Genomic DNA, 576716 nt, shown 5'->3' with positions numbered 1-576716 from the left:
CAATCAAAACATGACAACCAAAGAGCCAGTTATTACAGAAACAAATGTGGAAATTCATCCAGAATTAACTGACTCGGATACAGATGTGTCAATACACACAGCAAGTTCTCTGTCTGATGTAGATGTCATAACACATCAGGCTACTTTTTTAGACGAGTTCAGGGTAATGAAGAGGAGTCGACAATCAGGGAAGACAATGGCAACGCCTACTCCACCACAGAGGGGACGGGGAAGAGGCAGAGGAAGAGGAAGAGGCAGAGGCAGGGGCGCAGCAAGCAAAGACGCCTCAAGCGGAAACATAGAAAGAAGAATGGAGCCCATGGGAATAAGGAAAAGAGGCTCAAAATCAACGCTATAATGGATGCCCAAATGGTAAACAAAACCATAGTTAATCTCTCTGCACGTACTTTGTCCCAGTTTGAAAAAACTACTCTGTGTCTTGGGCTAACCTTTTGTCCTACAGAACTTTTTAATTATGCTAATACTCGTATTGACATTTTTAAATTTATCAGAAAAGTAAAATTGAAGAAATGGCATATTTTGAATAACAGCGAAGGACAACACAATATGGCCCAAATATATGATATTTCCACACAACCAGGATTGACGGTAGGAGATGCTGACACGTTGGATGCGATAATTGATCTAGGAGCACCCTACTCTGCGGATGCAGAGGATGTATTAACAAACAAAGTAGCATGTACCCAATTCAAACCCCGTTCAGTATTCCATCCCAATTTACCCCACGATGCTATCGATACATTCCATGATGTTGTGATCAAAGAACTTATGAAACAAAAACACAAATGCTATAATCCCAAGGGTACACAAAATCTGTCCTACAAACAGTGTGAATTTATTTTGTCATTATCGAAGGACAAAAATTTGGTCGTACGACCATCAGACAAAGGTGGGAATATTGTCCTTTGGGGTAAAGAATTGTACATCAATGAAGCAAAAGAACAACTAAGTAACAATGAGTATTATTGTATTTGTGACACTGCAGCATACAACGCCAGTATAGTTACAACATGGCAAAGATTATCAGAATGGCAAGAATCTGGTATTATCTCGTGGCAAGAATACTGTTTCCTGAAACGCTATTTCCCAAAATTACCCATTCTGTATCTTCTCCCTAAACTCCATAAACACCCCACTATTCCACCAGGAAGACCAATTGTGTCTTCTATGGGCAGTGTTAACGAAAATGTATCCAAATATGTGGATCAGTTTTTAAAGGAGTATGTCATGAACCTACCATCTTTTGTTAAAGACACTAAAGATTTCCTGAACAAACTAGATGGTCTCATATGGGACGAGAACTACCACCTGATTACCCTGGACGTGAACTCATTGTACACTATAATAGATCACGTCCAGGGGGTCGAAGCCTGTATGCACTTCTTAGGTTCGAGAGCCATCACTTATCTTGAACATACACGCATGTTAGCAGACATGATGATGATATGTTTGAAAAATAACATCTTCATGTTTGATAGGGTACTTTACAGGCAGGTGCGAGGCACGGCTATGGGAACGTGCTTCGCACCTGGATTTGCAAACCTTTTCCTAGGAAAATGGGAAGAGGAAATTCGATCAAATCCATCCCTAAGGAAATATTTTGAGTCAGTAGTTGTGTGGCTCAGGTATATCGACGACCTATTCATTGTATGGAGTGGTGATAAAGAAGAAGCTGTTAAGTTCATTAATGAACTAAACACTAACCCATACAATATTAGACTTACATGCAACATCAGCAAAAGGGAGGTGGAGTTCCTAGACACCCATATTGAAGTCATTGATGGAAAACTTGTAACGAGTCTGTATAGGAAAGATACAGCTGGGAATAGTTTGCTCCATGCCCTGAGTGGCCACCCAGAACCTTTGAAATGGAGCATTCCATATGGGGAGCTACTGAGGGCAAGGAGAAATTGCAGTACAGACGACAAATTTTTAGAAGAAAAAAACAACATGCTTGAAAGATTTCGCCAGAGAGGATATCCCGAATGGGTCCTCAATAATGCAGTACAAAAAATCGAGAGTGTAAGTAGAACAAAAGCACTAGAACAAAGAGTAAACGACCCTGAAGATACAGATAGTAACATCAGACTTGTAACTACATATAACAACAGATCAAGAAAAGTGTGTAAAATGCTCACTGAGAATTGGAAGATTCTCCAGACTGATGCCATCATAGGGAAAGAAATAGGAAAAAGACCCCTGATCACATATAAGAGAGGCAAAAGTCTTAAGGATATATTGGTAAGAGGGGATATCACTGAACCAAAAAGCCATAATTTCCATGATCTTAAAGGGTTTTTCCCCTGTGGGCACTGCAGAGCCTGCAAATTCAGTCACTCTGCAAAAGAATTTGATATTCCAGGGAGAAACAAAAAGTGGAGAATCAACCAATTTCTAACATGTAGTAGTAACTGTATTGTATATGTACTTGAATGTCCCTGCAAACGTAGATATGTGGGGAGTACTATTTGCATGGTAAAGAAACGAGTGATGGAACATCTCCGTGCGATTACCAATGTAAATGTACAATACCCAATTGCAAGGCATTTTTTGGAATTTCATCAATCCAACAATTCCCTGTTACGGTACTTTGCCATCGAACAAATAGTCTTGAATCCACGAGGCGGTAACAGAGACCTCAGATTAAGACAACAGGAATCGAAATGGATACTCGAGTTGGAAACCAGATTCCCGGGAGGGCATAATCTGGACGAGGAACTAGCCTCACATCTTCATACAGAATAAACAACTAGAATATCAAATATTATGACTGCATTGTGAGAAATCTAATGAATGTGTTGTTTCTTTTTGGATACTTTGTCCTTTTCTCTTCGAGAATTTAATGGCTATATATCTCTTATTTGTTTTTTTTACAGGAGGAAAGGAAGGGGCCCACTTCGTGTCTGACTTCTCACGGGTTCCCTAACCTTTTCTTCCCCGGGCTCGGGACTACACTGTAACACAGATAAGAGAATTTTTACAAATATCTATCTATTTGGAAATAGAATTGGTTTTGTGTTTTTTTGGTTTTCTGTCTGTTTTGCACATTTGATGGTATTACGGATGAAGTTGGGACATTAACCTACAAACTGACTTTAGTCTCGAATGATGTTGCAAACAGTATTAACTAATGCCAAATCAATGTAATGTTGAAATATACAATCTCTCTCGGGCACTAGACCGATAAAAATGTATTAACAATAGACCCTTTATCTATACTGTTTCGCCACTAGAGCGCTTAGATACAAAATATGTGTCATTCAGGCACACTGGGGACTACTAAAACTCAGACATGCAAGTGTTAACTATATATTGTTGAATATAATGATTGTCAGATCATTAATGGCTATTTAGCCTTGAAATACGGCAAGAACTAAATTGAACTAACATGTACGGCAACTTATAAATGGTGAAACCTGAAATATGTAATCACATGCATATTGAATTTATGTCCCCATGAGTGATAAGTAATTGTGGTGTCTATTTAGTAATATGCTTAACACAAGCAATACAAATGAAGTCAGATTGTATTTTGTAATCTTAAAAACGTTGTTTTGGACTTTCCAATATGTCTGCCGCACTAGAACATCCGGTATGACTAACTGAAGGCATAGTCCCACTTCTATTATCATGTTTGGGTGAAATCACTTCAATGAACTTTATTTAAAATCCATGCAAAACGTTCGTAGATTCGTGTGATCAAGACACTTTGCGTGTCGAAACGCGTAGCGAAGAATAAACTACTGCCGTTTTGGAATACCCGTGACTCTGAGTGTGCTTTGTTTACGTGCAACATTGGAGTTATACAGATTTGCCGGTTTTCTGGTTTACCGGCATCGTGCACCAACTGACAACGGGCTCGGCTCCTAAACAAACCCGCCTGGAGGAAAGAATATATATATATATATTACCTACTGGCGGTCGCCAGTAGGTAGTTATAGTTAGGACCACGTTTCTATAGGAAATCCGCAACATTCTATTTTGAATAACTTTGGCGCCGGTTGACGAATCCTCTCGAATTTTTCAAAATAGGTGGGGCGCTACGCTCCGCTCCTACCCTGAAAGTCTCGGGGGGATTCGTCAAGCGGGGGCTGAGATAAAAGGGGGGTCCCAAAACGCGTTTTTCCCATGCATTTTTCCATAGGACCTTTAGACACAGCTACAGCCCGAACGGCTGAACAGAATTACTTGAAATTTGGCAGAGAGGTAGTCCTCAGGTCAAGGAAGTGCCTTTTGTAGGTTTGGTGTAAATCTGTTCAGTAGATTCTGAGAAAATAGCCTTTAAATCAATATATATATCTGAGCCAGCTTACGGTGCGCTTACGGTGCGCTTACCGTACGCGTACGGTGGCGTGCGCGAGCGCGATTCTGATTGGCCCTTAGATCTTAGTAAACATTCGAATCGGTCGAAACCAGGAAGCGGCGGCCGCCATTTTCTCTCTCGCACTCTGACAGGGGGTTGAAAAACCAAGTGCAAAAACATGTAAAGGGGCTGTTTACACAGCTCCCATGCACCTAGCCATGTCGAGGGAGTCCCCAACGATCCCCCAAGTGAAAAAAGGCAATTTTAATTTTTTCGAAAATTTCGCCGATTACGCTTACCGTACGCGTACGGTAAGAAATAATAAAAAAAAAAAAAAAAATATCCACATTCTCCCCACCCCGTGTGCAAAAGGTGCCCGAAGTGCACCTTTTGTGCATGGCTTAATAGTGCTAAACAAAACATATATTTTACCTGTCACAACGATGCTCATCATATGTCCTCCATGTGCGCACGGTGCGCGAAGCGCATCGTGCGTTCATGGCCCATCTAGCGTAACGTGGGCACGCGGTGCGCGAAGCGCACCGCGTGCTCAATGTGCGCGCACGGTGCGCGAAGCGCACCGTGCGCGCACGGAACAAACTGCGTTAAGTAGGCGCGCACGCCACAAATGGCGTAAAGTAACTTAGCATTTAAAAAACCGTACAAATTCACTGAAAAAACCATAGGTTTCACACACGTTATAGTTAGGAATTAGCATTTAAAAAACCTTGCAAATTCACTGAAAAAACCATAGGTTTCACACATGTTATAGTTAGCTGGACATTTTACTGATAAAAAACCAATGAAATTCCCCCGTTATAGTTACTGTAGGTAACTATAACTCACGCGACCGTAATCCTCTGCTGATGACATATGTGTCTTTATGAAAAAAAAATATTTGTAATATATGTATAGCTAAAATTTAATGGAAAAAGACATGGGCAAATAAGTGTCTAAATACAGTATTAGCATCAGCAGAGGATTACGGTCGCGTGAGTTATAGTTGCCTACAGTAACTATAACGGGGGAATTTCATTGGTTTTTTATCAGTAAAATGTCCAGCTAACTATAACATGTGTGAAACCTATGGTTTTTTCAGTGAATATATATATATATATATATATATATTCACTTAAAAAACCATAGGTTTCACACATGTTATAGTTAGCTGTACATTTCACTCGTAAAAAACCAATGAAATTCCACGTTATAGTTAGATCAGGTAACTATAACTTGCGCGCCCACAATAAACTGCTGATGACGTCACATAGTACATCACTCATGACATGGTCAGTGACATCACTCATGACATCAATGATGACATCTGAAATTACACATTGTGGATTGCGGTCGCGCAAGTTAAAGTTACCTGATCTAACTATAACGTGGAATTTCATTGGTTTTTTACGAGTGAAATGTACAGCTAACTATAACATGTGTGAAACCTATGGTTTTTTAAGTGGATATATATATATATATATATATATATATTCACTGAAAAAACCATAGGTTTCACACATGTTATAGTTAGCGGAAATTTTACTGATAAAAAACCAATGAAATTCCCCCGTTATAGTTAGTGCAGGCAACTATAACTCACGCGACCGCAATCCTCTGCTGATGCTAATACTGTATTTAGACACTTATTTGCCCATGTCTTCTTCCATACATTGTTAGCTATACATATATTACAAATATTTTTTTTTCATAAAAGACACATATGTCATCAGCAGAAGATTGCGGTCGCGTGAGTTATAGTTGCCTGCACTAACTATAACGGGGGAATTTCATTGGTTTTTTATCAGTAAAATTTCCGCTAACTATAACATGTGTGAAACCTATGGTTTTTTCAGTGAATTTGCAAGGTTTTTTAAATGCTAATTCCTAACTATAACGTGTGTGAAACCTATGGTTTTTTCAGTGAATTTGTACGGTTTTTTAAATGCTAAGTTACTTTACGCCATTCGTGGCGTGCGCGCCCACTTAACGCAGTTCGTTCCGTGCGCGCACGGTGCGCTTCGCGCACCGTGCGCGCACAGTGAGCACGCGGTGCGCTTCGCGCACCACGCGCCCACTTTACGCAGTTAGTGCCGTGCACGCACGGTGGGCACGCGGTGCGATGACAAAGCAAGAAAGCACGTCAACAAATCTGTTTCTGCTTTCCTCCGTGACTATGGTATGGGTGCCATTTACCACAACAACTTGCGTTATGACATGCAAGACATTTAGAGGAGATGGTGTGCACTTCAATGATGAAGGGAACAGAGTCTTCCTCTTGAACCTTAGACTCTGCATCGGTACTTACTTGTAGGTACCACTAAAAAATCATTTCATAAACCCAACGGCTCTTTTTAGAGCCCCCTAATATCTAAACACTTAAATCTGATTTTCATTTTTTTTTCTTTTTTCTACCGTACGCTTACCGTAAGCTTACCGTACGCGTACCCCGTGATTTTTTTTAAAATCAATAAATGTTTTTTTTGTACTTTTCTGTCCTTCTTTGACCCCCTTACAAATATTAGGGGGTCTGTAACTCTCCTCATTGCCCCCTTTCCTTGTTTTCACTCTTTTTTTTCAGAGTGAAATACACAAAATGGCGGCCGCCGCTTCCTGGTTTCGACCGATTCGAATGTTTACTAAGATCTAAGAGCCAATCAGAATCGCGCTCGCGCACGCCACCGTACGCTTACCGTAAGCGTACGGTAAGCGTACCGTAAGCGGGCTCAGATATATATATTGATTTAAAGGCTATTTTCTCAGAATCTACTGAACAGATTTACACCAAACCTACAAAAGGCACTTCCTTGACCTAGGGACTACCTCTCTGCCAAATTTTGAGTAATTCTGTTCAGCCGTTCGGGCTGTAGCTCGTTCTAAAGGTCCTATGGAAAAATGCATGGGAAAAACGCGTTTTGGGACCCCCCTTTTATCTCAGCCCCCGCTTGACGGATCCCCCCGAGACTTTCAGGGTAGGAGCGTAGCGTAGCGCCCCACCTATTTTGAGAAATTCGCGAGGATTCGTCGACCGGCGCCAAAGTTATTCAAAATAGAATGTTGAGGTTTTCCTATGGAAACGTGGTCCTAACTATAACTACCTACTGGCGACCGCCAGTAGGTAATATATATTCATTGAAAAAACAGAGGTTACAGGGATGTTATACTTAGGCTCAGGCAGTGCTTAATTTGTAAAATTTGAAGTGCAGGTGCTCAAATCTTTGTCGGAGGCCACACCTACTTGTTCTTTGGCTCCACCCACTTCCTCCAGTGGCTCCACCCACTTCCTCTATTAGCTCCACCCACATCGTCAACTGGCACTGCGAAAAGTCAGATGAATTTCAGCAAGGGAGCCTGCCTTCCTCATAGTAAGGTTTAGACAGGAAGTTCCCCTGCCCTGTGAACATTTTCAAAAAGATTAAATCAAAAGTGCATTTAAAGCACAATTTTGAAATAAATTAGATAAAATCACTAATGCATTGAAAAGGGACAATTCCAGTGCTCTATGTGCTAATTTGGGGAAAGGACAATACTCCTCCTCCTACTTTGCCCACCCAAATTCAGGCCTTTTCCAAATCATACCCCAGCTTGCCCTGCAGCGCTCACTCGAAAGAGACACAAAGTCCATACAGTTTGCCTCAATTTTAAGCTTTGGCTTCTGGTATAGCAAAAGTAGGGTAAGGTGGCAGTGTGCAGAGTTAGTTACACACTGTGATTCACAAAAATTAATTAATTAATTGACACTCAGGGCCGGACTGGGAACCCAAAGCAGCCCTGGCAAGTTTTGTTACACCAGCCCCCATACGGAACATAGCACACAAGCACAGCAAGCGTAATGACCTCCACAGGTGTTTGCATGGGGGAATTCTCCCCTCAAAAACATTTTGCAAAAAGAAAAACCAAAATGGTGCACAACACATTTTCCATTACATATTTAGCTGTATCAACTTTCAAAGCATAGTAAATCATAAATGATGACCTGACATAAGCACCCAGGCCAGAAAGCATGGAAATCTCACACTCACAAGTACTCAGACAAGGAAACATGGAAATGTCACACAAAGGCACCCAGGCCAGAAAGCATGGAAATGTCACACAAAGGCACCCAGGCCAGAAAGCATAGAAATGTTACTGTTAAATGGTAGCGGCAGTTTCAGTCGATAACCTTTCAAGTATTTCCCGGCGGTAATCGCCTCTCATACCACTCGATAATTTACCAATGAAAGAGGCAGGCGCCGGAGACTGGAAGGCAGGAAACAAAGTTTTATTCCGTGGGAGCAGAACACATCAGATCAGACAGCAAGGTATCGTCACGAGGTGCTCTAACTGCATCTCTGGGGCCTGGCCTCTTATACACAGGTTTATGACTTTATTGCAGGTTTATCATACATGGCACATTCTTGAGATTACTTTGATGTATAAAAGAACGTCTTCGGAATCCCCACTTCGAACTCGTTCCCACACATATCTACAGTGGAAGTCCCCACCCCAGTAGGAGATGGCTATCACGCAGCTGGACATTCCGCCAATTCCCGGGGGTGTGTGCAACCGGCCGGGTCTCAGGGGGTAGGGGCTTTGATCCACTGTAATCCCTTTGATGTGGGGTGTTTCCCTTACAGTAGGGGCAATAAACTGCATCCGCAGGGCTAGGTGATGGCCTGGGATCGGTTCGGACAATGGGGCGCAGAGGAAGGGGGTTATCAAAGAGAGGCATGACCATGTATGGGATGTCGGTCAGGCGTGGGAGGTGGTTCCATGGCAGGGTCGCGCAGAATGAGAGGGTTTATGGCCTGTGTATGAGAGAGCGGGGGTGGCCGGCGCGCGGGGGATGCTCGCAGCGCCAGGGGAACGCGCTGGCGATCGAAAATGAGCGGGGAGAGAGTGGGGTGCCTAAAATGGCAGCCGTGCGTTCGCTGTGCGTGGCGCTGGGGAGAGGCAAGATGGCGCAGATAATGTTTAGTGACAAGCTAAATTTCCACAGTCCTCCCTTTTAACATATTTCGCCAGCTTGCCTGGACGACATTTCACCTTCGTTAACCCTCCAGCCATAATATCGTTAATGTTTTCCATATATTCATTAAAGATACAGAGTTTTTAGGGCAGGCAGGAGTAATCTGACACATTTAGACATAGTTACATACATTTGGTAAAGTAGTCGAGGAGGTAGTACATACAAAATTACATCGGCTGCGCCGTATGTCAGCCCCAGTGATAGGAGGAGAGGAGCTCGTTTGAGCACAAATAGGATACTGTAGATCAAAAAAAAAAAATGTTTCTGGCAAAACAAGGAATATTTCGCACATTACTTAAGGCCCAGACTTCGTGCGGATCAAAAATAGTCAGTATAGTCGTGTGCATGGCTGGTGTTGTATGAATGTCATTATACAAAGTTAGATTTTCTTAACATCTCAGTGTACAGTCGGAAGTGATTGATGCAACATTATGAAACTCGATAGGAAGACAGTTAATATAAAAAGGTGGTTGGGAGAGGATTTTCAACTTAACATGGGTTCTTCTTTCCAGTGTCCTATTATAAAGAGCCATCACTGGTAAGCTCTTATTGTTGTTCTTCTTTCGTTGGCACTGTTGAGCACCGGCGGTGGAGCTAAGGTCCAGCTCAAATCCAATTTCTCACGTGGCAGGGTGTGACCATTCGTTGTTCTCCGATCACAGTCCTGTTCCTTAACATAGTTCATCATAGGTACTTTGAGACAGGGTACCCGCTTTGTTCTTCTGTAGTTAAGTCAAATTCATAATCCATAAAAAAGAGGGAGAGAGAGAGAGAAGGGTGTGACGTGCTTCGGGATGCCGAGGGAAGAGGGGGTGGAGTGGGATCGGATCAAAATGCGGACCAAGGAGAGCAGAATCTTTCAGCACTGGGCCCATCAATCGGGCCCGACGGGTTGGGACTTCAGGCACGCTGGTCAGTGAGCAGGGGGCCTTGATATAGCCCTTCGTTTTATCGCTTATTATCCTGATAATGGTGCCTCGTCTCACGCCCTTTTGCTTCGATGCTTCCCCTTGGTCGATGCCATAGATGTTCCATGGTCCGCAGCCAGGCTGTGCGTCACGTCCGACCCCTCTCTTCCGATGGTCGCCGATTATCTTTGAATGGGTACAAGAAACAAAAATCTTAGAGAGTTGGCAGGGAAGACATTTACATACTTCATCCTCTTTCCCAACCACCGAGTAGTTGCGGGAATGCTTTTATCGGTTGCTGTATGATTGATGTCTATCAACTCTGATGTTAGTGTGCGTGTTACTAATTTATTATGCATTGCTGTGGTGCAGGTTTCTGTGGGTGTCCCTGTCCATCATCTGGCCTTCTAGGTGTCGATTCCTGCGCCCTGTAATTGTTGCAGAAGCTTGACATCTGTCAACCTTCTGGTCTATTAAAAATTCGAACCGGCTTCTCCGGTAGAGACTCGTTCATTTCAACACAAGTTTTGTTAATACACATTTTCCTCCGAGGACTGCTAAGTTTATGAAAACTACTGTCATGGGTTCACGAGTATCCTATTTCGTCGAGGAACATAAGCTAAACATTATTCTTGCTGAGACAATAGGTACCCTTATCAGTTTAGGCGATGTATTTTTTAGACAATAAGGTCATCGGCTGTTTCGTTCGAAATACTCTGAGACGGCTAGTATAGGGCTGGGGTTATCTTTGGGAGAACGGGGTGCTTTAGACATTCTATTTCGGGGTAATTCTGGGTGGTGGAGATGGTGTCTCAAAAAACAAAAACCACTGACATATAGTCCCCGTGTTGAGGGCCAGATTGGGAGACATCAGTCGTCTTACCTGTCCTTTCTTTCTCAGCCGATTAAGCTCAACATTTGCAGAAAGGAGAGGTAGTAACGTGGTAAAGTATGGTCGTTTTGTTTCTGTCAATTTGTTCGAACACCACCGTTTTTCAGGCCAATTATACACTTATCGAAGAGGTATGTGTCGTTAATTTATTCAAAAAGAAAAGAGGGCAAGAAAGCCCTTTAGCGAGGGAGGGGGAGTGAGAGAGAGAGAGAGGAGAGAGAGAGAGAGAGAGAGAGAGAGAGAGAGAGAGAGAGAGAGAGAGAGAGAGAGAGAGAGAGAGAGAGAGAGAGAGAGAGAGAGAGAGAGAGAGAGAGAGAGAGAGAGAGAGAGAGAGAGAGAGAGAGAGAGAGAGAGAGAGGAGAGAGAGAGAGAGAGAGAGAGAGAGAGAGAGAGAGAGAGAGAGAGAGAGAGAGAGAGAGAGAGAGAGAGAGAGAGAGAGAGAGAGAGAGAGAGAGAGAGAGAGAGAGAGAGAGAGAGAGAGAGAGAGAGAGAGAGAGAGACGTGTGCATCAAGTAGGCTATTTGGCATATGTACGACACGAAACGAGAGAGGGAGAGAGACATGGGTACGATAATAGGCCACTTGGTGCACACACAACATGGAGTAGCATGGGTCTGTTCTATGTAAGAAAACACAAGCGGGGAAAAGACATAAATCCGGTGATCACGTACACACAAATGCCGGATAGGGTGTGATAGTACATACATCAAGCGCAGAAACTTAAGACGGAGACTCAGGGCTACGTTGAGTATGGGGACCTCTCCTTTCCTGTCCTCTTTTCCTATGCATGCTGCGTATTTTCAGTATTTTGTAGTTTATCTTGGGGGGGTGTCGGACCTTTTATTCTCCTCCCTTTGATCGATGGACGAGCACTTCAATCATACAGTGATGCTCTCTTCAAGTGACCCAAGCATGAAATGCATACACATTCATGCCGTATAATCGTAGCACACACGCACAATCATACCATACAGTTTTTCATGTTCCCAATGGTGGTCTGCACTTTACGCACTATCTCACAACGTTTGTCTATGTTTTCCCGGATATTGAACTCGGTGCGGTCCATGTCCACTCCATTCTTCAGTCGGAACTTCGTCGTGACCTATAGAGGGGAAAAAGAGGGGAGGGGATGTGCAGTATTCAAAGTACCTTAGCGCACGTAGACACGAAAAAGTTCTACTTACCACGTACCAGGCTAGCCGCAGGAGTGGGTAATACCACAGACCTATTATTCCTTTTGTCCGAGACAAAGACGTTCTATTTCATTCATCTTCTAAATTCGGGTTCCCTGGTCCTACATGCATTTCTCAATAGGTCGTGTATTATGGTGCAAGGTACCATACCTTGCGTTCGGCATATACCTTAGACTATAGTTGATCATCGATTTGACAACTCTTGAAAAAGGACAGGTGTGATGGGTACAAATTCCGTTAATCAAAAAGATTTAGGCAAATGGAGTCTGCATTATCTGTATTCTTTTGCTTGGGAGTGACAATCATTTATTCAAACGAAAAACCTTTAACAACCTAGATGATTTGTCATGACACTGATTCCGTAATTCCTTTTAAGAAGCCCTTTATTTAAAACAATGTCAGTATACAAATACGGGCCTACAACCGCTATAGGCCGGCCACGGCGTGAGAGGCATCGAGTATCATGAGCAACACTAGTTTAGCATAAAATCGGTTCCCTCCCCCCCCGACCATCATATGTGGAAACCTTGCATACATATCTCTTTTTAACTCAAATGCCACGTGACTGGAACGCCACAAGGAGTCGCAGGCCTCTCCTACATCGGCGCCATTTTGGGGCGAGGTCGGGCCAGTGTACTGTCTAAGTCTTTCCATGAATCAACTGTTGGACCAGAATTCCCTTCGGTAGTTCGAGAACCTTCGTTAGCGTCAGCTTGCGTCAGCATGGCGTCACCGCGATCTTGTAGCAATGCCGTGGTCCGTTCTGGGGGCGGGGCAGCAGGCGGGTCTTCCGCCGACGCCTAAAATCAGTCTTTCTTACTACATCAAGCGGAGGCAAGGTGGCTGCCGCCCGGGGCAAAGAACAATGGCGGCGGTTTGTCCTTACCGGAAGTCCGCGGGAGTCGAGTGCCAATGACTCCCGCAGACTCTGCAAAGCTGAGGGGGCGTTTTGTCAAAGGTGGGGCCCATGCCCAAGCAGACAAGCTTTCGAGTCCAGAATCGTCTCACGGTGGGCTAGGCCTGGATCCGGAGAACCGACCGCCGGAGTCAAAATGCAGCAGTAGCAGCAGCTCTTCGGTACAGCCACCGGAGAGGGCCCAGCAGCAGCAACGGCAGCAGTTCGGATGGTACCGCCACCGGAGAGGGCCCAGCAGCAGCAACGGCAGCAGTTCGGATGGTACCGCCACCGGGGTGGGTCCCCGATTTCTCGGCTGCGGGGGCCCACTCCTCGCGTCGGGCGCTAGTGGCAACCCTGGTGAACCCGTGCTTGGGCGGTTGTCCGGCGGTCGAGTGCAGGGGCGCCAACTCAGCCGAACGGCGAATGAAGTGGCAGGGCGCAACTCGGCTGGCCGATGAAAGAGACAGTTGGGGTGCCCTCATCTGCCGGAGAGCCTCCACCTGGGGAGGTGGGGGAGGCCCGTCCGCGTCGCTTCCCCCCGCCAGGGCACCCTCCGTTATTGAAGGAAGAAGAGAATGGGAAGATCCGCACAGCGTGGCAGACTCCGCCTTGGCGCTGCCAGAGCTTCGGCGCTTCGTGCAGCCTCCGGCCTATTCGCACAGTCGTCCGCTACTGATGTCAATGGATTTTTGCATGGCTTTTATAGCCCAAAACCGACTAAGAGGACCGCCCAAAACAGGCCAATGTTGCAACTCCGAGGAAGGGGAGGCGAGGACGGTGTCACGTGGACGTAAAGGTTTTGGGATGCAGGTCGCAGCAGACTGTTATGTAAATAGTTGTTTAAAACGTGTTTTAACCTGTTCATCTTGTCGGAATGTTGTTATACCTATAAGTTATTAAAAATGTTTAACCATACTACTTTGTTGGAGTGTTGTACATATTTGCAATCTAGTTAGTGTAATCGAAAAATGGCATTGTCCAATTGCACGTGATCCTAGTCAAGTTCGGTGGCGTTTGATGGTGGGTATCAACAGACTTCCGGTTGTGTCTACTGGGTGGGGTGGGTGGTAGGGCAGACATGTTTAGGCAGCGAGAGCGATGGAGCCGGGCTACCTCGTGGCCGTCTTGACCGCGAGCTTGGTTCCTTCCCCTAGTTCCATATATCCCACAAAGGGCTATTTCCTAGCGTTTCTTTAGTTTTGTAGGGTCAAAAAGGATCCTACCAGTGGCCACTGACTCTCGGGGTCCTTCCTTGTGTATTTATGCCATAGCTTGCTATAAGCTACGGCGACTAGTCCATATTTGGTGAACATGTCCTTATTAGGGGTGCCTTCCAGTGGAGCCGGATGGTCCACCTCTAATAAGCGGTCCGGGCAGAACCAACTACCAATCAGTGGGGAGAAGATAGGCATGACGGGTTTCAACGGGGACAAAAGTCAGCACTACCTATCTTTTCACTGCTTGCAAAGACTAGACAGAATATCTCTATTCTTCGTTATTTGCAAGCAGAGAATACCTCCAAAGAACCAATATCGAACAACTAGTGTTCGGACAATCAATCAATCAATCAATGGGGAGATAAAGATAGGCACGACGGGTTACAACGGGGACAAAAGTCTGCGTTACCTACCCTTCACTATTTGCAAAGACTAGACAGAATATTTCTATTCTACGTTATTTGCAAACAGAGAATATCTCAAAGAGCACTATTCTTCAAAACAATCAATATTCGGACAATCAATCAGTGGGGAGATAAAGATAGGCACGACGGGTTACAACGGGGACAAAAGTCTGCGTTACCTACCCTTCACTATCTGCAAAGGGAGAGAGAGAGTGTTTCTACTCCTCCCCATTTGTAGACAGCGAATATCTCAAAGAGAACAATCAATGAGCAATACTAGTATTTCAGACAATCAATCAATTATTTCACAATTTGTCGTGTTTCACGACCTTACCCGGACCGCGTGGACAGTTTCTCGTCTTCCGCCTCCAGCGCCCGATCGTCCTCTACTCTCCGTATTTGCCGCGGCACTCCTGATGGTTCCCAGTCAGGACCGTAGATCACTCGAGAGAGGTCTGTTCGGAACCAGTGAAGTTCGGATGATCGGCTGCCAGACGAGGGTCTATCGGGCAGGAGCTCGCCCGATCGTTGCAGTCGTTCACTCTGTCGTCAGGACCTCTCCCACTGGATCCACGTGTCGCTGATGGGCCCCACGTTTGGGACGCCAATTGTTAAATGGTAGCGGCAGTTTCAGTCGATAACCTTTCAAGTATTGCCCGGCGGTAATCGCCTCTCATACCACTCGATAATTTACCAATGAAAGAGGCAGGCGCCGGAGACTGGAAGGCAGGAAACAAAGTTTTATTCCGTCGGAGCAGAACACATCAGATCAGACAGCAAGGTATCGTCACGAGGTGCTCTAACTGCATCTCTGAGGCCTGGCCTCTTATACACAGGTTTATGACTTTATTGCAGGTTTATCATACATGGCACATTCTTGAGATTACTTTGATGTATAAAAGAACGTCTTCGGAATCCCCACTTCGAACTCGTTCCCACACATATCTACAGTGGAAGTCCCCACCCCATCTACAGTAGGAGATGGCTATCACGCAGCTGGACATTCCGCCAATTCCCGGGGGTGTGTGCAACCGGCCGGGTCTCAGGGGGTAGGGGCTTTGATCCACTGTAATCCCTTTGATGTGGGGTGTTTCCCTTACAGTAGGGGCAATAAACTGCATCCGCAGGGCTAGGTGATGGCCTGGGATCGGTTCGGACAATGGGGCGCAGAGGAAGGGGGTTATCAAAGAGAGGCATGACCATGTATGGGATGTCGGTCAGGCGTGGGAGGTGGTTCCATGGCAGGGTCGCGCAGAATGAGAGGGTTTATGGCCTGTGTATGAGAGAGCGGGGGTGGCCGGCGCACGGGGGATGCTCGCAGCGCCAGGGGAACGCGCTGGCGATCGAAAATGAGCGGGGAGAGAGTGGGGTGCCTAAAATGGCGGCCGTGCGTTCGCTGTGCATGGCGCTGGGGAGAGGCAAGATGGCGCAGATAATGTTTAGTTACAAGCTAAATTTCCACAGTTACACAAAGGCACCGAGCCAGGACTGAAAGCATGGAACCGTCACACAAAGGCACCCAGGCCAGAAAGCATAGAAACGTCACACAAAGGCACCCAGGCCAGAAACCATAGAAACGTCACACAAAGGCACCCTGGCCAGCCGGACAGAAAGCATGAAAATGTCAAAGAAAGGTACCCAAGCCAGTGGGGCTGGAACAATTTTCAGAGTGTTGGTGCTACCCTCAATGTTACATCACTGAATGAAGTCATAAGATTGAGAAAAATGCAAACATCACACACACTAAGGACAAACATAGCAAATGAGCCTTGCCCATTCCGGCGGAGGTGGTGAGAGTGTGGTATGTTGCAGTGGAGCATTTAGAAGCCCACTGCTTGTTGAGTGGTGTTGGTGAACTCAACTGTATGAACCAAATCTTTCCACAATCCTAAACTCACCAACCCCAATTGCCTCAACTTCCTGCTCTATCCAGTGCTGTGGTAGAATACCTGCATATCGGCTGATGCTTTGGACAGTTGAGTAGCTTTGATGGGAAGAGGAGGTTTCTGAGGTGGGAGTATCAGGCAAGTGACACTTCTCGGGCTCCCTCTGTGCGAGCCTTCAGGGAGAATCCCTCTTCATTACTACCTCCCTGACCCTGGACTCTGCAACGCACTCCCTTACAGGCTTGTTTATCCCAGTAAAAACAATAGTAAAATCACCTTCAAACTTAAAACATTGAATATAGTGGTAAATATAATTAGCACGAACTTCAAAGTATGTTCCACAGTAGCCCTTATGACCCCGACTGCTAATTAAATAAACAAAATCAGAAAGGCCATGACAGGGCCGGCTTCAGCGCTGATGCGAAAGTCTTTTTTGGCGTCGCACCAATAACCTCTCTCTCTCCGTAAATAACCTTTACTACCACCTTCCAACAGTGCCCCTCATCCCTCCATGCCCCCCCTATTGACATCCTCCTCAGATTCCCTCACTGCCACACGCCACAAGTGCCCCTCATCTCCCCATAGCCCCTCCCCCTCATGACCTCCTCCTCGGATTCCCTCACTGCCACCCTCCACCAGTGTCCCTCATCTGTCTGTAGCCCATCCCCCTCATGACCTCCTCCTCAGACTCCCTCACTGCCACCCTCCAGCAGTGCCCCTCATCGCTCCCTCCTCCACCCCATGACCTCTTCCTCGGATTCCCAATCTGGCGCCCTCCAATAGTGTCCCTCATCGCTCCATAGCCCCTCCCCCTATTGACCTCTTCCTCAGATTCCCTCACTGCCACCCTCCAACAGTGCCCCTCATCTTTATGTAGCCCCTCTCTCATATGCATTTCATTTGTTGTATAGCGCTACTCATATCAGTGTAGTGTGTGTCAGTACTTTACACCACTCACACATTATACAGGAGACAATGAATCATACAAGTATGTAAATCAGTCTACAGGGAATGTCACATAAGCCAATGAGGATTACAAGGTGTATGAATCACGTGTCATCCATACCTGTGGGACGGAAATTTTACGAGGGTTTGGGCTGGTGAAACACAACCTTAGGATTTAAAGAGTATTCAATGGGGGTCAGCTTTACTGATAAAAATGTATATCTGCCCAAACATACTCATTTTGGCAACATTAGAATAATGAAAGACTGAGGAAGTTCTAACTTGTCTATATCACAAAAAAAGAAAGCGAAGTTCTAACTATACCATTCCTGTTTGTATTCAGCTCTTTGGTGACAGTTCATTGGTCACTGTCCTATGTTAGGATTGTACCTTCTGAACTGCAAGTAACACAAGGATCTCTGTGACAAAGGCAGTAACCCACTGAACTTCCACATAAAATACAGTTTATCTGCATTTAAAAACTACTAACAGACAAATGATTGCTCTCCAGCAGGATCATTTATCACCAGCGTTATCTGGGCATTTGGTATTGTCTTATTGTTGTCCTGCATCTGCCATGATAATGCTAACAACTGTTTAAATGAAGCGCACACGAAGTATGTGTCCTGCTGGGCCTGCGCAGCTTTTAAAAAGAAAAACTAGTAGTAACACATTCTCTGACTAATGGAGTACGAGTAGGTAAAACTTTGTGTCACAGCCTGATGTGATACGCAGCTGCATGGGTTAGGAAAGGTGAATAGGAATAAACAAACTTTTTATCTCCTGCGCTGCTGCCTGCTGCATAGAAAAAGAAATATCCACGCAGCAGAACGCTGTGGCCTTTGCCATGTGGAGATGAAGGGGTAAACAAACAAAGCCACGTTAACATATAAAATGGTCTTTTAAAGACCTGTGAAGTGTGAAGTACTCCGGTGCGGAGTTTTAATGGCAAGCAGTTTGATGTCTGCACTACAGTGATAAATGTGTGAATGTTGTTTATGAATTCAGTTGCACTAAATAAGGTATTTTTGGCCCACATTTGTTTCCACTGGCACTGCCAGTGCCATGGCATACACACACTGCACACCGTTTTCCCTTGAAGACAAGAGAATGGAAATCTCCCCCAAAAGAGAAAGAGAGGTAACTGTGCTAGCGTCCTCAACATTCCTACGTTTCATTGTTGCCAATGTGCCCCTTAAGGGGTGTGTTTTTTGTGACGGAGACCTTAATACACACAGGTGCAGCGCAGCAACCAAGATCCGGGATGAGTCCAACCAGAAAAAAGGGTCTGCAGTTTTAATAATTATGGTCAAAAGTCATTCACAGGCAAGGTCTTGCTTTGATCATAATGGGCTAGAGACATTTTCATTGCCTAATGAAGTGACGAAAGAAAAGAATGCTCTTAAATATCTCTTTCAGTCTCTAGTCTCTCTGACATCGCGCTGTAATAGCCTTTTATCATTCTCTCCCAAAAACATCGCAATCTACCTGAAGCTAAAAAAATAAAATCAGCACACAGTCGCTATCTAGTACAGATTAGGGGCAGCGCGGATTAACCGCGGCCGGCGCGAGACCCCCAGACATGACCTGTGATGGGTTCCAACATATCCTAGATTCCTCTCCAGCGCCTAGACAGCAGCGTCTCCGCCCTTGTGCCGCTTCAGGAATGCGATATTCTTCGCTAATTCAGCCAGTGCTGCCGTCTATAGCACCTGGACCCGGTCATGAGGTGAGTTTAGGATTGTGAACGCACTCCATATTACCGTCTATAACATAAAAATGTAGCATTAATATGAATTCACGTATTATTACTTTCTGATTATCTACGTTTACCAGCAGTTATGTATAATGATGGATTCTTTATGTAGCAAATGCTTATAAATAAAAACCTAGACTGTTAAATCGAACACCACTTGCTCATTCATGAACGTGACGTTTAGTTTACATGTAAAAAAAAGCAATAATACTCAAATAACCCAAAGAAAGCTATAAAAAAATGTTTGTGTGTGGCTCCTCTGGAGCGCCTTCCAAGGGCCTCAAAAAGCTCGCCGTGCATCAAGTCTGCAGTTTTTGTCAGGTGAGCTGGGGGCTAGTTGTGTATGGCCACAATGTCTTGGGGATTTAAGGCATTCTTGAATTGATACCGTGCAGAACGTTGGACTCAGGGGCTTGTAATTCAGTTTTTTTCCCTCGTGAGCATGGGCCCACACGTTACAGCATGCAAAGGGCTGTTTGGGATATGAAATAAAGATGATATCCTCTTGAAGTAAAATTTAAGTTTTATTCAGGTTAAGACCCACGACCTTCCTCTCCGGTTCCCCAGTCAGTTTTTTCTATTCATACACTAACCAGGCACTCGTCACTTTATTTATTACATGACGTCTACAACAAAGCAGAGCAAAGCAGCGGAAGTACAAAATCTCGGCCCGCCCACTGCAACGATTTACGAGGAGCAGATTCAATCACTCAATTAATTATATAACGCGCCTTATAACAATGGAGAGGCCGGAAATCGGTACAGGTGATTTCCTCAGCTACCGCCGCCGGCAGCCATTGTTTCAGGGCACGTTATGTATATAATCGAAACCCATCATTGCCGAAAGATTATTCGGTATTATTTCGTGAACAATAATGGGTCCGAAGTTGGTTTCTTCTAGCTCTGAAACTGCTTTGTACATACTCCCGCACGGGTGATCATCTTTGGGGAAAGTGAAACATAATTTCCCGCACACGTCACGAGACAATAGGCAGCCACGAACGCAGGCCGCATCACGGACACACGGTATCACAGTAATGCCAGTGGCAAAAAAATGCCGTTCCTTCAATCTTTCTTACCGTGTTTACTCGTGGTGGGCCGTGGGCAGTCCGGCTCAGAGGAATAACTGATTATTTTAGGCGTGGTGGTGCACCGAACGGTTCCGAACCGCAGTGTGACTCCCGGACTGGTTAGCAGTGGGCACTGGCAGGCTGCAATTGTGCTGGGGCGTGGCGGCGGTGGCATGTGACAAGAAGCTGCCACGCGCTGCGCGTACAGCGGCCCCGCCCCCTACCCCCATCAGAACACTCAACAGAACCGAGTCCGACCCACAAATCCAGCCCGCCCCTGGCGCCCAATAAACAAACCAGTGTGACGCGCACGCACGCACAGTCAACTGTGTTAAGTGCACGCACGCTGCATGGCCCACTGAGCCCACCCCACTCACTGACTTCACTGTAAAATTTAAACAATTAAACCGGCGAAAGTGAAACCGTTACCAGGCTGCGGCATCTCTGCAGCCATGATCGATGGAGGATCACACACACTACTTCGGCACCAACACCAAGGCACCAATAATTTATTCTCTTTCGCACCGTGCGGTGCGTGCGCGGCACAGCAGCAGGCTAAAAATAAAATAATTGAAATCAGTAGTACTAGTAGTGTGACTTAGTCACTCTGTCGAATGTCGATGAACTCACACAGCCACACTGAACTGCTCCTGTGACCTGCAGGCTCTGCCAGGTAAGGCTGCATGATTGAACACGCACACGCTGTTGAGACTGAGTGTACAGTGAGTATTTAATCTAAATTCGAAAAAAACACCAATGACGCACGGCACGGGCCGGGCGAGATGCGTAGACCCGGCCCTGTCAATTAAGTGCCGGTGCTCAGCTCCGGCAAGCACCGGCACAAATTAAGCCCTGGGCTCAGGTTTCACTCATAGAAAAACAGTGAAATTTAGCAGTTAGAGTTAGCTGAGCTAACTATAACTCATGCCCCCCGCAATGCACTGCTTATGACCTCACATATTACATCACTCATGACCTGGTCAGTGGCATCACAGATGACATCTCAAATACCATCACTGATGACCTCTGATGACATCATCCGGTGACTGTGAGTGTTTCTAAAATGTTTGAGTGTTAAATATATATACTAAAGTGTATTGGTGAATCATTGGGAGTGCCTTGCTCTCACTGGTGCCCATTGTGAAGATCTCGCCCAATACTTTATTGACAAAGTTGAATAAATACACTCTGCATTGCTCAGTAAACACTCTCAAACTATTTTTCCGGAGACTGTGACCACCATTACTGCCACCCCGGAGTCTGCTGGACCAGGGTTACACGTTAAAAGTCTCTCATCCAATAGATTGGAAACTTGAACCCTCCTGGAACCTAGTTCCTTCGGCCACCTCTTGGCAAACATGAAATCGGGGTCCTCCCGTGATTTACTCCCCTTTCATGTGATTAAACAGCTGGACGAGCCCAACTTGCTCTATTAATGGATCTCCTTAATGCCTCCTTTTTGGAGGGCATTGTACCTTGGGAATGGAAACAGGCTGTGGTCCCCCCTCTTTTGAAGAAAGCCAATGCTGACCCTACAAAGCCATCCAACTTTTGTCCTATTTTGCTGCTCCTGGCCTTCTCTAAAATTCTGGAAAAGCAAATAAACAGTGAGATGACCACATATTTGGAATCCCATAATGTTGTCCACACCTCTCACTCAGGTTTCAGAGCTGGTTTCTCTACCGAATCAACTCTCCTTAGAGTTACAGAAATGATAAGACATAGGTTGGATGAAGGTGAAACCATGGCCCTTATCTTACTAGACCTCAGCGCCGCATTCAACAGTGTCTCACTCTGTGTTGTTGAGAGCCTTGCAGGCGGTGGGCTTAACTTGATCAGCCTTACAGTGGATTGGATCTTTTCTAGCTGACTGAACCTTTCAGGTCTTTTCGGCATCAGCTAATTCCAACTCATATCCTTCCCCTTATGGAGTTCCTCAAGGTTCGGTGTTGAGCCCTCTGCTATTTAATGCGTATGTCTGTCCTTTGGCGGATATTGTGGAATAGGCTGGTCTCTCCCTTTTTTCCTATGCTGATGACACTCAGATAATTTTTTACCTATCCTCTGTTAAGGGGTCGGACCCCTCTGCTCTTCAGTCAGGTCTGAGTAAAGTTGCGTCTTGTATTCAAAATAATCTACTCCAACTGAACGGTGAAAAGACTGAAGTTATGATTTTAAGGAAGAAACATGATCTGTGGGGTCCTCAGCATTGGCCCCCCAAAATGGGTGCACTACCCCTGCTGGTAAACCACGTTCTTATTTTGGGTTTCATCATTGACGAGCATCTTTCTATGAAACAGCAATTCACGAGGATATCTGCCATCTGCTTTATTATTTTAAAATGGCTGAAATTATTTTTATGGCCCAGAAAACGGTAGTCCATGCCTTTGTCTCATCTAGGCTGATCTACGGCAATGTTCTCTATCTGGGCTCTAATAAAGCTATCATTCAAAGACTTCAAGTGGTGCAGAATGCGGCAGCCAGACTACTGTGTCAGGTGCCTAAATTTTCATCAGTCACTAGCTTCCTCCGTAGCCTTCATTGGCTGATGGTGGAGAACTGTATACAATTTACAGCCCTTTGCTACATGTTTAAAATCAAAACTGGAGTTGGCCCCAAATGCTTACAGCAGTTAGTTCAGCGCTACCAATCCCCGCGTCTCCTGCGCTCAACGCACCAGATGAGGTTCTCTGTCCTGAAATTCAAACTCTCCCGCATGCGCGGCTGGTCCTTTTCTTATTTAGGACCTACCTTGTGGAACTCTTTTCCGGTGAGGGAACTGTTTATGGTCCGCTTGAAGACTTGGGGGGATATGTACTAGGAAGTGGCAGAGCGTGTCGTTAGCCTCCTTAGCTTAACGACATGCTCCGCCACTTCTGGAAAGCAAGGCTGCACCATATTTACAAGAATGTGGAAAAAAGAGGCGTGGCCTCTGAAGAGCTCTCAGCAATCCCGCAGTGTGGGACTTACTGGAGGTAAGAGGAGAGGTAGCTAGCCCCCAGGGAACCTCTGGACCCAAGGGGACTTCATTCCTCAACCAGCAGTGCTCCAGGAGGCGCGTTTGCAGAGAGGTGGAGAAAGTGGGCATGGCCTCAGAAGTCCTCTCAGCAATTCCACTGTTTGGGACTTACTGGAGATAAGAGGAGGGCATGTAGGCACCCGAGGAGCCTAATCATTCAAGGGGATTTCATTCCGCAACTAGTTTTGCGTCAGAAGACGCATTTGCAGAGTGGTGGTAAAAGGGGGCGTGGCCTCCGACCACCTTCCAACAATTCCGAGATGTGGGACTTACTGGAGGTAACAGGAGGAGTTTCTGGACCCCAAGGACCCTCAGGAGACAAGGGGACTTCATCCCTCAACAAGTAGTGCACCAGGAGGTGAGTTTGCAGAGTGGTGGAGAAGGCGAGTTGCTGCGCATTTTTGGAATGCGGCGGGTGGCCACATGGCCCCCCCCTCTCCAGGTCGATTTCATCCCAGTAGAACCCATTCCCTGGGTCCTGGCTTTTCTGTTCTTATTTTTTTTAATTGATAAAGGGAGGGGGCCGCATAGCCCCCCTCTCAGGCCAATTTTGGCCCCAGGGACCTCATCCCCCAGGGCCTGCCTCTGTTTTCATCACCCCTGGGCCTTGCCTCTAGTCTCGATGCCCTGTTCCCACCCAGACACTTTGTTGGGGACCACGGAGGGAGCCTGAAGGCCCCTGCGGTCCCTGCTAGCTCCCTGCTTCCTGCGGTAGATGGCATTGCTTTTGAAACAGAGGGAGCTGCTGAACATGCAGCTCCCTCTGTACACAAGCAATTCTGCTCCACTTTCAGCAAGCAAGAGCATTTTTAATAGCTTCCGCTTGCTGAAAGTGGAGTAGCGTTTGTGTTAGCGGTAATGCTTCCTCCAAGCCATAGCAAACTGTAATGTCCCGGGTGTGGGCAATCTGGGAGATTACAGGGCCGGCCCTGGGGGACGGTGGTCCCCAGGGCTATTATTGGCTCCAGGAGGGGGCCCATGGGACCCTCTCCTTTTCTGTCATTTTCCCCGGGATAGTGGTGGCCCCCAAGAGTGCAGAGGTGGGTGGCTCCCCTGAATTCATATTTGCAGAAGCCTCAGGGAGGAGGCAGTACCCAGGGCTGCAGGGGGTCCAGCTGCCCCTTTGCTTTTTTTCTGAATTAAAGCTGCGGGGGGGTCTGTGCTGCCCCCTGCATTCTTACAAGAAAAGCCCTGGAAAGATGGCGGTTGCATGGGCAGGGGGTGTCTGAGAGAACCCACTTACTAAAATTTAAGAAGCCCTGGGGAGGTCCCCGGGGCATTAGTAAGGCTCAGAAGGGGGGCCCATGTGCCCCCTCCTAAATTTGCATAATGCCCTGGGACCTTGGCCACCAGGGGGCCAATAATGAATGAAGCACGGGAGCCCGAGCTTCACATTTTTTAATTTTCAGCTGGATTCTCAGATCCTGCTGGAAAAAAAATGTAAATGATTTTTGGGCCCTGAGGAGTCCCCGTAGGACCCCCTCCCAAGAGGCCCAAGGGGTCAGGGTGTTTCTACATTGCCCCCTTTACTTTTATTTTTTACATTAAGTTCCTGGTTGAAGTGTTGGCAGCCAATCAAAGTTCAGAAGGATTTTGGGCTCCCAATTATCTATATATTTAAACTTAAATATCTCCGAAACTACTGAGCAGACTTTCACCAAATTTCTGGGCCAACATCTAGCTTTCTGTCAAATTTGGTGTAATTCCATTTAGTGGTTCGGGCTGTAATTGTGTTCAAAAATGAAAAATCCCCACAGACACTACATGGGGAAAACGTGTTTTGGGACCACCTTTTTGTCGGCTCCCGTTGACAGATCACCCCAAAACATTTAACACAGCAGCTGAACCAAAAAGGAGACTTTAAAAAAAAACATTTGTGAATATTTGTTAAGCAGCACCAAAGTTATTGGCAAAACAAAAAACACTTTTCCTATGGAAACTTTGGTCCTAACTATAACTGCCTACTGGCTATTGCCAGTAGGTAAGATAGGAATATATGTATGTGTGTATGCATATACATATACATATATCCATATATACAAAATTAAATACATTATTAGAGCTATTATTTAACATTATGCTATTTTAAACTTATTAACTTCTTTCAATCAATTATTTTAATTTTGATATTTATTAAAAAAACTATCTTCTTACCTTTTTTGGCCGGTATCCTCTTCTGCAACATTTTGATGCAATATTTTTGTCATTTTCATTACAGATATAGAAACTTAGGGCCAGATTCACAAATGTCAACTGAGACAAAAGTCTACCTTTACGACTTTTGATATCCACAAAGGGCATTTACGAGTAGCATAATAAGGGGCATATCAACAACAACCGGCGATAATTATCGCTAAGCGCACTTAGCGCTAGGATAATTATCGCCGGCTAGCGTTGATTTTTATCGCTGAGATAGCGTGCTATTAGCAACGCTTATCTCAATAGCGATAAAAATCCTCACGCTAAGTGGCTAATGTGAGATTATCGTTGGAAACCCAGCGATAATCACACGTTAGCTTGTTGATAGGGACAGACAAATTTAGCCATGATATCCTCCTTCCATAGGATATCATGGCTAAGTCAGAAAAATACCAGACGTAAAAAAGCAGCGTTAACCTCGGTTAGCGCTGCTTTTTTTTGTCTCTAACAGGGTTAGCGATATTCTTGATAATAGCGACATTTCTCCTATTATTTTACTCTGGAACGCCCCCTTTGCATCTCATTAGAGATGCAAGGGGAAGCGTAGAGTAAAAGGGTGCTAACATGCGATTTTGCGTGTTAGCACCCTGTTGTTGATAGGGCGCTAGTTTTATATCTGCTTTTTTGGCTTTTATTTATTTATTTATTTATTTATTTAAAACATTTGTAGAGCGCGGCTGTCACCTGGCAGGTATCCTGGCGCTGGTAGCTTACTCCTGGGATTTTAGTCGAGGGGTGACTAGGGGCGGACGGGGTTTGAGGGGTGGGGGAAGAGCCATGTTTTGATTCTCTTCCTGAAGGGTAGGAGGTGAGGGATTTGGCGGATATCGGCAGGCAGACTGTTCCAAAGCTTGGCCGCAGCTACTCTGAAGGATCTTCCCCCAATTCTGGCCTTCTTGCATCTGGGTACTTTCACAAGGCATGCGGTTGCGGACCTAAGTGTTCTGGTGGGGATGTACCACGAGAACAGACGTTAAAGAGGTCTAGGTCCTGTACCGTGTAATGCCTTGAAGACCAAGCAAAGGGCTTTGAAGGCAATGCGTTGCTTCAAGGGAAGCCAGTGCAGCTCGGCCAAGGCAGCGGTGGTCGAGGATCTCCTGGTCCATCCAAGAGCCAGTTTGGCTGCTGCCGACTGAATCCGTTGGAGTCTGTCTAGCAGTGTCGCAGGGGATTCAAGCAGGAGGGCATTACAATAGTCAAGGCGACTGAGAATCGTGCACCTGACTATCGATGCTCGGGCTGATGGTGGTAGTAGAGGCAGGATTTTGCGCAGTGAGCGCATAAGGGCTGAGCAGGTGGCGACTGTTCTTGAAACCTGCGTTTCCATGTTCAGTTGGTGATTTAGCATGACGCCCAAATTGCGAACGCTGGTAGCAGGTAGCGGGTTGTTTAAGTTTTCCGGGGGCCAAAACTCGGCAGGCAGAGGGCGGGGTATGCGGCTTACGGGACAGAACAGAACCTCGGTTTTCGAGGAGTTGAACTGGAGGGAGTTCCGATGTAACCAGCCTGCGGTGTCTCTTAGGCAGTTGTGGAAGGCTTCTAAAGAGATGGAATCTTCGCCCTCCCAAGAGAAAAGGAGCTGGGTATCGTCCGCATAGTTTACTGTAGTCATGTTGTGGGATTTGATTAAAGTGACCAGTGGTTTCAAGTAAACATTAAAAAGAATCGGACTAATAGAGGAGCCCTGGGGAACACCGTGAGGGACAGGGGAGAAGACAGATTGGAAGGGGGGGAGGGATACAGCCTGTTTTCTGTCACTGAGATAGGAATGAAACCAGAGCAGGGCCGTACCATCGACCCCTGCCTCTCTCAGCCTCTCAAGCAGGGTCGCGTGGTTGACAGTATCGAATGCGGCAGACAGGTCTAATAAGATCAAGGCCACAGCTTGGCCCCTGTCTGCACGCATTCGAAGCTCTTCCATGGCAGTAAGCACTGCAGTTTCTGTGCCATGGCCTGGGCGAAAACCAAATTGGAATTCGTCCAGAGCGTGATGCTGCTCAAGGTAGGTTGAGAGGCAGTTGCTGACCCAACGTTCAAGCACCTTTGCCGGGAATGGCAGAAGAGATATGGGGCGGAAATTGGAAAGGCATTCTGGATTCAGCGTAGGTTTCTTCAATAGCGGGGTGATGAGCGCTTGCTTCCAGGGGATGGGGACGAGACCACAGCCGAGAGATTGATTGCAAATCATCCGAAGGGTGTGGAATAACTCGTGCCCGCTTCTTTCCAGATTTTTGGGGGCAGAGGGTCAAGGGGAGATCCCGAGGTGATGCCCCGTGCCAGTTTCTCAAATTCTGCTTGAGAAATCAGGGGGAAGGCCAGGAGACTATTCATAGGAGGGCACGCTGATCTCAAAGGATCAGGGTTGGTGGAGCCAGCTCCGGGGGGGATTGAGTGGTTATGTGAAGGGGGCGTTGCCAGATTGTTAATGATGGTCTCAATTTTATCCGTAAAAAACAGAGCGAGATTGTCACAAAGGGTCTGAGATGGTGGGACAGAGTTCTTGACGCAGTCAGGATGTATAATATTATCCAGGATTTGAAATATACTTTTTGGGCTGTTAGCAGCATTGGCCAAAAAAGCAGAGCTAAAGCCCTTGTTGATATGCCCCTTAGACTTTTGTCTCAGTTAAAATTAAGTTTTGGTCTTAAGTTTAACTGAGACCAAAAGGCCTTACTTTACTACTGGTAAATGCCTTTGTGAAAACTGAAAGTCATAAAGTTAGACTCACATCTCAGTTTACCTTTGTGAATCGGGCCCCCAAGATTTTGGCAAATTATGGTTTTGTCTCAATCCACATGTCACTCGATATTTGTGCTCACAATATTTTGTAATACAAGCTGAACCTGCAGCAATCGGCACACCATATTTAGGGTTCCATGCCACTCTGGCAAGCAATGTTTGCTGAAGGCGGTCCTATTGGAGCAACAGGATCACTTTCAGCAAAACTCCGATACCAGCTCCTTGAGATCCTCACGGGTGATTAGCAGCACTATACAAGAACCCTGATTGAGGGATTGGCCAGAAAGTATATTTCTGAATCTGTAATGTCGGCTGAGTTGGCATTGTTTATACTTAATAAACAAAGAACATTATTTACGCAGGGACACTTACACTTTTTGTAAATTTACAGTTATTTTGATATTCACAAACTACAAGATTAATTTTCCTAATAGTAATTTTATGACGGCGGAGACTCTGCAGTCAAGGCGTAGAACTCTGCACATGAACATGTAGAACAGACCTATCCTTCTTATTTACAGCGTCTCCGCTGCAAAATAATAATTGTAATAAATGCCTCTGACACAATGGACGTTTTCTAAGAGATGCTTCGATAAAATTGTCATTATTTCCTGTAAAAACAGTGTTGAAAGGCAAAGAAATGCAGTCGACAATCAGGTGGAAGATAGACTGACCTTAAAGTGACCTTACACGGTTTCTGCAAGCTGACCCAGATGAGACTGTGCCCTGGGCTACTGATCAGGTCCCCCAGCTCTATATGAGGCAGGGAAACTGGGCGTCTGACTCATAACAAAGGCCCATGATCCCACAGCCCCTTCTTTAATTAGCACTTTGTATGTGGTTATGGTAGTTTGAAGATGAGTAATATTACAATTAGGCAAGACAGATAATTCCTTTAAGGTAGAAACCATTGATTGAGATTCTCACTCTCTAAAAAAGTATTATTTGCCAGTGATGTACAACCAGATATTTTGACGAGCAAGTCAGTTTGTGTTCCAGAAAGACGCCACCTAATTAATACACAGGTCTAAGACGTGCACAAGATCTGTTATTCACAACATGACTGAAGAGTTTGCACTTTCGTGTGGGTGACTTTTTTGTAACCCAAAATTGTATTCTGCAGATTTTAACGCATTTTTGGTTTCAGAACTTGAACTTATTTGTGGTAGTGCCAGCGTTGCAGAAAACAATTTTGGCCCTCATCAAGAGAGGGGTCAGGAATACAGAGGCAGCATTCCTGCTCCTAAAATTAGCACACTGGAGTACTGTATGGGCAGTAAGCCCACATGCGGTCTGCGCCCCTTTATTTGATAGCCTCTGGCCACGTCTGGCCAGAGGATGTGTAAGGTGTGCATCCGGTTGAGGACTCACGTGTGAGTGCCCTAGGTGGATCACTACATCTCTTCCCATAAATGGTCATTGTTGGATTTTGCATACATTAGGGCAGATTTACAATAACTGGCGCATCCCTGCATATCAGCAGGGATGCGCCAGTTATTGTGCCTCACGGCTCCGCCACCATGGATGCGTCGCATTTACAATGAGGCGCACCATGGGGCAAAAACGGAGAGATGCGTGACGCATTTGTGCCCTAAAGGCAGCGCATTGCTGGAGTTGCGTCGCAAGCGCGACGCAGCTCCAGCAAGGCTCTGGGGTGCCCTATCTGTACAATGCTGCGTCAATCCTTACGCCTGCTTCAAGCAGGCGCAGGGTTTTGACGCAGCATGGGCTCAAAAGTGACTGAGTGAAATCTTGTAGATTTCACTCAGCCACTTTTAGGAGGCGTTCCTGCGACGGAACGCCCCCCCACTGCAAAGGAACGCCTACTTCTGGCGCAGGGCTTTACAACGTGACGCATCTCCCAGATGCGTCACATTGTAAATACCCCGCAGCATGGCGCTGGTTTTGCGCCGCCGCTGCGTCACAAAAGTGATGCAACAGCGGCGTAAAAGAGGCGCAAGGAGATTGTAAATCTGCCCCAAAGCCTCTAAATCGCTGACTCAGTTGTGGATTCGGCCGGTGTTGTAATCGGTTTGGCGTCTTCTCTGCAACACGAGTTGTTGGGTGCCTTCGATCGTTCTGTTCTCTTCATCGGTGCTATTCTAGCTCTACCGACTAGGGATGGTCTCACTGGGGTCTTCAGCCTCAAGCAGGCTGTTTTCCACTGTGACATCTATTGCTTCTTCCTCAGCTGATGCCCTCTGACTGGGGGCATCTACCTTCTTGAACAACAGGATGTTTCTTGCAACTGTTTCACTGCCCTTGTTTTCTGTGACCACGGTGCCCTCAACGCTCAGAACTGTCCACACCCCATGTTCAAAAGGTGTTCTGAACTTCCACCCTGACCTGCGATCTTTGATGAAGACTTTGTCACCTGGCAGGATCAGTTATGGTTTTGCTCACCGTTTTTGACTCATGCGCATGTTGCTCTTTGTGCACCAAGTTCGAGCTCCCGAGGGCTCATAGAGCAGTGGGACCCACCCCGGGTGTGCTGGGATGGTGTCTCGCCGGGGTCCATTGAGCATCAGAGTCCAAGTCGCTTGTTGGGTGGTACAGTGCGGCGTTCCGTGGTACTCGCTTCGGAACTGCTGGAGGCTGAGTTCTGGGTTTGTTCTCTCAGCTATGGCAATCCTGAGTGCCTTATTTAAAGCTTTGCCATTTGCCTGCTGCCATTGAGGAGCAGGGCTGGACTGGCCGTACTAGGCATCAGGGGTTTCCCCGGATGGCTGGAAGCGTGGGGGCCAGTTTTGGAGCAGTGGGGGCCAGTTTTGGAACGGTGGGGGCCAGTTTTGTTACTGGGGGCTGGTTTTGCAGCGGTGCTGCAAATCGAACCCCAGGAACAAAAGTAGCTAGCGTTTTCTGCCTCCCGTAGCCAAGCAGTGCTTCCTAAGGTATTGGTCTGAGAAAACTGCCGGGGCTGCTTTGGGTTCCCAGTCTGGCCCTGTTGTGGAGTGACACTGTGGTGATGTATCCCCAGGTGATTGAGGTGATCTTTGACCTCTGACCCCTGGAAAGGCAGTCCGTTACCAGTCTTGATCTTGGTTGGCAGGTTAAACATTGTGAACATCTTTTCTAGAACCAGTGCAACGTGAGTGAAGACAGTCGAGTCAATCACCACGGCAATGGGATATTTGGAATAGCTGTCTATCATGACCATCGTAGTCCCTCTATCCAGAAAACCCCCAAAGTCAAGGCTTATTCTGGGCCACGGGCTGTACTAGGTTTCTCCGCGATGATGGGTGCTGGGGTTTCTTGATGGCTTGTGGAGAATGAGGTACTGAGCCCTGGAAGAGTGGGACAAGTGATTGGGGGTCCGTGTTTACTTTGAAATGTCTACCGCATAGATACAAGTGAAAGTGTCTGCACGCCCACCTAGTGGCTAAGGCTTCTCTTTCAATTTGGGTGTAACATGTCTCAGTTGGGGTTAGCGCTTTGCTGGCAAACACTAGTGGTGCCCACCTACCAGGCTCCGCTTCTTGGGTAAGGCCTGCTTCCAGTCCCACCGGACTCACATCAATGAGCAGTTCCGTTTGCTTCTTAGGATCAAACTTGGCCATGGTGGTGTTGTTCAGGAGAGCATCTTTCACCCTCTGGAAAGCATCGTCTTCCTTCTGGCCTCATGTCCAGTCAGCATACACCTTGGTCAGGGCTCTCAGCAGTTCGCCAAGGGTCACTAAGTTTCGAATGAAGAGGCCGCAGTATGTGGCCATGCCCCGGACACTGCGTACTTCAGAAATGGTGGTCGGTGTTGGGGCTTGTTTGATGGTTTGTGATTTTCGAGGGTCAACTTGCACCTCATCTTGGTTGAAGATGTAGCCAAAGAACTCCATCGAAGGTTGAAAACAATTAGCATTTCTCCCTGTGTAGCGTGACTCCATGCTCTCAGAGTCGCTTCAGGGTAACTTGTGGTGGTCTTTAGCTGTAGCTTAGTAAATGAGGATGTCATCACTCTCATTCATGACACCTTGGAGCCCTGGTAGAGTTTCCCCTATTGCATCCTAGAACACTTCTGCTGCAGAGGGTATGTCGAACTTTAGTCATTTGTATCCGCGTAGTCCCAGGTGAATGATAAAGGTCATAATATACCTACTTTCCTCTGATAGGATCAGCTGGTGATAGTCAGCATTTAATTCTAGTTTCAAGAACCAATTGGAGCTAATCAGGTCGGTCATGATGTCACTCAATGTGGCCATTATGTGGTGTTCCAGCTTGATGGTGCAATTCAGGAGACGCTTGTTGATGAAGGGGCATATTTTTCCTGTTTTTGCTTTCCATCTATCACCATAGGAGATACCCATGGCGATGGCCCTGACACTTTTTCAATCACCCTTGTCTTTCAAGCTTGTCGAGTTCCTGCTCAACCCTCGACCTCAGGTGAAATGGTAAACGGTGGTGGCAGAAGGCCACGGGCTTGACAGAGTGGTCAATGTGCAGTTTGACCAGTAGGGCTTTTAAGCATTCTAGGCCACTGAATAATCCAGGGAATTGGTTAAGTAGTTTGTCAATCTGAAGCGCCTTCACATTTTGGGCACACAACACAAATCCCAGAACTTCGGTGGTGTGGCTCCTTAGCAGCATGTCGGACTCTTTATTGATGACATCGAATGTCGTTGTGATCTCCTGGTCATTGGATTTCACCTGTACGGTCATGCGCCCTCTTAGGGGTAGTGGTGATTGGCTGCTATATGTGAAAATCTTGGTGTGTGACGAGGTAAGCGATGGTTTAGGTCAGAGGCCGTTGTATTTCTGGATCCCTATAACATTTACCAATGCCCCTGTGTCAATGAGGGCTATGACTTCAGAACCAGCGATGTGGAGGATGCACACGGGCTGCGGTCTTCACTGACACTTCAGCTCGCTCGTGAAGGAGATGAGGAAGGCTGTTCCTCATCATCGTCGGGGGTCAAGTCTTCTAGCTGACAACTATGTTGTTATGAGCTTCTGGTGGTGTCTGGCAATGCTGGGTAATTCAGGGACAGCTGTTGCTCCGCTTTGGATGGTGGTTTCCCTCTTCTGGAGCCTCTTCTGGCTTCTCCCCAGCATACGGACACAAAATGGTTACATTTTCTGCAATTGAAGGACGTGCAATCTTGTGCGGGGCAGTCGTCCAAGGAGTGATCCTCACGGTCGCAATAGCCACAGCGAGGGTTTGCGGATAGGGGCCCACGTATCTTGGACATGTCAGTTCTACCTTTTGTGCTTACAGCATCGCCTGACTCCATCTTTATGGAGGGGTCTTTTCTGGTGCCTGGGTGATGGCGATGTCCATCTCATTGGCTCTTGCGGTGGATGGATCATGAGGCCATGCCATGACCAGGATATCATCCAAACTGATGTCCGGTTGCCTCAGGATGAGGCTTCTCAGAGTCTTGTTGCAAAACCCCTGGTTTAGGTGGGCTCTTATTTCCTTTAGTTGGTCATCTGTGGTACATGTGTTGGCTGTTTCCCGCAGCCGTGCATAGAATGCAACTATTGACTCCCTTTCATGTTGGCAGGCCTGGCCGAGTTTGAACCGCTCAAAAATCGGGGTTTAATTGGGGGTCGAAGTGAGCGTTAAGCGCTCTTACAGCAGCGTCATAGTCTGTGGCACGGCCTGTGTTAGATTGATGTTCACCAGTTTGTAGATTTCTTCCCCTGCATGTTTTATGGCCCGTCTGTCTCTCATGTAGCAACAACATTATTTTTCCAGCCTTCCTATCTAGGTTTTCCAGTGAGGCGACACCGTTGCGGGGTCAGAGAGCTTGCTAAATGCCTGAAAGACTCCCACAAGCGCATGCTGCTGAGGAAACTGTCTCTGGGGTTGCACTACCGGGGGTGCGGCATATGCATCATACTCCATGGCAGTGGTCGCAATGCATGATCAAGTTTGTCTCACTGTTCGGAGTCACTGCGCCCTACAGCCCAAAGCCAGAGTTCCCCTACATCCCTCAATGCAGCGTCTGTCCGGGTCAAGGAGGAGAGTATCTCTGAATGCACCTGATGTGGGGTGAGTTCGTGGCTTGCAGGGCTAGCCGGTGCAGGGACCAATGTACAGATGAAGGGCAGACAGGTAGTCAGGCAAATGCTGGCTGGGAGAGGTGAGGGCTAAGCTGTAGTACACAGCATGCACAACCGGCACTACAGGACTCAGGCAGGATGAGGAGCAGCCGCCAGAATGGTGTGTGACTCACAGTTCAGCCATGGGGATCTTTGCACGATGTGTATCAGCAGGACTGGCCGCAATGTATTGTGCAGCATTGGCTGCCGTCCCAGCAGCTGGAGTTAAGACCTGTGTCAGGGCCAGAATGCCCAGCTGATGTCGGGGACCAGTCATCGGTCTGGGTGTCAGCTCACGGGCCGGCTGTGAAGTGAGCAGCACCAGCTGCATGTAGGCGGAGGCGAGGCAAGTGAGGGCTATGATTGCTAGCTGCTCTGGAGTGGGCAGGATGCGAAGGCAGTCGGCTGGTACCAAAGGGCATGGGAGGAAAGACACTCTTGTCGCCAGTGTTGCAGGTTGTCCTGGGGGATGATCAGGGCCCTGCTTATTTACTTCGCAGTACCCCAAACCACAAAGCACACATACACACTGAAGTACTGCATGGGCAGTAAGCCCACGTGCGGTCTACGCCTCTTTATTTTATAGCCTCTGGCCACGCTTGGCCAGAGGATGTGTAAGGTGTGCATCCGGGTGAGGGCTCATGCGGGAGAGCCCTGGATGGCTCACTACATACCCTGTTAGGTCCAACTGTACATTTCTTCCTGGCCTGCATCCTTTCGTCAACCATTCCTCAGGTGATGGTGCTGATGTTGATATTCAGTGCTGTAGAATGCATGCTTTACTACTAGCCAAGGAGCTAGCTACACATATCTGATTATGGTTCGTTATGGAAAGGTTGCATTCATGCAAGCAGTGCAGAAGAGCTGGAGAGCAGGATGGGACAGTTGCAGAGTCAGGAATGGTAGAGAGTGTGGCCCAGACCTCATATCAAAATGGGGTAAGTGCTGTGCAGTTCTATAGAACTTGAATGAAGCCACATTCCATTTGCCTATGGCGCCGGCATTCAGAGGGGTAGATTCCTCATTTTTCCTGTTCTGAACACATCATTGCAAACAGAGACACTTTTAAAGAGCACTGTATTAACAATTGCGATTTCCTTTTTGATAGCTGTTGGAACCTCCTAAAGCCTTAGGTGCCTATTTATAAGATCCCTGCATTACCTTTCCACCATGTAAAGTACTACATGCATGACACAGGGTTCTCATAAAGATTTATGAAGCCACACAAAGCCAGCAAATCGCTGCATCACCTTACTCTATGCCCCGGAGATATTCCATGGGCATTGCGGTAAGTATTCCCATGCAACACTCATGAAATTTGACGCTGCCCCAGATTTACAAAGTGATGTAAATCTGGGGAAGTGTCAAATTTGTACACCTACTGAGGTGAATGCGTAATGAGAGGAATAGTTTTATTTCTCCTTGTTTTTTCCACTTTTCATGTGTGCTGCATTCTGTAACACACATAGAAAGAGGAAAACACCTTGTAGGAATATTGTTGTGCAGGAAGGTGCCCCTTCCTGAACAAAAACAACCCAGCCTGCAAAGGAGGTACCTTTACACCATGGTGCAACATGGCACCAGCGCAGGCAGAAAGGATAGGAATGCACCGTATTGCTTAAAGTAATGGATCCAGCTTACCACTCTATGTAAACAGACAGCATTACTCCAAGAGCTGTAGCATAGCACTCTCTCTCTCATAACTATGCTTTGGGTTAGAAATATGTGTATGCTGCTGGTTTCTAATGGATAGGACTGAATACACCTTGACTCCTTGTAGGAGAAGATAGAATGTCATACTGAATGTGAATTTCTTTAGCACAACATAATACAGTTTTAAGGCACTTCTAGAAAATAAAAGAAGAAAAATTACCTAATTAGCAAATATTCACATTGTGTCATGGTATGGAGGATTGTAGGAAAAAGGGTTTTAGCCTACATGTAAAGTTTAGAAAATATTTTTTTTTAGACAGAGACATAAATAAATAAAACTTGGCTTTTAGGCTGACAACCATATCTTTTTTGTAGGTTGCAATTACTTTGCTTAAAACTCTCCTTAACAGGGCTGCTGCAAGTCTCTCTCCATCCAGATTCTGAAGTGATTTGGGAAGACAAGTGGCCAGATGTACAACCCTTTTTTGCGGCGGCAAACAGTAGAAACAGTAGAGGGGAATGACATGTACTAATGCTATTTAGCGAGTCTTTAGGGGTGTCCCTTCCTAATAGCGAGTCACCATTCCATGTACAATTGTTTTGCGACTGCATTTGCGGCCGTAAAACACTTGCAGTTTACCACCTACTTAAAGTAGGTGGTAAACCACTCGCAAACGGGAAGGGGTCCCAAGGGACCCCTTCCCGTTTGTGAGTATGAGAGAAAATATTTTAAAGAGCAGATTGGTGGGTCGTACATCTGGCCCAAGGTCTTTAAGCATGCTGAATGGCCTTAATTGACTAAGTGAAGTCGTAAAATCTGAATTGGACCCAGGGTTGTGTGTGTGGTGTCTACATTGGCACTAGGCTGCCGGCTCCGGCGGAGGGACAAAGTACAGGAATGCACAGTATTGCTTAAATATGGTGCATTTCTGCCCTTTCACGTCGGTTTAGGGCAGCGCAGCAAGGTGACCTAATGCACTGCCCTACCCCAAAATGCCGTAAATGAGGCCCTAGGTATTATTATTACACATTTACACACATTTTAAATGGTCTGTGATTTTGTTATCCTGTGTTGTACATTGCACATTTTAACCCAACCATTCAAGTAAGCATAGCCTCATTCTTGAGTTAGCACAGTGAAGGAAGGATTGTAAAAATGAGTGAAGTCAGCTTCTTGCTTGACAAAGCTGATAGTGATCACCGGCCTCAGGAGCTCATACTTTGCACAAATATGTCAAAACTCATGAAATGGAAGGGCCAGCCAGGTATGACCACCACAATCAATTATAGGAAAATAAAATTTGTGCAAGCATTGCAAGAGAACTTCCAGCAAGCAGCAACACTTTTATTCGAATCACATGAAGGGGCAAGGAAATAGAGAAATGAATAAACTATACGAATGCCTTGGCAAAATCCTTTGCCGCCCCAATTAAATCAAGGACACAGCAGAGCTAGAGAGGCAATTCCAACTTCACCAGGATGCAAAAGAGCAATAAAAGATCCATAACAAATAGTATTAATTATACGTTGCGGTAGGTACGGCGGTCTCCAACCAACACCTTAAAACTAGCTGCATTACAACAGCAGAAAACACAGCTGAAGCAAGCAATATGGGAGGCCAGGAGAGATAATGAGGATTCTCTATGGGCGAAACTGCATGCGGACACCAAGGGGAATGAGAGTGCAAGATTCTGGGAGACTATAAAAAGATTTACCCGCCCAACACACAAGGGTTTGTCGTCTAATATATCCGATAAGGATTTGGCTACCTACCTTGGAAATCACTTTCACTAAGAAAAAATATTATCGCACACAGGAACTAGTACAGAGACAACATAGTGGTCTACCAATATCAAGCATCAACCCAATGAGGAAAAAGCAACAGCACAGGAATGGAACGAAGGAGAACTGCCGGGAGTTATACCCTCAAACGATCACCTTAAAATAATTAAAAGCTACATTAAGAAGGGAAGACAAGAAGGGGCGCCGGGCCCCAATGGAATACCACCTGTGCTTTGCAAACAAGATGCAGATTATTGGGCAAAAACACTCAGCTCTCTGTTCATGGAAATAAGGCACACAGGCCTACTTCCTACGTCCTGGCGGGCTTCGATAATTTCGCCAATTTTTACGTCAGGAGATAAGAATCTGCTTAGGAACTATCGCTAAGTTGCCCTTTTGGACAATGAGGCAAAATTCTTTGCAGACACTCTGCTGGACAAACTGAAACTTTGGGCCGAAGACAGTTCGATTATTCCCCTAAACCAAACTGGCTTCTCCAAATCTGTTGGAACGGTCGCAAACATAACAACTATGGCTCTGCGAATCGATAAGGCCGAGACAACAAAAATGCCATTATACTTGTGCTCTATCAATTACCGGGCTGCTTTTGATCACGTAAATCGCAACAGACTGTGGTTAAAATTGGCCAGCTGGGGCATACCCCGGGCTTTGCTAAATCTGCATACTCAGACCTGGGTTCAAGTAAAGTTGGGGGACGGGTCAACTTTATCAAGAAAGATACCAACAACGAAAGGCCTCAAGCATGGCTGCGTGCTGGCCCTGACCCTATTTAATCTGTTTGTTGCAGATCTTATCCCGCAACTAAATGCCAGCAATTCACATTCTCCAAAGGTCGGGAACCTAGTATTAACATGTCTACTTTATGCTGACGATCTAGTTCTGATTAGTCAAACAAAAGTGGGGTTACAGTATCTTCTTAACACTATATTTGATTACTCCGAGGCAAATAATCTGAATAATAACTTGGAAAAACACCAAAACCATGACAATCAAAAAGAATTTTAAGAAAACACCTGTCTGGTTTTGGGGTAAGACCTGCATAGACTCAGCAACAGAGTATAAATACCTGGGGGTGATCATCGACAAAGGTGGCCATTTCGCAGCCCAAAGGGACACAATCAAAAGGAAGGGAACAGCCCTAGCAGTCTCGATGAGAAATCTTAACTCTAAATTGAACGGCCCCTCACTTGCCCCACTGGTTGAAGTAATACGTGCACAACTCCTACCTACAATAACTTATGGGAGCGAGGCACAGAGGGGAAGGGACTCCAAGCTCCTGGATGGTGTGGTCGCAAAAGTGTATAGAATAATCTTTGGTCTACCAACAAGAGTCTCTCCAGCACAGATTAGGCTCGAGTTTGGTGTTCAAAAACAGACCCTTGCAAGACAAGGTGCGACAGTCATCTTTTGGGACAAAGTAGGAAAATCAAAACCAGGAACCCTAAATTGGCATTTGTGGTCAGAACTACAACAGAAAAAACATGACCAGCGGCAAAATACTTACTAGCAAGTTTGACCACCCTGCGTCTCATCGAGTTTTGAGAAACACCTATAAGTCACTGCCTTCTCAAAAAAATAACAAAGAAAACAGTAAAGAGTCAATCCTAGATCGAATACAAGGCAGCCCTATCCAGAAGGTCGCACGGCTAGATGATCTTGAGTTCCTATTCCTCCCTCGCTGCCCAAAAATACCTAGTCCTGGGGTTTGCCAAATCCACTGAAATTCAATTCCTAAAGTACCGACTTGGCCTGCTACCATGCATTTGCGCACTGGCTGAAAAACCAATCCGATTCCATCTGTCGCCTGTGCAGTTCAGCGCATGAAGACATGCTGCACCTTCTCTGTATGTGCAAAGAACTAACACAGGAACGGAAACAGCTTTTAAAGCCACTTTTTAATCAGAGAGGTATCCGCACACGGAGGCAGGCTGTGCTGGGGTGCTTTGCACCCGAGGATACGCAGCTGAACTGCTGCCTGGTAAAACTTTGGAGACAAGTGGAGAAGAGAATGCCACAATATTGAGATGCAGATCTCTGGTCACCAACTTCAGATAGAACAACAATATAGCTAAAAGGAAAAAAGTCAGACGCTGCTAAATAATTGTTTATTTTACCAATGTATTGCAAAGACCAATCAGCTTGCACTGATTTTAACAGATTTTTAGTAAACTGTTTTACACAATTTTAAAAATTGTGATTTATAATTGAAACATTATGAGATACTCTGCAGCAATGGTTTTAAGTAACTGTGCTAAATAAAATACTTGATACTTGAAAGAGCATATTGTCCACATACAAGAAGGCCACGAACAGGCTTGCACTCGAAGGGACCTTTTTTATCTCATCTATTCTCCAGATGACTGTATTAAAATAAAACATAACATGTCAAGCACCTAAAAGTACAGCATGAGTTTAAGGAAAAAATAGCAAAAGTTGCAGCACATAATAAGCCAACAATTATAATTTCACCCAACCAAAGTTCTCACTCAAAAAGCCAGTTGGAGCATGTAATCAATCAATCAATCAGTCAATCAAGTCGTATTTGTATAGTACGGCTAATCACCCCAGAAGGTATTCAGGCGATGTGCCACAGATATCAGTCGAAGAACCAGGTCTTGAGTCCCTTCCTGAAGAGGGTCAGCGTGGGTGTGAAGCAGAAGTGTCCTCCGGAGCGGCAGAAGTGGATACTTTGTATTTGCGAGGTGTGCGCAGTGGAAATTCCTGGTCAGTCTGTGGACGTTCATGTAGGTTGGTCCTTGGTCCTGGAGGACTTTGTAGGTGTCGGTCAGAAGCTTGAAATAGCATCTCTTCTGGATGGGGAGCCAGTGGCGGTCCTTCAGGTGCTGGGCGATGTGTTTCCTCTTGGGTAGGTTGTGGATTAGTCTGGCTGTCATGGTGACATTTATGCAATTTTGATTAGTTCTTAAATATTTTTCTTTCAATACAAAGTTTTGGGAGCATAAACATGTGACAGAAACTGTTAATTCAACTGAACTATCTAATGACCAGGAGGCAATATCTTCACACGGACAGAATGTTAGAAGAAGTTGTTCCCCCCCTAAACTTATCCCCAGTTAAAAGAGGGATGCAGACTGTGCTCCAGCTCAACACCCTTAATGCTGAGTTTGGCTTGAGGGCAGTAAATGGCAGAACCCATTCAGACAGGCAGGGTGCCAATGTGTATAATAGAGTTGGTTGTCCATCCCGCATCGATTACATTCTTTTAGATTTGAGGCTCTGGAGAGATCTGGTAGACATGAGTGTGGGAACAACAACAGAGAGTGACCATAATCCTCTTTGCCTAAGTATGAATCCCCTGTGGGAAGCTTCTTATCATCCTAAGAACAAATCTCCCTTGTTCTATACCAGGGAGATTCTCCCCTCTAACAACTGTAGATCCTTAAAATGGTGAAAGGTGGTTTTGAATGAAAATAAGATCAGAGGCAGACAGCATGACTTGATAGTAGGCACATTGAAGCTCCAGCTCTTAGTTGCTAGCGAAAACGGAGTGGCTGATGTAGCCACGGATCATTCACAAACTTTCGACCGACTTAGTTCATACTTCTTAGCTCCTAGGTCAGACCGAAACCCAGCAATTCATCAGGAGGAGCTTACTCCTGGTACTCAAAGGACTGCAGACGCAAGCGATCTCTCTTAGTTTCAGCAATCAAGCTAAGAATTGCCTTTTGATTAAAGCTTCCAGGAAGCGCTATAAGGATACTTTGTGCTCAGCTAAAATGGCATAGGATGAAACCCGTTGGCAACAAATTAAGTAAGCAATGGAAGTGAAGGATGCTAAGTCATTCTAGTCCATAGTCACCTGGGGTAGTAATTCAGGAGCCCAGCCACCCCCCAACCATATCACCAGTCAGAAATGGTATGACCACTTTAGGAAGTTCTATACAATTTCTGGGGACTCGCCCGCAGCGGAGAAGGCTAATTCTTTTAGCCACCCTGCGGATGACAAACCTTGTACCTTGGGAGAAATAGAGGCCGCAATAGGAAGAATAGTGCCGTACAAAACTGCAGGTCCCGTGCTCTCCATGCCACTGTAGTCAAGCTATCCTGGCTGATGAGAGCTGAAAGCCCGAAACCGGTCCTACAATGCTTGTATCCAGTTCAGGGAGGACCTGGCCTGGCAGTTCGGGCTGGACATTTCTCATTGGGCACAGGGTCAAGACTGATTTGCATATGGCTGGGTCCAAACTGGAATGGCATGGTGAGCAAAAAAACAATGGATTTAGGACCAGATCTCTGTATTTGGGTGAATGTATGACATGGTTCTGCATTCTGTCTATCAATTGTTTTTGCATCTAGTTAGGTTTTAAGCCTTTTGTGACATCACTTACTACATGACACCTGCAAATTTTAGTTTACATGAAATGCCATATTCCTTTGGCTGAAAACAGGACCAGAAGACACAGGGAAATTAGTGGTTGGTTGTACGAGTACTGAGGATCACGGACAATTAAAATAACATTGAAAGAATGGACAAACAAAATGCAAAAAAACTAGATTCCCTGAAAATGACAAATAGAGATACAAATCTCTAAATGTCAAAAGCATAAAAACCTGTAAATCTGAATGTATGTTAATAGGGAATTGGAAACCATTGTATTAGATGTCTACCAGCTTTTGAGGATTTATGTGCTACCTGGCTTTGGATTATGACTTTAAAAAACAGAAGTAGTGGGATGAACAGCAGACTCGCTTGCAATACTACGCACCATCTATGTCCAGATGAGGCTAAACAATTACTACTATATCTGCTGTTGCTGGTAACTTCTTTTATATAAAAAAAGTTTAAAGGTGCATGCCACCTGATGCAAATCTCTTGCATGACTCTCCAGTAGGAAGAAGGAGAATGATGCTGCCTGAAGCGAGTGAGCTGTGAGCTCTCTCTTAAACATTCTAAAGATAAGGGCTCATTAAAATCCCTGGGAAGGTCAATCCAATTTTAGCAGCAAACATTCATGAGATAGAGAAGCAGATTTCCTCTTCTTTATTTGCTGTAAATGAAGGTACAATAAGAAACAAGACGTTTTGCCCAGAGTCCTTAGGAGAGCAAAGGGGATTGTGGTAAGCGGGTTATTCACTGTATCTTTAATATGTTAGAATGTATTAGCGTGGAACGTTGTACATGTTCTGTTCTACCCTGGCTCTGGCAGTTGCATTTGTGGTTCTCTGCCTTGCAGTTACCTTCGCCGTGGGCTCTTGTAATACTGCCTTCTTGCTTTCCTGGAATAAAGCATTATTGGAACAGGTGATGTCTCTGCGAGTTTCACTTTCCAACCCCACTACATTTTGGTACCAGGAGTGGGGTTGGCCTCGCATTCTGCATCCCGCGGTACAGGACGCATTCTCAAGAGCCCACCGGTTTTCCCATTCTCCAGAGGTGGGTCACTTTTGATTATATATTTGCCGCCGCTTTAGACATTCCTCGTTGGCCGCCCGCAGGCACCATGTTTTGAAATAATACAAGTTCTCGCTACTGCCCTTGCACCCACCTCCATTCTCTACCGAACCCTCTGCGAGGTTCCAGTTCCACCTCTTGCCTTCTTGCCTGTTATTCACCAGGAAAGACGGGTACCACAAAGGACATTGGATTTGGCTCTGGCACCCCCTATGGTGCCGCGCAGAGGTACCCTTGGTACCGGCCTGCTTCCAGATCGCCCTGTAACTCCGCCTGCAACGAAAAAAGGAAATATTAGAATCTTCTCACCCCCACCTGCCAACCACGCCGGGTAAGCGGTAGGGAGGGATGAGGCGTGCGAGGCGACAAGAGGACGCCAGCATGGTGGGGGAGGGCTATATAGCCTCCCCCCACGCCCAGAGGAGCCCTGGAAGTGACGCCACTCGCGTCACTTCCAGGCAGGAAAGAGGAGGGGGACACCGGCCAGAGTCCCTGCCCCCGGGTGGGGGGGGCGGGGAGGGGTGACCGGTGCCCAGGCGACACTAGGGCGACGACCGCTCTAGTGGCCCCCTGCGGGGGAGGCGGTCAGCGGCATAGTATCGCCATTGGAACCCCCTCAGTCCCCCCTCCAACAAAATACTTTACCCAATAATAACACACACTCAGACTGTTTGATTGGGTACAAAATGCAGCAGGTTTATTATATACACGTTATGTAATAGATGGGTTATCTTACGGGCGATCCAAGGGCAGGCAACCAACTGGGCCGCCTGCCCGCCTGATGAGCAGCACTGGGGCGAACCCCGCCTTGCTGCCGTCCAAGTGATTCTCTTCCAGGATCACGTGACCGTTGGTACCTTCCTGGGGCGGAGCGTAGCATAGCAAACCCCCCGGTTGTTCAGGCCCACAACCACCCGAAGGACTAGCGGGGCGCCGACACGGCTTCCGGGACCCTCCCCTGAGGCTCCTCGGATTTGGCTCTGGCACCCCTATGGTGCCGCGCAGAGGTACCCTTGGTACCGGCCTGCTTCCAGATCGCCCTGTAACTCCGCCACAGCTCTGGAGGCGGCCACCGTCGCCGCCAGAGCCCCCCACCAAAGCAGCTATAGTCTTACCTGCCCCTCTCCTGTCTGGAGCGTCCTGCAATCTAGATGAAAAAGAACCATCCCTCTGGTTATAGATGGCCCCATCTATATCCCAAAGCCCTTGACGCTAGCCTGGGTCAGGTAGTGTCTGATGAAACAAAAGACCAGTTAGGCCTGGGAAGTTGTGCCAAGAACTATCCACCCCTATGAGGGAAAGTTCCCCTGCTTGAGTTGCCTCAGCCCCGAGCCAAGTCTGGGCGGGGGCGATGCCGACTCCCAGGCTCACAAAGCCCCATCTATTTGCCGCTCTCACCTAGCTGCCGTCCAACTAGCGCCGCGTGTGTCTGAACACACCAGCGTGCCCATCTAAGGGACAGCACCCACTCGCTAGGTGACTACTCCCCGACCCGCCTGCCTACTCTGGCTATTAAGGCAAGGAGGATTATACTTAACTTTGAACGATCCCTGTGCATGCCCAATGAAGGCGCACAGGAATGTCCATGACTAGGCGTCCTGCGACAATGAGCCAGGCTGCCCCCAGCACTTGCCATGCAACTCTTCTCCCTGCAGGGAATTTCGCCCGCCCGCTCAGCTCCCTCTGGTGGAGCCCCCTAGGCATAACCGCATGGAGACTGTCTGATTCAATACAGGGCGCACTGTCTGTACTATGGTGCCTAACATTTGCTGCAGGCGATGCCACGCACCGCCTCGGTCATGGGAACCTTAGGGAGCCCCGCATTCCCCCCAGGCGTGACCTCTACATGGGCCTGGCTCTCCCCAGAAGAAGTGCTCCTACTGGGCTGTGTAATTGCGGCCCAGGATGGCCTTAAACCATCAGCTCAGTGTGCTACCACAAACCGTCTTGGTCATGAGAACCTCGAGAAGCACACCGTATTCACCTGTGCGTACCCCCTGGTACCCGACTGGTTGCCTCTGTGGTGGTGAAGCGCGAGTGCCCCCGGGGCCCGCTGTCACTGACCAGCCGGTGTCTGTTAACCGCCTTGCTGTTACTTATCTATCGCCGACTGCCCTTACTTGGATTGGCGGAATGCTAGGTACTTCATAAGGACTGAGTATTTAAAGCTCCAACCTAGTTTGAACCCCAAAACTTATGGAAAACCAAAGTAGTAAGCATGCACTTCATGGTATATCTACCCCTGCGTTGACTATCCCAGTGTTAGTGATATGGTGACAGGAGGTGCCCCTTCCAATCTTCAGCCCCTGGTAGGAGAACCCAGGGGGGGGGGGGGCAGGCGAGCCTGTGGGAGACAGACGGGGAACCTTATATGCAACTGCTTGCCCTTTTCCGGAATAAAGGTAAAGCCAAGACATTCGTACCCCATTGCCACTAGACTCACCCCTGTTAGATGTCACGACCACCACCCGCCTCCTGTCCTGGCTGAAGCGTGGGTAATTATGTCTTACGGGGGCGACCCAAACCTACCCATGGTTGCAGAGGGATGCCCCACCCAAGTGCATGTATTCGTCCATTTGGTGCCAGCCGATGTTAGAATAAGTTAGCCCGTACTTGGATGAGAGGACAAGGAGTAACATACTCGGCCCTTGTTCTGAAATAGAGAAGCTAACCTCCTCCTAGCCTGGCGAATGACAGCACCCCTGCATAAAAGCTCCTGGGCTAGTGGGAACAAAACCTTCACCTTTCCCCTTCTGACTCATTGAATACCTTTCCCCGGTGGTATCTGGCTGACTAACATAAGGTGCTTTCTTTACCTGCCCCCGCATGATCCTCGGTCATGTGACCTGGCTGGTGGAGAGCTATCTCTGAACCTAACAGAAATTGAAAAACCCTGGAGCTGCAGCCATGAAAGTTTATTAACCGATGACCAGTGGAACGGGGCAGCTCCGGGAGTTCGTACTCGCAAAGCTGGGTCCTGGGAGCACCGACGCCTTTAGGGTATCGGGGATGTTCAAATTGGTCCCTTAATATCCTTCTTTAATGCCTTAACCTATGATGCCGTGGTCTGCTTGGACCACCCTTTGAATTACCCCCTTCGTGGATGGCCCCCTAATTGTATGTAGCGACCCGCTGGTTATCCAACTCCTATTGCTCGCAAAGGACGCCGTCCTTTATCCGCTGGTGCTGACCAAGAACTGGTTTCCGTTCGATCCTCTCCCTGTGGGAGCAAACGAATGTCAATGGTCTCGATACCGACCCACAGCGCTTCACTTAACGACCCTGCCTTATCTGTGGACAGCTGTGTCACTGGATCTCAGTATGCCCGCAGGGCTGGACTACGACTATTTGTTTATTTAAATTCTTTATAGAGTTTTTATATGGTGCAAGCTGCGACCCGAGACGTCGGGTCACCGAACACTTTACATGAGCACCCATTCCGTAACCTGGGGACCCTACATATTGTAGGGCACAGGGATGTTAAGTAATTTGCCCAGGATTCCAGGCTGTTGGGCATCGTTGCAGAGACTACAACAATGTAGCGATGCCCTCGGGTGGGCTGGAGCGCAACAGCGCAACATGGCTGTCCCGCTGTGGGCTCCATGCCTACATGGAAGCATGTAAACAGATTCAACATAAACCTAGAACCTCCAGTGCTGCCAAGCATCGGGGCAGCCATGGAAAGTATAAATTGGGCAATGTGCAAGTAGCCGGCAGCCGAGGAAGACGGAACCAGGGTGTAAGGTCCCAGTTTCCTAGAGCCAAACCTTTATCCTATGCCCTATCAGGGATAGGCCCCGGAATACCTCCGGTACGCTTCAATTCTGGAATGACGCGCTGGGCAAGAACTGTGTTAAGTCTTCGCCTGCCTGAGTCAACCAACCAGCCAGTTGGCCCTGACTAACCTGGTGTTATAACCTACGCCCTTTTTTTTTTTTTAAATTTAACATTTGCCCAACTAGTGCCACAGGTCATGGCTGGAGGCCCATAAGACCCGGACGCGACTGGGAGATGGGGGCTACCTCACTGTGAGGGCCTTGCTTCCAGAGAGGTTGGACACATGGCCTGGCGCCTGGGGGGGTTCTGAGCTTAAACAGCTGGCCATTGGTCCATAAGGAATTGCCCCTGGGTTCTGCCATTATGCTGGCCCTAATTCCGACCTAGCCTAAATCTTAAACCAATTGGTCAGAGACCCCCGCGCATCCTGAAGGATGCAGCGCTTTACAGTAAAATGTAAATTGATACTTGTATAGCGCACTACTTACCCACAAGGTTCTCAAGGCGCTTGTACAAATACCGCTGTGGAACCCATCCTGGCTTTCCCTGTGAGGTGTCCACTCCTGGGCACCCCCAAGGTGGAGGCCAGGCATCCTTAGTGTTGTGGGGGCCGTTGTGGAGATTAAGCAAGTTATTGCCCAGAGTTGTAGAGTGGGACTCCATGCACCGAGGCAAGAATTATCAGGTCCGTGGAATTTTGAGCCCAAGACCCACCGAGGCAGGGAATTGAACCCTGGTCCCAGGCCAGACCTCTGCATCAGGGTCTGCTGCTCTAACCATTGAGCCACACTTCTCCCATTGAGCCACACTTCTCCAGTTGCCTGATATGTGCCGTATTGTTAGATGCATCCCAACATATGTTACCAAAGGAGCACTGCACCAACGCAATCCCTTCTATTGGCTTTGTCAATGCTTGTAGTTGCATATGATACTGGGCAGCACTTATTGGCTGTGGTGCATTGTATATAGAAAGTGCATCCATTTGGAAAGGTGAAAGTGGCGCATATGCTTTAGTAACCTTTGGGACTTCCCCCCTACTAAACACATACCCCAGGGCACCTGTCCTAATTTCCACCTGCCCCACGTGGGCATGGGGGAGGGGGACATGACATGCAAAGCGTGGTCGACCTCGCCCTCCAGTGCCCCCGCAGTGATGTGCAAGTGACCACACTGTGGCCATAGTGCTGGAGACGACCCACCGAATGCTGGGACCGCCAAGAGCGTCAAATAAGAGGAGACTCTCTTTCTGCGTTCAACCATGTCCTTCCTTTGCTCTAGCCAATAACTCAATTGGCGACCGTGGATTGTGCTTGGGGCGCCAATCGTGCGGTGTCCTTTTCCTGGACTAGGCACCGTAACTGCCCCGGCTAAAAGCACCTTGTGTGCCGGCGCTTTGTCTTTCAAAGACAGGAAGCCTCGAAACCGCAGGTGCACACAAGTTGTCCAGTTGTCTCCCCCACCGCGCGACTCCTAGTAGCCCCGGACACATGTTTATATAGCACGAGCTCGAACCGGAGGTAGTGGCGTGCTTAACGAGGCTCTTGCAAGCCCTATTCGCAGCTCTCCCTCCTATGTAGCGAAAAGAAATCCGCATCATCTACCACCGCCAGTACAGCCAGTTATGTTCACTTGACCCGCACTTACCAGCGCTACCCTTTCCCGGCGGTGGGACGACATGGTGCATATGAAAATGTCACACATCGCAATCTGGAACCTTGGCCGCTATGCACCGTGTTGGACGCAATAGGGCGGTCTAAAAGCGCCGGGGAGTTTAGCCTGAGGTCCCCGTGCGTCCAGCGACGCCCCATAAATGCAATGGAGGGAGAGTGCTCCTCGCTAGGCGAGAGGGTGGGGAGGACGTTGGATGAGATCTGGCCTAGCCCGCAGAAGACGGGTGAGACGTGTCGCGAGGCCCCATTGTACCAAAACTCATGGGAGAATCGTCCGTGACCCGTTGCGGAACTCAGTAAATGTTGTTGGGCACGGGAAATATTCGGTAATCTGTCCACAATCCCGGAGCCCTCCCGCACTCAAACCCTGTTACACCCGCATGGCAGCATTATTCCCCTGCGTGGCATTGTGTGACCAGGCCGTGCTGCGCCTCGAAACCGGTATCCCCCGCATGACCTCCCATGGCTCCAATATGCGTGACCAGTTGCGGGGTCCATTGAATTCTGTTGGCACGAGGGAGGTTAGGTAATCTGCCCACTGTCACGGAGCCTGCCGCGATTCGAACCCTAGCCGTTAGGCCCCCCTACTTCTCCACCAGCGCAACACGCGGGCCTATTCCCCACCCCGACGGGCCTGGGACACTTCCCGCTGAGCATTGCGGTGATATGCCCTGGGTGGGGGGGCATGCGCGGGTTCGTCCAATCGTGCTATGTTGAGGGAACCCTAAAGTGTGCCCCCCCCCAGCTGCGGAAGGCCTCGTTGCATTCGACCAGACAAAGGCCTGGCTAGCCCAGTGTGTAGGGCCCGAGCCTTAACCCCACCACGCCGGCGTGGGTGGAAAAAGGTGGGGGTGGGACCGTTAATGAATTAGGTGGTTTAGAAATGGGGGCAGGCCACTGCAGGTCGCCCCCTTTCCACATCCCCCCCCAACTCGGCCCCACGCTTCACTATGACAGCAAACCCAGCGTAATGGGCCTCCACTCGGCCTACATAAGGAATCCACGGAGCCTGCCGCTTCTGCGTGCTCCGACCGACGACGGCCAGTGCATTACTGGGGGGGGGGACGAATGCTTAAGAGGCACCGCAGCAGGTGCTCCATCTACAGCTCCCCTGGAGCTGAATCGCTGCATTGGGACGTGGGGAGGGCAACGCCCGTTCCTTGCTGACCATAGTGTATATTTCCATAGCGTGGACTCTAACCAAAGCTATTGGAGCGCTTGACGTGAGCACCGTGTATACAGGCACATTTGGGTAAACACGGAAGGATTAAGTTATATGCCCGGAATGAGGATGTGGACGCGACCTCGGCTAGGCCCTTGGCTAGCTGCTGAGCTGCATTACTGCGTCCTGGGTGTGGGGGGGGAGGTACCCGCAACCTTGCGCCTAGGGCATGGAAGGTGCCATACCACTTCCCCACCCGAAGGATCGCCCAGAGATGGAAGCTAACAGGGCCCCTCCCCCGGAACCTAGAACGGTGGCGCACACTTCGAAAACGCTGGGCTGCGAAGGGCGACCCCCCCAAACAAGTACGATCCGGAGCTGCGGGGGGGGGGGGTGGGGGGGGAGGGTGAAAGGCAGAAGAATGCACTTATTTCTTCTGCATGTCAGTATCTTCAAACAATAAGCCACATGCACCACTCTTTGTTTTCGTATCTGCTGGCGCATTGTAATCAGTTCCAACAGAACTGGATTTGTCGAGGTCGGTCAGCCCGCAGGAAGATTGTAGTGACAGCCACTACTGTTCGCGTATTGCCGCTTTCATCTGGTGCGAACTTGAAACGAAGGAATCGGAGCGCCTTACGTGCACTCCGATGTTTTAGGCTTTCGGCACCGGAAGCTTAAATAATTTGCCCGGCCTCCCCCGGGAACGTAGCGCGCACCGGATATACCCGCCCTCTAGCCTTATATGGCCCCATGCTTGCATTGCGGTAACCGCCACCCTTGTTCCGTTAATGCAGGTTTCCTATCGCGCGACTCGATAACAAGGTATCGGCACGCCTAACAACCTGGATGTGAGCGCCCACTTGATGCTCCGACCCTGGCTCCTGCGCCAAAATCGGCAGTCCAGCATACGGACCACATCCTGCCCTGGTGAGTCGGAAAGCATCGCATTATCGCATCAGCACGAGTCACAGCACAAGTACACAACAATATTGCGGGCACATTGGATTAAATGAACTATCTGCAATGCTTTTCACGTTACCTCATGCGCTACGAGATCGCCCCAGTTGGTCTGAAAACCCGGGGTGCCGTTCGGAGCGCAGGCGGCCGTCGCCAGCGGTAGGCTAGCGTTACAGAGACAGCGGTTTCGTAGCGCAGGGTCCCCGGTAGAGAGGCTCTCTTCGTCTGTGCCCCTGCTTGGCCTCGGATTACTAAAAAACCCCATAGCCCATCTCCCGGATCGCCTGCCCCCTCACACATAACTTTGTGTTAAAATTCGGGCAGGAATGCCACGGTGCTTGTGCCCCCCCGCCCATGGCAGTCGATGCCGACAGGCCCCGTACGACCTGGTACTGCCCAGGGACAGGGCTGGGGTGGGGGAGGGAGCGAGGGGCACTCACCGTTCTGAACTTAGCAGACGTCGACGGACTGCAGCGAGGTGGACCAGGAGGAGTGTAGGCGACAGGAGAACGCCAGCATGGTGGGGGAGGGCTATATAGCCTCCTCCCATGCCCAGAGGAGCCCTGGAAGTGACTCCCCTCACGTCACTTCAGGGCAGGAAAGAGGAGGGGGACACCGGCCAGAGTCCCTGCCCCACGGGAGGGGGGGCGGGGAGGGGTGACCGGTGCCCAGGCGACACTAGGGTGCCGACCGCTCTAGTGGCCCCCTGCGGGGGCCGCGGTCAGCGGCAAAGAGAATTTCCCATTCTCCAGAGGTGGGTCACTTTTGATTATATATTTGCCGCCGCTTTAGACATTCCTCGTTGGCCGCCCGCAGGCACCATGTTTTGAAATAATATAAGTTCTCGCTACTGCCCTTGCACCCACCTCCATTCTCTACCGAACCCTCTGCGAGGTTCCAGTTCCACCTCTTGCCTTCTTGCCTGTTATTCACCAGGAAAGACGGGTGCCGCAAAGGACATTGGGAGGTGTCTTCACGCCAGGCGCACGGCGGTCATCTTGGATAGGTCGGAAACAAGATTTTCTATCGGCTTCAACTTTTCCTTTGTTTGGATGCGACACCAAGATCGGTGATTCGCACACATTCTGCATTGGCTTCATTGCTCCTCCTTGCTCCATTTAAAGTGTGTGACACATTTATCGGTGATTCGCACACCATTCACTAAAATGTATTTTTAATTGTAAGTGGTTTACTTCTTTGTGTGAAATTTGCACGGTGATTCACACACCTCATCTCCTTATACAAGTTAATGAGACGCATTCTTCAAGAACATTTCAGAGCCTGATGTAATTCATTTTCAAGGTAACTGCATTCATTTACTCTTTTGCTTCATTTACTTGGCTACTTTTCAAACTATGTTACAACATGGCCAGCAGTTAAGGTGTCATTCAACCTGCACCTTTCTTGCAGAGACCACGCAAACCAGATTTAAAATGGTCAGTGTGGCTAAGGGATTTTGAAAATTACCTCACCACTATTGATGCTAATAATTACTCTGCTTCCAGGAAGTTAGCTCTACTTGTCAATCACCTGTGAGTGGCTGCGCGCAGAGTATTTGACAATCTTCCACGTTTTCCTGCTCCCATATCTGAGGATACTTTATGGAAAGTCTTTGTTGAAGCTAAAGAATGCATGGGGAAGCATTACTCTGATACCTCAAAGTGTTCTTTTAGAGAGGTTTAAGTTTGCTATGTGTAAGCAATCTAGTGAAGAATCTGTCGAAAATTATGTTGCGACGTTAAGAGTATTGGCCGAAAAATGCGTATTTGGTCCTAATGTTGATACTTATATTAGGGACCAATTTGTTTTCTATTGTTACTCTAAAAAGATCCAAGAGCGTCTCTTAACTTCTCGCAGTCCCACTTTAGCAGAAAGAATTGATATTGCCAAAAGTATCGAAAGATCAATCATTACTTCTAAAGTTTCATCCAACCATGCCACACAAGCCACTATTCATCCTGCACAAGCCACTGTTCATCCTGCACAAGCCACTGGGAATGTGCTATCTGATGAGAACGTTGTTTGTGCTATTAACTCCAAGCAAACTGCAGAGAAGAAGTTTCCTAGGAATCAATCTATTAGAAGTCAATTGATTTGTTTTCATTGTGGTTCTAGGAACCATATAGGGAGCAATCCTAACTGCCCAGAAAGAAATGGCAAGAAATGCGTTAAGTGCCACAAATTTGGTCATTTCCAACGTGTGTGCAGGGGAAGATCTAATACAGCGTCCAATAGCAACACAACCCTCAGTAGAGTTAAAGTTTCCATTATTTGTTTAGACACCCCTGAGATGCAAGAATGTACATCTCAATTTGCAAATGTCTTACTTAAAAACACATACTCTGAAGCCTATTAAAGGTCCATTAGTGGATGTCATTATTAATGGAAAAGGTCATGGCCGATTCAAAAGCTCCTGTTACCATTCTTGCGGATTGCACTTTCTACAAGTTATGGCCCAACAGCATCCCACTTATAGCACCTGATATCAGTCGCAAAGCTTTTGGGGAACAGGACAATGACCTGTTGGGCTACTCACCTATATCACCTGATATAAAGCTTTTGGGGAACAGGACATTGACCTGTTGGGCTACTCACTTATAGCTTCTGATATCAGTCGCAAAGCTTTTGGGGGAAAAGGACATTGACTTGTTGGGCTACTCACCTATAGCACCTGACATCAGTCCCAAAGCTTTTGGGGAACAGGACATTGACCTGTGGGGCTACTTTTGGGATAATGTGGAATGTCTGGGTAGATCTACGAGAACCAAGATTTACGTGGCAGTCAAAGGAAGAGACATCAAAGGATGAAAAGATCTTGCTCTCTTAGGGATCATTTTTTGTCTAGGACAAGATCCTCCCATTATTTTGGGAAATCCTCCTGCTGACATTCTATCTGTGGATCAACAGGAGTCTGCAGTTGACAAATTGGTGCAATCTTTTCCTGATTTTTTCAAGAATTCTGTGGGAACTGTAAAAGGTTTTAAGCATTCTATTAAGCTTAAGAAAGATGCTGTACCTGTCGTACATAAAGTCAGACCTGTGCCTCTTAGCATCAGAGATGATTTAAAATTGTTATTGTTGAATCCACTATCTGAGGATATCATTTCCCCTATTGATGCCTCATAATGGATTTCTCCAGTGGTTTTGACCAAGAAGATGACTGGGGAGCTCAGTTTATGTGTTGATTTGAGATCCCTGAATCAAAATATTCTTGTTGATTGTCACCCCCTACCTCATATCCACAAGATGTTAGCCAACATTGGTAAATCCAAGTTCTTTTCCACAATTGATTTACATTCTGCTTACCACCAAATTCAACTTTCCCAAAGTTCACAAGCGCTTGCTGCTTTCGTGACACCATTTGGTGCCTTCAAGTATTTAATATTACCTTTTGGTCTTGCTTCTGCTGCAAGCGTCTTCCAAAGTTGATGGACAATCTGTTTGGTGGCCTTCCCCAAGTGCAAGCATTTCAAATTGATATCTTGATCCGTACAGAGACCAAGGAGGAACACTTACAGATTTTAGAAAAAGTTTTAAACATCTTACAAGGGAAGGGTATGTCTTTGAAAGCTAACAAATGCAAGCCACTAGTAAGTGAGGTGGAGTATCTTGGACATCTAATTTCCAGTGCAGGTATCAAACCCAAATTTTGCAATGTGGAGGCAATTCACAATGCCCCTCCTCCCATTGACAAAGAAGCCTTGCGTTCATTCCTTGGACTCTGTGAATATTATGCCAGGTTGGTTCCTGGCTATGCTTATTTATTTCAATCTCTGAGGTGTCTTCTCAAAAAAGGAACAACATTTTTATGGTATTATACTATACATGATGTTTTTGAGAATGTCAAACATTTGGTATTTAACGCACCTGCATACATCCCTATGTTTCAAACGGCAATTCTTTTATGACTGTAGATGACAGTCAAAAAGGTCTTGGTGCAGTCTTTGGACTATGGGTTGATGGTAAGGAGAACACCATTGCTTTTGCTTCTCGTGCTTTTACCTCTGATGAATGTAATTATAGCACGATTGAACGGGAGGCCCTTCCCATTGTTTGGGCAGGTCAGAAATTCAAAACATATATTTGGAGCACTGGTTGTGAAGTTTTTACTGATCACAAACCTTTTTTTTTTGTTGTCCGGGAATGGATTAGGAAAATCCTCTGCAAAGCTTGTGAGATTATTATCCAAGTTGCAAAGAATATAATCTCATAATCAAGTATATTCAAGGGGGAGAGAACATCTGAGCGGATTGCCTTTCCCGTATTCCACTTCCTGATTGTAGTGAAGGGGAGGATGGTTTCCACAAAGATTGTGTTGTAGGTTTAGTGGACGCTGTTTCCATGTGTAGTGGAAGCATCACACAAGAAGAGTGGTCCACTGCCAGGGCACTGGATGAGTCTTTAAAAAAAGTAGAGTTGCTTATCAAGAGAAAATGGCCAGTTGATGAAAGCCTCAGTAATGATTTGAGAAGTTTCACTCGAGTTAGTGAAGAATTGTCTTTTGAGAATGGTGTTTGCGTGAGAAATGGTCTTTTTGTACCTCCTGTTTCTTTGAGAAAAAGGATTATCAACATGGCTCATGAGGGTCATTTAGGGGTGTCTGCTATGTGCAAGTTAAAGGACATTTACTGGTGGCCAGGCATAGACAAACATGTAGCTATTTTTGTTGACAGTTGTCCTAGTTGTGTTGTATCAGACAAACACTGGAAATTAGGCTAAAAACCTTTGTATCCAGTTCCTTTTCCAGACTCACCTTGGGAAATAATTGCTTTGGATTTTTCTGGGCCATTCAATTTGTTGCCCTCAGAGAAAAGGTACTGCTTGGTTGCTATTGATTATAACTCAAAGTGGTTATATTATTCTTTTGTGCAAGCTGCTAATTCATCTGCTGTTATTTCATTTCTTGAATGTCTAGTTAGGATTGAGGGTGCTTCGCTTCGTGTTGTCACTGATAATGGCTTGTCTTTTCTATTTCGTCAAGTTACTAGTTTCCTAGAAAGTTTTGAAGTCAAGCACTGCCAAGTCATCTTGTGCAGTCCATCCACCAATGGAGTTGACGAGAGAGCTAATCGTTTTCTTAAGGGAGGGGTTCAAAATGCCATTGCAGCTGATGTTGATGTGGCTGAGTCTTTCACAAAAAAGGTTTGAGCATTTCTGACTGCTCCTCATTCCACCACTAGCGTAACACCTTTTAAGGCAGAGAAGCCAGATCCAACCTGATGCCTAAGTGGTTTAGTGACTAAGCAGTGGGTTCTGCTCGATCTAAAAAAAGGAACTCTTTGGAATGTCAACAAATTGTTAAGGACAGCGTTGTTGCAAAGCAGCTACTGCAGAAGAAACTTTATGATGGTGTTTCCAAATTTAAATGTGCCGATGTTGGAGTGAATGATTGGGTAATGATCAAGAAGCCTCACAAAGTTTGCAAAGGTCAATCTAAATTTTCATTACCTGTCCGTGGTATCAGAGTCACCAAACCTTATGTTTTGTTAGAAGGAAGAGGTTGGTGGAACAAGGACAATGTTGTCAAACTTACTGACAGGCAGGTTGAGATCTTTAAAAAAGTTTATGCTAATAGATCTGATGAACGCAATTCTTTGGTTCAGGTTTTGATGTGATAGACTCCCCGAATGTCCTACGTGTTAACTCTGGGTGGAGCTGTGTTTTCTTCTCCTCCAAACTGTTCAAATCTTGACTTGAGGTCCAACTCATATTCCCCACACCCTTCCTCACTTGAGGGGGGAACTGCTCACAACCAGTGCACCTCTACGTTACCCATCAAATTGCAAGACTATGTTTATATTGATACTCCTGTTTTTTTTATGGGAGGGGGTGTGTGGTAAGTGGGTTATTCACTGTATTTTTAATATGTTAGAATGTAACTGCCGTGCAGTTGCCTTCGCTTGGGCTCTTGTAATACTGCCTTCTTGCTTTCCTGGAATGAAACATTATTGGAACAGGTGACGTCTCTGCAAGTTTCACTTTCCAACCCCACTACAGGGATGTAATATGGTAATGTATTTAAGAAACAGACAGACCAAGCCACATACGCATTTAAATGCTAGGCTGCAGATTAGAATATTCCATGTCCTTGACACTGCAGCTAGGTCTTGACTTAAGGTATATAGGGCCCGATTCACAGAACTAACTTAAGACAAAATCCTAAACTTACTACCATTTTGGTATTCACAGAAGGCACTTACTCATTTTGGTATTCACAGAAGGCACTTACTCATTTCGGTATTCACAGAAGTTAGGAGTCCTAACTTTAGGACTCCTAAATGCCTTCTGTGAATACCGAAAGTCTTACAGTTAGGATTTTTCTCAGTTTAGGAATAGTAAAGTTAGGACTCCTAACTTTAGGACTCCTAAATGCCATCTGTGAATACCGAAAGTCTTAAAGTTAGGATTTTTCTCAGTTTAACTCCTAAACTGAGAAAAATCCTAACTTTAAGACTTTCGGTATTCACAGAAGGCATTTAGGAGTCCTAAAGTTAGGAGTCCTAACTTTACTACTCCTAAACTGAGAAAAATCCTAACTGTAAGACTTTCGGTATTCACAGAAAGCATTTAGGAGTCCTAAAGTTAGGACTCCTAACTTCTGTGAATACCGAAATGAGTAAGTGCCTTCTGTGAATACCAAAATGGTAGTAAGTTTAGGATTTTGTCTTAAGTTAGTTCTGTGAATCGGGCCAATAGTGCCTCACATGCACAGTGGAGATCTTGTAATGGTTTTGCAAAAAAGCATCAGACAATCGATTACAAGATGACCTTGATGCAGGTTCAGTGCCAATCTAGGGAAATGACAAAGCTAATAGGACAGGACCCAGTTGTCACGGCTTGACTTATTAGCTTTGATAGTGATTGTTCATTCACTTACCAAGTCAACATTAATAAATGAAGAGCACTTTCCCAAACAATAGGGGTAACTGATGTTCAACAAATGAAATCATCTTTGAGAGGCCACAAAAGATAAGTTCCTTTTTATTGCAGTCTTGCTACAGACAGTTCCAGCTGTCTGTCACTGAACAGCATTGGAACCCTTGCTCAAGACTAGATGGCCTTTGAGTCAATCCTGTTTGTTGCTTTCCTTCCTTTCTCTATTTGATCTGCCTCCCGGAGATTTTTCATTTTACTTCTGGTATATGCCTTATTCATCCTGCTCTGAATGTAGCATTGCAAATTGAGCCACATTTAAACACCACCAGTTTGCTTTCTGTGTCAACTAGCAGTCACTAAAAAACTGCAGTAAAAGTGTGGAAGATACAACATCAATATTGTCAGCACCCTAGGCACTGCAAATTGGTTTTGCTTGTATTTAAAGGTAAGCAAACCCGATTGACATTGCCAATATTTATGACAATTGTGCTGCAACCAGCTGAAAGACATCCAGTCCTACAGCAAAGTCAAACCAGGCAATACATTCTTATATGTTGTGATGGCTCATATTACAAGATGAATGTCCTTACATGGGGTCAGATTACCTGAATTTGATTTACCATGATGGTCAGACTGAAGCAATCATAACCATGCCAATGAAAATGTTTGACACCACACACAACCTTCAAACGTAACCTATTCAGCATTGCTTGCGGTCTATGCTGTCAGCATTATAGCCCACTACCAAAGCCACTCATGTTATAAGCTCCACACACAGTCGAGGGCCTACAAGGAGGAAGAAGGGCTTTAACAAATAACTATTTTAGACCAAGAAAGAAGGGCTATAATACTATTAGTACATGCAACTCATTTGGGTTAGAATTTTCTGAACTAAAAAGGGTGAAACAGAAAGACACTGATTGGAATGTTGGGACCGAAGTCTATTCCAAGTATTATTGGCCCTGAACCACTCTGTTGTCTTCAACAAAACTGTCAACATTCAATTATCTAATATGATACGATAAATTTAACTTTAATTCTAGTTAGAGGCAGCGACCGAGAACATTATATGCACAGCACCGAGGTCTTCAAGTGAAATAAAAATAATGCAACAATGATTTGGCAGCAGAGTAATTCATGACTTTTCCCCCTCTGAATGAAGAACTAACATCATTTTATGAATTTTATTAGATGCCATTTCTTAAAGATGCCTTTCTTCAACAATTAACTCCTCCAAGCATCAGTGGTCAGGACTACTGTTGTGATTGAACAAAAATGTTCTATATGTTGTCCAGCTCGCTTTAGAAAGTAGATTTAAGAGTAGACCACAACATGTCACTGAACTAAAGCAAAATTATAAGAACTGAAAAGGTGTAAGTGAGACAAGCTGCGGAGCATTGAGGGACATTGATTATTGCCCATGGTTACCTTTAAACAGACAATCTAGTTTTGCTATGATTAGTCATTTGGTGTTGTCTTTCTCATTGTTTCCATCCCCTTTTTATACATAATGAGGAAGCGTGCAGTAAGAGGGTGTTTATATTTCCATTTAGACATTGTGAATCCGATGACACAACAACTCTGTTCTCTGCATGGTGAGATGGCAGACTACCTAATTAAGTATCACTTCCAGTTCCAGGAAGTGTGTGCTATGAATGGATTGCAGAAAAGGAACTATAAACAAAGGGGAGTGTAAGAAATGTGATTATTATTGGAGGTGGTTGACTACCACCCTCGAGGAATAATCACAACCCTTGTCAGGATGAACACTCGAAGTAACTAAATTACCCTGAGTTCAGACCTCTGGGAGCTATGGCACGGAGTGGTGCATAGGAGTGAAGACTGTTAGCACCAGGCAGTTGCCCACGAATGTACGTTCTTAGGACGCATTCTTTTTCCCCGCAGGGAATCACAACGCGGTCATTACAATGACCGCGTTGTGATTCCGCATACAGTTGGAACAACGACTTGCGGAGAGGGGGCGCTGGATGTTGGAATAGTATAATTTCCTATTCCAACTCCAGTCTGTGCGGACATTAGGGAAGGTGTTGGATTTTAAATCCAACACCTCCCCCCCCCCCCCGCAAGTCGTTATTCCGACTTTCGGAGTAATGGTATGCAGAATCACAACGACCACGTTGTGATTCCCTGCAGGGAAAAAGATTTGTGGTAAACGTTGTTTACCGTTGCCCACTCATATGTGCTTGATTGCCCACAAGAGGTCGGCTTTCTGAAAAGTGTTCGGTACAGGGTGAACGCCCGATGTAGTAGGGCCAACCCCACCTAAGGGACTTTATGTGTGTCGGGGGAACTGGCTCTCTGTAAAGCGATTCTGCACAGGGTAAAAACTGTTAACAGTATGTACTTTTCCACCCATGTGTGGTCGACTGCCCACTAGAAATAGGCTTTCAGCAAAGGATTCAGTGCAAGACAAAGGCTGTGCATAATAGAGGCTTGGTCACCGACTGAGCCTTGGGTGTTTGGATGGATTCGGCTCTCTATGAAAAGCTGCTCACAGGGCAAAGATCATCTGCAACACAATCTTTCCCACGTGCGTCTAAATGATTGCCCACATGAGTTCAGCTATCCACAACGTTTTACAGGCCAAAGGCTGTGCATAGGAGGACCTTGGTTCAACTAAGGCAACTTGTGTGTGGGAGTGGTATTTTCTGATGTACATTATTTGGTGCCATATAATACTTAGTTTCATACCGGAAATCCTGTACTAGTTTATAGGGTACTTTGAACATCAGACGGTTCAATTATGTCAGTAGTAATGTCATCAGTTATGTCATCAGGGCATGAAGGGGCCACAAGGTATAACTAGCTCAGTCAACTGTGAATTGCTCTGAATTAAATTTGTAACGAACTATAACGTCCGTTTAAACTTTATTTTTTTCAGTGAACTCTTAGTTTTTTTTTATTTCAGATATTATTACTATACCTAACTATAACATCACATCACTTTAATCTTTGTTATTTTTTTTAGTACATTTCTAGGTTTGTTTGTTGTAAAGTAACATTTTATTACCATACCATACCTATCTAAAACATCACATAACATATCTTTAACCTTTGTGTTCTTCAGTCAATATCTGTTTTTTTAGTAATGTAAAGTAAGATCATATTATCTTACCCAACGTCTATGAGCCTTGTGAGGTGTGGTGTTGGCCGCAGGCCCTGGCCTTGCATGCGACCCCATGCGAGTGTCCAATCCCCCACTGCCGCTCACAGCCTTCAGACTCTTAGCTGACATTCTTTCATTTTTAACATTTTTTATTTAAGTTTCTCAGGACTACCATTGGAGCACAGGTACCATGCTGGCTCCCAAGGGAGTCCCATCCTACCACATGGGCAGGACTGAGTTCCTTTGGGACCAATCCACAAGAGCTACTGCCTGCTTATGAGGTTTATCAAATTTTTCCAGTTTTTTTTAGGAATTGGGGACTGAGTCCCTGGGGCTGTGTAATTGCAGCTGCTTCATGTTGCAGCCAGCCAATCACAGCTCCTGGGTCACGGTCCCATGTATCCAGCCAATCAGAATGATTTATTTTGTGGGTGTTTTCCTGTGCTAGACATTGTCATTTTTTTCAACCTCAATTTCTCTAAAACAGCTGAACACAAGTACACCAAATCACAAGAAGCACACTTTGGTGCCGATTCCGATCCGTTAAAAATTTTTTGCGTACGACTCGTATCCGTATATTTTTACGTACGATTCGTACACGTGCCCTACAACCGGCGAAGTACGATTCGTACGTTAAAAATACATACGAATAGCGTAGGGAAAAGTGTACGAGAGGGAGCCGGACATTTTTACGTGCAAATCGTAAAACAGAAGTCCGAGCATGCAAGTATGATCCGTACTGCCCATCCGAATACACAATCGCATGTAAAAGGCTCCGTACGGAGTGAACGCAGTAGCACACATGTACACAGGTAAACTTGTGCCCGAATACGAGTCGTACAGCCCCCCCACCCGCATATGTCAGCACCGTACCCCCGTATGTCAGCACCGTACCACCCCCGTCCGCACCGTACCCCAGGACCGTACCCCAGCCCCGCACCTGTATGCGCCACACCCCAGGCCCGTCTCTCAGCCCCGTACCTGTACGCACCGTACCCAGGCCCGTACCCCAGCCCCCACCTGTACGCGCCGCACCCTGGGCGCGTACCCCAGCCCCGTACCTGTACGCACCGTACCCCAGGACCATAACCCAGCCCCGCACCTGTACATGCCGCACCCGAGGCCCGTCTCCCAGCCCCGTACCTGTACGCACCGTACCCCAGGCCCGTACCCCAGCCCCCCACCTGTACGCGCCGCACCCCAGGCGCGTACCCCAGCCCCATACCTGTACGCACCGTACCCCAGGACCGTACCCCAGCCCCGCACCTGTACGCACCGCACCCCAGGCCCGTATCCCAGCCCCGTACCTGTACGCACCGTACCCCAGGCCCGTACCCCAGCCCCCCACCTGTACGCGCCGCACCCCAGGCCCGTACCCACGCCCTCAGAGCGTGGGTATGGGTCGTACCATGCGTACCCCTACGTCACCCCAACAATGGTGGTAGGGCCCGTACCCACGCTCTGGGGGCGTGGGTACGGGCCATACCACCATTGTTGTGGTGACGTAGGGGTACGGCCCGTACCCACGCTCTGAGGGCGTGGGTACGGGCTGTACCACCATTGTTGTGGTGACGTAGGGGTACAGCCCGTACCCACGCTCTGAGGGCGTGGGTACGGGCCGTACCCCTACGTCACCACAACAACAATGGTGGTACGCCACGCGTACCCCTACATCACCCCAACAATGGTGGTACGGCCCGTACCCACGCCCTCAGAGCGTGGGTACGGGCCGTATCACCATTGTTGTGGTGACGTAGGGGTACGGCCCGTACCCACGCTCTGAGGGCATGGGTACGGGCCGTACTACCATTGTTGTGGTGACGGGACGCGTCCACGTCCACTTCCGTTGTGGCGGGACACAGGGATTGATGGACACGCCCCCGTAGTGACCAGACCCTGGAGGTACTGTATATACATGATATATGTGGTATAATTTGGGTAGGGGTTAAGCTTCATGCCCCTCCCCCCCCTTTGACCATGGGTGTTTTTCTGACCTTCTGCGGCGTCTGCGTCGGTTTCTGTGCACCAGGTCGTAGGCTAGGAGGGCCGGGATTACACATAGGATGGGGTCCATGGCTGTCCGTCGCGTACAGGTGCTCCTTCTTCGCGTCGTCCTCAATTTCCCGGGAGTTTTTGGCTGCCGTAAAAAATGAGCCGTGCGGAGTGACTTAGGCACGAATCGTACTTGCTGGTCCGTAAAACGCTACCTGACTCCGTCCGGACGTCACGTACGCGATGTCCTGGATTGGAATTGTGGGTATTTTTTAGCCGCACGTAGTTTTGTATGAATCGTACGGAAATGCTATTTCTGTACGAATCGTACTTGCTGGTTTGTAAGGAGGATTTCCCGGGTACGAGTCATACGGAGAATACGCTCCGTACGACCATTCGTACCCGAGTTTTACAGGATCAGCTTTCTGAAAACAATGGCGCATTTCTGCCAGTTTTCTGTATCTTTGTTTAACCACATCGATGCTCAGGACAGCGCCCGGCCGTCATGAGTCATGGTAGTCGTGTACTCATGACGGCCGGGAGCCGTCTGACGTTGGCGCTCCGCCCACGGGCGGATAATTCCCCGCCTGTGCAGGAGAATTAATTGGTGGGCGGAGTTGGGACGGCTCCCGGCCGTCATGAGCACACGCCCACCGTGATTTATGATGGCCGGGAGCCGTCCTAGGTACCTGAGTACCACGCCCAGCCCCGCCCCCCCTCGCATCGCGGCGGAATTTGCCACGCGTGGAAGGGGTTAATATTCGCTATGAGATTTTCTTGAGGAAAAAGTTTTTGGGGACCTTCCCTTTTTCTTGGCCCCTGCTTCATATATTACATTGAAACATTACAGGAAGTAGCCGAGGTGGATGAACTTTTTCTTTTGAAAGGTTTGTGATGTGTTGCCAAAGTTATTAGCAAAACAAAACAAGCATTGGCCTCTTGGATGTAAATGCAGCGCTGCCGTGTTTTTGAGGGTATTTTGAATTAAAATTGAAACAAGTCTGTAGTTAAAGTAGCAGCCATATTGTAGTAGGCAATATCATTAATACATTTAACTATTGAAGCGATCAATGTTGAGTTTACCTATCAAGTATTCAAATTACGAGCAGCACATTATACACATCTCCCAAGCAGCAGGCCCTCAAACCAACTAATGGATTTTACTTACTAAGGTGAGGGAGAAGCATAATCAGGAGATACTGCGACTTCAGGGAAACTTTGAAACACACACATGCGCTACCTTGCCCTTTTCTGATGTAAATAAATTCATGTATAAAACGAATCAAAATACTTTTAAAATAGAATGCACACCTTTACTAAAAAAGATATATATGTTAAAGTAATCTGTGGGAAATGCAGTTGTACGTGATGAAAGGCCATTTGGTGTGAGTAAAAATAAATCCACGGTGCTGAACAGTGGCGGTTCGCCGAGTGAGTGATGTGGGGTGGTGAGGCAGGGGAGGGGCTGGGTGGGGGGTTGCAAACTCCGTCATACTGCGGAACAGAGTTAAGTAAATAAATAAATGAAACAATTTACATTGCGCGCACTGCATTGCCGAGTTGGTGTTGCAGCGCATGCAATGTAAAATGTTATATTTATTTACTTAACTACCTCCTGCCCTATGCAGGAGTTTACTACCCCCCACCATGCTCCTCTCCCACTCCTTCCAACCGCCTTGCAGCACTCGCTCGGTGAGCCGCCACTGGTGCTGAATGAAGTTACCGCCATTGTCCCAGCTGCTTGAAGGGTGGAGGCGTAACAGCAGAGCAGGGTGGGTCCCAGAAAGGGAAACAAAGAGGGAGTTGTAAGGTAGAAGATGATTTGTGCACAGACAGAAGAGTGAACCCCACACTGGGTTTGACAAGCCCATGTTCCCCCCACACGCAGAGTGGCCTCTTGCAGGAAGCCAGGACGGGGCAGATAGCAATGTCCGTTCCGCAGAATGTTCCGGATCGCTATGATTATCAACGGATCTTGTGACTCTCCTTGGACGGAAGGAGAGATCACAAATTTCCTGTGGTGTTTAATCCTCGGAGGGGACTACCAAAACCTTGTGAGGGGTGTCTTCAACAAATCACTATTAACGAGCTTGAATAAAGCCAATAGGTCTTGCCTTTGAAAGGTGTTAGCAAGCATTTTGGAACTGCCAGTGCTTGTTGGTGATGCCAGATGTTTTCAGCAGAAAGGAAACAACGCTTGTTGCCAGTGCTGTTCACCAGTGCAAAAGCGCATGACTACTGTTGGTGTTGGTGCATACTAGTACTGGATGAAGTTGCCGCCATTGTCCCAGCTGCTTGAAAAGAGAAAGCGCACATAGCACGTTGAGTATAAGCAAAGCACGTCGTGCTTGCAGTAAGAGAAATTCAATAAAGAAAATAGTGCTTAAAGACTAAATAGCACGTACCGTGTAACAACCAAAGTAAAAGGGCCAGTCGTTATGGGAGGTTACAAATGAAGACAAGGCAGTACTAAGGAGGGACTAACAAGCCTATTTACAAGTCAGAAGCCAGCATTTACGAAGGACAATGACACAAGTCAGTGACAAATTTGTGCGGAGAGTGGGCGGGGCTTCTATTCCGTACACCAGTGCAAGTCTCGCCGAGCAGCGCATGCTCGCTTACTCTAGGCTCGACCTAAAAAACTGTTCATATTGTAAGTCTAATCTAAATATACTACACAAAACCCCAAACCCCCTTTTTTCCTTTTTCTTAAACCCCCTACCCTCTGTTTACCTCTAACCTCACCTAAACCTTAAAAAACCCTTACTTCCCTTTAACCTTACCTATCACTGAACCCTAAAAACCCTTTACATCCCTTTACCTCTACCTGTTTCTGAACCTGAAAACCCCCCACCTCCCATTACTTCTACCTATCCCTGAACCCTGAAAACCTCTTACCTCCCTTTATCTCTACCTCCACCCACCCCTGAACACTAAAAACCCCTTGCCTCCCTTTACATCAACCTGTACCTGAGCCCTAAAAACCCATTACATTCATTAACCTCTAACCACATTCGAACCCTAAAAACCCTTTACCTCCCTTTGCCTGCCCCGGAAGCCTAAAACATATTACCTCCCTTTACCTCTACCCCAGAACTCTTAAATCCCTTTCCTCCCTTTACCTATACCTGCCCCTGAACCATAAAAACCTCTTATTTCCCTTTGCTATTAATCACTCATGAAACACTTACGTCCCTTTACCTCTAACCTTCCCTAAATCCTCAACATCCATTTGCTCCATTTACCCCTCAAGTTCCTTTACCTCTTCCCACTCTTACACTTACCCATCCCTTTATGCTTGTCCATCCCTTAAACCCTTTAATTATGTCATTTAAATAAAAATATACTGACTTGCATGTGAAAATATTGTTATATTTGAACACAGCAACTATGATGAAATATCATAGTCAAATCCCATATGTGATTTGACCAGTTAACATCATAAGAACATTAACACTAAAGCAGCTACCTGCAAATTACCCCTACAATAACACCCCCACAACAAAGTAAAATTAAAGACCGCCACATACCACCTCAAGACTCACAGCTGACAAAGACATAGTTCACACACATCACACTTGTGATCTTACTATATTTTATCGACTCAGGTGCTTTATATTTTTTATCTAAAAGCATACTTTTCAAGGCACTTAAGTTGCCCCTAAGTATTGATTTTATTAAATTAAGCTGGGCGCTTATTGTATAAATTTAGAAAATGCTAAATATTAAGAAAACTATATCCTTATAGCAGCAGTGTAGTATTATCAATGCACAGGCTACCATGTGTTTTTCCCACTGAACTACTGTTTAATAAGTCAATCTAGGAAAATGGTATAGAGTGTGTTGAAAATTTTGTTACATTGTTTACCAAACATCTAGGTAATTGGTGATGGTAGATGTACAAAAGCGTACTTTGTGTACCTGGAAGGTATAGCAGTCATTAAATCCGTTTTATTATGTTCTTTACTACTGCCATTGATTTGCCCTTTGACGAGAGACCATAGGATTTGGTTCTGCTAGCAAGACAATTTGAGGAATCATCACTGTCCAGTCATTCTGAAAGCTGGGAGAGGGGAGTGGGCAGAATTAGAAAAATCATCACAAAGGACCAGGCAAGGTCCTATAAATATGCATTTCACATATTTACTCTAAGTAAAACCTACTGTGCATTTTCACATATTTATGCTAAGCAAACCCTGCTGTGAGGAAGGCTGCTGACCTTGGAGCTTTACCAGCCTTACTCTATCTGCTCATATTTGGGGGCAACATGTTTCCAGAGCTAGTCAGAGGAATTTAGGTAGGCTGGATACAAGACCTGGGCGAAATTAAAGTTACACCGGAGTAATTCAAGTAATTGGAAGAATTTCACGTTAAACTTGTTATGAAATTCCAGAAATTAAGGGGCATATTAACAACGGCCAGCGATAATTATCGCTGTCCGTGCTTAGCCATAATTATATTATCGCAGGCTATCTCTGGTATTTTTCGCCCTGGTAGTGCGTTATTAACAGCGCGTTACTCCAGGGCGATAAAAATTCCAGAGATAGCGAGGTTATCGCCCTTTTGCAGGGAACATCGCTGGTTTTCCAGCGATGTTCCCTGCAAAAGGGCGATAACCTTGCTGATACGACCAACAGGGACGTATCAGCATAATCCACCCCCTATGTTAGGGATGGCTAAGTCAGGATTTTAGCAGACGTTAGGTTTTGGCGAAAACTGACATTTTCGCCAAAATCTAATGTGTGCTAAAATCATGTGGCCGCCTTGTAAATATTGCGATGTAAACATCAGCGATATTTGCAAGGTAGCCCATCTTGGGTATGCCCAGTAACGCCCACTTTGCATCTCATTGGAGATGCAAAGTGAGGCGTTTGGAAAAAGGGTGCTAACATGCAATTATGCATGTTAGCACCCTCTTGTAAATAGGGCGCTGGTTTTATCTCTGCTTTTTTGGCTTTGTAAGCCAAAAAAGCAGAGAGAAAGCCCTTGTAAATATGCCCCTAAGTCTTTACACCATTTCACTAGTTATGTCACATTCTCTAAACGAATTTACTAAAAGATAGTGACGTAGCAAGGGGGGGCGGTCCACCCCTGGCGACATGAGTTTTGGGGGTGGTGACCTCTCCCCTGTAGCCCCCCGAGGAAATCGCCAGCCCCCCACTCCCTGCGGGGTGACAAATTAAGGGGTCGCCAGAGACAGCCATAGGTCTAGGTACGCCACTGCTAAAATAATTTGTGGTAAAACTTTTGACTGCGAATGCATGGGAACAAGATAACACAAGCAGCTGTTGTTTAAATGTATTTTTGCACAAGAAATTGATATGAGGATGTATTTTGCACTCAAATATAGCAGCGAATGACAAGTTAGATTTTGGTATATTTTCGCATAATTTCTCATAATTTTGCTTTAGTTTCACATAAAAAGGAAATCATGCAAATTTGCACACCCCTAGTAGATACTAGGCCTTGGTAAAACTCATATAATGTAATTAGTGGAATTTAAACGAAAGCCCCAAAAATTATGTAAAATTATACATTATTTTGTGAATTTCCAGACCGTCCTTTTGTAATATTTTTTAGCCCAAAATGCCTCCTTGTGTCCATTTTGTATGCAATAATGCATTCTGCTCTAAGAGCAAAACTGCTTGTGACATGAACTAGACTTTGTGTTATTCTTGTGTTCTTGCAATAGGGTTTTTACCAGAACGCAATCTCGATTATCCAACATGGCACGCTGGGGTAATCTCAGTCATTTCATTTAGTAAGCATAATGGAAAATACCTGAAATTATGCAAGCTTATGATGGTGCAAACAACTTTTTGCCTGAGATTAGTGGATTCGTATTTCAAAAGGGCAGACCCTTGATAGTGCTTAGCTGCTCCGGATCCAGAGGCAGTAGTCATGCCATCCCTGAAGACTACAGAGCATGGTACTCTAGGGTAGTTTGCAGGAAAGCAAACAGGAACTGATGAAACTATGGAGAGGCTGGTATAGGGGATTTATTTTGGGATTGGGAAAGAAGTTGTCACCAATTCCTAGTTTATGTGCATTATAAATGTATTTTCCCATCATCAGACTCTGAGAACACAATTATACCTAGATGCAGAAGAAGGATCTTATGTCTGGGTCCACCTGATACTTGTAAACAGGGGCTGGGAGTGCTCTGCTGGCAGGTCTTCTCCAGGTGGCAGATCTCCTGTTAGTCCCAGTGGTAAAAATGTGAAGTGCTTTCCCTGTGTGGAAGATCAAGCTGAGCAACTGGGAGTGGCTCACACTGGGTCCCGCTAGATATCTTGCTGGAGTGAGATCTGTTCCCTAGGAGTTTTCAGTACACATCTGGGATATGCAGGAGGGGAGAGAGAGGTAGCATCTACAAAAAATTGGGACCTGATAGTTTTTGGAACTACTAGAGAACCAGGACAGCTTTCAGCATTGCATCGCTTGGTGATTTCAAGCTCAGAAAAGTGACTAAGAAAATTCTAGGGACTGGGACAAGGCAGCAAAGCTACTTGAAGAATCCTCAGGAACATAAGACAGCATACTCCATTAGGTTTCAGTATTTTGAGAGGGAGGAGATCATAAGTAAGCATCTTCTTCAAGCCTGAGCTAAACGTCCTTCTGTGGAATATGGACCACATACCAGTGTTCCAGATTCCACCGAAGAACTGAAGGATGCCACACATCCCCCTTTGTCTAAAACATTTACAAAAATGAAAAAAATAACAAAACATAAATAAATATGTAACATGTGAACAATGAATACCAATAACATACAAACAAATAAATAAATAACTGAATACATGAAGCTATACACTCATGTAATAATCTTTACACCATTTGGGTGCCTGTCTCTGTCTCACATTATCATATCTCTGTCTCACATTATCCTGACACTTCCCATAGCTGGAACGTGGTTGAATGTTTTTTCTCCAGTTCATTTTTTCACACACTGCCTTGTGGTCACACAGGGGCCGAAACCTGGGATTAACATCACCCGAAGAAAGGCAACTTGGCACTTTCACAACGTTGGAAAAACTCCAAACATTTCCATCAGTCAACTCCACTACTTTTCTACCAACCCTGACAATCTTCATGGGAGCGGAAAACCTCGATTCACCTGTCCTCTCCATCCTACCATTTTTCACACGCACCCAATCGTTCACTCGCAAAGAAGATAAAGAAACCTAGTCTGAAACATTGGAATTATCAACACCAATTTTCCTGGAATTATCAACACCAGTTTTTCTGACTCCATCACCTTTGTAAACCAAATCCCTCATCCAGCTCTGGCTCAAAATGCATAAACTCTTCCTATCTCTCATTTTTTCAAAGGCAGATATATTTCCTTCACTTCTGGGAGTGTTTCTGTCATTCCAGAGTATTTTTAATGGCATCATGGCAATCCTTTTTCCTTTTTTTTTTTTGTTGTTGAATTTTTTCTTTAGACATCATACATCATACATGAATACCAACTCATACAAAACCGAGTACTATTGATGTCTAGATTTACACTTACATTACACCCCTCACCTCCGCCCCTCCCCCCACCCGCTGGATCCAAAAGACAAAATTCACTCCTAATCCTTCTCTTTATACTAGTCATACCAGGATTTCCTTTGTGTGCCATATCTAAGACAATTTGTATGAGATCACTAAGCACAACTAATTGTAAACCCCTCATCAAGATGTCATCCTGAAAAGACAATTCTTGTGCAACCTGGTGAAAAGGTAAAAGGCTTTGAGGCAAATCAGCTTTCTTGGGCCAAGATGATCGCACAAAAGACATCACTTTGCTAATATTTTCATCATTATCACAGGCCATTCTCCATTGATCTTCTTTTATGCACCCATTAGACATCTCACATATGGATACAACTTTTTCAAATTCACCATCGTCTGTGATGACACTATCATCTTTTACAGGTAATCTTGACAAACAGTCAGCCAGTATTTTTTTTTACTCCGGGAATATATTCTACCTTAAAATTAAAATCTTGTAATTTATATTGCCATCTGGCAATTCTAGGTGTCGCTTTCCCACAACCTTTAGTTGTAAATAATTCTACCAAAGGCCTATGATCAGTCCTAACTTTAAATACAGTGCCATACACGTACTTGCGGAAATATTCAATGCCACACCAACAAGCAAGTGTTTCTTTTGCAAGTGTGGAGTACTTATCTTCAGCACCTCTTAGGGGCCTTGAAGCAAATGCTATGGTGACAAGATATCCTTTTTGATTTTGCATAAGCACTGCTCCAATGCCAACGTTGCTAGCATCAGCAATGATAACAGATTCACAAGCAGTATCAAATGGAGACAGGGCAGGTGCTGAAGCTATGCATTTTTTAAGATGGGCCAATTCATCAGTACATTTGAGATGCCAAACAAACATTTGGTGCTTTTTCATAAGATTTCTCATATGAACCGGTCTGTCTGCGAAAGTAGGATTAAATTTGGCGTAGTACTCCGCCAGACCAAGAAAAGATCTTAACTGATTTCATAATTTGGGGTTCTGGAGCTTCTTCAATAGCTTTAACCAAATTTTGTTTGGGGGAGATGTCATTCTTACTGATGGAATGACCCAGATAATCAACTGAGTCTACCCCAAATTTGTATTTCTGTTTAGTTAAAGTTAATCAATTGTCTTGGAGAATAGACAAAACTTTGTGTAGTACCTCAGTGTGTTCTTGGGTATTTTTTCCAAAAACCAGGATATCGTCTTGAAAATACAAAACATTTCTAATGTCCTTGAACAATTTATGCATTACCCTCTGGAATACGGAGGAAGCTGAAATTAGCCCAAAAGGCATCCTTTTATATCTGAAGGCACCTTCAGATGTGATGAAAGCATTATACTGTTTGCTATCTTCATGTAAAGCTATCTGATGATACGCGTTTGATAAATCTAGAGTAGAAAATGTTGTGGCTTCTTTGAGTTTAACAAACATCTCGCCAATATTTGGTAGAGGATGTCTGTCTACCCATACATTAGCATTCAGATCTCTTAAATCCACACATAATCTAATCTTTCCATTAGTTTTGTGTATGACAACAACAGGCAAAAGCCACTCAGAACATTCAATTTCTTCTATGACATCTAATTCACACAATCTTTATAACTCTTTCTTTACAGCATCTCTTAACAGTAACAGAATATTCCTGACTTTATGAACTATGGGAATTACATTGTGTTGTAAAATGATCTTATGCACAAATGTTTTCAGTAATCCCAACTGAGAGGACAATACCTTGGGAAACATTTTTTCCCATTCTGTTGTGGGACAGTTGCCAACTTGAAGAATCAAATCAGAATAACCCAACACTTGATCAGAATGATTCGGGTCTAATGTGATCATTAAGTCTCGCTGCTGTGGCCAACCCAAAAGACAAGATCCCTCTTTAGCCACATAAACTTGGCAGATATGGATTTACCTTTAAAACTAAGTTCTGAAGTGAAAAATCCCAAAACTTCAATTGGTTTCTTGCCATATCCCACTAATTTGATGTCGGGAGGAAGCAGGCGTACATCAGGAAATTCCTTTAACCACTCATCACCAATCAGAGTGTGCCTTGCACCTGAACCAGCCATGACTTTTACTTCCTTATTACCTATTAGTATTGTACAGAATTGAGCATCTTTGCAATTATCATTCATTTCATACACAGCTAAAAGAAATTCAGATTCATCAATGTCACTATTAACTTCTTTAACGTATTCTGATCTAGGGTTCTTGACTTCCATGTTTTTATTTCTAAATTTGTTCCTGTTACTACACATCCTAGCATAATGTCCTTTAGACTTGCAAAATCTGCATACTTGACTTATTGCAGGACATCTTTTATCAGTGGCCAAATATCCCGGAATTCCACATTTGAAACACATATATTCTTTTTTATCTAAATTGTAGCTAGAAGTCGGTTTGCTAAGAGGTTTATTGTTGGTGCTTTCATCTGGAGTTTTCTTCTTAATTACATGCACGTCAGATGTGTTATTTTTCTTGTCAGACAGTTCTTTCATGCCTAATTTCATATCTTCAAAGTGATGAGCAATGTCAAGAGCTTTGGACAGGGATAAGTCATCAACCGAAAGTAACTTTTCTTGCAAATTAGCATCAGCTACATTATGTACCATCTGATCACGTACCAATCTTATCATGAAAAGTGGAATATTTGCATTTGTCAGCTAAAATTCTTAGATCGTTCACAAAAATGTTAATAGGTTCATTGGCTAATTGTTGTCTGCTAAGAAACTTGTGTCGCGCAACATCTTCATTTACTTTTTTTACATATTGTTTGTCAAGTTGTTTAATGGCATTATCATAAACATCACTGTCATCATCACTGATATTATCTGTAGGTATGGGGGTAAATTACATAATACTTGTCTTCCTTCAACCCCTAAGCAGTGTTTTAATATAGCCAATTTGCATTTGTCAGTATAATCATCCCCCCAATTGCTTCAATATAGGCTTCTAAGCCTTCTTTCCATTGTTTCCACTCCAAAAGAGGTTTGAAGTGTCATCGATATTAAATAAATACCAACGAACAGTTAGTATTGGATTAAATATTTATTCCTAAATATAAGACCCGCGTACAGCTGATAGAAGATCGGAACCAACAGGAACCCAGTCACAGGCAGAATGTCCGTGCCTCTAAGTGACGTAGGTTAAGTAACCACCCAACATTCCAAATGACGTGAGAAAGTAACAACCAATGGGAACACAGTAAAGCCCCCGATGCACGAGGAAGAAAAACCTGTTACGATATACAACATCTCCCTTTCTCACACAAACGAACTTAATACATAATAAAGTCTCTAAATCTGTTTGGAACACTAGTTAATCTACCAGAACTGGTACAAGACCCTTCTAAGAGATTTGAAGCAAACAATTCATTGTTCTCACTAAGGGTTACATTTGTTGCTACTTCCCTTGGCTCTTGCTTCTCTTGATCAGTTGATGCATCCATAGTTACACTGTTTTGTATTGTTTCTTTTTCAACCACCACTTGCATAGGTATACCAGAAGTTTCCTTTGGAATAGAGTTTTCACTGGTAGATTCTTTTATGACTGATGGAGAATTGTCTTTTTTATTTAGATTAAAGTCAAACCAACTATCACGCTGATCAGAAACTACACTCTCATTAAGTGGACATGACATGAGTTCTTTCTGTCCATCCTTGAGCTTGATGACATCACTTTTGTTTCTCCACCCAAATTTATGGAGTCGAACAGAACCACTTGAGACATCAATCACTTCATTAGGTTCATAATATTTGGACTCTCCCTTATGCCTGACAAAAGGTTTCTTGACAATGACCCAATCACCCTTGCAGATCTCTTTTACAACAGCTCTATGAATCTTGTCATGGTATTCTTTAGATTTAATCTGTTGCTTTACAATCTTGTCTCTCACTTGGAGGTTGGAGTCATCTAACTTTGTCACTTCCTGAATACGATCTTGAAGGATAGAAAACTTTGGTGTAATAGCGGCGTTGCCCTGCCGTCCTCTCATGAGGAAAAAAGGCGTATACCCTGTTACACTGTTAATCGTGTTGTTGTACATATAAACTCTTTCGCGAGTGAGTTCAACTACTGGAAAACCCGCCGATAGTGCCATCTGAATACCATCTTTAAGGAAACGATTAACTCTCTCCACTTGACCATTGGATTTAGGCGAGTAACATGGAGTCTTTTCTTGACATATACCATTTCTCTTCAAAAATGCGACCATTAACTCCGAGGTAAGCTGTTTTCCATTGTCCGAAACCAATACCTGCGGGAAACCTTCCAAAGAAAAACATGACTCCAAGAATTCTATTACACATTTGGAGTCTATAGTTGATACAAATTTGACATATATCCATTTACTATAATAATCACATAATACAATTACAAATCTAGAATTATGCTCCAGTAAACTGAAAGGACCTGCGAAATCAATAGCAAGTTTAATCCACGATGAACTAGGAATATCAACTAACTGCATTTCTTGCACTCTAGGCTTCCAATGCTTATCTGACCTCAAACAAATGGAACATTTTTCTACAAATTCATTTACATCAGAGTCCAATCCAGGCCACCAATAATATTGCTTCAATATTTTTTTTGTCATGGTTGAACCCAAATGGGAATTATGAGCTAACTCAATTAGATGTTTTCTTAGTTTTGCAGGTGGAATCAATAAATCACCCCGTAAAACAAACCCCTTCTCAATGCTCAACTCTTCAGCGACTTGCACATACGTTTTTAATGCATCATGTACCTTTCTGATAGGCGGCCATTTGCTCAATATATACTCTTTTACTTTGTTTAACACTGGATCTTCATCCATGAGACTTAACCATTCCGATTCTTTACACATCTGTTCCGATTGGTTAAAACCGTGCACATATGACACTACACACTCAGTTTCTTCCTCCATTTTGGACTCTACATTGTTCAATGGAAGACGTGAAAGGAAGTCTGCACTTACATTTTTCTTACCTGCTATATGTTTAATAGTAAAATTGTATTCTTGAAGTTTAGATAACAATCTTACTAACCTTGCAGAAACTTTACCATTTCCCCTGCCACAACCATCCATTAAGAAAGTCAAAAGTTTGTGATCTGTGATCAACTCAAAACGTTTACCCCATAAGTACATTTTGAGTTTATCAACGGCCCAAACACAAGCAAGGGCTTCCCTCTCTATAGTACTGTAGTTAAACTCTGCATCCAATAAACGTCTAGAAATGAATGCGATGGTATGCACATTACCTGCTACTTTTTGGGAATAAACAGCACCTATGCCGATTGAACTTGCATCTACTGTGATGATATTGATACCATCAGGATCATAGGGTTTCAACGTTGGGGCTTTAACAATAGCTTTTTTGATCTCTGTAAACGCAAAATCTTGAATCTCAGACCAAACATACTTTTCTCCTTTGCGAAGCAAAATTCGTAAAGGCTCAACTAATTCTGAGTAGTTTTCGACAAAACGTGAATAATACTCACTGAGCCCTAAAAAGGATTTAAGGGTATCTTTATCCGTAGGTTTTGGAGCATCAGATATAGCTCTAACTAAATTGAGTTTAGGTTTAATACCATTTCCACTTAATACATGGCCCAAATATTCAATTTCAGTTTGAAGAAATTTACATTTGTCTTTAGCAACTGTCATACCTCTCTCGTTTAACTTGTTAAGGACCGTATCTAAAATTTCGTTATGTTTTTCAATAGTACTAGCATGAATGAGTATGTCGTCCTGAAACTTCTGAACACCCAAAACTCCTTCCAATATACATTCCATTAATTTTTGAAACACCCTGGCTGATGAAGCCAAACCAAAAGGGAGTCTTACAAACCTATAAGCACCCAATGGAGTAATGAAAGTAGTTAGATCCTTAGATTCATCAGATAATTGTACTTGGTGATATGCTGATTTGAGATCTATCAACGAAAAATAATTAGAACCTTTCGTAGCCGCAAGAATCTCCTGGATTTTGGGTAAAGGGAAACAATCCACCAAAATATTTTTGTTTAACGATCTCAAATCAGCACATAAACGAACTTCGCCATTCTTTTTTTTAATCAAAACTATGGCAGAAACCCATTCTGCTGAATTTGTTTGTTCAATAACCCCTTCATCAATTAACTTGTTGAGAAGTTTTTGTAAATCAGCTTTTACAGATAAAGGAATTGGTCTTACCTTATGCTTTACTGGAATAGCATTTTTCTTCAACTTTATGGTATGTTCAAACCCTTTGACACAACCAATACGGTCTTCAAAAAGAGCCTCATATTTACTTAGAATTGATTCAACTTTGTCTAAAGACAACGAAGAATCAGAAAAAGAGACTGCATGAACAAAATTTTCATCCAATACAATAGGTTCATCGGCACCTGGTTTGAGAAAAATTCCCAGTCGCGCCAAATCTTTCCATCCTACTATGTCTCTACCACGCTCCGCAACATATACCTTAGTAGAAATGGTTCTTCCTTTGATATTCAAGTTATCTTGAAAATAACCCAACATATTTATGTCAAAATCCCCAAAAGCTTTGGGATTGACATCTGAGGCTAACAAATCAGTATTCGGCCAAAATTTTTCATACTTAATATCAGAAATTATGGTAATAGGCGAACCTGAATCCGCCATGATATTAATTTCCACATTACCTATGTGTGCAACACCAAGAGGACCTTTTATGGTATCTCCAGGATCATCAACTGTCAAAACAATATTTGAGCACATGTCTTCGTCAAAATCATCTACAGAACTAACTTTAACTTTTTGAAATCTCTGAGTTCTAAAATTGTTGCACACACCAGCGAAATGTCCTACCTTAAAACATTTGGTGCATTTCCTCCCCTGCGCAGGACACCCTTGAAAATCCGCATTATGATTCTTTGAACCACATCTAAAACAAATAAAAGCATTAGAATTTGGACTTTTGCTAGTTTTTCCCTTTCTGTCGTAGTTAGGTACATGTTTCTTATGCTCTTGAACATAATATACATCATTTTTTACATTCTTATCAGAAGAGAGTTCCTTTGTGCTTTCCAGAGAACGCTCTATCCCCTTAGCAATGTCAATAGTTTCCTGTAAAGAAGGATTTCTACAAGCTAACAACCTCTCCTGAATTTTTTTTTCATAACAATAAAAAACAAATTGGTCTCTAATATATTCATCCACCATGTCATTAAATTCACATTTGGTAGCCAAAACACGTAAACAAGCAATGTATTCTTCAATAGTCTCATTTTCTAATTGTTTACGCGTTGCAAAACGATGTCTGCCAACCATAATGTTGGGTTCTTCTCCAAATTGTTTTTCTAGACGTTTTATCGCTTCTTGGTATTCATTCATGGGAATAAACTGACCCGGAGGTACTTCAAATTCCGGCAGACTATCAAAAATTTCTTGGCCTGCTGCACCCAACAACCCAAATAAAATGGCTTTTTTTCTTTCTGGCTCATACTTCTTTCCATCTATTGCAACTAAATAATTCTCAAATGCCCTTAACCAGTTTTTCCATTTCATAACTGGTTTACCTGGGTCAGATAAGAAAGGTGCTGGTGCGCTGATATTTGAATTTTCTGACATATTAGTTTTAGAATAAGTTTCCTCTTTTTTAAATTCACTAGCAATTTTGGAAACAGTTTCTAGAAAGTTATTCAAAGAAATATGACAACAATTTAGCCTTCCAGTGGAAATAAACACGATAAATATCCTATTTGTGTAATGCTATCACGCAAGATTCTCTTCCTTTTAACATATATTATAAAAACACCAAAGAAAAATACTTGCAGTCAAAGTCACCTCACACATAGAATGCCAGCAAACGCACCTTCTTTTGAAAATATAATCCAAAATGGAGTCACGCAACGTAAATACGTACGTGTGGGCGTAGAACACTACGTCACAAGAACTGACAGTTACTTCAGAACGTAGAGAGAAAGCCGTTACAGCTGTGCGCAACCATGCGTGCCAACGTGTACTAATACGTCACCTTCGATGACAGTTACAGCTGAGCGTTGAAAAAAAAACGTTACAGCTGAGTAGAATTGCCGTTAACTGTAATAACGATCGACGAAACACCTCAGCAACTACAGTACGACAGAAAAACGTGTACATACACGGCGATTAGTAAACAATTAATTTTCCATGCCGTGAAAATAACGTAGCAACTTGCCTTTGAATTAAATTCAAAGCGGACGTCACCCGACAAAACCTCTAAGCGTCTGTTGGCTCCGCAAAGAACTACAGCATAAAATTAAGAAATACGCATCCAATTACTAAGTGGTTAACTAGAATAAAGCAGTAAACAGCAATAACTTGCCTTTCAGAATACTGTTGAAGTCCTCGAACAATGTGGACGAAAAAGGTACTTCAGCATCACGGGTCTTCACTTGACACTCGCATCCCGTCTCTCGTCGCCAAATTGATGTGTCATCGATATTAAATAAATACCAACGAACAGTTAGTATTGGATTAAATATTTATTCCTAAATATAAGACCCGCGTACAGCTGATAGAAGATCGGAACCAACAGGAACCCAGTCACAGGCAGAATGTCCGTGCCTCTAAGTGACGTAGGTTAAGTAACCACCCAACATTCCAAATGACGTGAGAAAGTAACAGCCAATGGGAACACAGTAAAGCCCCCGATGCACGAGGAAGAAAAACCTGTTACGATATACAACAAGGTTCACCTGGAGATGCTAAAAATGGGGGGCAGAGCACCAATGCCCTCCATAGAAATTGACACAGAAAATAAGTGTGTTGGCGAACTGTGGACTTTGAAAGGCAAAGTTGATAAACATATGGGGCTTTAATAAATAATGACCACACTATTGAAATAATGATGCAATGATAATGCTGTGTGTGTCAGCAAATTCTGAAATGTATAGTGACACACAATGAGAAATAAATATCAGCAAGAGCAGCTGTGTGTGTCAGCGAGAAGTTGAAATATGATGACCCACGTTGTTGAAATAATGATAAAGCTGAGTGTGTCCGCGAAAACCGCAAACTCAGTGACAACGATGTGAAATTAAACTCAGCCTGGTTAAAAGTTGACACACGTTGTTGAAATAATAAAGATAAAGCTGTGTGCGTCAGCGAAAACGGAAAATGCGGTGACCTCGATGCAAAATGAAACTCAGGCAGAGCAGAAGTTGTTAGGCAACGCCGTTTGTGACGTGTCGAGATCGGCACTTGGAGATGTGCAAATAATTTGACGTAAAGCCTTGAACGTCACAATGAGAGAGGTCACGCTGAGGAGAGAACGATGTATGCCAGCATGAGCGCGAGATTAGCGCATGCAGATGCCAGCTGAATTCCAAAGCGCAAGCGTGAAACGCACGAGCTCAGCGCATGCCAGTCAAATTTACTTCCAAAACGCGAGGCACCACAGTTGATGATGAAAATACATACAATTAAATAAAGTCTCACCGGAATCTTCAACGATGACGGGAACTTCACAGAGGCCTCAGTAATAACGAGGATGTGAAGCGAACACATCCTAGAAGAAAATTATGTTGAATGACAACGATCTGGGTGAAATGCAGGGCTTGAGGCTTGAAAATCTTAGGATTCAAATCCCACTCGTTGCCAGTGAAGAATCCTCAGGAACATAAGACAACATACTCCAGTAAGTTTCAGTATTTTATTTGAGAGAGAGGAGATCATAAATAAGCGTCTTCTTCAAGCCTAAGCTAAACTCCCTTCTGTGGAATCTGGACCACATACCAGTGTTCCAGATCCACCCAAGAACTGAAGGATGCCACACTACTCCTGTGGCAAAGCGACCTTGGTGGCTCCAGTTTCTACACTTGTCTCGCCTGGAGCTTGAAGTACATTTTTGGGCATTGCTGGGTTATGCTCAGAACATTCCATCCGCTTTGGTGACGTTTTCCACTGATGCTCTGGAGCTACAAAAGAGGCAGGCTGTATTATGGTGGGATCATGTACCAAGCTTGTTGAACAAACTTATTTGTTACAACGAAGTGCTGAATGTTTATGTTTCTTTCCATCCGCCTTCTGCCAGGCCTGGAGAATATGTGTACTTTCCATATGCACTGGGTCATCATATTTTGTCAGTTTGTCCTCAAAGATTGTAGCGATGCTGGGCCACGGGCTGGGCAAGGACTGGAGATATATTGAGCTAACCAAACTAGAGTAAATATTTTAACGTTCAGGCGTCAGCTACCATCAAGTTTTGCATTCGATAACCAAACGATGCTTTGCATGCTAATGATTTTGGGGTTCCCAGAAAAGTGTTGGTGCACCTCCCTGTCAAATATACAATTATTATAGAATCTTCACTCTTTGTAGTTGCTTTTATGCTGCTCAGGAAGGTGGGAGAGCAGTCACTCCCATGCTTGCTAAAGTAATCAGGGGGCATATATCAAGGACAGCGTTAAAAATTACCGCCGGTTTAGCGGCAGAAAACTGCCGCTAAAGCGGAGATAATGGACTTGATAATATGCCCTTGAGAATTCCAATAGAAGCCCATGTTCTGGTGTGAACCTGGGCATCTCTTGCAATTCTCCAGGCCATATTATCAAGCCCATTATCGCCGGTTTAGCGGCAGTTTTCTGCCGCCAAACCAGTGATAATTTTAACGTCGTCCATGATAATATGCCCCCTTATTACTTGATCAAGAGATACACGACACACCACCCTGAAGGATACCATAGTTTTACAATTTAAGGGGCATATTCTCAAGGCGATATCGCTGCGTTAGCGGCACATTTCTGCCGCTAAAGTGGTGATATTTTTATCGCCTTATTCTCAAGCTGTCGCTAACAGTCGTTAGCGACAGGTTTTAGGCAAAAGCGTCTGTTTTAAAGATCACCACTTCTCTGTTAGCGATAATTATATGCAGGAGAGGTGTTCACGTGCAAAACAGCACACAAACACCACTTCTCCGTATTCATAAGGGGATCCCTGAACTTCTGAAGACCAAATAAACTGGCTCTAACTGGAGTTGGAGCCAGTAACTTAAGACCAGAAAAAAGCTGGTCTTAAAAACGGGATAACACTTGTGGCCACATCTCAGCAGGTTTTGGTTCAGGACAGTGCTGCAAGCAATGTTGCAGTGCTTGACCGTGTGTCCTGCTATGTGGCTTGTTGAGGTGACCTGCTGTTTGCGTCTGGTGTAGGGGACCTTCCCCAGGAGGGAGTGGTGTCCTGGTCACAAGGGTTGTCCAGGTGGAACTTGAGTTCACCGAGTAGGATGTCGTTGGTGGATGGGAGACCCTGGGGGGCAATGAGGTCTACAATGGTATTGGATAATGGGGGGCCATGGCCCGAGGGGCCTGCACATGAGGGTGCAGCAGAGGATATGCTTGGGCTTGGTCAGGATCTGGGAGTTGAGGTGGTCCATGGTCACCCTTGGGTCATTAGAGTGCGTGGTCAGTCGGAGTGTGCTGCTGTAGGTGATGGCAATGCCTCCTCCTTGATAGTCGGGGTGCTCCTTGCGGGTGGTACTGCAGCCGTCAGTGATGGCCATGGCGATGTCCGGTCCGGAGCAGAGGTTAGTCCTCGCAGTTGAGGGGGCTTCCAGGGTTGATGGCGAGGAGGGTGCTGGCATCGTAGCTGTGGAGTGTCCAAGAAGAAGGCTCCTTGGTGCAGAGCGCGGTCCAGGGGCAGATGGACGCAAATGGCATAGCCTATGGGTTGCCTTTGGCATGGGAGACTACCAGTATAATTCAGGCAGTACACCGTTAACAACGCAACTCCGACAACGCAGGTGCCTTTACATCGCATTTGATTACAACGCATGGGGGTGGATCCAAATATTCTAATTTTCCTGCAGTGTTTATATAGAGGAGCTTCTGCCAGTGTCCATTATGGACAGGGTGAGGAACGCACTAGATCAATCCCCATCAGAAAAGGGGTCAGGCAGAGTTGTGTCCTGGCCCCTTTCCTTTTTAATTTGTATACAAATGGCCTTGGCAAAGTACTGCTTAATCAGGGTCAAGATTTCCCTCAAGCTGGTGGCCGACCAATCCCAGCCCTTCTTTACGCGGACGACGCGGTTCTAATGGCGCGCGCGCAAAATGGCTTGCAAAAGGCCTTGGATACATTTAATGATTTTATGAAGGACTTAGGGTTAAGCATTATTGTCTCTAAGACATTTATCATGATATGTGGTAAAGGGATCCAGAGGGTGAGGGAAATTTTTCTGGATGGAAACAAGTTAGCCACCACCAAGAATTTTAGTTATCTCTGCACTCTAGTAAATCAAAAAGACACCTGGTCTCAGATGTTAAACGCGAAAAGACTCGCATTTACTAGAACGACGACAGCCCTAGTCTCCTTTGCCAAGAAACTAGAGAGGAAACCGCCACTGGAGCTTTTGCAAATATACAAAGCAAAGTGTACCACAGCTACAATGTATGGGGCAGGTGTGTGGGGTTTTGTTAATACCTACCCACTACAGCTGGTGGAGAATTCTTTTTTGCGTTATATTCTGTCAGCCCCCCAATCCACGCCCTCCTACACATGCCATGAGGAGCTGGGTCTCCCTTTTATTTCAGACCTCATCAAATTTGAACCAGTGCTTTTATGGCATTGGATTTGGACTAAGGAGCAGACCAAGTTGAATAGAGAGATTTTAAATGATAGTATGAGCTTGGATTGAACTGTCAAGATCCCTTGGATTAAATATATATGTAATTTTATGAAAGACCTAGGGCATCCGGAATACTTTGTTGACCCCGTTACTATGCTAGAAAACACAAGATAGAAGAGACAAGGGAATTAACTTTCTCTGACTCCCTTACCGATATTTAGTCTCACACGACAGAGAAACAATAAATAACACAAATAACTGTACTAGACGCTCACCGTGGGAAAAACAGATGTCTTAATACTGCCCTCACACACTTGGTAGTGTCATGCTTCATCATTGGGCCGCATCATACATCCAGGTGCAGACCAACACCTTGGATGGAGCGCAGTTTTTTAAAAAAGATGAAGAGAAGTGGTGAGAGTAGAGTATAATAAAGAAGACAGACAAAATGAAACACAAAAGTGTAACTCAAATCCAAAAAGGAAAACAAATCGTCTCCTGGAAGAAGGGACCAAGAGAGGTGCAGATATAGATATAAAACTGTCTCGAGGTTAACCCACAAATTTTATTATTGTCAACCTCTGGCAGGATTAAAACCAACAATATGGGGTATTTAGGGAAGGTAACGACCCTTCAATCCCCACTGCAAAAACCAACATGTTTCTGCCAGCATTTTATGTGCCCAACCGGATCACTCTGGCATTCATCAGGGTGTTGGTCCCTATTCAATAGTCTGTACCGCTAATCGGGTATTCTTTACCTTTTTACTTCATAATTGGGGTGTTGCCCCAGCGTCACTCTATCTTGGGATTTCCAAGAGGATATACATTTCTACAACAAGAAAAAACAAAAGAGGGAAAACACATCGTGATCTCCAGTCTTCATAGTTCTTTTCATTATCCTTAATTCTTATTGAGTTTCCCATGCGTCTATTTAAGTGATTAATATTTGTCATTGCAGCCTCAAACCCATGCAAGTGGACATCACCCCCCACGTGGAACCCTCAACCAATGGTGTAAGTGCCAAGAGATTCTTGATCAAGGACCTACAAGTGTATTTACAGTGCTTATACGTTAAAAACGGCAAATCGCTCAACCATAAATCTCTCTAGTACCCCAAAGAGAAAACATCAGATGTTTCTTATCAATCTATGGTGTGATTGTACCAATCTCCCAACAGAATAAAGGTACTTACAAGAGTCTACGAGTACTATTCTGAACCTGGGACTGCGGGGGAAGGTGCACTTGTCGTCACACTCTAGATACAAAACGGGACACTAGCATCAATGCAGCCATACTATCGAGAAAGTTATCCCAGTCAGTTGTCTTCACCTCGCACAAACGCGCCATTATTTGGCTACAACTATTGTGAATTAAGCTTTCACCCAACTCATATCGTCCGCTCCTCTTTGTAAAACAAAGCTCAAGTTTCCCACGATTGTAGTGCTGGGGAAAAAAAGCTATTGGACTACCAAGCCTCCAAAGTATTTTTACCGCCACAGCTAACGGAAGACACTTACTACTCCAAAGAGACACTGTCTCCGGTCTCCCCTCGTACGTCCTCCGACGATACGGGTCTCACTAGTAAAGCCTAAATTTAAGGAATCAGCATCCGCGTCAAACCAAATCACTGTCAGCTCCGCTCGCGTCCTGCCCAGAATGCTCTCTGTTCCATAATCATCGAAATAGGCCCTCACTGGGACCTGTGTATTCAATCCAGCTAGCATGGCGGCCATTATTAAGTTCCTCTGAATGAACGGACAGTGCCTCAGTTAATTACAAAGGCGGTCTTATTGTGCTTGAGCTAGTATGTTTTATCAGCTCGAAAGTGAAAACTATTTGTGTGCAAGACGAATTGTTTCGCATACATAATACATAATATACCAGGGGGTTGTTCCAAAAGACAGGGAAATCTACTCCCTCTCACGTCTGCCACAGAATATGTACCCATCTTAGTATATCGCGTGTCTATCTCTTTCGAACTCATTGTTTCATGATTCCATATAATTGGAACCAGGGGATTCCATCATTTAATCCCACAGTATTGCTTTTCAATCGTTCCACCCATCTTTGTTCTCTCATTAAGAGGAAACTCGAGATATCGCTTATATTTGGTGGAATAAATGGTTTACTATGCTGTCAGTATCGAGAAAGACCCTAAAGTTAGAGGGTCTTCAATTATTGAGTTCAATACGACTGGCAGAAGAAGTGCTAAAACCTAGCGTTAGGCAGCATCAATTATTGCTTACATGTATGGGGATGGAGCCCCACTTGTTATATGTCCCAGGAATATTTGATAGGATGCTTTTAACAAGATTTAGATTGGGAGTCGTACATAGATTACTGTCAATACCAACTATGAACGACTGGTCACGAACTCTGATACCCTGCCCGTGTGACAACCACTCTGAACAGTCTACGATCCACCTAGTCCTAGTCTGTAAATTTTACGTAGAGTTGAGGAAAGTCTATTTACTTCCACTTTTAAAACATCTGGGCATAAGGCAATGTCGCCCAGCTTTTAGTTGGCTGCAGCTTCTGGTAGATGAACACACTGCGTGGAGCGTGGCCAAGTTTTTAAAAAAGGCGATCCAGCTGAGGAAAAGTATGGTATTTGAGGTGTAAATTGTGGGCACTAGCCCCCCTGATGGTGCTGGATCAATTTTTTAATGTGGAATTATACCGAAATCTGTTAAGTTAATAATGAAATTATTTGTTTTTATTGTATGTGCTTTTATGATTGGTATATTAACAATCGAATAAAGCTTTCCTTGACTTGATTAAAATGCATTGTGAGGTCAGCAATTGGGTAATTTAACGTTTTTCGGGTGGTTATGGGTTTCGGGGGTAAAATATGAAAATTGGGGTGTGTTGCGGGATAAAATATGAAAATTGGGGTGTGTTCTGGGGTAAAATATGAAAACTTGGGTGTGCATTTGGGTCAAAATATGGAATTTGTGGTGTGCATTTGGGTCAAATTTGATTTGTGGGTGTGTTATGGGGAATCAAAATGGAATTCCAGGGTTCACGGTTTGGTTTGGGGTGCAAAGGTAAGTTTTGGGTTGCACTCACTGATGTGGGAATAGTGATATTGGTGTCTCCCCTATGCAACACATACTCTACTGTTGCAATGTGCCTAATATTAGTATGCATGGGAATGGAAAGCGATGTTATGGCATGCGTCGCAACCATGTATGTGCCTTTGGCACATGGGTGGTACACCCGCTGTGCATGGGCGCACAGCTGCCGCCATTGGGAAGTGCTGGGGAGGGTGGACAGCTGTGAGGTGGCAAACGGCTGGAAAGAACACTGGATGGGGCATGGACGCGGGGATGGGTGTGTGAGCGGGTGTTGTAAAAATTGATTTAGGGAAGACTTACCTCGAAGCCGGGTCACGTCTCTTTGTTGCTCCTGCTCTCCTGCATCTGCTTCCAGGAACAGGCAGTAGGCAGCCAGGTTCGCTCCCCTGAGCCAATCACAATGCTGAGATGTGATTATTTGGCAACAGGACAAGGCATGCAGCCAGGGGCTGGAGGGGTGGGCATGTTCTCCATACAGGCTGTAATGCGGCCTGCATGACGAAGAGGGAAGTGTGCATGACTGTTTGGACTGCCTGAGTGGACCGACCAAACAGTCATTGCGCACTTGAGTGGGCATGCCAATCTGCCCATGCCTTGCCCCGTGCTTGGAGCAGTCCTAAACCAATGGAAACATAGCACGGTTACATCAGTAAGTTACCATTATGTGATGATTGGTCCTCCTCTGCACTGCTTGAAAGCAGTGGGGTGACGCTCTTCATAGCGGATGAGCCAACACTGGGGGTGCGTCATCTCCGTGTGCTAGGCCTGGGGGACTCGACCCCCAGGCATCCTGTGCTACGCATGCCACCTTCTCTTTACCTGGACATTGACACCATGGCGCAATCCGCTGCACTCTCTCCAAATCTGTGACTCAGCCAGCGGGAGCCTCAGCCAGGAGGGATTTCACAAGCCTGGGTACAGCAGTTGCTGCCAAGTTCTCTAGTGAGCCTCCCGATGCAGTTGATGCAGCAGGGCCCCCTTGGGCGTGAAGTTGCAGCGCTCATGCCACACAAGTTTGGCGCAGCTCAGGGGCCTCACCCTCCACAGTGTGCGGCCAGCCCAACATTATCCGGCCTGTGATGCAGAGAGGCAGAACCCACCGTTGGTAATCTCCTCCGTGCACCCCGGTGTAGTAGTGGATTGTATCATGCGATGCAGACCTCCCTACATTGGGGCGCAGGAGCGCCTCTATTATTGACAGCTTCCAGGTGCACAAGGCAGTCTTCTCACACAGGTCAGCAACATGTCTCCATGCGACCTTCCAGACTTCCCCACCAGGTATGGGCGATCGTCGCGCCTCAGTTTCTACCGCTACGGCTCATCGACTCCCCAGCTCCTCTGCATCTCACTCCAGGCTCCAGATGCAAGTCCAACAAGGCATCCAGGCTCCAGAAGCAGGTCCAGCGAGGCATCCAGGCTCCAGGCGCATGTCCAGTGAGGTATCCAGGCTCCAGGTGCAGGTCCAGCCAGGCATCCGGGCTCCAGGCGCAGGTCCAGTGAGGCATCCAGGCTCCAGGCGCAGGTCCAGCAAGGCATCAAGGCTCTCATCCTGGTCATCCTGGATGTTGGTTGGCTTGCAGGGGTTGTTGATGTGTGTTGCACTTGGCCCCGGCTGCTCCATTCTACATTTTTGGGGTTTTTATACCTTTTTTCTATTGGATGTTGACTGGTAGGCTATTTTTTACATAAAAACTCACATTGGGCTGGCTAACAAGAGTTTTTTTGCCGCTAATGGGTCTATCTGTAGTTTTCGCCCGCTAACGCCGGATTTCCTATCGCCTTCACGCTGATGTTAGCGGCAGTTTTCACCGCTGTTCCCTGAAACAATCACCTGTTAGCAGCATGGTGTGAATACGCTGCTAACACGGCTATAATTTCCCGCAGTACACGGCGATAAAATACTGCACGCTAAATGCGGTTAGCGTTAGTTTTTGCAGAATGTTGAGAATATCCCCCACTGTTCACTGTTTATTGTCCATACAAACTACACCATTCAACAACTTAAAACTTCATACAATTTTAAAAGAATCTTTCATCACTATGCAGAATGGATTGCACACACACTGTGCATACAAGACAAGCTCTGATGAAGTCATAGTGTAGCAATCATGTGACAAAACATATGTTGGCTGTGTAGACCGTATATATTCTTAAGTAATCCAGAAAAAAAGGGAAAATGCTTGTCTTGATTGATTGAGAATATTATTACATTTCAAACGGTGTGCTTGCAAAAATATTATACCCTGTATCTGATGCAAAAATATATTCAATATACTTTAATTGACCATATTGCCGTTCGTTGACACTTATGACATGCTTTGCTGATACTTTGTGTCTCTGTACTCCACTGATCTCCACATGATACTGAACACCTCTAGGGGTAACCTGTACTCAACATACCCGACTTCGAGGAACCCTTACCTGCTACATGTCATCTATGGGATTTTGACTGGTCCGAATTCAACACCTTACCTAATGAAGATGGTATTTTCAAAGCAATTTTTACACTGCCATGGATTTTATTGGGCTACCAGAATGAAATATGATGCATGCACATTAAATGTAGTTGACTATTATAAAGTTAACTATGTTTTATCATGGTTGATGTATTTTTCCTCTATGATGGTGCCCAGTAGTTACTAACAACACGTTACTGTTTTTGGGGAGTTTCCTTTGTCAAAAAGTATCTATTTTTTTAAATCAGGTTCAAACTGTGTTTTATTGACAATTACACCCTGGGAACTAGCCTTTCCGGTCTGCCACTTTACCAAAAGTTGAGACAACTTCCATGGTGAGCATTTGGTCCGTCCTTGATGGCAGGACTCGTTTTCTCCACCGGGCGTTTCCCTAGAGGGTTGCAGCCTTTGGTGGCTGTTTTTGAGGCCAGGAGGTGGCTTCTCACGCTGCTGCCACTTTCTCCAGCCTCCCCCCATAATCACAGAAGGTGGGAGAGGGGAGGAACCTTCTGGAGAGAGAGAAGTGTGAGATGAGAGAGCAGAGAGGAGTCCTTGCGTGAAGAGTGCCTAAGTCTAGGTTCTGTTAGAGTTCAGATATGTGCACACTCTTGCAGGGTGGTCGAGACTGCTCTGCACACCCTTTGATGAAATTAATTTAAGCTTGTGGTCTCTGAAGGTCATACTAACAAGTTTTAGTCAACTTGCTCACAAATCACTGTGTCAAAGCAACCCTCACATCAGTGGCGGCTGCTACGGCATTTCAGTGGTGCGGCAGCGTAGCACAGAGGGGCAGTGCGGGGGAGGGGCCAGCTGGGGGGGGAAATGAGTTTGAAAAATTCTAGCCTCTGCTTCTTGACTCCTGACACGCGACAGGGTCCCCTATGCCAATCCAGACGCTACTGTCATGCTGGTATTACCCAGTATGAGAGCAGGCCTGTGATTGGTGTGAACACCAAGGGGCCGATTAGGATGGCGGTTGGAAAACCATCCCTACTGCCGTGGTAGAGGAAATTAACTGTACGCAGGTACTGCTGCAAAACCGGCGGTCTGATTAGGATAAACAGCCAGAAAAATCCGACAGCGGTGGAATGATGCCACGAAAGACCGCCGGTAGCAGGTGGAGCAGGTGAAAATCCCTCTGCGGCGGTCAGATTTGCGGTGGAAAAACCCCAAACCGGCAGCACTACAACTCTCACTAGGCACCCTTGTCCCACAACTGAGCAAGATGGAGCACACCCCCCACCGAGAAGCATTTAGCAGCCATTGCATTGTTCACCCTCACCTAACTGGTAGGCAGCCATTTTCTCAGGGAGGGGTGTTTCAGAGTGGCAAGGCAGCACTACAACTCCCACCAGGCCCCCTTGTCCCACAGCTCAGCAAGATGGAGCACTCCCCCCCCACCCAGAAGTATGTGTCAGCCATTGCATTGTTCACCTTCACCTAACAGGTAGGTAGCCATTTTCACAGGAAGAGGTGTTTGGGGGTGGCAAAGCACCACTACAACTCCCACCAGGTACCCTTATCCCACAGCTCAGCAGGATGGAGCAAACCCACCACCCAGAACCATGTGGCAGCCATTCTATTAATCACATCAAACTCACAGGTAGGTAGCCATCTTAACAGGGAAGGGTGTTTGTGGTGAGGAAGCCTGAACTACAACTCCCACCAGGCCCCCTTGTCCCACAGCTGTGCAGAATAAAGCAAACCCACCAACCAGAAGCATGTGGCAGCCATTCCATTAACCACATCAAACTTACAGGTAGGTAGGCATGTCAACAGGGAGGGATGTTTGCTCACATCACACTTACAGGTAGGTAGCCATCTTCACAGGGAGGTGTGTTTGTGGGTAGAAGGCCAGCACTTCAACTCCACCAGGCCCCCTTGACCCACAGATCAGCAGGATGGAGCACTCCACCACACACCCAGAAAGATGTGTTAGAAATTCTCCCATTTCCGCCATTTCTCTCAAAAAGCATGGGGCCATATGACCACACCAGCCCTCACATCCCACCAAACTTGGCAGAGATCCAATAGCCACTTCCAGTGTGCAGACAGCTAAGCGTATGTAACTGTCACAGAAACCAAAGTGTGACTCACAAATTCACATGTTGAAGAAATTCAGGGCACAATCATGCACAGCACTGAATGCTATCTGTAAGTGCCATGGGGGCAGAATGCCAAGGCCCATATGAAAACAAAACAAGCATGGTCAGTAGTAAAAAGAAAGCAAAGCACATGATATGACAAAGGAAAGGTATGCATGAGATCACAATGGGTAGTTCATGCTCAGATGTAATGTCTTCCATGTAGATTAAACAATAAAGATGCTTCACAAAAAGTTGTTGTGCTGCTAGTCGTTAGCTGACGACATGTCCTTGTAATCACAAATCTGCACGTGGTGCATGGTATCTATTGACATGTCACACTATGGACAAGTAATGTATGTACCTCCACATCATGTTATGATGCTCAGTACTGTGCAGACATACAATGTGATATCAATGTAAACTGTGTGTATAACATGTAACAACAAAACATCTAACACCAAGCTTGAGGGGTGCACTCCAATGGCCATTTCCCCTCTATTCCACAGGTGACCAAGAACTGACAGCTGCAGATGGCCACACCAACCAGCAGAGCCAGTCTCCACCCCTGGAACATGGACTCTCTGATGCAGACTCCCTAGATTTCATGGATGAAGAGCCAGAAACCAGCCCATCAGGCTGAGAGTAGTTCATACAGCATATGTGTGAAACAGCAACACAGCTGGCTCCTACGTAGCTGCTGTACCTGCCACACCTTCTTCCGTAAGTCAAACAGGGCACACATTAACAACACAATGAGCACAGTCTGTGCATTAAGATCAAGTATGTACATGACAAAGCAAACCACACAGTGAAATAGGCACATTATGTAGTCAGACCTTCATCACTGTGTGTTGCTTAGCCAGATCACACATTACATGTGTACATATTGGAGAGTCCATCACACCACAGACCTGTGTACATGCACAACAATATCATAAGGGACATGTGAGAGAGTACATGCCAATGCATGTAATCCTGTGCACTGACATGGCATTTGTAGTCATCAGTGGGCTAAATGTTACACTGGCATGATTCATGTGTCTACTGTACAATCATGAGAACTGCCCATTGCCATTGCTACAGCATGATGTGTCCATAGGTGCCATAAACGTGCTCCGTCACCACAACCATGGCCATAGGTACTAATTTCATGCTGCCAAATCACGGTAGCGACCGCCTGGCCCCTGTGGTGTGTCACCACCAATGCCCATGCCCTTACTGCCAATGGGATCCGCAATCGCGGTAGTGATATACACATTGGAAACTGGCGTTTGGCGTGTTCCACCACCTCAATCACGGTTATAGGCACCAATGTAAAGCAGCCATATTGCGGTAGCGACCCCCTGGCTCCTGCGGTGTGTCACTGCAAATGCCCATGCCCTTACAGCCAATGGGAACCGCAATCGCGGTAGTGAAATGCACATTTGAAAATCGCAGTAGGCATGCTCCGCTACCGCGGGCCGGTCATTGGATGCAATGGAAAGATGCACGATCGTGGTAGCGACCGCCTGGCCCCTGCAGTGTGTCACCACCAATGCCCATGCCCTTACAGCCAATGGGAACCACAATCGCGGTAGACAAATGCAATTTTGAAAATCGCGGTAGGCGTGCTCTGCTAATGCGGGCCGGTCATTAGGAGCATTTGAAAAAAGCTGACATGGAACACCAATTGCAGCAGCTTAGAACCACTGAAACTATCCCAGGGGGCTATATATGTGTGGGAGAGAGCCACACATTTCCACTGCTTTCAGACACTGCTGCCTGACACTCTCCACCTCTAACTGCTGCTGTTCCTGTCTCCTGGACCCATTGATGGCGAGGACAGAGAACATCAGGGTCCGTCCCTTCACCACAGAGGAGCTGGAGGTTCTTGTGGACAAGGTGCTCTCACAGTATGGGAGGCTATATGGTGCTCCAGATGTCATGGTAAGTTTTTCAGAGTGAAAGTAGGAGAGTGCACGGAGTGCACATTTGAAGTTGATCTGCTGCAGTATGTGCCTGAGAGTGTGGGTTTGTGTGATACACTGCCTAGCATGCTGACTTCAGGAAAATGGGGTTTGTAGCCTATTTTACACATTCTGCGGGCTGCATTTCAGGATGGCAGGGACATGCAGTGTTTTTGCAGCCATACAGTGACACTGCAAGTTTGTAAAGTGGGAGTCAGGACAGATATTGCCTGTGCTAATGGATGTTGGAGTCCATGAGGTTTTCACAGGCTCATTTGTGACATTACAAAGACTTTTTGTCCAGAGGGTGCTGATGGAAGTGTGTTTGACTTCATATTGCCACCATGGATATGTAAGCATTATGCACACGAGTGAAATGCCTGAGGGTGACACTCTTGGTGGAAATTCACCTATGACACAGCAGATTGTGGTACTTCTGAAACATCCCCCTTCCATGTTTTTTCATTATGTGTACTGACTCGCATGTGTAGGCACTGTTTGCCCTCTCATATTGTGCATGCATGTGACAGTTCTGATGGCCCATGTTAAACCTCAGTGTGAGCCCCCCGGCCTGCACAGTTACTGCCAAATTTGACAGGGACCCATCACTGAATGGACAGAGTGAGACATACGAGTTGTCTGCTACCCTATCCATCAATGAGATTGCACAAGACAGACCTTGTGAGAAGGGTGTTAGATTGTAAGATCATGTCCCTGAATGTGACCTACATGACACAGTGAGCCATCCACAGGGCAAGGACATTGAGGGGTGTGCAGTGTTAGACACAGTGAGTCTGCCCCGACACATCATTTACAATGTAATGTATCTCTTGCTCACTCAAAAAAAGTATTGCAGATGTGGGCATTCTTCACATTGCTTTCTGTGCTGGCATTCTGTCTGCATGTGTATTAGATGGCCACGTACTGTGTCCATCCTCATACCTGCATGCATTTAGGTATGATTATCTCATGCCAATGTACTACGTGTCATGCTGTATTGTCTCTGCTAAACATATCTGTATAGCTGTGCTGAGTTTGTGCATGCTCCTGTACTGAGACACAGTGGTACATAACCCAGTGTCACTGAAATTTACTCCTCTTTTCTCCCATGCCTGCAGCTCAAAGTCCACCAGTGTAAGGCAGTATGGAGGGCCATTGTACTCAAGGTGCGGGCTCTGGGTGTCTCCAACCGACGTCACACACACTGTCACAAGAGGTGGGATGACATCTGTGGGCTGAGCAAAAACGTGGCATAGATGGTGCTGGGGCTGCTCCCTCGGACTGGCAGGTTGGCGCGCAGGAGCATGACACGACTAATGGCCCGCATCTTGGCAGTGACACAGACAGAGCAGGATCGACATTTGAGGGCCCATCAGCAGGAAGTTGGGGTGAGTATTCAGGGAAGGGTGACTTTGGGTGTGAGTGACTGCATGTATTCCAACCCTGAGCCAGTGCTGAGCTCTGTGATGTTGCTAGTGTGATGCAATAGCTTGTAAGTGGCATCTCTGTTGGGTGCAGCTTTCATGCATTTTCGCTACATGTACTTTCTCATGTCATTGATGTAATGGCCCTTGACATTGCATGCTGAGTTGTGGCCTTATGGCATCGGCTGCATTAGGGGAGTCAGGGACATCCACTGGCAGTGAACAGCAGTGTCCCTCATCTGAGTGGGCTTTTGTCAATGTGTGCAGTGCCTGACCTCGAAATTGTGAGAACTACACATCTGAAACCAATGTGCAACTGTAGTTGTGCACCAAAGCACGAAATGGTGGATGGCAGGAGCTCATGGCCATTACTAAATGACATTTTGGAGTCTGTATCTGTGTTGTACCCTTATGGTGACTTCATATGTGACTGTGACAACATGTTGGGATGCACATCTTTTTCACCCACAGGGACCTAGGTATGCTCACAGGGATTTGTATGTCAGGTTACACGGAGGCACGGACAAGCTATTTGGCTGTGTGGACATCACATGGGTCATTAATGCCAAGTGTGCATGTTACCATGCATCTTTTGAGTTTTGAATTAAGGTTGCACAATTTTGAGTCTGTGGACTTTTTGCGCCAGCTGTGTGTGGGTCAGAAAACTCTCCTGAATGCCTTCCAAGACCATGACAAGAAGTTTGCACAGGTTGTTGCCTTCATGGAGGGCATTCATTCAGACATGGGTGGGCTACACAGTCCTGTCCAGTCTTTGTCCTTCATAGTGACGGCAGCCATTCAGCTGTCACAGGCTCAGAGTCCAGCTCCAGTCCCTTCGGCCACCCCCCCTACCAGTGGCTACATCTGACAAGAGTGACCACACACCACAGTCCACAGGCTCCAGGTACACCATACGTAGCACACAACAGCAGCACCCCAAGCGGACCAGAGCGCAGACACCATACCCCAAACACACAAAAGTCACACAGGAGCGCAAAGGCAAAAACCCTTCAGGTGATACTCAGGGGCATCAAGTCAAGAAGCAGGCCTCAGGCTCACATGCCTCAAAATCAGCCCCATCCAAGGACACTCCCATTCTAAAAGCAGCTCCCAAAGACAGGCAAACAGTTGCCGTGCCTGCTGTGAAGCTGGTGCCTGCTAAGAGTCCGCAGAAAAAGCCCTCTAAGGCTGATTCACCCACAACCTCAACTCCCACCCAAACCTCTGGGAAGCTGGGACAGGAGGGCACTGTAGGGGGTTCACCTGGTCAACAGGGGATGGAGGGGAAAAGGCAAGGCCAGGCAAAGCGTACCGCCCGATCCAGCAGATCCCCAGAGGGAGGGCCACCACTTGCACCTGATGCACCGTTGGTGGAGAGTGTGCCTCTTGTGCCCGCATCACTTCCCACTCCTACCAAGACAAATATTCCCTATCAAATCCCCAAGAAGTGGAAAGGCAGCTCTCCACATTCTCTCTCACACACTGTGTCTCACGGCAGCATGTCTCCGCCTCCACGTGCCACCACACCACCAGGCCCAAGCAGCCCTCCAGCTCCCAAAGCCATTGATGCCTCTACCTCAGCTGGTCCTCTGTCTCCCAGGTCCAGTCCTCCAACTGGGCCCGATAATCAGCCACCTCCCAGTTTGACTGACAGCCAAGTCCCCCTCCCACACCTATCTTTCCCACAGCTGTGCCTGAACTACCCATTGTTATCCCCCTAGCTGTGTTGCTGACCATGGCAGTGTACGGTGTCACCCATTCCCTGTGCAGATTCTCATGCTCACACATGCCTACTTTGAACTATGGACTGGCCACTGGCCTTGCTGTTTGTCACTTTGTTTGCCCATTCCCTGTGCAGGTTCTCATACACATATGTGCCTACTTTGAACTATGGACTGGCCACTGGCCTTGCTGTTTGTCACTATGGATGTCCATTCCATGCGCAGGTTCTCATGCACACATGTGCCTACTTTGAACTATGGACTCGCCACTGGCCTTGCTCTTGTCTACTTTTGAAGCCTATCTGGGTAATATGTAATAAAGACAGTTACTTCTGTTGTCTGCTTTGTCAGTGTCCTTGTTCTGTATGCCACTTTAACATTGCCAATTGCTTGTTTTACTTTTTCAGAGTTTGCCAGAGGTGACAGGCACTTTAGTTCTTCTGGACTCTGAGGCTTGGGGGTGCAATGATGGTTGTTTGTGAGGATCTACTGTTATCCTAATCATTCTATGGTCAGGTTTGCGAAATTGTACACATATCATGTTGGGATGTAATACCAGAACTGAGGGAAATTCTATCTACAGGATTACTTGCTGGGTGGCCAGGGTCCATCATATCTGTGTGATCTTTCTTGATGAGTGAACAGCAGTGTTGATGTGTGGTCATCTTGTGATGGTCTGTCTTCCTAGTCACATGGGTACATTTGTATGTGTGCACTTGAGTGGTCATGAAGTGTGAATGGGTGACTTGGTCAGTAGTGTTGATGTGTGTGTCCCTGCAATGCCAACTGCACACATTTATAACCCAGAAGCTGAGTGCCTGTTTGTTTGAATTGTCAGCCATGTTCTTCAGATTGTGTGCACATGTAGGAGTTGTAGGTTGGGCACTTTGCAGTGTGTTGGTGTGTCCTTGCATTCCTGGGGGACACCTACTTGTTGCTGCCAGTTGTGAGTATGCAGAGTGTATGACTGCCAAGTCTGTGTTGTGTTTTGTTGATCAGCCATGTGTCTTGTTACTGTTTGTGCTCACTGTGCCGACCTGCTCAGCCACACTGACATTATTTGTGAGTTTCTCATACAGTGCTGTCACTTGACCCATTTTTGGCTCCAGTATGGTATGTGGGATGTGGAGTCATACCATCCCCTATCTGTGCTTCTGATGCCTACCCATTGTGAGTGACTCCTCTATGTGTTTGTATACAGTACACTCCTTACCTGTCCACTACTGACGTACACACCACTTCAATCTCATGTCACCTACCCCTTAGGGTTGCCAGTATGTGAACCTCCCCACCACTTCATTTGTTACACTATGCTTTGTGGTGCTGATCTTAGCAGAGGACCAATGGGCCACTCAGGACAGTTTCCCATTTAGTTATGTGTGATTTGCTTGTACCAGTTTGCAGTCATGGTTGCTCATGTGCAGTGCAAATGTTTGTGCTGCACAGTCCTCTGGTCATGTTGTTTGCACCTGAGTTTCCCTGAGTTGTGCATCTGTGGGTGTTGGGTAAGCTGTATGTGAGTTTTCTGAGGTACTGCTACCCTTCCAGAGTGTGATGTTGTCTGTATGTTGTGCTGATTTGTGTTGTGGGAGTACACGTTGTGGCACTGAGATGCTTGTGCTACTGATTTGGTCGGTGTGCACACACTGCTCGGCCTGCATCTGTGCTGTCAGTGTATGTTGCCTTGTACTTGCCTGGTGTGCATCCCCCTGATGTCCAGCTGAGTTTGTTACGTGATGGATTGGCATGTGCATCTGTTGTGTTTTTGTTGTGGATGTATGCAGTGTTTGGCCTGTGTTGGCTGTTTCTGCTGACAGACGCTCTGTGTGTGTGATGGTCTTTTTGCTTGACATTGTGTGGGAGTAGTAAGTACATTGTGATACATTCTGATGTGTTTTGTAAGTGTGGTGTGCATTACTTGTGTGTCTACCACATGCAGCAAGGTGTATTCTTGTTACTGGGCTTGTTTTGAGTGCACAATAGTGCTATGTCCTCCTATATTGGACCTGTCACTAGTGAGTATTGTGCATGTGCATGCTTGTGGTACACTATGACACCATGTTGACTTGATGGGTGGTGTTGTGTCTCTGTCTGTGTTAGATTATTGTCCCATTGATCCCAGTTGGTGTTGATTGATTTCAGATTTTGCAATTCTTGTTTGTGTTGGGGTATTGTGTCTATGCATTGGTCTTGAGTGACAATGTTGTGTACTCCTGTCCTGTCTGGGGTCCCATTTCCTTTCCAATGTTTGGGTGGCCATATGTGGGCTTGCTGTACTTCTGTGTATCTGGGGCTTGATTCACAGAACTAACTAACTTAAGACATAATACTAGACTTACTACCATTTTGGTATTCACAGAAGGCACTTACTCATTTTAGTATTCACAGAAGGCACTTACTCACCAATGAGTAAGTGCCTTCTGGGGCACTTACTCATTTTAGTATTCACAGAAGGCACTTACTCATTGATGAGTAAGTGCCTTTTGTGAATACCAAAATGGTAGTAAGTTTAGGATTTTGTCTTAAGTTAGTTTTGTGAATCAGGCCCGTTGTTTGTGAGGTTTGTGTTTGGCTATTGTTTTTGTGTCAGCATTGGTTCAGGCATCCCTCAGTGTGTGTGTGATGTTTGTGGATGCACCCCAGGGAGTGTGATTGGCTGTCAGTGAACTCACAGGACATCCTTTGCACCATTATGTGTGTTTCTCACAGGTGTTGAGTGTTGCAGGTGTGAGGTGGGTGGAGGAAGGGTATGTGTGAAGGTCCTACTTGTGTTTGGTAGTCATGGAGTGTGACATTGAGCCATGTGTGTTGTGCAGATGACATGCACTTATCATGTAAGTTGAGAAAGATGTGTGGCTGGTCACTGTTTGACTTCAGACACTTCCTATCATCCCTGTGCCTTTGCATGGCTTGCCTTGATGTATCCCAGAGTTGTTGCACAGAGGTCACTTTGGTTTAATTTCACTCACCGTGCCACCCATGTATGATTTGTTGTCCTCAGGGTGGTGTGGAATGTTCCTTCTCTTGTAGGTGATGTACAGATGCTATATGGCTTGCTCCATGGTTTTCCATCACTGTCCTAGTCACTTTTGGCCAGGCCATTTATTGTCCTCCATTGCAAAGCAGTGGTAGGACGCTCCTCCATCTTAGCTGAGGAGCTGCGGCTGCATTACATTGTGCAAGCTTCATGATTGTCGAAAGCAAGTCTTAAAATATGAACTATTCTAGTAAGTAATAGGATAAATGAAACACTAGTGTCTATTTAATGAAGATATGAAAGAAGAATCTTCCAAGAGCTAATGCAACATGCAAGTACTGCAGCAAACTGTGCAGCATAGATTATGCATACTTCATTGTGACAAACGTGGTGATGCCCTTCTCTGCCAGTTTGTGCCAGCACTTCTATGGGCAATGGCCTTCGAACACCTCCTGACTTCACAGAGCACACTCCAGCATGTTTCTGCAAGTGGATGCATTTTCTTTGCTAAAAGTGCCTGCTAGCATTTAAAAGAAGAAATGTCTACCTGCCTGTCAGTTTTTCAACACATCTAAAATTTCGAAAAGGAATTGAATCCCCGGTTAAGAATTGGGTGTTCACGAACATCAGTTGAGTGATGACTCAATTGCACCTGCTGGTGTAGTCTAAGGATCCAAGATGCACTCCTTTCTATTGGTGTTTATTTTTGTATTTGTATGGCAAAATCATAGTCTGGATGTTGGACCTCATTCTCTCTGCAGGGTCACCCCCAAGGGTTTTGTCTTTACCCTCCACTTTTTTGCTGAATTCAATTCTGTTGGCATTAGGACTCTGTGCATTGTTCCACAGATAACCAGTGCTAAAATGCTTGTTCTCACTCCTTTAAACATGGTTTGATTGGCACATTTAATTTATTTACAAACCCCTTGTAGAGTGGTATACAATACACCCAGGGCCTGTAAATTAAATGCTGCTAGTGGGTTTGCAGCACTTATTGTGCCACCCACATCAGTAGTGCGTGTAAACTTGTCCCAAGACTACCTTTTGGGGAAAGACAGTCCTCACAACTTGGTATTTATATATGTATTTAGTAGGAGTAACAGTGGACTATGTCAACCCCTGGCAAGTGCTGGTCAACTCCCAACCCTCCAGTATTCTAGAATCCTTACCGAACATTGGATGATCAATACCCTACATTATAACACACCTCCTTCCTTAAACAGCAATAAAGATATAACTATACACATCCAGAAATTAATGAATAAAATTACGAGATAACAGCAATCACCATAAGAATGAAACAAATAACATGAATTACACTTAAAATTATACAGTTCAAACCAAAATCATTAGTCAGCCTTCACACCGAAAACATAATCATCCAACTTCTTCAGTTTCTAACTCACATAATCACTGACTCTTCTTCCTCCTGCCGGTATTTGTACCAAATCATCAAGACATGAAGGGTATTTGTAGATGTGAAGGGTATTTGTAGAGCACAGCAAATTCCCGAAGGAGGGAAGGTGATAAAGGTCTTAGTGATAAAGGTCTACCCAGAAGTAGCGAGCACTGTCGGGCAAAAAAAGAACTATAATGTGAAGAGCCAGATCTTCAAAGCTTTCCTAAAGGGAGAGTGATCTCTAATTCCGGTCAAATGACTTGGGAGTAAGTTCCACAGTCTTCCTGCTGCCGCTGAGAAGGCTCCCCCTCCCCACTTCTTCTTCTGAAATATGAGCACTGTCACCAAATTAAGGTGAGCAGAGAGAAGATTCCTGCACAGGACATAGCTATGAAACATAGCTCTAAGTCATGTCGGACAGCTCTGATACAGAACATTATGCACTAAGCATATGGATTTGAACATACTTTGTTTCGTTATAGGGATCCAGTTAAGGTGTTGTCACCCATTCAATCAACCAATCAATCAAACATTTGTAAAGCGTGCTACTCACCCATGAGGGTCTCAAGGCGCTAGAGGGGTGGGGAGAAGCAGCTACTGATCGAACAGCCAGGTCTTGAGTAGTTTCCTGAAGGTCAGCAGGTCCTGGGTTTGTCGCAGGTGGGTGGGAAGGGTGTTCCACATCTTGGAGGCAAGTGGGAGAATGATCTGCTGCCGGTGGTCGTTCGGTGGATGCGTGGGAAGGTGGCGAGGGCGAGGTCCACGGAGCGAAGCTGGCAGTTCGGGGTGTAGAAAGTGAGTCGTTCGTTGAGGTATGCTGGTCTGGCGTTGTGGAGTGCTTTGTGGGCGTGGATGAGTAGCTTGAAGGTGATGCTCTTGTTGACCGGGAGCCAGTGGAGGTCTTTCAGGTTGACGGAGATGTGGCTGTGGTGAGGGATTCCAAGGATGAGGCGTGCGGAGGCGTTTTGTATGCGTTTAAGTCTTTTCTGGAGTTTGGCCGTGGTTCCTGCGTAGAGGGCGTTGCTATAGTCCAGCCTGCTGCTGATGAGGGCTTGGGTAACTGTCCTTCTGGTTTTGGTGGGGATCCATCTGTAGATCTTGTGGAGCATGCGGAGGGTGTTGAAGCAGGAGGAGGAGACCGTGTTGACTTGCTGGTTCATAGAGAGTGTTGAGTCCAGGATGAACCCCAGGTTGCGAGCGTAGTTGGTGGTTGTCGGGGCCGTTCCCAGAATGGCTGGCCACCAGGAGTCATCCCATGTGGAGGGGCCGAGGATGAGGACCTCCATCTTGTCAGAGTTGTTTCAGGTGGCTGGTCTTCATCCACTCTGCGACGGCCTTTATTCCCTCGTGGAGGTTGGATTTGGCGGTGGCCGGGTCCTTGGTGAGGGAGAGGATCAACTGGGTGTCGTCAGCGTATGAGATGATGTTGAGGTGGTGCGCTCGGATGATGTTGGCAAGAGGTGCCATGCAAATGTTAAACAGGGTCAGGCTGAGGGATGATCCTTGGGGTACACCGCAGGTGATCATGGTGGCTTCGGATCGGAATGGGGGGAGGCGGACTCTCTGGGTTCTGCCGGTGAGGAAGGAGGTGATCCAGTTCAGAGTTTTGTCATGGATCCCTGCGTCGTGGAGGCGTGTGCACAGGGTGTGAGTGGCAGACAGTGTCGAAGGCAGCCGAGAGGTCAAGGAGGATGAGTGCCGCGGTTTCGCCGTTGTCCAGCAGAGCCCTTCTGTCGTCAGTGGTGGCGATGAGGGTGGTTTTGGTGCTGTGATTGCTTCGGAAGCCGGATTGGGAGGAGTCCAGGATGTGGTTCTCCTCAAGGAAGTGGGTCAGTTGTCTGTTGGCGGTCTTCTCAATGACTTTCGCTGGCAACGGGAGCAGGGAGATGGGTCGGAAGTTCTTGAGGTCCTTTGGGTCCGCCTTGGGTTTTTGAGTAGGGCATTGATCTCGGCGTGTTTCCAGCTCTCCGGGAAGGTAGCGGTCTCAAAGGAGCTGTTGATGATCTTCGAGAGTTGGGGTGCGATGATGGAGCTTGCTTTGTTGAAGATATGGTGGGGGCAGGGGTCTGAGGGTGAGCCGGAGTGGATGGTGTTCATGATTTTGATGGTGTCTTTGTCGTTGATGTTGTTCCAGGAGAGCAGGAGGTCGGTGTGTTTGTTGGGCGTTGAGTCGGGGGTGTCGGTGTCTGTCGTCTGTGTCTGGGTGCAGAAGCTGCCATGATGTCTGCAATCTTGTGGTGGAAGAAGGTGGCCAGGGAGTCGCTGAGTTCTTGCGACAGCGGGATGTCAGTGGCACCAGAGCTGGGGGTGGCTAGTTTGTTGAAGAGCTCTTTGCTGTTGTGTGCGTTGTTGTCTACGCTCCTTGAAGGAGGTCCTTTTGGCGGATCGGATGAGTTGGTGGTGCTTGCGTCTGGCATTTTTTAGGGCTGCGTGGCTGTCTGGTGACAGGTCTTGGCGCCACTGCTTCTCGAGTCTTCGACAGGCTCGCTTGGAAGCCTGGAGGTCGGCGTTGAACCAGATGGCTCTCGTGTCGGTGCGCCTGTTTGAGGGTCTCCTGGTCGGGGCGAGGGTGTTGGCGCAATCGTCGATCCATTGTCTGAAGTTGTGGGCCTCTGTGTTGGTGTCTGAGTACTTGGATGGAGGGCCGCGAGTGAGGGTGGTGATAAGCTGGTCTTCGGTGACTTTGCTCCAGCTGCAGTGTGGGATTCGTTGCGGTTGGTTGCGCGCGGTGTGTTTTTCGAAGGAGGAGTGGATGCAGTGGTGGTCGGTCCAGTGGAGTTCGGTGGTGTGGCTGAAGGTGACATGGTTGCTGGCGGAGCAGATGGGGTGGAGGGTGTGTCCAGCGGAGTGGGTGAGTGTTGTGACGAGCTGTTTGAGTTCGAGGTTGGCGAGGTTGTCGATCAAGGTTGTGGAGTTGCTGTTGTTTGTGTTCTCGAGGTGGAAGTTCAGGTCTCTGAGGAGAATGTAGTCTGTGGAGGCGAGGGCGTGCGTGCTGATGAGGTCGGTGATGGAGTCGCTGAACTGCGGTTGGGGTCCCAGGGGTCTGTAGACAAGGGTTCCTCTGAGGGTGGTGTTGTGATTGATGTGGATCTGGAAGTGTAGGTGTTCGGCCATGCTGAGGGAGTCTTCGGTGTTGGTCGAGATTCTGATGGTGTTCCTGTGGACGATGGTGATTCCTCCTCCTGGTTTGTTGTTTCAGTCCCTGCGGGTGATCTTGTAGCCATCCAGGATGGCTATGGCTATGCCGGGCATCGAGGAGGCATTCATCCAGGTCTCCTGGATGAATGCCTCCTCGATGCCTGGGGAGGATGAATTTAGCATCTCCCAGAGTTCGATGGCGTGCTTGTGGACTGAGCGGGTGTTAAGCAGTATGCATCTGAGATGGTTGTGGTCTGCTTTGGTGGGGTGGGCAGGACGTGCAGGTGTGCACTGGCAGGTGTAGCTGCAATTTCGGCAGGTGAAGGGTCCGTGGGTGAACTTCAGGGTGGCCTGGAAGCAGGTGGAGGACCGGCCGACGTTGAGTGCGTGGAGGGTGTTGGCGTCGTAGCAGCGTCCGTTGTTGTGGGCGCTTGCGGGGGCCAGGGGGTCTGGCGCTGGGCCCGATCCAGGCGCGGACGCGTACAGATGGGCTTGGATTTAAGTAGGGGAGGGGCGTGTGGCTGGGAGGCGGGAGGGGGGTGGGTTACGGCAGGAAATTAAGGAAACGCGGTGGTGGTGTTCCGGGTGCAGGCAACCCTCAGCAAGGAGCCAAGAGGGAAAGGAGCAATCCAAATAAAATAAAAGAGAGGATGAAAAAATCAGGACCCATCAGGGGTAGGACTCGAACCCTGCCTGTGGGGACTGAGGGCAGAGCGCTGACAAGCTGAGCTGCGGGGGAAGAGCTGATCACTGGACAAGGGTCAGGGGTCTAGCTTGCACTCCTGGCAGTGGTCGGCATTTAAGTAGGGGAGGGGGGACGAGCTGAGCTGCGGGGGAAGAGCTGATCTCTGACCAAGGGTCAGGGGTCTAGCCATTATTCACTGACCAACATTTGGGAATGTCCAGAGTGAGCCTGGCCAGTGTATTCTGCACGAGCTGTAATTTAGCTTGTGTGCTTTTGTTGGTGTCTAAGTATTAGGTATTACAATAATCAAGAGGTGACAATCTAACAAGATCCCCAGGTTCTTAGCCTTCTCAGTAGGCACAGGTATAGTACCTAATGTCTCTGGCCACCAACTGTGATTCCAAATGAAGGACTGATTTCCAAAGAGCAAAACATCAGACTTTTCTCGATTGAGCTTCAGATAGTTCCTACTCATCCATCCAGCTACTGCTGTCATGCAATAGTTTAAATTGACTGCAGTTGCTACTGTGTGTTTTGAAATTGACACGATAAGCTGGGTGTTGTCCAAGCAGGCGACAACCTGGAGACAAAATGAGCAAAGAATCTTGCCATGGGAGGAGACATACAAGTTAAAGAGTGTGTGGTCAATGATGAGCTCTGCGGCACCCCACATGGCGAAAAGAAAAGGTCTGATAGATAATGATTGACTGCCACCCTGTGAGATCTATCATTGAGAAAAGAGGTCAGTAGTTTCAGTGCCTGAAACACCAGGTTCATGTAGGCGATCAGTCAGTAGTGATGGGGAGATGGTAGACCATTCTTTTCCTTCTCATACCATTCCTTGGTGTCTGGAATCTTCACCAAACCTTCAGCATTTTCCTTTCACTTCCAGAACTGACTCTCCAGCTCATAACAGCAAGTGAATATCCTATCATCCCACCACCTTCCATCACTCAACAAAATCATATTTCCTTTCATCTTCTTTACTCATTTTGGGTTAAACCATTTGGAATTGCCCTTTGTATGAGTCATCCCCACCACACATGACCTTACTAAATCTCCTTCCTTAAAACTCCTTGGCATTCTTTTCAACTTACTATTAAAATTATATACATACTATTTCTGCTATATATACACCCTTTCACACAGAGCCTGTTCATCCAGAACTCCACAATTCACCCTTTCCGTCCACGCAGGAACTGCCGATGTGCAAGATATTCTTCCTTTCATGAAGAAAAATGGTGTTTCACCTGTAGTGTATGCGGCACAGTTTGGCAATTCCACAACATGTTTTTCACTTCTTGTCTCCAATCCAGTTTTCCACATATTGCCAACTGAATACACTCACCCAACACTCGGTTGAAATGTTCAACTAATTCTTTTCTATGTGGGTGATAAACTGGAGTTCTGATATGTTCAATACCCTCCTTTTTAAGGAATGATCCAAACTCATCAGACACAAATTGTGGAACATTGTCTGAAAGGATTTCACAATAGATTTCTCTGATGAAGGATTCTTCAAACCTAATAGTTTCTCTTCTATCCTCACATTACTAGTACTATTAATCATCTGGGGCCTTATGTAGGTGGGCTGGCATTTACCGCTTCATAAATACCGAATCATACCGATTCGGTATTTATGAAGTGGTAAATGCTATGTAGGTAATTGGTCGGTAAATATTACCGATTCGGAAAAATTCGGTAATTACCGAATCGGTATTTACCGATTCGGTAATGAGGCATACCTTCCCATTGATTGGAAGGTATGCCTCATTACCGAATCGGTAAATACCGATTCGGTAATGGGGGAGCACATGCAAGGGTGGCAGGGTGTCACATTGACACCCTGTTGCACCCCTGATTCGGCCATGTGTGCACATGTGGCACACATACATGCCCTGAGGGCATGTGTGTCTGCCACATTGCACACATCTACGGGCAAAATATTGCATTTACACACATATTCGTCATTTACCACCAACTATTAGTTGGTAAATAACGAATCCCCACACACACCACACAGTCCCCCTACATCTCATTTCTGTATTCGGAATTTACCGAATCGGTAAAATTACCGAATCGGTAATTTTACCGAATCGGTAATTTTACAGATTCGGTAAATTCCGAATACAGAAATTCTCCCCCTACATCTCAAAAGCCAAAATACCGGTCGGTAACGGTATAATTACCGAAAATCGGCCGTTACCGACCGGTATTTGGCTACCTACATGAGGCCCCTGGTACCTTATTGTCTCTTCAAATAACTCAGTAAACTTTAAATCTGCACAAAGTTGCTAAAGTCCTTAGTGCAGCAACATGTTGTTCAATTGTCTCACCGGGTAGTTGGGCATGCAAAAAGATTTTGGTCCTCATTTATAAAAAGTGACGCATCGCTGTGTGAAAACAGCGATGCGTCACTTTTTATTGCGCCCTCCTTGCGACATGCTAGATGCGTCATATTTACAGTATGACGCATCATGTCGCAATGAGTAACAGATACGTAAGTATTTCTGATGTATCTGTCCGCGCAACAATGACGCATTGCTGGAGTGTGTCACAAAAGTTGCGCAACTTCAGTAATGGGTCATTTCACATGGGTAAGTCCCATTTCAAATGTGCCTGCATCAGTCTTACACCTGCTGTGAGGCAGGCGTAAGATATTGACCCATTTGCGTCTTAGAATTGGCGCAGTGAAATCTCATAGATTTCACTGCGTCACTTCTACCAGGCTAACTTGCGTCGGAACGCCCACCCTGCATACATTATACCTGGTGCAGGTATAATGTGGTGCAGGGGTTTACAAAGTGACGCATCTACCTAGATGCGTCACTTTGTAAATATGACGCAACACAGTGCATTATTTACGCCGCTGCAGCGACACAAAGTGACGTGCAAGCGGCGCAAAAGTGACTCGAGGGCTCATAAATAAGCCCCTTTGTCTTTCTGCAACAATGCTCAATTTGTGCTGAAATTTTCCTCTAAAGCTTTCAATGCAGCCACATACTCATCAACAAACTCATCAACATCACCCTCAGTTCCCACATCTGTGGTCTCACTGTTACATGCCAGCACAGGTAATGTCTGTAACACTCTTCTGCCTTTAACACCTAAACAATCTCTCAACATTACCAGCTTACGTTTGGCCACAAAAACTTCCCCACCCACAGCCTCCATATATGTTTCAAAAGATTCCTTTCGAGCTTTCCACACCATCTGGAAGGACCCGGAAGGATCTTGTAAAAACATGGGTGGAGCTACAATGTTTTGTACTGCAATTTTCCCTTTAAACTATTAAAATTCAGTTATTTAGGAATATCAACCACAGAATTGGAAGAAAAGAAAAAAAATAGCAAAAGTTAGCACCATTGTCTTGGTACTTGCCCAGGAAAATATATGTAGTCTGGCAAACAGTTTCAAATTCCTAATGTTGTAGTCCTTTCTCGAGTTCCTGGTATTCCTAGAAAAACAGCAGTGCTTAGAGGTTCTTATGCTGAGTACTGATGCTTTTTTATTCTTGGTTGGTGTGGTTATCAGTTGTTCCTCAATTTGATTGCCACCCCAAGGGAGGAGATGCCAACAAAAAGTTGCCGTCTGCACAAGGAGCAGAGAAGTTACTGGCATCCGCTAAGAACACCTGGTTCTAGCTGAGGTTCGCCTCTCTTAAATTTCCCTTTCCTCAATCACCTGCCGCGTGGCATTCCTGCCCTCCATCACCCACTTACAGAGAGCAAGAAAATCAAGGAGTATACTGACGCATGCACTCAGCCAAACTCACTTGGCAGACGCTGCTGCTGTAGTGCGAGCCGGTGCAGTGCAGATTAACCATTTTAGACCAACAGATCCTTAAATTTTCAAAAACATCAAATATCCCACACCAGCAGGTGTATGCTCACACACCGATTTTACAGCTTCTGTACCAGATCAAATTTCATTTTGCCACTCTGCCCATTGTCATCAAACACATCCCTTACCCCTGATACGTTCAACTCTCAGGGGCTACATCCACCAAATTCCATTCTAAAATGTGCTGTTCTTCTCAATATCCTATCCTCGTCGCCACTTTTGATGAAAGACAGTCTTCACAACATGGTATTTAAATGTGTATTGGGGGGCCGAATCAACACTTACCTGACGCCGCCGACACCGGTTACATCTTGCTGCACTCTTCCTGGGCTGCTCACGCTGTTGGTCTCTCCCGCCGCCATCGTTACCGCTGGCCGCTGTGGGGGGAGACTACAGCTCCCAGAGTTCCCGGTACCACTTCCTGGTGGCCACGAGCTGCGCGCCCGGAGGCGCATAAATTGCTGAGGCTCCCTCGGTGGAGCGGGGGCCGAATCAACACTTACCTGACGCCGCCGACACCGGTTACATCTTGCTGCACTCTTCCTGGGCTGCTCACGCTGTTGGTCTCTCCCGCCGCCATCGTTACCGCTGGCCGCTGTGGGGGGAGACTACAGCTCCCAGAGTTCCCGGTACCACTTCCTGGTGGCCACGAGCTGCGCGCCCGGAGGCGCATAAATTGCTGAGGCTCCCTCCGCGTCGCGGGACGCGCACGGGCGGCGCCGGGCTAAGCCCGGGCAAAGGGCGGGCCGTTGTGCGGCCGTTAGGAGGCCGGAAGAGGTCGGGTCGGGCCACCCCCCTAAATCAAGTTTTTTGAAATTGATCGTTACTACGTTGATGACGTAAGTTGGATTAAGTTTTTATCCAGTTTAACAATCGCTGTACCAGGGTTGCTGTCCCGTTATAGTACTGTAACAACTTGCGATTGAAACGAGATAGGTATTCTTTTAACTTTTTGTGTTCTCTACTGGTGCGTAGAGATACGATTTTGAACAGTACTGATTTCTTACTACCAATACTTGAGACTAACACACTTGTATTGAGACTCAGAATGGCCACAAAGAACTCCACCTTGGACAACTATTTGGTCAAAATGGTGAGCAAGATAAATAATGACCGAAGAAAATCACTGGGGAAGGACTCTACTCTGGACCTCACCACTTCTATAGATGCTGATATTGAAAGTGAACTTACTATGTTGGATCTACCCAGTATTGATACTTCTCGTACTGAAACCTTAACTACCACTTCTTTAGATCATGAAGTATCTACTCAAGCACCTTTAGAGTTACCTAGTGATCCTGTGTCACCTCTTTCCCCCTTTAAGAGACCTGTAAGGAAATGTAGGAAATCCCTAACTAAGTGGGGAAATGCCCACCCCAAGTTGAAGTTGGACCAAAGACATAGAAATATTGTGACTGCTATTGATAACACAGCTAGCAAGGGTGATGGGAACGATAACCTTTTGGGTCACATTGCCAATATTTTTGAGGCAAAATTAGACCTCATAACTAAACCTCTCATGGAAAAAATTGATTCTCTATCCATGGAGGTATCTAGCCTTTTTGAGGCAAAATTAGATCTGGTGACCAAACCCCTTTTGGCAAAAATTGATTTCTTATCCACGGAGGTATCTAGGTTGGGCGGTCTTTTAGAGAATAAGAGGGAAGATCAGACTGCAACAACTCCTGAGTCAGAAATATATTCAATTGATCAGGCACAACCGGCCACAATCAGTAGGAAAAGTCTATCCAAATCTTTACCCAGGGAGATATGTCATCCAGTTGGTTGTACCACTCAGTCAAATGTAGCTCCACCTAACAGTGAGAGGACCACTACTCCTGGATATAGACCAAATCATATTAATCTCCCGCCCGATTGTGAACCTTATGTTGTAGTCCTTTCAAATGTCCCACCCCTAGATCCGACAGTATCAAACCATCGGGAGGAATCCCACGATTCTCTTAAACGGAAATCAATTGCTTGGTTACATAAAAACTGTGGTTTTCCCCCACTCCTCTCTGATGACATTTTGTCTACTAGAAGGGTATCCTGGATTGGTAACGCAAGAAAAAGATGTAAGGGGGATTGCATAATTATTAATTTTAGACACCCCCAGCACGCTGCGACTGTCCTTCTAAGAGCAGCATCCCGGGATGTAGGGGAGTTTGATGTGGGTGTGCATTCTTTGGGGTATTTCTATAGGCATTTGACCAGAGTACCACAATTACCTAACAATCGCAGACCCTTGCTCAATAGCAGAGGCATAAACTTTATCATCCCAACTGAAAATAGATTCTCAGCATTGAGCATGTTAGATCAAAATGACTGACTTTTACAACTAAATGAATCAAGCACAGACACACGAATAGACAATCAGATATGGGGTTCAGGTGTGAATGGTAAACAATTGGGTTCAAAACTTACAATCTTGAAAACAAGGAGAGGGGACTCTTAAAGCCAGAAGGCTGGAGTACCCAGGAATACAAGTATAAAAATATATGTGCCTATTGGCTATTGGTCAACAATCACTATCCTCTCAATCTTCAAACACACTCATATTCACACTTCACTATCCCCCTAAATGCTGGGTCTGTAAGAAGCACTTGTCGTGAAACGAAATAGGTAAAATAAATCTGTATTTTAATAATCAATGTAAATTCATCCCTAGTATTTTATATGTGACATAATAAATCATACACATAAAGATCCTATACAGTTTAAAACAATAAAAGCACCACACACTTTGTCACAATTGTTTCAAAACATATTTCATGCCATAAAAAGGAGAACGGTAATCGACAAGCAATGTGTCATACATCTGTCAATTTGGATTTGTCAAAGGCAGTGTCAGACATAAGTTACTGATCCCTGTCTTTCCCTAACTGCACCAAATTTAACACTTTGAAAACAACAGGCGTCGACGCGTTTCGGTGGTGAAACCTTCACATAGAACCACCTTCCTCAGGACTCAAGCTATTTTCTCCTTGTGTGTATAAGTGTTCAATTATGATGTCAAATTCACCGGTACAATTGTACTGCGGCAAGAATGTCTCCTACAACGGAGTACTTCTAGATATCTTGGCGGAACGTTGGAGGCTTACAGAAATTGCTCAATGTTTATCATAGGACGCAAAGACGGGGTAGACTTCAGTTCAAGTTAATTTTATTCGCCGGAAATAGTCTCGGTCGCTCTCTTGTCTGGAACTGTGTTTATTCCATGTGGTTGTCAATCCTTTGTTTGCGTTTTCTTATAGTTCAAAAAGGGGCGAGCATATTATTTGTCATCTCCCTTGGTTGTCGAATATCAAGGTCGTGTGTGTATTCCTCCGTCTTTCGCCTTTTCTTCCGCTTTGTGTTTGAAGATTGAGAGGATAGTGATTGTTAACCAATAGCCAATAGGCACATATATTTTTATACTCAAAACTTACAATACCAACATGCCCCGGTGATACTGTGTTAGACAAGTTGGGAAATAAGATTTTATCTTCCCATCCTACAACGAGTGAGGCAGCGAGTTCGGGGGTCATAGACAAGTATTATATAATGTCCACGGAGGGAAAGGATGATATCGAAGTTGCTAATCAAGCTAATAAGGTAAATCCTTTAGTCATATCTGAGGTCAATACAGGGAATGACAACATATTAGTAGGCCCAGCTTCACCACACATAAAAGAGGTTGCAAGTATTAGAATGTTATCTTGGAATATAGCTGGGTTAGCCAAGAATTTAATGGATGTGATATGGTCCTCATACATAGAGGATTATGATATCATATTCTTACAGGAGACATGGATGGTGGAAATTCCCCACAGGTTGGGTTATAAAACATATTGTTCTAATGCAACTCCATCTAATAGAGGTAGAGCATCAGGGGGATTGGTTATTTGGGTTAAAGTGTCTCTTGAAATAGATGCTAGCCAGATATCCATTTCCCCTCCAGACCTACTTGGCATTAAAATTCTTACCAGAAGGAAAGAAATCATCTACTTAATAAATATATACAATAGACCATATCCATCTCATAAGGAATCTAAAACGATAGAACTTCTGGATTCCTTTTTAGATACACTGGGAGATAATGCAAAGGTTTTAGTTGGCGGGGATTTTAATTGTAAATACGAGCCTGTTTCGGGCATGGAAAAAATATTCGATGAACAAGACGCCGTTAATGATATTTTACCCTTAGAGTCAGTGGGCTCTGTTAATAACACCGTAGCCGTTTTACAAATTTTGCAATTGACTGTGGCGCACGACTTAAGGGCTTGCAACGGCCGTTTTTGTTCGGATAGACCAGCAGCTCCGACTTATTTCAAGGGAACTTACAGATCACACATAGACTTTATAATGGCATCCCGGAACGTATGGGAATTAATAGCAGATTTTAAGGTAGACCAAAGGACAGAGAGTGATCACTTCCCTCTCCAACTATGGTTAGATCCTCACCCATTTATTACTAGACTTGACGAAGAAATGTTACCAACATCATCTACTGGGGAGGTACAAATATCTAACAATAGACGTGCGGTAAGATGGCCATACATTTTGAGGTCGGAAAAAACATTGGAAAACATCTACAATGTCTTCTCTGAAATTATGGGAACACCCCAGTTACCTTTAGTGGGTACTCAGGGTGTTCTTGATTTACATTATAAGCTGTTGGATGCTTTAACTCCACTACTGAGTAAAACTTATAAACAAGACAGTAATAGGGAAGGGAATCCTCTCGAGATGGTGAATCCATGGTATAACAAAGATTGCCGACAAGCTAAATTAAGGCTGATTCAGGCAGTAAAATCTGGTAACCGTATAGATATAAAAAACGGAAGATTAACTTATAACAAAACCATGGACCAAGCAAAAAAATCCTGGGATGAAACTATTTGGGAGGATCTCTTAAATGCAACTAAGCAGCGTGACCAAAGCACGTTCTGGAACTTAATTGCTAAGGGGAATAAGAAGGTTAGTTCAACTAAGGATATTTTCCTAGATGAAAATACATGGTGTGATCATTTTACCAAGCTTTACGCCAATAAAAAGAAGAGTTTGTCCCTCAAGGACCATGAGATAGACTTAGGAACGAGTAATGCTCCTTTACACTTCAGTTTAGAAGAATCCATTCAGGCCTTGCAGGCCGTGAAAATGAGCAAAGCTCCTGGTCCCGACAAAATTCCCGGCGATTTACTAAAACATGATGTAGAAGTGTGGGGACCATACATAAACTTCCTGTGTAATTCGATTGCTGCTGGTACTCCAATCCCTGACTCCTGGAAAGGGGCTGAAATAATAACAATTTTTAAAAAAGGAGACCGTTATGATCCTAGTAATTACCGCCCAATTAGTTTAATTGACATTTTACAAAAGATTTTTGCCAGACATATTTTAAACAGGCTTTTAGATTGGACAGAAGAGACTAAAATATTGACTAAATATCAAGCTGGTTTTAGATCCAAAATTAGTACTATCGATCAAGTATTTAGGTTTATGTGCATCTGTTGGAAGTACATAAACCTAAGAAAGGGTAGTCTATATGTGGCGTTTGTGGATCTTAGGGCCGCTTTTGACCTTGTTCCGCGTAAATTGTTGTGGTCTACACTTAAGAACATGGCGGTCCCAGGGGAATTACTTAAAGAACTCATCAGGCTTCACACGGGGAATTTTGCTAAAATCAGATGGGGAAAGAATGGTGAAATCTCAAGGGCTATTCCCGTAGACCGTGGTGTGCGCCAAGGATGCGTGTTAGCCCCAACACTCTTTTCCCTATATGTTAATGATATACCAAGTTATCTGAGTAACTGCGTGCATGATTCCCCAAAGCTAGGTGGTGAAGCGGTTACGGCATTATTATTTGCCGACGATACTATCCTCATTTCCCAAACACCGAGAGGCTTACAAAACTTGGTTGATACATTCCAAAAATATTGTGAGGGGAAGGGGTTAGAAATAAACCCTAGCAAAACCAAGTATATGTCCATAAACCCCAAACAATCCCTTAGGAGTAATCTGTTCCTTGAAAATAAAAAACTGGAACAGGTTGGGAGTTTTACCTATTTGGGGATTTTACTGGACAGTAACTTGTCTTGGAAAGGACAGAGGGACAAAAGTTCCATATCCCTCAAACAAAATTCAATGCCTATTTTAAAAGTTCACGGAGCTAGCTACTCCAAGGCTATATCCCCGGCTCTTGAAGTATACAAAGCTAAGGCACAATCGGCTGCACTTTATGGTGCTGAGGTTTGGGGCTACTATTGTAATAATACTTTTGGAAAAATGGAAAATTACTTTGTGCGTAGTCTACTAAAGATTCCAACTAGAACCCCTTTGGTTCCTATATTTTTAGATATTAATCTTAAAAAAATAGATTACCAAGTAATTTTAAGACCGTTGTTGTATTGGGTCAGACTATGGGTAACCCCGGAACTGAGTGTCTATAAAAGTGGTTTTGTCGAACTATCTCAGATTGATGGCTATTTGAATACACCATGGGTAAAGTATGTTTCAAAGTGGTATGAAAGATTAGGGCTTGCACACCTATGGGATGCTCCACAGAACATGACATTGTCTTCTAGGAAGCTTGTAAAGGATACCTTTTGGTCGTACGTCAACGGTGAACTATTGTATAGCTCATCGTCTGGCAAATTGACCATGGAATTTTTGCTTTTCAAAGATACTCCTAGTTTAGAGCAATTTATGGACGAGATCTGCCCACCATTAGCAAAATCATTATACTTACAGTTTAGGTATGGTGTTTTACAGATTAATGCATATACATCCTGTTGGGGGAAGGTAAAAGGCCCTGACTTGTGTACCCTTTGCTCTCTAGGGGCCAAAGAAGACGCTGCCCATTGACTCTTTTTCTGCCCGAAATACAAAAAACCAAGTGTTTGTTGGATCAAACCTGTTTGTAATTATGTGGGGGTTAGATCTTATAAAGAGGCAGAGCGTATACTCAAGTCAAACACCTCACAGTTAGTGGTGTTTGGAATAAGTAGATTTTTATACAGCGTGTATTTTATTCGGAAAAGATCTAGTTACAAGCTGTAAATATATTTGGACTTATGCTCTGCTCTCCCCCTTCCCCACTTTCTGTGCTTCACTTATGTCTTATTGTCTCTCCAGCCCATGCAATCAATTGTTTCTGGTTTTTAATTAATTTATATATTGTTATTTATGTTTTTATATGCGGTATTGTGTACTTATGGGTTACCTACAAAACAAATTTTATCGCCAATTTAATGTAATTATCTCCCATTAATATGATGAATTGTATATATGTATGTTATACTTATCTCTTGCTGACTTTTATGGCTTATTGCCGAAATAAAGTTTAAATGAGAAATGTGTATTAATTAGGAGTAACAGCATGCAATGTCAACCCCTAGCAAGCACTGGTTAACTCCCAACCCTTCAGTATTTTAGAATCCCCATCAACCTTACAGAAAATTGGATGACCAATACTTTGGATTAGAACACTGCCACTGCAGGCTGGATGCAGTTTTAAACTGCCATGTCGACTTGGCATTAAAACCTTGTTGCCAGGATTTAAACTCCCCTTTAATCACATATGTCACCCCTAAGGTATGTCCTAGGTAGCCCATAGGACAGGGTGCTGTGTAATTTAAAGGTTAGACATATCTTTTTTAAGTTTTACATGTTCTGATAATGAAAAAACTCCCACATTGGTTTTTACTACTCTAATGCCTACCCTCCCTTAGATTAACATTGGGGATCTTTATTACATTTAATAAGCAGTAATTTCCAATAAGGAGCAGGTAGCTATTTATTTTTGTGTCTTTGGAATTGTTATGAAAACCCCTAATTAAGGGTTAAATTGGGTTTTTGTGGCAGATTACCGTCTTGCTTACTTGATGCCTTTGAATGTACATCTAATAAGATTTGAATATTTTTGACATGCTATTTGTTTATTACTGCAGGAATGATTTAATTGCATATATACAAAGTTTTTTAAAAAATGGTATAGTCTGTTTTTTTATTCAAATTTTGAAAAAGCCACTTTTAGAAAGCTAAAAAACACACAAATGGTGGAAGGAATGCAGAACAAATCAAACATTCATCTGAGTTAAATCCACCAATTATTTGTTCACCACGCCACCTCAGTTTGGACCCAGCCATATGCAAATCAGTCTTAACCCTGCTTCCCATGGGAAAAGTCCAGCTCAAACTGCCAGGTCAGCTCATCCCTGAACCAGAAAACAAGCATCCGGAGACCGGTTTCAGGGTATCACCCCATATCAACCAAGCTAGCTTTAATCCAGTGGTGAAGTGAGCACAGGACCCACATTTGGGCATACCCGTCCCACTTACTGCAACAGGGCAAAAAACACTCAAATGATGGATGGATTGCATAACAAATCAAACATTTACCCCCAGTCACAGATCTGGGTTAAATCCATTGTGTTTTTGCTCACTACGCCACCCCAGTTTGGACCAAGCCATATGCAAATCATTCTTGATCCTGATCCCCATGGGAACAGTCCAGCCCGAACTGTCAAGTCTTCCTTGGACTGGATAACAAGCATCCTGGTACTGATTTCAGGGTATCACCCCTCATCAGCCAAGCTAGCTTGAATCCAGTGGTACAGTGTGCACCAGACCCATGTCTGGGCATATTCTTCCCACCTAAGGTGAAACAAAGCAAAAAAAAAACACAAATGATGGACTGTATAGTCGGGATTTTTAGTACAATTTTGAAAATGCCACTTTTACAAAGTTTGCATTTTTCTGCCCTTCACCCTTTTGTGCCTGTAGCCTGTCTTGGGTCACATGACTGGGTGTAACTAAAAGACTTTGTGAATTTGTCCCAGAGAGTCACACAAAAGATGGATTGGTGTGCCTTAATGGGCCATCTGCTGGCAGGATGAGGGGGTGGAGCTGAGCAAAACCCCATTTGCAACTGAATAGGGAGTGCTGTGCCTTTACACAAAGGACCCAACACTTCCCCACTGACACTGCTGCTATCTTGGAGCCAGGGCAGGGAAGCCAGGAAATTCCATATACTTCAAAGCCACTGTCTAAAAGCTTCTTCCTCCTTCCAGTAGGAGGGCACCAGGGTATCGAAGGAGATCTCAGACATCAACATTTCAGTTTACTTCTGGACTTGTGGGCTCTGCCAGGAAGAAGGACTTGTGTGCTGCTGGAAGGACTGGTACTCTCCTAGATTGTTCGCCTAGTGGACTACTGGTGCCCCTCAGATCCTGGACCCTTGGTGTAGCCTCAGAGAGCTGTATTGAAGTTTTTGGGCTCCTCACAACCACAAATGGGCCTGTTTCCGAGATCTCGCCGCCCATGCTGCCATTCGATCCAAAGCTCTGGAAATCGCCTCTTAATGCTACAGCATCGACTGCTAACAGGGATTGCAATGAGCAGCTCTAGAAATGCCTGCCTGTGACACCTGGCCTGCTCTTTCTGCTACTCTGACAACCTCCCTGTGATGGTCTCCGTACTCCATGTGGCCCCCTCCACTTCTTTTTGCCGATTTAAAAAAGTAAACCTTTCAGCTGGATTATTCTGATGGCTACAGCAGACCTGCGCTTCGGCACGGTCAGCCTGAACTTGTGACATTGACCCGGTCCAATGCGACCAGATATCCATAGTTGCCGTTTGGTGCTGTTTGGCTTTATTTTCTCCAAAATCTTAAAAAATTCATAACTCCAGTTCTACTGATTGGATTTTTGTCAGTTTGGTGTCAAATAATTTATTACAATTGAATCTATTTTTCTAAACTGATGTAGGACTTTTCCTGTGTTGTTTCCACTTTATTACCATGAGTGTGCTATATACATTCTTTACACATTGCCTCTAAATTAAGCATGTGCTTCACCCCGAGCAAGCTACCGGGGTTAAACACATGTCAGTTCAGTAACTTTTACAGGTTCACCCTGGAAGGGACTGCAGCAGTTGCTGGACTCGGACTCACACCCCAATCAACCAACAACCCAGTTTCTCGCGCTGAAGAGCTGCTGGGCACTACAGAGGAAAGGTCCGGAACCATTCACCTTGCACCCAGGCACCCTGGCCTTGGAAATCGTTTCCTTTGCCCCTGCCTCGGAATTGTCTCGTTTTAAAATTAGAGAGGACTTAAAAAATGGTTTTTCAAACATGCTGATTCTTCATTTTCAATTCGTGCCCTTGTACCTTCATTTTAGGCGTCTAGAAAACTTAGGGAGATAGAGATTGCAGATAACAAAAATTGCAAATTATTGAAGTTCAAGAACAGTTTAACGACAAACATAATTCCAGCGATAGAAACATGCATGAAACAGGGGATTACATAAAGGACATCCATTGCGTATATTATATAAAACATTGTAATTATTTTCGGGCAAGCTAATGTCCTCCAACCCTCTGCGTGACCTTTGCCGACTGTGTTAAGTTATTCTTGAGTGTCTCCGTCAACATTGCAAAGCTCGAGCTGGGCAGACGCCTCAAAGTGAGCAAACATCCTGCCAGCCAGTGAGGACTGGGCTGGCATCTCACTGTGGCCAGCAGAAGCCCCCAGCTCTGAGGTTAGTGCCTGCAGCTGCCTTTGCCGACAGCAGCTCGGCTTTGAGGGGAACCCCCGTCCCTGCAGGGGGAAGTGCTGCCCCCTCTGTGGCCGCCGCTGTTACCTGTCTTTACAGACGTCTGACCTAGATAGAAACCAGTCACATCCGAGGGCTGAAGGACTGCGCCACCGTGGGCGCTGATGAAAAGGACTCGAGAATAAAGAAACATACACGTGGGGTAGATTGACATTAGGGTACGGTGAAGTTAATGTTCTGACCTTTAGAAAACCCAAAACTTGTTAAGGACTGCCAAAGTTTCCTAAATTCTCCAGAGATTAAGTTTAACTTTACTTGGCCTCTGTTCCTTCCAGACACAAGGTTCACCCAAGATGGAGGGAGCTTTATGCTGCTGGTTAGACAGTCTTAAGGCTACCTTTAGCCCTGATAGTTGTAAAAAAATACAGGGCCTTATTTATGAGAAGTGACGTGTCGCTGCTTGAAAAAAACGATGCGTCACTTCTCAGTGCGTCCTCCTTGCAACATGGTAGATGCATAAGAATTTACTGTATGACGCATCATGTCGCAAGTGATGACAGGTACGTCAGTATTACTGATGTATCTGTCGGCGCAAAAGTGACCGATTGTTGGGGTCTGTCTGAAAACAGACGCTACTCCAACAATGTGTCCTTTCACATGGGGCTTGCCCATGTGAAAGGGCCTGCGTCAGTCTTACGCCTGCTGTGAGGCAGGTGTAAAATATTGACACATTAGAATCTTAGAACTGGCGCAATGAAATCTGATAGATTTCCCTGACCCACTTCTATGAGGCTTGGATGCGGGGGAACGCCCACCTTGCTTACATTATACCTGATAAAGGCATAATGTAGCGCAGGGGTTTACAAAGTGACGCATCTGCCTAGATGCGTCACTTTGTAAATAGGATGCAACTTAGCACATTTTTTATGCCGCCGGTGCATCACAAAAAGTGACGCACCGGTGGCGCAAAAGTGTCACAAGTGCTCATAAATGAGCCCCACAGACACCAGCACTCAGCAGCCGCATCCATCCCAGTCCCAGCCGGAGGCTTTCAGTAGTACGGAATCGACTGCAAGCAGAGATACCTTTTATGGCATGAATAAGTGGGCAATTGCCCAGGGCTCCCACCTTTGAAGGGGCTTCTAACGAATGTGAACGTTCTCACTAGTTCACGTCTGTGTATTTCTGAATCTCTGCCTTCAACATAAAATTCAATAATGACAGGCAACATAAGGCACGAATTAGCAGAAAATGGGTAATAAAATACAAAGTTGTGCCAAACAGGGCACCTCAAAGAATTTCTTGCCCAGGACCCCCAGTAACCTTAAGATGACACTGTGTAAGTACTCAGTACTCCTGGAGCAGACCATATGTGGCTGTCGATCAACAGGGGATGGATGGTGGTCGTGAGGCAGTGGGAATGTTTTCCTAATATCGCGATAGTCCAATTTTGAGATCTGGCTTGACAGCGCAGCTATCTATGGACGTATTGTTAACAAATGCTTAACATATAGTGGGCTTTGCCTCCACCTAGAGGAATATTATTATGTTACCTCATGCTGTAGGTTATTTGGGATATTGTTCCGCCTTATATGAAGTACTTCTATCGACCTGCATTAGGGACTATTTTATATCTGAAAAAAAACCTCATTCACCACGATGCTCGTATGATTCATTTCTTTACCTCCTGTGTACATTCTATACAGAAAGCAATCCTTTTTTGGTATTTTCCCCCACCATTAGCAAAATCAATAGACAGAATTTAATATATAAATGCAATATACGTTTCAGAATGATCAACAGCTATTTATCACTCAACGCAGGTAAACGACATTGGTGAATGCCTCGGTTTGCATGCATTGATACATTAATACCAGTCCTAGTGATTTTGCCAATGCTTGTTCCTTTTAGTTTTTTCCCCGAAAGTGACCACTTCACAATTAGCCAAAGTGGCATACATTTTGGGAAAAAAATTGGCTTTGAGCTTCGCACGCCCATAGTTAACATATGCATTTATATTTGCATTGCACATGGGAGATCAAGTATGATGGTCACTCTACAGTCCGATTTCTGGATGCACCACACATCAGCAACCTGCCCCTTCATATTAAAGGAATGTGAGGAGGCGAAGTCACTGGTATGGTCAGTGTCCAGTCTGTTCAGGCAGGGAGGGCAGCTGAATGCTGCAGCATCTATGGCAGAATATGGAAGTCGGAATCTGGTGCAGAAGGTGAAAGAATATTTTCTCTCAAGGGACAGAAACCTGAACACAGGTTACAGGGTGCCTTCCAGTACAAAACCTATGCTGGACATTACATATTCAACCATGCACTACACTATGTTGTAAGGGTGTGTGGTGGCACAAGGCTGTCAAATGTGCACCAGAGCAGGGGAAGAGAGAAACAGTGCAATATCCTTGTGTGGGAAACAGCATTTACCATGCGATCTCAACCATGCTCGTCGTTACAACGCAAGCATCACACACTTGACTTAACCACCCATATGCCTTTACCACGCATATTCCTTTTACCACTCATGCCTTTACAACGATTTTCGTTGTAAAGGCAGTGAAGGCATATGCATGGTATAGGTAGTCATCGCTCTAGGCTAGGAGCGAATGGGCAGAGGAAGGGAGGTGTTGGAGACACTTGGAGAGACTTCCTGCCCGGACGGTATTGAGATGAATGGGAAGGATCGACGTAGCATGTGAGTAGGTTTTGTAGTATCCGGCTGGATGCATTCTAGTGTTCATTGCTGATGTAACCGACACTATTCACTCACCCACCACAGGCGTCACCAGTCAGGTGACCCTGTTAATAAAAGGGGCCGGGTGTACGTGCCCGAGGCCAATTATTGCACCATACTACGCTGTGTCAGTGTCCATCATTCCGCAGCATGTGGGCCTGAGGCCCAACACTACAATGGTGACGAGGCTGGAAGTTAACCCCGCATGCCGTCACCTCGGCACTTCCTCGTCACTCATGGGGGAAGAATCCATATCTCCACTGCACCAGCGAAGCCCCGGAGTGGGCCGAAGGAAACGCAGAGTGTCTTCCCTCGCACTGCCTTAGGACGGAGTTGGCAGTGACCCACGACAGGCAAGAGAGAAGTCGCACACTCCATGTGGCAAGCCGCCACAGCGACAGGCACTCCGACAGCATGGCGACACGTGACCAGATGCCACAGCGCACAGCAACAAAGAAGCCCGTTATGCAAAGTGACCAGTCTGGACAAGTGCACTGGAAGAAAGGAAGAAGCAGGCGCCACAATGGCGCTGCCTCGAGGCGCAAGCACGAGGCCCTCGAGCGAAGAGAAGAGGGACACCGCGAAATCCCCGAGGAGAGGATGGTGCCAATGGAAGTTCCCAAGAAGCACATGCAAGTCCTACGGATAGGACAGGCCCGCAACAGGCCCGCAAAATGAAGGAAAGGCCGTCACAAGAATGACGCGACCAGTGAGATGTCCATGTGGTGCCAACATGAGACAGGTGGCAAGGCGCCACGTCCAAGTGGAAAACCTGGTCGGAAGAAAGAGAAGAGCAGGTCACGGCGCCACTCCGCTAACGAAGAAAGAATAGTGGCACGACGCCACTGGTCAGACAACCACCACAGACGAGCACTATGGAACAGAGAAGAGTGACAGGACAAAGGACTCACACCAACACTGAGGAAGGTGTTCATCAGCACGAGCCAGTCACCGGGGTACAGAGACGTCACTGGAGAAAGCTCCGTTGGAGGACCTACCATAAGCCGGTAGCAGTGCGATCTACGTCCCGGCCCCACGCTTCGCAGTTTGACCATCCTCTCACCTGTCACCAGCTGCTTGGTATCGATAGCACCACACCTCGCAGTGCACCTGCCTGAAGACAACGGAGCGGTGCCACTGTGGTAAATAAATCAATTACCAGGTCTGAATTTCTATGAATTATCAATATAAAAGAAATAATGAACTGAGGAGTCCGTGGTGTAGGAGTTAAATGGGCCTTTATTCCATAACCCAGGTTAAGGGAGAGAGCTCCTTCACCAACAGGTTCAGGAGAGGTCTAATGCTTTATTCACAGAGTACAGTTTTTATACATATCACAGTACACTTTCAACTCATGGGGAGGGGCCCTCCTGGTTGCGTAGAAGTAAAAAACGTTACAAGTTAGCATTGCTCAAGACGTATATGCAAAAACACACAGATAAGCACATTTTTTTCAAGAGAAGCAGCTTGGGGGGGATGCCGTCAGAGGTAGAGGGGCTTGTGTGACTGAAAGATAAGGATGTGGTGAGCGAGTCATGAACAGACAACCTTGGAGGGAACTGAGTTATGTGACATTCTGCGCGGCCCCAGTGGGCCCTTGGCCAGCCGGCCTCGAAGAGATACGAGATAAGCTTGCTTTTCGAAGAAAAGAGGAAAATGGTTGGCCCATTTTTTTAGAATCGGCTTAATCACAAAAATGCGTGGGGGTTACTGTCTGAAAACTAGCTGCAGTTTTAAGAGATACGTGGACTGGCTGACCCTGGGCAAGCTGAAGTGAATTCTAAAATGGATGCTGTCCCTAAAATGGATGCTGTATAGAATTGTTTTAGAGCAGAATGAGAAAGGGAAGTTTGCGAGGGGACAGAGCCGGGAGTGCGGTCTTTTAATTTTGATTTCCTCATTCCCTCCTTGTCCCCAAGCTAAAATTATCCATTTCTTTCAGATTACATCCATAGCCATGAGGCCATCCACATGGGCCTGCAACATAATTTTCTCATTTTCTCTCGCTCTATTAATTGGCTTAGGCACCAGGCATGTGGCACAGAGACCGCATAAAGCGGGGCCACATTGGACACAGAGACAGCAGGACAATATCACCATCAACACGAGACCTAGTCCAGAAAGTACCTTCCAGCCCCATGCTGACAATATGCCCCACAACCATCCCATTAGTGTCCAAGAGCCCGGCTCTTGGTGTAGGTCTGAAGCCATTTTGTGCAATTTGGAAATTGCCGCATAAACTGACGGCGAGTTATCAGGTATATATACACAGCAGGAAGAACCTATCAATCTGTATGCTTCACCCCGGTCAGCCAGTATGACGTCAAGAACAAGACGATTTTGCAAAGTTACCATCCTTATGGCTGTCTGCTCCTCAGTCAAGTTTCCAAGGGCAGATATGGTCTGATTGATGACAGCCTCCAGAGTCCTGGTAAGCCTACGTATTAATTTACTATTTTGTACAGGGCCTATGAAAAAGAAGAATCCCCTATTAAAATCAGTATATTGTTCCCAAGTTGTTTCAGTCTGGTCAACCCCTGAGGTATCAATTGTTCTTTTCCTTCGCTTGTGCTGATATAGCTGGAGGTCCCTATGATATGAAGGAGGGGCTATGAAAACTGGGGGGAGGAGAAACGCGATGTAACACGTGCCATCCCATCCTTGTGGCAATTGAAAATAGGCCATGGAGCCACATACAAAATAAGTGTGTCAGGAGGCTAAGGCAGAGGACTTACCCCTATCCTCAAAATCCAGTATTGTGGAGCAATCACTGTGTCCTAATTTTAGGGACCCATTATGCCTGATGCACAGATGGCCTTTAGTTGGTGTTACCAATATAGAGGGAGGGCCATTATTCCTTTTGGGTCTTATGTTCAGGATCTGGAATGGGAATGTCTTAGTCTTATTATCTATTTGGTATTCTTCTTGTTCTAACTTGGACCCTCTTGATTGCGGGTCGCCGTTCTCATCAGGGTAACAGGCTTTGCTCATAACAACATTCAGATCTCCCCATGGCCATCCGTTTTTACAAGAATTCTTTTCATCAGGACAAACTGAGGAAACATTCAGGCTCACTCTCAGGGCAGCCAAGGCCTGGCATGACCCATTATAGGAGAAGGGAAAGGGAGAAAGAGGCATTCCTCCTTTACTCTGGTGCGCTGGAAGGCGACCACAGACCCAACACTTTGTGGTGTTGCTGACCTGATGTGTATGATGTAACATCTGTATAAAGGTATTATTCTGTAAGGCCAGCCTGTGACTCTGCTCATGGGAGGGTAAAGTGAGGTACGTGTGTTCTGCAGTTGTATTGACATGTCCTTGTTGGTGTGGTGATGGTGTCTTGGAAGGAAAAGCAACATGTAATATCCACCCCACACATGTCAATATAGCACACATCAAAAACAAAATTATCAAAGTCATTATACATCTGCTACGATACATTTTCCAGTACTTATTTTTCATTATTGCCTTTTTAGTCGGCCCCCAGGCAGTCTGTCCTACCGCAGTAGTCATTGTCTGACCGCTTCACCAGTTAGTCTGTACCAATCTGGACTTATTTGATCAAACTTGAGCTACTTTGGCAGACCGTAATTTAGAACTGTAAGTTTGTTGGGGGGGTCAGATCCAAGAGAGGGGGTAAATAGTTCGTGTTATCTTTGTTTTGAACAATGTTCTCAGGGTTACCAAAGTACTTTTTACAATGGCTGGCATGAAGCCATCCTTTCCTTCCTTCAACCTTTACTGCTGTCCGCGTGGTCAAGAGGACCAACTTCGGCTGTTTCCACCCGGGCTCCAAGGGCGATGCTCTGTCGAAATTTCTGATAAGGACCCAGTCTCCCGGCTTTATTGCATGCTCTTCGGGACTGGTGTGATCTGGAAAGGCAGCCGCCACCTGTGAACGACAAGAGCGTAGTGCAGACATCATGGCGGCAAGATAATCTGTCAACATTCTACTGTCAGTATCCGTGATAGTTTTGGGTCTAGGTGTACCCCACATGTTAGGAGGTCTGCCGTAGACTACCTGTTTGGCAGTTTGATCTGCAAGATCATTTTCTTTGGAAACATCATCTGTAACTTTGGTGTGGGCTTTGCATTTCAATATTGCTATTGCCGCTGGCAGGTGTATGACATCCAACAGGTCCTGTATTAAAGGTCCATGTTGTATGTTTGCTCCATGGGAGGTCAGAAAACCTCTTTCTTTCCATAGAGTCCCAAAATTGTGAACGACCCCAAAGGCATACTGCGAATCTGGGTAAATGTTTACTTTTAAATTTATTGCCCACCTACAAGCCTGTGTGAGGGCTACTAATTCTGCAGCTTGGGCTGAAAGGGTGTCTATTCTGTTTGTTTCTATGACTCTGCTATCAGTGGTTATGGCATAAGCTGCCATTAACTCTCCTGTACTAGTCCGCATGCATGACCCATCCACAAAGAGAGTAACATCTACATCTGATAGTGGGACATCAGTCAAGTCTTGTCTGGGCTTGGTGACAATCTCTATCATTCTAATACAGTCGTGTGCATCTTCATCATTTGTGGCATTAGGTAGCAAGGTAGCAGGATTTAATGTGTTACACCTCCTTATCTCTATGTGTGGCTGGAACAATGTCAGCTCATATACCGTTAATCGGGCTACTGTAAGATGCTGTGTTTGTGTTCTGTTGAGTAGGAGTTCCACTGCGTGTGGTACAAGTACTGTCAGGGGGTGTCCTAGGACAATGGCATCACTTTGTCTGATGGCTAAAGCTGTAGCAGCTACAGATTTCAGGCAGGCAGGTAGGGCCTGTGCTACTGGGTCTAATGTACTGGAAAAGTAGGCACAGGGCCTATTCCTTCCTGCTTGGTCCTGTGTGAGGACTGAGAGTGTCGTACCACCTCGTTCTGTTACAAATATTGTGAAGGATTTGGTGTAATCTAGAGTGGCCAGGACTGGGGCCTGGCACAGTGATTGTTTTAGTTGCTCAAAGTCCTCTGTATGCTCAGTTGTTCATGGCAAAGATGCCGATAAACCGGCCTCCAAAGTGGTCAGTTGTATCAAAGGTTTGGCCAAATGGGCATACTGAGGAATCCACTGCCTACAATATGATGTTAAGCCAATGAAGGCACGTACTTCTTTCTGTGTTGTTGGACATGGAATAGTGGCAATTAAATGTATTCGTTCCTGTGTAAGTTGTCTACCATCCTTGGACAGCAAGTGCCCAAGGTAGGCCACTTGCTGTGCACAGAACTGTAATTTAGAGGGAGAGACTTTGTGTCCCTTGTCTGCAAGAAACAGTAAAACCTGGATGGAGGCTTTCTCGCACTCTGTTTCTGACTGGCCTGTAACCAGGATGTCGTCAACATATTGGATGAGCGTGGTATTTTCAGGCATCTGGATGCTGTCCAACTGCCTCTTCAGGGCTTGACTATAGATACTGGGACTTTCTGTAAAGCCCTGTGGAGCTCTCGTAAATCTAAACCTCCGGCCATTTAACGAGAATCCAAAAAGGTATTGGCTATCCTCATGAATGGGAATACTGAAGAAAGCATTTTTAAGATCTATGACAGTGAAAAAAACAGCTTTGGGGTCTATTGCTGTCAAAAGTGATGTTATGTCAGGTACCACAGGGTATTGTGGCACAACACACTTGTTTAATTCTCGCAGGTCCACTACCAAACGATATACAGGTTCGGCAGTTGGGTCTGTTCGTTTAAGAACTGGAAGAACAGGCGAGTTGCAAGTATTGGAATCTGTCTCTATTACTACCTTGTGTTCAATCAAGTCATTTATTATTTGCAGTAATGCTCGCTCAGCCTGAGGTGGTATTTTATACTGTCTGATTCGTGGCAAAACCACACCTTCCTTTAGTGTAATTTTGTGAGGTGTGATGTCCATACAGCCTACGTCTGTGGGGCTAGTTGCCCACAACGTTGGCGGAATGACTTTAAGTCTGGCATCCAGTTCCTTTTCCAGGAAATGGCCCTTGATATCTCGCAGGTATAACCTGACACCTTCTGGGGAGCAACATATTACGGCACCCAGTTCTTTCAGTGTCTTAATGCCTAATAGATTTTCGGGGCAGGTCTTTGTTAACACTAGATCTGTAGTACGCGTTAGGGGATCTACTCCTATGGAAACATTTTGTGAGACCTTATTTATTACTGTTTTTCCCGAAAAACCCAAGGAAATACTATGTGAGCCGGAGAGAGGTATCCCTGGGACCTCATCATGGTTTATTGTTGTCCTACTGGCCCCTGTGTCAAGGAGGAATTTTCTGTCTTGTCCCAGAATGTGTGCTTGTACATAGGGGCCACGTTGGTCCACCGTGACAGGAAGCAGGGGCAAGTCTTTTTCTCTCTCTAGGCCCTTTCACGAGTATTCAGGATATTCGGGGTATATTTCATCATTGCGCTGGTACATTTGAGTTTGTGCGGGGGCGTTAGTAGGGGGTCTGGCCTGCGCCGCAGGGGCTGCGGTCTCAGTGTTCCGTGGGGCATAAGGACAGGCTTGTGTTCTTCCTGTTGCTATATTGTGTTTTAATACGGGACACTCCCTGACGAAGTGGCCAGGTTTTTTGCAATAATTACATGACCCTTTTTCAGTGGACTTGCTATTTTTCCCCGCATTTGATACAGTTGTTGTCTGGGCTACCAAGGCTTTCATTTTGGTGTCCTTCACGCGCCTTTTATCTTGTTCCTCTTCCTCCTTAATTCTATTGTGGTGATACTGTAGCATTTGTAGCATCTGTTGGGAATTATTTGCTTGCCAAGTACTCTCAACTTTCTGAAGTCTGTTCTTTATTGGGGGAAGGGCATTTTCTACCAATTTTGCTACGAAGAGACATTGGTTACCATCACTGCCTGAGGAGAGGCCACTATTAATGGCGAAACATTTCTGTAATCTTACAAAATAATCTCCTATTTCTTCATCTAACTTTTGTTTACGCGCTGATATTGCGTCCCAATCCTCTTTCTTCGTTGTTAACAATTTAGGTAATACTTGCATAAGGGCATCGGGGAATGCACGTATTAAGTCTCCCAACCCATCCCCTGGTTTGCGGGCCTGCTCCTCATTTCTCAGCGCCGTCCAATTTATAACTGCTCCCCAATCTAAGTTCCAATCTTTTTCCATCAACTTTTCGTATATCCCCTCAGGAAGGAGAACCTTCAGTAATATCTTTATATCCTTAAAAGTATCATTCCCTAGACTCAGAATGTCCCTTATTTCTTTATGGAATCCTGCAGGGTCTTTTTCGTATGGTGGGACTATCTTTTTCATTTCTAATATCTCTAACTTGGTAAGAGGGGTGTATACATGCACCCGCTCATACTCACCGTCATCACGCAGCCTTGGGTGTACCTCTCTCAGGGGAAATTGTCCCTTGTCATAGGTACCTATACCGGACATTTCAGTTTCGAACTGTACATAACGTTGCCTTAGATCCAGAACTTTAGTTATGAATTCTTCATCCCTTGTGGACTAAAACCCGTCTGCGCAGTCACGCAGTAAATGATATATTTTCTTAGGTGGGGGACATGTTTTTTCATATAGTGTTGCCAAATGTTGTAACATGAACATACCTGCTATTCTTTGATCAGACAGGGGGAGGGAGAGGAAGATCTGTCCTACCATATCAGGGTCATAAAGTTGGTGCTGGGCAATCCAATCAGTGGCTGATCGGGCTATTTCTTTTTCATGTGGGGTGAAAGGCGGGTCGTCCTCGAGCCCGTGCTCCAACGACTGGACAGTGCACTGTAACAGCTTAGTGGAAATGGTATCCGTTCTAGCATTTTTGTACTCATTTGAGACATGAGGGGGAAGGGGAGGGAATCCGGGACGGCGATGGCTACGGGCTAGTCCCATAACAGGAGTTTTCCCTCCATCTTCTTCCTCACCACTCGTCTCTTCCAAGATGTTTTCCTGTCTTTCCCAATCCTGATGGATGGTATGGATGCCCGCTATCAATTGTACTAGTAATTTTTCTATCTGTTCGTGTTTATTGAACTTGGACCGTTCAAGTAAGTCACTTAGGTCCAACAAATGGTTGGGCGCCTCGCGATTACTGCAGTCCAATATCCTTAAGAAACAGGTCACTGTAAACTGTAACACGGTCTGTTTGGTCGCGACCTTTCTACCTGTTATCATTGTTAACAAGGCCTGTTCACTTTTACCCGTTCAGACGAAATCGTGCACTGCGTCCAATTGGGATTTGCTGTTGGGAAGGTTCTGGAGCGTGTCCAGGGCCTGTCTCAATCTATGGGATATTATGGCCATTCTACCCTCCCTGGGGCATTCATCATAAGGGCATTCCAAAGGCGGGATATCACTTTTATCCTCTGCCCCGTATTTAACATCGTCTAGGGGAGGAGCGGTGGCCACTTGGCCACCCATCGGTGCTGGTGGTATTCGTTGCAGGGCTTGCGGTTGAACCACGTAAGGTGGGGGACTTTCTATTAAGTAAGAGGACACGAAATCCTCTGAAGGAGTTATTTTTACCTTCGCCATATGCTCTTGGATGGACATCTCCTCTCCAGTTGTTTCAGTAGGCAGAACGGGATAAATTCCCTCAATAAGTGCATTTTTTCTCTTTCTCTTTGTTCAGTAATAACTCTCTCTCCCTCTTCCTGTAATTTCTTTTCTTTAGCCTGTTCTGACATTTTCCTACCTTTTTCAGCCTTCGTCTGTTCCTTCTGGTCCCCCCTATGCGCTTCCTTGCGCCACAATTCAATTGCTTTTTCTTGTGAAGGCCTTACTTTCTTTGTCCACAACTGTTCCTCTACCCCACGTACCTGTAGGGGGCCATCTAAGTCTGGGTTCTAGATGTTTTGTATAATCTGACCACAGTTCCAAAAACATTACCCCTTCAATACCATGTTTAGTATACATGAAATGGCCAGGTGTGTCTCTAGGTGGGACCGGAACGGCCTGCTCTAATAGTTTTTTCTTGGTACTTAAACCCCGCAATTTGGAGAGTAAAGGCATTTTAAAGCCTTTTGCCTAAGCCTTATAAATATCAAATCACGAAAACAATATACTTGATATCTTTATACACTGGGGAACCAGTGCAACTTTACCGTGTTCTATCACAGAACCCATCTTTATACATTCCCAGTAGTACTCACCGAGATGCAGAACTTGAAGACCTGGTCATCGGACTGGAGCGCTGCGCAGTGGAATGAGGAATAACGGGACTCTGGAAACCTCGGACTTGACAAGATCACTGGTCGGGCTCTGGGTTGGAACGCTCCGCCACCTTCCTCACCGCCTCGTGTGGATGTTTTCAGTCTCAGTCTGTCTCCTCCTCGGCGCGAGGGAGTCAGCAGGAATACCCCGCCTCTTGTGCACGTGAGAGTCCGTCGAGGGTGTGGAAGGGACAAAGACCGGACCTAGATCTCCGGTGCGTGGGGAAGGGGGGGGGCGTCCCTGTTCGGGTGCCATTAAATGTGGTAAATAAATCAATTACCAGGTCTGAATTTCTATGAATTATCAATATAAAAGAAAGAATGAACTGAGGAGTCCGTGGTGTAAGAGTTAAATGGGCCTTTATTCCATAACCCGGGTTAAGGGAGAGAGCTCCTTCACCAACAGGTTCAGGAGAGGTCTAATGCTTTATTCACAGAGTACAGTTTTTATACATATCACAGTACACTTTCAACTCATGGGGAGGGGCCCTCCTGGTTGCGTAGAAGTAAAAAAACGTTACAAGTTAGCATTGCTCAAGACGTATATGCAAAAATACACAGATAAGCAAATTTTTTTCAAGAGAAGCAGCTTGGGGGGGTGCCGTCAGAGGGAGAGGGGCTTGTGTGACTGAAAGATAAGGATGTGGTGAGCGAGTCATGAACAGACAACCTTGGAGGGAACTGAGTTATGTGACATTCTGCGCGGCCCCAGTGGGCCCTTGGCCAGCCGGCCTCGAAGAGATACGAGATAAGCTTGCTTTTCGAAGAAAAGAGGAAGATGGTTGGCCCATTTTTTTAGAATCGGCTTAACCACAAAAATGCGTGGGGGTTACTGTCTGAAAACTAGCTGCAGTTTTAAGAGATACGTGGACTGGCTGACCCTGGGCAAGCTGAAGTGAATTCTAAAATGGATGCTGTCCCTACAATGGATGCTGTATAGAATTGTTTTAGAGCACAATGAGAAAGGGAAGTTTGCGAGGGGACAGAGCCGGGAGCGCGGTCTTTTAATTTTGATTTCCTCACCGCAAAGTCCCTCATTTCCTCCTCACTCCCTAAGGTCACTCGGACAGAAGATCGCTGCCTGTTTGCCCACTGAAGAAAACCACCGTTCTTTTATCACCATCCAGGTGCATCATCACCAAGGAGCATCGGACCACCAGAGTGAATCCACATACGCTCCAGACAACTGGAGTTCAATGAGGTGAACCACCCAGAAACCTTCTGTGCACCCTGTCAACCTACAGCCTGCCGAAGTTGAGCACACCCGTCCATTGAAAGATCCGCACTTGGGACTACACAAGACTTAGCCGTGGCCCTGTTGGGAGTTCTGCAGCAATCCCTAAGCGCGGCCTACGCAAAGCCCACGCGGTCATATGACAGTCCAGGGGACAAAGGCCTCAACGGAGTTCCCGTGTGAAGGGAGTCCAAGTAGGAGAGATGCGTCGGCCGCAGCTCCACATCAGGCGCGGGAAGCATGGAGGTCACGGTTGAAGACTGGTCACCCACAAGATCATCAGTGGAAGGCGCAGAACCCGAGTCCGGACAGCGATGACGACCAGACGGAGACACCACCACCGGAGGCTACATGAGCGACTTAGCTGTGAGTCCGTTGGCAGCTCCTCAGCGACACCTGCATGCGGCTCACACGAAGACCCGCATTGTCCACAAGGTCCCATGGCAGCCAACAGGAAAGCCCTCCAAGAGGCTCCCGTGAGAGAGGAGTCTGGGCGAGAGAGGCAAGTCGGACGTTGCTCAGCAGTCACGAGTATGGAAGGCCATCGAGCACGCCACCTCCAAAGGAAGGCCTCACTCAAAGAGATCGTCTCCAACAGCTGCAGGTTCTGTTGATCCACCGAGGCCTGAGTGCCTGAGAGACCTTCCAGAGTGGATTCCACCTCAGCTCCAGATGCACCAGTACTAAAAACTCTATACATACACTTCAACACAGCGAGACCAGGTCGGTCTAAATGAACATCACCAATGCAGATGAAGACATCCTGACCATGCGGTCCGAAGCTCCAGTGCTGCCTTGCTGACGGCCTGAATAGACTCATGTGGTGCGATGTGGTGTTTATTTGTTTTCTTTCAGGTTGGACTTTTTTTTTTTTTTATTAAAGTTTGGGAGGGATGTAGTATCCGGCTGGATACGTTCTAGTGTTCCATTGCTGATGTAACCCACACTATTCACCCACCCACCACAGGCATCACCAGTCAGGTGACCCTGTTAATAAAAGGGGTCAGGCGCACGTGTCAGAGGCCAATTATTGCACCATACTACGCTGTGTCAGTGTCTATCATTCCGCTGCATGTGGGCCTGAGGCCCAACACTACAGGTTTCTGGTCAGGGCTGGGGTCAAGGTCGTTTTTGGGAGCTGGGAGCCGGGATTCAAGGCTTAGGGTATGATCTTGGGTGTTTTTAGGATTGGGACGCCGGTTTTAGGGCTCAGGCCTGGGGTGGGATAGTTTTCAGGACTGGGGCTGGGTTTTAGGGCTCTGGGAGGAGGCCTGGGGTGTTTCTAGGGCTGGGAGGGCTGGTTTTAGGGCTCGAGCTGAGGTCGAGATAGGTTTCAGGGCTAGTGTCGGGGTAGTTTTCAAGGCTGGGGCCCTAGTTTTAGGGCTCAGGGTGGGTGGCTGGGGTGTAACCTCTACCATTCAGATGCCTTTACAAATCATGCCTTTACAATGAAATTTGTCGCAAAATGCAGTCATGGTAAAGACCACGTTAAGGCATGTCATGCAATTGCATGCGTGGTTCCGTCATACAAACCTTTGTGTATATTGCAGTGTTCTTCTCTCTCCCTTTGATACAACAGAGTGGTACATGTGTGGTTGGTGCTCTGCACCAGCTTTTTGTCAATTTGTCAGTCAGTGTGGTATGGTCATGGCCATAAGATGTAATAATTTAGGTGACACCCTCTCAAGAGAGCAAGAAGAGATAATACAGAAATATTTCACAGTGAAATCGGAGATCTGGGTGATGGGTGGTTGTGCTGGGCTTAGGTGGCATGCATGAGGCTCAGAGCGCCACCTAGTGGTGACCTGATTCTTCCTTCTCCTCGGTCCATGGAGTGAGATGATCACGTATCAAAGTGCGAGGGAGGATGTTTGTCGTTTAGTTTCGGTGGCTTACAATTTGAGTCGCGCAGATCTATGTTTACATGAAATACACTGCTCTCAAACCAGTACTTATTTCATGAGGGTGGAAAGCAAAATTAAATACTATACTGTTCTGCAGCACTGCTTTTAATGGGACGAGGTGCTTCCAGAAACACCGAAGGCAAGTTTGAAACCTAAAACGGAATGCCCAAAATAAAGGGCACATTTTTCTAATAAGAAATGTGTATAACTAGGCTTATTCTATGCCAATGTTTTCCTTGCACCTTCAGATGTGTGTCGGTCTTCATAAAATCAGATCACACTTGCCCAGACCTCAACTAATGGATTTACTCACTCATACCTCCATCGATGCATGTCTCACCAATCTGTCTAAGCCGTCCCTTGTCGATGGATTCATTCATTCATGCGTTCAATGACTTCCTTATTCTTTCATCCATGCATACACCCTTTGACCCACTGGTGCCAGGAGTTGCAAGCGCTTGGACGCAGTTTTATAAACGTTTGCTCACACTGTCATGTTCGGCTTGTCATTCAATGCCAATTTTTAATATACGGTGTTAGTGTCCACATAAAGAGTGAACTGGCTTGAGGTCTGGGGTTTCTGGTTTTTAGTCATAGGGGCATATTTACAAGGCGGCGATAGAAAACTATCGACGCTTTTGCGGCCGTTTTTGGCCGAAAAGCGGCGATAATTTTATCGCCTAATTAACAAGGTCACGGTAACGCGTGAAACCTTGCATTAGCGCACGTATTCTTAACGACCAGCTTTGCATCTCTAATGAGATGCAAAGTGGGCGTTCCTGACCTGACATGACAGGAGAAATGTCGCTAAGCGACATTTCTCCTATCATCAAGCCCCACGCTATGAAGCATAGCGGCAAGAAAAGTAGCGATAACCCCTGTAATCGCTACTTTCCTTACGCCTGCTTAAGGAATGACTTAGCCATGATATCCTATGGAAGGTGGATATCATGGCTAGGTTTGTGAGGCCCTATCAACAAGCTAACGCCACATTTCGTGAGATTATCGTTGGGTTTCCAGCGATAATCTCACGTTAGGCAGTTAGTGCTAGGATTTTTATCGCTTTTGAGATAAGCGTTGTGTTACAAATAAATGAATGCTATGTAGTCCAGAGATGTGGTTCAAGATCTCAACTTTATTCTTCAAGCAGGATCCACAACAAGTTCATGCTAGGCCTTAATCAGTGTCCAGCAATACCCCACCAGGAGCAGGCTCCCTGCTGCTCAGCCCATCTACACCAACTGATCTTTGCTTCCACTCAAACACACTCAACATTCCGATGACATCACACAGACTGAGCAGCAAGGCAAGGACAGCAACAGAGAGGATGCATCATTTACTTCCTAGATTATAACACGTTGCTAATAGCACGCTGTCTCAGCGATAAAAATCCACATTAGCCGGCGATAATTATCCTAGCGCTAAATGCGCTTAGCGATAATTATCGCCGGTTGTTGCTGATATGCCCCATTGTTTTTAGCACAGCTTGTGCAGTCTATACCCACAGGATTAGCTATTAACGAGTCGAGCTAATTTACAGCAATTACAACGCATTCTCCTCAAGTGTTCCAGATCTATGGGCTGTGTAAATAAGTGTTTTAAATTGTGGTTGTACATTTATGAAACTTCGCCTCTCCTGGTGTAGTCTTATACTCGCTGGTAATCTCAATAGGTTCTATATGTATATGTGTCATAATCGATCTACTGTAGATGATGGCACGACCGACATTTACAAAGTAATCTCTTTATTAAACCATAAACAAATTAACAATATTGTGGATATTTGTTCTATATGCAATATAAACTGGCACCAGATTAGCACCAGATTTAGCAGCCAATTTCCTGCGTAAGGTTTACAATGGAATACTTACGTCCGGCTGCCATCCAGCTATTTGGAAGGAAGTAATTGAGCTTCCGCTCCTTAAGAAACCTAATGCTGACCCCCTGGAACTAAAGAACTTTCACACTATCTCCCTTTTTCCTGCAAAAATTATGAAAAAATCCATTAATACTGAGTTGATGAAGTATCTGTATGCACGGGAATTCTTAGATTGCTCCCAGAATGGATTCCGTGCCAGTCAGAGCACGGAATCTGCTCTCATCATGGCCTCTGACCATATTCGGATGCAGGTAGATCATGGTGGCTCAGCGGTGTTGATTCTGGTCGACTTATCGGCAATATTCAACACTGTCTCTCCGGTGCAAATGATCCAACGCCTGCGGGAAGTGGGGGTCACGGGGAATGCTCTGCAGCTTCTCAAGTCCTTTCTCACCGACAGGAGGTACACAGTTAGTTGTGGAGGCCTTAAATCTAAAGCTTTCGTTCTCCCATGTGGGGTACCTCAGGGCTCCTCGCTCAGCCCTACCCTTTTTAATCTTTATGTTACCCCTCTGGATGAACTGGTGAGATCCTATGGATTTCAGCTGCTCTCCTACGCGGATGACACCCAAATCATTGTCTCTGTCACCAACAACCTGCAGCTAGTTGCAGAAACGTTTAACACCTGCATGTCAAACATTATTGGTTGGATGAAGGGCAATTCATTAAAGATTAACACAGATAAGACCGAGGTACTGATTTTTGGACCCCAGAAGTCCATCTGGTCTAAGGCGTGGTGGCCTACAGAATGCAGACCTCTTCCTGTCCCCCTAAAACTGCTAAAAATCTAGGGTTCATTTTCCATGAGGGTCTGTCTTTTGATGCCCAGGTCATCCGTACAGTTAGCACATGCTTTTATATCTTAAAAACCCTTCCACTTATCCCACCAGAACTGCACCGGCCCTCTATTATCGCCTTGATTACTTCTCAGCTGGATTATTGCAATGCCCTTTATCTCAATATCACCTCTGCATCTCTGAACAAACTCCAGATGGTTCAGAACGCAGCAGCTAGATTGATTTTAAAGAATCCTATACATCAATCTGCTAGAGAAGGAATGCATTGCAAGGGTGCCTCCCAACTTAAATCTTTGTTCCACCGATATACCCCAGGGAGGTCCTTGAGGTCATCCTCACAATCTAAATTTGTGGTGCCCAGACTCTACAAATGGCGATGGGGCGGTCGTGCCTTCTCGGTGGCCACTGCCAAGCTTTGGAAATCTCTTCCCCCTGCCGTCGTCAATGCTAGCTCCCTTCCTGTTTTCAGGAAACTACTGAAAACATGGTTATTTCCCTCTTAAGCTGCTGCTGCATCCCTCTACCCGACTGTGTCTGCTTAGCGCCTTCACACCTACAGGTTTAGTGCGCTCTACAAATTCTATCCTAACCTATCCTATCCTATATTTGATATGTGAGGTTAGCAGAGCTGAGATCTTAGTAATATTTCTAGCTAGGGGCACTTTCTAGCAGGTTTCATGTCATGAAAGCGATACTGCAATTAATCCAATTTTATCATAAGCAGGTGTTTGTTTGCAAGCAGGTACCAATATTGATTGACAACATGTGAATCAATAAATAAAAGGCTGTAGGCCTGTTTACACTTACGGGAATGGGATGCTCCATCAAAACTTGGAGGATAATCCGTCTGATGTGGTACTAGTGCCATTGGCTAAAATATTCCCGCTAGGATAACCACCATGTTTGTAATAGAGTATCTCATCTGCTAGACTATAAATCAGACCCTCTGCCTTTAAAAGATAACAGTGATTCTGTGAACTGTTTGTAAGTTTCGGTAATAATATTCTTGACTCACATTTAGTGGTTTGGTATTTTGCCGTAAACAGCAAGGGATTACGGGGGCGTGGTTTAACACCATGGCCGGTTAGACGTTTCTTGCCAAGCCCAAAGTGCCAAAATATCCTACTGTATCCTGCCCCTGTAAACAAGCCATAAGGAGTAGCGGAACACACCAGGATCCTGCCTACCTTCAATTTAAAGATTGCAGAGCTGTCTGTTGAGCTGGAGATACCGGGGAGCCGACTGTAGTGTTTGCCAGAGTTGGACTCGACCACTGTTACGGGGTCCCTGGCGATAGTTAATGAGCCCCCCCCCTTGAGCGTGCGCACAGTGGACGTGCCCGACGTCCACACGGAAGGCACGTAACAAAGATAATAAATAGCCCGGGGTGCTGGGCGTGGTAGGCTTTGCACTAGCCACTACTGTAACCCACGTGTGGTGTGGCATTATTTCTAGGCTCTGGGCCACGACTCTACACCGACGAGGTTTGCTGCACGCGGCGGCGCCATCTTTGACCGAGGAGGATCAGAGACCCCGGGGAGCTGGCGCATTTCGATTCAGTGTGTACTCCCGTGATTACCGCCGGGGAAGAAGACCAGCTGATGCACCGGTGATGGACTCCTGTGACCAAGGCCGGAGGAACAGGAGGGTGTGCCTCCTGCAGAGATGACGTGCTGCTGCGGCAAAGACGCCTAGAACCAGAGACCAGAGAGATGGAGGAATCATCGACCGGCTTCCAAAGAAGTAAGCGGTGATGACGGTGCTCTAGGGATTGAGGAGAAGACACTCAGGTGAGCCGAGTGAGTGCGGGAAGGAGAGCTGGTGCCCCCAGTGGAGCACCCGGGCCTTCCTCTCCTGGGCTGAATAAAGAACAGTGCTGCCTGGGCCCAGCTGGACATTTTAAAGATACAAGGAGTGGGGGGACCGGAGTGAAATACATACCGGCCATAAAGTGGAACTTTCACCTGTGACATATGAAATAGGAGGAGAAGCGATAGAGCCAAGGGAAGTAATTAAGAGCAGTCACTGCAGAATCACACCAAGTGTATGTGGCGGGCTCCCTAATCCTATGCGCACCACCGCAGTGAGCCTCTCCTGGGCTGAATAAAGAACAGTGCTGCCTGGGCCCAGCTGGACATTTTAAAGATACAAGGAGTGGGGGGACCGGAGTGAAATACATACCGGCCATAAAGTGGAACTTTCACCTGTGACATATGAAATAGGAGGAGAAGCGATAGAGCCAAGGGAAGTAATTAAGAGCAGTCACTGCAGAATCACACCAAGTGTATGTGGCGGGCTCCCTAATCCTATGCGCACCACCGCAGTGAGCCATAGCAGTGCACAGACACAGCGAAGAGCGGATCGCGCCCGTGGTGTGAGTGGTCCCAAGACAGTGACAGTACAAAGTATATGCGGATACAAAATTAAGAGACACCAAGGAGTAGATCTGGCCGGACTGTGACGCAGCCTAGCTTTGATAAGGACACGAGAACCCGCTTTCTCATGAACGCGAAAGGAGGGGGATAAAGGCCAGTGGCAATTAACAGAGGGGACAGTTGGAGAACTAATACGAGGCTATACCATGAGAATAAGCTTCTTCCAGGCACAAGGGGTGGGCGAGATCCCCCAAGCAACAGAGTCTGGGTGGAGAAATTGGAAAACACCATGGTCAAAGATAAAACGTCTAAGGTACAAGTGTACAAAATCTCGAATTATGCCCAACCCGTACAGCCAGGGCCAGAATGCAACAATGAAGACAACAATGATGGGAAGGCTTCCGCAGAGAGAGGCAGTGAAGACCCCCTACGTTAACAGATGTGATTCAAGCCATCCAAACAACTAGAGATGATATGGTCCACAGGATTGACACTGTGGCTATAGACGTAAATCTGTTGAGATGCGATTTAAGAAAGGTCTCGGACTGGGTGTCTACCGCAGAGAAGGATGTTGACACGTTGCAGAAGGAAGTGAAAAGCCTAAGTGCCACAGTAGTCGAACTTAAAAAACAAGTTATAAAGTTAGATGAGAGGGCGGAGTACTCCGAAGGGAGGTCAAGAAGGAGTAATCTACGATTCGTTGGCTTCCCCGAAAAAGTGGAAGGTCCCTCAGTGGAATTATTTTTGGACGCCTGGATAATTAAAGAAGTTGCCCCCAGCAGACTCTCAAAAATTTTCAACATTGAAAGGGCACACAGATCACTGGTACCGATGCCCAAGCTTGGAGCACCGTCTCGAGCCATTATTGCAAAATGTTTTAATTATAGGGATAGGGCTTTTCTCCTCCAACTGTCCTGCAAAAGGGGACAGTTCTCCTATGAGGGCCACCCTATTTCGATATATCCGGATTATACCCAAAGTGTGCAAGAACAGAGGAAATCCTTCATCACGGTCAAGCAACGACTACGAGCTATGAACCTAAAATACAGTCTTGTGTTCCCTGAAAAGCTGCAGGTTGAGAATGAGGGCCGTACATTATTCTTTTTTACAGCAGGAGATGCAAGTGACTGGTTGGATACCAGAGGGGAGGGAGGGCGGCGACTGGCCTAGTCCACTGGATCAACAGGACATCAAACTACGAATGCCTCGACAAGATAGAAGACAATCCAAATGACAACAACGACAGGATAAAACAGTGGACCGAGGAAGAATTACAGTCCTTGAGGACGGCACCCTGCAGGCTGAGACTGTCCCGGAATCACTGGTGATGTTGCAGGAGCTAGAGACTGAGAATAGAGAACAAGGAAGCAGACGGGAAGGATGGCGCTCTGAACCCTGATAGTTAAAGGAACAGATAAGTGACTAATAAACAAAAAACATGATAGCCAGGAGATATACATGTTTTAAAAGTTAGAGATGTTATGGGCATTGTATAAATGAGAACATTATGATGCTAATTTACAAAATAGGGGATGGAACGGGCAGCCGCGGCGTAGCAATGCCCCCAGTAGAGTTCGGGCCCACTTAGGAAGCTAGAGCGCAGTCTTGCACCTGGACTGTACCAGTTATCTAGTGTAGCATCTGACGAAGTATAATCACATAAGGGACTTATACAGTTTATGTTCTATTTCTAAGATAAATAAAGGTTGGGTGGAGGGTGGTGTGGGGCGGGAAGTGCTGAATTTTGTGTTGGTTGTAAGGCTAGCAATGGAACTCAAACGACTGCCCAGCAGGTGGGGGGATCAATGGCAGTTTTGTTGTACCAGTTGTACTAATTACAAGTTTACTTAAACACGGGGAAGGGGAGGGGACTCAGTCTGGGAAGATTGACCCAACATTACAGCACGTAGAAATGTCACAGGCAGACTATCTGAGACATGGAGAACTCTGCATTACTCTGCATTACTGTCATACTATGGATTCCCCCGCACTGAAATTACTCACCTGGAATGTAAGGGGAATTGCAATGCATGAAAAAAGATGAGTATTTGCGTATCTAAAACGATATAGAATATCTATAGCATGTTTGCAGGAAACTCATATTTGGGGGGACACGATACCATGTATTAAGCGTAGATGGAGAGGACACATGTATGCCACCTCATACTCAGAGTTCGCAAGAGGGGCCCTTATCTGGATAGCCCCCGGGGTTCCATTCCAATACCTTTGTCTTGTAACTGATCCAGACGGACGCTATGTGATACTGCATACCAGGTTGGACGGACAAGAGATATGTCTCATTAATGTGTATGCCCCAAACATTGACTGCCCTGACTTCTTCCCGGCCGTGCTGATGGCAGCAACTTCATATCTGGGAGAAGGGGTTATTTTAATGGGAGACGTTAACTGTGTCCTAGATGGATCCCTGGATGGGGAGCCCCCTAGACATAATACCAAACCGAAAATGACTGGAACACTTAGGGGCATATAAGCAAGAAACGGCGTTAAAATTATCGCCGCTTTAGCGGCAGAAAACTGCCGCTAAAGCGGCGATAATGGGCTTGATAATATGCCGCAGAGAATTCCCATAGAAGTCCATGTTCTGGTGATAATTTTAACACCCTGCTTGATAATATGCCCCTTAGAGATTTATTAACTGGAATGGTCATGCAAGATATATGGAGAGAGAGGAACCCAATGAAAAGATATTACTCCTGTCATACTCCAGCGACGAACACATTTAGTCGACTTGACCAATGCTTTGTATCGGGTGATTTGACCCCTGATGTACTGGACGTAACTTATCTGCCCCGGTATTTATTGGAGCATTCACCAGGGTTGCTCACGGTGGATGTTAAACGCCCTAGACCACCAATACCCACGTGGAGATTATGGGTGGAAGCACTATCAGATCCCCCATTTGTGGCGACCCTCACTGAAGAGATCACTAATTACTTTGAGAATAACTGAGAGACAACAAGCACGAGGGCAATAGAATGGGAGGCAATGAAAGTAGTGATAAGAGGGGTCTGTATAAAAAATACATATGGGGTCCGGCAACAGCTTGAGAGAGATATTCAATCCCATGAGAAGAAATTGAAGGAAGTGGAATCACAGTTACATACACATCCTCAGAGTAAAAAGGAATGGGACACCACCCGAAAGAACTTATTGGAGGCCATACTTTGTATGGAGAAATTTAATTACACAACGTATAGACAACGCCTCCATATGGAGGGAGATAGATTTGGGGCGCTTTTAGCCAAATTATTAAAAAATGTAACGCCAACATTGCCTGTAGTAGAAATGGGGACAGAAAACGGGACAGTGGTTTACACCCAGACTGCTATCCTGAACATCTTAATGGAGCATATGGCGGAGGTATACGCAAAGCAAATATCTCCCCCAATAGCAGTGATAGGTGAGTTTCTGACTGTATTAGGTCTGCCCCACCTAGACCAAGAGACAAGTGAGGGATTAGATGTCCCGATCACTAGAGAAGAGCTATTAGAAGCTATCAAGAGGCTAAAACCAGCCAAAAGCCCAGGCAGCTATGAGCTTCCGTCTGAGTTCTATAAAGCGTTTGCACTAATACTGGTTTATCGACTATTGGAAGTGTGTAATGAGGCGTTACAGTTACAAATCCTTCCTGCCTCAATGAGAGAGGCTGCAGTGATTATAATCCCCAAGCCAGGTAGGAACCCAAGAATGCCAGGTTCATATAGACCAATCTCTCTCTTAAATCTAGATATGAAAATTGTAAGTGGTGTATTGGCTAATAGACTCTTACCCTGTATGTCGACGTTGATACATCGAGACCAATCTGGGTTCATTCCCAACCGTAACACAACACATAATCTAAGACGACTAGCACATGTGTGGCATTCCACACCTATAAACACCGAGGATTGCGCTCTAGCGTTGCTTGACATAGAGCAGGCATTTGACTCACTGGATTGGTAATTTCTATGGGCAACACTGAGAGTAATGGGAATTTGGGAAAGATATCCTAAGTGGTTGCGGTTGCTTTATGATACCCCTCAGGCTCGAATACGTATGGGAGGGCTGATCTCACAAATCTTTACATTGCAGCGGGGTACCAGACAGGGATGCCCCTTATCGCCACTTCTGTTTGCGGCAGCAATGGAACCGCTAGCAGAATCTTTGAGAAAACAAATGGACAACTGGGCGATAAAACTGGGAAACACGAACCATGTGGTCTCAATGTACGCAGATGACACTATTCATCAGACAACCCACCCAAGCGATTCCTAAATTATTAGAAATATTGAGAAAATTTGGTGAACTGTCTGGACTGAAAACAAACTCTTACAGATCCATACTGCTGCCGATGGGCCGGCTGGCCAGGAAGTCAAGGGAATCACTGCCAATAACATGATTACCATGGGCAGTAAGTAACCCCAAATATCTGGGAATTAGATTGGCAAATACACCAGAGAGACATTTTGAACTTAACGTGGGGAGAGTGATTGAAGGAGTAAAAGTTTCAATGTGATTCTGGCAGGGACTACTGATGGAGCGGGTAAAATGTTTTCCTTTTATATACCCAATCCATTTATATATGTTTGAATTAAAACGATTAATAATTAATCATAATAATTAACAGTTGTTGTATGGAAAACTAATCAACCTTATTAACCGAGAGAATACACGTGGGATTGCTTTGCATGGCTAAAAATAATATGTAAACTAAGTTTGTATGCATATTAATAGGATAAACATTGCTTATGTGATGTTAACGTGAATTATGCCAAAATAATCGAGTATTAATGGCTATGAACGTTGCATATGGCTAGATAAATGCACACACATATGGGTATTAGCAAGGGAAATAACACTGTTTAACCATTTCTATGTATTAATTACGCTTTGTGTTTCTTTGCTTAAGTTGACCATTTGGGCCTGCTATAAAATGGCCGCCGACTGAATCAGACATTTACGAAGTAATATCCATGAAGGGAAAGGAGAAATGCGCCTGCGCAAACTTCAGCAGCTGCGACTAGCGGGTGAACTGTCATCGCTGTGCCCATCAAGGCTGCTCCGGGCGAAAGGCCAACCCTTCAACAGAAATTGTTGCAATCTAAACTATGGATTGCTAATATTCCCATATATTCGTTTTGAAACTTTTAATATGTGGGAACGATATCGAATGTTTTCTGATGTATTAGAATGTATTTCAGTTGTCCAATGAGAAGCTCTGAAAATGACGATTGTAACATTTAGAATGTAAATTTTAGTATAAAAAATAGTAGACTAGGGAGGGTCGTTTAGAACGCACTTCATCACTTCCAGTATCCTGATGTTATGCTGACGGAAGAGGACGGTGACTCTGCATGATAGAACAGAACTTTGACGATTTGACTGAGGACCAGATTCTGACTTAGAAAACGACAAATAGTCAGAATAGGCAAATATGACAAAAGATGAAGTTTATTAACTAGGATTTAACCTGCATTTGATTTAGATAAAGAAATATTAATTGAATTCATGTGTCGGGTTGTTCTTTCATTGAAATGTATTATTGCTTAATTTCAAGAGAATTAAGGAGTCATTAAGCTAATCCCAACTAAATGATTCATTGACCCATATTTTCCTTGATGGGAAGAGAAGTGATAAAAGTTCCCATCAAGGGAAGCAGTGTAGTTCGGAACCAAATGTTTATCCCCTTCTGGGTAAGGTACGGATAGATTGATTAGAATGAATGTTGGTGTTATGGGCCCCACCAGCGTATGATGTGTATGTGTGCATGTGACTGCGAAATCACTCTGTCCGTGGTAGTAAGGGGAAATTGAGGAACCCGAACTGCACCAGTTTTTCAAGTAGCTAGAGATGGTTTTTATTGTTTTAGTTTAATGATTTATTGGCATGTTTATAGCTTATCGATTATTGATTGGTATTGATATTTGTACTAACACTATATATTGAAGTCGTATTGAGTTTTATGTTGTCTGCACGACTTCTGGGATGAAGGAAGTCGGGAATTGGTAACAATTCCGTAGCAGAGCAGAGGTAAGCGCTGCTCTCGGGAAAGACGGGATTGTGGTTGCCCGTAGGTACACGGGGAAAATGTGTGACAACTGAAGTTGCACGGCGCATTGTCTGGGTTCGATTCAGTAGCATCGCTGTGTGTTACCATTAGTGATATTCTCTGTGTGAGAGAAGTGTGAATGATAGCGAAGGGTACCTGTGAAATTTTGGTCTTTAAGTACCAGGAAACCAATTGGCATACCGATAACGCTTATCACTGAAAAGGTAGCAGGTGTTCTCTGAGCTTGTTAGAAGTACAAAGTAGAGGTAAGCGCTGCTTTGTTAACGTATGTCAAAATTCTGTAGTAGGACAGACTGTTCGCTGTTCTCGGGAAAGACAGGATTCTGTGTGAATGTACTACATTTTCTTGTGTGCAAGTGCGTGAATGAAATAGCATTCGGGTTAATTGTAAAACTCTGGTTTTATTTCTCAGGAGCATTGCGTTTCCAACTATGTGTCTTAATTCTGGAGAAACAGTTAATTGATGCTTGATAGAAGGGTGAAGTAGAGGGATGTGCTATTTTACCAACGGAAGTAACGATTCTGTAGTAGGGCAGAGGTAAGCGCTGCTCTCGGGAAAAACAGGATTCTCGTGGGAAAGGTCTATTGCTATTCTGTGGTTAGCGAAGCAGACAATGGAGATGTTTATATGTTGTAACTAACGGTATTGTAAAATTGAAACAAAGTCTACCGAGTAGTATTGTAAAGGAGGGGTAGACTGGAGACAGGAGTTAGGAGCGGGAGGTGCCGCAGCGACTGCTGACGTCAGGAAGACCGCGCTGGGATTGGACAGCTAGTCAGAAACGTAAAACGCCTTGGTTTGGTACGTTAGTGTAAAGCCGCGCTAGGATTGGAGAAGAACAGGGTGACGTAGACGCTCCAGGATTGGTGCGTTAGTGAGAGTCGCGCTGCTATTGGACTAAAGATCGTACAGTTGAAGAAAAGACTAAGGGTTCACGGGAGTAAGGAAAATGTATTATCATTCAGCCGAGAAGAAGAAAAAATCCTTGTTTAGTAAAATAAAAGGATGGTTTGTGAAAGACAAAGAGATTGTGACCAGGGAAGGACAGTTACTACCTCCGACGAAAACACCCGCATCCTTCATGGTTGCAAAATATGGATACCATACTTGCATTTGGTTAGACAATTGGGCAAAGTACACAAAGGAAGACGGAGTTTTAGCGTTCCCAGAAAATGGGTCGTTTAATTTGGCAATTTTAAGGAACTTGCGGGAGAGAATGATGAGCTTAGATCCACGGCCTAGACCGATCGCAGTTTGAGGCTTTGACTGAGTGGGAAGACGAGATGCATGAGCGAGAAAAACAGAGAAATGGCAGTATATATAGATACATGTTTAGAAGGCCAAATGATCGTGAAACTCATTGTGATCGAATGAGAAGGTGGCGAGACGCAAGTATGACTGAAGGACTGTTTCCCGTAAGAGCTGCAGGAGAAAATGAAGGCAGGAAATGTATAGAGAAAAGACATAATGTAGAACCTAGAAGGTATGGAGCAAATGAATCAGAGGATGATGTCCTAGATGATATGTTTTACAAAAATCCACCGCCGTACAGACAGGAATCAGAAATATTGACCTCAGATACTCCAGTGAAGGAAACTTTACGAATCATCAAAACAGAGGTTATGACTCCAGAGGTGAAGAGAAGAAATTCCCTTAGGGAAAGAGAGATGGAAAATAAGGCTGAAAGTGAAAATTCCAGGGAATTAGCAAAAACCATGTTAGAACTAACAGAGAAAATAAGAGAATTGACTAAAAATCTAGAAGCAGTTACAGTCCCTGTAACCATAGGTCCAGTTATGCCCATTTTTGAGAAACAGAAAGAAAGTGAGCATGGTCTAACAGTTCCGTATGTGAGCAATAGACAAGCGGAACAACCCCTAATGAGAGCAAGGGAGAATCCTTGGAGACACACAATGAGTGAAGGTGAACTACATGTGTCAAATAACCCGTTTTATAGTCCTAATACTGTAGAAAGAAACAGAATAGTAGGAGGACCAATATTAGAACCACAAAGAATGACAGAACAAGGGAATGTAGAAAAATCAGTAGGTATAGCTACAGACGAATTGAGCGAATCGCTGAAGGGCTTGCAAGGTAAAGAGAAAGAATCTCAAACAATTGATGTGGCAAAATTACGCATGGTGTTAGAAGAATTAATAGTAGGGACAATCCCCACAGAAAAGCTGAAAAATTACCAGGATGAGGAGCTGTTGTTCTTATGCAAGAGTGTCACTTGGAGAGCAAAGAATTTACATGACAGGTTAGAAGAAATAGCAAGTGAAATGGGAATTGACATGGACAAGGTAAAAGCTTTACAAAAGCCTTACAGAGTGGATTTCACGGAAAAAGATATTGAAAACTTGAACACGACAGGACGAATAGGGCAGATTACGGACATAATCACATTGTTAAGAAAATGGGGAGATGTGGACAAATGGAAAAGTAGGTGGTATAGAAAGCGAGATGATACCTCAGACAGAACTTTCCCAGCATTTCCTGTGAGAGAAAAGGAGAAGGTAGTGACAGAGTTTCCCATGAGAGAGATTCCAGGAGGGGGATATGTGCATGTCCCATGGACAAGACAGGACATTTTGTCATTTACAAATGACTTCCCTCGATTGCTAGAAAAGCCCGTCGAGTGGTACAGACAGGTGGACAGATTTGTAAAGCTGTCAAAGGTACTCTGGATTGACCTAAATAGCCTATTTGAGATAATAGTGCCAGCAGACTTATGGGCAGAATGCAAAATAGTCATAGATTGGCCAGCTAAAGAATACCCGAGAGATCCCAAAACAGGTGCACCAGAACCCGAGGTAATGAACGAACAAGTTATGGTATTTATGAAAAATAAAGTGCCTCCCAAAGAAACAGATTGGGTAAAAATAGATCGAACACATCAGGAAGTGAAAGAATCTGTTCATGCTTACTATGAAAGACTAATACTAGCCTTCAAGCAGTTTAGTGGAGATGAGAATCTTGGTGAAAAGGATCTGAGTCATTTTGTGTACAGATTTGTGTATGGTTTGCGTCCCGAAATTAGTGAAATGATAAAGCAGCACACAGTTGACTGGCAAAGCAAGAAAATTGACGAAATCCTGAGACATGCCAAATACTTTAGTGATGAGATTGAGGCAAAGCAGCGAAAACTAAAGGAAAAGGCAATGTGGGCACAAGTGAAAGTTGCAGAAAGACAGGAAGTTCAGTTAGTCGAACAAGCCAATAACCCAGGAAACAAACTGAGATTTGGCCCAGGAAAGGGGAAAGGTAATATAGAGGAAGCTAAGAAGAAGTTTCCATGCCACAATTGCGGTAGGTTAGAGCATTGGAAATCCGAGTGTAAATATCCACCAAGTACTAATAATGAAAATCCATCATTGAATCCACAGGTGCAGTGTGAGGTGAGTGGCCAACTGCAGCAGCAGCAGAAGGCTGTTAATCCACAGAATCAGGTGCCAAAACCGCCATTACCGCAAAGCAGAAATACCCAGAAATATAGCAAAGAAGTGGGATTCTACAATGAAGAACAGGTAAACAAACCGCAACGCGCAAGCGCTGTTTCACAATATTGGCTGCGAAATGACGAGAGTGATTCAGAGGAGAATTATTGACGGTGCCGAAGAGAGGAAGAAGAGTGCGTGCTTGGCGCAACTCTAGAAATAGATCAGACAGGACCATTTGTAGATGGGAAAGTTAATGATGAAAACATTACTTTTCTAGTAGACACTGGAGCTATGAGATCAACTGTCAGGTCAGCAGATGTAAAGAATCTTCCTCTTTCGGATGAAACAATCCAAGTAGTTGGTGTGTCAAACACCCAGATTAGGACATACCCTACAGAACCGGTAAAGGTTAAAATAGGGAAATTCACAGACATGCACAGATTTGTGGTGTGCGACACCAGTCCTGTGAATTTGCTAGGAAGGGATCTTCTGTGCAAGATGAATTGCACTATATTCTGTACCCCAGATGGAATAGCATTTGAGACACCAGATGAGGATGTACTGTATAAAATGACAATAGCTAATCAAGAGAATGGAATTACAGGAACTTATGCAGTATTTAACCCTGATGAATTACCCAAAGAATTGAAACAGTCTGTGAAAGCAGGAGTCTGGGATTTTACTGGAGAAGATGTAGGCCTTATGAGAAATATAGATCCAGTAAAAATTACATTAAAAGAAGGAGTAGTTTATCCAAACATTCCACAATACAGACTGACACCTGAAATAATTGAAGGAGTGACACCTTTAATTGAGAAAATGATACAACAAGGAGTGTTGAGGGAAATAATGAGCAGTCCATGTAACTCACCTATAATGGGACTGAAGAAGCCTAATGGAAAGTTCAGAATTGTGCAGGATTTGAGAAAGATTAACAAAATTGTTGTGTCATGTTGTCCCATTGTTCCAAATCCATCAGTGATTTTGTATCAGATTCCCCATGATGAAGAATGGTACAAAGTAATTGATTTGTGTCATGCTTTCTTTTCCATTCCGTTGCATCATGACAGCCAGCCGATTTTTGCATTTCGGTTTGGAGAGCGTATTTTGGCCTGGTGGCGAATCCCACAGGGGTACACAGAGAGCCCCTCAATATTCAATCAGTTGCTGAAGAAATCTCTGGAAAGTCTAACAATGCCTGAGAATTCAGTTTTGGTCCAGTACATCGATGACCTACTAGTGGCGTCGAAAACACGTGAAGCTTGTGAAACAGACACGATAGCTTTGCTGAATCATTTGGCAGATGGAGGACTAAAAGTATCTCCGACAAAATTGTAATTCTGCAAAAAGGAAGTACAATACCTAGGACATAATATTGAAAAAGGGCTGAGAAAGGTAACCATATACAGAATCAGAATTATCAGAGGAATGAGAGCCCCAATGACACAAAGAGAAGTGAGAATGTTCCTAGGGATCGTTGGCTACTGTCGTCAGTGGATAAGTAACTTTTCCCTGATTGCCAAACCATTGGTAAAGTTGACAAAAAGTGAGGTTAAAGATCCCCTTGAGTTGAACAAATAAGAATTGGCAGCATTTAGACAATTAAAGGACAGCCTTTGTGAAGCCCCAGCTTTGGGTATGCCAGACTATGAGAAAGAGTTTGAGTTGTACTGCAGCGAGAGAAACGGATGTGCACTCTCAGTGTTAATACAGAAACATGGAAGATTGAGGAGACCAGTTGCATATTTCTCGTCAATGCTAGATCCAGCGGCTGTAGGTTTGCCAGGATGTCTGAAAGCAGTAGCTGCTACATGCCGAAGCCTAGAGCAAAGGGAAGGAATTGTGATGGGATATCCAGTAAGAGTGTTTGTACCACATGATGTGGCGATCCTTTTAACAAGGAGCCGAACACAGTTCATGTCACATAGTCGACTGACTAAGTATGAGAAGGTCATTCTAGGTGCAACCAATGTGAGTCTGGAAAGATGTGTGAATGTGAATCCAGCCTCACTATTGCCAGATGCAGAGAGAGTGGAGGTAAGAGATGATGTTGATCATGATTGCTTGGATGTGCTTGATTTTTGCACAAAACCCAGACCAAACATAAAAGATTTACCATTGCCAGAAAGTGATTATGTGATGTTTGTGGATGGATCTTGTTTGAGAACGGATGAAGGATTGCTGAGTGCTGCATATGCAATATGCACAGTTGCAGCAGTCGTAGAAGCATCACACTTGAAAGGAGTTAAATCCGCTCAAGTAGCAGAACTAGTAGCATTGACAAGGGCATGCAAAATTGGGAAGAATGCGAGCGTGACAGTGATAACTGACAGCCAGTATGGCTTTGGAGTTGTCCATGATTTTGGCCAACTTTGGCTGCAGAGAGGTTTCCTGACCTCAAGTGGAACTCCTATAAAGAATGCAGAAGTGGTTGGAAAATTGCTTGAAGCAATACAGTTGCCCAAAGAACTGGCAGTTGTGAAATGTGCTGCTCATAGTCAAGGTAGTGATTACATCACTACCGGGAACCGATATGCCAATGACATGGCTCAGTATTGTGCCCGAAACCAGTATTCAATCAATAGGGCTAAGGAAAAGGAAATGTTTTCTTGCTTCATAATGTTTACTAACGTTGTGGGAACATGGGAAGAAGTGAGGCAGTTGCAGGATGAAGCAGGAGATGAAGAAATGAAACAATGGGTAAAAGCAGGTTGTGCACCAATGGAGAAAGATCATGTGTGGGTCTATCGGGATGGAAGACCAGTAATGCCTGATAGCATGATGTCAACCATGGCACAGATGTATCATGGCCAAGGACATCTAGGGAGAGATGCCATGATAAGGGCCTTTAAGCAGACCTGGTGCAATGCAAATTTCAGGTTGATAGCAGAGAGTCTCTGTCAAAGATGCCTGATATGTCAGCAGTACAATCCTGGAAAGAAACCAGTGGTGAGCCTTGGCACAATAGGCCGAGAGGGAGGACCTTTCACCAGAATGCAAATAGATTATATTGAAATTCCCCCTTATAACAGGTTAAGGTATGTTCTGGTGATAGTTTGTCTGTTCTCCAGGTGGGTGGAGGCATTCCCAACAAGAAGAAATGATGGAATAACAGTGGCCAAGCTATTGTTAAGAGAATTCATCCCAAGGTTCGGGTTCCCAGTGACCATTGAATCAGACAGAGGAGGACACTTTTACAATGAAATCATGAGATTGATTTGTGAAGCATTGGGTGTACAACAAAAACTACATTGTGCCTATCGACCAGAGGCTTCTGGTGTAGTGGAACAAATGAATGGTACAATCAAAAACAGAATAGGGAAAATGTGTTTAGCCACAGGAATGAAATGGCCTGATGTCTTGCCTCCAGTCTTGATGACAATCAGATCTACTCCAGACAGAACTACAGGTTTGAGTCCCCACGAAATTATCATGGGACTGGCCATGAGACACGTGTTTGTTCCAGTCAACAAATTGATGACAATAACTGATGTCATGGTTTTGGATTACTGTAAAGGCCTGGCTGACGCAGTCCATTCTGTGTTTCACCAGGCTGGAGCGGATGCCACTACCCTTGAAAGAAAACCAACCCATGACCTGAGCCCAGGGGACTGGGTGAGAATAAAAGTCCATAGAAGAAGGAATTGCTTGGTTCCAAGGTGGGGAAGGCCAAGGCAAGTGTTCCTGACCACAACAACTGCTGTGAAGTGTGCTGGACTGAAAAATTGGATACATGCAAGTCACACTTTGAGAGTTCCAAATCCAGCAGACAGCATTGGAAAAGAATATTATGATGATTCGGAATCAAGTGCTGATTCAGACAACGAGAATTCAAAGACAAAAGAAAATCCTGAAAGGGGGGAGAAGGAGCCAAGACTAGCTCCAACTCCAAGAGAAGAAATCCTGAGGAAAAGATTGCAGATTTCACATACAAGTTCAGATTCTGGAGACGAGCAAAACGCCAGTGGCGAGCACAAAAAGTGAAGAGAAAAGAAAAGAACATTTCAGCAGAAGTGACACTTACACCAGATGAAAGAGTAAGAGAAGTTCCACCTGAGAAAATTCTTGAAGAGGAAGAAGGGACAGAAATAGAGAGAGAGGGACAGATTTCTGCGGAAAAACCCCGAGGAGGTGTAGGGACATCTAACACTGAGTTAGGTGAAGGGACAAGCATCAAGCAGAAAGATGGCGTGTCGGAGACCCGAGGAGGGACAGAAGTAGGGCAAACACAAGAGGTGGAAAAAGAGACTGTTGGAAAAGAAAAGCCAAACGAGACAGAATCTGAAGACAGTGAAAACGAAATACCAGAGGGTCGAGTTCTGAGAAAGAGAACTTGGATCGAGGAAAGAAACAGTAAAGAAAGCAAACCAAGAAGAAATGCTAAAGGAGACCTTTGGCCAAACAAAATAAAGAGACTGAGATATCGATTGACACGAGTTAAACCCTCAAAAGCTGAACAAGTGAACGAAGTGACAAGTCAGCACAAAGAAAAAGAGGGAGAGACAGAAGTGTCTGGAGAAAACAAACGATCAAGAAAACCAAACCAGAAGTACAAGTCACCTGAATGGACGTATGTGGCACTGCCTGAACAAGGAGAAGAGGTAGATAGTCAAGAAAATCCAGAGGAGACTTTACTGAAAGTGGTGGAGGAAGAAGAAACAGCGGAAATCCTGAGAGTTATCCTATCCGATATCGGAGAAGAAGCGGAAATTCTGGAATTTCTGTATGTGGATGATGAGAAGGAAGTGAAAAACGATGAGATGTCAAACTGAGTAATCTCAAGAAGGTCTTTGTAGAAAATATAAAGGATTGAATAAGAAAGTGAAGGACTGAAGATAACCTGATAAGTGCTTAGCTCTTTCAGGTGAAAGTACAAGGAGTGGAGTAGAAGAGGCTAAGTCAAAAGACACGGTCAATTTAACAAGATGGCTAACATAGATGATAACAAGAGTAGATGTACCTTTATGAGAAGATGGTGTAAAATGTGTTGTTGTTGTACAGGATTATTAATGCTTCTTTGGAGCGTACTCGCTATATTGATCTCTTTCAAGGTAACTTTAGATACACTAGAAGGGCATACAGAGAATATGACTAGCATAGTAAAGAGTTCACAAAAGGTAGTTCCAGTTAAAACAAGCACTGAACATATACACAAGGATAGGTCTATAACTGATTTTTCTAGCAATGTGTTTTCAAAATTATTGTATGAATATGTAAAAACAATGGACGTAAGGGATTGCTACGTATGTATGCAGTTGCCTGCCTCTGTTTCAGAAGGAGTGACTTATCATCACCTCCCAGCAACTTATGGAATAACGTGTAGTGTTTTAACAAGTATATTTTATCAAGTAGGGAAATTAGAATATAATCTGTCAAATGTAGATAACATTTTTGGACAATTGCCCATGAATAATGAACTGAACCCTGCTAAAACTGCTAATGTATTTGGTGAGATTTTTTAATAGAAACTAAAGAACTAACCTTAGAATATATTTTTAGAAACAATTTAACCTGCAGTTTGAAGAAAGAAGAGAAAACATTTTTAGATATGGTTGAAGAGAGAAGATTGAGAATACATAAAAAGGCAAAAGGACATGAATTAAGGGAAAATGCTTGGGACATTGGTGGGAAAGAGGAGCTGAAAAATGGAGCTAGTCCAACAATAGCTATAGATACACCTCAGAAAGGCAAATTATGTATTATGAGGGAAAGATCCCAATATGATTATTATTATATAGGGACTAGTGAGTGCCATGATACATATTTTATTGCATCCGGATGGAGATTTAGAGGCGGAGAGGATCCAGTTTTTCCTGGTTTGTTCTATATTTGTGGGAACAAGGCTTATTACAGGTTGCCTGACCATTGGTATGGCACATGTTATGTTGGCCTGGTCTTTCCAAAGATCTTTCACATGGCTAGAGTAGAAAATAATAGACAAAATAACCTATTAATGCGTAGTAGAAGAGAAACTTGGTTAGAAATTGTAGGTGACATTTTTGGAGCCTTGATACCAGCAGTGGGAATATCTTTGAACACAAATAATATTCGGAAATTGTCAACAATAGTGGATCGCTTGTCAACAAGCACCGCTGGAGGATTTCTTTTGGTAAACACCGAAATGGTTGCTATGCGTGTTATGATAATGCAAAATCGACTTGCCCTTGATATCTTATTGGCAAAAGAGGGTGGAGTCTGTGGAATGCTGAAAGTTCAACATTGTTGTACTTACATTCCTGATGAAAGCAAAGATCTAAAGGTTTATATAAAAAATATTACAGAACTGCATGATGAAATAGTACTACTGGAGGTTGAAAGTATCTGGACTAAAATTAGTAATAAGATGGCTGCTATTAAGACTTTCTTAGGTAAATTAGGTAGTACTATATTAGGGAAAATATTATTTCCATTAACGTGTGTAATTTTCATATTATTAATACTTAGACTAGGATGTGTGTGTTGTAGACATAAAAGAAATAAAAAGAAAATTAGACGAGAAATTATCAAAAAAAAAGAAAAGAAACAAGAAAGAGATTTTGAAGAGATAGAATTGGAAGAATGGAAGGAGAGTATGTATGACAAAACAAAAAGAGAAGATGAAGGGGAAACAGAATTATAATTGAGCAAGAAAACATTTTGAATTTCCTAAAAAAGGGAAAATAAATTGATTTTTGTGGGTTTTGTTTTATAGTGATAAAATCACCAAAGGGGGGATTGATGGAGCGGGTAAAATGTTTTCCTTTTATATACCCAATCCATTTATGTATGTTTGAATTAAAACGATTAATAATTAATCATAATAATTAACAGTTGTTGTATGGAAAACTAATCAACCTTATTAACCGAGAGAATACACGTGGGATTGCTTTGCATGGCTAAAAATAATATGTAAACTAAGTTTGTATGCATATTAATAGGATAAACGTTGCTTATGTGATGTTAACGTGAATTATGCTTAAATAATCGAGTATTAATGGCTTTGAACGTTGCATAAGGCTAGATAAATGCACACACATATGGGTATTAGCAAGGGAAATAACACTGTTTAACCATTTCTATGTATTAATTACGTTTTGTGTTTCTTTGCTTAAGTTGACCATTTGGGCCTGCTATAAAATGGCCGCCGACTGAATCAGACATTTACGAAGTAATATCCATGAAGGGAAAGGAGAAATGCGCCTGCGCAAACTTCAGCAGCTGCGACCTGCGGGTGAACTGTCATCGCTGTGACCATCAAGGCTGCTCCGGGCGAAAGGCCAACCCTTCAACAGAAATTGTTGCAATCTAAACTATGGATTGCTAATATTCCCATACATTCGTTTTGGAACTTTTAATATGTGGGAACAACATCGAGTGTTTCCTGATGTATTAGAATGTATTTCAGTTGTCCCATGAGAAGCTTTGAAAATGACGATTGTAACATTTAGAATGTAAATTTTAGTATAAATAATAGAAGACTAGAGAGGGTCGTTTAGAACGCACTTCATCATTTCCAGTATCCTGATGTTATGCTGACGGAAGAGGACGGTGACTCTGCATGATAGAACAGAACTTTGACGATTTTACTGAGGACTAAATTCTGACTTAGAAAACGACAAATAGCCAGAATAGGTAAATATGACAAAAGATGAAGATTATTAACTAGGATTTAACCTGCATTTGATTTAGATAAAGATATATTAATTGAATTCATGTGTCGGGTTGTTCTTTCATTGAAATGTATTATTGCTTAATTTCAAGAGAATTAAGGAGTCATTAAGCTAATCCCAACTAAATGATTTATTGACCCATATTTTCCTTGATGGGAAGAGAAGCGAGGGTTTTGTTAAGTAGTGATAAAAGTTCCCATCAAGGGAAGCAGTGTAGTTCGGAACCAAATGTTTATCCCCTTCTGGGTAAGGTACGGATAGATTGATTAGAATGAATGTCGGTGTTATGGGCCCCACCAGCGTATGATGTGAATGTGTGCGTGTGACTGCGAAATCACTCTGTCCGTGGTAGTAAGGGGAAATTGAGGAACCCGAACTGCACCAATATCACTTATGGGTAAAATTGCAATATCAAAAATGATTGTCCTGCCGCGCTGTCTCTATGTAATTCAACATTCATTTTACGAAATCCCCAATCACTTTTTTAAAACATTAGATAAACTTCTGACATCATTACTGTGGGGATCAAAACGAAAGAGAGTGAGCCTCAAGACTATGCAAAGAACAGGGCAAAATGGGGGGCTAGAAGTTCCTAGTATTAAATTGTACTACATGGCTGCGCAGCTTCAGCACGCAATCCACTGGCTGAATCATAATGATAATTGGGAAAAGAGGTTGCTGGCCGGAACGTATGATGGTGAGTTGGTGACTCGCTAGCGGGACACTTAATGAGAGGAGCGGGGATCTCGCAAACCTGCCCATACATAGTCCAACACGTCGCACGAGTGTGGGAACGAACGGTCAGAAAGGTGATAGGTCATGCCCCATATGCACCAGACATGCCGCTCTGGGTGATACAGCCATACGTGAAAATAGCGGACACAATGTCCGTTCATAAATGGAATGATGGCGGATGTCCGAAGAGTGCGGAAGAAATATATGAATTAGGACGAGGGCAATTTTTGCAATATTGAAAGATATCACATGTGACCAGCGAGCTGTGGGCGTCATTTCCGGAGAAGCCACCAATATCAAGAGTGCTTCAAGATATGCTGTGTATGGCACAGGGTGGGCGCCTAGTCTCCCATATGTATCGGGCACTTAGAGAGGACTTGGAAGCCCCGGCCCTACCGGTCCAAGCACGTTGGGAAAAAGCCCTAGGTGAGACCCTATTGGAGCTGGAGTGGATCAAGGTGCATGAGGGAGTTAAGCTAGTGAGTTCTAATACGCGGTTCAAACTGGTTCAATATAATTACATACATCAAACATACCTCTTCCCCAAAACACTAAGTAAAATATTTCCAACCCGGACAGCCAAATGCCCCAGATGTAAAGAGGGGGAGGCAGATTTTCTACATGTGGTATGGCAGTGCCCGATCATAGCCTCCTCTTGGACTGAAATCCTAGGTAAACTAGAAGTAGCCACTGGATGGAAAATTCCTAATGAAATGAAGATATTGATGTTGGGACTATTACCTAACCCCAAAAACAAGAGGTTAAGCATGAGATTAGTATTGCTAGCCCTTATATTGGCAAAAAAAACGAATTGCGATTTCCTGGAGGAGCCCCAATCCACCTCACATAAAAATGTGGCTAGGGGACTTATGTGAATGGGCGACAGCAGAAGCAATACGTATGAAAAGGGTCAGACACAACGGAAAGTTAGAAGATGACTTAACAGCATGGATAGCAATGATAGCAGACATTAAGGGTATACAAGCAAAAATAGCAACACCTACCAAATATACCCCAAAATAACAAATATATAGGTATGAGAGGAAATCGAAACACAGCACTGAGATGGGAAACAGGTGACAACATAAAATTCTAACTAAAACCTAGTAATACTATGGCGAGAGCTCTACGGAGCTGAGTGGGGTGAGAGGGTGGGGGAGGGGGGACGCATTAAGTTAAGGAAATGGGAAAGTCTGATGTTGAAAATAGTGGTTGTACATGCTAGCACCGAAATACAAGTTGGAAAGGTTGAACTGTACAATACTATGCTGAATAATATGTATAGAATGCTTATGTGTCCTAAAATATTTAAGGCCTAAACAAGGATCCTAACGCTTGTACCAAAAACCAATAACAACATTTTTTTTTAAAACAGGAAGGAATTACTTAACAAACGTGAAATTACCAAAATTATGCGATAATGCCATCTTGAGTAATTAAGAGTAATTTGGGGCAAAAGTCCTATCAAAAGAGCACAGGAATAACAAACTAAGGGGCATATTTACAAGCCCCTATCGCCACCACTACAGCACTTTCAGTGACGTTGTGAGGGCGATAGGGGCCTCGCCTTATTTACAAGGCAGCGTTAAGCCACTTAAAGTGGCTTAACGCTGCCTTGTAAATAAGGCCCCCTTTCACGCTATACTTAGCGTGAAAGGGGAGGGCAATGGGTGTTGCAGTGGGCGTTCCAACGCAAAACCCATTGATTTTGATGCTGCCCCCTATTTACAAGCGCAGCGCCAATATTAAGACCAGGGAAAACCTGGTCTTAAACAGGCGAAACGAGGAGAAATGCTTTATTTCTCCTCGTTTTTGCTGTTTCCATGCGTGCTGCCTTGTGCAGCACAAATATAAACAGCAAATCGCTTATGATTGTCTATGTGGAGGAAGGTCCCCCTTCCTGTACATACACAATATTTTTTTTTTAAATGCCATTTTGCTACTTCTATGTGTGTTACATTAAGCAGCCCACATAGAAGTTGGAACACGGCATTTAAGGATTGTTTATGTGCAGGAAGGGGGACCTTCCTGCACATAAACAATCTTCCGCTCAACACAGGCACCCTTGCCCTATGGTGCACGGGTGCCTGCGTTGGGTGCTAGGCAGCTTAGTTTAGCGCGAGCGCAGGGGGAAACGCAAGGCTGCACCATATTCTAGTTAATATGGTGCAGCCCTGCATTTCTAAAGTAACAAAGCATGTCATTAGCCTTCTTGGCTTAACGACACACTTTGCCACTTTACTGTAAATATGCCCCTAAGGGAGAGAGAGTGAGCAGCTGCTGGCTACTGCTGTTTAGCCCTGCAGCATTTAGTGCTATTTTCTTGTCTCAAAATGCATCTTCAGGCCCACTTTGGACGCAAGGGTGCATTTTCCTCTAAGAAATAGCGCGAAATGCTGGATTACCCTTCTCACATTACATATTGCACATAATTATGAGTAATTTTGCAGTAATTACGAGTAGTGACGCTGGAGAGAATTACGTCAGTTATGCCCACCACTTGTTGTGTGTCTTAAATCAACCGCACTACAATTTTATTTATATATTTTATTATTAAGTTTGTTTTGGGTTGCTTCTAGCAAATATAAAAAGCAACAAAAGAACAGGTAAAACATTGTTGATTGATAATACATAGAGGGGCGTAACAAACACTCCCGCAGACCCCGCGGTGCGGGGGGCCCCAGTCTTCAACACATGAAGGGGGGCCCCCTCAGCTCATCTGTAGAAAGCTGTATGTCTCTTGCTCTAAAGCAGCTGCAGTGTGCAGCCTGCTCTGAGCATCTCCCAGTGACCTAGGACTGAAGAGAAACAAAGTAACAAGTTACATTGTTTCTCTTCAGTCAGAGCCAGGCCCAGAAAAAAGATGGGGTTGGGGGCCCTCAGAGAGAGCATTCTCCACAGAGCACTGCTCCTCTGAGAAGGGACCATGCAGCACAGACACAGGTCAAAGCTTACTCCATGGCAAGTGGCTTTTTATGTGTTCTGTATTGTATGCAGCCAGGTGTTGTTGGCGATGAACCGCGGGAGACAGAAGGTCAGTTTGAAGGCAGGATGAGCTACCTGCGGCTTGCAAGGTAACTGCCTTGCTGGTAATTTCCCTCGGTGGTGGTGGTACGCAGGAAATGAAAGCCCGGCAGCCAGATCCATGCTGAGCAGGTGTCTCCCCGGACAAAAGATTGTGCGGAGCATTACCATCTCATCTGCTGGTCAGATGAACTGCCCTGGGAACATTTCAGCATCCCGCAGGATCCCAGGCCTTCAATTCAAAAAAGGCCTATGGGGAGGCCTGGTTAGCTTAAACTGACGGGAGGCTTTCAACTTCCAGGTTGTGCTTGCTTCGTCTTGGGCCCTCGGGGGCCTTCATCAGTCCCTCGCCCTGGTGGCCATAGCTGAAGCTCACAGAACCCATAACTAGAGGTCACCACTGTGACATATTTCACCCATGACAAATATGCCAGATTTGGCAAAGGCAGCAATGCCTCTGAATAATCATGTGTTCCCTCCTTTGACCCACCATGCACTCCTAACACCAGTGCATCAATCCTTTTATTCACACCAATACCACATTTAAGATAAACTTTCTCTGTTTGCTGAATTTCTAAGTACGTTAAGCGCTTGCCACTGACATCTCCGGTGTCTTGAAGGTGGTCTCCTGGTGAGGTTACCTTATCCTTGTGAGGATCATAATTTAAGTACCGTTACATTTGATAATAGTAACACCTGCGCTGTAGCATGAAGAAAGGACTCATGCGTGCAGAAACACTATGAAAACATCAGGCATTCTTTATTCATTTCTGTGGTGTGCAACAGGTGGCCTGCGGGAATTGAGGGGCAAAATGAGCTACTCCGCCCCTGGGGGGGTGGAATGTGAGGTGGGGACTGCACTTCGTAGGGGGCCACGGACTGGACTCCAGAGGGGAGGGATTGACATGACTCACCACTTTCAAATGTCACCATCCGCCACTGGACTAAACATCGAGTAAGCCAGAGTGGGACTTCAGCTGGTCCAACCAATCTCGGGAGCCATGACACCGATTCAGTGAACTGGTTTCTAGAACCACTCTGTATTACTATGCTGTACCTAATGCTGGACTAACTATTCGGGCAGTCAGGCAGTCTGTCACCGTCAGATGTGCCAAATTGAAAGGGTTAGTGTGTTCATGCTGCTGGGCACCGGTGTCACTGCACTGCCTGCACTAATGGAAACTACGCCCGGTACCTCTTCTGGTTATAATGGAAGCTTGACATGATGCAGCTCGTGTAGTTCCTGTTCATTATATCTTAGGGAGCCTAGGCATCGCTGCATCGGCTTAACTTGTTTGTGTGCGCGTGAAACCTAAACTGCTTCTAGCGATGCTGCCTCTGCTCCCTGGTTATGAAGGAAGCTTGCAGATAGCATCAGGGCAGAGATGTCACTCACGCGCCACTCGTACTAGATCTGATCTGCGTGCATAAGGGCTGCTTTCACTAACGTCGATACCTGTTGTGGATGTGCGTGTGTTTCGGGACGTGACTTGCACATTGTGTACCAGTTATGTGTGTGGAAGAGCTCACACTGCTGCCCTCCTGTCATGTCTCGTGAGGAAGCTTGTGCTGCATTTGACTAGCTTGTCGTTGCTCCTTCTTCATAAAGGGAATCTTGAGGTCTCTTGTGTTTGTGCTGCCCTTTTTCGCTGTGAGCGAGGGAAGCTTGCCCTGTTTCTGTCAGAGATGTGACTGTTCTGGCAGTCTGAGTGAAGGTTGAACAGAACTGCCTCTACTATATGTATTCTGTGGGTGGGACTGAGGTGTCGGTGAGGATTGAGCTTTCACCTCTGTCGCCTGTGCTGCGCCTGCTTTGTGTGAGTGTTAGCAGCCCAGATCCTGTCTGCAGTTGTATCATCAGGGTCCTGAAGCTTGCACTGCTCTGATGTGAGTGTGCTGTGACCGCGAGTGACCACGAGGGACTGCCTCTGCGGGATGTATTGCATGTCTGGCGAAGCTTGCACTACTGTTGTTTGTTCTGAAACTGCTGTGTCGGTGATGTATCTGTAGTAGGGTGTTATTTCGTCCCCTTTCTCTGCATTGACTTTTCCCTGCTATTCTGCCTGCCTGTCAGCGGAATTCTGACCAGGTCATAGAACGTTGGGTGCCTCATGTGAGTCAGTTGACTTCAGGCTGAGCAGCTAGGAAGCTGCTCCTGGTGGGGCCTTCATACCAACTTACTTACTGGCCTACCTACCACCTTGGCTACCTACTTTATCACCTCTGTAACTGAACCATCTAATAAACTACAACCTGGAACCACTACCCGGACTCTTGCAAAGTTTCTACTACAACAGTATCCTATCTTATATTGGTCTTTTTTGGGCTGCGCTGCTCGCACTGCTGGTGCTTGTGACGTGTACGCTCTGTGGTGAAATGGAGGCAGCTTCTCGCCACTGACAGTAGGTAGAGTGCTTCACAGACAGAGTAAAGCGAGCCAAGAGCGCCAGGGGTTCTAACTTGTATTCATATGTTGAAAATACGTTGAGCGGTGATTAATGCCTTTGACTGGGGTTGCTTTAGGTGTGAGGTGGAAGAAATGACGAGGGGGGGACAAAGGGGATATTCCATCGATGACAAACACTGTGTGGCTGTGCATGTGTTTCCACCTCACATTAATCATTCATCTCAGATGGTGATCAGGCTGTGCCACAGAGGAAGTGATGTGTGGAGGAGACACTGTGTCACACTTTAGGAAGGTGAGAGACACCAAGATCCCCCACATTACGGAGCGTTATCACCCAGTCTTCCAAGAACAAACAGACCCATTTTACTGGCTGGTAGAACCGCATGAAGTGGTGGCTGTAAACGCCCCGAAGAAGCATTTATTTTTGCCTATGGGCAGTAGCATTAGAAAATACCCCGCGGTGAGGTAATTCAGTTTTAACTCCATTCTGTATTCTGTCGCCATTTTGTTGCCCTCACTCAGGCAGCTTGGTAAACCGAGTGTTTTTGCCATTTGTACTGCCATGTGTCAAATAACCTTCCCTTCCTTGTTGTGAAGCCGATTCCAGGAACTAGCCAGACTGACTAAATCCCTGCCTATACTGACTAATCCTTGTCCCAACTATTTGTTGGCCTTCAGTATTCTTTCTCCGCATTATCCTATTTTGCAAGTTGTCCTTTGAAGCACACAAACATGTCCTGCCATTACTGATTGACCTATAGGTGCTGTCATTGATTGACTTATGGGGTTGGGCAAAAACACGACTCAAGGGGGACGTTCTGGTTACATGATGCCTTGTTTTGAATGTTTTCCTATTGGCTAATATTTGGCAGATCTTGTATGTCCATATTGGCATTTTGCTTGCTTGCACGAGCCAGGACTGCCCCTTTCTTTTATGCTGAGTATGTAACCCTCACATATATAAGGCCCCAGAGTTCTGCTCTCTTTGGACTGCCTCGTTCAGTTGCTGCGGCTTCTGGGTGACGTAGTCACACTCATTTTGAGTTTAATAAAAATGTTCTTTTATATTTCAGTTTCTGTGCCAACTTCTTTTTTTGTTAGTTTAACCCTGAGAAGGAGTTTTGAATTTCTTCAGCGGGGTGCTGCGGAAGAGGGGGGGGGGGCACTAGCAAGTCCCTGGCCTGATAGATCCGAATTGGGTCCGGGACGTTGGGGGACCCCTGCATGTACTTTGCAGGGGGGCCCTCTCAAGTTTCTGTATGCCACTGAATACATCAGGTCTGATTCACCAGAAAATAGAGCTGTGACAAGTAGTACCTAGAGAGAGGCTTTGGCTCTGCACACTTGTTGATCCTCTTCTCTACAAGCATTTGATTGAAAGATAGCTGTGTTAGTCCACCTAAGAAGTAGTTCCATTATTCAGACAAAATAATCTGTAAAAAGTATTGAATTGTGATGTCAAAAATATCGTGGGAGTTGGGGACGGGTTCAAGGCAACTATTCAGTGGGGTGATATCCACTGTTGCCATTGCCATGCATGAGCATCCACGTTCGTGGAGGTGGGTTTAACAGCTGATATCTGGGCTTTACAGTGGCTAGATCTTATGACCCCCCACTAGGCGCAACAGATGCCTAGTGCCTAGATGACTAACAAGGCTGAGCGCTTTCTCTGATACCTGAAGCAAAAGTGTTATGAGGGGGGAAACAAAGTAGGATAGCTGCTCACTAGCTAACTCCACCAGCGCCAAGCAAGGATGCACACAGCTAAAATCCGGACCAAGGCTACGAATCGGACGACTATTGAACACGACAAGCAACGGGAATTCCATGACTATTATTAGACCTCAGAACTGGATTGATGATTATTTACAGGCCTGTGATTGGGATCCCATCGATCCTCGACACACTGAACTTCTTGATGCCCCCATTACCCTGGAAGAGTTACACCGGGCAGTTCGGAACCTGCCACTTGGGAAGGCACCAGGCCCTGACGGGATCCTTGTTTCCTTCTACAGGCTGTTTCTTCTTAGTTTGCAGGACCGACTGCTGTGACTCTTTAATTCCTTCACCCATGTCACAGGTCTCACACCTACCAGGGCGGCAGCTGAAATTACACTTATACCCAAACCTGGAAAAGACCCCACACAGTGTTCCTCCAATCACTCCATTGCCCTATTGAACATTGACTTTGACACGAAGATTTTCCTAAAGATCATGGCCACTAGATTGGATGATTTAAGCCTTGCCTTATGGATTTCCAACCAGGTGGGGTTTATCCGCAACAGGCAGGGTGAAGACAACAGTCACTGGGTTGCCCACCTTCTCAAAAAGTCCACCTGGTATAACCTTTCGGCATGCCTCATCTCACTTGACATGGAGAAGGCATTTGACCTTCCTTTGAGTGGTCCTAGGCAAAATTGAGGTGGGCATAATTGCAAAGATCATGGCTTCCCATGTGGCTCCGAAAGCTTCCATCAGCGTTAATGTTCCTTATACAACCCTCTTCCGCATTTCCAAAGGCACCAGCCATGGGTGCCCGTTATTACCTCTCGTCTTCGCCCTAGTGGTCAAGCCCTTAGCCATTACCATTCACCAAACCACAGAAATAGTTGCCATCCCTTTTGGATGCTGAGCCTATGAGATAAGCCTTCTTGAGGTTGACCTCTTGCTTACTCTCACTCAACCAGTAGACTGTTGTTGAATACCTCTCTGCCTTTGAAGCAGTCTCAGAGTGTAAAGTCAACATGACTAAATCCTTTGCACTTAACATCACCTTACTCTGGCAGGCCCTCCCTGCACTACAGGAGTTGGCTCCATTTCATTGGACCCCTCCTACGATTAAATACTTGGGTATCAATCTCACCCCTAGGCTGGATAATTGGAACCAGGCCAACTGTCCGATTCTCCGGCGGTCCATCTTGGATGATTTTTGACAGCAGAAAGCCTTCTGTATATCCTAGTGGGCCGCCTAAATGTCATAAAAATGAACATTCTTTCCCGGGTACTCTACCTTTTCCAATCCCTGCTTACCCCTATCCCCCAGGACGACATCTTGTGGTTGCAACGGGAAATGAATGCCTTTATCCGGGGGGGGTTAACAACCGAGACTGCCTCATTCCTTGCTCATGTTGCCCAGGGACAGGGGAGGCTTGGCATGTCTTAACCTTCTCGAATATTACTGGGCAGTCCACTTATGCTACATCTCTGAATGGGTCGTTCGCAGGAATGACAAACGGTGGTTTCATATGGACCGAGCAGTGGCCTGTCATCCCGTTTGGTACTTGGCTTGGCTCCCTAGGCATGAAGTGCTTATATAGGCACCCGACCGGTGCTTTCGATATGGGACAATATAGCAATTCAGAGGGGCCCACTCCCTTCCCTTAATACTCCAATTGCTCGATATCCAGAGTTCACCACTGTGTAGGATCCACACGTTTCCTAGTTGAGAGGTGCGTATCTGCAGGATGCTCAGGGACTTTTTCGTGGGAGGCACCATTAAGCCCTTTGAACAATGCAAGAAAGATTTTAGCCTCCCTGAATAGACGCGTCTTCAGTACTGTCAACTGTGCCACTGGGCACTATACCTCCCATCCTTCAAGGGGCCCCACAAGCCTATACTACAGTGCTGAATTTGAGCCGGTGGTTTCTGATGTTTGGCATAGGCATTTAATGGTCAACACCGGCGCTAGACAGTCTGCCTCAAGGTGGCGCTGTCTGGTTAATTTATAGATGACTACAACAACAGTTAATTATTAATTTAATACACATTACAAAATGACTATTGTTTACTTGCCGCCGTGAGCCATTCATGTTAGACGTCCTTCACATTTAACATGGGCTTCAATTGGAATTCCATAGAGCATATTATCAAGCCCATTATCGCCGTTTTAGCGACAGTTTTCTGCCGCTAAAGCGGCGATAATTTTATCGCCTGGCTTGATAATATGCCCCTTAGTTCTCAATCTGTTTTGTTAGTTTGTGACCTGTTGACAGCTGTGGACGACACTGGGTAGGATGCCCCACGCATTTCTGTTATTTATTATCACTGTTAAGTGGCCTTCGGTCATGGTTACGCATTTCTGTCTTGCAATGACTTGCTTGATGTACAGCTGTGTTCTTTTTTTGAAGACGTCATTTTTTGTATTGTATTAATCTTTTAACAAAAAGACGTCAAGTAAAAAAATATATGTATCAAGGGACAGAATATGGGAGGTAAGAATACTGGTTCTTTAAGTATTTAATATTGATTTTTATAATAACGTTTTGCATAATATCATTTTAATATTGTTGTATAAAATGCTATTTGTTTAATTTGTTAAATATTAGGTATTTTGGCATAAATTCTTCATATTATAATATTACTTGTGTTTAGATTGTTTTAATATAGTTTACAAGTTTTTATAGGATTTTTATTTTAATTTTTATTATTTTAAATGTAAATTTTGGTTTAATTGTTACGATTATGTTTTATGTAATTTAATTTCAAGTGAACTGGTTCAGCAGTTTATTTCATAATTAAACCATGTTGATTGATTTTATATTTAATAATTGTTTTAACTGTAATTGTTTTAATAAAATTAAGATTTTTTTAAATTTTGTATCATTTATTCATTTGAAATATTTGTTTGTGGAACTTATGGTCTGATTATGACTTTGGCGGTGCGGGAGCAGGCCGTCACTCCGCCGCCCCGTTCCCATACTGCGAAAGCTCAACGCCAGCCGCCCACCAGATTACAAGTATTTTTGTAGCCTTGTGGGTGGTCCCTTGACATTCCCACCGCGGTGCCTTTCAAAAAGGCACCGCAATGGGAACGTCATAGGTCGTTCCTGCACGGCTTCAACTGGTAACTCCATGCCGTGCAGGAACACAATATGCACCCCCCCCGCATGTATCCCCAAACCCAGAGGCTCCATGGGGGCACTCTAGGGCCCACTTTGTTTCCTCACGATGGGTTCACCACCGTGAAGATTGAGGTGTGAAGGAAACTTGTAGTATGCTTGGCAGTTCCGCAGTGGCACCACCAAGCATATTGCGGTTTTAAGCCTGCCGCACTACCGCTGGGAATTGTGGATGCCCGGCAGTTGCAGCAGTCCCTTCACAGTCCGACTGCCACACTCGGAATTGGGTGGTCAGAGCATTGGTACGGCTGTCCACGACCGCCATAGCTCCACACCTCCACCGCATCTTTGGTGGTCCCATAGACTGCCAAACTGGTAATCAGGCTCTTAATTTGATTTGTTTTATAGTTAATTAATACATTTATTCTTTTGAATGTTTTAATGTTTTTTGTCTATGTTTAATTGTTTTATTAAAAAGTAGGAGTGGTAGCTGTAAATGTGACCCCTCCAAAGTACAACATTTTCCCTACTTTCACTTACTGTATAGTAATTCTAACCCCTTCAAAATTGAGTACGTAGAACACCTTCCCTTCTTTTGCTTAAATTGGAGTGGGAATAGTAAATCTGGCCACTCCAAAGTCCAACACTTTCCCTAATGCTTAGATTCAAGTGCAAATAGTAAATCTGACCACTCCAAAGTCCAACACTTTCCCTATATTTTGCTTGCATTGTAGTGGTAACAGTAACTCTGACCCCTTCAAAGTCCAAATGTTTCCATACTGTAGCTTGGGTTGTAATGAGAAAAGTAAATCTGACCCCTTCAACGTTTAACACATTCCCTACTGCATCTTGGGTTGGAGTTTGAATAGTAAATCTTATCCCTCAAAAGACGAACTTCCCTACTTTTGCTTATGTGTGGTTATAAATATTACATCTGAACCGTCCAAAGACCAATACTTTCTCTACTTTTGCTTTCTTTGGACTGGAAGTAGTAAATTTGACCCCTTCAAAGTTGAACACTTTTCCTACTTTTGTTTACGTTAGAGAGGAAATAGTACATTTGATTACTCCAAGGATCAACATTTTCCCTATTGTGGCTCAGGTTGGATTGGGAGTACTGAATTGGATCTCTCTATGTCTAACATTTTTTATCTGATTAATTTAGATGTGTTAATGTAAATTTTTTGTCTTAAAAGCTTTTTGTTAATTCATTTTGTATGTTATTTTATACTTTTACATTTTTTTAAATATCTAGTATTTGATTTTATACATACTTTTATTTTAATGTTTAAATATGTTTATGTTTTCAAATATTATTCTTATTTAATGAATGGTCAGCAATTTGAATTGCTCAGAGAGACCCGTGAGTGATGAGCTGACCTATTCACCAGCTTTCATGCTGTGATGTGATAAATGCCCAGAGAAGGCTCCTTTAAAGTACTTATGCACTTATTTGGACTCCCCCCTCCCCCCCGGCAAGGTTGAACTTGACTTATCTTCCAATACAACACAGTACTTTGGGACCATGGAAAACATATTTGACTAAGAGGTTTTTCTCTTGATTTGATTGGATTTTACAAGTTGATTTTGATGTCTGCCCCCAATGTTTGGTCTATGTTCGGATGATGACCTAATGAACTAATACGGTCAAAACACCGTCAGCACTTTCCTTTAGCAAATAAAGAGAAAGCGTACACTTCCTTTTGTTTCTGTCACTTGACAGATTTATTGTTTTGTTACTTTTTTCCTCTGACATGGTCTTTTGTCTAGATTCTAATTTCTAGTTTTATTGCGTACACGAGTGTAACTTTGTGAGCACCTGTTGTATATTGTACTTTTTTTATTATTCAAGTTTTATATGAATATTTTAAATAGCAAATGATTTTTTTCAAATAATTGTTATGGGTACCGCTTATCTCTCTGCTTTATTTGAATTAAGTGATTGTGTCACAGTATCATTGCTTTCCTTTTCTGAACCATTGTTGCTGTAACATCACTTTTAGAAAGTTGTCCTTTTCTTGTCCTAACCATTTGGTACCTGCAGCTTGTATCTTGGGTCACATAAATAGGTGTAGCTGGCAATTGTTTTTTGTGTATTTCTTCCGGACAGTGAGACAAGAGGGGAATGGGTGTTGGCAGGATGGGTCATCTCTGATTTGATGAGGGGGCGTATTAGTCACCTACCACACTTGCTCATCACAAAGTCTCTGCCTGAGCTCACTCACAAAAGATTTGACACTAGCCTTTTGTGTCCCCAGACAAGCTGGGGCCAGGGCAGAGAGGCAGGAAATTCCAAGCACCTTTGGTGGTGTAAACCTCCAGAACCTTCTCCTACTTGAAAGCTGGCACCAAGTATAAATATTGGACTCCCAACTCTTCAGTACACTTCTGGATATTTGGACACTACAGAAGAAGGACTGCTGTGCTGCTTGCTGCCAGACAGACTGATCCACTGCTGCCCTGCTACTATGCTGCCCTGGTGTCTGCTGTCCTGCTTGCTGAGAAGGAAGACTAGATCTGAACCCTTCATCCCAGGCTGAAGTGACTCCAACGTTCAGCTGACTGACCTCTTACATAAAGCTATAGGGAAATAGCAAACTCCAGAGACCTCCCTGCATATGCCCAACTGACCTGCTGCCTGGACCTGCAAATGGACCTGCCTGAGCCCTGCTGGTCTCTGCTGGCATGAGTTTCTTTTCCCCAAGAAGTGCCCCTCAGGTCCTGGAACTTTGGCATGACATCAGTGGAACTCTCTCTCCAAGAAAAAGAGAGATCCTGAAGTTTAGGGCACTTTGCGACCATGACAAGACCTGTTCACACCAAGATCTTGCCACCCACACCGCCACCAATGCAAAGCACATGTAAACCCAACTCTTCGCTCCACAACGACAGCTAGTGACACCCGTAATGTGAGATCTGCACTTCGCGTTACAGCATCTACAGCCCACCAATGACTTCCAACATGAACCTCCAACAATGGCCATTCATGACTCCTAATAGGATCTTTATGTTACAGTGTCGGCAGTCCATGATGCCCAGACTGTTCTTTGCCCTACATCTACGAGCATCTGCAACGCACTCCATGCTCATTACGGCTTGCTGCAACGCCAGCAGAACTTTTTTCGCTGGTCTTTAGAAAGCTAACCTGGACCCTGTATAATGCCCACACTCCATTGCGGTCAGCCTCAATTGTGATTTTCCCCCGGTCTCTCATGACCAGATAACTGTGAATGGCGCTTTGTACTTTTAGGCACTGTACTTACTTTAACTCTTTGAAATTGCATATATTCGGTTCTACTGATTTGATTTTGTTGTTTTGGAGTCAACTAATTTATCACATTTTACTCTATTTTTCTAAATTGGTGTGCTATTTTTCTTGTGTTGTGTTTTCACTTCATTACTGTTTAAAGTGCTGCAGAAATAATTTAACATTTGCCTTTAAGATAAGCCTGACTGCTTTTATGCCAAATTACCAGAGGTTTGGGGTTTGCTTGTGTTTTGCCTGACGAGTTTTAGTATGGTTTCCCCCCCCTCAACCAGTAACCCAGGACCTGTAAATTAAATGCTACTAATAGGTTGTCGCGCTCACTGTGCCACCCACTAAAATAGCACTGTGAAGCATGTGTCCTTGCCCACCACTGTAGCCGGGATGTACAGTTTTAAAATTAAATTTTGAGCTAGCAAAATAAACCATAGCCAGGCCAAAAGCTTCTTTCTTAAAACTTATAATTATAAGTATAATAATGCTTATCATCTCCCGAAAAAGTAGGGCCTAATTTCCCATAGGACAAGATGCATGGTAGTTCAAAAATTGGGCATATGTATTTAATGTATTCCATGTCCTGGCATTGAAAAACCTCCAAAGTCGTTTTCACTGTGGAAAGGCTGGCTCTCCCTTAGATTAACACTGGTTTACACTATTCCACTTTATATGTGCTGAATTCAGTTGGTGACTAGCTAGAAGAATACTTCAAGAATTGATTTTGATAGTAATTTAAAATGGAACATAATGGTTAAGTTGGGTGTTATTTTTAGAAAGTTGTTATTTTCCCGCCAGTCAAAAGGGCTTTCTGCCAGAGTCTAGCTCCAACTGCCTGCTGATGGCTCCCCTGTAGTGAGATGTGGATTCCAGCATCCAAAGGGATTGGGTGTGTGTAGGGTGTTTTCTTCTTGGAGCAGGATTGTCTGGGGGCTGTGCAGAGACCCTTCCCAAGCTTCAAATAATGCCTACGATGTCATTTGCAGATGGGTATCACACCTAGGTCTGCCTCCCTTTTGTCTTCCCAGTCAACTTGGCTCCACACTCCGGGTAAGGCAGAGCTGTCCCACATACGGTCTGAATTGACCACAAAGGAGGGTTTTCCCTTTATCCTAGCCAAACCTCTGGGTGAACACAGGGAGCTCTGACGAGATGCCATGTTGAATTTAGGGAACGAGGGGTCCTGTGGAATAGTTTTCAATAAAACACACAGAATGTGCTGCAAAAGTGGGTAGGGTCCCTCTTGGAAATATTTATCCTATTATTTACAGAGTGGTGATGAGTTACCCCACCCAAAGGCTGGCACCGTGCACAAACGTTGCATCCCCAGTGCCCTATTCAAAACACTCCAGGACCTGTGAAGAATCAGAAGAAGCACTGCCCTGCTGTTTGAAGAACATGAAAGAAGACTGGATCAACTTGCTTTAAACCATGGACCCAAACATTAACTCCAAGTTTTAGTTGGCTGATCTCGTATATGAACTACAGGGACACAACAGTCTTCCAGGGGACTTTTTCCTGCAACTTCCCAGCTGACCAGTACAAACTGGACCTGCCTTGGACCCTGCTGTTGGTTTCTATTGGACTCTGTCTCAACCCCCTCCTAAGTGGTTCCCCACATCCTGGACCCTTGGCTGGTGTTACAGTGTACTCCCCCTGCCCACAAACTGCAAGAAGTGGGACATGGAAACTTTTAGCCAGCTTTTATGCCTGGAGAACTGATGGAGACTAGGATTGCCATCCAAGCAGCACCCATTGTTACGGACTTGCCCATTTGGAGCTTGCTGGTTCGCCCTGCTGTAGGAAATCTGACTTCCAGAAAAGTTTCCAAGTCCGAACGTAGAGGGCTTCATTGGGACTGACTCTACAGCAAAGCGGTCGTAACTTTGACGTCCCCCTTAAACTTTGGGAATGCCTTGCTTCATTTGCATGTTTGATGACCAATAAACCTTTTCAAATAGAATGCAGATAAAATGCAGGTGGTGACTCTAGGAAATCATCCTTAGCTTTGCATCTCTAAATGGTTGTCACTGTTGACAGTCCCGTAACTACTGCTACTATGACCAGAATTGTAGGTTGTACTATAAACAATGATCTTACCTTCTTCCCACATGTCTACAAGATCACTGGTACACGTTACGCTCAATTTGAGAGCTTAAGGAAAATTCATCCTTGCCTCTGAATTGAAGGGAAAAGGTGGCTGATCCTGGCAGCTATCTCCTCCTGTTTAAATTATAGGAATGCAGTCATGCTTAGCTTACCAAAATATCTTATCTGTCGCCTTCAGTTTTTGGAAAATGAAACTTATTTTTGTGTTACTTTATTTACCTCTGCATGCATCTGTCAAATCCCAACTACACCTCAGTGACTAAACACATCGGGGCATATTTACAATAACTGGCGCATCCCAGCAGCATATCAGCAGGGATGCGCCAGTTATTGTGCGCCACAGCTCCGCCACCATGGATGTGCCACATTTACAATGTGGCGCACCATGGGGCAAAAACGGCACAGATGCGTGACGCATCTGTGTCGTAAAAGTGGCGCATTGCTGGAGTTGCGTTGCAAGCGCGACGCAGCTCCAGCAATGCTATGGGGGGCCCTATATTGTTAATGCTGCATCAATTCTTACGCCTGCTTCAGGCAGGCGCAGGGTTTTGACACAGCATGGGTCTAAAAGTGACTGAGTGATATCTTGTAGATTTCACTCAGCCACTTTTAGGAGGCGTTCCTGTGCTGGAAGACCCTCCCCTACGCCTACATGTGGCGCAGGGCTTTACAACGTGACGCATCTCCCAGATGCGTCACGTTGTAAGTACCCCGCACCATGGTGCAGGATTTACGCCACCGCTGCGTCACAAAAGTGGCACAACGGCGGCGTAAATGAGCCGCAAGGGGCTTGTAAATCTGCCCCATCATGCTTAAGGCACTTTGCATTCTACAGATGATGCTTGCTGGTGTTTTTCCTGAATGTCTCAACTCCCAGCTTCATCGCTATGAAGCCTTTTACCTGCTTTGTTGCTTTTCTCTTGTCTGCTTGGTTGTTCTACCACACCAGAGCAGGTAGACACTCCTTCTTAGTCCTCTCTATTGTTCCAATTACTCAAGACATAATATATATAGCTCTAGTATTAATTTTTAATGGGCGTAAAGAAGGCCTCCATATTTTCTATAAAATCCTTTGAGAACTTTCATAACTGTATTTACATTGAAACTAGTATCAGCCACAACGGTTATAGCTAAAATAAAGATCATAAACGTCCACATTAAAATGAGATAAAAAGAGACACATTTAATAAGAAAAGCTAAACAAATTACAAAAAATGAATAAAGATTTAAACTGTAAGAATAAATGAGCGAACATCCGACAGTAGTTAACTAAAATTCAGAAATCATAAAGAATCTTAACTCAAGGGTGCACACTGGAGTGCAACAATCAACCAACAATATCCACCGGAGGAGTTGAGCCCAGGAATATCTAAAGAGGCTGTCAGATCTGAGGGGAAGTTAGTTACTGGTAAGCTAGTGATTCCTTCTCTGGAGCGTGGTTGCTGTCTTTTGGATGAGTAGTTTCCAAATCTTTAAGCCAGTTGTACAAATTGTTTCTTCTTATTGGTGTTTCACAAACTGTTTCTGTAAAATCAGTGTAGAAAATAGTTATAGGGTGAACTCCACAACTAGGGAAGATCTCTGCTATCTCTGGTACAGGACCTTCTCAATGCTCCAAGAATTCTAGTAGACAGAAGCACCAGAAGGCACAGAGCTGTCCCCAGCAAATTTAGGTGCAAATATCCCTTTGAACCTGTTTAAGGAATGCACTCTTTCTTGTTTCCTTTCATTAAGTCCTCATTGACAGAGATTTAAGTTGTTGGGAGAAACAGTTCTTCAAATTTACCTCTAGCAGGAAGTAGGGAGTCTTAGCAGCCACAGCTGTGGCTTATTTTCTTGGTTCCAGGATTGTTGAATAATTTAGTATCAATATTATACATTTTCCTTACGAAACAGGACTGATGGTTCTGCATGAGAGCTGCATATGATGTTGAAGCTAAACATACCAACTAACAGTACTAATAACTTACACAGAGTTAACTGAACAGGGCTATTGATGTATGATAGGTAGCTCTGTATCTGTGAGTTGTTAATTTTACGAAATCCACCTTTCATGCATTATTACCCTGGATCTTCCTGCCTTTTGTCAAACCCTATATTTTTGCTGGCTTTAGAACTCTGTGCACTTACTTTAGCCATGTTAACCAGTAGTAAAGTGCCTGTGCCCCCCCTTTAAAAATGATTGAATTGGTATACTCGTAATTGGTATACTTAACTTGCCTTTAAGTTCCCCGTATATGGTACAGTATGTACCCAGGCCTTGGGAGTTAAATGCCAGTAGTGGACTGCAGCACTTATTGTGCATCAACTACAGTAACAGGGCAAACATGGCGTCAGGCCTACCACTGTAGCCTGACTGTAACAGTCTAAAAACTGCAATTTGACCTGTCAAAATAAATCTTTTTAACAGGTAAAACGCCTGTTAGACCTGGCACCGTTGGCGTGGGTCACCCTTCCATTTTTGTTTGTGCCTCAATGTATTTTTGTGCTGGTGTTAGCTGCTCAGGGCACTGTGCCACTGCCACCCAGTGCCACAGTGCAAGTGCTCCCTATAGTAAAATGTATTATGTGAATTGACTTCCATGTTTGGCTTATTTGGTTTACTATCAGTCCCTAGTAGAGTGCACCAGGGGTGCCAAGGGCTTGTATAGCCAAAGGCTGCTAGTGGGCTTGCAGCACTGGTTGTGCCACCCACAGAAGCAGTCTGGTAAAATGTGTCTAAGGTCTGCCATTGCAGAACCTGCATGCAGTCTGTTACTGTCATGCTGACTGGGCAAAGTGTCCCCACTTGCCAGTCCCTAAACCTTCCCTTACCTTCATGTTAGTCACCCCTATGGTAGGCCCTAGGGCAGGGTGCATTGTAAGGATAAGGTAGGACATGCCCTGAGGTGTGTGGCATGTCCTAATAGTGAATTACAGCCATTTTAGTTTTTCACTATTGTAAGGCTACCTGCTCTCCATAGGCCAGAATGGGCTGCTAGATTATAAAACTCTATAATCCTAGCAGGCTCAGGAAGCATGGTAGAAAGTCGTGTTTAGTATGCCTGAACTCAGAATAATAAAATACATCTTTTAGTAAAGTTTATTTAATATCCTGTGTGTTGTAAATATATTCAAGAACACAGAAATAGTGAAGAAGTTCTAGTTTATTCGTGTGGATCCTACGGCCTCTCACTGTGAGATGCCAACATTCTAAGAGGAGCTTAAGCTCCAACATTCTAAGGCTGGGCAAGCCCATAAGGCGAGGGAGAGGAGGGGGGAAAGGGGAAGAGGGAGACAGGACCAAATTACAACACATCTCCCTGCTAGGCAGAGAAAATACACATGAATTAAAATATTAAGATGAACAACATCTCCCTGCAAGGCAGAGAAAATACACATGAGTTAAAATTTTCAGATGAACGTGCCCCATAGCCAGGAGGGCAGATGGGGGAATTATATAACAGTTACACTTTTCCGCAGACCAAAACACCTGGAATAGCGTTCCCCCCAAGTATAAGGTTGGATAGAGAAGTACATAAAATGCAATCCCACAAATTAAGGTCCCATTTTGTAGTCAGATTGCCAACTTGGAGGTTTACGTACCCTTGCCACTTTGAGTTCCCCACTATTGGGCATTTCAGTACTACGCTCTTTCTCATAAGTGAGTTTGGAACCAGTAGTGCTTGGACAACTAGCTATGTTGTCCATACTCCACGTACCTCCGTCTTCCAGCACAACTGAATTGTTGTTAACCCGAGTTATCCTCAGTGGTTTGGAGAATGAGGAGATCTTGGATTTAGACAGGGACGGCCTCTTAACAACCACCCACTGGCCTTCACTCCACTTTTTTTGTGAGACTCCCCAACGACTGTCGTACCTGCGCTTGTACTCTCGTTGATGTTTGTGAGTTTTCTCCAACACAGCGTCTCTATCCACCCACACAGGAGTTCCTCCATTTAGCCAGTTTGGAGTGAGTTTGGAACCCGGGTTCCTGCCTTTGAGAGAAACAAACGGTGACACTCCGGAGACAGCATTGGGCGATGTATGATATGACCACAGCATTTTCCTAATGGCTTCCTCCACCGGAACCTGGGAGCTCAATGCAAGTTGGATGGTGTCCTTTAACATCCTGTTCGCCCTTTCCACGAGTCCATTGGCTTTGGGACAGTAGAGTGGGGCCTTGATGTGCGAAATGGACAGCGTGGACATGAACTGCTTCATTTCCTCTGCAGCGAATTGAACTCCGTTGTCCGTTATTATGACACCTGGTATACCTTCCTTGGAAAAGGTGTCTCTCAAAAAATTCAATAGCGACGCTGTGGTGATGGAAGATACCATTCTCGTCACAATCCAATGAGAGTGGTAGTCTATAAGAACAAACATGAACCTATGAAATTGGTTCAGTAGGTTTAGGGGACCAATTATGTCCAATCCCAACTTTTCCCATGGTACGGTGGGGACCTCCACCGGGATTAACGGTGCTTTGCGGACAACTTTGGTTTTGTCACAACAACTGCAGGCTGCGCAATTCTTTACTTGATCCTCCACTAGCGAATCCATCCCGGGGAACCAATAGTGTTGCCTGATTTTGCTTTTCGGCATGCTCCTCCCTGGGTGACCCTCATGGGAAATCTTTATTATTCTTTCATACATGTTCTTCGGAGGAATGATCTTACTTCCTCTGCAAATTTGGTTCCCAACAATAGATAATTCATCTTGCACCGGCCAAAAATGGCGCATAGACTCCGGCATCTCCTACTTGTTACCAGGCCAACCCTTTCTAATCAGATTCCTCAGTGTAGCGAAATCACTGTCATCACTTATGGATTTCTCCCACTCCTCCCGATTGATGGCTGGAATTTCAACTAATAGAATTGTCTCCTCCGGTGGGTTTTGCATCGGGTTCCCATTGGTCATTGGTAGTCTGGAGAGACAGTCCGCTACCCTATTCTCACATCCTGGGACGTATATCATGGTGTAGTTGAACCCTTGTAGACTCAGCACCCATTTAGATATACGTGGAGTGGTATTTTCCAAACGTTTAGTGGAGAATAACGGTAGTAAGGGTTTGTGGTCCGTCCTCAACACAAACGGGATGCCCCATAAGAAATACTTAAAGTGGTTTATGGCCCAGTAGCATGCCAAAGCTTCTTTTTCTATTGTTGAGTAGTTCAGCTCGGCATCTCTCAAAGTTCTAGAAGCAAAGGCGATCACTGTCTCTTGACCGTTAGTCCTCTGCGTGAGTGAAGCTCCCAACCCTTTCTCGCTGGCGTCTGTAGTGAGAGTAGTTCTAGCATTGGGATTGAAAGCACTCAGAACGGGTGCATCACCGATGGCTTCCTTGATGAGTTGGAAAGCTGATTGGTGATCTTGCTTCCAATCAAATTCAGACCCCTTCTTCAGCAACTCTCTGAGGGGACGCACTTGATCCGCAAAGTTTTTGACGAACTTTGACATGTATTCTGCCAGCCCCAGGAATGATTTGAGTTCATCCTTGTTGGTGGGTGCAGGGGCTAATTTAACGGAGTCCACCAGACTGGATTTGGGTTTGATTCCTTCGCTTGAGATGGTGTGACATAGATAGACTACAGATTCCACCCCAATTTTACATTTGTCCTTCTGAGTGGTGAAACCTGCCTTACTAAGTCTGGTCAACACTGCTTCCAGGGTTTTATTGTGTTCTTCAGCTGACGAACCGTGAATCAGGATATCGTCCTGGAAACAGAGAACTTTTCCCAGACCTTGCAGAATGTGTTGCATGACGCGTTGAAACACTGCGGCCGCAGATGCCAGGCCGAAAGGGAGTCTAGAAAACTGATAAGCTCCATGCGGGGTTATGAAAGAAGTGAGGGGCTTTGAATCCGGGTGGAGAGCGACTTGGTGGTACGCCGATGATAAGTCTAGCACTGTAAAGACTTTGGCTCCATGGATGGCAGACAGCATTTCATTGATGTTGGGGAGGGGATGTCGGTCGACCCAAATGTTGGAGTTCAAGTCCCTGAGGTCAACACACAGACGGATCCCTTTGTTACCACCTTTGGCTGCTACCACAATGGGCGCCAACCATTCAGAGCTCTCAATCCTCTCTCTGATCTTGCACTCTTCCAACCTGTCCAGCTCCTTCTTAAGCGGTTCCCTCGTCAACAGCGGGATAGACCTAGGTTTGTGGATGATAGGTCTGGCATTGGCTTTAAGCTTGATTTTATGGAGGAAGCCTTTTAGGAGTCCGAGTTTGTCTGTAAACACCTCTGGGAAACGATTGCAGATTTCCATTCCGACACAAGCCCTGTCAATCAGGTACACAGGTTCCGGCGCGTTGGGGTCTAGTTTGATTCCTAAGTCCTTTTGGTGTTTCCACCCTAGTAGGTTCGAACCATTCTTTGTGATGTAGACTTTTCCCATGGTTGATCTGTCTTTAAAGTTAATGTTCATGAGTCGCATTCCTACCAGTGGTATGGGATCTTGATTATAAACCCCTGGTTTGATGTCTGGAGGTGAGAGACTATACACACTTGTTCCCGAATTAGCCAGAAACGTGGCTTCATTTACAAGTGTATATGGGGAACAGGAGTCAGCGTAGACCTCATACTTAACATTGTCCAAAAATATTTCACACTTGGGGTAGGAAGTGCTGTTGCATTCTGAAAAATTGGAAACCTGGAAAACTATATCCTCGCTATGTAGTTGTGGATCGTGCTCACTGCCTATCATGTGGGTGACACTGTTTTTTGCATTGTGGCATACTTTTGAGAAATGGCCTCTTTTCTTACACTTGCTGCATACAACACCCTTTGCAGGACAGCTTACACAGTTGGCTAGATGATTGGGATTTCCGCACCTGTAACATTTCAGCTTGTTCCCCAATGCAGTATGTACTTCAGGACTGGAAGGGGAAGGTTTGTGTTTGTAGTCTTTACTGGAGATCTTGTGTACACTGCTCTCCGCAACTTGTTTTACCTCCACGGCTTCCTTCCTTTCGTTCATACAATATGCTGTATGCTCTATGCTCTTAGCAATATCAATAGCACGTTTTAGGTCAGGGGCTTCTGCAAGAAGTCTTTCCTGGATCTTCTTGTTACAGGTACACCTTACAAGCTGATCTCTAATTAGTGACTCAGTTAACGTACCAAACTCACATGTAGAGGCTAAACCCCTCAGTACAGCAATGTAATTTATCACCTTTTCATTTTTTCCCTGAATGTGCAAAAATAATTTGTGGCGTTCCAACACAATATTAATCTTGTCTCCGAATTGAGCTTCCAGTTTCAACAAGGTTAACTGATATACGTCATAATGGACATCCCCCTCGCCCCCCGCTCCCTCATTAGCATTTTCAACAATGGCATCAGGCAAGTCATCAAACATATCCCTCCCTTGCTTTCCCAGATTGTGCTGTAGGACATGTTGTTTACGCACAGCAGAAAACCTATCCCCCCCGATGGCAATAAGGTAGGATTCAAACAGGTTTAGCCATTTTTTCCAAGGGATAGCAGGATCCTCACCCTCATCCAGGAATGGAGGGGGTTGAGACATTTCAAATGCGGACATTATGAAGAACGGGAAAGAAGATATTACAGAGAAGAAAAGGAGAAAAAATGGAGAAAAAGACCAAAGAAAGGAGAATGAGGAAAGATGAGGTGAGAATTGGAAAGAAACAAGCAGCAAGTCAGGTACTGGAAGACGCTAGAAGAATAAGTAGGACTAATCACAAAACACCTGCAATACAACTCTCTGTGCAATGAAATAGAAGCAAGACAAAATTACACAAAATCCATAACTTGCGTGAGCTGAGCCTGTCAGTGATGAATTCGAAGCAGGCTGGAAGATATTAGAAAAAATTTGAGTGTTCAGCTAATATTTCCCCCAGCAGGGGGAGCAGTACCGGAGAAAGCAGAGAGCAGTGTCTTGTCACGGAGCGGCCTCCAAGGCGTTCAGTCAGAAGAGGGGCGGAAACGCTAGCAATGGGAGTGTTTCATGAGAGGAAACGAAGACGACGTCTCCTCCAGGCTGACAAGATAGGAACCCAGAAGGCGGAGACACCACCACTGACGAAAAGCAGCCCACACGTACCAGGCACGCAGATTCTTTCACGACGCAGCGCTGATCCCAGGAGAACAACAACGTACGCTCCGGCCCCTGTGTCATAACCGGGAGCAACCTCAATTGTCTCCGAGCTCCGCATCCATAGAACCGCCACGGGGGCACAGCCCATCAGAAGGGGCACTGGGCGAGCGCCACAGCAGTCAGCGACGGCGGGCAGCGAACTCCGGAGCGCCGATCACCTCAGCTGCCAAGGATCCACCAGCAAGTAGTCGTCAAGGAAAGAGTCCCCAGCAATGTCTCAACCCTCTTAACAACCACCCACTATGGATTGCTAATCCATTGTGCTAGGCACACGTGGGTTCGGATCCCATCCTCGTCGCCAAATAATGTTGTAAATATATTCAAGAACACAGAAATAGTGAAGAAGTTCTAGTTTATTCGTGTGGATCCTACGGCCTCTCACTGTGAGATGCCAACATTCTAAGAGGAGCTTCAGCTCCAACATTCTAAGGCTGGGCAAGCCCATAAGGCGAGGGAGAGGAGGGGGGAAAGGGGAAGAGGGAGACAGGACCAAATTACAACACTGTGTTTGCAAATGCTACTTTTAGAAAGTTAGCATTTGCTTGCTTAACCATTTCAGTCCGCCTCTGGAGGGGAGGGCTATCTTCTTTGTGTGTAGCTTGAGTGACAGGGCTGGGAAGTTCCAGGAGACAGGCTGGGGCTGCCAGGTGGTGAATAGAAAGATTACACCAGGATGGGTGGGAGGAGTGCACCTTGACTCTGAATAGGACAGTGCTCTGCCTCCACAATGCTGGCTCCACCCCCTGGGGAGCGTCTGATGTCCCTGCCCTGCCTTCTGAAAGAAGAAGCCAGAGTCCCAACAACAAAGTGCTCCTCACTGAAAAGAACTGGACTGGGATTATGCAAAGGCCCCCCTGGCCTGTAAAGACAAAAGAAACTGAGTATAAATGTAGGAGCCCTGCTCCTAAGAAATCAGATCCTGATTGAACCACGAAGGAACTCTGCCTGACTAGAAGGACCTGGAAGAAGCTGAAGGAGGAGTAACTTTCCCTAACCTGGGGGATTGGCCTGCAGTTGGTGCCTTGCTGAGAAAGGAGAGGAAAAGACTGAAAGAGACTTTGCACTTTGTTTTTCAACTATCTCCCAGGGCTTGGAAGAAGAGCTTGCCCCCTGAACTGAGTCCCAGGACCACTGGACTCATCTGCCTTCAACAGAAACAGAACAGATAGGAACAGATAGCCGAACTGGGGGACCTGCCTGAGCTGACCCATTGGCAGCAAGAAGGAGGCCCCACCAGGGAGGAATTCTGCAGGGAGCAGAAGGAGTGCCCCTCTCTAGTGGGTATGCGGCAGCAGGCTGCAGCCCAGGCCAATGGTGATCAGTCCGGTACTCACTTGATCTACTGGGAGAATGACCTTCTGTACTCAGAGCCTAATGTTGCTGAACCTGGGTCAGCCCGTGCACTGGTGGTACCCCAGAAGTTCAGAGCCTTCCTACTGGGGCTGGCTCACGACGTTCCGTTAGCAGGGCATTTGGGGCAGGACAAGACCTTTGAAAGGCTTGTCACCCACTTTTATTGGCCTCAAATGCGCAGGAGTTCTGACACTCACTGCAGGACATGCCAGACTTGCCAGGCAAGTGGTAAGAGTGGAAGGAAGCTGCGAGCTCCACTCCAACCTTTCCCTGTGGTCAGTACCCCATTCCAGCCAGTGGGGATTGACATTGTGGGGCCACTGGACCCCAAGACAGCCATGGGCAACAGGTTTATCCTGGTCTTGGTGGACCATGCCACCCGGTACCCTGAAGTCATCCCTCTGAGGACAGTGACGGCCCCCGTGGTGGGACGAGCACTGATGGGAATTTTCTCACGAGTAGGATTCCCTCTAGAGGTGGTGTCTGACAGGGGGACCAATTTCATATCGAAATATATGAAATCCCTTTGGCAAGAGTGTGGGGTAACCTACAAGTTCACCACCCCTTACCATCCCCAAGGAAACGGGTTGGTTGAGTGCTTCAACCGAACCCTAAAAGGCATGATTATGGGTCTTGAGGAACCCATGAGGCGTAAGTGGGACGTCCTCTTACCATGCCGTCTCTTTGCGTACCGTGAGGTGCCACAAAAGTCTCTGGGGTTCAGTCCCTTTGAGCTTTTGTATGGCCACCCAGTACGAGGACCTCTTAGTCTGGTCAAGGAAGGCTGGGAGCAATCTCCCAGGAAACCTCCCCAGAATGTATACAGTTACATGCTGGCTTTCCGGAACCAGACTAGGCGTTTCAGGCAACTTGCTGAGGCAAACCTGGAAGCCAGCCAGGAGGAGATGAAGCGGTGGTACGACCAGAATGCCACTCTGGTTGAGCTTCAACCTGGCCAAAAGGTATGGGTCCTGGCCCCTGTGGAGCCTTGTGCACTCCAGGACAAGTGGACAGGACCCTTTGAGATTGTGGAGCGCAAGAGTTCTGTCACCTACTTGGTGGACTTGCAGTCTCCAAGGAACCCCTTGAGGGTCCTCCATGTCAATCGATTGAAGCCCCACTTGGAGAGGTCCGAAGTGGGCATGCTCTTGGCCACAGATGATGGGACGGAGGAGGAGTCTGAGCCTCTTCCTGACCTCCTGGTAGCCTCAGAGCGAGACGGGTCAGTGGATGGAGTTAACCTCTCACCCACCCTGACCCTTGAGCAACAGGATGACTGCTGCCACCTGCTGGGGCAGTTTCCTGGCCTGTTCTCCCTGGTTCCTGGTATCACAGATTGGTGCGTCCATGATGTGGATACAGGAGACAGCTTGCCTGTGAAACACAAGGCTTACAGGGTAACTGACAGGGTCAGAGCTTGCATCAAAGAGGAGGTCTCAAAGATGCTTGCTCTTGGGGTGGTTGAGTAATCCAGCAGTCCTTGGGCCAGCCCAGTGGTCTTGGTCCCAAAGGCTGCCTCGCCGGGTGCCACACCCGAACTCCGGTTCTGTGTGGACTACAGAGGACTCAATTCGGTCACGAAGACTGACGCGCACCCCATCCCCAGAGCTGATGAGCTCATCGATCGGTTAGGGGCTGCCCGGTACCTCAGCACGTTCGATCTAACGTCTGGGTACTGGCAGATCGCCTTGACTGATGGGGCCAAAGAGAGGTCCGCATTCTCCACACCAGATGGGCATTTCCAGTTCCGGGTTATGCCAATTGGGATGAAGAATGCCCCTGCCACCTTCCAGAGGTTGGTCAACCAGGTGTTGGCTGGGCTGTCCGAGTTCAGCACAGCATACCTGGATGACATCGCAGTGTTCAGTGGCACATGGGAAGAACACCTGCGACATCTCTGGGAAGTGTTGATGGCACTGCGCAAGGCAGGCCTCACGATCAAGGCAAGCAAGTGTCAGATCGGGCAGGGTTCCGTGGTGTACTTGGGACACCAAGTAGGGAGCGGCCGGCCAGATGGTGCCCCTACAACCCAAGATAGAAACCATCCTGGCTTGGGAGCCCCCAAGGATCCAGACGGAGGTGAGGGCCTTTTTAGGACTCACCGGGTACTACAGGAGGTTTGTCAAGGGGTATGGTAGCATCGTTGCCCCCTTGACAGAGCTGACTTCGAAAAAGCAGCCCAGAAAAGTGATATGGACTGACACCTGTCAGAAGGCCTTTGACACCCTGAAAACTGCCATGTGCACGGCGCCCGTGCTCTTGGCTCCTGACTTCTTCAAAGAGTTCCTTGTGCAGACAGATGCATCAGAGCATGGTGTAGGGGCTGTTCTCTCACAGATCACTGAGGAGGTCTTTGACCAACCCGTAGCCTTTATTAGTAGAAGGTTACTTCCCCGGGAACAAAAGTGGAGTGCGATTGAGCGAGAAGCATTTGCGGTGGTCTGGGCATTGAAGAAGCTAAGACCCTACTTGTTTGGGTCTCACTTCCGGGTTCAAACAGACCACCGGCCCCTCAGATGGTTGATGCAGATGAGGGGTGAGAATCCTAAGTTGTTGAGGTGGTCCATTTCCCTACAGGGGATGGATTTCACGGTGGAACATCGCCCCGGTACAGACCACGCCAACGCTGATGGTCTTTCCAGATTTTTCCGCCTTAGTGATGAGAACTCCCTGGGGTAGGGTAGTTCTCCCAACATTTCAGCTGGAGGGGACACGTGTTAGACCTGGCACCGTTGGCGTGGGTCACCCTTCCATTTTTGTTTGTGCCTCAATGTATTTTTGTGCTGGTGTTAGCTGCTCAGGGCACTGTGCCACTGCCATCCAGTGCCACAGTGCAAGTGCTCCCTATGGTAAAATGTATTATGTGAATTGACTTCCATGTTTGGCTTATTTGGTTTACTTTCAGTCCCTAGTAGAGTGCACCAGGGGTGCCAAGGGCTTGTATATCCAAAGGCTGCTAGTGGGCTTGCAGCACTGGTTGTGCCACCCACAGAAGCAGTCTGGTAAAATGTGTCTAAGGTCTGCCATTGCAGAACCTGCATGCAGTCTGGTACTGTCATGCTGATTGGGCAAAGTGTCCCCACTTGCCAGTCCCTAAACCTTCCCTTACCTTCATGTTAGTCACCCCTATGGTAGGCCCTAGGGCAGGGTGCATTGTAAGGATAAGGTAGGACATGCCCTGAGGTGTGTGGCATGTCCTAATAGTGAATTACAGCCATTTTAGTTTTTCACTATTGTAAGGCTACCTGCTCTCCATAGGCCAGAATGGGCTGCTAGATTATAACACTCTATAATCCTAGCAGGCTCAGGAAGCATGGTAGAAAGGCGTGTTTAGTATGCCTGAACTCAGAATAATAAAATACAACTTTTAGTAAAGTTTATTTTAATATCCTGTGTTTGCAAATGCTACTTTTAGAAAGTTAGCATTTGCTTGCTTAACCATTTCAGTCCGCCTCTGGAGGGGAGGGCTATCTTCTTTGTGTGTAGCTTGAGTGACAGGGCTGGGAAGTTCCAGGAGACAGGCTGGGGCTGCCAGGTGGTGAATAGAAAGATTACACCAGGATGGGTGGGAGGAGTGCACCTTGACTCTGAATAGGACAGTGCTCTGCCTCCACAATGCTGGCTCCACCCCCTGGGGAGCGTCTGATGTCTCTGTCCTGCCTGCTGAAAGAAGAAGCCAGAGTCCCAACAACAAAGTGCTCCTCACTGAAATGAACTGGACTGGGATTATGCAAAGGCCCCCCTGGCCTGTAAAGACAAAAGAAACTGAGTATAAATGTAGGAGCCCTGCTCCTAAGAAATCAGATCCTGATTGAACCACGAAGGAACTCTGCCTGACTAGAAGGACCTGGAAGAAGCTGAAGAAGGAGTAACTTTCCCTGACCTGGGGGATTGGCCTGCAGTTGGTGCCTTGCTGAGAAAGGAGAGGAAAAGACTGAAAGAGACTTTGCACTGTGTTTTTCAACTATCTCCAAGGGCTTGGAAGAAGAGCTTGCCCCCTGAACTGAGTCCCAGGACCATTGGACTCATCTGCCTTCAACAACTGAGCTGCCTGGACAATTCTTGCTTGTTTCCCGCTGGATTTGCCCCCAGTACGCCTAGTACGACATCCGCCGCGAAGCCGTGTCTTTGCCACCCGGCACCGTGTGTCTACGCTGAACCAAAAAGCGTTAGTACGCACCGTATCCCTCCCGGCTGCATTGCACCTAACCTTCCCCGCCGATTCGAGATGTACATCCCTGGCTGCCGAACCCTGTACGCCGGACTCAAGCTTCGCTGTCCCGCAGGTACGGTCCGTACGCTGCTAACGTACTGCACCGTGCCGTACTCAGAGCCGAGAAGCCGCAGTACGCTGATCATCCCCGTACGCTGTACGGCGCCGAGAAGTGTCGCTGCTGATCCACACCGAAGGTACGGCCCGAACGCCGACGCCACGGACTCTGCAAGCTAATCCGGATCATCCGCCTGTACCCCTGAAGGTCCCGTACCAACGCCGCGTCCCGATGCCGCGACCGGACCAGACCGAGTACGCCACCGAACTACGACCCGGACCCATCAACTTGTCCTGCACTGTCCGTCGCGGACCCCACGAACTAAAGGTACTTTGTCCTGTTCGCACCGCAGTGTGCACGTCCCGGACCCCGGAGTCCGCACCGATTGTTTGACTCGTACTTTCTTTGTTTTTAACGCGGACGAGTCATACACCCAGGTACGAACCGTACAAAGCCTGAAAAGAAGCAGAATTGAGTAAAAGAAGCCTATTTTTGCATTTTAAGCCTTTTTGCAAGAACATTGAACTTTGAAATAATACTGTGGTCATTTTAAACGTTATTCTGGTCTTGTGCTAAGCCTTATATAAAGAAACCTATTTTTGATACAACCTTGACTGGTGTCCATTTGTGGCGTGTCATTGCATTACTGTATGTGTTCACAAATGCTTAACCTATAGCGCCCTGAGAATAGTCTTGACTGCTTGCGCCACACTACCTAAAGGGTGAGCAGGGGTTATTTGAAAGGGTGATCCCCCTATCCTGACTTAGACTTGAGAGTCCCTGCTTGTCACAAGTGTATACCTGTGCCAACTAGGGACGCCCATTTCTAACAACGCTCCTTTTAAATTTTGACAAATCACAGCACACAAGGCAGGGTGCATGGTATTTAAAGGTAGGACGTGTAGAAATGTAATGTTAACATGCCCTTACAGTAATTAGCACAAAAAAGCTATTTGTGGCCGGTCTTGCTGTCCTATGTAGAAAGCCAGAGTATGGATTAAAATACAAATGTGGTATCTTGGTAAAGGGACCAGTTAGATAAATAATTAAACAGCTCTGCTATTAAAAAAATCTAATTCAAGGGTACAATTGAGATTTTAAATAAATATTAGGGAAAAGTAACTTTTTTAAAGTAACTTATTTTCCTGCCTGAAGTTCCTGAAAGATAGTTTGCATTGGCTATCTAGCTTCTCCCACCTAGTAATTAGCCTTGAATAGATGTCAATAACTGTGAAATGCAAACAATAGTCTGAACTGATTAGGTAAATATGACTCCTCTGAATATGCAGGGTGGAGGTTGTTAGCATCCTTTTTAATCCTGCTTGAGTAACAGATTCTGCTTGACAGGTCTGCTAGGTTCACCTATAACACTTGGGGCATGCTTGAAAGATAGTAGGATGCCAAGACAATTCTTGTGGATCCACTGCCTGGTTGATGAAGGACTCTGGTTTTGTCCTACCAGATTCTGTCACTGGGTTTGTTGTGGGTACAGTGGCTGCCCCAATCTGGAGTTTAGTGCTAGATGTGAGAAGACACTAGGATTATCATGGTACACTCACCACACACCCTCCCCAGCCCTCAGAGTCTCATTTTAGTGGCCAAAGACTTTTATCATCTTGAAACTGTCCACAGTAGGTAAGGTTCACCAAGAGCCTTTTTACCTCATTGATTAGGGTGTGCCTAGGAGTCATTATCACCCTATTGTAAACATTTTACTTTACCATTCTAAAATAGCCTTCTGCCACATCAGAATGGTACAAAAAATAAAGCCACCATGCATCCAAGCATGCACACGCACAGGTCATGATGCACATCTGTGCATCAGTGGCCATCTTGAAATACGTTTTCTTAAATAGAAAATCCATTTTAGGATTATTGACCATGTGTGCACATGTGTTTTGATGCATGCATGCCAATGCCATTAGTAAAAAGCAACAACAAAGCTGAGAGTTATTGCTTTTGCCAGTGCTTGTTTGTTAATTACAGAGTATAAAGTTCATGCTATTATCCTAGAGGTTTTCTGAGTTAATGCATAAGCTGCACTCAGTTAAGCTCGGAATCAAAGAGAGGCAACCACTGCTCCTTATTTCTGTGCTTTCTGAGGCCTTATTATCGATGTGCCCCAGGGGCGCAACAGGCATTTGCGTCCGCTTTAAGCACCCTTCAGGCACTTTTGTTTTACAGAAGTGGCTGCAAATGCTTGTGTGGCCCCTTCTGTAATACAGATACTGCTGGCGCACATGTATTGCCAGCACTATCCTTAGAGGGCGTTCCCTCATTTGCATGTGGACATGGCCCCATGCAAATTAGGAAATCTCTTTGCCTCTGCGTCCGCACCGTTTACCAACGTGAGCACAGAGGCAAACATGCCTTTCCGAGGCGCACTGAAAGTGCTCAACAAAAAGATGGTGCATTTTTAGTGCGCCTCCTAAAAGCAGCCCTCTGGATGGATGAAGGGGGTCCCATGGACCCCCTGACATCCCCATGCAGGCGATGCAATCACTCACAGCACCCTGAAGGTAAGGGGATCTCTAATAACTCTTAAAAGTGCAGGCAGGTTGCCCCCTGCATAGAGAAACATAGAGCAGCTTTTAAACAGCTGATCCATGTTTCTCTTGAATGTGCCGCCCTGGGGCACCTCAGGTTCGTGGCTGCCCAGAGTGCAGTGCATTCAACATAATAGGGGGCACTTTCGCTGTTTGCACATGGCGCACCAGATTAAAGGTGTGCTGTGGCCCAAATAGAAAAAGTGTGCCCTGACTGCAATAGGGCCCCTGCCTGCTGTTCATGCACTCGGAGAAATTGCACGTTAAATGAGAAGTCACACAGGGCTGCACCGCTTCTGATGAATGTGGAAAAGATTGGGACACGCCAAACATGTACATTGTCTGACTGGTTCCAGTTTTGCACTCATCGCATTGGATATTTAACAGATGATGTCTTCATGAACCGGTCTTCTTCACTATAACATGTGTGTAGATTAAATGAATCAGGAGATATGCTTTGCCCGGCCACAGCGTGGGTGTTGCATTAGGAGATATTTGTGTAGGTGCCATTTGTAACATTTTCCACTACGCACAAGTATGATTCACAGACCTGTTACAAGTTTCCTAACTTTTTCGGTGTGTAGGGGCAACAAAAGGCAGTTTTCTCGGCACCACCCTCACTCACTCACGCTTCCACCTTACTCACTCATTCCCCCACTCCATTTCTTATTACATGTATCCAATTTGAAATGAAATACAGTTGTATTGTTGGTACTCATGAGCGTGAAAAACTGCTTTTCCAATAAAATCCTTTAAATGGAGGCGTTCTAGCACTTTCAGGATGACCTAAATCAGGAATGTTTCTCGAAGCTAAAGTGCTCTTTGGTTTTAAATAGTTCCCTTTCTCTGAAAATGAATTCAGTCATTTGTTTAGTTCATTGTTTGGGCTAGACAGTGTGCTACAGAGAAACATATAATTTGTAGAAATGCAGCCTTTACAGTTCTCACAAACCAAGATGTACATTTTTCATCAATAACGCTGTTCTGAGAGAAGTGAAAGTATAAAGGATTGTCTTCTAATAATCTCCGACCATGAAATACGCCATTCTTATACAATAACTTTTATTACATTACTTCCAAGACCAAGGTGAAAGCAAAGTCACAGTACAGTTTACAGAACAACAAAATGGCACATGGTACCCTTACTGGAATTCTAGCATAATCGTACACGATTGACTTTTGCAGGACATAGTATGTATTTTGAACAATTGCCTTTATCGACTGCTGAACATACGTGAGCTGTTTGATTTGTTCTTTTCTAGATGCCTTTGTCAACGTTCATCTGCAAATGTTACTGTACAATCTCAGAAATACTTTCAGAAATTTTGAAATGTTTGAATGCCCTGTTGAGGTGTAGATTTTGAAATGTTTGAATGCCCTGTTCAGGTGTAAATTTTGAAATGTTTATACATTTTTATTTATGACCAGGATGCCCTCCAAGGTGACAAGTAGTGCTCCACAAATCTACTGATTGATTGAACTCTAGGGTGTTTGTATTTTTATGCTGTTGGAAGATGTTTTGATGTTGTGAAATGAACAATGACAGTGAGTTAAATTATGAACAGAGCAATCTTCGGTACACCGTAGATCACATGCCCGGTGCTCACATTCGAACCTCGTATTAAGACCTTCCTGTACTCTATGCACACTGCATCTAGGGGCCTGATTGCATTGTCTACACTGGTTTCCTCAGAGATGTTGTGGAATGGTCGCCATCTTAGTTCGTCTCTTGATAGACTTAATGACATTGAGGCATGAATTGTTAGAACAGGGACCAATGTGGGGAGAGGATGTGGTCTGTCGGCAACGCTGCCGACTTTGGTGCAGGAAACCAGTGTTCGAGCCTCGAGGTTGCGTCCACATCCTGTGATTCTGGGCAAATCACTTAGGGGCATATGTATCAACCGGATTTTTAATCACAAACGCTGCAATTTGCAAAAAACAGCGTTTGCGATTAAAAATTCGAGGCAAATTCTCATCGCAAATTTAAGGAATCACTAATTTAGCGATTTCTTAATTTTGCGTTAGCATTTAAGAAATCGCAAATTGCGATTTCTTAAATGATATGTAACACGCACCACAGCATTGCGAATTATCCTTAAGAAATCGCAAATTACCACCAACTTCTAGTTGGTGGTAATTTGCGATTTCTGTTAAAAATGCACTTTTTGGAATTTTACAAAGTGCCACGTGGCGCACATACATGCCCTTAGGGCATGTATGTGCACCATATGCACACACATGCTCATTTCAGGGGTGCATCAGGGTGTCATCATGACACCCTTGCACCTTTGAAATTATTCTCAAATTGCGATTAGCAAATTGCGAATCGCAATTTGAGAATTACTTCCCATTCATTCCTATGGGTCTCCTGGCCCATAGAAATGAATGGGAAGGTATTCCTTAATTGCGATTTCGCAATTTGCTAATCGCAATTAAGGAATTTAAAGAAATCGCAAAAGTTTTGCGAATTTTTAAATACATCCCGTTTTGCAATTCTCAAATAGCGATTCTTTAAAAATCGCTATTTGAGAATCGCAAATGGAGATGTTGATACATATGCCCCTTAATCTCCCTGTGCCTGAATGTGTAATGTAAATTTGGTGCTCATGTAAAGCGCTCCAATACCTTCGGGTCGAGTTTGCGCTATGCAACAAAAAACTGAAATCTGGGGTGACTTCAATCTGAGATCCTTGTGCTGATGTTGTGGTGGTGGGCTGGAGTTTGGGCTGGTGCACCCTAAAAGTCTTTTAGAGCAGTAGTTGATCAGGAGATTCCTCTTGCTTTGGTAGATGCCTTGGGTAGCTCTTGCTCTTTTGACCCGTCCGGCTAATGTTCAGTACTGTTGTCCCACGGACCAGGGAAGGGGCCCACAGAGTTGATGCCTTGAATCTTTCTGAAGAGTCATCTAGACCTAACTTCCTTTCGCCTGCCAGGTCCTTGTGGCTCAGTGGACTACTGTAGGTACTGCTTGAACCTCCTTGTCACAGTTTTGAACACTAGTAGGCCCCCTCAGCCTTTTCATTTTTTTATTTTTAAGCTGTCAGTATCACTACAGGGTGAATGCACACTACACAAATACCCCTATTATGAACTGGTCATTCTCTACTCTTAACTAGTTGGGTTCACAACCACTGGAGTACAGGGATACAACTACCCACACAACCCCCACCTCTACAACGGAACCCATCGTATTCTCAAACATATCCAGCTCTTACCCACGTAAAAGGTGCAAGAAATTAGCTTTAATCTGTGTTCAGCTTATATTCAGTGTACCAAGAGCTGCAGAATTCATGAACAATTCATCAGTACCAAACATATATAAAATTAGAAATACTTGAATGAAATAAGCACTAAAGACTAACAATACCGTCAAAAACCTCTAGACCTGTTAGCTGTATACTGGTCTGTTGCTCACTCTTATAGCAGCATATTGTGAGTTAGTCACAGTGTTTCTGTAGGCTTGTTTTACAGGAGAACTCTGAAATCTGCACCCATGTTTCGTGGCATCCATCGAATATGCAAACTGGGTTAAATATGCACTAGCCCTTGCTTGTGGATGCTACTGAACTGAGGCAAACAAATCTTATTCACAGAAAGCAGCCACAAGATCTACACCTGGCTCCCATGTCATTCATAGATTGGTGCACAACAGTCCTGTTTTAGAAAATGGCTGCATTAGGGAATGTGCAATGGTGATGGGGAACAGATATATCCCCTACCAGCAATTCAGTGCCCTGCAATAGACTTAGTCATGAGCAGTCGAGTATATCACTCTACTTCCAAAACTAAAACAGGGTTGGAATGTACTGGTATATTGCTGTGATATATAACATACCTTTAATGCATGTACATGTCAATGCCGGTATCATGGATGGCATGGTTCTGCTGAAACCTGCCCTTAAAGAGGCCGTTCCTGGAAGACAATGGCTATAAATAAAGTGGGCTTCTAGGAGAATGCACCCTCTGCTCATCAACAGGACCAGAGCGTGAATCAGGACTCATATGGCCAGAAAATATGGACACCCATTTTGAAGAGAACTTTGCTCTTCTGCATTTGTCCTGCCTTACTTTGTGAACTCAGCCCACTGTCCAGAGCACATTCATGATTGATGAAGGTAGATCAGAAGCGATGAATGTCGCCTCTATTCTGAAGTTCCAAGAGCTGTTGAATTAATCTTCCAATACTACATAAGTTGTTATTTGAAAGAGATGAAAATTCAATATCAATAGAGGTCCCTTATTTCTATGTCGTTCCCTCAAATGCACGTTGTAATACATAAAACACATCTTCACTGCTGTTCTCTTATCTCCTGTTATGTTATAAACCAAAGAGGTTTCTCCCTAGTGTATCCTCTATGTGTCAATTAGCTTGTTTGAATCCACACTTGCTGTGGAGATGTCATTGCTTGTATTTGGTTTGGAAGCATTTGAGTAGCTGCTGCTGACAATTCCAAATGGTCCTTGCTTGGCAATGCTTGGCACAGAAGGAATCTGCTTTTGCAGAAAATTCCCTTTCAGCATTCCCACTTAATTCCAAAACATCCACTAAAACACTTTCCACCAGATGATGATGGTGTTATCTTGGCTTCTTTTACAGACGAATATTTGATTCCAAGGATGGGACAAAACTTGTGAAAGCTGTGCTATTCCTTCATTTCAACCCAGAATCTGCGAAAAGGTTCATTTTCCCTCCTTGCATTTTTTGTTTCTTCAGGGGTGAAACCTCAGCTCCAACACCCCCTTTGGAAGCTGGGCTCACAGGGCTATATCCGCATCTTTATCCATAAGCCGTCCGACTTCATCCCTATGGAAAGACAGCGCACAAGTATTAGAAATATGCATAGAATATCCTACTTGTATTACTGTTGAAGTGAGAGCCAAGGAGGTAGGTTAACCATGCATTATACTGATTTATATTATTGATTATCTTAATGCAGAAAATAAGAACCTGCTGAATATCCACCCTTAGAATATTGTGATAGAATAATATGGAGAACAAGGGGCAAATATAGAAAGTTAAGTGCATATCGGGAAGTATAGATTTACTATTTCTAACACCACAACTGCATACCTTGAAAATATATGTACAGCACAGGTCCATATATGTGGAGTTAGATGTAGCAAATCTAGACTTATTTACCTATCAATTTATTTCCCGATCTTTTGTTCTCAATATTGTGGCTCATCAACATTCTGAGATTGAAATTCAGGGTGCACAGCAACATTTATTGGAGGTTTGGAAATCAAAGAGGATTGGGATAATTTCCTCTGTGGATTATTCTTGACTGTCATCTTTCTTTGGCAGAGTGGACAATAAAATGGTTGTCCGAAAGCAAGACAAACCATGTACAAAGGAGGACATTCAAGGTGTGTTTCGACATAAAGCAGGGTACTGCTGTATCTTTAACATTAGTATTGAAGGTGCAAGAGTGTTGACACAATCATTTATTGAAAATCTCAACTCTACTCTTCCTCGTCACAGTTTGTTACTAGTGAAGGGATCCCTGAGCTTGGAGACATGCATTGACCTGTTCTACCCAGAAGACTCGAAGAAAAAGCAAAGCAAATGTGTAATGTCTGAAGGAACGCATAAGTATCAACCTGTCTCTCAAATTTAGCATGTAATCCAACAGCAATGTCAGTTCCACAGGCAGAAGATTACAACCAATTGAGAAATCTGGTGGAGGCAAGAATTGTGTCAGGGAATTATACTCAACCCAATAAAGAACATCAATGAGTAATTAAGACACTACCTCCACATCTCTCACCATCATCAGGACTTGAGTCTTTAAGCATTTAGCAATAGAAGAAGCACTAGCAAAAAGTACATCACACATACATTCATATGAGAAAACAACAAGCATTATTTGAATCAGAAATTGATAAAATCAAATATCCAAGAGAACTTTTAGAGGGAACTCTCAATCGCCACTGGCATTGATTTAAGATGTCAAGAGGGAATCCCATGTAGCTATTTGGTGAATATCTTTTAAGTGACCCCCCTACATTTCGGCACATGATGTTGACAAATCAGAGCATACCTGAGCTAGTTTGTAAACAGAATCAATTACAAATTTCAGCCTTTTGCTTAAAGTGGTGGAAGTAAGTTTAAGATTATTGCCACCTAACTCAAAGATAAATAATAGGATTCCTGATAAGAAGATGCTCTCTGTAAGTAAATAAATAGTGCTTGTTTTACTCCCAGGGAAGGAAGCTTTTCCTAGCAAAGATCAAGGTAAAAGAACAGAAACATACCTCTGAGGTCTCATTATAATTTGTGGTATCTGACACGGAATGGTAACTCTGGGAGGATACCACCTCGGGCCATTATGAGTAGACCAGTGTCTCCAGGCTCAGTAATGCTGGATCCAGAGACACAGGCATGGCTTCACGGAATGTGGATGTGAATGTGGATCAGCGCACAATGAAACACCCGCAGTAACAAGATAGGAGCATAGCCACTGAAACAATAGGGTGCAGGGGAGAGCCGATAACATGCAAAGGTGACACCGTACCAGGAGTTTATCATAGGCAGGTTTAAATCCTGACATCTCGTCCACAGTCGCCTCCAACCGACTGATACTCTCGGAACATTCAGTAAGTTGAAGCTGAAGCTAACAACACTATGGAATCCAGTGGTCCGAGGACCCCAGTGGCTTACTCAGAGGGTCCACGACTGACTTACCAAATTAAATATTAAAATTAATAAATATATGAGAATAAAGAAGCCAATTGAATATCTGAAAACATTTGTCAATATTTGATTGTCAATTAAACGAAAAATTTCCATATTTGGGCATTTATTTAGGGTGTACTTGTTTTTGTATTTTTGTTTAAAAATATTGAAGTTCAAATCATAGAAATTGCTTAGGTTCCCAGCTTCCAATAATGACTTAGTGGTGGGGGTCCCCAGATTCCAGTAATGATTCAGTGGTGTTCCACAGAATTCATAACCCATGCTCTAGAACATAGCTACATCCTCACAGACCAATGCAAGACATTGAAGGGGGGCGGGGGTTACTACCCACAAAGGAAAATAATATAAAGGAAGATACCACACTACACTCCATCCAGACTTGCTCTACTTTGCCTGGACCCCCACCTATCCCTGACCCCTACAGGCACACTTGCTGAGATTAGGAGGAAAATGTTAATATTTTTTCCCCCCAACACTTGAGAAAATCACATGAAAAATGACTCAGGTCTAAATTGTTATTTTCCTTTGTGGTGAAATAAAATTGTCATCACCTGATTTTGGTGGCGGGGCCCCTTCAGTATCTCTGCACCAAAACTGTTAATCTATTAATGAGGGCCAAAATGACGATTTTGAGGAGTGAATGCTCTAGGCAAATGGAACTGGTGACATCTGAATGCGTCCTTCAAAGCAGGAGACGAAAGGAGCATAAAAATGAAGAGACCAAGCTCCCCAAACCCAAACATATTTGCTGATGTGATTGCCAATAAGGTGAGAGAAATCCAAGACCAAATTAAGCAAAGGAGTCAAAGGGGCATCCTGCTACCCACTGGTGACTACTGGAAGGTCCCATGGAGGAAGGATTGATCTGTGCGTAGGCTGAGACAGGTAAAAAGCATGATGAAACTCTCCCGCATGGTGATTGATGTGGGAACCTCTAACCCAAACCCCCTGACCGCTCATTAAACCCATCATCTGAATGCAGCTAGAGTCAATTGAAATTCATTTCTTAAAAAATGTAGGATCTGTATTGATTCCTGAAATCTGACCTCACTTAAGGCACCAAAGCCCTCATTCTTTTTGCTTGGGGGACAGCAAATGTCCCCTGGGATGGATTATAAGAATAGTCAGTACTCTTCCTCCTTGAGTGGTAAAATGGGACACTGGGCAGAAAGGTTGCTGCTTTCTGAAGGGAAGTGGGTAGTGCATCATTAGAGGCTCAGAACATGCAGCCCTCTTCTTCTGGGTGGGGGTTCACTTTGGATCCCCTCAATTCTTATGATGAGAGAAAGCCATTGATGCTCTTTCCTGTCTGCAGATGCTGCACAGTATTGGATTTCGCCTTTCATTTTTACAGCCGATTGTCAAAGGTGCCATGACACATTTGAAACGGATAGCCCCCTGGGGCAATAAAGTGGTGTGACACAAGGCCAAGGGTGACACTACTCAAATCAGTCAAACTGATTACTACCACACATACCACCTTGCTGTTGATGCTCCCCATTTCTTTATAAATCGAGGATGTCCTAATCTTGTTGTAAGAGATGAAAGTGCACGTTTTGGGTGAACACTTACTAGGCATTGCCAGATCCGAAGACAACTACTGTCTAAGCTGACTTAATCTCTCATGATCCCTTCCAAGGATCAGACTGCGAAAAGGAATGTTATTGTAGCGTCTACAAGGAGATGGAAGATGTGTGGAAACCGCTGTTAACAGTGCCATAAAGGAACTACTTCTCATGTCTAACTTTGGACTAAATGGTAGGGATCACAGACAAAGAAGTGCAGGTTTAAAACAATTTTGTGGCCACGAAAGGGACAGCACATCCATCCCCTTACTTTGTTGTCTGGTTCTTTGACTAGAGAGACTTTTCATTGGAATCAAATATATTCAGCCACTGAAAATCTACCCTAATAGAGGAAGCCTACGGAAGATAAGAAGTATATCTTTCACAGTTTCTGGGGAACCGTGTTTGCCAACTATCTAGGTAAGACCTTAACTGAAGCCTAACATAAAACCAATTACACGTAATAAGTACTGCACTATATGACCTCCGATAAATACATCATTAATATGGTTGTTTTCAGATGGAACCAAGATAGCCCCTTAGAAGTCGTGGTCTTTACCTGCAGCATTGCATATAAGAAAAATAACAATATAAGGAGATCGATACATCTAACAGATTGAAAAGCATTAACTCTTGTGCAAACTAACCTATGATAGGGTAAGATGTTATTTGTCGCTCTTCTTTGATATCAACTCTAAAATCAATAGGATCGCAGACAGAATATTAAATCTCTTTTTTATCCCTAGCAACAGAGCCTAACCCAAAGAGCCCTTTTTCCTCCATGCTGCAAGTTGACAAACGGATCAGTCTTTTTTGAACCAGAGAGCTTGCTCCGCTGCACTATATATGTATGCAGTTTTACTTCGAATATCCTTCCTCCCTCTCTGACTCCACATAACCTAAATTTTTGGGAGTTATGGGTGTTTTCTTTACTGAGCACTAAATCTAAAGTCTGACTTTTCACGTGGTAAATCTTTCTGTGAGAGCACATTCGGACTATCTAAAATCTTGGGCACTATCCCTTTTTCTTGAGTTTTTGAAATATTCTTACGGAAATAATTAAATGATGCAATTTATCTTAGCCTTTTTTTGGGCTGCAGGAGCTCTAATTCAGTAAGAGCACCAATAAAAAGTAAAACATTATAAAAAAATGTTCTTCCCCAGAACTGCACTGATATATACAATGTTGATTAATTTTTCTAAAGAGAACCCCTCCTTACCGCCGAACAGACTATAAAGAACACCTCTTTTAAAAAATATATTGGTCCTGAAGAAGGAGACAGGAAACTCGTATATAGTCTCCGAAACGTGCGTAGACCGACCAGCGACCACATATCTGGGAGACCTATAGTAGAAACTTCATGTTAATGCTTTAACCAAAATCTTTTGTGTTTTTCTCGAATCTTATCAATTCCTGGAGTATAACTCAAACAGGATCTCACACCAGATGTGGTTTTTTAGTTTTATAATTAAAAAAAAAGGAAACCTTTTTGTGGTATGATTGATAGTATGCAAGGGTGGAGTGACAGGTGAGAATGATAGTGTGATGGTATTTTTTTGTGGGGTTTCTCTCTTAATGTTCTTTCATTTGTCTCTCTAAATTCAATTATTTGAATCAAAAAAGATTTTTGTCTCTATGTGCCTCTTCTTTTTTTATAAATTATTGTCATCCAATTCAATGGAAAAATACGTGTATGGAAATGTTTATTTTGTACATAAACTATGTGTCAAATGAAATTTTATAAATGATGTGTATTAAAAATAAAAACCAATAAATAAGATTCAAGAGTAAGTTATCTTTGAAATATCTTGTGGCTCTGGGGATTATCAAAGGCATGAATAACTATCTTTAACAATTAAAATAGGTCAGACAAGAGGTTGTTTTCTTTACATGTGCCCTTTCCCCTCCTCTTGAACCTAAAAGAAACTAGGGGAACCCTTTTTCCCACATACAACCGCTGTTAACAGTGCCATAAAGGAACTACTTCTCATGTCTAACTTTGGACTAAATGGTAGGGATCACAGACAAAGAAGTGCAGGTTTAAAACAATTTTGTGGCCACAAAAGGGACAGCACATCCATCCCCTTACTTTGTTGTCTGGTTCTTTGACTAGAGAGACTTTTCATTGGAAGCAAATATATTCAGCCACTGAAAATCTTGGTTTGAGTAAATCTACTGAATTATTTCTGGGTGGACAGCAACATCCTGTAAAGAAGTGAACATGCGGATGAGGCGGATTGCCAGGGCAGTGTGCATCCATGGGGGATGACCTGCTAAAATGGAGGGCAGATTGTTTTCTGCTAAGAGGTCTATCTGATGGAGTAATTAAGTTTGTTATGATTCATGTATGCACTGATCAGCATGTTGGCCCGATCTATCTGAATTGGGGCCACCCTAAATAATCTGGAAAATGGTTTTTAACTCCCTTCAGTTTTAAAAGTGAAAGAATCCTATTGTGCCCACCTCCCATGTAGTGACTGAGAACCCATGCCAGCTCTCAGTATTTGCTAGCATAATGGCCACCAATTGTGGAGGCCTTCCAAAAGTCATCCTTTGGAATACACAGCCTCAAAGTAGCTACCAGCGGAGGGTTGTTTCAACAGAGGAGGAAACTGGGGGCAGTTGTCCATAAACGGGTTATCTATGCTACAGAACATGATAAATAATAAGGGTGTGGATCTGGAATTTCGAGTGGTTAATATCATTTTACCATAATATTAAGGCTTAAATACTGAAGACAAAAATATCAGCAGGTAAAGATACAGAGGTATGGCTTACTGTACCTTAACTCCATATATACGTACCTTGACAAATATATATAGGGTCAACGTAGATTGATGTGCAGTTAAGAACAGTAAATCTGTACTTACCAATATGCACTTACCTCCTTGATATTTTTGTCTTCAATATTTGAGCCTGGATACTGTGGTAGAATAATAGTTACCCTGTGCTATTCCATACTAGAACCAAGTTTTGAATTAAAGTTAGGATTGGACAATGAAGACACACAAGACTATGGCCCATGAACACTGATCTACTGGTCTACTCTGGATTTTTTTTTACAGCAAAGTAGTTTCCCTCAAGAGGGGCCAGAACCTAAATAAGTGCAAAAAGCCGTTCCCAGAAAAAAGCAAATGTTGATATTGCACTGTGATGCAATGACAAATAATTTTATAAATTTATAAAGCACACAGCTACCCAACAGGGTCTCCCGGCGCTTCACAAGTGGAGGCAGGGAACTTTAGGCAACAGAAAAGAATAGGAAGACTAGGAATCAAGCCAGGTCGCTGAAAAACAGAGACTTTAGGCACTTAAGGAACGTTAACAGTGAAGGACAATTCCTAAGATCAATTGGGAGAGCATTAAAGAGCTATGGGCCCAGGTAAGATAAAAGAGCTACCTCTCATATGGACAAGCCGAAACCTGGGGACCGAAAACAGTGAAAAGCTGGAGGATCGCCGCTGTCGATCCGGCGCATAAGGTGTTACCACTCTTTGAATATAGGAGGGAGTAAGGCCACATTTGACCCGAACATGTAACAAAGGGCTTTGAACTCAATGCGCTTATTGACTTTAAGCCAATGGAGTTGGAGCAGAGGAGACGCAGAGGCATATTTAGGCAGATGGAAAAGAAGACAAGCAGCTGCATTTTGAAGGATCTGCAACTAGTGTACTGAGGCTTTGTCTGCACCCAGATACAGCACATTGCCATAGTCCAGCCTGGGGATCACCACAGCCTGCAGAACCGCTCTCTGAGCTACCGGTGGAATTAGCCAAAGGATTTTTTTGATCCATCTAAGAACAACAAGGAGGATGCCATAATCCTGGATACCTGAGGTTTAAGGGAAAGATTTTTATCAATAATGAAACCCAGGGGGGCGTGGCCTGCAGCCGACAGCAATGGACGCGCGCTAGCGAGGCTCTGAGGGCGACGTAGTTTCCCCTGGCAATCCGACCCTTTATCCGTCCACTTATCCTGCCCCCAAGACAGCGAAAGGCATCGGAAGGCTGGGAGCGCCGATCGGGCTGGCCCTGATCTGTGGGGAGTCCCGGGAGACGGCGGAGGCTGGCAGATAGGTGACGGCCTGGCTCGGTGCCTGCGGCCACGGACTAAAATTCAAGGTCCCAGCCGACGGCCCTAAGGCGTGCACGGGAGGCCGGTGGGGAGGCGTGACTACACCCACTGCTGTGCGAGAAGAGGTGCCGGTGAAACGACGCATCATCGAGGGGCACGGCCAGAGGGTCTGCACCGGCGGCTCAGCGGTGCCGGCGTGCAGGAAGAGGAGCGGTGCCTGGAGGCGGAGCCGGCGGGGGCAGAGGAGCCGGCTCCTTCAGAAGCTGCCCAGGATCTGGCATTCCGGTGAGCGGGTGCGGGCGGCAGACCCCCCCCGGGCCATCGGGGCGAGCGGTGACCTGAGCGGCTCGGTGACTCGGACGCCTGAGGTGTGGGTGCAGCCGGAGCGGAGTTGGACGGCGAGTGGGACCCTGCGGCCTAGACCGGCGCTGGCAGCCGGGGACTAGATTTAGGGCAGCTCCAACAGATGAGAGTGGGACCCGGCGAGCAACCAGTACGGCCAGAGAGGATCATACCGACAGACGCGCCAGAAGTGAGAACCGGGGTGCGGCGAGTCCCCCCCTCCTGGCGGCAGAGATTGGAGTGGGAGCAGGCGGGCTCCACAACACGGGCCGGGGCGCCGTTGACGTGGGGGTGCCCGGTGTCCCCTCAGGCCCAGAGAGTCCAGGGCCGCTCCCAAAGTGCAGGCCCTACGGCGCCGGTGGCTACGGTGAGATACCCGGGGCGCCGCCGGGCACGGTGGTGACGCTTCCCCACATGCTCACAGATCTCCGTGTGGGCACAGCCGCGGACCCGGACGCCTCGATCTCCCTCACCACTCCTGGACCGGGGAAAGAGCCAACGCGGGTCCACGCAGGCCAAACTCGACAAATATGCCTTTGCCAAAGACTCAAAAAGCCCACCAGGGCGCAAAGAACTCTCGACGGGGGCCCCGGACTCCGGGGGAGCGGCCAAGGTGACAATGGAAGATATTATGGCAGCTCTTGCTAGCGTACAATCCACGGTGGGTTCAATCTCTGCTGATGTTTCCTTCCTTCGAGCGGATTTCCAAAAAATGAACGCCAGAGTGACAGAGGTGGAACAAGTGGCGAAATCCCTCACGAAAGACACCGCTTCCCTGTTTCAGCGAGTTGGGCTGCTGGAGACTGACAACAAACTCATGGCGGCAAAGCTCGATGATGAGGAGGGTCATTCTCGGAGGAACAACGTTCGCATTACTGGGGTTCCGGAAGGTGAGGGGACCCATGCAATGGACCTGTACGTCGAGAACCTCATTCAGTCTGAGTTACAATCTCGGGGACTATCTGCCCTCTTTGCAGTCGAGAGAGCGCACCGTGTGCCGGGCCGTAAGCCCAAACCCGGGGCGCCGCCAAGACCCATCCTGGCACGCATCTTTAACTTTCGAGACCGGGATGTTATCCTCCAGGCGGCAAGAGTGGCACAACCGGTGCGAGTCCAGAATTCTCAGGTCTCCTTCTTTCCGGATTATACGGCGGCGGTTGCTCAGCGCCACAGAAGCTTTTTGGAGGTCAAGAAAGAACTTCGGAAGCGGGAACTGCCGTACGCAATGCTCTTCCCCGCGAAACTCCGGGTGGTGGCGCACAGTAAGACGCGCTTCTTTGAAACGCCAGAGGAGGCCCACGATTGGCTTGAGGGATGGCAGCGGGCAGGGGGTGATGAAGCCTCGCGACGATATCGCCGACAAATGACAGCAGCGCAGGGGGACAGCACGAGCACCGCGCCGGAGCGCCAGGGTCCGCCCTCCGCAAATGAAGACACTGGGGACCTGCACGGCTCTGAGTAGCGGATGAACGGCGGAGTGGTGCTGAGGGGGGACACACACGCACGACCGATGGGCTGAGAATAAGGGACGATAAACTACTAACCCTCGCCCGCCCTTGCCTGTGCCACGGACGCAGGGTCTGCCCAGCGGGATCAAAGGGGCCTCTCGCTGGCGCAGGCCGGATGGACGGCTGTCTTGCAGGTTTGGGGACTACAGTATGGACTCTCAGACTCTTATCCCCCGGCACGCAAGCACTGTTTATGGGATCAAAGCACTCTGCTCGGTTGGGGAGGCGGGTAGTTGGGGATCCGTCTAGCAGGGAAGCAGGGAGGGGGGTGGTGACTGGGGGGGGTTTTGTTTTACTGGTTTGCGGGGCTGTTGTATTGTTCCCTGCTTTGATGTTCCTTAATATGCACCTGAGGTTTGGAAAGAGGGTACACCCACTTGCAGCACGATTGCGTACCACCCATGTATTGGTGATCCAGAGTCCACCGCAGGGTTTGCTCCTGCCACATATTTCCCCTCACCCACGGCGCGTACTGCAACAAACTAATGGCGAATGTATCGGTGAGTGATCGTCAGGGCCCGGGCGCCCCGCTGGCAGTGATGTCCTGGAATGTAAATGGCTTGGGCAATAAGATTAAGAGGGGTCTGGTCCTGCAACATATTAAGAGACACACGCCATCGGTGGCTCTCCTACAGGAGACGCATTTGGCTGGCACAGCCGTGAAGGCGCTGGATAGATGGGGGTTCAAAATGGCAGCGCACTCCGAGTTCACCTCCGGCTCCAGAGGAGTGGGGATCCTCCTCCGCAAAAGCTGTCCCTTGGTGGTGACTGGGACCTGGGCAGATGACCAGGGGCGCTTCGCAGCGCTGTCGGGCCAATGGGAGGGTTGTACTTTTAATTTCGTCACGGTCTACCTCCCCCCTGCGCTTCACTCACTAGCCTTTCCAGCCCTCGGAAAGTTCATACTGGGCCTACCCCAAGGAGAACTAATAGTGGGGGGCGACTTTAACGCCATAGTGGATTCGGGCTGGAATAAGCACCCCCCAAGAGGGCCTAGCGCGACCCCTACACCCATGCGAGGTTTCCTGGACGCCATGGGACTGATTGATTGTTGGCGCATGCGACATCCCACTGACCGTCAATTCACACATCATGCTAGCGCGCACAACAGTCTCTCGCGTATTGACTACCTCCTCGCCTCTCCTACGTGTGTCACCCACATACAGGAGGTTAAGCACCTCCCCAGGGGCATCTCCGACCATTCCCCGATGCTGCTAACTTATTCCTCGGGCCTCTCGGGTAGGAGGCGCACCTTCCCGATCCATCCTGGCTACCTTAAGGTCCCTGGCGTGAGGAAAACGCTGCATAAAACTACGAAACAGTACTTTCCGGAGAACTTGCACTCCTTCGCTTCGCCGATTGTCCTCTGGGAGGCCTACAAAACAGTGCTGCGTGGGCAGGCCATTGCAGTAATCACAGCCCATAAGCGGGAAGCGTCACGGCAGGTGGCTACCCTGGAGGTGGCGGTGGAGGTGGCGGAAGAGGAACACGCCAAAGACCCCACTGAGGCGAACGCTCATACACTCAATCTAGCGAAACAAGCGTATAGAGACCATCAGTGGGAGGCGGCCCGGTTGCGCCTGGCGAAAACACAAAACACGATATACGAGCTAGGGGACAAGGCGGGTCGCCTACTCGCGTGGCTTGACAAAAAAGAGAAGGCCAACCGCTGGGTGGCGAGGCTGCGCCTACCATCAGGGGAGGAGGTGACAAACACGGACGACATAGTGTCGGCCTTCGCGGCCCACTATGAGCAGGTCTATACCTCCGCAGTGACAACCACTGTAGAAGATAATCTAAAATTCCTTGCAGACATCCGACTTCCGAAACTGGCCCCGGATGACGCGCTTACGCTGGAAGAGAGTCTCTCGGCAGAGGAGATTGCCCTCGCTATTCGCGACCTTCAGTCGGGAAAGGCACTGGGACCGAATGGGCTCCCAGTGGAGCTGTTCAAACGTGAGGCAAACACGATAGTGCCGCACTTGCTACAGATGTACGAGGCCAGTCTGGCGGAGGGGGTGCTTCCACACGATGTTAGGGTAGCGACGCTGGTCGCAATACTGAAACCTGGTAAGCCCCCCACCGAGTGTACCTCCTATAGGCCTATCTCGCTCCTGAATGTGGAAGCCAAGATATTGGCGAAGCTCTTAGCGACCCATATCCAGGCGCATCTGCACACACTTATTCATCCCGATCAGTCCGGTTTTATGCCGGCGCGCAACACTGCAATGAACATCAGAAGGTTGCACGGCATACTGGCAAGTGGGCCGCACATCCAGGAGGATGCAGTTATACTCTCGCTGGACGCGATTATGGCTTTCGACCGAGTGGAGTGGCCCTTCCTGTTTGCGGTACTAGTGCATTTTGGTTTTGGGCCCAAGTTCTGCGCATGGGTGCGGCTACTCTATACAGACCCTCTGGCACAGGTAACGGTGAATGGCCGACTGTCGAGAGACTTCGCGCTGGGACGAGGCACTAGGCAGGGGTGTCCTCTATCCCCCCTACTCTTCGCTCTGGTTCTGGAGCCCTTGGCGGCCTGGATCCGGCAAGATCCAGTTATCTCTGGGCTTCGCTGGACAGAGAGCTGGGATGATCGTATCTCCCTCTATGCAGATGATATCTTGGTCTATCTAACACAACCAAAACAGTCCATAGCTGCATTGCTAGACATCTGTGATTCCTATGGACGCTTTTTGGGCTATTCGATTAACTGGGCGAAGTCTGTGCTCTACGTCCTACAGGGGCCTCCGCCGCAACTCCCTGACGGAGTATTAATACCAAGGGTGGAGGATGGTTTCAAATATCCAGGTATCCACATTGCGTCGGACCCAGCGCTCTTCCTGGAACGCAACTTATTGCCACCCCTCGAAAGATTGAAAAGTGATGTCAAGTATTGGCACTCCCTGCCGCTGACGTTGCTGGGGAGAGCGGCGTTATTCAAAATGATGGCTCTCCCTCGCTTCCTCTACATGCTACAGAATGCGCCCGCTCTAGTCCCAGACTCCTACTTTCGATCTATTAACGCAGAGGTGGGTTATCTGCTGTGGGAGGGTAAACCTCATAGAATAGCGCTCTGCAAGCTCATGCGGAGCTGGTACGATGGGGGGATCGCGCTGCCCAACATCCGTTTATATTATTGGGCGTCCCAACTTATCATAGTTAATCACTGGATGCACGCAGCGCAAGATGAACCCGCTTTGAGAATGGACAGGGCGCAGCTGGGCCTCCACGGAGTCCTCCAGGCCCTCTATGATAAGTCAGGGTCGAACAGGCTGCAAGGCCCTACGGCGCACACAGTACAGATCTGGCACACGGCACAGCAAAGGCTGGGATGGGAGGGGGTGATTACAAGACACACACCGCTATGGATCTCCCCTAAGATAGGTGTAGGTCATCTGCGTGAAGAATTTGAGGGGTGGGATCGCATAGGCATCTCCAAGGTAGGGGATCTCTGGAGGAGGGGCGGGGTGATACCGTTTGAGACTTTGCAAACAGACTAACAGATGAGACAGACCGAGCAATTTAAATTCTTACAAATCAGGCATGCACTACAGAAAGCTATACCCAAAGGGACCACACCGCCAGAGTCCTCCCCGCTAGAGGACCGGCTACTCGCAGACCACCTCACCAAGAAAGCTATCTCACTGACCTACCGTAAACTGGTGAATCATCAAAAAGACCCCACGGAGCTCCTCAAACAAAACTGGGAGGCGGCAGTGGGTCCCATGGACGAACTAGAATGGTTTGAAGCGCTAGCGTCTCCCCGGGAGGTGGCCATCCCGTCCAAACTAAAGCTGGTGCAGCTAAAAATACTGCACCGGATATACTACACCAGAACTATACTTCACAAAATGGGGAGGGCACATAGCCCGCTATGCCTACGGGGGTGTGGACTGCGGAGCACCTTCTACCACACTCTATGGGATTGCCCGAACATAGCTGCATACTAGGGGGAGGTCATGGGGACGCTATCACAGGTTACCGGTCGCGCGGTCCCACTGGAACCCCAAATGTGTTTATTGAATGTGTGGGATGCTACTGACCTTAACCAGGCTGATCAAACCTGGGTGACTATCGGGCTAGCGCTGGCGAAGAGGTCCATTGCACAATACTGGGGGGTGCAGGCAACCCCCTCACACGGGAGATGGGCCAGCGACATGGACAGTGCCATGACAGCGGAGAGGGTGGTGTGTACGAACAGAGGCTGCCCCAGGCGCTGGCAACGAATTTGGGGAAAATGGAACACGTTTAGAGGCAATATCTGTGAACCCCCAGTGGCGGACTCAGAGTCCGAGCTAAGTGACTGAATACCGAAGCTACGCCATTCTCGCGGCCTGGGGAGGGATGTGATGTGGGATGGATATGTGGGCGGGGGGAAGGCGGGGGTGGCTATGGCCGGAGGGGGATGTATGAATATTGGTTTTTGTTGCATGTCAGGACAGGCCAATATGCTACCAGAGGTACTGCATTGAAATATTCTGTAATGATGAAAGGTGCATTTTTGTTTTTGTATGTGTTAATAAAATGTTTAAAAAAAAAAAAATAATGAAAACCAGATTTTTGACTTTGGGGATGGAGGCAGGCACAGAGCCCAGAGTGTCAGGCCAATGTTTGATTCCCCAAAGCTCAGGGTTATTACCCAGAACAAGCGCCTCAGTTTTAGTGCCGTTTAGCTTCAGGGCATTACTGGTCAGCCACGAGGTGACATTCCTCAGGCCAAGCTGAAGCAGGAAGGGTGCTGGGCGGTGGAGAGGGATAAGATAATCTGGGTATCATCGGCATAAGATAAGATAGTCAGTCCCAACTTCTCAGCAATGTTAGCCAAAGGGCAAAGATATATGTTAAAAAGCAAAGGGCTCAAAATAGAACCCTGAGGGACTCCAGAAGTTAGAGCTAGAGTATTAGATCCTACTTTTTTTTAAAAGACCTGAAAGGTACGGTATAGTAAAAAAGAGATCATCCACCTCAAAGTCAGACCCACAATGCCAGAGGCTTCGAGACGGTCTATCAGAATGGAAAGTGACACTGTGTCAAAAGCTACAATTAATACAGCAAAATGAGGGCAGAAGTGCCTCCGTAGTCAAGTTGTTGCCTAAGATGCTCAGTGACCCAGAGAAGAGCAGACTCTGTACTATGGCCAGGTCTAAAGCCATACTGTGAGGGGTGCAGCAAATTACGAGTTGTAACAAATGAAGAGAATTGAGTATTAATGTGCCGTTCTAAAATTTTAGAGAACACAAGCAAGAGGGAAATAGGGCGACAATTTGACCATCCTTTTTTAATCAAGGAAGGACAAGTGCATGTTTCCACCTCTGAGGTACCAAACCTATACTTAAGGAACTGTTGAGAAGATTAAGAGTCACAGAGAGGTCAGCCTTGTCCAAGAGACTAAGTTTAGGGGGGGGGGGGGGGAGGATCAAGAGGTGAACCAGACTTAATAGATCTCAGCAACAGCTTTAAGGATGGCAAATCCAAAGGAAGCCAGGAACTAATCTGTGAAGAATCTCCAGACGCAGGAGCCTGAGGGAAAAATTCAGGGGCCCCTACCATTGGGTTGACAGGAAACATTAAATTCCCTTGTTGGGAGGTATCCCCAGCAAGTTGGCCATGGATGGACTCGACTTTATTGTGAAAGAACAGCGCTAGCTCATTGCATAGAGGTTGGGAAAACGAAGGAGGGGGCAAAAAAGCACTAGCAGCTGAGAGTTTAGTCACAGCTTTAAACAAAGTTTTCTGACAGTTTTGGGAGTTAGAAATCTTCTCAATAAAGAAGTCTGCGCAAGCCAATCTGCAAAGAGCATGATATTTCTTTAATGCTCCCAAATGCTGCAACTTTACATTAGACAAATAATGTTTCCTCCATTGTCTTTCTAAGTCTTTGCAGCGTTTTTTCTCTTGTTTAAGAGAATCAGTAAACCAGGGGGCAGGGGGCAGGTAGATGGGTTCTGAGCTGTGGCTTTACTGAGAGAGGTAGTGCAGAATCGATGGCCACTGTAAGCCATTGGTGCAGGGAGTGCTGGTCTTGATCAGGGGGGTAAACAAGAGAAGGGATATTGTCAGGGAGCACTTTATCAAGTGCCGACTAATTAAGTTTGGACCAGTTCCTAGTTTTAGGCAATGAGTTCAGCCTAGTAGAAGAGGTAGAAAGAAGCTTGATGGTAAAAGGAACTGAAAAATGGTCAGTCCAGCGAAGCTGGACAGGTGATGCAACAGAAAAAGTATCAAGATTAGAAAACATAGGGTCCACAAGGTGACCAGCGATTTGAGTGTGTAGTGAATTTAACAGTGAAAGATTGAGAATATTAATGTCCTCTATAAATGTGGATGCTAATTTATCTTCTGGGTTCTCCAGGTGGAGGTTGAGATCACCAAGCACCGAGACGTTAGCAGCCCGAAGAATGTAGGGAGCCAGTAGGTCTGAAAAGGCTGAGCACCAGTTGAAGGAAGGCCGAGGAGGGCGATAAATAAGGGCACCCAAAAAGGTAAATTTATGGGTAAAAGGGATAGAAAAGGCCAAGGCTTCACAGTTTGGAATCTGAAGGTCCACAGTTTTACAATCATAGTTTTTTTTGTAAAATAATGGCAATACCACCCCCAACTTTGCGGGCTCTATTAATTTCTAACACGGTAAAATTATTAGGGAGCGCCGATATGACATCAGGTAGGGAGCCAAGTTTCAGTTAAAAAGACTACATCAGGATCTATGTCAGTGAGAAAGTTGAAAACATGGAGGTGATGTTTAGGTAGGGAACGACAGTTTAAACTGAAACAGCTAAATTCGCTGTTAGGCGGAGAAGCAGTTAAAGTATTAGGTCATCCCTTAATGGGATGGAGCGCAGGTCTATGGTTTTAGCAGTCTGTTGGCAGGATCATTTACAAAGTAATTCCAGTGAAAACATAAAACTTTCAAAAAATGGTTCACTCAACTAAGGTGTATAATCAGTCTAGAAAGTTTTTCCATTTGAGGAACGCGAATGAAGAGCAAGCCAGACATTGCTCTGAATGACAGACTGAATCTATGGGCATCTTTCGAAACACCAATTCAGCACCGTCCCAAAAGTCTGCTTCTTCTGGTACAACAAGAAATTGCTGTACCAAGGTTTGGACTAATCTGGAGGGATCAGGGTAAAAGTGGTCATGTAGACCAACAACATCAATGCACTTTAGATCAGAAAATGAGTCTCACCATGCTTGATTGAAATGAAAAAGGCAATCTTCCACTTGGAAAACTTAATTCTGGGTTTTTATGTCACAATATCGGCCCCTCAAGTATTGTCTTACCAATATGTCAAGCTATGAAATATCATCAAAGAAAGAATAGATTTATTATTAACTCTGCTTTGACTTTATTTGAGGGATCAATGTTATGTTCACATTATACATCTGAGTCTATATCTCAACTTCATATTTGTGGTACAACAGCATCCTGACATACTACTGCACTTTTAATGGTGCGGAGATGGTTCTGTTGATATTAAATGGTTTGATTGTTGTGTACCCTATATATCTGAAGGTAATGATTGCAAAGTTGAGCGTATTTAGAACAAAACTGTAAGCTTTACTGGTGAACTGAAGGGAGTGCTTTTTGCCTACAAAATCTTTATATGGGAGATTATCAAGCTGGGTGCTATCTTCTGACAAAGTAAGCTAAAGAAGAAAAGGATATCTTCTCTACAGGGTCCGCTTCCTACTGTTATGTTATGTTAAGTTTATTAGTGAAGTGCACTATCACACGTCATGGAATCTTGATGCTGAGCAGGTTGTTTGCCTAGCCTCACCTAACAAGGGGAGGTGGGCATTATTGTAAAAGCCTGGTCTTCGACTTCTTGAGAAACTCTTGAAGCGAGAAGGATGACTTGTGGAAGGTCGTTCCACACTTTAGGGGCGATGTACAGAATAGCATGACCCCTGGACTTCTTTCCGTGGATGTGTACAAATAGGAGTCCAGCAGAGCGGAGGTGTCTAGGTTGTTAATGGAAGAAAATACTCATAAAAACAACTCTATATTTTGGCAGTCACAAAAACCCCATTAAGCAAGACACAGTGAGAATCATATTAAATGTAGCATATAAAGGTCATTTGATGCACTATTTGCTTCAACAAATTTGTACACACAGATCCCTAATGGAGCACTCTAAAGAGAATCTAGAAGGCAAGTAGGACAGCTTGTGAGGTGAAATCTGAGTAATGCTGGTGCAGATCACAGGTTTATGCTCTCATATACACCACATCAATTAGCATTGCTTTTTCTGCTTCTGCCAAGGGGTGCTCTGGCTGACAGATGCAGTATGGCAGACAACACTGACTATGCCCTCCAAGACATAGACTAATGGTATGAGACCTTTCAAGGTGGTCCTGTCAGGCTCTGATCACATCCTTGGGATTACTCCATTACTTGGCTGATGGTGTGAGAGATGGAAAAAGAAGAAACCAGTCAATGTTTCTGGACAGGAACATCAGATTGCGGCACAATACACCCACCACCACTTTACAGTCATCTGCAATGTATGTCAATATGCCTAGTTATTTACAAAGCATAAATCAAGTTGTAAAGCAATACTGTGGTGCTCAAATGAATATTAAACAAATCAGGATTGTATATTTAACACAAATTACAATGTCTTGTATTGTGGAGGCTTCCAAGATGATAATCTTTATCTGCCAAATAAGATAGTTTTGGCTGTCTTTACAGTCATATACACGAAGCAGCAGGACTTGCAGATACAGGACAATTGAAGTGTGTCTAGTTACTTTAGTCCTTTGGTGTAGTGAGCTGTGGCATGAAGTGCACTGTTTGGTGATGCTAGCTTTGAGTCAGCAATACCAGAGGCAGTATTATGGATGTGCCCCGGGCGTGTAACGGCCGTTTGCACCCGCTTTGTTTACTCTCAGAGCACTTCGGTATTACAGAAAAGGCCGCAAACGCTTTTGTGGCCCTCTTCTGTAATGCAGATAGCACTCGCGCACATGTAGAGCCAGCCCTGTCTGAAAATGATGTTCCCTCATTTGCATGGGGGTGTGGCCCATGCAAATGACGGAATCTCTTTGCCTCTGCGTCCACACCCTATTATGGATGCGTGCTACACAAACAAATGATGGACAGAATGCTGAATAAATCATACATTCACCCCCAGTCAAGAGATCTGGGTTACAGTCACTCTTCTTTTGCTCACAATGCCACCCCAGTTTAAACCCAGCCATATGCAAATCAGTCTTGTCCTTTTCCCCAGGGGAACAGTCCAGTGTGAACTACCAAGCCAGGTCCTCCCTAAACCCGAAACAAGCATCCTAGGACCGGTTTCATTCTCCAATCCTTCCAGCAATACAACATAGGAGACAGTATCAAAAGCTGCACAAGCGTCACAGGGGAATCCTGAACCAGGTTCATTTAATATGTTCTGCGACCTCGAGGAGAGTGATCTGCGATTCATGTAGAACATGGTTTTTTTCCAGGAAGGACGAGTTATCTGTTGACATTCTTTTTTAGTAGTTTTGCCATCATGGGTAAGAGTGAAATAGGTCGAAAATTGCCAAGGATCTTGGGGTCGGCGGACAGCTTTTTAAGTAACAGGATTGGGAGAAGCATGGCCTGCTTCCAACCGGAGGAAACCCACGCCTGCGCCAGAGATTCATTAAGCAGTTGATTCACCCAATGGTTAATTACTGGGGTGACCTGTTTCAGAATGGAAAAGTGTCATGGATCATGTGGTGATCCAGATTTACAATTTGTTAGATCCGAAGCAGAGGTTTCAAGAGAAATGGGGGAGAAGCAGGTTAGAAGTGGCGTTTGGGGGGAATGAATGTTGGGACCGGACGAGATTAGGGAAGGGAGGGGAAATGCACCATAGATACATTGGATTTTACGATGGAAGAAAGTCGAGAGTTCTGAGACGAGTTCCATTGATGGGGTGAGAACGTGTTTTTTTGCCACTCGGGAAAGGAAGGCATTAACTACTTTAAATAGTTCTTTGGGGGAGTTGTTGGCTTCAGCTATAGATATAGCGATAAACGATTTATAGATAGCTTTGTGGTAGATCTCCATATTCTCTCTTGCAACTTGATTTAAGAAGCTTTAAAGAGTCGAAGATCCAAGGTGCAGATCGTCTAAGTCTTTTTATAGAGTGCATTTTTTTTAGGGGCAATGGTATCTAGGGCCTTTTCAACCCAAGTATTAAACAGCACCGCATCCTGCTCCAGTATATTGGTATGTTCAGCTGGGATAAATTGAAGGTCTCAGTCAAACGGAGATCATTGATTTTATGCCATGATCTCACCAAAATCTTGTGCATGGAGATAATCGTGGGATGGTACTGGAAAAATCAAAAGGGATAAGAGCATGATCTGACAAGGTGAGGCTCACCAACGGGAGCACATTGATCAAAAGTGGATTGGCCAAAATGATATCCAGAGTATGGCCGGCAATGTAGGAAGGTAGGGCCTTTAACCAGCTGTACTACGTTGAGAACTTCAAAAGTAGCCAGGAGTATTCTACAAGTCACAGAAACCTCTGCCAAAGAGCACTTAAAAGAAAGACTTGTCATTCTCCAACCATAGATATCAATCAGGTATCTAAAGGCTAATCAAGAAACTGTGTTCATTTCGACACATAGCTGCTGGTCTGAAATGTAGTAGGAGAAATGTTGGAGTGCAGTGTTATTAAGTCCTATGGGGGTGGAGGGGGACGTACATCAGAATATGGTAGTCAACAATGTTAACTGTCACCCACAGCCGTACTAGTTCACAATAGTTTGTAAACTGTATCATAGCTGTTTCAGTGCTGCCGTACTGCATGAAGCAAGATTGAAACTGTAACGGGTAATTGATGAATTATTCCTGCAGCCTTACAATGTTTTAACCAGTGGCAGCTGGCAAGTTTTAAAGTGGTGGGTCAGAAATAAGTGACCAGTGTTGCATTTAACAAATAGGCAGGGTGTTTTTATATAGCGCTTCATGTGAGTCATTTCTAAGTGCTGGAAATAATAAATATTACTAATTTGAAATTAAATTGCACCCAACGTATATTGAGCAAAGGCTGAAGCATGACCATCAAGGTCAAACCCGATGTTAGCTGTGAATGTTCAACTCGCTTTGCCATCAATTTTACATTTTTCTAGCAAATGTAATATGTATGCACTTGACTTTTCATTATGCACATATATATGTTCTCCACATGTCACGTTTGAATTTTTGTTGTATTGCAGGTGGGTCACCTGCAGCGCTATTGCTAGCAGATATTTCTTCTGCCGCCTGCCTGTTCTGCCACAACAGTGCAAACCCATGATGCAAACCCATGCATGTGATCCTCTGCAGGCAGCTTCTGGCAGGACGCACAGCTTCAAATAAGTTTATTTGTAAAATTTTGACACCATCTGACTGCTGTGTCTCAGAAGAAGCCGGTAGGTTTAATGAACTGGTGAGGGATGCCCTTTAGTCAGGATGACAGGCACAAATCTTCCAAAACACTCCATCGAATCATTTAGTGAGCAATACATTGAGCAGGTTTCCCATTTCTCATGCTCTGCTGCCAGGTGGCCACATGTCAAGTGACACAATAAACCAATCCTGGGTTTTTATCTACAAGACAGCTACATTGTGGGACTTGTAGTTTCACTTTTGGACATTATGAGTTTGGGGTGAGGAATTCCCAGCATGCAAAGTGTCAAACACGACATGGGGCTGCTTGGCAGTTGTACACAGGGCCCTACTGGCATTTCCCTGCTGTGCTGTATCCTTTGGAGTCCCGTTTTGAAAGCTCAGGGCCACTGCTGTTGGTGCCTCAGTCCCTTTCCTTAGCTCCCTCGGTGCTTAATTTGAGCCGGTGGTTGCTGGTGGGGGGACCGGCACTCACACATTGTTGGGGACCGGCACTTATTTTTCCTCATAAGACATTTACCGCGAGCAAAAGGAGTAAAAATAAACAAATAGGAAAGAAAGAGGAAGAGAAAGACGGAAAAACTGGAAAGCAGGAACCCGAAGGAGGGAGATAAAGGGGCAGGTAGTGTCCAGTAGCGGATTAAAGAGGCCTGGGGTGGATTCAAGACTACCATCCCTGGTATTTGGTGCGCATTGTTTTACAAATTCGGCACTGGCCTCCCCCAGCAGGCACGTGGTGGCGTCTAGAGAGGGAGAACGGGAGAGAGGAAGGTGGCGAGAAATGTCTGAGACTTAGAAGAGAGGAGAGTGAAAAAATGGATGGAAACAGAGCTGGTTTGAAAATTTGTGTCAGGGCTGCTTCATGGCTGAACATCTACGTCAGTAAGCAAGCACGGATCTGACAAAATAGCTTCATTGTAATGGATGCCATTTTGGGGGCAACACAGCAGCTAGTATCTCGAACTGGGAAATGTGAAGGGTGAAGAACACAAGGATGCTGACCAGATAAGCCTTCTTAAATGAAAGACCAAAGACAGTTCATGCCTATTGAAATGCGTTAATATCACTTGTACTTGTATGTCCCACCATCACCGAGTTTGCCAAAAGCCTTACCTAGGACAGCACCCTGAATGTAAAAGCCTCTCGTCAACAGGGTTGAGATTCATTAAGCATCATCTCTTGCACGAGGCTCGATTTCCTCTCTTCTTGCGGTACAGCTATCTGGTTAGTGATACACACCTGGTACAAGGGTGGCGGGGGAGAAGGAGGAGGGGAAAAAATATCAAATTCAAATTCACTTACCTGAGTGAGCAGCCATCTCTCCCACGTCGTCTCTCCCCTGCTCCTCAACCAGGAAGCAAACTGGTTCCCCTAAGCAATGCAGCGTTGCGATTGGTCTCTGCGCCGTGGTTCAGCGCTTAGACGGAAAATGGGAGCCTGGGTATGTTTTCCACCCAGGTTGTAGCGCAGCCTGGGTGGAGAACATACAAAGTGTGCAAGACGATTTGGCCGGGCCAAGATGGCGGGCCAAATAGTCATGCACACCTTAGAGTACAGCAACCACTTCTCCTCCCTTGTCACAGGTGCCCAGCCCTGGCCCGCTCCGCCCAAACCTAACGGATGCTAAAAATAAAATTATAATAACTTCTGTCTTTATCATTTTCTTTTTTCTTTTACACTGCTCCGAAAGAAGTGGGGCGACGCTCCTCCACCTTAGCAGAGGAGCCGCCACTGGATTTCTCCAGTATTTTCCTGGGCACTTACATTTTCATGATAGGTATATATTCCGATAGATCCTCATATTCCTTCACGCAAGAAATGTGTGGACTCCACTGAAGATGATCTTGAGAGATTCTTTCAAGAGGGCCTTTATGATGGTAAATGGGAGGATCATTTGTTTGTATGTGGTGGCCTTGGGGGCAGTGAGAATGTCAGAGAAGTTGGCCATGGCAAGTCTTTTGGAATGTGGTTGATTTGGGTGAATTTCAATATTGTATGGATTGGTTGTGGACAATTATATGATGCTGTTAATTTGTTTCTGGCTTTGTGAATGTTAAAATGAAGAATTTATCAACGGTGTTGCATTTTTTCCACTGAGTCGCTCCCAGGGAAGGAAGCTGGAGGGGTAGGCTTTGGTTCATGCAATTCTGAACAGTTTTGAATAACGTATTGGTTCTGTTGGCTGTGAAATTTATTTTTCTGTGTAATGTACTTAGGTCTAGCAGAAGAATGATCTCAGTGGGAAGTACAGGTTTACCCTATATCCTGTTGAAGATGCTCTGTTGCTTTTTGCTAGTTAGTGGGTGTACAAGAGTGTTTAACTTGCGTGTGTTAAAGCTTCATTTGGGTGTGATTGTTGATATTGATCTGAAATGTGGCATGAAATGCATCTGGGAATGTGTAGACTTTGTGTGAGTTTTTTGATGTGGTTGACCTCTTTTTATTCTGAGGAGCTGCGAGAATGATATCAATATATACGTACACCGAATGCCAAAGAGCAAAGGAAAACTTGCCTAAGTGCAGCAAGGTTCTGGTGTGCATTAGCTGAGATACTGACTCTCTTGGGCCACTGCTCTAAGACGTTTGTTAGGCATTGGGCGGTGGACATTAGATCCTTATTCTTCTGATGCTTGGGATTTCTCTGAATAGGGAGAAAACAAATTAGATCCACCTAGCCCAACAAGATAGTAATTAAAGGAAGAACACAGTGGCTCAAGAAGCCAATGAGACCACATCTTTTGTGAACTCCAGGATGCCAAACTGAAATGCACCACAAGACCAAAATGCACCCATCATCTGAGGTCACTGTAGGTGAATGATCTATCAAAAGCAATTTACAAAACTCTACTGAGGCCTGTGCCTGGAATCAAGACTAAGGCTCAGGTCACCCCTATGCACACAGTGAGATGGAGCCTGCTCCACGTGAGGCCAAACCAGAAAATATTTATCAAAATGACAGTACTTATGAATTCCTATGAGCCTCGTAAAAAGAGAGGAAGGAGGAGCCTGTACTGGGCTAGACCAATTCAGAACATGTTCAGCAAAACAGTAGAACTTAAGAGGTTATATGGAACTCACACAGAAAAAATAGAATGGCTTTCAGAAATAAAAGATTAATGCCTGAGTAAACTCAGAGTAGTTTGCTCTTCAAGGGAACAACTTGTAAAATAAACTACAGTCAGAAGTGCAAGGTAGCAATTGATTTTGAGGAAGGAAATTATACTGCTATAGATAGCATTCTGAGGAAAATCACCTATGTAATAGTAATGGGATATAGAAGAAGACATATTTACATAACAGACACATGATATTAATTGTGTACTTTTCTATTGATTGCAAAGGTATTGGCGTACTGACCAAGACAGTTTACATTTCACAAACTCTAGCTGTGCTTAACACGTTCTTTCTAATGATGTTTTAAACATAAAATGTTTTATATATAAAATACCAGACAATCTCTGGTCATGCATTATAACGAAGATGCATACTGCCTTTGGGACCCACCTGTTATATGGCTGACCATTATTACAATCGACTTGTCTACCATCTAGCAAAAGGAGATAAAGAACAAACGTTAGACAAACAGTATACATGGAAATCATCTGAAAACATATTTAGTTGACATTTTCTTTTTCTTACAGTGTGCAAAATACTCATACTTCCTTTGGGCAGTACATCTTCACTGGGCAGTACCTGTGGTGGATATTTATCATCTACCACTTGTATCCCTGAACTTCATGTACTATTTAACTGTAATTAGATGAGGGAGTTACTCCTATTGCACAATTAACTCCACAGATGGTGGACGTGAGCAGTCCAGGCTTATTCCAGTATTTACACAGTATGGGGTAGAATGGGTTCCTAGTTCTTGTCTGTGATTAGGAACCTTTCAGTTTTAATTTCTCACTAAACTTAGCCTCTAGTCGATGGAGCGAAGGTGCCATAATCAATACTGTAGATGCATCAAGTATCCTATCAAACAACTGCTCCTAGTTTCTCAGTTGCCTGAGATGTAGTGGGGGACAATTTAATGAATTTGAAAAAGGCCACTGATGATGTGCCAAATGTGCTACAAAGCAGAAACAATGCGTTAGCACTCTAATGCCCACTACACACAGTAGAACTGTGGTTTGCACTCACAGTAAAATGTTAGGATTGGGTTGCCAAAGAGACTAGTACAAAGTCATTGACACAGTTGCAAAGGAGATCAAGTATGGTTTTAACTGGTCTCCAAAGTGAGTTTAAGAAGGAAATTCACTGATGCTGTCAACTGAATATTTGCCACAAGGTGCTAAACACTGGGTCCTCCTTCTCATGAATTGCCTGCTGTTTCAGCTATTCTGAATTGGTGTTTTAATCCAATCAGAATGGATACTGGTGGTTGGATCATGCTAATTGGCTGCTTAGGAGCTTGAAAAATAACAGTGGTCAGCCCACACATCTCTGTTTTGCTATTTGTGGAGGCACAAGACTTCATTTTCTTATGCTCAGGCATCGAATCCAGGCTTTTTTGTAGTATGCCCCCTGACGTGATTTTAGCAAAGTTTTACAGCCAACCTATGCTACGCCGATAGATACATTTTATGAACTTCTTTCCAGAACGTGGCCGGGAAAAGAGTTTTCTAGGGTCTCTGATACAAAGAACGTAGTGAATGTATCAACATGAGAAATAAAACCCAGTGGACTGCACACACCCCACAACCCACAGAGCTATACTTCAATGAGATGCGTTTTAGGTAACAATCAGCCCTATACCACTTCACAGGTATAATTACTCAAACCGAATTCTCTTTTCTCATGAATAGGCACACGCACAAACTCTAGAAAACTAGTTTATACTTTCACAATTTATTAAAATCAAAAACCTCTCCTAGTGCACACAATATGAACCTTACCTAAAAATAAACCAGATAATAGCAAATGTATTTGTTCAAAGCCAGAATAATAGGAAGAATCGTAAAATGACAGCATTATATGACTTGGTCACATAAGTATACCTAACCCCACCTTTCTCTCAGCTAACTAAGCTAAACTTACCACCAAACGAGGCCTACTTCGAGTTTCATTGATGGTTCATCCTAGACACGTTTTCTGAACAATAAAACCAATATTCAACAAAGATACAGTAGTTCCTGTCCTTGTCTGTATTTGTAAATCAGCAGATAAGCTGAGACACGGCTGGATGTGCCTTCCTCGTAGCCTCAGTCTTGAATCCCTGGCGCAATAACCCTCTCTATCTCAGAACTCTCTGTTCTAGTTTATATATTCTGTCTGAACATTGTTGAACATTCCCAAAATAAACAATTAGCAGTAAAGCCTTTGGGCCCGATTCACAGAACTAACTTAAGACAAAATCCTAAACTTACTACCATTTTCGTATTCACAGAAGGCACTTACTCACTTCAGTATTCACAGAAGGCACTTACTCATTTTGGTATTCACAGAAGACACTTACTCACTTCAGTATTCACAGAAGTTAGGAGTCCTAAATTTAGGACTCCTAAATGCCTTCTGTGAATACCGAAAGTCTTAAAATTAGGATTTTTCTCAGTTTAGGAGTCCTAAAGTTAGGAGTCCTAACTATACTACTACAAAACTGAGAAAAATCCTAATTTTAAGGCTTTCGGTATTCACAGAAGTCATTTAGGAGTCCTAAACTTAGGGAGTCCTAACTTTACTACTACTAAATTGAGAAAAATCCTTATTTTAAGACTTTCGGTATTCACAGAAGGCATTTAGGAGTCCTAAAGTTAGGAGTCCTAACTATACTACTACTAAACTGAGAAAAATCCTAATTTTAAGGCTTTCGGTATTCACAGAAGGCATTTAGGAGTCCTAAAGTTAGGACTCCTAACTTCTGTGAATACCGAAATGAGTAAGTGCCTTCTGTGAATACCAAAATGAGTAAGTGCCTTCTGTGAATACCAAAATGGTAGTAAGTTTAGGATTTTGTCTTAAGTTAGTTCTGTGAATCAGGCCCTTTCACTTTATTACATTCTGAGAAACCTTACCAATAATTGAAAGCTCAAGATATGAATTTCTATGAAGTGTTGTTTATTTATTTAAAAAAATCACTGGTAAAGAAAATTCAAACCCTCCAGAAAAGACATGAACATAGTCAAGCGGAATGAATTATCAGTTTATAATGAATAATGACATTGATAAATTTGCATTTATATTGAAACCCTACACCATACTAAACAGCATATATAATTCAAAAAGAGGAATACTTAGAAGAGAAAATATATGACCATTGGACTTTGCCCTTTATGCTGGGTCGTCCCCAAACTTTTTGCCTTCACCCTCCTATCATCTGACTTCGCTTTAACTTGCATTAGGACTCAGCACAGTTTGCCACTGCTAACCAGTGCTAAAGTGCTTGTGCTCTCTCCGAAAGACATGGTAACATTGGCATACACCCGATTGGCACATTTAATTTACTTTTAAGTCCCTAGTATGGTGGTACTACATGTACCCAGTGCCTGTAAATTAAATTCTACTAATGGGCCTGCAGCACTCATTTTGCCACCCACCTAAATAACCCTTTACACATTTCTCAGGCATGCCATTGCAGCTTGTATGTGCAGTTTTCGACCTGGTAAAATAAAGTGCTTTTGCAAGGGCCTAATCCTTCCTTTTTAATATACATATGTCACCCTTAGGGTAGGCTCTACACGGCCCGGAGGGAAGAGTGCTGTGTATTAAAAAAAATCGGACATGTAATTTTAAGTTTTACATGTCCTGGTAGTGAAAAACTCTATTGCAAGGCCTGTGGAGATGTTGTTAATGTGGCTTGTCTAGGTGATCAAGGGATTCCAGGTGACATCTGTTGGAATGTATGGTGGAGCAGTAGCTGGGAGGAACGGTAGCTGGGAAGATAGAGATAACTGCTGATGATTGCTGGAGATTTCACTTAAATAAAGAAGTGACTAAACCTGCAGTGGGAAATTCTTCTAAATGGTGACGAGATTGAGATCCTGTGCAGGGGACAGGTAGAAGACACCTCCACCCCTGGAAGAGTCTGGGAGGAGATAAGCAGTTCAGTTGACAGGTGTACCAACGGCAGGCGCTGTGGTTGTTGGTGTTTGGTGCCTGGAAATTCGATGCTGGTAAGCAGTTAAGTTTATCGAGCGCTGCTTCTGATTTAGGCTGTGATAACTAATGAGGGGAGTCAGTGTGCAATAAACAGTGGGCCAGTAATGGAATGTCACCTGAATGGAGCGTGGGAATTTTAAAAGTTCCAAACATTTATTTATTCTGAGTATCAGGGGCACAAAGGCTTGTTGAGACGGTGGGCCTGATTCACAAAGGTAAACTTAGACCTAAGGTCTAATTTAGACCTGAAGTTCAAGTTTAGACCTAAAGTCTAACTTTACTACTAGTAAAGTTACACTCTTGGTCTAAATTTAGACCAAAAGTCTAACTTAGACCAAAATTCTAACTTTACTACTATTAAACGTATATTTGAAACATGAGTTTGGGCCTTGCTAGACTTCGTGCATGTGAGTTCGTTGCTAAGCGTGTTAATTGCCGAGTTAAAAGAAGCTCATCGACTGAACACTGCGTGTCATCAAGAATGTAATCTGAAATTATTATCGCGGGTGTTGAAGTCAGTGCATGCGTTATGTGCCAAATCAATCACGCACCTAGTTTAAATATACACAGCCAGCTCAAGGACTGAACTCTGCACATCACCAGTACTATAAATTCCAACTTGTCATTGCGGGTGCTTGAAGTTTCCAAACGTGCACATAATTATTTGGTCAGCTCTTGCTGAGTGCTTTTGTGTGTTCGCAATTTGTAATGCAGCTGAACGATTATAGCTGCGGGGTGAGCCTATGCACACAGTTACCTTGTGTCTCCGTGCAAATCTCTTCTGAAGGAGCTGTCCAGGAACAGAAGGAGGAAACAGAAGACAAAAAAAAGGAGATTAACATTAGGAAAGACATTCCTATTGACATTAGAGGAAAGTGATTAAGCATTGGTGGTGGAGAAACAAAGAAACAAATGAAGGAACACACAACAGGGAAGCGCATAGGAGGAAATAGGAGAAGATACAATGGTGTTATTGTTTTAAACTGTTATGCTGGATTGTTATTTTAAATTATTTTGGTAGTTTATTGTGTTAGAAATGTATTAAAAAAAAATTTCAGGTACCAAGGCAGATCAGATATTGGCATCCCCTTCGCCATTTTTAGTGTCACCTGGTAAACCAATTATGCCCTGGAAACAACATTAGTTTTAATGTAGGTACTAACAATTGAAGAAGATAATCTCCACTCTTTGCAACAGCAGCTTCCACCAAGCCTCAAACAGAAACCATCATTCTAAAGTCAGCTTCAATCCCAACTGTTGGAATGTACCATGGGACAGAGAAAGAAAAAGATAGGAGACACCAAGAAACATTTGAATAAAGGGAAAGGGGAGGAGAGGGAATTGAATATATATATATATATATATATATATATATATATATATATATATATATATATATATATATATATATATATATATATATATATATATATATATATATATATATATTATCTACTGGCGGTCGCCAGTAGATAGTTATAGTTACAACCTAGTTTCCATAGGAAATCTCAAAATTCTATTTTGAATAACTTTGGTGCCGGTTGACGAATCCTCGCGAAATTTTCAAAACTAATGGGGCGCTCCGTTCAGCTCCTACCCTGAAAGTCTCGGGTTGATTTGTCAAGCAGAGGCCGAGAAAAAAGGGGGTCCCAAAACACGTTTTCCCCATGCATTTTTCCATAGGACCTTTAGACACAGCTACAGCCCGAACGGCTGAACAGAATTACTTGAAATTTGGCAGAGAGGTAGCCATAAGGTCAAGGAAGTGCCTTTTGCAGGTCTGGTGTAAATCTGTTCAGTATTTCCTGAGCTGAGAAAATAGCATTTAAAAGCATATATATATGTGGGCGGAGCCTAACCACACATCTCATCCTGAGATCTGATTGGCTGTCAGCACTTCATCAAGAAGTGTTGGCAGCCATCTTGGGACCAATATACATGATAGCACCTCATTAAAAAGCATTGCAGTTAATAGAAGGTTTTAAGACTTTAGTTACATTATAAATCATTTGTTGATGGTACCATACTCATTTTAGGAATTGTGGTATGTTCTAAGGTGATTTCACCATGTGAAAAAGCCTTCTGCTGGGATATCATGATTGAGAGAAAAATATTTTCTCATGCTTTTACCACAGAGGTTTGGAAGGTGATCTATAAGCTAAACTGAGAGCTTATTTTCTGTAAATTCACATTATCTTTCTCAGTCATGTGAGAATGAAGTCTGACATTCTCAGTAAAACATGTACATCCAACAAGGGCAGAGACTGTCAGTTGATTCCTTTGTGTTCTACTGCAGCTTCCCAGAGTGTTCCAAAGAACTACTAGAGCGCTAACAGTCCTACTTATGATAAACGTATGGCACACCTGAAGCCATCTTGCTTGGATTAAAGTGGTAACTCTTAAAACATTTAATTTAAAAAGGAACAAAATGAGGGGGTTCATTTTTCCATAAAAAGTATGATTAGTACTGCAGAAAGAAAAATTAGGGCACATTTTGAGTGACTTCTCAAATCCTCTTCTATTTCATTAAAATATTCTGACATGCAGACTGAAACATGCACTTTCAATACCAGCAGCAGTTTTCCCTGGTGAGCAGTAGCTTTACTACAGTGATCTAATGAGCAAAAAGAGAGCTAGCATTCTGAATTTATGGCAAATGTGTGACACATCTGAATGCCTTCTTGATGGAATCAAAGTAAAAAACTGAAAGTATTTCCTACTGAGGAGACTGCAGTAAATGAGGAAATTAGGAAACTTCATAACAAATAAGTCTCCCAAGATGGCCACCAGAGACAAAAGAGCCCAAATGTAGCCCAAATATCACCCAGATGTAGCCCAAGTATAGCCCAATGACAGAATGTCCCAGAATGTTCTTAAAAACAACTAGAGCGCTTACTGTCTTCATTATGACAAAAGTATGGCACACCTGAAGCCATCTTGATTGAAATAAACTGGTAACACTTAAAACATTTAATTTAAAAAGGAACACAATGAGGGGGTTCATTTTGCCATAGAAATTATGATTAATGCTGAAGAAAGAAAATGAGGGCACATTTTGAGTGACTTTTCAAATCCTCTTCTATTTCATTAAAAAATTCTGACATGCAGACTGAAACATGCACTTTTAATACCAGGAGCAGACTTCCATGGTGAACAGTAGTTTTACTACAGTGATCTAATGAGCAACTAGAGTGCTAAGATTCAGAATTTATGGCAAATGTGTGACATATCTGAGTACCTTCATGATGGAATCAAAGTAAAAAACTGAAAGCATTTCCTACTGAGGAGACTGCAGTACATGAGGAAATTAGGAAACTTCATAACAAATAAATCTCCCAAGATGGCCACCGGAGACAAAAGAGCCCAAATGTAGCCCAAAATCACCCAGATGTAGCCCAAATATAGCCCAATGACAGAAGTGTGCAAAACACTTATTATTTTGTGTTTTTGCAGTGTTATATAGTGCAGACTTGTCAGGTATTGGAGTGCTTTACATGAGCATTGGTTACATCACACAAGAACAAATTCATTTTGGTTGTAGACATGGGGAGACTAAGTGATTTGACCAGAATCACAGAATGTCGAGCTGAAGCAGAAACTTCAACCTGGTTCCCCAGTTGCAAAGTCTGCAGTTCTGGAAGTAACACCACATCCTCTCCCCTAAGTGCAACATTTAATCAAGTGGTCAACTGGATAAAAAAACATAAAGATAACAAATAATTTAAAAGTGCTTTGTCGCTATTTGAAAACTCAGAAAATATGTCCTTATTTTAGTCTTTTAGAGCACTAACCATAATTTTGATGCCAATAAGACCCTCTCATATATGTAATTTCTAAAGGAAATGCTCTAGGTATTACAGTTTTGATTACATCAAGATGATGTCAGGCGTTCCACACTTTTGTAATAAATATAGAATGTTAGCAATCTAGTTGTTAATTAGGATACTGTTAAGAGGCAGAGGCCAGGGGCACGGACTCTGAAAATTGAAGGCAGGTAGGAGGGTGCAAAGGCAACAATTTAACCACACTGAGCAGGCAGGAAGGGCAGTGGAAGCACAACAGAATATGGAGGGCAGAGGAAAGGGGGGCAGGGGCAACAAACCAACAATACAGGACTTGCAAGAGAGGCTGTGGCAATGTAATAGACCATTGTGGGCAGAAGGAAGAGGCAATGGTAGTACAACCATACATGCCAACAGACCCGATTCAGCCAGGAAACGTCCAATGTTTTTAAGCTCAAATGGGCTTTATTTGATCTGTCTCCTGTCTACAATATCCTCTTTTTCAATGTAACTCAAAGGGGAAAATCAATACCCCAGTTTTTTTTCAAAATCTCCCTCTTACCAAGTTCAAAATGTTCGCAAGTATGGTACATTGGATCATGGAAGGAAATGGGATAGGGACATGGACTTGGATAACAGAGGACAGGAGGGACATGGAGAGGTGTACCAAACTGACCCTGCAGGGCAGGCATCAGGGTTTGCAGCAACACAATACACCACACAGGGCATGCAGGACGGGAGTGCAGCACAACAATCCATAGAAAGCAAGAGGGAGGGGACAGGACCATGCACATGGACAACAGAGAACAGAGGGCCAAGAGGCAATGGTAGCTAGCTGACCATAATGGACAGACAGGAGAGAAAGCTGCAGCATAACAGACCATAAAGGGCAGGAGGGACGGATCAGGGGCATTACAATGGAACAGACAAGCCAGGAGGGAGGGAGTAGGGGTCTGCACATGTAAACAGAGGGCTGGGGGCAAGGGGGCAGGGCAGGAGCAGCAAGATAGCCATGGAGGTCAGGCAGGATGGGCACTAGAAGCAAGACACACCATGAAGAGCAACAGTGAGACTGTGATGGCATACACACAGACCATGGAGGGAAGGTGGGAGGGGGTCAGGGGCAGCTAACTGACCACACAGGGAAGGTGGGAGGGGCCATGGCAGCACAGAAGACCATGCATGGCAAGTGGGAGGGTTAGTGGCAGCACAATGGCTATGATGGGCAAGAAGGAGGGTGCAGGGGCATGCACAAAGGACGATGGAGGATAGAAGGGAGGGTCAGGACCTGTGCACAGACAAGAAAGTTCAGGGGAAGGGGCCTCACAACAGACCACACGGGGCAGGCAGGAGGAGCAGTTGCACCACAACAGACCAGGGAGGGCAGAAGGGTGTGGCAGTACAATGGACCATGTAGGACAGGAGGAAGAGGATAGGGGCATGGCATGTGGACAGGCAGGGTGGAGGTGGCAGGGACAGGTTACAGTCATCTGACAATGCTAGGCAGGTGGGAGGGGAGTGGCAGCTCAACAGAACACTCAGAGTAGATAGGAGTGGCAGGTCCATGGGACATGGTGGGCAAAAAGGATGGAGCAGGGGCATGCACAAAGACATCGGAGGGCAGGGGGAAGGAGATTAGGGGCAGCAAGCTAAGCACAGAGTTTAAGCAGGAGGTCAATGATGGGGCATAGAATTGGGCAATGGAGGGCAGGAGGAGTGGACTGGTACATCATACTAAATTGAGGGCAGTGGCAGCACATCAGACCATGCATGGCAGGAGGGAGGATGCTAGTCCTTGGATTCACACAACAGAGGATAGGGAGGAGGGGGATGGGGCAGCAAGCTAACTGTTCAGAGAAGGCGGGTATTAGGAACTTTATTGTTTTTAAAACATTGTGTCTGTGCGAACTACTTAAAATATGAAAGTATGCAGCATAATCTCACTTTTATTCAGGAAGAAGAGGACGTTTGTGACTGTGACTCCGGGCTCACTTGGCAGAAACACCCCCTGACCCTCCACCCCCTATCGCAAAATGTAATGCCCGTGAAAAGGGTAGGTGAACACAGTGTTATATAGAACACAGTCCTGAGAGCACGATTGAAAATGAAAACTAGATATAGTGTATGGTATAAACTATGCACCAAAAAGTGTGATATAAGATGAACCGGGCGTGAAATATAATATGCAATACATTGTGCGCAATGATAGATTCATTGGAGAGCGCGAGATAGCACAGGCACTAGCGCGTGCTATGCGATATGCGCATTGGAGTGTAATATGCACAGGGCAGTGTTGTGTAACCTAACTAGTCTCTAAAGTTGTAATATAAAATATGTGCTGGGGAGTGTAACGTTGCATATGCACTGTGACAAAGATATGGATCCCAGATTGTAATATGTATGGCATAGCACTGTGCGTTATAACATAGGCATCGAGGAAGGCACGTTAGATGGGGCAATATAACCCGTGCGAAGACAAGTGTGGCATGACATATTCACGGGGTGGTGTTACAGTGCACATGGGCTAGAGAGTGTCATAGCATATGCACTAGCTAGTGGAATACAACACAGAGGTGTGTGGCACTCGGCAGGCAATGGTGGGTGTAACACAGCATTGGGCTCTGTCAGGAGCGCGCTGTGACTCTCAAGTGAGTATAGCTACCCATGTTTGTATAAATAAACGACAAGGGTGTCTACCGGGATTAGGCACGGTAGGGCATCAGACATGTCAGAGCTTCACTAGTGGTGTAAATACATTCCATGTGGATTCATTGCATGCATAGTCGCCTTTTAATGAATATCACGCAAATCGTCATGGTGATAGGTACGTACGGTTTGTCCAGCATGTCCTAGGTGTGTCTATAAATATATATTTTAAAAAAATAATAAAAAACAGTGGCCGGCCCTGGGGATTGGGGTCAAAAAAATATAATTAGGAGACAGGCCCTGGGGGATGGGGTCATCAGGGCCAATAAATTAGAATAAGAAGGGGAACCACACAGCCCCCCTTCTTAAAAAATTAAAATAAATAAAAGACTGGCATCGTGCCGGAGGCCATGCCCCCTCCGTGCAGCACTCTGCAAACGCGCCCCCAACAGGCATCTCCAGTATGCGCCAGGGAGCTGCGCTGCAGACAGGTGTTCTGAGGCCAAGCCCCTTTTTACACCTCTCTGCAACGCAGCTCTGTGGCGCTTACTGGAGGTACCTAGTGGTCTAGTTTGACCCTCGGGACCCTTAGGATTCAAGTGGACTTAATCTCTCAACTTAGAACAGCCACAGGGCGCGTTTACACAGTGGTGAAGGGGGGGGCGGGGCCTGAGGTGACGTGTGCAAACACGCACTATGGCACGTTTTAAATTGGGGATATCATTTCCCTTCAATACTGAGGGCCCCTGGGAGCTAACTAGCCCACCAAGTGCTTCCAGAAGCGCCACTGAGCTGCATTGCAGAGAGGTGGTCCAGGCCGTGCCACTTTTTAAACCTCTCTGCAACGCAGCTCTGTGGCACTTACTGGAGGTACCTAGTGGGCTAGTTGGACCCTAGGGACCCTCAGGATTCAAATGAACTTAATCTCCCAACTAAAAACGGACACAGGGCGTGTTTACACAGTGGTGAAGGGAGGGGACGGGGCCTGAGTTAACGTGTGCAAAAACGCCCTGCGGCCTGTTTTAAGAGGTAGTTTTAATCCCCATGCCCTATTATATACTAGGGGCTTACAGAGGAGGTCATGCTAATCACAGGGGGACCCCAACGCATAATGTTCCCTAGTGTATGTAGGTGTTTTCACTGTATTCTAAGTGTCTTTTAACATAGCACTGGCTCTAGGACTGGTTATTCAGACTCAGTTACCACCAGTATCGGTCTGAAAAAGTTGAGGGTAAAGGATGATTTTGCAACAAGGCTTCTTTCTGCTCTTCTTTTTGTTCTTTCTGCACATTATCCTTCTCCCTGCACTTATCTTCGTATTTGAGGACTTCTGTTGCTTCTTTCTGCACTTCTTTTGTTTCTTTCTGTGCATGTTTTCTTCTTTCTTCACATGTCCTATCTCTGTAGGCATAGTTAGAAATTAGCATTTAAAAAACCTTTGAAATTCACAGAAAAAAACATAGGTTTCAGGCACGTTATAGTTAGGAATTAGCATTTAAATAACCTCAGAAATTCACTGAAAAAACCATAGGTTTCAGGGGTGTTATAGTTAGCTGGACTTTTCACTTGTACAAAACCATTGAAATTCCCCCGTTATAGTTAGTTCAGCTAACTATAACTCGCGCGCCCGCAATGCACTGCTGATGACGTCACATATTACATCACTCATGACATGGTCAGTGACATCACTCATGACATCACTGATGACATCTCAAATCTCCCCTAATCTCCTTCCCCCTGCCCTCCGATGTCTTTGTGCATGCCCCTGCTCCATCCTTTTTGCCCACCATGTCCCATGTCCCATGGACCTGCCACTCCTATCTACTCTGAGTGTTCTGTTGAGCTGCCACTCCCCTCCCACCTGCCTAGCATTGTCAGATGACTGTAACCTGTCCCTGCCACCTCCACCCTGCCTGTCCACATGCCATGCCCCTATCCTCTTCCTCCTGTCCTACATGGTCCATTGTACTGCCACACCCTTCTGCCCTCCCTGGTCTGTTGTGCTGCAACTGCTCCTCCTGCCTGCCCCGTGTGGTCTGTTGTGAGGCCCCTTCCCCTGAACTTTCTTGTCTGTGCACAGGTCCTGACCCTCCCTTCTATCCTCCATCGTCCTTTGTGCATGCCCCTGCACCCTCCTTCTTGCCCATCATAGCCATTGTGCTGCCACTAACCCTCCCACTTGCCATGCATGGTCTTCTGTGCTGCCATGGCCCCTCCCACCTTCCCTGTGTGGTCAGTTAGCTGCCCCTGACCCCCTCCCACCTTCCCTCCATGGTCTGTGTGTATGCCATCACAGTCTCACTGTTGCTCTTCATGGTGTGTCTTGCTTCTAGTGCCCATCCTGCCTGACCTCCATGGCTATCTTGCTGCTCCTGCCCTGCCCCCTTGCCCCCAGCCCTCTGTTTACATGTGCAGACCCCTACTCCCTCCCTCCTGGCTTGTCTGTTCCATTGTAATGCCCCTGATCCGTCCCTCCTGCCCTTTATGGTCTGTTATGCTGCAGCTTTCTCTCCTGTCTGTCCATTATGGTCAGCTAGCTACCATTGCCTCTTGCCCCTCTGTTCTCTGTTGTCCATGTGCATGGTCCTGTCCCCTCCCTCTTGCTTTCTATGGATTGTTGTGCTGCACTCCCGTCCTGCATGCCCTGTGTGGTGTATTGTGCTGCTGCAAACCCTGATGCCTGCCCTGCAGGGTCAGTTTGGTGCACCTCTCCATGTCCCTCCTGTCCTCTGTTATCCAAGCCCATGTCCCTATCCCATTTCCTTCCATGATCCAATGTACCATACTTGCGAACATTTTGAACTTGGTAAGAGGGAGATTTTGAAAAAAAACTGGGGTATTGCTTTTCCCCTTTGAGTTACATTGAAAAAGAGGATATTGTAGACAGGAGACAGATCAAATAAAGCCCATTTGAGCTTAAAAACATTGGACGTTTCCTGGCTGAATCGGGTCTGTTGGCATGTATGGTTGTACTACCATTGCCTCTTCCTTCTGCCCACAATGGTCTATTACATTGCCACAGCCTCTCTTGCAAGTCCTGTATTGTTGGTTTGTTGCCCCTGCCCCCCTTTCCACTGCCCTCCATAGTCTGTTGTGCTTCCACGGCCCTTCCTGCCTGCTCAGTGTGGTTAAATTGTTGCCTTTGCACCCTCCTACCTGCCTTCAATTTTCAGAGTCCGTGCCCCTGGCCTCTGCCTCTTAACAGTATCCTAATGAACAACTAGATTGCTAACATTCTATATTTATTACAAAAGTGTGGAACGCCTGACATCATCTTGATGTAATCAAAACTGTAATACCTAGAGCATTTCCTTTAGAAATTACATATATGAGAGGGTCTTATTGGCATCAAAATTATGGTTAGTGCTCTAAAAGACTAAAATAAGGACATATTTTCTGAGTTTTCAAATAGCGACAAAGCACTTTTAAAAGATGATTAAGGAAAAACATTTGATGAAAGATCCTACATTAGAGGAGGCTACTCAGAAAGCAAAAGGGATGGAACACACAGTAATGTGGTTGAAGGAGATCAAAGGTACATCAAGTAGTAAGAGAGAAATGGTGGAGCTTGAGGAAGAAGAAATGAACAAAATAAGACACAAAAAACACCGGCAAAATTCTCAAAGGGGAAGAGTGAGAAGAAAAAACATGTCTCCTAGAGAATTGAAATGTTTTCGGTGTGGTGCGCCTGGATACATCACTTTGAGCTACAACTGCGCTGCTAGAAATGTTATATGTAGAAATTGTGGTAAGAGGAGACATTTGGCAAAGGTCTGTAGAACAAGAATACAAGAGAAGAAGAAAATCCAGAAGGGAGATGATACTAGTGAAAATGTGCAAGAAATTGTTCTGACAATTGATGGGGTGGAACATGAAAATACTAAAGATGAAGTTGTAACAATTGAATCGCGTGTAAAAATGGAAGTGGACAAGTTGGAAAACCCTCATTGTGATGTGTTTTTTGATGACAAGCTTGTTAAAGTGTAAGTGGATTCCAGGCGTATGTACACTCTCATTTCCAATAAAACATATGAGGGAAAATGGTATATGGGTAATAGTCTGAGTGAACCAGACATCAAAGCAGTAGGATATGCTGGTAAAAAGATAGAGATACTGGGCATGTGCTGGATGACAATAAAGTTTAAAAGTGAAGCAGTGAAAGGGAGAGTATACATAACCAACTATGGATCAGAAAGAGATTTTAGCACCATTATAAATCCCAATGCCAAAGGACCAGTAATGGTGATTGAAAGAACAGGTGTTGAAGAGATTGATGAGAGAAGAATGGATGTGGAAAGAAAGTATCCGAAGGTGTTTAGAGAGGATTTGGGTTTATTAAAAGGATTGAGAGAGCCATTCCGCCAAGATTTGGGGAAATTACTGGATCAAGTAATCATTGTGCCTATTGAGGCATCAGAATGGTTGGGGCCAGTGGTGACAGCACCTAAGGAGGGAGGAAAAATTAGCTTATGCATAGATTTATGTGATTTAAACAAAAACATTTGGGTGCACAGAGAACCCTTTCCCAATATATGGGCCGATTCACAGAACTAATCTGAGACAAAATCCTAAACTTACTACTTTTGGTATTCACAGAAGGCATTTGGTAGTTGTAAAGTTAGGATTTTGTCTTAAATTAGGATTTTGTCTTAAATTAGGATTTTGTCTTAAATCAAAACTTAAGACAAACTTAAGTTTAACTTAAGTTTAACTTAAGAGAAAATCCTAATTTAAGACAAAATCCTAATTTAAGACAAAATCCTAACTTTACTACTACTAAATGCCTTCTGTGAATACCAAAAGTAATAAGTTTAGGATTCTGTCTCAGATTAGTTCTGTGAATCGGCCCCATAGCAGAGATGTTAGCGACTATGGGGAGAGGGCGCATCTTTAGTGTATTGGATATGCCTACCGCCTACCATCAGGTTAACTTGCATGAACATTCAAGTCATTTGACCTAATTTGTGACACGATTGATAGCTTTCCATTGAAAAAGTATGCCATATGGTTTACCTTTGGCTTCTGCTGTATTTCAAAGAGTAATGAGAAATATTTTGGGGACATACCACAAGTGGGGTGTTTCCAGGATGATATCCTGGCTGTAGGGAAGAATGAGTCTGAGCATGACAAACTATTTCAAGAAGTGATGTTGCGTCTGGAGAAACATAGCTTGACGATTAAAAAAGAGAACTGTAAACTAAGGAAAGAGAAGGTAGTTCATTTGGGTCATGAAATAACAACCGATGGTATAAGGCTGAAGAAATTGTTTTGGCTGTAAGAATAGCGCCTAAAACAACCAATAAGGATGAGTTTAGATCTTTTCTTCGGCTGGCAGAATATTGTGCCAAATATGTAGGAAATTTATCCAAGATTGTGGAACCATTACGAAGAATAATGAAGAAAAATATAATATTTGTATGGGATGATGATTTTGAAAAGGTTTTTGGTGTGATCAAACAAAGTATAAGTCAGGCACCTACACTTGGGCATTTTGAAGTCTCTGGCAAAACATATTTGACTGCTGATGCTAGTGGAGTTGGAATTGATGCAGTGTTGATGCAGGTGGTAGAAGGGGAAGAGCGTATCATTGGGGTTGGGTCTTGAAGGTTGAAGGGGGCAGAATGTACTTATTCTATCATTGAAAGAGAATCATTGGCTTGTTGCTGGGGGATAAATCATTTCAGGTTCTACGTGTGGGACATACCTTTTAAAGTATGAACTGCCCATAAACCTCTAACATATGTGTTAAAGGGTGGAAAGGGTTTAGAAGGTGGCATAACTCCGCATATATCTAGATGGATGTTGTCAGTGATGGAATACACTTTTGTGGTAGAATACAAGAAGGGGCGTAGAAACATAATTGCAGATTATCTATCAAGGATGCCTGTGGTCGAAGGCACTGAGGAGGAGCGGCATGATATCGTGGACAAGGGAGAAGAGGAAATGGCTTTGAGCAAGGAGGAGTGGAGTTTTGCGAGGGAAAATGATTCTGTGTTGAGAATAGTGGAGGAGAAAATTGTGCAAGGTTGGAGTTACGGAGACAGTGTGGATAAAGAATTGAAGGAGTTTTCTAAGGTAAAGAATGACTTGAGTTTAAACGTATTATGGCTATCACGCATGAGGGGCATCCAGGACAAAATATGAACAAAAGAAGGGTAAGACAGTCATTTTGGTAGCTGGCATGGATAGTGATATTGATGATTTGGTAAAAAACTGCCAAGCATGTGTGCCAATAGTGGCAAGTCCAAGCTGGTGAGGCAACCTCCATTAGTGAGTGCCAAGTTACCTGGAAGGCCCTGGGAAAGAGTCACTATTGATTTTGTAGGGACTGTGGAGAGATTAGGTTCAAGAACTAAGTATGTTCTTATACTTGTAAATTACCACTCTAAATAGTTTGTGGTGGAAAACGATGAGGGAAATAAATACTGCAAGTGTGATTAGGTTTCTGGAGAGAGTTTTCTTTGAGGAGGTATTCCTAAAACGATAGTGTCTGACAATGGGGTACAATTTGTTTCCAAAAAGATGACAAGTTATCTTGCAAGGATTCCAATCACACACAAAAGGGTGGCTCTTTTCAGACCTCAGGCAATCGGTTTGGTCGAGAGGGTAAATTTCCTTGTCATGGAGAATGTTCAGTTGTCCCTTTGCTAATTGGTTGTCATGGAGGAAGGAATTGAGGAAACTGATATGGGCACATAGAATAACTCCTCATTCTACTACAGGTGTGTCATCATTTGCATCTTTAAAGGGAAGAGAACCGGGCAGGAATTAGTGCCCAGTGTGGTTGTGTGAGAAAGATAGGTTGTGGATTAATCACGAGGAACTGAAAAGGAGGGTAGCGAGTATGCAAAAGTAGTCCAAAGAGGGATACAACATTAGGAAAGGTGTTAAGAATTTGTGGGAGCAAAGTGGTGATTGGGTAGTGGTTTTGAAGAATGGTGTCGTTTTCAAGGGTGAAAGTAATTATTCTAGTCCGTACCAGGTTAAGGAGGTCAAACGTAATGTAGTATTGTTATAACCTGTGAAGTATATGCTGAAATCATATATAATTTCTGTGAAATATGGAAAAGAAATGTGCTAATTCAGTATGTTATTCTTCGCCTTAAAGTATCTTGTAAGTTTTGTCTTTGTAATTGAGTTCAGCTGTGGGGCTGATTTCTATATTGTGTATGTTATTGTTATTATTATTAAGAATTATTAAAGGCGGGAGATATGTGGAGATGTTATTAATGAGGGCTGCTTAGGTGACAAAGGGATTCAAGGTGAAGCAGTAGCTGTAAGGATAGAGATAACTGCTGGTGATTGCTGGAGATGTCACTTAAATAAAGGAAGTTACTAAGAAAAGCTGGAGTGGGACTTTCTTGTACGCTCTCCCATAGGATAACATTAGGCTAACATATTACATTTAATAAGTGAAAACTTTCAAATAGGAGAAGGTAGAAATTTCAAGTTTGGTGTCTAAAGAATTGTTATTTAAACTCCTCTTTAACCCCTTCAGCGCGGCGCGGATTCCCCCGCGGTGCTGAAGGGTTCGAGCGCGGGCGGGGCCATGACGGAACGGTTCCGTCATGAGCACAGCTCAACCGATGCTCATGACGGAACCGTTCCGTCATGAGCATGGAAGGGGTTAATGGTATTTGATTTTAGGTCACAATTTTGAAATGAAAATGCTACTTTTCTTGTTCAAACCATTTGGTGCCTGCAGCTTGTATCCTGGGTCATATGACTAGGTGTTGCTGGCAGTTGGGTTTTGTGTATTCCTCCCAGTCAGTGAGACAAAGGGGGTTTAGGTGTTTGGAGGATGGACCATCTCTGACTTTAATAGAGGGAAGGGCTGTCACCTTTCACCAGTGGCAGCCGACAACATTAAAATGTAGTGGGCGCGATGCCTAAAAAACTCACCATATATGTTGCACTTGCTGGCACATAGGCTCTGGTTGTGTTTTCTCTCTTCATCCTGGTTCTCCCCTCTGCAGTGACTCGGGTGGAAAGTAAAGGACTTCCTCTCTTGTGCAACAAAAAACCAACCAATCCTCATTTTGAGGCTTGGGGTCTGTGGCTGCAATCCCTAAGCTGTTTCACAGCCCTTGGACTGCTAGCTCTGAAGTGTGCATGTCATATTGGCTGGCTCCAGACAGCTGGCCAATCTGACATGCACATTGGCAGGGGTTGAAGTAATAGTGCATTTGCACTAATGAGCCTCGCCCCCTGCCCTTGCGCTGTAACAGCACGAGCCTGCAACACATTATAATAAAATGGTATTTATTACCATTTTTGCAACGCTCCTCTGACATGACGGAGAAGCCGTTGCTGCCTTTCACACTTGCACATCACAAAGACTCTGCCTACTTACATAAGGTTTCACACCAGTTTATTGTGCCCCCTGACAAGCTGGGGTTTGGGCAGGGAGGCAGCAAATTCCAAGCATATTTTGGGGCTGGAAACCTCTAGAAGGTTCTCCTACTTAAAAACTGCCACCAAGTATAACTATTGGATCCTCGGATCCAAATCTTTAGTGCACATCTGGATCTATGAAAGACTCAAAAGAAGGACTGCTGTTCTGCTTTGCTGCCAGAAGGACTGCTACTCTGCTGCCCCGCTGCCTGCATAAGGACTAGACCTACATCTCGAACCCAGGACCACCAGAGTGACTACAAGGGTTATTTGGCTGGCCTCCTGCTCAGAGCCTCAGGGACACAAATGGTTCCAACTCTCTTGAACCCTGTGCCTGGACTCTGCCTGCTTTGAGTCCAACCTCCCCCCCACCCCCCAGGGGTGCCCCTCCATTCCTGGACCATTGGAAGTTGGGCTAGAGGTACCGCTCAGCTGTAGTCTTCACCAAATCTGGAATGAAGTGACGTGAAGCCCTGCAAAGACTCGCCGCACAACTACAAACTTCATCGTAACCAATGCTGAGCGACATGAAGCACCGCAAAGCCTCGCCGCCCAGCTGCCAACCTCAATGGAATTGACCCCGAGCGACAGCAGCCCAGTAAAGCTTTGCCACTCTGCCACTATCTTCATTGAAACTAATGTGACTCAACATGAAGCCACGCCGCACAGCTTCAGTGGATATGATGCAGGGAGATGCAACCCGACGCAGTTTCTTGCATCGCCAACCTCTCAGCCCTCATAACTGATGCCGAACGATGCAAAGCCAAGCAAAGTAATGCCACACAGACCACGCACCCGGATTTAAGGTACTTTGTTCAGTGGCCTTAACTTGGTCCCTGAATCCAGTCAATCACGATCAGACTGAGTTGTGACTTTGTCCCGGTCTGGCATGACAAGATACCCACAGTAGGCACTTTGGGCTTTTAAGTACTACTTTCACCTAAAGGTATAAAGTTGCATATCTCCAGTTCTTCTAATTGGATTTTTGTTGTTTTGGTCTCAAATAATTTATTACATTTCACTCTATTTTTCAAAATCAGTGTGGGATTTTTTTTTCGTTGTGTTTTCACTCTATTAGTGTTTGAAGTGCTGCATACATACTTTACACATTGCCTCTAAGTTAACCCTGACTGCTTTTGGGCCAAGCTACCATGGTGAGTGCAGGTTAATTTGGGGTTTGCTTGTGTTTCACCCTGACAAGAATTGTGGTTGCTCCTTGAGTAGGTTTCCCCTTTCCCACAATCTGTACCCCAATTTCCTACAATAATTATACCAAGATAACAGTAAGGAGCTTCAGAGTCATTGTTGATGCAGCACTCTCTTCCATACCCCAAGATCTCCAAGGTAATACACTGATTCAGGAATTCAACATGCAACTCTGTCATCTTCAAAGAATCGTCCTTCTCATCTGACTTGGCCATTGGTTGGAGAAGTCAAGATCTATGGTGTTTGAAAGGCTAGTCTGTTGCAGTATAAGTAAGCACAATGTAAGAATGTAAAGGCTCCAAGGTCATGCAGCCAAATTCTACTTGGTTCTGATGAGGCATGATCACATAAAGCCAGTCTGAGTCTTGAATGCTCTATATTGCCTCCCCATAGAATACAGTGGTGTAAGGACCCTCTTCCAAAAATACTGTGCCTTAACTATTCTTTACAAAAATATCACCCCATTGGAGTTAATAACAGAAAATCTGCACTCATTGATAATGATGAAATACTGGACCAATATGTTGTAAAGAATATTTAGGTCACAATATTTCTGTCTGGTGATCTTTATATTATCAATAACTGAAAAACAACTTCCAAGTAGACAACAGAATTATGTTTAAAGGACTTTAAACTGTAATTTCAGCTCTTTATCAGGTCTGAGGGTCAATTGGTCCAAATCTTGTGTATTTCCGTTATTACATATACCAATTATTGATCACCGCCCCCAACCAGGTGCACGCCTACAATGGTGCTATGATACCTTTAAGTATCTAGGCATACAGATCTACCACAATAACCATGATCTCCGTGAGGTCAACCTGGATAAGGTCATTGGTGCCATACGCTGCTCACTCCCCTTTTGGCGATCGCTCCCGTTGGTCCCGCTGGGCAGGGTTGCGATTTCCAAAATTTTAATATTACCCTGTCTGTTGTATTATTTCTTAGCTCTGCCGCTTGTGCTCCCTAGAACCTTCTTTTGCGTTCTAGATAGATTGTTATTAGAATGAATTTGGAGCTCGGGCTGCCGTCGGGTGGCGCTGTCGACATTATGGCGTTCACTTATGGATGGGGGTCTGGAAGCTACCACTTTTGAACTATAGTATGCCGCAGCACAGCTCTAGTGGACTATGTCCTGGCTAAGTGCCCCGATGTGCCCAGAATCCTCACTTTTTCACACAATCCTCCAGGGCACTGCGCCTTACACTTGGCTATTCAACCCTACTATTCATCTGATGGAGCAGGTAGTGCAAAATTTTGTATACCTCCTCTATTCTGCATGAAAGTATTAATTGAATAACCTACTCATTATAATACTAATTGTGTGCTGTGATATATTAATATTAACCAACCTACCAACACGTTGGAACTTGCTATTTGCATGGCAAAATAACTTTAATAACTAAAATATGTACGCATTTTAACAGTAGTATATGTGATAATTAGATATTGCATGCTTTATGTTGCTTTTGTGCCGTTTGCACCTTCGTGGAGGACCGTAAAGGTGAATATACTGCTTTAAATGTCGCTATAGGCTAGTAAAATACTAATACAAAAAGGGATTAGTGAGGATATAACATTAGAAGCATCATTTCTTTGTATTAATTACTTTTTGTGTTTGTTTCGCTTAAGTTGACATTTCGGCCTGTCGAAAACATGGCGTTACAACAAACAATTGATGGACGGAATGCTGACAATGCAGACATTCTCCCCCAGTCAAGAGATCTGGGTTAAATCCATCGTTCTTTTGCCCACTACACCACCCCAGTTTAGACATGGCCATATGCAAATCAGTCTTGACCCTGTGCCTCATGGGAACAGTCCAGCCCGAACTGCCAAGCCATGTCTTCCCTGGACCGGAATCAAGCATCCTAGGACCGGTTTCTGGCTATCAGCCGTCATCAGCCAGGATAGCTTGACTCCAGTGGAGTTGTGAGCACGGGTCCCACGTCTGGGAATACCCATCCCACTTAGGGCGAAAAGCGTTACAACAAACAATTGATGGACGGAATGCTGACAATGCAGACATTCTCCCCCAGTCAAGAGATCTGGGTTAAATCCATCGTTCTTTTGCCCACTACACCACCCCAGTTTAGACATGGCCATATGCAAATCAGTCTTGACCCTGTGCCTCATTGGAACAGTCCAGCCCGAACTGCCAAGCCATGTCTTCCCTGGACCGGAATCAAGCATCCTAGGACCGGTTTCTGGCTATCAGCCGACATCAGCCAGGATAGCTTGACTCCAGTGGCGTAGTGAGCACGGGTCCCACATCTGGGAATACCCATCCCACTTAGGGCGAAAAGCGTTACAACAAACAATTGATGGACAGAATGCTGACAATGCAGACATTCTCCCCCAGTCAAGAGATCTGGGTTAAATCCATCGTTCTTTTGCCCACTACACCACCCCAGTTTAGACATGGCCATATGCAAATCAGTCTTGACCTTGTGCCTCATGGGAACAGTCCAGCCCGAACTGCCAAGCCATGTCTTCCCTGGACCGGAATCAAGCATCCTAGGACCGGTTTCTGGCTATCAGCCGTCATCAGCCAGGATAGCTTGACTCCAGTGGTGTAGTGAGCACGGGTCCCACGTCTGGGAATACCCATCCCACTTAGGGCGAAAAGCGTTACAACAAACAATTGATGGACGGAATGCTGACAATGCAGACATTCTCCCCCAGTCAAGAGATCTGGGTTAAATCCATTGTTCTTTTGCCCACTACACCACCCCAGTTTAGACATGGCCATATGCAAATCAGTCTTGACCCTGTGCCTCATGGGAAACGTCCAGCCCGAACTGCCAAGCCATGTCTTCCCTGGACCGGAATCAAGCATCCTAGGACCGGTTTCTGGCTATCAGCCGTCATCAGCCAGGATAGCTTGACTCCAGTGCCGTAGTGAGCACGGGTCCCACGTCTGGGAATACCCATCCCACTTAGGGCGAAAAGCGTTACAACAAACAATTGATGGACGGAATGCTGACAATGCAGACATTCTCCCCCAGTCAAGAGATCTGGGTTAAATACATCGTTCTTTTGCCCACTACACCACCCCAGTTTAGACATGGCCATATGCAAATCAGTCTTGACCCTGTGCCTCATGGGAACAGTCCAGCCCGAACTGCCAAGCCATGTCTTCCCTGGACCGGAATCAAGCATCCTAGGACCGGTTTCTGGCTATCAGCCATCATCAGCCAGGATAGCTTGACTCCAGTGGCGTAGTGAGCACGAATCCCATGTCTGGGAATACCCATCCCACTTAGGGCGAAAAGCGTCACAACAAACAATTGATGGACGGAATGCTGACAATGCAGACATTAGCCCCCAGTCAAGAGATCTGGGTTAAATCCATCGTTCTTTTGCCCACTACACCACCCCAGTTTAGACATGGCCATATGCAAATCAGTCTTGACCCTGTGCCTCATGGGAACAGTCCAGCCCGAACTGCCAAGCCATGTCTTCCCTGGACCGGAATCAAGCATCCTAGGACCGGTTTCTGGCTATCAGCCGTCATCAGCCAGGATAGCTTGACTCCAGTGGTGTAATGAGCACGGGTCCCACGTCTGAGAATACCCATCCCACTTAGGGCGAAAAGCGTTACAACAAACAATTGATGGACGGAATGCTGACAATGCAGACATTCTCCCCCAGTCAAGAGATCTGGGTTAAATTCATCGTTCTTTTGCCCACTACACCACCCCAGTTTAGACATGGCCATATGCAAATCAGTCTTGACCCTGTGCCTCATGGGAACAGTCCAGCCCGAACTGCCAAGCCATGTCTTCCCTGGATCGGAATCAAGCATCCAAGGACCGGTTTCTGGCTATCAGCCGTCATCAGCCAGGATAGCTTGACTCCAGTGGCGTAGTGAGCACGGGTCCCACGTCTGGGAATACCCATCCCACTTAGGGCGAAAAGCGTTACAACAAACAATTGATGGACGGAATGCTGACAATGCAGACATTATCCCCCAGTCAAGAGATCTGGGTTAAATCCATCGTTCTTTTGCCCACTACACCACCCCAGTTTAGACATGGCCATATGCAAATCAGTCTTGACCCTGTGCCTCATGGGAACAGTCCAGCCCGAACTGCCAAGCCATGTCTTCCCTGGACCGGAATCAAGCATCCTAGGACCGGTTTCTGGCTATCAGCCGTCATCAGCCAGGATAGCTTGACTCCAGTGGTGTAATGAGCACGGGTCCCACGTCTGGGAATACCCATCCCACTTAGGGCGAAAAGCGTTACAACAAACAATTGATGGACGGAATGCTGACAATGCAGACATTCTCCCCCAGTCAAGAGATCTGGGTTAAATTCATCGTTCTTTTGCCCACTACACCACCCCAGTTTAGACATGGCCATATGCAAATCAGTCTTGACCCTGTGCCTCATGGGAACAGTCCAGCCCGAACTGCCAAGCCATGTCTTCCCTGGATCGGAATCAAGCATCCAAGGACCGGTTTCTGGCTATCAGCCGTCATCAGCCAGGATAGCTTGACTCCAGTGGCGTAGTGAGCACGGGTCCCACGTCTGGGAACACCCATCCCACTTAGGGCGAAAAGCGTTACAACAAACAATTGATGGACGGAATGCTGACAATGCAGACATTCTCCCCCAGTCAAGAGATCTGGGTTAAATCCATCGTTCTTTTGCCCACTACACCACCCCAGTTTAGACATGGCCATATGCAAATCAGTCTTGACCCTGTGCCTCATGGGAACAGTCCAGCCCGAAATGCCAAGCCATGTCTTCCCTGGACCGGAATCAAGCATCCTAGGACCGGTTTCTGGCTATCAGCCGTCATCAGCCTGGATAGCTTGACTCTAGTGGCGTAGTGAGCACGGGTCCCACGTCTGGGAATACCCATCCCACTTAGGGCGAAAAGCGTTACAACAAACAATTGATGGACAGAATGCTGACAATGCAGACATTCTCCCCCAGTCAAGAGATCTGGGTTAAATCCATCGTTCTTTTGCCCACTACACCACCCCAGTTTAGACATGGCCATATGCAAATCAGTCTTGACCCTGTGCCTCATGGGAACAGTCCAGCCCGAACTGCCAAGCCATGTCTTCCCTGGACCGGAATCAAGCATCCTAGGACCGGTTTCTGGCTATCAGCCGTCATCAGCCAGGATAGCTTGACTCCAGTGGCGTAGTGAGCACGGGTCCCACGTCTGGGAATACCCATCCCACTTAGGGCGAAAAGCGTTACAACAAACAATTGATGGACGGAATGCTGACAATGCAGACATTCTCCCCCAGTCAAGAGATCTGGGTTAAATCCATCGTTCTTTTGCCCACTACACCACCCCAGTTTAGACATGCCCATATGCAAATCAGTCTTGACCCTGTGCCTCATGGGAACAGTTCAGCCCGAACTGCCAAGCCATGTCTTCCCTGGACCGGAATCAAGCATCCTAGGACCGGTTTCTGGCTATCAGCCGTCATCAGCCAGGATAGCTTGACTCCAGTGGCATAGTGAGCACTTAGGGCGAAAAGCGTTACAACAAACAATTGATGGACGGAATGCTGACAATGCAGACATTCTCCCCCAGTCAAGAGATCTGGGTTAAATTGTTGTATTCTTATTTGGTTACGTATGTAACATTCACTGTATTCCTGGCATGCGCTGTGTTTATCTTTAGTTGTTGTTCTATGTTCTAATGTGGAACTGTTATTGTAAGGTTCCAGCGTAAGACTCAGTGGTTGTTGGAGTCTGGAGCTGGAAGGAGGTCTGCCGTGCCATGCTGAATAAATCTATCTTATCTTAAATCCAAGCGTTGTGAATTTAATATTGGCGACGAGTTTAAGTCTCTCCTGTCAGGAAGGCACGGGTACGGAGAGCAGAAGAATCCACGAAGAAAATTGAAGAAGGAAAAGGAAAAAGCAAAAAAAAAAAAGAGAAGGATGTCGGGGTATTAGAGGAGCCAAGAAGAGGAAGAAAGAAGATTCGTTGTGGCAAGAGGAAAATTGTGAAGAGGCGAATTCACAGAAAATACTTGTCGACATTTTCAAAGGAAAACATAAGTGGTAACGTACTTTACCAAGAGAGAACGCTCGAGGAGTGTTCGGTGTATCCAGGCACTGAGGAGAGCGAGCGTGACGAGGACGTACAGGAGCGCGTCATAAGGACGTGTTCGGCGTTTCCTGACAACGACTACGACAAGCGGAAGAGGAACGAGAGAGTCTGCACGTCAGTGGGCGTTTCCTGGCAACGCGCTGACAAGCTGAAGGGGAACCTGTGAGAGCGCACGTCGGGCGTACACGTTGTGACGTCTAATGGTGTTTGGAGAGGTTGCCTAGTAACTTCACGGGCAAGGAAAGAAGAAGAGCGCCTGCGCAACGAGGAGTGTAACGCGAGCAAGGAAACATTTCGCTTTGGCAGGAAAGCCAATAAAGGGTCGGTAATCGTTTGGGGCTTTGAGCGGAAGGAAGTTCAGAGCATAAAGGAAAAGATGTCAAGGTGGGATTTCATTCTATTTTGCACCTTTTAAGCACGGATCAGGACTACAGTTGTTGTAGTTGAAAGTCCACAAGCATCTCATTCTACCTTTCTGGTGTAAGGAAGTACACGAGGTGTTTGATATGGAATGAACCTTATATTTGATAAATTTTGTTTTATTTGTGACTTGAACTATTAACCAGGTCTAAAGGTAGTTGGGTGTTGGGTCTCAATTGTTTTTGTGTTAATTATTTTGGGGTTTTGTCATTTGACACTCAGTTAGTGCAGTAAAAGAAATGCAGTTTGATCCTCCAGCCAAGTTTTTACAAAGTAAAGGAGACCCACCACTACCATGGTCAAGGTGGAAAGAATAGTTCTTAACCTACATGAAAGCTATTGACGGAGAACGTATGGGTGCAGAGAGGAAAAAAAGTATTCTTCTACATTGCTTAGGATCGGAAGGACAAGACGTTTTCAGAGCACTTCCACAAATGACTGCACAAGTGGGGGAAGAAAATTTGAATGTTTACAATGAGGCTTTACTGAGGCTAGAAAAACGTTTCAAACCAACGACAAGTATCGCTCTTAACAGATTCAAGTTCTATACTAGAGCACAAAAGGAGGAGGAATCCTTTGACGATTTTCTAACGTCGTTAAGATCTTTATGTGTACATTGTAAGTTTGGGGTTATGGCAGACGAAATGATTAGAGATCAGATTATTGTACATGTGAAAAACAAAAAAGTACAAGAAAATGTGTGGGTCATGGGAGACCCTAGTCTGTCTGAAGCAATAGCTAATGCGAAAGCAGTGGAACAATCAGAGAGCTGGATGCAAACCATTAAGCAGAGTACTAAGAAGGGAGAATGTGTGGAAGAAGTGTGTGCTTTGAAGAGTAGTTCTGGGAACAATACGCAGTTGAAGAAAGACAGTGTGGAAGTTGTCCAAAAGAGAAGCTTAAGCAATAAATATAATGGTGGAAGCCAATTCAGAAGTAATGTGAACATGGGAGGACATAATATGTGTTTCAGATGTGGCAGTAGGTCACATTTTGCGTCTTTTGGAGGTTGTCCCGCCATAAATAGACAATGTAGGAAGTGTGGGAGAATGGGCCATTTTAGTACTGTCTGCAGGGAGATAAGGAGATATAATGCTTCAACATCTTTTTCTGGGTCTGTCTCGACCATTAGTGGTACAGATATAGTGCAGGATGGAAAAGGGAAAGAAAAGTCTTCCGACGAATGTGAAAGAGGGTTTGTAGTTTCAATCATTAATAAGCATTCGGTAGGAGAGGAAGAGTTACGGTTGGAGGCTCCAAAATGTATAGTAGAGGTTTTGGGGGTTGAACTTCATCTTATGGCTGATTCTGGTTCGCCATGGACCATAATCTCAAGAGATTATTTCAGAGAAAGATTGCAAGATGTTTGTGTGGGAAGAATTCTACATGCTAATGATGTTGTTGCTGAAAGTTTTGATGGCACTAGGATTGATTTGGAAGGTTTTTTCAAGGTGTCGCTACAGTGCAAGGGCAGATTTGCAGATATTAAATTGTACATTGCGAAAAAAGGAGTTAATGTTTTAGGATGGCGCGATCAGTGGAAGTTGGGCATTATGTTAAATCCACGAGCAGAAGATCCTGTCATTTTAGGGGACAAGTGGGAAATTGGAAATATTGCTGTGGTTGATCAAAATGTCAGAGTAAGAAATTTGGTAAACAAATTTAAGAAAGTATTTTGTGAAAATTTAGGGAAACTTAAAGACTTTGAACACAAGATTATTCTTAAGTCAAATGCTCGCCCAGTGGTACAAAAACTAAGAGGAGTACCCATTAATGTGAGAGAAGAGCTTAGAGAGATGTTAAAACAACTTACAGATGAGGGTATTATTGAAGAGATTGAATCTTCAGAGTGGGTTTCACCCATTGTTTTAGTACGCAAGACTGATAAAAATTTGAGGGTATGTGTCGATCTCAGATCACTTAATTCTAACATAGTGATTGATTGCCATCCTCTCCCAAATATAAACGAGATGGTATCTATGTTGGAAGGAGCTAATGTATTCTCAACTTTGGATCTGCGTTCGGCATACCATCAGATTTGTCTTTCTGAAGAGTCAAAGAATCTAACAGCATTTATTACCCCACAAGAGCTTTTCCGTTACACCAGAATGCCTTTTGGATTAGCCTCAGCGGCATCGGTGTTCCAAAGGGTAATGTTTAGAATTTTTAGAGATGTTGACCGTTTTGTAAAGTGTTTTCAAGACGATATTTTGTTTTTTTCTAAGAATAATGAAGAACATGATTCACACCTTAAGGAAGTTTGCAGAAGGTTGGAAGTGAACGGCCTCACCTTAAAAGAGAGTAAATGTAAATTGTATAAGAAGTCTGTGGAGTATTTGGGGCATACGTTATCTGGGAATGGGGTAATTCCTAAGAAGTCAAATGTGGATGCCATTATCAATGCTCCGGCTCCTACAAACAAGGAACAATTATTGAGTTTTGCTGGCATGTGCGAGTATTATAGTAAGTTTGTAGTGAATTTTGCAAACAAAATGGAGCCGTTGAGAGAGTTACTCAGGAAGAATATTGATTTTAAATGGAGTGGTACCCAACAGGTGGCTTTTGAAAACATCAAGCAAGATATTGTGAAAGCACCAACTTTAAAGCCTTTTTGTGTTAAGGAAGAATGCATCATAACTGTAGATGCAAGTTTGTACGGTATTGGGGGTGTGTTATCGCAAAGGCATGGAAGGGAAGAGTGGAACGTGGCTTTTGCCTCTAGAACACTTAATGAGACTGAGAGAAAGTACGCCGTAATTGAAAGAGAGTTACTCGCGTGTGTGTGGGGTATTGAACATTTCAAATTGTACGTGTGGGGTAGCAAGTTTACGTTAAGGACGGACCATAAGCCTTTAGTAAACATCCTTTCTTCTGGTGGAGGGTGGAATTCAACTGCTAGGATTGCTAGGTTGTCCTCAAGGCTACAAGAGTACAATTTCAAGACAGAGTATGTACCAGGGAAAAAAAATGTTACGGCTGACTTTTTGTCAAGACTACCATGTGGTAGTAGTGGTGTAAATTTTGTGAAAGAGGTTGATTTTGTGCTTCAGATTAGTGATGTAATTCCAGTGCAATTTAATGATATCAGTGAGGAATTATGGAAAGAATGCATGTGTAAGGATGAGGATTTGTTGGAGGTCAGGAGGTTTGTGATGGAGGGTGGGCCTACTAAAAGGCAAATCAGATCAGAATTATTGTCTTTTTGCAAGGTTGCAGATGAACTTGAGGTGGAAGGAGATTTTATTTTCAAGAATTCTAAATGTATCCCTCCAAAAGGGATGCGGGAAGTTATTCTCAGAGTTGCACATAAAACACATCCTGGTATTTCATCTATGAAACGTTTAGTAAGGAATTTTTTTTGGTGGCCTGGAATTGACAGATTTATTGATGGAGTAGTAAGAGAGTGTGAGCTATGTGTCTCTAGTGAAAGAATGTTGAGCGTTAGAGTTCCACCTTTGAGAATGGTGGAATGGCCAAAAGTACCTTGGCAAAGGTTAGCTTTTGATATTTCAGGCCCGTTTAATATGCTTCCAGAGAAATGCAGGTTTGCTCTGGTGTTGGTGGATTACCACTCAAAATGGCCGGAGGTAAAGTTTGTAAATAGGATTACAACGGAAATTGTTGTTAATTTTTTAAAAGAGACGTTTGCACGTGAAGGTTGTCCTTCGTTTTTGGTCACAGACAATGGAGTGCAGTTTAAGTCGGCTGAAATGAAGGATTTTGTTGGTGAATGTGGTATAAAACAAGTTTTCACTTCTCTGTATGGACCGCATGAAAATGGACAAGTTGAAAGGTTTAATAGAGTGTTGAAGGAGTTTGTGGTTGATTCAGTTAAGTTTGGAGATGATTGGTTAAACAGGGTTAGAGAGAAGCTTTGGTTGTACAGAATTACTCCTCATACCACCACAGAAGTCAGTCCGTTTAAATTGTTGAAGGGAAGGGAGCCAGCATCAAAGATTTGTCCGTGGTGGTTTAGAGAAAAGTGCACGAAGGTAGACTCCAACGATGTTTGTGTGGATGACATTTCTTTGAAGGTTAAGAGTAAGCAAGGCAAGACTTGTGCGTGGTTTGATAAAAAATGGAAAACTCTATCTCCTTCTTTTGCAGAGGGTGATTGGGTTAGGATCAAAAAACCTGGTATTCTTTGTAAGGGCTCTAGTAGATTTGGGAAAGCTATACAAATTAAAATAGTCTTTAAAAACTCTGTAGCTACTCAAGATGGGAAGGTTTGGAATGTCAGAAGAGTGGCAAAGTGCCCTCCCAGTATAAACAAGTTTGTTTCTAATCCGGTGTCAGGAAATGGTATTCGTGACAGTGAGCACAATGTTGGGGTTTCCGGTGATTCTAACAGTGTGGGTGGAAAAGTTCCTGTTGGATTAAATGTCAGAACATCAAGTCGTGTAAAATATTTTCCAAAAAAATTGAATGATTTTGTTTAGTTGCTTATAAGGGGGTTGTGCTTTGTTTGTTTCTTTTTACTTGTATTTTTGTTTTTTTTAGTTTTGTTTATTAAGTTTTTTTTGTGTTTGTTTCTTTCAAAGGAGGGGGATGTGTTGTATTCTTATTTGGTTACGTATGTAACATTCACTGTATTCCTGGCATGCTCTGTGTTTATCTTTAGTTGTTGTTCTATGTTCTAATGTGGAACTGTTATTGTAAGGTTCCAGCGTAAGACTCAGTGGTTGTTGGAGTCTGGTGCTGGAAGGAGGTCTGCCGTGCCATGCTGAATAAATCTATCTTATCTTAAATCCAAGCGTTGTGAATTTAATATAAATCCATCGGTCTTTTGCCCACTACACCACCCCAGTTTAGACATGGCCATATGCAAATCAGTCTTGACCCTGTGCCTCATGGGAACCGTCCAGCCCGAACTGCCAAGCCATGTCTTCCCTGGACCGGAATCAAGCATCCTAGGACCGGTTTCTATCTATCAGCCGTCATCAGCCAGGATAGCTTGACTCCAGTGGCGTAGTGAGCACGGGTCCCATGTCTGGGAATACCCATCCCACTTAGGGCGAAAAGCGTTAAAACAAACAATTGATGGACGGAATGCTGACAATGCAGACATTCTCCCCCAGTCAAGAGATCTGGGTTAAATCCATCGTTCTTTTGCCCACTACACCACCCCAGTTTAGACATGGCCATATGCAAATCAGTCTTGACCCTGTGCCTCATGGGAACAGTCCAGCCCGAACTGCCAAGCCATGTCTTCCCTGGACCGGAATCAAGCATCCTAGGACCAGTTTCTGGCTATCAGCCGTCATCAGCCAGGATAGCTTGACTCCAGTGGCGTAGTGAGCAAGGGTCCCACGTCTGGGAATACCCATCCCACTTAGGGCGAAAAGCGTTACAACAAACAATTGATGGACGGAATGCTGACAATGCAGACATTCTCCCCCAGTCAAGAGATCTGGGTTAAATCCATCGGTCTTTTGCCCACTACACCACCCCAGTTTAGACATGGCCATAGGCAAATCAGTCTTGACCCTGTGCCTCATGGGAACAGTCCAGCCCGAACTGCCAAGCCATGTCTTCCCTGGACCGGAATCAAGCATCCTAGGACCGGTTTCTGGCCATCAGCCGTCATCAGCCAGGATAGCTTGACTCCAGTGGCGTAGTGAGCACGGGTCCCATGTCTGGGAATACCCATCCCACTTAGGGCGAAAAGCGTTACAACAAACAATTGATGGACGAAATGCTGACAATGCAGACATTCTCCCCCAGTCAAGAGATCTGGGTTAAATCCATCGTTCTTTTGCCCACTACACCACCCCAGTTTAGACATGGCCATATGCAAATCAGTCTTGACCCTGTGCCTCATGGGAACAGTCCAGCCCGAACTGCCAAGCCATGTCTTCCCTGGACCAGAATCAAGCATCCTAGGACCGGTTTCTGGCTATCAGCCGTCATCAGCCAGGATAGCTTGACTCCAGTGGCGTAGTGAGCACGGGTCCCACGTCTGGGAATACCCATCCCACTTAGGGCGTAAAGCGTTACAACAAACAATTGATGGACGGAATGCTGACAATGCAGACATTCTCCCCCAGTCAAGAGATCTGGGTTAAATCCATCGTTCTTTTGCCCACTACACCACCCCAGTTTAGACATGGCCATCTGCAAATCAGTCTTGACCCTGTGCCTCATGGGAACAGTCCAGCCCGAACTGCCAAGCCATATCTTCCCTGGACCGGAATCAAGCATCCTAGGACCGGTTTCTGGCTATCAGCCGTCATCAGCCAGGATAGCTTGACTCCAGTGGCGTAGTGAGCACGGGTCCCACATCTGGGAATACCCATCCCACTTAGGGCGAAAAGCGTTACAACAAACAATTGATGGACGGAATGCTGACAATGCAGACATTCTCCCCCAGTCAAGAGATCTGGGTTAAATCCATCGTTCTTTTGCCCACTAAACCACCCCAGTTTAGACATGGCCATATGCAAATCAGTCTTGACCCTGTGCCTCATGGGAACAGTCCAGCCCGAACTGCCAAGCCATGTCTTTCCTGGACCGGAATCAAGCATCCTAGGACCGGTTTCTGGCTATCAGCCGTCATCAGCCAGGATAGCTTGACTCCAGGGGCGTAGTGAGCACGGGTCCCACGTCTGGGAATACCCATCCCACTTAGGGCGAAAAGCGTTACAACAAACAATTGATGGACGGAATGCTGACAATGCAGACATTCTCCCCCAGTCAAGAGATCTGGGTTAAATCCATCGTTCTTTTGCCCACTACACCACCCCAGTTTAGACATGGCCATATGCAAATCAGTCTTGACCCTGTGCCTCATGGGAACAGTCCAGCCCGAACTGCCAAGCCATGTCTTCCCTGGACCGGAATCAAGCATCCTAGGACCGGTTTCTGGCTATCAGCCGTCATCAGCCAGGATAGCTTGACTCCAGTGGCGTAGTGAGCACGGGTCCCACGTCTGGGAATACCCATCCCACTGAGGGCGAAAAGCGTTACAACAAACAATTGATGGACGGAATGCTGACAATGCAGACATTCTCCCCCAGTCAAGAGATCTGGGTTAAATCCATCGTTCTTTTGCCCACTACACCACCCCAGTTTAGACATGGCCATATGCAAATCAGTCTTGACCCTGTGCCTCATGGGAACAGTCCAGCCCGAACTGCCAAGCCATGTCTTCCCTGGACCGGAATCAAGCATCCTAGGACCGGTTTCTGGCTATCAGCCGTCATCAGCCAGGATAGCTTGACTCCAGTGGCGTAGTGAGCACGGGTCCCACGTCTGGGAATACCCATCCCACTTAGGGCGAAAAGCGTTACAACAAACAATTGATGGACGGAATGCTGACAATGCAGACATTCTCCCCCAGTCAAGAGATCTGGGTTAAATCCATCGTTCTTTTGCCCACTAAACCACCCCAGTTTAGACATGGCCATATGCAAATCAGTCTTGACCCTGAGGTATTCAGGTCATTAAGGTATGATTAGCGCAGTATATCTAATGACGGTATGCTTAGCCACGGTGCATTGGAAGGATCGAAATCCCTGTTACGTTTAGCATGACAAAAGGGCCGAGAACCAAACTGCCTCCATCTTGGATTGCGGCTCTTGCTCTTAGGAGTCACGTGGTCCTCTTACACACCATCTGCTTTTCCTTTTCACGGTAATAATTAGGAGACAGACAGAGTTGCTGAGAAGCAAGGTCACATCTGCTAAAAGGGAGTATCAAGCGAATTCCTCCAGACCTGGGACGAGAAGGGAGTCACCCTTCCGACCTTCTCTGTAAAGATAGTAATCCTTTGTATGTGTAACCGAAACTAGAAATAGGCATGAGCTCATTAGGGGCGCCAGGACTAACTAGTACTTTTCCACATATAAGGTTTTGTATGCTGTGCTGATAAATGTATAAAAGTGTGTTACTGTCAAGGAGCCGGCAGTCTTCCTCGGCGCACCTGATGGGTGAGGATCGACGAGGCTCCTCTATATAGAGATCTATGATGATAATAAACGTTTGAACCTTCCACGTTGCCAACTGCTCCTTATTTAATGGATATTGCGGGTCAATGGTAAGTGTGGCCCTTGGAATAATTATTTGAACACAACAGTTGGCGACCACGAAGAGACCCCGTGACAGGGTCAACCCCCCCCCGTATTCGGGTGGTGGGATTGGGGGCGTCCTGACCGGTCGACGGGAGAAGGAGCCTGAGGATCTCTCCCACCCTGCGCGACTTTTCGGTACGTCCCCTGCTGCTAGTCACCCTTCACCGGGGTCCTACGGGCTTAACCCAGAAAATGGACTAAGTTGGTCAGGAGGAGTTGGCAGCGGAGAATGAACATTCGTATCTGGGTGCACCCGGTGAGTATAGATTGATTTGATTTGATTTGACGCACGCGTTGTAACGGTGCATTATGTTTTGTTGAAGCACGCGTCGAGGACGGTGTGCTGTTTGATTGATTTTAAGAGCATTCGTTGAGAACGATGCATTTGTCTTGACTTGAGCACTGGTTGCATTTGTTTGAAGCTCGCGCTGGACAGCGGTTCGTTGATTCGAAGACACGCACCGGAGAGTGGTGTCTGGTTTGATTAGGTTTGCATTACAGTGATCTGATTCAAAGTACGTACTGATGATATTGGATTGATTAGAAATAGCGCGCCGGAGGAATATAGACGGACTGCACGTGGAAGGACCTGTGACCTGGACTGGGTAGCCACAGGCCATACTCCCGACGAGGCAAGTCCTTGTTGGAGAGGGGTCGGTCTTAGTGGTGAGCCAGGAGGGTGACCGGAATCCCCGCGTGCGGTTTGAAACCTGGATCGTGAACCAGAGTCGACGGGCTTGGTTCTCGGATATTGATTGTATGTTGTGTCCGATTGTTGTTTTATGTGTACATGTCTAAAAACTAACCAAAATGTCCTGTTTCAGTAAATTGAATTGTTTTGGCTGCTGCTGCCGCACAAGTGACTCCAGGTTAGCTGAGAGCCAACCCGCCCCACCGGAAGGCAGTCCGAGCCATTTTATGTATGTCAAGCATGGAATCTCTCCTTTATTGTTTTGCACTCTGTGGCATAAGTATACTAAGGGTAATGAAGAATTACGGTGGCCCAAGACTGGTTCGTTTGATGAAAAGAAAATTGCGTTCCTACAGGAACAATTGTTTTCTAGGCGGAGCAGGCAAGCCATGTTCAATGCTCTAATTGCATGGCAGAAGGAGGCTAAGCAACGGCGAATAAGGGAAGAGAAAGTAGCTAGAACCAAGGCAGGACAGAATGTTACTCAGAAGGCTATGGCCTATGACCGAGAAAGAGTAGAGAAAGGATTGGATTGCATGAATCGCAAATTCAGACTAAAGGTTGATAAAAGTTATGTGACCCGCCCGAATGCGGAAGATGAAATAGAGGATCTGTTGGACACCAGGCCACCGCCCCCTTATGTGCCCCAGAGACTATACCCCGAGGTGACAAGCGCCTCGGCCCCGACCCCAGATACGTCCCTGGGGGCCTCGGCTTCGGCTCCCCCGGCCAATACTACCTCTCCCTCCCTGCCAAACCTCTCCCAGTTGTCGGCATCTGTGTCCGACGTTATAGCCCTGTTACCTAATTTATTTTCGACAGCTGCAGCCGGGACCCCTCAGCTGCCGACGGGGTCAATGTCTTCCCCTTCTGTTCTACCCTCCTCCTCCGCTAGCACAACACCAGTAGCAGCTGTGACTACTCCGGTACATCCGACCAGTCTGGCGGAGGGGAGGAGGTTGTTCACTCGTTCTGCTTTGGGAACAGAAGAAAGGGCAGCTATTGCCACACAAGCATCCCAGTGGATGCGACATTCTATTTATACCCTTGCTGATATCTGGAGTACCATGAGAGACTACGAACCGGTAATGCAACAGCATGCCCTGGAACATATGGCTAACCGTCTCATCTCTGTATGGGAACAGGTACACCAGGAAGGGAAAGCTCCGGCCATATTGTATGCTATCCTTGATCAGATTCACAAATCCCGACTGACACCTGAAGACGTGTATGGGAAGGTGCAGACTTTGGTTTCTTATAGAACTCGTCTGCAGTCCGCCCTTCCCGCCAGATCCTCCCAATTCCCTATGCGGGAGGTACACCCTATCTTCCACCCAGAAGTGGCCGCAGTGGTGGATGACCACGGTGTCATTACCCGTCCGGGAATAGATGCCCGGTTCCAGGAACAATGGGTCTATACCCCTTGGAAGCGGAGTGAGGTCTTATCCTTGAAAAGCCAGTTGCCTGATCCTAGAAAAAACCCCACTGCCTATTATAAAGAACTGACCGAAGCCGCCTCGTCAGCAGTAATGACGTTGGCGGATATTGAATTATTCTTCGCCCTACTAGTACCGGTGGATATTTGGCGCCAGGTACATGACCAGGACCATGTCACGGAGTTTGGTGGGACATGGGACCAATTGAGAAACTGGGATAGAGATCGCAAGCCGGGGAATAAGCCCCGACCTGAGATATTGGCTCTACCTGAAAAAATAATAACATATATGCATTCCTTGATCCCGCCCAGAAAGGTAGATTGGGACAAGCTGACGGCCTGTAAACAAAAGAAGGATGAGAGTGTATCTGATTTCTTCACAAGGTTTGAGGGAGTATTCATTGATTTCAGCGGGCAGGACCTGGCTACGGAGGGGGGTGTACGTTTATTTGTTAATAGATTTGTAACAAATTTGCTACCCGAGGTATCGGCTAGGCTACAGGCAGCCGAGAGTACCTGGACGACCACCACGCCTTCCACGATATTAAGCATGGCTCAGTATTATGAACATAGGGAAAATGAGAGCAAGGATAAGACAGAAAGAAAGTCAAAGGATCTGAAAACACGAGTATTGTTACAGCAGGTGGAGAGAGTTAGAGGAAGGGGGAGAGGGGTACAGAATTTCGTTCCGAGAGGGGCGGGGCCCGTGCACCCGACTGGGCGAACGGATCTCGGCATAAATCAATGTGCTTTCTGCAAGGAGGAGGGGCATTGGAGAGCTCAATGCCCGTTATTGCATGAACAGAACGCTGCTTCTAGGGGACGTGGAAGGGGTAGAGTAAGTGGACATCGAGGTGGATACACGAGACAAGAACAGGCGGTACGAGGTGAGAACAGTCAGAATTATTTCGATCAGAGTCAGGGTAAACAATATTACCATGACGGACGTGTGACGGAGGGAGACATTGGGTACACTCAAGCATAGGATAGCCAAGGGCAGAGTAAGGGGCATGTGTCAATCCCGATAGATCAGGCTGGACCTTATGTCCATGCACAATTGCTGGAGGCATCAGGTAAGTTTTTGGTTGACACAGGGGCTATGAACAGTTCTGTTTCACGTGCCTTGGTCCCGGGGGCTGCTCTGTCTGGCCAGACTAATGTGTCCGTGGGGTTCTCTGGAACTCCAGTGGTAAGCCCCATTTCAAAACCACTTTCCCTTACTGTGGGACCAGTAACGATTGAATCACCTTTCCTCCTCACCTCCCAGTGTGGGGAAAATCTCCTGGGTATGGATATACTAAAAAGATTACATGCACGCATCTTTTGCTCCCCCGATGGAGTTTACCTAACCATTAGGAATCCCTCTGTCCCCTCCATTCAATGTTTTGCAAAAACCGACTCCTTACCCCCTGAGCTTGCGACACTCCCGAGGAACCTTTGGGCCCTGGGGGACACTGATGTGGGGTACTTACCAATTCCACCGGTGTCCATCACTTTAAAACAGAATGCTCGATTGCCAAGGATTCCGCAATACAAAATAGCCCCCGAAGGTGAACGTGCCTTACTGGCCATTATTTCCGACCTGATTAAAACAGGGGTGGTGGAAGAAACGGCGTCCAATACCTGCAACAGTCCGATTCTCCCGATTCTTAAACGAGCCCCTGTACCCCAGTCCCCTGATTATGCTAATACCTATCGATTTGTGATTGACCTACGAGAAATCAATAAAATTGTGGTACCCCAGTATCCTGTGGTGCCGGACATTAATACCATCTTAACGATGATTCCTCCCACTGCCACATTTTTCTCGGTGATTGATTTAAAGAATGCGTTCTTTAGTATTCCCATTCATCGAGATAGTAGACATTTGTTCGGTTTCTCATTAGGAGGCCGCAGCTTTAGATTCTGTCGCGCCCCCCAGGGGTACACCGAAAGTCCGAGCATATATAGCCAAGCCCTGAAAAAGGTATTGGACTCTTTGCACTTGCCGCCAGGTAATGTCTTATTGCAGTATGTTGACGACCTCCTTGTGGCTTCTGATACAGAACAGGGTTGTCGCGACGCCACGGTAACCCTGCTGCGACATCTGGCCACCCACGGTAACAAGGTGTCACTTTCTAAATTTCAATATTGTCGACCGGAGGTGACCTATCTCGGTCATCTCCTGTCGAAGGAGGGAAGACGGTTGACTTCTGAGCGTATCGCAACCATAACTAACATGCCTGTCCCCCGCACGCAACGTGATGTACGCGCTTTGCTTGGCATAACCTCCTACTGTCGCCAATGGATTGCTAACTATTCTCTCTTGACTAAACCTTTCCTGTATCTAACTACGAAGGATGTGCATGAACCTTTACCGTGGACTGACGAATGCCAGAATGCTTTTTCCGCTCTGAAAACTGCTCTTTGCTCTGCTCCTGTGCTTGGCACCCCTGACTACCGGAAGCCTTTTGTGCTCTACGTGCATGAGGTGGACGGTTGTTCTCTTTCAGTGTTGACACAAGACTTTGGTGGTAAGCAAAGGCCTTGTGCATATTTCTCGGCGGTTTTGGACAATGTCGCCAGAGCACTTCCCAGTTGTCTGAGGGCTGTAGCGGCAGTTGCCATAGCAATCAGACAATCGGAAGGGCTAGTCCTGAATACGGACCTGACAGTGATGGTGCCTCATGCTGTGGACGTATTATTAAACAGGACGCAGACGCAGCACTTAACTAGTGCACGTCTTACAGGGTACGAATTGACCCTGTTTGCACCTCACATAACGATCAAACGATGTGTTAATTTGAATCCTGCCACGTTGTTACCCCTCCCTTCGGAAGGCGGTGGACAAGACACACATGATTGTATCTTTCGAACTGAAGAAGAAACCAAGGGTCGGATAGACCTGACTGACACCCCACTATCTGATGCCCAAGGGGAGTTGTATGTAGATGGGTCATGCTTCAGATTACCGGATGGTAAGACAGCTGCGGCTTATGCGATCACTACTCTACAAACGGTAGTTGAGGCGGCGAAGATACCATACCGGTCGGCCCAGGCAGCCGAATTGGTTGCATTATTCAGGGCTTGCGAACTAGGAAAAGGTATCAGGCTGAACGTCTACACCGACAGTCAGTACGCGTTCGGTGTAGCGCACAGCTTTGGGAGGTTGTGGGCGGAAAGAGGATTCCTGACATCCCATGGTGAGAGAATAAAGAATGGACCACTAGTTGAACGGTTATTAGCCGCATTAACATTGCCCAAGACCCTGGCTATAGTCAAATGCAGTGCACACAAAGTTATCACTGATGACGTGGGGAGGGGAAATTTCTTTGCAGACCAGATCGCGAAGGAAACGGCCCGGTCTGACACCACTTCCATGCTTGTAGTAACAAGAATGATAGAAGCAGAGGTTTTTAATAACACCATAGATAGTGTGAAAGAGCTGCAGAAAGAGGTGACCCCGGAAGAACTGACATACTGGCAGGAGCAAGTGGGGAGGCTTGATGAGAATGGGTGTTGGACCGATCTGTCAGAGAGGTGTAGATGGTTACTGCCGAACGCTTTTGTAAATGCGGTGGTAACTATGGCACACGGACCTTCGCATGTAGGAGTTCAGGCCATCTGTGCCATATTGGATTCTGTTTGGTATAATGTCAATATCCCCAAGACAGCTAGGAACTTGGTCCAGCATTGTATAATTTGTCTCCAACATAATCCTGGGGTTAGTATCCCCATTATAGCAGGTAGTTTTGCACCGCCCACCTTGCCTTTCGAAGTACTCCAAATGGATTACATACAGCTAGAGCGAGTTAACAATCTGAAATACGTGTTGGTGGTGATTTGTACCTTTAGCAAATGGGTAGAGGCGTACCCCACGAAGGAGAACACTGCCTTGGCAACTGTGAAAGCTCTGGTAAAAGAGTTCTTTCCTCGGTATGGATTGCCACGGGTAATTTGGAGTGACAATGGGACCCACTTTAATGCTAACTTAGTTAAGTATGTATGCAAGGGCCTGTCCATCCGGCAGAAGTTTCATGCCGCTCGACATCCCCAGTCAGCGGGTCTAGTTGAAAAATATAATGGAATTTTAAAACTGCGATTGGCTAAGCTTCAGGACACGACGGGATTAAAATGGCCCGATCTCCTCCCCCTGGCCCTGTTGTCTGTAAGAACTACTCCCCCTTCACGGAGCGGTATCTCCCCTTACGAAGTCATTTTCGGCAGACCTGCCAACGTATGGGGAGTACCCCGGCCCAAATCTTTCAGGGACATTGAATATCCTATGTTGACTGATTACTTGTATGCTCTGACTAAAGATCTTCGTTCTATTCATCAACAGATATCTGCCACACTGCAGCCCCTGCCGGAGGGTCCTGGACACGGCGTAGAACCAGGACAGTGGGTCCTGGTCCGAAACTACCAACGGAAATCGAGTTTGGATCCGCGCTGGTCCCGGCCATACCAGGTGCTCCTGGCCACGCGAACAGCGGTGAAAGTCGAAGGGAAGCAGCACTGGATCCATATCTCCCATCTTAAGCGAGTTCCTCTCCCATTGCCAAGGGAGCAACTGGACCAGGAGGAAGGTCAGCCGACTCAAGGTGAGCCCAGCACAGAAGAGTCACTTTCCCCGGACACCCGCAGAGAGGTTGACGGGCGAGGGGAGAGTGCTGAGGGCGTTGAAACCCCTTTCTGTCGCCACCCAATCGTCCAAAGTGAAGCATCTGGTTGGGAGCCCAGCTCCTCATCTGACCCCACTGTGCCCACCTTGTTCACGAATCCTGAAACCCCTGGTCGGGATCGATATCACCTGCGGCCCCGAAAATAGACGAATCCCAGGTCTAGCCCCGGCAAGTGCAGCTGGAGGCCGCCGCAGAGACCTGAGGATTGTCGGAACACTGGACTGAACTCGTTGAGAGCATGGAACTTTAAGTAAAGCTCTGTTCAGAACGAAGATAGAGACATTGATTAGACGAACAGGGGCCCAGGTGGAGGTCTCTTTTCAACACGAGTTGCGTCAAGTGTGACTCCAACGCGAGAAGTTTTTACCCTTTTTTGCTTTTTCTGAACAATAGGAGTCTGCCTGTGAGGCTCTAAACGGACACAGGAAAGAAGCACCCTCCGGCAGGACGGACTGCTTGTAGACCCCTTTTTGCTCGAGATTATATTGGACTTTTAGTGAGGAAAATGTACCCTTTTGCTCGTTTTGTCCCTGAAGACGGGCGTCCCATGGTACCCCGTGCTGTTCCCCCGCATTTGCCAATGTTCTCTTCATGGAGCTTGCGTGTTAAAATTGTTTTCATTTTTATACTGATGGTATCATTTGTACTATGCTTAGGTTTGTTCATATATTTAGAGTTTCGTCATCCTGTGCACACCCTGATAATGTCTACTCCTGCCCCTAAGGAACATCATTTCCAGACTTTTGCTCCTCATAAAGAAAGACACCGACAGACATATGTACATAATGCTTTTATCGAAATGCTGCACCAGACTCATAGCTCCACAAACGTTACTGATTGTTGGGTCTGTGGGCTTCTCCCGTCAGTGATGCATAAGCAAGATTTGTTTATATCAGTGCCTCTGTCTTACTTAGGTAGTTGTGAAGCTTGGTTTAAAATGTTATCCATGTTGTACGAACACTACACTATAGATGAACGTCGATTCTCAGAGAAGGATTACGCCTTGATTTTAGCATATATAGAGACACACCAAGGTTTTACCCCTAATGCTGAGGGAACGGATGGTACCCTTGACCCCACCGCCTGCATGAATGTATATACCGATCATGAAAATGATACCTGGCTGAGGGATGAAGTACTGGATTTCATGACGTTCAACTTTACTAAATATTTCAAATACTTCCAAGAGCGAAATGTCTCAAATGAAAAAATCATTCCGGTCCCGGTATTGAATACATCCTCCTCTTTCTGTGTGCAGGGGATGGGGCATTTGTTCGTAGGATATAGCAGATGTAATTACACTTATAGGTTGCAGACATACAGTAGCCCCCCTACACTCACCCCTCCCAATGTTTATTTTGTCTGCGGTGAAAACGCCTACACCTGGATACCCAGAGGGTGGATGGGTAGGTGTTACTTGTCTTTCCTTTACCCACCGGTGTACATAGCTCCTTCTGATTATCATAAGTCTCATTCCTAAAATCGGCGGTGCCTAACAGCTGAAGTTGCCCGTAATGATGCCACTGATCAAACTGACACTCCAGCACAACATTTTGTTGATATTATAAAAGGGGCGTTGCCCATATGGGGACCCATCCTCAATAGTAAGGAAGTTAGGAGGTTATCCAGAGTGGTGGAAGGGGTGGTTAATACTACTGCAGGGATATTAACTAATATCACAGTAGAGCTCCAGGCGACCCGGCTCGTGACCCTTCAAAATCGTCTTGTTTTAGACGTTATCCTGGCAGATCGTGGTGGAGCCTGTAGGGTCATCGGCAGTTCCTGTTGTGTATATATACCTGACTCCGCCCTTTCCGTCCATCTAGCTATCCAGAAACTGCATCGACTAGCCTCTGAAATTCACACTGACACTGGTACTTGGTCCTTGTCCGGGTGGTTCTGGGATTTGGTGACCGCCTGGGGATGGAAGTTATTTATGATTCTCTTGGGGGTGGTAGGATTCCTTTTCACCTGTTGCATTTGTCTACAATGCGGGCCGGCCTGTTGTGCATATTGTGCTACTCAGGTTCGCCGATCCATCCCTAAGCCCCCGTCCAACCAAACCAGGATCGATGCTCAGCGGACTCAGAAGGAGACGCATGATTTAATGCAGATTGATGAGGGTATTTTTGAAGACTGACTTCGTTATTAGTTATACTGCACTAAAAGGGCCGCTCTGAGGTATTCAGGTCATTATGGTATGATTAGCGCAGTATATCTAATGACGGTATGCTTAGCCACGGTGCATTGGAAGGATCGAAATCCCTGTTACGTTTAGCATGACAAAAGGGCCGAGAACCAAACTGCCTCCATCTTGGATTGCGGCTCTTGCTCTTAGGAGTCACGTGGTCCTCTTACACACCATCTGCTTTTCCTTTTCACGGTAATAATTAGGAGACAGACAGAGTTGCTGAGAAGCAAGGTCACATCTGCTAAAAGGGAGTATCAAGCGAATTCCTCCAGACCTGGGACGAGAAGGGAGTCACCCTTCCGACCTTCTTTGTAAAGATAGTAACCCTTTGTATGTGTAACCGAAACTAGAAATAGGCATGAGCTCATTAGGGGCGCCAGGACTAACTAGTACTTTTCCACATATAAGGTTTTGTATGCTGTGCTGATAAATGTATAAAAGTGTGTTACTGTCAAGGAGCCGGCAGTCTTCCTCGGCGCACCTGATGGGTGAGGATCGACGAGGCTCCTCTATATAGAGATCTATGATGATAATAAACGTTTGAACCTTCCACGTTGCCAACTGCTCCTTATTTAATGGATATTGCGGGTCAATGGTAAGTGTGGCCCTTGGAATAATTATTTGAACACAACAACCCTGTGCCTCATGGGAACAGTCCAGCCCGAACTGCCAAGCCATGTCTTTCCTGGACCAGAATCAAGCATCCTAGGACCGGTTTCTGGCTATCAGCCGTCATCAGCCAGGATAGCTTGACTCCAGTGGCGTAGTGAGCACGGGTCCCACGTCTGGGAATACCCATCCCACTTAGGGCGAAAAGCGTTACAACAAACAATTGATGGACGGAATGCTGACAATGCAGACATTCTCCCCCAGTCAAGAGATCTGGGTTAAATCCATCGTTCTTTTGCCCACTACACCACCCCAGTTTAGACATGGCCATATGCAAATCAGTCTTGACCCTGTGCCTCATGGGAACAGTCCAGCCCGAACTGCCAAGCCATGTCTTCCCTGGACCGGAATCAAGCATCCTAGGACCGGTTTCTGGCTATCAGCCGTCATCAGCCAGGATAGCTTGACTCCAGTGGCGTAGTGAGCACGGGTCCCACGTCTGGGAATACCCATCCCACTTAGGGCGAAAAGCGTTACAACAAACAATTGATGGACGGAATGCTGACAATGCAGACATTCTCCCCCAGTCAAGAGATCTGGGTTAAATCCATCGTTCTTTTGCCCACTACACCACCCCAGTTTAGACATGCCCATATGCAAATCAGTCTTGACCCTGTGCCTCATGGGAACAGTCCAGCCCGAACTGCCAAGCCATGTCTTCCCTGGACCGGAATCAAGCATCCTAGGACCGGTTTCTGGCTATCAGCCGTCATCAGCCAGGATAGCTTGACTCCAGTGGCGTAGTGAGCACGGGTCCCACGTCTGGGAATACCCATCGCACTTAGGCCGAAAAGCGTTACAACAAACAATTGATGGACGGAATGCTGACAATGCAGACATTCTCCCCCAGTCAAGAGATCTGGGTTAAATCCATCGTTCTTTTGCCCACGACAACACCCCAGTTTAGACATGGCCATATGCAAATCAGTCTTGACCCTGTGCCTCATGGGAACAGTCCAGCCCGAACTGCCAAGCCATATCTTCCGTGGACCGGATCAAGCATCCTAGGACCGGTTTCTGGCTATCAGCCGTCATCAGCCAGGATAGCTTGACTCCAGTGGTGTAGTGAGCACGGGTCCCACGTCTGGGAATACCCATCCCACTTAGGGCGAAAAGCGTTACAACAAACAATTGATGGACGGAATGCTGACAATGCAGACATTCTCCCCCAGTCAAGAGATCTGGGTTAAATCCATCGTTCTTTTGCCCACTAAACCACCCCAGTTTAGACATGGCCATATGCAAATCAGTCTTGACCCTGTGCCTCATGGGAACAGTCCAGCCCGAACTGCCAAGCCATGTCTTCCCTGGACCAGAATCAAGCATCCTAGGACCAGTTTCTGGCTATCAGCCGTCATCAGCCAGGATAGCTTGACTCCAGTGGCGTAGTGAGCACGGGTCCCACGTCTGGGAATACCCATCCCACTTAGGGCGAAAAGCGTTACAACAAACAATTGATGGACGGAATGCTGACAATGCAGACATTCTCCCCCAGTCAAGAGATCTGGGTTAAATCCATCGTTCTTTTGCCCACTACACCACCCCAGTTTAGACATGGCCATATGCAAATCAGTCTTGACCCTGTGCCTCATGGGAACAGTCCAGCCCGAACTGCCAAGCCATGTCTTCCCTGGACCGGAATCAAGCATCCTAGGACCGGTTTCTGGCTATCTGCCGTCATCAGCCAGGATAGCTTGACTCCAGGGGCGTAGTGAGCACGGGTCCCACGTCTGGGAATACCCATGCCACTTAGGGCGAAAAGCGTTACAACAAACAATTGATGGACGGAATGCTGACAATGCAGACATTCTCCCCCAGTCAAGAGATCTGGGTTAAATCCATCGTTCTTTTGCCCACTACACCACCCCAGTTTAGACATGCCCATATTCAAATCAGTCTTGACCCTGTGCCTCATGGGAACAGTCCAGCCCGAACTGCCAAGGCATGTCTAAACTGGGGTGGTGTAGTGGGCAAAAGAACGATGGATTTAACCCAGATCTCTTGACTGGGGGAGAATGTCTGCATTGTCAGCATTCCGTCCATCATTTGTTTGTTGTAACGCTTTTCGCCCTAAGTGGGATGGGTATTCCCAGACGTGGGACCCGTGCTCACTACGCCCCTGGAGTCAAGCTATCCTGGCTGATGATGGCTGATAGCCAGAAACCGGTCCTAGGATGCTTGATTCCTGTCCAGGGAAGACATGGCTTGGCAGTTCGGGCTGGACTGTTCCCATGAGGCACAGGGTCAAGACTGATTTGCATATGGCCATGTCTAAACTGGGGTGGCGTAGTGGGCAAAAGAACGATGGATTTAACCCAGATCTCTTGACTGGGGGAGAATGTCTGCATTGTCAGCATTCCGTCCATCATTTGTTTGTTGTAACGCTTGTCGAAAACATGGCGGCAGAGACCAAGTTCAGAAGTGGCCACCGTCTCAAGAAGCGCAAAGGCAACTGCGCAAAATCGGATGGCTCCGTGAACTTCCTATCAACCTCTGTATACGCCCTTCCTGTCAAGGATAGGTTATTGGTGGACTGCCAACGACCCCAGAAGATAGAAAGTGGTATAAATGAACAATGGTCTTATTAAACTAGAAGTCGAAATATTGCAACAATCGGGATTTGGTCACAACTGGAAATATATCAGCAAAATCCATGTGAACCTGGACGCTACAAATCGGACGTTTTTCCCCTGACCAATCACAGACTCTCTCTGCCCAAAAATGTTTCATGTTATCCCGAAATGTATTATAAAAGAGTAGTAGAATAGGGAGGGGTTTAAGATGAGAGGGAGATGATCGCTACGCTATTCAAGACCTTTTCGATGACGGATGCTGGCACGATTTCTGGTCCTTTGATGATCTTTGGGACTGTAACGTGCTGAGCAAAGGCCTTTCGGACTCTGAGATCTGGCCTGATCCTTGGACAATTTAACGACAAAATTCGGTTATGCTGAGCCAATGAATTAGAGAAAAACCCAGATAGCCAGAATAGGTAAATATGGTGTTCTGTGATTTAAATAAAATTATCTAGAAATTCTAAAATTTGAAGAGACAAATGCTAATTTAATGATAATTTAGATAAACAAATATTGATTAACAGAAATTATGAGTTTGTGGTTCTTTTGAAAAGAGAATAGAGGATTCTGAGTGTTAAATGTGTTTTAGCTGGTTCTAAATCACCATCAACCAATCCAACTATTTGGTCCGATCGACCAAGTGGGCGGAGTGCCTTGATGTTTAGGATTAGGAATCTATAGGTGGTGAATGTTAATGTATATGATGTAAGATAACTTTTCTTTCCCTATAGGTTCTAAGGTGCTCCCACCCACATGTCCAGTGCATCATTCCCCCTCCTGTGTGCAGACCTGAGAAAAGAGAAATGTGCGAGTGTTGGTGTTATGGGCCCCACCAATTAATACATGTGTGAATGCGTTATTGTGATGGCGGGTCTGTGACTCAGGAGGACAGGTGTGTCCTCACTTTTTCCCCGAATTGTTGTTTGCGCTGGATCACATCCCACACACCAAATCCAAATAATCTCGGTGGCTCGAACTTGCTGGCATTGCTATCTACATCTTAAAGGCACTGCACTACCATACTCACCCTCTATTTCCATCTGGGATTTGCCTTTATTACAACATATACCGAGGTGAGTAGACTCACGCCCATGGATCGATGTAGCTATCACCCAGGCAAGGGACCTTTATAACATAGGGAAGTTCATGTTATTCTCAGAAATAACCGAAATGTATGGCCTACAGTCGGGACTCTTTTTATCATATTATATACTATTCCGGGTTGTACGCGAGATGTGGGGCACGGCAGAATCTAAACCGCCCTCCTCCCAAGCTCTGTCCTTTTTATTAACATCTGATTCTACACACCCCGCTGTCACGCTCTTGTACTCAGCCCTTAAAGCTACTTCTCCCAATCACACCGTGAAGGCACGCGCCTGATAGGATGCAGTACTTCACCAACCCTTGACTGATACAAGATGGAACCGCGCCCTGCAACTCTCTAAAGATGTTTCATGTAATCCTAGGTTTTGTTTTACCCAATTCAATTACATACACCACACATATCTCTACCCACTCCGCATTCAACGCACTTTCCCAGCCAGTTCTCTGGAATGTCCATGCTGCAGGTACAAAAAAACTTTGATTTCATACATATGGTGTGGAACTGTGCCCCACTGTCATGGTCATGGACAGAGGTGACTGCACTGGTGGCAAAAATGTCCACACACCCTCTCACCCCCTTTCCTGACTTTTGCCTATTAGGGCTATGCTCACGTTCAAAGGGAGATCAACATTTGAATCGCTTCATTGATTTAGCTTTTATCCTGTACAAACTAAACATTTCTATGGCGTGGAAGTGAGATATGGGAGACGTTCTTAATAGCAGTGGAAGCTAAAAACGATGAACGCCAACCATGGATCCCCGAATCACTGAACACTCATACATACTTCCTGGTATTGAGTACACTCAGCTAAGCCCAAAGCGACTACCCCCTACGCTAACACACAAATCTCTCAATACTAAACTGAAGCATAACGAGACATAATTCCACCATGCTGTGCCATCCATGGCTTCCCTCCATGCCGCTCTACGCACACTCGCCCTGTTTGCTCCGCGCTTCCCTAAACTGAGTTCGGTGTCCGGCACACCTTTTACTTATTCCCAGCTGGTGGGTGCCACATTTGCCTCATGCCACATTGCACTGTGGGGCATATTATCAAGACAGGCGATAAAATTATCGCCGCTTTAGCAGCAGAAACCTGCCGCTAAAACGGCGATAATGGGCTTGATAATATGCTCTATGGAATTCCAATTGAAGCTCAGGTTAGATGTCCTTCACATCTAACATGGGCTTCTATTGGAATTCTCTGCGGCATATTATCAAGCCCATTATCGCCGTTTTAGTGGCAGTTTTCTGCCGCTAAAGCGGCGATCAGTTTATCGCCTGTCTTGACAATATGCCCCAGAATTCTTCTCTATAGGATCAGGATACTTCTCCATGAGGTCCATTTATACCTCAATACTACGTAATATGTGCACAGGGCTCTCAAACTGTTCTGATATTGTTCCTATGCCCCCTTGACCTCTCTCTCCTCTTCCAAACCACTACAAATATCTCCAGCCATCCATGACTACTGAGAACCCAGTTACACGCAGGGTTACCTACCATGTAGCAAACATTTGCTTAGCTATACTTTGTATGTCATGATACTGAATTATGAATGTAGCTGTCATATGTTTGTACCTTGTTACCTTCGGTTGGATCTACTACCCTTTACTGTCAATATTTTTTATTTTTTTTAATGGTTTTTGCACTGTCCACAAGACCTACTGAGCCAAAGGACCAAGATAACCACAAAAGACAGCATCCCACTCCATGCCTGCAATGGTCCTGATCTCTGCATCGAGCTAGACCCTAAAGCTGCCCTTCTTGTAGAATCTATTGTTCTAAACAGTCTGATGAAGTACCTGAAAGATGACCTCCTGTGTTGTATACAAACCCCAACTCCTAATAACTAGACCCCGCAAAATGTAATTTACACTGTCATAATCCCACATAATATTCAGCATTACATGTTACAATTGTTACATTAAATGCCAAAGATTACACGATTATGTCACATTGCAGAAATGAGCCTTCCTCCGGATAAAATTACTATTGCGGGATCACAGCAAGAAAGAAAACTAAGCAAGCGCGAGTGGCTTTAGTTTGCACCACTTTCGATTTTGCACTTTTTTAGGTCTCGGGACCATCCGGTCTGCCGAAGGCAGAACCGGAAGTCCGGAGATATAATGATTCTTAGAGTGGCTATTTAGCCCGCCTCTCTTTTTGCTTCTCCTCCATTGGCTGGCTTCCTAAACGGAGGCCAGCCATTGGAGGAGAGAGCCGTCCCTCCAAATAGGCTCCGTCTTTTTCAGATTCGGGGGCGTGTTCCCCGCTCTTCTTTCCACTTTTTAGCCACGCACCCGAATCTGAAAACCGCCGCTGCGTTTCTCCGAGGCATTTCTGCTTCGCCTCGGAGAAAGGCAGTGGTGTGCTTGTTTAAAGATTATTTTTTAGGACTCTGAGAACATATGTATTTTCTTTTATATGCGTTTCTTGCTTTTGTTATGTGTTCAAAATGTTCCTTGTCAGTTATGCTGTTATTCGTATGGTTGTAATATTTAACGGGAGGGGATGCGTTGCGTGTACACTATTCTATGAGGAACGTTTGCTTCATGTTGACTCCTTAACACCATTTGCAATAGAACCCATATCTGTGGTCGTTTCTTCCCTAACAGCACTATACCTTTCTATAACTGAACGTGGACATTTTGCGGTCTTTAAATGGCCAAACGTATCTAGCTCGAAATTTGCTTGCTTCATTGGTCTATCTTCCATGTCAAACAAACGTTGTCACTCTGCCCTGCCTCCTTTGTGTATTTGGCTCTTGGGAGGGGATGTGGTACGTTGGCTGCACTGCCGACTTTGGTGTTAGAAACCAGGGTTCGAGCCTCGGGGTCGGGTCCACATCCTGTGATTCTGGGCAAATCACATACTCTCCCCGTGCCTGCATGTGTAATGTAAATACGGTGCTCGTGTAAAGCGTTTCAATACCTTCAGGTCGAGTTCACGCAATATAAATTATGCAATAAAAAAAAAACAACACAGTGGTTTTAAAGTAGCAATATTTCCGTTTCGGTTCAAATGGAGTTCTGATGTCTTTTCTTATACGGCCGTCTTGTGAGCTTCGCCCAACCCGGCAGTGTGTTTTTTTTTAGCCACACACTACCGGAAGCAATTTACTGGTGCATACAGTTTACACATTGTTTCGACTCTGTGAATTATTTCAAACCGAGGCTTGGCACGCAAGAGAGGCGTCACTGAACATACAGGAGCCATAGAGTTCCCGGCGGTGGTTTTCTGCTCCTTGTGAATCCATGGCGGGAATCCCACCAGATTCATGGCAACCGCCCACCGTGGTGTTAGAAACCAGGTGAGATTAGCACCACCCTGCTGTTTAACGCCATGAAATACCCATGAGTAGAGTGACCACCCTTTCTCCTGAACGCAACCATGTCATAGGGAGAGGATGTGGTCCGTCGGCTGCGCTGCCGCCTCCTGGTGCAGGAAACCAGGGTTCGAGCCTCGAGGTCGCGTCCACATCCTGTGATTCTGGGCAAATCACTTAATCTCCCCGTGCCTGAATGTGTAATGTAAATACGGTGCTATGTAAAGCGCTCCAAAACCTTCGGGTCGAGTTCGCGCTATATAATGATGCAAAAAAAAAGTCGTGTTTTCGTGGTATCTGACTAGTATAGATTTCAAAAGGAAAGCCAGGACTGCTTTAGACACTCATTTGCTAACCATACCCACGTGGGATGTTTAGGACAGAAACAGCAGAAGTCGCGTTTGAGTTGTATTGTTCACATTTGGTTAGCTTTATTGTAAATATAATTTGGTGCTTCCGATTAGATATCTTTACTTCCTTTTCGTGTACTCGTCCCTTCCAGAGCAGTTTCTTTACCATCCTTTTGATTGGAGAACTTTAATTCCACTGGTTATTTTCAGGCGATTTATGCTTATGTCACATTTTTCTCAAAGCGGCAATTTATTATTTGCATGGTTAAGAATAGAGTTGCAAAATAGTATTTGTATGAACCAGTATTTTTTGGGGGCACAAAATCGAATATCCGGTCTTAGTAACTTATCGCACCATACACCTATAAATAACGGGTGTAATACATATCTTGTACAGAAGATATATACATTGGTATAGAGTCACTGTGTGTGTAGCATATTAATTGTATCAGTATGAGACTATATTAAAGAATAAACGTGTGGGTGATTTACAGTCACGCTTCGAGCACTACTTTAGAAATTTTCTCATTTTTACTTTTTAAATTGATAGATCACAAAAATTGCAGAAGAAACTGCACTGAGCAAGGCTATTTCTAAAGCTTCTCAAATGTTAGGTTTATCTTTGGCACAGCAGCACCAACATCTGCAGGTTTCACACTGCTGATTTGGTGCATGCTGCGTTATTCCACCCCCCCCCCCACCCCGACTCCTTTTTCCTTAGTTGTGTATTGAAATTGAGGCTCGAGAGAACTCCATCATTTCCACGTTCCTCCCCCTCCTCCTTCATCACACCGGGCTTCTTCGTCGAGGTTCATTGTCTTGTTGTGTTGTTTTTTTGCAACATACACCCCTGTATTTTTTTCCTTTGTGAGTTTCCAATCACCGTCTCTGGGGGTCTCTCTGCCCTTACCTCTTCCTCTTGTCAGCCTGCTCCCCTTTTATATTCCCAGTCACTTTCTCCTGGCCGTCATTCTGCTAGTCTGGATTCCTCCTCTCCTTCTTCTTAATTTACTATCCCTCCTTCTGGAATCACTCTCACTTTCCCTTCCTGCCACTTCATTTACCTGCCACACTCCTGCAGTGCTGCGTCCAAACCCAATGTGCACTCACACGGAGCGAGGTCCTGTCAGGAAGTTGTCCATATCATCTTGGAATACTGATTCTACCACTAGTGATTTAATATACATACCTGGATTATGTAACCACATAGTCTGCGAGTAACAAAATATAAATTAAAATTAAAAAAAGGATTTCTGCCCTCAGCTTGTCCACCGAGTTTTAACTCTTCCGATCTTGAGTGGTGAGGTCCTTTTTCAGGGATTGTCTATCCATCGTTTGGCTTCAGAATATGTTTTTTGATCGAGTTGAAACGTTGCAGATGTTAAGTACAGCCTACATTTTGAAGAGGCTTCCACAACTATTGTCGCTGTTCAATGTCTATTTGATTTGTTTATGATAAAGGCTCTCTCTTTCACTACCTCAATCTTTCTCTATCTCACTACCTCACAACATCACTCACTGTTTCTATCTCACTACATCAGAAAATACCTCTCACTCACTAACTCACTCTTTCACTACCTCACTCTCTATCTACCTCACTCTCTCTCACTACATAACTCTCTATACATCACTACTCCCCTCTATCTATATCACTACCTCACTATCTCACTACTTCTCTCTCTAAAAAGATCACTACCTCACTCTCTCACTACCTCACTCTCTATATCACAACTTCACTCTCTCTCTAACTCACTACATCACTCACTCCCTATCTCTCTACCTCACTCTTTCTATCTCACTAACTCACTTTCACTGTGGTGGCTCTGTCTGTGTGTGGGTAACTGTGTGTGTGTGTGTAGGTGGCTCTGTGTGTGGCTCTATTTGTGTGTGGGTTGCTCTATGTGAGTGGCTCTGTGTGGGTGGCTCTGTGTGTGTGGGTGGCTTTGTGTGTGTGGCTCTGTGTGTGGGTGCAAATAAAATAGGTCTCGCATTTGAGAGTGATTAAGCTATTGACATTGTAAATAACAATGCCGTTTCTTTAAATGTTTTAAAAACAAAAACATAAAAATAATGTCATGAGCAATGCCAATAGCTCTAACTTTAACAATGCCGAGACCATTGCAATGTAAATGCTTGTTTTAAGTATGAAATGTGTTCTCATGACCAAAATGGAACTGAGGACATATTTCAAGCTAAAAAACTGTGCAAAATGCTGGAGCCGGCGTTTTGTACAATAAAACCTCTGTTGCACATATTTCCTACAGAGGAAATTACGAAATGTTTGCTAAACAACTAACAACTAACAACCCCTATCCAGTCGGCCTGTGTCTAAAACTCATGAAAGTTCCCTGTGCATCCACAGCTTGGGACCAGCAGTCCTAGAGTCTCCACCGACCTTCTCCAAGCCTGCTCAACATGGAGCCCTTAACTGAGCCACAGACTCCATTTTGTACAGTTTTAGTGCTCTAGTGAAACTGCAAGCTGTGATGTCACTTGCAATGATAACTTCATAAGAGGGCGGATCCCCAAACATTTTTCACATCGATCACCAAACAGATGCCCATCAGGCTTTAAATTGGGGTCCAATATCATTCTTGGTGGAGAGGAAACTCGATTGCCATGGCAATGGCGCTTTCTCCCCGCTAACGCGATGGACCACCTGCTCAATTTTGATTTGGACGTACCATAGTTTGACAACAGCAGAGACTACTCCGTCTGTTCAGAGGTCAAACTTCTCCGGCGGCCTGACAGTATAAAAACCGTCAGAGATTTTGCTCCATGTCTGCCCACCTAATTATGATGGACAAACAAAAAGCTGTTTTTCAATGCCGGTTACCACCACGAAAAAAACTGGCAGCAAAGGGCACTGAAAAGTGCTTCATGCCACCCTCAACATCGGAGGAAACTCCCATGGCGAGAAACAAAGGGGCGGATTTACAAGCCCCTTGCGCCACTTTTGCGTCACCTTTAACATGGTCTGAGTGACGCAAAAGTGGCGCAAGGGGCTTGTAAATCTGCCCCTTTGTTTTTTTTCTTCTATTTTCAAAGGGGCAGATTTATGAGCCCCTTGCGCCACTTTTGCGTCACTTTTCCCATGTTAAAAGTGACGCAAAAGTGGCGCAAGTGGCTCATAAATCTGCCCCAAAATGTGTAACTTTGGCGTAGGGCTGCGTCATCTTTGCCTGAGCCACACGGCAAAGTTATAATGCACTGGATAGAATGCCTGTCAGTGCTTGAAATACCTGCCGGGACGATGGACATTTCAATACTTGGCAGTCGGAACCTCTGTCAGGGTGACAGAGTAATTTAATCTGTCGCCCTGGCAGAGGACAGCTCAACCGCCAAATAATAAATGGGCCCTAAGTCTTTCCGTGATAGGGTAGCAAAATCCAAGTTTATCAAAAAGCTGCTATAGTGATGAGTCAACCAATCGTGCGAATATAGTTGGAGAGTAACTCACCTGCATCAGTGGAAGGATGTCTGCGCTTTTTCCTCTTCTTCGCATAGACAATGAAACCGATAACTGTAATAACCCCGAAAACACAGACCGTGATGGCTGCCGTTAATCCACTGGAGGAATTAATTACTTCATCTTCTAGTTCTATAAAGAAAATAGGCATCCTTAGAATGTATTCACTCATATTGGCAGTGAGATTCACCCCATGAAATGTACAATACTCCTGCTTGGGTAGTACTAGCAGGGCGGTCTTTAGAATTGGTGGTACCCAGTGCGACAATCTCATCTAGCACCCCCCCCCCACCCAGCATGCCAAATGATGCATTATTTTCCTTTAGTGGTGTCCATGCTTTCACACCTATGTACCTGCTTCACCTCCTATATCATTACAACTTCAATTGGCCCATTTGTGACCATTTCCAGAGCTCTCAGTTGGATGGTTGGCACGTGCTCCATACTGTCTCTAACAGAGAGGACAGTGGAGATGGGATGATGATGGAGTGTGGGACGAGGAACGATCACACAGGGAAGGAGGGGATTGGACAATATGTAACCAATGCCATCTCTCTCTCTGCAAAGAGGCCACGGATTGGCTGAGCATGTAGTCTGGATATTTTCTGATCTAGTGACAGGTACTGTGAAAAAAATGCACTCCTGTCAGTCTCTCACCCAGAACTCTCAATCATGCCCTGTCCTCAACACCCATCCACATTCTGAACACAGACACCCAGAAGTGAGCTGTTGGCGCTATACAAGACTCATGTGTTGCATGAAAAGCAAAACTACAGAAACACAATATCGGGGGAAAGGAAGAATTCTTAGTGGCCAGGAGCACACATACCATGCAACATTAATTAACATGGGCGGAACGTAAAAAGAGACGGCATTACTGACCTGGATTACATTAAGGATTCCTGCACTCGTTGCTGAGAAACAGGTCAGAGTTTTTCCTTTATAAAATTAAGGACTTGACTACAGGGCCCGTAAGGACATGTTTTAATGCCAGTCTGTAAGTGCTGCTGGCACGGACCATTAATAGGACCCTTCCCCTGCATGGCCAGAGATGTAAAAGTAAACGCTTCTTTTATATATGTGTTTTTATGAATCTATGTTGCCCCTTTCCTCTACCACTCTCAGGGGCATATTATCAAGAACGTGTGCTAATCATCGCAAATGTAACTTAACGCAACCTACATCGCAGTCCATCGCGGGAATCTTACGCCGTGTTAACCAAGTATTCACAACACGGCGGTACCATGTGAAAGTCACCAGACAACGCGTCAAATGGCAGCATTAAAATTAACGCCACGCCGTAAAAATGCGAAACACGAATGCAAAAAAAGCTGCGATGAGGCCAAGCGCAATACAAAAATCAGCGAAAACCAGCCACAGGCCTGCAATTCTCATGCGGTAAAATGCACTATAAAAGCAGCAAACAAAAAAACACCAAAACTGATTCAAACTGCGTAGCACCATGGATGCACCCGGACCGAGTGAAGAGGACAAGCCGAACTCCACAAGACCCACGGAGGACCAGCCAGGAACCCCGTGTCCAGGGAAGGGCAAGGAGAAGAGGAAGAGGAAGACGGGGTTCAGTGCTCAGGAAGAGCTGATCATCGTCACGGAGGTGATAGAACATCATCAACAACTGTTCATCACCTCCACTGCGGCACTGGCAACACAAACGGAAATATGGCAGTCCATTGTCACCAAAGTCAATGCAGTCGGAGTGTCCAGGAGGTCAATGGAGGAGGTCAAGAGGCGGTGGCATGAGCTGCACAGCCAAACCAAGGAGAAACTCGCCACCAACAGGAAGGCAGCAAGAGCGACTGGAGGTGGGCCTCCTGCACCACAGGTGGAGCTGGCTGACCTGGAGCAAATGGTGGCCACAGTCATCAGTGTGGAGACAGTGGCAGGAGCTGGGGGCCTGGACACACCTCGATATGACCTGACCCTACAGCAACAGGGTGATTAACCACCAAGGACTGGGGGACGGGGGGAGGTGGGCACAATGACACACATGCACAATTATGTGTAGCACACTGCACACCCACAATAAGTGTGGAACATGTCCCTGACACACTTGGCACACTGCAGCACACATAGGAACACCAAGTGGGCACACCTCTACTATGTGCACATATAGGCCCTCTTCAAATCACCAACGACACAACCCAGCGATGCACATGTGATGAATACAGAAAAGCAGTGGCTGTGTGAGCCACACTGACTATGCAAGTGACACTGCATGCCCGATAGCATGGCATCAGCCGAAATACATGACATGTTGCACGAATCTACATGGAGGTGGCCCAGTGAGGATCACATCCGTAAAGGAGCAGGTCACACTCTGACATATCCAGGTGCACCCACAAGCCATGCCGTCCAATATACGCAGCAGACGAATAATGCACAAGGGCACAAAATCTGTCAAAGAGCACATATGACCCAAGTCGCAAAATTTCAGCCCCCGAAAAGGACACAATTCAAAGACACATTGCCTCAAAGTGTGAAGGGTACACGAAATCAGAGCTGCAGGGGCAACTCCCCCACAATGCAGCACACACACATAGCAATCACAGAACATCAGCAATGTCAGCAATGTGGTTTAAAGTGCAACACCTACACCACAGGACAGAGGACACAACGGGTGCCGCTTGTGCGTAGTAACTGGCCACTCACATCTGGCATTGTATGACACTGTGTGATGATAATGTACGGGTACTACCACACATCCGTCATGTAGTCGAAAATCCCACTGTCTGCCATCAAATAGCCAGCCCCACCAAAACAGTCACAATGTGCATTGTCATGCAGTCTGTTTGTAAACATCTGCAAAGCGTCAACATACAGGCGAAACTCTGTTAACCTGCATCTCCCCTTTACATTGCAGAGGGACAATCAACACTTACTGCAGAGCAGGCCACAAACCCCATCAGTGATGATAAAGAGGGCAACCTGCACATAGCCAAACACCTTCCAACGGATAATGGAAGCCTCCGCACCCCATCCCCAGGAGCAGGGCCGGCCAGCTGCCCTGAGGTGACCCCACCACCTGCACATGCCACACAACAGTAAACAGACACCACCACGGCTGTTTCCCAGGACCCCCACGGACAATACATAGAATTTTAGGCCATACGTGGGTGTCTGAGTCCCATCAGGGCCCATGTACAGTCCCTTACGGACACCCCCTGTCCACACCATGCTCACACACAATTCTTGGCGGACCTCGCTGGGGCCATTACCATTACTTGGATACAGGAACTGTCCAGTCAGACAGGCACCAGCGATGACCGCACAGAGTTGGCACAGATGCGGAGGTCAATGCAGAACATGGAGCAAATGCAGGCTTGAAGTACAGCTGCCATGGCTGAACACCAGCGAGATGTAGCTGGGATATTCCATGCCCTGCAGTTCATCATCTTGCCATTGCTGCCACTGAGCCAGTCCCAGATAACTGCAGCAGGAACTTCAACACACACATCTCCGACCCCTGATGTGTTAGTGGCACCCAGTAATGCAGCACCATCACCTTCGCACCCTGATGTGTCAGTGGCACCCAGTGATGCAGCCATTACACCGCCACACACACCGGACACACCGGACACAGAAGAAGTATCAGAGGAGTAAGATGTGGTTGGTAATTACTGTGTGAGGAAGGAGGTAGTAGCACCCATCACCACCAGATAGCCTGTTCCTGCCTGGTTCAGCCCCATGCATCATGCCCTGGCACAACACCTCCCACTGACCCCGGGAATACTCTGCAACATCCATCATGACCCCGACATGGACTGCCACAACTTCACTGCTGGACAATTACACAGCAATCCTGCTGCCGACTGCACTCTCCCTCTTCCCAATCACCTTTCAATCCCCAAAGGACTCTGTTTGGCCCACCACTGGGCTTCCATGTTATGTGGGCTTGGATGGCCATGTACAGCTCCAGCTCTGTCATACACCAGAATGTGAATAAAACATTTGAAATCACACAGATGTGTAATGACTATGTTTACTCATGTATGAAAGTATGGCTGGATGTAGGGACAATGATTGCACAGGAAGGTACACCCTGGTGAATGACATCAATGCGCATGTTTATCCCTGAGACACATGGCCAATTGGATGATTGTGAAGGTGAGTACCAGCTGTGTCCCCATTGCACATTAACAGCAATCTCACAACCCCCCAACGTAGGCACACATCCATGTATTGAATAGGGCTGTGTGTAGGAATGACCAAATAGGAAGCAGGTCAGGAGTTGTGTCCTACATCACATGTGACGACAGAACTTCAAGTCGCATACTTATTCACACACATCTGTGTGGACACATTCTGTTCTGATTTATGACATTGCCCCACATGGTCAGAGGCTGGACACCATACTCACATTGATAAAGACACGTAAGTGCACTGGTCTGCCAGCAACTATCCCAACACAATGTCTGGCTCACAGAGGTGGAGCTGTCAAAAGGGACCCACCCCCATTGTACATGCGTCAGTCAGACCCTCCCTGTGTAGGGATGATGCTCATTGTGGCACACGAGTAATCAACACTCATCACTGTTAGACACCAGTGAAGTTGCATAGACTTTATTGGCATGTGCGTGTCAGTACGGACAAGTCAAGGGCCACAATAGGCAGGGACATGCTTAAGACACTTGCACGCAGCATGGGAATCTTTCGAGGTGCTGGAAATGGGGAGGCAGAGCTGAACCCCAATCATTATGGATAGCAACGGTCTCAGCCCACCTTGCCGTGCTGGATGAGTCATGTGTTGTTTGGCGTTTGCTCATTGCCCCGTGTGAGGGGGCACAACTTACAGCCCTTGGGGTCTGCATAGTGCTCTGCCATCAGACTGTGCAGACTGTCTGCTCTGCTGACAGTGATCAGGTGAAAGGGTCCGACAAGGTCACATGCCGTGCTATCTTGCCATGTGTGTGCTCTCCCCCCAGCAGTGTGTCCGAATTGGTAACGTTGAGAAATGATGCTGTGCTGCTCCGACCATGGAAGTGCCTCAACTTGCACAGGTGTGTGTACACCCGGGTAGTTCCACGCACATGAATTCAGAGTCCAGACGAAGGCAGACATGTCCTCTGTTGTGGTGGGATATGTGAGCATTCTCCACGATGCAACAAGTTGTTGGGACCTGTGCTGTGGGTGACAATCCGATGTGGCTGCAGGAACGTAGTTACTCATCCATGAATGCCAGCGCAGCCTCATGTGCAATGTGTTCCAATAGTACATCTTTGTCGGGTTCAAGGAACACCAGGGTGAGCCAATCCATCAACTGGTCTGGGCAGATGTGCACCTTTTCCCCAATCTGCAACACAGCCCAATAGGGGAGCGCCTCGATGTGGTCACTGCACACAAGGCAATCTCCCATGCACAACTGCCAGCACATACGCCAAAGATCAGTGCATCCCATGCACGGCTATCCCGGTGATACTCCTGTTCGTGGGCCAACAGTGGGCGCACTGTCAGGTCATAATCCAATTCAGCTACCGTTGCGTTGGATAAGCAGACCTCCATGGGCCACTCGAATGTACATGATCGACAGTGGAACCAGGGCTGGACGCAGGTGACGTAGGCAAGACGGAAACTCAGACAGTAACTGATTTGCAACACTGCCATTGGCAGGGATCCCAACAGATGCAGCATTAGTGCACAGTACAGTTCCACATGACAGGAATGCCTGCCATTGCGTTTGTTGGGCTCGTGGCACCAGCACTCCTCAGACCAGCGGAAGTTCCATGGACGATATGCCACAGCTCTGGACAATGACTCGTATGTATGTGCGACGTTTGGACGCATGGGTAGTTTTTGACTTATGTGTCAAGGCCATCCCTTGCAGGTGTAGGTCGTGCATGGAAAAGTGTGTGTGGGGTGTGGGCACGTTGGTGTTTCATTAGCGCAGTTCGTGGTGTGGGAGTTGTCGGAGGCTGGTATGGTATCTCACGCAGGGTATGCCAGCGGCATTCAGGACCAAGGTCGGGATTTGGGTTGGCCTTCAGCCTTGTGTGTTGAGACAAAGGGGCTTTCATTCATGACATCAGTTTGACTACTGCTTGCATTTCTTGAATGTGATGTGGACTTCGCGCTGACTTTGATGCCAGGCCTGTGATTTGGGGTGCACAGATTTCGAGACACACGCAGCTGTTGTCATGTTTGCATGAGCCAAGGGACCGATTGGCCTTGCCCTCCTTGTTCAGTCTCTCTCTTTCTCTCTCTTTCTTTCTCTCTCTCTCTCTCTCTCTCTCTCTCTCTCTCTCTCTCTCTCTCTTTCCCTCTCTCCCTGTACTTTGATGAGTGCCCGACACACAGTCTTATCTTGGATATTGTCTTGCAGGCTGTGTGTCACAGGTTGTCCAGGGATGCCCCGCCATGACTCTTCAGAATAGTTGTTTGGTGACAAATTAGAATGTGACATTTGGTTTGGTCTTTCAATGGGGAATGTATGAATCAGGATTTCAGTACTCACATGGATGTTGGTTGTTGCAATTGTGTGACATCAGGCGGGTGCTTTTGTTCATGTTTTTGGGACGTTGATTTGCGGTGTCTTCGTCCGGGGGAGTTGGGGGGTGCCCGGTGTGGGGCCCAGGGGGGTGGGTGGTACAGGAGGTGGTGGGGGTGGATGTTGTGGCCGTCTTGGGTGTCAGGCACGCTTATTCAGCGGTTCCATGACATCTGTTGTTCTTCAGGTGTGGCTGTGGGCTGGGCTCACTTTTGTGGTGCAGGTTGTAGTCCAACTTTGCACCAGGTCAGAGCAGGTGTTAGTTTCCTAGTGCTGACGTGCCTTATCGCATGTTTTGTGATCTTATCACCGATGTGGCTGGTCGTTGAGAATGTTGTGGAGTGGTGTTGTCGCTGCTTTTTGCTCGGGAACGCCTACTCTGCATCTCATTAGCGATAGTTGCCGGGGTCATCTGTGGCGATGGTTTTTGTGGATGCTTTCGCAGGAAAACTGGTGGTATGGGCTGTTAGCACCAGCTTGTGAATGGGGAGATACATTTATCGCAACTTTGGCTGCGCTAAAGTGCTGATAACTTGGTGATGGCTCCTTGAGAATATGCCCCTCAGCTTTAATTCAGATGAAAAGGTTGGCAAGTCTCTGTAAGGGGCATGGTCAAAGAAGCCTAACTAGAAATCATTTCTGAGAAGCGTGGCCTATTTAAATAATGGCATGGCTTAAAACATTTGAACTAGAATCCTGTTCTTCTGACAGAGTGCCACCTGAGTTTTCTGTAACTGCATCCTGTTATATAACACAGAAACAAGCATGCGTCCAAAACAAGTCATGACCTATTTGGCTTTGCTGATGCTTATTAGCCGTATCATATAAATGAGTAACGCCATTGACCATGTTGTCAATAACTAGAATTGAAAATGTTTTAATTCTAAAATGTAAAATTGTGATGTGAACATTAATAAGTAAGTTGTCTGGCAGGGGTAGCTTCAGAGTGAACCATTAACTCCAGGTCTTCCTTCTCCATCACTGTCCTCTGCATTGTCTCTTTTTGTTGTACACTGAGGGCCAAATTTATCATAGTGTTGCGTCACCTTAGCACCGCACAACGAGGCGCAAGGGTGACCCAACACTCAAGTCAGATTTATCAAGCCACACAAGGCCACCTTGGCTGGCCCTGAGTGCCTTAATAAATTTAGACTAACGCAAGCAGCGCAAATCGCTGCATTACTCTTCCCTAGGCAGGCGTTCCATGGGTGCAGCGTTAGTGGTCCCACCCATGGATTTTGGTGCATTCCCAGATCTACCATTACTGGTAGACCTGGGAATGAGTCAAAATGCTACGCCTCCCTAGGTGAGGCATAACAAGGAGAATGATCTATATTTTACCTATTTTTTTCCTTTTACAACATGCGCTGCATTCTGCAACAGACATAGACCGAACATAAATGTCCTATCACTAAAACGAATGGGCTTCGAGACCTAGACATGGAGAAAAGGGTGGAGCTAGGCGGTTTGACTTTCTTGAACCATTTTGAACCACCCACGGAGGAGGACTTTAATAGAATAGCCATGGGTGTGTCATCTGGTTCTCCTTTAGATCCTCTTCCACACAAAATGTGGAAGGAATTGGGTTCAGAGCTTTTTCCCACTATTCAACAGATTTGTAATAGTTCCCTGACTTCTGGATAAGTACCAGCATGTTGGAAATGGACGGTGGTTACTCCACTTTTAAAAAAAGCGACACTCGACCCTACCTGTGCTGGTAACTACAGACCGATCTCACTCTTACCATAACCGGTTAAAATCATTGAACGACTGGTCAGCAAAACGTTGTCTCAGTTCTTGGAATCTAATTCTAAGCTAGATGATGTACAGTTCGGTTTTCGGCCTGGCCATGGAACTGAGACTGCTCTGGTGACCGTGTTAGACGATCTCCGATTGAGGGCAGACAGGGACAATCTGGCATTCTTATTTTGCTTGACCTGTCTGCCCCTTTCGACACGGTCAACAATGACATTTTGCTGACCAGGCTGGATGAGATCGGGGTGTCAGGCACGGCTCTAGAATGGTTTCGCTCCTATCTATCTGACAGGTGTATCTCCCTCCGTATCAATCTGAGTTTTCCAATGTCCATCATGGCGTCCCTCAGGGATCAGCGATCAGTCCCATCCTTTTTAACATCTATATGAGACCCTTGATAGATATTATAAAGGCGCATGGTGTGAAGCTGGTAAACTACGCTGATGATACTCAGCTTTTTTTCTCTCTAGAGGGGAATCAGTCGATACCTCTTGTGACATTTCATGCCTGTATGCAGGACACTGCCTGTTGGCTAAGAGCCAACTCTCTCCAATTTAACTCTGACAAGACCGAGGTCCTGCACTGCGGGGAAAGCTCTCTCTCCTTTTCCAGATAATTTCTGGCCTGCTTCAACTGCCTCTACTTTGATCCCGGCTAAATCAGTACGCAATCTGGGAGTTATGCTAGATGCTAACTTAAATCTTGAAGTACATGTAAATAAGCTGGTGGGGAGCTGTTTTTCCCTGATCAGAGCTCTGAGGAAGATCCTCCCGCTGTTGCCTAATACGGCTAGAGCCTTGGTCGTTGGAAGCATCATCTTCTAGGCTGGACTACTGTAATGCCCTATTATTGGAGTCCCCCAAATTTTTCATCGAACGTCTCTAAAGAGTTCAAACATTGGTGGCCAAATTAGTGTTGATGAAACCTCGCCACTCGTCGGGTTCTTTGGCCCTTGCAGAGCTTCATTGGCTACCAATTATGCAGAGAATACAGTTTAAATCTCTCTGCTTGGTGTTCAAGGCCCTTTATGGGTTCGGAACCAAACCTATACAGGAGACATTCACATTGTATATTCCGTTGAGGTGTCTTTGATCCTCCACTGCCTACTTAGTGAGAACTCCTAAAATTCTAAGAACTAAGGCAGGAGTTAGGGCGTTTAGTTCGGCCGCTGCAAAGCTTTGGAACAAACTCCCTCTGGAAATTAGACAGTCCCGCAACCTTCTGCAATTTAGGAAAAAGGTTAAAACATGGTTGTTCCCTAGAATTTAACATCATTGAAGACTCCATCCGTTGGGTGACAGCTGCGCTTTATAAATACTGCACACATACATACATACATACATACAGAGGACAATGCCTCCGAGGATTATTTTTTTGCAGGAAAGGTGTTCCTTCCTGCACAAAAACAATCCTGTCTGCAACACAAGAGCACCTGCGTTGGCGCTAGGCAGCACATAGTGCACCAGCACAAGGATAGGACAGTACCGCACCATATAATGTTAAATACAGTGCATCCTGCCCTTTCCCTTTCATGCAGCCCAGCAAGGTGGCTTGCTGCGCTGCGTGAAATAAGGAGAAATCTTCTCTTGAGACCCCTTTTCTCTCCACATCTTTCTGGAACCCCCCACCTGCATTTTTTAGACATCATCATCATCACTGTAATTTAGCTTTGATATTTTGCATGTCCTTCCTTGCGTCAGCTCCCTTTCACCATGCCCCCAAGCACACACACTCACTCTCACCTATAAATACAGAATGTTCTTTTCCTTTGGCACAGTCCATGTTTCTGCAACTGTGTAACTCCTTCACCCACTTCCACATAAAGTCTTCAGTGAACAGCTTTCTGCAGAGAGCCCAATGACTTTATGAGCAAGTAGTTCGCTTATCTTTTTGACCCACTGACAGGCGGTGTAAGAAACACACCTCCTTTAGTATAAATTCCAAAGCTCTCAATTGTGGCCTATCACAAACACAGATCCATACCATGGCATCACCCTGAAGTGGGTAGTTTCAGCATTTGATCTACACAATAGGCATATGTTGCATTAAACACACTACAGAAATGCAACATATTGAAAATGCGAACATTCTCAGTAGAAGTAAGATGAAGTAAAACATGAGAAATGTAAACAAGGGCTGCCCACTAATGTTGATCACATTAAGGGTTATAACTGTATTGATGAGAAATCAAGGGTTATTTTGGAATGTAAAGGTAATTACCTGAACGTAAGGTAAGTGGCGACTCCTCTGCTAAGACGGAGGAACGTCGCCCCAATTCTTTACAGCACTGCAAAGAAGGAAAAATAAAATGATAACACACGATGTTGTTATCGTTTTATTTTTCCATGCTGAAGTAGGTTTTGGAGCAGGGCAGGGCTTGGCTGTTGTCACAGCCAGCAGGAAGAGGAGGAAATATGTGCACTTAAGTGCGCATGATGGTTTGGCCGGTCGTCTTTGGCCGGCCAAACAGTCATGCACACTTAGCATGTTCTTCACCGGGCTGTAATGCACAGCCTGGGTCGACATAATGCACAGGCTCCCACTGCCTGTCTGAGCACCGAACCACGGTGCTCAGATCAATCATGATGCTGTTGTCATGTGACAGCAGCATTGTGATTGGCTTAGGGGAGCCTATGTGCTTCCTGACTCCGGACCACAAGAGAAGTGAACGAGAGACGACGATGGAGTGGAGTCGGCAGACTTATAAAGGAAAGTGAGATTTATATTTTAAACTCTCCTACCTTGCCATCCTCATTCAGTACCAGCCGCTGCTGCATAAGGCTCGGTATGGACCTGTTTTAAAGTGGCTATTGCGTTTGTTATTGTGCGGCAGAAGGGCTTCCTGATCCCATCACAGGCCTACGACTCCTCATTTCCCCAATGGATTTTTCTGCCATGCACCTACATAGTCATTCTTTCAAGCCGTTCCACTTTTTAAAAGGTGAGCAGCTCCGGCTTCCATAGTCTTTCTCTGGTGCATGGAGAGCGCGAGGCTTCCACACAGCTTCTGAACAAAAGGGAAAACCGAGGTGCAGGCACACCTTGCAGGTAACATTTCTTTTTTTTTTAACATACTTTATTGAGGACCTTGACATCACAACTAATGCAAACCTTGCAGGTCACATAACTCCACAATTCAGTGTGCTTTTGACACCCCCAGAGCTTGGTGCCCAGTGTGGTGATACCACCCGCATTGCCCTAAAGTTGGCATTAAGTGTTAGTATGAATGTGTATAGGAAGATAGAAAGGTTGCTAACTGGAAACAAACTGTCATGGAGCTCCAACAAACCCCCTAAAAATTGGCTCCTATTATGTACATTGGTCTCCATGACAAATGTCTGTTGCGCTCTTTTTAGTTTGGTTGGAGTAGTTGGGCTTTCCTCAGAGAAATACACCGGCTTACGTGTCCATCAACATTATATTAGCAATACAGTTAACAAAGGAATTATGATTTCCAAACACAGGGGCATATTTATGATGCAATTGTGTTGTGTTGCGCCACTCAACGGGGTGCAACGGCGACACAACTACTTGCGTGATCCTGAGTGGATTAATAAATCTACAGTAATGGAACACAGAGCAAATCACTGCCTTGCATTACTCTGCCCCAGGGAGGCATTCCATGGGTGGAGCATGGGTGTTCTCACACATCCACCCATGGAATTTGGCGCATTCCCAGATTTACCATTACTGGTAGACCTAGGAATGTGTCAAAATGCTACACCTCCCCTGGTTTTTTCGTCTAATCATTGTTTTTCTGCACGAAGGTGTTCCTTCCTGCACAAAAACAGTCCTGCTTACAACGCAGATATCTTTGCATCATGGTGCAAGGGTGCCTGAGTTGTGGCTAGACTTCACACAGAGTGCAAGCGCAGGGAAAAGACAGGAATTCACTGTATAATGCTAAATATGGCACATTCCTGTCTCTTCCCTATCATGCAGCGCAGCAAGATGGCTTATTGCGCTGCATGATTTTTTGATAAATGTGCCCCACAATTAGGTTAGATGAAAACAGAGTAATAATGGAAAGGACACCAAAAAACGAAAATATTAGCTGTAGGATTGGAAGTAAATGTGAAAACAAAACATAAATCCCATATGAAATATTGGGAAAGTCAAATTCATAGTTCTTAAGAGGTGTGTAGTGGCATACTGCAAAATGATGGGGCACCTCTGCAGAATGTGATTAGGGGCACATGGGTCTCCCATATCTCACAGATTTCATTGGCTTTGGGCTGAATGGGGCACCCAAAGGGTGTGGGGATCACTGATTGGTTGGAACCACAATGCCCCTCAGGGGCTGCGAGGGGCCTGCGTTATTCCCCGGGGGTAGGGTGGTAGAACCCAGGCATCCTCCATGACCGACCAATGATGGATCTCGGTCTAGGAAGAGCTTATGGTATGTCTAGGTTAACGAACAGGGTACTTTCGGATGTTTATAAAAATCCTAAATGGGGGTTGGGCTGGAAGCTGTAACCAAGTTGGACTGCACAAGATCCAAAACTCCTTTTTAGGTTATGCTACCGACGGCTTTAGCTAATTGGAAGATCATATGTCATAGGTTTGCATTCAAGGTCTTTGAATCAGCCACTATCAGACATTAATTGCTTTGGGTCTTTTCTCTTCCGTAGTTGCACGATAGAAGTGTCCTTTACAGTGTGGATCATAGTGGATCAATCCAGAGAAGTATTTCCCTTTCACCAGGCCCATATCACTAGGGCATTAGGTGCAATGGAGAGGGGCACTTTTATGCATAAATACTTGGTTTCTGCTGCAGGGAACCTGAGGAAACAGCACGACAAGATTGGCCATCTCTGCCTTGGGCGCCTGGCCACCACGCAGGAGCTTGCAGACGGCCTACTGCTTTTTCTGTGCTTTCTTTCCTTTAATGGTTGAAGCATGCTTACTCATGATCGCGGTCTCATTTGAAGGTTTTGTCGCATAGTAAGGGGATCGCCATCTTGGAATTGCAAATAATCTTTGTGTGAAGTTTTTTTTTATACTCTATTTATTGAGGTTTGTCCTGCGAAGTGATCATTTACAGCAACAGGAGTATCAGTAGCATACAGGCACTTTGTAGAATATCAGCATATGTGAGTCCACATACATTCTTCTGTAATTACCGCAGGGTAAAACAAACAAACATAACCTTAAAATATGCCAAGTTTAACTTTATCTCAGTCCGTGTGGTGTCGCTTAAAGTCTTCCCTGATGTGTCTGGGGTTATGGTTTGCATCTGTGTACAGAGTGAGTTAGAAGGATAGCATCCAATTAGAGGTTCTAGAGCCTCATTGAAGCACTGTTGATTAACCCCCCTGTAAGGAAGCAAGCTTTTTGCAGGGTCCACCCCACTTTTTCCCCATTTGGACTACTATCTGATGATGTTTTGAGTCTGAGAGTGCACAGAGGCCTGTTCATCAGACCTCAGTGCCAGGGAGACTAGACAAAAACAAACCGCAAGGTCCCCATACAAAGCAGCCCTCAACCTCCAGCACCAACAGCTATGAGAAGCAAAGAAAAAGGCCCAAACTGTCAGACTCAAAGCCAACTACAACAATGGCAAAGAGCTCTTCGCCTCATCAAGGAGTTCTCCACTGCTGCTAACAGCATCATCCCATCCCATGCACTCTGTAACAACAACTCAAACTTCTTTAAACAGAAGATTGCCAAGATCTACAACACATTTGACCTGCAGCATACCAATATGAACTCCCCCAACCAGCCAGACATCTTCTTCATCGCCAAACAGTAGCTATGCAACTGCCCTTCTCGAACGAAGAAACCACCGCCCTGATGAATACTATCCAATCAGGATCCCCCTGATACCCTTGCCCCTACTTCATATACAACCTTGGAAGAACCATCATCACTTCATATACAACCTTGGATGAAACATGATCTCCCCCAAGCTCACCTCTATTATCAACACCTCCATACCCACTGCCACCTTCAAGTCTTGCTGGAAATATGAATAAGTCAAAGCCCTATGAAGAAACCAACAGTGGACCTAAATCCCTCAGCATCTACATACCCAACTCACAGACCACTTAGAACTCCATAAACTCCTAGACAGCTCTCAATCAGGTTTTTGCACCAACCACACCACAGAGACAGCCCTTATTCCGGCCACCAATGACATTAGAAGCATCCTCGACTGAGAAGATCATCCTCATTGACCTCGCTGCAGCTTTTGAAATGGTCTCCCACAAGTCTCTCATCAGAAAGCTTTAGCACATAGGTTTCTGCGGACCGGCCCTGTTAGACCTGGCACCTTGGCGTGAGTTTCCCTCCCACTTTTTGATGGTGTGCCTCGATTGTTTTGCTGGTGTTGTCTGCTCAGGGCACTGCGCCACGGCTAATCCGTGCCGCAGTGCAAGTGCTCCCTAGGTAAAGTGTACCTGTAATTGATGTTCCTGATTGGTTTATTGGATTCACTGTCAGTCCCCAGTAAAGTGCACCCGGGGTGCCAGGGCTTGTGAATGCCAATGCTGCTGGTGGGCTTGCAGCGCTGGTTGCGCCACCCACAGAAAGCGGCCTTGTAAAAATGTGTCTAGGGTCTGCCACCGCAGACCCTGTGCGCGGTCTGGGACCGTCGCGCTGACTGCGCAAGTGCCCCCACTTGCCAGTCCCTAAACCTTCCCTTACCTACATATTAGCCACCCCTCTGGTAGGCCCACGGGCAGGGTGCATTGTAGGCATAAGGTAGGACATGCCCTGATGTGTGTGGCATGTCTTAGTAGTGAATTACAGCCCTTTCCGTTTTTCACTATTGAAGGCTACCTGCTCTCCATAGGCCAGAATGGGCTGCCGGGATCACGCCAACGCTGTGACCCCAGTGGACTCAGAGAGCATGGTAGGATGTCAAGTTTAGTATGCCTGAACTCAGAATAATAAAATACTTCTTGTAGTCAAGTTTATTTTAATATCCTGGGTTTGTAAATACTACTTTTAGAAAGTTAGTATTTACTGACCTGACCATCTCAGTCCGCCTCTGCTGTGTGTGTGTGTGTTCTGCCTAGCAACAGTAAGGAGCAGGGTGGGGGGATCCCCAGAGACAGGTTGGCTGCCAGGTGGTGGGCCGGGAGATGACACCAGGATGGGTGGGAGGAGTACACCTTGACTCTTGAATAGACCTGTGCTCTGCCACCACAAAGCCGGCGCCGCCCCCTGCCGGGCGGCTGATGTCTCTGCCCTGCTGCTGAAAGGAAAGAGCAGAGTCACCATAACAAAGTGCTCCAGAACTGGACTGAGCCAGAACAAAAGAATCATGGTATAAAAGTAGGAGCCTGGCTCCTAAGAAATCAGAATCCTGTTTACCACAAAGAACCTCTGCCCGACTAGAAGGAGAAGAAGACGCTGGAGGAGCTGGCCTGCTGCTTGCCTTGCTGAGAAAGGAGAGGAAGAGACTTACTGAAAAGACTTTGCTACTTTGTGCTTGAACATTCTCCAAGGGCTTGATCTGAGCTTGCCCCCTGAACTGAACCCCAGGACCAGTGGGTTCTCTGTGCTTTTGCTCGTCCTCCAATTCGAGCCGTGTGTGCATCCCGCTGGAAAGAGACTGCGCCTCTCATCGCCCCTCCTAGGGCCGTGACACTCAGAAGCTTGCCTGCCTCAAACCCGTGAGAGCCCCGCTCCGTCCAGAGCCACTCTCTGTCCCCGGGCCAGGCCGCCTGCATCCCTGTCACCGCCTGCTACTGGAGCGCGCTGACCGCGCTATCACCCCTCCCGCCGGAAGCCGTCCGACGACTGTGATCTACGCCGGGTCATCCAGCTGCACTGACCGTGCCCTGTGACCCCGCTTCGCTATCCCCGGACATCTCAGGCCGCGCCGCCCCCGCTGTGGAGACCCCCCTGCACCGCCGTGCTAAAGGGTCGCTGGCCGCGCCTGCCTACTTGCCCACACCTGCTGATTGAGGACCCAAGAACACTTCCGAAGCTGAGAGTCGCACCGACCTGTGCCGACTCTCCACGTCATGAAAGAAGTTCCAGTATCGGGCTCGGGGCCCGCAACGCCTTATTTCCCCGTTCGCAGGAGCCGATCGCTGTGAGTACTGGAACCACAAGTAACACTTGCAAGAGACTACAAAGTCTCCATTTGAAGCTAAGAACAAAGAACATTTGCCTGCTTTACAACCTGGTGGCATAGCGAAAACGTTATTGGTCTTGTGATAAGTCTGCTGAGATATATATACCTATTTTTACATAAAGAAGCGTATTTTTATATATATCCAAGTCTGGTGTCCGTTTCTGGGGGGATTGATGAATTTACTGTGTGTGTGATTGTAAGTGCTTAACCAACAACGCCTGAGGAATCGCCTTGGCTGCTCACGCCACGCACCTAGAGGGTGAGCAAGGGTCATTCGCGAGGGGTTATCCTGCGCCCTGACGTGGAGGAGAGGGTTCCTGCTTGACACAAGGGCAACCTTGCGCCAACCAGAGATCCCCGACTCTAACATTGTTGGCAGCGGCTGGGATTTCGGATTTGCACTTGTAATTTGCATACAGTGAATTATTAATCACCAGATAGTGAGAGCAGACCAAATAACGCAGCCACAGGTTTTTAATTTTTGAACTTTGTTGAGACATCTGCCATTACTGCAACCATGCCTAGCTCACTCTCCGCTGGGAGAGCACTCTCTGTGATTTCTGGAATAGACGAGGTGGATTGGGAGAGACTGGAAGGCTACACGATGGAGCAATTGAAAGGCTACAGTGTAAAATTCAGAGTCCCCCATGCTGGATTCAAGAGGAAGACCCAGTACACCAAGGCGTTGAGAGCCTGGAAGGAGTCAAGAGACCCACGGAATGCGGGGGACATCGTTCCACCCGACAACCTTGAGGAGCCCAGCAGAGTCCGGTCGCCAGAGGAGCTGGCAGACAGGGCAGCAGACAGGGCACATGCAATGGAGATGGCAAAGTTGGCAGGACAAATGGAAATGGAAAAGCAGAAGTTGGCCCTGGAGGCACAACAACGCCAAATGGATCATGATATAAGATTGAAGGAGTTGGAGCTGAAGGCGAAAAGTTTGGACACCGCTCCTTCTGGTGGCAGCACTCCACCAGTGCAGGTAGAGTCCAAGGTGTACATCCCCAAAGATGTAGTAAAGGAGTATTTTAGAAAGGATGACATAGGGCAGTGGTTTAGAGCCTACGAGGTGGCCATGTCTTCACACCAGGTCCCTGAGAAAGACTGGGGAGCGGGGTTGTGGGGAAGGTTCCTTGCTGAAGGGCGTGACACACTGTTAGATTTACCCTTAGATCTCCAAGCCTCATACCCCCATATGAAGGAAGCTTTAATGAACAGGTATGGGTTAACTCCGGAGCTATATAGACAGCGGTTCAGGGAGACGAAGAAGATCCCTGAGAGTACGTATGTGGAGTATGTGACCTTTTTCTGCAGAGCGCTGGATGGTTGGGTGAAGGGTAGCAAAGTGAATGATTATCAAGGGCTGCTTGATTTAATTGCATGGGAGCACTTGTCCAGTCAATGTTTTCCTGAGCTACGCCAGCACCTGATTGATAGCAAGCTGTCCAACCCGAGGAAGCTTGCTGAGGAGGCGGACCGCTGGCTCAGCACCAGGGTCCACAAGGGTCAAGTGGGAGACTCCGCCAAAGGTGGGCAGGGTCCCCAGCAGAAGAGTGGGGGGGACAGGGGTAAACAGAAAGGGTTCCAAAAAGGCCCCCAAAGTAATCCCCAAGGGAACCAGCAGAAGGGTTCTCAGCCTCCCCCACCCCCGCAGCAGAACGGGGCCCCGACAGGTAGACCTGTTCCAAAGGGGCCCTTCAATTGTTATAGGTGTGGTGACCCGGGTCACATTGCCTCTGATCCTAAGTGTCGCCTGTTTGGTAAGACCGCACCCACTGGTGCTCCACCCCGGCAAGTAGCTAGTGTTAACTTTGGGGAGGAGGTAGCAGTCCAGGAGGGTGGGGGTCCCGGGCAGATGACCCTAGTCTCGCTAGGAGACAGTGAGATGGTCCCCAAAACTTACTTGCCCTCTAACACTAAGAAATATGGGCAAGTAGTGACCATCAATGGAAAGAAGGTTGAGGCTCTTAGAGATACAGGAGCCAGCGTGACCTCGGTGAGGCAACACCTGGTGTCTCAAGAGCAGATTGTACCCAATGCCTACTGTAGGGTTGTCAATGCTGACAACATAGAGAGTCGTTGTCCAATGGCTCAAGTTCCCTTTGAGTGGGGGGAGGTCTCTGGTACTCTACAAGTCGCTGTGAGAACTGACATGCCTGTAGACTGTCTGCTAGGGAACGACCTGGAGAGCTCCCCTTGGGAAAAGGTGGAGAAGACCACGCATCTGAGGATGGTGGGTCTACCCGACTGGGCGTGCGTGACCACCCGGTCCATGGCAGCCAGTAGGGGTGTTGAGAGGGTCCTGGAGCCTGAGGGAGAGGTCCAGGAACCGGCCTTAGGGAGAAGGCGCAGGAGGCGCGGGAAACCGGCCCCCGAAGTTCCCACGGCCCAGGAGGAAGTAGACCCTGAGGGGGATGCTCTGGAGCCTACCGGGGAACAGATTGCCGAACTGGGAGACTTGCCTGAGCTGACCCATTGGCAGCAAGAAGGTCCCTCCAGGGAGGAATTCTGCAGGGAGCAGAAAGAATGCCCTTCTCTCGTGGGTATGCGGCAACAGGCTGCAGACCAGGCCAATGGTGTTCAGGCCAAAACACACTACGTGTACTGGGAGAGTGACCTCCTGTATTCCGAGCCTAAGGCTGCTGAACCTGGGTCAGCCCGTGTGCTGGTTGTACCCCAGAAGTTCAGAACCTTCCTACTGGGGCTGGCTCACGATGTGCCGTTAGCAGGACATTTGGGGATGGACAAGACCTATGACAGGCTTGTCACCCACTTTTACTGGCCCCAAATGCATAAGAATTCAGATTCCTACTGCAGAACCTGTCAGACTTGCCAGGCAAGTGGTAAGAGCGGAGGGAAGCATAAGGCTCCTCTGCAACCTTTCCCTGTGGTCGGTACGCCATTCAAACGAGTGGGTATTGATATTGTGGGGCCTCTGGACCCCAAGACAGCCCTGGGCAACAGGTTCATCCTGGTCTTGGTGGACCATGCCACCCGGTACCCTGAAGCCATCCCTCTGAGGACAGTGACGGCCCCCGTGGTGGGACGGGCACTGATGGGAATTTTCTCTCGAGTGGGATTCCCTCTAGAGGTGGTGAGCGACAGGGGGACCAATTTCATATCCACGTATATGAAATCCCTGTGGAAGGAGTGTGGGGTAACTTACAAGTTCACCACTCCTTACCACCCCCAAGGAAATGGGTTGGTTGAGAGATTCAACCGAACCCTCAAAGGCATGATCATGGGCCTGGACGGTCCAATGAGGCGTAAGTGGGACGTCCTCTTGCCATGCCTGCTCTTCGCTTACCGAGAGGTGCCACAGAAGTCTCTAGGGTTCAGCCCCTTTGAGCTTCTGTATGGTCACCCGGTAAGAGGACCTCTGAGTTTGGTAAAGGAAGGCTGGGAGCAATCTCCCAGGAAACCTCCCCAGAATGTATATAGTTACATGCTGGCCTTCCGAAACCAGACTAGGCGTTTCAGGCAACTTGCTGAGGCAAATCTGGAAGCCAGCCAGGAGGAGATGAAGCGGTGGTACGACCGGAATGCCACTCTGGTAGAGCTTCAACCTGGACAAAAGGTGTGGGTCTTGGCCCCAGTGGAGCCTTGTGCACTTCAGGATAAGTGGACAGGTCCATTTGAGGTTGTGGAGCGCAAAAGTCCTATCACCTACTTGGTGGACATGCGGTCTCCCAGGAACCCTTTGAGGGTCCTACATGTTAACCGCCTTAAGCCCCACTTAGAGAGGACCGAAGTGGGCATGCTGCTGGCCACTGATGATGGAATGGAAGAGGAGACCGAGCCTCTTCCTGACCTCTTAGTGGCCTCTGAGAAAGATGGGTCAGTGGATGGAGTTAACCTCTCACCCACCCTGACGCCCGAACAACAGGAAGATTGCCGCCACTTGCTGGGGCAGTTTCCAGATAGATTCTCCCTGGTTCCTGGTGTCACAGATTGGTGCGTCCATGATGTGGACACAGGAGACAGCTTACCTGTGAAGCACAAGGCTTACAGGGTAACTGACAGGGTCAGAGCTTGCATCAAGGACGAGGTCTCCAAAATGCTTGCGCTAGGGGTGGTTGAGTCCTCCAGCAGTCCTTGGTCCAGCCCCGTGGTCTTGGTCCCCAAAGCTGCTGCGCCGGGAGCCACACCTGAACTCCGGTTCTGTGTGGACTACAGAGGACTCAATTCAGTAACGAAGACTGACGCGCACCCCATCCCCAGAGCTGATGAGCTCATTGATCGGCTGGGGGCTGCCCGGTTCCTCAGCACGTTTGATTTAACGTCTGGGTACTGGCAGATCGCCTTGACCGAGGGGGCCAAAGAGAGGTCAGCATTCTCTACTCCAGATGGGCACTTCCAGTTCCGAGTCATGCCATTTGGAATGAAGAATGCCCCTGCCACCTTTCAGAGGTTGGTCAACCAGGTACTGGTTGGGCTGGATGCGTTCAGTGCCGCCTACCTGGATGACATCGCAGTGTTCAGCGCCACCTGGCCCGAACACCTGCGCCACCTCTGGGAAGTGTTGATGGCTCTGCGCCGAGCAGGCCTCACGATCAAGGCAAGCAAGTGCCAGATCGGGCAGGGTTCCGTGGTGTACTTGGGACACCAAGTGGGGAGTGGCAAGGTGGCACCCTTGCAACCCAAAATTGAGACCATCCTGGCTTGGGAACCCCCCAAGACGCAGACCGCAGTGAGGGCCTTCCTGGGGCTCACTGGGTACTACAGGAGGTTTGTCAAGGGCTATGGAACGATTGTTGCCCCCTTGACAGAGCTGACTTCCAAGAAGCAGCCCAGGAACGTGATTTGGACTGACACCTGTCAGAAAGCTTTCGACACCCTGAAGACTGCCATGTGCACGGCGCCCGTGCTCTTGGCCCCTGACTTCTCCAAGGAATTCCTAGTGCAGACGGACGCTTCAGAGCATGGTGTAGGGGCTGTTCTCTCACAGATGACTGAGGAGGGCTGGGACCAACCCGTAGCCTTCATCAGTAGGAGGTTACTTCCACGGGAAAGTAGGTGGAGTGCAATTGAGCGAGAAGCATTTGCTGTGGTCTGGGCGCTGAAGAAGCTAAGACCCTACTTGTTTGGGTCTCACTTCCGGGTTCAGACGGACCACAGGCCCCTCAGATGGTTGATGCAAATGAGGGGTGAGAACCCGAAGCTGTTGAGGTGGTCCATCTCCCTACAGGGTATGGACTTTACGGTGGAACACCGTCCTGGTACAGATCACGCCAACGCTGACGGTCTGTCCAGGTATTTCCGCCTTAGTGACGAGGAACCCCCTGGGCAAGGGTAGTTCTCCCCACATTTCAGCTGGAGGGGACACGTGTTAGACCTGGCACCTTGGCGTGAGTTTCCCTCCCACTTTTTGATGGTGTGCCTCGATTGTTTTGCTGGTGTTGTCCGCTCAGGGCACTGCGCCACGGCTAATCCGTGCCGCAGTGCAAGTGCTCCCTAGGTAAAGTGTACCTGTAATTGATGTTCCTGATTGGTTTATTGGATTCACTGTCAGTCCCCAGTAAAGTGCACCCGGGGTGCCAGGGCTTGTGAATGCCAATGCTGCTGGTGGGCTTTCAGCGCTGGTTGCGCCACCCACAGAAAGCGGCCTTGTAAAAATGTGTCTAGGGTCTGCCACCGCAGACCCTGTGCGCGGTCTGGGACCGTCGCGCTGACTGCGCAAGTGCCCCCACTTGCCAGTCCCTAAACCTTCCCTTACCTACATATTAGCCACCCCTCTGGTAGGCCCACGGGCAGGGTGCATTGTAGGCATAAGGTAGGACATGCCCTGATGTGTGTGGCATGTCTTAGTAGTGAATTACAGCCCTTTCCGTTTTTCACTATTGAAGGCTACCTGCTCTCCATAGGCCAGAATGGGCTGCCGGGATCACGCCAACGCTGTGACCCCAGTGGACTCAGAGAGCATGGTAGGATGTCAAGTTTAGTATGCCTGAACTCAGAATAATAAAATACTTCTTGTAGTCAAGTTTATTTTAATATCCTGGGTTTGTAAATACTACTTTTAGAAAGTTAGTATTTACTGACCTGACCATCTCAGTCCGCCTCTGCTGTGTGTGTGTGTGTTCTGCCTAGCAACAGTAAGGAGCAGGGTGGGGGGATCCCCAGAGACAGGTTGGCTGCCAGGTGGTGGGCCGGGAGATGACACCAGGATGGGTGGGAGGAGTACACCTTGACTCTTGAATAGACCTGTGCTCTGCCACCACAAAGCCGGCGCCGCCCCCTGCGGGGCGGCTGATGTCTCTGCCCTGCTGCTGAAAGGAAAGAGCAGAGTCACCATAACAAAGTGCTCCAGAACTGGACTGAGCCAGGCCTAGGCCCCCTGGCGCTAAAGAACAAAAGAATCATGGTATAAAAGTAGGAGCCTGGCTCCTAAGAAATCAGAATCCTGTTTACCACAAAGAACCTCTGCCCGACTAGAAGGAGAAGAAGACGCTGGAGGAGCTGGCCTGCTGCTTGCCTTGCTGAGAAAGGAGAGGAAGAGACTTACTGAAAAGACTTTGCTACTTTGTGCTTGAACATTCTCCAAGGGCTTGATCTGAGCTTGCCCCCTGAACTGAACCCCAGGACCAGTGGGTTCTCTGTGCTTTTGCTCGTCCTCCAATTCGAGCCGTGTGTGCATCCCGCTGGAAAGAGACTGCGCCTCTCATCGCCCCTCCTAGGGCCGTGACACTCAGAAGCTTGCCTGCCTCAAACCCGTGAGAGCCCCGCTCCGTCCAGAGCCACTCTCTGTCCCCGGGCCAGGCCGCCTGCATCCCTGTCACCGCCTGCTACTGGAGCGCGCTGACCGCGCTATCACCCCTCCCGCCGGAAGCCGTCCGACGACTGTGATCTACGCCGGGTCATCCAGCTGCACTGACCGTGCCCTGTGACCCCGCTTCGCTATCCCCGGACATCTCAGGCCGCGCCGCCCCCGCTGTGGAGACCCCCCTGCACCGCCGTGCTAAAGGGTCGCTGGCCGCGCCTGCCTACTTGCCCACACCTGCTGATTGAGGACCCAAGAACACTTCCGAAGCTGAGAGTCGCACCGACCTGTGCCGACTCTCCACGTCACGAAAGAAGTCCCAGTATCGGGCTCGGGGCCCGCAACGCCTTATTTCCCCGTTCGCAGGAGCCGATCGCTGTGAGTACTGGAACCACAAGTAACACTTGCAAGAGACTACAAAGTCTCCATTTGAAGCTAAGAACAAAGAACATTTGCCTGCTTTACAACCTGGTGGCATAGCGAAAACGTTATTGGTCTTGTGATAAGTCTGCTGAGATATATATACCTATTTTTACATAAAGAAGCGTATTTTTATATATATCCAAGTCTGGTGTCCGTTTCTGGGGGGATTGATGAATTTACTGTGTGTGTGATTGTAAGTGCTTAACCAACAACGCCTGAGGAATCGCCTTGGCTGCTCACGCCACGCACCTAGAGGGTGAGCAAGGGTCATTCGCGAGGGGTTATCCTGCGCCCTGACGTGGAGGAGAGGGTTCCTGCTTGACACAAGGGCAACCTTGCGCCAACCAGAGATCCCCGACTCTAACAGGCCCTCAAATGGATATCCTCCTTCCTCCCGGACTGAACTCAATGAGTTAGTCTTCCCTCCTACACCTCAGAACCCAAGAAATTCATCTGCGAAGTCCAACAATGGTGTTCGCTCTTCCCAACACTCTTCAACGTCTACATGACACCCCTCGCGGAAATCGTCAGAGCCCACAGCATCAACATGATATCCTATGCCGACGACACCGCGTTCATCATCTTCCTTACCGACTCAACCAGCACTGCCAAAGTGAACTTTCCTTAACTGCATGAGCAACGTCACTGCCTGGATGAAAAACAACTGCCTCCAACTAAACACAGACAAAACCAAATTTCTTATCTTTGGCAACATTCACTCCCCCTGGGATGCCTCTTGGTGGCCCTCTGTATTTGGTCTCACATTAATCCCTGCTGATCCTGCCAAGAACCTCAGGATCATTCTGGGCTCCAACCTCTCCAGAAGCAGACAGGTCAACAACGTCTCCTCATCATACTTCCACATCCTATGAATGGTACAAAAAATTTGCAAGTGGATCCCACCGAACACCAGACGAATGTTCACCCAGGCTCTTATCACAAGTAGACTTGATTCGGGAAAGGCCTCTACTTCGGAATCCCAGCCCATGTCCTATGCTGACTCCAAACCACCCAGAACTCTGTTGTCATACTCATCCTGAACATCCCACGAATTTAACCACATCTCTCCACACCTCAACAATCTCCACTGGCTTCTAGTCCAGGAAAAATGTAAGTTCAAACAACTCACCCATGCCTTCAAAGCTCCCCAAAACACTGGTACAGCTTACCTCAACCACTGCCTCAACTTCTACTAACCCACCAGACACCTTTGATCTGCATCCCAGGCAAGAGCACACCTTCCTCGCATTAAGAAGACCAAAAGCAGAGGACGCTCCTTCACATACCTTGCAGCTAAGACCTGGAACGACTATCACCCTGAACTCTAAAAATTCATAAAAATATAATTTACTTCTATGAATTGGTGACGTATTTCTTTTGTGTTGTGTAGATTTCTTATTTAGTTCTTTGGTGCTGTTAAATGCTTTACACTAGTTCCTTTTTTCAGGCCTTGCAGCTCAAAGCCATAGCTACCCAGGGTTGAGCTTAAGCTTGTACAAATGAGCCTGACTGGACCCAAGACAGTTTTTGTGAGTGTGTTCCACAGTAAAGCTTCACTTCCATACCATGTAGTACACCCAAATCCTCACACCCCCCATCTAGGCACTGCTCCTTCCGAGATTGTAATTGTTCTCCACAGGGGTAAGGCAGTATAATGTTGTGTCATTCTTGAGCTTTTGGGGTACATTTTTAATACTCCTACAATTTCAAAAAGCATAGGACTCTGCTTTCTGCAGCCGTGCAGAATATCTTTATTGTCTTCACATCTCAATTCTCTAAGCTTAGTTACAAGCTGTGCTCCCCCTAGCCGTGCACTAGTGTGCCCTGTGGCCCCCATTTAGAAGCTGCATTTATTTGGGCCTGTCCGCACTCAAAGAAGAAATGGAAATGGCCCTGCAAACATAGGAGCCCTGGACACTGGGAGAGATGCTCCCACAGTGCTCTGCAGAAATATAAAGGTGAGTGTGCGCAGGACAGGGCCATGCAAATGAACTATTTAGTGATACCAGCATACCCCAGTACTTTACAAACTCACTTGCTTTTGTGTCAGTGCAGATGGACTGGAAACACGGGGTGGCAAAGAAATTAAGGTGTATTAGAGTTTGTACACAAATCACCAGACACTCTATAGTAACAAGGTCCGGGGCACCCTCCCTGCTTTTTTGCTGAGATAACGGGTCTTCAGATATCAGTCATCAGAGTTGTTTTGCCTTGCTCAGACATTTCGTCACTGGGTAAAAAGGTTTCTGTTCTTGAGTCTCTTGTCAGTCACAGAAGTAAAGAGGAGCAGAAGGTCCCAGAAGTCCTATCTGATCTCCCTAGCAGTCTGTAGACCAGTCTTTTGTCCATATTTCTCCGTTGTTGGTCTTGATCCCCAAGAGGAGTCAGAGTTCTGTAGGGCTCTCTGATGACTCTCCCTTTTGGTTAGGTTTCCTTCATTGTAGACAGGGCCTTATTCTACTGGGCATTTCCCTGGTAGGCTGGGGCCCATGCAACCTGTTTTAAAAGTCCAGGCCATTCCTTGTGCCTCTGTCACTTTCCACAGCTCCTGAGGTCAACAGGAGCCAGAGGCGTTTTAAGGCATGGACAAAGTGGGCACTGTCCCAACCTTTTCAGGGGGTCCCCTGAAAGAGCCAGCTCTGTTCTACAGACAGTACAGTCCTGATGACTTTGAATAATTCTCAAATATAGCTTGTTATAAATTGGGGACCCGCTTCACAAACGTTAACTGAGACGAAGGTCTAACTTTACAACTTTGGGTATTCACAAAGGGCATTTACGAGTAGTAAAGTTAGACTTTCTGTCAGTGAAACTTAAGTATTGACCTTAAGTTTAACTGAGACCAAAACTGAGACAGTAGTCTAACTTTACTTCTCATAAATGCCCTTTGTGAATTCCAAAAGTCGTAAAGTTAGACTTTCATCTCACTTTACCTTTGTGAATCGGGCCCATCGTGTATGTTTTTCACCACCATACATCACCCATAAAAATGCTTCTACAGATCGAAAGAGGACATTACAAATGAATATTAGGACAGATTATTTGCAATGACATTAGAGAGCTGCTGCTGTATTACACTATTCAAACCACACATCACAGCCCATGCATATTAGATGGAAACACATTTAGAATTTGGACGGGTGTGCCTGTGCACTGTCAATGACCTGGCCAAAGAGGGAATAAAAGAGTTCTAATTGGATCATGAATTCGAAGCTGTACTGAACACAAAATACGTTTGGCCCAAGGCCCTCAAAATCCTTAAGATGTCCTGCTTGGAGCAGGCACTGAAAGGCTTTAAGACAGATAGAAAAAGAGGGAAGGAAAGTGATGAGAGGGAGAAGAGATGATGGATGGATGGAAAGAGACAGATTGCACAAGAGCAAGAAGGGAGAGGGGTTGGGTCGAGCATTTTGCCATGGCTGCTTTTGGTTCCATAGTCTGGAATTTAGTGTACACCGTCGGCACCCACCCCTTCTTTGTCTCCTCATTCACTGACCTGAAAGGAAACACAGAGGGCTTTCAGGGCTTTCATAGCTTTGGCGGATCGACAGTAGCGCCCCGGCGTGGAGCTAGCAACACTGACATATAGATAAGGGCTAGACCCCTCTCTCTTGCCTGCTTGGGAGTCACACCATCTGGTTGAGGTGATGTCAGTCAAACAGCAAGTGCATGCAGTTAGGGGAATCCTAATAGGGGAAAAGGCACTTGCCCTTAAAATAGCCTCTTTGAAGCACAACCTTTACTCTCCTCTTGGGCAGCAATTACCTAATGGTTGAGGGCATTCTCCCTCCATGAGCTCCAGTGGCGTCTCCTCCGCTAAGGCGGAGGTGCATCACCCCACTGCTCATTGAGCAGTGCAAAAGAAAAGAAAATGATGATCACAAGATGCAATTATCATTTTATTCTTCTGTGCTACTTAAAATCATGTTAGGTGTGGGATTGGCAAGGCTCTCTGTCATCAGAGGGAGCAGGAGTGGTTTGGACTCCCTAAGTGTGCATGACGGCTTGGCCGGCCCTCTTTTCCATCCACTACCCCCGTCCCGAGGCAGCCACCACTGATCAGCTCACTGTACTTACATACACAGTCTCTCCAGGAAAACAACCAAGCCCTGATCTGCCTGGCTCCCACCATTCAAGCAATGATGCATCACATACCACCTGGCTGGGACAGAGTATAAACCATTGAGGGCACTGATGTAAGAAGGGACTCTGCACCACAGGGACCGGCTTTCTCGTAGGGGCATATGGCCAGATGTCTGCGGACCAATTTCTACCCTACTATGAAAAGCCACCATACTCTACCGTCCACGGAGGCCAGACCACGAGATAGGCAATTGGAAAGAATGATGTTCATGGGTGATTAGGGTACCCAAGTATACCTCGAAACGTTCAACTTGCATCTTGTCAAAGGTTCTCGCTGTACATGCGGCTCAATCGCATATGTGGGCAAACTACGGCCTGAAAATGTGTTTACATATAACATCTGTAACCTGTTTATATTATTCATTCATCTACATATATATTGAATATTTATTCAAGATAACACTCAAACCTTTGGATATTATCAATTTCTTTTCAGATATGTACAACTCACCTGTAGCATCAACTACTCATAGTCACAACATAGCACTCCGAACTGTCCATCTCTGCCATTCACCAAAAGCACAACCGACAAGTGCCCCATTAGAAAGACCCATTGGGTAGAGCGCCAGTTCTATCGCGTTAACTAAATAGAGGTGCCAGCACCCAGAAACTGACATTACTCAGTCAATAAAAGTGCTGCCCTCAGCAATGATTGTAAGTGATCTTGGATGCTAATTATCAACCAACACTTTGCACAAGACATCAAAGCTGGGTTTCAGAGAATCTGTAGCCCAGGTAAGAGACTCCCCGACATACTTACCAACGGACAAGATTTCGGAGGAGAGGGACCCAAGATCTTGCACTAGCTGAATCCTGCAACTGATGTTCACCATTGCGGTAGAGAACCATGGCAACCTGCTGGTCACGTTGTATAGTTGTGTATCACCATCCTGAGGCGTCTGCATTTCTCCTTCAATGGTGTCATTTCTGCCTGAAATGATCCAGTCCAGCCCTCTGGGTGCCGGGTATCCCCCGACAGAGGAGCACGTGAGGTTCACTGCTGTTCCGTTCCTCAACTTCCCTGGAGGCTCTTGCGCTATGGATGGGCGGCTGAAGTTAGCTGAAAATGAATCAAAAGCTATATATCAGATTGTTCCGGTCAGTTGGACAGTGTCCAAAGAGTGGCTTAAAGCAAAATGACCCCACCGCCACCACCTGCAGAATCTTATGCGGGTCCCTAGACTCCATCACTCACAGATATTTGCAGGATTTGAGTTGAACAATCCCCCCCATCCGCCCCAACCCCCCATGCCCACTTTCAGGGGCTACAGCAGCCTGCATTGCACCCCCGGATCCAGGATCCGCTTGTGCTCAGGTGGCGCCCCGCCTAGACCAAGTTTTCTGCATTTCCTGATACTTTGCGATACATTTGAGGTCACAGGAGGGGTGTGTATGGAGGGGCAGTGTAAGGGGGAAGGGCAGCGGCGGGAGGAATGGAAACAGAGGGCAACTAAACTAGGGGAACTAAAAGATTTAAGGGTAATCTGAGGATAATGAACATGCACAGGTGGCACTCAATTAAAAAAGAATATTTAAAGCATTTTTTAGGTAACCTCAGGTCGCCCCACTAAAGCAAGGCGCGATTGGCCTGTGCTCGTCTACGCCTGCTGCCCATGCCTGGAACCAAAACATGGTTCTTTCGGACAGTGGTGTAACATGGGGAGTCCACAGGGGCAGTTGCCCCAGGCGCAAAATTCTTAGGGGGTGCAAAATTTTGAAAGAAAGTATTGTGCCCCCTTATCCGTGAACTATTAGCACTTCCTGAGCTAACCGTCCACGGGTTAGGGGGAGCAGTACTTTCTTTAAAAATGTTGCCCCAGGCCCTGGCGACCCACGCTGCTTTCTGACCATCCATCTACAATTAGGGTGCGAGACTATGGACTCGCAATGCTCTAATAACCCTTTTAGTGTAACTCCATCCTACATGATGGCGGTATTGTGCTTATATTGTGGCTTCAAATATGTGGACAATGATGCCATCTAACTTGCTCCTAACCACGTGCAAATCACTTTCACACAGAAGTGGCATCATTTTGCATTAAAGGGATTTGGCGCAGGAAACTGAGGCGTCACAAGAACTTTTATTTTTTGCTTTTTGTAAGGAGCTAAACGAACAGCTGGCAGTCATTTCTAAGCATACATTAATAAATATATATTCTAAATTTTAAGTTGTAAAACATATGTTTCCTTTCCTATTACAGCATGCACACTATATCAAATTCTTTAACATAAAGGGGTGGAAAACCGTAATTTAGACAAGAGTGGTAAAACATACTCATTTTAAAATGAGGGGTCCTGTACTTTCATCCATAAAGGAGCAGAGCATTCGTAATCCCCCTGAGAGGGCAAAAATGAGATTTATGGAGGAAAGTAAACCACCGCTGCTTTTTAGGGGTTATACATTATAACCCCTCTCTAAATTAGTAGCTAAACTGTACATCTGAGCCCATATCGGCTGCTTTTCTGGGAATGATACATAACTTTTGGTGTCACATTATTTTCATTGATAGCCCGCCTGCGCTTCCAACGCGTTGGGCAAAGTTTGACAATTTTATCCTAATAAAAATGTGCAAGCTTATTGCAGATGTCCTGACCCGGGAGAACTCCCGTAGTACACGCTTTTAAAGACATACATTTTTTTGTGATTTAAAAATAGCCGGTGACTTTAGGGAGTTGAGATAATTATGGAATTAAAATAGAGGCCTGAGCAAACGTAATCGATGAGACCCCCTTACATCCCTCAGGAGGTGCTGTGACAATGCACCCCTTTTTGTGGCGCACTTTTAGTACGCTCTGACAGCTTCTTTGCCTTTGCATCCACGTCTAAAATACAGAGCGTGCGCAGAAGCAAAGAGATTACCTCATTTGCATTGGAGCGTGTCCCTCTTGCGGTAGCCATGGCACTACATGTGTGCAAGCTCTATCTGTATTACAGAAGAGGGTCCCAAGCATCTCTGGCTCGTTCTGTAAAGCCAAAGTGCCCCAGGGGCACACAAAGTGGGTGAACATACCCGTTGCACCCCCGGGGCACTTTCAGAAATACGGTTGATCATATGACCTCCCTGTTGCGTAGAGGTAGCCATAACTTGGGAGAAGGATCTCCTGGGGATGTCCTGTGAAGAGGATACAACATTACAGTCAGAGTTGCCGACTTTGCAGCTAGGGGACCGGGTTCAAGTCTCAGTGTCAGCTCAGCATCCTGTGATTCTGGGCAAATCAATTAATCTCCCATGCCTAAAAAAAACATGACCTGATGTAATGTAACTGGTGCTCATGTAAAGCACTCCAGTACCTATGGGTCGAGTTCACGCTATATAAAACTGCAAAAAAAAAAAAAATGGTGGGAGAGATCTTCTTATCTAGCAGAAACAAGGAACATTTGTTGGCAGTATTGTTAATTTAAATGTCAAAATTCCCCCAGCACAGTAAAATTAGCATATTGGAGGGATAGATGAGTCAAAGTGTCATCCAAAAAGTTAATAAACTCCCGGGCATAGCCTGGGACACGATAAATCAGTGCTCCTGCAAAAGACTGAGGGGACACAAAGAAACAGAAGCCTAGACCTTCTGCCCCAATCAATTCTCATACAGAAAATGGCATGCTTCAAGAGGGTTGTTTAGAAATGATGGCAACCCCTCCTCCTGTCTTATTGTTTCTATCAAGATGAACAATTGAATAGCCCATGCAATAGTTGCCGCTATGTTGGGGGCAGATGACTCCATCACAGAAAATGTTATAAATATGGAGAGCCTGCTTATGGGTCAACGGAAGGACATTGGCCAACATGATTTAGGTGGTTAGCTGGGGAGAGAGGAAAGGCTAGCGAATAGACAGCTGCCCTCACGGTGTCAAAAAGGCCTTTAAAAGGGTTGAGAGAATAGTTGGATCCACATAGAAAGTATCATTGTATGAGGCGGCCTTTATGATGCTGTTGTTCAGATCCATACAGTTGGGTGCAGACGGATCAAAAGAGCAAAGAGGGTTGGATAACATTAGAGTCAGGGAAATCAGGTCTCTGTCCTGATAATAAGGAAAAGAAATTCCTTGAGGTAAGGGAACACAGTGGGAGGAGGTTTTTCAAGGAGATGTCAAAGCAATTAAAGAGTGGACAGGCGCTGGGTGTCTTGCGAAACGTTCTGAGAACCATGGGACAGAAGCTGACAGAGTTTGGGGTGGTTCTTTCCAGATTGTAAGAGCCACAGCTGCAGATGGGCTGGTTACCAGTCAGAAAGAGCTGGCTTGCTTGAGGGGATGGAAGCCATGCTGAATTAAGGGATATGTCCATTCACCCCTATGGCTGGTAACGAGTAAGAAGAACCCTACTTCCATTGGCATACCGCTCCACCTGTCCACCTGGTCCAGTGCTTCTGCCTTCATTTTTCTCAGGTGCGGGAACACCAGACCAGATTTTCCCAGCCAGTAATTACGGCCAGTAAAACAACAGGGCTTTGTCTGCAGCAGCAAACAAGCCTCAAATGTGACTTTTTTTCACTGCCAAACGGGAGGGATTCAATGCTGGCTCATTGCTTCAAAACTGGCTGCACCCCCACCCCACATAGAGGCCCCTGCACACATTTACTACATGCTTAGAGCCCCTTGGAAACGAAAATCATGCAGAATACCACATGGTAACTGCATGTCTATACAGTTATTCCTCATTTGGAGCCATGTAACTCACAATTGCACAGTGCAGCTTGGTTGTCAACTTATGGTAACAATAAATACGTGGGCAGAGTTTGCACTTCTTCAGTACCATGCATCTCATAATCAGTCAATCAATCAATCAGTACATTTATAGAGCGCAACACTCACATGCGAGGGTTTCAAGGCGCTGAGGGTGGGGGGGGCGGGGTGTTGCTACTGCTCGAACAGCCAAGTCTTGAGGTGTCTCCTGAAGGTGAGAAGGTCTTGGGTCAGTCGGAGGTGGGTGGGGAGGGAGTTCCAGGTCTTGGCGGCGAGGTAGGAGAAGGATCTGCCGCCTGTTGTTGTTCTTCTGGTGCGTGGTACGGTGGCGAGGGCGAGGCTGGCTGAGCGGAGTTGGCGAGTTGGGCGTAGAACAAGAGGCGTTTGTTGAGGTATTCGGGTCCGGCGTTGTGGAGCGCTTTGTGTGCGTGGGTGAGGAGCTTGAACGTAATCCTCTTGTTGACAGGGTCTCTCAGGTGGGCGGTGATGTGGCTGTGGCGGGGGATGTCCAGGATGAGGCATGCGGAGGCATTCTGCAAGCGTTGCAGTCTTTTCTGTAGCTTGGCCGTTGTCCCTGCATAGAGTGCGTTGCCATAGTCGAGCCGGCTTGTGAATGTCCTTCCTGTTTCCATGGGGATCCATTTGAAGATCTTTCATAGCATGCGGAGGGTGTTGAAGCAGGAGGAGGAGATGGCGTTGACTTGCTTGGTCATGGTGAGCGATGAGTCCAGGACGAACCCTAGGTTGCGTGCGTGGTCAGTGGATGTTGGTGCTGTGCCCAGGGCGGCAGGCCACCAGGAGTCGTTCCAGGCGGAGGGGGATGGTCCAAGGATGAGGACCTCCGTCTTGTCTGTGTTCAGTTTCAGGCGGCTGATCTTCATCCATTCGGCGACGGCCCTCATTCCTTCTTGGAAGTTGGATTTGGTGGTGAGTGGGTCTCTGATCAGGGAGAGGATCAGCTGGGTGTCGTCGGCGTAGGAGATGATGTTGAGGTCGTGTGCATGGACGATGTCGGTGAGGGGGCTCATGTAGATGTTGAGCATCGGGCTGAGTGATGAGCCTTGGGGTACGCCGCAGATGATCTTGGTGGCCTCTGAGTGGAACGGGGGTAGGCGGTCTCTCTGGGTTCTGTCTGTGAGGAAGGAGGAGATCCAGTCCAGGGCCTTTCCCTGGATCCCTGTGTTGTGGAGACGTGTTTTTAGGGTGCGGTGGCAGACCGTGTCGAAGGCAGCTGAGAGGTCTAGGAGGATGAGGGCTGCGGTTTCTCCGTTGTCGAGCAGGGTTCTGATGTCGTCGGTGGCGGCGATGTGGGCGGTCTCGGTGCTCTAGTTGGTGTGGAAGCCAGACTGGGACGGGTCAAGGGAGCCGTTGGTTTCGAGGAAGTTGGTCAGTTGTTTGTTGACTGCTTTCTCGGTGACCTTTGCCGGGAAGGGGAGCAGGGAGATGGGCCGGAAAATTCATGAGGTCCTTGGGGTCTGCAGTCGGCTTCTTAAGGAGGGTGTTGATTTCAGTGTGTTTCCAACTCTCAGGGAAGGTGGCAGATTCGAAGGAGCTGTTGATGATGTCTCGGAGGTGGGGTGCGATATGGTGTCTGCTTTGTTGAAGATGTGGTGAGGGCAGGGGTCGGATGGAGAGCCGGAGTGGATGGTGTTCATGATCTGGGTGACATCTTCGGTGTTGACGGGGGTCCAGCGATTGTGGAGGGCGGTGGGGGGCGTTGGTTCTGCGGCTGGTGGAGGCGTCTGGTTTGCGAAGCTGTCGTGTTTGTCGGCGATCTTGTGGTGGAAGAAGGCCGTGAGGGAGTCGCAGAGGTCCTGTGAGGGGGGATGTCGTCGGAGTTGGAGCTTGGGTTGGAGAGTTCCTTCACGATGCTGAAGAGCTCCTTGCTGTTGTGTGAGTTGTTGTCTATGCGCTCTCTGAAGGCCGTTCTCTTGATGCGGATGAGCTGGTGGTGTTTGTGTGTGGCGGTCTTAAGGGCCTCGAGGTTTTCCGCAGTCTGCTCTTGGCGCCAGGCTTTCTCTAGAGTTCGGCGGGATTTTTTGGAGTCCTTGAGGTCTGTGGTGAACCATGTGGTTCTCCTACTGTTGTGCTTGTTCGGAGGGTTCTTGATAGGGGCGAGGGTGTCGGCGCAGTTGCTGATCCACTGTGTGAGGTTTTGGGCGGCGGTGTTGGTGTCCAAGGCGTTGGCCGGGTGGCCCTGGGCGAGGGTGGCGGTCAGCTGGTCAGTGGTGACTTTGCTCCAGCATCTTCGGGGGATCTGCGGTGGTTGGATGTGTGCGGTGAGTTTCTTGTAGGAGAAGTGGAAGCATCGGTGGTCGGTCCAGTGGAGAGTGGTGGTGTGGCTGACCGTGGCTGACCGTGGTGCTGGCGGGGAAGATGGGGTCCAGCGTGTGGCCTGTGTGGTGGGTCGGCGTGTTTACTAGTTAATTCAGTCCGAAGTTGGAGAGGTTGTCGAGCAGGGTGGTGGTGTTGTTGTCGTTGTTGTTCTCCAGTTGGAAGTTCAAGTCCCCCAGGAGGATGTAGTCTGTGGTGGCGAGGGCGTGCGTGCGGACGAAGTCGGCGATGGATTCGTTGAATTGTGGGCGTGGACCCGATGGTCTGTAAATGAGTGTTCCTCTGAGGGTGGTCTTGGGGTCGGTGTGGATCTGGAAGTGTAGGTGCTCGGCGGTGCTGAGAGTTTCTTCGGTGCTGGACGTGGCTCTAAGGGTGTTCCTGTGGACGATGGCGATTCCTCCTCCGGGCTTGTTGGTACGGTCCCTCCCGATGATTTTGTAGCCGTCCGGGATGGCAATGGCTATGTCAGGGGCCGAGGAGGCGTTCATCCAGGTTTCCGTCATGAAGTCTGGGGCTGTTGAGTCGAGGAGGTCCCAGAGTTCGATGGCGTGCTTGTGTACGGAGCGGTGTTGAGTAGGATGCACTTAAGGTCGTTGTTGTTTCCTGGGCTGGTGTGGGAGGCGGTGGTTCGGGTCCTGGTGTAGCAGCAGTTTCGGCAGGAGAATGGTCCGTGTGTGCGCCTCGGGGTGGCTTGGTAGCAGGCAGGTGTTGAGTGCGAGGAGGATGGTGGTGTCGAAGGTCCGTCGTGCGTGGTGGGCCTGTCGGGGGCCAGGGGTTCTGACGCTGGGCGCGGTCCAGGCACGGACGGGCGCAGATGACTTGCCTCTGGCGCACCTCCGGCGCGCCAGCGGCATGCCCGCTGCGCGCGGCCGTGCAGTGGCTTGCATTAAGAAGGGGTGGAGGGAGGTAGGAGCAGCTTGGAGGCGGGTAGCGGGAGCCAATGGGAGGGAGGGGGGCGGGGCCGCAGGGGACGCAGCGGCGGGAAAGAGTGGGAAGCGGACGGCGGGGAAAGGAGGAAAGGACAGCGAAAAAAGCAAAAAAGACAAGGAGGCAACTTTATTCACTCGGGGGGAAGCAGAGGGGGGCAGAGGCAGCACAATGGGGATCACGAAAAACAGAAAGAAAGCGAGGTAGACAGGGACTCAACGCAATCAGATGGACAGAAAACAAGCACAGATGAGCAGAGAGAGTGAAAGCAGACAGAACACAATCGGATGGACAGAGCAAGCACAAATGAGCAAAAAAAAGAGAGAAAGCAGACAGGAACAGGCAGAGCAATACTTACAATACTTACAGCCGACCACTGGGCCACCAGGGATGAGGCGCAGGCGGGAGCCTGTGGGTGGAGGAGGGCCTTGAACTTCCAGCAGTAACAGCAGTAGCGAGGGGCAGGGACACGGCAAGAAGCAGCATGAGAAACTGCAACCATGTTTGATCGAAGACACACAGTGCAGCCTAGCACCAACGCAAGCACCCTTGCATCATGGTTCAAGGGTGGCTGTGGTAGAGGCACAGTTTTTTATGTAGGAAGGGACACCTTTCTGCACAAAAACAACCCTTTGAGGCTCTTTCCTTTTTCTATATGTGCTGCAGAAAACAGCACCCATAGAAAGAGGAAAGAAATTAGGAGAAATAAAGTAATTTCTCCTTCTTGCACCTTCTCTGCGAAGGTGTATTTTTTTTTGATGCAGTAGCAAATCTGGGAATGTGCCACAATCAATGGGTGGATGCGTGGGAACTCCCACTCTCCACCCAGGGAACGCCTTCCCAGGGCAGAGTAGCGCAAGGCAGTGACCTGCGCTCCATTAAATTACTTCAGATTTACTATGCCATGCTAGGGCCGCATAAGGTGGCTCTGCGTGTGTAGTAAATCTCACCTAAGGCTTTTGTTGCCCTTGCGACATCAGGTGTGCCGCAAGGGCAACACAATCCTTTCATAAATCTAGCCCAAGACAAAAACGGCTTTTATCTGATGCTTGCATTACCTAGGGCTAGATTCAAATAAATATTGAATTATTTCATAAGCTTATCTTGAGAACTATGTGCTTTGAAATTAAACCTTTCAAACCATTTTCAAGAATATTTATTTTTGTGGGAGTGGCAGGGGTGGCTTCTCTATTGTAGCGGGGGAGCGTCGCCCCACTTAGTTGCCTCCCAAAGCCCCAGAGATTAAAAATAAAATGGTAACTTATTACCATTTTATTTTTCATCCTCCCGTCCTGAGCCAAGCGTCAGGACTGGGTGGGGCCTCCTGAGTGACAGCAGGGAGGAGAGGTTGGCAAAGGGCTGCCTTTGCACTTTTTAAAGTGCGCATGTCCTTTTGGCTGGCCGTCTTGCGACGGCCAGCCTCACATGCGCATTTTAGAACCTCCCAACCCAGCTGTCTTAAGACAGCTAGGTTGAGAGCAAAGTGCAGGCATTCACTTCCCTCTGGAGTGCTGACAGAGGCCGCTCCCACCAATCAGAGCACTGCTTGCATGCTGGTTAACAGCACGTGAGCAGGACTGGTTGAGGGAGTTTGCTGGGCCTGCACTGCAGTCCTTGCTGAAGAGGTGGGAGTGCGAGGAGGACGTCGTCAGGATCCGGTAAGTGTTTTGCATTTTATTTTTAATTTTTGTATTTTATTTGACCGCCCCATCTTCCTTAGTAGATGACAGCCACCACTGGGGAGTGGGGGAACATCTTAAGGCCCTCTTGGACAGAGTTGTTTTTTTCTGTGTCCTGAGCCTTCATGAAGCCCCTAGACCATTCAGTGCTCAGTGCAGAGCCAAGTGCCTGTTTTTAACAGCTTGCAGCCTAAAATGAATTCTTTTTTAACTCAATATTTATCGGAGTTAGAGCTTCATTTTCAGACAGTACAGCTAGGAAACAGTGAGCAGGGTTTGCCTCGCTACATTTCTGAGCTGGGCTGGCAAAAAGAATGTTCTACATCAGAAACATATTGTGCTAAATGAATGCAGTTTGCACTCTGCAGGCACACAAAAACAGGCGCTCAGTTCTGCACTGATCTAGGACAGGCCCTCATGATATGACCGTCTATGTTTTTAGCAAGGCAATGGCGGTGCTGGCACTGTGGTCCTTCAATGGACTGGTGTGGCACTGTGGCCGATTGGAATCCATGCTGTTCAGATCAAGGGACCTTCACTGTTTCTCCACCTGGGCAGGGTCTAGTGCTTTCATCTCTCATTTCTCTCTGAATCATTGCGAATTTGGATGAGATATTATATTGAAATATCTCCTCCACAAGAAGTTACAGATTATAGTGCCCCTGTAGGATATATTTACAAAAGGCGTAGTCAAAGCGTGCAGTGGCCTTCCAGGAGGCGACAATAGCATAGTGTCATAATTGATGAAAAAAAATCATAAAAGTTGTTTCGTTCCCGCCTGCTCCCACAGATTTTCACTCTCTTTTTCTACAACATAGTTAAATATTTGCGGAAGCACAGATGCTCACAGCTCATGGCATGCAGTAATTTAATTATAGTCACTCAGGCACTCTAACTGCAGTTAATATGCAGACTGTTTCTCTGTTTGTTTATTTCATAAACTTGAGCTTGGACAATCCAGAGTTTGAAGAAAAAAACAGAGATAGAGAATAACTTATAAAATTACTTTTTTCCTACCAATAACTTTCAACCGAAGAGTGTAGTCATGGATCTTGTAGAGAAGCTTCTGAGGTTTTTCGAACACGATGCATTGGTAGGTCCCCTCATCTTGTACGCCAACATGCTGAAGAATCAGCGATGAGCCATCTGAGTCCAGTTTAGTGCGGTTCACATACTTTGGGTTCTGATTCTGGGGCTTCTCTTGGCCATTGTGGGCCTCCACAACAACCTCCAGCGATGAGGAAACTGCCTTCTGCCAGTAGACCACCTTGGTACCGTTGACGGTTATCTTTGCATCAAATTTACAAGGGAGCAATGCAGCACCTTCTCTGACCACGGTCATCCCATTGATGGCAGTAGCTCCTTTAAAAGAAAGAAAACATGACTGACATACATTATAGGATATCAAGGTTCATTGTGGTACCCAGTGGACCATGAGCGGTATGCTGCATTCAGTGTAGAAACAGTTCCAAAGTAGGATCACAAATTGGCAACTGGATTCAAGAAAAGTAAGAATGCTGTTTGAAGATGACACAAAATGTTTGGGAAAAGGTTCACATTTTGGTAATCTAATAGCCCACCAAAGCCAGAAATTCATTCATGGTGGTGTTGCACGGCAGAACAAGATGTTTGCATTTATAATAAGCACATTTAAAGATTTGATTCGGTGAGTAATCCTGTTTGAACTAGTCCGGGAACAGAAGATGTAAATGAACTACATTGTGGAAGGACAAGAGATGGGAGAAAGTGTATTTCCAATAGGACACGTTTGCCACAGAGGAATCCTTAATGCAGACATAAAGTGGCAAAGTATGCCCATAAGGGTCTTTCTGGTATGCAGGACTGCCTTTACGTTGGCACATAGAAGGGCTCTCACTAGATGAAGAATTGTGTTTTATGTGTCACAACATTTTTGGTCTATTGTCATTTTAATTGTCTGTCCTCCTTGAATTTAAACCTCTCCAGGCACTGATAAAAACATGTATTTCCCCACAGATGTCAACATGATTCTACAATGTGCCCATTTTGCCTTGATAAATAAAAATCTCTTTTGGGACACAGAAATGTCTCAATGTTTTCCCATTAACATCTTATCAGTGGCAGAACAATGTCTCCAGAACTGCATACAAATGTTTCTCATGTACACAGAAAGTCATAAGTGCTGCACAGATATGACTATCTCTTTGGTCAATGAAATCTGTGCTTCGCGACACAAACACACATGCAAGATGCGTTGAGAGTGGCCTTTGTCAGAGCAGATAAGTGACCCAATTAGATCAAATCTATGGCACCTTTTTGAAAGTTGAGCCAATGATGGTTTGTTTCCAGGACTTGGGGATTTGGCTAGTGAAAATGATGAAATCAAAGATTGGCTAGTGAAATTATATTTAACATCTAGTGTGGTGAATGGCGTGCTAAAGTGAGACTAAACCTTGCCACGTGTATTCTTTGTTGAGTGTTATAATTGGGTTTCGTACCTTTCTTCGGGAACACGGTGGCTGTGTTTTGGATGTGAAGTCTGAGCATCAGAAGACCTGAACCCTGGAGATACTGAATCCTGGTTTTTGGTCGTGCCATTTGTTCTTTTGGAGAGTGGGTGTTGCTAGGATCGCTGGACCCTTATTACACATTGGGCGCACTTTTCCTGTTTGAGCCTTGCTCCACCTTTAAATAGGTGTGTTGTGTGCAAACAGGGAATATGTGCCCTATTACAGAGAATGCACTGCCCTCAGGGAAGCTGCAAAGAGATGTTGTCTTGGGGTCAGGGCATTGAAATGAAATAACTCGCCTGCTCTTTGAGGAGGGATTAGTGATCTCTTTACATGTGGGTGCAGTGAGTGATGCAGGGGGATGTCTGGGGGGCCCTTGGGACCCCCTCCAGAGACCTGCCCTCAGGGAGTGCACTGGCAGTGCGCCACCATTTGATGGTGAACTTTCAGTGCACCTTCTGACAGCTTCTTTGCTTTTGCCCCCGCGTTCATGATACTCTTTAAATAACCATGGGGGAACCCTGTGCTCCTCAGAACTTGGGCAATACAAACACAATTGGTTCTGTCAAATAGATAAAGAATGAATTATTCAGTTTGGACCAAATTCAACTTCACAACTCAGTATCTCTTTTGAAATGAGGAAAACCATGTAGGGCTGAACAACACAAACATTCAAATTGGCATGAATTTTATGAGTACAAAAGGGATCTCAATCCGAAGTGTTAAACAATTACATGAATCAAGCTATTGATTACGTTCAACAAATAGGTGCTCCATCCGTGATCAGTGAAAAACAGTGCTCGTGCAGTGCCTCAAAAGGAAAGTAATGTAACACTTGTACCCACATTTTATAGTTTTCCAATATGCCTGTCCAATATGTTCAAATCTGTGGTTCACCATAGATGGGCTGACTGTGTCAGTAATGCAATTGCCTATGTCTGGGAATACATTAGTAAAACTGGATATGAGATTGTCAACCTTTCCAACCCCATAAAAAGCGTGTGCTTTTATTGCATCATAGTGGGTCTTCATTAGGACTAGTTATGGACACACCTGTGTATGAAACTATGTCACATGCGACCCCATGTAACAAAAATCCTCTAAAATAAATTAGACATTCTAGTAAAAAAATTACTGACTTGGATTCCCAATGATGTTGATGTCTCGTGTTTTAAAGCTCCTCTTCAGCACCCTGGGATTGGTGGTAGCAAAGAGGGATGTGGCTAGCTTGTGGTGGGGCTCGGAAGTACCTACCATTCATGAATAAAGAAGGGGAATGGACTTATACATGGCGGCTGAAAAGGTCACTTATCATAGCAGGGGCTGCCCTCATAGGTTTCATACAATATGGATTCACTGTATGGAATATTATGGACTAGAGTCTTAGGACAGCTGCACTGGCCTTGCCTCGAGCCAGGAACCTTGACTGGCAATCAATCAATCAATCAATCATTTGTAGTGCGCACGACTCACCCGTGAGGGTCTCAAGGCGCTGGGGGGGAGGGGGGGGGTGCTACTATTGCTCGAACAGCCAGGTCTTGAGGAGTCTCATGAAGGCCAACAGGTCCTGGGTCTGTTGTAGGCGGATGGGGAGGGTGTTCCAGGTTTTAGCGGCGAGGTGGGAGAACGATCTGCCGCCGGCGGGCATTCGACGGATGCAGGGGACGGTGGCGAGGGTGAGGTCAGCGGAGGGAAGCTGGCGGTTCATGTGTAGAAGTTAAGTCGCTCATTGAGGTACGCTGGTCCGGTGTTGTGGAGAGCTTTGTGAGCATGGGTGAGGAGCTTGAAGGTGATCATCTTGTTGACAGGGATCCAGTGAAGGTCTTTCAGGTGGGCTGAGATGTGGCTGTGGCGGGGGATGTCGACGATGAGGCGTGCAGAGGCGTTCTGTATGCTTTGTAGTCGTTTCTGGAGTTTGGCTGATGTTCCTGCAGAGAGCGTTGCCATAGTCCACTCTGCTGCTGACGAGGGCCTGGGTGACTGTCCTTCTGGTACCGGTGGGGATCCATCTGTAGATCTTGCGGAGAATGCGGAGGGTGTTGAAGCAGGAGGAGGAGACAGCGTTTACTTGCTCGGTCATTGACAGTGCGGAGTTCAGGATGACTTCCAGGTTGCGTGAGTGACTAATGGGCGTCGGTGCAGCCCCCAGTGCGGCCGGCCACCATGAGTCGTCACAGGCGGAGTGGGTGGATCCGATGATGAGGACCTCCGTCTTGTCCGAGTTCAGTTTCAGTCGGCTGATCGTCATCCATTCAGCGATGGCCTTCATTCCTTCATGGAGGTTGGATTTGGCAGTGGTGGTGATGGGGGCCTTGGTGAGGAAGAGTATCAGCTGGGTGTCATCGGCGTATGAGACAATGTTGAGGACGTGTGATCTGGCGATGTTGGCGAGCGGTGCCATGTAGATGTTGAAAAGTGTCGGGCTGAGGGATGATCCTTGGGGTACGCCGCAGATGATCTTGGTGTCTTTGAAGCGGAATGTGGGAGGCGAACACTCTGGGTTCTGCCGGAGAGGAAGGAGGTGGTCCAGTCCAGTGCTTTGTTGCGGATCCCTGCGTTGTGGAGGCATGTGCGGAGGGTGTGGTGGCAGACAGTGTCGAAGGCGGCCGAGAGGTCCAGGAGGATAAGGGCTGCAGTTTCTCCGTTGTCCATCATGGCCCATATGAAACAAAGAGAAACTGTTGCATCTTTGTGTGTTGTGCCATATTGGCTGTTGTGTTTGTGTGCTTTGTGCAGTGTATTCATTGTTGTAACTGCTGTGTACTCATTGATTTTCAACATCTGTTGGTGCATGCTGTGCGTTATTGTCTACTACCTTTCTTTTTCTTTGTTTTTGGCATAAAATAAAAACAGATTAAAAAAAAAAACAATGACTAACCTAAAAACGTTTCAGGATGTAAGTGGGCTTGTCTCACTAGGAAAAGAATTTCCCAAAATTGTAAAAGCAATGAGTTAGAATGAATCTATCTAGTTTCCATTTTATAATCGGCTACATTATGTACACCATTGCACCACCTTTATAGGCTGGTTTAATTCAAATACTATTGTTGTTCTTCAGAGAAGTCAGACTCCTAATTTCTTCCTTGCTAGTGTTATATTTCACATACTCTTTTTTGGTAAGCAACAGCATCACATCTGTTTTTCAAAAGCACACATTTTAAGATGAATGGAATGTGATGGAGGTCTAAAGGTGGAGGGTGTCCTCAATCCTGTACCTACCAGTCTGTTTTGATTGGGAACCTTGTTGAAGTAATACCTTATTCTAACATTTCCAAGGAATTGATGTAATTCTATCTTGATATTACAGGTGTCAGGAATAGTGGTGGGAACAAAGGAAAGGCTTTTCGAAAGTATATTTTGTTCACCTTTAGAAGTGTCTAAAATATGGCGCGGGCGCCGAGGCAAAGAGATTACCTCATTTGCATGGGGCACCACCCCACTACTAACATTAGGACTCCTAAACTGAGAAAAGTCCTAACTTTAAGATTTTCGGTATTCACAGAAGGCATTTAGGAGTCCTAAAGTTAGGAGTCCTAACTTTACTACTCCTAAACTGAGAAAAATTCCTAACTTTAAGACTTTCAGTATTCACAGAAGGCATTTAGGAGTCCTAAAGTTAGGAGTCCTAACTTTACTACTCCTAAACTGAGAAAAATTCCTAACTTTAAGACTTTCGGTATTCACAGAAGGCATTTAGGAGTCCTAAAGTTAGGAGTCCTAACGTTACTACTCCTAAACTGAGAAAAATCCAAACTTTAAGACTTTCGGTATTCACAGAAGGCATTTAGGAGTCCTAAAGTTAGGACTCCTAACTTCTGTGAATACCGAAATGTGTAAGTGCCTTCTGTGAATACTAAAATGAGTAAGTGCCTTCTGTGAATACCAAAATGGTAGTAAGTTTAGGATTTTGTCCTAAGTTAGTTCAGTGAATCTGGCCCAAGGTGAGCAAATTAACATTATTGGTTATATGCATACAAATATCACATTCAAGGTTAGGTGCAGAGTCAGGTCCTCTAGGGTGCTATCATCGATATGACCTGCATATTATCATAAATCTGTGTGCAGCTGCCCAAGTCATGGTGGTTGAAGATACAACACTCGATTATATTTTGCAGGGGGAAAACAAGGTTTTCAGAGAAGAGATGGGTGAATTGAATTGTTATGTCCGAGAAATGAAGTTAAAGCAAGGAACAGTCCCAATGCAACACAAAGTCAGGAGGATGAATATGACTTTTTACAACACGAGTCATTACATCGCGTTCCTTTACAAGACGGTCATTACAACGACAAAGTTGTCACAAAGTCATTCCATTACAATGCAAGTAATTAATTGTCCGCGTTGTGAAGGTTGTTTCCCCATTGAGACATCCAACTGGATCTTCCCAGTCGTCATCACACAGAAGAAGAATTGTAAGCTGAGGTTCTGTGTGGATCTAGGGGGGTTAAATCAGAACATTGTGACTGATAATTTTCCACTCCCCAATATCAACAAACTTATTTTGCTACTCAAAGGAGAAAGGTTATTTTCCAAACTAGACCTTAGACATGCTCTCCATCAAATTTGCTTTCATGATAGGTCCAAGCCCTTAACAGTGTTTATCACCATGGAAGGCACTTATCAATTCACCGTAATGCCATTTGGATTGGCTTCAGTGGCTCGTGTCTTCCAGAGCTTGTTGAGTAAGGTATTTAATGGGTTGGACAATGTCATCTACCTCAGGAAGACATTTTGATTTTTGGAAACACGGTCGAGAGTCATAATGTGCCCTTGAAAATGGCGATGGACCATCTTTCCGAATCTGACTTTACCATGAGATGAGAAAAGTGTCAATTTTGAAGAGAGTGAATACTTAGGACACACGTTATCCTCTGAGGGTGTCAAAACTAAGAAGGATTTGTTCTCCGTAATCAGAGCTGCACCATCACTTAGGGATAAAAAGCAACTGCACTCTTTTCTAATTTTGTTGAGGAAGAGTTTGAATTTTGAGTGGGGGTGTGAGCAACAGAATTGTTTTCAAAACAATTAAGGCAAAAGTGTGTAAAACTAATTTTCTGGTGCCTTTTGGTACTAAAAAGAAACCCACAATTATGGTTGATGCGAGTGCCACAGGCATTGATCCGGTACTTACTCTATGACATGGTTCCACCGAACACACTGTTGCCTTTGCTTCATGCTTATTAACATCTACTGGGTGACAATATGCAGTCTTTGAAAGAGAGGCTCTGGCGGCAGCATATGGCATTAAGTATTTCTGAACATATGTTTGGGGTTTGCCACATCACATTATACACTGATCACAAATCTCTTCTGAAAATATTGCCACCTGGAGGTACAGCAAAAGGTTCAGTAAGAATTGACAGGCTGGCCAGACGCTTACAGGAGTATGAATATTGCATTGAACAGAGGGAGTTATTCACATTGAACATGAAAGAGCAGTGGCAAGTGTGGGAGATTTTGTTAAATGGTGTGGAGGGTTTGAGACTGAAGCAGAATGGACTGTTGCCATGAATAATGATGAGGTGTTAAAGGGTGTTATTGTGATGATAAAGAAAGGTAGCAGGAGGGAGAGTACATTGTCTATCCCTTTACGGCCATTGATGAACTTTCAGTAATTGAAGCCAAGATGGTCATACAGGGCGACAAAAAATACCCTCTGGGGAGGTGCGTAAGAGGCTTTTTGACAAGGCACATAAGGGGCATCTTGGGCAAACTGGCAAAAAGAAAAGGTAGAGGGAAGAGTTCTGGTGGCCAGCTATAGACCATGATGTTGTTGAATGGGTTGAATGGAGTTCTGAGTATAATGAGAGTAAGAAGTGGTTAAGGGTTGTTGTGCAATCTGACTTGGGGAGCATTTGTGATCCTGGAAGCACATGGCGCAGTGTGTGTATGGACTTCATTGGGACCATGTCCGGTTTGGGGTGGAGTAGAAACTTTGCCATGGTGATGGTGGATGTCCACTCAAGATGGTTGGTTGTGAAAGTTTTGTCTGAGATTACTACCAGAGCAACTATAGCAGTGTTGTAAGATGTTTTTAGAGAAGAAGGTTACCCAGTTGTCTTGATCAACGATAATGGGACGTAACTCACGTCTGAAGAAATTAGGGATTTTCTATTGTCATGTGGTGTCAGACATTCCCACACTGCTTTGTACAATGCCTGGGGAAATGGAATAGAGGGAAGGGCGAATCATATGGGCTCTCCAAATGGCTCAGGTCAACAAATTAAATGTTGATACCACCATTTCTGATCTTGTTTGTACTTATGGCAGAATGGAGAACTCTGCCACAGGAGAGGTTCCTTATTGCATGATGAGGGGTAGGAAACCCACTTCCAAACTTAACCCTTCATGGATGCCGGATTTAATCAAAGGGATGTGTGTGGTACGCAGCAGTGTTTCCTCAGATGTCATGGTGAGATCTAGAATATTTCCGGGTAATTGGGTTAAAATCAAATCAGGTAGGATAACAAAAGGTTTGAGTAAGTTTTGTGGGCCATACAAATGTAAGAGTGTATTTTGATGGCACGTTGTGTTAACCAATGGCGAGCGTTGGAACTTGAGAAAAGTGGCCAAGTATGCTACACGTAGATTTGCAAAGAGTGGAAATGAGGATGATGAGTTCAGTGGATATATTAATGGAAGATGATGAAGTTGTGCACTCAAATGGCCTTAGCATGGATGTTGGCAATGGCTTCTGTAACTCTACTGGCTCCAGGTTTGGTGCTGGTTCAACTGCGAACAACTTGTCTGCTGTTCGGAAAAGCAGAATTCCCAGATTCAGGAGACCACCCCCTTATTTACTAGACTTTGTTCAGTAAACTGTATTTATGTGTGTTATGTGAAATCCTATTGCATGGTTTCCTCCTTAGGGAGTAGAGGTGTTTCACTATGCCTTTTTGCTTACCATTCTTTCTGTGTTTGCAAAATATCCTTTATTGTACCTGTTTTGTCATTCGACATACTTGTTTCCTTTTTGTTTTTAAGACTCTTTTTTCCGTTTTGCATTATGTGTGGGAACGGAAGGGGATGTGTTGTAATGCTATTGCTTGTCCTTGATGGAATGTTCATTACTTATGTTCAATGTTCTATTTGGATTTTGCTTCTGTTTGTGAGTTCCATTTGCCGGCAGTTACATGCTGACTGGCGAACGGAGCACCACGTCTAAGAGTCCTTGCCTTAAGAAAAAAGGCCATGTTCAAGTACATAATGTAAGTCGTCTGACCACAGCACTTCTCATGCTATCATAATTATTTTCTGAGAGCGCCTGCTATCAAGAGAGCCTCCTGTGAAAGCTAGCAGAAGAAGTTTAAATGTTCTCTGATCGAGTGTATTGATTAAGATGATACACCCTGCGCTGAAAAAAACACCTTGTCGTGCGCACATGAAGTTGTTTCTTCACATAATTCATGTAATGCGCACTTTCAGATTTTTTCTCCAAACCTAGCTACTATACACCCCCATTTTGTGAAGTGCTACCAGTTTATACAATGTTTTACTGCCATCTAGTGGTAATTCTTAAAATATTCACTGAACTTTTTCAATGAGGATTTAACAATTTTCTGGGATGTGCTGATATTTGGTGTCCGACCTATTTTAATTCTACTTTAATGTGCACACAAAAAAACACTACACCATGGCACGTCAGTGGAAGCATAATATATCATTCAATTGTTTTTCTAAGATGTGCACGCAGTACAATTAAACAAATACATTTGTTCTACAAACACTTGCATGCCAATTTAATAATATGTTGAATTCACTTCTAGTGTGATGTGCACATATACACTGTATAACAAAACACAGCAGAGGGACCACAATGTATAGTCCAGTTGTTTTTTTTTGTTGCAAAGTGACCCAGTAAAATTGAACAAGTGCTCTCCACTTAAACAAAACAGTACTATCCTTTACACTGGTCAGTTCTTATGCCTAGAACTACCGATGGGTGGTCTGTTGCAAATCACAGGTAAAACTTATATATTAATAATTTCATGTATTTGTTAAATATTATTTTCCTATTGCATTTAAACTCTTCTATCAGATGTTACATACACTATTGCATACATTTTTTTCTATCCTCCTAGTCATCATTTTGTTTTGCTTTAGTGTGAAATCTTCTACATTGATAAACAATACAATTCGATCCACCACAAAAGTCCTCCAGTTTAAAGAGGATCTACCTATCCCAGGAAAAGATGGAAAGAGGAATTTCGTACCTATTTGGTAACAGCATGAGCAGATAAAATGGCAGTTGGCAGAAGAAAATGTATATTGCTACATTGTCGAGTCTCAGAAAGCTGTTGAAATACTCAGGACATTACCTGTGAGTCATTTTGATGAGTCGGTGTATAGGTTAAAAAACGGTCCAAGCCCCACATCAGTGACTTTGAAAAGTTATAATTTCTATAAACGGGTCCAAAATCCCATTGAGACACCTGGGGCCGTATTACAGATGGTGCCCCGGGGGCGCAAGGGGCGTTTGCGCCTACTTTGCGCGCCCCGGGGCACTTTGGTTTTATAGAAGGGGACGCAGACGCTTATGCGTCCCCTTCTATAAAATCGATAGCGCAGGTGCACTTGAAGTGCCAGCACAATCAACAGAGGGTGTTTCCTCATTTGCAAAGGGGCGTGCCATATGCAAATGAGGAAATTCCTTTGACTCTGCGCCCTCGCCATATTACAGACGTGGGGGCAGAGTCAAAGAAGCCCTCAGGAGGCTCACTGACAGTGCGCCATTTAAAAGGTGGTGCACTCTCAGTGCACCTCCTGAGAGCAGCCCTCTGCATGGGGAAAAGGGAGGTCCCATGGACCCCCAGACCTCCCTTTGTAGGCGAGTGCAGTCACTGACTGCACCTGCCTGCAAGGGGATCCCTAAACCCCTTTGAAAGGGCAGGAGGGTGCCGCCTGCACTGATTAAACCCGGAGCGGCTGCTCCATGTTTTCACATGTATGCGCTGCCCTAGGGGCAGTGCGAGATCGCACCTGCCCTGGGGGTAGCGCATACACCATAAATAGTGGCATTATCACTGTTTGAGCCCGGCTCGCTTTTAGAAGGTGCGCTGGGCGCAAACAGTGATAATGTGTAGTACGGCCCCTGATGAGTTTCCCCCAGCTCTGCAAGGGTTGGCCAGATCCTGTAATTTTGTAACGTCTGTTGGTGAAATGTTGAGAGAGCAATTCATGGTTAATACCAACTCTATGAAATAAAGAGGAAATGTGAAGTATGGGAGATCTCAAAGTAGGTTAAGTAATAGTTACATCTAAAGCAGTAGAATTTTTAGGGGGATATGTACAACAGAAGTGGTGGAGTGAGGTGTTAGCCGTCATGGCTGAACGCCTCACTCTGCCACTCCAGAAACGCATTTTCCCCTGCGCCGGCACTACACTTAACAGTGTAGCGCCAACGCAGGCACCTTTGCACCATAGCGCAAGGGTGCTGTGTGCAGGGAACAGATTGTTTATGTACAGGAAGACCCTTCATAAACAATCTTGAAATGCCATTTTATGACTTCTATGTGTGGTGCTTAATGCAGCACACATGGAAGTCACAAAAAGTAATTTTTTAAAAAGACAGTTTAAGTGCAGGAAGGGGGACCTTCCTGTATATAAACAATAGAAGGCTTTTTGCTTTTTCCATGTGTGCTGCACAAGGCAGCACACATGGAAAAAGCAAAAATGAGGAGAAATATAGCATTTCTCCTCATTTCGCCAACCTAACACCAGGTTTTCACTGGTCTTAATTTTGGCACTGCCTCCTGTTTATGCTGCCCTTGTAAATAGGGAGCACTGTCAAAAAATCAATAGGCGGAACGCCCACTGAAAAACCCACTGCCCATCGCTTTCAAGCTAAGCATAGCGTGAAAAGGAGCCTCATTTACAAGGCAGCGATAAGCCACGGTTAGTGGCCTAACACTGCCTTGTAAATAACGCAAAGCACCTATCACCACAGAACCCTCACAAAAAGTGACGTTCCCATGGCGGTAGGAACTTGTACATATGACCCTTTGAGAGATATGTACAACAGAAGTGGCGGAGTAAGGCGTAAGCCGTCATGGCTTAACGCCTCACTCCGCCACTTCAGAAACGCAAGGCTGCACCATATTTACAACAATATGGTGCAGCCTTTCGTTTCCCGCTGCACTGGACCTACACTTAGCAGTGTAGCGCCAATGCAGGCACCCTTGCACCATAGTGCAAGATTGTCTGCGTGTTGGGAAGATTGTTTATGTACACAAAGGTCCCCCTTACTGCACATAAACAATCTTGAAATGCTGCTTTATCACTTCTTTGTGTGCTGCTTAATGCTGCACACATGGAAGTCACACAATTACATTTCTCACCTTCTTGTACATAAACAATCCAAGGCTTTTTGCTTTTTCCATGTGTGCTGCACAATGCAGCACACATGGAAAAAGCAAAAAATAAGGAGAAATAAAGCATTTCTCCTTGTTTCTCCAACTTAAGACCACATTTTCCTTGTAAATAGGGGGCAATGTCAAAATCAATGGGTGTTGAGTGGGTCTAGTGGAACGCCCACCGCAACACCCACTGCCCACCCCTTTCACGCTAAGCATAGCGTGAAAGGGGGCCTTATTTACAAGGCAGCGTTAAGCCACGTAAAGTCGCTTAATCCTGTCTTGTAAATAAGGCAAAGCCCCTATCTCCATGGAAACATTACAAAAAGTGACGTTCTCATGGAAATAGGGGCTTGTACATATGCCCCTTAGGGGCATTTGTACGAGGAAATGGCAGAGCTCACTCTGCCACTTCTGAAAATGCAAGGCTGCACCATATTTACAAGGATATGGGGTAGCCTTGCGTTTCCCCCTGTGCTGGCACTACACTTAGCAGTGTAGCGCCAACGCAGGCACACTTGCACCATAGTGCAAGGGTGTTTGCATGCAGGGTAGGATTGTTTAGGAGTAGGAAGTTGTCCATTGTTGCACAGAAACAATCCTAAAATGACATTTTATCACTTTTATGGCTGCTGCTTCATGCACAAGGCAGCACACATGGAAAAAAAATAATAATGCATTTCTCCTCGTTTCGCCAAGTTAAGACCAGGTATTCCCTGCTCCTCCTTGCTGCTGCCCTTGTACATAGGGGGCAGCGTAAAAAATCAATGGGTGTTGCAGTGGAACGCCCACCACAAACCCACCGCCCACCTCTTTCATGCTAACCATAGCGTGAAAGGGGGCCTTATTTATACGGCAGCGTTAAGCTACGTTAAGTGGCTTAACGCTGTCTTGTAAATAAGGCTAAGCCCCTATCGCAAGAAGTGGCGTTGTTGTGGTGGCGATAGGCGCTTGTACCTATGCCCCTTAGTGTCTTGGTTGAAGGAGGTGAAAGAATATAGGTCTAAAAAGAGACAAAGTAAGATATGTGCTGTTGGTACTAAATCATTAAAAAACTTAAAGAGAGAAAAGAAGCAATGATAAGATGTGCTAACGTTCTGGTAGTTATTTTCATTTGGCTTCATTTAGAGGGTGCCCAGCTGTGACTAAGGAATGCAAAATATGAGGCAAAATGCGGCATTTCGGGAAAGTATGCAGGGAAGGCAAAAATGTTCCCAAGATTAGAGTTGCTCAAGTGAGTCAGACTTTGGTGGTAGAGAACTAAGATGCTAAGATGAAAGATATGGTTAAGCTTTCCTGTTTTCAGTTTCTATTTTTGGTCAACTCTGGTGTTATTTTTCAGTGTTTCCAAGTGATTTCAATACTTTGAAAAAACAGTGGTTATCGGTGGCTACACTTTTTCGCGCCATTAAAAATAACAGAAACAGTTTTTTTAGGTGTTTAGGGAACATTTTGCTTTTTATTATTGCTTATGGTGCATGGTATCTAGACAGTGTGCGTACAGTGTGTATGAGGTCCAAAAACATTTTTACAATTCAGACTTATTGTAGTACACAATACAATACTTCTTCAGTGACTCTTTGGTCATGCACGCTCGCTCTTTCCTTCCCATGTAAACTTTTGTTTGTGAAAAGGCCCTCTCAGCATTGGCATTCGAGATGGGCAACACCAAAAGAGCCAGTACACAATTTGCTAACTCTGGCCACTGACATAGCTTTCCATGCCTATACCTGGTGCACATGAAGATTGCAATTCTCTGGGACAGGCTCTGCAACAATGCAACAAGTGCGTTGAACTGGGCGCATATGCCCCCAGAGTTATTGAAGCGGAAAAAAATGAAGCCGCACTTTTGAAAGTCCGGAGAAAATTCCCCGTTATGAAAGGAATCAAGAACTTGTGCAGAGTACCACAGTGAGGCTTCATTAACTTCAAATGCCATGGTTGGTGAAGGGACATTTCATCAATGCAAGCCATTCAATCAATCAATCAATCATGGCATTTGTAAAGCGCACTACATACCCGCAAGGGTCTCAAGGCGCTGGAGGGGGGAGCTGCTACTGTTCGAAGAGCCAGGTCTTGAGAAGTCTTCTGAAGGTCAGAAGGTCTGCAGTAGGCGGATGGGGAGGGTGTTCCATGTCTTGGCGGTGAGGTGGGAGAATGATCTGCTGCCGGCGGTCACTCTTCGGATGCGGGGGGCGGTGGTGAGGGTGAGGTCTGCGGAGCGGAGCTGGTGGGTGGGGGTGTAGAGCATGAGTCGGCTGTTGAGGTATGTTGGTCCGGTGTTGTGGAGGGCCTTGTGTGCGTGGGTGAGAAGTTTGAAGGTTGTCTTTTTGTTGACAGGGAGCCAGTGTAGGTCTCTCAGGTGGGGTGTGATGTGGCTGTGGCGAGGGATGTCGAGGATCAGGCGTGCGGAGGCGTTCTGGATGTATTGAAGCCATTTCAGGAGTTTGGCTGGGGCTCCTGCGTAGAGTGTGTTTACGGAGTCCAGTCTACTGCTGGCGAGGGCCTGGGTGACCGTCTTTCTTGTTTCGGTGGGGAGCCACTTGAAGATCCTGCGAAGCATGTGGAGGGTGTTGAAGCAGGAGGAGGAGACGGCGTTGACCTGCTTCGTCATGGAGAGAGTTGAGTCGAGGATGACCCCTAGGTTGCGTGCGTGGTCGGTGGGAGTTGGGGGTGTTCCGAGTGCAGTCGGCCCCCCGGAGTCGTCCCAGGCCAAGGGGGTGGATCCGAGGATGAGGACCTCCGTCTTGTCCGAGTTCAGCTTCAGTCGGCTGATTCTCATCCAGTCGGCGACGGCCTTCATTCCTTCGGGAAGGTTGGTTTTGGTGGTGTGGGGTTCCTTGGTGAGGGAGAGGATCAGCTGGGAGTCATCGGCAAAGGAGATGCTGTTGAGGTTGTGCCGTTGTGCGATGTGGGTGAGTGGTACCATGTAGACGTTGAACAACGTTGGGCTGAGGGATGAGCCTTGGGGTACGCCGCAGATGATCTCGATGGCTTCGGAGCGGAAGGGGGGGAGGCAGACGCTCTGTGTTCTGCCAGAGAGGAAGGAGGCATCGTAGAGGCGTGTTCGTAGTGTGCGGTGGCAGACCGTGTCGAAGGCAGCTGAAAGGTCCTGGAGGATGAGGGCCGCGGTTTCTCAGTTATTTAGCAGGGACCTGATGTCATCGGTGGCGGCGATGAGGGCAGTTTCGGTGCTGTGGTTGCTGCGGAACCCGGACTGGGACGGGTCCAGGATGCTGTTCTCCTCGAGAAAGCTGGTCAGTTGTTTGTTGTCGGCCTTCTCGATGATCTTCGCTGGGAACGGGAGCAGGGAGATGGGTCGGAAGTCCTTGAGGTCCTTGGGGTCTGCCTTGGGTTTCTTGAGTAAGGCGTTGATCCCTGCATGCTTCCAGCTCTCCGGGAAGGGCACTGTCTCGAAGGAGATGTTAATGGTTTTCCAGAGATGGGGTGCGATGGTGCTGCTGGCTTTGTTGAAGATGTGGTGTGGGCAGGGGTCGTCCAGGGATTCGGAGTGGACGGTGTTCATGATCTTGATGGTGTCGTCGTCGTTGATGTTGATCCAGGAGATCAGGCGGTTGGTGCGGGTGGTGGTTGTGGGAGCGGAGGTCTCAGTGGTTGCCGGGGTGGTGACGGTGTTGAAGCTGTTGTGGATGTCTGTGATCTTGTGATGGAAGAAGGTGGCCAGCGAGTCGCACAGGTCTTGTGAAGGTGGGATGTCGGTGTTGGAGCTGCGGTTGGAGAGTTACTTCATGATGTTGAAGAGCTCTTTGCTGTTGTGTGCGTTATTGTCTAGGCGGTCTTTGAAGGAGGTCCTTTTGACGGATCTGATGAGGTGGTGGTGTCTGTGGGTGGCGTTCTTGTGGGTGGTGTAGGTTTCCGGTGTTCGTTCACGGGTCCAGGTTTTTTCGAGTTTTCGGCAGGTTCGCTTGGAGACCTGGGGGTCTTCGATGAACCAGCTGGCTCTCTTGCTAGTGTGGGTGTTGGAGGGCTTCTTGAGGGGGCGAGGGTGTTGGCGTAGTCGTTGATCCACTGTTTGAGGTTGCGGGCGGCGGTGTCGGGGTCGGTCAGATCTGCGGGTGGGTTCCGGGCGAGGGAGGTGGTGGAAAGGTGGTCTTCGGTGACTTTGCTCCAGCAGCGGCGTGGCATCTGTTGGGTGCGGTGGTGCGTGGTGGGTTTCCGGAAGGTGAAGTGGATGCAGCGGTGATCGGTCCAGTGGAGCTCGGTGGTGTGGTTGAAGGAGACGTGGGAGCTTGCGGAGAAGATTGGGTCAAGCATGTGGCCGGCGCAGTGGGTGGGTGTAGTGACGAGTTGTCTGAGTCCGAGGTTGGCGAGGTTGGCGATCAGGGTGGAGGAGTTGGTGTCGTTGTTGTTCTCGAGGTTGAAGTTCAGGTCCCCGAGGAGGATGTAGTCCATGGGGGCAACAACCTTTACAATGCAACTTTTACAACGCACTACCATTACAACGAAACTGTTACAACGCAAGTGGATTTACAACGCATGCCATTACAACGCAAGTCTTTACATCGACTTGCGCTAGATAGCGTGCTAACATTACAAATAGTGTAGTTTACTATCCCAACACCTTCCCTACTGTTAAGTGGACTGGGGTTGGAATTTCTAATGTTAGCACGCCATCTAGCGCAAGTCGATGTAAAGACTTGCGTTGTAATGGCATGCGTTGTAAATCCAGTTTCGTTGTAACAGCATACATTGTAACAGCACGCGTTGTAACGTCATACATCCGTCCGTGGAGGCGAGGGCATGTGTGCTGACGAGGTCGGTGATGGAGTCGCTGAACTGTGCTCGTGGTCCGGGGGGTCTGTAGATGAGGGTTCCTCTGAGGGTGGTGTTGGGATCGGTGTGGATTTGGAGGTGCAGGTGTTCGGCGGTGCTGAGGGTGTCGTCGGTGTTGGTTGAGACTTTGAGAGAGTTCCTGTGGACGATGGCGATTCCTCCTCTTACTCCATTAGTGAGGTCCCTGCGGGTAATCTTATAGCCTTCCGGGATGGCTACGGCGATGTCGGGTGCCGAGGAGGGGTTCAGCCAGGTCTCCATCAGGAAGGCGACGTCTGGAGTGTTGGAGTCCAGTAGGTCCCAGAGTTCCACGGCGTGTTTGCGTGCGGAGTGGGTGTTGAGAAGGATGCATCTGAGGTGGTTGGGATCTTTGGTAGGTGGGTTGGCGGGCCGGATGCTGGTGAAGCTGCAGTTCCGGCAGAAGGGTCCTTGGGTGCGCTTCGGGGTGGCCTGGCAGCAGGTGCGTGATCTTCTGGCGTTGAGTGCGTGGAGGGTGCTGGAGTCGTAGCGGAGACGGGCGTCGTGGCTTTTGCGGGGACCAGGGGTCCTGGCGCTGGTCACGTTCCAGGCACGGACGGGCGCAGACAGGCTTGCATACATTGTAAAATAAATTTTCCTGAATTGCTTCTCAACAAATCTTTGCGTACCAAGTCGCAAGCACTCTAACATGGAACATGTTCCAGTGCCACAACCAATAAAAGTGTCGCCATCCTGCCCTCAAGGAGATGTTTCACATGGATACCAATTATGCTGAGCACTTGGTAGACAAGGGTGTTTTCAGACTCTAGTTGTTTTATTATGACCACTACAGCAGCCTTGTTTTCCTATAAAAATCTACGAATGCAGTAGAGTGTACTTTTTTCACATCACTATCAATATGCGACCGAAGATCCTCACATTTCTTACCTTTGGCATCATCACTCAGCAACAATTATGTAAACGTTTGCCACATGGATAATTTAGCATTCACAGCCTCTAGGACTGAGAACCACCAGCTAAATAACACAGTTGGGATGACTCTTTCTTTAATGCCGCACAAAGCACAAAATGAGAAATATTAGCATTTTAGTTCCCGCGCATAACAAAACAGTGCACCAGAATGCACTAAAAAGTCAATAGCATTCTTCATCAACTCTGAAGATTGTAAAGATGCTTTCAGCATACCATCTAGCAAGTGGCAAGGATCTTTTACAGGGAAGCACTTCAGCTAAAGTATCGATTTTAACAGGTCATCACACAACTTTTTCATTTACGTAGCTGAAACACTGCAAATACAAACAATATCACTCCAATCTTTGTTGAACTTGGAAAGAACATTTTGCAGCAGCATTCCAAGTGACACAGCGTTCCATGTTTTCCAAAAGTCTGGTATCATGTTTTCACCACTATCTCAGATGCTAAGTGACAGCACTCTTTTCACATATGCCTGTCACTACACCTTGCATTGAATGTTTAAAGACTGGGGTGTTTGGCACTTCACTTACTAGCAATACTGATTCGCTAGAAAAGGGGGCTGATATATAAAGGGGTTTTACCCATTGTCGGTCTGAAAACAGACAGCAAAAATTAAATGAAGGTTACAGTAGAAAGTACTCCAGGATGGATTACCTTCCTCAAAGTCCTTACAAGGGCCTTTGAGATCATTCGGTCATGTGTCAGATGAGTTATGCGTTTGCCATCTATTTTCTCACCGAATTCATGTATGCTGACATGAAGCTTGTCCCTCTGTGAGACAGTACCTCTTTGAGGAACCTCATGCCGGAAAAAATCCCCATCACGGCCCTGGCCACTGCGTGAGCAGTCACCACTCCCAGGGGGATTGCCTCCGAGTACCAGGTGGCATGATCCATCAAGATAAGGATGAACCAGTTGCCTAAAGCGGTCTTGGTGTCCAAGTGAGCAACAATGTCGATGCCCACCCTCTCAAAAGGAGTGACAACAATATGAAAGTTGGACAGGGGAGCCTTGAGCTTTTATACTGTTTTTCCTACTGGCCTTGCAGGCACCATCAATACAAGTGGAGGACAAGCATGGCTTGTCCTGTTCCAGATCTCCTGCCAGGGGTATGTCATGAGCCAAACCCAGTGGGAAGGTCTGGTAACACTTGCGGACCACCAGCACACAGGCTGGCCAGGTCGCGGAACCTTAGGCTCACTGAATAGGAGGTCATTCACCAATAATAAAGATGATCTCAATAGGTATCACCTACTAGCTGGGCCTCAGTATGCCGCCTCGAGCCCTCTAGAGTGGCACTCCTTCTGTCCTTTGCAGAATTCCTTCCTGGTGGGCCTACCCTCAACTTGCCATCCGGCAGGCTCAGGCAGTTCTCCCAGGGTATCAATGTCTTCCCCGGTAGGCTTACGGACGTCTTCCTCACGTGCCCTGTCCACCTGACATGTAGGACCTTCAGGAGCTAGACTCATTCAGACATTCCTAGCATCTCCAGGTGGGAAATGAGCTTCACTTCCTTCCAGATAGTGTGCTCTCAGTCATTTCCTTGCAGGCAATCTACAGGAAGGGCAGTACTAACAGCTACTTTTAGAGAACCTGAGACCCTCCTTTCCCCACCCAAAGGGAACAAGAGCCACCAGGAGGCAACTTTTTGGTTGTCTGCAACTGTAACCTAGTGGAATGTATTAGGCTGGACCTGCTCTAAGGACACCAGATGACACCTCACAGTATTCATGCTGGCTCCTGTGTCTCTCAGAGCCTCTACCCTTACTTTATTAAAGGTGACCCACTGCCTATACTCTATTGGAAGCCATATGGGCTTTTGGCACTTTCTCCTTATCCCTGAGGGGTACTAAGGTAACCTCTGTCCTCTCTCCCAAGCTAAATGGGTCCACCTCCTCCCCAAGCGCTATCCTTGCCAAACCAGGTGTCTGCCTAGCTGTGCCCTCTTGGGATATTTGGGGTTTCCTTTGGATTGCCCATATTTGTAGCACTCACTACACTGGGGGCAAACCCCTCTGTCTGCTTATCAAAGAACCTTTTCTTCTTTGGTTCAGATTAGGACTGATTACATGGTTCCCTTGGGAATTATTTTGGGGGCCTTTATTCCTCCTTATTTTTAAGTTTTAATCCCCCTCTGTTTTTTCAGGTGGTAACCCTGACCACCCTTTTTGGAATCCCAGCAGATGCCTTTTTGGACATTCTGGTACTGGCTCAGAGGCCCACCTCCTCAGCAATCTTCCTGGGACCAGTCAACTTGCTATCGACTAGATGCTGTTAAAGCTCTTGAAAACGAATATTGAGCCTTCGCTACATCAGAATCAAGTTGTATGGCCCATTATAATCATTAACCTTTGCTGCCCCCCACCAAACCATTCAGTGTCTTGCTGGAATAATCCAAGACATCTACTCAAGACTGGTTTGGGAGCTTGTGGCTGTCCCCAATCCTCTGATGGTACTTCTCAGGGGTCAGCCCAAATTTAGTGACAAGTATGGCTTTCATGGGGGCATATCTTATCTGTTCACATACCTTTAGTGTGAAAACCATGTACCTCCCCACTGAAGGCATATGTGTCCACAAGACACCCCTACTCCTGCAGTGCTCCTTTGCGAGAAGGTGTACCTCCAGAGATACTACATATTCAACATACCATTTGTCTATATCATCTTCCACCACATATGTGGGCACCAGAACTTTATGAATGCAGATTTTCTTGTCTCCTGTAGACACTGCAAGTATTCTGCCACAATTTCTGCTGTAATCTGTCTGCTTTGCATTAAATTCCTGCTCTTTGAGACTCAGATCATGGCCCATTCTCTTCTCTTCCATATTAAGCTTCGCCATCTGCAACCTAAACTCCCTTTCAGCCCTCCTATCCTCCAGTCTCTTCTGGGTCATGAGTTCAAATCCCACTGCTGCCACCAGTGTAAGAAACTGAGGTTCTCATTTACAATGTTTTGACGCACGACAGCGCAGCAAGCTGTCCTGCTGTGCTGCCATGAGTCAAAAGAAAAGAGAAGGAATGCTCCGTATCTAAAAGATATGGCACATTCCTGTCCTTTTCCCCTGTGCTGGCACACAATGAGCTGCCACGTGGCAACACAGGCACCCTTGCACCATTGTGCAAGTGTATCTGCGTTGTAGGGGTGATAGTTTTTGTGCCTGAAGGGGCACCTTCCTGCACAAAAGCAATCACAAGAGGTGTTTTCCTCATTCTACGTGTGCTGCAAAATGCAGCACATATTGAAAAGGGAAAAACAAGGAGAAATAAAGGTATTTCTCCTCGTTGCACCTCCCTAGTACCTCCCTGGGAAGACATAGGAATCTTATGTATTCCAAGGTTTACAAAACCTTCTAAATCTGGTAATGTGTTATGTTCCATGGATGTTGCATGGGATCACCCACAGCAACACCCATGGAATGCCCCTTTAATGCTGAGTAACGTGCGAAAGGGGGCCATACTAACAAGGCCATGAAAAGCCACGCATATTTGCATTATGCTGCTTTGTAGATATGGGCAGGCACACTGCGCTGCCGGTGCATCAAAAAAGTGACGCACCACAGGCGCAATAGGCTTGTAAATATGCCCCTAAGTTACTGGTTTAGGGGCTAATACCCTACTCAAGCAACAACCACAATCCTTGTGAGGGTGAAGTCACAAGCAAATCCTAAATTAACCTGTGCTCAAACCTCGGGTAGCTTGACGCAGATCAATCAGGCTTAACTCAAGGGCAATGCGTAACGTATTTATGCAGCACTCCAAACAGTAATAAAGTGAAAACACAACATAATGAAAATCCCACACCAATTTACAAAAATGTAATAACTAATTTCAGACCAAAATCGCAATAATCCAATCGGGAGAACTGGAGATATGCAATTTAAAAAATGTAGAAGAAAATAGCACCAAAGGGCACAAAGCACCAACTGTGGCTATCTGGTTGTGCCTCACTGGGACATAATCACAAGTTCAGGTCAACCACTGTATAATGCGTGCTGGCTACAGGGACCCAGTTAGAGTCACTGAACAAGAGTACCTTAAATTCTGGTTGAGGAGTGTTGTAGAGTCCCACACAGAGGATGCATTGCACAGCTGTGAGTCTAAGAAGATGAAAAGCTGCGATGTGAGGTTGTGTGTTGTCGTCGAAGATGCTGTGGACGAGGGACTTGCAAATGCGAAATCCTGCATCGAGATGCGTCACGCATTGGCTGGTTCTGAAAAAACAGAGGGGCTTGTGATGCGGAGTCCTGGGTCATTGTCGAGGATGACATAGATGAGGGGCTTGTGATGCGAAGACCTACGTCGAGGATGTGGTGCAGACCTGCAGTTCCTTGAAGGCTGAGGGCGGTGATGCGAAGTCTTTCACTGGGAATGAGCCATGCAGTGTGTTGCGCTGCACTGGCGATGCGTCGGTTCTGCTGGGGCAATAGTTGGGCTGGCAGAGCACCTTCAGGCCCACTTCCAAGGGTCCAGGACTTTGTTGGTGGCACTTGGCAGGGAAGGACTCACAGCAGGCAGAGTCCAGGTGCTGGATTCAAGGAGCTGGTCCTTGGAATCACTCTGGAGGTCCTGGCTGCAAGGTACAGGTCCAGTAATTCTCTCACAGGCAGTAGGGCAGCAGGGCAGAATAGTAGCAGTCCATTACGGCAGCAGTTCAGCTGAGTGGCAGTACTTCCAGATCCATAGCATCCCTTCTTCCTGGCAGAGTCTTCCCCAGGTCCAGAAGGGTACTGAAAAGTTGGTGTCTGGCATCCAGTATGTATATCCCGTTGTGCTTTTGAAGTGGGGGGGAATTTTCTAAGGGCATGCCTTTGAAGTTGAAGTTTACAGGTGCCCAGACTAACTGTAGGGGGTATACAGCCTTTTGTGTGGAGACAGGACACAGCCTATTCAACGGTAAGTGGGGTTGTGCCCTTCTCTTCCCCTTCCATCCTGCCAGTGATGGCCCATCCAAGCACACCTACGCTCTCTACAGAATGTGGCTGTCGAGAAGGAATACATAAAGCCCAACTATCAACTACATCCATTCTTGTGACCCAGAGAAAGGCTGCAGATACCAAAGGGAAGGAAAATGGCAATTTTAGAAGAGTTAAAGACCTAAAGAAGGCTTGGGTCCCTATGCAAACTAGATTGGACCACTAATACATTGTATACAAACAAGTATCTAGTTGCAATAATACACTAAAACACAATTTAACAAAAAACGGGCAGATGTCTCTAATTCACAAGCTTGAGTGATTTATATCACTTTTCTTTATCACTTTTTAGTAAACGTTTTGGCTGCATTTTCATCATGTCATCGTAAAGTACAGCTCAAAATTATTATTAGTTTTTTAAACTTCAACACAAACTTAAAAGGTGTAACACAAATGCCTAAAAAGTGTATACATATCTTAAATACATTTAAAGACATTGAAAACCAGTCCTTAACTAAAACTAACAAACACACGTGGACGGAGAATGAACAAAGTAAGCAATAACTAAATGTCTGTTGTCTCCTGCCAGTGTGTGCAGCTGTGGGAATTATAATTTTAAGTGTTGTCGAGAGGAGATCACTATTTTTATGAATTCTCTTCCTGGGCACACTGCGAATGTCTTATCCCAGACGCCGAGGTCAACGCGTTTCCAACCCCGTGACCGTTATGGAGTTTTCATCAGGACCGGGACATGGTGGTGTCTGTTTAAAGGAAAACAATGTGTGTATTATTATCACCTAACTAAAACATTTTATATTGTCCACTGTTAAACCCTGAATATTTCCTAAATGTACCTCAGTTAGGCTGTACTCCTCCTTGATGGTATTAGTGAGAAGTCAAAGGCGTAGCCGTGTCCCTGCCAAGAGATTATGAATATAGTTTATTCATTTGCTATATAATATGTTTCCTCAGCTAAGTTTAGCGGAGTAAACTCAGAGACTTGCCTGTATCTTTTTGGACGGTTAGTGGTTTTTATTGTCACTACTAGTCCTTGTCATTGTTGAAACCTGTAAAATATTGAGATATGTTTTAGCTGAAGGGTGCGCGATTGCGACTAAAGTTGGATTTTACCAACAAGGCACGTGGGGTTATGCATAATTCAAGGTATCAAGCGGTGAAATGGTCTTGACGAACACCGCAGTGACCAAATGTAAAAGGAACTAATTTCAATTTCAAAGCGCGTGTATGTATATTAAAGCGCAACCTCGGGTTCAGTGAAACGTTTGTTTGTCTGCACAGCGCTGATAAATGAACCGCGGTGAACAGTAAAGAGTAAACGGTCCTGTTTTGAAAACACGTATGATTCTCTTATCGCGCGGCAGTTTGTGTTGCAGCATAGCACTTTTGAATTACTTTAGATGAACGCACTGATGACCTCATGATAAACAAGCATTTGCAATGCAAATAGGTCTCACATTTGTGAGTTAGAGCTATTGACATTGTAAATGGCAATGTTTTTTACCTACACGTTTTATTTTTGGAGTGAATGTATGTAGTGTGCAAAATCCCTTGGAAAGGTCCTGCATTTCGTAATAAATATATTGAAAAAGACGCAAAGTGTGGATTGTGTCAACAATTGCTTGGCACGTACCTCATGGGTGAAGTGTCGCCACACATGCACACCGTGGTGCTTTACTAATGCGAAACTCATTAATAAAAGTAGTGATTGATTGATTGATTGATTGTTTCATGATTTTGTATAGCACTGAATCACCCCTAGGGGTATCTCTGCGCTTGTAATGGCCCTACTGCATCGGCGGGCTGATTAGAAGAGATAGGTTTTAAGGAGTTTTCTGAAAAGAGAGATGGTCATGCAATCACGGAGATGTTGTGGTAATTCATTCCAGAAAACCGGGGCCAGATAAGAAAAAGCTTTACCGCCGCTACGCGACTTTTTCATTCTGGGGAAAGAGAGTAAGCGTTTAGATCCTGACCTAAGAGAGCGTAGAGGAGTGTAGTTGGTTATTTTACTAGAGAGATAGGACGGGCCGAGATCGTTTAAGGCCTTGAAGACAATACAGCCTATCTTAAATTTCACTCTTTTCCTTACTGGAAGCCAGTGGAGCTTAGTCAAAAGGGGCACAGAGGGAGTCCTGAGCGGGGCTCCCGTAACTAGGCGAGCCGCCGTGTTCTGCACAACCTGCAGTTTGTTTAAGGAGGCTTCATTGGTCGAAAGAAGCAGGGCATTACAGTAATCGATTCTACTCATAACCAAAGCCTGTATCAATGTTTTTCTAGTCGCAGGAGGAACTAAGGGAAAAATTCTCCTGAGTAGACCCAAAACATATTAGCAGGTGCCAATCATTGAGTTGACATGGGCATCTAGAGTAAGCTTTTGATCGATTTTAATACCAAGATTTGTGATCACTTCTTTAGGAGTAGGGGCTTTACCCAACTCCTCAGGCCACCAAGTAGGGGACCAACAGATGGCGGCACCTCCAAACAGCCTAATCTCAGGTTTTTCAGAGTTTAATTGGAGGAAATTACTTTGCATCCAAGAGGCAATAGCCATCATGCCCTGGGAGAATATATGTTGGATGTCAGATCTATTTTTGTCAAAGGTAAGGAGGAGTTGGGTATCATCTGCATAAGAAATGGGATTAAAACCCATACCTCTCATAAGTTTCGCCAGAGGGGTCACATAGATATTAAAAAGAGTCGGGCTCAAGCATGAGCCCTGAGGGACCCCCTTGGTAACCCGGGAAGGGGCAGATTTAAAAGGGCCCAGGGTGACTGTCTGTGTTCTATCAGTTATGAAGTCAGTCAACCATTTCAGAGCGAGTCCCTGAACTCCCAAATCCTGTAACCTCTCCAACAGAATCTGGTGGGAGATAGTGTCAAATGCTGCTGAAAGGTCAAGCAGCACCAAAAGTGCTGCCTGACCATTGTCCAGTGCCATCCTGATATTGTCAGTCACCTCTACTAAGGCAGTCTCCGTGCTGTGTTTGGCCCGAAAGCCCAATTGAGAAACATCAAGGAAGTGGGTGGATTCAACAAACGCCGATAGGTGTTTATTAATGTGTCTTTCTATAAGCTTGCTCTGCAAGGGAAGCAAGGAGATGGGACGGTAGTTGGTCAGCTCAGAAGTGTGAATTTTGAGGTTTTTATGGATGGGGATGATTTGAGCATGTTTTCATACCAACGGGAGACTACCAGAGCTCAAGGAGCTATTGAGAATGGTACAAATGGGTAATGCAAGTTGGGCCGAAAATTTAGAGGATACTTTAGCGGGAATAATATCAAGAGGGGAACCTGATTTGGTACATTTAAGAAGGGATATAACTTCTGTAACAGCAACAGTGGGGAAAGTGTGTAGTTGAGAGTGTATATTCATATGATTAGAATAGTCTACTATAGGAAGGGAGGAAGAGGAATTTGCCAAGATGATTTTCTGATAAATATTTTCAACTTTCTGAATAAAGAAAGAAGAAATTTTATCACATAAAGATTGCGAAGAAGTATCAATGATCTCACAAGCTTTCGGGATAGTAAAAGATTTCAAGATTTGGAAAAGCATCCTGGAGTTATTGCCAGCTTGATCTAATAAAGATGCAATGTGAAATTTGTGGGCCTTTTTAATATTTTTATGGTATATGGTCAAGGCGATCTTGTAGCTAACTTTGTTTTGCTCATTATGAGAGAGTCGCCATGTACGCTCTAGCTTTTTACATGAGCTCTTTTCATGTCGCGAAGCAGGAGAGTACCAATCTGTAGGAGTGGTTTTCAAAGGATGGGTTAGAAGCTTCATAGGAGCTGCCTTGTCAAGGACGTTAGAGATGACTGAATTGAAATGGAGAAGTTGTTGTGCAACATTATAAGACACAGTTTCCCTATCCCAAGAAAGAAACGGGGAGAGAAAGTGATCAGGGGTCAATTTATGCCAGGGTCTATACCAGCGGTTAGCCGGAATTATAGGCGTGGCAGAGATGATAATAGGACTAATAAGTTGGAAATTTATCAAGGAATGATCTGTCCAAGTAAGCGGATTGGTGTCACCACATTCAAAGTCCTGGGAATTGGTTAGGATAAGATCTAGAGTGTGACCAGCTACATGAGTGGGAGCAGAGTTAATTCTTACAAGTCCAGAAGCGGCCAGATCTTGCAAGCATAGCATTGCGTCCTGGTTATGAGCATCTCCACTATGGATATTAAAATCACCTAACAGAAGAAAATTTCGAGTAGCAATTACGTGTGGAGAGATAAAATCTTGTAAGTGGCTAGCGAAGTCCAATATCGGGCCAGGGGGCCTGTACACCAGAGCTCCTTTCCAACTGCATTGTGCATTCAAATGCCTCTGTACACACTTGGTCAAGGATAGTGATGGATAGAACGTCTTTATAGATTATAGCTATACCACCACTAGCTCGGCCTATCCTGTCAAGTCTCAAAATGCGATAACCCTCAGGAATGGCCATAGTAATGGCTGGGATGGAAGAGGGTTTTATCCAGGTCTCAGTGATAAACCTATCTCAGGATTTAGGTCAGTTAAGAGGTCCCATATGTTGACGGCATGCTTAGGAAGAGACCTAACATTGGCCAGGAAACAATTCCATTTAGTGTTGTTTGATGAAGATTGATCCGACTCAAAAAGGATGTTATTAAGTGAATCAGAAGATTCACTAGGGTGAGGCTGTTCTGAAGAGATCGATGAAGGGCAGGAATATACAGTACTCTGAAATTTGCAGGCCAGACATGAAAATGGGCCGTCAAATAGGCAATGCGGGTGAATAAACAGCTTACAAGGGACAGGTTTAATACTTAGTAGTTGGTCACGCGTATAGCTGTAGTGTAGGCTGGGGGCCTTTAACGTGACTGATTTAAACCGACCAGGGGTCCTGGCTCTTGGTGATGGACTGGCGCGGACGTGCGCAGACGGGCTTGCCTCTGGCGTGCCATCGGTGGGCCCGCTGCACGCGCGCATGCTTGCATCCCCCCTTGCTTAAAGAGCCCCAGCCACTAGAGCACTAACAAAAATGGCACTCAGTAACTGGCCCTAGCCTGAAATGGTCCCTTGTTTGTCTCGCTAAGTAGCGAGATGTGTTTCAAGATTTTAAGGTGCAAATAAGTGGGCAATACAACGTTTAATCAAATATCAATATAGTGGCATCTAAAATAAACATCCAAGATAAAAGAAATAACTTGCGCTATTACCTACCCTCGTAAACAACGAAAGGGCGCGGTACAGCGATGCGAGAGGTAGTAGAACAAAGCAAGTTTTTTAATAAAATCACGGCGTTCACGGTCAGCAGTAATCTGTCAGTTTGCTTCCGTTACGAGGTGCGCTTGCATCCCCCCTGCTTAAATAGCCCCAGCCACTAGAGCGCTAACAAAAATGGCGCTCAGTAGCTGGCCCTAGCCTGAAATGGTCCCTTGTTTGTCTCGCTAAGTAGCGAGATGTGTTTCAAGATTTTAAGGTGCAAGTAAGTGGGCAATACAACGTTTAATCAAATATCAATATAGTGGCATCTAAAATAAACATCCAAGATAAAATAAATAACTTGCGCTATTACCTACCCTCGTAACAACGAGAGGGCACGGTACATCGATGCGAGAGGTAGTAGAACAAAGCAAGTTTTTAAATAAAATCACGGCGTTCACGGTCAGCAGTAATCTGTCAGTTTCCTTTCGTTAGTGAATACAGACTAACCAAAGCGATCGGGATCGGAGCATGTGAATCCGAATCCCAGCTTCTCTTTCACTTTCTAGACTATTTGACTCACTCTCTTGCATCTTGGTTATCCCCCAAACACTTCGAGGGTACATGAAAATGTATTCATTGCCTAGTTGTCAAAGGTCGCCCGGTGCTATTAGTTAAAAGTGTGCAGATTTCATTAAGCTATTAAGAGTACTTTACTCGCATCTATGAGAAAATCGAGATTAACTAAACAAAAGGCCAGAATGCGTGTCAGTTTTCACAGTGTTTTAGACAGTACTGGTTGCTTAGTTTCATTGCATTCATTTTTGTATTTACTCTTTTACACAGCATCCAAAGTAGGACACCTAACCCCTAAGCCCCGAGTTGTTAAATGACCCATAGAAGGGAGTGTTTTACAGTTGAGCAAATGTGTCCAAATGTAATTTTGGTAGTGCCATGGAATGATCAGACAATGAGGTACTCGATGAGCAGGTATTTAACTACACGTTCAAAACGTACAGTATTGTGGCTGTTGTTTGTTTGTACACAACCACCTCTCTGAATGTGTTTATTAACACAGAGCTTCATCTACCAGACAGTGCTCACAGAGGGGCGACTAAAGCACAGAACAAAATGTATTCATTTATCCTGAGTGTGAAGGCACCCGGAATGCTTAGGTGCCCGCCCAGAGAGGCTAGGGATCCCAGCGCTTCTACAGATTCTGCTTTGCTCCTCTGCACCAGCAGGGCACATCTCAGAATCTGCCTCTTCTGCTAAGAATAGGTGAGGGGGATGAGGTTGGGCGATGCGGGAGTTGCCGGCAGATTTCCAGGTTATTGAAAGTGATGATACTGACGTGAGGCAATGGAGACTGACTTTGTCTGTTTGTCTGCACCAGTCTATTTCTCTACCATCTACCAGGCTCACTGTCATGTATCCATTCATCTCTCTTTGTTAGAAGTGCGCGAACCAATATAATAATTAACAGGTAGAGCCAGCCGGAGACGAGCCAAGCATATACGAGCCGGTGGGTGAGCCGTGAAAATGATCGGCATGTTAATCATACAGTAAACATGATGTAAATGTGCGATAATGTCTCTTCAGAATTCAAAAAAGTGCATTTCTTTAGCGCGTCACCTCAGTACACAAGATTATAGAACTGAATTGAGAGGAAGTTATTAAAAGTGCACGTTTTAAGCATGAGTTAAGACACTGCCGCTCCTCCCGCCCGACAACAATGCCATTGTGAACTAAGAGGCGTCAGTTGCCATGCATACCCCAAATGTTGCCTAGAGTCTTATTATATTTAGAGTAACATTAAAATCTAGTTCATAAAACACGAGAAGATTTTGTACAGCACGCATCTTGAACTCACATATTTCAAGGTGGCAATAATAAATATGAAAACGGAAGTGCCGGAAGACAAGAAAACATGAACGGGAGTGGGGGGGAGGGTGAGAAGTCACAGACTGAGGGAGGGGGCGGTGGGGTGGGGAGACAGGGAAGAAAATAGTGTTAGGAGTAAAGGGGCCAATAGCCGTGGAAGGATACAAATGATGAATGAGGAGGGACTAACAAGCCCCAAACCAATCGGAAGGCAGCATTTAAGACAAAACCCAAAGGGCAGAGAGTGGACGGAGCTTCCACAAAGCTTCCACACTACAGTATATACTGCATGTCTCGCAAAGCGATGGCAGCGCATTCCCGCTGCAACTCTAGGCGAGCCCTAAAAGAAAATAGTGTCAGGAGTAAAGGGACCAATAGCCTTGGAAGGATACAAATGATGAATGAGGAGGGACTAACAATCCTCAAACCAATCGGAAGGCAGCGTTTAAGACCAAAGCCAATGAGCAGAGAGTGGGCGGAACTTACACGAAGCTTCCACACTACAGTATATACTGCAAGCCTTGCAAGCGATGGCAGCGCATCCGCGCTGCAACGCTAGGCGAGACCTAAAAAACTGAATCACATGCCTGTTGTCTTAATCTTCGTTGTTTCTCAAACAGAGAAATCTCTGGTCAGTTGCATTTTGAAAGGCAAGGTTTATGTTAAGCCTTCTAATGTTGAAAGTAAACGCTGGAATGGAGTACTTAGATTACGTGGGAAAACATAAATGTGACAGGATGCATTGTGGATGATTGAGTCCTCATTCATAATGGCTTGGGATCAATTAGATACCAATGACTGAGTTATTTTTTGGCATCTCAGACATCTCATTTAACCCTTTTAGAACTGTGTCAAACTTCATGATCACTTTCTAAAAAGTGATAAAGAAAAGTGAAAAAAATCACACAAGCTTGTGAATTAGAGACATCAGCCCGTTTTCTGTTAAATAGTTTTTTAGTGTATTAATGCAACTAGATACTTGTTTGTATACAATTTTCAAAGAGTGGCATTTTCAAAATTGTAATTTAAAATTCGACTTCACCATAAGTTAGGATTTTTCATTCCAATTCCAGAGACACTCAATATGAACTGTTTACTTGTTCCAATTCAAATGTTAGCACTTCTTAAATGTAATATGGCAGGTGTGGCTGAGCAGGGAATGGAGTAAGATGTGTATCATCTGTCCTCCGGGCCCCCGTAAGCCTTCTAACGGCATCGTCAGTACCGGGATGGATTCTTTGTGGCTATCTTCACATCGACTCCTTGGGTATCCCCCCTACATTTAGGGGAGTCCTATTTTGTGCCCAGACTATCACCCTGGCGACAGCAAACCAGCCTGGTTGCCGCGGCCTACCGAAAGCGGACCAATCATTTTGCATTGCTGATCTCCGCAGCCTGCGATCCTATGCTGAAGAACAGTGACCAGCCTGCCCTGGAAATGCTGGGATGGGACACTCAATCCAGGGAACCAGCCCACCCCGTCTAATCCTGGCACAGCGGGGCACCTGAAGAAAGCGGCCAGGGCCTCCATCTTGAGGCACCAGGCATCGAACCTGTGGGGTGCGATCTGAGCTCCTGCATCATTCATCGTGGTGGGGGGCATGGCCACAGAGACAGACGGTGACTGGCTCGACTTGGGTCACTCTGCCCTTCCGAGAAACCCGCAAGAGACTACCGTGGGGAGAGCAGTCCGCAGGAGGGCCGACCACACTCTTCCCCTGAGTTGCTGCACAGAAATTGAATGCTCCAACCCTGACTCAGCCCTTCAAATGCCGCTGGAACAAATGGCAGAGGCAACGGGCTATGCAACTGACCAGCACTGCGCAGCTCCGCCATGCTACAGGTGAGCCTGCCAACCTTGAATATGGCTCCCCGAGGCACGGTTTGCAGGGCGGATGAGTTGCGAGAGGGGGCAGCCGGCCTCCCCTCCACGCAGCTCCCCTTGTTGTCTCCCTGAACTGGTGCACTCCAGAGTCTGGGCTAGGCTGTCACTGTTCAGTCGATCGTAGCCTACAGCATGGAGACGGGGAATGCTTGGGCCCCGGCCAGCTCTAACTCCTACCTGCAGCCCCCATAATTAGCGTGCCACTGATTGTCGCCCGATTCAGGATTGGCCTTTTGGCCTGTTGATGGCGTTTGCTCGTGGTGCCCTGAGGAGGCCTGAGACCTGGGAAAGGAGGGAGCTGCTTGGATAGGAGAGACTTACATGTTGGCGTTGAGTTTGGAGTTGCTTTAATGCTATCAGCAGTGAGGCTATACTGTGAAGCTGGTGCTCCTTGACGGCCTGGCCAGGCCATCTGTGGATTGGGAGTGTGCTTGGCTGCCAAAGGAAACCAGTGGCCAGAGACAGCTCCCAGTATCCCCATGTGTGGATGGTCTCTGTTTCATACTTCACCTGGCTTAGACTGACCTGCTGAGCACCCAGCACATCCCCAACAGAGCGGGCTGTTCTCTGGTCTCCCGTATCGAGCCTGCGTTCGGCTGCGACAAGAGAGAGAACTAAGTGCTACCTGCCCACACGCTGCCGTGCGATATCGTGCCCGAAGCCGCCAAAGACAATCCGATCACTTCCCTTTGGAACAAGACACCCTTGGTGGCCTCGAAGATGCCGGGTCCTTCTGATGCAGTCCCGAATGGGGATTTGTCTACCCTTCATATCTCACAGGACGATATGGAGTGGTTTCTGCAGTAGATTCATTCTGAAATTGTCTCACTCAAGGCAGACTTCAAATCATGCCTTAAGAACTTCCAGCATGATGTCTTCAAGTTAGGGGGACAGGTCAATGACCTGGAGCGTATGGCAGATGCACACTCTGAAGACCAGGAGAGGCTCTAGAGGCGAGTAGTGACACTAGAAGAACAACAAATAGAGTTGCAGGCTAAACAGGAAAACCTGGAAACAAGGAGTTGGCTGAATAACATACACATCAGCCTGCAACTCTAAATGTTGCTCTTCTGTCACCACTAGCCTCCAGCACTCCTAAAAATGATACAATGAGACATAGAAATGTCCCCGACAGCTCTGGATAGATCACATTGCGTTGCCTCGGCTCCTGGATGGTCCACTGCCATCCCAGACACCTTGACACTTATACACTTCTTAACATACAAAGTGACTATTCTGTGAGCCTCCAGGGACAAGGCAGATCAGGGTCACACCATACAACTGTTTCAGGACCTTTCCTCAGTTACACTACTCTGCAGGCATGACTTTAGACCAATCAATGATAAACTATGCGAGAAGGGCATCCGATATCAATGGGGGCACCCGTTATCACTCCTGTTCACATGGGAAGGAAAGAGGCGTGCTCTGCACTCCTTGTTGGAGGCGAAACAACTCCACAGGATAAGGACGCCTCTCTATCGCATCCCATGCCAGAGACGACTTGCGACTTATCTGGACCACGGTGTGGCCTCCTGATTTCGACAGGCGACAGAAGAAGGCGACTTCTCATGAGACAAAGCAAGACATCATACAACATCTTCAAAGCATGAAAAAAAATCCCTCACCAACCCCTTTGTCCTCTGACTTCATATATTCCTGCAGCTACTGGATATAGAGATGCTGGCTGCACTCTCAGCTGGACCACTTAAAAGCACAGCCACCTAAAGCCACGGATGCTTGTGCTGCAGGGCCTGAAGATGACATTGATCTACCGCCAAAACATAGACTGGAACACCTGCTGATGGTTGCCTACCTCGTATTCACGCCCCAAGAGGGTGACTCCTCAAGCAGCATACAAGCACATTGGTGCTGATCTCTACGAGCCGCAAATGACTATGTCGGACCTAGCTGATCTGTTGACTGTTATTATTATTGTTTGTTTACCTTCCATAGGTCAAGCACAACATTCATTGGTGGCTCCTGCATACTGCGCGTCAAACAGGGCAGTTATTACCCCTCCATCAACAAGTACACGACCATTGAGCACTATGCCAAAGTAATTAATGGAGCTCTGTCCCATGAGAGTAGAATGCCTGGCCCACTCACAGCACTGGGGGGAAGCGTCTTATTCCCGGATCCCAAATAAACCCTGTGCTCTGCTTAACCGTATGGGCCCCTGACCTACAGTTGCTTCTCTCTAAGAGTGCCATGGATGGCACTGCCAACAGGCCCTAAATACTGTACCTTATTGTTAGGGGCCACCCAGCAAACGCATACAGGTATGGGCCTACCTACTGTGACATGGCCCAGACATTATCCTGCTTCAGAACCTGGGGGCGTACGTTCACTGTATGGCACACATGAGGAACCCAGTAAGATTTTGGGCGCACACAACCACGAAAACAGTAGGAGTAGGAGTGCTCATTAAGGCGAGCTGCTGCACCTCTCTCTCAAAAATAGTGAAAGACAAAGAAGGGCACTTCCTGGTACTACACATGCACAAAGACCACAAACCCTCACGGTTCTCAATGTATACGCTCCAAACCATGCTCAGGACCTGCACATGTGACACTTGCTACGAGACCAGCTGGAAGGAGTGGGAGGCGACGTCATTGTTGATGGTGATTTCAATTTAGTGAGGGACCTCGACCAAAGTACAACCATATACTAGGGCGCTGGGGCTATGTCTGCACAATTAAAGCGGGACATCACAGAACTAGGGCTAAGAAACACTTAGCGTTATAAACACCCAGATAGTGGAGATTATTCATTCTACACTCATGTTCACGCCTCATACTCGCGCATTGCCCATGTTGTTTTAACCCATTCCCCGTTGCACAATTTTGACACAAAAAAGATCTCTGACATATCAGTCTTGGAACACGCTCATTTAGAGCTGATTTGGGTCACTGACAACCTGCCACACAGGAGTCCCCCGTGATGGCATCTACTTCAAAAACTCCTTTGAGATCCGGTTGACCAGGCTGAGATCCACAGAGGGATTGTGCACTACATTATATTGAACGCTCTGCCTGACACCTCGCTGTCTACACTTTGGGATGGCTTTAAGGCTTCCCTCAGGAGGGTAATCTTTACCATCACTATCGCCAGAGCGAGAGAGGCACGGTTGGTAGAGAGGAACCTGGTAACAGATATTAATGCCCTAGAGAAGCACAACAAATGCCAACTAGATAAGTTACGCGGGCAATTAAGGTCTTACCACACCAATATAGTGAAACACTCCCTCCTTGCTCTCAAACAGCACTATCACGGTGTGGGGAACAAAGTAGGCTCAATGCTTACTAGATGGTTTAGGCAAGTGCAGGTCAAAGCTCCTATTGCTAATATGCGGCTGGAGGACACGGGATGGGCAATTTCTGAACGCAACAAACAGAGAGTTTTTCAGCACTACTACCAAACGCTCTATGCGAAAGAAGAGGTGCTTAAGCCCATAATAGAGGAGTATCTGAATGCTTGCTATTGGGAACCCCTTCATCCCTAACACCTGGAGCTTCTTGAAGCTCTTATCACCTTAACAGAGCATCATAGCATGGTAGAATCCCTCCCCCTGGGTAAAACTCCAGGTCCCAATGGTTTGCCTGTCCCCTTCTACCACCTGTTTCTATCCAACTTACAAGACCTCCTGCTTCAACTGTTTAACTACTGTAGAGATAGCACATGTCTTACTCCCACAACGGCAGCATCAGAGATCAGGGAAAGACCCTACTCATTGCTCGTCCTACCACCTAATAGCGCTTCTCAACACAGATGCAACAATCTTTACCAAAATACTGGCTACGCAGTTAGAGTGCTATATGCCGGGTTTTATAAACCCCGATCAAGTGGGCTTTATTCACGACCGACAGGGGACTGACAATGAGCAATGGATTGCGCACTTAATAGGGAAATCACATTGAAACAACGTGCTGGCTTACCTTCTCTTGCTTGAGGCAGAGAAGGCGTTTGATAGGGTTAACTGGGTATGGGACCGGTTATCAATACTGTTGGACTTGGCCCTTTTTTTGCACGGTCATCCCTGAACTTTTTGCCTTCCTCCTGTATTGTTTCTGACCTGTTTTTGTTGGATTTAGGACTTTTGGCACTTTACAGTGCTAAAATGCATATGCTCTCTGTGTAAATTGTTATGGTAACAGGTTGTCCATGATTGGTATGTTTGTCTTACTAGTAAAGTCTCTAGTACAGTGCACTATGTGTGCCAGGGCTGGTAATGCAAATGCTACTAGTGGGCCTGCAGTACTAATTGTGCCTCCCACATAAGTAGCCGAAGAAGAGATCTCAGGCCTGCCACTGCAGTGCCTGCGCGCAGTTTGTTAACTGCCTTGTCCTGGCAATTACACCCACTTGCCAGGCTTTACCTTCCCTTTTTATGCACATCAGACACCCCTATAGTAGGCCCAAGGTACCCCCCTGGGCAGGGTGCAGTGTATGCAGTGCTTAATTTGTAAAATAAAGAGATGTTGGTGACAAACATTTTGCCAAGGAGGCCACAGCCCACTTCTACCTCCGGTGAGCCCCACTTTCAACACTCGCACTGCCTCAGTCTCTATCTTCTAACCTTGCTTTGTTGTCTATCCCCTAAGTTTTTGCTCAAAGAGTCTATCCTCTCACCTCTCTAATCATTTTCTATCGTCTTTGTAACCCCTGGTGCTTTACCTTATTCCCTGTATTTCTGATTTGCCCTCTATTCATTCTACCCCTGTCCTTTTTCCTCTTCACTTTTATCCATGTTCTGCTCTCTCTCCCCTCGATCTTTACTATCCCTCTTCTAGCAGTGATTAGCTGTGTCTCCGTTTTATCATTTCTCTGCTTTTTTTCTCTGTCCTGTCCTCTACCTCCTTTCCTTCTATATTTTCTCTTCTTATTGCTCTATTCTTCACACCATGTTTGCTTTCTCTTTGTCTCTGATTTGCTCTCCTCCTTTTCTTCTACTTTGTTCCGTTTTATCCCTCTCCTCTCTTGTTGTTTCTTTCCCCTCTTTACTCTTGCTCTCTCTCATCTAGAACACTGACTCCAACCTGTACATGTCCCTGCTATTGTGAACTCAGCGTTTTCTTGTTGTCATTCCTAAAGAAGAGGAAGATGACATGGATTTTACTTTCCTACCTATACCGAGTGCAAAAACAAAATGTACCCCAAATGAAAATGCTTTTTTCGCATATATTATTCAGTGCGGTACAACTGGGTTTATTGCGGAACAGGCGGCTGCCCAAGCACAGCAGGTTGTGTCACTGCTAGTGCTGCCTGAAATTAGTAGGTCTAGGGATGACGACGACATCGGTATCCACTGCTCAGCTTGCCGTGACCCTGCCTGCTACTGCACAAGCATTGTCCCTGGACGTCATGCTGCCAATGCCGGTGAGTATGGCTGTGGCGCCTAGGACTCTTGCACACTCAGCAATTAGCATGCTGGAGGCAGCAGCATCAATACTACAGGTGACTCCATGGTGCAAAAACGTTGTGATGGCCGCATTGAGCACGTTGAAGATTTAGCAGCAATGCAGCGCTGCAGGTTATGCTACTCTGCCTGCGCAGCAAGAAAAAAGTCTACACTTACTTTCATTTATTCTTCCTCATGATAAGACCTCGCTCTCAAGTTCCAAATGCGCTCTCGCAGCTTCCTTGCCTCAACTCCATCTTGAGCCAGCCCCAGCCACAATTATGCAATGGGAGGCTTAGGCTTAGGCAGTGGCCGGGTGCAGCAGACTCAGGGAATAGAAAGCAAGCTATTGTTTGAAGATGACTTCTTGGATACGTGACTGCTAGGCGTGATGACATCAGCACTAACATAGTGATACACGATCATGCCTGCCTGGACAGGCATGCGCCGGCCTGCCTATGAACACATAGAAGCCAGCCACCATGCAAGGTATGTTATTTTTTTTATTTTATAATTGAACAATTAATATTGAAACTACCACCTGCAGGGTCAGGAATTGTAACCCAGCCCTGTGGAATAAGTGCCGGTTCTGAGCACCGGAAAGCACCGGCTCAAATTAAGCACTGAGTGTATGTGAAAGGTAGGACATGTACTGAGGTGTATACCATGTCCTGACAGTGAAATACTGCCAAATTCGTTTCTCAGTGTTGCAAGGCCATCTTGCCCATAGGACAGAATGGTAAATTCTGTGTCCCATGTTTCCAGCATATCTTCCCATTCGCATAAGATGGAGAGATGGAGTTTAGTGTGCCTGAACTCAGAATTTAATAACACATCTTTTTGTGAAGATGAGTTTTGAATTGTGTGTTTAGAAACTACGCTTTTAGAAGTGGCTCGTTTCTTGCCTTAAACCATCCTGTGTGCCTCTGCCTGGTTGTGTATTGCCTGTCTGGGTTTAGATGTGACAGGGTCTGGGAAGTGTCCTGACTCCGGGGAGGAGTAGGTGCAACAGCAACAGGCTGGCCTGCGTTTGATGGAGGGAGGAGGAGTAGCCCCCTGGATGTGAAGAGGGCTGTGTTGCTGCCCCCAGAGGATGGCTCCACCTCCTGCTGAGCGTCTGGCCCCAGACCCTGACTATCAAAGAAAGAAGGTGTGCACTGGCAGGAAGACACCCAGGTATGGTTTGGACCTGGGTCAGAGCCCCCTTAACACAAAGACTTCAAAGGCATTTAGGGGTATAAATGTAAGAGCTGAAACTCCTGAACTCAAGACTGAAATCCACGCTGAAACTGGATTGAAACTACTTTGTGATCAAGAGGAGCCTCTGCGCATTGCCCCTGCAGCGTGAAACATCGTCCGCGCTGCTGCATTGCTGTTTGTGGCCCGAGCCATTACCGTAACTGAGGCTGTGAGTGAAGATTGCCGCCGCTGGCCCGAGCCGCATCGTGCTAAAGGCTTACTTGAAACTAAGGACCATGTCTCAGCAACGCTGTGTGCGTGTGCTTTTTGCACGCCTGAGACTGCCGTGGTGCTGTTTACGAGGTGCCCCGTGAATGCATTGCCCCCGCAGCGTGAAACATTGTCCACGCTGCTGCATTGCTGTTTGTGGCCTGAGCCGTCATTGTAACTAAGGCTGTGAGGAAAGATCGCCGCCACCGGCCCGAGGTGCAACGTGCTAAAGCTACAAGGTGAAAGGGATCGTGATTGTTGTTCGTCAAAAGGAATCTGCCCAAGATCATCAACGAAGAAGTCAGTGCCGTAACCTGTCCGTCTACAGCGTTGCCTAGCAACAGAACTGCAAAGGGATCGGGATCGCCCAGCAGGACGTCTGACGAGCAGAGAGAGAGAGAGCAAGGCAGCACCCCTCCAGGTAAGGCTTGGACTACGGTCGGGAGCCGCAAACGTGTGTGGCCTGGAGCGGCGTGCAGGAGAAGTACAGGAGTGCTCCGATCTCTCTCCCGCTGCACCGCGTCAGACACGCTGAGTCCTCAAGCGGCCCGTACCTGCCCAGCAGTGCCGGGGCTGCCCCTTTAAGCTTACGGCCGTTGTCTCTGCTGTTGGGGCCTAGTGGTGCCCAAGTTGACCGTGCAGATTGGCTTACCGCATTATTCTTGCATTACGAACTGCCTGATTCTTGCATTACAAACTGCATTATTCTTATTCTTGCATTACAAACTGCCTGATTCTTGCATTACGAACCGCATTATTCTTGCATTACAAACTGCCTGATTCTTGCATTACAAACTGCATTATTCTTATTCTTGCATTACAAACTGCCTGATTCTCGCATTACGAACTGCATTATTCTTGCATTACAAACTGCCTGATTCTTGCATTACAAACCGCATTATTCTTGCATTACGAACTGCCTAATTCTTGCATTAAGGACTGTCTTATTACTACATTACGAACTGCATAGCATTGCATTAGGACTGCATAAGAGATCGTGAATTGCTCATTAATACTGCAAGAACCTACAAGTGATTGCTGGCCTAAAAACCGGCAAAGCAAAATATCACGAATACGCATATGTTGGAATTCTATCGTTTGGTCTCATCGTATTTCTTTTTATAAAGATACCGCTATTTTTATGAAACCAGTGTGGTGTCCATTTGTGGTGTTATCACTGTGTTACTCGGAGTGTGGTTGCAAATACTTTACACATTGCCTTGGAGATAAGCCTGGCTACTCGTGCCAAGCTACCAGGGGGTGAGCAGGGGTTATCTCAGAGTGTGTCCCTCCTTACCCTGACTAGAAGCAAGGGTCCCTATTTGGACTAAGGCACCTACCTCAGTCAACTAGAGAAACCCAGTTCTAACAATTACCAAAATCATGGCCTCCGATGTAGTCCCTCCACCTACTGTATGGGTGAATGGATGTCAGGCAGCCCCCCATTAACATTCTTTGGGGAACACACCAGGGCTGCCCATTGTCCCCCTGCTATTTACGCTGATGATGAAGCTCCTCACCATCACCATTCGCCAAGCAGAAGAGTTAATGGGCATCCCCTTTGGGGGTAGGCCGCACAAAATTTGTTTATTTGCAGATGACCTTCTGCTGCTACATGTCACAACCTGCTACCTCCCTACAAGCGATTGTCACCAATCTATCCAAATATTAAACTGTATCTGGCTTTAAAATTAATATGGCCAAATTTTGTGCACTCAATCTGACCACTCCTACGCAGGATCTCCCCCCCCTTGCTAACCGCAGTGCCATTTCGGTGGTCTTCTGGCACAATCAAGTACCTGGGTCTCAACCTGACATCTAAATTATCTTCCTGGACGCAGGCCAATTGGCTGCAGTTGTGAAAGTCAATTCTGGAGTGCCTCAAGACATCATCACATTTCCTGGCTGGGCTGCATCAATGTTGTAAAAATGAACATCCTCCCACAAGTTCTCTACCTATTTCAAACCTTACCTACCCTGATCCCCCAGGATGACATACTCCACCTACAAAGGAACATCCATGCCTTCATTTGGAATGAGAAGCCGCCAAGAATCTCTGTCTCCCTCCCGACACAACCTAGGGATAGGGGCACGCATCTTGCCCGCATCTCCTTGTGCACTATTGGTCCGCACATCTATGATACATCTTGGAGTGGATGGTGCAGGCAGGAGAGTGAGAAGCAATGGTTCAATATGGACCGTGCAGTGGCTTGCCGGCCTTTATGGGATCACGCATGGCTGCCAGGACATGCTTATGCCACGCAGTGCCTACCAGGCCACACCCGTGAAAACAATGCTTGATATCTGGGTCAAACTGGCATTTAGAAAGGGACTCACTACTTTTCCCTTCCCTAGCACACCCATTGCACGCAACCCTGACTTCACAACCTGCTCTGCTGCCCCAGACTTTCCCCACCTGGAGGGAGGGCAGTGTTGGACTCTGTACAATCTTTTTGTGGGACTCTACATCAAGCCTTTTGACCAATGTTAAACTAACTTACATATCCCCAAAACTGCCTGGCTACAGTACTGACAGCTGTGGCACAGGGCACTGCATCCTTCCAACTACCCGAGGATTACTAGATCCTACACCCCCTTCAAGAAATTGGTATGGGCATACACATGCTCTAAGGGTCTGATACTGAACACATATCGCACACTCCAGCACTCTACAGGCTCTTGTACCTACCCCTACAGAACTTGCTGGCAGACCATCACGACCAAAGGAGTGTCACTTAAACAGTGAAACATCCTAATATGTTGAGATATACCAAAGACATATATGAGTCTGTCACTCTGACAGTGTACAAATGTATGTACCAATGGTATTATACGATGCCCCCCCCCCCCTCCACCATCTGTCCTCTACCTCATCTCTCTGCTGGTGCTGTGGGAAGGCAGTAGGGAACGTTTTGCCATATTTGGTGGTCATGCAGACTTATAGCCACCAACTGGAAAAAAATCCTGGGGCACACCAAAGCCACAATAGGGTATCCCATACAACCTTCTTATCTCACTGTTATCCATGGAATTTGGCCCCTTGCATTAGAAGCATTGAACCTCACCGATTTGAAACTCATTAGCCAAATGCCCTATGCTGCGCGACAGTTCGTTGCTCTCGTTTGGAAAAAAACAACTGCCCCTTGTAACGCTCAGCGGTTCACCCGCCTCTGGTATGAGCTAGCAATGGAACAACTCTCTCATAATCTCACACATACTGAGGCCAAATTTCAGAGCATCTGTTGCCCACTGGTGCAATGTCTTACACTCCTGAAGCACACTTGCTTTCATCCCCCGAGGTTGCGAGTAGTACAACTCTTTGACTGCTCTCCCTTTGCCCTAGTGTTAGACACCTAACCTCCCACCCCCTGATACCACCTATCCCTTAGTTCACGCCCCACAAGGGTACACCATCCCAGACCTGGCCCCACACACGCAGTTTGGACCGGGAACTGTTATATTTTATTGTTTCACTGTTGGTTTATTTGCTCTACGTAAGCAGCATGAATTGTATTAGATAGCACTAAGTCACTACAGATTGCCCGCTGCGTAATATCGTAATGCTATATAATAATGAATAGCAGCTGTCTACTGAATGGTAACTAAGGAAGGGCCTGATTACGAGTTGGTGGTCTGCGAACTGCCATTGCGGCTGCAGTGGATTCAGCGCTGCAGACTAGATGGTCTGCCCACCGTATCACGACTCGAGTTTGGTGCTTTGCTGAACGAAAGACCGCTGGAGCACCACAGACACCGCCAGCCATTTGCCGACCTCCTGAATGGTGATCGAGGAAAAGCAGCTGTCATAAGGAAGTACAGAGAAGTTCACAGCTGTCCGAATTACGAGTTGGCTTTTCAGCAAGCCCACGTTGGTGGTTGGACCACCTGCTTTGAGTCGGGGGAATCAAAGGTTTTAGGGTGCATACTCACCCTTTTCTGTTTCCTCCCTTCTGTCACTGATGTGGATATCTTCCTCCAGGTCTCCCCGTCACAGCAGCATCTTGAGCCAGAAAAAAATTACTCTGTTGGCGCCTAAATCCCGGTAAGTCAGTTTTGTACTATTTGCCCATTTGCTGGACTGGGCACAAATAGTCCAGACTCCAGCAATGTGAACGTATTGATAGTAGGTACTTTTTTCACATGTATCATGCATATGTGTACACTGATTTATATTTTGGCAGACAGGATATCCGTCACCGTTGTGAAGGAGTGACCCGTCCACCAAAATCTAATTCTGGCCCTTAGTGTTTTCTGTTTGTTTTTTAATCTTACTTCACGGAACATTAATAAAAGGTTTAATTATTTACCATCAGGTAATTTTACTCTAACTTTGGATAAACCTATGTAGCATAATTCACACAATTTATACAAATACATTTTCCTAAAAAATATCTATAAAGAGTCCACGCACATGGAAGTCATGTGGATAAGTGTTCCCTTTGCTTGCCCAAGGAGAAAACCTGATGGTGAAGCATGCCACATAAGTGGGTGGCGGCTTTTTTCTTTAATGTAGGAATGCCTGGGACTTGGAAAGAGGAACTTAGTGTCTCAGTTTGTCATACTTTTTTGTTGTGTGTATCTTATTGGTGAAGACATAAAACATATTGTTACATTCATTTTTAAATTAGAAAAGGTTAATAAAATATTTTACAATAAAAAATATATGTACACATTTTTATATAGTTCTAACATTAGCTTTTATTTATTTATTTTTTAACAATTTAAAAAAATGAAATTTAATTTAACAATACTTCCTGTGCGGGGAGGGGGCGCTTGGTGGCTCACAACCAAGATGGCCACACTGCAGTGAGGCTCTTGCTGCCCCGCAGCATAATTCATCCTTTTATCCTGCCCGCAGATGAAGGAACGACTACAAAATATGAGCTGATTGCCCACAAAACTCTCTGCCATTTATCGATTTCCTTTTGGGTACAGAGAGGTACGGCCTGAACACGGCTGCGCCTCACTGGTCTATCAGCGATGAGATCGCGGTGAGCGCCGCTGGAAGGGAGATCGGCTTCCGTCATCACGCGAGCCCCGAGGATCCCATGTGGTGATTGGGCCGTTCCAGACTCATTGCTGACAAGGCGGCATATCCCGCCTTACAAGTAAGATCAGCAGCGACCCCTTGCAGTGCATGCTTCCTCATTTCAGCTTATCGTGGGGGCAGACGGCAATGTTTTTTTTCAAAAAAGAAAACCAAAAATAGAAGAAAAAAAAATACTAACAGAAACGATATCAGGGAACAAGGAGGCCCCAACAAGAACGACTGCACTGGTACTGTGGCCATCGAGGCATCCACTTTGAGGGACAATGCGCCTTCAGGTGAAAGAGCGGACTGCTTGACGGGCGCTGCAGGGTAGTTGGACACTGCCTTTGTCTTCACAATAAAAGGGAACCTGCAGCAATCTCTGGGACATTAAATACCACACATCAGTGCACTGTAAGATCTCCAAGAGACAAAGGGACATCAGTCACTAAATACTTGAGCACAAGAGATCAGGGTATTAGCGCACATGCTCTGATCTGCCCCCCATAATCTCCACGACATCATGGGTCATTGTTGTGGCGGAAAGCATGCCTGCAGAGCAACGTAATATCCTCTCATCAGCTTGGCGCCAACATACAGAAATGCATGTTTTTTGTTGTTGCAGAGATTACCCTGCTGTAACGGAGCAGGGAAAGTTGAGGCGCGGGCCTGCAACCTTCAAGCGCTGCATGCGTCGACATATTGGAATTTTCACCATAGCAAGGAAGGCGCAGGTGAGGATAATCGTCCAGCACCTGCACGATTAATGGAGCCTAGAGGAAAACCTTGACAGGGTGAATGAACTATATCACGTACATTCGCACATTACAAGAATAGTTGTGGCCCACAAGACTGTGGCGGGGACGCAACACATACTTGTTGCTCTGAAGACCACCTCTGATACCTACGGCCAAGGTCAATGCTGATAGTTGACCTACAGAGCATTACATTGCAGAGGCAGATAGATGCACCGCGCCACACTGGTGAGACTGTCCCTAGGGTTGTGGCACTGATATCGTCTTATGTCAGAGAACTGCAGTGCCTTTCACACAACAATGAAGCGACCTACCAAGTGTATTTCTGGGCCGGACTGGCATAGCTGCACTGCAGTCGCTTAGACATGGGGAAAACAGATGGCAAACAGTCCAAGCTGCCCTTCGAAGCTAGAAAGGCTGCCACACGCTCCAGCTCTGATGAACAAGACCACGTAAGTTCAGAACGCACACAAGAACGAACAACATCCCAGGAGGATGATGTAAAAAGTCTCCTGTTTGCTATGCAGCACAGACTTACCTCAATAGAGAGCAAAATGGACTCAATGACAACTCGCATGGACTCCATAGTTCATAAAGTTGACAAGCATGAAGAACGGATCAAAGAGACAGAGCGGCGAATATCAGACAATGAAGATACCACGATTGCAATGCAAAAACAAGTCGCTCAGATGGATAAGATCCTCAAAGTAATTGTTGCAAAAAATGAGGATTTAGAAGGGCGTGGTAGGTGCAACAATATACGCGTAATTGGTATTCCAGAAAGTACGAACACTGGTCGTATGGAAGATTTTATCGAACGTCTGCTGCAAGAAACGTTCGGCGCCAATGCCTTTTCCTCTCAGATGACGATAGAGAGAGCACATCGATCACTGGGCCCTAGACCTACCCCAGGAAGTAATCCTCGACCAATTATCACACGCTTACTCTATTTTCGTGACTGTGATGCAGCTCTGAAACTGGCTCGTAAAAAAAGACATTTGAGTTTTGAGGGCAATGATTTTACCATACACCCTAATTTTACATCTGCAGTTCAAGAGGCAAGACGAAAATTCATACCAGCTAAGCAGAAACTTCGCCAGGCACAAATTGACTATGCTTTAATGTACCCAGAAAGCCTGCGAGTTACATATCAGGGTAAGCAACACTTCTTTATTAATGCGCAGCAAGTGGAGTACTTCCTCAAGCATGTCAAATGACAAACTTCATACTGAACAACGCAAGAAAATACATCCAGATCTTCGTCTCCAACATAGGACTAAAATTTAAGGAAAACAAGCCTCACACTTCGCACAGCCATGAAGATGCAAAAGCGGTGGTCTATCCTCCCTTCTCCCTTGAGTTTAGGGTGGTGCCACTGTGCCTGGCGATTGCCTCCTAGGTGGTGCGCTGCAGCATGCAACAGTCGGAAAAGACATCGCTATGGTGATAGAATCAGATAGGTGGACTGGGAAAAGAGGAAAGAGAGGGAGTACGGGTAATGAAGGAAATGTGACTGTAACACAACCTATGCCAGGCACCCCTGCCACCCCCCAAATTTACGGGTGGCTACGTCATCAATTGTTGTGGAAGGGAGAACCTTTTGTGCCTCCTGGTGTTTCCCCAAGGGCGTTCCCCCTCGTTCTTTTTTATATGAAGTCTTAATAGTTTCATAATGGGTTGTGATGTCTGGGGGGCAGGTGTATAACGAAATGCAAGCATGTTTGGGTTGCTGTTGTGGGAGAGGGTGGATGGGGAACACTGTTTAATTTTCAAATAAGATATGCTTCAAAAGGGGCAGACTTGATGATCCATGTGCAGTAGAAAATAGGCAGCAATGGGTCTAGAAAACTCTACAGGGAATATGTGATGTTTGGTTTATGGCTCAGGACACTGGCATTGAAAATTCAACTTTTGACATGAAATGTCAGAGGTCTGGGAGACCCCTGTAAAAGTAGACAAATATTGGCATATTTGGATAGACACCTTATTCACATCACCATGCTTCAGGAAACGCACTTTGATCCACGCCACACTCCCACTTTTGCCAGCTAATGGGTGGCGCATATAGTTTTTTCCTCTTACCCTACATACTACAGGGGTACGGTGATCCTTATTTAGAAAAATACTCCATACACCCCAGGAGGAATGAGTTATGATTCAAAGGGGAGGTGCTGTAATATGTGGGGCCAGTTGGGATCGCACTCTGTTACACTGGTGTGCTGCAATGGGCCAAACATAGATGACCCGGAATTCTACACTGTATTATGGGGGAAATTTCTTGAATTAGGCTCCATACATATAATATGGGAAGGGGATTTTAACACAGAACTAAATCCAATCAGCGACAGATCCAACCCTCTTCCACATCACTATACCAAAATGCATGGCATACTGTTAGATATGTTTTCATATAATTACCTTTTGGAAGCATGGAGGCACATTCACCCTGTACAAAAGGAAGGCACACATTACACAGCGATGCACTCAGCTTGGGCTAGGCCAGACTACTGGGTAGTGAAATGAGGCGTGGGCCCATGGATAGTTAATACAGAACACTTAGCTAGAACTTACTCCGATCATACCCCGGTCCACTTGACGATATCACCTCCGGCGCTGATCACTACTTCTAGGAACTGGAAACTTGTTCCAGAGGCTTTGTTAGATACTGCTTTTCATTCCGCGCTGGGACAAGAAATCACAGACTTTTTCCAAAGGAATGTAGGTTCAGTTACACATATAGGCACAGTCTGGGAGGCCTTTAAGGTCACAATTCCTGCATAGCCAAGAGCTTTGGGGTCCTGCAAGACATCAGAAAAAATCTGCGACAGCTAGAAGGGAAGCTAAAGAAGTTGGAAAGTGAGATGGGAAATTACACACACGGAACACTCAAGGTAGCATTCAGAGATAAACTCTTGGAGTATAACAATACTGCCGAAAGAGAAACCTGTTTTAGAGGGAAATATTTTGTGGCGCGTAAGTACGGGGAATGAGAGCGGCTAGGTAAGGCCTTAGCGGAGGTAATTTGCAAACCCCGTTTCTCCAGCTACGTGATGGAGATTTCAGATGATGATGGGACACGGTATAGAGATAGTAACGATATCCTTAATATTTTTTCCACGTATTACACCAACTTATATAGCACTCGCAGGTAGCAATTACCTGACCTACCTAGCTATTTGAGGGATGTAGCCATCAGCTGGCTTAGGAACACACAGAGGGAATTCCTCACAGCACCTGTCAAGGAAGACGAAATACGTGCCGCAATCATGCAAATGAAGTCAGGAAAAACCCCGGGGTCAGATGGTCTCCCGATAGACTTTTACAAAACATACATTGATCAACTGATTCCTATATTGAAAGAGGTTTATGAAGAAGCCCAAGAAGCAGGCGTTCTTCCGTGTTCTATGAGAGAGGCTCTTATTACATCACTCCTAAAACCTGGTAAACCTGCAGACATATGATACTCTTATAGGCCGCTCTCCTTGATCAATAACGACGCAATATTCTGGCCAAAATATTAGCTAATAGATTAAGTCTACTTAGGGAGAAATTAGTGTTGCCTGACCCATGCCAGATTCTTTCCGGGGAGAGCGACATCTCACAATTTCCGTACACTATTCTCTATACTGCAAAATGTAGACCCCCAATTGGCGCTCATGGCGGTCTTCCTAGACGCCAAGGAGGCCTTTGACTCGGTCGAATGGGACTATTTATTTGCCATACTGCAGTGCATGAGGTTACCTATGGGATTCCTGGCATGGATATGCCTGCTATATACCTCCCCTGTAGCCAAGGTTCTAATTAATGGTCAGACTTCATTACCTTTTTCTGTTGCACGTGGCACGTGACAAGGGTGTCCGCTTTCCCCCCTACTTTTTGCTCTCTCGATTAAGACCCTCGCGGCCAAAATAAGACAGCACCATCAAGATAAAGCTCTGCGCTGCCAAACGCGTCCAATACTCATCTCACTATACGCAGATGATATTACCCTTTATCTCAGAAACCCCCAGCAGAACCTAAACCCCATATTGAGAGAATTTGTACGGTTTGGGGAACTCTCCGGAATGCACATTAATTGGGGGAAATCCCAGATTTTTCCACTTAGTGCATCCGCGACACCATTTACTCCAGACTTCCCAATAGAATGGTGCGACACAGAGGTGAAATACTTAGGAATATATATTACTACTGACCGCGCCAAACTGATGAGCTTAAACTATGGCAGAGCCTTAGAAAACATCATTAGTTGCGTCATGAGATGGATCTCACAAACATTGCCCATTGCGGGACATACTTCTCTCATAAAAATGGTTATCCTCCCCAAACTTCTATACTTATTTATGAATTTCCCATATGACCCCAGCAGACACTTCTTCACAGCGCTACGCACAGAAATGATTAGGCTTACATGGGGCGTAAATCAACCCAGGCTACAATGGGATATACTTACTAGGCCTTATTCACAGGGGGGGGTTTGACGTCCCCAATCTAGAATTGCATTATATTTGTGCGCAAGCTCATTACGCACACTACTGGTTTCATCCTCCTAAATACATGCCACAAGTGGCAGTAGAACAATGCCTTGCAGACCCTATACCTTTGGAAGGTGCCATATTGAGCATACCTGGACCTCGGTAAACTGACCCCACATCAGTTGCATGTATGGTGAAAGCTTGGCACAATATAGCCTGACGTTTGCAAACCCCCATGCTGTACTTACCTCTTTTTCCTCTAGTGTATCATCCAAATATGCCGGTATTACAGGTGGGAGCCTTTAAAACAAGCATTTGCAATGCAATCGTTCTCGCCTTTGGGAACCTATATGTATTTAGCTATGCAGCACATTAGCCTGGGTGCTGAACATCTACTGTTCTTTAAAATGGAGGGAGTGTAAGCACCAAACTGCGTGACACGCCAGGTATGGGAACACATGGAGAGAAATATTGCCTTTCAGTGGGAAATGGTATAGTCCAAAGCTCTGTTTTTAATATAAAAATCAGGGTTTTCGGTGGTCATATCACTGAAAATACAAGATTTAAAAAAAATATTTTTGTCTACGGGTGCTCGTGGAAGACAATTTCTATGGACTGGAATCTAGAGAATGCTAAAGTGATTCTAGTATTTTATTGACCTCTGCTGGTCGTTTTCTATCAAGACAGATAGAGGCAGTTGAACAGAAAAAAAGTCCTTAAGTGGATGCAGATAAGTCCTAGGGCTGATCTCCAGAGCCCACATAGTACATACACATATAAGTATATAATAAGTATATACTAAAGTATATACAAGAGGTCTCGAATGCTCGACCAAAACACACAAATGGGAAAGAAGGAGGATGAGAAAGACTTAAGTACCGTCACAAAGGGAGACAGCAGGAACCAGCAAGAGGAATAAACGAGCCAAGGGTGTCAGGTACTGGATTAAAGAGGCCTGGGGTGGTTTCGATTCTAGAGAGCACTGGTATTTGGCCCGCTGACATTTATTTAATAGGGCTTCCGAGCGGAGCTTTGGGCGCCGGTACTCATTATTTGACAAATTAAGCACTGACGCATCTGAAAAATACTTTTTCTTCGACGATGCACACAGCACTCATCCCACTGTGGCGCAGTGCTTTACTATTCACATTCCACTCGCAGGCTCCCGCACCCCACATGTGGAAGTGCTTCGGGCTCGTGCTCTGACCAACGTGCTCCTTTAATGGACTGTAATGGACATGTAGTTCCTTGTGCACTGCAGGGCTCAGGGTTTACTGCTCCGGTGTCCCGGTGGGAGAAACACCGAGCAGCTGAAGCACGAGGCAGGAAACACGGAGATCACCCGAAAGCATAGCTGCCAAGGTTTTAGATTGCTAAGTGTGACATTTTCATAATTTCTGTGTAATTATGAGCGCCATTAGAACCACTACGAGTGACTCTTTTCTCGCCAGCAAAATCAACCAATAAAAGATGAGGGAAACATAAATATCAGAAATCTGACCCATTTGAGCAACGAGAAACTCTAAGATCTTAAAACTGCTGCTAATTCTTGAGGTGGCTGAGTCATAATTACAACGAAATTATCAAAATATCATACATAGCAATCTGAAACCTTGGCAGATATGAAAGAGGGCGAGCATCACTTCACATGACATAGCATTGAAGACCATGCCCATACTTCTGTTCTTGACACGAAATATTTCATAAAAGTGATAGGAAGTATGTGTTTTATTCCACTGCTATTTTATTGCTTCTCTTGTACAATGCTGATCATATAATAAACTTGTGAATTTTGGTTGGCATAATGTATTAATAAGAATAAAAAGGCAGAAGCAATGCCAGTTAGACAAAAATAAAAGAAAAAGAGCATGGTAAAACAAGGGGAAAAAAACAAATCACTTTAACCACGTGGTGTTTGTTGTCCAAGACGAGGCCATGCAAAAAATTAATGTGATGGGAAAAGGTTTTTCACTTGGGGTGGGGTGAACTAAGTCGGTAAAGCTGTCACTGCTGGGGCCACCTTATTCATAAGCGAATGCTGTAAGCAGAAAAGTAAGACTTGTGAAGTAACTACTAATATTAGCCTCAGATGTCACCACTAGGAAAAAATAAAAAAGCGGACAACTAGAAAGCAGGTCACATGGCTCCGATAAGAATTAACACTAAAAGGAGCAAGGACTTGCGTTTATACTGCAGAACCACCTATCAGGGTGTGAGAGGCCCTAACACAGAGCCCAGCTGCCTCGGACCTATAGCGTACATTAATTAGTCAGCTGACTCGCGGACTCCGGCTAGTGCAGTTAGCAGTGTGATGACAGCATGGTGCTGGGCAAGCCTCAGGAGAGGCTTGGAGATACACACAGCGGTCACAGCAGGCTGTATTATTTCAAAATGTAACACCAGTGAAATAAGCAGTCCAGGGGTCTGGCGCACCACAGCTACACAATTCACTTACTTGAATGAGTCAATCAACTAGGAGAACTGCATGTACTCTGTAGCAAAGAGAAACCTTTTAAGTCACTTTTAAAACATACTTACTGCATATTTGCTTTTCCGTGGGTTTTAGAACAAGCTGCGCATGGTTCACCCTGCAGCAGAGCCTCTCTTCCTCCTGCAGAGTACATCTTCTTGCCCGCGCTGTGACCTGGGAAATGTCTGGGAGCCCCAAGAGATTGTCACATACAGGGGACTGGTCAGGCCAGGAGAGGTAGGGGACACGTTTGTACTCAGCAAGGAATGTTCAAGTACTTAAATCTCAGATTTTGCTTTTATTAAACCCCGGATGTTTATTTTCCAGTGTAAAAAACACTTAAGCTGCTCTTTTAAACAAATGGATAAACCTTTCCTCTTGAAGCAATATCGTGATCGGAACAAAAGGACAATACTCCCTGGGGCGCAAAATAGAAAATGTCTGAAAATGTGTTGGATTGCTGAATTTTATTTAGCCCACATGTATGGAAATAGAGAATGTTCATATTCTGCAGTGTACATTGAAATGATGGTTCTGAGATGGACAGTTTTATTGTCTTGAAAATAAATTGCTGCAAAGTCATTTTGTTTGGAGCTCTGCTGCCCTCTTGTGGGCTCTGTCGGCACTGACATTGGCGCGGCGAATAAGGGAAAGCCGGAGAGCATGCATTTTCTTTCGTCTAATTGCTGAACCGCGGACATTGTCTCATCTACAGGGTAGGTTATATAAGGTTGTGACCCTAAAGCACTACGTGAAACAGATTAGAGTAATACCAACAAGCATTGGCAATGCAATAGGACTCGCATTTACGCGAGACCTATTGCATTGCAAATAGCAATCTGTGCGGGCGACAAGGCACGAGGGAGGGGCGGCGGCGACAAGGCATCGGACTGCTGGAGGGGAGCACAGGAAGAAAGTAGTCTGTGCTGTGAATGGGCCAGTAGCCGTGGACATGGCTGGTATGGGGAGCGACTAACAAGCTTAAAAACAATCAGAAGGCAGCATTTAGAACCTAAGCCACTGAAGAAGATGGGCCGGAGAGTGGGCGGAGCTTCCACAAAGCTTCCACACTATAGTGTATACTGCATGCCTCACAAAGCGATGGCAGAGCATTCGCGCTGCAACGCTAGGTGAGACCTAAGAATAAGAAATTAGTCTGTGCTGTGAACGGGCCAGTAGCCGTGGAAGGACACAAATGACTGACATAGCTGTTATGGGGAGGGACTAACAAGCTTAAATCCAATTGGAAGGGAGCATTTAGATCTAAGCCAATGAAGAAGATGGGCCGAAGAGTGGGCGGAGCTTCCACAAAGCTTCCACAATATAGCGTATACTGCATGCCTCGCAAAGCGATGGTAGCTCATTCGAGCTGCAACGCTAGGCGAGACCTAAAAACTAAAGTCAAGTTTGACATAACATGCTGGGGTGATCTGTATTTAAATGGAAAGATCCGCACATTGCAGCAGATGTTCACTAAAACAACACCCTCACCTATGGACATTTTCTTATATGATAGATTGAGACAAAGTATATAAGAATATACACCCTCATATCCACACGAACCACAAGAATTAACCCCGCTACATATGACATTGTGAAGTGAAACGGCTGCACGCGTACTATCTACACTATATCACAGCATATATATCAATCAGATCCTAGAACAATGCGCTGCACGGGAAAGATGAGCAACAGACATTGGGCTGGAAATAACGGACAAACAGTCGTCTTATTGCTGTGCACAGACAGAACAAGTATATTTCAGTAGTCACCTATGCATCACGCATTATACATTTTTGCACCGCACTGATTACACTCCTGTTAAAATGCATAAATATAAACTGCAAGATAATGACAAATGTGACAGATGTGGGATAGAGATGGCAGATTTTCTACATCTTGCCTGGGAATGCACTAACATAAAGGAATATTGGTGGCAGGTGTTCTTGGCATTAGGACAGATGTCCTCTCCTTTAATTCCAACTTCACCCTTAGTGGCTTTGCTGGGCTACACATAGAACTTCGACGCTGGTTATAGGCGGTTTGTATCTTTGGGATTCTTGTTAGCCAAACGGAGAGTAGCATGTAGATGGGGACAAGGCAGAGCTCCCAAGACATGATATTCTGGCAGGATCACACACTTTCTTATGCTGAAATGCTCCTACTGGCTTCACGTCCCAGAGATATTTGGGACCCCCTTAAAACATATCTCCTTGCGCACCTGGTAGACATCACCAGTAACACACAGCCATATTAATACGCGCTAGATAAGCGTGGACGTCGAGTGAATACGATACAGGAAAAACACACGGTTGGCTAGAAGCATTGAGTTTCAATGCTAAATGCTGCTGATAGACGTATAATGAACAGTTTATGTACGAGAACAATTCAATTCAGACTAATATCCGCTGTGCTACTTTTTAACCTGTCATGTACTTCATAATAGTGTACAGAGTGTATAAGTATGAATCTGCCCAAGTAATGTATGTACTGTAATTGTTTTATGTTTACTAAAAAAAAAACACATTATTTCCTGTAGGGTGTTAAATGTAAGTCCCAAATTCAGTTATGTTTTTTATGCGAGTGCTTCAATACAAGTGGTCGGCTGTATGCGGTGTCGGACTTCGTAGTGTGTTTTTTTTCACTAGTAACTTACACTTGTTAGTTTGGCTTCACCCTTTTTTCATGGGGTGGAGAGATATGTCTGTTTGATTAGTCTGCATCAAATGTGGCATGTAGATAGCAAGTTATAAACAGTGCAGACAGTTCAGATGCCGTGCACATTCAATTAGGGTGGGGTAAAAGTGAAGGTCAAAATCTTTTTTTATTTACTAATAAATGTAGTACTTAGCATATTCAGCCTACTCTTGGTTTTCTCAAGTTGGTACAAGTATATCAGTGGCAGACTTCAAGGGAGAATTATTCATGTTCCTTTGTTAATAAATTTGGCACAGTTTGATGACTGCACAAAATTTGGCAGCAGTAAGGTTTTCTTTTTGTTGATTATGTGATCTTTTGGGGAGGAAGACAAAGATAAGGTGCTGGGAAGGAATCAGTCCCCCTTGGGCCCCCATAATTGGCCAAAGAATTTGGGCCCATTGCCAGAACCAGTTCCTAAGGTTAAGAACCTGCGGTTTGTAACTGATGACAGATGTCAATGAAGCCTCAGGTGATAAAGGTGGCTGCCATATGTTATTCCATTTGTAAATGGTTGAGAAACATTACATGGTTACTCCCATTTTCAGCACAACAGACAGTGGTACAAGCACTTATCATGGCAATATTAGATTATGGCAACATACTCTAATGGGCATGGATAAAGCCTCCATTAAATGGTTGCAGGGGGTGCAAGACTCTGCGGCAACCACACCGGCCTCCTGCTCTCCTGGAACCACGTCAACGACGACGACACCATCAAAATAATGGACACCATCCACTCCGGCTCACCGTCCGACCCCTGCCCTCACCTCATCTTCAACAAAGCAGGCACCATCATCGCACCCCAACTCTGGAAGTTCATCAACAGCTCCTTCGAGACCGCCACCTTCCCGGAAAGCTGGAAACACGCCGAGATCAATGCCCTACTCAAGAAACCCAAGGCGGACCCAAAAGACCGCAAGAACGTCTGGCTCATCTCCCTGCTCCCGTTCCCCGCGAAAGTCATCGAGAAAACTTTCAACAGGCAACTGACCCGCTTCCTCGAGGAGAACAACACCTTGGACCCGTCCCAATCTGGATTCCACAGCAACCACAGCACCGAAACCACCCTCATCGCAGCCACAGATGACATCAGGGCCCTGCTGGGCAACGGCGAAACCGCGGCCCTCATCCTCCTGGACCTCTCGGCCGCCTTCGACACCGTCTGCCACAACACCCTACGCACACACCTCCACGACGCAGGGATCAGTGACAAAACCCTGGACTGGATCACCTCCTTCCTCACCGGCAGAACCCAGACAGTCCGCCTCCCCCTTTCCAATCCAAAGTCACCAAGATCACCTGTGGCGTACCCCAAGGATCATCACTCAGCCCGACCCTTTCCAACGTCTACATGGCACCGCTCGTCAACATCGTCCGATCGCACGACCTTAACATCGTCTCATACACCGACGACACCCAGCTGATCCTTTCCCTCACCAAGGACACAGCCACCGCCAAAACCAACCTACACGAAGGAATGAAGGCCGTCGCAGAACTGAACTCTGACAAGATGGAGGTCCTCATCCTCGGCTCCGCCCACTCCACCTGGGACGACTCCTGGTGGCCAGCCACGCTGGGAGCGGCATCGACACCCACCAACCAGGCACGCAACCTGGGATTCATCCTGGACTCAACACTATCAATGACCCAGCAAGTCAACACCGTCTCCTCCTGCTGCTACAACACCCTCCGCAGGCTTCACAAGATCTACAAATGGATCCCCACCGGAACCAGAAGGACGGTCACCCAAGCCCTCGTCAGCAGCAGGCTGGGCTATGGCAACGCCCTCTACGCTTGAACTAAAGCCAAACTCCAGAGAAGACTTCAACGCATACAGAACACCACCGCTCGCCTCATCCACGACATCCACAGCCACATCACTGCCCACCCGAGAGACCTGCACTGGCTCCCCATCAACAAGAGAATCACCTTCAAGCTCCTCACCCACGCTCACAAAGCACTCCACAACACTGGACCAACATACCTCAACAAATGACTCACCTTCTACACCCCGAACCGCCAGCTTCGCTCCGCTGACCTCGCCCTCGCCACTGTTCCACGCATCCACTGAATGACCACCGGAGGCAGCTCATTCTCCCACCTTGCCGCCAAGACATGGAACACCCTCCCCATCTACCTGCGACAGACCCAGGACCTACTGACCTTCAGGAGACTTCTCAAGACCTGTCTGTTCGAGCAGTAGCAGCACCTCCTCCCCCACCCCCACAGTGCCTTGAGACCCTCACGGGTGAGTAGCGCGCTCTACAACTGACTGATTGATTGATTGGTTGATTGAATGATTGATTGATTGATTGATTGATTTACAGGCTTCCGAAGCAGACCTTGGTTGTGGGTCTGCTGAGGGAGGTGCTCTGGCTCTCAATAGAGAAGCAATTACCTTTAAAATCTGGTACTATGTGCACAGAGCAAGAGCAGGGGTGTCCCCACGATACCTACAGGACTTTGTGAAAGTGTATCAGCTGGCCTGCTTTCTTCGTTCCATTGACTGGTCTTTGTGTGTGATCCCAAAAGTAAGATGGTCAAGTATGGAAGGGAGCTCATTCGCATATCAGGGCCCCAAGATGTGAAACCCCCTACCAGAACAGTTGAGACAATGTCCCTCACTCACACACGATTTTTCGAAGAGAGCTGAAAACCTGGCTGTTCTGAATTGCTTCCTCTGGCGAGCTAGTGCTGGGAAACCGCTATGGGGTAGCTGTGCACTTTATAAACTCTTTAAATAAATAAGGGTCAATAAATGTTTCATTCACTAATAACACTGACACAGTTTGGGGAATCTGCATGAAGTATGGCAGACCGTGAATTAAACCCAATGCAAGTCTAGCGAGAACCTGTGATGATCCTCTGCTGCATATGGTGAAAGCGGGTTGTGTACAGTGTTGGTCCGAAGTCCATGCATAGAATGGATGCAGTTCAGGTATGTAAAAACAATAAAATTCAGTTAAATTACATTGACAGTTCACTATCATTTATAGCTCAATGAACACAAAACCAGAAAAGCCCTAAATCCATCGTTTTTTTGCTCACCATGCCACCCCAGTTAGACCTGGCCATATGCAAATCAGTCTTGACCCTGTGCCTCATGGGAACAGTCCAGTCCGAACTGCCAAGCCAGGTCCTCCCTGGACCGGAAACAAGCATCCTAGGACCGGTTTGGGGTTTGACCCCTCTTCAGGCAGGATAGCTTGATTCCAGTGGCATGGAGAGCACGGGACTCACGTCTGAGGATACCCGTCCCACTCCGGGTGACAAATGCAAAAACAACAGTTGATGGACAGAATGCAGAACAATGTCATACATTCACCCCAGTACAGAGATCTGGGACTAAATCCATTGTTTTTTTGTTCACCATGCCACTTCAGTTTAGACCTGGCCATATGCAAATCAGTCTTGACCCTGTGCCTCATGGGAACAGTCCAGCCCGAATTGCCAAGCCAGGTCCTCCCTGGACCGGAAACAAGTATCCTAGGACCGGTTTCGGGGTTTCACCCCTCTTCGGCCAGTATAGCTTGAGTCACATAGTTAACACATAGCCATGCTGTTTGATAAAACACAGTATTAGAATATCCATTGTTTAAGGCTGGCGTAAGGTAAAATGTTGACGTTTTCGTTTTGGGTCACAATTCACTTTTTATTCCCCTTACCCCTGTTTCTCTCCTCCTGGGCACATTGCTAACAACAACTAATGTATTTTTCGATAACATTTGTTGCAAATGAGGGTTTTATTAACCCCTTGCATGCCCGCCCCTTTCCCCGCCCAGTGCCGCGCTTTGTATTAGCGGGCGGAGTTCATGACGAGCTGGACTCGTCATGGGCACAGCGCCACCGCAGCCCATGACGAGTCCAGCTCGTCATGGGCACTGAAGGGGTTAAATAACACTTCTCAGTTTAATTTTTGTTTGTATTGTTTTTTTATGTGTTGTTAGTTTTTCTCTGTAGTAATTATATGTCAGATAGTGCTTACTGGGACCATTTCCTATTGTACTGTACTTTACCCAGGTCCCAATATCATTGGGTCTACCCTTTATGTAACGAGTTATGTTGTGCAACACACAATGTACACAATAACTCATGCATCCAACATGTTCAGTGTACCCCTTAGCTGATGGCTTGTAAAAAATAAAAGGCTAAGGAATTTCATGGCTATTTTGATTTTGACTTCACTGCACCAAAACTGACCTTTATATGTGTGTATTTATAACACATATGGGATAAAGTACCTCCTGGCCTACAATAGAAGGATATTGCAAGTCACCGAGGATTTTAATTACCATATAGAAAAGCGCGGTCGTAGGCCAAGTTCCTTTTGAGGACTATGGAACTTCTAGGTGATGTTGCAGAACCTCAATTAAAAAAACACAGATAATTGTCACGTTTCATTAGCAGCTTTAAACGCGAGTCACATGAATATGAACTAGACAGTAGCCTGTTTAATTTGCAGAAATTTATTTGGGAGTTTTATACATGAAAACCACAGAAGGCATGTTGATACAGATCCAATCATAATACAGAGAAAGGTGATTTCTTCACCATGCATGATGTGTTGCTGACCAGCGAAGGCAACTAATTACGCAAGCATTAAGCGTATAACCAATCACGATGGAATAACATCTCCTAATTTAAGCGTGATACACAATGGCAGTCAGGTGTGAAGTCCACATGCTGACTGTTGGGACCATTCATTGCATCACCAGACACTACATTTACAAGACATGTCCAATAAAATGCAATCACTTGTGAATTGGTAATTTCTCAAGGCCTAGTGGCTAGTGTGCACCATCTACAGGCTTGCTCTGATTGAGTGCCACTAAATGGAACTTGAAAAAAATGGATTCCACAATGCACAATATCCTAATCATGTACGGCAGGGGTACTTTATCCCATATAATACATGGTCACACCATCACCTTTGCCACAAACGACTTAAATCCTTGGTGCATAGCTCTTTCATATGAAAGTGAAATCATGTTTGCAATTATGAATAATAAAAATAGAATCTCTAGTGCAAAATTAAACACATCAAAAGCTGTTCGATATTTACTGCAAACGGTATTAGAATCAGTTTCATACAAGTCAGTATTAATTACCTAAGGAGTGCAATACATAAACAAGTGGTCATAAATACCTCATTTCTGCTTGTCACTATTAGCTAAAAAGAACAGAACAGAGGAAAAATAACATTTAGTTTTCCTTTAAACGGATGCTTTAAATATGCTCCATGACCAGACCTGCCTTTCCCTTGGCACTGGCAGCAGGCATTGTGATGTTAGAACTCAAGTGTAATTGGTTATTACAGTTGAGTTCTGACATCATTTCTTTATAATAGGTGACTGGGTACATCACAAGTTGCCTATTATAAAGAAGTTAGGGACAGATTTTTACACAGGGATTGCAGAATCCCATATATTATAGATGGAGATAGAATATGGATATAGAATTTGGATTTCTTCATTTCCTCCTCATAATGGCAACCCAAAAACAGCCTGCATAGCTTTATTATTGCCAGGATTACTTGGATTATGCGCCACGGAGGACCAAATTATGTGGCAAGGTTATTTAATTTATGCAACAAAACATGTAAATTATCCATATTCTCTCCCCGTATGATCTTAATTCATTGGAGCCTCAAACAAATGTGGTGAAATCTGTGATTTTGAAAATGATATGCCAAATTACAACAGCAGTAAATCTTATGTGGTAAAAGCTGCTAAAACAGAATAACATGAATTCACTGAGTCTCAACTAGTAGTCATTGTTTTATTAATAACTTGTTCAAAGAAGGTATACAAAAAACAAACCTGCTGATTCCAATTACTGTCCTTTGTTTATATTCAAGATAACATTTTTCATGCCAACTACCCAAAATAAACATTTAACATAAAAATACATTACAGATAACGTGTAATATAGTCTTATTTCACCATCTTGGTGTTCTGGTGACATTTACAAACCATATGGTTATATTTAGGTAATGCTGAACATGAATGAGAATCCAAACGATGATATATCCTCTGCTATGCAATACTAACTGTGGCAGAAATTTCCCTCTGGAGATCTTTATAAATCAGGCACAGAGTTTGCTATGAACAACTTCCACGAATATTGTTTGGGTCACAGCATTCATTTTAATCATTGTACATAGTTCATAATGACACGTTATACCACAATCTCAGTAATAATTTCAGCCTATGCACAGCATTCAAAATATTCTCCTTTGCCACTATAGATAGTATACCTCAATTTAGTGAAACAGACTGTGTAGCTTCTCACTCTAAATGACCAAAATAATGAACTATTTGATTAACTATTTTTGATTAAAAAATGCAGGCTTTCATCAATAAAGTGCACTGGCGTGGGAGTGGCACATATATAGTGGGATTGGCACATAAAGAGTAATTTTGCTTTTAAACTGAAAAACATATAATTCCTAAATAAAAAAGAAATTAAAAATGTAGGTGTAAATGGGTTTTCCTCTTAATTGCACAAGTGTAATATAGGAGACTGTGTAGTTTTTCACTGGTACAACTAAGAATAAAGAGCAAGATTCAATGTGGTGGATAGAAAAAAGAATTGTGAAATCTTTTTGGACATGAAAACCATTGACAATAGGGTTCATTAAAAGGCTTTCGCCAAAGCAGGTGTCAGACACCAGGTTTGTGCCTAAAGCATAACTCTCGAAGACAGCATTCATAATTATCTATTCACCATTAGACAATTTCTGCAACAATCCTCTCTGTCATCTGGCAGTGTTAAAACGACCCTTCGGTCAGTAGACAGCAATCAGCAAAACCAGTCAAGTCAGTATTGCAATTAGGGGGGCGTGGCTTGGCGCCCGATGGGGATGGCGCGCTCGGAGGAAACACGCTTCTAGATCGAGCCGTCCCGCTATGGCAGCAGTCTCGCACAGATGAAGACCCCTGGACCTCCATGCCACTGATGAAACCCCTATTCTGAGCCAGCAAGTATGAATTTCAACTCCTTTTTTGATCGCGCCCTCTCGCGGCCGCCATTTTGATTTTTACAGCGAATCGCGGACTTTGCAAATTCCTCTTCAAAGCTTCTATTAACTATCTCCAACGCCCCCAGCTTGCTTATGTGACTGTTTTTTGGAGGTATTCACCTCATTACCTTGAGGTCTGGAGTTATGTTGCGCTGTTAGGGGGTTGTTGCTGTGTTGCTGAGACGCTGAGGAGATTAAGCGCGACGGCCATTTTGAAACTTGGAGGAAACCTCTGTTGTGCCCTGTTATTAATGCCTGGATGCTGCTGAATGGGAAATTTTACCATATTTCCCCCGCATGGACTTTTTCTTGGGCACTGTTTTTTGGTGCGCTCTGCAAGCCCCCTTATTTTAATCACCTGTGCACCTCCTCATCACTGCTTCAGGGTACGCTGGTGGGTATTTTTGTCACACTCTCTCCGATATCTGTGGTAGTGGGTCCGTGGCTCCTAGGTGCTTTCTTAGTGCGCCCCACAGAATACACCCTGCGTGCACTCATCGTGATCTGGTGGAGGAGTCTCAGATTAGCATTTTATGGGCAGAACAACAGGAAAGCGTATCTCTTCATCCAAGAAGTATACTTTTATAAAAAATGCTAAACTTTTTACGGAACTTTCTAAGCTTGACACCCCTTCAGTCACTACGCCTCAGTGCTCAATCGTAACGATGGATCCTTCCTCTGGAGCCACTGGTAAAACCCACACTAAATGTCTTAAAAAAGACCCTCCCTCACCGCCCAAGCCGACCTCGCCGGTCTCCATGGATTTACTACTCGAGGAGATCAGGGCCCTCCGACCCTTTATGGAAGAGACTAATACTAAGCTGCAAATTTTAACGGATAATTGGTCCCAACTAGATACTAGGATTTCTACTGTTGAACAATCCGTTTCCTCTTTACAAGAGTCCTATTCAGCTGTTTCTCACCTCCATTCTCAGGTCTCTGTGTTGCAAAAACAGGTTGAGGACCTTGAAAATCGCAACAGACGGAATAATTTGCGTATCTACTGCCTGGGAGAGGGAGTCAAAGGGTCAGACCCGATTGCCTTCTTTAAATCGTTTCTCCCCAAAGTTCTCCACCTACCAGAAGGGACGCAGCTTAATATCCAACGGGCCCACAGACTGGGTCGAGTTCCTTCTCACAACAACCCCTCGCAGAAACCAAGGGGCGTCATTTTATACTTCTTAGAATATACTGACCTGATGAAAGTGATCACAGCAGTCAGAGCTTCTCCGAGGATCACATGGTCATGATCGTCTTTGTTCTTCTCACAGGATTATGCTAAAGCTACTGCTGACAGGCATAAAGCTTTCCTTAACATGAGAGCTGATCTTCGTTCCCTGGGGGCCAGATTTGGTCTTTTTCATCCGTGCCTTTTCAAAGTCACATACAACAATAGAACAACGACATACGAGGATCCAATCCGCCTACAAAGCTTTATCAATTCCTGCAGAACAGTTGCTATGGACTCCTCCAGGCCTTCTTCTTCTTCGAACACTTGAATGTTTTCCCTTTTTATTTTCTCTCTTTTTCCACAGGTTTTTCAGACTTTGTTAACCTTCTTATCACATTTATACAATGCAGATATGTTTCCCCAGTAGAATTGATTTCCTTGATACCGTGTTCATGAAGTTGTGTCTTCTTGCTCAGTTCTTTATTGCCATTGTTGGTTCTTCTGTTCTTGCTCGATCCGTTATATGTCATTTTTATGTGTCTTAATGTTTACATTATAGGATTATTTTTTCCGTTGCCTTTACAGATTCTCACCGTTGTATTGTGGTTTCTCCCCGACTTCCCGCTCAGCCGACCTCAGACGCGCTGCCTACTCCTTGTGGTTCCACCCCCCCCCCGTATTTTCCTGAATCTTTTTTCGTAGGTATGTTTTCTCTTTGTCCTTCCCTAGCTATCTTCTCTTTTATGTTTTTTGTTTTTTGTTTTTCTTTGATTGAGTATAGTTTTCCATCAGTAGGTGTCCTCTGTCTACTCACTTCATCCTTTTTAATCATTTTGTCTACTCTCTCTGTCATAACTATTTCTTCATTCCCCTATTACTCACTCACTTGGTTTATCATTCTTTCTATTGTGATTTTTGATTATCTGTCTCTGCACTGGTTATTTGAATCATTTTTCCATCTTCACTATGTTACAGGACGAATTGTTTCCTCTCTGCTCTATCCCTTTCCTATTCTATATTGTTCTTGTACTGAATTGGACTTCTGCGTTATGTTTGCATTATGTTTTATCTTTCAATACCTATGCCTTTGAAATTGATTACATTGAACGTTAAGGGTTTAAATTCTCCCATCAAGAGGCAAAGAATCTTGACCCACCTGGCCAAACTTGATGCTGATATTGTTTTTTTGCAAGAAACTAACTTGTCGGACGCTGAATCATCAAAGATGAAAAGGGGTTGGGTGGGGGATATCTTCTTTTCCCCAGGTGATGGTAAATGAAATGGAGTGATGATTCTTTGCCGTAAGTCCCTTTCGTTTCAACTATTGGCTCAAGATTCAGATGTAGATGGAAGATGGTTGAATGTTACATTATCCTTGAAGGGAACTCCTGTCTCTCTTTTTAATGCCTATGCCCCTACAGGTGGCGAATCCTCTTTTTGGTCCACCCTGGCTAAACAGATTGCCCTCTGCATGGAGGACAATTTTATTTTGGCCGGCCACTGTAATCATGCCTTTGACCCATTTGTGGACAGGAACTCCAAGGTTTACTATATTCCTAACAAAGCTCAGAAATCATTTGTGCGAGCTATAACTCAACACAAGCTTTTCGACGCCTGGCGTCTCTGCAATCCGACTACCAAGGAGTACACTTTTTATTCCCCATCGCATCACTCTCAATCAAGAATTGATCACGTATTTGTTTCCCATTCCATCTCACAAACCCTTACACATGCGGAGATTGGCCCCATTCTATTGTCAGATCATGCCCCTGTTTCAATTGGTCTCGAGATTCTACCTAAGGCCATAGGCCCCAAAAGGTGGCGCTTCAACAATGCCCTTCTCTTGGACACAAAATTTACTACATCCTTCACCACATTCTTTGATGAGTTTTTCGTGCTGAATCAAACTCATTCCATGCCCCTCTCAACTGTTTGGGACGCATTCAAAGCCTCAGCGAGGGATTTTATTATTGGCTTTGTTGCTAAGAGACGAAATATTTCCCGTAAACTTAACATTGCTCTTCTACAAGACATTAAAAAACTGGAGCACTCTTATTACACCTCGCACTCGAAAGAGTCTCTCACAGCTCTCATAAACGCCAAACTGCAATTTAATAAGAAATCAACGGAAGACGCCTCACTTTTCTTGCTAAAATCCAGTGCCAAATTCTATGGGGGTAAAAACAAAGCAGGGAAGATATTGGCTAATTATTTAAAAGCTAAACATAACAAGCTCATTATTGAATCCATCTACGATGATCGCTCCGACTTACAATTCAAGGATGCCGATATTCTGCATGAATTCTCCCTCTTTTACAAATCTCTCTACGCCTCGGAGACACAACCATCTGCCCATTCCCTATCCCACTTTTTCTCCAATCTCCAAAGACCTTCTCACACTATGCCAGATTTCTCCCCTTTAGAGTTGGATCTTACACAGCAAGAATTATCAAATGCTCTTCAGCAGCTTAAAAAATACAGGGCGCCAGGGCCTGACGGTATCACAGTAGAATTCTACCAGCACTTTTCCAAACTCATATTGCCTAAACTATATTCCTTAATAGATCTTTTTAGCACATTGGGAAGTTCATCAGGGACTTTCTCAGAGGCACACATCTGTCTCATACCCAAAGAAGGCAAAGATCACAGGTATTGTAAAAATTACAGGCCTACTTCCTTGGTAAATATTGATTATAAAATGTTCTCTAAATCTTTAGCCATACGACTAGATTCTTACTTGCCTAACTTATTAGGTAAGGAACAATCTGGATTTGTCAAGGGTAGATTTATAACAGATAACACAAGACTCCTTTTTAATGTTCTATCTAAATCTTCGCACTTAAAACATTACCTTGGGGCAATCGTACTCGACGCTGAAAAGGCATTCAACAGAGTTGAATGGACTTATCTGTTTTACAACCTTAGGTAGTTTGGTTTTGGGCCTAATTTGATATCCTTGATCTCTCTTCTTTATTCCAATCCACGTGCGGCTATCTGTGCCAATGGCTTGATCTCCTCATTTTTCGATTTGGGTAGGGGAGTACGTCAAGGCTGCCCTCTCTCTCCTTTCCTTTTTAACTTAGCTCTGGAGCCATTTCTTTCTAAATTGCGTCAAAATCCGAATCTGCATGGCTTTCAAATAGCGGACTCTCACATTAAACTAGCAGCTTACGCTGACGACATTCTACTCTTTGTGTCCAATCCTAGCGACTCCATTCCTGCCTTTCTGGCGGAAGTACAGGTTTACTCTAAAATTTCTGGTTATAAGTTAAACAGCGATAAATGTGAGATTATTCCTCTGACCAAGTATACTTTTAAGGCAGACTTTAGCGCCTCTAACTTCACTTGGAGCCCCTCCCATATCAAATACCTTGGCTTACATGTTACCCCTTCAATATCAGACACGCTGGCGCTATGCATGAATAAATGTATGGCTAATCAGTTGGTAGGGAATAAGAAGGATACGTGATCCAGTCGCCTTCCAATTAATAGTTTTATATCAAAAAAGAGTGGATCACTTGAACCTGTTGTCCAGGGCTTGGTGGTTATCCGGCCGTTCCTTAAAAAACGCTCATTCACGTTTTTAGGTGGATTGTCTGGCGGTATATCTTGGTTCTCCGCCTCGATAACGTGATTGCATCATCATCGGGTTTAGTGTTGTGCTACCTCCACCTGGAGGAAAACCACTGGATATTACAGTAGCGATCAGAGATCAAAAAAGGGACAGAGTGCTCATGTGTCGTGAAACAGTGGAAGTTAAAAAGGGATGTTTTCTCATGCTACCTGGACTTTAGTCTTTATTGTTGTCTGGTGCGTGGAAAAAGAATAAAAAATAGGGGAGATTGTGCAGCAAGGGCAGTTAATGTGTCCGCTGTACAGTCAGTCCAATAGGTGGGTCGACATGTTTCAGCTCTTTACGTGCCCAGAAGGGTCAGGTGAGCTTTCATCAGGACCAGGGGGTGTTGTCTTAAAGAAGGATATTGTCCACTTTAAGGGTGAGGAGTTCGGAATATTTATCACTGATCTCCTAGTAAAAGGTTTAGTACCTACGGTGAAAAAGAGGACGAATAACAAATGATATGTTGGTGAAAATGTAATTTCTTTAACAACTGATTCTTTCTTAGAGATACTTTAAAAAAAGAGGGGTTTCTACCCAGAGTACATGACGAGAAACAAGCAACATGGCAATTCTTTATATACAGTAAGAGCTGCAAGTTGAGTTCGAACACGCCACTGGTTACATAGCAAGTATAGATGGCAAATCTTTGCAATGATATCTGTATGTGATGTCTCATGGTTCAGCTGAGGGCATTTCAGAGGGGTTATTCTGGTCAATAGAGGAACATACTTTTATACGCAAAGTTATACGTAAGGTTATCTCAGAGATTCATTTTGAGTCCTCAACGTGAAACATAAATATCCATGTGATCTTTGTGTTGAGGGTCATTGTACAATGTGTTGCAAATTACGGGCTGTATGGGGTGCTGTGTTACGGAGAAATACTCTGGTGGTTACAGAACAGCAGTGATGACTATGATTTGTCATGTGTACAGATGATAATCACTGGGAAGGGTCTATTGTCCATAAATATGGTAAACTCCATGACCACTGATAATGTACCACTCACGTCGATTTTTAACCGAAAATATGGCGGCATACTCGAGCGTGCTCATTCATACATTCACTCGATCTGTAAACACACGTTTCTCTCGATATGAAAAGCACCCGTTGTAGGGCTTCTGAGACCCAAACAGTGCTTCTGTTATATTGCATGTTTAGGCAGTACTTCGAGGCTCAATTAGGAACACAGAGAGAGACGACACACAGCATGCGCAAGTTATATAAACAGTCATTGCTTGGGTGGCCTTCGTACCTTAAAAGCTCCGATTTCGGGCTTCTTAGGAAGAATGGCAGCGTAATAAATGTATACAGAAAATTGCTGACCTAGTGGCCAAATGGCATCCCCTCTACTTATCGTGGTGGGGTCGCTTGGACACTATAAAGATGATGTTATCACCCATTATTTTATACATCATCTCTAATATTCCAGTCTCCATCCCTGCCAAATTTCTTACAAGTATTAACTCCATTCTTTCCTCATTCTTGTGGAATTCAAAGAGGTCCTGAATGTCTCTATCTAAACTGACGCATCCTAAAACAGAAGGTGGAGTTAACTTTCCTGATTTCCAGGCCTATCAGAAAGCTTTTCTCCTACGTCGAGCTTCTCTTTGGTTGCTCGACACTTCAGAGGATTGCCCCCTATGGATCACAATTGAACGTCTTTTTCTATCCCCTTTCTCTTTCTCTGAGTACCTTTCCTTCTCACGCAAACCGCAAGCTGTGTCCACTCCTATAATTAAATTGACCTCTAAACTGTTGGCCTCTACATCTCCTTCTCCCCCCAACACTATTGACTATTTCCTGAATTCAACAATCTGGCACAACAAGGACGTGGTTATTCATAATAAACCAATCTATTGGAAGACCTGGCGACGGAAAGGTTTAGGATGGATACACCAGTAATTTTCACATTCAAATTTTTTATCTTTTCCCTCACTCAGACAAATATTTAATTTACCAACCTCATTCATACATAAGTATAATCTACTTAAGATGGCTGTAATGGATAAGTATGTTCAACTATCCGCAACACCTAATGTTCCTGATCTTCAGAATCCTTCTTCACAACTTTCTACCTTGCTTAAAACTTAAGCCACAGCCTCCACTATTTACAAATGTTTACAGGATAAAGACACTATCAGGCAGAAATCCAGCATAGAAGAAGCATGGGAGCGGGATCTTCAACTTTCTTGGCCAGTCACTTTATGGAACAAAATTTGGATTAAATTGCGCAAATCTTCCAGAGCAGCTAGTTTAATACAAATGCTGTTCTTTGTTTACAATAGACTTTTACTTACCCCAAGTGCATTGAGCAAAAGATTTGTGAATACTTCCGATATTTGTTGGTCATGCTCCTCCCCACATGCTGACTTATTCCATATGTTATTTTCGTGTCAAACAGTAGATAGTTTCTGGAAACAAGTGTGGTCTCAAATCAACCTTATTTTTGGTACTAAGTTATCATTTTCTATCACTCATGTTTTCTTAGGGAGTCTCTCCCCTTGCTGGGAGAATGTTACATTTAATGTTAGAATTATCGATCTGTTATTAGCGGCCGCCTTTCAGCAAATCACTGTTAACTGGAAAGATGTCACAAAAATTTCTTATAGGGCATGGTGGTATACTGTCTGCCATAATCATAGGTTGGACACTTCCTTTGTATATCCTATACAGATGGCAGCGAAACGCTTAGACTTATGGTCCTCTGTTACACTTTACCTGGATGCATGTGCCAAAAGATATTCCCAGCTAACACCGTCTCAGCAGGAAGTTTTAAAATCCCCTTGAACACCGTGTACGTTCCCAGATTATTTATAATTCCAATACTTCTATGATTTACTCTTTATGTATCAAATGTTTATTGTTTATTTATGAGTCCGATTCTACTTTGTGAAATGCAACTTATTGTATTGTATCGACATGAATTCACTGTTATGACTTTTGCAGTGGCACCTTTATTTCCATTTTCATCAATAAAACTCTCTTTCTGAACTTAAAAAGTATTGCAATTAGACCCCTGCATGAGTTCCAAGCCACTTTAGGTAAATGTGACCAAACGAACAAACAAACATTCGGAAATAAAAATGGTACACGAGAGGTAATAAAAATAGGGCCTGATTCACAAACGTAACATACATTTTTGAGTACTTTTCACTTCTGATTAAGTTTTCCATCTTCTGACTATTCACAAAACCCGAGTGTACATTTACACCAAACGTGTGAAAGTCTCCACGAAATTGAAGGGCGGAGGGGCTATTCACATTTGAGAAATGTACACTTTTAAGTAAGCTTACACATTTTTGGCTGTTCACAATATCAAGTGTAAATTTACTTCAGATTTTGTACATAGCTAAAAAGTAGTAAATAACGCAAAAGTGTAAATTTAGCTTTGTGAACCAGGCCCAAAGTATTTGATTCGGTGTCCGAGGTGGTGGAGCCTCATTGGTGAAATAGGTCTATGTTATTTTTTATTTAATTATGTATGGATTTCACTTTGATATTATTCTGAATTGATAGCTTTGTGGTTAAACGCAATTTTAAAGACTAAGAATATTTCCAAAGAGCATGGCTTGGTCCAGACATCACACTAACAAGGTGACAATTACTGATAACCTTACAACACTGCCTGGATTTGGCTGCTCATACTGCAGCCAATGGGATGTATTTCTCCTTCACTAGAAAGAGGAGGGGCCATCGTATTTGGCCTCTGTTTGGTCCAGGTTCTTAACCCATGTGATCATGGAATGGCTGCAGGTCACGGATGAGTGTGATATTGAGATAGGTGTTTCTAAGCAACAAGCATTGTGCCAATGTTTTGGCTTAAGATGGTTTCTCATTGCAAGTTGACCATTGTTAACAGTGTCCTATGTCCAGGGTGAAACATGATGCTTCAAATGAGCAGATGTTTAATTGCCTATGATGATGCTGTGCAACTTAAACGATGTCATAGGGTGAGGCAGGCAATTATGTAGCTTCTGATATAAACCTGACAGCATATCCTCCAGCAGCTGATGATGAGACCTTTAGATGCTAAAAGGGATAGGTACTAAAATGACAAAAAACAATATTGCTCTTTAGAGTGGACGTAACACTTCGCTGAAGTGACTTCAGGGGACAGGACACTGCCACAGGCTATTACTGTTATGAACCAATATCAAATCTATAATGTCATCTTGTTCTTATTGCCAGACCTACAAATGTATATCTTCTTACCTGGCAGTGCAGCCATCACAGCAACAAAGACAATGCAGGGTTTCATTACTGAAGAGGCTAAAAGAGAGAAGAGACTGTTTTAGAAAACAGAAGGTTCTTTGTGATGGCAAAGGGACATTTGAATACATGAGCATGGACATCAATTCATCAAAAGGCCTATCCCTCCAAACAACCTTTAGCTCCTGTTGTCATCACAGGTTTGAGTCTTGCCCAATGCATAAAGGAACAGCCTCCTATTTTCTTCTGAGAACCTAGATAAAATGGAAATCTGGGAACCACAAAATGCATACGGGGCCTGCGAATCCCTTTTGTTTTATTTTCCTACCACTGCCTTCATGACCCATGGCACCAGGGTCGCAAGAGCTGTGCCAGAGTTTGGGGGGGCAGGCCGGGACAGTCAGCGGCTCCCTGTGGCTATCCCTCATTGATGTCCCTGTAAGTCAGAGAGTGGGCGAATCTAAAGTGATCCCCAGGCAGTAAAGTGCCATGATAAGGAAGCATGCATTGTAGTGTTGGCATTGAGGAAGAAGACTTGGGGTGGCCAGGGCACTCATTGTTTCTAAACTTACTAATGAATAAAGAGACAGATGTCCCTTAAACTGATGGAAATAAATCCAACTTTGTAAACACTTTGCAAACATGAGGGCATGGATGAAGGAATTCAGAAACAGGTACTCAAGAGGTTCAGATTCCTCAGTACAAAGTCTGACATCCATAAAGATAAAATAACTATGTGAACTTCATTGAACAGTCTGTTTGATTATTAAAAGAAGAGGAAATCTATTGATAACGTACACCCAGTTTTATGGTCAATGCAAGGTTAAAGCGATATGTTGCTCTGTTCTTTTTATCTGGAGAGGGGCCATTGGAGGGGTTAGTTTGCTTGGATAAGACAATTACATTATTTCTGCAAAAGAAGGACACTGCAGAAGTTCACTTCCTGTGTATGGAGCATCCGTGTGTAAACCAATAGGTCAAATCACCGGCTGACACTCCACACAATTCACCATGGTGATGCCAAACTGGAGGAATGGAGAACAGGTCTAGAAAAACTGCACTGAAAGTGACAATGACTAAAAAAGCCTTGGTTCTCACAATTTAAAAAAAAGACCGCTTTTTTAAAATGCACCCCGATGTGCAGTGAACAGTACCAATAATGAGAAACGGGTTTGACCAACTAGATCCGCAGCAACCACAATGTGTGGACAGCTAATAAACAAGCAGAGGAAGCTAATGATTTATAAAGTCAAGCGCGAGAGCCTAAATGGTGCATCAGCAACACACTGCGCTGGAAAATGGATCCTGAAATGGGCAGTCATGGAAAACCCGATTATAGTGGTAATATATGCTGTCAGAAAAGGTAATGTTTTAAACAGAATTATGGGGTGTTTACCAGAAGAAAAAAAATAATTAATCAACATAGAAGAAATCTTCTACAAAGGCTAATCTGCATGTATAGACATAGTAGAAATTTCAACGAAACAAGGCCTATACAAATAGTCTACCTGGATCAACAAATCATTTGTATACATAAAATCTAATTAATTTGGTTGTGTGATCTTAACTTTAGAACGATTTTGGTTCCTGTTAAGAGTGATTTTGCCAGGAGGAAGCCACTGCCAGTCTTCATTGGTGGTGAAATGTCGTCATCATAGTGGCTGGTTGTTAGATAAATTCTTTAAACTACTGTAACTCCTACCTATAATCAGGTTTCTATTTATTTGTTCTTGAATACACCTCCCCCCCTGTTTACTGTTGTGGTGCACTTATGAATTTTTGCTATTATATCTTGTATTTCATCTGGAAACTAACAGGGACAAATAATAAATAAATCCTATATCAGCTTTTCCATCTTTTTGATTAATTTTGGAACATCTATTAAAGAGAGGAGGGAGGGATACTATACATACCAAATAAATGTAAAACCGATAGTTGATTATATACCGGGGACCATTGTCTTTTCCAAATACAACATCTAGGTGCCTATGTGGAATACATGATCGCCCTACCCATATGCATATATAGCCAGCATATCTGTAAATCTATGTCACCAAACAAGTCATAAAGAAAGCATCAACTTATGCATTTACATTAAGTTTAAATCATATTTAATGCAGTCCAAATAATGCCTCATTATAACATGTCATTAGTATCAGGGGCGGATCCTCAGCTAAGGCGGAGGAGCCACGCCCCACTGCTCTTTGAGCAGTGCAAACAGGAAAAATAAATTATAATAACACAATGTTATTATCATTTTATTTGTACGTACTGAGGCAGTTTGTTTACCTTAAGAGACGTGGCGGGGCTGGGCTGTTGTCACAGCCAGCAGGGGGAGGAGTGGTTTGTGCACTTAAATGCGCATGACGGTTTGGCCGGCGGCTGCCTTGGCATTTCTCCAGGCGACTGTATTGCACAGCTGGGTAGAAAACATGCACAGGCTCCCACTCCCCGTCTGAGCGCCGAACCAGGCTGCTCAGATCAATCACGACGCTGCTGTCATGCTGGTGACAGCAGTGTCGTAATTGGCGTAGGGGAGTCTGGGAGCCTGTGTGCGTCCATGCGTCAACAGAAGAGGACAGAGGCGAGACATCGGCCAGCAGCCAGGTATGTACATTTTTTATTTTCTCCACCCCTGCTACCAACCCACCCATACTATTTTGTGGCAGCCAGCACTGAGTATTATCCAGGCCGGCCTACACAACCATTTGTGGTATCCTGTCAACAGTTAAATGCAAAAGTCCCCTTAAAAGAACAGATGAAAATTGGGGGAGGGGAATGGCAAGGGGACCCCAAATCGAAAGAATGATTGATTCATATTAGATAAACAAATCATTGCTACAAGGGAGCCTGCATTACAATCAGGATTTCTTTTGTGCAGGAAGTTGTGCCTTCCGTCATAAAAACAATCATTAAAGGCATTTTCCTTTTCCTATGTGTGATGTAGAATGCACCACACATTTAAAAATAAATTAACGAGGAGAAATAAAGATGTGTCTCTTTGTTACACCTGGGGCCCTGGGGTGCACCATTGTGGCGCAATCCCACAATTACTGACCTTAGTACATCTTGGATTGCATCAAAATCCAGTGGTCGCTGCATGGGAACGCCCTTGCTCCACTCATGGAATGCCTCCATGACACAAGGTAACGCAAGGCAGCACTATGCGCTGACTTGCTTTGCTCTTTTTTTGCAAAGCCTAGCAATTCTCTGCAAATTGACCCTGGTGTAGCTATTAACATTTTGCGTTGTGGCTGCGGCAAAAAAGTGGTGCTGTCACAATGCAAAATGTAAGTAAATCCGTCTCTCAATGGGAGGCTGTAGCAGCATCTTGGAAGTGGCGTGTCAACCTGAGCAGGGACCCACAACCTAGAAAATGTCATGCTCCACATTATTTTCAGCCCTCAGGACCAGACCGTCCTGTGTCACTGTATAGCTGCACCTCAGAGTGGATGAGGTTGCGGCTCACACATTGCACCTCCTGCTACAATCAGCCTCCATCTATATTTATATTTAACATTTTTATTTCATAAAATAGTTCTAAAATAATTTCAAAGAGGCAGCCTGCCCATCTAAGCAACACAATATTTGTAATGAATGTCGAAATGCAGCAGATTTAGGATTTGTTTGTAGTTGAAATATCTGTTTAGAAGGGATTCCATTCGGCTATTGGATTTGTACAGATTTTCTATTAAATTACTAGTTGTCTAATAGTAGGAAGGTGTGACCAGGCTTCTGTGTCATACTTATTTTAGGCATTCCATTTCATATAACTGAGATAGCTGAAATATATTGTCAATGGAACTCAAACAGGATGAAGAGAGATGCAGAAGGGACATGGCGTTTGCCAGAGTGGGAGACAGACATACATCATGGTGCTCCACATTACAAATAAATTCTCCACTGATGAGTGGAGCTCATTAAAAATACTGGTGATACTGGAGAGAGAACAGGACATAGAGAAAAAGAGAGAGAGAGAGAGAGAGAGAGAGAGAGAGAGAGAGAAGAGAGAGAGAGAGAGAGAGAGAGAGAGAGAGAGAGAGAGAGAGAGAAAGAGAGAGATAAAGTAGAGCATAACGCTGCAAACAGACCTGCATGAATAGCACTGTAGATGTCACAAGTTAGTTTCTCTTGCACATTTTTCAGATCCTTTTGAGGGGCCACGGGGCAGGCAGGGGCTACTAGGTCTCACTTGTGGGGATTTAATTAATTTGCCTCTGATGTCCCTTGGCCCATCAAGTACAGCCGTTTCCACACTCGATTGGCAGACTAATGGGGACTAGCAGTCACAGGCTTATCAGGAAGGTAATTTTGGGATGCTCAAGGTCAGCGCTCAACAAGAAACCAAAAGAACCAATAATGTGGAAGCCTCATTTCAAGTATTTAGCTGTAGGGCAGCATCGCAAGCTTTCCTGCTGCGCTGCCCTACGGCAAAAGAAAAGGGCAGGAATGCACTGTATCTATGAGATAAGGTGCATTACTGTGCTTTCTCCCTGCACTGTTGCTCAATTGGCTGCCATGGGCCAACGCAGGTACCATGGTGCAAGGCGGTCTGCATTGTAGAGATGATCGTTTTTGTACAGGAAAGGCCACCTTTCCTAGATGTTAGCAATAAGGCTATCAGTAGCGATGCTGAATGTAACACCCTCAGAGTAACATAGGATCCAAAAATAGAGAAAAAAGTGTTCAGGAATATAAATTTGACCTTTGAGTACATAAAAACCTGCATTGAGTGCTGGGGTTTACGTCTACTGTTCACCACGCTGCATCAACAGATAAAGCCTGCACTGATGTGTATGGGGAATTCACATTCTAGATGTATATTGTGAACCTCAAAGAGTGGGAGACAGCTACATGACTTTTCTGTGTTGCGTGAAAAACACCAATAAAAACAATAGCACGATAAACTTCATTTACACCAAAAAAACTATACAACAATCCACAAAAAAACATTTGGTTTCCATTTCAGTTGAACTAAAGGATGACTCCAACCGCTATATAGGATTTAAATTTATGAAAGTGATAGTGAAGCTTCACTTTCATATGCCATGTCGAGAAGCGCAATAAAATCATAATTTTACTTGAAAATGATGCTGATTAGTATCTCTGCAGAGATCACTACAGTGTGTATGCTGGCTCTGAGTCCCATTGGATGCCTTTTATCTGTGGGGTGGGGATCAGCTGTATTTTCAGTCACGTTTTCCGAAAAGGGTACCTCTTTTAAGATGAGGTTTTCGATCGGTAAAGCTGCACATCGAAACTGCAGATGCAAATAGTGCCATAGACATGCAAGGCATGTTTTAGATGCTAAAAGGCAAAGAGTTCAATAGCATGCACCGAGAAGGGTTGGAACCAGCATCTTTCGGAAATGAGGCAGAAAAAGAACAAGCATTGGCACAGCCAACAGGCCACGCCTTTGGGACCTTCTAAGTGTTTAGCCAGGCAGCACATTATCCTGGGTGCCGTGCTGCCAGGGATTGAAGCATTGTCAGGCTTATCAGCACCGCTTTTTCATCTTGTGCAGAAGCTCATTGTAGGAAGGTGGAATCCGACTGCATGGTTACCCCCACTTTTTTCCTGCTGTTTTCCTGGTTTTTGACTTAGTTTGACTGGGATCCTGCTCATCAGGACCCCAGTCTATCTGCTTTCTCCCTAAATTATTTGCATGTACTTTAGGTACACTCCAGATTGGATTCTGGGGTACCCTTATAAGTCCCTAGTATATGGTATACTATATACCCAGGGAATAGGTACCCCAGAGACCTTTCAGGGGCTGCAGCATGTATTATGCCACCCCTGGGAAACCATTCAAAATGACATCACAAGTCTGCTACAGCAGCCTGTGTAAGGTGGTGCATGCACCCCTTACTTAGATATAGGTTAACTATATCTACTCCATATCACTGCACATATAAACCTATCAGTCACCCCTATGGCAGGCCTTATCAATCCTGAAGGCAGGGGGCTGGGTTATATGTGAGAGGGTGCCCCTGCATGAGCAGAGCCCCCTGCAGCCTTCTCAACCTCTATTCCGGGTTCGTTTGTGATGCAGCCAACCATATACTCTTAAGTGCATTATAACCTCGCGGTAAATGCTAACTTTAAAGCGGCTGCATGGAAACATGTCGTATTTGGTTTCAAACACCATGGAATCATATCTCCACACCAGTAACTGGTGTGAGAGTTATGATTCCACCCGCTTAGAGGGAGAAATATGACAACACCGGTACACCCGGTCCCAGCTTAACATACCTTGGCATCACAAAATAGATGCTGCCAGCCACAGACACGAGTCTGCCCTCCTGCTGCTGGATGAAACTCCGGCAGGGGAAGGCTGGACAATACGTTCCCTGTCAAAGGGAGGTGTGACCACCTCCCAGACAGGCTTTAGTGTATTGGGGCTGGGTGGGTGCACTCTGAGAGTACTTTGATGTCTGCAATCGGGGCACATTTGGTGTCCCTGTGCATAGTCCAGCTCAAACCGGTTGCAGGAGCCATTTGCTCCTGCTCTGGCGCGAAACTGGACAAAGGACATGGGTGTAGCCAACTCTCTGTCCCGACCCTCCCATAGGTGGGTCCCCAGAGTTTGTCCCACCCCTTCCTTGGGTATAAAGTAGGAACCCCTGACTACAGGACTTTAGATTTACCTAGACGAAACTCTGCTACAGAAACCAAGTACTTCGACTATCGACACTATGTTGGATAACTGAAGAATCTCCCTTGGAGTAAAGGAGTTACTCCCTTGCAAGGCAGGCACCTGAAACACATCTGACTGGTTTGAATCTACGCAGCTCCTGAAGGACTCCGAAGATTTCTGCAACACAGGAGATGGGTTCCCGTGGTCTGTGAGGTTGATCTGTGCTCTCAACAATTCCGGCATCCCTCGTGGGGACCGTGCAACCCGAAACCCAGGGCACCATGTACATTTGCTGCAGCATATACTTTTTGGCAATCCCTGAGGCTGTGCTTTGGGCTACTTGTAGTCCAGACCACTAGCAGTATTTCCACTGAAGATTTCTGGCCTACACTCCACGAGTGTTCCGTGGGCTGGTATTTTGTGATTCAGGTTGAGGTCCCTTCGCGATCCCTGGTCCGTCGACATGTGAGTCCCTGAGAAGGGAACTGTAACTTTAAGAGAGCTTTCCTGGTTGCTCCAGACGTGCCCTGACTCTCCATTGCTTGGGGAGTCCCCAGGACCTTGCTGGTCCTCACCGAAGCATCTCTGACCACGCGGGTTGCAGTTGCCAAGGTTTGTTGGTGTTCAATCCGGACACTGACCCACCAGCACTCAACATCCTTTGTGGGACAGCTCACCTGCGGACTTTGGTTGTCGTTGACTTCTCCTGGTCCGCATGGCTGCAGAGTCAAGCTTCACCTCTTCTCACCTGAAACACCCGACATCGGTGGGCATTCATCTATCATGCCCTTGGTCACTGTGAAGTGACCCAAACTCAGTCCCTTCTGCTTTCAGGTTCTTCTCAGCTTCGATCACACCGGACACTTCTCATCTTCCCAGCAGCAGCACTTCTTCGCATCACGCCATTGAAAATCAAGGAGCGTTTCCGACACCACTTGACCCCTATGCACCCGGCTCTCCTGGGATAGGTAACACGGGTACCTCGGTACTCTCAAGGGTGCTGGCCTTAGAACCTTCTAGGTTCCAAAGGGTTTGCTTGAAGTCCTCTCCTAAGTGTCTGTTAGAACCGGGGTCACCGATTCCAACATGGTAGCTTGACGCGAGGCAGGAAGGCACCCGAAGGCAATGTGTAAAGCAGTCACACGGACTCAGTAATGCGCACACAATGAAGAGACACCACACCAGGCTGATTGGTAAAACAAGACCCTTTATCTCATTCAGGTCATGGCAAATAAATTAATTTCAGTAATAGAGCCGATAATCTCAGGGCAACAGTATATTCATTGCAGTACAAAACATGCGTAAATTCATTCAAGTGCACCAGGGCCTGAAAACTGCAGGCCGGAAAGAAGGCAGTAGCAAAAACCTGGCTAAGAGCAGGTATCACTGTAGGTAATGGATCACAGGTTAGAAACATAGGCCTAACTTCCTTTAGGTACTTTCCCTCAACTAGGACCTTAATACTGTTATACATTCAACCGGGGAAACATCGTTTAGGCCCCCAGTCATGGAAGGCAACACTCTGAGTGGAGGGATTCAACTTCTGTAGCATTCCCTATGCAGGGGGATCACACCGGCAACGTTACTGAAACATGGGTGATGTTCAATGTGGGCAGTTGATAGGCATCCTGACCCCCAGGGCATTCAGGCAACAATTCTATGGCCGGTCTCAGTCCCCGGGCCGAGGGCAATGCAGGCAGGGTTTCAGTCAGGAGGGGATGTCCCCTCCCTCGACAGTGGTCGCGTGTGTCAGTTGTTTAGGGGCGTATGCTCAGGCCCCAGCTTCCCGCACTCACCAGTCAGTTTCCGGGCCTGTAAGCAGTTCTGCAGCACACCGGCGCTAGCGAGCGCCTCGCGCCCCTAACCCCAGGTGGCCCGCTCCTCTCCTTGCTTTGGGCCTCGCCTGGGGGGCGGGCAGAGCACTCGCCGGCCTGGCAGAGATCTTCCCGGGGCTCCGGCTCTGACGCACGTCTCTTCTCGGAGGGCTCCGGGCTTCCTCCTTTGCCCGGGGCCCAGGAGCCAATCCGGATGCGGCTTACAGGGGGCGCGGTCGATGATGCGTCCGGCTCCCCGATTGCCGGGCAACGCGCGCTCGCACAGCCCGGGCCTAGTGCGGCCTTCTCTGTCCCACGGCGGCGCACCCCAAGGCTTCGGGGGCCGCGGCGGGGACGGGTGAGATCGTCCTCCTTCACAGTGCTGCCGGGGCAGCGGCGGTGACTTCGGACCGGTGATACCCTCCTCAAGCGGCGCTAGGGCCACGGTGGTGAGTGCAGCCCCACAGCATGCGTGCACGGGTGCCCGGAGCAGCGGCGGTGATCCTGAGCCTTCTGCACACCGCGTCCCAGCGCAGGGGGGCACAGCATGAGCGCGCCAGCACAGCACTCATCAGGGGGCAAGTTCTTTTAGTAAAGCGCTGGGGTGGCACAGCGCTAGCGGGTGGTAACAGGCTTTTGCAGTCTCGCGCTTGGAGGGACACAGCGCTTTACCTAGGGGTGTCTTCAGCAGCAGCAGCGCCCAATGGGTCCCCGGCGCCAGTTGGGGAGATTTAGATAGTAGGCAGTCAGCGCTTCTTCTCTCGGCGCTGGTGGTCAGTGGCAGGCATTCGTGGTAGGAAGTTGCAGGGGTGGGGGGTTGAGTTGGCAGGCACAAGAGGTAGGATGGTTCCCCGCGGCACACTGGAGTTGGTCTCCTGGGTTCCCCCCTCACTGGGCAAGGTCAGCAGGCTAGCAGAGTCCCTCAGCTATCTTGGGCAGAGCCGGGCCTAAGCTCAGTCAGTCTCAGTAGTGTAGGTTCCCCCCTAGGCCCAACAGCCTATACTCCGGCAGAGTTTCCCCCAGGTCCAGTGGTGCCGCAACTGACTAGTTAGGTTTCCCTCCTTTCCTGTTATACCCCTAGGTCAGGTGACCCTCCTGAAAGGCGGCAAAGCATAACTCCTCCCTGGGCTGGAAGGTTCCAGGGGCTTCTACCATGTCTGTCTATGAGACCAAAAAGGCGGGACGGCAAAGATACAGTTACAGTATGTCCCAGCCTGATCCTAACTACTGGTGCGTGTGTGTACTATGGCCACACCGCAGTAGCAGGGGCCTATGGCAGCCATCTTATTAGGAGAGAGCACCTGCACCTCAGCACTGTTTGGCAGTGGTAAGGTGCCCAGAGGCCTAGGTCCAACAAAAAGATGGTGGCAAAAATTAGGCGAAAAGGGCAAAAAAACGGGGTAAGACCACCCTAGTGCTGACAGGTCTAACAGTGTCCTTAATCTTTAAAATTCCAACCGCAACTTTCCCATAGATTTGTACGGAGCTCGTGCCTGTGTTCTCACACTGCACGCGTCCTCCGTTGGTCCCCTGTGTCACTACCTTGGATGGTTCCTTCGGTCCCAGCGATTCTACATGCTCTAGGCACTGTGTCTAGTCAAGTCATGGTTGTTATACCACTTTCTTGGTATATGATTTGGTCTCCTCCTGGAGCCCTCTGTGTATTGTGCTATTTACTGTTGCCCTAGTGCTTTAACATTGTGTAACTTGTTCTCTAATCTTATAAAGAGGTTAGTAGAGAGTGTTAAGTAATAAATACATATATTTTATATATTCCTTGTGTGGTTCTCCTTTCATTTGGTCATTCAGGAGGTGATAATCTGGTAAACCAAGCTGCTTTACATTCCTTCAAGACTTAGCCTGAAGGTTGCTCTCCATAGCTACCCCTAGGATAGCTTTCAATAAAGGTTGTCTTCAACCTAATCATCAATAAGAGTAGTTTGGACTGGTGCAAGATGCCGACTATAAATAGTGGACAGCATATACCAGGCCAACTTCTCACACTCATTGGTGAATATTGCGATCAGATTTTTCTGCCGGCCATTAGGGCAAAATGGAGAAAGTAATGCAATAAACATATGACACAGCTGTTTCTAAAATTATTCTGGTGTGTAATATTATTCTACTACAGACAAATTCAGATCCATGCGTAACTTGTGAAAAAACGCATGAAACAGATTTGCCAACATTTATGTTGTACGAATGGAACAAACATTGAAGAGATGATGAGGAGCAAATTAAAAAGGTCAATGACAAAATCTGTGTGATCGTAGTTACGTCCCACCGAGTGGGAAGTGTCACATGTGTGACACCTTCAACCTGTCATGGCATTTTAACCATCAGCACTTTGCAGGTCAGAATTCGCCTGCCTAAAATGTGACTGCAAGTCCCAGAATGCAATCTGCAGTTCGGCCAGAACTGAACGATGGAATCACACACAAGTGACTTTTGGGGCTACCCAGCTGCACCTTGTAGATATGCAAAACGACAACAGCCTCTGCTTTCTAAAACGAGATACTGTGGCACATTTGGCTTTTTATATCACCTGCAAAAGCACTTGGCGGTAAACAGTGCTCACCCACCCACCTTTCTGATGTTAGAAGGAGCTTCTCATTCCTGCATGGTATTAACAGCTCTGAGGTTCCCCATTAGTGCATGTGTTCAAACAACCCAATTGGATTTTATTGTACCATATGTTATGTGTTCCCTTTGTGGAAACATCATGCCATAAAAATACAGACTTCCGAAATACAAGCAATACGGCGCTACAGTGAAGCAAGAAACCATTACATAAAGGTGCCGAGCAGCACAATTAACTAGCACTAGAAAGCCTTTAGGTCTAGACTATTCAATCTGGTGCAAGTGACAGCCATATGTTTGCAAAAAAAGATTTTATATAAAAAAAAAGTTATCTACTGAATATAATTTTAACAGAATGTACTTCTTAGCAAGTAGGTACACTTAGAACAGGTTAAGAAACCCTATTAGTCTCCACAAACTTTTTTTCTCTGTCACGTCCTGGGCTCCAGTGATGCTTAGAAGGAGGAGCTTAGCACAGTTTGCAGGGAGGGGCACTTCTGGGACTGAGAAAGCAGGTGATGCTCCAAGTGGCACTGTTGGGGTGGTTTTGCCAGAGAAGCTGCTTAAAGTGCCTGATGAATGGCAGCTGTGTTGTTGGAGATGGAAGCCGGAGTTCGGAGTTTAAATGATCCGCTCCGACCAAAACCAGCAGTGCTGCAGTCTGAACTGGGCCTTCGGTGGACCATTCTGCTACTGTCAACCCAGGAGATTAGTAAAAAAAAAAAAAACACAAAAGGAACCTGTAGTAATCTGCTTCTTATGTAATGCATCTCCTTTGCCCTGGTTCTCTGCCTGATGCTCTAGCTATATGATGTCATTTGGAATGTTATGGATGTTTGTACTTGAAGGGCAGCAGTTGGAGAAGATGGGCTGAGCAGCCAGGAGGATGCTCCTGGTGGGGGATACATTGAGACATGTAATGGAACTTACTAAATTGTAACTTCATGAATAAACAAGTTACTACAAGAGATGTCTACGAGACTTCTTTGATTTCTACATTGGCGACGAGAATGGGATGTGTGTCACACTTTTCTCGTAATGTGTTATCTCACAGTGACAGTGTATAATCTGTGAGAACAGTGCCACCTTGTGGACTTTTGAAATATTTTACGCGTGGCTCATTTTCATAAAATCAAGAATAGGATGGTCACAATATAGGTCCCTTTTGCACACCAGTTACATCGACGTGCTGCTGTGAGTCAATAAAAAAGGTACATTTTTCGCTATTCTGACACACTATGTCCTGTATCAGCAACTTGTACGTTTCGCTTGCAATTCCACTTCAAGCTACGATTCGTTCTAGTTGAAGCTTTTAATGTTAGCATGTCTAATGAGTGTCTTAATTTTATTAGCGCTGCTCATCAGGGACATGTGTTCACAGTGATGTCAGATGTTAATGTCTAATAACAACAATGAGTTAAAATATTACTATTGTGCACGAAACAAACAACCAGTGCTTTTAAGAAAACATTCAGAATATTACTTAAAAAGACTGTAGTATATAAGGATAAACTCTGTAAAGTGGCATATGTGTCAGAGGTTTTGAATGATTTTCCTCCTTTACAATGTATTATAGGGAGGTGGATTCTCCCTTGGGAGGTTACTGTGTGTGGTGATTTATAGGGAGGTGAATTCCCCCTTTACGAGGAGGCATGTGTTCTCTTATTGGGAGGTTACTGTGTATTAATGTGCGTGTGTGTGGTCCTGCAAGAGTATGCAGACTAAACATTGTAGTATGAGCATTAGAGGATATGTAAATTTCCCTGGTCCTGCAATATTATGCAGTAGAGGGTGTTCCTGGTAAGTGTACGGTATATTATAGTGTGTGCAGTAGAGGGCGTATGGTATTCCCTGGTCCTGCAATTTGTTTAAGTTTACGACTTCTATATTACTACTTTATTGCTTGCATTACTATTACTACATTTACTATGTCATTATTATTATTATCATTATCATTACATAGAGAAGGCTGTCTTACTGTTTATTACTTACATTATTACTATTGCATCGTTATTATTAATATTAAATAGGGAAGACTATTTTATTACTTACTTTACTATTTTCTCATTATTGCATTAATTTTACATTATTATTATTATTACATAAGGAGAGTTTGGCTCATGTTATTATGGTGTTCTTTTACGTTCACTTCTGTAATGTTTATCTTCTCTTCCTATGTTAATATATGTGTATACTATTTCATTTTGTTAAATATTATAAAGGGGAAGATGTGTAGAAATCTGCTTCTTATGTAATGCATCTCCTTTGCCCTGGTTCTCTGCCTGATGCTCTAGCTATATGATGTCATTTGGAATGTTATGGATGTTTGTACTTGAAGGGGCAGCAGTTTGAGAAGATGGGCTGAACAGCCAGGAGGCTGCTCCTTGTGGGGCATACATTGAGACATGTAATGGAACTTACTAAGTTGTAACTTCATGAATAAACAACTTACTACAAGAGCTGTCTACGAGTCTTCTTTGATTTCTACGGAACCACTGTGAGCAAGTAGAATATAGCAGATGAAGTGCAGCAGCCGTGAAGCGGGCGCCCCGTTGAGCCAGGGAAACGCTTGTTCAAATTTAAAAGATTTTTTTTCTGAACAGAAAGTAATATAGAAAAAAGCAGAAGCCTACAAGTCCTGGGGCGATTCATCAGGGAGTGAACAACTTGCAAGAAGGAGGGACTAGGAAGACAAATTACCCACTGGAAAACAAGAAATGTTCAGACAACCTATTAGATGAATGAAAAGCGATGGGAGGATTTCAAGCCCACAAAGTGCATACAACAGATCATCCTGCTAGGCTCGACGTAAAAAAGTGGCCCATGTTTGCAAAGTAGGCCAGTTTTGAACTTCTAAAGCCACGCTGTATAGGTGCTTTCCAAGGTATGGAAGATTGTGCATTTGAGTTTGCTGCAGGCAACGTTTGAGGTAATATCCGGGAAATCAGCTGTAAAATCTGACCCACCTGGCCATAAAACAGGCCCACTAACTACTGAAAAAACGTCCCTCACACTGACCTGTCAGGCCAGCCCATCGGGCACTACCTGACTGCCCTATAAGCCAGTCTGACCCTGATCATAGATCTTGACTGTTTAAGCCTACTGACAGGATTATGGGGCACACAAACTGCGCCGGACAGGTGTGACGCAGTTCCTAGAGATAGGAAATGCTGTGTTTTGTGCCTGTCTCTCTCATGCTTCAGTGTTCAGCAGCTCCTCTACACTACTTCATCTTCTGGTTGTTGTGGTGAGTGTTTCAGCCCCCTGGGGCTTCCGGACACCGCCATTCAGCAATAATCAGTGCTACTCTCAGCAGTTCATTCACACACACACTCCAGTGCCCAGGGACTCTCGGAGAAGTGTGACTGGTTGATGCCCTTCATGTCTCCCTGCCCTGGCACAGCACTCACCTGTATGCAAACTTTCCACACGTCAATCTCCTCTGGGAGAGTCTGCAAGGGTAAGTGAGTCATGCAGCTATCTCCTGAGAGACTGCTCCACTGGCTAATCTCGGAGCTTGTGAGGACTGCACGACCAGAGGGCTAGCTCTGCCCTCTATTATGCACAGGGCAACTCAAATTTTGCAATTCTGTGGTGTTTTCTCTAACCTTTATGGATTTTTAGTGCTTGTCACATAATGGATTATCTGCTTCATAATTTGCAGATTTGACCAAAATTTGTTTCTAGCTCTGACAGATCAAAAGTTACTAAAACATGGATTGGCAATGTCAATAGGTCTGACTTTAAAATAATTTTGTTTTGTAACTTGAAGTATTACAAGTATTGGCACTGGAACAGATATGTATTTGTGTGGAAGCAATGAACTGTAGGATGATATTGGCCTAGGATAAAAGGTCAGGTGACAGTTGCCCTCTAAAGCCCGACCTACAAATACATGCATGTTAATGACTGCCCTACTCCCATCTGTGCTACAGCCATAATAATAATGCATTTTATAGAAATCACAGCTACTGTAGTGATGTCATAAATAGAACTGTGGCCATGTAGCCATGGCCATGAAGAATGCATGAGAATTCTAGTTCAGTCAGTTACTGCAGATTAGAGCCAGGTTCCGCAGCATTACAGATTGGCGACGAGGGCTGATGCGAACCCACGTCTGCCTGTACTCAGCATGTTCTACTAATCACGGTAAGAGCACTTGCTGCGCGTCATTTAAAAACTGAGCAAAATCTGAGCAATATTAGAGCCATTGCGTCTCTCAGGAATACAAATGGGACTTGTTTTGCCAAAAGTGATGAAAACTGCTTACCGGTGTGAGAAACAGATTGATTTTATGAAATTCTTCTTATGAACTGCGAGTGGCAAATCTCGCATGAGTTTGCCTGATCAGTCACAAACAGCGTCCATCTTAGAATCAGGCGAGAAAATAACACAACTGTGTAGGATAGTAGGATTTGCTTCACATGGGTACCCCCACTTTCTGCTGGTGTTTCACTGTTTTTCGACCTTAGTCTGGCTGTGGCCCTGCTAATCAGGACCACAGCCTAGCTGCTTCCTCTCTAAAATGGTTTGCATGTACATTAGGTACATATCTAATTGGATTCTGGAGTGCCCTATAAGCCCCTAGTATATGGTATACTATGTACCTAGGGCATAGGTAACTCAGAGGCCTACCAGGGGCTGAAGCATGTATTATGCCACCCCTGGGAAGCACTTCAAAATGGCACCACAGGTCTGCTACTGCAGCCTGGGTAAGGGTGTGCTTGCACCATTTATCGTGGTATAGGCTACCTATATCACTACCATATACAGACACATATAAACCTTTAAGCCACTCCTATGGCAGGCCTTGACAATCCTGAAGGCAGAGTGCTAGGTTTTATGTGAGAGGGTGCCCAAGCATGAGCTGCGCCCCTCTGCAGCTTTCGGAAATACACCGTCCTTTGTTTTTTTGTTTTCAGGTTATTCAGGCTAACTCGCTCCATCCTTTCTTTTTATCACACAAAGATTACTGCACATTCTTTCTTTGTCGGTCACCTGTTTCATTTCCATTTCTATCACATTAGGTCACCCGTCCCGCTTCTATTTTTATTACACTTGACGCTTCCCGTCACGTCACTGGTCTTTTAGAACCTTATGCGTCACTACGTTGTTACATAACAGACGCAGCCTATCACTGGTCACTATATCATATGCGTTACCACGTTGTTACGCATTAGACACAGTCCATCCTGCCAGCGCATACACCGAGACGAATGCTACAGGATCGCCACGTCGTTAGTAAGTGCACTTCCTCAGAGTGTTCCTAGTTCTAATGCGTATTTGGTTACTTTTAGTGATAGTCACGTTTTATTTTTAATAGACTGCGGCCGTCACCTGCTGTCAAGCTCCAAACAAGATACCTGTTGTTTGACACACATACAGGTGAGAAATACATCTTCTCCGCAATAAAATCGGTGTACTCTTATACTGTACTTAGCATGTGAGTAACTAAGGTAATTAATGTTACTTCACAGTCATTGGCATAACTAGACAAAACACAAGACAGCGCGAGATTGCTGACCGTACCATTGGGTAATTCATCATTGATTAACAGCTTGATCACAATCCCAAGGTAATGTCAACACATTCAGTTGACGTATTTAATTGACGCGCCTCTTCTTTCTCTTTCGATCACTTTCACGAATGTTGCAATCACTGTTTACGTTTTTGATAATGGCCGTCACCTGCCCTTTTTCACCACGGGTTAGTTCTTAGCTTTGCACTTTCTTTACGTTTTCACCCACAGCACAACTATCCGGTGTGTCTGGCTACAGCATCTGGTGCTCATTTTATGAATCTTACGCCAATACGTTTATCTATTTAAATGCTTTTCTCCCAGCAATTGTAAGGCCGCTTTAACATAACATGTTTTGAATGATACAGTCATGGCCACATATATTTCTTTACAGCATATGTTTGTACTTATTTATTGTAGATTTCCCCTGACGAAGGGTGCGTAGAACACCCGAAATGCATTGGGAATAATCTTGTTTCGATAAATCAAGCATTTGAAATCTTCAATTTGAAATTCCTTTACCTTTTGATGAACTTTCCTCTGAATAAAGAAGGATTGGACAACATTGGTTACCATTGTTTTCATCATCACTGGCTTTTTTAAAAAAAATATAGGATTCCACATTGTTTTAAATGTAACTAGGGTAGCTACTGTTCAGACTAAAATATGATCAGATTGTAAATACTCATGTTTGAGTTCTTATGGTTGTTCTGTGATACAGCCATACCATATACTCTTAAGTGCATTATAACGTCGCGGTAAATGCTAACTTTGGAATGGCTGCATCAAAACATGTCATGTTTGGTGTCAAACACTTTGGAATACTACCCCCCGCCAATTCTGGCGGCGGGGGTAGCATTCCTCCCTTCTAGAGGTGGAGACATGTTCACACTGGCTAAACCCGGTAGGACTTCCCTGAGCCCTGGCATCACAAAATGGCTGCCTCTGCCACAGACATGGGTCTGGCCTCCTGCTGCTGACCGAGACGCCGGCAGGGGAGGCCTGGACAATAGGGTTCCTGTCGAGGGGAGGTGTAACCACCTCCCCAGACAGGCTGATGTGTATTGGGGCTGGGGGGGAGCACTCTCTGGTACTTTGAAGTCCTGCACTGGGGGCACACTTGGTGTCCCTGTGCATAGTCCATTTCAAACCGGTTGCAGGGGCTACTTGCCCCTGCTCTGGCGCGAAACTGAACAAAGGTAATGGGTGTAACCTTGAATGACTTAACTTCTAAGAAGATGCCCAAAAAGGTTCTGTGGACAGCTAGCTGTCAAAAGGCATTTGATGACCTGAAGCAGGCCATGTACACTGCTCCCATTCTGACTACTCTAAGAAGTTCATTGTTCAGACAGATGCATCTGAATTGAAGGTAGGGGCTGTACTGTCACAATTGAATGAAGAAGGTCAGGATCAGCCAGTAGCTTTCATAAGCAGAAGGCTGACCCCTAGAGAGAAATGTTGGTCAGCCATTGAGAGGGAGGCCTTTGCTGTGGTTTGGGCTCTGAAGAAGCTGAGGCCATACTTGTTTGGTACTCACTTCCTTGTTCAGACAGACCATAAGCCCCTCTTATGGCTAAAACAAATGAAGGGTGAAAACCCCAAACTGCTTAGGTGGTCCATTTCCCTACAGGGGATGGACTTTACAGTGGAACATAGACCTGGGAGTGACCGTGCCAATGCAGATGGACTCTCTAGGTATTTCCACTTAGAACATGAAGACTCAACTGGTAAAGGTTAGTTGAATGTCCCTGCGTTGGGGGGGGGGGGGGAGGTCGTGTAGGAGAGTAGGATCTGCTTCACATGGGTACACCCACTTTTTGCTGGTGTTTCACTGTTTTTCGACCGTAGTCTGGCTGTGGCCCTGCTAATCAGGACCACAGCCTAGCTGCTTCCTCTCTAAAATGGTTTGCTTGTACATTAGGTACATATCTAATTGGATTCTGGAGTGCCTTATAAACCCTAGTATATGGTATACTACATAGCATAGGTACCTCAGAGGCCTACCAGGGGCTGAAGCACGTATTATGCCACCCCTGGGAAGCACTCCAAAATGGCACCACAGGTCTGCTACTGCAGCCTGGGTAAGCGTGTGCTTGCACCCCTTATCGTGGTATAGGCTACCTATATCACTACCATATACAGACACATATAAACCTATAAGCCACTCCTATGGCAGGCCTTGACAATCCTGAAGGCAGAGTGCTTGGTTTTATGTGAGAGGGTGCCCAAGCATGAGCTGAGCCCCTCTGCAGCTTTCGGAAATACTTCCTTATGGCTGTCCTGTGATACAGCCAGACCATATACTCTTAAGTGCATTACAACCTCGCGTTAAATGCTAACTTTGGAATGGCTGCATCAAAACATGTTGAGTTTGGTGTCAAAAGCTTTGGAATACTAGCCCCCCCCCCGCCAATTCTGGCGGTGGGGGTAGCTTTCCACCCTTCTAGAGGGTGAGACATGTTCACATTGGCTAAACCCGGTAGGACTTTCCTGAGCCCTGACATCACAAAATGGATGCCTCTGCCACAGACACGGGTCTGGCCTCCTGCTGCTGACCGAAACTCTGACATGGGAGGCCTGAACAATAGGTTTCCTGTCGAGGGGAGGTGCAACCACCTCCCCAGACAGGCTGATGTGTATTGGGGCTGGGCGGGAGCGCTCTCTGGTGCTTTGAAGTCCTGCACTGGGGGCACACTTGGGTCCCTGTGCATAGTCCAGTTCAAACCGGTTGCAGGGGCTACCTGCCCCTGATCTGGCGCGAAACTGGACAAAGGAAATGGGTGTGACCACCACTCTTTCCAAGCCCACCCATAGGTGGGGCCTTAGAATTAGTCCATCCCCTAAACTTACTATAAGTATGAGAATCCAGTCCCTAGGACTTTAGATTACCCTGGACGAAACTCTGCAACATATATCCTGGACCTTCGATGTTCTACTTTAAATAGAAGACTGAAGAAATCTCCCTTGGGGTCAAGGAGTGACTCCCCTGCTTGGCAGGCACCAAAGAAGCAACTGACCTGTCTGCATCGCTGAAGCTCCCGCAGGACGCCGAAGTCTTTGTATCACCAGAGGTAGATTTCCAGACTTCCCCGAGGCTACCCTGAGTCCACAGCAGAGCTGAGGCCCGTGGCTATCGTGGGTGATGTGGAACCGTGACCCCTGGACACTGTGAACTTTTGCAGCAACACTATCTTCCTGGTCCTCCTCGAAATTGTGCTTTGGGGTCCGAGTAGCCCCAGCCTTAAGCACCTCCTGCACCAAAGATTGTTGGCCTCCACTCCACGAGTAACCCGTGGGCCAGCTTCAAGTGCGACCGCTTGAGGCTTCTTCGCGATCACTAGCCCGTTGGCTAGAAGGTCCCCACGAAGGCAACTCGTTTTCTGCTTGGGCTTTCCTGGTTGCTCCAGACATGCCCTTACTTACCCTCACTGGGTGAGTCCCTCAGACCTAGCTGGTCTGCACCGCAGTCCTTTCTCTGAATTCCTATGACTTGCCGTTGCCAAGGCTTGTTGGGTCCAATCTGGTCACCGACACCGCAGCACTTGACAGACTTTGTCAGACAGCTCGAATCTGGCTTGTGGTCTTTGTCGACACCTCCTGGACCTCGTGGCTGAAGAGTCAAGACACCCATCAACTCACCTGAAGCACCCGACATCTGTGGCCATTGGTCCATCCTGCCCTCGGTCACTGGCTAGTGACCCAGACTCTGTCCCCTCTGCTTTCAGGTTCCTTACATCCCAGATCCAGGCTTGGATCTCTCCGGACACTTCTCCTCTTCACCGCAGTAGCAGTTTTTTGCAGGCTCCCATTGAAATTAAGGACGCGACCTGACACCAAAAGACACTTATGCACCTGGCTTCCCTGGGTGAGGTAACTCGAGTACTCGGTGCTCCCGTGGCTGCTAGCCCTAGAACTTCTTAAGTCCAAAAGGGTTTGGTCCTGACTCGATTAGAAGTGTCCCTAATCTTTAAATTTCCAACCACGACATTGCCCATAGAAGATAGCGGGAACCCACGGTTGTGTTTACACACTGCATACAGTCCCCATGGGTCCCCTGTGTCACTACCTTGGGTGGTTCCTTGGGGTCCCAGCAATTCTACAGGCTATAGGCCTAGTGTCTATTCCAGTCGTGGTTCTTATACCTCTTTTTTTTTATATATGGTTTGGTACGCCCCTAGGGCCCAAACGTGTATTTGTGCTATTACTGATGATTGCTAAGTTGTAAACTAAGTACTTCGAACTCCAGTCTCATAAAGAGACTAGAGGGGTGTGTTTTATCTTAAATACATATATTTTGAATATATACCTGGTGTGGTTGTCTTTCCATTTGATCATTCAAGTGATTATAGACTGGTAAAACAAGCTGCTTTACATTCCTTCAAGACTTAGCCTGAAGGCTGCTCTCCATAGCTACCACTAGGATAGCTTTCAATAAAGGTTGTCTTTAACCTATCACCATAAGGCGTTGTTTGGACTGATACAAGGTGCCCACTATAATTAGTGGACAGCATATATCAGGCCAACTTCTCTCAAACAGCTTGCCTGATCTGTCATAAACGGCAGCCATCTTAAAAGCAGGCAAGAAAATCCCATGAGACTTTACAAATCTTGGTGGCCATCTTGAAATCAGGCAAGTTTTGGGACATAACAATAGAATAACATAGAAGTCCATATTAAGGTCAGGCACATTTGATTTTAAATCGATTTTAAGCCTAAAAAAATACTAAGAGGTTAAACAATAAAACAATACAAATGGATACTATATCAATAGAAGAAGGAGAAAGTTCAACAAGTGTGTCAGCACACACACACATGAATGAACAAGAGGAAGAAAATGTGTCAAGTATGATCTATAAAAGACCTCTACCATTTGATATTACAGTAGAGCAAACAATCGCTCAAAGGTGGGAAAAGTGGGAAAGACGATTTGAACATTTTATGAAAGCAATATGAAAAAAAAATACTGATGAGCAAGCAAAGGATTTACTGCTGAACTTAGTGGGTGATGAAGTGGAAGATATTAATATCACATTTCCAGATGTATATAAAAATACACGTGAAGGCATCATGAAAGGTTTGAATGAAAGATTTGACCCACAAAGAAATGTAAATTTTAAAAGATACACTTTTAACATGACGTCAGCAAGACAATGAAATCATTGATGAATTTGTGACCAAGTTAAAAAGGCTAGTCATGTTTTGTGAATTTTACAAATTTAACAATGAAGAAGCTGTCAGGTTAAGGGTCATTCAAGGATGCAATTCAGTAGAGTTCAGAAAAAAACTTCTAGAGGAAACCTACGACTTGAGAACGATTCTACGCTTGGCATGTACTGATGCTCAAGCAAAAAAACATGCAAATAACATAGAGCAAGGAAGAGTTAAAACGTTAGAACAAGTTCGCCAAATGGCTAAGAAAGACAGCAAAAATGAAGAAAAGGATAACAAAAAGGATGAAAAAATTAATAGTAGAATAGAAAAGTCAACAGCTTTTAGAAAAGAGTTAAGAACATGTTACGGATGTGTACAACCATTTCCACATACAAATGTATGTCCAGCCATGGGACAACAGTGCAAGGAATGTGGAAGAATGAATCATTTCTCTACTGTATGCAGGTTCAAAAGAAAGGACAACGGAAAAATGTGGAAACGTCAAGTGAAAGGAAATACAAAATATATCAGACAAATGGAAAGGGTTGATGATTCTTCCGCTGATGAAATTGAACAAGAGCGATTGTATTTAATGTCAGAATGAAATGAAGATGAAAAGATCAATCTGTTAAAAAAAGAAGACATTGAAAGAACAGCTTCTGTTGACATATTGGTATCTCAAAAAGTCCCTTTTGTGTTAGACAGTGGAGCAACATGTAATATCATGTGCACAACTGAATATGACAAAATGAAAGATAAACCTCCTCTTGTTTCATCAAATGTCAAGGTTTTCCAATGGGGAGATAAAAGCCCTGTCACTTGTTTAGGGAATTTTGAAGAAAGTTTATCCTATGGAAAAGGAGTCTCTTAAAGAAGAAATACATGTATTGAAAGGTCAAACAGCTGTGCCATGTCTGCTAAGTAATATCACAGCTCAGTTGATGGGACTGTTGGCCATGACGTTTCATGTGAGAATGGAACAACATATACTAAGAGAGTTTCCTGTTTTAACAAAAGGTCTTGGAAAATGAAAAGGTTAAAACATTTCATTGCACATTAATGAAAAAGTGAAACCAGTAGCACAAATGCACAGGAGAGTCTCAATTTAAGTCAAGTCTAATTGCTTTATTTCGATAACAAATATTATAAAAGCATCAGACAGTCCTTTATAAAAAATATAATTTGTACAGATAAAAGTTATCATAAAAGACATAATAAATACATGATGTCTACTTGATCAGGACATGATAACACATTATTCCATCGTGATAAGAATATTTCATTTCAAATAAAAACAGGAGTTAAAATATATGATAAAAAGGATGGTACCCGATATAACTTATATAAGTGGCAGTGCATAAGAATTAGTTTGAGCAATATTTGATCGTTCATCTTGTGCTCTGATATGTTCTCCATGGGGCTTATGGTCTGAGATTAAGTCGCCCTTCGCAAGGCTTTATGCCTAAATATCCAGGCACAACTTAAAAACGTGGCCACTCCGCAAACAAAAAGGGTTCTTGCATCAGATTTTAAGATGCATAAAGCAACGCGATGATCAAGGGTACCTAATTGGTTGCAGATCGGCTTTAACCATCTAGACCTTGCTATTTTGTACGCTGGACATGCAAACATAAGATGGGCAGCACTCTCGTCGGTTCCCTACAGCAGGACAGTCTTCTGTTGTTTGTTTTAGGAAGCGCCATTTGCAGTTTGTTCGTGGACCAGAAGCGATCCAAGTCTAAATTGAATGTAAAGCGCCCTATCTCTTGGTATCTGGATTATATCCAAATATGCTTCAAGGCTTCTACGTTGTTTGTGCTGGAGAAATTCTCATGCAAGCTAAAATTGAAGAGGAAATTAATTCTTTACTTGAGCAGGACATAATTGAGCCTGCTACAGGTCCAACACCTTGGGTGTCTCTGTTTGTAATAGTGCCGAAAAAAGACACGAGCCAGATTAGAATCTGTGTTGACATGAGGATACCGAATACTGCAATTCAAAGAGAGAGGCATCCTGGGCCTCATTTGAACAACATGATTAGTATTTTGAATGGGGCAACAGTTTTCTCGAAGTTAGATGTTTGTAAGGGTATCATCAATTGGAAATTGATGAGAAATCAATATATATTACAACTTTTTCAGCGCATATGGGGTTATTCTGTTAAAAAAGACTTAATTTTGGAACATGCTCAGCCACAGAGATTTTTGAAGAGATTATAAAAAATGTTGTTAGACCGGTAACAAATTCAATGAATTACAGTGATGATATTCTTGTTTTTGGAAAAACAGAAAGAGAACATGATCAAGCACTGAGAGCAGTTTGTCAAGAACTTATGAAAGCTGGGCTAACATTGAACCCTGAAAAGGGTGAAATTGCTAAACCGGAACTAACATTTTATGGTCATATATTCTCAAGCAAAGGAATGAGACCAGATCCGAAGAAAGTAGCATCACTAATAGCAATGTCTTGTCCAAAAGATATAACAGAATTACGCTCTTTCTTGGGAATGGCTAGGTATTGTTCCAGCTATATCAAGGATTATGCTACTATCAGTTTACCCTTTAGAGAGCTAACGAAGAAGGAGCAGACATTCCGCTGGAGTAAGGAATGCAAAAATTCTTTTGAGAAGATAAAAAGTGAAATAGTAGAAGATGCAAATCCGGTTGGACTAGGTGCTATTCTACTACAGCATAAGGTTGGAAAAGACACCCTAAAATGTGTGGTCTCACATGACAGCCGAAGCCTGACAGATACAGAAAAGAAATACTCTCAGCCGGAAAAGGAGAGTTTGGTGGTAGTCTGGGCATGTGAGCATTATCATGATTTTTTTGTTCGGAAAACCATTTGTGGTAGTAACAGATCACCAGGCTCTCACAACTATTTTTGGAAATCCGAAAGCGAAAAGACCTCTTCGGATTGAAAGATGGGGTATGAGGTTGATGGACTATGATTTTAAAATAATTCATAAGCCAGGAAAATAGTACAATCCAGCTGATTATTTGTCTAGACACCCAACAGATGCAGACAAAAATGACATGGATGATAAAGGAAATCATATAAACTTCATAATTAAGTCGACAGTTCCTGAAGTGATCTCTGAACAAGAACTGATTCATGAATCTAATAAAGACAATACCCTAGCAGAATTGAAAAGAATAATAAACTTGAATAGATGGATGAATGGCAAAGCATTAACACAATTTTAACCAGGAATATGCAAAAGAGATGTGCTTGCATTCAAAAATGTTCAAGAAGAATTAACAATAGCCACTTCTGGCATTCTTATAAGAGGAAACAGAATAGTAATTCCAAGCAATTTACAAAGACGTGCCATTAATCTTGCACATGAAAGTCATAGAGGGATATCAGTGACAAAAACACTCTTAAGAGAAAAAGTGTGGTTTCTGAGGCTTGGCAGTCAAATAAAAGAAAATGTACAGTCTTGTCATTTCTGCCAGTGTACCACAAGAGAAAGAACTGTTGAAGAATTGCAGATGTCTAAACTGCCAGACGCTGTGAGGTCTGAACTAGCGTGTGATTTCTATGGACCTCTAGATTCAGGGCATTATTTAGTTGTGCTCATTGATGAATATTCTAGATTTCCAGTTGTAAAATCAGTGCCATCCACTTCTGCATCCGTGATACTACCTGTTCTTGATGACATTTTTACAGCTTGGGGTATACCCAAAGTTTTAAAAACAGATAATGGTCTGCCTTTTAATGGAAACAAATTTACCAAATTTCTTGATTATTTGCTGTGTGAGACATACAAAAATTACCCTACTCTAGTCACAAGCAAATGCTATAGCGGAAAGATTGATGGCTATGTTAAAGAAAAGTGTGAAAATAGCAAAACTAACAGACATTTCTATTAATCAAGCGGTGTGCCAAGTTTTGCGTGACTACAGGAATACGCCTCATGGTTCGACTGGAAAAACTCCTGCAGAGCTGATGTTTGGCCAGTCTAGACAAACAAGTTTACCACAAATGCCATTGAAACCTCCTAAGGAACATACACAAATTGCAAAAAGAGATGAGATGATGAAAGGAAATATGAAGCAGAATGCGGAACAAAAGAGGTAAGTTCATAGAGGAAGTTACGAAATCGGAGATCTGGTATTGGTAAGACAAAATCAAACACCGGAAGTCTATGAGCAGATTTCACCTGTCTCCTTTGGAAGTGACTAGGGTGAAGGGTTCAGCCATTACTGCTCAGAATGAGGATAAGGTGATAATAAGGGACGAGGCATATTTCAAGAAATGTTTAAGCCCTTCAAATGAAGTGTGTAGAGAAGGGGATGATGTCAATGTTTGCATTCCTCTTAGAAGAACAGGAAGGGCACAAAAAAGATCTCAACGACTGATTGAACAATGTTGATGATTTATTTCCTTATTCTTCATTTGTTTGTTTTATTTTATTTTTGTTCAGCATTGTTTTCCTTTGTTGTCAAGGAGAGGGAAGATGTAGCGATGTCATAAAAAGAACTGTGGCCATGTAGCCATGGCCACGAAGAATGCATGAGAGTTTTAGTTTAGTCAGTTACTGCAGATTAGAGGTTAGGAAGCAAGCAGACTGCTCTGTGTCCGTCCAAATAAATGTTTTATAAATAATAGCCAGGCTCTGCATCATTACAGCTACTTCAACTGAAGTGTCCTAGTGCTAGGTACCAGCTCGCGCAAGGCAGAAGGCGGTTTCTTGATTAGGGCGGCAGGGCTACACCCCCACTTCAATTTCTGCATCAATTTTTGTAGTGTCACAAATGTTTAAATCATTATAATTTGAAAGACTGTGACCCTCGCTCTGTGTGAGGGTCAGGCAAAAGCAGGCACTTGCAATAAGCATATGTGCTAGAGCGCATGTGCTGGCCGTCGCAGAATTTACAGGGCTTACCTGATCTCAACCCTGGCCTCTGGCAGCCTACAACATTGTCCGGCACTGCCCTCCGATGACGCACTGCAGCCTTGCTGATTGAAAACAGCCTGGGCGCTTTAAGCATAAGTCCTGGGTTTCCGAGTCTGTTTGTCAATTTATTTATTATTTATTAATAATTTATCAGTTGTAATTTATTTACTAACTCGTCACAGGGTAGGGTGGGAGCAAGCATCCATGACCCCACCCTACTCTGGGAGGAGCTGCAAAAGGTTTTCGGTGCACACGGCTGTGGAAGTGATCTCTGCATGAAAAAAGCAGCCAGTTTCTAGTAGGTGGAGGAGCGGTGCGGAGGTGAAACAGAGGCGACAGACCAAGGTACAGTGTGAAAGTTCACCTGACCGCTCCTCCATGGGTATACAACGTTTACAACGCAACTTTTACACCGCACTACCATTACAACGAAACTGTAACAACGCGAAATCTGTTACAACGCATGCCATTACAACGCATGCCATTACAAAGAAATGCACTAGATGGCGTGCTAACATTAGAAATAGTGTAGTTTTACTATCCAAACACCTTCCCTACTGCAACGTGGACTGGAGTTAGAATAGTAAATTATACCTTTCTAATGTCAGCACTCCATCTAGTGTACGTCGTTGTAAAAGCATGCGTTGTAAAGGCTTGCGTTGTAACAGATCTTGCGGTGTAAAAAATGCGTTGTAACGGCATGCGGTGTAAAAGCATGCGTTGTAACGTCATACATCCCCTCCATGCCAAGGCGAAGTGTAATGAAAAAGCAACTCTTGTGGTTGGGCACCCTATGATGACCTTCGACTACCACCATTTTAACTGACTTTAGTGTGTTATTTTACCCTAGCCTTAATGTAGGACGGTCCTGCATATGCCTGCTTCTCTTCTGTCTTGTAATCTTGCTGTCTTTTAGTGGGCACTGTCACGGAGTAGAACAGTACTATTGGCTTTGACATGGCCTCATGTCATCTTGTTTTCTGACTTTGCCTTGCTTCTGTGTGCACAGCAGTGCTTGCAAGTTGTTTGGGTTATGAGAATTATAAGTGCTTACTATTGGCTTTGACATGGCCTCATGTCTGGCTTTGCCTTGCTGCTTGCACATAGCTGCATAGTGGGGAGGGCAGGTTTCTGCTCTTCACTTGTTTTTCGGTCCTCACTGACCAGAGTGAACTGGATATCATCTGTGGAATATCCAACTCTGCCTCGAAGTCAAAATGCGAGAGCTTGACCAGCCTCCGTCTTGGCCTTGAAGCAGACTGGCACAGACAGCTCAGTTCTTTCTCATGAGAAGGGGGCGAGGTTTTGTAGAAGCTTCGCCTCACGTTGAGTAATGGTATTAAAGCTGGAAGCCTTTGGGGGCCAGGTGGAACTTCACCACAGAAGAGACGTGTTGCTGTGGAGGTGACGGAACTTGAGTCCTGATTGAACTCCTTCCTGGGCTGTTGAAGGGCTTCCCCAGCTTGAGTTGGCAAGGATGATGCAACTTCAGTCGGTGAGGTGTTCCTAACCATTTATATGTATATATGTTCTACTCTTTGCTATTTGAATATATACTGCATTTTATTCTAATTGTTTATTGTAGTTAATTGGCAATTGGGAATCTGCATTTACTGATAAATTTGGCCTACCGTTCATTAATAAACTTGTGTGTGTGTGTGTTAAATGCACCTGAATTTGTTTTCTTGCCTCGCCTAAAGGGAGTGCTGCATCCTTTCCTCGTCTTTAGGGGTGCTGCTTAAAGTGTGTGTGTTATTTTAAGGTGCAGTAGTATATTTGCCTCCAAAGTGGGAGTGCAGGGTTTGGATGTGTCCTTTTTGTGAAAAGCCCATTCATTACACAAAGTAGCAGACATGATCGAATCCAAGGTTGGCTGGCAGCAAATATCCCAGGCGGCAAGTACAGTCATTCCAAGATACAGAGGGAGAGGGGCCTAAATGTACAATAAATAAAAAGAATGGAGGTAAAAAAAAGAAACCACCCGGGTCTCACGCCCCTATATCCCTAGAGCATTTTCTCACACCCCCAGGATTAACACAATCTGCTCTCAACAATCAGTTTACACAAAGTTTTACACTTTTTAGGTGTGAGAAGTTGGCCTGGTATATGATGTTCACTAGTTAAAGTGACCACCTTGTACCACGCCAAGCAACCCTTATGGTGTGGTTGTAAGTCAACCTTTTTGGACCAGCTGCCCTAGTGGTAGCGTAGGCTAAGCAGTCTTTTAGGCTAAACTCGTTTAGGCATGTTAAGCAAGCTGTTTTAGTGGTAGCGTAGGCTAAGCAGTCTTTTAGGCTAAACTCGTTTAGGCATGTTAAGCAAGCTGTTTTACCATATGCAACCCCCCTTTATACCAATGAAAGGACACCACACAGATATATATTCAAAATATATATGTATTTATTACTCAAAGTATCCCCTAGACTCTTTATGAGCACAGGAGCACAAATCGTTAAACAAGAAAGTATCACAATATACGAAAGTTGCACTCTATATGGATAGGCCCTGGTGGCCGCTCAAACCATATACTAAATTAGTGGTATAAGTACCATGACCAGGAAAGGGAGAAGGCCTAGCGCCTCTAGAATCGCTGGGCCTACAAGGAGCTAACTTTAGTTAGTGACCAGGAGGTCCACGGGTCGCGTGTGCAGTAAGGAAAGTTACACGCGGGCGCCCATAGGTTTTCAATGGGTGCGTAATTGTTCAAAAGTTACTGCTAGAAGGCTCTTCCGGTTGGACTATGAATTCAAGACTGCAAACCTAGACATTAGAGGTGTTACTCTACACTCGTGCACCGGAGTGCCAGCTTTACCTCACCCACAGGAAGCGGGTGCATAGGGCTCGAAGTGCGTCGGGTTTCGTCTATCTGTTCAATGGAGCATGAGGACAAAGATGCTGCAGGCGGTCGGTCCCGATAGGAGATGCGGTGGATCCAAGGATGGATCGGAAGTGTAGAAGACCTGAAAGCAGAGGGGACAATGTTCACAGTCACTAGCCAGTGACCGGCGTGGCCCCAGGTGAGTACCAGGCGATGTCGGGTGCAAACAGGTGAAGAGGCGAAGCTTGGTTCCGCAGCCACGTGGTCCCTGAAGGTCGACGACGTCCAGGAGTCGATTCACGAGCTGTCCTACGCAGGCTCTCGCTGTCGGCGGTGTCGGCGACTCAGAAGAAGCAAACAAGCCTTGGCAAAAGCAGGAGTCGCAGGAAGTGAAGAAAGCTTTTAGCTCGGACCAGCAAGGTCAGAGGGGCTGCTCCTTTGGAGGGAAGCAGGGGCCAGTCTGGAGCAACCAGACCAGCATCGTAGTTTTTCAATATGGTCGCCAAGATGGCCACTAGCTAACGGACCAGTGACCGGTTAGGCGCGTTGAGTCGCGAAGTGCAGAGGCGCCCCACGCCAGTCGCGGAGATGCTGGAGGGCTCACCTTTGATGCAGATGCTGCTCGGATGTTGGGTTTCTCAGGACCCGAAGCGCAACTCAGAGGGAGCCTCTGTTGTCGCGCTTTCAGCTAGTCGAGTGTCTTCCAAGGTGGCTGGCTCCACATCTCTCGGTGCCTCCACGGGTTCCTTCTTTGCAGGGACTGTGGATCGGGCGGTGAGAGGTCTGGAGGTCCAGTTCTTGTAAGTCTCTGAGCTCGGGCTCCTGTGGGAGGCGGCGGCAAAGCAGACGTCGATTCGCTGGGTGGTGCTTTCGTTAGCAAGATGGTCACTCCCTGACCATAGGGGAGATTTTCTTCGGTCTTCTGTGCAGCAGAACGTCGAAGTTCCCGTCTTCTTCTTAGTTGTAAGTTGATTTCAGGATGTCTAAAGTCTTTGGACACAGCTCCTACCTTTAAGCGGATTCTAGGGGCCGGACTACCTGCTAGGTCCCTCCCTAAGGGTGGGACCAGGAAGGGGGGTGGTTACACCCCCAATCCTTTGTCCAGCTCGCCCTAGGTCTGGGGCTGGTGTGCCCCAGGACCGGATTGAACTGGCATATGCACCGAGGCTCCTTGTGAGCCTCAGGCATGTCTGTTTCCTTTCAGCCCTACCTGACCAATACACAAAATCCTATCTGGGGTGGTGCTCGCACCTCCCCTGGCAGGAAACCCTTTGTCCATGTCTCCCGAGCTGGAAGGACTCCCAGCAGCAGGAGGGCAGACGTGTGTCTGCGGTGGCAGCATCCATTTTGTGGAGCTGAGGCTATGTCTGATTTTACCCGGGTTTCAGGTTCTGTACATGTCGCGTCCCTCTAGGAGGGTGGAATGCTAACCCCGTCGCCAGAATTGGCGAGGGGTTAGTATTCCAATTCGTATGACACCTTACTCGACATGTTTTGATACAGCCAAACAAAAGATAGCATTTAACCGCGAGGTTCATAATGCACTTAAGAGTATATGGTATGGCGATATCTGGAAACGGTAGAAGGAAGTTGTTCCGACTACTGCAGACAGGCTCAGCTCATGCCAGAGCACCATCTCACATAAAACCAAGCACTCTGCCTTCAGGATTGTTTAAGGCCTGCCATAGGAGTGACTTATAGGTTAATATGTGTCCCATTTAAGGTTAGGTATAGGCATACTACACCTAAGTAAGAGGTGGATACACCAACTTACCCCAGCTGATTGATCAGCCAGTTGTGTCAAATTGCTAGGCCAGGCCAGGGGTGGCACAATACATGCTTCAGCCCCTGGTAGGCCTCAGATACACCAATGCCCTGGGTACCTAGGGTACACTAGTAGAGGGGCTCACAGCGTGATCCAGTTCCAATGGGTCATGCACCTAAAGTGCATAGTGTCAATTTAGCAGAGAGAACAGCAGGCTGGGGGTCTGATTAGCAGACCCACAGCCTCAATACGTCGAAAACCAGTGAAGCAAAAAGCAAAAAAAAAGATCTGGGATGACCATAGGATAGCAGACCCTACTCTCCTACACAACCCCCCCCCCAAACGCAGGGACATTAAACTAGCCTTGACCAGTCGTGTCTTCATGTCCTAAGTGGAAGTACCTGGAGAGACCATCTGCATTCCCATGGTCTGTACCTGGCCGGTGCTCCACTGTAAAGTCCATCCCCTGTAGGGAAATGGACCACCTAAGCAGTTTGGAGTTTTCACCCTTCATCTGATTTAGCCACAAGAGGGGCTTATGGTCGGTCTGAATCTTGAAGTGAGTGCCAAATAAGTATGGCCTCAGCTTCTTCAGGGCCCACACCACGGCAACGGCCTCCCTCTCAATAGCTGACCAATTCTTCTCTCTGGGGGTCAACCTTCTGCTAATGAAAGCAATGGGTTGGTCGTGACCATCTACATTAAGTTGTGACAGCACAGCTCCCACACCCAACTCAGAAGCATCTGTTTGGACAATAAACTCTTTGGAGTAGTCAGGACTTTTCAGGATAGGTGCAGAGCACATGGCCTTCTTGAGGTCATCAAATGCCTTTTGACAGCTTACTGTCCACTGAACCTTTTTGGGCATCTTCTTGGATGTCAGATCATTAAGAGGAGTCACAATGGACCCATTGTTCTTAACAAACTTCCTGTAGTACCCAGTCAAGCCAAGGAAAGCTCGGACTTGAGTCTGGGTGGTGGGAGGAGACCAGTCCTTGATGGATTGTATCTTACTCTCCAGTGGTTGAACTTGGCCTCCACCTACAAGGTGGCCCAAGTACACAACCTTACTCTGCCCTATCTGGCACTTAGTGGCCTTGATAGTGAGGCCTGCCTTTTGCAGAGCCTCAAGTACCTTCTTCAGGTGGATCAGGTGATCCTCCCAGGTGGAGCTAAAGAAAGCAATGTCATCAAGATAAGTTGTTTGGGTTATGAGAATTATAAGTGCTTACTATTGGCTTTGACATGGCCTCATGTCTGGCTTTGCCTTGCTGCTTGCACATAGCTGCATAGTGGGGAGGGCAGGTTTCTGCTCTTCACTTGTTTTTCGCTCCTCACTGACCAGAGTGAACTGGATATCATCTGTGGAATATCCAACTCTGCCTCGAAGTCAAAATGCGAGAGCTTGACCAGCCTCCGTCTTGGCCTTGAAGCAGACTGGCACAGACAGCTCAGTTCTTTCTCATGAGAAGGGGGCGAGGTTTTGTAGAAGCTTCGCCTCACGTTGAGTAATGGTATTAAAGCTGGAAGCCTTTGGGGGCCAGGTGGAACTTCACCACAGAAGAGACGTGTTGCTGTGGAGGTGACGGAACTTGAGTCCTGATTGAACTCCTTCCTGGGCTGTTGAAGGGCTTCCCCAGCTTGAGTTGGCAAGGATGATGCAACTTCAGTCGGTGAGGTGTTCCTAACCATTTATATGTATATATGTTCTACTCTTTGCTATTTGAATATATACTGCATTTTATTCTAATTGTTTATTGTAGTTAATTGGCAATTGGGAATCTGCATTTACTGATAAATTTGGCCTACCGTTCATTAATAAACTTGTGTGTGTGTGTGTTAAATGCACCTGAATTTGTTTTCTTGCCTCGCCTAAAGGGAGTGCTGCATCCTTTCCTCGTCTTTAGGGGTGCTGCTTAAAGTGTGTGTGTTATTTTAAGGTGCAGTAGTATATTTGCCTCCAAAGTGGGAGTGCAGGGTTTGGATGTGTCCTTTTTGTGAAAAGCCCATTCATTACACAAAGTAGCAGACATGATCGAATCCAAGGTTGGCTGGCAGCAAATATCCCAGGCGGCAAGTACAGTCATTCCAAGATACAGAGGGAGAGGGGCCTAAATGTACAATAAATAAAAAGAATGGAGGTAAAAAAAAGAAACCACCCGGGTCTCACGCCCCTATATCCCTAGAGCATTTTCTCACACCCACAGGATTAACACAATCTGCTCTCAACAATCAGTTTACACAAAGTTTTACACTTTTTAGGTGTGAGAAGTTGGCCTGGTATATGATGTTCACTAGTTAAAGTGACCACCTTGTACCACGCCAAGCAACCCTTATGGTGTGGTTGTAAGTCAACCTTTTTGGACCAGCTGCCCTAGTGGTAGCGTAGGCTAAGCAGTCTTTTAGGCTAAACTCGTTTAGGCATGTTAAGCAAGCTGTTTTAGTGGTAGCGTAGGCTAAGCAGTCTTTTAGGCTAAACTCGTTTAGGCATGTTAAGCAAGCTGTTTTACCATATGCAACCCCCCTTTATACCAATGAAAGGACACCACACAGATATATATTCAAAATATATATGTATTTATTACTCAAAGTATCCCCTAGACTCTTTATGAGCACAGGAGCACAAATCGTTAAACAAGAAAGTATCACAATATACGAAAGTTGCACTTTATATGGATAGGCCCTGGTGGCCACTCAAACCATATACTAAATTAGTGGTATAAGTACCATGACCAGGAAAGGGAGAAGGCCTAGCACCTCTAGAATCGCTGGGCCTACAAGGAGCTAACTTTAGTTAGTGACCAGGAGGTCCACGGGTCGTGTGTGCAGTAAGGAAAGTTACACGCGGGCGCCCATAGGTTTTCAATGGGTGCGTAATTGTTCAAAAGTTACTGCTAGAAGGCTCTTCCGGTTGGATTATGAATTCAAGACTGCAAACCCAGACATTAGAGGTGTTACTCTACACTCGTGCACCGGAGTGCCAGCTTTACCTCACCCACAAAAAGCGGGTGCATAGGGCTCGAAGTGCGTCGGGTTTCGTCTATCTGTTCAATGGAGCCTGAGGACAAAGATGCTGCAGGCGGTCGGTCCCGAAGAGATGCGTTGGATCCAAGGGTGGATCGGAAGTGTAGAAGACCTGAAAGCAGAGGGGACAATGTTCACCGTGGACCGGCGTGGCCACAGGTGAGTACCAGGCGATGTCGGGTGCAAACAGGTGAAGAGGCAAAGCTTGGTTCAGCAGCCACGTGGTCCCTGAAGGTCAACGACGTCCAGAAGTCAATTCACGAGCTGTCCCACGTAGGCTCTCGCTGTCGGTGGTGTCGGCGACTCAGAAGAAGCAAACAAGCCTTGGCAAAAGCAGGAGTCGCAGGAAGTGAAGAAAGCTTTTAGCTCGGACCAGCAAGGTCAGAGGGGCTGCTCCTTTGGAGGGGAGCAGGGGCCAGTCTGGAGCAACCAGATCAGCATCGTAGTTTTTCAAGATGGTCGCCAAGATGGCCACTAGCTAACGGACCAGTGACCGGTTAGGCGCATTGAGTCGCGAAATGCAGAGGGGCCCCATGCCAGTCGCGGAGATGCTGGAGGGCTCACCTTTGATGCAGATGCTGCTCGGATGTTGGGCTTCTCAGGACCCAAAGCGCAACTCGGAGGGAGCCTCTGTTGTCGCGCTTTCAGCTAGTCGAGTGACTTCCAAGGTGGCTGGCTCCACGTGTCTCGGTGCCTCCACGGGTTCCTTCTTTGCAGGGACTGTGGATCGGGCGATGAGAGGTCTGGAGGTCCAGTTCTTGTCGGTCTCTGGGCTCGGGCTCCGGCGGGAGGCGGCGGCAAAGCAGACGTCGATTCGCTGGGTGGTGCTTGTGTTAGCAAGATGGTCACTCCCTGACCATAGGGGAGATTTTCTTCGGTCTTCTGTGCAGCAGAACGTCGAAGTTCCCGTCTTCTTCTTAGTTGTAAATTGATTTCAGGATGTCTAAAGTCTTTGGACACAGCTCCTACCTTTAAGCGGATTCTAGGGGCCGGACTACCTGCTAGGTCCCTCCCTAAGGGTGGGACCAGGAAGGGGGGTGGTTACACCCCCAATCCTTTGTCCAGCTCGCCCCAGGTCTGGGGCTGGTGTGCCCCAGGACCGGATTGAACTGGCATATGCACCGAGGCTCCTTGTGAGCCTCAGGCATGTCTGTTTCCTTTCAGCCCTACCTGACCAATACACAAAATCCTGTCTGGGGTGGTGCTCGCACCTCCCCTGGCAGGAAACCCTTTGTCCACGTCTCCCGAGCTGGAAGGACTCCCAGCAGCAGGAGGGCAGACGTGTGTCTGTGGTGGCAGCGTCCATTTTGTGGAGCTGAGGCTATGTCTGATTTTACCCGGCTTTCAGGTTCTGTACATGTCGCGTCCCTCTAGGAGGGTGGAATGCTAACCCCGTCGCCAGAATTGGCGAGGGGTTAGTATTGCAATTCGTATGACACCTTACTCGACATGTTTTGATACAGCCAAACAAAAGATAGCATTTAACCGCGAGGTTCATAATGCACTTAGGAGTATATGGTATGGCGATATCTGGAAACGGTAGAAGGAAGTTGTTCCGACTACTGCAGACAGGCTCAGCTCATGCCAGAGCACCATCTCACATAAAACCAAGCACTCTGCCTTCAGGATTGTTTAAGGCCTGCCATAGGAGTGACTTATAGGTTAATATGTGTCCCATTTAAGGTTAGGTATAGGCATACTACACCTAAAGTAAGAGGTGGATACACCAACTTACCCCAGCTGATTGATCAGCCAGTTGTGTCAAATTGCTAGGCCAGGCCAGGGGTGGCACAATACATGCTTCAGCCCCTGGTAGGCCTCAGATACACCAATGCCCTGGGTACCTAGGGTACACTAGTACAGGGGCTCACAGGGTGATCCAGTTCCAATGGGTCATGCACCTAAAGTGCATAGTGTCAATTTAGCAGAGAGAACAGCAGGCTGGGGGTCTGATTAGCAGACCCACAGCCTCAATACGTCGAAAACCAGTGAAGCAAAAAGCAAAAAAAAAGATCTGGGGTGACCATAGGATAGCAGACCCTACTCTCCTACATTAGGCACCATCAAAATACTGTGCAACCACCAGTAAAGACCTCTCCATTTAATGTGGAGAACATAATATTTCTACGATCCTTATTATCTTAAAGTAATTTGTACATATTTGGTTTAGCTGTGAATTTCGAAATTCAACATGTAAGTGGCATTTTAGATGAAAACTGTCAGTTTACAAAACAAGCATTTGCAATGCAATCGGTCTTGCCTTTGGGACCTCATATGTATTTAGCTACGCAGCACATTACCCTGGGTGCTGAAACATCTACTATTCTTTAACATGGAGAGAAAGTAAGCACCAAACTGCCTTAAAATGCCTGGTATTGGAACACATGGAGAGAATTATTGCCTTTCAGCAGGAAATGGTACAGTCCAAAGCTCTGTTTTTAATATAAAAGCAGGGCCTTCGGTGGTCACATCACTGAAAATACAAGATTTGAAAAAAATATTATTGTCTATGGATGCTCATGGAAGACAATTTCTATGGACTGAATCTAGAGAATGTTAATTCTGGTATTTTACTGACCTCTACTGGTCGTTTTCTATAAAGAAAGTTAAATAGAGGCAATTGTCAGAAAAATAAAAAATAAAAAGTCCCTCTGCAGAAAGCAATTCTGGTATTTAACTGACCTCTGCTGGTCGTTTTCTATCAAGACAGTTAAATAGGGGCAGTTGAACGGAAAAAAAGTCCCTAAGCGGAATTTAAACAAGTAGCCAACAAAACCATCAAGCTACAATCTCAGGTAATAGACAAAGCCTCCTTGACTTCAAAAACTAATGCCTGGATGGTAATGCCAACAAATAAAAAGCTATTACCTCAACCATACCTGACAGAACATTTTGCAAATCAAAAAAAGCAGAAATTGATTTTACTGAGACTGGGTGTGTATTCATCAAAAGATCTTACTCCAAAATGAAAATGGGCTTGGCCCACAATGGATTGTCGCCTGTGTGGCCAAGGAGAAGAGTCAGTACTCTACCTACTATGTATTTGTCCGGCATTATTACACAATCGGAAAGCCCTTCTATGGCCATTATTGAAAAAAGAACAAATAAGGACTTGCAGAACCGCTGTAATCATATGCCTAGGAGGCTCGACAGTACAACCGGCTTGTAAGGCAATAATGTTTCTGACTATCGAAACACAGGAACTAGAAAAGAGGGACAGCCAGTTATAACCAACTGGGGACACAAGGTGATAAAGTGCAATTAAAATTTTGAAGTCCATTTATTTACAGCCCCACATACTTCACCCTGGCGAAACAAAAGAAAATTACCAACGGTACCAGTCTCCACCCTAGCTAAAGTAGAAATTAACCTTTTTTTTCTTTTTTCTTGCAGACTATTAGTTTACAGCACTAAGCACTTTGTCCTGGAAATTACTGGATTCGACTTATGGTACTAGTATTCTTTTAGATCATCAATCCATTTCTATCCTTTTTAACTTGTTTTAATGTAAATTTTAATGAGATTCATGTTAATCAATACATTGATATAATCGCTCTTGTACATTGTACATATTGGTGGATGTGCTGCCCTTTTATGATTTAAACTAAATCAAATAAAAGTAAATTAAAAAAAAAAAGCAGAAGCAGGAAAGTCCTAGGGCTGATCTCCAGAGCTGACAAAGTACATTCACATATAAGTATATATACAAGAGGTCTCGAATGCTTGACCTAAAAACTATCTACAAAGCCAAATGGCCACTGAGCTTGAAGAGTTTCTCTTCACCAAGGATCTCTTTGGAACAGTCTGGGTCAGGTTGCAGCCTCGTGGGGAGATTTCACCACTTTAAGGCGTGTTTGTGTGACCCTGTGGCTGGCTTGTACACCCCAGATGTTGACCTTTCAGTCCAGGGCTGGATTTATTTTCACTGATACCTTGATTGAATGCCACAATGCTGCCAATGTGGCTTTGGCCTCCGTGGTTGGTGTCCTCGGTCTCCCAGAAAAGTAAAGCTGCAACTGCAAGCGTGGTCAGTGCAAATAAAGAAACAGCTGTGCACATGTATACATGTATTTGCTGCTTTTAATGTATCTGAGGAAGAAGGGTAGTAGGCTGGGGAGTCTATTGCGGTTATGTCTCCTGTTAGTTTTTATTCTTGCTGCGCCACACGTTCAATAGGAAAGGACCCCCTTCCCTATCTCCAGTGAATGTCATTCAAGCAATATGTGTGTCTGCTGTCTAATAAACATGATTTTCCAAAATATGAATTTAGAAACTGTACTGTGTCCTCACCCTAACGACACTGCTGTTAGTAAGTTGTTGTAAACCATATATATGGCCTAATTTATTATGATACCTTAAGCAGCATTATATTCTGTTAAATCAAACATAGGATGTCTTTGTATAAAGCATAACCTAAACTTGTGTATAAAAGGTGCACTCATATGTGATAATGAAGAAAAGAGAGGCTTGGCAAAATAAATTATTTGCCTAGGATCACACTGTTTAGTCAAGTGGGGAAGCCGGAATTCGTCAGAGGATTTCTGATTTTACATTATGCAGTTCAGACCTTGCGACCGTGTGGCTGAAAGTTGAAGAGAACTTTAACGCCGCACCTCTTTCAAAAGTCACCAGCCGCGACTGGTAGCAGTTATCTCACAGTCAGACAGATCTGAAAAGTTACGTTTTAAGGGGCATATCAACAACAACCGGTGATAATTATCGCTGAGCGCACTTAGCGCTCGGATAATTATCGCCGGCTAGCGCCGATTTTTATCGCTGAGATAGCGTGCTATTAGCAACGCTTATCTCATCAGCGATAAAAATCCTAGCGCTAACTGGCTAACGTGAGATTATCTCACGTTAGCTAGTTGATAGGGACTCACAAACTTAGCCATGATATCCACCTTCCATAGGATACCATGGCTAAGTCAGTCCTGAAGCAGGTGTTAGGAAAGTAGCGATAACAGGTGTTATCGCTACTTTTCCTGACGCTATGCTTCATAGCGTGGTGCTTGATGATAGAAGAAATGTCGCTTAGCGACATTACTCCTATCATGTCAGGCCAGGAACGCCCACTTTGCATCTCATTAGAGATGCAAAACTGGGCGTTAGACATGCCCACGCTAAAGCAAGGTTTCACGCGTCAGCGTGGCCTTGCTAATATAGCGATAAAATTATCGCCGCGTTTCGGCCGCTAAAGCGGCGATAATTTTTTATCGCCTCGTTGTAAATATGCCCCTAAGTTTTTTCCGAAAGAGCTTCCACGGGGCCTGACAGACTTCAAGGGGACAGTTCTCAAAGTTTAGGTGCTAAATAGCTGAGGGAGCTGCCCCCAATGCGAGCTCTCTTCACATTAGGAACACTAGCCAACATGGCACCTGCTGATCTTAAATTACTGGATGGTACATATGGTTTGACAAAGGATTGGAGGTACCAGGGACCTTTGATGGCAAATGCCTTATAGCAGGAACATAAGGCATTAAAAGAAGATCTCTGCTGCAGCAGGAACCAGTTCAGCTTCTCAAGCGCTGCCCCAATAGACGCGCGCTTTGGCAGGTTCAGTAGGAGACGTGCAGCAGTGTTAAGATCTCAGCTGCAGCAGGAACCAGTGCAGCTTCTCGAGCGCTGCCCCAATAGATGCGCGCTTTGGCAGGTTCAGTAGGAGACGTGCAGCGGTGTTAAGATCTCTGCTGCAGCAGGAACCAGTGCAGCTTCTCAAGCGCTGCCCCAATAGACGCGCGCTTTGGCAGGTTCAGTAGGAGACGTGCAGCGGTGTTCTGCACTCAGAGTCTCTTTACATGAAACTGTGTCAACCCGAGATACAGAACATTGCAGTAGTCAAGCCTGGACATAATTAGGGCTTGAAATACGGACAGTATTTTTTGTTGACTCTGTCAAGAAACAAAATACTTTCTAAAGAGTCTTAAGCAGTCCAAAACATTTTCCTACAAGTGCAGTAATTTGATTGTCAAAAGAAAGCTTTTCGTCAAACCAAATGCCCAAATTCTTGACCTTAGGCATAGGCAGGGGTAATGGGCTCGGATTACTGGGCCAACAAGCGTTGGACCAGATGTCAGAATGATCTCCTAAGGCCATAACCCCGGTCTTCACAGAATTTTGGCTTGAGAGTTTAAGTCGATCCACCTAGCGGCCTCTGCAAGGCAAAGGCATAGAATGAAGGTTGCATGGGAGGAGTTCTGTGCTAGAGTGACGGTAGGCTGAGTATCAGCCGCATATGTGATGATGGTAAACCCATAGCACTCAATGACCTCAGCCAAGAGGCGCATGTACACATTAAAAAGGGTCGGGCTCAAGGAAGAGCCCCGCGGCATACCTTCCTGCAAAGGAAGCATTGTCGACTGAAAGGGTTTTTGAGACACCTGAACGGTACACTCCTGCAGGAAAGAGGTGACCTAACTCAGAGCCTTTCCGTCCAGGGGCGTAACACAGGCCCCTCATCCCCCGCGGTTCGGGAGGGGGCCCCCCAGCTGCAAGGGGCCCCCTCAGAACAGAACTGCGGTCTGAGGCCTCTGGATAAAATGCGGAGTAGGGGCACCTCTGTGTACATTGCAGGGGGGCCACCTAAACTTTCGTTACGCCACTGTTTCAGTCAGGATGTTCTGGGACACAGTGTCAAAAGCGGCAGAGACACTAGCATCCAAAATTTGATGAATTGCTGACTCAGTACTGTATGGGGGGCTAAAACCCGACTGAGTCCTGTGAAGCAGACTGTGGGCCTCAATGAAGCTCAAGAGCTACTTATTAACACGCGTCTCTGTGATTTTAGACAAGAGTGGAAGCAGTGAGACCGGACAATAGTTTTCATGCTTGGTGGGATCCAGCAGAAAATGTTTTGAGGATTAGGACCATCGCAGCTTGCTTCCATCGCTGGGGCACCTGGCTTCAGGCCAGGGAGCTGCTAAGCAGCTCACATACTGGGTGGACCACCTCCACGCCTCGCTCCAGAATGGACGGGACGGTAGATCAAGGGAGGAGCCAGACTTCACTGAGGCGTGGAGAAACGCTAGCTCCTCTGGTTCAATGGACTTAATGTTCAGCAGCCTAGAGCTATCGTCAGAAGGGTTGAACCAAAAACTTAAACAGGGAGTATCTCTGGCCTTGGCAAGAAAGGAGGCGTAAGTAGTTTCCACCTTTTCGGAAAATAAATAGGCTAAGGCATTACAGCCCTCCTCTGATGGCGAACTAGAGGCTGAGACTAGAGATAGCGAAGAGAAGGACTTAACAAAGGCAAACATTTCACGAGAGGAGTTCTGGGCAGACTGAAGTCTGTTAGTATAAAAGTCACAATGTGATTTCTTGATAGGAACGTGGTAGACTTTGAGAGCTGCCCTACAGTCTGCTTTACAAGGTGGCTCATAGGCCTGTGCACCAGTGGTGCTCAAGGCGCTTGCAATTCTTTTTTAATGCTAAAAGTTCATCACTACACCAGTCTGCGAAAAGTCTGATTAACTTAAGGAGCTATCTGACCCAGTGCTCCGCTAATCAGAAAGCGTCTAGTTATCTAAGAATGTGAACAGTATCATTCCAAAGGTCCACCCTCCACTATGCTTCTTTTTCAACATATTTTTTAATTCAAGCAAGTGCCCACCACGTTTAGGTGATGGCATGTTTTCTTTTTCTTCTTTTGTTTTAATTTATCCTGCTCATGCTTATTGAGTAATTGTGGAGAGGGTCCAGTGTGGGTGGGAAAGTGGGTGAATGCAAGAATGAGTCGGTAGTTGGATGTATGGATCTATACGTGCAGCAATACGTGCTACGTTCATGTATGGTATGGTACAGAGAGCCAACACTCACCACAGACTCAAGACCTATTGAATTGACCAGTGCTTGTTTTTGCTTTTATGTCATCACAAAACTCACGTGCCACTTAATTCCTTTGTAGCTTTGAATAGCGCTTTGGTGAAAGCGCTCTGCAAGTTATTGATACTAATGTCCCTTTCGCCGGGGCGTCCAACATTGGGCTTGCGTTTAATGTTCTCCGCACAAAGCATTATTGAACAGAGGCCAAGCTCCCTGTGTGGTGCCTTCAGTCACCTTGGGGATGTTCTTTAGACCGGCCTGGTCTTGCGGTGTTGAAGTCTATGTATAAAACTTCAGTGTCGATGCACCTGGAGCTGTGGTGGAATCCACTTTGGATTCGGAGACGTTCTCTGTGAGTGAGGCCTTCTTTTGGGGGTGACGTGCCCGGTGACCCTCCTTACCCCTGACTGCTGAGCGACGTTCGACTTGTCTCTCTCACCTGGACTCCTCTGCCACTGGAGCCGCTTGGAGGGCTTTCCCTGCTGGCTGTCATGGGACCGTGAGGACCGTGCGGGTCTTCGCGTGAGCAGCGCGAAGGCGTTGCTGAGGAACTGCCAACGGACTCACGGCCAAGTCGCTCATGTAGCCTCCGAGGGTGGTGTCGTTGTCTGGGCGTCCTCCCAGTCTGGACTCGGGTTCTGCACCTTCCTCTGGTGATCTTGTGGGTGACCAGTCTTCAGCCATGACCTTCGTGTTTCCTGCGCCTGATGTGGAGCTGCAGCCGACACATCTCTCCTACTCGGGCTCCCTTCGCACGGGAACTCCGTTGAGGCCCTTGTCCCCTGGACTGCCACGTGGCCGTGTGGGCTGTGCGGGCCATTGCATAGGCCACGCTTAGGGGTCGCTGCAGAACTCCCAACAGGACCACGGCCAAGTCTTGTGTAGTCCCCAAGGGCGGATCTTCTAGTGGCCGGGTGTGCTCGACTTCGGCAGGCTGTAGGTTGGCTGGGGTGCACTGACTGTTCCTGGGTGATTCGCCTCCTTGAGCTCCGGTTGTTCGGGGTATGTGTGGATTCAGTCGGGTGGTGCGATGCTTCTTGGTGATGATGCACCTGGATGGTGGTAACAGGATGTTAGTTTTCTTCAGTGGGCAGACAGGCGGCGATCTTCTGTCGGGGGGACCTTAGGGAGTGAGGAGGACTTGAGGGACTTCGTGGCACCGCTCCGTTGTCTTCAGGGAGGTGCACTGCGAGGTGTGGTGCGATCGATACCAAGCAGCCGGTGACAGGTGAGAGGACGGTCGAACTGCAAAGCATGGGGCCAGGACGCAGGTTGCGCTTGCTAGCGGCTTATGGTAGGTCCTCCCGCTGGGCTGTCTCCAGTGATGTCTCTGCACCCCGGTGGCTGGCTCGTGCTGATGAACACCTTCCTCAGTGCTGGTGCGAGTCCTTTGTCCTATCGCTCTTCTCCGTTCCATCTTGCGTGCCTGTGTTGGTTGTCTGCCCTGTGGTGTCATGCCACTGTTCTTTCCTCCTTTGCGGAGTGGCACTGTGGACGCTCTTCTTCTTCTTCCGACCAGGCTTTTACGTTTATGTGGCATCCCGCCACCTGCCTCATGTTTGCTTCGCATAGACGTCTCACTGGTCGCGTCGCTCTTATGATGATCTTTCCTTCTCTTTTGCAGGCCTGTTGCAGGCTTGTCCTGTCAGTAGGACTTGCATGTACATCTTGGGGACTTCCGGTGACACCATCTCCTCCTCAAGGATTTCACGGTGTCCCTCGTCTCTTCGCTCGAGGGCGTCATGCTTGCGCCTCAAAGCTGCCTCATCGTGGTGGCTACTTCTTTCCTTTCTTCCAGTGCGCTTGTCTGGACTGGTCAATTTGCGTGACGGGTTCCTTGGTCGCTGTGCGTTGTGACGTCCAGTCATGTGTCACCATGCTGTCGGAGCGCCTGTCGCTGTGGCGTCCTGCCACATGGTGTGTGCGACTCCTCTCTTGCCTTTCTTGGGTCCCTGCCGACTCCGTCTTGAGGCAGTGCGAGGGAGGACACTATGTTGCCTTCGGCCCACTGCAGGGCTTTGCTGAGGTGGTGGAGGGGATCTCCTTCCAGCAGTGTTTCTTCGTTGCGACCATCTGGCAGGTCGGCTTCACTTTTGGCGCTCATCCGACTGCGCCCTTCGTTTGCTTCACTGGACGCGCTGGCTGCGCATTCTCTTTGGTCTGTCACTCCTGGCACGGTGGCAGCTGTCCCTGTGCGGCTGTGCACTTTCTTGGTGATATATTTTCCTCTTCAATCTCGGTGCAGTAGAGATGTGGTCGCTCTCTGTACTGCGTTTAACAGTGCCTCTCTCGGTGGAGATGTCTATATCTCCTGGGCCCCTGCCCGTGCTGGCAGATGCATTGGTGCTGCCTTTGGCGCGCATCTGGCTTAGTGCGCTCAGTCTTCTTCGAGGACGCTTTCTTCTGGTACTTGGTGTGCCTGGGGTGTGGCTTGCAGTAGCGCCTGTAGACTGGGGGATCAAATGACGCGATCTCTTCCCCGGCGGTGACGTTGGGCAGCCACGTGTGGTGGGTGCACTGCACCAGTCTTTCTCTTCTCTATGGCAGGGATAGCCACCTTGAGATGTTGCTGTCTTGTGGATCTTCTATCCTTGCTGGTGGTAGCGGTCGTTGGCGTTGCTGCTTGCGTTTGGCTGTTCGTCACCCGGGGCGTGTGATGCAGTGTCCTTGCTGGCGGTGGCATCAGACAATCACTGGGGGTGTGTGGTATGACACTTGCTGGCCATGGCATTGGTCCGCCGCTACTAGTTGTGTGCTCTGCGCCTACTCCTTTAGGCCACTCTGGCTGGACTTTGCCTGGCGGTGCATGTGTGGGCTTCATGTGGGCCCTCTACAGAATGAATAGTACCTCTTTCGTGCTCATTGTATGTAGGCTTGCAGACGCAATGTCTCCCAAGTGGAGGATCTCCTTTCTAACACTTCTGTTGCACTGTGGGAGGGGCCACCAGGTGGTACTATGGTTGCTGTTCACAAACTGTCTGCACTGGAGAGAGCATTTGCAGGTAGGGAGTCGGTGTGGCAGTCCTCAGCAAAACACTTCCTCTTCTAGTGGAAAGTTGCATTTGTTTCACGCCTGTTGCTCTTCTGGCCGCCGTGCCTCGAGTAGCCAGCATGTGGAGCTGCTGCCGCTTTCATTGCCTTGCAGGCACCTCTCACATGCTGCAGCAGCTTCTTTAGCTGACGCTGTCCCAGTTCACTGAGAAGACGATATGCACAAGGGGGTTGAAAATGCTGGTGTGGGCCCCTTGCAGGCTGGGGGTCGCTACCGCTGGTTTGCAGAGGATATGCATGCTACATGGTGAGCAAGTGAGGGTGCGAGACTGGCGGGGTTCTGCCTGTGGCTTTCAGTCTGCAGCGGTGTATGCAGGCGGGCTCTGCTGAAGTTTGTGGCTCATTCGCGCTGACCTACATTGAGGCCGGGTGCGGAGCGACCGGCCGGCGCTAGGTGGCGCTGATGGTGCTCTTAACATGCAGTGCAGCAGGTTCGTCGTTGAAAGCAGGCCACGCGGGGCTGATGGTGCAGGCTGGAGCTTGCCTTACTGGTGCGGGTGAGAGGCCCGGGTCCTTTGCTGGGAGCTGGTGGCCGCTGGCAGCGCTAGGGGAAGATTTACTCACCGGCAGGTATGGGCACAGCGTAATTTGCAGAGCGCTTCTCTTGACATCGGTGTCCGGTGTGGCGTGGGCATGTGGCCGCTCGGTGGCGCTGCCTGCTGGCTCTCCTTTTCATCAGCTTCAGCGGCCTCTCTACCACATGCTGCCCGTTGTGGGTTACAGGGCTGTGGGGCTGCGGGCACATGTCCAGCGTTGCAGCTGGGGGTGGTGGTTTGGTGCTCTCCCGGGATTCGGGGGGGGTTGCTGGGAGCAGTCTCCCCACCCTTTTCACTCAGTGTGGGCACGGTGGGTGGGACAGCTTGTGGACGCTTCGGGGCTTGTAGAGATTGCGACCGACCTCCAGTTGTCGGGCAGTCCGGCACGAGGGCTGCAGCAGCAGCAGTGTGTGGGCATCTACGGGCGCCTACCTAGACTTCCCCCATGACGCCGGTTCAGGCATTCAGTGTCCGTCTTCCTCTGCAGCATGGCCACGACCGTCGCGCTGCCAAGGGGGCATGTGTGTGCCACAGTGCAGGCAACGCTGATCCCCTCGGGGCCAGGAGGCGGTGACTGGGTGACTCGGGGCTCAATCCTCACTGCAGTCACGGGCTCCTGAGAACGGCGCGACAGGGGATGGGGGGGTGCCGCCCGGCTGGCTTATTCCATGTCTTACCCCCACGAGGGATGATGGACTGATGAGCAGCAGGCACGCGGGGTCAGCTACCGGCCTCGTCGCCAATGTGGTGTTGGGCCTCAGGCCCACATGGTAGCAATGACGGACACCTGAGGTTATGGTACTGAAACCTGGCCCCGGGCATGTGCGCACGGCTCCTTTTATTAACAGGGTCATCTGACTGCTGACGCCTGTGGTGGGTGGGTGTAGAGTGTCTTACATCACAGGCTAAACACTAGAATGTATCCAGCCGGATACTACACCCTGCAGACGCTGTCACCTCTCTGAGCATCGAGCACCACCCTGCACTTTGTGTGTGCACAGCTGATCACCCTCCACTCCAAGCAGACAAGGAGCTGGGGAACCAGGTTCGAGTCTTGGCGTCGGCTTGGCATCCTGTGATTCTGGGCAATTACTTTAACTCCTTGTGCCTACTAAAAATTAATGTGTCCTTGTGTAAGTAACTGGTGCTCATGTAAACCACTCCAAAACCTTGGGGTCGTGTTTGCACTATAGAAATCTGCAAATAAGTAATTAAGGGCGGTCACAAGGAACCCAGGTCCACAAGCACGAGGACTGAAACTAACTCTTAGAGCTTCCGGAAATTCTACAGCCTCTAACTGTTCAGACTTATCTTCCACTGAACCCCTTGCGGAATGGGAAAGGGCTGTAGTGGTCGTTGTAGTGTCCTGCTGGACACGTTCTAGTGTCTCAGCAGACACTGAGTTCGTTAGCCACTCCCTTGGGGGAGTGGACACACATGCATCCCACACCCACCCAACACAGGCGTCGCCAGTGGCATGACCCTGCGGATAAAAGGGCCCGGGTGCACGTTCTCGTGGCCAGTTTTAGTGACTACACACAGAGTGCTTGTATCATTTATTTGGCAGCATGTGGGGCTAGGGCACACAACAGTCATGGGGCGGGGGGCGACACGAGACGAGCGCCAAGCAGAGTCTCACCTAGCATCCCCTCAAATATTCTGTCAAATCACTTGACACACAGAAGCGACTGAAAGGCGACACGCAGCGCTTTATAATACTACTAAGTAAATAAATAAACTTAAAAATCATGTGTGTGGGAGGACAGAGCTATCATCTTGCTAGGCCCCCTTCCCATAAGCGCCTCTCCTGCGCATCTACATTTACACAAATTTTGGGATTTTACAAGAACAGATCTGCTTCCCTGTGCCAACTCATCTCTGCCCCCAGGCTCGGGAGCCAAATCTTGTTCTGCAGATCCAGGAAGCCCCCTCTTCCTGGGCCCACCAGGAGATGGATAGCTGGCGCAGCAAACACTAACTTATTGAACTGGAGGAAACAAAAGAGGATGTGGTTTTGGCGTCCTGTGTGGAAATACAATGAAAAATGCCTCTCTGACTGGCACACGCTTTAGTACTTGAGCGATACACGGGCACGGAGAAGCACCAACTCCTGGCTGCTGTTCGTGGAGAAAGGGCGCTTTAGAGGAGAGGCTACGAGTTGCCCTGGCATGGAATGTGCCCTAGTGGCTGTGTTATCCGAACCCCGCTTACCAGTTGTAACAAACTGTGTGATCCTGCACAAGTCAGTTTTCGCTGAGTTATTTTATGCATTAAAATTAGAAGCATTTCGAAACGGCCTAACTTCCAGTATTTAGTGCTGAATAACCTGATTAGTGGTTTAATTCCCCATATTGACTCAAGCCTCAGCTCACTGGTGACATCCAATAAGGCAGAAAGATGTCCATGTTCACTTGGGGCATGGCATAACTCTTCCAGCTGGACTAACCCATCTGGGCCTGAAACTGGTCTCGTTGGCATGTGGTTGATTTCTGTCCACATTGGCTCAAATAAGCTAAAAGCAATGGAATGGAATGTGCTTAGTGTAATTTACCAGTCCTTCCAATGTATTCAAGCATTCCTATTCATCAGTTTTTGTGTTTCTCTATGAGTCGTTGTATGTCTCCCATGTCAGCCTGGCATAGGTCCCCAACATTCCTTGCCTTGTGAATTTGGGGGCTGTGGGTGGATAGGACAAGTTCCATCTCAATCATGAGGCCCAATAGGAAAATGCATTTGCAATTTAGGCTGGATTGGGACAGTGGGGCAGATACCAGGACGGAGTTGTTGCTTTTGTGTAATTACACAGATTTGCAAGAAAATTATATGATATTTATTACACTTAATAAGGCCCTTGTCATTTGACTCTTTATTTGAGCACACATGCTCGGGGCCAGGTTTCAGTACCATAACCTCAGGTGTCCGTCATTGCTACCATGTGGGCCTGAAGCCCAACACCACATTGGCGACGAGGCCGGTAGCTGACCCCGCGTGCCTGCTTCTCATCAGTCCATCATCCCTCGTGAGGGGAAGACATGGAATAAGCCCGACGCGCGGCACCCCCCCATCCCCTGTCGCGCCGTTCTCAGGAGCCCGTGACTGCAGTGAGGATTGATCCCCGAGTCACCCAGTCACCGCCTCCTGGCCCCGAGGGGATCAGCGTTGCCTGCACTGTGGCACACACATGCCCCCTTGCCAGCGCGACGGCCGTGGCCATGCTGCAGAGGAAGACGGACACTGAATGCCTGAACCGGCGTCATGGGGGAAGTCTAGGTAGGCGCCCGTAGACGCCCACACACTGCCGCTGCTGCAGCCCTGGTGCCGGACTGCCCGACAACTGGAGGTCGGTCGCAATCTCTACAAGCCCCGAAGCGTCCATAGGCTGTCCCACCCACCATGCCCACACTGAGTGAAAAGGGTGGGGAGACTGCTCCCAGCAACCGCCCGAATCCCGTGAGAGCACCAAACCACCACCCCCAGCTGCAACGCTGGACATGTGCCTGCAGCGGCGCCCAGGCGGCCGCCTCCGCAGCCCCACAGCCCTGTAACTCACAACTAGGGGTGGGCGGAATTTGCGGAATTAACCTTCGCAAATTATCGCGAGAATGTTTAAAATTATCGCAAACAAGCAGAAATATCGCGAAGATGCGGAAGTTTTTTTCCGGCATGTTCGCGCGATTTTCTGCATGGTTGCGGGTCGCCAACTTACCCATGTGGCTGCTTGCGGGCGCGGCCATCTTGTTTTGAGTTGTTCTCGCGGTGCATGATCGCGAGAAGAAAGACGTGATCGCGCGACGCATGACGTCACTGCGGGCGCGAACTGTCGCGAGACAGCGCAAATGGCTAAAAACAATACAACATCTCATGGAGAACGCGACCGGATCAAGAAAACTTGTCGGCGAACGCAGGGATTCAGGTAAGGCGATCGCGCGCGCGCGAGAATGTATCATTTTACAGCGCGAGCAAGAAACAAATTATCGCCAAGCTGCGGAAACCGGAATTTTTGACATTTTCGCGCTCTCCGCGGAACGCAAAAATGTCAAATTATCGCAATTTCCGCGAACGGAACGAAATTTTTGCCCAGGCCTACTCACAACGGGCAGCATGTGGTAGAGAGGCCGCTGAAGCTGATGAAGAGGAGAGCCAGCAGGCAGCGCCACCCAGCGCAGTACACAATTGTCAAGCAACAGCTGGTTGTTCGCATTGTTTTGACGCTCCCTCGCTATAGTTTGGCTGCGAACTGCAGCATGATTATGTGACATGGCCCTCTGGCGTAATTTATGGGGTTTCCTGTCGTGGGTATACGGCGAAATTTTGTTGCTGTACTTTAAATTTTGCCTGTGCTTATTTGTTACCAATGGTCAAAGTTAAGTCTAACATTCCCATTACTTACTGATTAGACGTGGCCAGCACTTACCTTCAGATTCACTGGATTAGGATTCTGGAGAGGTTTGGTTTCACCAGACCCCATCGTGTAAATGCTGGTTGAGGTGGGGCACGTGCGCAGAGAGCCACAGTGACCACACACATGCAGAGTGCAAACGTCGATGTCTGGAAATGGTTGTCATTGAAATGGGTATCCCACTAATTACCATCTGACTAGCGCCTAGAGGCATTCAGGTGAACAGGCGCTCGACAAGTAAATTACCAGAAGTGCTCCAAGGCGTGCACCCTGGCTTTACACCCACAATCACAGTTTACTAGAGTATTCTTAGCCCATTTTCTAAATGTTTTGTGACAGGCATGTCGTGCGGTTTGAGGAGCACCCGCATAGGCGAACCGGGGTTTCCAGGATTCAGTGTCAGCAAGAGAGGTACTGGACCTCACAGTTACCTGCTGTTCTTGTCTAACTTTATATTAGTCGCGCGAGTCATCCCTGAAAAATAAGAACTTTTTATATAGTGCTCCAAACCGCACTCCTGCCGCTTCTAAGCACTGTAAATAGCAGGTGTTTTTGTCACCCCATCTAATGGGGATCAGTTTGCCAACCTCAGAAGGATGGTAGGCAAAGTGGCCTACCTGAGAAGTTATCCTGGGACTGGCATACTACGCAGAAGTTTCTGCGGCCACTGAGCTCTGCACCTTCCAGAGCTTTTCCAGTGCATTGGCCTGCACAGCACCCGTGCTCACTTCCCCACAGCGTCCATTAAAGTGTAGCGGGTTTGTTTATTTGGCAGCTGCGCTGAGTCCCTCAGCTGTTTGTCACTCTTTAATTAAAAGATCACTTCTGCTGCTTTCTCCTGCCAGGGAGGCGGCTGTTACTGTTAAGAGCCATCACTGCCTGGGTCTTTCCTACGTCTTCCTCCCCAGCCCCTGCCCATTGTTAATCTGTATACAGGGGTCTGAGAGCAGCTGTGAGCTACCCGAAGAGCCGAGGTGTCAAAGAACTTCAGCGCTGCCCAAGACCCATCTTATATCAACTTCGCACCATTCCTCAACAAGCATTTACAATAAAATAGATCTCGCATTTATGAGAGTTTAAGCTACTGTCATTTACAATGACAATAGCTCAAACTCTTGTAAATGCGAGACCTATTTCACTTCAAAGAAGCGGCCCCCATTGTACGGGGCTGCTTGAAAGTGAAAACGGGCATGGCGTGCTGAAAAGCAGATCTTGCCTGCAGTAGGAGAAACCCATTAAAGTAAAGAGTGCTTACAGACTACATAAGGCATACCGAGTCGCATCTGAAGTAAAGGGGCCAGTCGCCATGGGTGTTTACAAATGCAGACAAGAAGGTACCAAGGAGGGACTAACAACCCTAACCACAACTCGCAAGCCAGGCTTTAGGAAGGACAATGACACAAGCCAATGACAAATATGGGCGAGGGAGTAGACGGAGCTTCTCTTCTATACTCCACCACAAGAAGGCTCGCAGAGCAGCGCATGCGCGCTGACTCAGGCTAGACCTAAAAAGGGCTGCTGACTTTATTGGCCCTTCCAGGTTCCTTCAAAGCAGAACAAGGTGTTGCTGTCCTATTCACAGGAGAATGTATAAAACTCTAAACAGTGCCAGGAAGCTTGTCTCGAAAGGAATCACACCATGGTCTTCGTACCCTGCACTTCTTAGAAATGCGCAAGACCTGAGAGGGATCTTTTTCATCATATAAACCAGTAGATTGAAGTACTGCCTCCCTCAGCTCTATAAGAGACAGCGCCCCTGGAATTCTTCTTCGCGCGGTCAGATGAACTTGGACCACTTGTCCACACTGTTTTATCTCTCCTGTAAATTATTACAGAAGACCGCTGAGATCTCACTGCTGTGATCGGAGCTGCTTTTGTCCCGTACCAGATTGCATAGTTCTTTAACTAGTTGGGCATGCTTTTAGGGAGAATGACTCATTACTAATCAAACAACTTATTACCATGCAGAGCTTATCTAGACACAATGCCTAATTGTGGTGGTCCGACTTTGAGAAAACAACTTTCTGCAGATCTCTTCTACAGAGATACTGCCTGGAAGCATGGGGTCACCGTTTCAAATGTTCTGTATGATGGGTTTTTGAGCAAAGAGAGCTATACGGCCAGAAGACAAGCGGATTCTAGGTTTGACCTTGCTCTTCGACTGAACCACAGCGCCTCCGACGAACCAGCAGCTCCCCTCCCACCCTTCCTCCTCTACCCCCCTCCCCCCCAACCAGTGCCTTGAGACCCTTACTGGCGAGTAGTCGTGCTTTACAAGCAACCTGATTGATTTGAAGATCAAAGTGATTAGAAATAAAGACACTTTTTTTGTTTAATGAACAGCGCTAAAGCAGCTTATAATGCAGCTTTCTTTGTGGCCTTTCTATTTGTGAAGTGGGCCAAAGTCAGGCCTAGGGTTCACTAAGTGCAAGCTTAGTAACATTGAGTGGTTGTTTGATACACCAGTTTAGGGTCAGGCCCCTATGCCCTGATCGGAAAATAAACAGTGTCTTCTAGACATTTCAGGCCCAGATGAACCCAAATCTACAGGATATCATGAAATGATTGTTCTGAAATACAAACAACATATAATGATAATAATAACAACAATAACAACAACAATAATAATAATAATAAGAAGAAGAAGAAGCGGCAAGGCACTTCATGCTTTCCCTTTGCCACACCTCATAAAATACCAGCAGTAAAGATAGTTGTTTTTTAAATATGCACAATAATGTCACACTCCACTTGTGCTGCTTACATGTAGTGCTCCAACTTACTCCTAATCCTAGACACACAAGCTTGGTTATGCAGAAGAAGTCGGGTGTGCTTGGGGTTGGACGTCACTAAGTGCCACTTCCAGTTACGAGCACTTACATGTCTTGCGAGAATAGTGGCCGTGGTCTGAGAACGCTTGCCTGAGGACATGACCAAGGTTTAAGAGTCACTTGCCTTTGGGTCTGTTTCTGTATTCTGCAATTCTTTGTTTTTTTGGGCTACCAGCATTTGCGCTCCTCTCCTATGCTCTTTTGTCTTTGGGGGTACGGCGCAGTTGGCCACCAGCACCAGCACCTCTGTTCAGTTTTGAGTTGCAGTCAACGTGAAATACCTAGAAGCCACCGCGGGGGGAGAGATTTGGTTTTGAATCTCAAAAGGCAGGAATCTTTAGTCTAAAACCCAACCTTACCTTCATGTTCAGCAGAGTGCTCTGGGGAATCACAAGAGGTTGAAGATCTGATTTGAGGGGCCTGGAAACCCAACCTAGACACTTGTTTTAAAATGGATCTACGGCTAGACAGAGGAATTCGATCCCCTGCCTAGCACGCCGAGGCTGATGCTGCACTAAAATGACCAGCAAGTGGTGAAAGTAGATAACACAATTTCTGCTACAAGGAGAGATGATAAATCTACTGCTTTCCTTTCTTGGTCCATGATGAAGGCTACTCTGGGAAATAATTTGTTGCAAAGTTCATGCTAACGTTGTTGCTTCCTCGTCTGTAATTGGTTCTGATTTTCATTAAGGCCAGCTTGTGCAACTGCACCTCACTACAATAGTGATGAAGCGGAGAAATTAGCTGCTCACATTTTACATTGTGTTTCTATACTTAATTGTTTCCTGTCCAAATGGAAAACGGAGCAACTGATCGACACGATACATCATAACATGGCTAACTAAGCATGACAGATCAACAGTGAGAGGTGCCGGGGGTAGGACGTAAAGGACCCCTTCTACAATGCGGCTCCCCGCCGCCCCCGCAAGGGGCCACCTAAAAGGGCGGTCCTTTACTGCCATTTGGGCACAAAAACCACCCCTCCTAGTCTAGTGGTAGGACTCAGGGAAGGAGTCCTTTACCCTTGGCGTGTTAGGCGCGTCACTTCCCGCGCACAGGGGTCGGGGGAGGGTACCTCCCTCGCCTTTCTGGTGTCTCGACTGGTTGTCTTGCGTGTTTTGACCCCTGGGACTGAGCTGATGGAGCGCTGAAGGAGGTTGCCAGTGAGTCATCCAGGTTACACCCCCCTCCCGGGTGGTCCCAAGTGGCACTGGTGCCCTAGGCGGCCCAGGGAAGTGCGGGCTCTAGAATGCCAGACAGCTGGCGAGCTGTGGCCTGGCACTCTGGTTGGGGGTCGGGGGGTTTTGCCATTCTGAGCCCTCGTCCCCGGCACCCTCCAGTCCCCCGCAAAGGTTTTGCTGTGCGACAGACCTGGCGCTGCCCCCCGGTCCGGCACAGAGCGGCTCAGGAGAAGGTCCACTCGGGGCTCGGGCAAGGACCAGCCGGTGCACAGTAGAGTAGGACGGCGCTCAGTCACCGCACGCAGAGTAGCGGGGCACCAGCTCTGTACGCCACTTGTGGCGGAATTGCAAAAACAACAGTTGATGGACAGAATGCAGAACAATGTCATACATTCACCCCAGTACAGACATCTGGGCCTTAAGCCATCATTTTTTTGCTCACCATGCCATTCCAGTTTGAACCCAGCCATATGCAAATCAGTCTTGACCCTTGGCCTCATGGGAACAGTCCAGCCCGAACTGCCAAGCCAGGTCCTCCCTGGACTGGAAACAAGCATCCTAGGACCGGTGGCTGCAAATACAGGCGCTAATTGAATAATTGGTGAACAATTAACTTTCAGCTGCACTAACAACGACCTAACAGGTATACACAAGGTATATTCAGATAGTATATATATCATAAACATGTTGTGTTGCATAAAAGGTATACACTGGTCGTCGCACAAGGTTCAAACATTGGAATAGTCTTCTGTTTTCTGTCGCATTTGGCAGGGGCAGATGAGCCCGGTCTGTGGCTTGTGGCTGAACGGTTCTACGTTGGGTTATCTGGCCCAGCGTGTGGGCAAAACACTTAGGGGCAGATTTATGTTTGACTTGCGCCTCATTTACGCCGCCGTTGCGTCACTTCTATGACGCAGCAGCGGCGCAAATCCAGCGCCATGGTGCGGGGTATTTACAACGTGACGCATCTGGGAGATGCGTCACGTTGTAAAGCTCTGCGCCACATGTAGGTGTTCCAGGGCAGGTGGGGGCGTTCCGGCGCAGGAACGCCTCCTAAAAGTGGCTGAGTGAAATCTACAAGATTTCACTCAGTCACTTTTGAGCCCATGCTGTGTCAAAACCCTGCGCCTGCTTGAAGCAGGCGTAAGGATTGACGCAGCATTGTGAAGATAGGGCCCCCCAGAGCATTGCTGGAGCTGCGTCGCGCTTGCGACGCAACTCCAGCAATGCGTCACTTTTACGGCACAGATGCGTGACGCATCTGTGCCATTTTTGCCCCATGGTGCGCCGCATTATAAATGCGGCGCATCCATGGTGGCGGAGCTGGGGCGCACAATAACTGGCGCATCCCTGCTGATATGCAGGGATGCGTCAGTTATTATAAATATGCCCCTTAATCTCGATGTTGCTTGTGTGATGTAACGTTCTGGGGTGCTCTGGCTGGACTCACCAAGTATCGGTCAATCAGTTTTAATGTTTAGCAATGCACGGCCTGCTGCGTGACTCGCAGGTTGCTCGCACAGATGGCACTGGCATCTGTTAGCATGATTATAGTACTGGAAGCGTATTAATTCTGGGGCCCGGGGCAGTCGAGTCGGCGTGTGAATTCCATTTCGCCAGCCCCATGGAATAGGGAAGTTATTTAATGGGTCGCTAGTGCAGTACGGTTCGTACAATGCGGGGGCACAGTACAATGGCAACAGGATCTGTTACATAAGTTCACATTATTGTCTACTCCGGCGTCCTTTAGATGCAAGTGAATGTTGCAAGGCGGAAAGAGCAAGCAACTGCGCGCATGTGCGTTCTGAAGCTCCAAACTTGGACCACTCCTTCCTTGACCTAGGTGGTACTAAATAGACTTTGGGTTATTGCTCAGATACGTTTTAGCTAGGGTCCGGTAATGCGACAATTTCCCCTAGCATAACAGCGCAAACAGTTTTCAAATGTGTTGCTTCTGGAAGTTATTATAATGGTCGCATTTCTCATGCTTGCCCAGGTAAGGCGAATTTCACATCTGCACCGTCCACAGCATTAGAGTGCTTCTCCTACACCATGCATAATGTGCACTGCCTGGGGGCCGAGACAGAAGTGGGCAGGAATGTCAAGAGTAGAGCACTCCACGTCTCCCCGAGATTAGCCTCACAAGCACAGAGCAACAGCATTTTGCAGGCAATACCCACTGGTACTTCCTTTTCTTCCTGCCAGTACAGTTAACTATTATTATTTTACCTTGCAACTATCAAACACGGGCAAAGTCAGTAGCCCTGGCTGGCTATAGGGAAGTTCACGGGCCAGAAACATTAGGCCACCGGGTAGTCCACAAAGTAATGTGTGAGCGTGCAGAAGGCACTATTTTATTCCTGAAGGCCCACCTTGTGCTAGTTAATGGGAATGACTTGTACAAAAGATGAACATGCTTGCTTTATGAATACTTTCTTTTAGTTAGAAAAGATGATTGCCTATTTCGGGGCCAGTTGGGCGGTTAGTCACTAGACTTCTTTCACAGTCTCACCATTTCTCAAGGGTATCATTTTCAGTATATTACTCCAATGAAGCCATATTGGGGCTTAGTGAGCTTAAGCATCCGACAAGCATTGAGAAAGCCAAGAGTACTGGCTTGTAAGTGTAGTGTCCACTTGGTAGGATATATCTGGTCAATATTCTTACAACAAGGCCACAGTTGTTGCTTATTTACCATAGGCGCCCAAGATCAAATGCCTAGTCTGGCCACAGATCCTGTTACACATCTTATTAATTATTGGCAACTCCGGCCAGCCATTCGCAATGCAGGTTCAATAATTTTATCTTTCCTCTGCATAACATGAGCACAAAATAGTCCCAAAATAAGCTCGTCTTTTGTCTGCGAGTCAAGGTTGGGGATTGTGCCATGTTCATTATATGCAAGTGAACATTGCGAGGTTGACAGATGCAGCGACCGCCGTAAGTGGGAGTTCTCCACAATTGGGAACTCCAAATGGAATGTGGATCCTCGCACTCCTTGTAGTCAGGTAATCTGGATTGAATTGATTTAGGGTGCCTGGTAAGTGCTCCCTCCTGGGCAAGAGAGTGTAGTAGAAGCTGAAGTTGAATGCGTTAATTCCCGTAGGGATAACGTCTCTTACTCAGCACACAGGTATTTGTTGGAATGTTTAAATAATTGTGCAATGGTTGTAAAGTTCGTAGTTTTGAAACGTCATTTATTTCAAAAAGTTCATTTAGAAATTCATATGATATTCATACTATGGTATTCATGAATTTCAATCAATCGATTTAGTTTCATCACATTTCTGCCCTATGCATTTCGGGCGAACCCTTCCTCAGGGGACTTGTATGCTGAAAACATCAAGCAAATGACATATAACAGGGTGTAACACAAAATAACAAACATTCAATTGCATTGTTCTCATGCTGTAAATGATGATGTTTCGAGGTTATGAATGGTGAAAGAGGTAAAGATGAAGGGTCAAGAGTGCCGGACCACATGAAAGATGGAGTGGTGAGCTAACAGGTTAATCAGTTGATTCGTGAATTTGAATACAAACGAAGGTACTATTTGGGTTAATAAAGGTGAAATCCCGAAGGAAAAGAATATAACGTGTACGAAAAGTTCATGCGTGGAAACCGTAAAGTACATGCTCAAGAAATAATCAGGTTAGATACTACGAAGTCGGCAGTAAACTGAAATAAGTTCGTGCGTGGTAACCAAAGCGTGCATGCTCCCAAATAATCAGATTGTGTATTGTGGTATTGCCGATAAGTTGGGATAAGTTCTGACCTGAATACTAGGTTCTTAGTAATCTTGAATGCATGTCGCAAAGAACCACAGATATCGATAAAATAAACTTTTCTGAAAAACGAAAGAAGGAACGTTATAACGTATACGTGTATTAATCAACGAAAATAAAAACTGGTGATACGAACGTCACACGTGTGTCCTCGCTTACCTCAATATAAGGCTGTAACAATTCGATCGGTAACCTTTCGGAAAACTTATCGAGTTTCTTCGAAAAAGTTTGAACCCGGTGTGTGGGAGATATGACGGTTATGCGATCACGTGACCACCAACAGTGAAGAAAGACTATACCCGAGCGAACTCCACTCTATTTTCATGTTAAAATAATTACACTTAAGAATTTTAGACGCGCGTAATAACTAACTTGGTCACTATCATTAAAGTGGAGTAAATATTCAATTTCACTGCGGTCTCGAATTGGTATAGCAAGTATCGACGCTCTAGTGTTCATCGAGCGGTGTCAATAAAGTTAAAGTGATGTGCAAACCGGGAAAGGGTAAAAAAGAAGTTGAAACAACAGAAAATACCTGATGAGTGTGTAGTGGATTATGCATAAGATTTCAAACAAGGTATTTACGAGAAAACAAGTATACCTGGTAAAGTGAAAAATGAAACCAAAAAAATATTCTTGAAAAGTGAATTATCAATGTGAGTCAAAGTCCATGATCAAAGGGGTATGTAATCTGGCAACGTTTCATAGAAAACAATTGAGATCTAGCCGTTCATTCAGACCCATTGGTTGTAGGGTGTTCAGATTGGTGATCCAAAATATCTCTCTTTGTAAGAGGTGTTGAGAATTGTCTCTTCCTGGAAGGATTGGTACCTGTTCTAGTATACAGAAACGCAGTTGGCTTGGATTGTGGTGCTGTAGGTTGAAGTGTGTAGCTACAGTGGATTTAGTGTTCTTGAGTCTGATGCTGCTTTTGTGTTCTATGATCCTTGTCTTGATTTTTCTCTGGGTTTTTCCAACGTATGCTATGCCACATGGGCATTTCAACATATATATGACGTTGTTGCTGTCACATGTACCCGTTACTCGTAGTTTTATGACTGTTCCTTTGGTGGGATGCAATATTTCGTTGCCCTTGATTATGGCATTACAATTACTGCAATTATAGCATGGCAAAGTGCCACGATGTTGTACTCTGGAAATGTCTTCTTTTGGTTGTAAGAGTTCTTTAAAGTTGCGGGTACGTTTGTATGCAAATCTTGGCTTGTTAGAAAAAATTCCTTTGAAATCCTCTTCGTATGCTAATAATGGCCAATGCTTCAGAATAATTCTCTTGATGTTGTGACTTCGTGTTGAGAATTTAGAAATGAACACTTGTCTTTGTTCCTCCGTTTTGGGTTGTGAGATTAACAACTGTGCTCTTTCAAGCTTCCGGACTCTTTCCTGGGCATCATTGAGGGTGGTTTCGGGATATCCTCTCGACTTAAACTTTTTGATGGTGATGGTTTGTGATTCATTATAGTAATCTGAATTTGAAGAAATTCTTTTGATACGTAGTAGTTGCGAGAAAGGTAAGTGTTGTTTTAATGAGGGTTGATGAAAACTTGAGAAATGCAGAAAATTGTTTTTGTCAGTTGGTTTGGTGAATACTCTGGTTTCAAGTTTTCCTTCGTTGTTGCTGACAAGTACATCCAAGAATGGAATTTCTCTTTGAGTAATATTGAATGTGAAACCGATTCGGTCATCCACTTTGTTTAGATTTTCAATGGCTGTTGTTAATGCAGATTCTGAGCATTTCCACAGAATTAAAATGTCATCGATATACCTTTTGTGTAAGATGAGATAGCGATTCCAATTCGGGTTGCTTAGAATGTGATCCTGTTCATATTTGTGCATAAAGAGATTTGCGTAAGCAGGTGCTGCGCAATTTCCCATTGATGTTCCGGATGATTGAATGAAAAAGTGTTCATCCCATTTGAAGTAGCTGTGATATAAGGTGAAATGTAAAAGTTCCATCAAAAATACTTTAAACATCTCATCTTGATCATCTTGATCATTTGATGTTAGATGAAATTCTACTGCCTGTAGTCCCAAATTGTGAGGTATGGATGTGTACAAAGATTTAACATCAATAGTACATAGTATCATGTCCTTGGTGAATGATGGTTTGTGGATTTCCAGTAAGATGAGAAAGTGCGTCGTATCTTTGATATAAGTGCTCATGCTTTGAACAAAAGGTTGCAAATGTTTGTCCAAAAATTTTCCTACCGGTTCATGAATGGAATTTATTGTAGAGACAATGGGGCGAAATGGTGGAAAGTTAGCGTCCTTATGAATTTTTGGAATCATGTATATGTAAGGAATGGCTGGGTTGGTTTTAATCAAATATTCTTTTTCTTTAGTGCTGATGATTCCTTGGTCTATGGCTGTGTCAATGATTTGACTGAGAATGTTCTTGAATTAATTAGTGGGATCTGTGTCATATCTCAGGTAGATATTGGTGTCGTTGACATGTTCATTGACGTTGATTCACCAACCGAACCACCTGCAAATAAACTATTAGGGTTGAGAAATCCAAGCAAATTTGTCCCACCTGTAAGTCATAAAGTACTGGATGCCTTCGAAAATATTGTTCTTAAAGAAGTCCAAAACACATTCAAACAACCTCGATCAAAGGCTACCAACACTACACAGAAGGAAAGACAAGCTCTACAACAACTAGCTATGAACAAAAATATCACCATTCGACAAGCAGATAGGGGCGGAGCTCTGGTTATCATGGACACTGAATATTACATCAAAAACGTCAATGAACATGTCAACGACACCAATATCTACCTGAGATATGACAGAGATCCCACTAATGAATTCAAGAACATTCTCAGTCAAATCATTGACACAGCCATAGACCAAGGAATCATCAGCACTAAAGAAAAAGAATATTTGATTAAAACCAACCCAGCCATTCCTTACATATACATGATTCCAAAAATTCATAAGGACGCTAACTTTCCACCATTTCGCCCCATTGTCTCTACAATAAATTCCATTCATGAACCGGTAGGAAAATTTTTGGACAAACATTTGCAACCTTTTGTTCAAAGCATGAGCACTTATATCAAAGATACGACGCAATTTCTCAACTTACTGGAAATCCACAAACCATAGTCACCAAAGACATGATACTATGTACTATTGATGTTAAATCTTTGTACACATCCATACCTCACAATTTGGGACTACAGGCAGTAGAATTTAATCTAACATGAAATGATCAAGATGAGATGTTTAATGTATTTTTGATGGAACTTTTACATTTCACCTTATATCACAGCTACTTCAAATGGGATGAACACTTTTTCATTCAATCATCCAGAACATCAATGGGAAATTGCACAGCAACTGCTTACGCAAATCTCTTTATGCACAAATATGAACAGGATCACATTCTAAGCAACCCGAATTGGAATCGCTATCTCATCTTATACAAAAGGTATATCGATGACATTTTCATTCTGTGGAACGGCTCAAAATCTGCATTAACAACAGCCATTGAAAATCTAAACAAAGTGGATGACCGAATTGGTTTCACATTCAATATTACTCAAAGAGAAATTCCATTCTTGGATGTACTTGTCAGCAACAACGAAGGAAAACTTGAAACCAGAGTATTCACCAAACCAACTGTCAAAAACAATTTTCTGCATTTCTCAAGTTTTCATCAACCCTCATTAAAACAACACTTACCTTTCTCGCAACTACTACGTATCAAAAGAACTTCTTCAAATTCAGATTACTATAATGAATCACAAACCATAACCATCAAAAAGTTGAAGTCGAGAGGATATCCTGAAACCACCCTCAATGATGCCCAGGAAAGAGTCCGGTAGCTTGAAAGAGCACAGTTGTTAATCTCACAACCCAAAACGGAGGAACAAAGACAAGTGTTCATTTCTAAATTCTCAACATGAAGTCACAACATCAAGAGAATTATTCTGAAGCATTGGCCATTATTAGCATACGAAGAGGATTTCAAAGGAATTTTTTCTAACAACCCAAGATTTGCATACAAACGTACCCGCAACTTTAAAGAACTCTTACAACCAAAAGAAGACATTTCCAGAGTACAACATCGTGGCACTTTGCCATGCTATAATTGCAGTAATTGTAATGCCATAATCAAGGGCAACGAAATATTGCATCCCACCAAAGGAACAGTCATAAAACTACGAGTAACGGGTACATGTGACAGCAACAACGTCATATATATGTTGAAATGCCCATGTGGCATAGCATACGTTGGACAAACCCAGAGAAAAATCAAGACAAGGATCATAGAACACAAAAGCAGCATCAGACTCAAGAACACTAAATCCACTGTAGCTACACACTTCAACCTACAGCACCACAATCCAAGCCAACTGCGTTTCTGTATACTAGAACAGGTACCAATCCTTCCAGGAAGAGACAATTCTCAACACCTCTTACAAAGAGAGATATTTTGGATCACCAATCTGAACACCCTACAACCAATGGGTCTGAATGAACGGCTAGATCTCAATTGTTTTCTATGAAACGTTGCCAGATTACATACCCCTTTGATCATGGACTTTGACTCACATTGATAATTCACTTTTCAAGAATATTTTTTTGGTTTCATTTTTCACTTTACCAGGTATACTTGTTTTCTCGTAAATACCTTGTTTGAAATCTTATGCATAATCCACTACACACTCATCAGGTATTTTCTGTTGTTTCAACTTCTTTTTTACCCTTTCCCGGTTTGCACATCACTTTAACTTTATTGACACCGCTCGATGAACACGAGAGCGTCGATACTTGCTATACCAATTCGAGACCGCAGTGAAATTGAATATTTACTCCACTTTAATGATAGTGACCAAGTTAGTTATTACACGCGTCTAAAATTCTTAAGTGTAATTATTTTAACATGAAAATAGAGTGGAGTTCGCTCGGGTATAGTCTTTCTTCACTGTTGGTGGTCACGTGATCACATTACCGTCATATCTCCCACACACCGGGTTCAAACTTTTTCGTAGAAACTCGAGAAGTTTTCCGAAAGGTTACCGATCGAATTGTTACAGCCTTATATTGAGGTAAGCGAGGACACACGTGTGACGTTCGTATCACCAGTTTTTATTTTCGTTGATTAATACACGTATACGTTATAACGTTCCTTCTTTCGTTTTTCAGAAAAGTTTATTTTATCGATATCTGTGGTTCTTTGCGACATGCATTAAAGATTACTAAGAACCTAGTATTCAGGTCAGAACTTATCCCAACTTATCGGCAATACCACAATACACAATCTGATTATTTGTGAGCATGCACGCTTTGGTTTCCACGCACGAACTTATTTCAGTTTACTGCCGACTTCGCAGTATCTAACCTGATTATTTCTTGAGCATGTACTTTACGGTTTCCACGCATGAATTTTTCGTACACGTTATATTCTTTTCCTTTGGGATTTCACCTTTATTAACCCAAATAGTACCTTCGTTTGTATTCAAATTCACGAATCAACTGATTAACCTGTTAGCTCACCACTCCATCTTTCACGTGGTCCGGCACTCTTGACCCTTCATCTTTACCTCTTTCACCATTCATAACCTCGAAACATCATCATTTACAGCATGAGAACAATGCAATTGAATGTTTGTTATTTTGTGTTACACCCTGTTATATGTCATTTGCTTGATGTTTTCAGCATACAAGTCCCCTGAGGAAGGGTTCGCCCGAAATGCATAGGGCAGAAATGTGATGAAACTAAATCGATTGATTGAAATTCATGAATACCATAGTATGAATATCATATGAATTTCTAAAAGAACTTTTTGAAATAAATGACGTTTCAAAACTACGGACTTTACAACCATTGCACAATTATTTAAACATTCCAACAAATACCGGTGTGCTGAGTAAGAGACGTTATCCCTACGGGAATTAACGCATTCAACTTCAAGTTCTCCACAATTGCCATAGGCCGGACGGGTGGCGCAGGCAATAAGTTTCACACAGCCGAAACAAAGCAGGGCACTCTGGGTCAGATGCACAATAGCCATACATTCGCAAGCCAGAGTGACACCATTCAATTGGCGCCATAGTTTATCACCAAAATTGTCTGCGCTGATGTCTCGTTGATGCCACTAATGATGGGCATGTTGCTTAAGTTAAGATATAATCACCCGCCCTTTAGCCATGGCAGCCTGGCAGGTGTGGAGAGTTGTCACCTTACAAGTGTGCTGTGTTTTAGAAAGTTGGGAAACACAAGGGGCAATAACGTAGTAAGGAACACTAGACATTCTCAGATCCTAGAAAGGGGAGGTAGCTGGCCGTACTGTTCACCCCCTGTTCTCACTGACTGGTCTGCCCCTGGTATACATTAGCAGACGCCTGGCTTAAGTTTGAGGGACAAGTCCAATGTGTCACATTTACTGAACGTCTAAAAGTTTTCTAGTATCTCACAAGCTTGCGCAGGCTGTGGTGTCCCCAGAGTTTGCAGCAGGTTAACATCCCCACCTTGCATTCAGCATACCAACAGCAAAATTATTGATAGAACATGGGAAACGCCTTCCCACATCTGGCACCAGAACACAAGGTTAGTCAGGTCCAACTTGTCTGTTGGGCGACTTGTGCAGGGGAAGGCTCACTACACTTCTTGCACAGTCACACCAGTTCGGAATTGAAGCATTGCCTTTGGTATCCCTGGGCATGTAGGAAGTCCAGACAAGCAGCCAAGGGGTTACAGAGCAGGTGCACTCTGCTCTTAGCATAGTATATGTCAGGCTGCATCACCTCACCTAGGAAACAAGCACTTATTTGGGTTCTGGGTTGGACCCATACAGGACATCAAGTAATAATTGATCTATGCTAACTGCTGGTTAAGATAATTTGATTGGGGAGCAATTGAGGGCTACAGGTGGCCATTCCTTGCTTGAGATAGATGATAGCGTTGGGCCGCCCATAGTACTCGCTTACTGGTCCGGTGGCTACCAGGCCATTGCATCGCAGGTTGGGGGGTCACCGCCGGTAAAATCCTATGGTGGACTAGGAGGGTACGAGACTGGTGCTTAGGAAACCCTGACGGAGCAGAGGAGATGCTGGCAGTAGGCCCAGCACTCCACCAGTTCTCCCCCAAGAGTGGTATTAAAAGTATCCCCAATTTTCACCATGTCAACAACACATAAGAAGGCTTGGATACAGTTTCACCTCTCCAATGAGCTACAGCTGGCTGTCCCATTGCAGGAAAACAGCATAGACTGGTAGGGGACAGGTCCCCAACACATCCTGGCCATCCACTTTGCTGTTCACAACAACTGTGCATGTGGGAGTCCAATTACCTGTGCATAGTTCATTCAGATACACAGTATCATTTCAATGTAAACAATCGCTGTAGTTGCAAGTTGCAAGCATGAGATTCCCCCAAGGTCAACTGGTCACATTATCACCAATAAAGCTGCCTGGGAAGTCTGGGTGCAGTCACCACAGATCAAACTGAACAGGTAACAGTCGTCAGGAATGGACGGATGTTGAATTGATTGCCCACTTAGCAATATGACTATTGTACAGGGGGATGGCGGGTGATTCAAGGGACACGGGTGGTGTGGCGACAACGCTAGACGGTCTGCCTATGATGGGTAGGAGGTTCAGAATCACCAACCAGAAGGGTGCCAAGTGGCAAAAAACAGTAAATAGGTTTAATATATGTGTATCTTTGGCCTTACAGCTGTGTGGAGCCAGTCTCATTTAGAGGTACGCTCAGGTGAAAATTGTGTACCTCTTAAGGTTCTCATGACCAATGCGGTTTGTGGTATCTCCCAGCAGATCCACTGAAGGTGTACTGCAGCTAAACATGAAACTGGGAATCTGGGATTCTGACATTTTTGCGGGTTGAAGCATCCAGGGTCAGAGATGGATAACCGGTACTGTGCATCTGTGATCCGACGGCAGTTAAGCAAGCGGGGTGCACTGCGTAAGTTGTCACTACACGAAAGGGTGAGGTGTCGCTAATAGTGGGCACAAATATTGTTTCAAACCAGATTTGACACCATTAAGGTGTTTACCAGGGTTTAGCAATCAAAGGGGTCTGTGCAATTGTCTGGTCAACGGGGCAAAGTAAGTGCACCCCAGAACCAAAGGTAGGTGACATGTTGCTGCAGTTAAGCTCAATTGCCCCGCCCGGTTCGCTATATATCAGCCACGCTGGGTGGGGATGCTGTCAGCCAATATAGTGTGCTGCTGTCCCAATAAATGGGGAAACAAGGTGTCAAGCACAAAAGGCTACTATGTAAAAAGAACATTTGGCACGTCCAGTATTAAAAAAAAAAAAAATTTAACGGAGCAGGTAATTTTCCACTGCTGGGGCTACACAGGATGGGCAGTGTGACCCCCCCCCCCCCACCCCTATTTGGGAATAATCTAGTATGGGGGTAAAGTAGGATTTAGTCAATCCTGAATATTAGGCACTATATTGCAGACAGTGCGCACTGTATTAAATCAGACAGATTCACTAAACTGGTATGCCTAGGGGGTTTCACCAGAGAGGGAACTGAGAGGGGGAAATTCCCATTAGGAATAAGGGATGCATGGCAAGTGCAGGAGGACACCCTTGCTCATTGTCACATATTTCTAGTTATGAACATTTCTGTGCGTCATGATTTAGCAATCGAAGCGACTGTGCAAATGTTAAGTATAAACCTTCTCGCCCTAATAGCCAAAGTAGGCAGGTGGGTTGTGGGAGCGGTCACCTAACAAGTGGGCTGCTGTCCCATAGATGGGGCACACAGGTGTTCAGGCACACACGGTGCTAGAAGGACGGCAGCTAGGTGAGATCAGCAAATAGATGGGGCAATGTAAGCCATGGTGTCTGAAATTGTCCCGCCCAGAGTTAGAAAGGGGCTGAGTCATGTGAGGCAGTGGAACTTTCCTGCAGGAGGGTGAATAGTTCAATGCACAAGTTCACAGGCCAAAGGGGCTTTGGTTTCATCAGACACTAGCTGAGCCAGGCTAACGATAAGGGCTATTGTGATATAGATGGGGTCCACTTGTCACCTGTGGAAATGGTACTGTTCCTCTTGGATTTGCAGGAGGCCTTGAAATGGCAGGTTGCAGGTGAGAATATAGCTGTGTTGGTGGGGGGACTCTGGCGGCGATGGGGGCCACCACAAGAACTGTGGAGGAGCTACAGAGCGATCTGGAAGCGGATGGGTACAGAAGGGTACCTCTGCACGAGCACAATAGGGGTGTCAGAGCCAGATACCAAGAGCTCAGGGCAGGTTCCTGGAAAAACGCATCGGCGCCCCATTAGTCCTTCGGGCGGTTGGGGGTCTGACCAACCGGGGGCTTGCCTTGCTACACTCCGCCCTAAAAGGAGCGTGAGTAATAAGGGACCAATGTGTCACGTAATCCGGGAAGAGGATCGCACAAAAGGTGTAGCACTGATTGGGTTTCCCACAGTGTTGGCTCATCAGGCGGGCAGGGCAGCATAGGTTGGTTACAGCTGCCTGACCTTGGATCGCCCGTAAGATAACCCACCATATTGCATACTTTTGTATGGAATAAACCTGCAGCAATATTTTCCCATAACTAAGTTGTGTTGTGTATTTATTTATTCATGCATGCTCGGACTGTGGGTGGGGATGTTGCCAATAATGGCACTATGTGCTTTGATGATGTCAGCCTGCTTTTCGAGGCCTATTATGTCATCACTCAAAGGATGGCCCCTTTAATGCCTCATTTTGAGTTGGCAGATGCCCCATCCACCCAGCTCCTGGTTTTCCCACTTGGAAACAAGCCATGGTGGCACCAGGCAGTAGAACATATGAAACATGCCCCTGACATGCTGTAAAGATAATCCTAGTGCATCTGTGAAGATGATTTTTCATTAAGTAAAACAAGCACCTGCAATGGGGGGTTGTCTTTGAAAAATAAAACAATGACAGACTTGGGGGCTGGCCAACCTTGTGGTGAAAGATATGTTGTCATGTTGGTAGGAACAACGCCAGTGGAAACTCCCTGTCAAAGATGTGCAAACTTTAAATAGGGCGAGGCAGCTGCTGCTGCTTCTGCAGAGGCATCATAAGGAAGGCAACTAGAAATGAAGGCATAGTGCTGTGCAGCGAGCAGGGATTCTGCTATTAGAGGCAAACCATAGACCCTCACACCAACGTGTGCCTCACCCTATTAACATTTGTATCTTAATTCTTCAAAGAACACGATTTCTTCTACAATAAAGGACTTCCCACGTCTGAGACATGACCTCACCGGCCTACACCTACCCTTTTCTCCACAGCAAAGCAAAGCAAAGGGTTTATAAATAGAGATTTCACACAGGAATACTACCTTGGTGTGAATGCACAGTAACATATAAATCAATGTATTACACCTAATGGTATTTCTTAATTTGATTTCATAGTGAAACTGTACAAATGTTGCTAATGCACCACTTTCTTATCAGGCAATTATGTATGGTTGGGCAAGATTTATAAACTCAGGAGCTCATTTACAAGCCCCCGGAGCTTCACTTTTGACTTCTGGCAATTAAAACATCATATTTACGAGGTCACGCAAAGCAACTTTATGTGGATTTGAATGGCCTCATAAATATGGTGCAAGGGAAAGTAGCACAAGTCGCTGTGTTGCCTTACTCTGCGTTAAGGAGGCGTTCCATGGACGTTACAGTGGGTGTTGCCATGCAACTCCCATGGGTTTTGACGCATTCCGAGATTTACAAGGACTTGTTAACCTGCGAAGGTGTCAAAAATGTTTGCATCCCCAGAGCAGGCGTAATCGAAAGAAAATATTTTAATTTCTCCTCTTTTTTTCCATTTACCATGTGTGCTGCAACGAGGAAAACACCTCTCGGGTTTGCTTTTGTGCAGGAAGGTGTCCCTTCCTGCACAAACTCAATCCTGCATACAGCGCAGACACCCTTGCACCACAGTGGAAGGGTGTTTGCGTTGGAGCTAAGCAACCAAAACAAAGCCAGCACAGTAGGAAAGGACAGGAATACACTGTATGTCATAACACAGCCCATTCCTGCCTGTTTCCTTTTAATGCAGGGAGGCGAAGCGAAGTGACTAACTGCGCTGCCCTGCGTCAAAAACTTGTAAATGAGGTCCTCAATTTTATAACAAATTCCGTAGTTCTGGCACACTTCTAATTACATATTCATAGATATGGTGCACTTTCATTTAATCACAAAAAAACCAGCTGTGGAGAACATTCTTCTTATCACAGAGATAAATAATTCCTATTTGTAAAGCGCAAACATATCATCCCCTTAAGGGTTTCAAGGAACTGGGGGCCTTTGGGGAGATTAAGGGCCAGATGTACGATCATTTGCTTTTGGGACTCGCAAATTGCAAGTCGCAATTTACGAGTCGCAAAAGCAAATGTACAACACTGTTAGCGATTTTCAGTGGGGTCGCATAATGCAAGGTTCATGAATTTTAATGAGCCACTCGTAATTTGCGACCCCATTGGGAATGGCTGGCCCTCCCTGGGATGGTGGCCTGCTGGGCTCAGCAGACCTCCATGTCTGGGACTGCTTTTCAATAAAGCAGTTTTTTTTTAATGCAGCCTGTTTTCCTTAAAGGAAAGCGGGAGGCATTTAAAAAAATAAAAAGAAACGTTTTAGTTCATTTTTTAAGGGCAGCTAATAGTCCCTGGGACCACTGCCTGCCCCCAAAAAATATTTTTGAAGCCAGTCACAAAGGGGAAGGGATCTCCTGGAGACCCCTTCCCATTTATGACTCCATTACCACCCTCTTGAAGAGGGCGGTAATTTGAGAGTGTTTTGCGACCGCAATTGTGGTCGCAAAACATTCTTACATAGGGTAGAGACCCGCTATTAGGAAGGGACGCCCTTGGCACGCTCCTTCATAATAGCGACACGCAATTCCTAATTAGTGAGTCGCAATTAAATTGTGACTCGCTACTTTGGATTTGTATATGGCCCTGTAACATTTTGCATGACCAAACGGGTCGCAAACCCGTTTGCGCATGCAATTTAAGGTCATCCATCTGGTCCTAAATGAACCATTGCCCAGAGTCACATGATGCTAAGCTGAGCTGCTGCCAGCGCCGAGGATCGAACCGTGACCCCTGCGCTTTGGAGTCAGCTGCTCTGGCCGCTGCGCCACACCTCTCCTCATGACAAAACAAAAACTCTAGATTCCAAAATCTACCACAAGCTGTAAAAATCAGCATCTCCTACGTCATATCTGGGGATCCAACATAGAGGTGTGCTATTCTTATTAAGGAATTTGGTATGACTGCTATACACAATGGGGGATATTCACAAAGGTTACTTTACATATGAATAAATCTACACATGTAGCTTTACTCTTACACTTTTGAGTAACTTTACTACTTTTGGCTAATCACTGTTTATAAGTGTAAAGATACTCAGTGTAGACTTACATGTTCCTGCCCCCGAAACAGGGGGTGAAGTCAGAACAGACATTAAATATTTATTCATTTATTTTTAAGTTTTATATAGCGCTAGCTAGACCCGAAGGTATCAGAGCACTTTACCTATAATGCAAAGATCGTTTGATTGAAGTACATACATATATACAGAGAAAGAAAATCGTTAAGCACTCAAGATAGTTACAGTGTGAGGACATTAGAACGACATAAGTAAATGGAGTGGATGACATAGTAGACAGCTGAAATGGTTCATCGACCGCTGCAGTGGGTCTAGTCGGATTGGGTGTCTGCTTTGGGAACATAACTCAGTTTGTGTGTGTATTAAAGTATTTGTTGAGCAGTTGGCATTTAAGGTCCAATTTGAAGCAGGAAAAGGAGGGGTGGCAGCAGAGATCTCTAGGGAGTGAGTTCCAGATCCTGGGTGCATTTCCAAAGAATGAGCGTGTATGGGGGGATTTCTCGTTCAGCTTGGTAGGTATGAGAAGAAGTGGGGGGGAGCTTCCCAGTGTCCTGGCTCTTCCTACTTTCGAAAGTTTGGTCTCTAGTTAGTTGGGGTTGTGAGTGTGAAGGGCTTTGTGGGTGATGCAAGCAGTCTTGCAGATACATCTTCGTTCAATGAGAAGCCAATTGAGGTTCTTGAGGGCCGGTGAGATGTGCTCAAACCATTTAAAACATGTGAGGGGCTGGACAGCCTTCTTGAGAATTGTTTTTAGGGGGGCAAGGTGAATTTTCGGAGTTCATGTGAAGATGGTGCTGCCATAATCCAGTTTTGAGAGGACTAGAGATTGCACTACCATCTTAAAATGATCAGGGGGAATGAGCGGTTTAATGTTCTTGAGGTATTTTAGTGTGTAAAGCGTTTCTTTGGCTGCGTTGTTGATGTGGTCCTTTAATGACATGTTTTTGTCCAGGGTGATGCCCAAGGACTTTACGGAATATGACTATAAAGTTACCACTAGTAGTGACTTTACAACTTTAAAATTCAGCACTCTTGGTGGACTAATCTGCCATTAAGGACAGAGTTCTCCCAGTGGAAAGTATAGGGAAATTAAAAAAGTGTGTTAAACTTTGAAAAAATAATGAAACATTTTTGTATGTTAAATTTTAATGTTAAATAATTTTATCTACGTGTTTTACATTTAGAAAAGTGATTCTGCACCAATAACTCAGTTTTAAATCCATTTTTTGATCAATTTAAGTGTATTTAATTAAGCTAAAATATTTTTTAATGATTTTTAATAGTATAATAATTTAATCCACCCAAAGAAAAAATTTTATAGCTATTTATTACATATAAAAACTTACTAAAAGCTATGTGTAAATTTAATTTAATTAACATTTACAAAAAATTTAATTTACATTTATTTTTAAATTGACAAAAGGTATGAATTGTTTATAATTTATATTATTTAAAGTAAAATAATATTTATTTATCATTTACATTTATTTTTAACATTAAAATGTGATGTATACATTTTTTTTTATATTACAATTAGTTAATTCATTTTAACATTATTTCCTATGGGGCTGCTTCTACCATCATTATTTGTTATTGGAGGGTTTTGCAGCACCTGTGGGTGGCCATGATTTATACCCTGGAGCACAGTCCACCAGTCTGCCCTACTTAGAGACATCTGCCGGCCTGGTCAGGACCTCTGTGCTTTCATTGTGCCACAACAGTGGCTCCTTTCACAACACTGAAAATTTGCCGAGCTGGCTCCATGTATGTCATGTCCTCTCAGAAAACTTTTTTTTGTAACAATTTTTATTAATTTTGCAATTTTCAAGATTAATGCAAGCTATTGCAGTCATCAATGCTGCTGCATTACTAACGGTGGGCGAGCCACTTAGAGCTCAAGTTAGGTTTGAGCCTGAAGCCGGCTCTGGTTCGGCTCAAGGTTCTGTTGGATCCTCAGACCCTTAACGAGCCGATCTTTCATGTGGCTTCTGCCTGCCTTCCTCTCTCTGCCCAGGATGTGGCATTAGGTCCAGAGCTGCAGACTGTGCTAGTCTCGGCATCAGACCAACATCCAGTGATTTTGGACAAATCACTTAATCTCCCCATAAATAATGTGCGTGCCCTTGTGTAAGTAACTGGTGCTCATTTGAAGTTCTCTAATTCCTTTGGGTGGAGTTTGGCTGTGTTTCAAATACTGCAGAAAAATGAACTAAGAGGTAAAAAGAAGGTCCTAACATAAGGGAAGACAAATAAAAAAACATTTACTCACTGATTTGTACAAAATGAAACCAGCAAAACAGATACCTCTCAGCTTCCATCTCAAATTGTGTGAGTTTAGGCAAGTATTTTATTTCACTAAAACTTTTTTCTTCATTGTCACACATGAAAGCACCTTCAAATATGTGGGTGTTCAGAATACCAGTAGTAAAAAAAATCACTCTTAATAAGTACATCTCACTTCTTTGCTTAATTGTGCCCTATTATTATCAAAGCTTCCACCTGTTAAAGATGTGAGAGCGTCACTGGTGTTAAGATTTGTAGGGGTGCACCATATTCACTGTTAGTCAGCACCGCATATAATCCACGAGTGTTTAGAATTATCATAGAAATATATTCGTCGATATAGAGGTGTAGAAATGTAATCAGGCCCTGAAAGAAATAAGTGGCCATCAGTTACTATGAAATGTATTTGTATTACAGTTAATGTTTAAATCTCTGCAATGTTGCGATGTATTAAGCACTTGTGGATCATGTTAAAAATTAGAATGTAGGTTGCTCATGTATAAGTATGCCAAAATAATGATTGTAATGTGTTTAGTTCGCAAGGCCTAAAACGTCCATGTAAAAGAGAAGGCCTAGTCGTTCCTTATTTTAGCTATGTTTATTAGGCTGACAGGGCTTTTCAGTAAAGTTTAAATTGCAGTGAAATGTAAAACTTCTTGATGTGTGGGGTTTTTCCGTTCCCTATTTCTGTTGCAGGTGCAAGGACATTTAGCTCGTTAGTTAGAATAAGTCTTTGTTGTAGGAATTGAGACAGAAGGAGTAGACCGGAGGGGAGTGAATTGGAATGTGAAATTGCAACTCCTGGTACAGACGGAGCCTGAGACCCAAGGTCGAACTAATGAACAAAGAAAGATGAAGAAGCCTGGATGGAAAATCACGGAAGGAAGACCCGCTGGAGGGGTGTGCCGCAGGGCGTGTACCAGGATTTTGGGGTTTTGTATTAGGGACAGTGCCCCGTGGGTTGAGCAGATGAGACTTAGGAGGGAGGCTAGAAGAAGCATCATAGATCGAGCTCTCATTAAGTGAAGACTTCTTAGGAAGTTTCACTGCTGACACCTTTTATGCTTTCCTCACCTGAAAGGGAATGTTATGTAGGGATGCCACTTTAGAATAGAGTAGGGACAGAAATGCTTTGATTCATGACTTCGAAATATGACATTACGATAGTCATTTTGTACCTGATGCTTTTAGAAGCTGTAATTCTTTTTATATGCAGTCGAATGCGAATACTTCGTAGAGTAGCATTTGTGTTAGTTCCCATTTATCTTGTGTGCCTTGTATTGAGGTGCCTTTATATTCAGATGTTTTTGCTGATAATAAAAAGTCAAATTCCCAGACTTTGAGTAATCCTTTATGAAGAATGTCAAATTGCGGTAAATATATTCTGATAATTGTGTTTCGTCCCTCTACGCTATCAAGCAAGTAAAAAGATCCTGGCGACCTGAGTGGGTTCTTGTAGATAATTGAGCAGAGACAAGATTTCGGCTTTCCCAAAGAAATACCCTTTTTTTAATTTTGAAGAGACTTTATCATATTTTACATGATGTTTATTGTATGATTTGCATAGCAAATATCTTCAGACCTGGGCTTGTGCACAGGCTCTAAGAGCCGAGCCAGACCATAGACGCGGCTTTGGCTCGGCTCTCCCTGTTAATTTGTTGGCTCGCCCACCTCTAGGCATCGCTGTCAGATATATTAACTTAAAGTTCGAATGTAGCTGAAGAGAGGGGGTGTGATGAAGTCCTTGTCCACTGATGACTCACCTAGCCTGAAACATACCGATAACAACAGCTGTCATTTCATCAACAGTTAATCACTGTCTTGCAATCTCGCGCCAATATTATATTTAGAAAACCAAACGCCTGGCCAAAGGGGACATCGGATCCTTCAGCGTCAGCTTATAAGTGACGGGGTGGGATGGCTCAACAATGTCAAACAACAACTTTTACTTAGGCCTTATTATGTACATCGCTATCAAGGGAGGGCCAGTGTTGCCTTAAGATTTTTGGGGGGCCTCAGGAAAGGCATACTTTAGGGGACCCTGTCCAGAACATCTTTATATTTTTTCACCCATTTCCTGCTGATTCAAGTCCCATGATGCCAAACAAAAGTAAATAATGCATTAAAGGTTAAGTTGGATAAATAGACAGATGTGAGGAAGAGAGGAATTTCACTTCCCCAGGGGCCTCTCTGTATGGTGGAGGCCCTTGGCATTTTCCCACTTTGCCCATGCCGTAAAACCTCTCTGGGATGGGCAGGCCTGTAGTATCATCTCCCAAGCCAAAGCAGTCTGTACACAAATAGACACATAGCAGCAGCTGCGGTAGGTACAGAGAGGTACATACAGCAGCAGGTACTGAGAGGTAGGACACAAAGACATATTGCCACCGGCTGATGTGTACAGAGGTGCGCAAAGACTGGTGCCATGCAGGTACAGACAGTTCTGGGTACAGCAGGGCTCGTATAAAAGGTCAGACATCCAGAGCAAGTGGAGCAAGGAAGGCACAGTCAACTACCCAAAGGTACAGCCCGGCAATTGCGGGCATACGAAGTCACAGGCATTTACAACTAGCTACAGGCACAGGCAGGTGACGTTATCAAAGGACCGAACATGTACCAACCTGCCCAGGTTCAGAAAGCAGGAGGTGATAGGCAGGCAGGTTATAGGTAAGTAACATACAGGTAAAAACAGGCAGAAGACAGACAAGCAGGAGCTGTCAGGCAGGTAAACACATTTAGAAAGAGGAGGGTTTTGTTAGATTATTACAAGTGAAAGTTGATGCAATGTTGTTGTTGCAGGTACGTTCTTACGTCAGAACGCACCTGCATGAAACTAAATAAAAGGTGTTTATTGGCAGAGTAAACCACCCAGGCATGGGCGTCCGCGGGGGGGGGGGGCAAGGAGGGGTGCTTGCCCCCCCCTGGAGCGCCCCTCCTTGCCACCCCTGCGGCCGCCCATGCTTTTACGAGCGCCTTTTGTCCATAATTCCGAGCCCTGCAGGGAGCGGAGGTGTTCCCTGCCAGAGGCCTCAACTCCCTGATGGGGCGCCTCGCACTCCTCCTCGCAGCTCCTCCCGCCCATTGTCATTCTGTCTGTGGCTGATTATCACAAACAGAATGACCATGGCCAGTTTGAGGTGCGCGCCACAAGCACCAGTGGTTAGGTCTGGACACCAAGACCTCCTTTTAACACTGTGTAGCCTGAGAGCAAGGGGTCTTCTGAATGAAGTTCTGCGGGAAGTCGATGCATAGCCCGGATTTCAGATCCCGCTAAAACGTACACAGACTTGTGTCAATAACATATCTATCTGCCAGTATGCACCCTATCATGTCTGGCAGGACGTCCCAACCCTGTGTTTTACTGCCTCATATGCCCCTGTACCCCACTCTCCGTGCTCACTGCCTTATATCCCTCTGTACCCCACACCTCGCGCTCACTGCCTTATATCCCTCTGTACCCCACACCTCGTGCTCACTGCCTTATATCCCTCTGTACCCCACACCTCGCGCTCACTGCCACAACATATCCCTCTGTACCCCACACCTCGTGCTCACTGCCAGAACATATCCCTCTGTACCCCGTACCTCGCACTCACTGCCACATATCCCTCTGTATCCCACTCCTCACACTCACTGCCTGATCGCTCACTTTACCCTGCCATTCATCTTCTATGTGCTCTCTCCCCTACCACTTGTTCTACCTCTGTTCACCCCCTTACTTCTTTTAGTGCCTTACTCCTTTCTCAATACCTCTACTTCTTTTCCTCTTCAGTAAAATCTCTCTGATACATCTCTGCACTTCCTTTATATCAACGCACCCCTCTACCTCACCTGTCTACCTCAGTCTTTATTATTTCCTCTTCCTCAGCTGTCTCTACCTGTCTCTGACACACCTCTCCCTCTCTCTACCTGGCCCTCTCACGTTCTACGACTGCGTTATTCTCCCCTCTCCAGCTTTGATTTACCGGTCTCTGCTCCTGAATCTTTTTCTTCTACACCTCACTTCTTTGTCTACCCTTCACCCCTCGCTACCCTTCTGTTTGCCTCACTACGGTCTTTACCCGACCCACCTTTCACTGCCTCTTCCCATTTCGCCTCCCTCCTTCACAGCGCTCTCCTAGCATGCATCTGTTTCTCCCCTCACCACCATGCCTGCCTCTACCCCTCCTTACCTTTCTAACCAGCCTAACTTTCTACCTTCCTGTTATTCCTGGTAGTGAACCTTTCATTTCACCCCTCCGGTTGTATTACCTATGCATTCAAATTGAGTAGGTCATTGCTGTGCTCCCAACCCGTCATCGAGACCCAGTCCCCTAGCCTCTCAACATGCCCAGATATAACAACATAGTGAACTTCATTTAAAAAAACTCAGAAAAGGAAGAAAATTACAAAAAGATCACAATTCATCTTTTATATTGATTTTATCTGAAAATATTATTTTTGTTTGTTTCTGTAGATTTCATTAATTTGATACAAAAAAATAAAGGAACATACGATTTTCATTTAAACACTGGCAACACAAAACTACTGTCTTGCTCCAAAACACATAAGCAGTAGTTGATGACACTTTTTCACAGATATGTACCATCCACAGTTGGTCATATATCAAAAACAATTGGTATTAAACAATTGTAATTTCCGCAAACATCAAATGAAAATTATTTGCATCAAAGAAGTGTCACAGCGTCGACGTTTCGGTCTCCTATCTGAAAGCTCAATCACCGAGACCATCCTCAGGACCAAAGTTGCACCACGTATCTATCATAGAAATATATACATACATTTAATAACAACCATTTCTAACACATACCAACATCTGAGTTCATACATTTGTATTGTCTATACACTTAAGGAAAACAGGTGTATCCCATTTTAACCACCCGATATAGTGTATCAGTGCCCAGTCCCCAACACCTATGTAAGCACCAACAAAGTATGCCCACTTCAAAAACAATAATACTCCAAAAAGCGTGCAACGTGTCAGTCCAAAGTACCCGACACCAATCACACCACCAAAAATAATGCGCCCCAAAGTAACACCAATCGTGAATATATCTCTCCTATAAGCAAATAAATAAATGAATAAGCACTTACTCCCTCATTAACACGAAACCTTTCAATCTCGTTTTTTACTTTTTAGCGATCTTCTACCACGGAAGCACTAAATCAAAAACCAAACAGAACACAATCTTCAGCAACAATCATAGAAACCATCACTATGTTCACGGGCGGAGCAAACACTCAAAAACCATCCTCCCAGCCCTTACTTACAAGAAAGCGGCAACTCTCATCTGCGCTTCTTAAATCTGCAGCGAAACACAAAACAAGTCAATTAAGACTCATCCCCTTACCTTGCACAAGGGATATGTGTCGGCCAGTAGTGTAATACTCACTTCTTACTCCTACGACTCAGCTTCCCCTGCTAACCTCGCCAAACAAATCCAAGAAGCAACCTCGGGCCAGAAGCGGGAGTTATTTAAAAGGGTAACATCCTGTCGATCACCGCGTACTAATGGAAAACAAGTCGGCCATCTTTAAACGTAGTCTACTTGTCCATAGTATTAACGTCTAGTACCAGGGATCTGATTCAGGGTCATACATTCTAGCATCTAGTGCGAAGTCGCTCACCGGGTTAAATCTAGTTGTGACTGACATACAATGAACCATGTAGAAAAATATTGAAAAATATTGACAAATCTGGAGAAGCCATACCAAGTGGGCCTACAAGGACGCACTAATATAGTAAATACAGAAAAGTTGCAATATGAATCTTTGAATCCAATTAGGAGAACTTAATAAGCATTCAAACTTTTTGAAAGAACTCACATCTGGAAACCTATGACAAATGGCAAACGTGTCGGCCATTTTAACATCGTGTAAAAATAATTTAATTTATGTATCAATGATCTTGTGTCTCAAGTAATGAGCTATGTAAGAAAATGTACAGAACAGAAAATCACAGAAACTCATTAAAGGAAGTCATATGTAGGCACCTATGACCGTTGGCAGAAGAATCGAACATTAGCTTCGTATAGACCTAGCTTATATACCAATAACGTTATAGTATATTAAGCAGTACAAAAGGGATCTCTCTAGCTTAAGTAAAAAGATAGTGTTCCAAATATCATGAGGTTCAACTATCATACTAATTAGATCAAAGGTGGTATGGCCGCAGTGAACGGTAACTAATAACGGGGCTCATAGGAAACTTTGAATTGCAGAAACACAGCCCCTATAAGGCCATATACGGACCATCAAACCCCAACAAAAGAAACCAACAAGGAGGCTATATAGTTCATAATGTCGCCAAAGTTTGCCATTCGATAAAAGAATTTAATCCCATCTCTACTGTTTTGGCTGACCAAATCCACCTGTTTTCCTTCAATGTAAGTAAGCGATCCACATTTTGTCTTCGTTTTGTATTTTTAACACTCTCCAACACAAACCATTTAATATCTAACGGGTGTGCTCTTTTTCCATGTAATGTTCCACCATAGGTGCAGTTACAATTTTGCATCTGATGCATGATTGGTGTTGAATTATTCGTTTTTTAATTTCCTGCGTTGTTTTACCAATATAGTATAAAGCACAAGGACATTCTATGCAATAAATAACATTCTTAGAGAGGCAATTTGAATGTTGTCGCAGTGTCCATTCTTTTCCATTAAGAACGCAAGATTTTACCACCGATGTTGTGGGGCAGGCTGTACAATGCCCACACGGGTAATGGCCAATTATCGGTGACAACCCCCATAGATTTGTTATTGTATTGGGGACTGGTTCTTTATATGCCTTAACAAGAGAGTCCCTTAGATTTCTAGCTCTCTTGAATGCAAAACGAGGTGTTTTGTCAGCTGTGGTTACCAGACGGGAGGATTATTTCAGAGAAGCTAAGGTGCTACAAACTAAATTGGTGATGAGAGGTTATACGTACAGATTGGTCAAACGCTCTCTTAAAAGAGCCTGGTATTACGATCGGGAGGCACTCTTACAGAGTAAAGACGATCGGGCATCCACACAGGAAGCTATTACCTGTGTTACAACATTTGGAACTGAGTCCAATTCCATCAAGAAGATAGTGACAAAAAATTGGCACTTGATCCAGAAGGCAGAACCACAGCTGACAACACCTCGTTTTGCATTCAAGAGAGCTAGAAATCTAAGGGACTCTCTTGTTAAGGCATATAAAGAACCAGTCCCCAATACACTAACAAATCTATGGGGGTTGTCATCGATAATTGGCCATTACCCGTGTGGGCATTGTACAGCCTGCCCCACAACATCGGTGGTAAAATCTTGCGTTCTTAATGGAAAAGAATGGACACTGCGACAACATTCAAATTGCCTCTCTAAGAATGTTATTTATTGCATAGAATATCCTTGTGCTTTATACTATATTGGTAAAACAACGCAGGAAATTAAAAAACGAATAAGTCAACACCAATCACGCATCAGATGCAAAATTGTAACTGCACCTATGGTGGAACATTACATGGAAAAAGAGCACACCCCGTTAGATATGAAATGGTTTGTGTTGGAGAGTGTTAAAAATACAAAACGAAGACAAAATGTGGATCGCTTACTTACATTGAAGGAAAACAGGTGGATTTGGTCAGCCAAACCAGTAGAGATGGTATCAAATTATTTTATCGAATGGCAAACTTTGGTGACATTATGAACTATATAGCCTCCTTGTTGGTTTCTTTTGCTGGGGTTTGATGGTCCGTATATGGTCTTATAGGGGCTGTGTTTCTGCAATTCAAAGTTTCCTATGAGCCCCGTTATTAGTTACCGTTCACTGCGGCCATACCACCTTTGATCTAATTAGTATGATAGTTGAACCTCATGATATTTGGAACACTATCTTTTTACTTAAGCTAGAGAGATCTCTTTTGTACTGCTTAATATACTATAACGTTATTGGTATATCAGCTAGGTCTATACGGAGCTAAGGTTCGATTCTTCTGCCAACGGTCATAGGTGCCTACATATGACTTCCTTTAATGAGTTTCAGTGATTTTCTGTTCTGTACATTTTCTTACATAGCTCATTACTTGAGACACAAGATCATTGATACATAAATTAAATTATTTTTACACGATGTTAAAATGGCCGACACGTTTGCCATTTGTCATAGGTTTCCAGATGTGAGTTCTTTCAAAAAGTTTGAATGCTTATTAAGTTCTCCTAATTGGATTCAAAGATTCATATTGCGACTTTTCTATATTTACCATATTAGTGCGTCCTTGTAGGCCCACTTGGTATGGCTTCTCCAGATTTGTCAATATTTTTCTACATGGTTCATTGTATGTCAGTCACGACTAGATTTAACCCGGTGAGCGACTTCGCACTAGATGCTAGACTGTATGACCCTGAATCAGATCCCTGGTACTAGACGTTAATACTATGGACAAGTAGACTACGTTTAAAGATGGCCGACTTGTTTTCCATTAGTATGCAGTGATCGACAGGATGTTACCCTTTTAAATAACTCCCGCTTCTGGCCCGAGGTTGCTTCTCGGATTGGTTTGGCGAGGTTAGCAGGGGAAGCTGAGTCGTAGGAGTAAGAAGTGAGTTTTACACTATTGGGCGACACATATCCCTTGTGCAAGGTAAGGGGACCAGTCTTAATTGACTTGTTTTGTGTTTCGCTGCAGATTTAAGAAGCGCAGACGAGAGTTGCCGCTTTCTTGTAAGTAAGGGCTGGGAGGATGGTTTTTGAGTGTTTGCTCCGCCCGTGAACATAGTGATGGTTTCTATGATTGTTGCTGAAGATTGTGTTCTGTTTGGTTTTTGATTTAGTGCTTCTGTGGTAGAAGATCGCTAAAAAGTAAAAAACGAGATTGAAAGGTTTCGTGTTAATGAGGGAGTAAGTGCTTATTCATTTATTTATTTGCTTATAGGAGAGATATATTCACGGATTGGTGTTACTTTGGGGCGCATTATTTTTGGTGGTGTACTTGGTGTCGGGTACTTTGGACTGACACGTTGCACACTTTTTGGAGTATTATTGTTTTTGAAGTGGGCATACTTTGTTGGTGCTTACATAGGTGTTGGGGACTGGGCACTGATACACTATATCGGGTGGTTAAAATGGGATACACCTGTCTTCCTTCGGTGTGTAGACAATACAAATGTATGAACTCAGATGTTGGTATGTGTTAGAAATTGTTGTTATTAAATGTATGTATATATTTTTATGATAGATACGTGGTGCAACTTTGGTCCTGAGGATGGTCTCGGTGATTGAGCTTTCAGATAGGAGACCGAAACGTCGACGCTGTGACACTTCTTTGATGCAAATAATTTTCATTTGATGTTTGCGGAAATTACAATTGTTTAATACCAATTGTTTTTGATATATGACCAACTGTGGATGGTACATATCTGTGAAAAAGTGTCATCAACTACTGCTTATGTGTTTTGGAGCGAGACAGTAGTTTTGTGTTGCCAGTGTTTAAATGAAAATCGTATGTTCCTTTACTTTTTTGTATCAAATTAATGAAATCTACAGAAACAAACAAAAATAATATTTTCAGATAAAATCAATATAAGAGATGAATTGTGATCTTTTTGTAATTTTCTTCCTTTTCTGAGTTTTTTTAAATGAAGTTCACTACGGTGACTATTTAATTAATTAATATAAGTTGAATAAATCCTCAAGGTTTACTATTGTTTTGACATATTATACCCAATCCCTTGGGGTGAAGTGGGTTGCCCTATTGTTGTATGCAGATATAACAACAAGCATTGGCATAGTCAATAGGTCTCGCCTTTTGGACCTGCTGCAGAACTAAATACTTATAAGGTCCCAAAGGCGAGACCTATTGGCTATGCCAATACTAGTTTTTCTCAGCTTGGCCTGAGCATTACCCGATCCTGATTGTCTGCCATTTTAGCCCCACCCCTATTGATTAACATTAGCCACGCCCCTTCATTTGCCAGGTTAGCCCCCCCTGGAAAAATTTCTGCGGACGCCCATGCACCCAGGTACTATTTTACACATTATGTTGAATAATACGGTGATTACTGCCTGTGGTTAGGAGAGTTTTCTGCATATGTGCCTTTCTCTTCGTGTTAAAAGTGGGAATTTTGCGTTCATTTTACGTTGTTGAAAAGGCATCGCCAATAAAAACGAGTCAAAAGCACACTGGTTTTTAAGCAAACTCACGAGGAATCAGCACACCTATTATTGTCTGTGGTAACTAAACAGCCTCTGAGAAATATTGGCACTCACAAGAAAATACTGTTAGTCTGCGAGGAAAAACTACCCGAGTGTGTAGACAAAGGAAAAGTACGGAACTCGGCGAACTGCGGGGAGGTGAATATTCGGGAACTAGGCACGAACAAGCCGGAGCCCTGGTTGGCATAACATTTAAAATCAGGTCCTATTCCTCCCGCCCTTTTCTCTGTACTCACAGTTCCTGCGGAATGGGGGAGGTTGTCTTGTCTTCTGAATGTTGTCCTTGCCCATCGTGGGCTCCCGTTCCTGACTGGGACAGTGTTTCCTCCGCCTAGGGACCCCCTGGGAGCCTGCAGTCCTCAGCGTCGTGTACCTCATGAGATGCTGAACTTAGGTCGCCGTGCCTCCGGGTGCACGCCCCAGAACATCACGTCCGGGCGGAGAGATGTCAGGAGATCCCAGACCCTGAACCCTTTCGGAGACCTACAAACGTTCCAAGGATCCTTGCTCTGGACAATTGGTTGATAGTTTAAAATCTGTGCTCAGTCAGTCCTTGGCCGCTCTGCTGACAGCGCATAAAGATGCTAAACAAACTAATGTGATATCGGAGCTCATGGGCACCTGTCCGAAATGCTCAGAACCGAAGCCATGCTGCCATTCTCCAGCGACGTCATCACTGCTGTCATGTGCTTGCATCAAAAACGGCAGAAACAACGGGCTCTTGGTTGGACAAAACTCGTCCTGCTGTCAAAGTGTTGAGTTTTGCACCTAAGTGTCACAAGCGCCTTGATCCCAGGTACAAACGTCACGTCCATATTCACACCAATGTATATTCTGATAACTATGGACTATGCAGAAAGGGAAGCTCTCTGCGGAATAACCGGATAGATACATCCAAAGGCCGGAGCTGCGTCAGGTTCTTTCAGTTCCTTCATCTGCTGAACAGCGCCTCGTGAATGCGTGGGAGTGTCTCGGAGCTATCGAGGCGCCGTCGCATCCGCCGACTCTCCTCTGGTCTCTGCAGCCCCTGAAGAGAGCCACTCCCCGCGCGCGTTCTTATAAGTGGAGCAAGGACCCTCAGGGCATCACGTGGGCATTGCCGAGCACTCCCGTCCGTGATGTGTGGAATCCGACCTCAAATGTAATAAGAACTGATGGCGTCACAGAGAAACCCCCTTCCGCCAGGGAAGTCCAAATGACCTCTGTTGAGAATGAGATATCCAAGTTGGCTCCTGTCCTTGCACCTGGTAGAAAAAGGTTACACAGGTTCAGTCAGGTCAGGAGCATTCCTTCGGCCGAAGAAGACCCGTGACAAGGAACAGAGAACAGGAGCAGACAGACCACAGAACCCGAACGTGTCAGGCACTGACAAAGAGGAGGGACGCCTACGAGAGAGGAAGATGTAAGTGAACATAAAGACAAATCACCTTCGATGGATTATCGATGATTGGACTTCACTTTCACATTTCAAAAGTGAGATCAGAATGAAACACAAAGCACGTCCTGTCAGGCAATGTTTGTTCCAGGCACATGTTATATTCTGACTAGTCGGTGCCACACTAGTTAATACTTTCAGACTGGCATCACAGGTGTGTCTGGGGTCTGGTGCAACAGGTACACGTGCCCTGTCCAATGCTCTGCCTCACACATAACTCTAGCGCAAAGGTAATCCGAGCCCCAGACACAATTCGTTTTTTCTTTTTTCCTGATCTGAGCATAATATTAGATAAAGATGACGATACCAAACAAACACTGTGAAGCTTGGAAACCACATAGTCACTTCCTCAATCTAATCTTAATCAAGGCTGAATCCCTGCCCACCCCCCAAACTAAAACATCACGCATGCTAACAGCTGCATCTTTAAAATAAACACTTTAGGGGCTCCGCGCAGTGGAATCCCAAAGCAGCGCATACATTCTTCTAACAAGAATGCATAAACAAACAGCAACACATGCACGCCCCGTAATTTAGCACCATATGAAATCCAGAACGGCTGTAAACTGCACAAGATGGCCCTGAATTCAGTCGGGAGACGGGTCTCCAGCAGGGAGCGGACACAACACATCTCATCTGTACCCAGAGCGCGCTGGCCCTCTTTACGAGGGGTGGGGGGCCATATATAATATTTCCCTCTCCCACATTAACCGGGCTCTCAGGGATTTCGGAGGGGGAATAACAGGGATTATGAGATTTGGGGGAATAACAAGCGTAAATGCGACTTCTTGTACCCATTCCTGCACTCTCTCCCTCGTTCTTCCACCCAGAGATCTCTCCTGCCTGCAGAAGGTGAAATCTACCGGTGCAATACACCTGAGCAGCGCTGCTCTCCCTGAATTAATCCTTCTGGGGGCCCCATAACTTCTTTCACTGGGTTGATGGAAATTAAAGGGACGCCCAAGATTCATATTTGGGAACTTTGCTCCGCGAGTGCCTTTGTGATATTTTTCATTGCTATTTTTCACAAATCATTTTTGATGAGTTGACAGAAGTTCTCCCACACTAAGACAATCTGTTTGCGAAGCCAGGATGCAGACGCGTCATTCCCTTGTATTGCGTCACCTGCCACGCGTTCCTTCACGCCAGTCCTGTTGACCCCAGCATTGACCTCTTTCCATCCTGCTGAGATACCTGTTCCATTCTACTTTCAGGCGGAGGAAGTAGGGGTGGCAAAGAAGCACAGTTGTTTTCCTCGGCAACTTCTTGGAGTTCTTTTAATCGTAATGTTTGTGGACCTCACACATGTAAAATAAAGGGCGAAAGTAAAAACGACTAAAGGTAAGTTTGCAGGGGTAAAACTGCAACACAACTACGACGTTCCGGGAAAATTATCTCATAAAAACGTTTTTTTATGAAAAAATGTTTTTCTTAACAAAAAAAGGTTTGTGGAAATTGACTTCCGCAAGCAGCACTGGAGCACATGCAGACTGCCCAAAGTATAACGTTTTGCAATTTCAACCCCTGTTGAGGGATACCACACTACTATTACGCCTACATATGCTTCTATCTTGCACGCGGCTTTAGTTTATAGGTTCTCTTGTCTTGCTTCTTAGCACTGTTATCACTTTGATGCTCCTACACCCTCACATCAGCCCCTTCCCACAGTGCACCCCGTGACGTCACTGCTTCTTGCATCGTTTGCATTATTGCTCTCCTCCAGAGTAGTATCTACTGTTCCTCTGTGCCTTCAAGACGGGTCTGTACAGCCACCTAGCGGTGCCTTCAGAGGACTCACCATGACCACAGATCCTCTGAGGTCACAGAGATCACCAAAGCCGCACTATTTACAGAAGCGGGCACCTTTTAGTGAATTGAGCACCAAGATCTGCCCATTTCCCCAAAACTCAGAATAAATGCTGTTTATTGCACACAAACAAATTCTAAGCCCTGATGCATTGAATATTATTGGGTGTGATTCAATCAGACGTATTCGGAATAATGTCCTTGGCCACCAACCGTGCGAGTCAAGGTGGTTTAGCGCACCACTCTACCCGCATTGTACGATGTACATTCAGCATACATTGCTACAGGCGTTTAATTGTTAATAACTTGATAAGCACTGTGGCCCGTATTCGGACAGTATAATTCCAGCCACTCGGGTTAGGTCACTGCTGATCTTACCATTCTTAAAATGATATACTGTGAGCTAAAGACAGGCAGGTGGAAAGTGTTTGTCCCTCGAGCGCATAAGACTCCAAATATATGTTATAGCATGAATTATAAAGCAATATATGAAGCCAACGTTTAGGTGGTACCACCTTAGAGCACTTTCAAAACTGAAAACTCTTTATGACATCTGGATCTCAAAAATCTATTTTCTTCACAGTCAAAACCTTTGCAACATTATTTTAGATTATTTTAGCAATCCAACAGAAACTCCTGTATGAAAACTTTTTAAACCAACAATGTTTATCTATTGTGAAATCCAGGTGGTAACATTCCATTCCATCGTTTATTAGCTTTTGTGTGCCTTTACAGATGAGCTGTAAATATATGAAATTCACTCATGACCCCAATCCAGTGAAGCAGTTCAGCCTAAATTGTTCAACAACATCCTGCCTGGATGTGAATACAAGCAACACTAGATGCATGTGGATTGCCCCTGGCCTTAGTAAACATGGGAAGTGGAATCCCCACAGGTCCTGCCCTCCATTGAGTGAGACTCATTAAGATGACATTTCGTGATTCATAGGCGTCCCAATCCTGCAAAGAGACATTTGTTTCCCTTGCCTCGGAACATTCTTTGTTCTGACCCGGAACCTCTACATTACTTAATATGAATTTTGTTCTCTTTACATTTTTTCTTTTCAGGGGGGTGTCTTACATCCATGCATTAGAAAAACTCATGCTTTTGTCACTCCGTACCTCTGCAATGTAGGAACTTTAAAACATCTGAAGATGCAGGCCTTCCCCACAGCACGTGCTTCTTCTCTACCATTCCTCTTTCGCACCATCCCATCCCCTGAGTGCGTGGAAGCACCCAGCACCCACCTGTCTGTGCTACTGCTGTTATTCCTATTAAACAGCCAGCAGAAGCAGAATGCTCCTCAAGACATAAAGTCACCTTGCATAACCCCTCCTATCCCACACTCCAGAAATAACAATTTATTAATCCAACTGCACATGGATACTGTCAAACACGCTTCTCCTCTGAAACACGCTCCTCCACGCTGCACCCCACTGAGATCATCCTTCAGTCTTTGGTCTCTCAAAGACCTCATCACATCCCATATTCCCTCAAAGCCAACACCTATGAGGAGGGTGTCTTACCTCTATCCTCCATCAAAGCCCTCTCTGGAGAAGCTCTGTCACTTCTATTCACCATTGTCAACGCCCCCTTTAGTCAAGGCTTCCTCCCTAAAGCTCTCAAGACAGATCAGATCCTCACACTCCTGAAGTAAAGACTTATTATCACTTAACAGATCCCTTATTAGCCACCTAACAAGACCAACACATTTCAATATAACCTCCAAGGCAAAACGTAAAACTTGCAGGTTACATCACCTGTTTGCAAACAGTGCACAGCTGACAGACATTTTACCAGGATTGTAACTGGTGGCCTGCAAATGACACAAGGCTCTCTGCAGTGACATCATTAAGACAATGAGCCACCTTGTGCAAAATATACATCTGTGACCGCCATGATACATGTAATGTTCTGCAGCAGAAACATGATTCCTTCAGCAATTTTATGATGTTTCAAACCTATAACCAGATCTCTCTCACTCTCTCCCCCCACACACACACTCACACATACACACACACCCTCTCTCTCTCTCTCTCTCTCTCTAACAGTTTGAATGACCTTTGCAGTGATAGCTCTTCCAATAAGGTCACTTCATGTGAGGTAAATGATGTCAAAGGTCACACGAAACCACTTCTTGAGTTCTTTTCCAGTGTATCCTCAAAAATGGCTTAAGGGCCGCCCAGTGGTTGCCAAAAAATGATATCTGGGTCCCTTACTCAAAAATGTCTGGACACCCCTGATTCTAAATTTAGCTTTCCACCCCTTAAAGCACATCTCCTTGGATTATTCGCTTTTTGCACTTTTTGTGCATTGCTCCTGTGCTACGCCAGCACTCAAGAGTTCCAGTAAAGTGGCATTTATTGTAATGGATTTAATAAACTATGCTATAAAGTATTAGAAGTGTGTAACTATATTTAAGCTAGCCCTAAATCTGCGCCAGAATTCCAAAAGGAAAGAAACAGGCAGTCACCACAGTCACAGAGCAAAGATGGGGCTGGAGACCCCGGGGCTGAATCAGAGGTGGGTGGTAACTGGAAATCCTTAGATTTTGGTGGAGCTGGTGAACCACCATTGCCGGATGCTCTGTCGGAAGAGTTATCACCTAGAAGGAATAACATGTCAGTGGTATTTCTTCAGGCAGAGACTCTCCTGGCTCAGAAGCCCCTCCTACATCCACTTCTAAAAGAGACTCAAAGCCCCTTCTGACATTAAGTGCGGTAATGCTATCCCACTTTACTGTAAAGCCACATTGGGATTTCTGCCAGTGTTGGAACACCGCCCGACCTGGCGGAACAGGCAGAGGGAACATAGAGGATCCCCAGCAGGACTCACCCATCCCGGCCCTTCTTCCATACTCATCAGGGAATAAATCCCATGTGGTCCCGCACCCGGGCGCTAGTGCTCGCCACGGTGTTTGTTCTTCCAGATGCAATGATCCCACATTAGCTGGAATGAGGTTGAGTTGGCAGATGGCAATAAAAGTGCTTTTTAGGTCTCGCTGAGCCCCAGCGCTTGCGCTGGCGCAAAGAGACATTTTGTATGTGGGATTTTCAAAGTGCTGCTGGCTGGCCTAACGCTTGCGTTCACGCGATCGTGCACGCACGCAGCCGGCCACCAGCAGCACTTTGAAAACTCGTGTGCGTCATCGCGATCACTTTCGATTTCAGAGCGATCGCGATGACGCATGCGCACACACAACTCCCGCTTCTCCCCCTCCCCCACCACATTTTGCGTCTCCGGCCGCTCGCGCGCGGCCAACGCTTGTTTCCTTTGGTGATGGCTTGTTGAATGGAGCCATCACTTTTCTGTCACAGACGCCGCATTCACTTTTTGCACGGAGCCTCACAGACGTCGCATTTACATTTTGCATTGAGACTTTTTTTCTCCAAAGATCAGACTTTGATACTAAAACGGAGCTGTAATTGGAACCGTAACAATATTGGTTTTTAGTGTGAAACATCGCAGACAGACCCCCACGTAAACTCAACTCACCTGCCCCGGCTGCAAGTAATAGCTTACTCCATGCAAGGATCATGTCAAAACTTCACAGTGGATCAAAGCTTTACTTTGTGCTCCACAGAATAAGCTACCCACGAGCCTGTACATCAAACAGATGAATTATGCTGTTACATAACCAGTTGAAAAAATTGCTCTTCATTGGCAGACCAGGCCACATGGAACAATTAAGCAACCAACGATTCCAGGTAAACATTAAAATACAGGTAATGCACGTTGACGTTGAAAGATAGTTTTATCCTTTTAGACAAAGTGAAGTGCGACATATACCTCTGTCAATTCAACATTTTTAAGTATTGACTACCCTTTTTGCATCTTTTTATTATATTTTAATGTACATAGTAAGTTCCGAATAGAAGAATAAACAGGCAACAACTCTGAACAAACAAACTCCCACACCTCTCCCCCACTCAACCTCGTGCCCTGAAAAAAGTCAATATTGGGCAGTAGGCTTTAGACAGTCTTGGAGTTTTCACAAAAAGTGGACTGAAATTTGGGCTCTGCCTACATATCATATCTAGCCCAACTATGTTGGGGTACTTCTGAAATTATTTCTGTGAATCCCCAACTAGTGCCCTTCCTCAGTGCAATATCAATATCTGCCGCTGACCGCGGCCCCCGCAGGGGGCCACTCGGCGGTCGGCGCCTTAGTGGCCCCGGGGCCCCGGTCACCCCTCCCCACTCCCTCCTTCGGGGGGGGCGGGGGCAGGGATCCTGATTGTTGCCCCCCCTCCGTGTCGGGGGCCGGAAGTGACGCGCAAGGCGCGTCACTTCCGGGCCCAGGTGTGAAGGGAAGGCTATTTAGCCTTCCCCCACCCTCACTGGCGACCTCTTTGTCGCCCACCTCGCCTTTTGCTCGGTCGCTGTCTCGGGGTCGTTGCCGTCGTCATCGCCTCGCGGGCCCTATCGCCATCATGCGTTTGCACTACGGTGAGTCTTGCTTTACCCTTTCCGCCCCGGCCCCGTCCCTGGGCAGTACCAGGGTGACGGGGCCCTGTGGCCCGGATGGCCACGGGCGGGGAGGGCGCAAGTTGGGCCAAGAGGGCGCGGGGCCTCGTTAGGGATGCGGTGTGAGTGGCAAGTCCGGTTGCGTGCGCGTAACCCCCCCCCCCACCCCTCGCACGATGCGCTGTGGACGGGATGGCTGCACTGCCCATTGTGGGATCTAGGAGGCTGTCGGCTAACGCGCGGTTTCGCGCGGACACCCTGCCTCACCTGGTGCTCACGGCTGGTGGGGGGGGGGGGATCTGCGCCCGTCCTTGGAGCTTCGGGAACCGGGTTCGAACCTCGGATACGGGTTGGCGTTCTGGGGGTACCCTGGATCATAAAACAAGATTCCCCCCCCCCTCCCTCCACGGCCATAATTCGGCTGCTCGCCTGAGGTCCACGGGGGCTGAGCGCGCTGGGCGTGATTGTGGTGCACGACAGAACCGGGAGGCAGGCAGCGCTTACCGGGTATGCGTGCAGAGGTATGCGAGAGGGAGCCAGCCTAGTTCGCCCTGTTTGTCCAGGTCCTCTGATCCCGGGCGGCCGCAGTGTCAGGGGGCTTTACCTTGTGCTCTCCTGACGTTCATATTGCATATTGTAAGCATTATTTTAATTAAAGATTAAAACGACCCTAATCTCTAAAACGGTGTCTTTTCATCAATATCAGCGCGAGAAAAGAGGTTGTGGCGTAACGGCCACAACCTGTGTGGCCCGAAGGTAAGTGCCGAAGGCGCGATGAAGTGCAGGAAATGGGTGTGCGAAGCCAGGTGGCCGCATCCGGCCCACTAAGCTCTGATTTACTAGCTTTTGAAGCACTTCCGGCCCATCCACGTGTCGGCTGAATACCCCCAGTGTTGATCACGGGAAAGTCTACGCTCTAGGAGTAAGGGAGTTACCATAAAGGTGATTTAATTCAGCTGTGGGGCCAGAAAAGTCCGTCAAATGGAGCTATGAATACCGATGCGATGTGTGTAGCGCTTGCTTCCAGTGCCCCAGCAGTGCGTGTTTGTAGCTCTAAAATCACAGGCTCCGCCATTAACCACCACCGTGGCTTTCATTTTTATCAAATTTGGAAGGGTGAAAGGAGGGGCGCAGCCGAGATTTTGTAAGCTTGGTTTTACCCAGGGTACACACATGTCTGCAGCTTGTTTGAGAACTGTTTTTCTAAGCATGTTTAGTGATTTAAATAGTAATTCGGCTTTCGTAGGGCCCCTCCAAGCCAGAGAAGTTTTACATAGAAGCCGGAAGTGATGCTGAGATCCGGTCGTGTTTTCTGTAATACTATTAATTATGTAAAAGTGACATATACAATTCTTGGTAAAATCTGGTTTGTTTATGAGCTCGTGTGGAATAGACTTCAAGTGGAGCGCGTGCGTGTGATTTTCAAAGCTTGGGGCAAAGGTGACTTGGAAGTTGAGGGCGCGTGCCAGTACGAAAAGCCAGGGCGCGTGCCAGTAGGGCCTACTCCGGGTCTCTCAGCAGTGGGACTGCCCCCGCACCCCCTCCATTCTGTCATCTCACCATATGTCATGGGGTCGTGTGGGGGGCTCTAGGCTAGTCTTGTCAGACAGGAGCCAAGAGGAGGCCGGGCCAGAAGCTGACGTCCCATGATGGAAGATGGCATACTACACTTCCCAGCATGCCCCTGCTGAAAGTCAACCCTCGACATTAGGTAGATTGTATTGTATTTATATGGCGCTTGCTACCCCGGATGAGGCGTCAAAGTGCTTTTTCGGCGAGTAGCACGCTACTCCGGATACATAAAGGATTAGTGTTGAATTAGTTTAGTGAAATATGAAAGTAATTTGAGTGGTAGATGGGTTAGTCAGTTATTTGGATTCAGAAGGATAGCGGAGGGAAAAAGGTTTGCGTCTATATAGCGCTTGTTAAACTGTTGGGACCGGTTTCGGGGATAGTAAGCGCTATACAACTACAATCTTAGTACAACCCGATCAACAAAACTAGGGTACAATCATTTTAGACCAGTCTTTCTTGCTGCTACCTTGTATAACCAAGTGGCGTCTTGTTGGCCCCTTCAGGAAACAAAAAAGACTCCTTTTCTCTCCGTTTCCTGTCTTTGAATGTCATTTTAGTTCCTGGTTTTGCAGGCGCTTCTCGGTGTTAAAAGGTTTATGCTGAATATAGGTTTACACCTAAACAAGGACCGCCTTTTCTTTCCCACTTGGTGTTTCCCTGCTTAGTCCGTCTGCTCTGGGCTTGGTTCTCCTGGCAGGTGTATCGCCACCCGAGTTGTGCTCCGTTGGCAGTGCCCCACCCTAGGCGAGAATTGAAAAATGCCGCCCCCACCCTTTTACTTCTTCTATTTCGTTTTTACTTTTAATTTGCTCCAATTTTCGCTCTTTGATTTCATTTAAAAAAAAAAAAAAAAAAAAAAAAGGAAAAAAAATCCCCCTTTTGCCGCCCTAGGCGGCCGCCTAGTCTTGCCTAATGGTAGAAACGGCCCTGCAGTGCCCACTTCCATAGCTCCTGGGCCACTTTGGGGAGTTGGAGCAACTTTGATCCCCCCTGGTTTCTTGGAACATTGTTGTCCATCTGAGTCCGCACGTCTGTCCCTGCACATGCACCGAGGCGGCGTTCAGTGCTAGGAAGCCCGCCTTCAGCTCCAGGAAGTGTGTGTTTCACGGCATCTGCTGGGTGCCAGAGGCGATTCACCATGTGTTCCCCATCCCTTATGAGAAGAGTGTCATGGTCGCCACCTTGCGGGCCACCCTTTCACTTGTTCCCGAACATATGCAGCGACAAGCCCTGGACCCTCCGCATTCCCTGTCGCTTGTGACCATTTGTGGCAGAGGCGCTCCTGTGCGGGCTGCATTTTCCATGCGCCTGGGTTTGTATTGATGGAAGGAGTGGTAAACACATATTTAAGGCAGCTTACAGACCAGGAGGGCCAGCTCAGCCTTTCATTCTTACAAGGCCGATAAAATATTACAATTTTAGATTTTTAAAACAATTTGCATCTTTAAAACATTTGCAGACTACAAAATGATCAACAAAATGTATACTGCTGGGTTTAAGCAGCCTGCATGTTCGTCTGGTTCCACAGACCTTCCGCCTCGCCCCCCCTATATGGTCACAGATCTTCCTGGTGACCTGAAATATCCTTACAATGTAGGGCAGGGGGCGCTGTATCCGTTATACATCAGGCTCACAGTTCCATTACAGATAAATGAAGACCGGAAACCATCCATTTCTCGGTCTGTTTATTTTTAAATGTAAAAACAAAAATGAAAAAAAATGCTTTCAGTTGAGTGAATTTTGATGCCGTCACTCATGAATGCCCGTCCAGTGCAGTGACGGTGCAGGCTGGCACCCAAGGGAGTTAAAAACACAAGGACGGATTTTCTTACTGGAGCATTAAACTTAAACTGGTGCACGTGCGCACGTTTCTACTACAATGACCATGAGCATATTGCTTCTCATGTCACTAAAACCCATCGTGCATCCAATGGTGGGGTTTTAGAGGTGCTGGAGTCACTGAAAGCTCGAGCCAGGCTCGAGCCTGAAGCCCGGCTCTGGCTGAGCCCGAGGTCCTGTCGGAACCTCGAGCCCACAACGAGTCGAGCTTTCACGTGGCTTCTGCCTGCCTCCATTCCGCACTCTGGTGTTAGTCAGAGCTGGCAAGTGTAAGGTTGGAGTCTCGGCGTCTGCTCCGCATCCTGTGATTCTGGACAAATCCCGTAATCACCCCGGGCCTATAAACAATGCACGTGGCCTCGTGTCATTTAACTGGGGCTCGTGTAAAGCCTCCAATGCCAGAAATGCACCGAGGTGTAAACAATGACTCGACACAAAGAAAGACAAATAGATGCCATTTACAGGCTCACATCAAGCTCTGGCCATTTAAGTGAAACCAGAGAACCTGCACGAATCGCGGCTTCCCTGCTTAAATGGTGTGATATTCGGCAAATATTTTATTTCACCCTCTTCACTCTTGATTGTCGCGCATGAAAGCACTTTCGAATACGTGAGTTCAGACTTCCAGTGGCACAAAACTTTCCCTTTTAATAAGTACTTCTCAGTGCGGCGCTAGAGGGGGTCCTGTGAACGTCAAAGCGTAATACACTTTTTTTTTTTTTTTTTTAATTTGATCCGCGTTTATCATATTGGACGTGATGTTTGTTGTACGATTTATATAGCAAATATTTTCAGGGCTCGGCTCGTGCACGGGCTGTGCGATCCGAGCCAGGTTCTTGGCTCGGTTCGGGCTCGACTCTCCCTGTTAATTCGTGGGCTTTCCCACCTCTAGGGTCTACATTTAATAGCTAAATGTTGAAATATTCTAGCACAAGGTACATATTTAAACGAAACACACAAAAATGGATTGATACAAATACAATGAGACAAGAAATAAAAATGTGAATACAGAGAGAAATGTCTAAACAATAAATACCATAACAGCAGGAGCTCTGACGTCATACCTTTCCAGAGGCGGTGCCAGCCGCCGGAGCAGCACTCCTGGGCAGGGGGCCTTGTTAAACCGAGCACACGTGCCTGGGATTATTGGCGGCCCAAAGGCAACTTCTGAGTTATAAAGTAGCAAAAATAAAGAACCGGGTATCCCCCAGAATTTACAAAAATATAGGGGACCTCACACGCTGTGCAAATCGCATGCTTTTTCGCTGCGATATCCGGTGAACTCAAGAGCCCTTTATAGAACCCATTACAGCGTCGTCATCATTGTCGAACACGTGTATTTGTGTAGATGTTGTGAACTGAACATATCATCGAGTTGTGCTTCCTCAGCCTGTTGTTAAGGTAATGTTGGTGCTGCTGCTGTCTGCCCAGATGGATGCCCCGAAGGGCCAACTCCACGCAGACTGCCCTCCAGTCCCTTGTGCCCTGGCAGTCCTGTGCCACATATCTAACTGTAACCTAGACACCCGGGTGGGTGCCTAGTCGGGCAGGGCAACGCAACCGAGATAGAATGGTAGTTATTATCTAATGCTAAAGGAAGTCTGGATTGAGCCACTAGATGGGTTAGATATGGGTGCAGCTCAGCGCCCCAATCGCATTGAATTCGGGGACGCACTGACATAGCGGAAAAAGAATAAGTGGTCACCACATAGCGCATCACTAGGGCCTAAATCACGACACAAGGTTACCGGCGTGATTGTCCAAGTGGTTGCGGGTGCGCCGCTCGCGAGCGGATTGCAACCCGTGGTTTACCTCTGTCTCAAATCGACCGATAGTTCATGGTTAAGCCGATTGGCCTGCAGAACACTGAGCTGGGCACCATAACCAAGAGTTAGGCCTGCAGGAGGAGTAGCTGAAGGAATCATATAGGAATAGGTCCAGATGTACTTTGGGGGGCATTCCCCTGCAACCAAAGACAGATTCCGGGTTGCTTCAATGAGGACCTTCCACCCGGCTGGTGGGTGGTATGGTTGTTATATAGCAAGTGTGCGGTCGTTCAAAGTTTGGTAAAGACCACGTAGAGCCCCAGGGCATCAGGGCATTATTGACCGTGCAGCATTCGCTACGTTCAGAATAGGGCCGGTATTTGCACCAAAGTTTCCGGTTGGTTCCCACAGACTTGTCTGCTCCCAAGGTTATCCTCTAGGGGTAGAACTTAGGACTAAGGGGGCATTGCCTGCTTCGGCGGCACAAATGAGCGATAGCTACGCCGGGATGGAGTTACCATGCAGGTCCTGCCACCACTGGGTTCCCCCCAGGTGATGGGATCAAGTTAGGTGGGACCGCGTAGTCTACGGTTCTTGGGAAACTTCCTGCAGTAGGGCATTTAGCAACAGATAAGGTACCAGCGTGTGAGTATCAGATATCTGCTTTCCAGCAGCACCGTGCCCTGGGAGCACACGCGTTGCCCTAACTCTGTGGCCCTCCCACAAGGGAGCCGGGTAGCAAAACAAGTGAATAGGCTCCTAGGCGGGCCTCTGGCCTTCAGCTGGGTGTAATCCCCATCAATTGGAGAGAGGCCCAGGTAAAAATGGGCTTTCCGTAATGCTTGGAGGACCATTGCGGTTGGTGGCACTCCCCACCGGAATCACTGGTCGCGTACGGCAGCTGCAGGAGACTGGGATCCTGGTTTACGGACACTTTTACCGCTCTATGGGTGCTGCTGTCCCAATATCTGGGGTGTCAGCGGGGCAAACACAAGGGGACATTATGACAGCGCGCAATGCTTAAGCCAAACAGATTCCCGAAGCTGGTATGCCTAAGGGATCATCACTGAGGGATCCGTAGGGGCATAATTCCTATAAGGTATAAGGGATGGTGGGCAGGGGCAAGAGTCGCCCCTTGCCCATGGTCACGCGCTGGCAGTGAGGTGCACTCCTGTGCCCCAGGTTAACTATCTGAGGGGACTGTACAAATGTTAGGTAACCCTTCTCGTCATAATAGTCAAAGCGGGCAGGCCCAGGATTGTGAATAGGTGTAACCTTCCCGCTGGGGGGCGAATAGTTATCGCACATCCTCACAGGCCCCTCTATTCCAACAGACCCTATCCGATTGGGATAGCGTCTAGGGATTGGGGACATAGATGGGGCCATCTACAATCCAGGAGCTATAGCTCACTGGTATGTCTTGGGCCTGTGGTTATAAGGGATCTCACAGGGTTTGAGTCCCGCCCAAAAGGGGTTTGGGCTTTATTCGCCATGAGATGATTCGGGGGAATGTAAAGGGGTACTTCGACTTGGATGGAGTACACCTCTCCCAAATTGGCATGGACCTGTTTTTATTGGATTTAAGCGAAGCATTGGCGAATAGAGGGTGCAGGTAAAGAGCTAGGTTGGTGGGGGGCCCTGGCTGCGACGGTTAGCCGCCTCCAGGGCTGTGGCGGAGTTACAGGGCGATCTGGAAGCAGGCCGGTACAAAGGGTACCTCTGCGCGGCACCACGTGGTGCCTGAGCCAAAACGAGGAGCCTCCAGAGAGGTCCCGGAAGCCGGTCGGCGCCCCGCTAGGCCTGCGGGCGGTTGTGGGCCTGAACAACCGGGGGCTTGCTATGCGACGCTCCGCCCCGAGAGGGGGGGTGTGAGTAGAATTTCAACGGCACGTGATCGAAAAAAGAATCACTTGGGGGGCAGCACTTGCGGGTCGTTCCCGTGCTGCCCGGCTCATCAGGCGGGGCAGGTGAAGTAGATGGCCGCCTGCCCTTGGATCGCCCGTAAGATAACCCACCTATTACATATCCTGGAATTATGTAATAAATCCTGCAGCATTTGTTACCCATTTACAACTGTTTCTTGTGTCTTCTTTGGGTAACCTAATTTGGGGGAGGGGGGAAAGCGGGGTGCCCCTGGGGGTACTATGTGAGCTGCATCTCAGTTCCCCACACCGACTATAAAGTGAAAGACCTCAAGGCATCTGGCTTTTGTGCAAGCTCGAGAGCTCTGGAATATTTGTAGCAGGGGCCTAGGCCCAGCACCCCCATCCCACTTACCTAACAGGTCCTCCAACCAGTCGAGGCACTTTCAGACCCGGCTCCTTGTGTCTGAGGAGCCCCCTCGCTTTTCGCTTCAACTCCTTTTCTCCCCTCTCTCCCACTTTCAGCTTCTGGCAAGCTTTTTCCTTCTGCTCCTTCTCTCTCACATGCAACTGCTCCATTTGCGCCTCTTTTCACTCTTTCACTCTTGCTTTGACCCCTTTGAGCCTTTCTTTACTCTTGCCTCTCATCTGCTCCTTTTCTACGTTTTTCTCTAACCCCTCCAAACCTTTTTTCGCCCTTCTACGTCTCCGCTTTCACCAGTTGTTGTGCCTGTTTCTGTGCCTTCTGTCGTGATCCCCACAACTCCCTGCACTTTCCCCCCTCCTTCCTGCTTTGCTCAGAGTTGTGCTCTGTATTTTGAAAATTATTTGCGTGTCACTCGTATTTTTCCCTCCGCAGCGCAATTTCGGGTAGACCCTTCTCCCTCTGACATTCCACGCATTTTTAAACAGCCCTCCCGCCCCCTTTAAGTTTGCACAAATGTGAATTTTTTGAAAAAAAACAAGCCGATACTTTTTATTAAGTTTAAACACGACCTAACTTAAAATACTGTCAAAATTTAGCAAACAAGAGAGATACGCTGCCTTTTAAGTCGCCATAAAGCGCCTGTAAATAGAAAAGAAGCGCCTCGTTCTCTCGTTTGCTAAACTGCTACAGTATTTTCATTATATCTCATGCTTGTAGTTTATTAAAAAGTATGCGCTTAATTATTAAAACTTTGACATTTATCGGTGCATTTATGCGAATTGAAAGGCTGTGTCTCTTTTCCAGTTGTTTTTGGGGCATCTGAAAAGTTGTGCGTTTTTTCCTTCGAATTTATGTTTTGCAATTGAAAATGCTGTATACTGATCAAATAATGTGCTTGACCATCTATGCAACATTTGCAATTAAATAATAAAGAAAGGAACGATGCCCCAAGGAAGATGCCCCAAACACATCTCTCCCCCAAAACACTTGACTATATACTCGAAAGAGACTAAAATATACCTAAAACACACCAGATGTGGGTTAGTAGCTACAGCAAACTTATTTGCAGCTCGCAAACTAGGGTCATATCCAGCCACGGCCCGTGCAGGTAAAAGCGGTGGGGCCTGTTTGGGGGGGGGGAGGGGTGGAGTGGGGGGGGGGGGTTCGACAGACAACCACGAGGGAAAGTTAAATAAATGTTTCCTTGTTGTCTGTCAAAATCCCCCTTGCCCCCCCCCCCCCCCCCCACTGCTCGACCCTGCACAGGCCACGGCTGGACATATCTCCAGTGCTTAATTTGTGCCGGTGCTTTCCGGTGCTTAGCACCGGCACTTAATTATCAGGGCCGGGTCTACGCACACCTCCTGCACGTCACATATTACCTTGATGATATTGGTATATTTACCTAACTACTGAACTCGGAGTTAGTGCTGAGTATTCTTCTCATCTCACGTTCTATATCCAGGGACCGTGGTGGTGACTTACCTCCCAACAGTTGGCGCAGTGTCTGGCCCTCAGTTGTCCGGTCCCCTGCCGCCGCATTGACGAGCACAGCGGCCACGGAGCAGAGACCGGACTAGCATCCCCAGAGTTCTCAGCGGCCGGAAGCCGCCGCCGACGCCGCTCAGCGCGCCAGGAGGCGCATAAGAGCTTGGACTGCCTTCGGTGGAGCGGGCTCACGTTCTATATCCAGGGACCGTGGTGGTGACTTACCTCCCAACAGTTGGCGCAGTGTCTGGCCCTCAGTTGTCCGGTCCCCTGCCGCCGCTTTGACGAGCACAGCGGCCACGGAGCAGAGACCGTACTAGCATCCCCAGAGTTCTCAGCGGCCGGAAGCCGCCGCCGACGCCGCTCAGCGCGCCAGGAGGCGCATAAGAGCTTGGACTGCCTTCGGTGGAGCGGGCTCACGTTCTATATCCAGGGACCGTGGTGGTGACTTACCTCCCAACAGTTGGCGCAGTGTCTGGCCCTCAGTTGTCCGGTCCCCTGCCGCCGCATTGACGAGCACAGCGGCCACGGAGCAGAGACCGGACTAGCATCCCCAGAGTTCTCAGCGGCCGGAAGCCGCCGCCGACGCCGCTCAGCGCGCCAGGAGGCGCATAAGAGCTTAGACTGCCTTCCGCGTCGCGGGACGCGCGTGGGCGGCGCCGGGCTAAGCCCGGGCAAAGGGCGGGCCCTCTACGGCCCTCATCGGCAGGAGGAGGCAGGGGCAGGGCCAGAAACGCTACAGGATTCATTCCCGTTATCATTTTTCAAGTAAGCCTAGCCTATATAATATTTCATTCATAGTTGTACTTGTGTTCTTTCCTAATGTTAGTTATATCATAAGCTATGCCTAAAAAACTTGCTGGAGCTCAACAAAACAAGATTAATAATTATCTTGTTCAGACTGTTCAAAAGATTAATATGCAAAGGAGGGAGTCACTGGGGTTGAGCCAATCTCCTGATTTGCTCTGTCCGTCACCACCCACACTTGTTACTACTTTGACTGATGAAATAATCACGCAAGATGTTTATTGTGCAGCCACGATTGTTGACATTGCTTCCCAAGTCATACCGGGCACTCCGGATAATGTAACCCCGGCTTCTGAGGGCTCGCCCGTTGAGGGCATTGCAGATAACTACAATGATAATGACTCTGACCAAGATTTACAGTCTCAGGTCTCTGTTTTCGACCAATCTCCCATAGTTCATGCAGTCAGACCTAAGCATCAATGCACAAAGATTCCTCTAAAGCGGGGTGGTTTACGATCAGGGTCAAAACGGAAGAGGGCTATCAACACAAAATGCTTACAAGTGACTCACGCTGAGGATCATCCTATCTGTTCTATTGAAGAAGTTCTTCTTGACAAAATAGCAGATCTTATTGAGATTAAAATCAACATCATTGTTAAACCTCTTATATCTAAGATTGATAAACTGCAAGCAGAGGTTAAGAAGTTGGGTGGTCTCCAAAATACAGTCGCAAGTGGCATTGAAAATATAACTACGTTAGTTTCTCATTTGGGCAATAATTCTAGGGGATTTGTCGCCGGAAGCGATTTGGGTGTTGGAGAAGGAATAGAACTGCTTGGGGAGAATCCATCGCCATCAACTTTGACTGCTATCATTGAGGGCTCTACGCTACCATGTCCTCCAACAAACCCAACCCCTTCGGCTAATATTCCTCCAGTGCAAACACAAGTACAAGCCCAAACTTTTACTACGGATCCTCTGCAATTTATTGTTGAAGCCACACCTGTGGTTCTAGTCCTCGCAAATGTCCCTCCGCTGGAAAGAGGCATGGCGGAAAGTTCTAATTCACTGCGTAGCAAAGCCCTACACTGGCTAACTAGTAACACGCGGCTAGCTCCAGGGGGACAGCATCATCTAGCAAGTGTAATTAAATCAGCAACTAGGGTTCCCTGGCTGGGAAATCGGCCCAAACAATTTAAAGGTGACTGTGTGGCTGTGAGCTTTTCGAATCAATACGTTCTCCCCAATATTCTTGCTAACATCTTTCCCCCCAACGAAGACAAGGTACCGTGGTCCCCCTCACTTTGAAATTTTTTTATGGGGAACAGCAGAACGTATCTATCCCAAGGACTCCCGCCCCAGGGTGGAATACCAATTGGGATTCCCACCTCAGATGGGGACAAGACTCAAGGAACAACGCACCAGTTCATCGTCATCAACCCTTTACGCTTAACCCTGTTACACAGCCCTTAGAACTGTTTAACCGCTTTGCGCCACTATCTTTTATGGACCAAAATGATTGACTTTTGCCAAGTCAAGACAATGATGTGGAGGGACCACACCCTGTTCTTGGTTTATCAGCTCAGCCCTCTGCAGGCGTCAGGGCCTGCAGAATTATGAGCTGGAATATTGCTGGGCTTAGAACCAAATTTAAAGACAAGAACTGGTTGGACAAAATCAGGAATTATGATATTCTTGCTTTTCAGGAAACTTGGGAAACGTCAGATTGCTTGGCCCTAGATGGCTATTCTCATTTTTCTGTACCTGCAGATCCCAGTAAAGCAGGAAGAGCAAGGGGCGGGATGGCTGTATATATTTCACTTGACGTCAAAGGTAAACCTAGACATATTAAGTCTAAATCTACAAATTGCTTAGTGGTTGAACTGACTTCATCAAATTGTAATCCTATTTTACTTGTTAATTTTTATAATTCCTCGACCAGTCAATTTCCTAACGAGCACTTGCTATCCCTAGAGGATCTCTTATCAACTCACATTGAGAACAGTTGCTATGGGTACGAGGTGATCCTTATGGGAGATTTTAACATTCATCCTTGCCAGGCGGGTTGTCAGAGGGAAGCTGAGAAATTTTCTTGTTATTTCTCCTCGCCGCATTTTGAACACACACCAAGCGGAGAGGCTTTGGAATTGCTCTTGGCTACCCTCAACCTTTATGAATCATGCACCTGCTCAAATGATCTGAGGTTAACGACATACATGGGTAATGTCTCCGGCACAATTATTGATTATATTTTTGTATCTTTAAGAGTTCTACCTGAAATACTTGTTTATAAGGTAGAAACTTCTGTTTTTAGTGATCACAATCCTGTGATTTTAGAGGTTTTAGCTCAAGGAGTCCTGGGAAATAGGAAGATGGACACACTGTGTGCGACAGATCTTGTGCTAAGTGATCAAAACCGGAGCCTCAAATGGGATCAAGTTACTCCAATAACCTTTTTACAGGAAACTATGGCCAAAGTCGCCGGCGAAATTGCCATCTGTTTAGACAACAAAAACCCTAGTGTCACTATGGTTGAGGCTTTTAGTGTTATTTGACATCAAGTCAACTTAGATTTGACTGTAAAGGCAAAGTTTAATAAACCAAAGGGCCCCAAATGGTTTGATACAAACTGTTCTAAGGCCCATTCAACTCTTCTTAAGGCCTTAAAGCTTAAACCTAGAGACAGAGTGTTGATAGCGCTTTTGAGGAAACAATATAACCTAGCTATCAGGAAGAGGAAATCTGAGATAATAGACGAGGCCTGGAATGATTTGCTACTGCCCGAGATACAGAAAGATAGTGCCAAATTTTGGGCAGTTATAAATCACCCATATTTTGTGGGATTAGATAACCAGAGAGCTGACTGCATTATCCCAGATGAACAGTGGGTGACACATTTTAGTAATATCTATAGTCATACTTATTCCACTACAGAATGCGAAACACCTCTCCTAAAATCGTTAACTCACATCTCTCCCTTTACTCAGGAAGAGGTGAAACAAGCAATTAAAGATACACTCTGTAAAAAGGCACCGGGGCCAGATGGGGTCCCTGCAGACTTTTTTAAGAGCGCTCCTGAACTTAGCTCAAAAATTCTAACTAATATTTTTAATGCCACAAGGGAATTTATTTTCCCCTCTAGCTGGGCAAATTCGACCATTGTGCCAATCTTCAAGAAAGGACAGAGGACAGACCCGGCCTGTTATAGGCCAATCTCTCTTATTGATTCGAGTGTTAAAATCTTGGGGAGAGTCCTCTTAGGTAGATTGACCCTGATTTTAGAAAGTAAGGGTATTTTATCTAATGCACAATATGGCTTTAGAGCCAAAAGAGGAACCTTAGATCAGTGCCTAAACCTAGAATTAATTTTAAATAAATATGTAATCGCCAAGGGGGGCTCATTGTACATGGCCTTTATGGACCTTTCCTCAGCTTTTGACCTGGTTAACAGGTCAAAGCTGTGGGGGATCCTTTTGGCCGTGGGCCTTGACCCCCCTTTGGTTGAATACTTAGCTGAGTTACATAAGGAACTTATGACTTCAGTTAGAGTCACTAGGGAAGGAAGATGTACTTGTCATTTTAGGTCAGAGAGGGGGGTTAGGCAAGGGTGTATACTTGCCCCCCTCCTCTTCATCTTATACATTAATGACCTTGAGGCAGTAATGTCAACATCCCATAGTGACATCCCGCGTGCAGGTGAGACAAAGATACCTGTCCTCGGATGATGCTGTTCTTTTAGCACGCTCTGGAGTTGCGTTGAACAAACTTCTTTTATCTTTTGGAGTTTTTATGTCATCACTGGACATGAAAATTAATACAGAAAAATCACATGTAATGATTGCTGGACCAGCAGGTAGGAAAAGAAAGTCGCTAACATTTTATTGTGCGGGGAAGGAGGTTAAGAGAGTCCCTTCTTTTCCATACCTAGGTGTGACTTTCGATGAAAAGGGCACTTGGGGCCCCCAGCTTTTGGTCAAAAGCAGCGCTGTTGCTAGAGCGGCCGCAGGGCTGCTAGGCTTTGCAAAAAAACTGGGCGCCCGTCCCATGGAAAGCATCATCAAAGTTTATAAAGCAAAGTGTTTGTCAGTTGCCCAGTATGGCTCTGTCATCTGGGGATATACTAGCTCTGCCAAAATACAGAACGTAGAAAACAAATGTTTGAGATCTCTGCTTTCTGTTCCCCAATCAACCCTGACCTTTGCATTGCACACAGAGCTAGGCTTGGGCTATATATCTGACACTCTAAAACTAGCCCCAGTGATTGGTTGGTTAAAAACCTGGCTCAACCAGGAGCTTACTCTAAATCATATTATTTTAAAAGATTGTTTAGCCCTGGACAGAGCCCTTAATATCCCATGGATAAGACATGTGAAAACTCAGCTTATTTTAGCAGGCCGCCCGGAGCTCTTCTCATCTCCAGATGGAATAATCTATGAAGATCTAAAATTAGTCAAAAATATTTTGACAAATCTATATGCCCTGGAGAGGGAAGCAATAGAGCTAAAAAAAAACATGGTAAGGAAACACTGTATGCTTTCCTCTGTTCCAGGAATGGAATCATACCTCTTTTTGGTAACAAATCCTTACCATCGCTTTCTCCTAACGAGATTTCGTTTTGATTTAATTCATTTTATACTGGGCAATTTCAGAACCTGGACTAGACCTGATGATGCTGAACCATGTGACTGCGATCATTTCTCAACACAGGATACGATGCATTTCATTATGTTTTGCGGTCATTATATCGAGATCAGAAAAAGATATTTGTTCCCTATTTTACGTAATCAGGGCTTTATTCAGGTAAAACCAGCCTTGTTGTTTTTGCAACATCTTCCTAACATGAAAGTAGCTTTTTCTGTCGCCAGTTTTCTAGTTGCAGGAGCACGTTTAAATAAGCATCGCACAAGGTACAGGCACTTTATCTCTGAAAAATGAATTTCCTCTTTTCTCATTTATTTGAATGAGTTGTGTTTTATTAAACCCTTCTTTTTATCTTTTTAAATATTTATGTATGTCTCATTGTAAAATTTAGCGTCTTTTATAATGTTTGTTTGTAAAATTTTGTGATCTGATGAAATGGTGACATGTATTTTTGCTCGTTCTTTTATGATTTTTAATAATCGAATAAAGATAATTGACTGACTGACTATTCTTCTCATCTCCCGAGTGAGTCCCATTGAAGAGTGTTGCGGCTGTGACACTGAGCGAACCAAGAGGAGATTCATATGCAGTACTGTTCATATGCTATGTTGATTGTGGCCCTTTGTTCGATGTTGCCGGTGGGCGTAACACTAATTGGGCTGAATTTTGGTTCTGCGGCGGTGCGTCAGCTTGCGCACATTTTTTTAAGATTGCTACGCCCCAGTACACCCGCCCCCAACAAGTCATTCACGTCAGCCCGACGACGTGGTTGAGGGCAGGCAGCAGCAGCACCAGTCTCAGGCCTAATCAGTTAATGAAGCGAGGCAGTACAGTGTCCTGGCCCACCACGAGTAACGGACAGTAAGTACTCTAAGGAGACCATTAAAGGTATTTACGAGCCCGCTGCCACAAGGGTCGGTAACATAACACGCAGCTGACTGGTGAAGCAGTCTGATGCCAGCTACTGAAGGTGCGAGGCGACATCGTTCCATCTTAGTTTTTCAGTTGGCAGGAGACGGGCGTTGCCAAAGAAACAATGCTCCCGTAACTGAGGTACTGACTAAATTCCACTTGCTTTTCTAGCCAGACGCAGTATGTCTATTCAAGGTATCTGCTTTGTGTTAGAGTGGCCCACAATTTACTCATTGGACTGCCTGCTGAAAGTAACTTCTAAAAGACGTGTTGCAGACTTTCATTCTGAGATATGCACTATTTAGCTCCAGTGTTTACAAGCACAGTAATACCAGTAACAGTTTAAGAGAGGCTGCGTCCAGTGACGGCCGACCTGTGGTGTAAAGCAAAATAATGGGCCCCCTGCAGTATTTCTTTGTTGTTGCAGTTTTATGTAGCGCAAACTCGACCCGAAGGTATATCGGAGCGCTTTACATGAGTACCAGTTGCATTGCAGATGGACACATTTATTATTAGGCACAGGGAAACTAAGCCACGATTGTCAGTGACTGGGGCAGCTTGATACGCCATAATCAAACCCATTCTCTTTTTATTTGCCCCCCTTAAATACAAAGAATCTGGAAAAACATGCGCAATAGTAACGGCTGCTTCTACAATTAAGAGGGTTGGTACTCATGTTGTCCCAGTAAGGCTGGAAATCTGAGTACGGAGTAGAACGTGCGTCATGAACATTGCATGCAGATTTCCGCTGTAGGTGCATGAACCCATCGTTCTGTTTGGCAGACACCCATCATGTCTGCTAGAGATTTTATGGATCGTTCATTGCTTAGTGACGATACCACACGGCAAGGCACTCGTCTAGTAAAGCACAGCGCGCCCCCTGCTAAAACGAATTTCGGCTTTGCAGGCAATTTTAAGCAATGCTTTTTCCCCGATTTGTGGGTCTAGTCAAAGAGAGTTACTTTCATGTTTCAAGGTTTAATCACACAACCTGAAAAGTTTTTTGTGTCCACTTAAATAGTATTTATATTTAATATATGAATCCTTGGTGTTATATTCTCTGAGACCTCGCAATCCCTGTATTTATTCCCTTCGGTTCGAAGAAGTAGTCGTGCATGCTTTGTGGAGGTATTAGTATTTGAGGCAAAGTGAATGAAAATTGTTAGTCGAAATATTTTATTGTGTTATGATCATCCTTTAATGGACGTATCAATCAACGTCCACATTCCGTCGATAATCACCGTGAACGGTGGGGTTTGTTTTTAGAGCGGGTGGTTCGCTTGGGTTAATTAATGTTTTTGAACAGCACATACATTATTAAAGCTGTGATTTCGAGTTGGTCGGAGGAGTAGGTACTATATAGCCCTCTCCATAAAATCCCACACAGTAGGGTTAGTATTCACTCCTGCGATAAATAATACCCATTCTGAGATTTGGAGAAAATCGTGAGCGTTTTGATGCCTGATCCAAAATCCATGTTAGGGAAAAAAACACCCCGTTTCCAATTTACATATGGCACCCAGTTATTACCAGTGTTGGAAATACCAACCATCTTAGATCCCGACCCCTGCAAACAAGGTTATGCAGGGGTCGGGAAACACCAGCCAACTCGTAATCAGAGCTAATATGGGCCCAAAGCCAAGGAAGCTAAGGTGATTTGCGCAGGATCACTCACACGTTTTCGTCAGATTGGGTATTACATCTGACTTTTAGCAGTGCCAGTTGAGGATGTGGGTGCAGTTAATAGGGTAAGTGGATGGAACCATTGGAGGAAATGGGTGGAGCAGGAGGAAAGTAGGTGTGGCCTCCAACAAACATTTGAGCACCTGCACTTCATATTTTACAAATTAAGCACTGTATATCTCGATGGGAAGCTTCCCATCCTGTAATTTCGGAGAATTCACTGAAGGTATGCATTCCCAAACAAGTGCCATATGCAGCACATGAGAGCGATAGCAATCTTTATAGCTATGGGTCTGGTTTCACAACACAACCAGAAACTATTTAGCCCTTCATCGCCCCCACCAGTCCTCCTCCTATTCGCACCCTTCTCACTTCCAATACAATAAAATATCTGCCTTTACCAACAGTTTGCATCCTGGCAGCATGTCTCTCTTTCCCGAACAGAAACAATTTACCCAAACAATGTGCCTACACTCCCCTTTCACCCTCGAAAAAGCCTTTATAATAGAAACAATTAAGATGCATGGTCCCATGTAGATATATCAAGCCATCTCAACAGAATGCAACATTATCAATAGAAATCCATAGAAACAAAGTAAAAACCATGCTGTCTTTAATATGTCACACAAACATATTACAAAAAAACAGGCATAAAAGCACATAGCAAAGACAAACTTACAATAAACCGATACAGATACTGTTTCGTTAAGATCACTCCACACAAGTGCTGCATCCGGTCTACGCTGCTGACTTTGTTAACATTTTTATTTTATTTTCTTGTCCTTTCTTTAAAACACATCAGCACATCTTACACCGTAATAGATTCTGCTGGCATCAGCTGTTATAATATTGGTAACTGTATAGCTTATACTGAATACAACTTTTACATAATTAACACAGTGATAGTTGGATTATTGTAAAGGATAAAATCAAGTTACAGTCCTATAGCATCACCCGAACATATGGTTATTAGGAGCAATTTACACTGAATAAGGCCCATTCTCTATCCAGACTTCAGGGTTCTGTTAAAATATAAGATCTCTTCCCCCCTTCTGATCCTTCTCGGTGTATTTTAGGGTACAGGTGGCACTAGGGCTGAAGGGTCTTTCTGGACACTGCCCTCCTTGTTGCAAAACATGATATTACAGCAACATGGTTGAGTCCCTCCTCCTCTACCCTTGCACAGTGGCGTCGTGGGGTGGATTAGTGTGCCCAGCAGGAACAAGTGGTGTTTGAGGCAAGGGGCTGCCCCCGAAAGCACGATCGCGTGTAGGGGAAGTGGCTGAACTTATGACCTACTGTACTCAAGTTGTCACATTTTGGATATCAACTATCATTTGTACGCATATGTTCTGGGTTTCATGGTCGTAATATGAACCTGTTATACTATGTACTATATCTGTGCCATGTCTATTGTTGGCCACTTAGTGGCTGTTAAAACCCACTAAAATTGTTTATAAAAAAAAGATAAGCTCTCCTCCCAGGGAAAAGGCAGCCAGTGTGTAACACTTTTTTTGTAAGGCTTCCATTTGATTACTTTCTTTTGTAAAGCATATGCTTTAGCCTCCCTAAAAAGACCCACCCGCTCCTTCCACGGACCATCGATTGACCACCTTCCTCTAGGCATGTCCTGAGTCAGTGTACCACCCCTCCTTTCCCTCATGGTTACTTATCCATCCCTCATCACCAGTAACTCTCTGTTGCATGAGCCTTTGATATTCAAAGATCAGACAGAAAAAGAGATATGCATGTTGTATAGACTTGCTTCTGGTGCCCATTGCATCTGACCTCAGACAAGTCTTCCAAGTGTTGGTTATCATGATGCCACCCAGGAAGAAGAGTGCAGCAGAGGCAAGCATATATTCCTGAATCAGACTGCATGACCCAATGTGTAGTAATTATATAGGTATTCAATCCGTGGCGGCACAGCTCTCAGGATAATGTGCTGCATGTCTAAACACTTATACAGTCCCAAAGGCGAGACCTATTGGCTATTACAGGTAGAGATGCAGGATCATTTATAGATCATATCCTGTTGTCTAGCAGTGGAGGCTTTACTGATTTGTATGTAAATGAAGAAAGTCTCAGTGACCATAATAGCCTTCGTGTTACCCTTTTGAGGCATGGTACCTCGACTGTTTCAGGCGGGAAATGTTCTATTGACTTAGTACCTATTAGACCGAAGGGTCTAAGGATCAAATGGACTGGTCTAAATTCCAAGGTTAAGCAGAAGGAGGTCATCACTAGATGCAAGAACTATATTAGTTTCTGCCTGGAGGATGATTGTGACCTAGGCTGTTTACTAGTCCACTTTATCGCCATGAATAGCATTATTGATGGCATTTTTACTAAAGCCTCGTCATCAAATAGCGGCCCGAAGCAGGGGTGGTTCGATAAGACCTGTATAGCCGCCCTCCATGATTTAAAGAAGGCTTTAGGCACTAATCCACGTGTTAAGACGGACATACAATTTTTTAGGGCAAGATATAAAATTGCAATTAAAACCAGGAAAAGGGTATTACAGTCCGATGCATGGGATAAGTTGAAGGAAGCGGCCGAGACCAAAAATTGCAAATTGTATTGGGAAACTATTAACAGCCCGTTTCTCAATAAGGAAGTTGCTACAGAATTAACATCTTATGTGGCCTGTAGCGATTGGGTCAGTCACTTTTCCAAAATCTTTAACCCAGACGGGTTACCTCTTGAGCTAATGTTACCCGAGTCTATCTCATGGCTACCCCTTCCGTTGGGAATTACTTTAGAAGAAAGTCACGAAGCAATTTCCTCAAGCAAAGGAGGTAAGGCCCCTGGCCCTGATGGGGTCCCGCTGGATTTATATAAAGATGAACCAGAACTTTGGGCTCCAATCCTGGCGAGGTTATTTAATTGTGCGGCAGAAACTAACCCCCCGCCCACTTGGGGTCAATCAGTTATTATTCCTCTACACAAGAAAGGTGATAAATCAGAGGCTTCCAACTATCGTCCAATTTCACTATTGGACGCCTCTGTGAAGGTGATGAGTAGGATATTACTCAAGAGGTTGGAAGATTGGGCAGCTGATTTTAACATTTTAACTAGAGTCCAATACGGCTTTCGGAAAGGCCTGGGCACATTGGAGCAATGTGTAAACTTGGACCTTTTAATTAATAAATATACTGTGGCAAAAAATGGCAACCTTTTTTTATGTTTTGCTGATTTGAGCAGTGCATTTGATTTGGTTAACCACCATATCCTTTGGGAGGTTTTGCTAGATGCAGGGGCTCCGAGGGAAATAGTCCACTTTTTAGCTAGACTTTACGAAAAACTTTCCTGCAAAGTCCGCTATGGCACCCATGGCGAATGTACCTCGTTTTTCAAAGTGTCTCGGGGCATACGCCAGGGATGCGTTTTGGCCCCGTTGCTATTTTCCCTTTTTATCAATGACGTCGACCGTTCATTGGTTGACATCCCAGCAGATGCCCCCCTGATTGGTGGTAAACCTGTTCCGCTGTTACTTTACGCGGACGACGCTGTTCTCATATCCCGTACTCAGTTGGGACTTCAGCGCCTAATTGACAATTTTACTCATTTTATTCAAGTTAGGCGGCTACGCGTGAATAAAACCAAGACGTATGTTATGTCATGCGGTCGGGCAGCTAAGCAGGTAAAGCATACCTTTTTTCTGGATAAGGAAAAGTTGACTCCTGTTAAGTCCTTTTGTTATCTAGGAATCACTTTTAATAATATTGGGTCTTGGACCTCGGAATTTGATTCTATAAGATTAAAAATGCTGCGATCTACTGGCAGTATTTTTCGTTTTGCCTCTAAACTCGGCTCACGTAGCATTTTAGACATGATGAACATATACAATGTTCGTTGTGTCTCATCTGCACTGTATGGGGCAGGTGTATGGGGCCATAGTGTGGGCACATCTATGCAGAAGGAGGAAAACAAGTTTTTAAGAAGGTTGTTATGTGTTCCCCCTTCTGCTTCCACTCTGTTGATTCACGAAGAAGTTGGGATCGAGTTTATCTCTGATTTAGCAGCAGTCCGTCCACTCTTATTGTGGCGTTCTATTTGGGCTAAACCAGAGACTCGATTCACTCAGGATATTATTCTTGACTGTATAGGCCTGGACCACTCCTCACGCATACAGTGGCTGAGATACATCCACCGCTGGTATCTTCTTCTTTTTAATATAGATGCACTCCGTGAGCCAGAGGAGGTTGTTTCCATTTCAAAGAAAGAAATTAAGACAACATTTTTAAACTTTCGAAAGGCAGAGCGAGATAAAATTTCTGGCAATCTTGTCACCGTGAAATTTTATAAAGATCTAAATTTAACTTCGGGGTTCCAACCCTATCTTGCGTATGTGACCCGTCCTTCCCACCAGTATGTTTTAACACGCGTTAGACTGGGTATTGCTCACCATCTGGTTGCATTTCCAAACACAAGAACCAGTTCAGATATACCCTGTCCATGCGATAGTATTTCCCGACAGAATAGTCGCCACTTTTTACTTTTTTGTAAATTTTATCATTATCTTAGGTTAAAATACCTTAAGCCAATTTTTATCAAATATAATACTCGTACGACAGAAACAGCACTGATACTTTTATCCTCATTAGAGAATGAAGAGATTTGTTTTTTCTTGGCTACTTTTATCTTGAAATGTACAGCTGCCAGGGAAAGTATTGTACCATAAGATTTTTATACTTACCTGTCTGTACTTATGTATACAGCTGCCAGATATCGTGTTGCTATTACTGATTACATTTTTATTTGCATATATAAGTTTTAAGTTTTATATTTTCTTTGTAATCATGGTATTATTTTTTTTTTTTTTTTTTGACCACAGTATTTTATGACTATTTTATGATTATTTATTAACTTTGATGTACAGCTGCCAGGGTAAGCCCATTGAGGAATTCTCACTGATTACCTGTTTGTATTTCCGTCCATAACAGCATGTTGTTTCAAACTGGCATGATTACCTAACTGTTGCACTTTAGTCTTTTTGTATATTGTCTCTTTACTGTTTTTATAAGTGGCCATATGGTGATTTTTCACATTTTTAATCATGTATTTTTCTGCTTGTATGATTTGTATGTACAAATCGAATAAAAGCTTTAAATTGAAAAAAAAAAAAAAAAAAAATTGGCTATGCCAATGCTTGTTTCAATTACTTTGAGTCAGAGGGGCAGGATTGTGGTCTGTCAAGATTCCCAAACCCGCCCTTGCGTTCCACAAATTCCCGCCATGGAGGTAAATTGAGACGTGGCACGTGCTTTCCTTTAATCAAGCAATTTCTTGGCACCTTTGACGCCCGCGCCCTATGGGACAGTGTCTTGTGCTCTACAGCCTCGCCCTCGCCCTCCTGGAAGGGGAACTCCAAGGCTTCTGGGAAGACCTCGCCACCTTCCAGTAAACTGCTGCAGCCTGCAGGGCAGAGTGTGGAGTCAAGAGCAGACCACGCCCCACCCCCCACGGCCAGGCCACTTCCTCTCTTCTCTGTTGTTGGTCTGTGTCTAGGACATTCGGGAAACCATAAAGCGGTATTAGTTCCGCTGTTTACAGCTCGCAGCAATGGAATAATCTCTCACGCGCAGCTCGTATCTATCAATAGGGCAGCAGGTGCAGTGGCACTGGGCCCAGGAGCGGAAGGGGTCCACTAAATCCCAAGAAGGACTCTCTTTTCCTGCCCAAACAGGAGGGGGGGGGGGTGGAGAGAGTATTTCCTTGCTTGCATCAGGACCAACAACGCCCTTGTGTCTGTCACTAGGCACAGCTGTTTCTCACAGCCTTTTATCTTTTCCTGCTGGTGTTTTATATTAAACGATGTCGTTGCAGAAACTCTTCTGTACTTTGCGTTTATATTTCTTCACATTTATTTTCCCATCTTTTAAATGTCCATTCATTACTCTCTCTTTGGTGGGTGATCAAATGAAGTTGTATACAGTGTATTTTTTCACACACATTTCACTGATAAATAGACAGTCCCACTGTGATGTCCTGAGGTCTTCAGCGCGCTATGATGCTGTGTATCACAAGCGCCGTCCACTCACCTGAAGCCATTAGCATTGTAGTGTTTGAAGATATGCACAGCTGCAGCTAAAACGCAAGGGATGTAAGTAAGGTGGCCCGGCGTGTGTGGCACACACCTACACCTGCCCCCCCCCAGGACATATTCACAATTAAATAGTAAATAGGATTGTAGCGCAATAGTTTGCAAAGTCCCTCTTGATAGCTGGGATTCAGGTTCAAACTTTCAGTAGGTTCACTGAGGAGTTTGTAACATCAGTTTAAAATAGTGGAAAACATCTCACAATAGCTTCAGCCAACACCTGTCCCTCTCCCACAGATTGCGTCCTCAGTGCTGAAAAAGGTATATAAGAATCAAAAATTATCTAATTCATATTAGTAAATACCAGAGGGTGACGCACAGTTCTCATCACAGCTTCTGTACACAGATGCAGAGGATTTAATTCAACTTCATACCAGAGACACTAAAACCTACATGAACCCATGCAGTGAAAGGAAAATAGGCCACAAAAGTCAACAATCCTTAATCCAGTCTCGGATGCCCAACACACAAGGTCAGCTCACAAAACGTTGTTTACTGGCGCTCTTTCTTTTGCTTGGTGGTAAGACGAGGCAGTGCTTGCTACAGGCATCTTTTACCACAGGATTCTGAGGTGGAAATATGTGGTGAGAGCAGTTGTGCGTATTTTCTGTGAGGACTTTGGTTGTGGTGTGTATTTTTGTATGGTATGCTGCTGTGTTTTTGTGCTGCAGTACTGTTTCGACTGTTTTGTTTTGATGCGCCCTTCTATGTTGTAATTGTGTTGTTATATTTTTTTGTGTGTGCTATAGTATTGTGTTGTGTTGTTTACTTTAGATACATCAACCAATGCTGTTATATTTCCAACTAAAAGCAGCACATGCCTTGAAAATTGCTGTGACAGGCAACCATTTACCACTGTCTACGGTGATACAAGAGCGCTTTAATAGCTTTTGAGCAGTCTGAGACAGCAGTCACTCAAAGCTGTGACAAAGACTCAGTCTTAACGCTCACAGGGCTCTCTTGATGGGAGAGGGCCCTTGATCCCTAAAGTGACAATGAAAGAGTGAATAGAACAATTACAGCCAGTGTAAGAGAAAACCAATCAGAGAGGAAGAAATCCTTCTAAGCAAGACAGAAATGTCCTAAAAAGTGAGAAATGGACAGAAGATAAGCCTGCTCACTAACCCATCCAGAATTCAAAGATGTCCTCTACCCAGGTACTCATGGACCAATGCTGCGGGCAAACAAACTAGATAATACACGGGGAGGGACCCCTGGAGGTGATGCACCTCCCAAATGCAAAGCTACTAGGCAATGAAAATGAACTGCTTTGCCGGGTGAGTGTCCCACCCGAAGGGGTGCAGTCCCACAGGGTCTGTTGGGGTTCAATGGTGAAGAGTGCTCCTCCCTACAAGGGACCAGATTATATTGTAGAAGACTAGTTGTCAGAGTTTGTAGGTAAGATCAGAAATCCAAGGTAAGCCATGGTTGGAAGGCGGCCGGATGTGAGTGGATAAACTGCAGCCGCCCGTCAAGAGGGTGAGCTGCTGAATGAATGAACAGACCTCTGTGACTGCGCCCTGGGCACACAGCCTGAGGAGTGCTGTCACTTGTACTGCTGCCGCTGTGGCCTCCAAGCAGGATTTCGGAGTCACCTTGATCAGTGGGGGCCATGGACTGGGTTGGAGAATCTCAGAGCAGGTTTGTGGGCATGCGCCAGCGTGTGGAGGGTCTGCTAACCACAGGCCATGATGCTGTGGGGCATGGGAATGTGGCACCCTAGAAGGCACTGAATCATTTGTGCCAGTGGGTGCCGACGAGCCCCGTGGCACTCATTGTAGAACACTGGGACTCTTCTGATCCTAAAAGAAGTGCTTGCTGACAGCCCAATAGAATGATGTAAACAGAGCGAGACTGGTGATGTCTGTAATTGGCTGGCTGTCATTGCATCAGAGAGAGAGCGAGTGTAGGAGGAGAGAATAAGTGAGCGTGAATGTGCGTGAGTCAGGGCTTTCTGTGGGATGGTTGCACAGTACTGCCAGTATTAAAACACATACTTTGAAACCGCTCGCCATCTTTCAAGCCCTGAACTGTACAAGCAAACACAATCAGTGTGTGGAAGAACCCTTCATGTCATCCGAGTCACACTTTTCTTCATCTTGCCCAGTACTTGTCCTCGTTTCCTAATAGGGTTTTCTCTTCCCAGATGTTGTGCTTGCGCACTGTTGTGTTTCATGGAACATACGAGTCATGTGTGCACATACTTAGAAATGAGTTGCCTCTGGGCACTGAGGTGAGTTCAGGAGGTGGATGGCTGCTCTCAATGGCACAACGGAGATCTCTTCGGTTGATGATGAAGGCAGTGCAAGTTCTGGCAGTGTCAGTCACTGTGTCATAAATGTGTCTATACTACATCCCCATTCAGTCCTTGGCCTCTCAGCAGAGTGTGATGGTCACATGTGTGGTAATTGTAATTACAATGATATGGGGAAACGTGTGAAGAAATTGCACAGCTTTCGAGATATCAAAAGCGCCAAATTACTTTTGTTTAAGGGGGGAGGAAACCTCCCTTCCCACTAAACCGAAACCCCTTTTAGGAAACTGACTCGTTCGCTTCCTTTGCTCACTGCAATGTAGCCTAAGCATATTTCATGCAGGCAGTGGGCAGTCCCAGTGATGGAAGTGAGCAGTGCCAGCGGAGGGAAGTAGGTGCAGCATCTTAATAAAAATGTTGGGCACCTGCGCTTATTAGTGTTATTTTTATATATATAAATTAAGCACTGCCAAGACGTCTCATATTCCTCGGTCTTTCAAGAATGAGTGTAATTAGCAGAGCTGCCCCGAGCCTTCTTGTCATATCAGCACTTACTCCCCTAATCTGTTGTCTAAATGAACAGCAAACCCTCCAATTGCCTCCTTGGTTAGTCGGTGGGCCCTACAGGTGAATGACAGGTATTGAGCCAATCGCCAGCCAGTGGCCTTTGCATTCTGTGGCCTTCTTCCTTGTTAAGGCTGGTTAACTACCTGTTTCACAGTACTGTCGGAAGATGGGGCAGAAGCGGTATAATTCCACATTCCTCTGGCTTTTTCAGGCCAAGATACCCCAAAATATGACGTATTTAGAAGCAAGCCCTCTCTCTTTATTAATGATGAGGCAGCTAATGTTGGGGAGCAGTAGATGCCGAGCTACTGAGTTTTTTTTCTTAATGGTGGCCGCTGCGCCAGGTAAGGTGCAATTTCACTGAACTGCTTCCCTCCCTGCACAGCTCCGCCTGGTGGCTGCTGCTCCTGCAGGTCCACTGACCCTGGCTGGTTGTTGTTCAAGGCCCTCTTTCACCTTCAGGCTCCTGCCTGCACCTCATCGCTGGTGGACTTGTTGGGAGCCTCTTTGCTCTGCTGCGGGTCTGCCTACTGTGCTTGGGCTTTCTGCCTCTGCCTGGGTCTGCCTCTTTTCCCCCTCTGCCTCTGCACTCTTTTGGACTTTTTCTCGTTTTCTCCCTTTTTTGCTTACTTTTTCTGAACTCTCTCACTCTCTTACTTTGCTTGACCCCCCGCTGCCCCACTCCATTCTGGGGCTGTGTTTCCCGGGCTCCTGCTTCCCGCCTCACAGTCACTACTTAATGGCGGGCGCAGCGGGCACGCCGCCGGTGCCCCGAAGGTGCACCAAAGGCAAGCCCGTCTTCACCTGTACGCCCTGGACTGTGCCCAGTGCTGTATATCCTGGCTCTCAGACCTTCCACCGATACAACGCCAGCACCCTCGTCACCCTCATCACCCGACGCCACGCGGCCTGCCACATTGCATCGCCAAAGGACACCCAAGGACCCTTTGCATGTCAAAACTGCAGCTGCACCCTCACCCATGCCGCACTCCAGCTCCTCCCGCTGTCCGGTGGGCCCACCGTGCAACAGACCGGCTCAGCTGCATCCTCCTCAACACGCGCTCCTCCACCAACACACCACCGAAATCTGGGACTTCCTCAACTCCGTCTCTCCCGGCATCGCTTTCCTCACGGAAACCTGGAAGAACCCCAGCTCGGGCACTGCCATCGCCGATGGTTACAAGATCACCTGCAAGAACCACACCGGCCGACCAGGAGGAGGCATCGCCATCGTCCACAAGAACTCTCTCCAGCTGACCATTTACTCAGACGACCCTACAACAACCATAGAACATCTCCACTTCCAGGTCCAGACCAACCCCAACACCACCTTCCATCTTACCCTCGTCTACAGACCTCCTGGCACCCGCCCGCCTTTCACCGACACCATCACCAATTTCATCACACCTCATGCACTTGCATCTACCAATTACATCCTACTCTGTAACCTCAACTTCCACCTGGACAACCCTAATGACCACAACACCACATTGCTTTTGGAGAACCTCACCAACATCGGACTCAAGCAGCTAGTCACTTCTACAACCCACGCAGCAGGAGACACGCTCAACCCCCTTCTGTTCTACCAGCAAATACATCTCCTACAGTCACATCTCCAATCTGCTTTGGACCCACCACTACTGTGTGCATTTTGAAAAACCCACCGTACTTCACCGCACCCCCTGCAGCAACTGTAACAATATCACTGAAGAACATCTCACTGCCTCCCTCAGCGCAACTATACCGCCAACATCCACAGATGCCAACACCGCAACACACAACCTCCACCAATGGATCTCCAACTGTTCCGACGCATTTGCGCCCCTCAAGAAAGCACCAGGCAAGCAACACTCCAAGAAATCCAGTTAGCTTACTGCCGCCCTCCAAGAGTCCAGACATACCTGTAGACGGTTCAAGAAGAGTTCGAGGAACAACAAAACCCCGGAAGGCCAAGCAACCTTCAAAGCTGCCATCCTGCACACCACAACACCACAAGATCAAGCAGATCTACAACAGCTTTGACAGCCAATTCCACCATCACACCTGCCAACACCATGAGAGCATTCACTCTGGAGCACTCTCCTACCCTGCCCCTACCACATCTTCCACAAAGCCACCACATCCATCGCTTCATATTACGGCCCACCATCAACTGCTCCATCGAGACAGCCACCTTCCCCAATGACTGGAAACATGCCGAGATCAAACACCTTCTGAAGAAACCGTCTGCCGACGCCACAGACTTCAAGTATTTCAGACCCATCTCCCCTTCCCAGCCAAGGTCATCGAGAAGGCCATCAACGCCCAACGCTCCGAGTTCATCGAAGCCAACTATGTCCTTGACTCCTCCCAATCCGGCTTCTGAAGCAACCACCCACCAAGACCGGCCTCCTTACCTCTACCGATTACACCCGGTAACTTCTCGACAGGGAAGAAACAGCAGCCCTCATCCTCCTGGACCTCTCAACTGCTTTCAACACCATCTCCCACAGTACCCTAAGCATAAGACTCCACGGGGCCGATAGCCGTAACAAAGCCCTGGACGGGATCCACTCCTTCCTCACTAGTACAACACAGCGAGTCAGACTTCCACCGTTTCTCTCAGAATCCACGGAGATCAGCTGCGGATCCCCATCCCTCTTAAACGTCTACATGTCCCCATTTACAGCCATAGTCAGGAACTATGGACTCAACATTGTTTCCTACGCTGACGACACCCAGCTGATCCTCTCCCTCACCAACGAACCCACATTCGGCAGAAATAACTTCCACAATGAGATGAAGGCCCTCGCTTCCTGGATGAGAAACAGCTGCTTGAAGCGTAGCGTGGACAAGACCGAAGTCCTCATCCTGGGGCTCAACACCTCCACCTAGGAAGAGTCCTGGTGGCCCGCCATGTTAGGAACCCCCCACACAGACCACACATGAAACCTCAGCATCATACTGCAATCCACTTTCACGATGAACCACCAGATCAATGCCGTCTCCTCATCATGCTTCCACACCCTGTGCCTGCTCTGAAACACCTTCAGATGGATCCCCACTGAGACCAGAAAGACGGTAACCCTACACACTCATCAGCAACAGACTCAACTCCGAAAATGCCCTCTACGCAGGCATCACCCAGAAACTCCTCAGTAAACTACAGAACGTTCAAAAGGTGGCCCTCAACATCCCTGCGCAACCACATCTGAGAACACCAGCGAGAACTCCACTGGCTCCCAGTCAACAAAAGAGTCACATTCAAGATCCTAGCACATGCCTACAAAGCCCTCCACGATGTTGGACCAGCATACCTGAACCACCACCTCTCATTCCACGTACCCACCAGACACCTCCGCTCTGCCGAATTGTCCTTCGTCACCGTCCCTTGGATCTGCAAGACCAGGACCGGAGAAAGCTTCTTCTCCTACTTCTCCTCCAAGACCTGGAACACCCTGCCTCTCCAACTCAGGCTTTCCCCATCACTAACCCAGTTCAGGAAGGATCTCAAGACCTGGCTCTTAGACTGAAGCTCAGCGCACAGCAGGACCTGCAGCCCCCCACCCCTCCAGCACCTTAAGACACCTAGCGGGTGAGTAGTTGCGCTTAACAAATACTGATTGATTGATTGATTTATTGGTAGGACACTTTTTAGTGAAGTATATGGCCTGGGACCTGCAAAAATATCCTCTATGGCAGCTGACTCCACAAGCCCTTAACAACGTCAGCCAGTCCTCTTGTTCATTTACATGCACAGGCTGTCAATGGGACTCTGAATAGTCAGGGTCACAGTTAGGTCTGCACTTAGAGAGACACTGCAGCATATGGCTCACTTCATTAGGACCTTGGTCAGGCCTCAAACACTTCACATCCCAACTGTTGCAAAGTCATCCTGAGCCCTGGGCACCCCCATTTATTGCTGACTGGTACTGGTGGTAACTGACTCTGACTGTCCCTGGGCTCTGTCTAGCCAAGGCCCAGGGCCAGTGCTATGCTGAAAACACATTTGGAATACGTTTTGTTTTTTTATTGCTTTATTCGAGGTAAAAACTCATAAAAGCATGAAACATTTATAACATATTTACAATCTCTTATAAAATCTTTAACATAATAAAACATCATGACATCAATAATATTAAAATTCATCCATAGAAACTAAAAATCATGCGGTTGTTTAGACAGTATAAACATAAAGAGACTACATTCTCATTGACTGGGAGAGCGGGCAATGGTCTAAATTCATTTCACCTAAACTGCTTTTAGGCCAAAGATTTCCTTCTGATGGCCCAAGCCCAACCCAGAAATTTAGCAACTGCCACAGCAATGAATGTTGAGGGACTAGTGCAGATAATCCTTAGAGCCATGTCACTCTCTCTCGTGCCTAGCTGTTTGCACATAGTCCTCAGCCAGACACGAGTAAGTGGGCAATGGTCTCAGTACTTGTTTTACAGACTGGGCAGGCTTGAGAACTACCCTCTGCCCATCTTCCAGTTAGTGATCTAATTGGGAGAGACCCCACTCTAAGCTGGAAATATAGCTTCCTGTCCAGGGGTCTGGTTATAGTGTCCCAATAGGGCTCAAGGAAAGGGGAAGCTTTTACTTCAAGAAATAGTCCCTCCATAGTAGAAGGATCGGCTTCGTTCCAGTCCCGATGTTCTACCATTTCCCAATACTTTGCTTTTATAATTGCTTTGGTCGGGAACTGGGCCTCCTCTGGATTCTCCCATAGCTCATTCATGTCTAGAATCCCCAGCATTCTACGCAAATCCCCCAGCCAACCTATCTTATGGAACTTATCACAGTTAATTAAATCCAGGAAGCCCCTTGCGTAGTGAGCGAGTTCAGGGGTGACCCAGATGCGCCGCCAGTATAAAATGGGTCTTAGTCTAGCCATATCTGAAATGGCTTTCCTGCCTAACTCGCAACGCAGAGGCCTCATGGGTGTACTTTTGGGGAGGCCAATATGGTTTCGAAGAAATGTATTCTCGGCGAGCGTTAGTGGTGCTAGATTGCCATAGCCCCAAAGCTCTGATCCATAGAGCGCCGAGCTAATGGCTTTGGCCTCATATACTTGAAGTGCTGGTGCAATAGGTTTGGTCAAGGACCTTTTATGTTCAGCACTTATAGCACCAGTGTTTTGGCGAAATTTAAGAGCCACCATTTCTGTGTGTTTCCCCCACTTTGTGCCCTTGGCTATGTGGATACCCAGATAGACAAAATCCGAAACCATTTCTACCTTTTGGCCATCCATGAGGAAGTTTCCTCTAAAGAGGGATTGGGGATTAAATGTCATGAGCTTTGTTTTAGCTACATTTACTTCTAGGCCTCGATCAATACAAAAGCCCTCGAAGATATTCAGGGCACGCTGCAGACCGCTGGGAGTTTTGGATAGAATGAGCGTGTCGTCTGCGAATAATAGAATTGGCGTTTTCACTCCATCAAGTGTTGGAGCATCTACAGAAGCAGACAACATACGCTCCACTACTCCGTTAATGCAAAGGGAGAAGAGCATCGGGGCCATGGCACAGCCTTGGCGTACCCCTCGTTCTACCGGGAACTCGTCAGATATTTGCCCATGTCTCCCCCACTGGATCTTTGCGGTGTTTGACTCGTGCAATCTCATCACTGGCGATAGAGTTTCAAGTGGCATGCCCATCTCAGCTAAGACTTTCCATAACAGGGAACGAGGAACTAGATCAAAAGCTGCACGTAAATCTATGAAGGCAGCATAAAGACTGCCCTTCGCCAGCTCTACTATCTTCCAGTGCAGTAGCATGAACCGGAAGATCTGGTCTATCGTGCTAGTCAATTTACGAAAACCTGCTTGGTAAGGAGATAGAACATTATTTTCTTCCTCCCAGGCTATGATTTTTGCCAGTGTCATTTTACCTACGACCTTCTGTACTGTGTCTATAAGGCTGATGGGCCGGTAATTCCCTGGTAGAGTTTTGTCCCCTTTTTTGTGTATAGGGATTATTACCGCCCCCAGCCAGGACTTTGGTACCGGAGCCCCTTGTGCTACTGCATTGGCCAAATTCAAAATATACTTGCCCCAGCATGATTTCTCATGGAGAAATACATCTGCAGGCACCCCGTCAGGGCCCGGAGCCTTGCCCCGTGTGACTAAATCCAAGGCCAATGCTACATCCGCGTTATTAAAAGGAGGAACTTGGAATTTAACATAGGGCACAGACCTCCGAACAGACCTCCGGACGGCACCTGTATTGGGGACCAAAGTAGTCCAACCAGTTGCTCTGCGAAACATGGTTGGAAGGTGGTTCTGGGAGACCCCCTCTCCCCCATTTAACAATATTCCAGAATAATCTGGAATCTTTTGCGGAACTGGCAGCTTTAAGATCTTGCCAGTGCTGCTCGTCCCATTGTTTCTTGGCTATAGATACACTGGACTTGTATTTCCGCCTTGCTTCCCTGACGGAAGCTGGGTCTTTGGACTTGATGGCCATCCCCAGAGAAGTTCTAGCTGCCCTACATGTGGCGTTATACCACCCCGCCACATGAGGACGACTTTTCTTGCCCGGGTGCGAGCGTACTGCCCTGTAGAAATGACCCTTTATTGAGCTAAAGAATTCACAGTGCAGATTAGTAATCTCTACCAAATCTGTTCTGCTCCTCGATCCCGTATTCAAAATTACTTCCATGGCAGAGGTGGTAAGATCAAGATTTGTGCTAATACTTAGTAGCACCTCGTGGTTAGCCACAATTTGGGGCCACTCGACTCGCCTCATGTCGTTCGTTGGAACGATCTCTGCCATCGCTTCTGTTATATTATTTTGCCCCTCCAGGCCCCCCCCCCACAACAAATGAGTAATACAAAGGGGGTTGTGATCACTCTCTTGTCTGCTGACCACCCTCATATCTTTCATCAAATGCCAGATCTTTAAGCTACAAATAACATAATCGATCCGGCTATGCCAACGGCCATTATCAAATGTTTTTGCCCCTTATCCATCACTCAGTGTCCTACCATTCAAAGCTCTGAGCCCCCTTTCGTTACATAAGGCGTTCATCTGTATTACTTCAACTGACCATCTACTCACAGGTTTTAAGTCCAGCTTAGGGATTCCCCATTTGGTATCTACATCTTCTCCTGATTGCCAATCTTCTACTGAAAGGGGCTCAAAGGTCATGTTCATATCACCGGCAATTATTATGCTGTTCTCGCTTGGCTGAGCACCGATCAATTGGTTGAGTGCAGCCAAGACTTGGGATTTCCCCCCGTTATGACCTCTTCTATACAGATTATAAATATATAGGGGTTCCCCCGAAGGCATACAAAGCCTAATCAGCTGCATGTCATTATTGCCTGTGGGGAGCTCTGCTATCTTATCGAAGAGTGCCTGCCGAGCCCAAATGGTTAGACCCCCTTTTGGTATTCCCTTTTGGCCTTTAACGGCCGGGACAAAAAAATTAAGGAAGCCCAAGAGGAAGAGAGGCTCGCAGGCCCATGTCTCCTGAAAAATACAGACGTCGAAGTCATTTATAAACGACGCCCATTCTGGTGAGTGCATTCTGGGGCCCAAACCCGCGATATTCCACGAAACTATTCTGCCCCTGACCCTGCTGGAATCACCCCCCAGTACAGCGGTGGCTAGCGGCCGAACCCCTGGGCCACTGATATTTCGCAGATCGCAGCCTCCTGCTAGCTCTTTAATGGCTATTCCTAATTCATTCCTCCCACCTGGGCTGGCCACAACATCATTTGCCAAAGGAAAGCCTACCAAGCCTCGATGTTCAGCCCCCTCCACCCTACTAGATATCTTAGGGAGGTTCCTGCTGTTTGACCCCTGTTGGACAATTGACAACTCTCCTGACCCGTTATGACAGGAATCGCTCACTGCATGCTGTAAACTAGTTTGAATTGGAAGCGTGACATGTAGTCTGCCCTTGGGTAAGGGTTCTGTGGTTATGAGAGGCACCTTTTGTGAGCTATCCTCGGCAGCATTTATTATACCCCCGAAATGCAGTCAATCTACTCCCTCCATGCCTGATGGATCCCCATATCGATTGTAAACATGAGAGTAGCGATCAACCTGCTGACGGGAGGGGTGCCTTGCATGGCCTACTTGGTATTGGAATGGTGCCCCAAAACAGTCTGCCTGATTTAGAGATGGAAGCCCAGTATGGCTACGCTGAAATTGTAGCAGGGGCATGACATTAATTACAGGGGCCACTAAACCTCTTGGGTAAAAGTAAGTCAAATCCTGGGTGGAAATTACACTACTGCCGTTTTGGGGGAACCAGTTTATGATGTGTCTAACTGCTCTATTGTCAAAAAAGTTTATTATTACAATATCCCCTTTTATGTCCTTTGTTCTTTGACCTAACCATGGGAGGCGCCTAACATATAGAATTTCGCCACTTATGTTTGGCGGTAAAGGGCAATTCTGTCTGAGCCAAAATATGGTCTTATTTTTCAGTTGGTCGACAGCTTCACTTCTACCCTCCTCTAGGGGTGGCACACCAGTAAGAACCACCACATACGGAACTGCTTCCGGGGGCAGTTCTACTGAATGCCTTTTGGGTACAATAGACCTCACCGACTTATCCAAGGCGTTCAATTTTTGGGGATTTGATGTTGGAACAGTTCTCAAAGGATTTATAATTCCACCTACTTGAGCCCCCATGTTTTTCCTATTTACATTTGGCCCTATAGTTTTAGAGGGGGTTGCTGTCAACGGTTTTGTCTTGGCTACATTGGTTGTTATTGGTTCCTTTTGAGCCATGTTATTGTGGTCCGAAGCGGAACCGGAAAGGACTGGAGATCACTTATTTAGATCCTTAATTGCCCCTTTGTTTTCCCGAATAGCCTGCTCCAAATTATCCAGTTGTACAGCAATTCTTTTTAACCTCTCTATTAACGGAGATATGAGTGATCTAATTAACTGTTCCATGCTACCCATTAGGTCGGTAGTAAATGCATCTTTCAATGGTACATGTGGAGGGGTTACTACTACAGGTATTGATGGTACATTGAGAGAGGGGCTTTGTAGGTTCCCAGAGTTAGAATGGCTAAACAACTTTTATTGAGGACCATTCCCCCTCTCCCTCTTTTTTACCTGTGGTGGACCTTGGGCGTGAGGGTTTTTAGCAGTTTTCTTGGTTTTTTGGACAGACTTTGATAGTGGCAACGGAGTATCCGTCATAATCACGTCCAGTGGAATCGAATTACTCGGGGAGGCAGAAACATTCATGATCGGGGCGTTGGATTCTGCTAGACAAGGGGATCTATCCCGCAAAAGTAAAGGGATACTGTCACTTAGGGATAACCCACAATCCTCCCTTTCACAATATGTGCTCGGGACAGGCGAGATAGCTAACTGCATCGGGCCCAGAGATGAACGCTTGTTCTTAATAAATTCTACTGAGCGTCGTCTCTCGGCCCGTCGCTCTTCGAGTGTAATTTCCCTGTCAATAGCCGAGGTGGCCTTGATGACAAAGTTATTGAGTGTACCTCGGCTGACTCCTCCAGCCATTATAGGCTTATCTCTAGCAAGAGACGACATCACAATAGTTGGATCTAGTCGTGGACGAGACTAAAGGGGCCTAGTTCGTAGGCCCTAAGACAATAGCAGTGGTCTCTTCAAGTTCACCAATTGAACATTTATAACACAATGCAGGGTAAGGTATTTATAACGTTTTACTGGCTCCACTAATATATTAGGAGTTCTTTCCGTGTATGGGAAAGACACTTACAAGAGAGGGAGCCCAGCCCGGCCTCCTTCGGCCTCTGACGGCCGCAGACGGCCCCGCCCTTGTCCCGGGAGACAAACAGCGTCAGGACCCCAGGAGCGGCAGGAAGACAGGTGAGGCAAACTGATCCCCAAACAATTCAGTGGCAGCTCTGGAAATGAGACCCGCTCCACCGAGGGAGCCTCTGTCTTTTAAGCGCCTCTGGGCGCGAGGATACCATCAGCAAGCCGCTAAGCAGCCTGGGAGCTGTAGTCTCCCCCTGCAGTAACCGCGCGATGGAAAGTAGCGGTGGCAGGGGAGACAAACAGCGTCAGGACCCCAGGAGCGGCAGGAAGACAGGTGAGGCAAACTGATCCCCAAACAATTCAGTGGCAGCTCTGGAAATGAGACCCCAATACAGTAAAACACCTACATACACACTACGTACACTATGGGCTAGGGCACCCCTATGATTGACATGACCTCCCTTAAAGGGCCCTAGTACATAATAAGGCAGGGGGGTTAAAACTACCTTCAAGTCTCTAGCATATAATAGGGCATGGCAGTTTAGAGGCCAGAAGCCCTTTTTACACTTGCATGTGTGAACTGCTGAGAGTCTGAGGCCCTTTTAAAAGCAGCCCTGTGTTGCAGAACTGCTTCTAAGTGTAAATTGTGCCCAATCTTGACTTTAGTGTTAGGGGCACTTAAAACCGATGAACTTCAAGATTTTGGCATATTAGGTACCCGCAGGGTCTCCCCTAGGTGTCCCAGGGGTGGAGGTCAGGTACTTATAAGAAGGACCCTTATAAAAGTTGTTTTATATGCCTTGGAGACAGAGAAATTGCACATTGCACTTCCCTCATTGTAGCAAAGTGCTTTTCAAAATCGACTGTTGTGCTAGGAGCACTGTGGAGTGAGGATCTACATTATTTTTAAATATTAAGAACCCCAAAGTCTCCCTTAGGTGTCCCAGGAGTGGGGAGGGGTTCATGTAGTGGTAAGCAGGGTCCTTCTAAAAGTAGTTTTATAGGCCCTGGACAAATTGGACATTTCATTTTCCCCATTGTAGATCCCCAGCCACATAGGTTAACATTGCTATAGTTTATGAATTTATAACTACCACAAGTGACAACAGAAAATATAATTCAAGGGCTTAGGAGAAGGGTATTGATAAATCCAACAATATGCTGTTTTGAATTTATCCTAACATGTATAGAAATGAAAAAAGCGGGGGAAAATGACGGCTGGACGGTGAGCCCGGTCGGGAGCTCCATGTTTTGCTCTGGTATGATGTACTCTGAATAGGAAGAACACGCTGTGGATTCCAGGAGGATTCCAGGAGGAAAATTCACAATGAACGCAGATAGGAATTTCACCGCAAGGACCTAAGGACACGAATTGGTTACATCGTTTATTGTTATCCCGGATTACGAGGCGTTGCAAGGACTCTCGAGCTTGGACCATCGGACCCTACCCCTCCCGGGGGAAACAAGAAGGCAGTCAGTGTTTTTAGCGAGGTGAGGTGAGGCTTTTTTTAAACAATCAAAACACGGAAAGTTGGTCACTTGGTAGAAATTAAACTCCGTTTTTCAGCAGAAGATGTCGGAAAACATAAAAAGTGACTGTAACTTACTGGAAAAAGTGGCAGCAAGGGAGATATGCCCGTGGAGCACCAGGCTTCAGCCGACTGTTGGTTGGTTGGAGGCGGCTTCCTCAGCCCACAGGAACTGCCGGAAAGCAGTGGGAAGGATTACGTTTTTTTTCGGGGCAGGGGAGATGGAGCCAGCACAAGCTCAAGCCCTCACACAAGCAGGGGTGGGAAAGGTTTGGAGAGCCACTGTACAATCCCTGAACCCATACGGCATACAGAGGAAGTAGTTTAGAAAAAACTCACGGAAGAGCCCCCCATTCAGCACATGAGTAAAGTAAACAGGGTCCTGGGTGAGAGGGTGGAGGGGTAAAAGAGACAGCTGTAAGGGCACAGAGTAACATTGGGGAGCAGCACCTAGAGCATCAGTTAGAAATTACAGAAATAGCTCCTTATACAGGATTGGAAGGGGGGGCTGAGGGACCTCTAGAGGGGCTATTTGAGTCTTTACACCTTGCTAACCCCGTAGTATTGATTAAAAATACAGAGGTAGAGAAAAATCTGAGTACAGAGCAGGGAGGTCGTTCAACCTACTGCTTGAGGAATAGGCAGCTTTTTAAGCTGAACCAACCAAGCCATAAAACCAACCAAGCCATAAAACAAACCGTAGCCCCATGCAGCACTAAAAGAAAATCTAGGAAAATAACCAAGACGCAACCAAAGCAAAAAAAAGCGCAGACAGGGGGAAAGTAGACACTGGGGAGGGTTCGGAAAGCTCCAAAATCAAGGTTACCCCCTCCCTGAGGTCTTTTTTCAAGATTCAACAAGTACAACAGCTGACTCTAATTCAACAGCAAAAACAAGAGAAGCAACAAGCAAAAACAAAAGCCCCAAAACAGGGTCCAGCAAAGATGGAAGTCTCCCCGGCTCCTACTCTTCAAATAAATACAGCATTAAGAAACCTATCGAAAGAACCCACTCTATCTAAGCAGTCAGTTGAAAATAACCAAAGTCAAAGCCAAAGCTCAACCGATGCCTCCTTAGAGAAAATGATGGATGAAATCAGGTCTAGGTTCGAAATCTCAGAAGGAAATCAAAACAAGATCCAAGATGCATGTGAACTTCTGGACACTAAATTGAACGCCTTAGGAGACAGAGTAACAGCAGTAGAAGTAGCTACGGACTCCCTAAGTAAAAAAGTTGAGTCAAATCAGAAAGAAATTAGAACTTTAAGGGAGAAGGATAAAAGTGTTAATGAGAAGCTCGAAGCGTTGGAAAATCAGTCCAGAAGAAGTAACCTCAGAATCCTGAACATACCTGAGGGTCGAGAAGGCGCAGACATAAAGAAATTTATTGTCACACTTCTAGAAGAATATTTCCCTTGGTGTAAGGCTCTCAGGTTGGAAGAAGATATTCAGAGGGTTCATCGAGACCCGTTTGGGAAAAGCAAAGAAAAAAGGAATCCAAGAAAAATACTAATCAATTTTAAAACGTACACTCTTAAAGAGAGGCTTCTAAGTGAAGCCTTGAAAACTGGATCCTATAATAAAGATCACTCACTTTGCCACTGGATTCAAGCAAGCCTGGCTGAAGACGGCTGAAATGCCAGAAACCGGTCCTAGGAAGTTTGTTTCCGGTCCAGGGAAGACATGGCTTGGCAGTTTGGGCAGGACTGTTCCCATGAGGCACAGGGTCAGACTGATTTGCATATGGCCATGTCTGAACTCGGGTGGCAGGGTGGGCTAAAGAACGGTGATGGATTAAACCCAGATCAGTTGACTGGGGGTGAGTGCTTGCAATGTTCAACACTCCGTCCATCATTTCCTTTGGGTTTTCCTATAATACAGATGACTGGTCTTTCCGAATACGCTCCGATATTGCTAAAGCTACTCAAGATAGACAATGGGAGCTGGGGCAGTTGATGCCAGAACTAAAGTCCTTAGGGGCCTCGGTCCAGATGAAATTCCCGGCCTCCCTTAGGATCATGTGGAGGAACAAGATGTATAACATCCGCGACCCAAAAGAGGTAGAAGAATTCCTGGAACAAATGCGTGATCAAACACGAGATCAAACGCAGGATTAAGAATACACAAATACAGTATTTTAAATTTAAAGCGAACACGGAGCTCAAAGTGGGCTATCAACAAAGCCCAAGAAGGAAGAAGGGAGGCTTCTCCAGGGAGGGAAATCTATATTTAAAAAAAAAAAAAAAAAAGATCTGTAAAGAATAAAACAGAACAAGAAAAGAACAAGAAAAACTGAATAAAATATGCACGGGAGATGGGAACAAAAAATATGTCCTCAATATGATAAAAGAAAGAGAGGAGAATCGGGAGCCAGCAGTCGGAGTTGGGAAGGTCAAACAAAAAATACAAAGAAATGAAAAAAGATCAGAGTATTTGAAGACAATTGATAGTGAGATTATAATACTCCAAGAGACTCACCTGTTAAAAAAAAGAATGGGAGGAGATTATAAAAAAACTACACTGGGTTGATACATACATATGCACAAATCAAAAGTGTGTTACTAAGGGGGTTGCCATTTTATTCAAAAAGTCACTAAAAGCAAGGGTGGAGCTAGCGGAAACTGACCCAAAGGGTAGATGGGAAGTAGCCAAAGTAAGGATAGTTAGCGACATTTTCATGGTCGCAGGATACTACGGCCCAAATATAGACGATCCAGCTCCCCTACAATCCTTATATACACAATTACTTTCAGCAACTACCCCAATAATTGTAGGAGGGGATTTTAATATTATTATTGACCCTAAGGTGGACCGGCTCCCTCGAGGTAGACAAACTAGCCTGCCAAAAATGAGGGACTGGTTAGGATTATGCATGAAGGATCTAAGTCTAGCTGATATATGGAAGAAGAAGGATGATAAGCAACACGGGGGCGCTAGGTGGCGCACAGCGGAATGGCTGCCTTCGGGTGAAGCTCCCGCAGCCCAGCGAAGAAATCCTTAATAATCCTTCCTGAAAGTCGCATTTGATAGCCCACGCGGGCCTGTGTGGGTGGACCAACATCCCCACCGCAGTTGGAGCGCTGTCTCATCCCTGGCGACCCGGAGATATCGGACTGCGAAGCCGCCACAAGTTGTGCCGGCTGTGGAGGACGTCTTGCTGGAGCTGTGTCCGGGAGGCTGCTGCGACGCGAGTCCGGTGCGTCTCACGTGGGTGACAGGCCCCACCTCCGGATCCACGGCTGCGGGCGGCGGCCCTGCGACGTGTCGGCTGGGGGCTCGCTGGGACCCGCGTTAGATCCCCCCGGCCGGGGGCAAGAGGACGGACTGGACTACGGCGTGATGCACAACAGGCGCGGGCGTTGGTGAGTGGCGCGCCCGGCTGAATCCCCGGCTGGGGTCGCCGCCCTCCCTGCCCGCGCCGGATCCTTACTGCGGCGCGGTGCCGTCCCGCTCGTACCGGCCTGCGCGGACCCCCCCCCCGGCTGCTGCCCTACTGCTAGCCCACTGGGGGCGATTACACGACCGCCGGAGGGACAGATCGGAAGAGGTGCGAGGCCCGGAGAGACTGTTGCCTGCTGCGCTGACCGCTGACCCTCCTGCGCTGGGGCCTTCGAGGTGGTGCCTACGCTGGGGCCCCGACTTAGATCCTCTTTGCCCCCATATACCGGACTCTCTTCTGCTGACGCTCCGCGCGGAGCTCATCCCATTCACTCACGGAGAGTCGCTATTGGCCGTGGAGGTGAGCGGTGTGCTTGTGGGGTCGCGGTTGGCCCCGGGGAGGGCGGCCGGTCCCCAGCGAGATCCTGCGTGGCAGGTGGAGGGGGTTGCACGAGGTGCTGGTGGTTGAGCCAGTGACCTGCTACACGATCTGGCCGATCTCCCTCTTCCCTAGGCTGCCACTCCCCCCCTCCTTGGCCACTTGCCCCCGGGGCCCACCCGGGCGTCCCCCCTGATCCCGCCGCGGGTGGCCTGGTGGCGCCGCCATGGGGAAGCCGGACAGCCGACAGCCTCGCCTTACTTTTGAGTCCAAAAAGCAGACCAGGCCGCAGACGGAGGCTACTGCGGCGGGGTCGGAGCCGGTGGAGGCCCCGCCGGGGGATGATGTCAAGTCCATCTTGCTGGACATGCGACAAAGTCTTGCGACCATAGTCGACAAAATGGATTCCATGCAATCCCGCATGGACTCGATCGTACATAAGGTTGACAGCCATGGCGAGCGCATCACGGAAACGGAGAGACGTATCTCAGACACCGAGGATCGCACAACGGAACTGTCCGCCGCTATGGCGCGCATGGACAAAATCCTCCATGTAATAGCAGCCAAAAACGAAGACTTGGAAGCGCGTAGTCGGAGGAACAATATCCGTATAATTGGCATACCAGAATCGACCCACACGGGCAAGATGGAGGACTATGTGGAGGGTCTCCTGCGCGAGGTGGTGGGCACGGACTCCCTATCCCCCCAGTTCATAGTGGAAAGGGCGCACAGATCTCTGGCCCTGAGGCCACCGCCGGGGGCTCCCCCTCGCCCTATTATAGCACGCCTGTTGAACTTCCGTGACCGAGATGTCGCGCTTCGGACGGCGAGGGAGAAGAAGAGCCTATCCTATGGCGGCAACGCCTTCACCATTTTTCCGGACTTCACCCCGGTGGTTCAGGAGGAGCGAAAGAAATTTGTCCAGGTCAAGCATAAACTACGCGCTGCACAAGTTGACTATGCGCTTCTTTACCCTGCCCGCCTGCGCATCACGCATCAAGGAAAACAAATCTTTTGCACTAAACCCCAACAGGTGGAGGAGTTTTTGAAACGACTCAAGAAACGTGACCAGGACTGCTCCTCACCGCTGGCATCAGACTGATGGGCCTGGAGTGTTGACCTGTCGATTTTGAGACTGAGGCCTGTCGGCTGGTAAGGCGGTGCGAATATCTACTAGCAAGGGACTTGATATAGTGACCCATGGGCCCGGCTTTACTCACTGTGAGGGGCTGATAGCGGGGTGTAGAAACTCTTTTTCTTGCACTAGACTCTCAGGAAATTATCGCCTCGCTGGGCACCCTCTTTGATCATGGGGTGAGCCCGGCCCAAGGGCGGGAAACTCTCTCCTGGATCGAGGGGTTTATTGTGTATTCACCTAGACTGTCCTCCCAAGGGTATTACCCAATTGACTTTAAGTTTTCATGTTGCTCCACTGTGGCCTTTGCTATGGACGGAGTTCGTTAGGGGGGGGGGGGGGGGAGGGGGGCCGTCCAGATAGCATGTTTGGGATGCTGCTGTGGGAGGGGGGAGGGGGGGGGGGCGTTGGGGATTTGTACTGTTTGTTAAGTTTGTATGGGATGTGGCGCTGTTGGCATGGTCTACTACATACGGGTCGGGGGGTGGCGTTTGTACTATATTGCTGGGTGTGAGTCTTTTGGTCTTCCATGAGTGATCCGCAAACACACAGGGTCTCTACTGGGCAGCTTAACTTTTTATCCTGGAATGTGAGGGGCTTGGGGGACCACAGGAAACGCAGGCACGTCCTAGCATACCTGGACAGGCATCACGTGGGTGTGGCCTTTCTTCAGGAGACGCACTTAGATCCCTCCAGGCCGGTGCTATTTGCCTCGCGCTGGGCGGTGCACCGTACCTTCTCCTCCTACTCCACCTACTCACGTGGGGTGGCCATCCTCATTAGGAAACATACCCCGTTTGTGCACATGGGCGAGCGTATAGACCGGGAGGGCAGGTATTGTATTGTTTGGGGGCGCATGGGCACGGATACGCTCACTTTAGCGTGCTATTATGGTCCTAACACTGATGATCCGTCTTGTCTTCAGGCGCTGTGGGGAGAGATTCTGCGTATCGGTTCCACCCACCTAGTGTGGGGGGGTGATTTTAACATAGCTGTTGACCCCGGGAGTGATAGGTCGAAACCGAACCCACACCACTACTCCCGCTCGCAAGCATATGTGCATGACCTTCTTACTGAGCGTCATCTATTAGACACGTGGCGCTCTAGGCACCCGGTGACAAGGGAGGGCACGCACTGGACTGCCGCGCACTCCACGTGGGCGAGACTGGACTATATCCTGGTTTCACCGGGGCTTGCCCCCGCGATAGGCTGGGTAAAACACCTCGCTCGCACGTACTCCGATCACGCCCCGGTCCTGCTGAACTTTGTCATGACTGACCTCGCCGGGTCTCCAATGGCGTGGAGATTGCAGCCCACTGCCCTGCTGGATGACGTCTTCAGATCAGAAATAGCGCAGGAAATTGAGAGCTTCTTCCAACGCAACGGTGGCACGGTGGATAGTGTTGCCGTGGTGTGGGAGGCCTTTAAAGTCACGATTAGAGGACTGTGCATCTCTAAGGGGGTGGGGGTCCTCAAGGTTTTACGTAGCACCCTTTGTAAACTTGAAACTGACTTGAAAGACTTGGAGAGTGCCCCCACGTTTCATACTGATGCTGGGGCTCAAGCCCGCTTTCGGGAACTGCTGACAGAATATAAAGACACAGCGGACAGAGAGGTCCGATTCAGGGGGAAACACTTTCAAGCTCGTAGATACGGGGAGGGGGAGCGCCCGGGTAAATACCTCGCTTGGGCAATCCGACCACCCCGCTTTAACAACCAAATCCTCGAGATTCAGGATGGATCGGGAGAGCTCCACAGAGACACCCGGTCTATTATGCAAACATTCGTCACTCATTATACTGACCTGTACTCCTCCGCTCACACGGCACCGCCGGAGCTGGCTCCCTATTTAGGGGAGACCACATTGGGATGGCTATCTGATAAGCAGAGGAAGTTCCTCATGGCACCGCTCGGGCTTGACGAAATTCGTGAGGCCATCATGCAAATGGCCTCGGGGAAAGCCCCTGGCCTCGACGGGCTCCCGATCGAGTTTTATAAGTCATACATAGATATCCTTGCCCCGATCTTGAAAGAGGTGTTTGAGGAGGCCCACACGCTGGGAAAGCTCCCCCCTACCATGAGAGAGGCATTGATTACTTCCCTTCTGAAGCCGGGTAAACCGGCGGCCTCCCCTGACTCCTACCGGCCTCTGTCCCTCCTTAACTGTGACGTAAAGATCCTCTCTAAAACTCTGGCTAACCGGCTGTCGCTCCTTATGCAGGGGCTAGTACTCCCGGATCAGTCGGGTTTCATACCGGGCAGGGCGACGTCGCACAACCTGCGCACGCTATTCGCCACTCTGCAGAACGTTGACCCCAGCCTCCAGATGGTGGCCGTCTTTTTGGACGCGACGAAAGCGTTCGACTCCCTGGAGTGGGATTACCTTGTGGCGGTGCTGACTAGTATGGGTTTCCCCCTAGTTTTCCTGGGCTGGATAGCTATCCTTTACGGTGGCCCCCGTGCCAGGGTATTGATCAACGGTAGGACGTCGGAGCCCTTTGGAATCGCCCGGGGGACCAGGCAGGGGTGCCCCTTATCCCCTCTCTTGTTCGCACTGGCGGTGGAGCCCCTTGCTTCGCGGTTGCGACAGCGTCATCAACATAGGGCGCTGATCTGCGAGCAGAGGCAGCTTCTGCTGTCGCTCTATGCAGATGACATAACTTTGTATGTGCGAAACCCCCAAAACAACCTGAACCCGCTCCTCAGGGAATTCATCACGTATGGGGAAATGTCAGGCGTGCGAATCAATTGGGCCAAGTCTCAGATCCTCCATTTGACGGATGGGTGTCGGAGGTTCTCACTTGACTATCCCATAGAATGGTGTGAGTCTGACGTAAAATATCTAGGCGTCAGGATATCTCGCGACAGGGACGAACTGATGCGCTCTAACTATGGTACGGCACTGACACAGGTCTCCTCCTGCGTAGACCGCTGGATAGCGCTCCCCCTCTCGATGGCTGGACGTGCTGCCTTGATTAAGATGGTGGTGCTCCCCCGACTTTTGTATCTGTTCATGAACATTCCCTTCCCTCCGGGTCGGCACTTTTTCAATCGACTGCGCTCGGAATTGATTCGGCTAGTTTGGGGCGGGAAGAGACCTCGGCTGAAGTGGGAGGTGATGACCTCCCCCTACTCCCGGGGGGGTTTGGACATACCGGACCTGGAGTTGTACTACTATTGCGCTCAAGCACACTATGCATATTACTGGTTCCACCCCATTGCATTTATGCCCCAACTCGCTGCGGAGGACTGGCTGGCGGCTCCCCTGCCTCTGCACGGTCTGCTGCATAGTACTCTCCCTTATAATACCTCGGACTATAATGCGTTGCAGGGAACGGTAAGGGCATGGCTGGAGATATCTAAGCGAGTTGCGAGCTCGTTCTTGTACTCGCCCCTTCTCCCCATTGCCTACCACCCGCAGCTGCCTCTCCTACAGGAAAGACTGTTTCAAGACTTGATCCACAAACTGGGGATTCAAAGGTGGGGTGATCTATTCTCGGCTGGGCGCTTTCGAGATCGGGAACACTTCTTTGATGGGTACGCGCCTACCCCCTTGGAGCTATTCACCTACATGAGACTGAGGCACGGCATGCGGTCCATATTACAGACATTCCCGGAGGAACCCGAAATCACTGACCCATTGCACAGAGTCTTACAGGCGTCCTCGCCCTCCCACCTGGTCTCCATACTATACCACACAATCCGGTCTGACACTGCACTTGACGCCTCACGGGCTCGTGGGGAGTGGGAGCGGGAGTTGGGGCTAGAGCTGGGAGATGACAGGTGGTCATACTGTTGCATACAGACAGAGCAAATCTCTGCAAGCAGCAGACATCGTATCATACACTTTAAGTTCCTAAATCGTCTGTACTGCACACCGGTCACCAAACACAAATTCAAACTGCAAAACTCGGATAATTGCGAGAGATGTCATGCCCCACATGCGGACTTCCTGCACTTGTCCTGGGGTTGCCCCGCAATTCAGACCTACTGGACCCAAGTGTTCTCCGCTGTCTCACAGATGGTGGACTTACTCCTTGAGCCCGACCCGGTGCAGGCCCTATTGGGGTATACCAAACACATTCCGCGGGCAAGCCGCAGGTTTGTCACGGCGGCGCTGTTGTTGGCGAAGCGGAGGATAGCGTGCCGTTGGGGGCGGGGGAGGGCTCCGAAATTTAAGGAATGGCTTAAAGACCTTGTCTACTGCCAAGAACAGATCCTGGCATACTCCGACCTGCTCCCGGCTCGATCCCGCCCCGCCGATATATGGGGCCCACTACAATGTTACCTACTGCAATATCCAGAGGCCCTGACCGGGGATGCCCCTCCCCCGGCCCTTGATGGCGTTGCTTCTGCTGCTCATGATTCACAAACTACGCAAGGGATCGGTTGAGCTGTTGCGGTGCTGTGGGGGCGGGAGTTCTTCCACGATTGCCAGGCTGGGATGATCGGGTTGCATATCTGTTACACGTGTCTTAAGGATTGCAGTCATGCCCTGGGAGAGGTATACTGTATGGGGAAGGTCCGCTGAAGAACCCCTCAGGACTACACTGTTCGCTTTTCTTGTGTGTGGCTCTGTTGCCGGTTTTTCCTGCCCAGGGTCCCTGTGCTAAGACTCATGATAATGTCTATTTTGCTGTTCCCGCCCCCCCCGGACATGCATTGGATATACTGATGTAATGATTCAGACCTTGAAATGCCACCGAAGTTTGATTATGATAACTGTGTGATTGTATTGTTTTGATGCAAAATCCAATAAATAAAGTTTAAAAAAAAAAAAAAAAGGATGATAAGCAACACAGTTTTACATTCAAAAATAAAAAACTGGGCATACAATCAAGGATTAACTATTTTCTGATTGACCAGGGTCTAGTTGATAGAACATTGAAGGTGGTACATATCCCAGCACATCTTTCGGACCATTCAGCTGTCCAGATTACAATACAACTGAGGGATAGTTCCCTAAGCATAAGGTGGACAGTAGATTGTACCATCTTCTCAGATCCTGAGATTATTAAACAGTTTAAGCAAGAAACTGACTCATACTTTGAAAATAACAAGGAAAGCGTCTCAGTTCAGATCACGTGGGACGTATATAAAGCAGTAATTAGGGGAAAATCCTTAACTTGGCCGCATATAAATCTAAGGGGGTTAGACAGAGGATCTGTAATTTAGAAACGAACACAAAACCCTTGATTTACAGCTTTTAGCCTAAACAATTCCCTCCAACAGAGAGCGCTTGGAGGAGGATAGACTAAAACAAAAAGGATATCTAACAGAAATATTGGAAGAAACATTAGGAGAAAAATGGAAGATTAGTAAACTGGCTCATTATGAATATGGGGAAGGATGTGGAAAAATGCTAGCATGGAAAATCAAGACTGATCAATCTAGGAATAAAATAGCTAGCATTGACCCTCGTAATGCTAGTAGTCCCAGCTCAGAAGAAGCTGTAATAAGACAGGAGTTTACAGCCTTCTTTGCAGATCTTTATACGGAAGATTGTAACCCTAAAAAAGATTAAATAAATCTATTTTTGGACGCCCAGAATCTTCCAGCCTTAACTAGTTAGGGGGGAAAAGAACTAAACGCAAAAATAACAAAAGAGGAAGTGGAGGAAGCCATAAAAAATATTAAGAGTGGCAAAGCTGCTGGTCCGGATGCCCTCCCAAATGAGTTCTTCAAAAAATTGAAAGAATCATTACTTACCCCTTTAACAGCCCTCCTGAATAAAAATTTTTGGGAAAAAGGTGATCTTCGAGATTCATGGAATGACGCTACAATTTCCATTCTTTTAAAACCTGGTAAAAGTCCCAGAAAATGCGAATCATACCACCCAATATCCATCCTGAATTGCGACTATAAAATCTATACGAAAATTATGGCAAAAAGACTAGGGAAAATAGCAGGTTCATTGATCCACATCGACCAAAAAGGCTTTGTGGCAGGAAGACACCTACAAGATCTAACACATGAGCTAATCGGGACTATCGACCTAGCAATTAATGAAAATCTTCCCCTATCCATTATTACGATCGACGCGGCCAAAGCGTTCGATAGAGTTAACTGGGACTATCTAAATGAAGTACTGAAAAAATTTAATTTGGGGGAAAACTTTCAGAATATGGTGAGTAAGATCTATAGTTCTTCTAGGGCAAAAATTTTAATAAGTGGTAACCTCACAGAAAACATCCAAATAAAGAGAGGAACAAGACAAGGGTGACCTCTTTCCCCCCTTCTTTTCAATTTATATATTGAACCAGTGGCAGAAAGTCTTAGAAACCACCCGGTAATATCCTCCTTTTCTTACCAAGGCTGGGATAAAAAGATTGCCCTTTATGAGATGATCTTATGATCTTTACCAAGGACCTCAGTAAGTCCCTTAACCTCTTCAGTGCCCATGACGAGATTGTCTCATCATGGAGCACGGTTGCGCTGTGCCCATGACGAGACTATCTCATCATGAACCCCACCCACTAGTGCAACGCCCCGGCACAGGAGGGGGAAAGGGCGTGGCACTGAAGGGGTTAATGCAATAGAAGAGTCTCTCCACAACTTTGGGAAAATTTCAGGGTACCAAATTAATCAATCCAAAACCGAGACTATGAGCTGGAATGATCTTACAGCTAGCCCTTATGATAGGGATAAAATAAGGTATCTAGGGATAGATCTTGTTAAGGACCTGGATAAAGTAGCTCAAACTAATCTTCATAGAATTGAAGGCGAGGTAAAAAAGTTGCTAAAAGTATGGGGAGGTCTACCTTTGACGTTTTTGGGAAAGTCCAATATAGTAAAAATGTCTATCATCCCAAAATTTACCTTTGCTTTTAGCGCTATTCCGTTGGAATTTAAGAGAGAGACAATTAAAAAAATCAAAGGGGAACTTATAAGTTTTATATGGTCAACAAAAGGATCTCGAATTGCATGGAGCAAAATAAGAAGGAGAAAAGAGCAAGGAGGAATTGCCAGTCCCGACCTCATGGAGTATTGCAGAGCCTTCCAGTTTAAAGCTAGCAGAACATTATTAAACACGTATGACAATTATCCACTATATCTTGAAGCAATGACCAAACATAACAGTCACTTATATAAATTTGGTCATCGGAAGTACTTTAAAAAAGTGACACTAAAGACGTTGAAATCTGCCTCAAAATTGTGGTATCATATAAGGTGCAGTCTGGATATTCCTTATTATAGTGATTTGGCTCCGATATGGGATTCGCCGGGCACACCAGAGTGCATTAAAGATAAACTCGCACTCCCCCCTCAAAACGGCCATAATAAAAAACTGGGTACCAATGCTGCCACAAAACAAAATAATTGATTGGGAATTATTATCCCTAATAACTAATGCATCATTAGCCAAATTTAAATACTATCAACTCTCGAGCTGGGCAAAATCATTAAAAGAAACCAGAAAAGGAAACCTAACTTTAGAGACTGACATGCAAAAAGAAGAACCCTTTCATAAGGAGATTTCCCATTGGTATTAGGCCCTTATTGCAGCAGGCGAGGTAAACTTCCAGATTCTAGATAAGACGTGGGGGAAAGAACTGCCGACGCTGGATGTCCACAACTTATGGCAAGTATCTATGAATAAATGCTGGTCAATTGTAACATCTGCCGCTTTAAAGAGGAACCATCTATTCACTGTCCATAGAGCCTACTGGACCCCGAAAAGGCTATCCAAATTTAATGGGGCCTCAGTGAAGAGTTGCCCAAAGTATGGACTCCACAAAGCTGATGATCTACACATGTTTCGGCAGTGTCCCCTCTTGGATGGTTTCTGGAACGATGTGGGTAAGACGCAAAATGAAGTACTAGGAAGACATCTAAATGTAAGTATTGACTTGGTCAGTTTTGGGATAATGGATTCCAATGTTTTAGAAAGGTTTTCCAACTCACAAGAAAATTTACTATTTTTATTGATATTACTGGCTAGAAGAGAAATCTGTGTGAAATGGGTAAGTCCAGTCCCTCCCCTTCATGGAGAATGGCTGGCTTCAATATTAAAAATTTACAAATTGGATAAGAGGAAATTGCCTAGTAAAAAGTATACATTTTGGGAGATATGGGAAAACTACAAAATAAATTAATATTGTTTAAACATTTGGTAAATCAAAAAAAGAATGGTCGGTATAACTCTCTTTCAGTCCAATGATTATGCGATAGCAATAAGAAATCTATTGAAGGTTTGTTAGAGTAGCCAGGATGGCTAGCTCAATCCTACTTCGATAACACCTTCAGAAAAGTACTGGAAATAAGGGGTGTCCGTCTTTCTTAAAATCGCAGTGAAACTGCCTAAACTCAGATCCAAAGGCAGAGACGGATCAGGACCTAAGAAGAAATGGGCCCCAACAACTCCTTACTAATATTATTGCTAAATGAGGACAAAAAAAAAAAAACATGTATAGAAATGAAGCTATAAGACTTTCATGTCTGTAAGTTCAAATTCAGACTTCCAATGTCAGAGTTCAGGGGATTAGCCAGGCTGCTTTGATGAAGTGATAAGTAGCACCCAGGGAGGAAAGGCTATCTCTTGTAAGAGGACCCCGCTCCACAGGAATGCTAGGGTAGGGGGAAGGATCATAAAGCTTCAGCTTCAAAGGCAGAAGGGGACAGGCAGAGACAGCCAGGTCCATCCACTGAATTATCTTTTTTTTATTAGCATTTGTTATTTTCACAAACATATACGTCACATTTTCCACATTACTATACATATGGTACACCTTTTCAGGGATTGGCGCTGGGTGAGGCAAATAGACACATATACATTGAAAAATTAAATAACATATCATGGGTTCGTCTTTACATCAGATATCCAAGCATATTAGGTACCCCATAATATCTCGTAATGTTCGCAGCTCTACACGTGCCTCAGCCACTCTTCTAAGGAAAGGAAGATCAAAATGTCAAGCAGTAAGGAAGGCTAGGCCATTCCATTATTATGAGCCCGTTGTACATGCGGGAGTGGCATTGTTACATGTCTAGGCTTCGATAGTCACTGTACTATGAATCCCTCAATTCCCAATTACCTCCCAGAAACATAAACAGGAAGTACACTTTGATTGTGTAGGATAACTGGCACCAAAGTAATCTAGCAAATACATATTGAAACACAAGAGAGAAGTCTCTGTGTCACTTCCTATTTTCATACACAAAACTTTAAACCAAACTACCAGGGGTCATGATCAGTACATCGGGTATCATTTATTAGACTTGGGCTAATGACATCTGTGGGGCAATGCGGGTGACCCGGGCGGTGAAGGGATACCAAAATTAGGTCCATCTACTACCTTTCCACTCTGAACCCAGCAAGATGGCAGACTTAAGGAAGGAAGGAATGTGCAGATGTAGGAGGGAGGGGAGTTATTGAAGTGAGTCATCCTGGAGGTTGGTTTAGCTAGCTCTTGCTTCTCGGCTAAGACTTCAGCCATACTGAATTTTAGAGAAATAGTGCTTTCTGGGAGACCAGTGTGCTACACTTTGGAGGAAATGTTTGTTCTCTGGGGTGTTGCCCTGCACCTCATTGGACAGGAGTGCCCTCCTGATTGACCCCAGAGAACACTGAATATGTATCTGAGAGGGGTAGAGCCTCTCAGATTTGCTGCTTGAAACAGCAGAAGAAGAAGAGGGGAGAGGATGCAGCATATCGGCTAGGGCGGTCGATCTCAAATCTCGGGAACCGGGTTCGAGTCTCAGCAATGACGCTCAACATCCTGTGATTCTGGGCAAATCACGTAATCTCCCCGTACCGAACAAAAAATAATGTGTCCTTATGTAACGCAACTGGTGCTCATGTAAGGCACCCTGATACCTTCGGGTCAAGTTTGCGCTGTATAAAACTACATGGAAAAAATAAAAGAAGGGTGCATGCTGGAAGTTTGATTTGAACCAATCAGGCCCTGCACTCTGACTGACTGCGCCTGCATCACAATCTGGAAATACAGCCCTGTGGACCTAACCGACTCCACGAGGAATAAAGAGTGGACTGCAAGCTACAGGTTAACAGAGCTCACCAGGACCATCACCACCAAGATTCTCCAGCCTGTAGTGAATCCAGTGGATTTGTAAGGGTTTTGTCCAAGTGGATTGTGGGAACTGAAGTCCCAAACTTTTACAGACCATCTTGGAGCCTCCAGACCCTTGGAGTAAGTTTTGGACACCTTGGGACCCTCAGAGGAAGTTCAGGAGGAAGTTGCAAAAGTTTGGAGCAACTTTGAAAAAAGCTCCATAAGTGGACCGACTCGACCTGGCCAGCCACACTGGCGACACTCAACCACGAGCCGGCCTGCCCTCCAGGTTCTTCCTGCTGAAAAGCTCCAGGGGTCTGACTTCCAGAGTTTGATCAGGAGCTCGTCCAAGGCCAAGCCGGCAAACCCTCACCAAACCAAGCCTGATGAAGAGCATTGAGGGACCCCTGAAGAAAAAGCTCTGTAAAAGTGTCTAAGTCTGAAGGTAAAACTCTTGAGCGGCTCTACCGCGAGAGTCAGGTCACTGACTTTCAACTGCACTCTAGCCTGGATCTCTGGTTTGTCCCGCTGGAAAGCTCCGGAGGTCCCACTTCCATAGTTTGACCAGGAGCTCATCGAAAGGCAAGCCGGCAAACCCTCACCGAACCTGGACTGGTGGAGAGCATCGAGGGACCACTGCAGAAAAAGCTCCAGAAAAAGTTCCAAGTCAGAAACTGGGTTGGCTTGAAACTTTGACTTGTCTTGGTCCAGCACGTCCAGATGTCCCAATATTTCAAAAACACAAGAGCTATGTCCATGTGAACTGGGTATTAGCTATGTAGCTAGCAACAATTGTTCACACGGAACTCATTTTCACGCACAATATTTTTCAGTTCGGCAAGTTTTGATCAATTGCAAAGATTTAATCACAAACCCAAATTTCGGAGTGTCTCTGGAATAAGACACAGTCTCTACATCTATATTATTGACAGTATACTTGCTATTCCAAAGGAAGTAGCCCGAAGAGTATGTTGATTACTCCGCGCTTCAGCCGAAGCAAGTCATCTTTTTATTCATCATCATAAAGGGATTATTCATCAAAAAACACACTTATCGAAATGTGTTTACAATGCATTTAGCAGTAGTAGAAAATCAGTGACAGTTGTGACTCCAGTGAAGTGACCATAACCCGAAAATATAAAGTGACTGTGTTACTTATTTTAAAAGTGGTTATTGGAAGGAATGATTCTGATTTTAATATTCCAGATCAAGGATCAGACACATTTGTATTGTGTGTTGTGTCTTAATTATTTACTGAATTTGTGTTTTTAAATGCTTTACATACCTGTCTCTGAAGTTAAGCCCGCCTGCTTGCAACCAAGCTACCAAAGGTTGAGCATGGGAATAATTTTCTGAGACCTATTCTGAGCCCTAGACTGTGATAGTGGCCTTCTTGCCAGTGGTAGATAAAGATTTACCACTACTAATAATCCACTTTCCAACATCAGCAAACAGCAGGCAGGTAAAAAGTATATGTGTCACTGTAGGGCAAGAAGCCAAGAAAGGAAGAAAGTAATGTTTTGTAAGGGTGACCACTAACCAGTGATGCTTAGTGGTCAGCCTTACAACACATTTCTTTCTTCCTTTCTTTCTCACTTTTTGTGCGCATGTCTCATTTTCTTATCTTTTTTTTATTCTTTCTTTCATACTTCATTTCTTTGTTACTTTCCTTGACTTCCTGTCCATGTAATCATTTGTATCCGTTTCTTTCTTTCTTTGACTTGAAGTATGAAGAAGATCGAAACCAACACAAACTGTTTGCTGCCTTTCACATATACACTACGCCCTTTATCAGAGCACTACCCAGAGACTCTGGTTGCCTCACTCTGTCATTTATTTTGAATCAGACACCTAATGATTGTAGCACGAGGGACTTTCCTGATAGAGTTTCCTTGAAGTAAATGGCATCCAAAGAATTTGGAAGATGTAATAATACAATGGATGGCATTGTTATTTTATCTGCAGAGCTCGTCAACATGCTCTTGTAGACGAATACAGAGTGTTCTGCAAGCACCTCTCGGATAGACAACAGTCCAGCATTACCATGGTTTCCTTGTGATCGTTGATGGCTGCTGTGACAGATCCACCAGGCCTGTCCAATCTACCCAACATTTTCAATCTACTTTGTTGGGTGTGAATTTATATCTGAATATCAAGCACACACATGAATTATTATTATTATTATTATTATTATTATTAAATTGAATTTATATTGCGCACAGCTACCCTTGACAGGGTTTCCCGGTGTGAATAACACACATACAAAAAGAGTGTGTGTTCTCACACTCATGCAATGTTCTGGGTGCTGTAAATTGTATTACATGAGTTCCCTCACTAGTAGGGTGCTACTAGGGGTGGGAAGAACTCACAGAATTTCATTCCTTGGAATTCTGCGGAGTTACATGAAAACTACTGGAGATTTAGAGGAGTTCCACGAACAGGCGAAATTAGGCACGTCAAGCTGCTTGTCCTGATTTTTAGTGCCAGGAGCTTGTTCCGTGCTGAAAGATCAGCACAAACGGCACTGCACAGCACTAGAGGTCGCTGCTTCTCGAGTTGATTTTTCTGCCGCTCAAGTAGATTTTCTACTCAAGTTGTATTTGTGAACGGTCACGAACTTCCACGTTGGGGATATCTCTTGGAGTATCCTCTTAGCGACCAAAAAAAGGTTTGAGGACTCCAAATCTCGCTTGCCAATTTACTGTTCGTGAGCCACACATGAGAGACAATGTCACCATGCAGTGGTTGGTGGAATTTTGCCCGTACTCCGCGTTACGCATGCCAAAACTCAGCCAACTCCCTGTGCGGAATGTATCACCCACCCCTAGTGACTATCACCTTGCAGGTCATAATGGACATCGTTTTCAGTCCTGGGCTTTTGCATTCTGGGTATTGTAGTCTTTTTTTGCTCCCTTTTAACTAATTAGACTAACACACCTGAACGCAAGGATTTTTAAGTGAAAAATTCTGCAGAGGATGAAGTGACCACAAAGACCTGAAGTGAGGGTGCCACTCACGCCACCGAGGCAAGTAGAGGAGCTCTGCTGGTGCATTTCCCATGATAGGGTGGCAGTTAACTGAATACGCAGCTGACGTAATTGTAAATAAATTAAAAGTGCGAGCTTGTTTCCTGGATGATCAAAGTCCTCTTTTCAGATAGATTTGAGAAGTTTCCTGATAAATAATGCAAAACGTTCATGGCTGCCACAATTTAAGATTTTTAAATCCCTGAAGTGTGAAAAACTGGATTAAAATCCAGTAACTCACTGCAATGACTAGCAACAGTTGTTAAAAAAAGCTGTTACCCACTGTTGCTATGTCATTAAGGAATTTCAGGCTGCTTTGGCAGGCCTTTCACAGAACCTTTCAGAGCAGGTCTGTAAACCACAGAGCACAGCTTCTGAAGGAGAGGGCATGTATTTTTGTTTTTAACATTTTGAACACAGAAGAGAAGCCATGTTAAGTATGGCTGTTTACAAAAAGAGGGGGTTTAAACAACAAACGAGTATGCCTTTTTGTGAGAAGAGCAGGTTGAAAGAATCTAACTTAGATTCTTTATAAAGCCCTCACTCACCAACCTAGTTGGTGACATGCTTCATCATCGGGCCCCACCAGGAGAGGTCGAGTGCCTCCCCGGTGTGCTGCGACGCCAGGATTACTGCGGAGCTGGTTTTTTTGTGAAAAAGTGAGAGTGATGGCTTAAAAGTGTCAGAATTGTGTCCAAAAATGATTTATTAGTTGGCCAATTCGACACACTAAAAACAATGTGTGTGATAAACAACTGGATAGATTGTTCTGTTAAATCCCGTGGTGTAGGGTCGACATGTTTCTGCCTGAATGGTCCAATTTACCAGGCATTCATCAGGACCAAAGGGAGAAGAAACCTCGGCGGTATGGGCACGTTAAGGCCCACCCTAACCAGAGGACGTGAATGTGTGAAAAAGGTAAAAAAATTGCAATCCTATATTTCCGGGGTTTCTTTCTTGGGAGAAACCAAAATGCACATGTGGTGTGAAGGTTTCTTACACCATGGGTCTCGGGAGGGGGGTGGTGGCAAGTTGGCGCACCGTCTTTTCAGCCAGGCACCCACTTGGTACCTGCATGTAGCCTCAATGAACCGGACCCCGTCAGACAGGCAGAAACATGTCGACCCTACACCACGGGATTTAACTGAACAATCTATCCAGTTGTTTATCTCAGACATTGTTTTTAGTGTGTCGAATTGGCCAACTAATAAATCATTTTTGGACACAATCCTGACACTTTTAATCCACCACTCTCACTTTTTCACAAAAAACCCAGCTCCGCAGTAATCCTGGCGTCTCAGCACACCGGGGAGGCACTCGGCCTCTCCTGGTGGGGCCCGGTGATGAAGCATGTCACCAACTAGGTTGGTAAGTGAGGGCTTTATAAATAATCTAAGTAAGATTCTTTCAACCTGCACTTCTCACAAGAAGGAACACTCTTTTGTTGTTTAAACTGCCTTAGCTGGGGGACCAAGAGTGCTTCTTTATAATCTTTTTCCCTCTCTCTCCTGTTGATAACTAGTGTTTACAAAAAGAAGCAAGAACGGTTATGATATATATTCCCACACTCTGTATACTTCCTAAAATATCAAAAGGGTGCTCACTCCCTGGGCCAACCACCCAAAGTATAAGTTATTGGTGAAAGAAGCACATCTAAAGCACAAATTCTTAATTTTAAATTGAGTCACGAAAAGGGTTATATAAGCTTGTAAGTTCATACGAAGCATGAGAAAAAAACAGGATTGTTGTATTTACAAGACAAGACAACACAGTTTAAATGGTCTAATTTTTAAAGACTTATTCTTTATTTTTATTGTTTCATGTGAACCAACAACCACAGCCAAAGCGTTTTGTCCCGCAAACACAGGGACTTCGTCAGGCCAAAATAGGTATGGCACCCATGTGTGCCTTATCCAATCAAGAACCGGAATGCACCACATGCCGGTGCTGGGTTCCTTTTGTCGCTTTTACGAATGGTGAGCAGACTTGAATAAAAATTCAAGGGACTCGTTTTTGGGAAACATTCTTCAAAGGCATTGATATAATTATCATTTTGCCTAATGATCGATATATATAACAAGATACAATTTTTAAATTGGATCATGCGTCCATACATATACAGGCACATGCATCAAACACCAAATTAGCGATTCCTTAATTGCGAATTTTAAGGAATCGCAAATAAGGAATCGCTAATTCATATGCATGAACGAAATAGCGAATAATCAGGATTCGCTAAAAATCACCAACGCTATTTGCAATTTCAGCGAATCCACCCGCAAATAGAGAAAGCCTATTTGAGATAGTGAAAATAGCGAAATCGCAAATAGCGAATGTAAGACCTGGCATCACTGGCGTGGGTCTCCCTTCCTCTTTTCGCTTCCTATCTTTTATGTTGGCTGGATTTAGATGCTCTGGGCGCTGTGGTAAATAATTTAATTACCGGAACTTAATTTGATGCGGAAAATCTATAATAATAGCTCAGTAAAATAAGAGGCAGAATCCGTGGTATTAGAGGTTCGGAACGGGCTTTATTCCAAAATCAATTTAAATTGAGGACTTCATGTTCCATCACCACGAAGGTTCAGGAAGTGAAGGGCTACTTTATTGACAAGTAATCATTTTTATACAATAGGCATTACAGTGAAGCAAATGGAGGAGGCGTAACAATTGATAGTAAAGATAAAACATACATGCGTAGCAAAAGTGGGTGTAACTGGGCGTAACTAAAGAACGTCATCAGGTATGATGTCATAATAGGGTGGTTCCATGAAAGAATTTCGCAATATCAGCAGAAATACTTGGCAGAAATGCGCGCGCAGCAGCATGACGTGTGATTGACGTGCAACTAGGGGGTGAAGGGGACTTGACATTTAGCTCTACATGTGGCGACAGAAGTCTGGAGGGTCAAGTCAACCTAATCCCAAATCATATCTAACATCCTATGTTTAAAGAACTGTGTTATCCAAAAAGAGAAGTCTCTTAGAGTAGAATCTTATTCTATACTGACTATACTGACTATTAGTGCGTGTACAAGCGTCTAAGTGTCTACACTAGATGCGGGGGCAGAAATCTTCCATAGTAACAGGGCTATGAATTACTTGCATAAAGACAGAGAAGCCGGGCCTTTTGCTCGGTAGCTGGAAGAATGTTTACTTAAACTACTAGACAGGAATGCATTGGATAGGGAGCGGAGCAGATAATTTCGAAGGTGAAATACAGTTTTTGGCAGGCAACAGGCTGATGTCAGGCACCGTTAGCCGGGCAGGGAGTGAGACAAAGTTCATGGTCACAGATGCAGGCTCAGACTGGAGCTTTCAGAGGCAGAAGGCAAGAAAAGCTTGATGGCAGAATCAGGGCCTACTCGCCTGGACTGTAAAATAGGATGAATGAACCATATAAAGCCGGTGGCCTTTCATACTTAGGAATGGAATATCCGGCCCATTCATGGCGGATCTGAAAGAGGACATGTTGACGGTGGACGCACATGTGTTTGCGTCTTCATAACTGGAACTGGAGGGAACATACATGTACTTGTGATTTATACATGAAACCGTTGGGGTCCAAGATAGGGGACATAACTGATCAGAAAAATCCATATTTCCACATTCCCTCCTTGTCCCCTACTTGCCCGTTAAGAGATATCAATCTTCATCAATCCATCGATCTGTTCATATAGCATCATTTGTTCTTCTTTTTTTCTTCTGGGATGAATGAAATCTTGGTGGTGGAATACACGATGTGGCACACAGACCACAGATCGCTGGTCCACATTGTAGGCATAGACAGCAACTGAATAGTATGAGAAAGCCAATACCGAGGAAGGATAGGACCTTCCATCCAAAGGTAGATAATACACTCCAAAACCAACCGGACCAAGTCCAGGTGCCTGGATTCTGGTGTATCTGGCTTACAAGCTTATGAAGGCGAGTTATGGCTTTATATACAGATGGCGAATTTTCTGGTATGAAAATGCAACAGCTTGATCCGATGACCCTACAAGCTCCGCCCCTATCGGCCAGGATGACGTCAAGGACAAGACGATTTTGAAGCACAACAATCCGCATAGCAGACTGCTCTTCTGTTAAATTGCCTAAGGCGGAAATAGTTTCGTTCACTACTGCTTCAAGGGTTCTAGTTAATCTACGTATCAGCTTACTATTAGTAACTGTACCTATATAGGGAAAGAGACCTTTATTGAAATCCGTGTATTTTTCCCAAGCTGTCTCAGTGTAATCGACTATTGGGAGATCTCTCCTTTCTCTATTGTGTACTAAATGAGTATTTCTATGATAATCAGGAGGAGCTAGAAAAACAGGTGGCAAAAGGAATCCGATGTAGCAGGTACCATCCCAATCTAGAGGCAAACGTATATATGCCGTCTGACCACATATGAAGTAGGAATGGCGGGAAGCTCTAAATGTAGACTTGCCTTGATCACTAAATTCTATTACAGTGGTGCATCTACTATGGCCCATATGTATGGAACCATTCTTTCTTACACATAATTCACCTTTAACTGGAAACACTGACATGGCGGGCAAAATTGGAGTAGCTTCGGATTCGACATTCAGGATCATGAGATTAAGCGTAAAATTACCTAATCCATATACTTCATTTTCTAGATCAGTTCCTGTTCTTTTGGGAAGTCCCTCCTTGTTAGGGTGACAGACTTTGAGTAAAACTAAGTTCAGATTTCCCCATACCCAGTTATTCTGGTAAACTGCAGAATTCGAATCTAGGGAATTAATTAAGCTAAACCATGCTCCACAGGAGCCATTGTGTGTGAACGGGTATGGAAAGAGAGGAAAAATTCCTTTATAGTTCTGATAGGGAGGGAGTCGACCACATATCCAACAATTTGTAGCATTGCTAACCTGATGGGAATGATGTAACATACTAATAAACGTGTTATTGCGCAGCGCAAATCTATAGGACAACTCATGCGGAGGTAATTCACTAAAAGAATGTTCAGCAGTAACATTATAAACATGTCTAGAAATAGGATAATATATGTGCAACAATATACTTGCAGTAATTATTAAAAGACTTAAGAAAAACAAAATTAATAACGTCACTGTGCAATGACTACACAGTGATTTACAGTACGCATGTTGTTTCAACTTTATCCTTCTGTTTCTTTCTCTATGCAGGTCTAAGGGATACATGTCAGAGACAAATTCGACCGATTCACCTTGGAGAGGACTTAAACAATCAAATTGCCTGACTTGTTAGACCGAAGTTTTAGTTTATATTGTTCATTGTTATTCAGTTCAACCAAAGGAAGTTTTGAGTCAATCGGTGAAGACACGCAAGGTGTGTCGTTTACGTCTGACGGTAGTCCATGAAATTTCTTGATATGACTTGAATGTATCCAGCCTTTTCGACCTTCGATCTTCACGGCTGTCCTCGTCGTTAGCAATACGAGTTGAGGCGATTTCCACCTAGGATCCAGCTGAGACTTCCGGTCAAAGTTCCTCACTAATACCAAGTCTCCTGGAATTACGTCATGGGGTTTCACCTCGGTGTTGTCGGGAAAGGCTGCAGCTACCTGTGAACGACAATATTGTAGTGCAGACATCAAGGAAGCCAAGTAATCTGTCAGCATATTACAGTCAATATCAGTTATTTTGCGTGGTATAGGCGTCCCCCACATATTTGGTGGTCTACCGAAGATTACTTCATAAGGGGATAGCCCTGTTCGAGAATGTGCTACCATTCTCATGTAAAAGAGTGCAACGGGTAAGGCTACTACCCAGTCGACACCTTTCTCTCTACAAATTTTGGACAATCTAATTTTCAGGGTCTGGTTATGTCGTTCCACGAGACCTGCTGCCTCGGGGTGTCGGACACAGTGAAATTTCCACTGATAGCCTAACAAAAGTGAAACGTGTTTCATTAGTTCGGATGAGAACGGCTGGCCGTTATCTGAGTAGACAGCACGTGGTAAACCGTACCGTGGGAAGAATTCTCGAACTAACTGTTTGGCAGTAGTCGGGGCAGTGTAATCTGAAACCGGGTATGCCTCTGTCCAACGGGAAAGAGCACAGACAACTACGAGAACATATTTGAATCCTCGACATCGTTCCATCTGGATATAATCCATCTGGAGAACTTCAAAAGGGTGATCAGGAGGCTGAAATCCACCCTGTTCTACGGGAATGCTTTTACCTGGGTTAAACTGACAACAGATCATACAGGTACGAACTTTTTGTTTAGCTGCTGCTCGTAAATGTTTGTTGAACCAAATGTGTTGAATGCTGTCTAGCATAGCTTTTTCTCCTAGATGTGCTGGACTATGTACAGTGTTAATTATAACCTGGACCATTGAATCAGGAAGGAACCACACAGATTTTTCCTTCGTCATCCATCCTTGATCCGTTTGGATCCCTCCTAATTCAGTCCATTTCTTTATTTCGTCTGGTGTAGCATGTGTCTGTATGTCAATTACGTCAAGAGCGGGATCCTTTACCGTCATACAATGTGTTGGCGTCGGGACTATTGTCTTTGTCATGTCGGATGTTCGAGTTTGAGCAGTCTGTTTAGCTGTTCTGTCAGCTAGATCATTGCCTTGAGAAATGATATCAGTAACTTTCGTATGAGCTTTACATTTCATAATTGATATTGCAGTGGGTAGATGTATTGCATCTAATAAGGCATGAATGAGGGGTCCGTGTTGAATGTGGGCACCGTGAGAAGTTAAATAACCTCTCTCTCGCCACAGCACGCCGAAGTCATGTACAACTCCGAATGCATAACGTGAATCAGTGTATATGTTGACCTTTTTATTTGTGGCTTGAATACAGGCTTGTGTCAGAGCGATGAGCTCTGCGGCTTGAGCTGACAAGGTATTTATGCAATTTGTTTCAACGATTTCAGTGTCTGTTGTGACTGCGTAAGCGGCCACTAGCTCTCCTGTACCTGTTCTCATACATGAACCATCTACATACAATGTCAGGTCTGGGTCTGACAATGGGACGTCTGTCAAATCTTGTCTGGGTTTCGTCGTGATAGTGATAACTTCAATACAATCATGTGCTAGTGGGTCTGTTCCATTTACAGGTAACAGTGTGGCAGGATTCAATGTACTACAACGTCTGATTTCTATATGTGGCTGAAACAATGTTAATTCGTAACCAGTGAGTCGCGCTATAGTCAAGTGTTGTGTTTGTGTGCGGTTCAAGAGAACCTCTACTGCATGTGGTACTTGTACTGTCAATGGATGTCCTAATACTATGGCATCGCTTTGTCTGATTGCTAAAGCTGTTGCTGCCACTGATTTCAGGCACGCAGGCAAAGCCTGAGCTACGGGATCTAATGTACTAGAAAAATAAGCACATGGTTTGTGTGATCCTGCTTGTTCCTGTGTGAGTACTGACAAGGCAGTACCTTCGCGTTCTGTAACGAAGAGTGTAAACTGTTTATTGTAACATGGTGTTGCTAAAACAGGTGCTTGGCATAAGGCTTTCTTTAGGCTTTCAAAAGCTTGTGTATGTTCCTGAGTCCAAGGGAGAACAGTCGATGTGGCTGCCTCCTGTGTTGTCAATTGAATGAGTGGTTTTGCTAGAAATGCATACTGAGGGATCCACTGCCTACAATATGAAGTGAGGCCTATGAAAGCCCGCACCTCCTTTTGTGTCTTGGGTATTGGCATATTAGCAATTAGCTGGATGCGATCTGGTGTAAGCTGCCTTCCCTCCTTGGACAGCGAGTGACCAAGGTAAACAACTCGCTGGACACAGAATTGCAGCTTAGAAGGGGACACCTTGTGCCCCTTTTCGGCCAAAAATTGTAAAACCGTCAGTGAGGCTTTTTCACATTCAGGTTCGCTTCTAGCGGTGATCAGCAGATCATCGACATATTGAAGCAGGGCAGTGTTGACTGGCATGTGGATACTGTTGAGTTCTCGTTTCAGTGCTTGGCTATAGATGCTGGGGCTTTCTGTAAATCCTTGAGGTGCGCGTGTGAATTTAAAGCTACGTCCATTTAAACTAAATCCGAACAAATATTGGCTTTCCGGATCTATTGGGACGCTGAAAAAGGCATTCTTGAGATCAATTACAGTAAAGAATGTTGCTTCGGAATCAATGGCTGTCAGTAATGAAGAAATGTCTGGGACTACGGGGTATTGTGGTACTATGCATTTGTTTAATTCGCGCAGATCAATAACCAATCGATATACTGGCGGGGCTGTTGGATCGGTTCGTTTAAGAATCGGAATTATCGGTGAATTACATACATTGGAGTCAGTTTCCACAACCACTCCTTGGGTAGTAAGCTTGTCAATGATTTGTAGTAAAGCCACTACAGCATCTGGGGGTAACTTGTATTGTCGCATTCGTGGAAGTACCACTCCTGCCTTTAGTGTGACTCGATATGGTGTAATGTTCATGCAACCAACATCTGTAGGGCCTTGTGCCCATAAATGTGTCGGTAAAGTCTGCAGTCGGTGATCCATGTCTCGGGACACGTAGTGCCCTTTGAAATCACGTAAAAACAATCTTACTCCTTCCGGAGAACAACATATTATAGCTCCTAGAGCTTTCAAAGTTTTTATGCCTAACAGGTTTTCTGGACATGATTTAGTAAGTAATAAATCTGTAGTTCGTGTCAAGGGACCAATCGTAAGTGGAAGAGGCTGTGATACTTCGTTAATGATAGGTTTTCCTGAAAAGCCAAGGGAAATATTCTGTGTGCCTGAGAGGGGTGCCCCTGGGACTTCACTACGTTTTATTGTTGTTCGGCTTGCCCCTGTATCAAGTAAGAATTTTCTATCTTGACCTAATAGTTCACTGTGTACATAAGGTCCTTCTTGATCTACAGGGACCTCAATAAGGGGTAAGCCAACTTCCCTCTCTAGGCTGTTTCATGAGTATCGTTGATAATCAGGGTAGTCATACTGTGCGGTCTGATACATCTGTCGGGTCGTTGTTTGTGTGGCAGCAATAGGCTGCGGTGGTGGAGCTGGCATAGACTGTTGCGGAGCTGGCATGGACTGTGCATGCTGCGGGGCTCCTTGTTGGTTCTGATCCTGTCTAATTGGTCGTGGTTTTTCTTTTGTGTTACCTATGGCGATATTATGTTTTAAGACTGGACAATCGTGTACATAATGACCTGGCTGTTTGCAATAGTTGCATGTCCCTTTTACAGGACCTGTTGAAACACTGGACTGTGTTATACCCTTCTTATGACCGTCAGCTGGCACTGTCTGGGAAACTAGCATTTTCATTTTCGTGTCTTTCATGCGTCTATGTTCATGTTCTTGTTCTTCTCTAATTCTATTGTGATGGTACTGTAGGATTTGTAACATTTGTGACGGAGTGTTACCTTGCCAGGTACTCTCGAACTTCAATATTCTATTCTTAACTTGGGGCAAGGCATTTTCAACCAATTTTGTCACAAACAGATGTGGATACGACTCGCTACTTGCTTTTATTCCACTATTTATACCAAAACATTTCTCAAATCGGGAATAGAAATCACTAGTGTCTTCATCTGATTTTTGTTTACAGGCTGAGATTGCACCCCAGTCTTCCTTTTTCGTAGTTAATAAACGTGGCAGTACCTGTACTAGTAGACCTGGTAGTGCTTTGGTCTTGTCCCCGAGCCCTGAACCCGGACCTCGAGCTTTTTCTTCGTTTTCTAATGCTGTCCAATCTATCTTCTGGTCTCCCACCTCCCAATCCTTTTCCTTGAGTTTTTCGTAAATGCCCGCAGGCATTAATACCTTTAATATTGTCATAATGTCGGGGTAGGTATATTCTCCCATGAGTAACATATCTTTAATTTCACGATGGAAACCCGCTGGGTCTTTGTCATGACTGGGTACCACTTTCTTCATTTCTAATAGTTCTATTTTGGATATGGGTGTGTATACAAACACACGTTTAAACTCATTGTCATCACCCTTTATCGGGTGCACTTCGCGTAAGGGATTCTGTCTATCCATGTAATACGTCGTTCTTTCCTTGATGGGCAGTGAGACATGTTCAGGACATACAAAAAGAATGTACTGCCTTCTAGATTCTAGTATTTCTCTAATTAACTTAGTACCGGAACCTCTCCATTTATTCGTGAGTAATTCAGTCAATATATCAGGTAAGGGGCCAGGATCGGAGTGTTGGCTTTTATATAATATAAGGAGTTGTTGAATCATATAGATACCAGCTAAACGCTGTTCATCTGGGGCGAGGTTCAAAAACGTATGTGCTAGTGTATCATCACCATATTTTCCAGGACTATCAACCGAGTGTACGGCTGACCTGGCTAATTCTTGTTCGTCCATAGAATCGAGTATATGATAACCCCTTCGTTCTCGGAGTAATTTGTCAGCGGCTTGGAATGAATGTTCGGGGGACCTTATATTTATTATAGGAGTTTGGAATTTTCTGTTATTATCTGGACGTATCGGACATATCGGATCAGTAAAGCATCTAGTATTATTGCAAGATCTTCCTCTACCTACATAGGCCATGGTTTCTAACTGTCCTGTGGGCAGTTCTAATTCTTCCTCGTCCTCGGTTTGTTCAGGTTCGTCTACTGCTAATCTTTCTTCGTGGATTCGTTCTATTTCTCTGCGGATCTTTCGGCACATAGCTACTATACATGATCGTTTATCATGTTTCCCCTCTGATATATTCTTACCCCATGTGGTAAGAATTTGCATTTCTTCCGGATTTACCCCTGGTTGATCTTGATTTCTGATCACACAGTTTATGAGGAAACGTAATAGTTCCCCCTGGATTTCCACTTTTTGGTACTCCATGGCTCTGTTAATACTCTCAGGGTCTCGCCCTGACTGAACAAAGTGATATATATTTTCTAAATGTGCAGTCATTCCTGGTAGCTTCCCTAAATATATTGCAGCTCGTCGGATACGTAATGATGCCAGCATCATTTCGTCCCCTTTTCCGGGCACAGGGTCATATCTACAATCTATTAGAAGTTCCTTGAGCGTGTTGGGAGTTACTAGTTTGGGCGTACGTTGGTGGGCTAATTCTTGAAAGGAAAGTTTATTTGTTCTGGGTGGCGTGGAAAAAATGCTTGGTGTACCTCCGGTAGCACCACCTGGGGTGCTGGATGTGAAAGGATTCGTTGAACGTGATCAATCAATCAATCAATCATGGAACTTATATCGCGCACTACTCACCCGTAAGGGTCTCAAGGCGCTTGGGGAAGGGGGTCTGCTACTGCTCGAACAGCCAGGTCTTGAGCTGTTTCCTGAAGGCCAGGTGGTCCTGGGTCATCCGCAGGTGGACGGGTAGGGAGTTCCAAGTCTTAGCTGCCAGGTAGGAGAATGACCTTCCTCCAGCGGTGGCTCTCTGGATGCGAGGGACGACGGCGAGGGCGAGGTTAGCGGAACGTAGCCGGCGGGTGGGCGTGTAGAAGGTGAGGCGGCTGTTGAGGTACCCTGGGCCTAGGTCGTGGAGGGACTTGTGTGCGTGGGTGAGGAGTCTGAACGTGATCCTCTTGTTGACAGGGAGCCAGTGCAGGTCTCTCAGGTGGCACGAGATGTGGCTGCGTCGGGGGACGTCCAGGATGAGTCGGGCGGAGGCGTTCTGGATACGCTGAAGTCTTTTCTGAAGCTTGGCTGTAGTACCGGCGTAGAGGGTGTTTCCGTAGTCTAGTCTGCTGGTGACGAGAGCGTGGGTGACCGTCTTCCTGGTCTCGGTCGGGATCCATCGGAAGATCTTTCGGAGCAAGCGGAGGTTGTGGAAGCAAGCTGAGGAGACGGCGTTGACTTGTCTGGTCATCGATAGGGAGGAATCCAGTATGACGCCCAAGTTGCGTGCGTGGTCCGTCGGTTCAGGTGCGGTGCCTAGTGCCGGGGGCCACCAGGAGTCGTCCCATGCGGAGGGTGATGGTCCCAGAATGAGGACTTCTGTCTTGTCCGTGTTCAGTTTCAGGCGGCTGATGTTCATCCATTCAGCGACGTCTGTCATCCCTTCGTGCAGGCTGGCTTTGGCGGTGTCGGGGTCTCTGGAGAGGGAGAGAATCAGCTGGGTGTCATCGGCGTAGAAAATGATGTTGAGGTTGTGTTGGCGTGCGATGGCAGCGAGGGGTTTCATGTAGATGTTGAAGAGAGTAGGGCTGAGCGACGATCCTTGCGGGACGCCGCAGATGACTTCGGTGGCCTCGGAGCGGAACGGAGGGAGGCGTACTCTCTGTGTTCTGCCGGAGAGGTATGAGATGATCCATTCCAGAGCCTTCCCTTGGATGCCGGTGTCGTTGAGGCGTTGGACTAGTGTGCGGTGGCAGACAGTGTCAAATGCTGCGGAGAGGTCTAGGAGGATGAGTGCCGCTGTTTCGCCGTTGTCGAGCAGGGCTCGGATGTCGTCGGTGGCTGCGATGAGGGCTGTCTCGGTGCTGTGGTTGGCTCTGAATCCGGACTGTGATGGGTCGAGGGATCCGTTCGTCTCGAGGAAGGCTGCCAGTTGCTTGTTGACGACCTTCTCGATGACTTTGGCCGGGAAAGGAAGGAGCGAGATGGGGCGGTAGTTCTTGAGGTCGGTCGGGTCCGCTGTTGGTTTCTTCAGCAGAGCGCTGAGTTCGGCGTGCTTCCAGCTCTCCGGGAAGGTTGCTGTGTTGAAGGAGGTGTTGATGATGTCTCGGAGGTGGGGTGCGATGGTAGAGGCTGCCTTGTTGAAGACATGATGGGGGCACGGGTCGGTCGGAGATCCGGAGTGGATGGTGTTCATCATGCGTGACGTGTCTTCGGGGGTCACCTCGGTCCATGTCTGGAGGGTGGCGGCGGGGCGCGAAGGTACAACCGATGGGTGCGGGGGTGAAATGTCGAAGCTGTTGTGGATGTCGGCGATCTTGCGGTGGAAGTACGAGGCGAGGGAGTCGCAGAGGTCCTGTGAGGGAGTGATGTCGTTGTTGCCGGTGCTGGGGTTGGAGAACTCCTTGACGATGTTGAAGAGCTCCTTGCTGTCATGGGCGTTCTTGTCCAGTCGTTCCCGCAGAGATTTCTTCTTGGTGGTGCGGATGAGCTGGTGATGTCTGCGAGTGGCGAGTTTGAGTGCTGTTCTGTTGTCGGCGGTCTTGTTGAGGAGCCAGGCCTTCTCGAGGGTGCGGCAGGCCTTCTTGGAGTCCTTGAGTTCGTCGGTGAACCAGGGGGCCTTCTTGCTTCTGGGTCTGGAGGGGGGGTTCTTCAGTGGGGCGAGGTCGTCGGCACAGGAGGTCAGCCACTGCGTGAGGTCGAGGGCAGCTGTGTTAGGGTCCGTGGTCCTGGCAGGTGGGCTCTGGCTGAGGGAGGTGGCGAGCTGGTCGGCGGTGATCTTGCTCCAGTTTCTGTGGGGAGCCTGCTTCGGGTGATTGTGGACCGTGTTCTTTCTGAAGCTGAAATGGACGCAGCTGTGGTCGGTCCAGTGAAGTCCGGTGGAGTGGCTAAAGGTGACGTGCTTGCTGGACGAGAAGAGTGGGTCGAGCGTGTGGCCGGCGAAGTGGGTGGGGGTGTTGACCAGTTGCTGAAGTCCGAGGTTGGCGAGGTTATCCAGCAGGGCGGTGGTGTTGTGGTCATTGTTGTTCTCCAGGTGGAAGTTGAGGTCCCCGAGGAGGATGTAGTCGGCGGAGGGGAGGGCGTGAGGGCTGATGAAGTCGGCGATGTCTTCGCAGAACTGTGCGCGTGGTCCCGGGGGTCTGTAGATGAGGGTGCCTCTGAGGGTAGTCTTGGGGTCGGTGTGGATCTGGAAGTGCAGGTATTCGGCGGCGTTGAATACGTCGATGGAGTCAGTCGAGATGCGAATGGTGCTCTTGTGTACGATGGCGATGCCTCCTCCGGTCTGGTTGACGCGATCCTTCCTGATGATCTTGTAGCCGTCCGGGATGGCTATGGCGATGTCGGGGGCTGAAGAGTCGTTCATCCAGGTTTCCGTGAGGAAGGCGACGTCCGGAGATGCGGTGTCGAGGAGGTTCCAGAGTTCCACGGCGTGTCTGTGGACGGAGCGGGTGTTGAGCAGGATGCACTTGATATAGCAACCATAGGTGTGGATGCAGATGTAGAAACAGATGTGCTTGCCGGAACTTGTGTCGGGGTTTGCTGTTGCAGAGGTACAGACGGAGGAGGGTCTTGGCGTTGAACCCCCTCGGCAGACGGTCTATGTGGCGCAGCATTAGCATACTCGGGAGCTGCGTCGTCTAAATAAGAGGAAAGAAAAACATCTTCTGCGGATCTGGGATGCCCTTTGGGATGTACTTTTATCGGAAACAATGGGGGTGGCAAGTCTTTTGGTATCTCCGGAGTAGCCTTAGGTAATCCTTCGCCCAGAAGAGGATACATACCATTCACAAGGGCATTTCTTTGTCTGTCTGTTTGTTCTGACTTTACTCGAGTACCTTCTTCAATTAATACACTTTCTCGAACTTTATTTGAATTCTCCTTACTTTTCTCTTCCTGTCTGAGCGCTTTTTCTGTGCGTCTATATGATTCTTTACGCCATAATTCAATGGCATCTTTCTGTGACTGTCTAGCTTTCTTTTTCCATAATTCTTCTTCTACTTTCATAATGCAATCTGCATCCCAGGTCCCAGCTGCGGGCCACCTCTGACTTTCTGGTAATTCCTTGGTGTAGTCTACCCATAGATCAAGAAATAATATGGCGTCTAGGCCATGTTTGTGATACATGAAGTACCCTGGAGTGTCCCTAGGAGGAATGGGAACAGCTTCTTCGAGTACCCCTTTTCTGGTTTTGATCTGTCTTAATTTCGAAAAGAGCGGCATATTGAGAACTGATCTGATACCTAACTTTGAACACGTTTAATACCATAAAACACAATAATGAACAGTCATTCACACCACAATATACAGAACGTATTTAAAACATTTTAACATTTAACATTTAATGAATAAACAATGATGGTCATTTAGGGAACTAGTCACTAAGCATAATACTCGATACTAACTAGATAATTCTGAATTATATACTAGACATACTTGATATACTGCTAAACAGTACAGATACACTGCTGAAACAGTGCAGACCGGATTTGTGTACCCAAACCCGTCTTGACCGGCACAAACTATGTGCACGTCAGAACGCCTCCCCGATAATGGTACTCACCGGGTAGCTCGGAACGGAAGGCCTCGGAACTGAACTGAACTTGAACCGGACTGGACTCGACTCGGAACTTCGGAAACTTCGGAAACTGGTGGGCCTCTGTATACCTCGGATCTTGCTCTCTCAGCTAGGCTCTGGTCGGGATACTTCGCACTTCTCACCGCCTCGTCTGGGTGTTGATCGCAGCCTCAGTTACCCCCGCTCGGCAGGAGGGAGATACAGGAAATCCTGTGGGTACGCGTTGTTGTCCGTCCAGCTGTGACAGGAGACCGGGCCTGCAACGCACCGCCGGCGCGTGAGATGAGAAAGTGTCCCTATTCGGGCGCCATATATGTGGTAAATAATTTAATTACCGGAACTTAATTTGATGCGGAAAATCTATAATAATAGCTCAGTAAAATAAGAGGCAGAATCCGTGGTATTAGAGGTTCGGAACGGGCTTTATTCCAAAATCAATTTAAATTGAGGACTTCATGTTCCATCACCACGAAGGTTCAGGAAGTGAAGGGCTACTTTATTGACAAGTAATCATTTTTATACAATAGGCATTACAGTGAAGCAAATGGAGGAGGCGTAACAATTGATAGTAAAGATAAAACATACATGCGTAGCAAAAGTGGGTGTAACTGGGCGTAACTAAAGAACGTCATCAGGTATGATGTCATAATAGGGTGTTTCCATGAAAGAATTTCGCAATATCAGCAGAAATACTTGGCAGAAATGCGCGCGCAGCAGCATGACGTGTGATTGACGTGCAACTAGGGGGTGAAGGGGACTTGACATTTAGCTCTACATGTGGCGACAGAAGTCTGGAGAGTCAAGTCAACCTAATCCCAAATCATATCTAACATCCTATGTTTAAAGAACTGTGTTATCCAAAAAGAGAAGTCTCTTAGAGTAGAATCTTATTCTATACTGACTATACTGACTATTAGTGCGTGTACAAGCGTCTAAGTGTCTACACTAGATGCGGGGGCAGAAATCTTCCATAGTAACAGGGCTATGAATTACTTGCATAAAGACAGAGAAGCCGGGCCTTTTGCTCGGTAGCTGGAAGAATGTTTACTTAAACTACTAGACAGGAATGCATTGGATAGGGAGCGGAGCAGATAATTTCGAAGGTGAAATACAGTTTTTGGCAGGCAACAGGCTGATGTCAGGCACCGTTAGCCGGGCAGGGAGTGAGACAAAGTTCATGGTCACAGATGCAGGCTCAGACTGGAGCTTTCAGAGGCAGAAGGCAAGAAAAGCTTGATGGCAGAATCAGGGCCTACTCGCCTGGACTGTAAAATAGGATGAATGAACCATATAAAGCCGGTGGCCTTTCATACTTAGGAATGGAATATCCGGCCCATTCATGGCGGATCTGAAAGAGGACATGTTGACGGTGGACGCACATGTGTTTGCGTCTTCATAACTGGAACTGGAGGGAACATACATGTACTTGTGATTTATACATGAAACCGTTGGGGTCCAAGATAGGGGACATAACTGATCAGAAAAATCCATATTTCCACAGCGCTGTGCCACTGCTAATCAGTGCCACAGCACGAATGCTCCCCATGTAAAGATGACTGTATGAATTAGGATAACCATAATGCCTAGGTCTGTGTAGCATGTTCTAATAGGGAGTTACCCTCCATTTCACTGTTACTATCGTGAAGCTATCCGTTCTCATAGGCGAGAATGGGCAGGTTGACGATTACCTTCTATAATCCTATCTGACCCCCAGAACCTGATAGGAACTTCGAGTTTGATATGTTTATGCTCAGGATATTGAGATACACCTTTTAGTAAGAACCATTTATATATCCCATGTTCGAAAATGGCTCTTCTGGAAACACAGTATTTTCTTGCCTGAGCTTTCCTGTAGGTTTTGCAAGTATGTGTATTGGCCGTCTGGTTTTGGAGCAGCAGGGCCAGCTGGGTCAGAGCTGGCTGGAGAGAGAGGTCGGTATTCGGAGCATGGGGAGGGGTGACTCTTTGATCTGAGCAAGGCCGTGCCTGGCAAGGTGAATGATGGCTCCACTCCCCCACTGGGCGTCTGATAGCAGACCCCTGCATTCTGAAAGGGCGGGATGTCGCCTCGTAAACCAAGTGCTCCCCGACCCCACCAAACTGGTTCTGACTGGATTTAGTAATTTGTGGCTTTAGAGAACAAATACGTTTTAGGTATAAAACGCTGCGCTGGAACCTTGTCCAAGTGTGTTCCTTCTGGATGGCAAGACAAAACTCTGTCCGAGTGAACAGAGGAAAGGACTTTTGAAACTTTCACCAAGCTTGCTGAAGAAACTACCCGAGGGCCTGAATCTAGAGCACCTCCTGCTGAATTCTCAGGGACATTAGACTTCACCCCGTCAGCCGTCGGAATTCCTGTGCGAGGAATTCTGCTTGCAGGTGAGGCCTCTGTCGAGCAATCCGGAGCCTCTAGTTCAACTGTGAGGAACGCGGACTGGGAACCTTCGCTGAATCTGTGTGGGCCGCTGCAGCTAAGAGAGAGCTGCCGCCGCTGAGAGCCCGCCTGAATTTGAACCTCCGGAACCTTCGCTGAATCCGTGTGGGCCGCTGCAGCTAAGAGAGAGCTGCGGCTGCTGAGAGCCTGCCTGAATTTGAACCTCCGGAACCTTCGCTGAATCTGTGTGGACCGCTGCAGCTAAGAGAGAGCTGTCGCCGCTGAGAGCCCGCCTGAATTTGAACCTTCGCTAAATCTGTGTGGGCTGCTGAGGCTAAGAGAGAGCTGTAGCTGCTGAGTGCCCACCATTGTGCCAGTCTGGTCGAGACCATGCTTCGTCCTGTGGGCCGCCGCAGCTAAGCGAGAGCTGCTGCCACTGAGTGCCCGCACCTTTGCCAACTTTGCATCATCGGGATTCCTCCTGTGGGCCGCCGCAACTAAGAGAGAGTTGCTGTCGCTTAGTGCCCGCACCTTTGCCAACTTTGCATCATCGTGATTCGTCCTATGGGCTGCCGCAACTAAGAGAGAGCTGCTGCCGCTGAGTGCACGCACTTTTGCCAACTTTGCATCATTGGGATCTGTCCTGTGGGCGTCCGCAGATAAGAGAGAGCTGCTGCCGCTGAACGCCCGCTCCTTTGCCAACATTGCCTCATCGTGATTTGTCCTGTGGGCCGTCGCAGCTAAGGGAGAGCTGCTGCCGCTGCATGCCCGCATTTTGTTCACCATTGTCGAGGAACGTCGCTATCGTCTTGTGGGCCGCCGCAGTTAAGAGAGAGCTGCTGCCGCTGTGAGCCCACCACAGAGCTGCAAGACGAGAGTCGTCGCCACCACCAGCCCGGGCCACCACAGCCGCGTGCTGCTGCGGCTGAGAGCCCGCCTGTCCCCGAGTGCCGGATCATTGTGGGTGCACGCTGCGTCCCCTTGTAGCCAAGACTTGTGGTCGCTGGGAGTCCGCCTGTCACTGTCTCCGCTTCTTCGAGAAGCTGCATGCTGTGTCCCCTTTCAACAGCAGGTATCTGGTGCGCAACGGATCGCGTAGGCCCCGGCCTTGAACTCAGTCAGTGTCACATTCTGGTGAATACGTTATTGCCTTTTTGAGTCCCTACTGGTTTACGGGCATTGTAGCTTGTTAAAACGCTTTGAGAGTCTTGAGTTTAACCTTAGATAAAGATATTATTTTTCTATACCTACTTGAGTTGTGTCCTTTTGTGGTGTTGTTACTGCCTTATTGTGCATGGTCATAAATGCTTCACACCCTGCCTCTGAGACAGGCCTAACTGCTCGTGCTACGTTACCACAGGGTTGAGCAGGGGTTGTCAAAGGGTGTAGCCTACTTGCCTTGATTTAGGAAGAAGGGTCCCCATTTGGACATTGGTGCCAGCCATTGCCAACTAGAGACCCCTATTTCTAACAGCGAGTTCGCAATTAGCGAAATCGCTAATAGCGAGGTCGCATTTTGATGCATAGTGATGACATCAGCACCAGGAAGTCATCCGGCCCATGCTTCATTCAGGGCTCAGTTGCAGTGAGAGGAGGAAGCTGAGTGCAGGAGCAGGACAGTACATCCAAGAACTCTGTTTGCAGACCTGTGTCTAGACCAAAATGGATCCAACCATGGGCCATATTATCAAGAACGGCGATAACATTATCGCCGCTTTAGCGGCAGGAAACTGCAGCTAAAGAGGCAATAAGGGGCTTGATAATATGCCCTTGAGAATTCCAATAAAAGCCCAGGTTTAATGTCATTCACCCATATCAAAAATAACAAAAGAAGGGAGTGAAGAGGTTTTTAGATAGAATCTACCTCCTGTACAAGTATTTATAAACAATATGATTCTACCCTATATTCGTTTCATGTTTTCTATTTTATATTATTCGTGATTCAAAAAAGTAAGTGTTGCTGATCGTGGAAATGTCAAGGAAAAGCACAAAGTGTTTTTAAAAATACCCCTCACACACTAAGAATCCCATAGTGTCATGCTTCATCATAGGGGTCTTCCCGTCTCTCTACAGGGCGGGGCGTGCTTCAACCTACGAATACGCGGGAGCACTTGGTTTTATTAAAATAGGCTATGTGTGGTGTGGGTAGTGAGAGTGGTAGGGTGTGTGAAAGATACAAAAATAGGGGCTTTAAAAATTCCCTGGCTAGTGGAAAAAACAAATTTTATTCACTTCCCTAGCTGGAAATATTAAAAAGGGGATTTTGTAGGGGGGTGCCTGTTACGCCCTACTGGGTCGACATGTTTTGTAAGCAGTCCCCACTACTTTACTCATCAGGACCTAATATGATCCCTACTGCACTCAAAAACAATATATTTTATATGTAATGTGCCTATCTTTCAAAAAACAGACTGCAAAAATAGGCTAGTCTGTTTGTAGGGGGTAGAATTGGCCCTTTATAGTAAAAATAACCAATTTGGTATCTGAAATGAGAAAAACACAAAATAAACAACCTGTCTGGTTGTCTTTATAACACATCACCATAACGTGGAATAACGTTTGTTTAGTAGAGATCTTGTGATATATTTTTCTCATTGGACACTGCACTGTTACCCTATCATTGCTTGCGAAAGTTCTACCTATTCTTAGGTGACTTTGCGATTGTTCCTTGGAACTTTATACACTTAAAGTAGACAAAACATTACAAAACCACCACATGAATCGCATACACACATACATGAATTCTCACACTATGCGGTATTGCGGTATTAATGGTGACTGACTTACACACATACATGAGTTCTCACACATTGCGGTATTGCGGTATTGTTGGTGACTGACACATCCTGAAATGCAGAATATATCAGAAAAGACTGATCTTAAATCATAATAAAAATATATATATAATATTATAATATAATACCATTAGAGAGCAATACATACACTATTTGGAATGGTGGTCAGGCCCCATGAGCTTGCACCGAAGGGGAGGTTTCCTCAATTATAGTCACTGTTGGTAAAGCGAGAGATCGGGTAAAGGATTAACTGATCTTCCCGCGGAGTTTGTAGGTACTAGTTAAATGGGGTCAAAGAGCCGGGATTTAAAGACTTGGCTCAAGTCTTACTTATATGAAACAGGATATTCAATCTCCTCTAAATACCTCTGTGCTGCTCCGTGGGTTGCTGAGGGAGAGTTTTGACTCAGTATTTATCTGGTGCTTAATTGAAGAAAAACCGCGAGCCAACTTGTGTGGATGCACTAGAGCGTAAGCTGAGGCTAAAATGGCCGCTTACTTTGTGCAATTTCTGAAGTGAGAAGAAGCTCCACTTCCTGTATCAGAGTACTCAATTCGAGATATCTATACAATGTACAGATACACTGTGAAAAAATAGCGGCTTCTTTAATTCTAATAAAAAGGTGGTAATAATCGTTATCCTACGACTGAGAGAAAATAGAAATAATGAAGGAGTTTATCTGTGTCAGTTGCGCATTGGCGTGCCGGTTTAATTAAAAGACTAGAGGGTAAGCGTGATCTCAAAATGGCCGCTCTAATTGTGCCGAAAGGTGTGCTCAGAAAGCCCTACTTCCTGTATGCGGTCAGTCGCTTGTCAGAACCCTTCATATCAACAAACTAACTCGCACTGCAAATGTTGTTGTTGTTTCAAAAAACCAAGCGGGTTACTTAGTAAATTCTCCATAAGAAATGAAAATACGAATTTATGAAAAATCGGCAGGTGCTCAGCCAAGAAAAGTAGTTGTTGAAGAGTACCTGATTGCAAAAGCAGGGTGCTATCTAAGGTCTAAATACATCCCGGGTTATGTCTCAATTTTAGGCTAATTTACTTCTGGATACTCGATTCCAAAAAAGTGTTTGGTCAGATTCTTTACCAAGGGGATTTGCTTAAAAGGTTATAGTAGATAGATGTATTGGAAAGATAGCGAGCCCATTCTTGGCTTGGTTTTGGCAAAATGATGACAACAGGAGGGCGAGTTTGGTTATCTATGATACTATGTCTTTGCAGACCTTGTAACATCATAAGTTGTTGCACGTGGGTTACAGTTATAATTGACCCCATGGAATTTCACTGTTTAGACTTTTTCATTTGTCTTCAGACAGAATACCCATCTCTGCTCTTTCTCTAAAAGGTACCTCTCATTGGGGACCTGTTCGATTACAGTCCAAGAGATGTCTCAGGGGTATGCCCTTTTTCCAAGAAGTGAGATGCCATTTTGGTGTTGCTTATCTTGCATTTGATATTGCTTTTATGTTCCCCTATTCTTGTTTTCACTGTTCGTGTTGTCATGCCTACATATTCTAGTAGGCACGGGCAGGTGATTAGGTATACCACGTTGTTGCTATTGCATTTAGTGAATTTTCTCAGTTCTCATTTGGTGCCATTGTGAAAAGTTATTTCTTTGCTCTTTCTTGTGAGATGGCAAACCTTGCATTTCCCGCAAGGGTGGTGTCCTTGTATGTTTGCCATTGCTGATGATTGGCCAGACGGTTTCATTCTTTTTGGGTCTTGTGTGAACAATCATGTCACGGATGCTTTTTCCTCTTCTGTGGGAAAAGATGGGTTTAGGGAGATTCAAACCGCCGCTATTCAAGATCTTCCAGTGCTTGTTGACTATCTTGGTCACCTGGTTGGAATTGGTGTTATGTGTTGTGATGCAGAATGGTCGTCTCTCCTCTGGTTTAGGGGGGGCAGGTTCCAGAAGACTTTTCCTGCAGTTGTTGCGAGCCCTTTTGTAGGCCTGGTCTATTACCTTTCTAGGGTATTGTCGCATTTTGAGTTTCTTTTTCAAATCTTTGGATTGTATTTTGAAGTTTGTAATTTCAGTGCAGTTCCGTCTCAGACGTAAAAATTGCCCATAGGGAAGGTTATCTCGAAGATGCTTAGGGTGGAAGCTCTGGTACATTAAGAGACAGTTTTTCGATGTTGTTTTGAAATGCGTAGTTGTCATCAGTCTGCCACCTTTGGGTGATATGTTTAGGTCCAGGAAAACCAGTTCTTCGTTTGAAATGGTACTGGTGAAGTTTAGGAAATCATCCTGGTAATTGAGCCAAGTGATGAAGCGTTTCGCTGTCAATTCATCTCCATCCCAGATGATCAAAATGTCATCAATATACCTTTTCCAGGTATTGATGTGATTGCGAAAAGGGTTATCTGGGTGCTGGATTTTAGTCATCTCCAAATGGTGGACATAGAGACCAGCTATGCTGGGAGCAAAGGTACTCCCCATGCTGGTTCCATGCTTCTGGAGATCAAAGAAATTCTCTTTCAGTGCAAGGTTGCAGCATTCCATGATAACGTTTCTGGGTGTTTGGTATTCCCAGTCAGTATTGAAAAGAACCTCTTCAATGATATTCAAAGTTTCATTGTGGGGGAGACTGGTATACAAGCTCTCAGCATCGCAACTAATCAAAAGTTGGTGTTGGGGGTCAAATGAGAGATTCTCTAATAGTACCAAGACGTCTTTTGTGTATCTTAGATAGGTGGATGTTTTTTGCACCATCGGTCTTAGTTATGCGTCCGCGAATTTAGAGACTGGCTCTAGAATGGATCCTATTGCGGACACAATTGGACGGCCTGGAGGGTTTCCCAGACTTTTATGTATTATTGGAATTGGAACTCACCTTCTTTTTTAGTCATCCATCCATGAGCAATAGCTTCTTCCACCATGCTCATTATTCTTATCTTTATTCTGTCTGTGGGGTCTTGATTCAGAATTTCGTAGTTTCGCTGGTCTTGTAGGAGGCGTCTACATTCGCAGTCATATTGGTCAGCTGATTGTATGACTATCGCCCCTCCTTTGTCCGCCGGTTTTATTACCAGTTTGGGGTTGTTGCTTAGTTCTCGTATTGCTTTCCTTTCTTCATTTGTAATATTCTGAAACCCATGTTTATTATGGGGATCAAGATCCTCGAGGTCCTTCATGACTGCCTTCTCAAAAGTGAGCAGTTCTATGGGAAGAGTACAATCTAGAGGTGTAAACTTGGACTTTGGTTTAAGACCAGTGTCCCCCTCCTGTGTCTCGTTTTTTTCTTTGTCTTGAAAAAAGACCTGTAATTTCAGTCTCCTCACGAATTCCTGTACCTCTTTGCATAGTAGAAATTTGTCCATATTGCATGTCGGCACGTAACCCAGTCCTTTCTCCAAAACTGAGATCTGGGCAGTTGAGAGGTTCTCATCAGTCAGGTTCACTACCAAGTTCATTTTCTGCTCGTTGATGCCTTGGTCATACTCCTCATGGATACACTCGCTTGTTCTTCTTCCCTAGGTGTCCAGTGAACATTGTTCTCTCTCCCGTTCCTGCCTTTGTTTCTTCCTTGGCGTGATCCTAAAAAATGTGTCTGGTCATAATAGGGGTACTCTTGAGGGGGATAGGCCCAGGGTGGATATGACCCTTGGGGATGTTGGAACGGAGGTGGCACAATATGATGTGGGGGATACATTGGTGGTCCTTGAAAATTACCCCATCCTCTGGGTCCCTGTTGGTATGGGCGTCTATAATTGCTCCGTACTTCTTGGTATCTTGGGCTTCTGCCCCGGCTAGAGCCTGAACTATTGGATCCTGTGTCAGAGGAATCATCATCCGTTGTTTCTTCTCGGTTGGGTCTGTAATCATCCTTGATGTATGGATATACTTTTTCATGACTGAACCGGCTAGTGTCCTTTTTTAGTTTGTTATATTTACTTTGTTTCAATGTAGCTTCAAAGTCATTTAATGTTTTATTCAGTTCTTCAAGATGTTTTTTCATGGTGCTTGGTGATTCCTAGCTTCTGAGTCGCACTTCTATTGCCTGGATTTCTATCTTCAATTCCTGGGCTAATCTGCTTGCTGATTTTTATTATTAGCACAATCCAGTCTCTTGTACAATGTCACGATATTCACCTTTTTTGAAGCTTTTATTATGTTGAAAGATATACGGTTCATTTCGAACTATCAATCCTTGTGGTGGTGCGTTTGCTTTCAGGTATTCTGACATCAGTAAGCCATGTAGGGCAGTTTTTATCTGAGTGTGTCTTAGTTCTTCAATTTCATCACAGTTACTGACAGATGGTTCCGCTGTATTCAGTCCTTCAAAAGTGCCTAGTGATGACATAATATTCTCTATTTCTTCTTCGGTGAAGGTCAATCCTGTGTGTTGTCTGCCTTTGTGTATGTGTAAGTTGGTTGCGTTTGTCTACCTTAAGGTGATGTGTGTTATTTATCCAAAGGATGAGATTGATTAGGAGAGACTCCAACAGCTGCGCGCTGTCAATAATATCAAAAATAACAAAAGAAGGGAGTGAAGAGGTTTTTAGATAGAATCTACCTCCTGTACAAGTATTTATAAACAATATGATGCCCCTATTTTTGTATCTTTCACACACCCTACCACTCTCACTACCCACACCACACATAGACTATTTTCATAAAACCAAGTGCTCCCGCGTATTCGTAGGTTGAAGCATGCCCCGTCCCGTAGAGGGACGGGAAGACCCCTATAATGAAGCATGACACTATGGGATTCTTAGTGTGTGAGGGATATTTTTAAAAACACTTAGTGCTTTTCCTTGACATTTCCGGGATCAGCAACACTTACTTTTTTGAATCACGATTAATGTCATTCACACCAGAACCTGGGCTTCTATGAGAATTCTCAAGGGCATATTATCAAGCCCCTTATCACCACTTTAGCAGCAGTTTCCTGCCCCTAAAGCGGCGATTATGTTATCGCCGTTCTTGATAATATGGCCCCACATCTGGTGGGAGTACAACAGGTCAGAAACGCAAAATTAAATTCAGTGAAAAGGAAATTGACACACTCATAGAGGATGTAGTAACAAGCCATGACAAGCTCTTTAGCAAACTTTCACTGAAGGTCCCAGAGGCACAAAAAATATATATCTGGCTCAGGATCCAGAATAAAGTAAATGCAGTGGGGGGTCACACACTGCTCAATTTATGAACTGAAGAAGCGGTGGTTCGACCTGTGCAGCCGGGCAAAAGAAAGGATCGCTGAAAGGCTGAAGGAAGCCAAGAAGACCGGATGGGGGACCACCAACACAGCCTGCAAACACGCCCATGGAGGACCTGGTGGAGTCCACACTCCAGCCTGAAGCTGTGGTGGGAGTGACGCAGCTGGACACATCTGGAGCGACCAACACATCTCAAGGTAAGATGCATGCAAGTGATCATTACAAGAGACATATTGAAATTAGCACATCACCTCAGTTTAGCACAAATGTTTAGTAAGAAACTCCAGTCCACATTTTCCATCCACAAACAATTGCATTATGTGAGACACAGGCAGGGCAGGCGGGTTCGCAGGCAAACACACAATGAGAAGTCAGAATACGTGAACAATGTGTGACAGTCGTTAATTTATTATAAACAAAATCATGCTTAATGTGACATGACAGAATTAATTAAGATTTGCACTGTTTAACATCACAGATGCAGAAGAAGGAGAGGCTGAGGAGAGTGACTGCATGGTCACCCAGGATACTCCGGCTGTGGATGACATAGACACACCTGTGTCCCACAGACAACAGCCCGTGTGCCCAATACACGCAGGGCTACAGTTGCACCACTGCAGACCATGCAGACTGAGGATAAGTCCCAAAGCACGCCAGAGACAAGCCAGGCTCAAGGTACACCCACGCCGATACCTCAAGCACCGGTCCGGAATGGCACAGTCCCAAGTCAGAGGCGCAGAGCAAGGTCAGGCGTCACACTGCAGGCGGAATGATCTACTGATGTCTGGGGCGGTCTGAGGCCCCAGATGCTCCAGGAGCAGCGCCTGCAGGCAAGAAGCATGCAGTTAGTGCAGGCACAAATAAGCAAGATGGCAGGCAACATCGCTGGACTGACTGATTGCGTGAGGGAACTGACTACAGCTGTGGTGGAGGGCAACAGGCAGACACAGGAGCTGATCAGGGTGCTGAAGGAGTGACAAGTGACACAGACAAGACACCATCGCCAGTTGATGCTTCGTTTGCACGGCTATACACGAGAATAAACTCGCCTGGGCACCAACACTGCACTGCTGGCCCGTCGGTCCATCAACATGCAGATTGAGATGTCCCATTGTAGTGGGGATGTGGCCAGGGCACTGGGCCAGGTGACAAATGTGGTGGAACAAATGCGTGCTGCCACTGTTGGGGCCAACAACGTGACAGGGGAAGAGAGGAGTGAGGAGGCATCAAGCCTCAGTAGTTTGTAAATGCTTGTCACCACTGGCAGGAGGCACAACACTCGCAGCACAACACCCTCCGTATCCGACATGAGAGATGGAAGTGAAGCAGGCGAAAGGCGTCTGGGTGTGCGTGGGAGAAGGAGATAGACTAGCATGTCTAGAGACATTCAACAATGGTGAGGTAACCATTGACAAGGACATTACTGGTGACTGACTTTCAAGTCAAATGTGTATGTCTTTGAATATTTTTTTAGTAATGCTATCCATGAGCTACTGTGCACTTGATACGTGTGCATCAACACCATAAATTATTTAATTTGAGCAAAATATAGTTCAGTCAAAAAAGCTGTGTATTGTCTCGTCATTACTCACATCAGAAATAATTAAGTGTTATTTCTGTACGTCTCCTGCGCCCTTCTGCTGTGCTTGCCCCATGTGCTGCACGTTGTTGTGGCCATTCCTGGTTGTCGTCATTGGACTTGCTGTCAGACACCTCAATGGGAATGCCTCTCCTTGTGGCAATGTTGTGTAACATGGTACACGCAGCCACAATCCTGCAGCATTGTTCGGGCTTGTACTATAATGCTCCTCCTGTCTTGTGTAGGCATCTGAAGTGGCTCTTGAACAGCCCAAAGGTGCGCTCAATGATGTTCCTTGTGGAGATGTGCACAGCATTGTACCTCTGCTCAATGGGGGTTGTTGGATTGAGGTGTGGCGTCAATAGGTAGTTACGCACGGTGTATGCGCTGTCACCGACAGTGAAATAAGGGGGTGGTGATGGACGGAGCATCAGAACCAATCAAACACTCACACCCAGTCAACAGATCTGGGTTTGATCCATCACCGTTCTTTAGCCCACTCTGCCACCCCAGTTCAGACATGGCCATATGCAAATCAGTCTGACCCTGTGCCTCATGGGAACAGTCCAGCCCGAACTGCCAAGCCATGCCTTCCCTGGACCGGAAACAAGCTTCCTAGGACCGGTTTCTGGCATTTCAGCTGTATTCAGCCAGGCTTGTTTGAATCCAGTGGCAAAGTGAGCAAGGGACTCACGTCTGAGCATACCCTGCCAACTTATGGCGAACAAAGCGGTACAAAAGGGGGTGGTGATGGACGGAGCATCAGAACCAATCAAACACTCACACCCAGTCAACAGATCTGGGTTTGATCCATCACCGTTCTTTAGCCCACTCTGCCACCCCAGTTCAGACATGGCCATATGCAAATCAGTCTGACCCTGTGCCTCATGGGAACAGTCCAGCACGAACTGCAAAGCCATGCCTTCCCTGGACCGGAAACAAGCTTCCTAGGACCGGTTTCTGGCATTTCAGCCGTCTTCAGCCAGGCTTGCTTGAATCCAGTGGCAAAGTGAGCAAGCGACTCACGTCTGAGCATACCCTGCCAACTTATGGCGAACAAAGCGGTACAAAAGGGGGTGGTGATGGACGGAGCATCAGAATCAATCAAACACTCACACCCAGTCAACAGATCTGGGTTTGATCCATCACCGTTCTTTAGCCCACTCTGCCACCCCAGTTCAGACATGGCCATATGCAAATCAGTCTGACCCTGTGCCTCATGGGAACAGTCCAGCTCGAACTGCCAAGCCATGCCTTCCCTGGACCGGAAACAAGCTTCCTAGGACCGGTTTCTGGCATTTCAGCCGTCTTCAGCCAGGCTTGCTTGAATCCAGTGGCAAAGTGAGCAAGGGACTCACGTCTGAGCATACCCTGCCAACTTATGGCGAACAAAGCGGTACAAAAGGGGGTGGTGTACCAACAGTGAAATAAGCAAAGGGTTTGTGACGGTAATGCATTGGCATATGTACAATGTCTGTGTGAAGTCATAACACATGTTTACCAAGCAGATGTCCCTCTCCGAATTCACCCCTGAGCAGACGAGTGTGTATGCCACTCTGGCGAAATGTAGGAATCATGGGCGCTTCCCGGGTATTGAGCCACAATGTCAGTAATAATATATTTAGCATTGCAGACTACCTGTATGTTTAGCGAATGAAAGCATTTCCGATTCCTAAATATATATTAATTCACAGCTGGTGAACAGATTACTACATGGTACAATCATTGCAAACTAATACATGTGGGAAGCGGGCTAGCTGATACAATTTCTGTTTGGTCTTATTCAGTTCGTGTGTGGTTGTGTAGAAGCTAATTTGGTAGTTGATCCTTGACATCATGGCATGAAGGAATGATTTGAAGAAACGTGAAAGGGCGCTTTGTGACACCCCTCCACCTACTGCTACTACCCTCTGGAAACTGCCTGACGCAAGTAGGTGCAGGCAACATAGGACCTGCACATGAGTGGATATTGCATTGGTCCTATGAGTCTGACCCCGCAATATGGGATCCAATTCCTCTATTTAGTCAAGGATCATGGCACCATTCAGCCTATACTTGTCGTATATTTCCTCTTCTGTTCATCCTAGCGATGTAATGCGGACTCTGAAGATGCGCTCCTGTACTCTTCTACTTCTATGTGCTGCTTCCTGGAGTCTCATCCTCCTCGCCATCAGGTAAAGCGCTGCCATTGTGAATGGTTCTGAGGCATTCTGGATGTGTTTATGTAGGTTTTAGTTGAATTTCAGCTGTATGTTATTTGCACTCATGGTTACCACCTGGTTGGGAATTGGATCCTTCTTAAATTGCACTCGCAAAATTGCGATTTTCTGTAAAAACGCTATTTGCGAATTTTCATGCATTTGATTGAGATTTGTTCTTTGCGAATCGCTAATTGGGATTCGCTAATAGCGAAATCGCAAATAAGGATTTGCAAAATGTGTCTCAGAATTATGAGCAAATCCTTTTTTTTGCGATTGTAGGTGTTTTCACAGATTGTGGGATCATGCATTGGATTGCAGTGATTTGCGATCGCGACAGGCATATTTTGCGATTCGCAAATTTTGTGACCTGATTTTTGTTTGATACATGTGCCTGCAAGAGACTTCTCTCGATTGGATAAGGCACACATTGATTAAGATCAGAAAGATATTTGTGTCACAGGGGTATTATTAGGATATGTTAATTAGGATATAATGTGCCAATTGAAGCCCAGTAAACAGGTGTCCTGTTGCTTGGAGGTAAGGAGGAAATCAGGATGCAATACTTAAGACTAGAGGAAGAGACTGGTTTTAAGCTTTTTACATTTTTTTTAACCATATTGTAGCACAAGATGGTTTTCTTGTCAGTAGCTAGGATGGACCACATTTTAGCCGCAAGATTGGTCACCTCACTGGCATCACTGAAAGCGTGGATGGAAAAGAAATGTACGGAAGATGAATGGAGAGAGCGCAAAGGTAAATAGGGAATGGATTTGCTTTTAAAATAGACTGGCCTTGAGTTGTAAATGGCTTTCTAAACCAGGTCAAGAAATTTGAAAATTAGGCATTTAAAATGGGTAGCCAGCTGAGTTTCCTGAAGTGAGAAGAGATGGGGGTGTGGTACAGAAGCTTGAGGATGATGCAAACTACAACATTTGAATGGTCTGCAGGAAGTGCATAGGGTAAGCAGGACATCCCAGATATAGGGAACTCCCATTGTAGAGGTGATCAAAGCATGGAAAACTCTCCTGTGACCATCTAGCTATAGAAATGATAAGACCTTTTATAAACACCCTTAGGAAGTGGAAACAGTGCCCCCACTTTGTTATCCTGATAGGGAAATGAGAGTGCATGATAGAAAACAAAACCAAGATTTTGACCAGCAAGAACAGGAACTAAAGGGGAGCTTCACTCATGAGGACACCAGACTGAAGACCAGGTGAAGGCTTTTTTATCAATAATGAGGACCTCTGTTTTAGGCATCTACTCTGCAATCGATGACATACACGCTCGTAAAGCATCTTGATTGCCCTAGGAGTAGCCTGGGATGTACACGATGATTGGAGTATCATCAGTATAGTACATGATATCAAAGCTGAAAGAGCAAACTAAAGAGACCGAAGGACTGAGCTAGACTTTAAGAGGTGTCGGGCTTAAAGATGAGTCAAAGAGCACTCCACAGGTGATAGGAGCAGGAGAAGTTCAGAAAAGTGGATGAGAAATAGATTGAGAATCATCCGAAACGAAAAAGACCAAACATTTGAGAGTTTGCTTACAGATACCTATTTGAAATAGACTAGTGATTAGAGTAGAGTTGCATACCATATCAAATGGTGCAGAACCGTCTAATGAGACAAGGCTGCAGACTTGCCTTGAGCCAAGGTTTGTCTAAGATTGTTAGATACCACCAGGAAAGCAGCTTCCATACTAAACAGAGTGAACTGGAGTGAGATTCTAAATACTAGGATAACCTTTTGTTTATATGTTGTTCTGGACTTTTGATGGAAAGGTTTGGAGAGCAATGGAATGGTAATTGCTGAGGGTATGGGGTCAGCAGTGGATTTCTTGAGGAGACGTATGACTTGAGCGTGTTTCCAAGGAGGTTAGAACTGTTGCAGAATGTAGTGATAGATTGCAGAATTCAGTGAGTACAGGGCATATGATGTCAGAAGCCACAGAAAAAATGTGAGAAGGATAAGGCTCCAGAGGTGATCTGGACTTGACTGATGTCAATAGGTTGTGAGAGGTTTTAGCATCAATAGGTAGGAAGTCTGCTAGAAGATCCTTGAGCGAAGACTGAAAAGTAATTGAGAGGTGATAGAGAGGTCAGAAGTGCCTGAGCAAGGAAACTAGACTGGATCTAAGCAATCTTTTTGTGCACGAATCAAGAGAGGCTGAAGCAGAGTTCTTGTGAGGGTGTGGTGGAATTGTTAATTACAGAAGACTGTAAAAAATGTTTATCTGTGGTGATAACCTCATTGGAAGAGATGATGGCAGTGGCAATTTTGGAGGATTATTAAGACATATGTGCAGTCCGTATGAGTTTATGATATTTCTTAATGGCTGCTTTATAGATGAATTTAGATTCTAGGCCGTAAGTTTTGCTCCACAGTTGTTTACATTTTTCCATTTCCATTTGGTGTCACATAACGTCTCCATATAACATGGTGCACTCAGGGTTTTACATTGAGAACGATATATTTTAAGAGGTGCCCCTGTATCCAGGGGACTGGAGGTCCATATTATTCGAGCTTGAAGTATCACTGGAGAGGGTCACAGGAGTTTCTCTATGAACACTAGAGAAATTGGAGTGGCAGACCTTTGACCAGGAGTGACATAAAACCAGCTCTGACACAGACGCAACCAGATTACTCAGTGGAGGGAAAAATGGACTGCTAACTAATTTATCCATACAAGTGTAAAATGGGGTGGACATCTGGATGTGGACGAAAGTGACCTTAATGCTACTGAAGGTGGGATCCAGTATATGGGCAGCTTGATGGGTTGCTAAGGACACTAATTGTGGCAAGCTTAACGACCCATGAGTGTCAATAGGTGCAGTGGAAATGGAATCACTGAGGTCGACTATTCAGATCACCTAAGAGGGTGAAGTTAGACATTTTGAATATATAGGGGGCTAAGAATTCTTCAGAAATTGACGTGTGAGTTGGCAGGGCATTAAAACAGCAAACCAGAAAATTAAGTGGTGTGGTCAAGATTAATTGTGAAAAGTAGATCTTCACAAATTGGGAAGATAGGAGTGTCGAAGAGAATGCAAAGATAGGAAATAGCGATGAATAACTGCTAATCCATCTTCTAGTTTGACAGTACTGCTGCTTTTCAGGATAGTATCATTTACTGAGACTGCAGATGCAATATTGGGAGCATAAGCAGTGCATTGTAGGGGCATAAGTTATAGTTGGCTCCGGTAACTATGACTGCTGAATTTCTATGTTTTTGTACGAGTGAAATTTGAACCTGAATAAAACATCCCTGTAACCTTTGCTTTTTTCAGCAAATTTCTAAGGTTTTATAAAATTCTATTTACATACTATAATGTCCCTGTAACCTTTTTTTCCCAGTGAATGTCAATGTTTTTTTAACTACTGGGCAAGTTTGTAGTGGAGGTAAAGGGGGTGGGGCTTCCCACCAGCTCTCAGCAATCCTGCTGTGTGGGACTTACTGCTGGTAACAGATGGGCTTCTTAGCCCCAAGGACCCTCAGCAGCCAAGGGGACTTCATCTCTCAACCAGTAGCATGCCAGGAGGCATGCTTGCAGAGTGGTGAGGAAAGGGGGCAGGGCCTCCCGCAAGCTAACAGCAATCCCACTGTGTTGGACTTACTGGAGGTAACAGGACAGGTGTTGGACCCCAAGAACCCTCAGCAGAAAAGGGGACTTCATCCCCCCCAACCAGTAGTTCGCCAGGAGGCGCCTTTGCAGAGTGGTGAAGAAAGGGGGCGGGACTACCACAAGCTCTCAGCAATCCTGCTGTATGGGACTTACTAGCGGTAACAGGATGGGTTGTTGGCCCCCATGGACCGTCAGCATCTTCATCCACCATCCAGTACTATGGCAGGAGCTGCAGTTGCAGTATGGTGAAGAAATGGGGTGGACTTCGGAAGGTAGCAGGAGCTGGCCCTGGGGGGTAGTGGTCACCTGGGCCAGCTCCTGGTCTGGTGGCTCAGTGGAGCAATGCATCCACTGCAGGGGCCTGTGTTCGACCTCATGGTCACAGGTTCAATTCCCGGCAGGTCCACTCAGCCTTTCATCCATCTGAGGTCGATAAAATGAGTACCATTGAGTTGGGTAACAATAAACATTTGTTATTCTGCGCCAAGATTCCCCGGTTGGGGTAAACGTGCGCTTTACAAATACACATGTTATGTTATGTTATAAATAGCACCACGAGGGGGGCCGCAGGTTCCCCTCCATCTTAGGGAGGTGGCAGTCCCCAGGGCTGCAGGGGGCCATGCACCCCCCCTTAAATTCAATGAAATGCCCTGTGGTTGGGCCAAATGAGCCCTCCTGCATTGACATAACTACACTTGCCCTGGGGTGGTTGTGGTCCCTGGGTGCGGGTGGGCCCTGGAGCTTATGAGAAGACATGGGTGGGTATTTGAGTACTTGTAAATGCCCTTTGTGAATGCATAAAGTCGTAAAGTTAGTCTTTTGTCTTAGGTTAGCTTTGTGAATCGGGCCCTACATGTTTCAGCTAGTATAGCCTTGTTCGAATATATATTATATACATATATATTTAGTTGAAACAATCCTTTCTACAGGGTCATTACTAAACGTTTTGCCTACCTTCTCCTACTTGTTTGCTGGTTTTTTGCTTGTTGGCCTTAGGACTCTGTTCACTTTACCACTGCTAACCAGAGCTAAAATGCTTGTGCTCACTCCCCTAAACATGGTTTGATTGGCATATACCTGATTGGAATATTTAATTTACATGGAAGTCCCTTGTAGAGTGGTATACCATATACCCAGAGCGTGTAAATTAAATGCTATCACTGGGCCAGGCTGGCCATTGCAGCCTGAAGGCAGTGTCCCACTGCCATGTTGACTTGACATTTAAAACCCCTACCAAGCCCTAAACTCCCCTCTTCTTATATATTAGTCACCCCTTAGTAGGCCCTGGGTAGCCCATGGGGCAGGGCTCTGTGTAATTAAAAGGTAGGACATGTACTTTTAAATTTTACATGTCCTAGTAGTGAAAAACTCCCAAATTTGTTTTTCACTACTATGAAGCCTACCTGTCCCATAGGATAACATAGGGGTTCCTTATTACATTTAAAAAGCTGTAATTTCTAAACATGTTCGGTACTATTAACTTATAATGATAAACCCTCTTTAATGGTAAAGTTGAATGTAGCAATATAAGTTTGAAAATGCCACTTTTAGAAAGTTGGCATTTTTATGCCCTTAGCTCTTTGTGCCTGCAGCCTGTGTTAGGTCATATGGCTGGGTGTAGCTGACAGTTATACTTTGTGAATTTCCCCCAGACAGTCACCCAATAGTGGGATTAACTGAGCCTCAATGGGCGATGAACTGGTTTGATGGAGAGGGGGGCGGAGGCAAGCACAGCCCCATTTGCACCTGAATTGGCTGTGCCCTGTCTCCTCTCTATTGGCCTAACAATCCTTTATTGTCAGTGCTGCCAGCCTGGAGCCAGGGCAGGGGGGCAGGAAACTCCTAGAAATTCAAACTTCTCCCACCTTCTGAGAGCAGGGCACCAGGGTATACAAATAGGGCTATCAGACCCACTTGTCAATTTCACTACTGGACCAGTGGTGGGACTCCTGGAATAATGTCTGGTGCTGTGACCTGCTGTGCACTCTGCCAAACTGCTGCTGTACCTGGAAGGTCTGCTTTGCTGCTTAGAGCCTGCCTTGAACCCTCCGAGGCCAGCCCTGCTGTTGAGCCATGCTTCTTCACCTGCACCCAGGACTTCCAGAAGTGACTCCAAAGGCTAGCTTGCTGGCCTCCTGTTCAGAGCCACAGTAACTTGACAGGCTCCCACCATCTTGAACCCACACCTGGACCCATCCTGAGTCACTCTTGAACCCCCAAGAGGTCTCCATGCACTCCTGGACCTTTGATTGTGGTGCTAACGGTGACCAGATGTCCTAGGGCAGCACTTTTATTCTAAAAATGCATAAGTCTGGTTCTAGCGATTGGATTGTTGCCATTGTGGTGTAAAATCATGTTTTTTGATTTACTTTATTGTTCTAAATTTGTTTGGGATTTTTCTTGTGTTGTGTTTTTACATTATTACTGTTTGTGTGCTGCATACATACTTTACACATTGCCTCTAAGTTAAGCCTGACTGCTTTTTGTGCAAAGCTACCTAGAGTTCAGCACAGGTTACTTTGGTGAGGTTTGTGGTTTACCCTGCAGTGGATTGTGGATGTTACTTGACCAGGGGCCACACCAGAGTCAACCAACAACCCAATTTCTCACATTTGTGTTCAGCAGTGGGATCAGGACCTGTGTTTGTTAAGTACCATACAATGATTTGTGTCACACAAAAATCCTGGATAAATAATTTGGCAGCAGAGATGGCGCTACTTTTCCTTTTTCCAAATGTGATTCCTGCCTTACATTTTATGGTACCTGTAACACTCAGCCTGCCTGTTGGATCTGTGATATCACCTGCAAAAATGGAGTTTGAGCTGGCCAACCTGGAGAGCTGCACAGTGGCCCAGCTAAAGTAGTTCTGTCAGGAGAAGGGGCTGCCTGCTAAGAGGAGTACCGAGAAGGCAGAGCTCCAAATTCAAGGGCATGGGAAGAGGCCCATCAACCCCCTGCAGACAATGAAAATGAGGAGCTAGATACTGAGGAGGAATTAGACCAGACTCATAGGAGGGTCTTGGACTGCTACCTGCAGAGGAGGAGGGCAACATCCTTCCAGGGTTGGAGGTTCCACCCAAAGCAAGGAGTTGCGTGTTGTCCAGAGGCCTGTCACAAGCGGAGTTGGAGGACAGTAGGGAAGAAAGGAAGCTCAAGCTGGAACTGGCCAGACTAAAGTTGGTGAAGGAGAAAGCTGAGGCTGAGAGGGCCTTGGCTGAAACAAAACTACTGTTGGAGCATGAGATAAACATGAGGGAGCTTGACATTAAAGCTAAGCAAGTGGATTCAAGCAGTAATGGTGGCAGTGAATCAGCAGTGTCTACTGGAGAGGTGAGAGTCTGCATACCCAAAGACCTTGTGCCCGGTTATGTGGTGGAGAGTGATATAGATAAATGGTTTTCAGCCTATGCAGTTGTCCTGAGAGTACATAAGGTCCCAGAGGAGTACTGGAGGGGTAGCTTGTGGAGGTACATGCCCACGGTGGGGAGGGACACACTCCTGACACTAGAGGTTGAAGACCAGACTAAGTATGCCCCCATGAAAACCATTCTTCTTTCCAAATTTGGGTTGACCCCTTGGAAATACAGGCAAATGTTCAGGGACAGCCACAACTCCCAAATCAGTCTTAGGTGGACTTCATAGATTGTACCAGCAAGGCACTGGAGGGCTGGGTGAGGGGCAGCAAGGTAGATGATTTCAATGGGCTGTACAACTTGATTCTGAGGGAGCACGTGCTCCAGTGGTGGCTCCTCCGCTATGGTGGAGGATCGTCACCCCCCTGCCAGCAGCCAAAAAATGAAAACAAAAATGAAAATGATCCTGTGTTTATTATTGCTTTGTTTTTCTCTGTAGCATCGTCTAGGGCTTGGGGCCATAGGGATGACAGGCAGAGGGGGAGTGGTAGATGCACTGGTTGTCAGTGCGCATGACGGTTTAACTATCCGTCTCAGGCCGGCCAAACAATCATGCGCACTGAACCTCTCTCCAACCTGAGCTGCGTTGCTGGGTTAGTCCACTATTTATTATTGCTCAGTAAATTAAAACCATTGCAATCAGCTACATATATTACGTAGCAACAACCTTAAAATACAGTTTTTGTAATAAGTTTGTTAAAATTTCATTAAAAAAAAAGGGAAAAGAATTCTAGCGAAATTTCATAGGGTTAAGAAGGTACATTCTAAAAGATAAAAAATTAAGCATTTTTGTCACTGTCCGAAGAGCAGGTAAAAATGAGGTGTTATGTGCCCAAATTGTCTGTATTAAAATGTTCGCACCTGGAGATTCTTGGGGCAATTTTAAGCAGCACCACCATTTCTTATGGGGATTTACATTGCGGGAGTTATGCCTTCCATTACCAGATTGGGCAATTGGGCTCAAATATTTTATGGGTTTACTTAGTCCAGTCTCTCCCTTCTAGCTTCCTGTTTTTTTTCCCGCTTTTTCCATAAATTTGACGAGATGACTTATTAGTTGAATGTTTTTCCCGTCAAAGCATGCTTTGACAGCCTGCCGACATGTTCTTATTCCCAGTTTCTTTAAAGCTGGTTTTAAATGGAGTCTACGCTCCTTTGCCAGACCTTTGCAAATGCAGATTAGATGAAGGATGTCCTCTTTTGGGTCCCCACATAGCTGACAACATGTTGTCGTTTGGGTTCGTTTCCATGGGGGAAGATGGTGTTGAGACGGAAGGATCCCCATCCTTAGTCGTATGAACTTCTCCTTTGTAATCCGTATGTAACCAACTCCTAGGTAGCTTTGGCAGGTGCTGCTCGTATAATTTTGGATGACAATCCAGCCATGAGCCCTGTTAGCTAGTGTTGCTTTATCTTCCACTAGCGAAATTACCTTTACAGATTTGTTTACTAGTCGTTTGAAGGTATTATGAGGAACAATGCTCTTCCAGGTTTCTTGTAATTTCAAGGAGTCTATTGAGTGCTTTAAGTAATTTGCAGCTGCACTTTTGTTTTTATTTTCTAGCTCCTTCCAGAGATGGAAATTCAAGGTTGAGACGTTGGCACCCTGTATTTTGTGCCAGATTTTGGCGTAAACACCCATTCTTTCTATTCTTTGGTTCCTTAGGCCAAATTCAAGCCTTATTTGGGCCTGCGAGGTGTAATTAGGTAGATTGCTGGGTTAGAGAGAGCAGGCACAGGCTCCCAGCCTCATTGGGAGCTCAGATAATTGGCTCTCAGGCCTATCTTGATGCTGCTTTCATGCTGCATGAAAGCAGCATCAGAATTGGCCCAGGGGATTCTGGGAGCCTGTTCCTGCAGTGCGCGGTGACGGAGTCAAAGAGGAGTGTCAGAGCATCAAACAGGTAAGTTCCTTTATTATTATTATTTTTGGGTTGTTCATCCCTGGGCCCCCCTCTCCCACGGGCAAACACTTTACCCAGACACCAGACGCTACTGACATGCTCAATACTTGTTTTACAGAGCTACACCAACATCTGGTAGATAGCAAGCTGGCTGACTCCAGGAAGCTTACTGAGGAGGCGGACCACTGGACCAGCACCAGGGTGCCCAAGAAGGTACCTGGTAGTGACAACCAAGAAGGGTGGTTTGGGTTCCCCCCCGCAGAGTGAGGGGGAGGTCAAGGGAGGCCCAGGCAAGTCCCAGGGTAAGGAGGAAAGAACGGGTTCCATGTCTCTTCTGAGAAGAAGGAGAGGGGTTCTGTGGGTGGTGGCCCAGGGCGCCCCATTTCCAACCCCGCTGCTTGAATTGTTCTCAACCAGGCACAAGCTGGGGGACTCTGCCTGTCCCAGGAAACTGCCCACTGGTGGGAACTAACGGGAGTGGCCAATGTGGTCTTAGGGGTCAGTAGTCCCCATGGGCAAGAGACAGTTCATGCCCTAATCTCCTTTAGTTAGGGGACAGACTCAAAGGGTGAGCTGATGATTCCTGATGGTGAGAGTCATCACTTCCACCAGTTGGAGGTAAATCGGATCCCTGTCACTGCTCTGAAGGACAAGGGGACCAGCCAGACCATGGTAGTGGAAAGGCTAGTTTTTCCAGAGCAATATACCAGCCAGGTGTGTAGGATAGCACCAGCCCATGGGCAGGACGTTTACCACCCTATGGCCCTGGTATCCCTGGAGTGGGGTGGGGAGGTGACATAGAGAAGGGTCATAGTTAGTTTCCAGATGCCCATTGACTGTCTTCTGGCGAATGAGCTTCCACCAGTGATAGAAGAGATGTGAGGGGCAACCGCCCAGGGTGCCCTGAAAGCTCAGACATCTGGACATATCACTCCCAAACAGAAGGTACACAGGTCCAGATGGAGGGGCAGAGGGCAGAAGGACTCACCCCTAGTCAGCCTCAAGATACATACCCTGGTTTGAGGAACCAGTCTGAGGATACCACTCTTGAACTGGTGGGAGGTGGAGTGGAAAAAGGGTGAAGGACACCTGGGGCAACTACCCCCCCTCCTCCACTCTGAGAAACCTCGGAGATCAGAGACCCCAGGGAGGAATGGGGCCTAGCTTTTAACATTGACAGCTGTCCGTGTCCTCTGCTGGTTGATGTCCTTATGGGTAGAGTTTTCCTTGGGTTGAGGAGACTGGCTGATCCACGGGGTGGAATGGACCACATCACTTTGTTGGCCATGGTGGTACTGTCTGCCTACCGGGATGCATCTGCAAGCAAGTTAAGGTTAGGTGCTGCACAGATGGGGCCAACGGGTGAGGAGAAGGGGTCATTTCAGTTGCCTAGGAGAGAGTAGACAGAGGGGTCAACTGAGTTCAGAGAAGCGTAGAGCTGACAAGTGACCCTGCTGTGGGGGCCTTTGGCCACGTACTATTGCCTAAGCAGGGAAGTCCATCAAGGATTTTATTAGTCTGCCCTTGCTTTAGGCTGGAGGAGGTTGTGTTGGAAATTGCCCTCAATACAGGGTCATCCCCAAACATTTTGCCTTCCTCCTCCTACTTTTTACTGGATCTCTGCTTGTTGGCCTTAGGACACTGTGCACTTTACCTCTGCTAACTTGTGCTAAAGTGGTTGTGCACATAAACATGGTTGTATTGGCATATTCCTGATTGGCATACTTGTTTTACATGTAAGTCAGTTGTAGTGGTATACCATATACCCAGTGCCTGTTAATTTAATGCTACCAGTGGGCCGGCAGCACCTATTGTGTCACCCACTTAAGTAACACTTTAAAACATGCCCCAAGCCATTGCAGCCTGAAGACAGTGTCCCAGTGCCATGGCGACTTGGCATTTTAAACCACTTGCCCAGCTCCAAATTCACCTTTTATTACATATAAGTCACCCCTAAGGTAGGCCCTAGGTAGCCTATAAGGCAGGGTGCTGTATAATTAAAAGGTAGGACATTCAGTTTTAAGTTTTACATGTTCTAATAGTGAAAAACCTCCAAATTAGTTTTTCACTACTGTTGAATCCTACCGGTCCCATAGGATAACATTGGGGATTCCTTATTACATTTAATACACTGTAATTCCGCAACGGACGGAGGTGGATGTTGCATGTTTGGTACCTATGAACTTGTAATGAGAAACCCTCTTTAATGATAAAGTTGAATTTATCATTACAAGTTTGAAAATGCCACTTTTAGAAAGCTCAAGAAAAAACAGGGGAACCCCACTCACTAAGTAACCAGGGTAATAGTTATATAGGAAAAATAATGGTTCCTGTGGAATAATGTACTATGAGGATATGATACATAAGCACAATCGCGATATAGAGGGTTTAGATAATTGTAGAGTGCGAAGGAAGCACTAACACACCGATTACAGTGTAGTATATTTTATGGATTTTTTAAACAATAAAGTAAGGAGTAAACATTATACATCAAAACAACATTTGTGCGTAGTGTCCCAAGTGCCAAAGGGAACCTAAACCTAAGTGACAATGTGAATATTGAATAAAAGGTTTCCACAATTTGTACAAGTTGACCATTATCATAATAATTCAATGTGAACAGCAGCTATATACAGTGATATGTGCTGGGGAAATGGTTTGCTTCTTCTGTATGTTGACGGCGTTTCGACCCTCAAAACAATTTGGGGTCTCTTTAGGGCTATTGATGAAGGGACATCTGAATATATGGTTGGGCAGCCTTGTGAAAATGATGTGCCACACGTGAAGAAAAGAGGAAAAAGGTTTACTCACATGAGGACACTTCCGGGTACTCAATGTGAGGACAGGCTTTCAATCCAATGGGGTATGTAGGTGAGCCTGCAGCCGGTCTGTGCTACATCTCTCCCCCACAGCTCCACAGTCAAGTCACCTCAACACAGTGCTCAGCCCTCTTCCTGGTGAGGGATTGTGCCTGCAGCCTCCAGCATTCTGCCCTCCAGCCTCATCGCTACCACTACTCCCCACCCACCTTGTGTCCCCTTCTCGCCCTCAGTGAACTCCTCTGGTTCTCCTTAAATTTGCTTAAGCTCACTTTACTTTTACTTAAGCTTATTCTATTCACCGGTTTCCCGCTGCCGCTGCTGCCCCTGTGGCCCCTCCCCCCGCTCACACCCCGCTCCCATCACCCGACCCGCGTCCCACCCCGTCCGCGCCCAACTGCGACCCGAACGTGGCAGCACCAGGACCCCTGGATCTCTGACCATCCATCTCTACCACCCTCCACACACTCAATCTGCCCCCACACCTTCACCACCAACCCGGCCTCCAACACCACTGATGATAGCACCGGCAACTCCCTAAGATGCATCCTCCTCAATGTGCGTTCCATACACAAACACGCCATAGAAGTCTAGAACCTACTCGACTGTCTCTCGCCTGACATCGCCTTCTTCACAGAGACCTGGACCAACGCCTCCTCCGCCCCCGACATCAACACCGCCATCCCGGACGGATACAAGATCCAGAGGAAGGACCGCCCCAACCATTCGGGATGGGGCCTCACCTTCGCCCACAAGAGCACCCTCTGCCTCACCACCTCCAGCGAAACCTTCCCCTCCGACGAACACCTGCACTTCCAGGTCCGGACCAGCCCCATCACCACACTCCGAGGAACCCTCATCTACAGACCCCCTGACCCCCCGCTACCCTTCGCCATCACCATCACCAACTTCATCGCCCCGCACGTGATCACCTCAATGAACTGCACTCTTTAAAAAAAATAAAATAAAAATGTTGTCCTCATCTCACCTATAAACTGCTTGCAGGACTTATCCGGTCTATGATGTTAACGAGGCGCCCTCCGACCGCCTGCACTAGTTTAGGTTATCCAACCAATCCCCTTTTATCATCTGGGATTTAGGTGTTAATCATAGGACCGTGATGTTTGTCAGCCCTTAGGATCAACCCAGTCTCAGATCCCGACTCAATCTTATAAATGGTGCCAAAAGCTTTGGAGGGCTAGGGCTAGAACTTATAATTTCCAGCCGAGCCATAGCCAGTGCAGATTTTAACCAGTCTTCAGCTTTCGGGGGAGGGGGTCTTTCTATTTAAGACAGATTTCCCTACGGGCCAGCAGGATCAGACATAACAGCAGACCTCTGTGTGACTGTTCCAAATGAGCCGTAAACACCTGATCGTTGGCAAAAAAAATCAGAGATCTATTCAAAACAATTTCGATTCCAAAGATCTTACAAAGATACCTACACACCCTTTCCCAGTATATTCCTAATTTAAGACATTCATAGAAAATATGTATATCGTTAGCTTTAGGAAGTAAACACCTGGGGCATCTCGGTTCAGGGATTGGGGCAAATTTCGAGATCTTGTCCGGAGTGTAGTAGATTCGATTGGTAACAAAAAAATGGTTTTTCTTCAGACTAGCTGAGTTGGTGTATTTGTAAAGCAGAGTCATAGAGGGTTCCAAGAGATTTCCGATATCCGCTTCAAAAGGGGAGTTATTCCAGACTGCCACCTGTTGTGGAATACCTACATCGTCTGCGTTGATCAAAAACCTATACCAAATTGAAATTTCCTTCTTCAGATGTTGAATGGTTATAAGCACATCTTCCACCTTTCCGTTGCCCCTAAAGTTCTCGTTTTCAGTTTCAAACCAAGATTTTAATTGGATGAACTTAAACCTTGAGAATCCCGGGCCTATTCTTGCTTTTAATACCTCCCAAGGGTGTATACCGTTTTCATCCCCAAGTCAGACCATTTAAGGACCCCCGCTCTTTTTATGGGGAGAGCCAAACTGTCCTGAAGACAGGGAGGGGTCCCGCGAGAGTCCCATATCGGAGCCTGGACAGAGTAATAGCCTATCCCGCATCTGGAACGGAAGTTATACCAGACTTCCAAGGCATTTTTGATCACCTTTAACCCTACTCTTTTAAAGAATCTTGGTGAACCGAACTTGTAGAGAAACCCACCCTTACCCCCCCCTCCTTCCGAAATGGCCGCTTCCCCCAACAGTATGCCCCATGCACTAGCTGTTGGTTCACCCAGAAGCATCCTTATAGCCTTCAATTGAAAAGCAACCAGATACATGCGGATATCAGGGAGGGCCAATCCCCCTTTGACTAGACGGCGCCTCAATTTTTTCCATGATAACCTGACACCTTTCTCCCCCCAGATGAAACTCCCGATTTTACTTTGCACCTTAGAGATGGAGTGTTTAGGGAAACCTAGGGGGACCGCATTAAACAGATAGGTTAACTTCGGGAGGATGATCATTTTTACTAGGTTCACTTTCCCGAAGATGGTCAGAGGGAGATTACCCCATCTTGCGAACAGCTGATCTATTTCTTTTATTATTTTTTCCAAATTAATTGAGGGGATTTTTTCAAGATCTTTCACAATAATAATCCCAAGGTATTTAAATTTAATGCTGGTGGCCCCACTCCACTGATCGATGTTCCAACACATGACCTCCGTCTTTGTGGAGTTAGCCAAGTACCCGGAGATTGAACCAAAATCTTCCAACAGGGACCCAACCTTAAGCATTGTTATCTCGGGATTATCTGTATATATAACTATGTCGTCCGCATATAATGCAATTTTAGACTGATATTGCTGAGTCTTGAACGGTGGGATAGTCTCATCTAACCTTATAGCCTGAGCGAGAGGCTCAATATACAGATCAAACAACAGGGGTGAAATGGGGCAACCCTGCCTAGTCCCTCTTTGGATTTCAAAGCTCGGAGTGAGTAGGCCGTTAATAAGGATTTTGGCTGAGGCACCCTGATAGCACCCTCTCAGGATGTGAATAAAAATTGGACCAAAACCCATCTCCTCTAGAACCTCCCAGAGCTAAGTCCAGCACACCCTGTCAAATGCTTTGGCAGCGTCTAACGCGACCACTGCCAGGGGTTCCGCTCTAGTGGTCGCCAGATCGATATTACCAATAAGGAGCTGGGTTTGTTCCTGAATATGTCTCCCGTTGATAAACCCTTTCTGGTCAGTATTGACCAGTCCGGGGACTAATTTACCCAATCTCCCTGCCAAAATGCCCATAAAGATCTTATAATCTGCATTCAGCAGGGAGATTGGACGATATGAGTCCGCTTTAGCTGGGTCCTTCCCAGGCTTAAGGATTAAGACAATGATTGCCTCCCTCCACGAGCTGGGGATATGGCCTGTTGGATTATAGATTGAGTGAAACAAGGATCCCAAGACTGGGATCACTTATTCAGAGAGGGACTTGTAAACTTCATTTGGCAGGGCGTCCGTACCGGAGGCTTTCGTATTTTTTGAAATCTTTATTTGTGTCCTTATCTCCTGCAACGTAATTGGGGAATTGAGAAAATCTTTATTAGCCTGGGTTAATGAGGAGAGGGATTTTGAGCTCAACCACCCACGAATTAGTTGTTTAGAGGGGGATAAACTCTCCCTATATAAATCCGAGAATAGGGTTAGCATGGAATTTTGTATATCCCCTATATCGGATGATCTGCCCCCTTGACTATTTATCTCCAGCTCGTTGATATCGATTTTCGAACGATCGGTTCAAGCCTTTCATGCCAGAAGAGCACTAGCCTTCTCCCCGTATTCGTAGTTCTCCATCTTGTTCCTCTCCCATTGAATCTTACACTTCTTATCTAGGATTCCTCGATAATTTTGTCTGGCCTGTTCAAGTTCATCCAGCACCTTTCTTTGTCCTTCAGGAGATTTTGAAAGCTTAAGAAGCTCGGATTCTAGTAATCCGATCTTTTCTTCACCCAATTTTAATTCACATCCTTCAGCACGATTTTTAAAGCATATGAGGCTGGGTAATCTGCCTCTCAGGCTTGCCTTAAAGGCGTCCCACACAACCTCTATGGCTACTGAACCCAAGTTAAGATCGAAAATCTCCAAGGATGATGATTTGACTGCCTGAATTAAATCAGGATCGTCTAACCTACCCCCTGCTAAGTGTCCATCTTGATTGAATTTTTTTTGTTAAATTTTTAATGGCACAAAAAACAGGGGAATGATCCGATAGATGGCTAGGAAGGATAGAAATATCTGAGCCCTTATCGAGTAAGCTCTGGAGGAATGATGAAATCTCTCACTGTGGAATGTGAACCCAGCCCTCTCCCCTTTCAAGAACCTCCACGCATCTGCCAGGCCAAGATCGTGAATCAAATTCTTCATTGCCCTTCTAACAAGAGGTGTCGTGGAGGGACACCCCTGAATCGATCTATCTGCATGGGGGTCTAACAAGGCATTGAAATCTCCTCCGACAATTATCGGGGGAGCCACCAGCATAAGCCTAGACTACAATATATGAGGGGTCGTCCACATTCGGACCGTAAAATGAGGGTCACGATAAAACAGGACCCTCATAATCCAACTGTACAATGACCCACCTCCCTGATTTGTCGGTCTGAATGGATTTGATCGAACAGGTTAGCCCCCGTTTAACCAAGACTGCCACCCCACGACTATTAATATTTTGGTCCGAAACACAATAAGCTTTAATCCAGGATACTCCTGAAAATAATTGATCCAACTCCCTAGCAGTTAGATGAGTTTCCTGCAGGAGGCTGACCCGAGCTTCTGCGAGTTCCAGGTATTTCATTTTCAACCTTTGCCTCCGAATGCATCTTAAACCATTTACATTCCAGGAGAGAAAACCCAGACCGGCCTGACCAATTACTGCACCTGCCATCCGTTTACCAAGCCCTTTCCCTGTGTTGCCCATTCAATGAATAAACACATAAAGTAAGATGAGGTAAAAAAAATTCCCCCTTTTTTATTCCCCACCCAGCTCTGGTGAACCCCCCCCAGTACTCCCCCCAAATCCCCCCTTCCCTCCCAGAAACACATAGGAGTCCCTAACCCCTTGAGGAACCCTCCCTTGAAAATGGGAACTGCATACTCTTTGGAGACCTGAACTTCCACCTCAACAACCCCAGCGACCCCAACTCCACCATCCTTTGTGACAACCTCGCCAACATCGGACTTAAGCAACTCGTCACCACACCGACCTACAGAGCAGGACACACCCTCAACTCCATCTTTGCGGCATGGAACTGCGTCCACTTCAGCCACACAACGCAACCACCATGGACCAACCACCACTGGGTACACTTCGCCGTTGACAAACCCAAGGCACCCAAACCAGCCTCACGCCCACCACGAATGAACTGGAGCAAGGTTACCGACGAACAACTTAACTCCACCCTCACCCGAGACAACCATACCTGGGCATCCGACACAAACATCGCAGGCAGAGAACGCCACACTTAGATCTCCAACTGCGCAGACGAGCTCGCCTGCTACGCAACCCCAACAAACAGGGCCCCAGGAAAGCAGCCTGGTTCACCACCGATCTCCAAGAAGCCAGTCGCACCGGCAGATGCCTGGAAAAGAACTAGAGAAACACCAAGACAACCACAAACTACTCCACCTACAAGGTTGCCATGACGGACTACCACAAGCAAATCAGAACCACCAAGAGGAGCTTCATCTACAACAAAATCCTCGCCAACTCCAAGGAACTCTTTACCGTCATTCAGGAATTCATCAACCCACACGGCAACTGGACAGTTATTGTCCATGGGTCTACCTTGTAATTGCTGGGGAGTATGTAAAGGTGCCAAATCACCTACAAGCACCGCCCCTTTAGCCGCCCCTTCCACGTTAGTAGTATGCAATGGTGTTCCCACCATTTTCCAGCCTGATGTACAATTTGTTTTCTTTACAATTACACGTTGAACAATTATCTGAAACCCTTGATGGAGGTAAATGCATTGTTGATTTATTGGAATGCAATCTCTTCTGTAGTGACTGTCCAAGATGAGTAGGTTCTTTCTTATCGTCTCCTGGCATAGTCCATGGCTCTCCCTTTCAATTGCTGCTGAGTATGCAAAGGCACCAAATCACCTATAAGCTCCACCCGTTTGGCCCCACCTCTTCCACATTAGTAGTATGTAACAGTGCTGGCCCCAGGGGTGGGTTGGCCACAGAGCTGGCCACAGGCCAGGCATTGTGGGCAGCCCCCTGCTGCCCATGGCCAAAGGCTGTGCACGGTGTTGGGTTGGCTGCCTGTGGGGGTTCGCCTCAGGGCCTTGCCTCCCTCCATTGCGCACTGTTGAAGGCCGTGTCTGGCTGGGGTGTTGCCTTTACATATGAAATAAAATATTACTTCACGTTAAAAAAAAACTAGAAATTCACTGAAAAAAACAAAAGGTTAAAGTAACGTTATAGCTAGGCGAATATGTCAGTGACAACATTAATGTTTTGAACTAAAAAAACACCAAAACTCACTACTCATAGTTAGCAAAGCTAACTATAACTTCTTCCCCGTCATATACTGCTCATGACCTCACATATTACATCACTCATGACATGTTCTATTACATCATTTATGACATCACTGATGACATGAAATACCTAATTTTGTGCAGCCTGAGTCCAGGTACTGGGTGTAAGTGTTTACAAAACGGATGTGCTTCTAATGCATCATAAGTGTGAAGAGGTAATGAACATGTTATAAATCTTTATATTGAAGAGTAACTCTGTGTGCAGATGACACTTGACAACTTGTGTCCAGTATGTTCCACATAAGTTCCTTGGCTACGCAGTTTCCAAAAGGGCAAATATTCTAGATAGCAGATGCCTAATGGCTTGATTTATGAAACGTTCACTCAATGCAGCAAGTGTGTGAATGGGAGAGGGCAGAAATAATAATAATAATAATAATAATCTGGCATTTGTAGAGCGCGCAGCTACCTACCAACGGAGGTGTCCCAGCGCTGTACTTATACCGCAGAGGAGCCCATCCTGGCTTTCCCTGTGAAGTGTCCACTCCTGGGCACCCCCAAGGTGCAGCCAGGCATCCCCTGCGCTGTTGGGGCCGTTGTGGAGATTAAGCAAGCTATTGCCCAGAGTTGCAGAGTGGGACCCATGATTAGAATAGGCACCAAGGCGAGAAATATCAGGTCCGAGTAAATTAAGCCCAAGACCCGCCGAAGCGGGAATTGAACCCTGGTCTCGGGCCAGACCTCTGCATCAGGGTCTGCCGCTCTAACCATTAAGCCACACTTCTCCACATTTGACATTACATAGTTAATTCCTGTCGTTTCCTTCCGCTTTCGCACAATGTGTTGCCTTGCATTAACGTGCAAGAGATGGAAGAGAAATTGGGGAGGGTCCTAAAATGCAAACTCCCCATGAATCTTCCATTTACTATTTTAGGCAACACTAAGCTAGATCTTGGTCCATAAAGACTGCATTTTGTGATTTGATGTAAATCTGTTTAGTAGTTTCTGAGAAATTATGGACCAAAAATAGTTGTATATCTGAACAATTAGGATTGAAGGACTCTCACGACAGTCCCTCAAACCCAATTAAAAAAATAGAGCGTTCTGATTGGCATAGGGTGCTTTATTTCCTTTGGCCCAACACACTCCCCCGGGAGTAAGTCTGCGCCCTCCACAGACACGCAGCGGAAATCTGGGACCTCCTCGACAGCACCACCCCCGCATTGCATGCCTCACAGAAACCTGGACGAACGCCGCATCAGGACCTGACATCGCGATCACCAACCCCAAAGACTAAAAGATCGCTCAGAAGGATCGCCCCAGAGGAGGCATCTCCATCACTCACAAGTTCAACCTCCGACTGAGCACCTACACCGACGGGCCCACAGACCTGATGGAACACCTCCACTTCAAGATACAGACTAGCCCGATTACCACCCTCCCGTGCACCCTCATCTACAGACCCCCTGGATCATGCGCACCTTTCTCTGACTCCATCACTGACACGATCACCCTGCATGCCATCACCTCCATGGACTACACCTTGCTGGGAGACCTGAACTTCCACCTCGACAACCTCCAAGACCCCAACTTCACCTCCCTCCTGGACAACCTCCCCAACATTGGACTCAACAGATCATACCAGAACCCACGCACTCCGCAGGACACACCCTCGACCTCATCTTCACAGCAGGAAAATCCATCGCCTTCAGCCACACCTCTGAACTCCCATGGACAGACCATTGCTGTGTCCACTTCACCTTTAAAACCAACACAACCTGCAAATGTCCACACCAGCTCCAGCGCAGGCATTGGAGCAAGAACCAGCTCACTGACTCCCTCAGCAGCTCCACTTCCACCGCTGGTTGACGACCCACCCAACGCCTCCCGCACCCTACACAACTGGATCACTAACTGCGCCAACATCAACCCCCCCTCAAGAAACTTCCAACCCACACGCCAAGAGAGCCAGCTGGTTCTCCACCGAACTCCAAGAATCCAGATGAACCTGCAGACGCCTTGAAAAGTTATGGAGGAACTCCAAAAACTCAGCAGACCTCGACAACTTCAAGGAAGCCACCGCCCCCCATCACAAGCTCATCAGACACTCAAGGAAGAAAGCACTCAAGGACAGAATCTCCACCCAAGCGCACAACAGCAAGGAACTCTTCAGAATCATCAAACAGTTTGCTCAACCCAACAGTGAGACAACAGACATCCCACCCTTCCAGGACCTCTGCGAGAGACACAGCCCCTTCTTCCATCACAAAATCAAGACCATCTATGACAACTTCGATGACGACACCCTACAAGCAGAACCCACAACCACTGTTCCCCACACCACGCAGCCCACACCATTTAAGACACCCTGGACACTATGAAGTCCACCCACACCGGGGCCCCCAGGGATTCCTGCCCCCACCACATCTACCACAGAGCCGCAGACATCATCGCCCCTTAACTTCGACGAATCATCAACCGCTCCTTCGAGACGCCTCCTTCCCTACTGACTGGAAACATGCCGCGATCAACCCTATCCTGAAAAAACCCTTAGCGGACCCCACCGACCTCAAGAACTTCAGACCAATCACCTTACTCCGGTACCCTGCAAAAGTAATCGAAAAAGCCGTCAACAGCCAGCCCGCCTCCTTCATAGAAGAAAACAACATCCTCGACTCCTTCCAATCCGGCTTCAGGAAAAACCACAGCACCAAAACCACCCTCCTCTCCACGACATTCACTCCCTCCTTGACAGAGGAGAGACTGTGGCCCTCATCCTCCTAGACCTCTCCGCAGACTTCAACACAGTCTCACACCGCATTCTAGCCTGCAGACTCCACGACACAGGGATTTGGAACAAGGGACCTCGACTGGATCCACCCATTCCTCTCTGACAGAACGCAGTGGGTCAGACTCACAACTTTCCTCTGTGGAGTCCCCCAAGGATCCTCTATCAGCCCCACCGTGGTCAACGTCTACATGGCCCCGCTCAGACCCATCGTCACATCCCACCACTTTCCGGAAGGAATGGAAGTAGTCGCCATGTGGATGAAGAACAGCTGCCACTAAACATGGACAAAACCAAAGAACTTATCATGGGCCCACACCCGAACGCCTAGAACGACACCTGGTGGTCCCCGCCCTTGGGAACCCCCATCCCCACGGACCATGTACGCAACCTCTGCATAATCCTGGATTCCGAACTCAAAATGGACCGACAAGTCAATACCGTCACTTCCTGTTTCCACACCCTTCGTCTCCTAAGAAACACCTTCAACTGGATTCCCCTCGAACACAGGAAAACCATCACCCACGCCCTCATCAGCAGCAGACTGGACTACGGCAACGCACTCTAGGCTGGGATCAACAAGAATCTCGCCTGCAAACTAGTCCTCAACCTACCGCGCCACTGCCACCCAGCACCTACAGACACTACACTGGCTTCGCGTAGAGAAGAGAATTACCTTTAAACTTCTCACCCACGCCCACAAAGCCCTCCACAACACCGGACCTGCTAACATGAACCACCGCCTCTCGCTCCAAGCACACCATAGATCTCTTCGCTTATCCCAGCTCTCCCTTGCTAAGTTGCAGCGCATCAAGAAGACCAGAACAGGAGGGCGCTCCTTCTCCTCCCTCGCGGCCAAGGCATGGAGCACCTTACCTCGCCACCTCAGACAGAGTTCAGCACTCCCCAAGTTCCTGCTCAAGACCTGGCTCTTTGACGAATCACTGTGAATATCCAGGAGCTGCTGGCCCCCACCCCCACCCTCCCTCAGCGCCTTGACACCCTTTTGGGTGAATAGTTGCGCTTGACAAACCCTGATTGATTGATTGAGTAGTATTAAACAATACGGGCCCGATTCACAGAACTAACTTAAGACAAAATCCTAAATTTACTACCAT

The 576716-nt window shown here is 45.9% G+C and overlaps 1 protein-coding gene across 1 annotated transcript; it reads right to left on the bottom strand.

The window, feature by feature from the left end:
* Positions 1-189239: 189239 nt before the first annotated feature.
* LOC146801701 (T-lymphocyte activation antigen CD86-like) lies at positions 189240-463669 on the bottom strand. Its single transcript, XM_085621164.1, has 8 exons — positions 462871-463669; positions 379988-380044; positions 310239-310583; positions 300358-300657; positions 271920-272060; positions 221607-221639; positions 217259-217301; positions 189240-192998 (listed from the first exon to the last, which is right to left on the bottom strand). Exons 1-8 carry the CDS (start codon positions 463010-463012, stop codon positions 192950-192952), a joined length of 1110 nt encoding a protein of 369 aa, XP_085477290.1. The 5' UTR covers positions 463013-463669; the 3' UTR covers positions 189240-192949.
* Between the last annotated feature and the right edge of the window lie 113047 nt (positions 463670-576716).

The sequence above is a fragment of the Triturus cristatus genome, chromosome 8 (genome assembly GCF_964204655.1).
Source record: "Triturus cristatus chromosome 8, aTriCri1.1, whole genome shotgun sequence".
In the NCBI taxonomy this organism is placed as follows: domain Eukaryota; kingdom Metazoa; phylum Chordata; class Amphibia; order Caudata; family Salamandridae; genus Triturus; species Triturus cristatus.
Note: the sequence above shows the minus strand (reverse complement) of the source record. Positions and strands in the feature narration are given on the sequence as shown.

Coding starts and splice junctions, on each gene's coding strand:
- LOC146801701 (XM_085621164.1), bottom strand. CDS start 463,012: ATGAGGTACACGACGCTGAGGACTGCAGGCTCCCAGGGGGTCCCTAGG. Junction 310,584..379,987: donor TGTGATGGCTGCACTGCCAG/GTAAGAAGATAT, acceptor TTTCTTTTAAAG/GAGCTACTGCCATCAATGGG. Junction 272,061..300,357: donor CTCCGAAATCTTGTCCGTTG/GTAAGTATGTCG, acceptor TTTTCTTTATAG/AACTAGAAGATGAAGTAATT.